We start from the raw sequence: 554896 nt of genomic DNA on the forward strand, positions 1-554896 counted from the left end.
AACCTCTGCCACTGTGTAGGGTGGGTGCCAGGGAGGGGGAAAGCCACAGGTGTCAAGAAGGTGGCTCTGGGCCATGGCACACCTTGCTGAGGGGTCATGTCAAGGTGGCAGCTCATCCACCAGGGTCCCTGGGAGCCACAGAACTCCTGTGGAGAGCAAGGATAGCTTGCTCAAGGCAGCAACAGAAAGAGGGGTGATGGCACCCAGCCACAGCAGCAGCAGCACTGTGGAAAGGAGACAAAGGGAAGTGCAGGGCCAAAGCCCAGCGCTGAGTCAGGCTGAGCAAGAGCTGCCTCCCTCCAGCCTCCCATTCCCACCGATTGTGAAATGGACACTGGGGCCTGGAGCTGGGCCTCCACCCCCATCCTTATCTTTGCTCTTCCTCCTCCAGGACTGTGCCCAGGACAGCAAGAATTTGTGCAAAACGAGGCTGAGAAGCTCTGGGGCTAATTAATTTGTAGCTGCTGGTAATGTTGAATGGGTCCCTGGGGAGTCCAAGGCTAAAGCAGAGGAGAAAGTGCAGAGAGATACTGGAAAATTACTGTTTAATTCTTCACCATTACATCTGAGTATATGGCATCTGGCAGACACAGGAAAGGGCAGATAATGACCCAGCCACTTCTGCAGCCCTTCCCCAGCAGCAGGGGCAGCCAGGCCCCTGGAGGGATGGCTCCAGCCCTGGGGGGGCTCAGTGCCTGGTGGGATGTGTGTCCTTGGGCTGGCAGTGCCCCTTCCTGGCCCTGCAGCCATCAGTACTCCTGCTGAGTGTCGCAGCCAAGGAACTCTACTCGCAGGGCAATGTGGTTGTGCCACAGGCGGGGGTGTATCCTCACATAGCGGGCAAAGAGAGGCGGCTCCAGGCTGTTCCTCACTGTGCTCTGGTGGTCTTGGTTTGCCTTGAAAATCTGGAGAGGAGAGAGAAACCAGGGATGCACTTGGCTGGCATAGTGAGGACAGGATCAAGCCAGACAAACATCCCTTGGCATGCTTTAAGGAAGGAAGAGGCACAGCCTGGCTCACTGCTCTTGGAGAAATCCTGTGAGCATGTTTGCTGCCAAGGGCTGTGCTTGCTGCCCTGGGGGTGGCCATGGGCTCGGGCCACAGAGCAGCCCTGCCTACCTTCTCCTTGCCATTTTGCAGGACTGGGCTCCAGTGCATGCCATCCTGGCTGATGGAGACAGCAAACTCCTTCACAAACATCTGGGTGAAGAGAGCTTTGGCACCTTGGGTTATGATTGCAGTCACCTTCTTGGTTACTTCAAAGTCCACCTGCAGCCACTCTCTGGGGCTGTTGCTCTGGGGAAGGACAGACTGCCATCAACCCTCCAGCAGCAATGAGGAAGACACACTCATTGCAGCTGAAGCCAGGCTGGCCCTGCCCTTCCCTCTGCTTCACTTGCCCTACCAGGCATCTGCTCGGAGCTGCTGGGTGCTAAATCAGTGTGGCAGTGAGTGTGCAGCTTGCATGGTGCATGTGGCTGCACACTCTTCCCACACTAGGGGAAGTGACCTGGGGACCCTGCTGGGCTCCCAGCTGCCTGCCATCTCCTCACACAGGCTACCTGTGGCCTCCAGGCGTTGGTCCTGCCCTGAAGGTTCAGGCGGGCCAGGGCTGGTGTCCATCTGGAGAAGATGTTGGCACTGTGGGAGGATGCAGTGATGTGCTCATCAGGGATCCCTCTGTTCTCCATTCCTAAGGGCATGGAGCAGCCTGGAAGAGAGAGGCAGTGCTTGTCAGGGGCTAGAACTGACCCACCATGGAGATGTCTTCTGCCTGCTCACTGCTCCAGCTGCCCTGCGTGCCTTTGCCCTGGTTATTAGTTCTGCATTGCCATGGTCCCTGCATTGCTTGGGGCCCCTGTGTGCAGCCTTGCTCTGACCTCACTACTCCCACCTTCTTTTCTCCCTGGAGATTTTATCTAAGAGAAATGTGAAGAATTTCTGGTGTAAGGAAACATAAGGAGAACCTGTCTCCAGGGGGAGGACAAGAATACCTGTCAGGGAGACACCCTGCATTTGTGTGATCAGGTGTGCTTGTGCACAGCTGCTCCAGAGCCAGCTGGCAAGTTTGGAGCATGGGCTGACAGCACAGCCACTGCTGCTTTGAGCTGCTGCAGAGCAGGTGTGCAAAGCCAAAGACACGATCCCAGGGCACCATTTCCCCAGGCTGCGCTGTTGATCAGAGCCATCTCACCTTCAACTGGCAAAACCAGACTAAAAGCCAACAGCATCTGTCTCTGCTTGCTTTCTGCCCCCACAGACTGAGGCAGCAGCTCCCCATCTATCAGCTTAGCTGCTGCTGGAAGTTTCCTTTGCTTCAGTAAAAAAGCTGGTGAGAGCTGGCTCTTCCTCTGGTATTTTTATCTCTAAGACCACAATGAGACTTTCCAGCTTTGTTCCCTCAACACCTCAGTGCCATCTCCAGCTCCCTCCTTCCTCCTCCATAATTGCCTGGGGGTCCTGGCACAGGTGGAGCTGGGGCTCAGCACCCCAGCAGGGCAGGGCAGGGCAGAGCAGAGCAGGGGGCAGCCCTGGTGGCTGGGATGTGAGGGGGACACGCACTGTTGAGGTCGCAGCCCAGGAGCTCCATGCGCAGCGTGGCCCGCAGGTTGTAGTGGGTGGGGTGGATGCGGATGTACCGAGCTACCACCGGGGGCTTGAAGCGGTTCTCTTTCACTCCACTGGCATCCACGTTGCCAAAGAACAGCTGCAGGGAAAGGGAGGAAAAGGATTGTTGCACCAGTGGAAAGAGAGATAGGCAGGACGAGGATTACTGGGGAGAAGAACGTTCATGTCTGGCACACAAAAATGACGACTCAGGGAAATGATCTTAAGTGAGCCTCAGGCTAAAGTGTGAGTGGGCCACTAAGAAAGAAAAGGAGAAGAAGAAACTTTGGATCTGTGCAAATTAACTCGGTTTTATATTTTTCGCCAAACAAAGGTGAGAAAAATAAGGAAAAAAGTCAGTCCTCAAATGTTTGAACCTGGGAAAAGTTGTAGCCACAGATGGTGCACACAATGGAGGCTTTTCTGGCTATTCCTCTCCCAGTGGATTGATCAGCTTTTACATATTTATGTTGTGGGTTTTTTCTAGTGACTGTAGATTCTCCAAATCATCTGTGCCTGCACAATATTTTTAGAAAGGCAAATTTGCCTTTGAGGTCAGAAAAGATACTCAGGTAGAATCTTTTGCCTAACTCTAAGTAAAACACAACATAACATTGAGAGGTGGATCTCACAGCCACCTGGGATGCTGGAAAGAGGTAGCTCAGATAGTTTAAAATCAGACAGATGGGACAGCAAGTCCCTTTCAGACCTGTGATTCAGCCACCTGGCACTGAATGGTCTCTGTTGCTGCCCTAATCTCAGGTGCTCAGGAGGTTTCTGCCTTGTGGACAGAGCTCCCCAGCCCTCCTCACCCCAGGACACCCCATTTGGGGACAGCACTCTGCTCAAGGCTCTTGACCTCACCATCTGTGTGCTTGTGGCATTCCCCTTGTAGGTCTTCCACCTTCGCCCATCGAGGCTGTAGAACACAACAAACTGGGAGATGTAGAAGCTGGAGAACTTTTGTCTGGCCCCTTGGGTTTTTATGCCGTGAATAATGGTGGGATGCAAAAGATCCACCTGAGAATGAAAGTCAGGGATTCACTTCTGATGGAAAACCCAAGCCAACTTCAGGCAATGCCCCAAAAACCCAAAAACTTGCTTCCTCCTGACATAATTGAGCACTGGTTATGAAAGTAATTAAACCAGTTGTTCATAAAGGTACAAGTCAGCCAACAGATGGGAGTGAGCAGGGGAGAGCTGCTTGGAGAGGTGAGCTGTTCTGCCTTGGGTTTGGGGAGATTTTTGCACAATCCAGTGCTGCAGCTGGACCATTTAGTGATTGCTCTGCTGCCCTGAGGATGGATATGGGGCTCAGGCCAGCAGCAGCCTGAGCAGAGCAGCTGCCATTAGGATCTTAGTGCTCCCCTCTCAGAGGGAAGAGGGAACAGCAGGAACAGCTGTTTATAGCTGGGGAGGCACTGCCCATCCATGAGCATGGCCTTGCAATGCCCCAGAGGTGCCTCAGACACGGGGCCCCTCTCACCTGGATCCAAGCATTGCTGCGGTCGGTGCTCCAGGCGTTGATGGAGCCGCTGTTGTGCAGCCTGGCCAGGTGAGGAGCCCACTGCCCTGCAAGGAGAGAGCACAGACACAAGGGTGCTGCTGGCCCCTGCTGCTGCCCCAGCTGGTGAGAGGTGCACCCACAGCACTGGGCCTGAGCATCACCCCGGGGTTTAGTAGCCACACACAGGGTGTGACCGTGTTCACAGGGGTCTGAGAGTGAGGGAAGAGACGAGGATCTGACTCCGTGTTTCAGAAGGCTGATTTATTATTTTATGATATATATTGTATTAAAACTATACTAAAAGACTAGAAGAAAGGATTTCATCAGAAGGCTGGCTAAGGATAGAAAAAGAAGGAATGATAACAAAGGTTTGTGGCTTGGACTCTGTCTGAACCAGCTGACTGTGATTGGCCATTAATTAGAAACAACCAACATGGGCCAATCACAGATGCACCTGTGGCAATCCACAGCAGCAGATGATCATTGTTTACATTTTGTTCCTGAGGCCCCTCAGCTTCTCAGGAGGCAAAATCCTAAGGAAAGGATTTTTCATGAAAGATGTCTGTGACACACAGTGTGGCACAGCACTGGCACCATGGGCCAGCTGTGTGCGGAGGCTCCAGGTCCTGACTGGGATGCTGGCACGGGCACGGATGGGGGAAGGACTGCACTACCAGGGACTCAGTGCAGCAGAACTCGGGCAGACAAACAAGTGAGTTCTGCTGGCTGCAGCTGCCCTGAGCCCCCCTGCCCTCCAGCTACTCACCATACTGCCCTGAAGCCGTGATCTGAGAGTCTGCAATGCCACCTGAGGCCATACCCAGGGCATTCTGGCAGTCTGCAGGGAACAGAAACCAGGCACAGTTGGTTAGACAGCAAAAGTCTGGGCTGGGTAGCAGCATTCAGGCTCAGGGAGGTTTGCAAGCCTCCAGGAGCTCCCAGGTCTATTTCTCTTACACCAGGGGATAGGTTTCAGAGGCTTCCACATCCATCCCTGGATTTTAGGATAGCTGGAAGTTCTTGCTCACACCCCCCATGTCAAGAGCAGAGAGTTTCCAGCATCAGACACAGCAGCCTTTTGCCAAACTCCTTTCCCTGAATCCATGACCTCTCATTCCCATGTCCTAATGTCCCAGCAGTGCTGACAAGTGTCTCTTCCTTATACCCACATCTTGCTCCTGGGCCTTTTTGTTGCTAGGCAGCATCTTTTGAAAACAAATATCACACTGCTAAAGGAAAGTCTACCTGACACCCCTGTCTCTCTCTGTGTCTCTTCTGGTCTCTGAGCACAGGGATGTTAGTCTCTTATAATAACCATTATTATTAGTGACTTGTCACACCTTGGCATCTCCACTGCATGTCAAATGCTCCTGGGGAAAATGCAAATTTGAAATCTTAAGCGGATTTTTAACTTATGGCAACATTTTCTGGCTGACATTTAATATTCTTTTCTAAACAGGAGAGAGACTGTCACAGTGTGATAAAATACTACTCTCCCACACCACTTCCCCAGTCCTTACTTGTGGTGAGTTAGAAACATGTTGTTCTGGGGTAGAATCAGAGGCCCTGTGGATTTTGCAGTTGCTCTTGGAGCTATTTCTATCAGATCAACGTGCAGTCAGGCAGCATCACTCACTGCCTCCTGTCATTGCTCTGTGCCTCAGTTTACCTCCTGATATATGGCTAGGCAGCTGGGCACTGTATCTTACTGACAGCACAGGCAGGGACCAGCCCGTGCATGCACTTCCTTGGTAAGTGCATTTTATGGAAGGTCCAGGGACTCTCAGATTTGGAGAATGAGAACTCTTGCAGTAAATATTTGCAGGCCAATGAAGCTGCCTCCCAGCCTTCACCCTCCCAGCTGTGTCCCTGACCCTGCTCTCTGCTGGGCTGTGCAGGCTGGCAAGGGCTGAAGTAGTGACTTTTCTTCAGAGTGAAAACACAGAAGGTCCCACCTGGGTAACCCCAAGAGAAATGCTGAGAGATGTGGGGGAGGAAGCTCAAATACACACTGGTTGTGGCTGTGTGTGTGCTCACAAGAAAATCACTCACTCAGGTCATACACGAGGAAGAGGGCACTCATTCCAGATTCTTGGTGCTCTCCCACTTTGCACTCCACCCTCCAGATGCCAGCACGTGAGGGCCACATCTCCACTGTCCCAAAGACACCTGGCCAGGAATGGAGAGCAGAGCAGAGCGGAGTTACTGCCTGTAATGGGACACACTGTGCCAAGTGCTGTGCAAGCACAGGGACAGAACAGTCCAGATCCACTCCCCATCTGTGGTATTCCCCCTCAGAAACTTCCTGAGGGCACAAGCCCTGGCAGAGGGGGTGCACGGCGCTGCCTCTCACCAGGATAAAGGTTGTAGACTCCCATGCGATACTCCTGGCCCGTCCTGACGTTGAAGAGCTGCCCGTGGAAGTGAACAGAGTGGATGTCCTCAGTGCTGCCCATGTTCAGGAGGTGCCATCGGACCCGTTGCTGCTGGGCCATCACCAGCCCAGGCAGGGTGTCACTCACATAGCCATTGATGGCTGGGAAAGGCAGCAGTCAGAGGGGCTCAAGGCTCTGGGGCATTCCCATCCTGGTACTGTGGGATGGAAAGGGCAGGGAGCCTCACCATGGAAGGAATGGTTTCTCCTGAAGTCAGGGCTGTCCTGCTGGAGCCGGCAGGGAGGGCGGCAGTTCCTGGCCACGTTCTCTGGGAAGTACCAGCTCTTGGTCTCGTCAAAGATGGTGAAGAGCAGGGAGAACTCCTGCACAGCCAGCTGCCTCCTGGAAACGTAGCTCAGCACCCCATGGTTGCAGATAATCAGCGGCCCGATGAGGCCTGAGTGCAGGTCCTTCTCCTGCCAGGGAGCCAGGGAATGAGGGGCTGCCTCTGAGCTGGGGGAGGCACTGACACCAGCAAGAGACAGCAGAGAGGAAAGCTCTGAACCCATCTGCATCCCTGGCCTGGCTCCCTCTCTGGAGGGATTCATTTGTTGGGTTCACCGAGCTAAGAAAGGCTGAGCAGCAAGTGTTTGCATGTGCTTTCAAGAGATCTGGTGTCTGTCTGTCCAACAGTCCCTACTGTGCTGGGTCCTGGGGCCAAATTCAGGAAGATTTGGCATGGGGGTAAGGAACTGCAGGAATGCTGGTTTCTTGTAAGTCACATAAGCTGGAATAATTGGATAAAGGGGTGAAAAACCCAATGAGAAGAGAAGAGAAGAGAAGAGAAGAGAAGAGAAGAGAAGAGAAGAGAAGAGAAGAGAAGAGAAGAGAAGAGAAGAGAAGAGAAGAGAAGAGAAGAGAAGAGGAAGAGGAGAGAAGAGCACCAGCATGTATTCATCATTGTATTAGACACCTGAGAATCTACACAGCCCCAAGCTGCTTCCAGCACAGCCCCATAGGAAATTCCTTGACCTCCCAGGAGGACCCAGGCGTGCTGCCCTCCTCCCCTTCCTGGGATGCCCCATGGAGACTCCCACCTACCAGGTCCACGTTGGAGAAGTAAGCCCAGGCCTTGCAGTCGAACTCCTGCGTGGTTGGTGCCATCTGGGGCAGCACTTTCCAGGTGTATTTCTGCTGGCCACCAGGCTGCACCACCTCACCCTGCTGTGCTGTGCCCTCATAGGCTGTCAGTGTGGAGTGGAAGGAGAAGGGCCGTGACGCCAGGTTCTTGAACGTCACCTGCACCAGAGGGAAGAGAGCAGCGCAATGTGTGAGGGAGCAATGCTGACAGTGCTCTGGGCCCTGGTGGTGGGTCCAGCCAGCTGGTGGGAAGGATGTCCCTGGTTGCCAGGCCTCCAGCTGGTCTCCATGCAGTGGCCAGCCCCTGCTGAAGCACAAGCTGTAGCTGTGCACTGCAGTCTCTGGTGGAAAGCACATCCTGTGTTCATGTCAGCAGGATGAGGCCCTTTGCGTGCTCAATGGAAGTAAGGTCAGCTACACTCCTGTCTCTGGAGCCCAAAGGTGCTGCATCTGTCCTGGTGAAGATTTCCATGAAAACTGGGCAACTTCTCCAGGGACACAAGTCCTGAGCCTTTCACTTTCTTCTTAGGTAGGTGTTGAAGGAGCTGTGGTAGTGTGGGAAACTCAAGCCTGCCCTCATACAGAGCACCTAAAAGAGCTGCACTGAGCCCTGCTTAGCTCACTACCCTTTTTGCATCCCTTCACCCAAAGGCTCCCCATGGAGCCCAGCAGCTGATCAGGCCATGCTGTTGCAGGGGTTGCGTCCATCTCAGCTCCAGGGATTTGCTTCTGTACACTCTGAAGTTCCTGCTGACCCACTCCTCCAGCCACTGAGGTCCCTCTGAGTCCCAGTCTGGTGCCATTCACGTGCCAGCAGGGCGGCTCCTGTCCCCAAGCCCTGAAGGTTAACCCATGGGCACTGCAGAGCAGCACTCCCTCTGGCTGAACTCCAACAACAACAACAGGGAGATTTATGGTTTTCTACTCACCATGATGACATCCTGAACTTCTGCCCTGATGTAGGGCCCGAGGATGCCCAGGTGCTCATCCAGCTCCCTGCGCTGCACCGGCTGCGTGAAGGACTCATCCAGGTACTCTCGGAAAACCACCTTGCGGTACTGCCAGGAGTGCTTCCCCCTGCTCCTCCGGGGGTCCCTGCAGGGTGACAGTCAGCTCAGTCGGGTGACACTGTCCCAGAGTGAGGACAGCCATGGCAGGGTTGTCACAGGCCAGGGGGATACAGAGCCAGAGCATCCCTGACCCTTCCTTGCAAGGAAGCTCAAAGTTTCTGGGGGTTTAAACGCCCCTGGGGAGAGGGGGGATGCTGGGAGCATCCTTCCCCTGGGCTGCTTGGCTGGGTTGTACTGGTACGGAACTGAGATCCTGCCTGCCAGGACATGCCATCTCATGCACCATTGTGACAGTGTTCACAGGGGTCTGAGGAAGAGGGAAGAGATGAGGATCTGACTCCGTGTTTCAGAAGGCTTGATTTATTATTTTATCATATATATTATATTAAAACTATACTAAAAGAATAGAAGAAAGGATTTCATCAGAAGGTTAGCTAAGAAGAGAAAAGAAGGGATGATAACAAAAGTTTTTGTCTCGGACAGAGTCCAAGCCAGCTGACAGTGATTGGCCATTAATTAGAAACAACTCTATGACATTAATCACAGATCTACTTGTTGCATTCCACAGCAGCAGATAATCATTGTTTACATTTTGTATTTGAGGCCTCTCAGCTTCTCAGGAGGAAAAAATCTTACGGAAAGGATTTTTCATAAAAGATGTCTGTGACACATCGTGCCATGCCATGCAGTGCAGGAGGAATGCCTGCAGGACAATCACACTTACCTTGCTTTTAGGAAGTGCTGGGGTCTCTGGTCCCCGTACTCCCACATCACCTCCACTGCTGCAATGAAGTACTGCCTCATCTCCCCCTGGAAGGAGCGTGGGTCATGCTCCACTTCCCCATACATGTCAAAGTCCTCCATGGTCTGCTCTGTGCTGTACTCATCATAGTCTGTCTTGGCAGTCTCTGAGGGGCTGGAATGTGTCCTTTTGTTCAGGGCCGGTTCCTCCCTGTGTCCTGGGATGTGGCTCCTCTCCCCAGCTGTGCTGTTGCTTTCCCCATCCTCCTTGGGCTCTCCTAGGCCCTGGCCCTCTCTGTTCCCTATTTCTCTGAGCACATCTTCCCTGCCGAGCACCTGACATCCATGAGGAGTGTCTTGCACATACTCTGCTGACTTTTTGGTGCTGTTGTTGAGAGGGCGACGACTTGGAGACAGTGAACAGTTCTGTCTGGTGGCTGATTTCAGAGATGTTCCTTCTGTGCTTTGCCCAGACATTCTCCCAGGCACATGGTCGTCTGTGGCATTGGCCTTGGGCTGCTGAGGCTCAGGACTGGACTGACCCAGCTGCTCCACAGAGTTTGTCTCCTCCTCCATGTGGCTTGTCCCCTGAGCTTGCTCTCTCCCAGGAGCCCCCCACGCTGCAGCTCTGCCTGGCTGCAGCTCTGCCACAGCTGGGCTGCGCAAGTCCCCCATGTTCACCACAGCCCCTGGGGAGCCTGGGTCCCAGTTTGAGGCCAGGTGTGCAGCCTCAGCAGTGCTCTGCCTTCCTGAGCTGCTCTCTGCCCCTGCAGGTCCTGTCCCCAGTGCTCCCCGTGAGGGCAGGGAGCGTCTGCTGCGCTGAGCCCCGTCCCTGCTGCTGGTGTTGGGAAGACCCAAACCTCTGCTCTCCAGTGACCTGCCTTGTTTAGGTCTCCAGTCAGGGCTTCTGGCTGCAACTCTGTGCCTCAGAAACTGCTCAGGGCTCTTTAAGAAGCCATTTGGGAATGGCTTGGTGTCATTGGTCACAATGTTAGATTCAGAAAGAGCAATACTGTCCAGCTCTGCTAATTCCTTAGCATCCTGAAACACTTCTTTCAAAACTACTTCATCCCTCTCTTCTGTCATTACATAGCTGGGTGGCTCAAGGTCATTGCTGTCTGCAAAGGTGGTGTCTGGAAGGCCTTGGGCAAGTCCACTGGCCTTTTCTGTGCCACTTTTCACAGGCAAGGGGTTGCTCTCATCTGTGAAGGTTTCTCCTGGTACAGGTTTGTCTGACAAAGAAACATTTTGCTCTTCAAAAGTTTCATAAAAGCCTTGTGAAACCACTTTGTGAGGGCTTTTTTCCAGCCTAGCATCTAGGTCATTTGATGAATAATTGCTTTCTATGGTGTGACTGTGAACCACAGCATGAGAAGTTCTATTATCTTCTGTCTCATCTGGAGGTGCAGAAGGATTGTTCAATGTGGAGGAAGAGTTGTGATCAATACTTAAAGACAGGCCTGTACTGATTGCCTCCCCTGAGTCATACAGGTTAAAGGACATTTTATCAGCCCTTTTTAGCAGCTTGTCCTCTTTTCCTGGTGAAGACACATCTTGAAGTGCCAGGTTGTGCTCCAGATCATTCTGGTGAATTGAGCTCCTGTTCTCCTGAAGAGGGGCTTTGCCAGCAGCATAAGCAAAGGAGTCCCACAAGCTTGTTGCATGAGTAGCTGTCTTTTGAGGCTCTGCTTCCAGGTTCTCTGTCCTACCACCAGACTGGACTGTCATTCCTTTTACTGGCTCCTGCAGCTCTGGAGCCTCTCCTGGAGCTGCTGTGACTTGGTGCAGCCATTGCTGATCTTCTTCTGAGCTCACAGTACCATGAACCCTTCCACTGACACTCGCCACGTGTTCTCCACGTGGGACTGCTCCAAACCCTTCATCCTGGCTGGTGATTTTTGACAATTCTTCATCTTCCAGGAAGGACTCATAGGACACTGGGTCATAGCTCGTGTCTGGCAGAGGAGACATGGAAATATCATTTGGATTTGGCAATGTTTCTAAAAATGTTGATATGCCATTGGAAGAGGGATCAGAAATCTTGCCATTGCTCTGGAGGGCCCCATGTTCTGTCAGGCACAATCTTGTCTTCTCTATCTCATTTCTGGAAGAGGTGATGTTGTTCAGTTGCTCATTCACACATGACTTCTTTCTTTTAGAGAAGCCCCTGGGCTGGAATTCAAAGGCCACCTCCTCCCCATCAGAATACACATAATCTTCCTCATCAGTGTACTGCTCATTCTGGCACTGCGAGACCGTGAACTTGGCATGCATCCCTCGGTCCCTGAAATCAGGATTTAGGCACCCCAGCGTCCACACACCTGTCTCAAGAGAGGCCAAGAGGACACCATCAACCCACTTCAGTGGGAAACTGGAAGAGATGCCGTGGGAAATTGGAAGAGATGCCATTCCCATGCTGCTCCCTTGCTAGTGCAATCTGTATTTTCAGGCAGCCTCTGGTAGTGATTCCATGCTCTCATAGTCCCTAGAGTGTCTTACAGCCAGACCCACGGTGTTCTGGCAACATGAGAGCCTTACAAGCACCATCAGCAGGGCTGGCAGAGCTTAGTGAGCTCCACACTGTGAGGGCCCAAGCACAGCTTGGTGAGAGCAGCTAATGCAGTGAGAACCCACGGAGCCCCCAGCAGCAGCAGCCACCATAACCCACCCCCAAAGACATCCTGGTGCTGTCAAACACCCCTCTCTCCCAAAGACAGTCAGCACAGCTCTCCCACTGAAGGAGAAGGAAATGGAAGGCTGCATCTCTCTCACATGCCCGGGCAGTGTGTTTGCTCCCAGCAGGGAGGGTGAGATGTGTGATTTCTGGGCTCTGCTGCTGGAGAGAGCTGCCACCTGCTGCCGGCTGAGCTGCTGCTCTGCTTCTGAGGAAGCCTAGGAATCCGAGCTCAAACGGATGTGAGGCTTGGCTGGGCTGTAGAAAGCTTCCTGGGGTGTCTGCAAACCCTGACAGCTTGGCTCGGGGTGCAGTGCTCGTGACCTTCATATCAGTGTTGCAACCACATGGTAAATCCTGTGTCTCCTCTGGGAGGAGGAAATGGTTTGACAGCTCTAAGAGAAAAGTGCTGAGTGGGAGGAAATGTATCTGAACTCTGAAGCAAATCTTTTCTCTGGCTTCTCTGTGGCTGTGGTTTCTGTCCTTGCAGAAGTGTGGAGATAAATGGCATGGCCAGCAGCTGCACCCACAGCAGGGACAGCACTGCCACTCCCCTTGACCTCCACGCTTGGAGCCAAGATTGCAAATGTCCACCAGGCTCATGTTACTGCAGCCAGCTACTGGTTTGGCAGCATGTGTGACCTTAACACACCCTACTAATTAAGTAAAATACCATAATTCAATTTCTTTGATTTAAGCTTTGAAAGGTTCAATCACTGCCTTTCACTTTGCTGTTCTAGCAGGCTGTGGATCCCTTTGCTCTCAGAGCTGTCAAAGGGAATTGGGCACCAATCAGAGAACTGGCTGGAAGTGCTCCCTGACCTCTGCTGGGATGCCAAGCCCATGGTTGGCAGAATAGCCCATGTCACTAACCTGGCTTTTCCAAGCTCATGATGACTGTTTCTCCAGAAAACGGGAAAAGAGTGAGCACGTCCTCAAAGACCATGTTGTGCTTGAAGGTGTTTCCAGAGAAGAAGATGGAGAGGAAATCTGTTTGGGCCCCAACACTCAGGACATACCAGTACACAACGTCGTTCAGGCAGAGTTTTGTTTGCAGGTTGTCAAATACAAAGCCATTAATAGCTGGAAGAGGGCAGGGGTGAAACATTTCAAGACCAAATTCCCTCCATGGCTGCTGAGCTGCTGTGCATCCCCTGCTCACTCCCTGGGGCAGGGATGAGCCTGTGTCTGTGGGGGCTTTGCAGGGCTGAGTACTCACTGTGCATCACATTGGAGGCATAAAACTGGGGGTCCCGGGTGTCCACATGGGCTGCATCAGAGCAAAACCTCTTGATGTTCTCCTCCAGGTACCAGCTGTGGTTCTCATCAAAGACTGAAAACAGCACCAACTTCATGTTGTCTGACATTATCTGGAAAAGAGAGGGAAGAAATTATTCCTGGTCTGATCAGAGCACCCCTGGTGCCCAGTGTAGCTGTCAGGTCTCAGATTGGGTGATGGAGAAGTTTACTGCTATTTCACAGGAGTTAGGGTGCAGATTTTGGGAAGAGACAGCAGGCAGAGGAATTAGGACTGCTGGTAGGACTGTCCTGGTTTCTTCAACAACTGACTGTTGAAGATAACAGAGCAGACAAATTTGGGTTTACTTAAATATTTCACCCACCACAGTTATTCCAGCCTTTCAGCCTAGAAGTTGAGGCAACAAAGGAAAGACCCACCTGATTCCCCCTCTGATCCATGGACTTCTTGGAGCAGATGAGGAGGGGCCCAATGAGGCCTGAGGCAGTGTCCCTGACGGGGTTGATGGAGCTGTAGTAGAAACGGGTGAGGCAGCGAGGATCTGCCTCCGTTGGGCCATCCTCAGTGGTGAGACTCCAGCTGTAGGTGAAGGACTTCCCAGGGGCAATGGCAATATCCTTCACATCCTTCTCTGGCAACACACAACCCAAGAGCAGACCAGTTATGTCTGGGCTGCTCCTGCAAGGGGTGATCCCACTTTGTAAAAGAGCTCAGAAAGGTTTCCTGACCACACGAGGTGCAGAGGGAACCACTCATACCCATCCCAGGACCCTGGTGGGATGTGGGATGGCCCTGCACAAGTCATGGTCCTGGGAGCTTGGTGGATAACCAATAACAAGGGGTGAAAGCAGTTCTGGGAATGAAACCTGGAGGGAAAAACAAGCCCAGAGCAAAAACCACAAAGCTGCAAGAGGGAGAATCTAAATCACAGTGAACACCCCACAAATGAAGGTCAGAGGGAGCCCAGGGAATAGGGGCTGTAAATAAACTGCAAACACAGGCAGGATCAGCAGGATGGTCCCTGCATTGTCAGAAAGTGGAGGCCTCCAGGATGGACCAATTAACGTGGTCCCAGCTCCCTGGTTGGAAATGCCCCTTCTCCCAGTCATCATTAAAGCCCTCCTTAAAGACACAGTTACACGGCACCAATGGGAACATGAACCCAGAATCACCATAACCCCTGGAATTGTAGAGCTCAGGTGCTTGAATGAATGGACAACCAGCTTCAGGAAACTCTCCTGGCCCAGAAAAATGGCAGTGGCCAGGTGATATCCCCAGTTCCATGGCCTGCCTTACCTGGTGAGCGTCTCATGGGATAGTAGGGCCTGACGCTGGTGAGGCCGTGAGGGTAGATGTTGTAGGGTCGGCTGGCTAGATTCCTGAACACGATCTGAAATGAGGACAGGCAGCAGGAATGGTTTTTGATCACTGTTTTCTGGTGTTTGGTGTTTTCTGATCACTGTAAGCCCTTGAAGCTGCTCTCAGTGTCCTTGCAGAGAGGGAGACACTGGACAGCACTGCCCAGGGGTGTGCTGCAATTAGCTGCAATTAGCAACCTGCCAGTGATCAACAGGAGGGACCCAGACATGTCTGAGATCACAAAGAATACAAGAAACCACAGTTTCTCTGTGATGAGCCTATACTGTCCATTGTTCTGGGAGGTGTCTGTTGTAAGGAGGGCATGAAAATATCAGATTTATTTAAGAGAAAGTTGCTGTCCTTAGTCTTACTTTAAATATGAGTCAGAAGAGGGCCATCAATCCAGGCCCCAGAGGACCAGGACATTAAGTATGCACAGCAATCAAGAGCTTTAGAGTGCTCCCCACTTCACTGCATGCAGCCCTTCCTTTATTTCTCTAAATAGCTCTGTCACATGCCCACAACTGCACAGGGAACCCCAGGGAGGGAGCAGAAATGTGAAGCTGCTGGAAACCATCCCATTCCTCCCAGCTGCAACAAGTCAAGTGGTCAGGAGAGGCACTTTGGGAGACAAAAGTGACAGTCCCCAGTGGCATGAGGTAACAGCAAACAGATGGAGAAGAGCAGAGGATAAGAGGACACTCCTGCCTCAGAGGAAGGTGCTGGATGTCATGGGTCGTGTATGAACTCACACAGTTCCTAAGACACCTGCAAAGAAGTCAAATCAGAGGGACTGGGCCATATCCTGTGCATCTTACTGACAGTATTTACCTTAAGCTGTCAGTACCACCTGCCTTTCCAGTGAACTTTGAGCATTGCCAAACAGGAATGCACCTGAATGACTAAAGTCAGTCCTCTGCCACAAGCAAAGAGCTATTAGTAGGAACAGCATCATCTGAAATTTCCCCTTACAGTGGTAAACTGTGTTTCTCTTACCTTAAGCTGATCTCCCACCTCCCCCTTGATGACAGGCCCCAGGATTCCCTTGTCCTGCTGGCTGGACACCTTGCGCTTCCTGAAGGTTGCATCCTCATACTCCACAAACACCACCTTCTTATACCTTGAGCCCACCCTCTGTGGGCCAGGCTCCAGGTACAGGCTTGCCATGTTGCTGCAGGCAAAGGCAGAGAGAGAGCAAATGGCCACATGTCAGAAACAGAGCAGGACCTTCCATCATCCAATGACCTGGCAGGTGGCTGAGAAGGTCACCAGGAGTTGTTGTCTGCTCAGAAGGGACTGATTCCAGAGGCCTTGGTGACAGAGAGACAAATGCCATGAAGAAATGTCTCTGCAGGGCATTTGGTAAAATGGAGCAAAGCCAGGTGCTGCCTTCCCATGGCCTCTCCAAAACCATTCTTGTCCTGCCAAACTGTTAGTGTCAATAAAGAACAAAACTGTCCAGGTTGGGCAGAATGAAAAACAATTTCTGGGGAAAAGGGGAAGACCTGGCAGAGCTGCCTTGAGGAGGAGCCTCGTGAGCACACATGCCCGCTCTCACCTGTCCAGAGATGCTGGCTTCACAGGGGCATAGTCCCAGTCCACCTCCTCAGCTGCAATGTAGTAAGGCCAGGTCATGGGCCTGTCCTTGGCAAAAGAGCGTACTTGGATCACGTGGTAAGTTTGCTCATCTTCCTCAGGATAATCCAGGTCCTCTGGCTCCTTTAACTGCTTCCCTGTCTTCAGCAGCCGCTCCTCAGGACACTCCTGCACCTTCACAAAGGCCTCCATGCCAACTGGGGTCAGACAGCCAGAAGAAAGGGTCACACTGCTGTGCCAATACAGGCAGGCACCCACCCAAGCCCTGCCTGGAAATTTCTCCACTATTTTTCCCATCAAATGGGCCAACCTGGATCCACCCTTGCCATCTGGTACGGCCAGGCTGCAGGTGGATGTAACACCAGGGAGCAGGAGGGGCCTGGAGCTGCAGCACTGCACAGAACCCTGAGCCCAGGCCATCCCCTGACCTGCTCTTCCCCCCAGCTCTTGGAAAATAAGGTTACCTTGCTGATGGGACAGTATCTGGCAGAACATCCGAAACCAGCCAGCTGTTCCTGGCGTGGTCTGGGCTGTGAGATAGGTGGCAGGGGAGATTTCCAGGCTGCTGAGGCGGTGGCTCCTCACCAGGAATGTGTGGCCTTCAAAGAAGATGGAGTGGACTTCTGGCCCAGAGCCCAGCCCGATCACATGCCAGTGGACCTGCTTCTTGAGGCACAGTGTGAGACCTGCCAGGGGACAAGGACAGCAGCCAGGAGTCACCACTGTGCCCACTGTGCCCAGCCCTTGTCCCCACTCTTGGTGTCATACACTCAGTGTCTGACATAGAGTAGAGTAGAGTAGAGTAGGGTAGAGTAGAGTAGAGTAGAGTAGAGTAGAGTAGAGTAGAATAGGGTAGAGTAGAGTAGAGTAGAGTAGAGTAGAGTAGAGTAGAGTAGAGTAGAGTAGAGTAGAGTAGAATAGGGTAGAGTAGAGTAGAATAGGGTAGAGTAGAGTAGAGTAGAGTCTGGTAGAGTCCCCTGCTCCCGTGCTGGCTTCAGGCTGGAGAAATCACCCATGAATGTGAACTGAGCAAAACAGAGGCACTTGTCACATCATCCCCCTGAGACAAGACTAGATTTAGGGTCTGGGGGACTTTGGGGGGTTGCTGGTAGGAGCTCACAGTGGGATGCAGTGGTAAAGAGAGAGATGTGCTCCTTGACTCTGTAAATAGGGAAATTGGGCACTGGACAGGAGAGTCATTTGTCTGATCACAGCACTGGCAAGCCTGATACTAAAACATTGCATTTGGAGCAGGGCTCCAGCACATCCTCAGCAGTAGCTGAAATACCACAAATGGCAGAGAGGAGTCACCAGGATTATTTGAGTGCTGGGGAAAATTCCTTCCTCAGAGCCACTCAAAGAGCTCAGTGTGCTTAGGAAATGGGAAAGAACTTGACTGCGTTGTAAAAATACTTTCCTGGGGAGAAACTGACGTGTGCTGAAGGGCTCTGTAATCTAGCAGGGAAGTGAATAACAAGTTCATGGACGCTCAAGCCAAACCAAGTCAAATACTCGCTTTTGGCAGAGTGCAGAGGTGACTGGAACAGATCCCAAGGGCCTGGAGGAAACTGGGTGGAGGTTCCATCCTGAGGCCCTCAGCTCTCCATTTCCAGCTCTCCATTTCCAGCTCTCCATCAGACACCTCTCAGGACAGGTCCTGCATCCAGGGAGGGGGATGCTGAGTGGAGGTGGATAACTTCTCCAGGGAAAACCCACTGTGCAGAGATGGTCTTTGACCATGAGGCTTCCTCAGCTCTTGACCTCTATGAACCCATCAGGACAGGGAATTTAGGGGACTTGTGCTTTTTTATTTTTTGCTGGAGAATGGCCAGGCCCCAGTGGGAGGTTTTAGGATGTGGTTCACCAAAGCTGCTGGTGATAATGACTCTCCTGATAGTGTTTCCCAGTTTGTCTTGGAGATTCCTCACTCTCAGGCAGCTCTGTATCTTTTCCCAGGAGAACACCAGAAAGCAGCAACTTTTGTGTCCACTGAGATCAAACCCAGCCTTTTCTTTTGCTCTTCTGAAGAAGAGAGTCTGAGAGAAGACCTTGTCACTTTAGCTGCACCAGGGAAGTTGATGTCAGACACTGGGAAAAATTTCTTCACTGAAATTTTTGGGTTGTCAAACACTGGAACAGGCTGCCCAGGACTTGTATATGGGACACTCAGTGACATGGTTCAGTGGTAGACTTGGCAGTGTTAAGTTCACTCTTGGACTTGATGATCTTAAGGGTCTTTTCCAACCTAAATTATTCCATGGCTCTATTCCCAAAATCCTATGAAGGTGATTTAATGACAGCTAAATGCTACCTCCAGCCTTGTCCACAGGGCTACAAAAGATAAAACTCTGCTTCCAGCATTATTCCTGGAGAGCTCCAAGGAAATCAGCTGCTCTTGGCAGCACAGACAGCAGCAAACAGCTCCTGCCCTGCTGTAATGGGAAAGGCAGATCAAGGAGTGAAAGATAAGACCCTCTCTGAGGTGGACACAGCCTAACAGATCCATCACCTGGAAACTGTTGATCTCTTTTCCTACATCCTTTCCCAAGCTACCTCAGGGTTACAGACCTGGCTCCAGCCGTGCTCCCAGCACCTCCCAAGCCCCCCAGCCCTGTCCCTGTCCCAGCAGGACTCACCAGGCAGTGAGCCATTGATGTAGCCATTGATGGTGTGCAGCTCTGTCCTGTTGTGAGCCTGGGGCTGAGCAGCTGCTGGGACAGAACCCTGCTCAGAGTACCAGCTTTTCCCTGTGGAGAGAGGAGGGTGCAGTCAGCTTTCACTTGGGAGCATTTCAAAGCAAAATAAACCATCTCAGGGAGCTCAGAGGTGTGGTGCCTGTGGGAATGCACAGCACACCTGGCCAAGGCTCTGCATGGGTGTGGGGATGTCACTACACGTGACAGGGAATGAATCCCCTCTTAACCTGTGTGGTGGGAGCAGGGCCAGGGCATGGCATGGCAGAGCTGGGGGGCTGCAAGCTCCCTAAACCTGGGGAGGAGAAGGAGGGGCAGTACTGCACCAGCAGCACACTGGCTGGGGGGACTGGACAGGCATAAACCCTTGAGAAGCTGTGCTCACATTAATTGAACACACATGGCAAAGCAGATGCCCCAGACCCTGCTGAATGCCTGACACCACTCAACCAGCACTTACCTTCATCAAACACTGCGAAAAGCAGCACAAACTCTTTCTGCAGGCTCTCATTCCCATCACTGGCCAGGGTCCCTGCAAGATGCAATGAGATGGATTTGTTTAAAGGTCAGCAAGCACCAGCCAGGGAATTCCCTCTGTGCTCTTCAAGAGCTGGTAAACCAAGGCCAGGCTGTGGTTTGCTTTTGTCATGTCTCAAATTGCAACAGCCCTGCTTCCAGTCTTGCAGTCCCCAAAAGTCCATGGTTGAGAGTCAGCTGCCCCCAGAAGGCATCAAGAGGTCAATTTGTGGTGCCTCCCCTTAGACCTTTGCTCAGTGGAGAAGCTGCTGCTGGTGAGTCACTGGAGCCTGCAGACAGTGCCCAGTCATTTCCAGGTCTGGACAACCACCTCCAGGATATGTCTCAGCCAGAGATGACAAATCTTACTCCAGTCACATCTTCTTGCACCTTGTGCTGTCAGGATTTCAATTCTGAACCCCAGCAGCACTTTCATTGAGCACAGCTCACTGACTCCACTGTCCTGCTCAGCCTCAGGAAGGCACCTGTGATTATTCTGCTTTTATTAAAGGCTGCATGTGGTCTGTCCCCACCTTGTGCTGTCCTTACCAGGTCGGCACACGAGCAGGGCTCCAATCAAGCCAGAGTTGATGTCCTTCACACTGTTGGTGTTGGAGGAGTAGGAGTGGGTCAGGCACGCGGAGTCGTCATCTGTAGGGCCCTGGTTCTCCTGGATTTCCCAGACATAGGTGTGTGTCTTCCCAGGATCCACCCTGTCCCCCTCCTTCTCTGGCTGGCTGGTCTCATCCTCATACCCTGCTCCTAAAATCAAAGAAATGGCCAGATGTCACTGAAGGTTCATCCCCAGCACACCTTCCTCCCACCAGAGCACAGCCCCTCTCCGTGCCAGGGCAGTGACAGGGCTCAGGGCTGTGACAGAGCTGTGCCAGACTCACATGTTGGGCTGTGCACCTGCCCTCAGCTGGACAGCACAGTCTGCCTTGCCCTAAGCATCCAGCCTTCAATTTAATCTGTGTATTGCCTCTATACCAGATCCAGGTTTGCTCTCACTGTTTGCTCAGCTCATTTCTGGGCTGGGCATGGTCACGTTGCTCCCCAAGCCAGGCCACCTTTGTGGCCATCTGTCCTTGCAGAGGGACATGAATGGCAGGCTGAGGGAGGGATGCACACCTGGCAGGAGGTGCCACACAAGGACTTGCAGCCCCTGGTGCTGCCAGCTCACCTTCTGATGCTTTCCAGTAGGACACCCCGACAGCATGGAGGCTGTAGGGGCGGGAGGCCAGGTTCTTAAAGGTGATGACCACTGTGTCATGGACTTCTGCTCGGATGGTGGGGCCCAGGAGGCCTGAAGGGACAAGACAATAAGGTCAGGCAGCTGGAATCAGGCAGCTCACACCCTGCCAGCAGCCCCAAAGGGTCCTGACTTTCCACAAGCCCAGTCAGTGTTTGTCCCTCGTGCAGCAGGGCAGCATCAGCTGCATCAGCTCCAGCAGGGCCCTGCACCCCCAGGAGCTCTGCCATACCCAGATGCACCCAGCAAGGCCCCTGCACCCCCAGGAGCTCTGCCATACCCAGATGCACCCAGCTGCTCTCCTGCTCCTGGCTGAAGAGCAGCCAGCACCCAGCCCAGGATGAGTTTGGTGGCTGTCAAGGACTGCTGGAGCTCCCCACCCTGCAGGTGCTTCTTACCCATCCAGGCTGGCTTCAGCTTGGGCTGTGTGAATGAGCCATCAGGGTACTCCACAAAAACAGCTTTCCTGTACTGGGGAGGGACACCAGCTGTGGGGGGACGTGGGCCTGCATGCCCCAAAATGCTGCAGGAGGAAGGAAGCCAAGGAAAGCTGATTGCACAGACCCATCCATGCATGGGCAACATCCAACATCCATCCCCTTCCTTCCCTTCCCACAGCTCGCTTGCAATCCCCAGGGATGGCTCACCCTGCTGTGTCCTCTGGGTTTCCTGACAGCTCCCAGGTATGATTTGGAATGTTTTGCTCAGCATACAGATGCCAGCAGGGCAGTGATTAGTGTTGTGGTGTTAGTCACGATGGAAGAAGACACAAGGCCAGAGCCAGATGCAGCTGGGGCAGGGCACAGCAGCAGGCATTGCTGCCCCTCTCCTGCCTCATGCCTTGTCCGGTTTCAGGGTTCCTTGGCAGCAGAGACAGAGCCCTGGCAGTGCCATGGCGACCTCTGCCCTGCAGCCACCCCAGCCCCAACCCCAGCACCTTCAGGTGTGGCAATCAGATCACATCAGTGTAACTCACATCCTCCCCAGCTCCCCCCAGGAAAGAGACTGGCTGCTGGCAGGTGGTGGCAGCTTGCTTTGTGTCTGAGCAATGTCCCCACATTTGTTTCTTTTCTGGACAAAATGGGATTTACACTTCAGAGCAGAAAGATAAAAGAGCCTTGAATGCATTTCACACCCCACTTATCTCTGCTGGCCACTTTCTATCTGTAAGAAGCTTAACAAATTCATTTTCCAGAAGGAATCCAGCCTGTTTATCAGGATAACAAAGGCATGAATTTCTTCAAGGATTTCAGAAGCTGGCTTATCAGCCTCAGGACTAAGACCGTTTCCAGTAACCAGACAGACCTTTCCAGCCTTGTTTTGTTTGGAGCTAAAGCCAGGTGGTGTTTTCTCCCCACTTAAGAAGCAGGGAAGTTTTGCTGTCCTGCTCTGACTAAGCCTTCATTCCAGCAGCGTTTCCCTTTGCAGCTCTTCCTCAAGCGGAAGAGGAAGGAGACAGAGTGACTCAAATTTAGGAAAGGCAGTGCACACTCACCCCCGCAGCACTGGCTGGAAGCCACCTGCAGCTGGAGGGTGCTGTGGAGAGAGCAGGGTCCCCTCTTCTCAGGGGCAGAGCAGGATGGGAGCCCACGAAAACCCCACAGGCATCCAGCCCTATAACCCCACAGACTCCTATAACCCCACAGGCACCCATATTCTATAACCCCAAAGGCTCCTGTAACCCCACAGGCACCCATATTCTATAACCCCAAAGGCTCCTGTAACCCCACAGGCACCCATATTCTATAACCCCAAAGGCTCCTGTAACCCCACAGGCAGCCACAGCTCCTGTAACTCCACAGGCACCCATATCCTATAACCCACAGGCACCCCACAAGCACCCAGCCCCTATAACCCCACAGGCACCCAGCTCCTGTAACCCCAAAGGCACCCAGCCTCTATAAGCCCACAGGCACCCCACAGGCTCTTATAACCCCACAGGCACCCAGCTTCTGTAACCCCACAGGCTCCTGTAACCCCACAGGGACCCACAGCTCCTATAACCCCACAAGCACCCATATCCTATAACTCACAGGCACCCCACAGGCTCCTGTAACCCCACAGGTACCCAGTCCCTGTAACCCCACAGGCACCCACAGGCTCCTGTAACCCCACAGGCACCCATATCTTATTCCTGGCTTGCTGGCAGTGGGGTCCTGCCCCAGCTTTGCTCCCCACTCTGTCCCCACACTGGGAGGTAGCTGAGCTCAGGGCTGCTGACACTCAGCTGTCCACTCTCAGGAAGCTGTGCCTTAATCTCTAGCTCCCAGAAAGCACAAATTTGAGAATGCAGCTCTGAGATATGATGGTCTGGTCCTGCTAATTCTGCAGAAAACAAGGCAGAAAGCCTCTGGAGCCAGGGGGATTCTGCTGGCATGCAGGGGCATGGCTGGGAGGGCTCTTAGTGACAGCAGGGCTCAGTGCTGGGTCCCAGTCCTGGCAGAGCAGAGCCCACAGGAGACAAGCAGGCGGGTTCAGCCCAGGGATGTCTGATCAGAGTTCTTCTGGCCAGTCCTCTGTGACTGGGGTCCCCGTGAACTTCCTTCCCCAGGGGCAGCTGGAGCTGAGGCAGGCCGATAAGTTTCTGGCACTTTGAATCAGCATTGTTAGCCACTCTATCTGTTCATCTCTTGGAGCTGGGAGACATCCTGCACTGCCAAAACACTCAGACATGAGCTGCTGCTACGTGTCCACCAGCCCTGTGTCTGAGCTGAGAGCCCTGGAGCCACTGCAGGATGTGCTGGTCCTGGTTCTGACCCTGTCGTGGGGTTGTGCTTGGGAGGAAGAGAAACTGAAATCATGGGGAAGGTGTGAGCAGCTCTGGCATGTTACAGCCCATTAATTTGACAGAGCTTTCTACAAACATGCTAGAGAAATCCCTGGATACATGCAGGGGGTTTGGGTGTTCTGGCTGGAGATGCCCCTTTGGAGCTGCCCTGAGATGCTGGCACACTGAGGTGTGGGCAGAAGGAAGCACTGACACAGCTCAGGGACAGCCCAGCTCCAGGGGCAGCTCTGCCTGCCGACTACACTTTCCTGGCTCCCTCCTGCACGCCCCTGACATCCAGCCTGGCTGTTTCCCTGTGCCCTCCTCTGTAGCAGGGCCAGGGAAAAGGCACCACCATGCAGCTGGGAACAGCCATGAGGAGCAAGCCCTGGCTCCCATCAGCTTCCCCAGAGCCGCACTGCCCAGGAGCTCTCTGCCTCTCCAGGCTGCAGCACACCAGCAAGTCCCTCTGAGACAGCAGCCAGTGCTATTTTCCCCCAATTTAGAGAAGGACAAGTGGCCTCACAGTGCCTGCCAATGTCACACCCATCCACAGGCAGGGTCAGGTCCCTGAGTCACTCCAGGGTCAGGAATAGTGCCTGAGTGCATCATAAAGCCAGTGCTGAAATGGAAAGCCACAGGGCTAAATTAAGTGTGAGGGAAGTCATCACCCCAAGCACAGCCTAATGGATCTGAGAGCAGCATCAGTGAAAGCAGGGCAGGGGGATCAGGAAAAGGGGGGTGCTGGATGCAATTTTCCTACTGAAGTAATCAAAAGGGGAAAAAACAACATAACTGGGATACAGTGAGTACAGCAGCTAGTCAGCCTGACCTGGGTCATCCCTAGAGCCTGGCTCTCAGTGCCTGACCACAGCTCCTCACTGGCTCTCAGTGCCTGACCACAGCTCCTCACTGCTCAGGCCACTGTGGGTCTGAGATGGGCTCATGGGCTGATCCTCCCTCAGCAGGGTCTGGGGAAGGGGATATGGAACCAGGGCAGAGGGACTGTGCACACCTTGACCCACAGGGGTGTAGCCATCCAGCTCCATCCTCCATGCCAACCTCAGAACATTCACAGCCGTGCATGTCCAAGCCAGCTGTTCCTTCAGACAGCACCATCCTGATGCCTGAGCAATGCAACTCCCATTTTTCCTTCCTACTTCAAAGTACACAGCAAAACCACCATGCCTTCCTCCTCCTTACCACTGTGCACGAATACCATGCTTTGCTCAAATGCTACAAATTACTTTCATTTCCTTGAGGAAAAATTTCAGCCCCAGCAAGGTAATGTACACAAAGATATGGATAACTAAAGCTGGGTTTTACCGGGGGCAGACACAGTGGAAAGCCTTTGCTGCTCAGAGTTATGTCAGGGGTCACAGCCAACCTTCCCCTGCAGTGCCCAGGAGTCACAGGTGCCCATCTCCCCTCACACTTCCCCAAAGTCCCCAGGATGCAGAGCAGGAAAGCAAGCACATGCTGGAGAATCAGCTCGTGGCCCTAGCACAGACTTTAAAGGCTCCTAGGCAAATGGCAATAAGATAAACCAGTGCAGAACAGTGATGCAGAGCAGGTTTGCATCTTTCTCTCTCCGTTCCACCTGTCCCTCATCGGGGGTTGCACTCAGTGACTCCCCATCACACCACCCCTTCCCAGCAGCTCCCTGCACCCACCCTGCCAGGTTACCCCCATGTCCCGCCTGCCTGGAGCCCAGCTCACAGTGCCACATGCCAGGGTGGGAGAGCACCCAGGGCAGGGCTCCAGGAGTGCAAAAGGAAGAGCTTTACCCTGCAGGCGCTTGCAGCACGGGCAGCAGGTCGCTGTGTGTGTAGTCCCAGCTGGTTTCCACTGCAGCTATGTAGTATCTTCTCACTTCGCTGGTGCCCTCCTCAACCAGGCACAGGAGCAGGAGGCTGCACAGGGCTCCCACCAGCACCATGCCTCCTGGCTGGGAACTGCTCTGACTTCAGGAGGAAAAGTGAAGAGGAAGGAATGAGAAAAAGAAGAGAAAAGCCTTTATCTGCTCATCCAGCTGTTGTAATCCACCGGAGATGATGATGAAAGGCAGCACCCACAGACTCACTCGGAGCACTGAAGTGTTTCTCAAAGATGTCAGGAGGGGAATGGCTTGAGCAGGTTTGTGCAAAGAGTGACCAGCGTGTGACTGGTGGACTCTCCTGCTCTTCCTCTGGCAGTGGCAGGAGGAGAGGAAAAAACAAAAGGAAAGGGAGGGCAAGCACAGCGGTGAGTTCCGCTGGCTCCGTGTCCTGGCTCCTGGCTGGAAGCAAGAGGAGGAAAGGGAGGGTTGCAGAGGCAGCAGAATTTAGGTGTGGTCTTTGCCTGGTCTCACCTTCTGTGTCACCTCTAGAGAAGGAGAGCAGGTTGCCAGGGATGCAGATGTACACACGTGACTTATCCCTGTCTCTGGGATGCCCAACAGTGATGATGTGGCCACACAGCCTTGCCTCAAGCCACATGGGGGGCAGTGGGTTGGGATGATCCCTGGAATTCCCTTCCCACCAGCTGCTCCTCTTCTCCCTGGGTTCTGCAGTAGAGCTCAGAGAAGATGCACTGAAATGTTTTGACAAATATATTTCATTTTACTCACAAACTTTCAATCTCTGTTTTTAACAGCCCATGAAATCCCCCTCCCCTCATCAGCGCACACACACACACACACGTGTGCTCAGGCACACACACACTGCCATGTGGTTGTCCCTTGGCTCAGGGAGCAGGAAGATGAGGAGGAACGCCCTGCATGGTCCCTGCATCCCCTGGATGAGTGAGGTGGGGAAATGTCCCATAAATCATGTCACAGGGCAGCAGGAGTGCAATGGGCCAGTGACCCCTTTGGTGACAGCCCCAGTGTGTGCAGAAGCATTCGTGTGACAGCTCTTGGTGACTGGGAAAGAGAGGGACACAGAGGGATGGGCTTTTGGGGGTCTCTGGCATGAATCCTCAGCACAGGGCAGAAACTGATTCCCCCACACCACCCACCTTGCTCCTGGCGAGGCAAAGAGTGAGTAAGAAACATTTTCTCCACCTTGTACACACACAGCTGGCTCCATGACTAACCTGGGGCTCCTTTTCTTTGTCAGCAACAACTCACCTCACTTTTTCCAGCTACTATTTTGGGGCAAAGCAACTGGTGTGTCACATTTGGGGATGCCCCAGGGTGCTCTGCATCCTGCCCTACTGCAGTGAAGCAGAGGAGTGATCTATACTGGAGGGAAGAGAGGAATGGGAGACCTGAGCTGTGCCTCAGGCACCAGCGTCCCCTGCTATGGATGTGACTTTATTTTAGTCATCCCATCTGGGAATCTCCTGTGAGACTCATCTGGAAAGGCTTCCAGGAACAAGCAGATGGGGAAAACATTGCCAGGCAGACAGCATGACCATAAGGAGGGCAGCTGAGGGGTGGCAGCATGGGATGGGCATGTGGGAGGGTTGGGACAGGCTGCCAGGAGCGGGGCTCCAACTCTGCAGAATTCTGCATGGGGCAACACAGAAACTTCTTGGCTCTAAGCCTGGCAGGGATGCTCTGGGCACTGTGGGATGACAACATCTAGAGGTGACAGAGGACAGTCAGGAGCAGCATCCCTGGGGGCTGCAGTGGCAGGAGCCTGGAAACAGTCAGAAATTAATTGTTGTGACACTGACAAATGGTGAATTAATAATTTTCAGCTACTGGGAGGCAGCTCCAGGTTCCTGGCCCAGGGAAATAAGAGTAAACTTGAGAGATGACATCTAATCCAAGAGGCCAGAAAGAAAATATTATCAAGATACTCAAGGCTATGGGAAAGGGAATCTGGGTGTGACAATTGGCAGTAACCTGGGGAGGGGGCCCAGATGCTGGCCTTAGCTGCACACAGCAGCTTTGTGCAGGCACACGAGAGCCAGTGTGGAGCAAATCAGGCCAAGGACAGCTGGACATGCAGAGGGAGCCCAGCATGCCAAGCTGGACCCCACATGCCCCAGCAAGACTGAGAATGGTCCCAGCCAGTGGGTGCCATTAACAGCTGTGCAGCTTCCGAGGGCTCTGTGGGACCCTCTGCAAGCTGCCAGCGTCACCCAGGGCTGGGCCAGGCAGCAGCTGTGCCTTTGAGAAAGCTGCAGAGATGAGTTGGCATTCCAGTCCTGCCTGGAGCCCATCTGCCCATACCCAGGGCACTGTCCTCCTGTGCAAAGGTGATGGAAAAGCCACAATTCCAGGTGATGGAATCTCCTGCCAGAACATATTTTGCCAGAGCCAAGGACCCACACGCACACAGAAAGGGCTGTTTATTTCCCTGAAATGTGAAGTTCTCAGAACAATAACATAAAAGTTCTCAGAACTGGAGCAGATAAAAATTAGTCAGAATCATTTGAACCATGTCTAATCTCTTCTGGAACTTTGTGTGTGTGTGTGTGTGAGAGAGAGAGAGAGAGAACAAGTGATTCGTGACAGCTTCTCAGGAACACTGAGCAGCTCAGAAGCAGCAGCCAGGCACAGGGCACTCACCCTTCCTGGCAGCAGGAAAATGGCTGTGCCACACGGCACAGATCTGCCTGGAGGACCAGGCAGGGCCCCTCATATCAGCACTTCCAAATTACTGCACCCAGCAGAGATGGAGCAAAGAGGGGCTGCAGCCCAGTGCAGTTCTTGATGGGGAAACTCACGGGCACAGGGGCACCCAGGGAACAGCAGTGCAGCAGGGCTGATGCCATCAGCACCCCTGAGTATCCAGAAAATCCATCCCTGATGGACCTACCCCAGCATCAGAGTGGAAATACTGCCATGGAGGAGGTGCCAAACTAAGCCTGCTTTCCTCGGCTGGGTTTCCCTGCAGTAAGTGGGTCAGTGGAGCATTTCTGCTTTCTCTCTTGCTCCTCACATCAGAGGTGTCTCTCAATGAGTCAGGCAGCAGAAACACTCTCTGGAAGCTCCCATGGGCTGGTGGGCTCAGCCTGGCCATGGAGGCTGGAGGGTTGTGGTGGTGCCAGGAGGGAGAGGAAGCCTTTGAGATGGGGAATGGTGTTTCATGCCTGTGCCTCCACAGCTGAACAGCAGGTAGGCACCTGGCAGGGAGCTGCAGTGTCTGTGGGCTGCTGAGGGGCTGGGTTCTGTCCTTTACCCACCCCACCAGGCTGTGTCTGACCCCAGCACACAGGAGCCCCCAGCCCTGAAGCACCTCCACCTTGGCATCCTGCTGGAGAGAGCTGAGCACCTGCACCAGATGAAGGTGCACATGTGCTAGGAAAGATGAGGCCATGCTGCAGGTGCCCAGGCCATCAGATGCTCCTGGGATCAGCTGCAGCAGAGCCAACAGCTGGAGGTACCAAAGGAGACCTGCCTGAGGGCATCCCTTTGCTCAGGGCAGGGGAGACAAAAGCAGGGACACGTGCTGGACAGGGATGGAAACCTGTCATGTACCAGACATGCAGGAGACCCCAGCACCACCTGACACTGCTGTTCAGGTTGGATTTCTAGAGGCCAACTTGCCTCCAGCCATCCCTTCCCCAGCCACATCTTTTCCTCCTGTTCCCAGGGAAGTGCTGTCGTGTCACTGGTCAGAATGCACACACTGCTCCAGCCAGTTCCCCCTCCTCAGGGCCGTGCAGGAAACACGTGGGACCTTCCTGGAAACACTGGGACCTTCCTGCAGTTCCCAAAAGCAGTTCCCAAATCCTCCGACCTACGTGCAAGTGGCAACGAGGTGCTGGGATTTTACTAGCAGGATGTCCTCAGCAGGGCACATGAGCACTGCTGTTAGTTCCTAGAAGTGTTTGGTTCCTAGAAGAGTGTTTGTTTGTTCCCCTACCCGTCCCACGCCGCCTGCGCTCCTGCTCCCACTCACACACTGCTTTCCATTAACCCCAAATGAGGGTCAAGTCTCCTCTGTCACAATCTCTCCATGATTTTTTTTTTTGCTTCTTGTGTCTTGGGATTTCCATCTTTGCTACACCCTGGGCAACTTCCCCAGCTGGGAATTAGGTGGCATTTGCTCTACAGGAGCTCAAGTGAGCTATGGCTCAGAAATCAGAGTTGTTATTATTTTAGGGGAAACACTAAGATGTGTTCCTGCCAGGCAGCATGTCCAAGCTGCCCAAATCAGCGCCGGGGCAGAGGCCCAGCAGCCCGGGGTGTGCTGGCTGACTGCGCTGCTCCAGCACCCCTGAGCTCGTGTGCCCGTGCGCAGTGCCCACCGTGCCGGGGGGCCTGGGGGCCCTCCAGCGGATGGCAAAACGCGCTGTGACACCCCCAGCCAAGCAAGAGCTCCCATCTCAGAGGGAGCAAACCACCGTGGGCTTTACGAACCCTTTGTCCCGCCCTGGCTCCGCTGGAGCAGCGCTGTTACCGCACAGCCGAGCCGCTCGGGCGGGAGCAGCAGCGACCCCGGGGACACCGGGGCCGAGGGGCCCGAGGAGCCGCTCCGGGACCGGGATGCTGCTGCAGCACCGGGCATCTTGCAGGGGGAGCACCGAGAGCACAGCTAGGGGCACGGCGGGGCACAGCCGTGGGCATAACTGAGAGCATCACCGGGACATAGCCCAGGAGGCGCTCCAGGGCGGTGATGCTGCTGCTGCAGCACCGGGCGCTTTGCAGAGGTGACCACCGAGGGCACAGCTGAGGGCACAACTGGGGCACAGCTGAGGACACAGCCGGGGCACAGCTGAGGACACAGCCGGCGGCATCCCTGGGACACAGCCGGGGCACGGCTGAGGGCACAACCGAGAGCACCATCGGAGCATCGCCGGGGCACAGCCGAGGAGCCGCTCCGGGGCCGCGATGCTGCTGCAGCACCGGGCACCTTGCAGGGAGGAGCACCGAGAGCATCACCGGGGCACCGCCGAGGGCACACCGGGGCATCACCGGGACACAGCCGGGGCACAGCCGAGGGCACCACCAGGGACACAGCCGAGGGCGCCGCCGGGGCATCACCGGTGCACAGCCGAGAGCACCGCCGGGGCACAGCCGAGGGCACGGGCACGGCCCCGCTGCTCCCATGCGCGCTCCCGTTCCTCCCCTTGCGCCCCTTTCCCCTCGGGCCCCTCTTTCTCCCTTCCCGCCCCTCTCTCCCGACCTGCCCGTCCCCGCCCCTGTCCCGTTCCCTCTCCCCCGGTTCCTCTCTCCCGTTCCCTCTCCCCCGTTCCCTCTCTCCCGTTCCCTCTCTCCCGTTCCCTCTCTCCCGTTCCCTCTCCCCCGGTTCCCCTCTCCCGTTCCCTCTCTCCCGCTCCCTCTCCCCCGGCCCCGCTGCCGCCCGCTCCCGGTGACGCACACCGTGCCCGCGCCTGCGCGGAGCGCAGCGGCGTCATGGCGGTGCCGGGCGGAGGTGGGCTGGGCTGGGCCGGGCCGGGCCGGGCCGGGCTGGCCGGGGATGGCTCGGGGCTCGGGGCGCGGGTCCCTCACCCCTCTCCCCCTGCAGCGGGTCCCGGCTCCCCCAGCTCGGCCTCCCCGCTGCAGGGCGCGGTGTCGCTCCCTTTGCCCCGCGCGGCTGCGGCGGCTGCCGGGGCCTGGCCCCGCTTGAGGGACCGAGGGGGCGGCTCCGGGCACGGGCCCCCAGCCCCGGCCGCTCTGCGAGGGGCGGCCCCGAGGGAGTGAGCGGTGCCGGGCGCGGGGTCCCGGAGGCCCTGGGAGGGGGCTGAGGGACGAGGGGGTTCCCGGGGGCCCGGGGAGTGCCATTCCCCTGAGCTGTGTCTGGGCAGGGCTGCCGTGCCCCTGGGCGCGCACCGGGCGGCGGCAGGGGGCTGTGGTGCCGCGGTCCCGGCACTGAGCCTCTGCAGGTGCCTGCAGGTGCCAAGGACGACACATTCAACGTGCTGGACCTGGCGGAGTACACCAAGAACCGGCCATGGTGGCGCAAGATGTTCGCCCCCAGCTCGGGGTCGAGCGCTGAGAAGTACAATGTGGCCACGCAGCTGGTGATCGGAGGGGTCACGGGATGGTAAGCGGGGCCGGGGCTGCCCTTGCTGCGCTGGCTGAGTCCCCGGTCACACTGACAGGGAGATCGAGTGGCAGGCATTCAGCAGGCGGGTGCTCAGCCTGCTGTCCCCTGGCATGGTCTGCTCAGCTCTGGGACGTCCTAAATGCTGTCTGTAACTTAAAGAACTGAGACTGGCTCGAAGGGAAGAAAATTGCACCAGTCTGGAATTATTTTTAACTTCTGGTAAAAAGTGGTGCTGTTGAATTAGAACAGGCAGATATGAACCCCTTGAAACAAGGATGCCTTCTTCACTGGAGGTGGATGTGCTTCAGGCATCTGCAATAAAAACCTCCTGGGCTCTCAGTTCCCAGGGTTTCCTGTCACTTGTAGCTGGGACTGAGCATGGCTCTGTTTGTAACTTCATTCCTACAGCATCGTTTGAGTTGAAAATTTTGTGTAACTGTGTAACTGCTTTGCCTCTTGCCATGACCCTCATGTTCATCTGGCAACGGGGTAATTATTTAACAGTGTGTGACAGAGCTTTGTCTTGTCACAGAGGTGTGGCCTGGCCACCCTTCTCTTGTATCTTCCCTGAGTGTCTCAGACATGGGTAAAGGCAGGCTGCTGTGTTGTTTGCAGTGCTCGTAAGGAAACCGTGTTCCAAGGGAAGTGTGGTTTGGGTGGCACAGCACACCAGCCTGTGGCTGCATGACTGAGCACTGGGGTGGTGCTGGCTGCAGGAATGTTTTTCATGCTGAAAGCAGGTACCCATTTTGGAGACCAGCCTTAGATCACTGCTGTGTGCTTGTTCCATCGTTTTTCTCTCCTGAGAAATGAAAATGTAAAGTAAGTAGTTGTTTGCTGCTTACTTTACAATTAGGTAAGAAAGAGGGTTGTGATTTGCTCCCCATGCTCTGTCATGGAGCAGCACATGTGCTCCCTAATTTCCTCTCAGAGATTATACCAGTTAAAAAAAAACAACAAAACATAAAATCACTTGTTGATTTTGGGGAAATCACAGGTTTCTGGTTACTCTTTTGGGAGAAGGATGAGGTTGAAGAGATAAGAACCAAACAGAAAAAGGCTGGAATGTGCCAGCACAGAGTGAAAAGCTATAAAGCATCAATTTTGTCTGGGTGCAAATCCTTCTCTCTGGTTGCACATGGGTTTCTTCTGCAGTTGGTCAGGCTGTCTCCAGTCCTGGGTAGCTGCTGCCAAAGGCAGCCTGGCCTGTGGGAAGCACAATGAGTAGTGTGTGTGAGGTGTTTCATTCTCCTGACCAAATGCTGCTTGATTTGTAGGTGTACTGGATTCCTCTTCCAGAAGGTTGGAAAGCTGGCAGCGACAGCAGTGGGAGGAGGCTTTTTCCTACTCCAGGTGTGTATGAACAGCAGCCCAGGCTTTCTGAGAGCTGTGTGCTGGGCACAAAGGTCTCTCTAGGAACCACTGCCTGTTGGGGCTTTGTTGGCTGTGAATGTCAGAGGTGTGTGTTCTCCAGGGCACATGGATGCAACAGCAAAGCAGGGTCAGTGTGCATACACCAGTGCAGGACTGCCAGGGCACATCCACTGGGGATCTGCTGCCAAAGGCCAGGCAAAGGCACAGGAGAGCCTGAGTGGAGCACGAGACAGCTTCAGCTGTCTGCCTGTGGACACAGTGTCCCTGGAGGAACAGCCCTGCATGTCAGGAAGGATTTACCCATATCTGTGCCATGCTTCCTGCCATCCTGGCTTCCCAAGGAGTCCGGCCAGCACAGATGGGGCTCGCTGTAAAGCACTGGGGAGGAGGAGAGAAAGGAGATCTCTCTCTGTCCTCTACCACTTCTGCTGGTTTCCCAGAGCCCTGGCACTGAGGGAAGCTGCTGGGATGTGTTCATGCACCTGGTGCATCCTGGAGCAGGTAGAGCAGCTCTGTTCAGATCTCACCTGTTTGCTCCTCAGGTCTTGTGTGTGACTCATTCTCCCTCACTCTCCTCGTTCTGCCTGTTCTGCTCAAAAGCTTGCTCTGGGCAGAGGGAGTTCCACAGCTGAATCACCCTGAGCAGATAAAACAGTTGGAGAGGAATGGGCTATTAATAGCTGTGTCCACCCACAGCAGCAGGAGAACTGCAGGGAGTCCCAGCAATATCCATGGCAGTTGTGAGGGGGAGGTGATACCAGCTTTACACTGAGGAACAGAGGCTGGGGCAGGCTGGGCTGCAGTGTGTGCCCAGCAGCTGGGGGTTACTGTGGGAGACAGATGCTGCAGAACACTTGGCACAGCTCCGGGGGTGGTGTCTGTCCAATGTTTAAGGCAGTGTGCCCCCCAGTGAGTGGGAGGTGGCTGTGGTCAGGGAAGGTGGCTGAGCAAGGGGTCTGTTTAGCCCTGGTCATGCAGGACTTCAGGAACTTTCTTCTAATCCCCAAAACTCTAGATTGCAAACCACACAGGATACATCAAGGTGGACTGGAACCTAATACAGCGGGACATGAACAAAGCCAAGCAGCAGCTGAAATTTCACACCAGTGGTGACAAAATGCCTGCAGAAGTGAAAAGCAGAGTGGATGAGGTGAGACAGCTCTCCCAGGCCATGTGCTGGAGGGACAGCAGAAAACAGGATTGCCTCTTGAACTGTTACAGATGTTCAGTTGTGCCAATACAAGGAGGGAATTCTTGCATGACAGCAAAATGGGAGAGATGGCAAAAGTTGTGGATGTTGCCTGCCTAGAGTTTAGGAAGACATCATTTCCCACAGCATTCTCCTGGAGGAGCTGGCTGCTCGTGGCTGGGCAGGGTGAAGATCTGGCTGTGTGCTGGTGCACTTAGGGAGGGGAGCTTATTAGGTAGGAAGTTTTCCCAAATCTGAGCAGTGGCATCTCTGTGAGCATCACTTGCCTCAAGAACAAACAGTCTGAGGGATTTCTTCTTGGCAGGAGGGTCAGTGAGTGGCCTGATGTTGTTGAACACTGTTGTCTCTTCTCACCCCTGCTTAGGTGGTCATATTTCTGAAGAAGAATGCTATCCTGACTGGAGGGTTTGCTGGAGGATTCTTGTTTGGAATGGCATCCTAGAAGCTGCACTCTCATGCCCAACTTCCCCTCCCCTCCTCTACTGCTGTTATCTCTCACTTAGAAGTCAAAGGATGTTGCCAACAGACTCAGTCCCATCTGCTCACAGGTTCCAGCCCTTATTTCTTATAATGCTGCTTCTGATTTCCACTTTTTTCTTCTATCCGGGCTGTTAGTGTGCTGGGCTTGGTCTGGAAGCTCACAACTCCCAGTGTATCATGATTTCCCACCAAATACACCCAGACTCAAATTTTTTAATGAGTTTCAACTTCATAAAAATGTAGTGGCAGAGAAACCTCTTAAATGTGCTTCTTGCAGGTGCTCAGGACTGTTATATGTACCTTTGTCTGCCAGTATATTGTGTCAGCTCTTCACTACAATTTAGCTTTCAGCATTCCTGCCCTGGTACCTGGAACACCTCTGCTTCCCTCTGCACAGAGGTGATCTGTGCAATCCAAAATGTGGTTGACAATCCTGGGGTGGATGCAGAAGTGTCAAAGCTGCCTGAGCTGTGTCCAGGACAGGGGAATATGGATTTTCCTGCCCTCCCCCTGCTGTTTCACTGCACATAGGTGGCCATTTGGCTTTGTCTCTGCTGGTGTCCTTCCCCATTCTGGAATTGCAGCACTGGCACTGCTGATGGAAACAGCACTGAGGCTGACTCTCCAAGCCCTTTTCTCATCATGTGTTCTGAAAGTCACCAAGTTCTGTTCTGCAGAACCACCTGACTGCTCAGCCCTTGAGGCTCTCTCCTGCTTCCAGCAGGCCCAGCCTGGCTGTGTCACATGGGGGCATTTCAGCTGTGCCACTTACTGCAAATCACTCTGGGCTCTGACTGGGCTTTCCATGTGTGCCACAGCCTTCTCTGGTCACTTTGGCATTGGTGATGCTCCTTGAGCTGTAATCATGTGGGACAGGATTGTAGACAGGAAATGCATCCAATGCATCCCTGCTCAGGGTACACTGTACTGGTCCAGGTCCCTGTTGCCAGCTGTACTGGAGAAAGGGGGATGATGTGAAATCTGGAGTGCAGTCCTTTACTTGCCTCTGAAGAGCACAAATTCCTTCTCCCTGGTCTCTGCAAGCAACTGAAATGATAAAACTTTAGTGAAAACCAGACCATGCTCTTGTGAGAGCAGTTCATTTCATATTTCTGCCTCAGTTATGTTCCTTCCTTCTTTGTGTTTGCCATTTCCACAAGAAAAGCTGTTTGCTTAATTCCATCAGCTGCAGCCCTTCTCATGCAGGAGATGAGGCTCCCCAGGTGCAGAGCTCAGTCTGACTCAGTGCATTGTGTGCAGTACAGCAAACATCCCCCAGGGCATTCTGCAAGCACAGAGACTTGTCTGACAACGTGGTGATGTCCTCCAGCAGGTATAGGTAGGAGTTCTTGCCCAGAATGTGGGATTTTATGTGAAAGTCAGCTCATCTTTCGTGGGAAACATGGTAGGGAGCAATGGCAATCATGGGTGGGTGGTTTGCAGCACCTGGCTCAGCAGCTGCACCCCATTTCCAGTGTGTGCAAAGGCTTTGTGATCTGCTGCTCTCAGTGTGGCTGGAAAGGGGATCCTGCCCTGAGAGCTGCTGGCAGAGCTGAAGTGCTGGGCTCTTCCACTAGAGGGGTTGGAATGAGCACTTGCAGTTGGTAATTTTGTTTCAGCTCTGCTGATTGAAGTGTTCATATAGCAACACATAGATTTAGCTGAGGTTTTCTTCACCTTCAGGATCTGAAAAGAGGCTGCAGATAATCAGGAGATAAAAGTTGCTGTCTTTGTCTTTGCTCCTGTCCTGCCACACATGGCCAAGGAGAATGAAGGAGTAGCTGGGCTCACATCCTTTAACAATGGCCTTCCTAAAGGCCATCCTGGACTGCAGGATGCATCAAATAGGTCTTCAATAAATTCCTGTTTAGCAGTGGGGTTACAGACAGTAGTGGGGCTTTTGGGATTTGGTTTGTTTTTCTGTAGGATCTGCAGATGTGAACATGCATGAATAGATACATTGGTCTTGCAAGGTATCTCTTGTTCCTGTAGGACAACAGCATTGCTGCTCTTTGGCTGAATGGGCTGCAGAACGCAATTTCTGAGATGCACTGATCTCCACAAAGCTGTCTCCAATGGCAAAGCTCAAAGCAAATCATTAACAGACCTTAGGGGTGTTTTTCTGGCTCAGTAAGTCACTGCTTCTGCTCAGCCCTAGGTGGGGTGAGTTCTGCTGAAGTCCCAGTTTGCTACAGGGAGAAATGACCCCGAGAGGGAGCTAAAATGCTGCTGAAAGGGGAAACAATCAACAGATTTATGCTGGGTTTGATGTGAATGTAGGCAGGGAATGGACAAGCACATCAGGATGTGGTAAATCTTTCAGGTGTGCTGGTGTTGGGCTCGTGGCTGGCACTGATGGATGCTGTGGGGCAACACTGGAAGCTTTGATGCTGGATCAGTCTCTGTGGGGATGCATTTTCATTGCTGCAGGTGCCAAGATGAGGTGTCCCTTCCCCTTCCCACTCCTGCTCCTTTTAGTGTTTCAACAACTTCTGACATCTGTTACACTCTGAGATTTCAAACACATCAGGCTTTTAAAGTGGTTTTATATATTATATGTATGTAAATGCTTGTTGAAGTGATATTTTATTAAACAGTTTTGCTCTAAATGCTTTTCTGTGTGAGGTCTGTTGGCTTCCTGGGAAGCAGCACATTCCTGTCTCACTGAGTGAGGGGAGCACCCACAGCAGCAGGAGTGTGGCGGGTAGCACCTGGGGACATGGCTTAGTGCTCCACTTGGCAGTGCTGGGGGAATGGTTGGACTCCATCTTGAAGGTCTTTTCCAACATAAATGAATTTATGGAGGTATCAGCCTCCCCTCATCCACGCAGGTAACCTGGGCTACCTTAATAAATCCCTCTCCATGATCATCCTGGCACCAGTCACACATATTCCCAAGAGTATGGGATGCTGCTAGGGCAGGAAGTGGCTCTGTATGAGTCTGTAGCCAGCCTGGGTTGCCTCTGCTGAGCAAATTTGTTCCACCCAACTTCAAATGGGCATGGAGACAAGGCTATTTCTTTTTCATAGGTGCAACAGAAGCCTATATATATATATATTTTATCTATTTATCTAGATTTTTCTTAATATATCTAAATATATATATTTATTTATCTGTTATTGACTTTCTTTCCACTGTTCTGCTCAGATAGGGCAAAAGAGAAAAATGAGCTACTTGTCAGTGTTTGAGGTGGTTCACAACATTGTCATCATTTTTCCCTACTTTTCAGGGACACTAAACCCTGTTTTGTCTTAAAGGCTTTTTCTTGGAGGGGACAGCAGTGGGAGGGGAAGACAAGCCCTAAATTATTCTGCTCTTCAGCCCCAGTTACAAAAATACCAAGCAGCTTCTATTGAAACATGATCTCACATGGCTCTGGGCTGTGAATGGCAGCCAAGCCGCCCAGCCTGCAGCTCAACAAACAAGCAGAGACCACAATTTGTTCCAGTCGTTTATTTTGTACCATGGTATTTCAGAGCAGTGAATACAGATGGTTTGCTCTTCTAGGCTTCAGTACACACAACTATTGTGCCTAGACCTCAGTGGTTTATAGAAGCTCTATTTCATAAGTAAGTTGTACTTGATCACAGCACAAAAGTCCTTTACGGCTAGATCTAATACAGAGTTAGGGCTAGTGGGTTGGGAGCCTGATATCTGGGTGCCTGGACTCCTGCTACAGGGGACAGCAGACAGGCAGCTCTGAAGGGTGGTGCAGGAACCTGTCTATGAGCTCTTCCTACAGGTCACAGGAAATTCTGCTGCATGGCTGAGAGCTTCTGGAAAGCCATCTCTCCTGGGGCCCAGACACAGCCGGCTTGGGAGTGAGTCTGGAATGTTGTGTGGAAAATAACTGCCTACAACTGCTTGTTCAGTAAGCAGCACCTAAGTCAGTTCTTGGATCTAGCCCAGGGCTCTGTGACAGGCCTTTGGGTATCAGCAGTTTTAACTAGACTTGGATTCAAAGCATATTGCTTAAAGGTGTTCAATTAGACATAAATTTATAAATTTTGTATCAACAGTCAAATCTTTCAAATGAATATTGCTTTTTTAAAAAAATATCCTATCCCTGTAGCAATCCCTGAAATTATATTCCCGTAACATCTTTATCTTTATCATGCAAATAGCAGCGTGTAGGCAATTCAAATATAAAATAAACAACTCTGTCCAGTGGAAAAGTGAGGCACTTAGGCAAAGTGACGTGCAGTCACTCATGATCTATACAAGACTTAGGAACAATCATCAGACCTGATGCCCATTCTTGAGCTTGAACCACTGGACAGGCAAATGTTGTCTGGAGCTACTGCACGGTGGCAGCACTACCTTTGTTGTATCAAGATGGGTTTGTTTCATGTTTAAACTCACTCTCCTGAGCTCATTTCCTGTACCTCTCGCTCCAGAAGCCAGAATAACTCTGTTCCAATTCTCCATTTTTAGAGCAAGGATGGATTAGAGTAAGGTAAGCATCCTAAAGACATCAAGTTGACATTTCACAGGTGTGATGCAGAGGCAACATAGATTATGTTTTCGTACAGAAAATAAAGTTTGTTAACCAGGCCATATGTTGGTACTGTGTAATGCTTTTTGGTGTGCTGAACGGTGTGTTCCAGGAGCAATCTGGCTTTTCTGAAAGTCTAAAGAAGGCTTGAAAAAACACACACGAGCTCTTCAAGTGAGTCCATGCTTTGTGTTACTGAGGTGGTGGGGAAATTCCTTTTGAAGTCAACTTAGCCTTTTCCCTCTCCATTTCTTCTCTCTCAAACCCTGAACAACAGACGGACCTGCCCTTGGTGAACCGAGCGCAGCATTTCCGCATCTCCTGGAGCGCAGCTTCACACTTGGACTCCACGTAGTTGTTTGCTGGAAAAGGAGGAGACACCAGGTCTGCAGAGAGGAACAGGCTTTGTTCCCTGAGGGAGCACACCCTGCCCAGCTCTGCAGCTGCTTACAAGCATTCCATCATTTTCTTGCTCACAGCTGTCTAAGGCTGTGGCTCTCTGTGACTCAGAGAAGAGTCCTGCAGGAAGAGACTCAGGCTGGTTTGAGTTAAGAACCCCCTGCCCAGAAACATGCACAGCCCCCTGCTCTGCCCTGGATGAGCTCTGCAAGCACTACACAGCTGCACTCTGACTTTTAAAAGATTAAAAGAAGTAACAGCTGCATAATGTGAGACACACAGCACCCGTGGAGAGCCCCGAAAGCAGCAGTGAACACCTTCTGGTTAATGAGCAAACCACACTGCTGTGATCACTGGGCTATGAATTCCCTGACTGGGTTGATGAGTGAGCTGTAATACAAACACAGAGATCGCCCCTGAGAAAAGGGTTGTGGTGATTTCTGCAAGCTGGCAGCCCAGGAGGCACAGCAGGCTCTTGGAGAGGAGAGCTGATCTCTCTCTGCCATAACCTGCAGTTGATGAGTGCTCCGAGGCTCTCCTAATTGTCCCTCTGCATTTGCAGCTTTGTTTCTCCTAACTGTCCCTCTGCCTTTGCAGCTTTGTTTCTAAAACTGTACCTATGTACAGGCACACCATCATCTGTCAAGGATGCATTGCTGAAAGTCACACACAGATAGAAAAACACAAAAGAGATTTACAGCAGGCATTCAGTCTCACAGAGGAGCAGCAAGATCTTTGGAACAATGACTTTTGAGAAGTCAGCATCTCCCAAAGGTGCAGCTCCCACCCTCCATCTCACACACTGGGTACAGTGACTGTGCATTCCTCAGTTAAGGCTCTGTACTTTAATTTTTACAGGGGAAAATTGCTTTGCTCTCTGTCAACAGCTGCTTCATCTGTGCCCATCAGACAGCTCCACAGCACAAAACATGAACAGCAGCAGTGACAGGGACTGGACATGCAGCAAAGAGCTTCTCTGCCAACACTTAACCATTCAGATCAACACTGTACACAAACCTACACAGACAAAACACTTGGAATAACTTCCACAAATGTTATAAAAAGAACATTGCCACAGATGGGACCAAAACAGGGTCAACCATCAGCTTTTAAGTGCAGTAATATAGGGAGAGAAGGCAGTTCTTTGTGGGAGAATGCTCCAAACCATCTCACACCTCAAGGACAGATCACCTAACCCGTTCCTGACAGAGCTCTTGAAACATCCCTGGAGCAGCTCTGCAGTCTTCTCATACCATCCACCTACTCCCTCACTAACCACACTGTAAGAGAGCTTATTATAAATGTCTAGCTCTCCCTGCCCACAGCTGAGTCCCAAAAATACACCTGGGATCTCACTGCCAGCATGGAGCACTCTACAAGCACATTACTGTTACTAATGATCTGCTTTATACTAATGAGGTCTCATTATTTACAATTAAGCACAAAGCAATTCTATTAAAGTCAGACATTATAATTTTGTTCATTTTGCAACCAGCTAATGTGATTTGTTCCTTCTCAAGGTGAAAGGACAAGGTTAATTTAAAAGAATTAAGTTCCACCAAAAATCAGGACACCAAAGACAAAATGACATTTGGTACCTTGCAAGCATTTCTGTATTTCACAGGCTTGTTTCTGGCAGGGATCCTTCCGGGACATGTTCAGGAACTAAAATGACAGAAAATGTTACTGTAGATCAGGGATCTCCTCAGGGAGTGGGGAAAGACAATGTCCTACAGCCACATCTTTCAGGAGCTCCCCATTTCCCCCACTGCCATCATTCAGAAAACATCTACAGCTGCTTCCAGGTGCCTGCCAACATACACAAGAACTCTGTCTGGCTAAAAGATGATGATGGGGACAATGAATAAAGGAAGTTTAATGCAACTAAGCCTTCTTCTTTTCTCTAGTTAAAATGTATCCTTTTCCACATGGATTTACAAAGATTCCAGAAAATATTCAAATTAACATGGCTGACTAAATTTTAAGAGTTTTCTATCTCTAGACCTTATACTGAGACATGTATTTATGTGAAATCCACCTCTGTGAGCTTTACACAACCAAAGACTTGGTGGCAAGTCATGGAACCACAGCTGGAGAAGGCATTTAAAAAAACAATCACCCAAACAACTCAGTTATGTATATGCCATAAAGCCAACAAGAAAGGCTCTTTTCATTTTGTTTCAGGAGGAAGTCTCTTGGAAATCCTCTCCCTCTGTCCAAAAAACCCCTCAACCAGATTGGAGGACAGCTCCATCTTGTTCAAACCCATTAGAGAAGGATTTCAGACACCTGAGTTGATTTTTCTGCAGCTGAGACACCTGTAACTGTGTCAGTGTAAGATCAAAAGCCAAGCAAAAGCTGGTGGTACCAGTAGTTGGATGGGAGACCTCTGAGGAAAGCACCAGTGTCACTGAAAGTGGTGGTGAGACTGAACCCTCTGAGGCTCTGCTCAGAGCTGGGAGCTGCTGCCTGTCCAGTTTCTGACAAGCCACAGCCCCCAGCAGTTTGCAGTGTCACCAGGGCATTGCTTGCAGCATCCTGGCCGAATTCCATCTGGGGCAATCACATTCTGCCTACCTAGAACTCCCCCTGATGCTTCACTAGGTCACAATACTCCTCTTCACTGCCTGTCCTAAACTCTGGTGTGATGCTGCTGTGTGTGGTTTAACTGCTTCCACCTCAAAGGTGGCTGCATTTCAGTGGAGAGAGAACCTTTTATTGTACAAAACAGACAATGGCATCTTCCTAGAGCCACTGCTCCTGCAAGACAAAAATTCATACTGAAGAAAGACTGGGGGTAAACAGTGCACAGTACAAAGCAGGGGTAATGTCGGCACATACCAGATTAATCCCCAGGCACGAGTTTAAGCAGCAGTTCTTCAACACCATCAAGCTGAAAGTGACAAGGAAAAGTTCAATACGTCTACAGTTACTGTGGTTGAGCTAATGGACTTCAACAAAGTAACAGTCCTTTGCCGTCCCTCAAGGATCTCAAATGACTTCACAAACAGGAATGACTATGTTCTATTGTCGCCACCATCCTTACCATGAGATGGTGCTCTATCTCCCAAACGCGAGAGTTACTATCCCTGTACTGCTCACCCTGGGACAGCTGCCACATGTGAGGCAGCCGGGATGGGGGGAGCTGGCTGGGTCGCAGCGCCTCACCCAGGGGAACCTGAACTCTTTGGATCCGAGCCCTCAGCATACCTTCCTCCTGGGGGAGAGTAACAAACAGAGCAGGCAGTTACTGGCAGAGGCACCTGAAACAGCAACGCTACAACCAGGGGGAAGCTCAAAGCGCACACTTGCCTCTTCCGCAGCCACGAGCCAGGTTTTGCGGTGCTCATCGCAGTAAACCCCCACGCGGCGCACCCAGAGGCGCACGGGAGGAGCGCGGGCCTCCCCTCCCTGTGCCATCCCTCGGGCGCTGCCGCAGCTCAGCCGGACGGCATCGGCCCGCGGGCTGCACTCGCGGCCTCCGGAGCTCCGAGCACATCCACGGGGAGAGCTCCCGCAGCCGGCAGCCAGGTGGTGTCTGACTCTCGGAGGAGATGCTACGTGCGGAAATGTCCCTAAAAGTCAGCTCGAGAGGCTGAGGTGGCGCCTAAGCCAGCGGAAACGTCAGGCCAAGTCGTACAGTGGGACACGCGGGCCGGGTGGCGTTGGTAAGGCATTCTGGGGCAAAAGGTGCTATTGGTACCGAGTTAAACCCTGGGAGTATTGGCTTTGCTCATTCCACTAACAGTCCTATTAACAGTCTTTGTGCAAAATGGGGGGAAAAAGAGGTGTCTAAATCCCAAAAGCAAAACTGGTGAGCAGCAGTGAGGTGAGCTCAGCAGGAACGGAGATCACTCCGGAGATAGAGCACAGGGCTCGGTGAGCAGGACTCTCATCTTTGGAGCTCGCTGAGCTGTCGGGGTGCAGGGTCCTTTGTCTCATCTCTCGGGGTGGCAGCACTGTCCATTCACACCCAAACTCCTCGGGAGCAGCGCTCAGGACTGTGTCACTCGGCTTTTGGCTGGTCACAGAGAGCCACCGACACGGGCAGAGGAGCTTGGGGCACTGAGTGCTGTGCTACTGTAACTTTTGTGTAACAGCACGTTTATCTGTGTGCCAGTTAGATCGAGCTGAGCCATGAGCAAATGGAGGTCAGGGGAAATGATTCTCTTTGAACCCTAGAAGAGGTAATCAAAATGGTACAGACAGTCTTCATCCTTTATCTAGGTGTAAAGTAGAACAAAGTTAAGCTGTAACACATACAACATCCTACTGCTATGAAGCAGATGCAATATTCTTTATCCCAGTGAAACACAGTGGTCTTCTGAAAACTTGTAAGGTTATAAGGCATATTTCAAACAGGAGCAAGAAAATCTGGGTACAAAATAAAGGAGGGAAGGTCAGGGAGAGAAAAAAAAAAAACTTGTTATACATTGGGCTGCATATATAACAGAAAATACTCTTCCATGATGCCTTCCATATCTTACATCAGTGTTTCTCTATCTTTTTGAGCCAGAGGAGCACTCAGCCTTTTTGAGAACAAAACACCAACCACGGGTCAGCCTGAACAGCACCATCACAAAGAAAACTTTGAGTGTTCTTTTATTACTTCTGTTTTTCACCCATTCTGTTTGTTGCCTTGCTTGATGTGTGGGGATGTGTATGTGCCCCACACAAAGCAGCACTGTTCTGGCTGCCATCCTGTGATGAGGGACAGGCATTCCAAGGAATGCCCCACCAGCTGGATCACTGGCATTTAGAGGAATGTGACTGCAGCCTGACAAGCCTCACAAGGCCTTCAGGGATTAGGGTTAAAAGGACATTTCTGTAACTCTTTTCCCTTCTGCTTTACCCTAAGCCACATTACAAATTTAAACCCCTGTGTGGAAATGCAGAAATTGCCACTGATCATTTTCAGTCAGCTGAACATAATCACCCCAGGAGGAATTCGGCCAGGATACTCTGCAGTAAACTGCAAAAAGTTCCATCATGATCAGAAATGCCCAAGAACTTGCTCTCATTCCATTCAAAGCTGGAATTTTTACAAGTCATCATCCCCAGAACCAGAAGGCTCAAGACTGGCTCCAGTAATAGAAAAATGAGTCTCAGTAAATGAACTGTGTTTCCTACAGCAGGTAAGCTCTCCTGGAAGGTCTCCTCTCCAAACACTGCCCTGGTTCAGGCTGGCTGAACCACAGGGAGCAGGACCAAAGCACAGCATGCACATTTGTGTCCATGGGCAGTGGAGATGGCAGCAGTGACAGAGCCAGGACAACAGAACAAGGTCTCATGCAGAGGACACTGTGCAGAATGGGCAGAGGTCTGTGTGTGCTGTCACCCTGTGCCCCAAGCTCCCCCAGAACTGCAAAGCTCAAAGGCCCAGTCTGGCCTGTGGAGGTGCCCAGGTGGTGCCACATGGAAAACCCTGAGGTCAGGCAAAACCATCAGCTGGGTCTGGGGTGGGACAGGAATGGGGATCAGGGTGGGACAGGAATGGGATTGGGGTGGGACAGGAATGGGGATCAGGGTGGGACAGGAATGGGGTTCAAGGTGGGACAGGAATGGGATTGGGGTGGGACAGGAATGGGGATCAGGGTGGGACAGGAATGGGATTGGGATGGGACAGGAATGGGACTGGGGTGGGACAGGAATGGGGTTCAAGGTGGGACAGGAATGGGTCTGGGGTGGGACAGGAATGGGACTGGGGTGGGACAGGAATGGGGTTCAAGGTGGGACAGGTGTCTGCAGCACCCAAACACACCAAAGGAACTGGAGATTCCACAAGCACACACCCAGACAGTGCACCTGAAAACACACACAGTGTCTCATTGCTGCAGGTTTGATTAGAAAGCAAAAACAAAGCCTGAAGGAAGACATGGGGGGAAGGAGAAGAGAGCTTACTTATATTTTAAACAAGTTTTAAACCCAAGTTCTTACTCTGCTTGCTTCATAACCTATCAAAAACCCCATCACAACCAAGAAAAACCCCAACAGCTTAAATGTGCAGGATTGCAGCATCATCCTTTGAGACTTTAACATTCCCATTAACACTGCTGTAGAAGGCTGAGCTGTTCAAAGTGCTGCTTTGGGGAGATTCCAACCCCAGTCCTCACAGACAGGAATAAGACTGGCAGATGTTCTGTCCATCTTAGCATCAACCTTAGAAGTTTAATGCTGTTCTGGGACCTGGATGGATTTCTGAGCCATAATATATGGATAAATGTCAAAATGGCCAGGAGGAGGAATGCAGCTTGTAGTGACGACAATTTATTTGGTTTTAAGTTGGGTACATTAAAATATTTTATGGAAACAGTGACAGAAATTGCTCCAGATGCTGCCTGGACCACCCCAGAGCTGGAGGTCAGTGTGCTGAATAAACTGCACCCTTTATCACCTTTTGATCTAAAAAGCAGCAGGGAGTTCAGCTGCCATTTAGGCAGCAAGGAGGAGCAGTGCCGAGGCTCAGCAGTGCTGTGCTGCCACAGTTACACCCCAAAGCACGGCTGGCCAGCCTGGCCTTCCCCTGGGGCTTCAGAGCTGCCTGCACGCCTCAGGGCTACGAGCGTGCTGAGCCTTCCTGACAAACCCAGCCCGGCTCTGGCAACAGCTCGGGGATCTGGTGACTTAAGGGCATGTGCAGACACTCTAAAGCTTCTTCTTGGGGGTTTGACTCTACTCTGCCTGGAGCAAGCCCCTCTGACTCCACGCTCCGCTCTGCCCGACCTACGGAGGGGTAGCAGATGCTCACCGACCAGCCGGGCTGTCCAGCAGCGTGGGGAGGGCAGGCCGAGCTTTGGTGGGATCTAAAAAAACAGGAAGACAAAGAGATGGATATAATGCGGAGGGAGCCACGCAGAGGGGCGAGGGAGGGGACGCAAGAGCCGGGCCGGGGAGCAGGAGCGGGGGCAGAGCGGCCAAGCCGGGCAGGGAGGGCCGGAGGGGAGGGGGTGTGGCGCAGGCGTGGGGCCGGAGCGGCCATGGCGGGGCGGCCGGGCGGGAGGAGGGCGCAGCACATCGCCACAGCCACCGCGTTCCCCCGGGCCGGGGCCGGGCGGGCGGGCGGCCCTGGCCGTGAGGCGGCGGCGGGCGGGGGCCGGGCCGGGCCCGCCATGACCTACCTGCACCCGCGCCGTGACCGCCGCGCCGCGTGCGCCGCGCTAAGCCGTCCCCCGCCCCCCGGACCCGCCGCCTCCCCGCGCCTGCCCGCAGGCCCCGGAGGCCGGGCCCGGGGCCGAGCCGAGTGGGGTTAAGCCGGATCGGGCCGGGCCGTCCCGTCCAGGCCCGGCCCTGCCATCCCCCGCCGCTCCGCCCCGGGCATCGGCCGCCGGGCGGAACCCGGGCGGAACCCCGGCGCTGCCGCTCCCGTGGGCGGCACGGCCCTTCCGCCGCGCCGCACCGCTCGCCTCGCGGGAGGCTGCGCCGATTGGCTGGGAGGGCCCGCGAGCACGGCTGCTATTGGTGGATCCGCCGAGGGGGCGGGGCGAGGGCAGGCGGGCCGGGGGAGGCAACATGGCGGTGCAGGCGGTGCACCTGGAGGCGGACGCGTTCCTGGTGTGCCTGAACCACGCGCTGAGCACCGAGAAGGAGGAGGTCATGGGGCTCTGCATCGGAGAGGTACCGCCCGCGGGGGGGCGGCCCTGGGAGGGGCGGCTGGCGGCGCTGCCTGTGCGGGTTGTGGCCTGCGCGGGGCCGTGAGACGCGGGGCGCGGGCTGTGAGGCCGGCATCGCGCACGGAGCCACCCCGGCACCCCGCTCGTCTGCGGCCCTGGCAGCCGCCAGCGCCTGGGTCAGCTCTGGGAGAGTCGAAGCTCAGGAAGGCTTCCCGTGCCCGTACCCCCGCGTTCTGCGGTTCCCGTGCCCGTACCCCGCGTTCTGCCGTGCGCACCCCGATGCTCAGAGCGGCCGTGCCCCGCGGGTTGCTGTTTCTGTGGCAGAGGAATCTCTGATTTCCCCTCCGTGTCCTTAGGTGGACACCAGCAGAATCGTCCACATCCACTCTGTGATCATCCTGCGGCGCTCTGACAAGAGGAAGGACCGTGTGGAGATCTCACCGGAGCAGCTCTCAGCTGCTTCCACTGAAGCAGAGATATCCTTCAGCACGGACAGCCGCAGGCTGGCCAGTGGAGTGCTTTACCTCCTGGGCTGTGTTTTAGGCCTGCAGAGGGTTTGAAGCTGTCAGCTGGGAGGGCTGTGCTGGCTGTTGCCTTGCCTTGGAGTCTTTGTTGGTTCCAGCACTTGCAGTGGAATTGTGTTATAAATCATTATCATTGTTTTGTATTTAGTCACAGATAAAACTGCAGTGTGTTTGTGGAGGGGGTGGCAGTTCAGCAGGGAGGCCGAGTGCAAGAGGAAAGGTCAGCAAAGCTCCAGGTGCTGCACTGGAGCCTCTTCTCTGCACACACTCAGGGTGCTGCTTTGCACAGCTGCTGAAATGTTGTTTGTTGCCACATGCAAACCAAATCCAGTTTGCTTCTGCAGCAGTGGCTGCTGATGGTGCTGGGGAAGAGGCTCCCATCAGCTCCCTGCACTGTTTCTTGTCACTCCTCCAGAGGGATCTGTGTGGTCTTCACAGGGGTCCCAGGATGAGGGAAGAGATGAGAAGCTTGACTCCATGTTTCAGGAGGCTGATTTATAATTTTATGATATATATTATATTAAAAGAAAATTATATACTAAAACTATATTAAAGAATAAAAGAAAGGATTTCATCAGAAAGAATAGAATAGAAGAGGAATGATAACAAAGGCTTGTGGCTGACTAAGACAGTCTGGATAGCTGGACTGTGGTTGGACATTATTAGAAACAACCCCATGAGACCAATCCCAGATGCACCTGTTGCATTCCACAGCAGCAGATAACCATTGTTTACATTTTGTTCCTGAGGCCTCTCAGCTTCTCAAGAGAAAAAGTCCTAGCAAAAGGATTTCTCATAAAATGTCTGTGACAGATCTGGAATTCTGTTGCCTTTAAAGCTCTGCTATTTCCCCTGTGCATGCAGCCCTTCCCTTTGTCTCTGGGTTCTGCTTGGCTCCTTGACCCCCACACAGGCTGGCAGAGATGACAGGACGGCCCATGAGGGTGGTGGGCTGGTACCACTCCCACCCCCACATCACCGTGTGGCCCTCACACGTGGGTAAGAGCAGCCCTGGCTCTGAAACATTCCCTGATTGTCTGGGGGGCTGCAGGCCCCCCCCAGTGTAGCCCCATTGCTGTGTGTGCTCTCCAAGGACTCAGAGGTGGCCCAGGAGTCACAGATCAGCTACTGCTGGTACTGCTGTTCTTGCAGATAGAAAAACCACACCTTGGGTGTGGGGAACAGCAAAAACAGCTGTGGGGATCCTGGGCCTGCTGTGATGAGTTCTGGTATCTGTGAGTGTTAATGCATAGCTAAAAACTCTTACAACAGAACTACCTGAGTACCTTATATGTGTTGGACTTCATGGTGACCTGTAGCAGCAGCTGGCTGTGAGATAATTTCTTGGTTTTGTGAGCTCATCTTCTATTTTTAAGATTTTCTATGTACATTTTAAATTGGATCAAGTTCTGTGTTTAAACTCAAGTCACCCAGAGTGAGGATGTAAACAGAGTTTGTGACATTTGTTACCAAATTCCAGTCACCCTTGAGAAGGTGGCAGATCATTTCCCAGTGCTGCAGGGGAGCAGGGCAGCTCTCACTCCCATTTCTGTCCTGCAGATGTCCGCACACAGGCCATGTATCAGATGATGGACCAAGGCTTTGTGGGGCTCATCTTTTCCTGCTTCATTGAGGACAAGAACACCAAGGTAGGCAACTTAAAAATGGCAACAAACCCTCCAGGGGCTCATGAGAAATATCAGGGCAGAGCTGAAGTCCTTGGCTGCAGCCTGCAAGAAGGGCAGAGCTGTGCTGGGAGCACATGGAAAGCACAGTGGGAGTGGTTTGGATTGTGATCCCAAGGACAGGAGGACAAGTGCTGATGGCCCTGAGCTGCCCAGGGGCTGCAGCAGCAGAATGTCCTCTGGAATGGGCCAGGGCTCTTCCCTCAGGTGTCCAGCCCAGCACACACAGCTCTGCCCCTGTTCCAGCCTCTCCAGGAGGTGTGGCTGTTGTGTGAGATGAGCTGACAGTCAGGTCTGGGCTGTCCAGGCAGCTGCTGATGAAGAGTTTTTTCATTTTTCATCATTTTCATCATATCAAGGTATGCCTTAAGCACCTCCAACAAGCAAATCACAGCAAAATCTCTGGAATTCTATTGAAAGCTTCCCAAAGGAATGTGTCTTTGCCTTTTAGATGGTTTTTTGCCTTTGGAATCTGACTTTATGCTGTCTTGCTCAGACAGGTAGAATTCTCTACACCTGTTTCCAGTCTGTTCAGGCCCAGAAGAGCTCAGAGTGAGTACAGAAGAGTATTAGATCTGATTGTATTTTGTCTTGTCTCTCCTTTCTCTGGCTTGTCTCTAATAAGTGGCTTCTCAGCCTGCTGTGAGGAGCAAATGCACAGAGATGCCTGCACAGGGCCTCTTGACTTCTGTTCCTGCTGGAAGAGAATCTAAAGATGAGCAGTGATTCTTTTAGCCTAGATAATTAATTCTGGTAAGATTTGAGGTCAGGGTGGGGATTTGTGCTGCAATTTGGTGTGTAGCAGCAGCACCACCTTTTTGCTTCCAGCTCTAGAGGTCAAGCCCTCAGGTTTGCACCTTTCAATTAAAATTCAAGACAAGTATGTGGATATAAAATGCTTCCCTTTGCCTGTCAGCTCAGACATGTGTTCCAAAAGTGGATGTGCAGCACTGCCAGCCTTGGACAGACTGTTGCAAGGTTGTAGAAGTCAGTTTTTTGTTTGCTGCTTTTAATTCTATCTCATACCCTTCTAGATATGACAGGATTGAAATTCCCATTCATGTTGTCCCCCATGAAACCATTGGGAAGGTGTGTCTGGAGTCAGCTGTGGAGCTGCCCAAGATCCTGTGCCAAGAAGAGCAGGATGCCTACAGGAGAATTCACAGGTAACAGCCCTGGGCTCTGCCCCTCTCCAAGGCTGCCTTTGCTGACATGTTCTACTGTTGCTGTAATAAAGTCTTAGCAAAGCCTTAGCAAAGCTGTAGAAATTAAGGATTAGCAGCTCCTGTGCCTCTGTAGAACTTACTGAAGTCTGCAGAACTGAGCCTGAGGTTAGCAGCAGAATTTTGGGGTTTTAATCCTTGTGAATGTGCAGGGCTTCAGCAGATGAAGAGGTTCAGGTGTGCCTGTGGGCAGCTGTTTTACAGCCTGTGTTTAATTCACAATTCCCTGCTGCCTTGTCTCTAACCTGCTTTCTTTTCCTTCCCTTAGCCTCACCCACCTTGACTCTGTAACCAAGATCCATAATGGCTCAGGTAAGGATTCCTTCCTTTCCTGCATGTGACAATCCAGGGTGCTGCTCCCAGAGGCAAAATGGTGGAATCTTGTTACACAAGAACAGAATTATAACTAGGAACTTAAAACTTCAGAGGCTCTAAAACACCCTAATCCTGGGTGAATCGTGAATGTTGTATCCTTCAGGCTTTGTAGAATTGGTTAGAATTAAGGAAGACTTTGGGATTGTTTGGGGTTTTGGGGCTTGGTTTGTTTATTTTTTCTGTTGGAACAGGAAAGGGGATTTGGGATTTGTTGAGTGTTAAAGTAGTGTCTGGCTGCCCTGTGGGTGTGACATCTTTCCTTTTGCCACTGTGATGGGGTCAATCCTAATCCCACTTCTGTTCCAAGTTTATCACCCCATTGTCCATTCTCACACATTTAGGAAATGTGATGTTCTGTGACGCTTCTAAATTTAGAAATTAATTAGCATCAGTGATTAGCTGTGTGCAGATTTTCATTGTCATCCCTGCCTGGGTCACACTGAAATGGTGTTTCCCTGTTAGAAGCTGCTGGCTCTGACCTTCCAGTGCAGATGTGTGGCTGCCATGGGCAGGGTGCTGGAGGCTTTCCTTGGCTGGCTGCTGCCTTTGGGGGTGTTGTAGCACACTGAGTCTTTTGTGTGCTGTCCTGGCATGATGTGTTGTTGCTCTTTGCAGTGTTCACAAAGAACCTCTGCAGCCAAATGTCTGCCATCAGCGGGCCCCTGCTGCAGTGGCTGGAGGACAGGCTGGAGCAGAACAAACAGCGCATGCAGGAGCTGCAGCAGGAGAAGGAGCAGCTGCTGGAGGAACTTGCTGCTTTGGAGTGAGGAGGAAATGCAGACCCTTCAGGAAAGTGATGTGAAAAAATCTTCAAGGAACTACTCCAGGCTGAAGGGTGGCCCTGGATTGCCTCAGTGGAGGTACTGGCTGTGCCTCTTCTCTTGCAGCAAAGAGCACAGCTCCAGGATCAGGACTTTACCTGCCCCAGCCTGGTGCAAAGCACTGCTGTGGCTGCAGTTGCTGCACTTCTGGCTCAGGGGTGGGGCTGGGCAGCACCTGAATGCTCCTGTTCTGGAGAGCACACACCTAGGGAACCTGTTGTTTCACCCTCTATGTTTTGACAGAAGTGCTATTGCTTTACATGTATTCCAGGAGCTTGTAACAGGAGGGTTAGAGGGGAAAAGTGTCTCTGCTGTCATATATGATGCTGCCTACTTCTGCCTTCCCTTAGTAGCTTCAGTTGACCATGATCTTATATCTAATAATGTTCTGGATCACTGGTCCTTCATCCAGGCAGGCAGGAGGTGGGAGGGAAGCTTGGGAACAGACCTGGAAGATCTTTGACATAGGATCTGTGTTGAGCATATGTCAAACCAAATAAACAATTCCAAAGCTAGAGCTGTTGGGAGTAGAAATGAAATTAATGCTATCCAGTGCCTGCATTTTTTGGTCAGTCTGTATTCTGTGTCTAATTCTGGTGTGTGCCCAGCACTGAGCTTCTCTAGAAAATGAAGTTTCTGCTGGCTCAGTGAGGGGACTGTGGTTCCTTCCCAGAGGGACGAAGGCTGAGGTGCTGGGCAGAGAACTCATGGATATACTAGTCTGACATTCTTCCATGCTGAACTTAACTGCAGAAATTTCCTAAGACTGGAATGAAATAGCTGTTGTTGAATTAATGCCTTTAACTGTTTTTGCTGTTGCATTTCACAGTGTCCCCCATCATGTACATCCTCATCTGTGTTCTGTTGTGTGGATCTGTCTCATGTGAGCAAAGGATGGGACAGTTACAGTGACAGAGCTGAGGCACTCCCTGCCATGACAGCCAGGATTGCTCAGCAGCTGTGAAGTGCTGTCAGGTGTGAAATCCCTTAACCCCATTGCTTGGTCAGACTTGACTTTTCAATCTTTCTACATTTCTACTGGCAAATCCCCTAAGAGTAGAACTTCCTTGAAGTGTATTGCTCACTACTGTTTTCTTTTTCCTTAGAAGTGCTGTGAATAGTAATTAATCAGCTTTGGAACAGTCAGTGGTTTTGTGCTGTTGCTTTTGCTGTTGGTTTCTAGTTCCAATGCTCCTTACCTTCATCATTGCAGGAGAAGGGAGGGTGATGCCTCAGTGGCCCCAGGCTTCATGAGGGCTCCTGGGAGATGAGCCAGCAGCTCTGGGCCTCCTGGAATGGGGATCCTTGGATTGTAATCCCAGTGACCAAAGGATGTTACTGACTGTGCTGATCCACAGCCAGGAGAGCTGGGCTGCTACCAGGGTTCTGTATTCCTACACAGCCACGATTAAACTGAAACAAAGTAGCCTGGTTTATTGCAAGAGTTTGTATTAAACTGGCATTTATTGATTATCAGAATTATTAAGCCCCTGAGCAATTTGCTTACAGAAGGGACAAACACTATAACACACATTGCTGCATTTCATATGAGACTTAAGCCACGACAAGACCTACTCATCCTTGGGGAAAGTTTGAATCTGCTTTCCCCAACCTGATCTTCTGCATCTATTTTAGTTCCTGTGAAATCTCAAGGATAGAGGTACACTACTTACTGAGAATTAAAGGGCTTTGGAGAAATTCACATATTCTGTTAATGGATTTAAGGCACCATCTACCTACCACTTAATTTTAACAAAAACAGCCAAGCATCTCTCAGGGAAGTCTACATGGGAGAATATCTGAACCATGTTGAAGCCCAACTCAGGTATGCCCCTTTTCCTGCCTTGGAGTCATTCAGAATCAGAGGACTTAGGCTGGTGGGCTTGGACTTTCTTGCCTCTGGCAATTGCAGCCAGATGCACAGGGAGCAGTTCTTCAGCACACACACAGAGTCTACAGCATATCAGCTGCCCACATTAAACAGTAAATCCCTTACTCACTGGAGTCACTGAAGACATGCTATGTGTAAGTGCTGCTCAGAAATTTCACTACTCTCTATACAAAATGTAAGTAGCACCAAGAAAGGAGGTATATTGAGATATCAGAAGGAATCTTCCAGCTTGGTTTTCACAGCAAAATCAGCACTGAGCTTCTTCATGACCTCTGCGTGACTCAGCCCATGCTGCTGTCTCTTAGCAAGGGCATAGTTTTCTTTGACATACTTGGCAAAGGGTGTGAGCTGTGTCCTGGCAGGGGTGCCTGCCCTGCCTGGGGGCTGCCTCAGGGCCAGCTGCCCCCCGCAGAAGGCGCAGACGAACCGCGCCGTGTCCAGGGACCGCGAGTGCCGCCCGATCCTGAAAGGCAACAACCAAACCTGCATTCCATGGGCTGTGGGAGAGGGCCCTTGCTCTGCTGCTCAGGCCTAAGGCAGCATTTTGGAACAGGGAACAATGCATTACACAGTGGTACAATCAAATCCGTGTTACACTTCTCTACCCTCGTATTTTTTCCACTGCTCTTTCAGCTTGGTTCCTTCCTGTATCTCTTCTCTCAGCCTACCAGTATGAAGTGCTACATTATTTCCAACTACCTCCACAACCCATGCATATATCAACTGCCTCTTGGAGTTTCTCCTCAAAGATGTCATTAAAAAAAATATTCTCAATGCTCTGTAGCATCTAAACAACCACTGCATTGCATAATCCTAATAAACACTTTGGGGTATGTGAGGTGTTTCCTCCCAGTACTTCTGGCAGTCACACATACAATCCTGAGGTAAAAAAAACCCCATAAATGGTGTCATTGCAGGTTGTGTCCCAGTGTCAATCCTTCCCATCATAGTGCTGCTCACATCTGTGAGGGTGCAGATATAATTTAAAGTCATCAAGACTTTAAGCTGGAAGCTTCCTCTGGTAGTTTTATCTAGTATCTAATCACTCAAATATTCTGTGCCCAGTTTTTATGGGGATTTGTTCCTTCAAAGCTTAGGTACATATCTCTTACTGCTTCCCAAAGACCTTCCCTCATCACCAGTGGTCCTCAGATGATGTTTCTGCCTGTCCTGACCTCTAAACTAGAACTGAAACTATCTGGAAACAAATGCGGAATCACATACTGAGGTTCTGTAGGCTCTGGAAAACACCAGAATATCCAAACTGCTTTACTATTTCAGAGAACCCTGATTTCTAGACACAGGAGAGTGCCAAGTTAGAAAGTTAATCCGCAGTCACATGCAAGATGAAAACATTACTCACGTAGCTTTGCAGCGACCACACTCGTAGGTGAATTTGTAATTGATCTCATAGCTGTGGCAGCGTGTCACCACTGGCAGCTCTGGGTGAATGACAGCTGCTTTGTTGGCATAGAACCTCCAGAAGCGCCCGTGCCCGTCCCGCACGCCGCTGATGAGCCAGGTGGCTGCGTGGCAAACCTCGTGGATCAGCGTGTCCCGCAGGCGATCTCGGGGAAAGCAAACAAAAACAAACATCAAAAACAAACAAACGTGTGGGGAAGAACAAACTCACCTGTGGTCACTGCTTCAGGCCTCTGACACTCACTCTGAATCAAGATGCAAGTATTATTTTGAAGGTTAAAATTACCGATGTCTTGATAAGCTAAAATGCTCCAAACCAAGGTTTTACTTTGTGCATTTCCAGTTTTTGATCAGCCCCAATTCTGCATCCTAGTTACTCCCCCACACACCTCATCTGTTTGGGGTTTTTTGTTTGGTTGGTAAAGCTGCACCACTCCTGCAAGTGTTTAAGGCTAGGTTGGGCAGGGCTTGAAGAAACCTAATTCTAGTGGAAGGTGTCCCTGCCCACAGCAGGGAATTAGTACAAGACAGTTTTTAAGATCCCTTTCAATCCAAACCATTTTATGATTCATTTTCCCATATTGGGAGGGGATGAGGGAGAAATAACAATCACAGCACCACATAACAGAACTTAATTTGGCACTGCCCTGTCTTTATTCCAGCTTTAAACACTACCAACAAGGTGTCTTGGTGTGATGGAAGAAGTCAGATTTTAGACTGCCATTATAACACAGAATTAGAGTCCAACACCTAACCTGTAGGTCTTCAAATCATTAAGAAATATAAACAACAGTGCAGTTACTGTGACTACATCTCTGTTCTCACATTTTGTGTATTTGCCCAGGCTCTCAGAAGGGCTATGAAATGTGGATAAATCCATACATGTATTTATTAATTTGTACAACATAATATAAAATTTTGAAGCAGGCTCCAGTACCAGATCTCTTAGTCAGATTTTTGTTTTTATCTCTAAAACTTGCTTCCTCAAAGAAGAATCAACAGACCCTTTCTTGACCTACCTGCAGAGTCACAGACCTTCTCAGAGAGTTCAATGCGAGCGTAACGCTTCCCTTCAGGGCCTCCCCTCTGCCCCGTTACACAGTACCCCGCTGTCTTCCTCATTTTCTTATTCCAGATTATTTCCATGTCCTCTGGTAACTGAAAAACAAAACAGTGCATGTAGACTGTCCTCTCCTCTTACCTTCTGGCCCTCAGGGTTCCCCTTGTATTTAGTGCAAAGCTATTCCAGGATGTCTCTGTTGGTGCCCTTAACACTCAAGATGCCAACTCCCCTCCATGGCCTCATTCCCACCATCAGTTTTTCTATAACCAACAATGGGGATTTCACAATGCAGGGTGAGACAGGAGTACTTAGTTCTTCTATTCTACTTCCAAGTACCTCCAGTTACAGGGCTGAAGCACTGGGCAGTAACATGTTCTGCTTCAGGAATAGTGAGTCTGTTCAGCTCAGTTTTATGTGAAACCATGACCTCTGCCTGTCAGCTCAACATTTTCTCATCTGCATAAAAACCACTTTCCTTGCTGGGGGAAATTCCATTGGAATTACTGAGGGCAATGCCCTTCTTTCAAGGATATTTCTCACCAGAGGAGGGTCCCCAATATCCCAGATGATGATCCCAGGTCAGGACAGTTCTCTGAAACTGAGCCTTAAATCTGAAACACAACTTGTAGCTTTATGCTCACCCTAAACTGTTATTTGAAATATCACCTTTTTAATCTGCTCCAGAAAGGCAGACATGAACATCCAATAGGAAGGAACACAGATTATGTGCAGCATTTCCATTACAGCTGGGAAAGCAAAGCCAAGCTGAAAACTGCTGCATCACAGTGGTGACAAACCCCTTCTGAAGAAATTGCCTGGACTAATTCAAACATAACCCACTGCCATAAAGCTTAACTTCTACAACATGAAGAGGATAAAGAGCAATCACATCAAAAAGTGAGGAGCACATAGTAACCAGCATTTTAGAATGGTAGTTCTTGTTTTGAAACCAACCTTCTGCTCAAAGATAGTACTATTAAACAGCCTGTAGAGCTTCTGGGCCAGCTCCTCTTTATTTTTCTTGAAATACTTCACATACTGGGAGGCTGGATTTGACAGATCTTGCAAAAAACAACCAGGCACTGAACATACCCTGGGCCTGCAAGAAAAGCCATTAAGCAGTTTGCTGAAGTACAGACATATGGAAAAACACAGGGAAAAATAATGGCTACTTGAAATCCAATTAAGATCTCAGGGATGCTTCAAGTGGCATCAACCTCTCCTGACTTTCCACCAGCTTGCCCTCATGAGGCCATGGCTGTCCTCTTACCCTCTAAAGGCATGAAGGGGCAGAGCTGTTGCAACAGTCCTGCAGTTACTTCATTAATTCACAAAAATTAGATTATGAAGACTCCTAAGTAGGAAAAGAGATTTTGTGACACAGCAAGCCACAACTATACCAAAATTTAATGAATATATTAACAGCTCTAACGTGATCATCACAACAAAGGTGTGTTTTCAGAAACACACAAAGATAGTCCAGGAATGCTCAGGAAGCATTTCAGAAGTAGATACTCCACCTGGATTACTAACTCCAATGCTGCAGCATTCTGACCTTTTAAAGTCTCACCTTTAAAGATATCATTTAAAGGTTTGGTATTGAACACACCACTATAAAATGATTCAAGGAAACAGCACATGGCCAGGAGGCATCATAAGGGCAGCTATTAGAAATGAAAAATGCATTCTTTTGAGAAGTCTAAGCTGTACGTACATATAGACAAAGAAACACAAGTTCTCCAAGTTATAAGGGTACAGATAAAAAAAAAAATCAATACACTCTTGTTTAAAAGGTATTAATTACTAATATAATGAGTTTTGGCATCTTTTCAGAGGTAAGCAGCTGGATATATACAATCTGTAGAGCCACCACATGCTGTACAAGACAAGGAATAGCAAGAGAGATAACATTTAAAAAGAAGATTTGTCATTTGTCAGATTTATTTGTCATCAATTCCCCTAGGCAGAGATCAGTTTATATTCTCCCTTTCACACTGGAGACTGAAAACTGTTTTCCAGCTATTCAACCATTAAAAACGCTGAATTAGTAGAAGTTTCTAGGTAGCAGAGGAATCACATCATCCCATGTAAAATGCTTAGCATCTCTTTGTCCATCTGTAATTGTCCTAGAACACAGGAACAATGGAGAAACACTCACCTTTTCTCTGTCTTTGCTGACTGTGAGCAACTGACTGATCCATTCCCAGGAATTCTTGCAGGAGTTGTTATCATGGAAGGTGTTCCTTGAAGTGAAATGGATTTTGGCTTTGGTGTCTTGACTCCCTCCCCTTTCACAGGCTGTGCATCTTTGCAGGGTGGCTTGATGTTTTCTAGTTCAACAGGAAGAGTCACAGGATTACACAGCATACATAAAAAAAAAATCAAAGAATCATTAGAAACCACCAAAAGGATCCACCAGCTTTGCTTTCAGAATAATTTGAAAAATGAATAGTGCCTACAATGATAAAAACAAGCAATAGTTTTACATCTTGATTTTACATTTTGATAGCACAAGATGACTTTTCTGAATACTCAGAGGAGTAATTTTTGATTGCACCAAAATCCTTTTCAAGGTGCTGGGCTGCACCTCAGAGGTTGATGCCCCACAAATGGAAAGAACCAGACAATTCCCACTGCAGTTAGCTCAGGACTGCTCACCTGTTGTGCTTGGCTGAAACACAGATTTACTTGTGCTCAGGACTGGTTTGCGGGGCAGACTTCGCTTCTTTATCCGTTCCATCAAAGATCCAAAACTCTCATCTGAGCTGTCTGAGTCCACCCCTGCACCACGTCCCAGGGCCACAGTTGGCAATTTATTTTCTGTATTTTCACAGCTTCTTTCTTTCCTTCTAACAAGCAAATCTGGACTGCCTTTGAAAAGTGACTGTTTCCGATTTTGTGGAGGTGAAAGGTTTTTGCACTTCTGACTCTCCCTCAAGTCTTTCACTCCCTCTTTTTGGTGGTTATGGCACGGGCTGTCTACAAAGACAGAATCTTCAGTGTCACTTGAAGTGTCTGGATACTGCAATTCTTGGCAGCAAGTGTTTCTCTTTCCAGGAGTCATCAGCTTTTTTGGGGTCTGACGATCTTTCCGTGCTGCAATTCAAAAGAAAGAGCTTGAAGTTCTGGGGACTGCATTTAGGAGATTTGCCTTTGTCTTAACACAGAATAAATCCCTTGAAAGATAGGAAAACACAACAGTAAAGCATCTTATAATTTTTTTTATTAGAGATGATTGCTTACCACTCTTGGTTGTACTCTTTTTCACCTTCAAGTCCAAGAAGAAATCATCCGAGTCATCAATGAAGTCTTTCAAACTGTAAAGAGAAAAAAAGGCAAATTGTGTGGAATAAAGGTAGGAGTAAGCAGAAAAATAGAGCAGTAAGTGTGCCTTACTAAAACAGCAATCCAAAAAAAGCCACCCAATATAACATTATCAGCTGCTCACAGCAAATGTCACCAACTGCATCCATGAACAGGAATGGGAAGAACATGTGAACCTCCAAATATCCCTTTTTACATTTGCCCTGAACATGACTGAAGATGTTAACAGGTCTGTCTGCACTCTTGCCTAGATCGGCCTATGAATCAATACAACTTTAAATTGTTTTCTTCTATTCTGATTAAATATGTAAAATGCAAATATTATACAGAACACTAAGATGTGAACACAGAAAATTCATTAATGACAGCACCCACCTTGTATCTGCCTTTTTGGGAACAGATTTGGGAGTTTTCAGTCTAGCTAGAACTGAAACAAAAGAAGATTATTTAAGAACAAGGTTTTGTGTCTCTTGTTATGCATTTTTAAGAGTTTGCAACCAGTAAAAATTCGGTCTAAAGTATTTTCAAAAACCAAACATAATTATGTTTACATATAATTCCAACCCTCAATTCCTTAAAGCTGACAGCAGCTTTCTAGTCTCTGGAGACTAAAAAGGAAGCAAGTGAGTGACAGGGAACAGACAAAACTGAGGCAGTAAGAAAAACATAATGCAAGGCAAAAAGAGTGAAACCTGAGGCAATTTAAGAACACTCCCTGTGGCACTGACACTAAGACTGCAATGCAAGGAGAGAATTACTGTGCAGCACAAGCAATGAAAAGAAAGTAACATGTAAAAATGCTACACTGTAATCACACAGAAACGCGTCCTTTTCATACTCCTTCGTATCACAAACCAAGGTGTCATTACTTACACATTTCAAATTCGTCATCGCTGCTGGAAGACAAGTACAGGGCACTGCTGCAAAAATGAAATGCAGAACTTTAGGTCACAGCAGGATCTGCATCTCCACTGGTGTGAAACACCCGTGAACACAGAACCAAATATACATTGGGAAAAACACTGAAAGTCCCAAATAGGCTGAATTACTTTAACTCTTTATAGAAAGCTCGTTTCTTGTCTTACACGTGGTCTATGAGCTGTCAGAGCACATGTTATAGTAAGCCTGAAACCCCAGCCCAGGCACTGATGAGTAAGAAGCTCCTTTTGCATAAAGTGCACTTTAATAGAGCTGCCATGAATATTTAGCAAAATGCAGCAGCTGTCATACTGATATTTCAAGAGGCAGAATGGAGGCATTACCACCTGGACTGCTATGGCCATGCAAATGTAGAGGCTGCCCACAACATCCTTACCAAGTCATTTATTTCATTTTAGGAGAACATGAACAACTTCAAAAATACGTGATGCAGCTGCTTAAAAAACCAGGGAGACACCTTTTTTAAGATGGACATTACTTAAATCTTAAAGATTGCAATTCTGAAACACACTAATATCTACCAATCATCATGAAACAAACGAGGGTGTAATCTAGAATTATAAATCTATCTATATATATAATACATACTACATGCAACGTAGTATGGTGTATTTATATATAAATGCATGCATAATATGTAAATATATATGCACCTACATATATGTATATATATGTGAAGCAGAGTAGAAATTTTCCAAAGTAGAAATCCATTTTGATTTAAGTGAAATGTACATCTTTAAGCTAAGTCTGTAGCTTGCTGTGTAGTCTGCCTGCCTGCCTATTCTCATGAAGGGCCTGTGCTTAGAAAAACTGCTTCAGCCAAAAGACAACAGATTAGAAAAGAGCTGACAGAGCACAGCAACCTGACCCAAGAGTTCTTTCTAAGAGAAACAAGAATTAGTAGCAAGTTATCACGCAAAATCAGTAGAATAAATATGTATAAACCTATTGTAAAATGGCGTGCCTATGTATTTAAGAAAGACATAAAAAAAGATCTGAAGTTCCCAGAAGTACACGTCATTTTAAAAGAACGATTGCCACATGCGTCCAGCGCTGTAATAAACATACCAACTTTACAACTTTCACAAAAGTTGTAGAGTTTTTGTTTGTTTCTGCAAATCATATGTACTTAGAGATGTATATATGTGTATGTATATGTATATAGTTTAAATAGCTATATACTTAAGAATTCTATGTTAATGATTTAATAAAAACACGTCAGGACACACGGGCTGAGGCGCTGTCTCCCCCGGTGGCCCTCACCTGCCGCTCCGCCAGCCCTGGCTGCCCGCGGCGCCTCTCTCGGGGCTCCTGCCGTCCGCGGCCGCTGCCCCGCTCGCTGCCCGCCGTGCCCCGGCCCCGCTGCCCGCACGGTCCCGCCATTCTCGGTGCCGGGGCCCCGGGGCCGGATCGGGCTCGGGCTCGGGCCCCGCCGCCGCTCCCGCCATGGCGCTCAAACGGCCCGGGCCCTTCCGGGGCACCGCGCATGCGCACACGGGCCGGCCCAGCGCCCCGCCCGCCCCGCGGCACCGGCAGCGCGGAAATTCCGCCTATTCCTACACAAAGCATCCACTGCTGCCCAAAACGGTACACAACGGAAGAGTAAAGGCCAGCAAGGTTTTTTCTCTGACAGCACCACAAAACGTGACACACCGGTCAAATCAAACTGGCAAACCAAAGCTTTATTTTTTTTTTTTTAAAGTCTTTGCTACAGTACCTAGGACTGCACCCCTATACATAATTAACAATCATTCCTGAAAGATCTGTATTTGGCACCAGTTTGTGTTCACCTCAAACACCTGTGGGAAGGATTAATTTCAAATCAAATTTGGTTTTTTAACAGAATAGGAGCTGCCATCATGAAGCCAATTAGCTGAATTATTGGAGAAGCTTAAAAAACAAAACAAAACAAAAAAAACAAAAGTCCTTATCTTAACCAACACATTACAGAGAGAGCTCCAAAACAGAGGTCAAACATTAAAAGGCTGATATAGGCTCAAGTGGTTTATAAAACCTATAAAAAAAGACTACACCAGCACATACGCCCTTTCAGTCCACGCAGTTTAGAAATTAACACAGGGAGAAACTCGCTAGCTGGAAATCTTGTCATGGGAGAACCACATATATACCAACAGGAGTACCCAAAATCAAATGTTAAAACGCTCCAATTCCCAATCCACGTAAAAGGAGAGAGGTTTGTAGGAAGATTAAATCAATCCATGATATCATCAACTGGTTGGGCAGTTCAAACTTCCCCCAGCAACCACTTTGTCACTCATACACACAGGCTCACATGTACACGGCTCAATCCCATTCAAATTCCTCATGGAATAAAAGGATCCCAGGCTCTATTGAGTCTTTCCCTATCATGCAAGAAATAAGTCTGGCTGTGCTTTAATCACCATCATGTATTACTTCAGCCACAGAGTACCAGGCAGATTAAGTAGAAATGCACAGTTTTTAGCTGATCATCTCTGCACAGGTGTTGGAGAGGCTCAGTTCCTGGAGGGTTTGGAGGGCAGGCCCAGTGTGTCTCTGTTCATGCAGACTCGCTGGCCTCCACGGCTTTGATCATGTGGTCGGGTTTGTTGCCCGCAGCGTAGTGATCCCACATCTGCAGGTAGAGCCGCTCCAGGTCCATCGTGTACTGCTTCGTGTTGAACAGAGGGCTGGATATCCTCTGCTTCCACACTTTGCCACGGATTTTTTTCAGGCTACAAAAGAGAGTTAAAGCAGTCATGAGATGTTCCAGACAATACATCATACTGTTTACCTCTGAAACCTGCTGTTTTCAGCTAACCCAGAACTGCCTGTACAACTGCTTCACAAACACCTGCTCCCCACCTCCACCAAATTCCTGTTCTATCTCCTCTCATTTCTGATACAGACCAGCACAATTACTTCAAATCAGAATAGCTGCAACATCAACTTGCTGCATTATCTGTAAGGCAGTAAACACTTTACAGCATGATTTTAATTTGAAGTGACAAACTGCTTAATCTTCTATTTAAAAAGAATAAAACTGTATTGCACTTTTGCATATAAGCAGTTTCTTCAGAACTGTTACTCAATTAGGAGTGCTGTTAAGTTACCATAAAAGCAGAAGCTGACTTGACTGCAACACAAGACACCTCTAGACAAGGACTGCCCAGCTATTTTACATATAAAATATCTGCAGGATTAAAACTACTGATGCCTCAGCACTGTGCCCAAATACTCTGCATTCTTGATGCTCCCACATTCCAGAGTCCAAGTTTGCTTACTATTCCAGGTCAGTTCCCAGTTTCACAGCAATATCCTCATACTCCTGTCTGTTTTTTGCAATGAGCTCAAGACAACCCAGGCAAGTGAGCTGTGAGGCAGCAACTCGTGAAGCCAGAGTCTCGCCTGAAGAAAAGAAAATAAAAGGCACATCAAAACCAACAAAAACAACCAGGAATGAGTCTATCAAGTAACTTATCACACAGGAGCTAGGAGCTATTGCCTACAAAAGGCCTTCTGCCTCTACAAAAGGCACAGTTTGATGTGTTTGCTGTTACTAAAAAATTACTAATATTCCAAGCCATGTATTCAATGTAGGTTCCCTGCTGCACTACCTGGCATAGTGACCATTGGAGTCCCAGCCCAGAGCACATCCATGCCAGTTGTGTGCCCATTGCAAAGGGGAGTGTCCAGACAAACATCAGCCAACTGCCCTCTCCTCACATGCTCTTCTTTGGGGGCAACAGGTGAAAAGATGATTCGGTTTTGGGCAAGGCCCAAGTTTTGTGCGTACTGCTGGATATTGGGCTCTCCTACAGCTGGGAAACGTAGCAGCCACAGCACACTGTTGGGAACTCTTTTAAGGATCTGTAACAAAAAAAAAGAAGAAAATACAAGAAGTTCAGAGAAGAATATTTACTTTTCTAAACAAGAAACTGCCACATACTAAAATGAAGTGGAAGGCGTCGTCATTCTTTAAGGTATAGAGCAGAAATTAAAGAGATCATCATTATGAATGAGATCACTGGGATTGCATTTCTGATCCCACTGAAAGAGACAGCAACTCTGAGCAACAGTGTACAGAGCAGTTCCTTAAGAGAGTAAGTACTGAAGTTTATGATCTCATTTATTTATAGGCCTGTACTATGGAATATAAAGAAAAATTACCCTCAATTAGCTCTCCGCAATACACTGTTGTCTGTAAATTGGGACCTGATAGAAATGTTCTCCACTCAGATTTATCAATGTACCAATTGCCAAGGCCAGTTATAACTCATTTGCAAAGACTAAGGAAATCCAAAATTATTTCACAATGGAGAACTAGCATACTTAAGCTATCCCAAACATAAATTTTCACTGGCTAGATACACAGATATAATTGGAAATACATCTAAAACCCTCTATATGCTACTAACACTAAGCCCTGCAACATGAACACTTCAAGTATTCAAATGGCTCAAGGTCAATGTTTTCCACAGAGAAGTTAACTTGCATGAAGTTTCTGCTAACCAACTTTGCCAGAAGTCTGACCTTAGATTTCCTGCTGGATACAGATACTCACATTAGCCCACATCTGCAAGGTGGAAGGATCAATCTTATAGAGCTGATTGAAGTTACAGTACACAACAGCATCCTCTGGTAGGCCGTACTGAGAACGGGTAGTGACAATTATAGTCCGTGGAACTTCTTCACCAGTTGCTGCTTTGTTGTTTATCTAAAATAAAATTAAAAAAAAAAAAAAGCTATTGAAACACTGAAACTGCAGGCAACAAGACTATGCCCTGTGGAATTGTCCTGAGACACATTTGTTAGCATAACAAATTACTGTAAGTACATCTTTGGTTTTATGATACAAAACAAAATTGTCTACTTACCCATAGCAAGAATTTAACTGGTATGTGTACACGTTTGTGGATGCCACAATGTTGCAACCACCAAGGCAAAAAACACTGGGCATTTTCATGCCCTTCCTATATCTCCCCGAAATTCCAAGTAACTGGAATAATTGGAAAGAAGAATCATATAAAGAGGCATTACACATGGAATCCTATCCTCCTTAAGGTCACGTAATTTCCTTGAGACCAAAAATGAAATTAAAACTGAAAGACAGAATAAAAAGGTATTTAGAAAGCAAAGCTGGGGTTTGGTTTGTTTGGATTTTTGTGGTTTATTTTTGGGTGTGTTTTTCTTTTTTAAGATAGAACACAGTAAGCACAGAACAGATAATCAATAGAGGCAGACTCGTATGTAACTGATAGGACTGTAAGGAACCAGTTGACAAAGAAAATAATGAAAAAGCTGAAAATAAGAAGAGTTAATGACAAACTTTTGAAAAGCCTTCAAAAAAATAGGAATATTCTAATAAAAAGGAGCAGAGGATGAAGTTGGAATAATCAAGTTACCATGCAAGAGTCTTGAGGATTAGTAAAATGGAAGCAGGATTTTTAATTAATGACAAGCTATGACGGGATCAAAATCAGATAAACAGAGAGGCCAACACAGCTACTTAGAGCCTTTTTCTATATATATGTGTATTTTTACCTACACAGGCATTAAAAATTTAGACAGTAGCATTGCAGCCAGCCACTGATGACACACTTGATGTGAATGACAATGACTCACTGTCACTGACTGTTAGTAGATGCACAACAGAAGTTGGTAAATATGCTACTAACAGGTCACTGAGACCTCAAAAACACAGTGATCAGTTCTTGCTGACCTATGCCCAAAAGTAGCTGATCTCAGCACAAAGAAGTGCTATATTAATGTCACTGAAAGACAGAAATCCTGTTTTAGAAGTGCACAGACAGAGGAGAGAGTCTTTCATCTCAGTGGTGGAGTGTTAAGACAAGAATTCTCTATGATTCTCAGATGACAACTTCAGAAAAATTGCTAACAGCCTTACTGACCAAGCTAAGAGAAACTATGACCAACTCAAAGAAAAGTCTCAGTTGTGAAGAAAAGAATTCAAAAATAAATCAAGCTATGAGGTTATGAACAGAGCAGTGGTAATAAAAGGTATCAAAATGATGTAAAAGAGGTTCCTGAGGAACTGTAAACTGAATAAAATTCACAAGGTACCGAGTGATGCTAATGTCAGAATATGGCATTTCTAAAAGGAAAAAACTGTTCTGCAGTGGAAAAGTTAAATACCAGTAACTGTCACTAAAATCCCATGAACTGTTAAGCACTGAGAGGTGCTAATATAGTGTAAAATTCTGAAAGATGTAAGGAGATGAATAAATGTTGTTGAAATACAGTGGAATAACTTTGCCTCTATCCTATTACTCAGCAATTTTTTTTCTAACAGAAAAACACAATTGACACTGAGTAACAGGTCACAAATCTTGGTAGGCTGCAGGCAATAGGGAAATCTTGCCTTCAAATTCAAAACAAGCAAATATCTTCTTTATGCAACAAGAAAGAATTTCTTTGGACTTTAGATACCTCTAGATACAATTCCTCTATCTTTGGGGGGGAAGATCATCTTCCAGTACATCTGTGGCTTATAATGAGCTTCCTTCAGTATGACAACTAAAGGAATCAACATGACAGAAAACACATTTGCTTGGAGGTTTTCTTCATTGTTATGTTAAAACACACATATATAACATAAATACCAGTGTCTTGAAGTGCCTCACCTGAGTAGTTGCTAATCCATTACTGATGTTGAAGCCATTGATAGTAATCTGAATTTGCCCACGGTTTATCATCTCAATCACAGCCTCTGCAATGGTGTTCATAGGGATCACTGGCATGCTGAGGGCGGCATTGCCATCGGCGTTGTCACAGCTGTCAGGACACTTCATCTGAGATAAATCACACAGGGATCAGAGGGAGTTCTACCTTCAGTCCCCAGGATTGTACACAAACAAGAGCAACTCTCACCTTAACGATCTTGACATCAGGAAGGCTGTCCAGGAATGCCTTCAAGTCAATGCCATTCAAAACAATCCTGTTATCATAAATATGGCCATTGGACTTGAAATCAATCACTGCTTTTTTCTGTCAAAAGAAAAGATTTCAAGAAGTTACAAGACCCCTTACCAGTACTATACCGAGTGCCATTTCATAGATACCTATGGAAAACACCTACTTTTCTTGCCCTATCTTCCAACATACCTTCAGATGGGGGAACATGTTGGCATGGTCTCCAATAAAGAAAGTGTTTGGCATGTAAGCTAATTTCTCTGAATACTGCTCAGCCACCTCAACTGGTGAAGTTTCTTTGTCTGTGATGATATAATCCATGAACAATGCCCCACTGGTTCCAGGATATCCTAGCCACATTGCCTAAAAAACAAGAAAGCAAAGCTTCAGTTCCATGTGCATTGCAAAAATAAAGGCAGTTAAAAATCAATTTTAACTTACATTTGCCGCATACAGGTTCAAGTTCCTTTTTCTGCTTTACCAACTGAAGATCAACCCCTAATTCTAAACTTTCCATACCAAGACAGTGAACAGCTCAAATATGCTCTAAAATTGATCTCTCAAGCAAATTTTCCCCACAATGTGCAGCTTGAAGCCAACCATCAGTGATTACAGCTTCTCTCACCTGAGACAACTCCTGTAGTCTAGAATGACTCTGATAAAGGTTCCTCTCATTCTCTTTCCATAGGCATTTTAGAAAATCCTTAGTCAAAAAATCCCTCCAAAAAACCTCTGACACTGATTCTGGCTTACTAAGAGCCCTGTAACTCAGTTACCTGAATAGGTGCTGGTCTCAGGGCAAACAATTCATTTCGGGCTCCTTTGGTGTAGCCATTCATGTTAATGAGAATGTGAATCCCGTCCTGATGGATGCGGTCTGCTGCTTTTCCATTACATGGTATCTAAGAATAAATAAATAAACACATAATTTTTAGTTTTCAGTCTCCCAGCAATAAATGTGGTTAGTCATCAGTGTAACAATGGATAGATGCCAACTGCATAATTTAATTTAAGTGAGACTTAGATCTTGTTAATTCTGGTTTTACAGAAGTGTAACTCCTCAATGCAGCAGTAGAGCTGAGTAGCAGTAAAACAAAAGCTAAAGGCCAGAAACTGAGGTTATAGAAACCAGAACACCTTCCCCCACACCCAGTCCTCTAAAGCTAATTAGTATTAAAGCTCACATAGGGCAAGTGGCATGTTCACAAACTAAGGTAGTACAGAAGATCAAAATGAAGATAAAGAATAAGATCAGTTAACTACACTACAGAGCTTTGCTTTGACTTCTGTGTATACTGAAATCCTGGTCAGTTTTCACACTGAACCTAAGACAAGCTTAAATCTATTTGCATTATGACATCTTGACTTCTCCATGACATTTAAATATGACTTATCTTGAGATTTTATGTGAGAGTTATTAAATATTGATGTTACTTTTTAATAATCAGAGGTCACAAGATAACCATCACATCTGAAGTAGGGCATAATGCCAATACAACTACAAATTTCAAATTCTCGAGACTAACATCAGCCTAATTCAAGAAATAATTGCAACTAAGAATCTCAAACCACAGATTCATCTCTTTCTTTATTTAGAAAAATTTAGGTTTGCTAGAAGGTCAATGCATAAAACAAGCTCACCTGAGATAAGTCAATGAAATGATTTGCTTCAGCCATCACTTTTACACGGAAGTTTGTCCCATCATCAGGACTCAGGGCATAACAGAATACCTAAAATAAGAGGCACCAAAAATGAGTATCTGTGACAACTTGTCCGTAAAATAACTGTGCTATATTGTGATTTTAAATTATGTCTAGTTTCACAGAAATCATAGTTTTTTACATGGCATTTACCAGTTGAGAATGAAGCCAAGAAAGAGGCATTGAGCCATTTTTTGACACATTTGAACAAGGCTTAGCTCTGTGCCAGAGAATGGCCCTGCATCCTGTACACGCATATATCCAATCTTCTCATCAGTGCAAGGCAAAGTAACCTTAACAGACAGATCTGCATAAGAATTAGATGTCTAAGATGTCTTCAAGTCGACTCTGACTTTGTAATTAGTGAGAATCATAACTATGAATCAGGTTGAATAGGCAAGCCAAGCCTCAGGGAAGCTTTTTAACAGTGACTGGTTCTCCCAAGTAGGAAACCACAAGTGTATCTGAAAACAGCACTTCATATTGGTAAAGGAGGATGATTTGGGCTGAAGAACTCATCAACCCATAAAAAAAAAACAACTCCAGAAGCAAAAATTTGCTCTTTCCTGATTTAATTGCTTGCACCAAGGGAAAAAAAAAGTGCCACTTATAGGCATATTTAGAGCTTTAAGCATGCCATTTTTATTTTTACCTCGAATTTGTCTGGGTTATGCATGCCTGGAATTGACTGCATTAGGTGTGAGGTTGGATGGTTTCCAAAATCAGAGCTCACGTAGCCAATACGAAGTCGACCTTCACTGGCCTTCAAATCCTTGGGATGCTCATATGGTGGCTTGTGAAGAACATTAATCTGCCAAGAAAACACACAAGTGTTTAAAAATCCAGGAATTAAAATCTAAACAAAGGGACAAAACCCCCCCTAGGAGTTTGCAGAATTAACCTTATCCCACATTCAAGCAGGCAGTCATGGACATCTGCTGTTCCAAACCTGTGCTCTATGTATTCCACTGGAGCCAAGTGCAGTGCCCACACACTGTGTCACAAGATGTGATGTCTCTGCTCTCACACAAATACAGACACCACTAGCACATTTCTGCTTTTCTAACAGTTTCAGTATTCCACCTCAATTATTAAATATCCTGATACCACACCATGATCCTCAGGAAGTTCTCAAACCACAAGTCACTGGTAACCAGAACAGCATTGCTGTAAGCCACCACAGTGTTTGTTCTGTTCTTTGCTTTCCATCTTGCCAAGGCATCAGCTTGCAACCACTATCTCTGACAGTATTATCAGGCTACTCAGACAAGTCACTGTGACAAAGTGTTACCTTCCATTAGTTAACTGGACCCTCCCACCAGCTGACAGCACATTTTTAATTATAAATGGCACCTGCACAAGTAGTCTGTCTCAAAACTCACAAGCACTAATAGCTATGAACATCACATCCCACCTCTTCACATGTCAGTGACTCAGAAAGCTTACAAAGGCTAATACTGACAAATCTGAGTATTCGATTTTGAGTAGGAACACACAAAGTCTCAAACAACAACTGGCCCGTACAGAACTTCCTACCTTGTCCAAACAGAGATTTCCATGTCTCTCAGCAATTGCCTTCCTAAAACTGTGAGATAGAGGATACAGCATGCTATGATGTGGGTGTACAGAAGGCAGTCTGTTTTTCTCCAGCTGATCAGCTACAATGCTAACCAGCTTCTTCATTCTTTCATCATAGTCTGTCCAGTCACAGACAATCTATAAAGAAGGAAAAACAAAGATTATGACAACAGCTTCCCCCAGCCTGTATCAGTTATTTCGGAGGTTGAGATTAACATTTCTTCCAAAAATGGAAGTGACAACTTCTGTAATTACTGTTAATGACTGTAAAATCTTATCTTCTGATTTAAAACTGAAGTCTTTCAAAGCCTCATCTTCCTCACCTGCAAACAGTGGGCCAAGTTGCAATAGGCATCTGGGAAATCAGGTTTCAGTTTCAGAGCAGTACGGTAAGAGGCAATGGCTTCTGGTATATTCCCTGAATCCTGTGAAGATACAGAAATGAGTCAGCAGGTAAAAATATCCTCAGGGTAACTACTCACAGTGCCCCACCACACTCTTCTAAGAGTGAATCATTCCCATGTGCTACCTTGTGAATCGAGGCCAGGTTGCTGTGGGCATCAGCAAAAGCTGGGTTTATCTGAATGGCACGGGTGTAGCACTGCAGAGCTCCCTGAACATCCTGCATCTCCTTCAAAGTGTTTCCCATATTAGAATAAGCATCTGCAAATGTGGGGCTGATTCTGAAAAATAAAGATTATATATCATGAACAAGAAAAGTTCCTCCTCTGATGAGAAAACATGTTCATATCCAGACTTTTCCATTTGAAGAGCAACTATGGAAATTACAACACATGACTAAATCATCTCCTGTACAAATCCAGGCACCTTCCCATAAGGAAAGGCCGGGACTCTTACAGTGAGTATCCATTTACCTAATAGCCTCTTTGTAATGCATCAGAGCTTCCTGTAACTTTCCCTGCTGTTGCAGAACGCTTGCTAAGTTCGAATGTGCTGCAGCAAACTCTGGAAACACCTGGAAGAAAAAGAAGTTGACTCTGTCTCAAACATCACAGCAAAAACAGTTATGCATTTATTATTGTATATTCTTACTTTTTTTTAGAGAAAGGGGAAGACAACCTCTGTCCTATTACACATTCCCATGCAGAACCACCCACCTCTCCCCCTCACACCCAAGTGTACCTCAAGAGCCTTCCGATAAAGACGCACAGCTTCCTCAATATTGCCCTGCTCCCGCTTGATGTTTGCCAGATTGTTGAGTGAGTCTGCATGAGTGGGACAAAGTCGAAGGGCTGTGTTGTAGCATTCTTCTGCTTCTACCACCTTCAAAAAAAGGGGCACTGTTAATATTTTATTGTTATTATTTATATTTATTTAATGTTAATTATTATTATTTATAACACTACATTTATTTTAAAAGCACTGTTTATGAAAAGTCATTATACAATCACTTTTAAAAGGTTCAAGATGGAGATTTCCTGAATTATTCTTCCTTTTAAGTGAGGTTAACATCCATCTTAACAACTTGCTCAACAACTTAACAAATTGGTGACAGCTGGTATCTATTAAAAAAGCATTCACTGTAATTTTAAGAGGAAAGAAGTGCTCCTTACACTGCCTTTCTCCTTCAAGGCATTGGCCAAGTTGCAGTAGGCATCAGGGAAGTGGGGCTGCAGCTCAATGGCCCTCCTGTAGGTGTCTATGGCCAGGTCTATCAGGCCCTGCTCATAGTACACACAGGCAAGGTTGCCGTGCACGACTGCGTGATTCGGGCTCAGACTCAAGGCTCGCAGGTAAGCTGCCACAGCTCTGGAACAAAATAAAAGAAAAAAGAGGTAAACAATCATCAAATAAAAAAGGTAAACAATCATCCAGAGAGCAGGAATTATTTACCTTGGTACAGTGTATACTGAACAACATTAGGTCTTCTGGAAAACAAGGAAAGCTTTCGGGTTTTTTTTTTAACATTTGTCATTACTAGGAAAAGCCCCTCTTTTTCCTTACCCCATTCTTTGCCAGTTTATTATTCAATTTTAACAAGATAAACAGTATCACATTACATCTTTATTCTCACCACTAACCATTAGTTAGACTTAAATCACTTTGTTCAAAAGTGAAATCTTTCATTATATGCTCCTATAGCACTATAAAAATGGCTGATGTATTTAAATCAAATTTCTAGGAAAACGATATATCTGTAAGTAAATCTTTAAAAGGTGATACAAAATCTGAAATTATAGAAAAACATGCCTCTGTTTGGTCCTCTAATTCATGATGCAATCTGACATCACTGAGTCATTTAGACTGTGTGCAATGCAGATAATTAACCTGTTCCCTGCAAGCTTTTATTAAATCTGGGGCCACAAACCACAGCTATCAGAAATTAAAACCCAATTAACAGATGCAATATGCTACACTGCATATAAACAACACAGCCTGGATCTTTTCCCAGAAACAGAAGACTCACGTATCAGATTAGAGGTCTCAGAACAGGTTAGTTCAACAACACAGCAACACTACTGCAACCCAAGGCAATAACACCAGGCAGACATGTCAGAAATACAGAATATTCAATCACATGTTTAGTTGAATTCCAGCATTCCAGTGTGTCTCACACAGAAGGGAAATTTTTGAAGAGACACACTTGCAAATTATGTTCTGAATCACTTAATAAAAACAGAGAAATCTAGCATTTAGGTCTTCCTTGTGCATCTTATTTTCACCCTCTGAGCCCTAATTTCAAATCTATTTTCATCACAAACTCTTGGTTTTGACAATGGATTAAGTACAAGAAAGCAACATGAATGAATACATATCACTGGAATTTTTTATTTTTATTTAAATAGACCAGTAGCCTGGTCTGTCTGCATTTCAAAGCCATTTGCTCGCTAAGCTTAGACTTGAAGTCTTTGCTACCCCTGCCCATAGACAATTTACAGAAAGAACACAATCTGTATCTTGATATATCTGACAAGCCACAGAGAGCAACAGTACTGATCTGCTTACCTGTCAAATATCCTTGCCTCCTTCAGAACATTTCCCAGATTGATATAAGCATCCAAAAAATTTGGGTCAAGTGTTACAGCCTGAAAATAGTTTTGAAGTAAAAGTTTTGAGCATCAAACACAAACGTATTTTCTATGAAACTGAGTTGTTTGCAGCTTTTTAAAAATTTGATAAATATAATCTGTAAGTTTTTAAGACTTTATCAATAATCCAGTAAGGAAGGAAAACAGAAACCATCCACAGAGCAAAGTTATTTATCTGTAGAAGTGACAGCATGTACTACCTTCAAATTTATTTGTTTGCTTACCTACTGAGTTGCAACTACTGGGGAATAAAATTTTAAGCATTTATTTCACATTAGGCTGATCATACTCAACAGTCCTGTCTACTGATGCTACGTTGTCTTTAGCTTGTTTTTAGAGAAGAAACCATAAAAAACCCTTATCTGTATCCTTTACCTACTGCAAAGTAAGACAGAATTTTAAAGCTTTACCAGTGCAGGAAAACAGGCTGTTCACAAGATCAAGGAAATAGCAAATACATAACATGTGCAGGGAAAATTGAGTAGCCATTTAACTAAAACATCTTTGCTCCCTTCAAAACTAATAAAATGCAAAAAAAATCACTTAAGACTGATGATGTTACAGAAGCTGCAGCATAAAGCTACATATGAGTATTTGACAAGCCCCACTCTTACAGTCTTATGGGAATTATTAATTCCATATTAAAATACTTCATCTATCATGGACTAGACACAGATTCAAAAAAAATCTTGAGCAGCTAGGCTTTTTTCTGTATATTTAAAGCCATGAGTTTCAGGAAGAAACTGTTGCCACATCTTAAATTCAGCTTTAGGGCACTCTAGAAACTTCAGAGATGAGGACAAAATTAATTATGATGCCAATTAGACACTAATTGGAGGGTCTCAGACAACTCTTAATGACACTAATCTAGGGAATTATGAACAGTGAAAAATAACCATGGAGAAGAGGAATTAATGTGTCACTTAAAACTGTTCTTCTCAATTACTCAAAGGACAGTAATACCTGAAACAAAAATCACAGTGCAAAATTATTTCAGCACCAAGTTGATTCTTTCTCTCACACACAACACATACAAAACATTATCACCAAATCAGGTTTTTAAAAAATTTAGTACAGGAAAGGGCTGAAGAAGAATTTAATTAATTTTCTCATATTTGACATGTGTGAAGTCCTAGGGGAGTTCTAAGTGTCTCTCTCTAGTACCATATAGGCAGTTTGAAACATCAGCAAGTTTAAAAAAACAATTAACAGGATCATATAAAGTTCTCCACGACCAAAATATTTATCACCTGCAAGCACACAACTGCATGTACATTTAAATCTAGCAGTGAAGCTGACTCCCTTAGGTAGTTACCTTTTCAAAGTGATGAATTGCAAGCCAAATTTCTCCTTGGGCATTGAAAACACAGCCAAGATTACTCCAAGCCACTGCAAAGTTTGGTTGAGTCTCAATTGCTTTTAAGTAACACGCCTTGGAATAGTTAAAGAAGAGAGATACAAGGGAAGGGGAATATTTGTAAAAAGAAAAAAATGAGAAAAAATAATTGTTAGTATGCCTTCTCTAACCAGCCAAAAGTGACCCTGCAGTATAGGCTAGCTTGCGCCAAAACTAATGCGCTGCAAACTGTTGTTGATCCTGCGCCAGCGCAAACCAAAACCCAGGTGCAAGCCCACCATTTTTCAGTTATGCTGGCAACAGATTAACATTCCTTCAGACACCAGATTGCCACAAAAATCATCTTAGAATTCAAGTAGTTCACCAGAACATCTGCCACCTTAAAGTGTGTAAAAATAAAAAAATTACCGTGTAAAACCAACTTTACTCTGGAACAAAACTTACAAATATTCTAAATCTGATAGAAATTAGTTTTAAAAAAATCATAAAAGCAAAAAAAAAAACTACTGAAAAAGATAAAAGTTTAAAGTGTGCTTGTCAAACACGATGACACACCCCATCCACATCTTGTTCCCCAGTTTCTTCAAATACAATTCAACCTCTCCTGCAGCTTCAAAACCTCAAATGACAGGATTGCATGAAGGTTTAGGTCCCTGTAATGCAAGCGCAAGAAATCGCTGCGCATCCTACCCAGCACGGCGCCACGCTATCGCTGCGAACTGCTTGGCTCTAGTGATTGCCCCAAGGTGCAGTGAACAGCCAACCAGAATCATTAATCTACCAGACAGGCCCACACAAAACTCGCATGTTAAATTTGATGTCTGGACTCTGGAAATGCGTTACAAGCCAATTTTGGTTCAAAAGGCTGCAGCCTGGAGCTCGGGCAGTCGCCCGATCAGAGATTAATCATCGAGTCAACCGTTCACGGGGGCTTGAATCGCACGCAATGCGCGTTACCGCTGCGCAGCCTTTGCGCTACTGCAGGATCACAGCGCATCATCAGAAGAGCAGAACGCTGCAATCCAAACAAAGAAGAAAAAAGGAAAAAAATGAACAACCGGAAGAGTTAGAAGCTTTTACTATTAACTATCTCCAATTATTTCTTTAAAAAATATTTTAATTTACTTTTACTTTATTTCTTTGAAAGAATTTGTGGCTAATAGTATAAAATATTCTTACATTACTTGCTTGTAATTAAATATTTTAAGCTGTTTCTGAAGCCACAAGACAGAAGATTCAGGCATGGAGGCAAATGGTTTTGCTGTGGCAGTTACAAACCCGTTACCATATTTCTCATCATGTGACTTTTCGGTGCGTTCCTTGCTGGAAGAGGAGGAGGAGGTGTGTGTCTGCCCTAGATCCAGGCCTCGAGCTCCCTTCAGCGAGGCACCTTACGCATGGAATAGGAGGTTTCACCCACCTGAAACCTTCTAAATACAATATCAGTGGTGAAAAACCAAAAACAAGAGAGAAAATAAAACAAGATCATTAGTAAGAGTTCAACAAAGCAATTGCATTTTTTTGGATATGTCTTAACACATGGGAATGAGGATAATCTGTCTGTAACAAGGGAGACATGCAGAAGGGAGAGGGTTAATCGGGCAATTGCATACAGCAGGGACTTTTTTTTTTTTGGAAGAAAGGCTCTGAAACATCTACAAAGAAATTAAATTTTAGTTCAAACTGTAAGGAATCTGCTGGCTTGATCTTTCAAATGGACTGATAACCAAAGAAACACATTGCAATTTACTCGAGATGTTTTTCCTCGTTTATTAAGTTCTCACAAAACGGAATAACACTTTCAAACTAGGTGTCTCCAGAGCTCTGAAACAAAGAAGTCAGCAACCTAAGGCAGGCGCAGTGTCTTGGCCTATACCAGTCACACTAAAGCTGCAGTGAAGTGCAATTCATGTTAGCTGTCCGCTTGGTGGGCTGAGAACCAAGTGTCTCAAAGACCATTCAATTCCGAATGCCGCTACACAATTGTTTTCAACCTGGATCCGACCAAATCAATCAGGCTGCTCTAGGGTGGTACACGCATCCAAGTTGTTCATGAGAAACAAAGCAATGTTGAATTTTGATCCTGCTGTCCCCGTTACCCCACAAAGATGCCCACCCTCCCCAGCTGGTGCTGCAGCCAAACAGACAGCTACGCTGTTCATACACTCCACTTTGAGCATGCGCGTGGGGCTTGGAGCGACAGCCGTGGAGCCCAGAGCGGCTCTGCTCTCTCCACACTCCTCACCCCGGCAGCGCGGACGCGTAAGGTGGCTTGTAACAAGACAATTTCTTTCTGCAATCCCAATTTTAACGTGCCAAGAATTTGAAACTCATCTTGGTGTTCGAATTGTCGGTTTAGGAAACGCACGACTGCTAGAAGCCACCTTTCCACTACAGCAAGTTTTCTTTTGATCAGTTCATTTACCAAACAAACCAGCTTTGTCCTTCTGATTTCTTTATTTTGGGGGAGGGGAGAGGGAAGACATGAAGAAAAGATATTGGGGATGGGGGTGGGAGGGTGGTGTGTGTCGCATACTGCAGCTATTATTTACTAGCCTTTCTTCCACTATCAAGGGAAGGGAAAAGTTAAAAGAATAAAAATCTTTAAAAGCCAATATTACAAGGTAACATTTGGAAAGTTTCTTCTCCACTTACAAGCCACAAAGGACTTTAGAAGAGCAGCCTTTTCAATAGCACCTGCATCGTACAGGGATCTCGAGCTAACCACAGGCTCTCTGCTTGGCAGCAGCAGGCAAGCCTCAGATCTGAAGGATTGTTACTTATTTCCAGATGAAAGCATGATGGAGCCCCTGCCCAATACTTCAGAATGGTATCAGATAGTCTAGTTCAGCAGCAAGGCTTGATAACTTTCCATTTCTTGACTTAAACCAACTTTTTAAACAGGGACATGCCATAGCTTGCCCTGCAACTACTCTGGGGTGTTTCAGTGCCTTCAGTTTTCAGAAGTTTCTCGGACTGTCTGTTGATCAACGCAGATTTGAAGACTTGGTGCAAAGTTCAAGTTTTCAAAACACTGATGTTTACATGTATTCTACCCAACACCTACCTTGGCTTCTTCCAAGCGACCCAGGGCTTTGAGCAGGTTCCCCAGGTCACTACGAACACAGTACAAGTCCTGAAAAATCAAAATCACACCATCAGCTTCAGGACTTCACACTCCCCACAGGTCTTCACAGAGAACTTGCAAGGAACAACCCAGTCCTCTAAAGCTTAATTTAGATTCTTAATAAATAAATCACAAATGGAAGTTGTTTTTGATGTAAGATTACAAACAATAAATAATCTGAGTAAATTTAGTACTGGAAAAGTACAACTGTAAAGAATTAACAAGAAGTAGTATTTAATACAATTCCTTTTATACAGAAATAAAAAACTGAAAATAAATGCCCTCCCCGGCACCTTAAGTCCTTTTGCCACATGTAAGCATTTCAAGACCTTTTTTTTTTTAAACCACAATGGCAAACCTGTACTCTTAAGATACACCATTGCCATTATGGCTTTTAAATAAGATATATAAAGTGATTTTGCTGCCTGTATTCCTAAAGAAGTTTTCTTCCCTGTTTTGCCCACTAATCCATCCCTTTCCAACAGCTTTACCCCATGTTCTTGTTGTTTCATTTGTCTGAAATGAAAGCACAATCTGCAACAGCATGATCCAGCAGTAAAGACCAGAGAGGATGTAGACATTTTGTCAACACTAATGAAAGGATTTACTAACCTAAACAAAATTCAACTCCTGCAAAAAAACCCACCATCTCACATTATTCTAACCAGCGCATCCACTAGTCACACCACCTGGCATATTAAGTTAGACAAGTTCACACTGGCTTAAGAACACAGAGAAATAAGGTTCAGTAAGTCTCTTGTTGAACTCTGTTTGCTTTTCCTACAGAAAAAGGATTTATGGCCATGGAACCAATGCTGCACTTTAAGTTCTTTTTATCAAAATGTTTGACCAAAGAGCAAGCAAATACCTTTATCACACTGAGCAATACTATATAAATTTAATGAACATGATGGAAAATAAACAGAGGACAGCAGTCTGCTTACTAAAAATGTCAATTTGAAACAGTTACAACCAAAAATCCATACACCAGATCAATCAATCTTATAGGAGTCACTCACAGACAGTCAGTTTCAGCCTATAAAACCTAAATGATGCTCCTGCAAACCAGCCCACAATGGAAATCTAACTTGGTATACAGCAGAAATTTACCAAGGCAACGCTCATCGCCATCAAATTTCTGACTTTGTGATAAAGTAACACCTGGTGATTTTCCAAGATCTCACATTCAAGTCTAAGCATCAATTCTCTCACTGTAGTACTACCTTAAAGCACATAAAGCTAAATATGGAGGCATTCACTGAAGCTTCTGCCTTCAGAAGAGAAAAACCAAACCTTGCTTACCTTTTATTTAAAAAGTTAAGTATGTTCCATTTGGAGAAAAGCAACCAACCAGCAGCCCTTACTGCAATACACAATTTATTGTGGCAAAAGCCTCTCAAAGATCCTTAAAAATAGTATTAACTGCTTAATTAAGTTTATGGTATACAAGTTGGAAGGGTTATCTATTTTTCATGCTTTGAATGCTGCTACCTTTGTGTCTTAAGGCAGTAATAAAGAATGGACTTTCATAAAATAAAGCATTACTTACAGGATTGTACTGAAGGGCAGACACATATGCCTGTACTGCTCCTTCCATATCACCTGCAGCTACGAGTGCAGCAGCCAAATTGATATATCCATCAATGAAATCAGGTTTGAGGCGCAGTGCATGTCTGTAATGCTCAATTGCTTCCTGCAGCTGTCCACGCTCCTTGTACACATTGCCTAGGTTTGAATAGGCTTCAGCCAACAGTGGGTTCTGTTTGATTGCCAAAGTGCTGAAGTGAGCAGACCTGGAGAAAGCAGACCAGTCAGCAAATAAAAAACCATGACCCAAAGACAAACCAAAACCACCCAAACAAACCCACCCTTGACATTCAGTGTTTGTCTGTTTATCTAGTCACTCTAGTGAACATTCATGCTTAGGTGAGCCAAACACACAGCCAGCAAATCTGGACTTACAGAGCTGTCCTGTATCTTTATCCACCCACTTTAAACTCTGATTGCCCTGGTTCCCATTTTAGGTTGTACTGAACAAAGACAGCTCTCATTTAGTCAGAAGGGTTCAAGTTGCCTCACCAAACCTGAGCTCAATACATGTGGAAAAAACACTACAGGAATCCCTCTTCCAACATCTGTATGCGTTAGGCAATGTTGATATTCTTTTCAAGCAGCAGGACATGACTAACATATAAAATTCTGCTGTATCCCCACTCACTCTATTTTCTCATATCTGAACTACTATGACTTCAATCAGAAGACTATATAAAACAAACTTAAGTCAAAAGTTCTTACTTGCTTCACCAACAAACATGAATTTACAGCTAGAACAAGTGAAATTCAAAATGCTAGAGGCACAGAGAGCAAGATCAGGAACAGGCAAGCAGAAAGAACAAAGAAACAACTTTCAGATCACAGAACTTCTTTAACTAAACATGTTGTTGTGCAGGAAAGTTTTACAATTCAAAGAAAAAACCCCAAACCCTTAGACTGTAGGTGGAATGAACATTAAAGAAGTAAATCCTGCCAGTACACACCAATGTGGCTGATGTTCCAATGTTAATTAACATGTTCAATATCAAAATAACACACCAATAATGGCAAGGCCTCCTGTCTGTTGTAAAGCTGATGAGTGCAAGCAGAACTCCAGAGGGAAGAAGCAGCCTACCTGTCCAGTCGGCGGCACTGGAAGTGAATGGATGACAGTAACAAAAGCACACCAGTGTTATCAGGCTCCTGCCTCCAGAGCTGCATGCAGTGCCTCTCTGCTGCTTCAAAGTCTCCTGCCTGATACTCACGATGAGCCAACTCCGCTAACCCTTGGAAGGAAAGCATACGTTTCGTTGGTTCTGGAGAATCACCAAAACATTTAAAGGGGGAAAACAAAAAGTTAGATGATGGGAACAAAACAAAAACAAAACAAAACAAAACAATGAGAAATAAAATGTACATAACTAATGGATAAAAATGTTTGAAATTATATGGAACACTACAGCAGGTGACAGTTGGGATTCTAAGATCTTATCTGTACCAGTCCATGACTCCATCAGCTAATAAAAATGCAGACTGTAACGACTGTGAATATTTGCAATTTAATAATTTCCATTATTCTGAAAGAGACTCCTGTCATGATATGATATTTTAGTTCCTAACAGTGGAAGTGCTGCTAACAGAACAATGACTCTCCTCACTCCTCCCCACGACTGAAAATCCTATGCTTTGCTAAGTAAAAAAAGTTCTAACAATTTAATAGGGAAATGAAGGACAGGAGACAAAGACTTTAATAAAGGACTTGAACAGAAGAAAATTTTGCTGTGCAAGTAGTGAAAACTCTTTTTAAAAAAGGCAAAAAAAGCACAATGGGTAACATTCATTGAATCCTGCATACTCCTATATTTCCTCTGAGGAGTCAAAATCCCTTCACAGAAAAAAAAATGGTCATGGAACAACAATATCTGATGAAAGACAAACACACACTTCAGTGATTATGCAACTGGCCTACAGGAGGAACCATTAAACAGACAGGGTACAGGAAAGGAGTTACAGCTCCTGGAGGCTTAGCTGAAACAGGAGTGACAAAACAGTTTTAGTATTTAATACCCAACTGTGGAGAATGAAATACTTAAATGAAACACCACCTGTTTTAGGCAAAACAACCAGAAGTGAGAGAAGTAAAATTTCTTACAAATAAGCAAGTGCAACTTGGAAAAACCCTCAACCATTCATCCTAGAAAAAAGTGCTGGCCTTCCAATTCTGCCTTTATACCAACAACTCTTACTATTACAATGTTTGATTACTGCAAGTATCTCTCATCTTTCCTCCTGTACTCTGCAGCTCCTTCATTCCATTAATTATACATTTCCCACCTCATCCTACAGCTTTAAAATTTGGAATCTAAGTGAAACAGTTAAACCTTTCCTAATACAAGAAAGCAGCTCAATAGCTGAGCCTACATTTTTGGAGTGAGGTAGTACAAAAGTTCATGCTTTTGTGAGAATTTTAAAGACAGCTGAAATAATCATAAAGAGATTAGGTGCAGATTTACTACCCAGTGTTTATTTTATGAAATTGGGATTGATGCAATTTATTTAAATTACTTTCAAATTTGGGGTTTTAGTACCAGTAGGTTTTAATACAAGACTGCAAGTCCTGTATAAGTACAGTAGTTTTTCCAGATACTGTACAATCTCTGTCAGTGCTATAAACTGTTTCACAGTAAATTGGAACTACCACTGCCACTCTCTTTTTCAGATAATTCACAAATTAGTAACCAAGCAGCCTTATCCAGATTAGATTCCTGGTTTTCCAACCTGACTAAGGGCAAAGTGGACTTCACGATCTGATTAAACCGACAGGCAAAGATAAAAAGGTACAACCTTTATTCAACATGAGAAAGTTGAACTGTGGTTGGAAACCACACCACTAATAAATGGTGCTGACAGCAATACTGGGCACCAGCAGACTGCTCCTCACCGGGCCCCTGTGCTGTTAACAGGTTCTGCCCTTCTGGCATTTCCAACTTCCGCTGATGGCACAGAGAAAGCAGAGAGAGGAAGAGCATGTCTCATGGACTCAATTTCCTCCGCGAGTACATTTCAATTGTTTCAGTAAATTTCAAAGAAAAAAAAAAAAAAAAAAAAAAAAAAAAAAAAAAAAAAAAAAAAACCAACACCCCAAAACATAACAACCCAGAAGTTTACACTTCAAGGCTTATGACGGCAGGCAAAGAGACTTTCAGTCACTATTTCAAGGCTACGTTTTGCCTACTTTGAGCAAGAAGTCAAACTGAAGTTGTAACTTCCAGGCCAAGAGAGCAGGCGGTGCAGATTTAATACCTGGGAATGGGAACTACTAACAAAAGCAACAAAAGAAGAAACACTGACACTTTCTTTCATTCATCAAGTGTCTCTGTTTACAAAACAAGCCACCCTTTGTCTCCAGAGAAAAGGCAAACAGTGTAAAATTGCCAGTCATTTACCTCCAAGCATTTACTTTACAAACGATTGTGCAGAAGTTCACTGAAATGCAGGAAGTGGACAGCCACATCAGGAAGCGCAGAATGAGTGAAACTTTTTAATACAAACTTGGCTGGAAGTTATGCAGTGCAAAATATCCGTAAGACAGCCCATGAATGGATGCTCACTGAATCAATTTGTAAAGAAAATAACTGCAGTGAGGAGTCACAGCCAGGAAAATCCCTTTTCGTGTCTTGCATAAATTAATTTCTCTACCTCGGCTAATTTGTGCTGCATGCTTCGACTATGACCTTGGAAAAGTCTAGTACAGCGCTGTGACAATGACCTTCCCCGAGGCTTCCAGACAATACGAGCGAAACAAAAAGCTGCACAGAACCATCAGAAAGGCGCCCAAGGCCATTTTCGCCCGACAAATGCCATCCTAAGCGCTTGCAATACACTCATGCTCAACCTGGCGCTCAGACACCACCTAGTTCCAGGCAGAAGCAGTGGTTACCTCCAGCTGGGAGGTGCTGGATAGCACAGGACTCCCTCCCAGCGTGCACGTGGCTCGTTTTACCCGCAGGGATCCAGGCTACAAGAGGATGCTGCAGCCTCGCTGGCCACACACACAGTTCTAGCTGAGAAAGTACCAAACACCGTGCTGCAGCTCATTTCTGTATCATTACCGATTCTCTTTAGATCCCTATCTCCGCACTCCTATCCCGTCTCTTTCTCTAAAAGTCCTCCTTTTCCTTCCGCTTTTCCCAAGCATCATTTCAGCTCTTCCTGCCCCTCTGGTTACAGAAATCTCCAAAATCTGGGGCATAAAGCTGTGCTGTCCTTTCATCCTTTCAGTAAGCACAAGACTTCTTTCTCTTGCTCTACAGAGAAAGTCAGATTTCTCCTCCATTCCTCAAGTTCCTGAATTTAGGGCAGGATCTTTCCTTGATACAACACGCTATCTTTCTGTTCAGAAAAGCGCTGTAGTGTCCAGCTATGCCACAGAATCACAGAACGGTTTGGGCTGGAACGGACCTTAAAGACAATCTCGTTCCAATTCCACTGCTATGGGCAGGGACACCTTCCATTCGACCAGGCTGCCGAAAAAAACTCCTGTCTAAGTGCAGCGAGCGATTCTGGGCAAACCAACACACATTTTGGGTCAGGCTTTTCGCCTACTTCGCCCTCTAACGCAGTCACCTGATAGTCTGATAAATATAGCAGCGAGCCCGCCGCACTCACACCTCCCCGGCAGCGGCCCGGGGCTGCCCACGGGCAGCGCCCACCGGAGCGCGCCCAGCACCGCGCTCGGGCCCGGGGCGCCCGGAGCCCCACAGAGGCGGCGGGGGCACCCCCGCCCTACCGCGTCTGGAAACTTCCGCCGGGCGCGGGCCCGGCCAGCAAGGAGCGGCCCCGGGGGCGAGGGCACGGCCCGGCCCCCGCTGTCCCCGGCCAGCCCGTCCCCGGGGGCGCCGCAGCGCACGGTACCTGTGCTGTCCGCCACGTTCCCCACGGAGGTCGCCATCGGGACGGGGGCCGGGGAGGCTGTGGCGGCGACGGCAGAAGGTGTGCTCGGGCCGGGCCGGGCCGAGCTGCCCGCGGTCGCGGCGCGCTGAGGCGGCGCTCCCGAAATGGCGGCGGCGGCGGTACCGAATGGCCGCGGCCGGAACTATCTCCGCGGAAAAGAGTCCGGGCGGCGCCGGGCGGCGCTGCCACACGGCGGGCGGAGGGACCTGCTGGAATCGGCGCGTTATCAGAACAAAGTTATCCTTCCGCGCGCAGCGCTGCGCCAAAGGCGGCGGGACTGCGCATGCGCCGCCACCTCCCGGTACCTCCGCACGTGGCTCCGCGGAACCGCCGCTCACCGGGACAGCGGAGCCCGAACAGCGGAGCCCAGATAGCGGGACTGAGGAGCTCAAATAGCGGGACTGAGGAGCTCAGATAGCGGGACTGAGGGGCTCGGACACCGGAGCTCAGATAGCGGGACAGAAGAGCTCAGTCACGGGCCAGCGGAGCTCAGTCACCGGGACAGCGGAGCTCGCTGGGACACCACAGCTCACCGAGACAGTGCAGCTCAGTCACAGGGACAGCAGAGCTCAGGCTCAGCGCGTACCCGCACAGAGGAACAGCAGCAAAGGCGGCTGTATTCCCATTCCTGCTTTATTTCCATGAGTGCTCTCAGCCAGGACTCCATACGGAACCCCGGGGTCTGCAGCAGCTTCCCCAGGGCACTGACAATTAGCAGTGTCCGCTGAACCCTGAACCTTCCTAAAGGCTCACATTACCAAAGTCTGGTTTCTGGAGGTAGTTGCAACTTACAGAAAAAGTTGGGCAGCTGTTTTTGAAGTATTGATAGTTGTTAGGCAATTCCCAGAACCACTCGGGTCAGACACTGTATTTGTGGTCCCAGAGAAAAAACTCCCCTTTATGAAATGAAAATTGCCTTACAGTTGTACATCAACAGCAAGTATTTCATTCTGAGCAAGATTTTTTTCCTGACAGACATGCATGTATCCAACAGGCCAGTATTTCTGAGAAATTACTTTACATCAATGAAGGCTGAAGAACAAACCATACAAACCTGTATCTGAATTCTGGAACCAGTACAGGCTACAACAAGCCAAGGCTTCAGCAGGACACGCTTGTCTAAAGCTTATTTTTCACCGTTTACTCATTCATATAACATGTTTTATAATCAATTAAAATATCTAAAAAAAAAAAAATCTTATCGACATAGCCCACACTACACTGAAATTGGGACAAGAGAAATTCAGGAGCCAAGAGTGGCTCAGAATGACCATCATCTCAGGGAAGGGACTTCATTCATCTGAGTCCAGGTCACTGTCTCCTGCAATGGAGTGAAAGTCCTCACTGTCCTCCTCATCCTCAGACAGATGGACCTGACTTAACACGCTTGGCCCCGAGCGCTGCTGCTCTTCCTCCTCCTCCTCTTCGGAGATCTCATAGCCTCCAATGCTGCTGAAACTCGTGTCTCTTGTGTTGGACTTTGGGTCTGGTTCCTCATAGCTGCCATAACTAGAAGAAAGAAGACAATAATTTCAAATGAGCTGCTGATACCAGCAATTCTGTATTTAACTGCTGTAAGAGTTGGCTTGAAGTCCTGTGAACACCAGGACTGTGTATTTCAATTCTGTCGCTGGCCAGCTTTTAAAAACAGAAACTAAAGAAAAAAACAGTTCTCCAGTGAAACAATTCCACTATCTTCACTCCACTCTGATACACTCCAGGCAGGAAAAACTGATTGCTCCAAGAGCTTCTGTCACCTTCAGTGCAGCCAGAAAGTGCAGGAGTGTTTTCAGTCCATTCTCATCCTCTCTAGAACTTCCTGATGACTCTTGTCAAGATCCTGGGCTGGAATGCCAGCCCAGCTACCTGTCAGCTCTGATGCCTGTGGCTTATGAGGCAATGTCAATATTTGCACCAAGAAACTGAATTCCACAAGTAGAAGAAGAACAGACAATCAAATACTTTTACTCTACAGAATGCCCAGAGAAGGGAGAATAGATTGCTGTTCTCTCAAATGCAAAAAAAAATAAAGCTGATATTGTTGTATTTGATTTTCTAATAATTGAACACCTACCAAAATACAGGATGTGCATATTCCTATACTTCTGGACTTCAACTGAGCAGTTGAATTTCAAGTGAGGACATGCTTGTTCTTAGAGGGGGGAAAAATGTTTATCCTGTAAATCACTTTTTAACTTCAAAGTCATCTTGTAGTTTGAGATAGCTTATAAAAAACTTTATTTGTCCTGCCATCGAAAACCACTACATATGTGCAAGAAATCATCTAACTTAAAATAAAAAAATGGGTGGGTTTTTCTTCTAATTTAACTCATATTTTTATTAGTGAAAATCTAACAGCAACCCCAAATTTCTGTCAGTAATAATAAATGGTATTATGGTTGCAACAATAAGAACAGTAACAAGATAACTTTACGAAAAATATGAGATATTCTTCAGGTTGTTATGATGAAAATTTCAAAAATCTTTAAGAGAAGGGATTTTACCAGCTGTAATTACCTGATATTGCTGTCCTCCATAACATGAGATGTCTCCCCACCATCTCCTTCATAGGACATCATGCTTTCTTCATTGTCCATGCCCATCCTTGTGTTCTCTTGAAGAACATGAGGCTGTTTGGGTCTCACTGCATTGGGCTCCACATCTGAGTCACTGCCACTCTCACTCAGCTGGATGGCTGTGTGATGAACCAAAGTTTGGTCAGGAACTGCCAGGTTTGTTCTGTCACTCACATACCCACTGTCTGTGGTTCAAGGCTGCAGTGCTGATTGTAAGGAATGTTTACAAAGCCCTGTCTCCACAACGCAGCAGAAAAGGTATCTGGGAGGTGACACCACCCACTGAGTGCCCAATTCTGATGTTATTCCAAAGCAATCTCACTACCACCATTACCCAAAAGGCCTTATGTCTTGTCTACTCTGGAAAATTCCCCCTTCTTCCCTCCTAATAATTTTCAGAAGTCACTGCTAGATACTACATGCTTTTCTGCATAAGTTTGTATTAAAACTTAGAAACAGTCTGAATAACCTCTGTACACCTCGTCCTGTTTGTGATAACATTGTTTTAACATTAACATTTTACATTTAACATTCATAACCCTGTTTCATATCAAATTAAATATCCATTTAACTACCCATTCGTTGCTCTGCATACCAAATCACACTTGCAGTGTTTTCAGAACCATTTGCAGTTTCACTTTATGAAATACAATCAACAAGAGCTTGTCTTAACTCTGCTTTCATGTGTGTCTATACTTACAGCATTCCCATTCCTATTTTGGTTTCAGTCCCATTTGTGTTCACCTAGTTGCCCCTTTGGTCTCTGCTCTCTACTGCATGTTTTTGTGATGGAAGCATGAGATCAGCTGGGTTCATCAACAATCAGAAAAGGACACTTACATGAGAACGGATTATCTCCCTCTTCATCACTCCCATCATCATCATCCTCTCCATCAGACATAAGCAAGTCTTCATAGAGGACACTGGCCTGGGGCTGCTGGGCTGATCCTTCTTCTTCATCAGCAAGGTCACCATCTGCATCTTCAACCTCCTGGGTCACACAAAGAGGGATGCTGAAGATCCAGCAGCATGCTGCCACTTCTATCAGACATTTCCCACTCTGTCCACTCTGAAGCATTCATTCCCTCATTTCCCAGTGCTAACTTTTCCAAACTGCATTTCAGAGCCTCTCTCAGGGCAGCAGGCACAACAGACAGCCCTGAAAGTCAGTACCTACACTGTGGCTGGGATTTCTGTAAATATACTCACTGGGGCTGGAGTCTTAGGCTTGCCATCATCATCCTCATCAAATCCTTCAATATCCACATCAGAGTCTTCCTCGCCCAGCCGACCTCGCCCCTGGCGCATCTGGATGGGAACAAAAGAGCAGTGACACTGAGGGTGGCACTGCTGGACATCACCCAGAGCAGCAGTGACACTGAGGGTGGCACTGCTGGACATCACCCAGAGCAGCAGTGACACTGAGGGGGGCACTGCTGGACATCAGTGACACTGAGGGTGGCACTGCTGGACATCACCCAGAGCAGCAGTGACACTGAGGGGGGCACTGCTGGACATCAGTGACACTGAGGGTGGCACTGCTGGACATCACCCAGAGCAGCAGTGACACTGAGGGGGGCACTGCTGGACATCACCTGGGGGTGTGAGGGACACCTGGGCCACAGAGGTGGGTGTGGAGGCACAGGAAGGGAAAGACAGAAAGGAAAACATTTGTGTATCACTCTCAGAACAAGGATCCTTCTTCTCTTTATTGCAAGATGAGAGAGCACAGTCTCCACACACTTCTACCTGGTGTGTTCATCCTTGAATCTCCAGCCTCACAGACCAGAGTTCCTTGTTCAACTAGTTATTTCTGGAAAATAGCACTAGGTTGTGAAAAAAATGCTTATTTTCATAATATATTTTAAAAGCATACAGCATTTCCCCCAAATCTTTTTCTGTCCCTCTCTTCCTGTTCTTTCCACAGTCCCCATGAGTCCAAGATAAAGAGGACATGCAGGATTCTGTCCCAAAGACTATAAATTACTACAGAAAGCTTGAAGACTTCCAAATCTAGAAGGCATTCACAAAGCTACAGATGGCCACAATACTAGACAGAACTATTCATAACCAATCTCTGTTTGCCTGCATTGTTCAGAATAGCTCTCACCAGTCTTTCTGGTACCACCTTCAGTCTTATGGCTCCCCTCACCTTCTTCATCCTCCTGGTAATTTATTTTCATGCTCCTATTACTGCACATCCTTCTGCTATTCCCTCTCCTTCAACATTTATTGTTTTGTTTAATACAGAATAAAGGCTAAGGAAAAATATTCTGTGGTTACTGTAACAAGTTCATTTCTAGTTATTTAATGCCTTTAACCTGTCTGCTTTTCCTTTTACAACTATAAGGTATCTACAGTGGCAACCAAATGTTCCAAGTTCCTAATTGTCACTGGATGCAACCATAATAATCTAATTATGATCTTGTGAATGTGTAGAATATCCTTCACCATTTCCTTCTTCAGAATTAACAAGGGATTGCATATTAACCCTCTGTAGCATGAGTCACCAGGTTTCTACTTCCAGAAGCAGTGAAGTAAACAAATACCTGGCCTTAGGCAGATTCTTTTGCAGCTTTTGATTCTCTATTCTTTGTTTTGCAGTGTCTCAATTCCCAGTGCTCTTTAATTTTTTTTTTTACTTTTGCCTCAGAGCAGTCAAAATTAAGAAAATATCATAACTTTTGGAAGAGATATCCTTCTCTGCTTGGAAAACTTGATCTTTGTTACCTGTTTCCTACAAAGTCATTGCCTCCTTTTGGTAATTTGCTCATACAAGACAACTCCCCAACCAGATGAGAAAATGGAGGATTCTGACCTGAGCTCCTCGCTTCCCTGAGGTAGTGATGGGAGTGTCCATAGCAGACAAATTGCTTTCATCTTGATAGAATGAAGCACCATGGGATACACTGAGGGAAGTGCTGGTATCATACAAATCTGGTGGCTAAAGTATAGGTGGAAACAGGAGACAGAACATTCTCAGGCACTGAACTAAGACTGGAACATTATCTTGAGAGGCAAGACTGGGATTTCAGGACTAAATGCATCTTTTTGGCATGGTGTTCATATGATTACACACTGTTTAGTCAAAATGAGCTAATTATTCTTAAAGAACAAATGGGGTAAATGCAATGGCTCAAAACCTCAGCTGTGAAGTTTGCCAAATAACAGATTTTAAAATAGAAGTCAGTACTTCTATACAGTGCTATTCTACAAAGGCCAAAATCACAAATGGGCTCCAAAAGGATTCAATAAATTTATAGAGAATTGACCTCTCTGCAGCTCATAAATACAATGGTCCAGGTCCAACACAAGTTCAAGGTGCCTGAACAACCAATTCCCAGCAGCAGAGAGGGTTTGCTGTAAAAATTATCACTGCATGTTTGCATCCACCTACTTCTGTTCCCTGCCACAGACAGGAGACTTGATTACATCAACCTTTGGTCTGACTCAGCATGGCCCTTTTCATTCACTTCCTTATAGTGGGAATGCTGTTGCAGCCCCAAATGTTCCAATCAGAACTGGGAAAAGTCTAGCACCTATGAAACAGCAAAGCTGCAGCTTCCAATCAATCCTATATAAATCTCAACTCCTAAAGGTGACACAGGCAAGAAAAAGGGGATTTGGATAAAATGTTCCAAAAGCCAATCTGCAGTTTGCATGGAGACTGACCTCTGAAGAGTTAATGAGGAACTACATATTAGGATTTTGATAAAGTTCCCTTACAATACACACTTCAGAGACAATACTGAAAGTCTTAAGAACAATAAAGATAATTCTTAAATTAGGGAAAACAGGCTTCCTAAGATTTAAAAACTGACATGTAGCACAGACAGCTCTCAACTGTATTTGCTTTTTATATCCTGGAGGCCAACCTCTGAAGACCCATATGGGGAGATAAATGTTGGCTGTCACAACTGCATTTAAAAAAGGGAACTAAAGCCAAGCAATTCCCCCAGACCTGCCATCTGTGGCAAGTTTGGGAGTGTGGGAAGTGGGATTTCTGCCCAGAAGCAGAGGGAAAGGGTGGCCTTCAGGTGACAAGTTCAAGGCAGAAGCTCAGAGAGCTCTTTCCCCTTAGCAAGGACAGTTCCCTGCCCAGGCCTCCTTTCCTCTCTTCTGATCACCAGCTTGGAATAAAACAGACCGAGTAACATTGCTCTTGGGAAGGAAATCATCGGGTGAGAAAATGGCATTTTTGTCCTTCACTCTCTGATGCATTGGGGTCACCACTGATGCCATTTAATTCTTGAAATATGTCAACAAATCATTTCAATATCTCATCTCCAAAGACTCTCCTGCAGCCCAACACTTCCTATTGTCAGGAAAGTCTTTTCCCATGACACTCAGTCTCAGCATTCCCAGCCAGCTGAATTTGATCATGATTTCTAGCAAATACTTTCTACCTTCCTAAAATGCTACATTTTGGGTATTTTTGTGGGGAGAGATGGACGGGAGGGTGTTAAATATTGCCCCAAACCCTCCTGTGTCCTGCTACCCTGGCTCAGCCATACAGTCTTTGTATACTTCTTGCCTAAACAATTTTTAAACTCATTTTTTAGCTTAAAAATAATCTTTATAAGATCTTAAATTGTTCCTGAACTTCAGGCTCTTCTTTTCTGCTCTGACTTTGCTAAAATTAAATGCAACTTTCCAGATGTAATTACATCAGACTTGCAAAGAACTGAGAAATTATTGGCCTACAACTGGGCTGAACAACTGCAAATAAAGTTTTGATTTGTCTTCCCATACCCCAACATTTGCATTTTATCATTCAATTATCAACACAGAGATCTTTCCCAAGGCCTATGAACTTTTTCAAATAAACAAAAGGCACATCTCAGACACCAGGATGACATCCCCTGCTTTCCTAGGCAAATTCCAAAGCTAATTTTAGTTTTTATGAATTAAGTTGTCATTCCTGGTGGAAGTTTTTAACTGATGTTTTTAAAAACATCAAACAACCCAAAATAAGAATTATTTTTTAAAAAGCTTAAGTAGCTTATAAATCTTTGCCAAACTATAAACACTGAAAAGAAACCCAGCATGAACTTGCTCTGTAACACATAGAAAATACCTGACACACACAATTGTCTTCCATAATATAATGATAAAGGTTAAAAAATGTTATTTTCCACTACAACTGGAACAAGAGATGCAGAGAATCCCAGCAATGAGGGTACAGTTGGAGTTTGCTGACCTCATTAGAGAGTTCCTTTACCCACAGCAATGAGCCTTTCCAACAATGCCACCACCAAACAGCTCCCTGGAATCCACTACATCCATCTTTTGTCCTCATGTTCTCCTTACGTGTCCACTGCTTGACTTCTGAGGGTTTCTAAATGTTACACTTGCACAGTCCTTGACCTTCCAACCCACACTCAGCTGTACCTGACTGTACACAGCTCACTGTACACCAGTTTTACAACTTGCCTGGGAAATGTCTCTCTTTGTCTTAGGTACCTCACTCTCTGCAGCATCAGAACTGCTTCTAATATTTATTCTTAAAAAGCAGTATGTGTTAGAACACCATGCAACAACATACTCTACTAAACAACAAACTGCAGACAGATGGAGAACATGAAACAAAGAGGAAAATTGGGATCAAACACCCAGGAGACTGAAACTAAAAGGAAGTGAAAGCCTTTCTTGGTCACTTGCCTGTGGAGTGTAGGGACCAGGGGTCATAGGATCAAGACTCTCCAGATCTGCCTCCTCCAGTGCTGCTTCCTTAGCAGTAGAGATGTCTCTCTCAAGTTGAGTCAGGTGCTCATCATACTAAGAACAAAAAAGCTTGCTAAGGTTGCAGAGCAGAAAATTCAAATTGTAAATATTCCATTAAAGTTGTCCACATACCTCAGCTAAAGTCTGGTAACAGATGTTTACAATCTCCTGGGCTGTTTTTGTGTACTGGCTGTCTGACCCTGTAGCAAGAAACAAATCTCTTTATACATTCTGAGGTTTTTTCAATTCCAGCTGCCGAGACAGCAAGACAGGTTTTGGTTACACAGACCCCTAAATCCTAACTTCTTCTGAGTAAGCAGAGCTCACATTCAGCTAAAATAGCACAACCAGTTTGTTCCAGCATTAAAAGTGTGATTTAGAGGATTTAGAGGTACAACAGGAAGGTTGTACCCTGTCTGTCTCAAGGAAATTCCCAGAAACAAATCAATGGATCAGAGACGTGCACTGAGCAAGCAGAACATCCTCCCCAATATAACTGCCCCATTCTGCACCAGATGTTAATAAACTCCATGTGACAGGAAAAACAGCACTGTTTAAGCATTTCTTTTCTCAAGAAAGGAAAACAATCATCAGGTTTATCAATCACAGCCTCAGGCTTCAAAACACTTTGGCAGTACAGGTGCCCAGATGAATTAATGTAAGTACAAAAGGCAGCTCATTTCCACCACCTACCATTGTACTTAATGCTGTTGGCAAGGATGAGGTTAACATCATCCAGGAAAGTCTCCCTGTTCTGGTATTTGTGTTTGGAGATATTCTGGAAGAGAATTGTCACCCAGTGAGTGATCAAGTCCAAACACCTCTCAAGAGACTGCTCAGCCCAAGCTGCTCACCTTGCGGATGGTCTCCAGATCCATCGGATTGGCAATCACCTTGTAGTAGTCAGGAACAAACTTCTTGTTAACTGGATGGTGGAATGGCCAAGACTGAAAAAAGAAAAAAAAAAAAAGAAAAAGAAAACAGACAGGTTTAGAAAGCTTCTGTGTAGAATTTTCTACACAGAAAATTGAGATACAAATGTCATAAAACAAGTCTGCAGAATTGATTAACACTCCAAATGTATTTAAGGTGTTTATAACAAGACCTCTTGAATTCAATCATTTAGGTTCAGGAGGGACACAGAGAAAAGATCTACCAGCTGGATTTTTAACTAGGCCTGCTGATATCTATTTGACAGTAGGAACATATAATACAAATTGATAATTTTACAGAAGACTGTTCTATTTAATAGCACTGTTTTCTCCACAACAAGATCAGCATGTTTTGCACATCACACACAGTCACTCAAGATACATACATCTGGAACTGCCATCATCTTTTGAGTCACAATGTTATCCAAAATGAAGGAAAAGGCCACTTGATCGTCATCATCCAGGAGAGGATTAATTGCTTTTTCTAATCGAGCCAGCTTATCTTCCTTCTGCAAAAGAAGTAGGGAAAATCAGTGGCTGACCCTAAACTAATAACTGAACTATCATGATACTCTGTCCCACAGAGACTCCCATGCACTTTTTTATGAAAACACTTGAAACTAACAGGGGGTAATAGTCAAGATATAATAGATAAGGTAACTAGAATAAGAAACAAGCATTTTTTCAGAAAGGCTCCCATGGGAACTGTTTAAAATGGTAAAAATTCAAATACCTTCTGGGGTAGGAGGAAGAACTCCCTTAATTTTCTACTACTCTCCCTAAACCCCTATGTTTTGTCTATGCACATCTATTCTCAAAGTCTTCAACCACCCCTGATCATCCCTCCCCCTCCATTCTGACCATAGCACATTGACAGAACTTGCCTCTTTTAGCTTTTCATCACACAGGTCGAGCATGGACTGGGATATCTGTGTCAGTGAGTGCTTTGGCCCTGCAAACACACACAGCAAGTGCAGCTTGATTAAAAAGGCCATGTCACAATATGATTAATCTTTACTCCTAAGGCATCACTGATAATATTTCTGGCACAGTTAGGAGAATATACTCAAGTATATTTTCAATACACACAGTTATTCAAGTTCAGCATGCATTTTATATGAGAAAATGTTATTAGTAGTAAATAACATTTCTGGCATACATTCTAGTAAAGTCTGGGAACCCTTTGGAAAGCAGCTGTGCCTGTGGCAGACTGGCTTCCAAGCCCTCCACCTCTGCCAAATATTTACAGTATAAATCATGAAATTTCTGTTTCCTTCCCTAAGTCCAGTCAGTGAAGCAGAACTGCTAAGGAAGGCAAGATGGACGTTTAAGGAATATTCAAAAACCCACAGCTTTAGATAATTTCAGGATTCTTCAGACATGGAAACAAGCAACAGAACTTTGAAAAAAATGGATCTTACTTATTAGGATAAATCAGGGACTTAACTGTCAAAATAATAAAGGAAGCAGCAAAGACACAAACTCAGTGCTGTCAGTGTCACCCTCAATGCTGCACAGCCTAGACAGACTCAGTGCAGCTGGGAGGTTTTTCTGTCAAATTAGTATATTTTGGACAAAGACATTTCTATCAGCAGTCAGAATAAAGCCAATGAATCAGCACTTTTCCCTAGCAGATACATGCTCTACCACAGAATATATGCTTTTATTTTAAACTAGCTTTCTTTCATTTTTTAAACTAGTTTCCTGACCTTCCCAAATAGGGAAAAAGTTTATTGCAACTGAGAATAAAATATATAAAATCATGACAGCAAACTCTACTCAAAGCTGCATGCTCCAAGGCACTGCCTTCAAAGGGTGTGAACTGTTCCTATTAGCATTGAAAGATTCATTCAATAAAGCATAATAATGTAATCTAACTCAAAGCTGCATGCTCCAAGGCACTGCCTTTAATGGGTGTGAACTATTCCTATTTGCATTGAAAGTTTCATTCAATAAAGAATAATAATGTAATCTACTGAAAACAATATTTTACTTCACTATGAAGGAGGTAGGCAGGACTTGAAACATGCAGAAGTCTTCAGTCATTGAGTCACTCCAAGACACAAACCCATAACTGAACTTCAATTACCACATCACAGTCAGCATTTAGTTGTTGCTACATGCTGGAATTCACTTCTTTCTTATTAATTAATTAGTTTACTAACATTAATATAATCTTTCAGGTATATCTGGAAAAATATACGTTCACTATTGCCATCTGGAAGAGAATTTGCTCTGCTTTTATGTTGCTTTTGTTGACTCTAAAAGTTCCACAGCTCATCCATGCACAGTGTATTAGCAGAAGCAGGATTTCCCTGTGTTTTTACCATTGTAAGTGGCACTGTTCTTCACAATGAGCTCCAGGTGCTCCCTGAACTCCTCCCGGGATGGGTACTGCCTCTTACGGACGTTTTCACGCAGGGTTTGTAAATCCATGGGCCGAGTAATGATCTTGTAATAATCTTTGACAACTTTTGGATTTACAGGAGTGTGGAAGGGGTATGTCTGAGGAGGAAAAGAAACAAATGGTTATTAGCACAGTTAATATCAGTTTAACCTCCACAGTTAAACAGGCACTAATGTATAAAACCTTTACACAAACCGTTTCCTGCACCAGGGAAAACACAATAAAAAACAGTGTTTGCCATCAACCCCATGATGGCAAACACTTTCTTACATGCAATATTTTCTAATATCACTATAAGAAGGAAAATCTCACTGAGAATTTGTGGTATTTTCAATTGCAGCACAGAAGTTGAGAAACCGAACTTTTAAATTCTCATTTCAACTCAAATATTCCATTTAATCTTTTTATTTTGCAAGTTTCTGGCAAAGTCTGGTCAGAAAAGAGTGAAGGACAGATCTTCTCCAGTACCACATATACAAAAGCATTACACACTGCTACATTTCATTCATCTTGTGCTGGTTTTGTTGAAAAAAAAAATTAAAAATATCACATATGAGCTTTTAACATGTACCTGTACAAAACCAGCCAAATTCTGGTGTCTACAACACATACCCTACTTCAACCATATTGCTTGAGATGCAGGATTTATGTGTCCTAGCTCAAACTTACATTGGGAAGATCCCTGATGTCATTGATGATGCCCTCCAAGATGGATGAGAGTGTCACCATGGGATCTGTTCTCCGCCGGTGGATGGATTTATGGGGACGCTGAAAAATCAGAGGCAGAAAAATGAAGGCAGTCCCAAGATGCAAAACACTTACTCACAGAAATCCTAGACAATTTAGCTTATTAATTTCCTGGGCAGGCACGAGGAGGTTGCACAGGAGCAGTTAGGGCCTGGCCAGCTGGTACAAACAGAAATGGAGGTGCTGCAATCAACTCAGCAACTCTTCACTCACGTTGAGATAATCACAGTGCACCGTTGTCCCTACGCGACGCTTCTTCTTCGGAGGAAGCTGCTGCTTGGGAAACTTCAGGACCAGGGATTTCCTGCGGACCTCATCAGCACTAGGCACAAACAAAAAAGCACAATACTTCCTCCAGCCCTCGTGTAAATCAAGATCATTTGTCCCCCATTATTGGTTTTGGTTCCATCACCCATAATAACTAATGCTTAATGGAAATTCTGTACTAACAGTTTATGTAAATCCCTGTCACTTTATGTGATTAATACACATATGAGTATTCTGCATTAAGCTCTACATTGTTTATTCTTATTATCCCCACCAGTATCTCTGCTTTTTCCCTTACCTCTCAATCAGTTGTTTTCCCAGGACAATTTTCGTTCCTTCAACTTTGATGAGTTCTTCATTGTCATTGTGAATGACTGTTTTTTCCAGCTCTTCCTCCTGCTCTTCTGTCATTGCAACAGGATTAGAAGGTGGGGCATTTGTTTGGTAGTAAAGAGGGCAGAACTTATTAGTCCTCATGTGCCCAATTGCACCACATGCTCCACATTTTAGCTGCAAAAATAGAAGGTGATGGATCAGAATTTACAAATGGGCTCCCAGTTTTGAGGCAAGGCATCATTAAAATCCCCCAGTGAGATCTTTAGTACATCACTAGAACAGAAAATTTCTCCAGTAGCCAGAACCTGTATGGAATGCTTACTTTCAAGTCTGGACGCTCTTTCATTTTCTTGGGCTTCTTTTCTGGAGGGCCTTTGAGTTTCTCCTTCTCTTGGTTCCGCTTTAGCCTCCGTAGCTGCTCCTGGATCCTGCGCCGCTCCTTCCGCATCTCCTCACGGTGCTGCTCATCAAACAGAGCAAACTTCCGTCTGGGTGGGGGGAAAAAACCACAGAAATTTTCCAGCCTAGTTCATGATTTGCCAGGTACTCTTCTGCCAGCTCAAAGTTTGTGACACTCTCCAAAGGGACAGCCATTAAATCTCTTTCTCTCCACAATTACTGCGCCGGGCTTCTACACTCAATTCTACATTTCTTCATGCTGTCAATGGAATAAAATAAGCCTGCAGGCAAAGTTAAGAGACAGGAGAAGGAGAGCAGGAAGGCCTTACATGAACTCCTCGTCCTTGGTGGTCCGTATGCGGCAGTAGGCGTCGATGACCGCGGGTTTCCGCACCGTCTCACACCGCACGTACTCCTTGCCGTCCTCGTCCCTGAACGTGCGGTAGATCTTCAGGCGCCGGCCCGTGGCAGAGGAATTCAGGCTGGTCACAGAGGCAGTGTCATCATCCTTATGAGAGTTTGCTGAGGCTGCTGAAGCTGTTGGCACAAGAAAATGCTTTATTTGCTTCTAATATTTTTCCACATTGTAGAAATACCATTGTTTAACTACAGCAGATAGTTTTGGCTTAAAAGCTTCCAAGACACCCACTCAGGAAAACCTAATAGCAGTCTTTCCTTGCTTGTTCATGTTCTCTTATGATGACATTAAATCCAGCTGAAACAAAGATACCTAATTATCCACATAGATTACAAAGCCAGAAAGAACAGCTACAGTCAACAAGGAGCCACAGGTACAACCTGCAATGCAATTGCATCTGGCCCTGCAGATGGATTAGTTACGGTGCTTTTCATCATAGGTATGGTTATCTGGCAGAAACTGAGGGTCAAGAATTATCCAGTTTTCCAAGGAGTGCTCCAACCAGTGTGTCAAGTAAGCACAGAATCTTTCCAGCACCATTCATAATTCAGGTTGAAAGGTTTTGTACAAAGTAACACTGGATATCTTTCATGAGGTAATAATCATCAAAAATCTTCCACATTTGCCTTATAAATTATTCCGGTAACTATTTATTAGTGATTTATTCCCAGTTTGAGAATAGGTGACAACAATAACATTGACTCAGATGCAGAGCTCAGCTTTGCTCACACACATTCTACAAGTTAACAGTGGTCATGGGCACCTTCATGAAGTTCATTCACAGGCCAAATGTTTTACCAGCCAGTCAGGGACATGTCAAGTTCTCTGTTGGAATGCACTGAAAACAAGCACATCTCCAGGAGATCCAAATCTGGCAGCTGCCCGATTTACCTCCAAACATGCTGCCACAGCACACAGTGTAACAGACACTGCTATCAGCCTGCAGACTGTGTCTGTTTCACACACAGAGCTGTGTGTACACAGAAGATCCAACTACACAACCATAAGATGGTTGCAGGAACTATGTGTGAAGACATCTTGAGAAAAATACTGAAAAAAACCAGCTCCCCACTCAAAATAAAAATAAAAAAAAGAAACTTCGGCAGGAAGCAGCAGTGACTATCTAAAGAAATACCAGAGTAAGTTTATAGTTCAAAATAAACAAAAGATATGAGGCAAAGAATACACTTCACATGCACTTTCAGCCACTAAGTGCTCAAGAGAAGGAAGAACCCCCAGAGAGGGAAAAGCCCCAGATAAGCATGTTTATACATTCTCCCTGTAAGGAATCCACACTCTTGAGTGGCCAGATCAGCACACTTTGCAGCCTGATATAAAGTCCTGCATCCCTTCCCAAGCACAATTCTGGTGGTTGCAGTTACTTACACAACCCCTTTTTGTCTCTCCTGTCCTTTTTGCCCCTGTCTTTGTCATTGTCTTCTCCCAGGAGCATCCTTTGCAATTCCTTCCGTTCCTGCTCTTCTCTCTCCCGAGAGAGCTGAGAACTAGTTTTCTTGTTCTGTAACATATTCTCAATATTCTTTCCCATCTCTTCAAAGTCACTGTCTTCAGCTGAACTGCTATCTGTGTCTGTTGACAGGATCTCAGTGGATTCCAGAACCCTGAAATAGGAAGCATCCTGAAAGTCAGTGAATGTGGCCCTCCCAAATTAAAAAAAAACCTCAGTCTGTTACTTTCCCAGAAATACAATAGTAAAAATGATGCAAAGATTTGAGAAATAATGATACAAATCACTACTACAACAGGCATATTTCCTTCTCAGTCCTCCTTTTAACCCCTGCTAAAAGAGCAACTGTTTCAAGACAATCTTTTCCAAATAGTTGATCTCTTCTTCATTAACAATACCTTATCCCCTCATCACTCAAGTCTCAGACCAGAACAAGGAGTAATCATGAATTTTGGCAGTTCTAAGAATAGGACATAGAATTGGTACCTGCTACCCAAGAGAGAGATGGCAAATTGTTCATAACAGAACAAAACAGGAAAGGAAAGAAGGTCATGAACTACTGATGTGTGGAAATGCAGAACACCTCATGTTGTGACTCTGCAACACATTCTACCTTTCCAAAAGGTCTGTGACAACAAGGGTTTCTATTATTCTGAGGGTTTCTATTAACAGCCAAAGGCCTCTTTCTTAGTGTTGTATTGCATGAGCCAAACAAGCTGAATGAACACCTACACCACCACATATCAGTGAGCCCCAGACATGCACAGAGCTGGACTTTTGAGGTGGGGACAGGGTGGGGTCCAAGGCTGTGAACATCAGATAAGAACGCACTTATTTTGTAAGTCGAAGATGCGCTGACACTCTTCTTTGTATCTCTCCTGATGCTCTGCCACAGAGAACCGAGAGCCACGGGCAAATTTGCTCATGGGGCCCTCCCCTGAGCGTGCCTGCTCTGTGGACATGGTACGGACCACGTCGATCACCTCCCACCGGGACAGCTTCTTTATCTGCAAACAGGAAGGCAAGGAGTGGTTCTAGAGACACACACAGCTGAGGCACCTGGCTGTGGATCTCAATCCTCTCCATGAGGTCAAAGTAGAAATTTATACATCCCTTCCACCATCAGCTGCTAAAGCCTTAGTGAAGCATGCAGCCTGCCTTGGGCTCACACTCACCTCCTCCTCAGGCACTCCAAATTTCCGCAGAAGCTGTTTGGCATTTTTGAGGGAAAGCCGGCGCAGATCCGCGTCTGTGCCAGTCACTGTCTTCTTCACTGGCTGAGGCTCTTTATCGTCCTGTTCAGAGGAAGATTCATTAATCTATTAACATCCATTAATGTTAAAGGAGACTTTCCTAGGCTCATCTGGTATTTTCTCTTCCTGATGTCCCTTATTTAGTTCACTTCTCCCACATGACTTCCCAGCTATTGCTCCTTGGGAACTATACCTTCTGCTGGGTTGGTTTGTTTGGAATCTTGACATAAGAAAATCCTTCCCCACAACCAGTGGGATCTGCAACACCAGTCACTTCTAGGAGGCACTTGCCCTTCATGGCAGCAATGAAGGCTCGTGTGGTGTTCCAGGGAGCTGTGCGCACCTGCCAGAGAGAAAATAAACAATCACAACCCTGTTACAGTCCAAGCTTTTATTTTGCAATTCTTCCAGTCATACTGAGAACTTTTCATCTGACACAATGAGGGTGAATTCCTCCTCTTGATCCTTCAGCTGCCCTGATAACACTTCAATGAATAATTGAAATGCTAAGGAACTCACAAAAAGGCATTTAAGGTAAAAAAAAGCCTAATCCTGGAAAGGACCTGCAAGAACAATCACCAAAGACAGGTATGAGCTGCCAGCAGAAGTTCCCAAAAAAGCTGTGTGAACATTGAAAACACTGAATCAGACTTTAAAGATGTTCTTTCAATACAAGGACCTCATTTTTCTCCTGCCATTCAAATTTATATACTGGTGTACACACTCATGCATCACTCTGATGATACCTCATCATCAATCTTCATTTGGAAATCCTCTTCATTCTCCTCTTCTGGAGCAAAGAAGGATTTCTCCCCATAACCTGCATCCTGCAGAGAAATGTTAGGGAAAAAATGAGAACCTGAAGTGTTAAAAAGGTTACTGCAGACAGATCTAGAAGTCATGAAGACTTGCCATGCTGAACAAACAAACTTACACAGATGGTTGCCTGCAAGATTTACAGTGACCAAGAGTAGCAGAGATGTCAAACTGCCCAGTATTTTGACAAACTCCATATATAACAGTGCATTCAAATTAAAAAAAAATATTCAGTGTCTCTTACAGCCACCTGCTGGTCACTTTCAGCTGTAGAGTGCCAGGTATAAACATAAGCCCTTTCCTGTACTTTCCCTTTGGTACTTTTGAGCTAATTCAATGTTGAGATAATAGGTGGTAAGAATACAATGTTTCTCTCTTTAAAACTTAATTCCCTTTAATGCAGCAGCAAACTTAGCAAGTGACACAACAGTCAGGGACCTACCTTGCCTACTTTATAGCAGAATTAGCTTCAGAGAGGAGGTGTTACCTAGGCTCACCCCTCCCAGGGTGCCAGGAATTTGCCTTGGATTTAGCAGGATTTACCTTGAGCCGCTGCTCGGCTGCAATCATGCTGTAATAGGCACAGCACTGCTCCGGGGACACCATGGCTCTGATCTCTTCCTCTGTTGGCAACCTGAAATCCGGCTTTAAAACCCACCAGTTTGAGTCCATTCCTGAAAAATGCACAGGTCAAACACTGAGTGGTTTCCCACGTGCTGGATGCCATCACAGTCCCAGATTGCATTTGCATGTATTTGCTTGCAAAACACAACACAACACAGCCCCACAGAGAGGGAATGTGTTTGTGTTGTGTCTTTAATGAGTAAAGGGTTATTAAAAATGCCCAAAGGGTTATTAAAAATGTCTAAACTTGTGACCAGTGTCTACTGTCACTATTCTAGTGGCTACTAAATGTAGTCACTTCTCACCATCAAGCACACTTGTGTCAAAAGAAAGCGCACATTCTTAAAAACTGGAACAAACAGCACCCCTGTCAGATTACAGTTCTACAAGCTTTCAAGAATGGTTTATCAGGAGATGTTCTCTCTTTGTGCTGTGTTGGGAGCTCCAGGAGCAGCACAGGATGGCTGCCCACCAAAGAAAACCCCTCAGTACCTGTGCGTTTGAAATCGGCGCAGAGCTTCAGGCGCTTGCGGATGCTGCTCTCGGAGTGCGAGGGAAAAGCCTTCTTGATGTCCTCCATGCGGATCCTCCGTGGACGGTCCCTGCTCTTCCAGAAGAGCCTGTAGATAAAAACCTGCAAAACAACACCCATTTGTCCAAAGAAACAATAAACCAGCTTGTACAGACAGTACACACGATGTTTCTGGTGTCTGCTCCAGATTTGCTACTTAAAAACCACTGTTTCTCATAAATTTACTCAGTGAAGTTTTCCAAGCTGCGTGTCTACTTGAGGTTCAGCTGGTTTTGAGAATGAGACGCGGAAAAAGTATATGTCTTGAAAATTCATTTTATCACATTAGAAACAGTCATGCTTTAGTACAGCATGAATAACCAAAGTGCTAAAGAACTCAAAAAAAAGGTATTTAAGGTAAAAAATGTCTAATCCTGGAAAGGACCTGCAAGAACAATCATCAAGAACAGGTATGAGCTGCTCTGCAAATACCTTGAGTTATAATTTTGAATTTAATTGACAGTAAATTACTAGAAATTTCTCCAAAATCTGAACTGGGGGATAATTATTGAGTGCTCATAGATCATCCTAAAGCTCAACCACAACAAGACCTATGAAGCAACTATTTCTGTGCTGTTTGATAGCACAGTGATAAGCTTCCTTAACTGATTCTTAGTAAAACCCATAAGTGACATTTTACACAGCACAACCACTTCAAAACCCAGTCTAATTTGTTCCATTTGTACACTTACATATAATTTTGTGACCTTTTATTCTGGTAATAAAAAGCCTTTATCATTTACTTATAAGACAGGATGCCATTAAAACAGAAGAGACAGGCTATAAATCTTTGGTTAAATTAAAACCAAAATGGCCTGTCTGGTTAAAATCCAATTCTTACAGTGCTATCATCTGACAAGAAAACAAACAAACGAAGAAAGAGAGTCACAGCAGGACAATGAGATCCTCAAATCAAGACTGTCCCAAGGTCCAAGCCTATGCCATTGGCTTGCCCCAAAGACCCCCCCATATCCCCAAATAATCTCCTATCACAAACCTGCAGGAAGTCTCTGATATGCGTGTTAGCTCGCTTAGAGTTGGGCCCAGGTACTTCATAGAGTGGGCACTCCTGCCCAACTACAAAAATATCCACCAGTTCTCGAATGTAGTAACCTTGGCGTGTCCTGATGATCAGGAAATCTGTTTCAGGCATCTTATGTAAATAGATGGGGGCCCTGAAAAGATTGTTTTCAAATGCCTGTTAAGAGAAACAAATCAAAGTTCAGAAGTTTTGATCAAATCTTCTGTGATTCAATCTACAAAAAAGATCTTAAAGACCAAAACAACACCCCAAGGTTCATTGCAATGGTATGCCATTATTTATATCACAGTATATGTAGATGTGCAGGGACTAGTCAAGGCTGAAGAACAAAAGCTTAAGAAACACTAGAACAAATGCAGAGATTGAAGGGCTCTTTGGACATTTGGAGGTACTTCAGGTCCTTTAAGGAGGCACTTTCAATAAAAGGCAGAAAGAACACATCTGCAAAAGGGTACAATAACCATAGAAACCAGCCAAACACACAATTAGCATTGTTAGTTCTTTGATAACTCTCTAATGTGAACCTTCACCTTACCTTTATCCTGTGGTACAGAATGGAAGAATTATTGCTGCAGCAAGAGCAGCTAGCATTAACTGAAATCCATTTATATTTACATTAATGGATTATTAGCCAGGTGGTCCTTGTAACATTCTTAATTCCTCTCCCCATCTCAAACGTATGTATTTTAACAGCAGAGAGAGGCTCATAAAAGCAGAAGTCTGGACACCTGACTAGTAAGTGGCATCCAAAAACTAGAAGTGTAATTCTCAGAAGGTACACATAAAATCCTGGACTGTGAGAAATCCATGTTTCTATCCCCTCCAACACCTATTTACTGAGCTTCTCAGCATTCAAGCAGCTTTGGTTTTCCCCTCAGTCCTCTCTAACACTATTTCTAATACCATTACTAAGCAAAACAGCAAAGATTCACTTCCTGCAATTCTTGTAACTCCTACAATAACTTTAAAAAGCATGCAACAGAGATTAAAAAAAAAAAAAAAAAAAAGAAAGCTAGGAATGGAATTACTAATAGTAATTACTATTACTAGTAAGCAAAGAGATATAAACTGGAATTCAAAAGGAAGTTGGTGGGTTTTTTGGAAGCTGAGCATTATTTGTGATTGAATAAATAGGACTTGTAAAAGTTACTCTGCCTATTATGCCATGTCCAACTTATCAGTCTTTTAAATGTAAAAACCTCATTTCTCACCTGCAGTAATTGGCCTGGATGCAGAGAACCCAGGAAGGGAGAAGTGTGACAATAAACAGTCTCTCCATATTTACAGTCTGGAGCTCCTGGATCTTTGCCAGGTTTCTGGAAGGTGCAATGGAAGTGCTGTTAGCTCTCAGTGAGAGGCAGAGGGAAATCACTGTCCAAGAGCAGAATCTGATACTCACCCTCTTGTAGTAATTTTTAATCTTTGTTGCCATGCCAACCTGCATCATCAGAGGGGCGTTCTCCTCACTGTACTCAGCCAGGATGAGATCTCCATCCTTGCCAGTGAGGTCCTGGGGTGTGCGCATGAAGAACATCTCCCCCCCGCCGGAGGCCTGGCGCTCCTGCTCCCGCATCTGCGCCGGGGACAGGGGACAGTGTCACCAGAACAGCTCACCCAGCTGCCTAGGAGCCACAGAGACAGGAACAACTGGACCTTGGCTTTCTTCTTGATGTGCTTCAGCAGAGGCTGCACAGCGTGGGGCCCGGGCTGGGACAAGGCACCAAAGGAGTATTTCTTCAGGGGAGGCCGATGGAACTGCCGCAGCTTCATGGGACCCATGTGGGTGGGGAAGAATGGCTGGCGCAGCTCCACTGCTGGGATGGAGTGCTGGTACAGAACAAAGCTGTGCTAAGAGACATGCACCACCTCAAAAGTAAAACTATCATCTTATCCTGTTAAACCTTAAATAAGAGAGCCCAGGGATATTTTTAGGTTTCCTAGCAGAAGTACAAGTGCATTGAAATTCACTTGTCATCATAAATGTTGACTTTTGACAGAAAAGTCCTTACTTCCATATAAAGATCTTTCCTTTGCATACAGGGATGACTTCAATTTTACCATTTCAAATGGTACCCAATGGTGGGATCTTTTTACTAATCAGGAATTACATGTATAACCATTATTTGGTGGGGAGAAATTCATTTGGAATAACATACAGTTTTCCCATTACAGAAGATGCTGGAGTTAGATGAGGTTTTACAAGTCACTGAATTCCACAAAGAAAGAAGAAAAAAACTATCATCTCCTCACCTAGGCCTAGTGAGCAGTAATTCATATTCACCAGTAACTAAATTAATTTTATAATATTCAGACTAAGACACACAGTAGCAGCAGAAGTACAAACTGCACCTCCTTCTCCCCTCCCACTATTGGTTTACAAAGAATACTACATAACAAGACATCAAACAAAAGCATGGTGAGTAGGACACAGGAAGATCAAGCAACTAAACCTCAGTTTGATAGGGCAATCAATAAAAATTAGTTCAAACTCCTAATTTTAATTGAGCATTAAAAATATCTTTCATGAACACTTAACTGACCTGTTGTAATCTAAATTCTGTTTTTCTAAAATCTTCAGTCCTACCCTCAGCTAGAAACCTCCTACCAAGGCACTCAAGCTCTCTCACTGACAGTGAAGACTATTGTGACTACCTGGATGATGTTTCCTCCAAAGGTTCCTCGAAGTCCCTGCTGTTTGGGGTAGTAAAACTCATCATTGGAGAGGTTCCAGGGATCCTTCACCTCTGGCTGAGACATGTTCTAATTCAATTTTAAACACAGAGAGAGAAAGATGTCAAAAAAACCAACAAATCTCACTCCGTCCTCATCATTCCTAACCCTGGAGATGATGCTAAAGCTTATGCTGACCTGCTGTGGTTCTTCCTTGATGACACCTGTTTTTCCCAACAGGATCCGACTCTTCTTTAGAGAAGATTCTTTCTTGTTCTCCTTGGATGGAGAGTTCAAAGTCATCTCTTCCTTTTCATCAGGAATTTCTAAAAGCACAAGTTTACATCCCTACCTTCCCTCTTCAAACCAACATGCATGCAAGTCAAATTAAGACAGTCACTCCTAAAACACATCAAGAGCCAGATTAATCACATTGAATTTAACTTTCAAGGCATTCATTTTTGCTTTCCTGTCAGTGTATTTAACTTGGAAGTTGAATGTGTACACCACACCAATAAAGGTTATTAGCATTGCCATGTTCTGCTTAGGCCTTTGACTTGCAAATTAACTTCAAAATCCAGAAAAAAGGAAGGCTGTAAGTATTGCCCCAGTCCATTTATTTCCACTACAGTGTGATTATAAACCCTTGCTTCCATTTCTTTGTCTTTTCCCACTCAAGTCAAATTTCTGGATGTCATAAACGTACCTAGAATTATGTTTTCATCATTTGGATCAAGTGTTAAGACAGGGGGATCCAAGTAGGTTTCCATTGCCTGATCATCCCAGATGATATTGTCTTCCCAACGGCCATACACCAACTCTTCATTGTCAATTGGGAAAATGGAGTACCAGGGCTTGTCTTCATCCAGGGAAACTGCAACAAGCATAAAGTAGAACCCTTGAGAATTTTATACACAGAAAACTGTTTCAGCCTTGGCAGAAAACTATTTCAGATCTCATTCCCACATCTTACTCCCTCTACCTTCCCCATCTTTCAGGCTTCCTGAGGGAAGACCTCTGAAAGGCAAAAGAAAACTGATCTTGAAAGCAAAGAGGAAGTAGAGCCCCAAGTTTGAGCTTTACCAACGTGGGGGAAATGGATTTGTAAGGCATTATTAAAACTTGATAGAAAGTTCACACAGACTTGCACATCTGATGGAACAGCATTGAGTTTTACATCTCTTGTGTCTCACTATTCATTGAGACTGATAATGGAATAAAATCTTTTAAAACATCTCTCAGTTACCCCATCTCTGTAAAAACTAAGAAAACCAACACCAATGCTCAGAGACATTGGTCTATTGAAACACAGCCTCCAAAAAGTTTTAGAGCAAACAAGTAGCCCTTCTGCCACAGAAATATGTGTCACATGTACCTATTCATGGGCCATTACCTTGCTGTTCAGGGGCCTTTTCCTTGCACTTTGCTATGCCCAGGACTCCTGCCACATTGGGTTTCTGTGCTAGAGGAATTGGTGAGTTGAGCAAAGAACCACTGCGGTTCAAACCTAGAGAAAAGGAGATGAAAAGCAAGGTCAGCTTGAGTGGGAGGGTCAGGGGCACTGCAGTGCCTCAAACCAGGACTGGGGGATTGCATGGAGAGTGACTCTCAGCCTGATGGACCTACTGCTCATATCCCATATGTGTAATTAGAACTGGGAAAACTTAAAAAAACACATTTCACACAGAGCTGACTGCTGGAATCTGTAGCCTCTTCAAAGAACCTCCAATTCACACACCCAACACCTCAGTGTCTTGTACTCACAGCTAAACACTAAAGAATTGACACTGGTACCCAATAAAGATCTGACATCCCCATTAGTCTTTCCTTGTAAAAGCAGGATAAGATATAACAAACATTCATTCTATGTGAATAATTTCAATTTAAAATGCATCCATGTCTAAAAGAAGTCTGAGGCTTGTAAGAATTGCTACTTCCTATCTAGAAAAAACTATACAATTTTTAGTTGAGGAGAAACTTCTGAAGACTTTTACATAATTCTTCCAATTAAAAACAAAAGTAAACAAAATTCCATTAGCCTATAGAAAGAGGAGATTCTAAGGACAGCTTTGCTTGATATTAATGTAGATGGATCCAGCATCTGGTATTCCACATGGGAAGAAGAACGACAGAGCTGGGATAGGGGTTTTTTTAACAGAAGTGACCTACTCTGGTTTTGGAAAGAAACCAAGTCTTAGAATTCTCAGGGGAGCTGTGATTTTTCCAAAAAGCACTCCCTCACAGGGGGAATTATGTTCTACATTTGAGACATGCAACTGTATATGTATAATTTTACTAAGTGCTGCAGTTGAGCATGTAAGGAGCCAGCTCACTACAGCAAGTAAAGCTGGTGTCAGAGCCCTGATCACCTTGCTGGGCATTGTAGGCAGTGGCATTTCTGGTCATGCTGGATGGCAGCCAGCCCGCCAAGCTCGCACGCTGCGTCTTAGTCCCTTTGTGCTTGACATCCTCCCCGTTCCAGATGACATCATCCTCCCACTGGAGCTGTGTCACCATGAGGAAGTGCTCATCAGCTAGCAGATCATCCTTCTCCTTCGACGATTCTGCATCCTGGAAGGCAGTAATAGGAACTTGGAAGACGTGGAAGTCACATTGGAAGATGTGACTTGAAAGATGTCATTGCAAACGAACAGAGGAAAATTCAACGTCTCATTCTGCACAGTGCACAACAATCCACCAGCCCATCACCGGATTCTCATTGTGCACCAATCCCCACATCCATCCCCACACTTTGCCCCACTCACTCCCTCCTCTGTGTGTCCTTTGGCCTCCTCCTCGTTCTTCTCCTTCAGCTTGAAGCCATAATCGAAGCCACTGCCATCTTCAGGGACGCCCAGCATGTCGTACCAGAGCTGGGCAGGGCCATAGCGCCACTCGGCCACCTTGGGCTTGGTGTCTGTCACCTTGTCTGTGTCACCAGTTGACTGGGAGAATTTTGACTCCACAGGTGCCATCATGGTAATCTGAAGCACAGCAAAGAGGGAATGGTTACACTGGTGGTTTATCTAAGTGTCAGTAAGAGTCTCTTCCTCCCAAGTTTCCCAGCTTACTCCCATAGAAGAAAAGCATTTCTAAGAAGTTCTTTTCTATACTTACTAGCTGCCTCAAGAATGTTCTGCAATTAGACTTCCAAGAACACAGAGATTTCTTCATTGATACAAAGAGGGTAAGCTCTCCTATTGATCCTGTACCACAGATGCAGCCTTCTCAGTAAGAGGTAATCACCTGAAGTCACTGACTAGTATTTGGAGAAGAGCTGTTGCCCAGCTGGAATACAAGCCAAGTCTGTTCTCCACTTTTCTTTTGAGGGAAAAGCTCCTTCCTCTAAAAGTCACTGTCCAATCTACTACTACCCCTAGCACTAGCTGGTGACCCTCTCTAAGTCTCAGATATCCCACCTCATCATCTGAAAGGCACTGCTCAGGAGGGGGAGGAGCAGCAAACTCATACTCCCAAGGAGATTTTCCTTCCACTCCACTCTCAACCACAACTTCACCCTCCTGTATCTGCACTTCCTGTGCCAGCTCCCGGTGCTTCTTCTTGCGCTTCCTCCGGGCGCTTCGCCAGACCGACGGCACGTTCTTCCCAGGGCCGAAGAGACGCAGGAAACGCAGCACCTGGAACGGGAGAAAACAGGAGAATCAGATTGAAACAGGCACTGTGGAATGCTTGCCCTCACCTGAAGAACACTAATGCAAGAGAGCACTCTGAAATTCAGAAGCTTGGCCTGTGGTACAACCCCAGCTCCCAATGCAATCAACAACCTCTTGGTTATACTCGAAAAAGAAGTTTCTGATCCTTCTGTTTGATGTATCCTTCCTTTTCAAAAGGATATATTCTTAATTTCAGACACAGAGAAAGTCAGAGGGAAGAAAGACTGCCTTTACATATTGGACATGTGGTTAGACACCACCTGGAAGCAATTGATTTTCATTCTGAACAAGCCACAATCTTCAGAAAGACAGATGGAGGTTGATGAAGAGTTGATAAAATTATCAGCAAAAGAGACAAGCTAAAAGAGAGTTATATAGAGATTTCTTAAGCAAACAGATAGATAATATGGCCCAGAAATAATACACTTATTTTTATTTCCATTATAATGTGGTTCCCCTACACTGCACACCTCCATAACCTGCACTCATGGTAATGATACATTTTCTCTCCTGTTCCTTCTATGGGTATGATTGTTGGTTTCTAAACACTTAAATTTATTATTTTCTTCTAAGAACTCTCTTAAAGAGGTAAAAAAAAAATTTCTAAATTAACTGACATATTTAGGAAGCAAGAATAGGAACCAAAGATTTGCAGATACACCCTATTAATGTACTCTGTTAATCTGTTACACTGATCCCCAAAGGAAATGTTTATATGACCACTCTGTCCACCTCTGCCTATCCATGTAAACCTTCTTTCCAAAACTCCCACAGATTATTTACAAACCCTTTATCCAGTTTCAATGACCTGCTATGAAGAGCAAAGGTCTCAGACATAGTTAAATTGCTAATAGATTAAATGGACACAAAAATCTGCTTCTGCACATGCTATTTTAGGAGGTTTCATCCAAAAATACAATGTTACATTAACATGCACAGCAACCCATCCTCACAGCAAAATCTACAGGGCTTCAGGCTTTGCCAGCTCTATTGCTCATTAATTAATCACGGCAAGTGCTCAGCATTAATTGCTTGCACTGATTTCTGCACCCACTGGGCACACCCAACACTGAGCCAGTTTCTGATATTACATGCTGAGCATCAAAGGAATGAACACACTGATACACAGGAAATACCAAGTTTGCAAAAGCCTAGAAAACACTGAGAAGGGAACCTTCTGTGCTAGAGCCTTACCTAGATTACCAATAGACACTGTTCAGCTAAATCATTAAAACATGACATAAATTATGCGAATTATTAATCTCCTTACACAAACTCTCTGAGGCACACATAAAACCAAGTTACCCTTATCCACAACTATCTGTTTGGCAACTCTAAGCCCATCTTCATTGTCCTTCTCCTCCTACCTTTTCCTCTCTTCTTGACAGCTCTAAAACTTCCAAAATAATTACTGAAATACATAAACTGCATTTTCTATTTGGGAGCATTTAGGAAAGAATTGTAATGAATTCCCTTTGTGCAAAACCCAACCATTCTTTGAACCAACTTGCTTTGATGTGATTTCTGATTTATGCTCAGAGCAATTTCAGGAGAGAATGAAGTAAAGATACAGATCACAAATTGTTACACAAAAAGCACACCAAGTTCAGGACAGCACAAAAGGAGGAGCAAGTATTTACCAGAAAAGCCAGGAAGCAGACAGATTAGCACTGATTTTTAATCATCTGGCAAAAGTATCAAATCAACACACCTTTGCTATGGTCAGCAAAACATTCACACCCTGATTTATAGGATGCTTTTTAAAAAATTCCTGCAAATGGCAGGAAAATTATTAGATAAAATCAATCTGGAAACAGCAGCACACAGAAGCTAAAGAAAGTATTGAGTGAGCAAGAATATCTATGTGATTACTGAGCAGATACCCCAGAACACTGTACAATGCATATTTAGAGGGCTTACATGACACACATCTCCTCCACGTAACTCTTACAATACCTTGCCTGGTCGAAATTCTGGGAACAGCTCTGTAACACTGGGCAACTGTTTGGAAGCATCTCGCTGCATGATTCCTGCAAGAGGAAGTGTGAGTTTGCCTTCCTTGGATTCTGCCTGCCTGGCTTCTTGAGGTCCCATCTCTGACTCAGAATCAGAGCTGCTGCTGAAATCCACCTTGTCGGAGGCAGCAGAGGAAGGAGCAATGATGGAGGGCAAAATGATACCGTCTCCATCTTCACATACTACAACAGAACAAGCACCTCATAAACAAACAGGTCCCCTCCCTCTCCCCTAGCATAACCCCATAGTGCCACATTTACTGTTTGTATGAAGTTATGCAAAAATTAAGCCTGTGCAGGCAGTTTAAGTACCATTCTGGTTTAACCTTTCATTTTATCCTAAGCGTTCCAGGTGAATTCCCCAGCCACAACTGAGAGGATGAGATAAAAAAAAACAGTTTCATTGTCAATACAGGTATTTTAACAGTCACTGGAAATAAAATACTTCCCCCTAGGCTTCAGGCAACCCTGCAACACCACAAATACTCACCTTCAGATGCAGCCTGCAGACCGAGTTTGGGTGACGCGTGGTGCCGCAGAACTGCTACACAGAAGCTCTCACTTTCGTCAGACACTCACATTGCCAGAGAGAAGAAGAAAGTCCTCACTCACCAGTGGCAGCTGCATCCTTTTCATCTTCTTTTTTTCCAGGTACTGGAGGGGGTGGTGGTGGCGGCATCAGCTTGGAATCAATGTCCTCACAGTCAGCATCATAATCATCCTCATCTTCATCTAACCATGCAGGAGACAAGACCAAGTGTTAAGCAGATAATAAAACAAAACCAGGCACCCTTTCCACTTATTCTGTCTCAAACCTGATGGCATAGACACCATTCTTATCTTGTAACTAGAAGAAAACTCTTACCAGTTCAGCTTCCTGCACAAACTCACTTGCAAGATGTAAATTTAAAAAATACCAGGAAGGAAGGACAAAGAGAAACTGACAGAAAGATGACTGAAGCACTCAAAATCTATGTGTGTTCATATATTCTGCTATCACATCCTTTCATTCACTCTTTGTAGAACAAATAAAGAAAATGTGGGTTAAAAAGTCCAAATCACCTTCATATCTCACCAACCACAGAAAGTCAGCAGAAAGGTTAAGTGTAAGACACCTTTAAAGAATATGCCAAGATGTAGCATTTATACCAGCAGCTACTGAAATGGCAAAGCTGCTTGGTTTTGAAAGCATATTCTAGGCCAGAATACAGACAGAGATACCTGGGACCAACAAAAGAACCAAGGTACCTTCTGCAGAGTCTTAAAAAAAAATCAAGAGTAAAACAGGAGATACTAAGATTGAAGTGACTCCAATAAGGAACTGATTCCTTAAAAGAGGAAGACAGCAAGCAATGGCTTCATCCAGTGAAAAGAGTTTCACAAAAGCAGTTACTGGGCTTGTGAAGCAAGGAGTGAGAAAGCACAATGCCCCAAAAGAGCTCTGGCAGGCAGAGCTGCAGTGCTGGGCCCCTTTACCTGGCCTTCGAGCTGGCTGCAGGCTGCCCATCGCCTGCTTGTACCGACGGCTCTCATCCTCTGCCACTTCAGTGATGTCTGAGTAATCAACAGCATCCTCTGTGCTCTTAACCCAGCCTAGGAGAAACACAAAACTTTACCCTAAGTTATATTAGTCACATCAGATTTCACTAGGTACTTATGAATCCTTTGCTATGCTTGCTTTATTTAAAAAAACAAAACTATCTGATTAGCATTACCCACCAGATTACTGTTCCCCTCATTTTAATCAAAAGCTCTCATGGCTCTGAATTTCCCCTAAAAGATTGGTAAGCAACCAGATTTAGCACAAGAAGCACTTAGAACTTACTCATGAAAACTGTTCAACAAGTTCAGAAAGAGATATTATACTGTGTGCTAAGTAGGCTTTGTTAATACAAACACAGACTAAACTCATTTATGAAGGGGGAAAGACGAGTAAAAGAAAAAGTACTTATAAAAAATTAAAGGGAAAAGGTGCAGAACTGATCAGGAGCTACCGTGGGATTCTGTTTGGCAAGGTGAAGGGAAAGCCTTTGACAGAGAGGCTCTGGCCAGAGACCACCACGATATTCCCTGCAGACCCGGGTGCATTTTGCTCTCTCCGGTAAGAGCTGTGACCTTGCAGCCCCTCCGCTCCCCAGGCGCAGCCCCCCAGCGCCAAACCTTCCTCGTCCAGGTGCGCTCCCTCGCTCTCGGCGCTCTCCTCCTCGCTGGCGGTGATCTCGGTGATGAGGTTGCCCAGCCCCAGCACGCCCAGCCCGGCCAGGTGCTTCTTGGATTCCTGGGGAGACCAGAGCTGGGAGGCTCCGAGCGCCGGGCCGGGCCGAGCCCCGCGGGAGCCTGCGGGGTCCTGCCCCAGAGCCCGCCCCGAGCATACCCCGGGACATCCCGGGTTATCCTGGGACACCCCGAGCACCTCCACACACCCCGGGTTATCCTGGGACACCCCGAGCACCTCCATACATCCCGGGTTATCCTGGGACACCCCGGCTGACCACAGGGCACCCCGTGCACCTCCACACATCCCGGGTTATGCTGGGACACCCCGAGCACCTCCATACATCCCGGGTTATGCTGGGACACCCCGAGCACCTCCATACATCCCGGGTTATCCTGGGACACCCCGAGCACCTCCACACAACCCGGGTTATGCTGGGACACCCCGAGCACCTCCATACACCCCGGGTTATCCTGGGACACCCGGCTGACCACAGGGCACCCCGTGCACCTCCACACATCCCGGGTTATGCTAGAACACCCCGAGCACCTCCATACATCCCGGGTTATGCTGGGACACCCCGAGCACCTCCATACATCCCGGTTCACCGCAGCAGAGCCCGGCATATCCCGGTATATCCCGGCACAAACCGGGTCACCCTGCCTTCACCCCGGGATAGCCCACAGGGCGCCCCAAGCACCCCGGCTCACCCATCCCTCCGCCCGCCGTGCCCTCCCGGAGCGACACGGCCCTACCTTGTCGAGGACGCTGTCCCCTTCCAGCTGCCCCGCCTCATTGATGTTGCCGAAGAGGAAGCCGGCAAGGGAGAAGGGCTCGGCGCGGCCGCCGTCCGCCTCCTCCTCGCTCTCCGAGTCCGACATCGCTGCCGCGCCACCGAGAGCGAGCGGAAGCGGCGGCGGGAGCGGCCCCGGGAGCGGCGCCCGCCCACAGCGCCCCCGCGCGGCCCCGCCCCGCGGCGCACAAGGAAGCGCAGACGCTCCGGCCTTGCCAAAAATTCCTTTTATTGCCTCAAAGAACCGGGCCTGGCTTTCCACAGGAAAGAGCTGCCTTCAGCACAGGGGCGGTACAAACAGCAGGGCGAGTTAATGCGACAGCCAGAGAGGTGAGGAAAGGTTTATTACAATGTCATTATGCATAATTTATAAAATAAAAAAGGAGGAAAAAAAAATCCTTTAAAACTGTTAGATGTAATACAAATTATTTTATAGCATAAAATCAAGTTGCCAGTGTATGTATCAGTACCACGCTTCAGAGTCTTGGGCTCCCATGCTGATGGGTGGTCCTTGCTGCCCACTCTGGGGTTGGGACCCCTCTGAGCTCCATCCACTTCTTGGGTCAGCCCAAGCAGCACCAAGGGTTCTACAGAGTGAGGTTTAGCACCCGGAGACAAAGCACAGGGAGGTTCTTCTGCTTTAAATTTCATAGAAATAGCTACAGCTGTAAACTGAAGAAAGCACTTCCAAATCTAAGCACAGCTCATGGATATCCTTTGGACACACAATTCCTGAACTGCTCAGCTTCAGCTGTATTTAAAAAAAAAAAACACCAAGTAGTTCAGAAATCATTTACAAAGCAAAGGTTAAAATCTGTGTCTTCACAGTGAGTGTCTTCTGTGAATTAAGACATACACATTGCATCTCTATTCAGAAACAAACCAAAGGACCTTGAACCAATCAGGAAACCAACACTGAGTTTTCTGACCTCCCAAAACAAGACAAAATCCAGCCATGGGATTATCTGAAGTCTGTATTTTTCAACTGCCCACAGAAGAAAAATAAAGCATGGAAGAAACAGAACTGATTGTAAACTGAAGCACTGGATTACTTACAAAAAAAGGACCAAGGATTCCAGGGGAGGAAAAAAAGGAAAAAGGATCAAGAAGGGAGAATGCCCACTGAAAGGAAAAGCTCTCTGGATTTGTCCTGAACCTCACCCTCATGGAAAGCAGAGGCTGGAGGAAACCAGCTGCTAGCCAGGACTTTTATTCCCATCAGAGGGTGACAGAAATACAAAGCATTTAAATAACCAGGTTCTCCAAAGTGAGTAAAAAGTCTTTGATGGTTCAAAGTTCCCTCTGCTCATTTTTATCACTATTATGTTATTCTCCTCAGCACTGTTGTGCAATCCATTTGCTAAGTAATCTAAGTGGGGATAAGGTGTTCTGGTATAATGTAATCAACAGTGTAACCAAATCAAATAAATTGATTAAGTAGTTGAATTTTATCTCGCTACACTCTCTTCCAGTTCACTCCAGGATGGCTGCTTGAGCCTACAGAAATGGAGGGGTTGTGCAATAATACTTGCTCACAAGATTTCATCTCCACAAAATGCATGTAATTCAGTTAGGAATAACCACAAAAAGGCACAGGATTAAAAGATTTCAGTATGTAAAAAAAGTAAAAAATTTTAAAAACAGTAGTAGCTTCAGTACAAAACTGCAAATACATGTAGCCAAAAAAAAAAAAAAAAAAAAAAAAAAGGTAGACTTTTAATTTCAGGCACCTCTTAAGACTAGTTCAAACGTATCACAGACTTTTAAAAGTACATTTCTGAATAAAGCAAAGGTTATGGGCTTGCACCAGGGTCACTAGACAGTTGATTTAGGTCTGACCAGCATTAAAACAAACCACGTGCACTGGCTTAAATAAATACATTTTAAACATGATAAAGTCTATTTACTCAGTTACTGAAATTTACCTACAGAAAATAATCTTGAATTACAAGGCACAGAGTTAATTGCTGCCTGCAAGCCCAGCCCACACTACAGGCCTACAGCTAAAGCAAAGGCAGAAGGTGGTGAGTAGAGGTTATCTCAGTGAATTCTCTACACCCTCACAGCCTTCAGGGCAGGAACCACATCTGGAACAGCACTTCCTCTGCAAGTGCAAGGGACACAAAGCACTCCAGGCAATGGCACTTGGTGAAGAAAAATGTGCAGAGTGTGTAGGCTTCTGCAAACATCCTGCAGAAAGGGTGTTTTGGTACTGCCTGTGCTCAGTTTGGAACTCTGTGCTGGTTCACTGACCACAGGCACCAGTATTTGGATTAACTGCAGTTTGTAATCTGTGGGTTGCAATTGGCTAAAGCAGCACCAAAATGAGCACGTGTCAGATTAAAAAAACTGCAGTTAGCATCAGCATCAGTTACACCAGCTGAAGAAAGGCACATCCTCTTCAAATAGTGGAATAGAGCACAAATACCAACATTTCTATCCAAACAGTGGAATTAGGGCACAAATACCATCATTTCTATCCAAATAGTGGAATTAAGGCACAAATACCAACATTTCCATCCACCTGGTATTTTTGCCAGCATCAGATAAAGCAAGGTCAAATTAACACAAGATCCCTAATACCCTTGTTGATGTATTTTCTGTTATCCTGCTAAAATGAGGCACTTTTTTTTTTTTTTCCTGACCAGGGTATACACCAGTGCAGTTTCGCATGTGTGGGAATCACAAGAAAAAAGCAAGTTCTGAATGACCAATTGAGGCTGCAGCCAGACAAAGACAGCACTGTCAACTTCAGACAACAAAGCCCAGTCCAGCACCAGTGGTTTCACACAAAGTATCTTTGAAGCATGCTGCTTTCATACCACGGAGCTGGAAGGTTGAGTCTAAGGAAGGGCTCTGCGCTCACTCCTCAGCTGGTCCCGGAACCACACATAAAGAACAGTGCACATCCTGAAAATAAAAGCCAGCTGCCACTTACTAGAGCTGCTAAAGAAGGTTAAAAAGTATGTAAATAGAAGTTCAGTTAAAAAGAGTTCATAAGAACTGAGCATCCAGGAGAGGAAAAAACCCACCCAGGTAATCCTATCCAGTGACTGGCTAACCATTACAGACTGAACTGAAAACAGGAAGAAGCAGGGGTTCCTGTAAACAGAACCTCTAAATTTTCTGTCAGCCTTCTCACAGAAAAACAACTAAGGAATTTGCCATAAAAATCTGAGATGGTGGCCCCGAGAATGTTAGGAATTGAAGCAATTCATTCCTCAAAAGCAAACAGGCTGCTGTCAAGTCTCTGGGATTCATCAAAGGGATTACACTGAAAATCTCATTTTGAGAAGTGTCATCCCAAATACCTCAGTCAGCCTGAGAAGGCAATTGTTAGAACTTTATTCTCAGGGTGCAAAGTCTCTTTGGACAGTGAAATAAAATCTCAGTTTAGAAGATTACGGAAGACTTGAATCTAAACTACTCTTCCACTTCGCCACCTCAAAACTATGAAAATCACTCATTTGAGTGAGTCATCATTATTCTAAGTTCCTTACATAAGGAGAAATCAGCTCCTGCTTCTATTAATAAATCATTGCAGGTATTCCCTTGGTCTTGCTCATTGTATTAACCATGCCTAATGCTAACTCTTCATACAATCAATCACAGTTCACTACAAGGTGAATCTCAGTTCAGGCATTTTTGCAAGTAAACAAATTGTTTTCAAGCTTTAAATTGACAAGACAACTGGACAGCCAAACTTCTGTTTGTATAACAAATTCAATCAGTGAATAAAGGATGGGAAAAGCAGCAGCTACACTTAAAGCAAAGTTATCAGGATTCGTGCTTTTCTGCAAATCTAGTAACTGATGGCTATCTAGTAAAGAAGTGGCTTCAAAGAGGTCTCCTCTTTTATTTTCCTCCACTAAAATAATCAAGTGATCCCTGGAGAAGCTGGAGCCTGGAACTTTAGAAATAGAGTAGGTATTTGACCTCTCAGTTGGAAAAAAAACCAATCTGTTCCGTTTCAGTTTCCCTGAAGCAGTAAGACTGCAAGAAGATTCATTGTATAAACCATTTCTGCTTAGAGCTGTTAGTGCAAGATGCAAATCTTCAATTTAACTCGTTAAAAAGCCCTCCAAGATTCTAGTCAACTCCCAACATCCATCACCCAAGGCAACTACAATAGGACACATTTCCTTGTGTTCTTCTTTGTCACAGGATACAGAACTGCACGGACAGCTTCAGCAAACACCTCCCGAACACCCTCCTGATTCAACGCCGAGCACTCCAAATATTTGACTGCTCCAATTTGTTTGGCCAGAGAAGTCCCCTGCTGTGGGGTGGTGGGAGCCAAGCTCTGCTCTTTCAACTTTTTAACCGTTTCCAGGTCACTCCTCAAGTCTCTCTTGGTGCCCACCAGGAGAATGGGGACGTTGGGGCAGTGGTGAGAAACCTCAGGGTGCCATTTGTGCCTGACGTTGGCGTAGGACGAGGGGCTGCCGATGGAGAAGCAGATGATGAAGACGTTGGTCTGGGGGTAGGAGAGCGTGCGCAGGCGGTCATACTCCTCCTGGCCCGCAGTGTCCCAGAGGTTCAGGCTGACTGTCCGGCCATCCACGGTCATCTGGGCACTGTAGTTGTCAAACACAGTGGGGATGTACTCCTCTGGGAAGGCGTTGGTGGTGTAGCTGATGAGCAGACAAGTTTTTCCCACCGCGCCATCTCCGACCACCACGCACTTTATAGTCTGCATCCTTCACCCAGAAACAGAGTCCTGCTCAAAGCAAGAAGAGGGGAGTTAGGCAAAGCACACTCAGTGGTGGGCACTGTAAAGATAAGCTTTAGCAAGTGTTTTTAATATAGCTGAGGATTTTCTTATCACATTCAGTGTCTCAAGCCACTCAGAAGAGCTCGGGGCTACAAAGACAATAGTGAAATGGAGATGCAATGAGTGGAGAGCTAAGTGACAACTGGCTGCATTCCAACCATGTAAGTACAAATTAGCCAAATTCCCACAGTCTTGCCTTACTGCCAGACTGTTTCCCACAGGCAAAAGGACAAGTCCTCAGAGGCACCTGCAAGTGGAAAGGGATTGTGACCCAGTAACAAGATACTCTGTCGTTTGTAGGTTCACACATCCACCTCTGTACAAACACACACACCAACAGTCACACTTGCCTACACAGGCTGCTATCTGAACAGTTTACCACAAAGAAAGGTCCAAAAGTTAGAAATAAAATCAAGATATTAATTTCTGGGCTGCACTGCTACTGTTTACAATAATAATTCACTACACTCAGATCAATCAGTCCTGAATAAACTACATTATTTACAGGACACCAGATAAAAGGTTCAGAAAGCAGCACACTCAAGAAAAGCTGTTCTTTGAAATCTAACTAGCCATAGTAACCCAGATTAGAATCCATAAAGAATTTTTCTAAAGAAGCCAAGAACAGATTACACTCACTAATCACTGACAGAACAAGCAGGATTTAATAGGCTTGAGTTATTTGGTGTCCTCTAAATAATGAGCATGAGAAAAATACATGTCCTAAAAGATCAGCAGTCAAACAGCTTTCCTGGGGAGTTGTTACTCAGGAGATATTTGACACTTTGAGGTTTTCCATATCCCTTTACTGATATGTGAAATGTAGGTTTGACAATCAAACTAATACAGTCTAAAACATAATTAATTTTAAACTTTCATCACATGAACAGCAAGAAGTTTGAAAATAGCAGGGAACTAACTACAAGCAGTCATTTGTTGTACATTTCTTGAGTGCTGGAGCTTCTACTGCTAGCCTGAACAAGAAGGAACTTGCATCTGCCTTCTCACCCAAATGCCTTTGAGGTACTATCAGTAATCCTCAGCTTACAAACAGCAGAAAATACCCTGCTTCAAACAGAAGAGAATAGTGGGAAGAACTTTTTAGCCGGGCCTGTTATGATAGAACATGGGGCAGTGGCTTTAAACTAGGAAAAGATTGATTTAGATTAGATATAAGGCAGAAGTTGTTTTCAGAGAGAGGGGTGAAACACTGGCACAGATTGCCCAGAGAAGCTGTGGCTGCCCCATCCCTGGAAAGGCCAGGCTGGATGGGGCCCTGGGCAAGCTGATCTCACTGAAGGTGTCCCTGCTCACTGCAGGGTGGTTGAACCAGATGACTTTCAAAGGTTCCTTCCCACCTAAACTATTTTGATTCCATATTCCAGAAAGTTCTCAGCTCCAACACCATCAGAGTAGCAAAGGCAATGCAGAACATAAGACCATCCAAACAAATCAACAATTCATTCCCATTTAAGCCTCAGCTTTGTCCTTTTAGACAAAACCTTTACCTGCATCCACATTCTCACTGGGAGCACACGATTCTTCTGAACTAAATGAAAATGGGCTACCTGCACAAAGCTGCAACTGGAGTGACACTGACTGTTCACTACAACACACAGTGCTGAGGAAGCATCAGTGTACCTGCACAGACACTGTGGAAACCACACATGGTGGGAGGGAACCTGCACCTTGTGCTGCTACTGCTGCACACAGGGCAGGCTTTAAAGCGTTCCTGCACTTGCATCAAACCCCTGAAGTACCAGAGCGTGCTGTGCCAGAAAGGAGTGCTGACCAACACCACTGCTTCCAGAGCAAAGGTTTTTCCCCAGATGAACTATCTGTGCAACAGACAATTCATTTTGACCAGTCACTAACAAGTGACATCACGGAGATGGCAGAGCTAAGCCAGCAACAAAAACCAGATGATGCACAAAGCCTTTTATATGCCCAACCCCTGGTTTCCCAAATAAACAAATTACAAATACTTGTAAACAGATCTCCCTTGAAAACCCAAACAGGGACTCACATCTCTTAAATCTCTGTGCACTGGTGTCCAGAGCTCTGCACAGGGTGACAGGGTATCCCCAAACTGCACCCCAAAGCCTGCCCATGGCTGGAGGGACATCACAGCAGCACCCTCAGACAGCACAGCTTCCCAAATGGAAAAACTCCAAAGCCACCAGCAGCAGCTAACACAATCTGATTCAAAATGTCTAATGAAACTGTGTTACTCAAAGATTACTTTGTTGGTGTTTTATTTAAGGCTATTACAGATTTCAACTTGGAAATCAGTAATAAAGTAACAAAAAAAAAAAAAAGCCTGAAACATGAATGCTCTTTTCAGGGCACTAATACCTTGAATTACCCCACTAAAACTCGGATTTTAGAAGAGCAGCATTTGCAAGGGGAAATAACTCCAGGCAAACCTGCCAAGGCATTGGGCAAAGCATTAACTACACAAACACAGCTAAAGAGCTTGTAGGCTTTTAAGTATGATTCTCTGAAGGGCCCCTTTAAAGGAGGTTGCCTGAGCTGAAAGGAATCGTGTGTGGCATTTGCAATACAGAAAAACAAACACACACCAGGATACGCATTCCTTGTATTGAAACACAAAATTTAGATTAATTAATCAAAAAGTAAAGAGTAGAATAAAGCTACTTGACTGTAGAAAATTATGTTGTGAGCAAGGGTAGTTTGGTTAAAGATTTATATATGGAAGACAAAGAGTTTTTTAATTTAAGTCACAACCAAGCAAACTAATATTCCCTCCATCAGGTCTTTTCTATTAAATCCATGTACTTAATAATGTACTTAATAACTCATAATGTATGAAATCTCTATTATTTTTTTAGTAAACAATTTGGCTACAATAAAACTCTCATAAGATAGTAAAAAAGCCTGGGTTCAAATTTGCATGGAAAATCCCTATTTCTTAAGCACCCTTGAAGCTGGCACTGCATGCTATCTAAATATAAATATACATTGAAAAAAAAAATCCCATACTCCAAAAACAAAATTACCAACAAAAATTACCAAGAGTAGGAAAATTGGTTTAGGGTTTGTTTGGGATTTTTTTGGTGACCTACTAAAGAATTTTTGGGGAAATTTTAGAGAGAAAAACTACACATATGACAAGTAACAAGAAAATGAAAGAAAAATACAGATTAACATGTCAATAGATAAAAAACCCCAATTTAGAAACAGAAAGCTGGTCACAAGCTTCAAAGCCAAGTTGAAAGGTTATGCAGCTAAAGAAACAAGTGAACAGAAAATCCAAAGTAGTGAGAGGTAATCTGGGTTCCTTAGTCCTTGCAGGGAAAGGACTTTTATTGCAGCTGAGGTTCTAGCAGTTACAGCAGAATAGGAATAATTTTCAAATTAAGTAATCATTTTTTTAAAAAGCAATCAGAAAAAAAAAAGAAAAAAAAAAGAAAAAAAAAACCACACCAAACCATCCCACTCAGAAGTGTTGTGCAAAAATACTTAGATAAGAGTTATTTCTATCTTGTCCATCAATGGCTTTGAATTTGAAAACTGGCATTCCCTGTTTGGGTTAGTTCCCTCCTCAGAAGATGCTGCAAAGTCTGACTTCACTGCCTGCACACCTGGCACTTCCTCTGGAATGTGCAAGATTTCAACATGTCAAGACATCACCTGAAGAGCTGCTCCTGTTCTGACCTAATTAAGCATTTTCTGGTATCATTAACATGGACAGTTTGCTCTCCAGATGAACATTTGCTGGGGAAATTCATTGCTCGGAACACAGACACACAATAACTCCACATTGCATCAGATTTTTTTTTTTGTGGTAGAGAAACAACTTCTAGATCTTCCCTCAACACTCCTGAGGGGAAGTTCCCATCTGCTGAGAGAATGGAGAATACAGTGACAGAAAACAGAGAGAAAACAGGAACCTGGATCCTTTTGTAGTTTTCTAGATTTATGTTTTTTATACTTCCTACACTTTTAAAACCCTTTTGCAGAACTTCTTAGCAGGACACGCCTCTGCCTCTGCTAACATCAGATGCTCTTTGTGAGGTGGATTTTAGCTCTGATATTGCTCTCTGATAAACTCACTCTCACTGAGTTTGTCTGCTCTTCCTTCCTTCTCATACCGTTTAGATAGGGCCCCATTTTGGCCAAATCTGAGCAGAAAACTCTCAAATTCAGCTGAAATCTGCTGTACTGAGCTGTGTCATTCTGCTCAGCCATCACTTTCATCAGGCCCTCGCTGTTTTGGAGAACCAGATCCTGCTTTACCAGGGGCAGGCAGAAATTAAGAAATTGAAACAACTTAATTGCTCATCTTTCAGTAACAAAAACTAGATCAGAGACAACTCACTCTGTCTGCCTGAAACATGAAGTCAGGCAGGAACTTTCAACAAAGAACTGGGTGGACAGGGCAGTTCTAAATATATCACGCCATGCAAAGGAGTTAATTCACATGTGCAGCTTACCCACCAGCCCCAGCAGGGAAGAGAAAGGGGCTCTCAGCAATTTAATCAAGACTCTGTTACTATCCCACAACAGCTCAGCTTACTTGCCATTGTTTTAGGCAAGTGCCAAAGGGGTGGAGAAGTGCCAGGCTTTCAGAATGTGCGCCAAGAAAGAGCAGAAAAAGTTAAATAGGAGACCTCATCCCTCATATCCTTCAGCAGTGAGTGACCTACTTGGACTTCTCAGTGCCTCTCAAAGTTTTCACACCACTTTCTGTCCTACCATTCACCTGCAAGAGAAATAAAACTGCAACAGTCTGGGTGGCTGTGAAAGGGGGAAAAACCCACAGGGGAAGGCAGATTTCAGCAGCACAGCAGGAACTGTGCATTTCAGCACCCAGGCTCCATGTGAACAACAGAACCGAGGGAGCTTGCTCTCTTCCAAGCTCTTTGCCTATAAATTCAGCTCCCAAGCACACAACAGGAGTGCAATTCTTGCTGGCTGCTCCTTCAGTGCCAATGCTAGAAAGCCCTTCATGCCTTTTGACACAAAAAGTTGTTTCTAGGAAATAAAAGAACCCCCTCAAAACATTTCAAATAATATAAAACCTCTACCTCTGTCAAACAAGGCTGAAATTGGTTTATTGATTAAAAGATTTTTTTTTTCAGGGATGAAACACACAAAAGCAATATTTCTTAGGAAATTACAGTGAAAATGAAGTCTTTCTGCATGAGGTATTTGGGCAACTCACCTACACAAGCATCCTACTACAGGCACTTATACCCCAAACTTTACAGCAGAGCAATGATATTAGTACCAAACATCAAACACGTTCAATTCCATGAATCCAAGATCCTGAATGGATCATTAATATTTCCAAAGGGCATTAGCTCAGGGAGGAGATGCACGGTCTGATGCAATAAGACCGTGACAAGGTGCAGCTGCACAGCCCACAGGAACTCAAAGCCAAGACTCCAGCAGATATCTGGATCCCCAGTGAATGAACGTGACTGCCATAATCAAAAGCTGCAGAGTATTAAACTTGGATTTCCCTCCTGCAAGCACGTGCAGAGTCATGGATTAATCAAGGCAGGGATCCTTCAGAGTTTATTTGAACACAAGTGTCCCTTTGATGGTGAGCAAAGGTGTAAGAACAGGAGCCAGGGCTGCAGGCTGCTGTGCCCACACTCACTAACTCACTCCTAGGTAATAATGCAAGCAACTTGGTCCTGGGGGTTCACAGTCAGCTCATGCAAAGTTAATAACCATGTCCTTCCCACCTTCCATAGATTCTGACAAGGTTTTAGTCACTACTGTTGGCTAAAAGAAACAAACAGTACCTCAGACATAAAGTTCTGTGGAGAGGCGTTTTAGGCTCGTTGCAGGATGAATGATAAATTCAGTTTAAGCATTCTGGATTCCTGTTTGAGGGGAAAAAGAAAAATAAAAAACTGTTAGTGTGTCTTCCTATCATCTTTTGTCACCTGGCATTTGCTGGCAGTCTCAGTTGTAACAAAGCCACTGTTGTGCATGAAGGGCAATGTTACACCAGGAAAATCTAAGCTGCTTTCTGTGAGAAAAACAGCCCCTCCACACATTCCATTGGACTGCACCTCTCTGAGTCCTCCTCTTCCACCCCCAAATTTCACTGGGGAGATGGGGAGAGCAAGGGAGGGAGATTTAATAACAAATAAAAACACAAACAAGAATAAACAAAGAATAAAACCAAACAAAACCCAACCAAAACCAAAACTGAAACAAAATCAAGCAAAAACAGAAAAACCCAAAACACAGAAACCAAAATAAACAAACAAACACAACCCCCCCAAAAAAAACAAACAAAAATGCACTTGCTCAATCAATACCAATTTTTTCAAAGAGTTTTGGTATGACTAAGACAGGAGTTAATGCATGCACTCATGTATTTTATCATGGCTTGTGCACTACAATACTGCAACCATTGCCAAGTCTCATTTGCATCAAGCATTGCAATTCGAAAATGTGAGCAAATGTTACCAGAGTCAAGGAGCCTCTCAGCAGTTCATCAGATTTACACAAACTGGCATGTAAAATAAAAAAAACATTCCCTGTAGAGGTACAAATCTTCACGTGGCACCAGATTGTGTGAAAATACTTTGGACCCCAGAAGAATCACAGCCTCATCACATAAACAAATCAAACCACACGTTCAGCTTCCTCCTACTAACTGCAAACCGCATATTTTGTTGTTTTTCCAGGGTCTCTGTAAAGTTCCTTCCATGAATAATATTTAAAAGTTTTTTTAGATGGAAATAATAATCTAAAATGTATCTCATGATCTTGAATTCCTTGTAGGAAAACCGCTGTGCTGGTGAACAGTGGCAAACTGGCTCCAAAGTATGCCTTCCAGTGATGTATTTTACATCTTACACGGAAGAGAACGTGAGCTTTTTAAAAATCAAAAAATGAGCTTGGGGCAAAGAGCAAACGATGCTGCCACAAGAAGCACTGCACCCCAGCCCAGAACACACATTGCAAGCATAAGGTACACATAAAAACTCTTAAATTAAAGCATTTAAAGCTTTTTTTATAACTCAGGGTAATTATGGTGGGAATTGCAAGCATCTATAAAGAATAAACAGATACTGATTACTCACTGCTTCTTGAAAAAAAAGAAAACAAAAAAAAAAAAAAGGCAAAAAAAAAAAAAGCAAAAAAAAAAAAAACCCAAAACCAAACAAAACCAGAAAACAACACAGGGGAAAAAAACAGAAAGAGAGAAGTTCAGAACAAATAAAAAGCAGCATTGCTTCTCGAGGTTTGAGGTTAAGCAGGAACTCAGCGCAGGTTGCTATAAAACTGAAAGTTCCCAGCGCGCAGAAGAGAACCACTGAGCGACGAAGGGCAGCTCCTGGCAGCTGCTAAATGAGACCATACCTGGCACCCCCTGAGTGTGTTAGGTCACCACCTTGCGCTGCTTTTCCTGAGACAGCGCTCTGCCAGCTGCTGGAGAACAAACCCAACCTTCCCATCCTTACCTATCCTCACACCCAGCAGCGAGGCAAGGCACCTTCCCAAAGGCTGCCTCATCTCGTGCCAACGTTTTATGACACTCGCTGGGAGCAGAGGTCGCCTTAAATTTGTCGCGGCGCTCCTGATCGGGATTAGCATCGCGCTGGCATCGAACAGCCCAGCCCAGCCCAGCCCAGCCCAGCCCGGGCACACCGCGGCACCGGGGCAAGCGCGACCTGCCCTGCCCTGCCCTGCCCTGCCCCGCACTCCCGGAGCAGATAAAGGCTCGCTCCAAGCCCTTCCCCAGCACCCCCGGGCCCCGGCCGCCACACGCAGCTCCGCCCGCACCGCCCAGCGCGAAGCCGGGCGCGCATCCCTTCCCGAAGCCCTGGGGGCACGCAGGAGCCGGCCCGCCACGCTGCTGCGGCGGAGCAGCCCCGGTACCGCCGGGCTACCTGCCCTGCCCTGCTCTGCCCCGGAGCCGGCCGCGTCCCGCCGGGACAGGTGCGCCCACAGCGTGCCCCGGTTCGGGAGCGGCGGGGCCGGCCGGGCGGAGGCCGCGGGCCGCGCCCCGCTGTCAGCGCGGCCGGGCACGGAGGATGTTCCGGCACGGCCGGGCGGGAACACACGCGGCCACGCGCGGGGCCCGCCGCTCCCCCGCCGGGCCCGCCGCTCCCCCGCCCTTCCCGCGGGCTCTCCGGGCCCCGCCGCTCCTCTCCGCCCGCCCCCGCGCCCCGGCGGTGCCGCCGCCGCCGCCCCGCGCTCACCTCCGGCGCGGCCCCGCGGCCCCGCTGCTCCCCGCGGACCCCGACCCGGCCGCGCCCCGCGCCCGCCGCCGAGCGCACGCGCCCTCCGCGCCGCCGCCGCCCCGGGAGCCGCCAGGGGGCGCGCGCGGCCGGGGCGGGCGGAGCGCGGGGAGCGGCGGCCCCGGAGAGCGGAACGGAGCCGAACGGAACGGAATGGAGCGGAACGGAACGGAATGGAATGGAGCATCCCCCCGGGCCCGGCCCGGGGCTACGGCCTCGCTGGCTGGAGTGCTCCGGTACAGCCCCGCCATCCGCCCCCCTGTGATCCTGCGGATGCTAAATTCGTTATTTTGTAATTATGCCTTGTCCGAATATATTATATTATATTATATTATATTATATTATATTATATTATATTATATTATATTATATTATATTATATTATATTATATTATATTATATTATATTATATTATATTATATTATATTACATATTTTCTCTGACTTTGGATGATTTCGCAGTAGATTCACTTCAAACCTCATACGCAGAAATACGCACAGCCACAAACACGTAACATGTATCCTTAATAAGGACAATATATCCTTAATAAAGATAATGCTAGCAAAAGGAAAGAATGGCAAAAGTGAGTGTTTGCTTTTGCTTTCTCTACACTGTGCAATTTAGTGGCGCCGTGGCAGAAGATTGCTGGGTTTTTCACAAGGGTGGATGCTCCGGTTCCCGGCGTGCGCCGCCCCCGTTCCCGTTCCCGTTACTGTGCCGCGTTACCCCGCGCAGCTCCCGCGGGCATCCCCCGCCTCCGCCCGGCCCGCGGCGCCTCCCGCATCCCGCCGCTGCCCCGGGCGGTCTCACGCCTCTCAGGGCTGGGCACGAACGCCACGGCTCCGCTCTGGCTGCCGGCGGCGGTGACACTCCCGTGCCCGCGGTCACCGTGTCCCGACCAAGCCGCGGGGCCCGGGCGGGGGACACGGCAAGAGCTCACACTCAGCTCAGCCCCAGGAGCCGCAGGGAAGGCTGTGTCCGTCCCAGAAACGCCAAGCTCAGGGAGGGTGCTGGGATCTGGACGCCCCCAGGGACACCGAAGGTGACTCCTCCTGTTGCCCTGCCCCAGGCGGGCACAGAAGAGGAAGTGACACAAGGCAGGGTTTGTCCCGCGGATGTTTCTTAAGCGCCCGTCACGGATTTCAGAGGACAACCTTTGCTCTGGGTGTTTATTAATTGTCCCCTCCGAGCCGGGGAGAGGCCACGCTGCACCTGCACACAGCTCTGGGCCAGGACTGCTCTGCTGGAGCTGGTGCCAAGGTGCCCAGCAGCTCAGGGGGCCCAGGAGAGCTGGACAGGGACTTGGGACAAGGGATGGAGGCACAGGACCCAGGGAATGGCTGAAGCACTCGACCATCAGTTACTCGGTGTTATCAGATCCGGTGTTCCCATCTCCAGCTCTTCTTCATCCTCCTCCTCGGACCAGCTCAAGCTGTCATCAGAGTCCTCATCGTGCACAGCCCCGGGCTCCTCTGTGCTTGCAGCTTCCTTCTCTGGCTCACCACAGGACTGCAGCTTGCTCTGGGGGAGCTCCAGCCTGGCCCAGGAGCCTGGGCTGGCTTTGCAGAGCGTGATCTCCACCTTGGCTGGGACCATGCTCACAAAGCTCCTCTCCACATCAATGGTCTAGGGAGGGGAAAAGGCACAGTGAGCCGGGCAGATAAATGGACTATGGTAAATTTCACCTATGATCCTGCTTCTAATGTGGCCACTGTTCACGTTATCCAACCCATCACTGCACTAAGATTAAATAATGAAAAAACAGTGCTCTACCCTTCAAAAGGGGTGTGGGCACGAAAGGTGAATGAAAGATGGCAAGCAGTAAACTTAGAATCCTGCATTACTAGAGAACAGCTGGGATTCATTTGTGAAAGCAATACTGCTAATGCCCAGTGTGTCTAGACACTGAACTTCAAAATTCATCCACATTTGCCACTTCGAAATTCATCCATTCACTGACCAGAAAACTGTGCTCCTATATACTGGAAAAGGTTGTGTGTGCCTGAGAACTGCTTGTGCTGCTGTAAAAATTGATTACAACGATGTTATTTTCTCTAGTAGAAACCGCTCTAATTTTTGTATTTGTAATTTTGTTAAGATTACCAGGTGTGATCTTTCGTACTCAGCCCCAGTGACATCCCACCAGTAGATTCAAACCAATTACACAGTAAGTCACAGACTATCACCTACTCGGCCCTGCCAGAGGAGAAATCTCCTCCTGTGCCAGGAGAAGCTGAGCTGCGCTGAGCTGAGCTGAGTTTCACATTGCAGGGTCTCAGCAGCACCACAGCGCCGGTTCAGAGCTCAGGAGAGCTCAGCTCGCCTCAGCTGCACTCGCAGCCTCTCCCCAGCAGGAGCTGTGCTGAGACACAGCCGTGCCCACACCTGCCAGCCCTCCGCCGCCTGCAGGCACAGCCAGCGCCAGAAATACCGACCAGAAACGCACATGCAAATTCCTGAGCTCGCTGCTGCTCGCCCCAGCCAGCCAGCAGCTGAAAAATCACTCTCATAGCTCAGACCTGCAACTCACAGCAGGATCAGGGACCTGCCGGGCCAAAGAGCATTTGGGGCAGCCTGGGAGCAAACCCAGAACACCTTTGGGGATGGTAGGGACCTCCAGCTCTGATCCTGGATAAATCAGTGCAGCCACCTCAGCCTCCTCACAGCCCCTAAGGCATTTCCCAGCAGAGGTGGCCATAAATGTCTGTATCTGGGCAACCCAGCCCGGGATGAAAAGCTCAGGCTGCCTCCCAGAGCTGCAGCCCAGCCTCATGCAGGCTGCTGGAACAGGGAAATCAAAGCAAACAGGATCTTACCCCCCAGAGCTCCAGTTCTGCCTGGAAAATCTTATTCCCTTCAAAGATGACATGAGCCTCGAGCTGAAAGATCAACAGAAAATTATCTGAGAGGGCAGCACAGCACTGCCAGAGCTCTTCCCCAGACAGTGCAGCTGCCTTTCAGCACCATAGTGCATCCACACCCTGGCTCCAGGAGGGTAATGGCCTGGTGATGCCCTCAGCACCTGGCAACATTCCACCCCTTTCAGAGCATGACAGGTTCACCTCTGCCACAGGTCAAGGCACCCAAAGCCAGCAAATCCAGCCCCTGAAGCTGAAAGCCAGAGCTGCTGGGCAGATGCAGCAGTGGGGCCGCCAGGCTCTCAGCTCAGGGATGGCGGGTTGGCAGTGCCAACGGGCCAAACAGGTGTCTGGCAGGACACCAAAGAGCACCAGGTGGCTCCTGCAAACGCAGGTGGGCGTGCAGAGCCCACCCCACTCACCACGGTGCGGTTCGCCTTGACGCTGCTGAGGGCGGGCAGGGGGTTCTTGGCGTACACTGTCACCACCACCTGGCTGCCGGTCTGGTGCCAGTCCTGCCGGCACAGCACCGCCTTCTTGTCCTGCCCAGGAGGAGAGCAGCCCGTCAGGGCAGGCACGGCTCAGGCACTGCCCCAGCAGAGGGCACGGCTGAGCCTCAGGATGCTCCCTGCACATCTTCGTGCTGGTAGCTCAGGAGAACAAACCCTGCCTCTTGTGCAGGTTTTTGAGGGGAGATGGTTTGTGCAAAGGTGGGCAGTCCCTGCCATGCTGTCCATCCCATGTAACATGGGACATCTGTGCTGTGCTCGGGGTTCCTTCAGGGCACTCTGAGATCAGAGACACCTCTCCTAGTTCCAGAGTCACTCTGCTGTGCCCAAGCCCCTAAGTGCTGTGCACAGCCAGGAATCTCAGCCTGGAGGGCAGTGCAGGGCTGTTATTGGGCATGGATCATGCACCATGCTGCATTGGGGAGTCAGGTGAGCCCCAGATGAAACCCCCACATTTCACCTTTGCCCACCTTGTCAGCACCATGGGCACTGACAGGCCTGTGTCCCCACCAGCTCATTTCTGAGCAGCACAAGGAGGCAGACCCCTGCAGCCCTCCACACTGCCAGCCACAGAAATGCTCCATGAGAGCCCTGGCCCCAGATCCTGGCCCTCAGGTGACAATTAGCACCAAACACCTGAATCACAGCATCACAGTTCCCTCTCTGCAGCCTCCTTTACATTCAGGGTATGTTTTCTGCTCCAGGACAAAGAGGAGATTGAGCTCAGAGAGGGTTGCTGGGAGCAGTGCGGACTCAGAGGAACACAGTGCACTTTCTGGGTTATCCTGGGCTGCTTTGGTAGAACTTTCCCAGCTCAAGCTTGTTTCCAGTCAAGAACTTTCCTGGGGAAACTTACAGACAGAGTATTGGGAATTGGGATCTGGTCCCCACTGCCTGCCACAACACCATGTTGGGGTGTGGATGAGATCCCTCCTGAGAGGCAGCTGCAGAGGGAAAGCTTCATTAAAGCCAAATGCAGTTACCTGCAATCATCTGCCAATGCCTTTGGGGGTTTTTTAGGACTTTTCCTGTGCTCAGCCACCTGTCTCAGTGTGGCAGCCTGCAATGCTGGCTATGCTGTGTCCAGGGCCAGGTCCTGCCTTGTTCAGATTTATACTGCACATCTGCCCATTGGGGGTGGGAGCTGACACATCTTGTGAAGGCAGAGCAGCACCTCAAAGGGCAGATGGGTGAAGATTGGCCACTCAAACCTGTGCACTCATCTGCCAGCAATTACAGATATTATGACAATAAAATGCAGAAACCTGTGTGAATACAGAGCATGGAAGGAGCACCCTCAAATGCCAATAATGCCAATGGCTCACACGAGTTGCCTGTGCTGAGAGCCCCTCACCTTCTTTTCTGTCCAGCAGTGACGCCCACGGCTGCAGCCTGGCTGCTCCATGAAGGCACTGAAATCTGTAGTTTTGATTCCACAGCAGCTCCAGTACTTCATCCTGAGGAGAGCAGGGTGGCCTGAGTGGGGTCAGGAGCAGCAGAGGGACCACAGCAGGGTGGGGAGGAGGCAGAGGGGCTCACAAGCAGGAGCTGCCCCTGTCCCCTTGCAGGGTGTCACCCACAGTGGCAGTGCCCGTGCTGCTGGGGCCACCTCCTTGCCATGGCAGGGTCAGTTTGCTCTGGGAAAAGGTTTCCTCTTACCCCTCATGGAAGACAGGAACGCCAGGATGAAACGTACAGACCTCTGTGTTACTCTCTGGGCCCTGGTAGATCTGTGGAGAAAGAAGCAGAGGAAAGTTCTGTCTGTGTCTCTGGCATAGGGTAATGGGGCACAGGTGTCCACTCATCAATGCCCAACATCACCCTTTTTCCAGGCCCAGCATCTGTGAGGATTCCCTCTGGGACCACGCCCAGCCAGCAGCCCAGCACCCATCGCTGCTCCCTGATGGCACAGGGCAGCCACCCTGACCTTGCCAGGGCCACAGTGTCACCCTGCCACCAGCCCTTCTGCACCCTTCTCCCACACACAGCCTGCTACCAGCCCAGGGCCTGGCAACACAAGCACAGTGGGCACATTTAGACACCACAGAAACTCACTCTGAGGCGCAGGGGGTGATTTGTCATTGCTGTCCTCTCCTCTCCTTTCCAGAGGCTATGCCAGCCTTATGGCCCCATCTGCCTCCTGCCTTTTGCTCCCCACTCCCTCACTGCAGCTTTCCAAGCATCCCATCCCTGCCACAGCTGCACCCTCCCACTCATCCTGAGGCAGGCAGTGCTCCACAAGGCAGCCTCGGGTGGGAGCGAAATTGGGCTGAGCTGCACCAGTTCAAGGCAGGTGGGAATTGCTCCATGTGCATTTTGCCTACGTGCCCAACCCTGAATATGTGCTGTATGTCACTGCAGCAGCACTGAAACACAAATGCACCACCAATGTGGAAGCCTCTTGCAGGAAAGTGGGTGGGAGGTGACAGAGGTGGCTGCTGCCAGGGTGGGATGAGAATATGGAGCAGGTGGGCACTGCCACCTTCCACCTGCCTGGCACCTGCCCTGAACCTGGGCCTGTGACGCTCCTGGAGCAAGGCATGGGAGGGTAAGGGCACAGGAGGGTGAAGGCACAGGAGGGTGAAGGCACAGGAGGGTAAAGGCACAGGAGGGTGAAGGCACAGAGGGGTGAAGGCACAGGAGGGTGAAGGCACAGGAGGGTGAAGGCACAGAGGGGGTAAAGGCACAGAGGGGATAAAGGCACAGGAGGGTGAAGGCACAGGAAGGTGAAGGCACAGAGGGGATAAAGGCACAGAGGGGATAAAGGCACAGGGGGGTGAAGCTGGGTCCCTGCAGGTACTCACTGCCTTGCAGGCTGCGTTCTTGCACGTGGTGCCAGCTCTCACCTGGGCAGCCTCCTCACCTGTGAGACCAACACAACCTCACCCAGGACACACACACTGCCCATGCCTGCCCCAAATCCTCACCCAACCCTCTGCCAGCTCCCCAGCTGAGCACAGACCATCCCAATGCGCCTCCAAGATGCACTTTTGTAGTTTTGCAGTTTTGCAGGTAGCTGAACATGCAGCACTCACTGACTGCCCCGAGCCTGCCATGCAAACCCCCTGCTGAATTTGCCATGTGCACCCCCAGTGCCATCCATCAGCTTGTCCTTACCTGTACGAGAGCTCTCGAGTGTCCTGTCCTCAGAGGACACGTTCAGTTTCTCCAGTGCCTGCTCCAGAGACCTGGATACTTTAATTGGCAGCAGTTGTCTTGGCTCATCAGAGCTGGGAAACAGCAGCAGCAAAGGCCAAGTGGGTTTTTCTGTGATTTAAGTGTCACTGCCTCTCCTGAGAGAGCAGCAGGGCAGGGCACACACAGAAGTGACACAGCAGGGCAGGACTTGGCTGAGCCTTTCTCACCTTGGTCTTTCCCGCAGCATCTTCTCAGCTGATTTTGGTCCTTGGACAATGATCTCCTTCACTGGCTTGGCCTTTGGTTCATCTGAGCTCTTCTCTTGGCTGGAGGGCTCAGGGGGCTTCTCCTTGCTGTGAAACCCCTTTGTGCATCCCTGAGCAGCAGAGACAAGCCCCGTGACTGCTTTGTCCTCCTCAGCCAGGTGGCTGTCCCCAAACCCGGTGAGTTTCTGTGATGATGTGACAGAGATGGGCTCTGACCTTGCTTGGAACGTCCTTGGAAGCAGATGCAAATCCCTGGCTGGCAGGGGACAAGGGACATCCCTGACACAGGACAGGGTGGGACAGCACTGGGCAGGGGCCAGAAGGAAAGGACGAATGATGGAGGAGCAGTGGGTGCATTTGGGCTGGCAGGTCACTCACCTTTATGGAGAGGAACTCAGAGAAGTCTGTTGTGCGTTTCTTGCAGCAAGACCAGCCCTAGACAGCAGGACACGACAGGCTGGTCAGCTGTGGGCAGTCCTGCTGGGGACAAGGGCACTCCCCACAGCTGCTGCCCCACTCACCTTCAGGGCATCGTGGAAAATGGGGACACCGGGGTGATACAGGCAGGAATCTGGAAAGGGAAAACAGGGCAGGAGCTTTCAGGAGCAGCAATCCTGCCCATGAGCCACCGGAGACAGCCAGCAGCTCCAGAGGCAGCTCCAGAGGCAGCTCCTGCCATTTGGGTGCCTGTGCTGGGCTGGGCACACCCCAGGAAAGCAGCACACAATAATTGCCATTATTCCCTCCGGTGGCAGGCACATGAATTCACTCACCCTCGGCGTTGTGCTCGGGGTCAAACCTCTGCCCGCAGCCCTTGTTGTAGCACAGCAGGGCCATGGCTCAGGCGGGTTGGCAGCGTCCTTCAGCCCTTCCTCAGAAATGCCATCGGCCCCAGCCCTGCCCGGGGGCCGGGCTGGCCGTGCCTGCCTTTGGAGGCGGCCGGTAACCCGAGACAGGGCTAAAGATGGACAGGGCAGCTGGGGGGGCCTCTGGTATCTGCACAGGCATTCCTGGGCTGGCCCTGAGCCCAGCACAGGGAATGGGCGCTGCAGGATGGCCCCAGGCCCGGGGTGTGCAGAGATCCTGTCCCAGTGCCTCCATCCTGCCCGGCACAGGTCCTGTCCCAGTGCCTCCATCCTGCCCTGCCACAGGTCCTGTCCCACTGCCTCCATCCTGCTGGGCACAGATCCTCTCCCAGTGCCTCCATCCTGCCCTGCACAGATCCTGTCCCCCCTCCATCCTGCCCTGCACAGGTCCTGTCTCAGTGCCTCCATCCTGCCCTGCACAGGTCCTGTCTCAGTGCCTCCATCCTGCTGGGCACAGATCCTGTCCCAGTGCCTCCATCCTGCTGGGCACAGATCCTGTCCCACTGCCTCCATCCTGCCCTGCACAGATCCTGTCCCAGTGCCTCCATCCTGCCCTGCACAGATCCTGTCCCCCCTCCATCCTGCCCTGCACAGATCCTCTCCCAGTGCCTCCATCCTGCTGGGCACAGATCCTGTCCCACTGCCTCCATCCTGCCCTGCACAGGTCCTGTCTCAGTGCCTCCATCCTGCCCTGCACAGGTCCTGTCCCAGTGCCTCCATCCTGCTGGGCACAGATCCTGTCCCACTGCCTCCATCCTGCCCTGCACAGCGTCCTCCATCCTGCCAGGCACAGATCCTGTCCCACTGCCTCCATCCTGCCCTGCACAGCGTCCTCCATCCTGCCCTGCACAGATCCTGTCCCAGTGCCTCCATCCTGCCCGGCACAGCATCCTCCATCCTGCCAGGCACAGATCCTGTCCACTGCCTCCATCCTGCCCAGCACAGGTCCTGTCTCAGTGCCTCCATCCTGCTGGGCACAGATCCTGTCCCACTGACTCCATCCTGCCCTGCACAGATCCTGTCCCAGTGCCTCCATCCTGCTGGGCACAGATCCTGTTCCAGTGCCTCCATCCTGCTGGGCACAGATCCTGTCCCACTGCCTCCATCCTGCCCTGCACAGATCCTGTCCCAGTGCCTCCATCCTGCCTGCCACAGATCCTGTCCCCCCTCCATCCTGCCCTGCACAGATCCCGTCCCACTGCCTCCATCCTGCTGGGCACAGGACCTGTCCCCCCTCCATCCTGCCCTGCACAGATCCTGTCCCCCCTCCATCCTGCTGGGCACAGATCCTGTCCCCCCTCCATCCTGCCAGGCACAGATCCTGTCCCAGTGCCTCCATCCTGCCCTGCACAGATCCTCTCCCACTGCCTCCATCCTGCTGGGCACAGATCCTGTCCCAGTGCCTCCATCCTGCCAGGCACAGGTCCTGTCCCACTGCCTCCATCCTGCTGGGCACAGATCCTGTCCCCCCTCCATCCTGCTGGGCACAGCATCGCCCCAGCGCTCAGCCCTGAGAGTGAAGGGAACACAATTCCCAGAGTCACAGGGGAAAACTGGCTGGTGCTGATCTCCCCCAGCCCCACAGGGCACAAGCACCTGCCAAACAGAGGCACCAGCAGACCAAGGCTGTGCATGTGGCCAAGACATCTCCTGATGCTGGTTTTGTGCAGCCCAGGAGCCACAGAGTGGTCAAGGGAAGGTTCTTGGCCAGTGAGAAGCAGGAGACAGTGATTACAGGGGTAATTATGATTTATGGCTTATACAGTTTTTAAATGCAGTATCTAAACAACAACTCTACCATCTATTACAAAATATGGTATATATAGGAATGATCCCTCTCACTGAGCCACAAGCTTCAGTGAAACTCACTCACTTTTTAAACTTCACAGAGAAATCTCACTGTGGCTCAGACCAAACCTCAGATTTGGTTACAGTATTTGTCTAAAGGATTATAATATTCAGGTTTGGCTAGAAATATGCAGATTTACAGTCTTTGACCTTGCAGAATTCACAATTACAAAGCTATAAGGCAACTTTGGGGCTGCTTTAGAATTTAATCTCTGTATTTGACCAGATCTTACAGTTTTTCACTACTCCTCCAAAAGTGAGTATTCTAGTATTCTGTGTGTTCCTTGCATTCTGCTGGGCATGCCCTGCAGGTGTCCCCAGGAGGGGCAGGGGTGACAAACACCACCCAGAAGCTGCCTGTGACCTTGGGAGAGCAGTTTGCATGGCTGGCCCAGACTCCAGCAGCATTTTATACCCTTTTGCAGGTCGATGTGCACCACAGTCAATCACAAACAGCTCAGCTCCCCCATCCCTGGAACACATTAATCATGCAAGCAGTCAGTGAGTTCCTCCTGCAAAACCTGCCTGCTGCTTTCATCTTATCTTAGGACAGCCCACATTGCCCAGCAGAGATTGTGCAAAGGGAGAAGGAAGGATGCACAGACAGACTCAGACCTGACTATCCTCCCTTGTCATCACATCAGGGATGAAAATTGCTCCCTGGAAGATCATTTTAGCCACAGAAGAACACAAAATGCTACTTGGGTCCCCTGTACACAGAAGGGGTTTGCTCAGACCTGAGCATTCCCCCTGCTCCCCTTCTGGGACCCGAGAGTTTTCCTCTACAAGCAGGAAACCCTCCTGAGATCAAAGGTTTTACTTAGTTCCTCTTAGTGTCTAAATCAAATATTTTCCTGTTTGCAGGGACAGCTGTTTCCTGGGTGCTGTCCTGACCTGCAGGAGCACACAGCACCTGGGCACCATTTCTGTTCAGAACTGGGGCTGATATAAATCCTTGGCACTTTGAGTACAAAGAACAAGTCCTGCAGGCAGAAGATGCCCAGGGAGTCTGCTCAGGAGCTGAGCCCACAGGGGCTGCCATGGCTGATGCAATTCTAACCCTGTCCTACAATGTTTGTTTAACCTACTTAATCCCTCTACAAAGCCTGAAGAATTTTCTGTCATTCCAAGGGTATCTCCAGAGTTCAGAGTTAGGGTGAACTGTTGCCAGGATTCTGGAGCTTATCAGGGAGAAGACTCCAGATTATTTCACACTGTCCTGCTGCTTTATCTGCAGCTCAGTTCTGCCACTCCCATGTCAGGGCCCAGGACATCCCTGTGGCTGTCCTGAGCAGCCAAGACCCCTGGCTCAGAGCCCAGAACACCTGTGGGTTTGATTATGACCCATGGAGCAAGTTACCAGCCTTATATGAAGATCAACAAGCCGTGATAAATTAAGTAGAATGATAGCGAATTTATCACAAGGTAAAAGAGTAGATTTGGGGGTTTTTAGAATGGGGATTCAGGGGGGCAAGATGGAGGGATCTGGGTGTGTCCAGCCTTTCTCCTTCTTCTTCTTCTTGGCCTCCATCTTCTGCTGTGATGTTGGCACTTTTGGATTGATTTAGAGTAGAAGCTCACTGTCTAACATAGGTGATAGGTGTTGGGGAGTTATTGTAAACATTATACAGGCTGTTTTTAGTATAAAGACATAACACTGCCCTGGGGGCAGGCAGAGTGCCTGGAACTGTCCTGCTGGATGGACCTCGGCAGGGCAGGAGAAGGAATTTTATAGACAAGATACAATAAACAACCTTGAGACCGAGAAATGAAGAGCCCTGACTCTTTCTTCAAGCTAGGAAAAGAGACTTTCCAACTTTTCTCGGGGTCACTCTGACCAGCCGAGACCCTGACACCCCCACCTTGAGGTGCCCCAGCCAGCAGCAACACCAGCACACAGCCAGCAGCTTCTCCTTGTGAGCTCCTGAGCAGGGGAGGACATGCATCACTGTCACACCTCTTTGTGCCTGTGTACAAACCTACACCCACCCAAAAGCTGGGAGGGGAACAGGAGAGCAGGGGGGAGCTTGTCACACCCACATGGTCCACATGGCTCCAAAGCACTGCCCCAGGTCACAGCTGACCCAACAGGCCCAAAGGTGGGCAAAAAAAAAAATCCTGCTGGCATCCAGAGCCTCTGCTGAGGTGAGAAAGATCACTGGGGACCCAGGGAATGGGCAGAGGCCTGTGATGGGGGGGTTTGCCATCCTGGGGGCTGAGCAGAGCTATAGAGTTTCAGATCTCCCTGTTCTTTCCACGAGCTGTCACCAGGGCTGCAGCTGTCACCAAGCCTGTGCCAGTGGGAATGTGGAGCTCAGGTTACCCTGCACACCTCAGAGGAAACACCAGCAGGCTGATGTGGCTGACACATCACAGAGATAAACAGCAGGTACCCCAGGGGCTGGGGAAACTCTGAACGCCTGAGGCAGGAATAGAGTCCCAATTAAAAATAGAGCCTGTTTGCTTTATGTACACTTAATTCCACGTACAACAGATCAAAAAAGGAAGTAGAAAAAACTGAATAAATTATTCTCAAACCCAGCTGAATGTGTTTGCCCTTGAACAATCAGGGTCAGTGTAAAACAGCCCTGCAAGGTCCTGGGGAGAACATGCTGGATACCTGCAGGGAAACCAACCCAGCTCACCCCTGACCCTTCAGTCGCTCAGGATGCCCTGTGGAACCAGGGGAGCAGCAAGACACTGCATTTCTAGAGCACAGAGTAATTCCTCCATACAAAAGGCTTGTTAGGTGAAGGGATATCCCTGAAAAACATGTTACTGTTATGTATGCAGCAGGCAGGATTAATGTTTTATTTATTTGGGCAATAAAATCTTTCTCAAAAGAACACATGTTGAGCAACTCTGCCTGGTCACTCTTCAGATAGTACTGCTAAGGGATTATGTACCACCTGTCCAAGGGGTCTGCACTGCTTGTACTCAACAGTTCAGAGAATAGGTTTGAAAAAAACCAGAAAACTACCAGAAATGGGGGTATGGGCAACCTCTCCATTCAAGACCACTGCTCTTCTGCAGCTTGGGTTATTACAGGACTAATGCTGCATCTCTTCAGTCTCATTGGAGAATTACAATCTCAGCCTGGAACCTGCTACCCATCTGATAAGGATTTTCTCCCTGTAGTTCAGCCAGTGTCGTGCTCCAGAGGTAATTCCTTGGAGCTGAGTTACTCCTTTAGGAGTTGGTTCACTGTAGTGCTCACTCTGAAGGCACATGCAATATTCCTCATCAAAAAGTGCTCTTTAGTCCTCAGGTGGAGCCAGAAGAGTTCAGTCTACTCCTAAGACTCAATTTTATATCATTATCTGGCATCCTGAATCAAAATCTGCTGGCTGAAATACCCTGAACTGGCACTGAGCGTGGAGTTTTAGCACTTCTCCTTTTGAGGGTCCTGTTGCCTTTACAGCAAGGTCCCCGTGAGCTTATTTAGAGCAGAGTAGCCAAACTGAAGTGAAGTGCCCCAAAACCATGCTGTGCCTGGCTGAGCTCCTTGCTTTCTCACTCTTTTTACTTACATCTGGCACTAGGTACCCAAATCACGACCAAGAGAAGAGGGAATGATGGCTCCTTTCAGCAAGGCCACAGAAAATCACATCTTCCTTCTTCCAGCCCCCAAAGGTAGCTCCCTGGAGAAGTAGTTCAGCACATGCCATCACTTGCAGCTTTCTGTGATAAATTAGAGGCACTAATTAGAGGCACTGTGCCAGGAAAAAAAAATGAAATGTTTGTCTATTGCTTTGGTATGACAGAATTATACCAGCTGGATTTTTCATTTATCTTTGATTCTTGCAAATGCACTCACTACTTAACTGCATAAAGCACAAGTTGTAACTTCTGAAGTCCACAAATGATGGGGGTTTAAAGTTAACAGCAAAGTGGTGAAACCAAATTGCTCATCAGTCCTTGGTGTGATACAAACTGATACTGGAGAACTGCATTTTAAACCAGCTGATCAAATATGAGAGCAAAAGGCACCAGTTTATCCTCAGAAGAGTAAAAATATTTCATCAGTGTGCAGTTAAATAATAGCCAGCACTCTGGAAAGGCATGCAGAGGGAAGCATTCCCTCTGCACTGGGCTGAGCCTCAGCACAGTAGGGCTGTGAACAGCCCAGCCTCAGGAGATGCACTCCTTGCCTGAAACAGGCAGTGCAAGCACCAACACCAAACCCAACGGGCTTCAGCAGGGCAAGGAACTGCTCTGGAGTGAGGCAGCCTTGCCTGCTCCTGTGCCCAGCTGTAAATGCCTCTGCACTGCAGCCAGCCTGTCCCTGACATGACTCCGAAAATCTTAGTGAAGGTTTGCTTTACCATTTCCTTACTCAGTTACAGGTTTTCAGTCTCCTCCTTTAAAGCAAATTAAGAACAGTTACCTATAGGATCCATACCAGAATTTAGTTTTCTTTCATTGCTGCCACTGGATCTTTAATTTAGATATTTTAAATCTTGTTAGATGGGCTTTGAGCAGTGCTAAATGATTTCACACACCCTTTTCTCCCAGGGAAAGGCAGTAACCAGACCCATCCTTACCTTACACTTGCTCAGGACTGTTCAGCAGCAGAGTGATGCTGAAAATGTGAGCTCTGCTGTTCCACTAGGACAGCAATTCCTCCTTGGGCTGCCCAGTAACACACAGCAACTGAGCAACTGGCAGGTGAAGGAGGTAATACAGATACCTGGATGCAACTTCATAGCTTCTTCTCCTCATATTTCACACTTCAGAATTAAACACTGCACTTACCCAACAGCCATGGCACTAGTGAATGTCTGCCAGCCTCTTTCCAGACAAGCTACAAGAACTGCTCCATCTTCCACACAGCAACAGAAAAGCTAATCAGCATTCTCACTTGAGATTTTGCAACAGTGAGCTGTTCTAGCAAATAAGGCAGATGAAAAACATCACCAAACTCTTCATGCTTCACAATCAAGCTGATAACCACCATTAGATACCATATCATCTCAGCAAACCAGCTGCTGATGCTTTCAAATGTGGAAAACAAATTAAGAAAAAGAAACAAAGAGCATTGGCTGCAGCTTCTCTTCCATACATCTTATCATCCCATTCCAGGTTAACTAAACCCCATTCAAAGTCAGGAGTAAACTAATTAAGGCCCCAGAGTGATTATTTCATCTTCCCCTGCATTTAAAGAGTACCTACAGGACCAAACTAAAGGTTCTTGCTGTGGCAAGATTAGCCATCTCAAAATGTTTTTATCTTCCCCATGATTTCACAATTTTTCAAGGCACTTTCTTATGCTTTCAGGCTGAAACACTTTCTCCCTCCTCCCTTTCCCACCTAAATTTATTTCTAAGCTTCTCCTTTGCAGTCTCAACTCTAGAGACCCAATGTGAGAGCATAAGCCACAGAAGGCTCCTGACCCTACAGATTCCCCCAGGTATTACCCCAGATAAAGCATTACCCTTGCCAACAGCGAGTCCTCTCCTTCCCACCCCAGCACAGGAGTTCTGGAAAGTCCCAGCCAGAGGCAACTGCAGCACAGAGCACACACAGACAACTCTGCACTCTGCACCTGAGAAAGGAATTGAGCTCCAGGACACACCGACAAGCCTTCAACCACAGCAGACACATCCCAGGTATGTCAGCAGTTCCCGTTCCGCATTCTGACCTGCTGAAGCTGAAGGTCACATTCCAACCCACAAATAAAACTCGTTCTGTGAGAAGGAAAACTGCTACAAAATCCTCAGGGGTTGAACACTCTCTTTTACAGGGATATGCAAGAACAACTTTCACACCATAATCTGAAGTTTCATTCAATTCAATTCACATGTAGACATTAGTACAAAAAAAAAAGAAGAAACAAGACACCAGATAAAAAAGGCTTAATCCACTTTAATAATGCATTCCTGTAACATTCCTCAGACAAACTTGAACTTTTTAGTGGGACAATTACAGTTTGTGTTCAAACAGTTTACACTAAATGAAAAATCTTGTAGTACTTCTACACAAAAGACAGGCAAGGTTAGGATTATACAAACATTTGTTTCAGTTAAATCTTCAGCATGAGATACAGTATCTTTATCCAATAGATTGTACTTTACTACCAGTAAAAATAAAGAGATACAACACGTTATCAAAAAAATCCATCCAAACAAGAACCTCCCAGCCCTTCAGGCTGCATGACTGTCAACTACTTCAACGAAACAAATGGTCCAGGTAAAAAGAGTAACTAACAAGTTAGGAGGGAAAAAAAAAGAAAAAGAAACAAATAAAACCTCCTCCAATTCACTACATGACGGATCATTTGGAGCTATATAAATTTACAAAATCATGGGAGCTGCAAAGTACCCAAATGCTGCCCTAGTTCTCCAGAGACCCCCCCCAGTGCTCTTAAGCAAGGTACACTACACTAAAAAAATGCCAAGACATACTGAAATTTTATCCAATTTAGCCTCATGATTTCAGCTGCATACAGGAAACCTGGAATGGTCAAGGCATTAGGGTCCTTGCAAGATTTTACTGTTACTGAACCAGGGCAGCCTCCCAGAATTCATTTTTCACTTTGAAATTAGGAATGCACCACATGAAATTTTCCAAAACCTTTACCAGTCAGACTGCACTCCCCTTGTCCTAGAGCGGCTTTACCAAAACAGGCCCTAATTAACTATCTTTAAAACGTCCCCCCTCCCCCCCAGGTTGAACCCTGTGTGTGGCCTGCCGAGATTTCCTCCTTTGGGGCGTGTCCAGGGGATGGCTCAACCCTGCTCAGTATCTGCGGCGCTTGTTGGGGCCGAAATCCCCGCCCGGGTTTCCGCGGTTGAAGGCGGGCGGGTTCCCTCCCATGGCCCCGAGGCCTTCCATGGCTCCACCCTGGCCAAAGCGGTCTGGAGGCGGTGGTGGGGTCTGGGAACGAGCACACGTGCAGAAGATGCAGGAAGAAAAACAAGGAAGAACAAAGGGCAGTTAAAAGCAGTTTGAGTTGATTGCAATTCTACCAATATTCCACAATTCCAGCTGACCTCACTGCAAGCATTCACCCCACCAAAAACATCCCCACATCCCAAACCTTTGTAGAACAAAGCTCCTTTCCCCACACAACCTGCAGTCAGGCATACTGGGACTGTGTGCAGCAGCTGAGCCATCTGAACTCATCTTCCCTTTCCACTCCTGGCTTCACCTTCCCCCTTAATTTCCCTGTGTAGTGCACATTCCCTTAACCTCAGCTGCTTTGCTGTCCCTACCACTTAGGTGGTTTTTAGACAAATAAAACTGTTTTTTATGGAAAAAAAAAAATCTGTATCACAGCAGTCACAACAGAGCAAGCAGTCTGAGTATAGGAATGTTTGCAGGAAAACTGTTCATTAGACCAGTTCATAGAAGCCACTGAAGGAAGATGAACTTTCAGGACAAACTTTACTATGACTGCTGCTGTTTCTGCTGGTGACTGAAGTCCTGACACTGTGGGAGGGCCAATCCTCTGTGTGACAGAGATGGATAACAAATGCCACAAAAGCCAGCATCTATTGCAAAACCCTGCAGTAAAGTTCAAAACTAAATCTAATACAAAAAAAAATTAAAAAGTCAAACAAATAAGCATGAACACCACTGATTCTTTGCTTTTGACCTCCTAAGCAAATTGGCTGAACTCATTCTGGCATATGAGAACAGGAGATAACCCTTTCCTGGTTATGGAACTGGTGATGAACAGAACACTCCTGAAAGCTTGGCTTTATGCCTACAAGAATCTACTCTCAAAAACCTCTCAATTTCACAGAGTGCTTCCCACTAGGTCATTTAAAAACAACTCCTAAGAGCTTTCTAACAAGCATTTTAGCACCAGCTCTCTTGGAAGTAAATGAAGCCATTATTACACTTGGCTCAATCTCCTGAAAATTATCAGCTAGTACCAAAGCAAGATTAACTTAGCAGGAGTGAAGCAACAGGTCTGAGTAGATAAATAAGCCTCAACTTCAGCAGCTAGTGCTTAATACTGGAAACAATACAATCTGCATTTTAGAGGTGTGCACAAAAAGCAGATGTAGATACACTACCATTCCCATGGCTCCATCAGGGATCATAGCTCCAGGACCAGCAGCAGGAGGTGCAGGAGCTGGGACATTGGTACCACCCATAGCTCCTCTATTGTTCATGCCAATGGTACCTGGAAAAGAAAACTGAGGAATAGTCCTGGCACACACACACACAGTGACCAGGGTCTGCTCATCATCCCAGAGCCACAAATCATTGCTCCATGCAGGGATAGAGTCCAGTCTATTAACCAGCTTTGCACTATCAGGTCACAATCAGTTGATCTTGCTTTACAGCATGTTGTGTTTCCTGTCACATGAATACTTCCTCTTACTAGCCTGGGAGATTACTTTGACTGAGTTTCTAAATAAGAAGCCAATAAAATGAGATCACTAAAAAAAGGGGGTAGATTTTGTAAGGAAATGAACATGCACAGGAACAAAGAAAACTCTTACCTCCCATACCCATCTGTCCCATTCGCATGTCTGGTGGCTCCCTCTGGAAAGACAGACACTCATCTCAACTGATAATCGGGCTTTTAAAAATGAAATTATACAAATTCAAAGAGTTCTGAGGATTTACTACTGAATAATGTATAGAAAAGTAATTCCCAGGGTAAATGTCAAAGAAAGGCAGGAGCAACCTTCACGTGACAATTGCTGAATGAATAGGTTTTATTTTAAATATCTCATTATAAAAGGTAGTTTTTCAAAATTATAATAAAACATCCAGCAGCAAAGCTGCACATGCAGACTTTAACAAACACATCTTGATGGAAAGATGTGCTGACCAGTAGTAACACATTAGACAGAATTACTTTTGCTACTCTCTCAGCACAGCTAAGAAGCTTTTCCTGTTGAAAGGAATGCAAGCTTACATAAAGACACAGTACTGGGTCACTTGCATTAAAATACCATTTAGTGAGCTCAATTTCTCTTTTATTAACCAAGCATCAGAAACACCTATCAAAGATTTTTCTCACTGCAAAATCAGGAGCACTTCAGTGAGAGCACTACTTTTTTAACAGTGGTAAGTGAAGACAACTTTCATTTCATCTGTAGTTTCAGTGCCATTATCCATCATACGAAGGCAATATTATTTGTAGGAATCAGGATATCTGCTGCACAAAGAAAATATTCCAGCTTTTGGCTCAGCCAAGCTCTTGGCCCTTTGGTTTGACACACATTTACCTATTTTGCCTAGGGGCCAAGTTCACTAGTAAGCATTGAACACTTACCCCCAGCTGCATCAAAGCCATTACACCATCTGAACAGCCCTACAGCTGCCTCCACAACAGAAACTGCCTGGGACTGGAAACAAATTGTAAGGCATTTCTCTATAGAACTAGAGATACTGTTATTAAAAGGCAGGTTACCACCACGTTACACTACAAAAAAATACTTGACCAACTGACTTTAAAGTACAAGCATATACCATGCCTGCAGCAGTGCCCTCAGTTGGGATCATTTTATTATGACTAAGAAAGACTGCAAGCTAGGGATATTGCCAGTCATATAATCATAACAGCCTTCTGCTGCAGTGCTTCAGGACAGTGTGTGTTGCTGTTAGAATAGAATTAGTCAGCACACATTTTTCTGAACAGTAAGACAGCTACAGAGGGCTCTATGTGAAGAGCAGTGCAACAGAACTGGGAGATTTACAGTTTCCAGGCTAAACTGTATTAAGATTGGAGGGAGTCAATAATTTAGGGTAGACTGCACTACTGATGTACAGTCCTCCAACCAAGCTGAAAATTCACAGAAAGCTGTGCTGTGGAAGGGAAAAATCTATAGTGAGTGTGGAGATGTAATGGAAATGTAGAGGCACTCGTACCGCATCAGCAAAATTCCCTTTGAAGCCTTCCTGCTGGCGTCTCATCATCTCCTCCTGCTGCCTTCTCATCTCCTCCTCACGGCGCCTGCGCTCCTCCTCTTGCCTGCAAACCAAGCCCAAGATGCTCAGCACAACAAACACCAACCACCTGCATCACTGGGCTGCAGTGCTGCCTCATGGATCTTCATTGGAAACTTCCCACTTCAAACTTTCGGTTTTGAGAGCTCATTTGAAAAAAAAACCACTTGTGTGTGTGTCATGAGGAGCAGCTGAAGGAGGCGGAGGGGCTCAGCCTGGAGAAAAGGAGGCTCAAGGGGGACACCACCACCCTCTACAACTGCCTGACAGGAGGGTGGAGCCAGGTGGGAGTCAGACTCTTCTCCCAGGTAACAAGTGACAGGACAAAAGGAAACTTCCTCAAGTCACACCAGGGAAAATTCAGATTTGTCATCAGGAAAATTTCTTCAAAACAGTTACAAAGCATTGGCACAGGCTGCCCAGAAAGTGGTGGAGTCACCATTCCTAAAAGGATTTAAAGGATGTGTAGATGTGGTGGGCTTGGCACTGATAGATTTACAGCTGAACTCATGATCTTAGAAGTGTTTTCCAACCCTATGTACACAGCAGCTCCCAAATGCATGCAGCCTACTTGCAATATCATGCATCAAGCCTGACAGCTCTCAAGCCCCTTCTATTACAAATAGTCTGGTAATCTTCCTGGAGCTTCTCAAAACAACCCCAAGACAAGGAAGCGCTACAATGGAGAGAGAAATCTCTGAGACCAAGTTATCCTCAAATGAAAACAGAGATGCTGGAATGGGATCTCCCAATCTGCAGCACTGAAGCCACTAAATCACAGCAGAGATTCTGATTTTTCTATCTGCCTCATTTAAAGGAGCTTAACTGAGACACAGAAATGTGAAGAAGCACATACTAATCAATGGAGGAAACTCCTAACTCTTCCATCTTAAACCAAATGTACACTCTTCCCTATGAACAAAAAAAGCCCAAAGTACAGGCACACTTGAGGTAGTAATTAAATTGTCACAATGAACAACTAGGCACAGTGAAGAGGTGTTTTATTCTGCTCTGGATTCACAGCATTTCACAACCTGCCCCCTTACCTGAGTTCCAACTGTTTACGTTTTTGTACTTCTTGGTTATGCAATTCCTCCATTCTCCTCAGCTCCTCCTGGCGCCTCATTAAATCTGTGTAAGACAACAGTAAAAAACACAATCAGACTCATCTCCCATGCCACCTCTCATGAATTCCTGAAGTAGAACTGTAACATAGAAGAGAAAAAGGTAACAGAGTCTTTACCAATACAGTAGCATCTCTCCATGTTAGGTCTAACAAGATTCAGTGCCAGGCCCTGTCCTGGGGCACACCAAGCCCTGCAGCTCCAGGCTGGGCAGAGGGGCTGGAAAGGGCCTGGTGGGAAAGGCCCTGGGGGTGCTGCTCACCAGCAGCTCAACAGGAGCCAGGTGTGCCCAGGTGGGCAAGAGGCCAAGGGCACCTGGCCTGTCCCAGCCATGGTGGGGCAGCAGGACCAGGACAGTGACTGTCCCCTGCCTGAGCACTGCTGAGGCCACTCCTCAAATCCTGTGTGCAGCTCTGGGCTCCTCACAACAAAACAGACACTGAGGGGCTGGAGCGTGTCCAGAGAAGGGAACAGAGCTGGGGAAGGGTTTGGAACACAATTCTGATGGGGAGCAGCTGAGAGAGCTGGGAAAGGGGCTCAGCCTGGAGAAAAGACTTGAGGAGACTTTATTGCTCTACAAGTACCTGAAAGGAGGTTAATGGTTGGGCTTGCTGATCTTTTCCACCTAAACAATGCTACGATTCCATTTATTTGCACCACAGCTCCCCTTGAGTGGTCTCTAGCCAGTCCATTGAGCCACCCACTCCAGGACAGCACAGGGCCCTGCTCCCACCCTGGATTTACCCATCTGGCTGGTACCTTGTCGCATGAGCATCACTTGGTGCTCGTGGCGAGCTGCTTCCATCTCCATCTCCAGCTTCTCTCGAGCTTCCTTGATGTTGCGATCTACTTGTTCCTGCTGCTGCTTCTCCATCTCTATCAAAGCCTTCCAACGCATGGCATATTCATACTCAAAGCTGCCAGGCTGTGCAAACCGAGGAGGCTGCTCACGCTCCCTGGCACACAATGAACAGCTAGTGAATGCTTCAGGAGAGCAAGGAGGAACCAAGCAAACTCCATTTGTATGTCAAATGCAATAGGAGGCCCCACTTAACTGTGCCTAAGACACCAGTTTGTTTGCTCCTCGGGCATCATCTTATTCCTGCATGGAAGCTGTCCTCCTCCATAACAAGAAATGACACTGCTTTCATAAGAGATTCTGGGTAAAGAGATTTAGAAATCCCCTTGAAAGCAACAGCCTTTGCTCCTGCTGCACATCTTATGGACAGATGCACTCCAGAAACAAACATTGCCCAAGTGTGTATGTTATTTTCACTCTGCACCTGTAGAACAGGACTATTCCTAATTCTACCTCCTGAAGCTCTCATCTTCCTTACTTGAAAAATTCATGAGCTCACATGGTTTGCCAATGACAACTGCTCAGATCACAAGATTCCTACTTATACTGGGAAGTCTTCTAAGACTCTGGTCTTATACCTGGATAGCTCTACAATCTCCTAATGCCACTCATATAATTCCCCAAATTTCTATTGTGGATTCAAGTGTTTCCTACAAAGGCTTTCTGTAATACTTCCCAGGGAATCTCATGCCATCTGTGTTGTATCAAATTGACCTAATTTTTTATTCCAACAACTGAAATGGACTTATAGAAAATATGTGAAGGCAGCCAGTCTTACTCAGTAGTGTGGATTCAAAATCACTGTTTTCTTTCAGCCAATCATGGCAAGAGAAGAGTGAATGCAATTCTCCTTCTAAAGTCAGGTCACATTTATGCAAAAAAAGGAGGACCTGATGAGCACTGGTGAGCCACCCCTCTAAGACAGACACTGGCCCACAGGCACTCTCCTCTCCTGCTGCATGCCAGGCACATACTTGTGATACTGCTGATTTTTGATGACTAGTTTCTCTGGTAGACCCTCCTCATCATCATACTGATCCATGGGCTCCACAGTGACAGGGCGAGGGAATCTGTAAAGATAAAATGAGGTGCTTTGACAAAAAATCAAGAACAAGCTTGCAGTTGTGGAAAGCACAACTTATACTGATTTTAGCACTGCTCAAAGAAACTCAGGGCAGCTGGGGATCTCAACCAAAGTGAAACCAGGAATCACTTTGAACTTCATTTTTCTAGAATAGAAGTACAACTGTAAATCAAAATCCTTGTTTAATCCAAACCAAAATTGTACTGGAAGAAGAATATTTGCAGTTACTTGTAAGTTACAGCTTAACTGGAATCCTGACACACTCCAGTAAGATCTACTCAGCATGAAGTCTTGTCTCTAGAGTGGCACAAGCCATCTGTGCCTTTTTATGGCTATCTAAAGCAAAGAGTCACCACACACTCCTCACTGGAGGCTGCAGGCTGTACCATCCAGTCATCCTGTGCTGGTGAGGCCACCATGTGCTACTGTTGCTTGGCAACATTGCTCTAGGAAAGCCCACTGGGCCCTTGTCTGAATTTCCACCCCCCAGGGAATCCAGTGGTGCACTTCAGAGCAGACACTGCAGATGTGTGCTCCTCTCTCCCTGGCTTCTGCATGCAGAACAAAGTATTGACCTGGTCCCTGAATCAGCTCTCCAGCACAGCACTGACACTGCTCATCCTCAGCACAAAGCAGCACCCCAGCTTCCCATGAGCTCTCAGTCCCCTGTGCCAGGGCTGGGGAAATGAAGACAGATGATCCTGTTGTGCCAAGTTGGCAATGGGTACCCAGGCTCCAGCAGGAAGGCAGGATATGGAGGGCTAAAATCCATTTCCTCAGCTCAAGATCCATAATACAGCTTTGCACTTTGATGTGACATATTCCATTATTAATAATCTTATTTTCTAATATGAACAGATTTCAAACAGTTTATCTAGATTTCCTGTCTTGAACTAGGACAAACCAGAACAAGTTTAATCAAAACCAAACCATAACTAGAAAAGAACAACAGACTTATTTGTAGTCTTAGATACCAAAACCCAATGTACTGATAGCTATAAAGAGACTGAATGTTAACCTTAGCTATGCATTGATAGTGATTAGTTTTAAAAATCACTTTTAAAAGTCTATTTTCATTGTTCTTTCAGGTATAGACTTCTGAACCAGCAAAAGCTCCCTAACAATAATCCTCCTGGTAGAGCACTACTCACTATGTTGGTTATCCTTAAGAAGCATCAGGGAGAAAAATAGGTATTAAAAAAGAAATAAACAAAACCTGCTTTTTGAAACTGAATGTGCTTGTGTATAGCTGTGCCACTGCAGAGCCACAGGAAGTGAGAAGCACAAAACTTTTAAAAATTGCTTCAAAAATGAGCAATATAGCTCAATTTCGGAAAGTGTTCTAGTCACAAATTCTAGGAGCATAATACAAGAGAGTAATTTTTTTCTAAGAGATAAGAAATGGCTCCCTCTTAACAGAGCAACAAGATGCTTTGTGGAATGCAACTGGAATTGGTCATTTGCTTGAGCTACTTCATATAATTATGAGAACATGATTTTCTCCCTTATTACATTCAAGTACAGGGAAAGCAGTTTATAATGGTGAAAACTCCACACAATGCAATCTATGTGAGCAGCCTCTCCAACAGATCCCATGCCCACAGTGGCATTCCACCCTGTGGAGAAGACTCTCCCCTTTAGTGACCCAAAGTATACAATTAAAACACTTGCACTTTGTTTCCAACAAGTTATATGGATGGTCTCTGAAACAGGCTCTGTTCTTAAAGGCTGCTTTAATTGCCCTAAGGCTGTTTTATAGAGAAAAAGTTTATTGGGAAGTTTTATGCCCTTACCCCACTAGCAGCTTCCCAGAAGAAAGCTTTCAGACCTGAGCTTCAGCACAGATTGTCTCTTGTTGGAACAAAGCTAAATAAAGTTCCCCCCAGGCCAATCCCCCACCACCTCATGCCCCACCTGTCCCACTGAGGTGTCAGAACCAGGGTGCACCAGCCATGCAGAGCACCCGTGCCAGGCACACTTACGTAGTCAGCAGGAAAGACCCATCACTACATCTATCCAGCGCCTTCCTAGCAGCAGGCTTCCCTGAGAACTCCACAATGCCTTTCCCAGAGGATCGTCCTCTGTCATCCACAATAACCACAGCCCTTTCCACCTGGCCAAACACTGAGAAGGCTTCCTCCAGGAGCTCGTTGGACACAAACTGAGGCAGGTTCCTGACCGTCAGCGAGGCGCTGTGGCAGGCAAAGCGCACGCGGAGCTGCTTCCCACGCAGAGGCATGTTGTCCAGCTCCACCTTGGCAATCTCTGCCAGGGTGCGAGTTTCCTGCAGATAAAACAGCCTGCATTAAAGCTCCCACAAAGGCATGGGACTAAACACAAACTTATTTCTCCATGGCAAGTACTTCTGAGAGAAATAAATGATTCTCGTGCCAAAAAGCACAGCTATTCCTTATCGTGAATGACTGAACAGCCAGGGTTTGGGGGTGGGGAGAGTGAGAAATATATAACAAATATCTAAGTTTAGTCCAACAGCTAGTATGAACTAAGCAAACAATGACATTCTCATTATGACACATAATTATATTAAGGCTACAAAGCACCTTAAAAAAAAAAACAACCAAATTTTAAAGAAACAACCAAGATTCATCTATGAACCAAGTCTGATACGGAAATGCTGACAGTATGACAATCTGTGAAAGACCTCCTATGCCACTTTCACACCTTTCCACTCACTTAAGTAACTACTAAGCCCCTGCACTACATAAAAGTGGCCCAGATATGGCTGTGGAAACCTCATCCACTCCCCTCAAGGCTTTCACAAAGGTGGTGCATGAGCCACAGAAATCTAAGAACCACTCTATGGTGGTAGCTACTTCCCTTTCAGACACACTTCAACGTGATCATCTAGAGATTCCCTAGCCCAAGAGCATTAATCATGCCAGAAATGCTGCATGACAAACTATGCCCATAGGAATTCCATATTCCAGAAATAGAAAAGTTCACTTTGTCTATAATAGCATCACATTCATGTGAGTTTTTTTTCTGCTTTCTACCAGCTGATTTCAGAATAAATTTATCAGATCTCTCAACTCCTGCCACAAGCTGCCTAAATTCACATCTCTCTTAAAAGCAAGCTCTAGACCAACCACTTGGAAACTAATCCCATATTCCAGGTTACTGAGATCACCAGCAGGTGTAATCAGCAAGACATCAGAACATCTACAGCTTTCAATTAGCAACAGTGCTCCATTGAGAGCCATCACCACAAAACTCCCCAAAGTGCCAAGTCACTCACCAGCCTGATAAAACCAAAGCCTTTGTCCTTGTGTATGAAGACTTCCCCTGCCTTGCCATACTTCTCAAACAACTTTCTCATCTCTTCCTCTGTAATATCAGGGGGCAGATTCCCCACAAAGAGGCGGCTCCTTTGGGTGAAGGTCTTTTCCCCGGGTTTCCGGAAATTCTTCAGGTCAATGGTCAGGCCTTCATCTGAGGGGAATAAGGTACACAGCTGCTCTACAGTTGGGGGGAAAATTTTATTAGGTTTCATCACAGTGACCACAGAGACACAGGATAATACAGGTAACACACTCATTCATTTTGGTCTTAAACCTCTCCAGCCATCTCTCCAGCAAAAAAGGGAGTTTGATGTTTTATTTCAGACTGGTCCCATAGCTTTTTTTAAAGAAAACTGAACCTCAGTGCTCATTAACACCAGTGAATTGGAGGAAACAAACACACTGTAGCTTGAAATAACATCAAATATTTCACTCCAACTTTGAGATCTGGTCAAGGTAACTGGCCCACAAAAAAAAAACAACTGCAGTCACAACACAGGATTTTGCTATTACAACACAAATAATTACAGAAAAGCCACAGTTTAGCCAGAAAACAGATTTTTACTCAAAAACACACAAAACCAACTCCAGATATCTAGAAAAATATGAAAATAAGAGGAAATTTTGTTCAGACAGTTAACATTTAAGATAGCTGTCATTCTGTGAGACGGGTTCCAGAGTATGGGTTTCCAAGCTGAAGAGAAGGCTGGAATAGTTAAAACAGTGGGGGAAAACACCAACCCAAAATTTAAAAAAAACCCTGCCATATAAATGAGCCCTCAGAAAAATTACAAGATTAATTACAAGAAAAAAATCCTTATTCAGTAAGTTCTGCTAGAAGGGATTTTTAAAGTTGGAAAAGACCTCTGAGATCAAGTCCAAGGTTAAAATATTTTCTGAGCTGTCCAACAGAAATAAACACAAACAGTAACATTCTCAAATCCCCACAGGCATATACAATCTTTAACCCTTAATTCAGCAAGAGTCCAGCATGAGCCTGAAAGCTCTGTCTGTGCCAGACACAGGGGTGGATTTAGCATCACTTTATCACCCTGTGCCCCATTTTCTTAAACACACATGGAACTTAACCACACAGGACTACAGGGCACAGAAAGCAACTCCTTTGCTTTGCAGAGGAGGACACAAGTCATGGTCACACATATGAAATAAACTGTGAACATCAATGGCTTGATTGCAGTTACAAAACAGGGCAATAAATGAGAAAGACTGTCCATGAAAAGACAATGCAAGGACAACTCCTTGATAGGAGTAAGCACACCTCCATGGCCAACACTAAATAACCAGACAGAGCGTGCCCAGAGAAGAGCAGTAGGAGTAAGTTATCTACTTCACACAGCAAAGGTGCAGGAGTGAAATGTTTTGCCTTGTTCACAGCATGAGTGTTTGGGGATGAATCTGAAGGGCTGTGGATACAACACGAGGTACTTGCAGAGAGTTACACTCAGGGGTACACAGAGTACCTCTGTTCTGCCTCAGGAGATCCACGCAAAGGAGTGAAACACACTCACTCACTCCAAGCTGATTCCCCAGGGAATTCCCCAGTACAGCTGCACTGTTACTGTTTTCAACCCGACTGGAACCGGCTGCTCTGCCACTCTGCTCTGTTATTGTCTGGGAACTGATAAAGAGCCTGTTCAACTCCGCCACTTAACAAAAACATGCCGGATTTTTACCAGCCCGGTATCCTTGACACAGAAAAACCCCACTATGAGGAATCACACAAAGCACACAGGTGACTTCTACACGTTTTTGTTTTGAACAGCCAAAGTGTCCAAACTTAAAAAAAAAAAAATCCACATCTAATAAAACCAAAGCACTCTTTCCCTCCCCAAAAATGCTAACGGAGATGTCTCGCTACTTCTAAACCATCAGGTTAGATGGGTTCAGGCCCCTGAAGCCATTAACGCGTTCTGTCCCCGCTCCGGAGCTCACTCCACACTGACCAGGAAAACCCGGACACCCGCTGGAGCAGAACGGCTTCGGCAATGTCCACTGGCATTAAATACTGAGTAAAGCTGGGCATCTCCCGGTTCCTCATTGTAAACAAAGAAAAATCAATCTGAAGAGGCGCCTGCAGATCGCTGCAACAACGTTCTCACTACAACATAATCTTCACCGATTCTTACTTCTGTATAATCTAGTAACTGCTCTAGCAATCAAGCTTCTTAACTTTCTAACTTCCTAAGAAAACCTGTATTGAGAAGCCATCTGTTATGCCCGGGGAAAAAACAGGAACCAGACAATGAAAGACAGAGCTCGTTATATTCGCGACGCTTACAGACACACTGTCAAGAACGCACTGACTTTCAAACTGTAAGCGATCTTTCCCTGGGATTTTCGGACAAAGACAGAACCTCTATATCGCTTTCCCTGGTTTTGGGAACGCAAGAAACTTACGAACACAAAACACTTCCGAACAAACGCCACAGGACTCCCGCGCACCCACGAGCGGACTTAAAAAAACCAAAAGAAAACGCACAAATACAGCCCAGGCGCAATTAAAACCGCAGCCTCCAACAACGGGAAAAAACTGATTTAGCAGGAGATGCTGCAGCCTGCTTGAGAACCTAAGGATTTATTGTTTAAACTTAGAAAACCGGGTTCCTTTTGTTCCTGCCGAGACCTGTTGCACGCCCGAGGGCCGCAGCTAACCCGAGGTTTCCCGCTGCACCGAAGCGGTCGCTCAGCGCCTACCCAGAGCGGGGCCGGGCGGGCCCCCGCGGCGGGCCCGGGACTCACTCTGGCTGTTGGCCTGCTGCCCGTTCGCGGGGATGGACGGCGGCGGGTGCTGCTGGTGCTGCTTGCGCGGAGCGTGGTTCTGCTTCTCCATGTTGAAGCCCTTGTTGCCCTGCATCTTCCCCACCTAAAAGCAACACGCGCACGGTCGGGAGGCGGCCCGGAGCTCGGTCCCGGCTGGCTCCCGCCGGCCCCGCGTGCAGGGGCGGGGCGGGCCGCGCAGGCCGCGCCGGGCCCCGGCGGCGACGGAGCGGGGCCGAGCCGCGACCCTACCGCCCCCGCGAGCTCACCTGGCGGCAACACCGGACAGGGACACGGACACCGGGACGGGCACCGGCCCCGGACACGGACACCGGGACGGACACGGGCACCGGGACCGCGGCGGCCCTGAGCGGAGAGCGCGCGGCCGGAACTCGCGCAGCCTAACACGGCGCCCCTCTCCCTGAGCTCCTATTGGCCACCTGGCGCCCGCCGCCGCGCCGCTAACTGGCCAAGCCCGCCGTCACTCACAGCGGCCGCCGTAGTGGGGCGGGACCAGCTGGCCGTGCGCGGACCCCATTGGTCAAGGGAGCGGCAGCGCGCGCTGCCAATCACGGCGGCGGGCATCAAGCTTGGGTGAGAGGCGAGCGGGGGACAAAGGGAGCGCCGCGAGCCGCCCCGCGCGCGGCGCGCAGGCGCGGTGCGGGCGCGCGGGGGCCGCGCGCTTTTAAAGGGCCAGCGGCGGCGCCGAGCGCGTGCCGCCCCGCCGCGCCCCCCGACGGCTCCGGGGCGGGTCCGGCCTTGGCTTCCCCACCCCGGCCAGTGCACCGGAGCCCGGCAGCGCCGGGGGGCCGGCCTGTGCCGATCCGGTCTCCTCTAGGTGTTCTCCATCCCCGTGCCCGCTCCTTGCCGCCTCCAGCCGCGGGCTCCCCCTCGTCGCCCGGAGCCCGTTCCCGTCGCTGTGCGGAGGAAGGCGGCTCCTGCCCCTGGGAGCGCACCGGGCGCTCTGGGAGCGCGGTCGTGTCGTGCCTCGGGCGGGTTTCACTTCACCGCCTTGCCCTAAACCCCGCCGCTCCCGCCGCCTCACCGGCGCAGGTGCCGCGCGCCCGCGGCCAGACCGCTCCCGGGCACGGGACCCCGGGCGGCTCACAGCCCTTGCGGAGCCCCCGCGGCTTTCCCGCAGCTCCGCCGCCCGCTCCCGGTGTGCCCCCGGCTCCCCCGTGTGCCCGCAGGCCGGGAAACCGCAGGCTCCCGGGGGCGGGAGCGATGGGAGAGCCCCCCGGTGGAGCGGGGCGGCCGAGAGCTGGATCCTGCCCCGCTGAGCCGGAGGGGGCTCCGGTCCCGCCGGCGGTGGACCCCGGGGGAGGGTGGGACAAGCCCGGTGGGGCGGAGCAGCGCGGGGGGCACGGATGGAGGCAGGCGGGAAGGGGGAGCCGCGGGCGGCGAGGCCAGGTGGGCGCTGTCATGGCTGGGGAAAGGCACGCCGGGCTCTGCGGGCGGTGCGGGAGCGCAGCACGGGCACGGGAGGGGGATGCCGGGGGAGGCGGTGCCGGGAATGGGGGCGCCGGCCCGGGCGGTCCCTCCCGGGGGCGGTGCCGCGTCCCGGGCCCCCGCGGAAGCCCCGCCCGGCCGCGCTGTCACTCACCGCCCCGGGGAGACGCTCCAGCTTCGGGGAGGCGGTGGCGGCGCCCGGGCTCGGCCGGGTGGGTCCCTCCGCGTGCAGGTAGAGGCCGTGGCGGTGCGGCCGGACCGGACCCCCCGGGACGACAGCGGGGCTGGGGCCGGGAGAGGCGGCAGCGAGAGGGTTAAGGGGGGGGCGGGGAGCGGGGTGGCGAGCCCATTCCGTGCGATCCGCTCCGCGCTTTGCGGGCGGCCGCGTGGGCACCGGCGGGAACCGGGGCGCCCCGTTCTGGCCCGCCCCTCCCATCGTGCTCCCCCCCCGCACCCCGCCGTGCCCCGCCAATCCGCGGCCGTCGCCCGCGCCCGGCTCCGTGCCGCCCGCCCGCCGGGACCCGCTCCGCCAGGTGGATCCGCCCCAGGTTTTCCAGCCGCCCGTGGCGATCCGGGCTGTCGAGCCGATCCCGAGCTCGGGGCTCCGCTCCGCGTTTCCGCGGCAGCCGCTCGTGAGCGAGTCTCGCGAGCCTAGGCCCCACCGCGGCCTATGAGAGCGCGTCCCTCGCTCCGCACAGCCAATAGGGCGCCGCCGCCGCCCCCCCGTCGGCTGGCAGCGCGTTGAGGGCTCCGAGCGGCGCCTCCATTTAAAGGGGCCGCGACCCGAATCCGGGTTCTGGGTAGAGCGGACGGCGCAGCACCGGGAGAGCCAGGTACGAGCGGTGGCGGCCGCGGGTGTGCCCCGGCGGTGTCCCGGGAGGTGCGGATGGGGCCACGGGCCGGTCTTGGGGCCCCGCGAAGAGGGGGCGGGGCGGGCGCGTGCGGCGCGGGTACCAGGGTGGGGGGGTGGGTGAGCCCCCCGGGGAGGGGGGGGGGGGTGCGCGCGCCTTGCGGGAGGGGGCGTGGCCGGTGCCCCTCGAGGGGGCGTGGCCGGTGCCGCTCGCCCCCTCCCCGGGGCGGCCGCTTGGGGGCGCCCTGCGGCGGGTCCCGGAGGGGGGGGCGCTGTGCGACCCTCGCCCCTTATGGGGGATCTGGGCTGTGGGCTCCCTCGGGATGGATGGGGAGCCCCAGCCTGACCCCCACCCATTGCAGCTCCAGTCCAATGCGAATTGCTCTGCAGTGCGGGGGAGGCGGTGGTCTCTGCACCCCTCCCGGTATTGCTGGGGAATGCACTTGCCTGGCCCCCATCCCCACCTCGGTTCCATGGAGACCCCCGTGGGCCCTCGCTCTGGAGAGGGGTGGTCTCTGGAGTCCCCCGGAATGGATGGGGAGCCCCCATGTGAGCCCCATCCCCGACCTGGTGCAGAGTTCACCCCGTGCCCCCTGCAGTGGGGGGGTCGTGCGACCCTTTTGCCTTTTGAGGAGGGGTCTGGGCCCTGGGTGCCCTCGCTGTGGCTGGGGAACCCCCCAGCCTGAGCCATCATTCCCAGCCCGCTTCCATGGAGACCCCAGCGAGATCCCTGCCCTGTTGTGGGAGGCGGTGTCTGGGTCCCCCTGCGGTGGATGGGGAGCCCCAGCCTGGCCCATCCCCGGTGTGGGCTGGCATGGGGAGGTGTGGGGGGCAGCTCTCATGGGGGACAGGGCTGGCTGTGCCCCCCAGCCTGGGCCCAGGGTTCATGGCTCCCGCAGGCCCTGAGCGCTCAGCCCAGCGGGGCCTGTCCTTGCTGAGGGGCTGTGCTGAGCAGGGACAGCAAACAGCCCTGGCAGCTCTGCCCCACAGCTCTGCCCTGGCGCTCGGCTCTCCCCGTGTCCCCAGGGGCTCTGCCTTTATGGTGCTGTCACCACACGCAGGAGCAAAGTCTGTGGGGTTCACAGCTGCTGCTCTGTGGACTGGATAACCTCTCTGACAGCCTTCCCTGTGTGTGGGGGAGTCTGCAGCCTCCTCAAGGCCTGGAGGGGCTGTGTGTCCCTGGGCACCCAGTGCTGCTCTCGAGGATCTGGCCCCAGGGGCTGGAGCTGCCCTGGGCTCTGCTGTAGCCTCCCCATGTAGGCAGCCAGGTGCCCTGGGGAGCATCAAGCACCTCCTGTGTGGTTGGCAGAGGTGGAGGCAGGCCTGGCAAGGCAGGGAGCTGGCTGTGCTGTGTGCCCAGCATGGGAAAAGGCCCTGGCATCAGAAACGCTGTGTGGGCAGAGGCAGTGCTGGACGTGTCAGGTGATGGTGGGGGGTAGGATTTTCAACTGAGTGCTGAGGGATGGTTCCTGGAGTCTCTTTTGATGAGCATGAGAGCTGCTTCATTTGTGCTCTCCTCTGCTCCTGCTGTGCTTCCAGGTATGGCTTTTGTTCTAGGCTGTAGCTTCTGTCCTTTTCATTGCAGCTGCAATCCCCAAGAAAACTTTTAATCTGCATTTTCTCACCTAACCCTGCCTAGCCTGGGATCAAAGCTGGTGATAAGAGCATAGCCCTGTTGTTATTGTGAGCTCAACCTTATGAAAGGAATATCCACAGCCTACAGAGCTGTAATGACTAACCTGAGCCTCACAGCTCCATAGTGCATATTTGCACAACCTCTTTTTCTCTCTGCACCTGCTCACATCCCTCTCCCTGTGAGTGCCCTTGCTTTGGAGGATGACAGTGAGTAACACCAGATTTTCCCACATCTCTGGCAGCCAGAGGAAGGGCCCAGGCTGAGCCCATGGCCTCACTTTGGGAGCAAAGCCCCTTGTATGGTATCTCTGTGGATGTCTGTGATCAGTGATGCTGGGAGGCACAACTGTGATGGACACAGATGTGCTGGCAGAAGCCTTGCTGCAGAAGGGTTGTGGTCAAAGCCATAGAATAGGCTACAGCTGTGACAATGCATTTGTTACTTTAGCAAAGGCAGTGCGAAGGGTTTGACTGAATTTTAGTCTCAGCAGTGTTTTATTAACTTCCCTCTCTGCTGATGGTACAGGTCAGGGAATGGCAGTGTCCGAGAGCATCCTCACCAGCCCTGCTGGCCATGGGCTCTGGTGCTGTCTCCTCTCCCCTTGCTGTGAGCCTGCTCTGCTGGCCCAGCCCTGGGCAGCCCAAGGGGTGAGTGTTGGTCTCTAGATGGGCTGAGATATTGCTCTGCTCAGCACAGCCTTACCAGGGCCACTCTGAAGAGCTGCGTGGGAGCTGAGGCCTCCCAGCACTGAGATCCCTTTCCAGCACCTTGCAGAGGGATCTGGGACTGTCAGTGAGGCAGAGGAGACAGCTCTCACTGTGTTTTGGCTATGCAGGGCTCTTAAGGAAAATTTCATGTTTTGCTTTCAAAGATACATCGTCTCAGAAACTCTGCCCTTTTGTTTTCTCTCTTTTCCCTGGGCAGTAAGGTTTTTTCAGAGCACTACAGACAGACTTGGGTTGTAAGGGATCTCTAGAAGTGTCTGGTCCTTCTGATCTGCTCAGAACAAAGCTGACTTGAGGCCTTGTTGTTCAGGGCTTTGTCCAGTTGTGTTTTGAGGGCCTCCAGGCAGTGTGTGGCCTGTCCCAGGCTGCAGCACTCCTCTGGAGAGTCACCTGCTGCCCCTGCAGCTGTCCTCTCCAGCTGCTTGTGGGATGTGCCAGAACACTTTGTCAGTTGCTCTGATGCCTTCCTGCAGCATTTGGGCAACAGGTACACAGACCTGATGACCATCTAGTTTTTACCATTTCCAGGTCTCCTATTTTTTTTTTTAATAATTGTCTTGATACCATTAAGGCATTTTGGACACACTGCTCAAGCATGCTGTACCTCCAAGCCTTTTTTATTGTGCTTCTGATAGTACTTCCAAAGCTTTTTTACCCACTCACCCCTTTCCCCTGCATTTAACACTATTTTGGCTGTACAAACACCAGGAGAATTTTCTCTTGGACTTGATGGCTGAGTGGAGTTGGTTCTTGAAGCTGAGTTGCTCTCCAGATAGCATTGCTGCTAAGAGTGTACTTGGACTTGTTACTCTTTTCTCTGTTGCAAAGCCTTGACACTCAGTGCTTTGGGAGATCCTGGTCTTAGGAGGTGTGAGGGGATCCAAGGCATTTCAAACTGCTGCCAGGATGGCATTCTGGATGGATGAGGATGCTCCTGTTGCCTGTCCTAGCATTTACTGCTATGGTTAGCATTAGATAATGCTGAGACTGAGGAATGTTGTCAGTTATATTTAAAATGTTGCAGGGAGTGTCCTGGTAAATCTAATTCCAGGCAATTCTGTGAGATTTCTGAAATTTGTCCTTCTTGCACTTTGTTGAAACTGAAGTGAAGTTTCTGGAATGCAAACTGAAAATCCAGTTTGGTCATTCCTGGCATTGAGGAATTTACAGGAGACTCATGGCTGTGTGTTGCAGCACCAGCTGCTCAGTGCTGGAGGATTTTCTGGGTCCAGGGTGGCTGTGATACTTCATTTGAGGCCTGCAGCCCTGAGCTGGGGCTCCTGCTGTAGGAAAATCTAGTGGTGATCTGCTTTCCTGACTTTGGGAGTATAAAAAAACAATTGCTGGAGTCTCAGTGCTGCTGGTGAAATTCTGGGAAGGCCCTTTTTCCCCTGTGTGCCAGTTACTGTTGTGTGGAGAGTCCCAGTCGCACTGGAGACTGGCCTGGAGGGGATGTGGTGAAAGCTGCTGCACTTTGCACTGGTTGGGAGCCAATCACACATTTGGAGGTGGGACAGTGTTTGCCAAACCCTGCCTGCAAAGCACAGGGACTTGACCAGTGGCATCTGCAGGAGCTGTGGCTGACTTGAAGTGAGTCACTGCATGTAAAACCTCCAAGTCCCAGAGGGTTTACAGATCCCATGGTCAGTTGTTTAATCATGTGTTTATGGGCTTTGATTTCCAGCGTTTTGCATCCTTGAGTGCATCTCTCTGTATCTCCAAGGAGTTGTCTGCTGTAGATCTTCTTACTTTGGGACTTGAGATGGATCACATCTCCCTGTTTCTTTTCAGGGAACAAAATAGGTTTAGCACTGAAGGGTGTTCTTTAAACCATGGCTGATTAATAAAGCAGTGGGATTCTTGTGTTACTGTGTCAGATTTTTTTTAAATTTGAAATATCTCAACTCTTCCAATGTCTATTAACAATTGTAAACAGTAGCCAAGAATGAGACAGTGATGGTCTAAGAGGGCACAGTGTGCAAGTAGCACTGTACTGAATGTCACCAAGGGGGCTTTGTGCATTTTAGTTTGCAGCTCAGAGAGCTGCCTCTCCACAAACACAAGTAAATAACCAAAAACTTTCTTCTCCTTTCTGGAGAATTTTGACTGGACTGGAACATGGTCCACAGTAGTGTGCTTAATTAACTGGTGATTCTTTCTAAATTCATTTGGGTTGAAGTGAGTTAGCCAATATGTAATAAAGGTTTGCAGTGCTTGAATTTAGAATGCTGTCAGCTGTCCAGATAAACTCAGATAAGTCACAGCAGTGAAGTTGGCTTCTGCTGTACTCACCACTCAAAGTATAATATTGTTGATGAAGATATGTTGACTAAAACCATGCTGGTAGGACATGATATTACTTTCTTAATGTTTTATTCATTGAACTGTGTATTGACACTATTTTTGTTGAGAAATACTAGGTGGAGTGTTACTGTTGGTTCAAAAATTTGGCACAAAAAAATAGAAGCTTCTTCCAGAGATCTGCTTAGGTCTTACAGACCTTGTAGATGGGAAGTGACTGAAATGTTCATTTAAGTGTCTTTTGTAGTTAGTAGTTAATTATTTTCATATTTCAAATTATCTCTAATAGTGAAAAAGATAATCCTTCAGCCTTCAAAAGTATTGAAAATCTGAATACACATCCATGAACAAAAGTCCAGGACAGATACCCAGGCAGCTCCTGTTCCTTTGCTAGAGGACAGCAGTAACTGTATGGCTATGGGATTTTTTGTGGGCTGTAAAGACTTCTGAGATGTTCTCTTCATCAGGAGGGAGTAACAACAGCATTTTTTTTTTTTGCTGTCTGTTTTTAATTAAATGTTTGATGGTAGATCCTCATTTCTGTAGGTAGGCCACATATTCCCTTGCTAATGGTTACCTGAATTATAGCACCACTGATATCTTTAATAAGCTGAATAAAGTCCCAGGTAGTCACTGGGATATACTTAAGTGCCCTGGCAGAGATGTTGCACTTTGAGCTTCCAGACCTGAGAGGAGATCCCAAGTGCCCCTCTTTGGCAGGTCTGGTGGTCACAGGTACTGGGTTTGGCCATCAGTGTCGTGTTCTGTGCCAGTCCTGCACTCCTGGGGAGGACCCCCAGCTGTCCCATCACTCCTTTGGAAATGCTCCTTGCTGCCTGAGAAGCATTCTGCTGCAGGCTGCTGTGCAGGGGACTTTGCTCCTTCAACTTCCCAAGAATATATCTCTTACTGAATACTCCAGGGAGTAATACTTACTCCTAGGTGAGGAGTTCCCAAATTGAGCAGTTCTATGTGCTGCTAGGTGCAGGATTTCAGCACACTGCCTCCTCTTGGTTTGTTGCACTGTACTCTCCTTGCTGCCCGTTATGTGGCTGGAAAAGAATAAGATTTTGAGCAAACCAGTGACCAAACCCCAGTGACTGAGCTGTGCATTAGCTGGTCCTGGAATAAGAGAGGTGATGACTTGTGGTGGATCATTTCAGCACCTGCCAGAAACAATAAGCTATTCTGTTTCTGTTGTGGAAAGTGAGAAAAGACTTTCCCAGAGATAAAGAGCACGCTCTGTTTGCAGCTTAACTCACTGTGAAGCTCAACAGAAGGCCCAGACAAATCTGTCTGCCTGGGGCAGGCAGAAGTAGAGCTTCTTACCTTGCTGCAGCAGAGCAGCTCTAATTTCTTCAGGTTGAGTTTGATTTCAGAGCAACCCACAGAACTGGAAAATACCATTCTTTCCTATTTTGAGAGCCTCCTTCCTCATTCTTATCAGCTGGTAGTTGAAAGCCACTATAAAGAATTCATTGTCAGGGACATTCTGTGCTTTCCCACTCACACTGTTTGTCAGCATCACCTTGGGTCCAGCCTCAACTCTTAACTCCATCAGCTTTTCCAGATTCTTTTAAATATATCAAGAGTTGGAATTCATCTGCCCTGTATCACCTCAGAGCTCTGCTGCACCAGGTTGAAAATAAACAAAAGGAAAATACTTCTAAGACCTGAATGTTAAACTGCAGTACTTAAAACCCACTGGAATTTTAGGAAGTCCAAAGTGTAAATTGGTTCAAAGGGGGATTAGGCAGATTCACAGAGGATTTGCCCAGTACAGACTCTTAACAGGGACATTGTCAGCGCAGCTCAAGCCAAGTGAGATTCTTCAGCAGCTGAGTCCTTGACTGGGGGATGTGCTGAAGAGGAACATCCTGTTAGTTGTGTTTCTTACACTCTCTCCCCAGGTATTCACATTCCTGGTGTGAATAGGAACAGGATATTCAAGCACATGGCCCTTTCATTGGCCTGACTGCAGCAGTCCTTAGCTTTGCACATCCTAAGAGATTTTGGTTCCCTCTCCAGAATGTGTGAGTTGTTCTGCTGGGAGGATTCAGACAGAGCTGATGAGAGGGGACAGGGCCTGGAGCACTGAGGGCTGTGCTTCCAAACAGAGCATGTGAGTGAGTCAGTGCTCTTACTGCAGCCTTGCCTCTGCAGAGAGGTCTGTTCCAGCCACATCCTGATACTTTGGAGTTGCCTTAATCTGCAGAATGCTTCTTCTCTTTCAGACTTTTCTGTTGGTCTAGCACGTTGCCATTAAGCAGAGTTTTGTCTTGCATTGTATCACCCAAAGTTTGAAAGCAGGGTTAAGGTGTACACTGTTAACCCAGATGCCTTTGGTCCACTTGTAACATGAGTTACAGGACAAGTTTGTAGATTGTTGCTTGCATTATGCTCTGGGAGGGAATGCCCAGATGGATTTCTTATGCTCCAAATGTTTCCAGGGTCTGTTTCTACCAAGCAAAGACTAGGCAGCTGAAAGTGGGAGTTACTTTAGGACCTTAGTGGTTCATTGCAAACTTGTGCAAAGTGGCTGAGGTCATTCTGAGGGGTATGTTAGCTCTGTTAAGTATACCTATAAATAAATTTACCTTCTTCATCAGGATGCCTTGAGGTTTTTTACTGATAACTGTTGGTTCTGCTGTCTGTCTGTGAAACTGGGTGGGGGATATCTTTGAGCAGGAGACATTGCTCATATTCTGAACAGCATCTTGTTTATCATCTTGGAAGGATTCTCATCTTCAAACCCTTAGGACCTTTCTTTCAGATATCTTTGTTTCTATTTCACTTTTTTCTTATTTCTGTCAGCCAACCTAAAACATGTATTAGATCCTGCATTGCTCTGGAATTGGCTTATTCTAAAAGTTCTGTCTCGTAACTAAAAGTGAACAGAAACACCAAAATCTTTGGGGGTGAAACTTGCTGTGCATTTCTAAAGATTACAGTTGCTTTAGTTTCTGATTGGAATTGTAGGAACAGTGCTTTATCTACCACCAGGAAACAGAAAGCATTACTGTGTATTTAGATAAAATAAAGAGGTGGTGGCTTTGAAATCCAGTTGTTTGGTATGATTTCCTTAAATTCCTGCTTGTCTAAGTTTCAGAAGCTGGATACCTTCTCTGTCCAAGTATGTTCTGTTTAATTCTGAGCAAACCATTTGTGAGTGAAATTTTGCTTGTCCATTCAGAGGGAAGGATATGAAAAAAGAGTTAAACAGCCATCATCAGTGAAATTAAATCAGGCTTCCTCCTTCATTGATAGAGATGCGTAAGCCCAAATAAACAAAAGTACTGTGTTTTTTCATTCAGGGCTTAAAACAGTGCTAAATTTAGAACTGGAATTACTCTGATAGGAAGGGCTAGGTTGTTGCCACGTCATTTGATTCTAGTGCCTTTTTTGTAGTGCCTACTGAGAGCCTGTTTGGGGACATGATGTTATTTCAAGTCTTGCACTGCCTTCCCACTTGCAGACTCCAGCTCTTTCTCTCTTTCCCTCTTCAGGTTTGTCAACCATTATCTCCTTGTGGGGGGTTAATTCAGTTTTAGACCATATTACTTGCCTCATCTCTAAGTCTTGACCCTTCTGTCTTATGATGATGTCAGCCATGAGGAGTTGGGCTGTAACTTGCCCTCTGAGGTTGGCAGTCTGCATCACACCTTCCTGTTCAAGTCACTGTTGGTGCCCTGCAAAGTCACACTGATCTTTTTTCCTAACTCTGCATTGCCTGCTTGTGTCTATCTTGCTACTTGTTCTTCTTATGACTGCTTTTAACATCAGAGCTTTACTACCTTTCTTCTTGTCACCCTCCAGAACTCCTCCTAGTTCTAACTTAAGCTTTTCCAGCTGTTCCATGTCTGAATATTAGCCTATGTAATTCTGGGGCTATGCAGCAGCTGTAGTTATAGTGTAATATTGTTCATATCTGTCCTCTGACAAGATTAATGTGTGTTGTCATCCTGTGTCTTGTTAAGACTCACACTTCAGGGCTTGAAAGGAGTTATTTCTACCTCTATGTTTAAGAGAAAAAAGGTATTTTAAAAATTAAAAATGTGTTAGCTCCATAAGAACAGATCAGGAGAGAGGACAGACCAGATTATTTGGATGGAGAAGAAGGCAGGGCTGGGGATATTACCACAGAACATTGGTGTGGAGCCTCCTGAATTGGTGCTCTGATACCCCAGTGTGTCATTTAGCATAAGCAAGTTTCTTTGCTGTGCTGTGGTGACATGTGTGAGAGCTGTAGAGTTCTCAAAGGTCTGTAATACCAAACTACTGCATCCTGCTGCTGACTTTTGTACCCTCACAAGCAGAGGTGATTCACCTGCTGGTGTCTGGTGTCCTGGTTATGGCCTGGCAGCATTCCTGGGCCTTGGTTTACTCCAGCAGTGTTCAGTAGAGTGCACAGTACATGTTCTGTGTTAGACTGCTTTTCATTAACTTGCAAGTCTCTCTCTCATTTCCAGTTGCCATCTTCTAAATGGATTCCAGTGAATTTTCAGGATCTCTGGACCCCCTGTCCCTGCCTGACAAACCCCTCATTGGTGATCTCCCTGCTGACATGGAGTTTGGTGAAGATCTCCTGGGCTCCCAGACAGCTTCTACCCAGGAAGTTTCAGTTCTTCAGCCCCCTGGCTGGGATCAATCCAAGCAGATGACTGCAGATGAGGACTTGGACCTTGTAGTGAAAGCAGACAACGTGCCTGAACTAAATAAATCAAATGACTGTGTTCTAGATAAACCTGGTGTCTTGGATGTGCTGGAGAAACCTGGTGTCAGGGATGATTTGGGTAAAACCTCTGACTTCGTGGATAAACCAGAGGGTCTGGATGGGCTGTGTAAGGAACAACCTTCCCAGGACGTGGAGGGTGGACCAGCAGAGTCCTCTGCCCTGTCTAGAGAAGCTGTTGGTCCAGAAACAGGGAAAGAAGGGGAGGATGCACCAAAAAATTGTTCTGGGGATGTAAAGGAAGATGGTGCTGCTGCTATTCCTGCACTGTCTGGTGACAATGCCCCTAAATCACCCCAACAACCTGTCCCTGACTCCAGGGACCTCAGCAGTGCCCCAGCCAAGGAAGAAACCACAGCACAGTCCTCAAGTCCCACAGTGCCCCCACCCCAAATCAGTCTGAAACAAACAAAGAAGATGAAGTTGAAGGCACCAAGGAAAAGCTCACCTTTGCAGAGGGAAGGGCTGGCAGGGGAAGCAGAGGTGCAGCTGAGCCCAGACAGCAGAACTGCAGCTTTGCCCCCTGAGCCTGTGGAGAAAAAGCGGGCAGAGGAAGGGGATGGTAATGGGAAGAACTCACTTAAAGGAAACAGTGCACTCAAAGCACAGGAAGCCTTACCACCAGCAGGTAAGTTGTTGGCTCAGCAGAACCTGGCTTCCTCTTGCTCAAGTCATCCAGCTAAACATTGCTGAGGCTGGAGTCTGCTCTGCACTCCAGCTCATCCCCTGCTATGGAAATAGCCAACCCTTCTGATGTCTAGATTTGGGCAAAGCCTCTTGTGTAAAGGGAATAATGTTCTGGTGTGCACAAGCTCCTGCTCTGGCTTTCATGGCTTTAATTGATTTTTGGTGCTTGTGGAAGCAAGGAGCTTCCCCAGTAAAGCTATGACTGCACATCAGCCACAGCTTTTTTTATTTGAAACATCTCAACTCTTCCAATAACTGTTAACAATTGTAGACAGTAGTCAAGAATGAGACAGTGATGGTCTAAGATGGCACAGTGTGCAAGTAGCACTGTACTGAATGTCACCAAGGGAGCTTTGTGCTCTTTGAGTTTGCAGCTCAGAGAGCTCACGCTCTCCATTGCTGGAGTCTTTGCTGGAACTTAGGGTCAGCACCCACTGTTTCCAATAGGCAAAGTTCCTCTGCCCAGGCTGGCCATCCCCAGGAGATGCTCAGTCTTGTCAGAAGCAGCCCACCCAGCCTGCCTCCCCCATGCAGGGAGGTCTCCCCCTTGCAGGGCTTCTCCCTGTCTGTGTTTGGATCTGCAACTACAGCTGGTGGGTTTAGGAACCTTCCACCACCAGAACTGTACTTGGTAGCCAGGACAGGCTGGGGCTTCATGTCCTGACTGACCCAAAGGGTGGCTGCATTTGGAGAACACCTGTGCTCTTCTGTTAGAATAAAGCAAGATGTTAGATGCAAGCTTGTTCTGTGCTTCTGTTCCAGGAGAAAGACTGTCTAGGAAGGGAAGCGAGCTGCCAGCTGAGAAGGTGAGGAGCATGCAGTCAAGTATGTATGGTGCAGGAGCACAGAGTGGGGCTGGCTGTTGTCAGAATGACTCTGTGAGGGACACTGGCTGTCTCATCAGCCCTCTGGAAAGGAGTTTGCATGACTCCTGTGACAGAACGATCCCTGTGCACTGCCACTATGCTGTAATGTGGCTTCAGTGTGTCCCTGCTGCCCTCAGCTGAAATGTCATTCTCATAAGCCTACTCCCCTCTCTCCTCTGTCTTGCCAGCTCTGATCAGGTATCCATGGAGTTTTATCCATTTTCAGCCTAGGTATTGGGCAACCAAATCCCAGAAGTTGGAACTTCACCATAATCTGGGATATTTATCCATGGTTGCCCTAGCTGCTAGTTAGCCTAACTACTTTCTGAATGTCTTCTAGGAGCAGAAAAGAAGTGAACGACCCAGAAGATCAGAAACTGTCAGGCCTGAGACTGTGAACTCCTCAGAGAGCAGTGAGTAACTGGGGTTGGTCAATCCCTGTTTCCAGCCAGAGAGGATGGTCCAGATCCATTGTGGGCAGGTAGTTCATGGTGTGAGTACAGTGGGAACTCTGGAACTTCCGTGCAGGCTTCCCTTCTACACAGGACAGGTCCACAAGTCTCCATCCTGGGGTACTTGCCTTGCTTTCTCAGGGCACTTAGGTCAAAACAGGGAGTGTTGTAGTATTTTTACAGTGGTGTGTGGGCACCAAGCACTAAGTTACAGGATGAGATTGGGGGGGTGTTCCCAGGAAATCCATTTTCCATCTCCTCACCCAGGAACTTTCTTCCATTCTCTCTATGAGAGCAGGCTGTCTGAAGAAAGGTTGTATTTTGGAGATTTTCCTGGAGTGAAGTGTCTGTTCTTTCAGATACTGAATGTCACCCTGCCATTCCCTAGTATTTGTGTGTTGCTCCTTTATTGCCTGCCTATGCTAGAATCTGGTGATTAACACATTCCCTTTCCAGTCTAACAGTTCTTACAGGGTAGATGTTCACACTTCAGGCTTCTGCTCAACCTTGGTGTATCATGACTTCCTAGACAGGAATTGTATTTAAGCCTGGTTTGTTTAAACACCTCTTGATTCATCTCCAGTTACAACAGAATTTCTTTTAAGGATCCCTTTATCATTCCACCCAGACAGGAACAAAGTACATAGAGGGACTCTAGAAAGGTGACTCAGAAAATCCCAGCATGTGTCTCACGGCTGAGTTTCTCACTTCCTAACGAGGGGTTTCTGATCTCCCTGTGCTGCTCTGCAGTTCCAGTGTCTGATGAGGACTCTGATGCGATGGTGGATGATCCCAACGATGAGGATTTTGTCCCGTTCCGGACGCGGCGCTCCACGCGGATGTCGCTGCGCGCTCAGATGGCGCAGCGCGCCGCCCGCTCCTCCTTCACCAAGATGACGTGTGCCAACTGCCGGACCCCGCTGCAGAAGGGCCAGACTGCCTACCAGAGAAAAGGCCTTCCTCAGCTCTTCTGCTCCAGCTCCTGTCTCACCACCTTCTCAAAAAAGCCGCCTGGCAAGAAGATATGCACCTTCTGCAAAAAGTGTGTGTTCGTTCCCCCATCCTCAGTGCTCCTGTGCTTGTGACCCCACTCAAATGCTCCACTGCTCTCCTGCCAGTCCCCTTCCTATGGCCCTCATTCAGCCACATCACTCCTGCCCACTGCCAGCTGCTGCCCTGTGTATTCTTTCACACGCTGCCTGTCCCATGCTCCCTACACCCCTTTCACATTCTTGCTTTCCCTGCCTGTCCCCAGACTTAGAGCCCCATATTCCAGTCTCCCCTCAAAACAACCTCCTGCATGCTCTGTCTTCAAACACCTCTTCCCTGGGCCAGGACAGAAGCTGCTGTGAGACAGTTCTTGCCAACTTTTTGGGACACCAGAAAGTCCTGTACATTGCAGTGAGCCATCCTATCCCTTTGTGGCAGGACACACATGTCCCTGCACTAACGCATCCCTCCTGATCCCCAGGGAGATCTGGAACACCAAGGACTCTGTGGTTGCCCAGATTGGTTCAGGTGGCTCTTTCCATGAGTTCTGCACCTCTGTCTGCCTTTCCCTCTACGAGGCCCAGCAGCACAGACCAGCACCTCAGTCTGCAGATGCCTCGGACACCGGCCGCTGCAGTGTTTGCCACAAACCTGGCGAGGTAAACAAATCCCTTGTCCTTCCCAAGTCCTGGAGAAAGTGCTTAGGACTCACAGCACTTAGTCTTCATCAAGACCAGGGCATTTGCCAGGTTTTCCTGTGGTGTGAGGCCTCAGCCACTGAGCTGGCTTAGGCTCACTCTCAAGCTTTTCCTTGCCTGAGGCTCACTGCTTCCTGCCACTCTGCTCTCCCTTTTCCTCTGACTTTTGGCAAGGGAGGCCACCCTGAGTCCACACCAGCTTCCAGTATGGCAATTCCCAGAGTTTTAGTGCCTGTTATCCCAAGGGCTGTGCTTGTAGTGGTACAGCTGCCCTGGAAGGAGGCCTGTGGTGGTTTGGGAGTGACAGCAGTGATGTCTCTGCAGATCCAGCACGAGGTCAGCAATGGGAACGTCGTTCACCGCATCTGCAGCGACGCCTGCTTCACCAAGTTCCGGGCCACCAAGGGGCTGAAAACGAACTGCTGTGACTACTGTGGACTTTATATCTACAACAAGGGCTTGCCCCTGGAGTACCTCTTCCATGAAGGCCAGCAAAAACGCTTTTGCAACTCTGCATGTCTCAACAGTTACAAGAAGGTGGGTGTGGGCAGCTGCCTGGGGTGGGAGGTTCTCTGTGGGCACACAGCAACTTTGCTTGGTGTGGCACGGGGCATTTTATTAAATTGCAGATGACTGGAATCCCCTTGGTCTTTGATTGCTGACAAAGCAGTTAAAAGATTGCTGTGGAGAAACTCTGAAGCAGGCAAACAGAATTTATTTTATCAGCATGGGGCCCACTATCGACCCAAACATGGGTCAGAAAGTCAGTGAACTGGTGGTAAAGTGACACTGGTATATGCAGTTAGCATGGACTGGCTTCTGGATGTCTCTCTAAAGCTGGGCTGGGTATGTTCCTCTGTCACCTGAGCAGTCTTCCCTTAACTGTCTTAGAAAGGATGGCCAAAATCTGTATTCCTGCCAGGTTGCCCTTGAAATGAGAAGTTGAAGTGCCAAAGGCAACTTTTTTTGCTACTGCCACTTGAATCTGTGGTCTGTAAGCCTCAGGTGGTCACTGCAGGAGAGCAGTTCTAGAGTGGATACAGCAGTGGGGTGGGATGTGGTAGCTGGACCTTGCCAGCTGTGATGGTCTCTTGGAAGCTCTGTTCTCTCTGTGTTTGCAGAAGAACACTCGGGTGTACCCCTGCATGTGGTGCAAGACGCTGTGCAAGAACTTTGACATGCTGCCCAACGTGGATCGCAGTGGCAAGATGGGCCTGTTCTGCTCCATTTGCTGCACTACCTCCCACAAAGTGAAGCAGTCAGGCTTAGTTGGTAAGAGCGCCTGTGTAGAGGGAATCATCACCTCTCCACTTAACTCCTTCCTTGGTATTGTTTGTTGTTTGTGGATGGGACTGAAAAGATGTAAGAGCCTGGGGGGAGAGTCCAGTGAAACAAGTGGAAGCGCAGAGGGAGCAACCTTGCAGCATGTAGACATCTTAATAGAGGGTAGTGTACATTGCTGTTCTTGAGAATGAATGCAGGGAGCAGGTGTAGTGCTGGATTGTGCTGGCATTGCCCTGCCCTTTACATGGTGTACTGGGGTGTTCAGGAGTAGGACAAGTGTTGCAGCCTGTTTCGTCCAAATTCCTACAGAGCCAGGGTCACTTCTGTGAACCACTCTGCTCTCCATCTGTTTAACATTCCTGTCCTAGCAGAATCTGATGCTCTTAGTTTCCTGCTGTTCTTGTCCCTTGCTTTTTGGTAATAGCTTGACAGACTGAGGATGAGTGAGTAGCTTGCATGCCCTCCTCAGAATCCAGTCCCACATCCTGTGCTGCTGCCCTCACCAATTCCTATCTGTTTCATCAGGTCCCCCTAGACCCTGCAGCTTCTGCAGAAAGAGTTTATCTGAACCCTGCTATTACAACAAGACAGACCGGGTTGTCTACCAGTTCTGCAGCCCCAGCTGCTGGACCAAATTCCAGGTACTGAAATATCCTTCATGCTGGGCTGGGCCATGGAGCTCATGCCTCCTTTCACACAAAGCAGAGGCTCCACCTTCCTTGAGCTCCTTAGGGGGGGGCTCCTAAGAAAGAAGAAAGTCTCTTCTGGTGCACAAATCCCAGTCTTGGCCCTATCTCCCCCACCCTCCACTGGGATAAAGTGGGCTGTAATTCACTCCTATTTATCAGGTTATGCCCAGCAGGAGGGCAGTGCAGAGCTGTGCTGTTTGAGATAGAGTGGCCTTATGAGAGCACAAGCAAGTGCACAAGTAAGCCAGCAAAGCACAAGTGCACACCTCATAGCTGGGTGGAAAGAGCAGAGCTGCCCTCTCAGCCAGGTGTCACTGAGAAACATAAGTCTTCAGGATGTACTATCTAAAAATTTACAAGTAGCAGGCCTGGATACCTCTTATTTAATAATCTTTAAAGGCTTGACTGGTGATTTTTAATCTTCTGATATTAAGTTTCAGCAAACGTGAGATGTCTGTGGTATTCATAGGCAATTTCAAGAATATTAGTTTTGCACAGTTGTCAAAGAAAAAAGTAACAGCCAGGACGACCTGAGAAACTCAGGCCAGGACATGTCTTGGGCAACTGAGAAAACATAGAAAATCTAGAGGTAAGAGTTAGCTATCAGCAGTTGCAGCATTTCATTTTCAGATTTGATTTGTTTGGGGCTTTTTTTTTTTTTTTTTTTTTGGTGGGAAGGGTAGAGACATTTGGTTGTTTGGAGTTTTTTGGTGCGTTTCTTTTTGTTTCTTTCTGTTTGTTTGTTTGGGTTTTTTTAATAAGTCCTTGATTGTAATCCTTCACTAAGGTCACAAACAGTGTGAGTAGTGTAGCTCTAGAGCTTTTAGTGTTGTAGACTTCATAAAACTAGAATCATAGAACAGTTTGGGTTGAAAGGGACCTTTAGATGTCATCTGGGCCAGCCTCCCCTGCAGCAAGCAGGGACATCTTCAATTAGATCAGGTTGCTCAGAGCTCTGTCCAATCTGATCTTGAATATTTCCAGGGTCAGGGCACCTACCTGTGCCAGTGTTTCACCACCCACATTGTAAAAAAAAAAATAAAAAAATAGATAATCTCAATATGCTCTTTTAGGTTAAAACTATTAGCCCTTGTCCTACTGCAGCAGGCCCTGCTAAATTGTGTATCCCCATCTTGCTTACAAGCCCCCTTTTAAGTATTCAAAGACCACAATAAGGTGTCCCCAGAGCCTTCTCCAAGCTGAATAATCCCAACTCTCAGTCTTTCTTGACAGGAGAACTCTTCCAAAGCTCTGGTCATTTTTATGGCCCTCCTCTGGACTTGCTCCAGCAGCTCCATGTCCTTCTTGTGCTGGGGAGCCCAGAGCTGGAGGCAGCACTGCAGGTGGGGTCTGACCAGAGTGGAGCAGAGGGACAGAATCCCCTCCCTCTATTGAGGAGACAACTAGGTTGGTCAGGCAGGAGTGCCCTTGGTGCCCTGTGCTGGCTTTGTTGGCACCTCATGTGCTCCATGTGCCTCAGCACAGCTTCTAGAAGGATCTGTTCCATGATCTTCACAGGCACTGCACAGTTCAGTTGTTTCCAGGGTCCTCCTTTCTACCCATTTTAGAAATGGTTGCAACTTTTCCCAACTGGGACTTCATTAATTCATCTAACTTGAATTATTTCCATATAAAATCAGCATTGTAAACATATGAGTAAACCCATGCATCACCTGGGTTAGGAACTGTTTTGCTGGCAGATCTCAGAACACACTTGTCAAAGAAAAAGCACTGAAGCGAGTGTTTCAAAATGGCTTCTTGGGGATCAGCGTTAAGTCCAAGGACTTCAACATTTTCTTGATCATTTGTCAGTAAAGTCAAAGTAAGCATAATGAAATTTAGCAGATGAAACAAAAACTAGTGAGGTGTTAGCCCATGTTGCATTCAGGGTAGTCATGGAAAGCAAAGCAATTGGATTGATTGACTGTTTCCTTCTAATGTTTGCTTAAATGCAGTTTCAGTACAAGATCCTCTGTCAGCTTTACTCAGATAGTGTGGAAATCCTTGAAAGTAAGGATTTTGAAAAGGCTGTGGAATTACAGCAGGTAAACTATTCAGTATGAGCATCTCAATTTACATCCACACAGGGAAGGATTAATTTATTGCAAGTACAAGCAGGCTAACACAGAGTTAATGTTTGAAGGCCAGGGAGCAAAAGAGCTGCCTAGAATGATGCACATATAGGAAGGATGTTCTCCACTGTCCATTTCAATGCTGAAGAGAAATTGAAAGTATTCTGAAAAAAAGCCCAAAAATTAAATTTGGGCTTGAAAAATGCTTGTACTGAGGCACTTGCAGAATGTCTTATCTGAGGTTATCAGAAAGAAAACCAGGAATTACTTTATTAATAAATATATCCTTGTGGATAAGACACCAAATACTAAATGCATTGTGGACAGGACACCAAATGCTGTTTAATCTAGCAGATTAGTCTAGCAGAAAATGGGATGAGAGGCTGCTTGAATTCTTAAGTTGCATTATCTTGAAAATAGAAATCAGGCACCTCTGCTTCAAGAACTTTTAGAGAAATCCTCAGAAGAGGTAGGAGAGCCCTCATCATTTAAGTTTTTAAATCCAGTGGTGTGGCAGCTTGCAAGCTTGCCTTCCTGAGAAGAGCTGGACCCAGCATAGTGGAAACAAAGTGAAATTGCTCTCAGGAATCATCTGTCCAGGAGCTTGGGACGTGATGAGATGGACTGAGCGAGTCCCCACAGTGGCAGCAGGTGCAAGGGGCCAGGCAGGCTGCAGGCCCTGGAGGAGGTGGCAGTGGTGGCAGTGTGAGCAGGTGCCTGCTGCCCTCCAGCTGCCCTCTCCCCATGAGCTGTCTCTGTCTCCTGCAGCGCACCAGCCCCGAAGGTGGGATCCACCTCAACTGCCATTACTGTCACAATCTGTTCAGCGGGAAGCCGGAGATCCTGGACTGGCAGGTGAGGATTTCACCTGCGGGGATGTTGAGGTGGAGGCCAACACTGCTGAGAACCTCTGGGGTACTTCCTCTCCCTACTGTAAGCAGAGCTCCTCCTCTGCCAGTCCTCTGAATGCTTAGCTGCAGAGATGTGCCTGGAGACCGAGTGCTGCACTCCTGATCAGCAGGATGTCAGAAGGGCAGCAGGAGACCACTCCTGCCAAATCCTGTGCCAGGAGAGCTGAGGACTTAACTCAGCCCTGTAGTCTTTCTCTTGCTTCCCTGAGAAGTGTGGGAACCTGCTGCCAGGCTGGCTGACCTGGCTGTGGTCTCTTGGCAGGACAAGGTGTATCAGTTCTGCTGCAAGGACTGCTGCGAGGACTTCAAGCGGCTGCGTGGGGTGGTGTCTCAGTGTGAGCACTGCAAGCAGGAGAAGCTGCTGCATGAGAAGATCCGTTTCTCTGGAGTGGAGAAGAACTTCTGCAGTGAAGGTACTTGGGGAAGGCATGGGAGAGGCAGAGCCCCCATGCCAGCCCATGCTGGGGGAGGAGAAGAGAGCATGGAGAGGAACAGAGGGGAGATTGTCTTAGCCAGGCCCTGGGGCAAGAGCCTTGCCATGAAGTGAAGGGAGGACTGTTGTGGGGATGGCTTGCTGTCCAGCCAGGCCCTAGGGCAAGATCTTTACCGTTCATTGTGTCCTTGGGGAGGGCCTTCTCACAGCTTTTCTCTCTCTGGGGGCTGGGGAGACAGCAGGTGGCAGCTCCGCTCCTCCTGTCATCATGCACTTCTACGCTCTTGCGTCTGGGCTGGCCTGACCTGGCCTTGCCCTGCCTGCTGGGTTCCTGCACACAGGAGGTTGGAGTCAGACTCTTCCTAGAAGCATGGAGGTGAGAGATGGCAAGTCCCCGTGAGGTCCCATCTTATCCCAGCCCTAGGGGCCAGTGCTGGATTGTTCCCTACAGTGTGTTGCGTGTGCTCTGTTGTCTCCGCAGACCTGGATTCTGGTCATGTTTGGGTCAGGGAGGCCCCCAGTTCATCCTGGGAAGGTTTCACTCCTATTGTTTCTCCGCAGGGTGTGTGCTTCTTTACAAACAGGATTTCACCAAGAACCTGGGCCTGTGCTGCATCACCTGCACCTACTGTTCTCAGACCTGCCAGCGGGCGGTCACCGAGCAGCTGGAGGGCAGCACCTGGGACTTCTGTAGTGAAGACTGCAAAAGCAAATACTTGCTCTGGTACTTCAAGGTCAGTATTGGCACTGGCAGCTTGTGCTAAGTGCTGTGGTGGGCACGGCACCCAGATAAGTGGGCATTGCACTGAGGAAGTTCACACTGCTGGAGTCTGGCTGGCACTGCTGCGGAGAACCTGGCACTGCTGGAGTCCTGCCTGGCAATGACGGGACACTGCTACGGGGAAGCTCACGTAGCTGGAGTCCCCAGCTGATCCTGCCAGACAGAGCACTGCCCTGAGGAAGCTCACAGTGCTGGATCCGTGGCCAGTGCTGCTGGGAGAAGTTCGCACCGCTGGAGTCCCCGGCTGGCACTGGCAGGGCACTGCTGTGGGGAAGCTCACTGCACCTTGCGATGTGCACCTTTCACTGGAGAGTTGTGTTGCACTCGGAGGGGGTGTGGTTAGTTACTCGTTGTTTCTCTCCTGCTGATGCGGGCTTTAGGCAGCTCGGTGCCATGCCTGCAAGCGTCAGGGGAAGCTGCTGGAAACCATCCACTGGCGGGGGCAAATCAAACACTTCTGCAACCAGCAGTGTCTGCTGCGATTTTACAATCAACAGAACCAGCCCAACCTGGACACGCAGAAGGGGCCCGAGAGCCTGCTGAACAGTGAGTAGGAGGGAGGGAGGGAACCTGCATAGCTCAGTCTGAGAGACACAGGGAAGACTCAACAGCAGGGGGTGGAAGCTGCCTGCCTGGGACTGGAGGAGACGCTAGGGAACAATCCTGCACTGGCCCCTGGGGGGGAAAGGACGGAGTGGGACCTAATGGGCTTCTCCATCTCTAACATCTATGGTTCTATGACACACAGGGCCCAGACGGGAGGAGCCGGTGCCAGCGTGCTGCCTGTAGCTCACACTCTTAGCGAGGATACTCAGGGATTTAACATCCTCAAGTTGCCAGCGGAGAGCTCGATTTACAGGGTTAGGGGACAGCGTGGTTTGGCATGACAATCCACCTGCAGCCTCACACCACCTCCGAGCTGTGACCTTCTCAGATCTCATAAACTAATCTGGATTGGGCCAGGTCAGTGCTTGGATGGGAAACATTCAAGGACAAAGAAGGGTGCTGCAGGAAGTGGTGCTGGTGATGCTGTAGGTGGGCTCTCCTTCAGCCAGAGCTGAACCTAGAACGGTCTTGAGGGAGCGCTGAGCTGCTGGAGGCACTGTGTCTTGCGATGTTAGGTTGGAGTCCTACCACTTACCCAAAGTTCACTGCAGCTTTGGGGAGTTGCCAACCCTGTGTCCCAGATAACCCCATTCTGCATCCATGGAGAACCAGCTGGAGAGGAGATTTTCACTGCCTTTTGCCCCATTTCCTATCATTAACTCAAGCCAGTTCCTTATGGAAGATTGCAAAGTGCTTTGGGATCCCTCAGGATGGAAGGTGCTCCTAGTGACAGTGACAAGACACCGCTTGGCCCTCGGACACCTGCAGTCTCATTCTGCTTGGTCTTTCTTAGGCCACGATCTCCTGGGTGACCTGGGGATATAGTTAAAGTGCTTGCAGCTTACAGTGGGACTTGCTGCAGTGCATCAAGCTTCAACACATACCTGCATCACAGGTTCAGGGCTTTGCTGGCCTCCCTGGGATTTCATGATGTGTAAAACCCTGGCTAGGGTGTGCCAAGGAGAGGAAACCAAGACAAGGAGCTTCTCATGAGAGACTCATCCTCCATCTCCTGACTCTTGAGGTTCCTCCCCTGACTGTAGAGCACTGATCACAGGACAGGGGAAGCTCTGGATGTCGTTGCTGCTTAGGCAGCAAAGCAGAGCTGCCCTGCCAGAAGCAGCACGTTCCCCCAGCTGGGGGAAGCCCAACCTGCCTTCCAAGAGCCACGCTCCATAACAGGCTGTGTGAGGTGACAGCTTAAGTGGCAGCACACTGGACTGACCTGGAGAAGGAACTGTTGGTCTCTGCTGGCACAGGGGTGCCCATGGGAATTCTGCTTGATTTACAGTGCTCTGCTCCCAAGGGAGGAAGACATGCTGGTTCCTGTAGCTCACCAAGTGATTGCACAGCCCTAGCCATGCTGTTCCATTTGTCCTCTACTGTCAAAGCATGTTGCTTTTGAGAGATCTGTAACATGGCTTTTGGACAGGCACAGTGGCAAGCTCTGCCTGCAGAGGGAAGATGTTTCACACTGTTCAGCCCTTGTCTCCTTGGAACCATGGACCACAAGACTGAGAAGTACCTTCACCACCAGCACCAACCACGAGAGTCTCAAGCCTCGTCCACCACATCTCTGGAGGCCCCCCAGAACTCTGCTGCTCAGTATGTGGGGCATCACTCTTCACTGTGCCACAGCTGCATCTCCATGCAACCTGTAAGGACTAAAGGGGGCCAAGGAAAAGCCTGTCATCAGTTGTGAGTGCTCAGCTGAGCACGAGTTCCAGGCTGCCCCAGCAGTTGCTGTGCTTAGTGGATGCTGCTGGTTGCACTGCACCCTCTGTATGCTCTGGCACACCAGCCCCCTGCCAGATGTGGGACAGCTGTGGACATCCTTGCCCCAGGACTGTGGGATACTGCTGAGTTTGCAAAGGAAAGATGCTGAAGCCAGGACCCACTTACACAAAGAGCTTTCCAGCTGTGCTGTGCTGTGCAGGGGATTTTAGGAGGACCAGCTTCTGCATGGTCTCCTGTGGACCTGACAGCTTTGTTCCCAGCTTGCAAGGGACTACCTGGATTTCAGGCTCATCTTGGACAGAGCTGCTTATTCTTGCTTACTCTCTTGCAGCCAGTGATTGCCTAAAACCATCAATTCCTGTGATCCAGTGGCTGCAACCAGTCTGGTGATCCTGACAGTTCTTGTAGCTGATCATACAAGCAGACATTGCCTTGCTGGGAACAGTTCATGTAGTGTGGAACTGAGGAATTTTGCTTCAAAACTGTGCCCAAAGGCTTCCAAAGGAGCTGGCTCTGCACTGGGCTGTCCAGCTGGAGAGGGTAGGAGTCACAGTTGTGGCAGGCAGTGCCTTGACAGCTCCTTGTTGGTGTTGGGATGAGAAAAAGAACAAGCTGCAACTTTCCTGGAAGCCTGGACACATAGCATATGACAGGAGAATCTTGTTTTCTTTAGTCCTAAATCATTGACCAGTGGGGCAATCGTGTTTGCTTTCGATTCTGCTGCAGCAGAAATTCTGCTCATAAGCCACAGTTTGTCTTTCCTCATTCAGGCCATTGGTGTTTCCTGCCTGAACCTGCTTCCCATCCACTTTGGGTTGTCAGGGTGAGTTCTTGGCCCCTGAGACTGCTGCAGATCCTGTGGCTGAATGCTCAGCTGCAGATTAGGGAGCTTCCTCCAGCTGGGGTTTATCTGTTGCCCCCTGTGGTGGTCAGCAGGTGGAGCCTGATGGGCCTCAAATTGTACAAGAATTATTCTTCATTTCCTCAGGTCAGAGGAAGTCTTCACAGTGTGAATGTCCCTGTGTTGCACCTTTAGGAATCTGGGTCTTTCCTGAAGGACCTGTCTGTGTACAGGAGCTGTGAATGGACCCGCCACTGCTTTTGGGTGCTGGGACCTGCTGCTGTCCTTGCAGGGTCTCCTTCATGCATGGCCCACCAGTGGAAGGCAATTCTTCCAATTCTTTCTGCCAGTCACGTGGGTAACCAGGGATCACTGACGACTGGGATGAAGGTGCTCTGGTAGCCCACCAGCCTTTGAGGTGGGTGCAGGTCTTCTGCAGAGCACATGAGCTGGATTCTCATGCAGGGCAGGGTGATGGTGTCAGAACCTGAGACCGGCATCTGCCACACGTGCCTCTCACCTGCAGGTGATCCTCTCTTTCCTTAGGGGAATGGACTGCATCCCTAGGGCTGGGCAAAGCTGTCTCTCTGCTTTCTGGGATTTCTCACAATGCTGCTGCTAGCTCTGTCACCTTCTTCCTCGGGATCTCGAAGCACTTTGCCAAGATATTTGCTGCAGGGATATGGAGGCACAGGGAGGGGCCATGGCTCGGTACAGCAAGCCAATAGGCAGAGCTGGGATTAGAGCCCTGGATTCCTCTCTCTACAAGGGGCTGGGATTTCTCCTGACCTGCTGTCATGGGGAAGGGGTGGACTCTAAGGGAACACAAAATCACATGGGAATAACTTGATTTTGGAGTTGTAGTGTCTTCTGAGGTGTTAGGGCTAGAGATTATGGAAACATTAACTGTTCCTGGAGTGGCCAGGGGCAGTTTCTGGAGAGCCTGTCCCTGCTCTCTGGCTGCTTGCACCTCCAGTCCCAGCAGTGGGACATGTTGGCCCAGGAGCTCTTGAACTTAAGAGTTGTTGCTTTCTCTTATAGGTCAGACTTCAGAGCCAAAACCAGCTGTCCCTTCCACACAGAAGGCAGAAACTAACATGGTAAGACCCATTGGTGGTAGGAGTTTGCAAAACAAAGGAGCTGTCCCCAAAGAGAAGACAGTTCTGCCATTGCTCAGGGAGATTTCATTCTTACAAAACAATGCATTTTGTGATGTCTGGGTAGTGGGAAATGAAAAGAACTCCTAGGAAGGCAGCATCAACATATCTCCTGCAAGGGGGAAGAATAACTGTTCCCCAGGAATCAATGATGAATATTCTGACACTGTTTCACTGGCTCCTCTTTGCCCAGTGCTTTCCTGTGCCTGGGTGTAGTTGCTGTCCCACTGTTCCCCTCTACCCTGTGGGACAGGAGCCACCACTGCTGGACTCCTGGCAGAGCAGAGGCAGCACACAGGCTTGCTGCCTGCCAGGAACAGCTTGGCTGTCCTTCATCAGAGCCTGACCATGGGAGAGTCCACGTGTTAGGGACTGCCAGGCTCCAGGAGGTGCTTTGGGAGTCATTCTATCTGCACCTGTAGTAGGGAAGAGATCGTGCTGCCTTAGGTGGACACCAACCTCCTCCTTTCTGCATTTCCCAGCTGTCAGCAAAGGCCTCCTCAGCCCAAACCTCTCCAGCTGTGCCGCCTCCTGCCCCACCTCTGGTTCCAGCCACCCCTCGGAAAAACAAAGCTGCCATGTGTAAACCCCTGATGCAGAACCGGGGTGTCTCCTGCAAGCTTGAAATGAAGTCCAAAGGATGTCAGACAGGTAGGAAAGCAAGACTTCACTGTAGGATTACAGGGGCATTGTGGAAATGCAAGTGGCATGTCCCTGCTCCACACTGTGAATCCAGCCTGAAATGCTGCACAGAGCAGGCTGGGTGTTTGGCACCGTGCTGAGAAGTCTCTGGGCACACATAGGTAGAGGGCACACATGGCAGGGCTGTTGATAGGGAGCCCATTTCCATCACAGCAAAAGGAGAGATGTAGAGAGCTCTGTAGTATGATCCTACCTCTTGTGGGGCAGCTCCTGTTCCTCTGGAGATCATTAGCTTGTCTGAGGACTGTCTGCTAAACCAGTTCCACTCTAGTTCCTGTTGTGTGGTCTGCAGCATATGCAAGGCAACTAGACCTCTTAGCAGGGCTATGTAAGAGCAGGATTTGTAGTTCTGGCTAAGGCAAGCCTCTCTTGTTGCTGACTTTGACCTGCTGCTATTGCAGCTCTGCCCCTGAGTCCAGGAGCTGGTGGCTGGAAGGGCCGTGGTGCTGGATGGCTGGGGGCATGGCAGCATGCAGCAGAGCTGGGTGGAGGGACTTCAGGGATTAATGTCACTGATGTATTTTTGCTCTTGTCAGAGGCTGACTGGAAGCCCCAGCTGGTTGTGTTGCCAATCCCCGTCCCGATCTTCGTGCCTGTGCCTATGCATATGTACTGCCAGATAGTACCTGTGCCTTTCTCCATGCCTGTCCCGGTAAGCACCACGCTTCACCTGCTTGTGTTCTCCTGCTCTTGTGATCCTGCCTTGCTCAAATCTCCCTGCTTCTCTGTTCATGCCCTTCTCCTTCCTCTGCTTTTGTGTCAGTCTACTGAGTGTCACTTTTCTGCCTGGTGTGCTGCTGCCCACAGGTGCCTGTGCCAATGTTCCTGCCCACCACGCTGGAGAGCACAGAGAAGATTGTGGAGACCATTGAGGAACTGAAGGTGAAGATCCCCTCCAATCCCCTAGAGGCTGACATCCTGGCCATGGCTGAGATGATTGCAGAGGCTGAGGAACTGGACAAAGCCTCCTCAGACCTGTGTGGTAGGTTCTGCCAGGGCTTGGTCTGGTCCAACAGCTGGGATCAAGGGCAATTTGCCAGCTCTTGGAGCTAAAGCACCTGCTGGGATTGTGGCTCTCCCAAAGCCTTTGGAGAGGAAGCAGGGAAGACCAAGTCCTTAACTTCTACTGAGGAGGTACCAGAAGGGAAGAGCTGCAGCAGGGATCAGTGTCTGCCACTGTCCCTTTTGGGGATGCCAGTCTCGTGGCACATGTGCAGCTCTCTCAGTTTATTCAGGTGGCTGTAGAGATTCTTCCCTAAAGCAGCTTCCATGCTACAAAAGGTAGCTGCATACAGCCCTGGTCTTGTAGGTTTTTTTACCTAGGGGCTGCATTCCTGTAAATGGCAGTGATAGGGATTGTGGCTGGGGTGACAACAACCTTCCAATGTTTTTCTGTCCAGGGAAAGCTGGACAGCTCAGGTGTCATGGGGCTGCTCTGATCACAGGGATCCTGACTTCGTTTTCCAGTTATCACAGGGAAAACAGACAAACGATTTTCAAGAAAGTTTCATTTCTGATGAACTTTTTTCTTTCAGACCTGGTGAGTAACCAGAGTGCAGAAGGTCTCCTGGAGGACTGTGATCTGTTTGGACCAGCCCGGGACGATGTGTTGGCCATGGCTGTCAAGATGGCAAATGTCCTCGATGAGCCGGGCCAGGACCTGGAGGCTGACTTCCCTAAGAGTAAGAGCTGGGTGACACAGGGCTACTGAGGGGGCTCCCACTGCCCTCAGCTGTGTGCTCTCCCCTCCCTGTGCCCTCTGACTGACGTGGTGTGAGAGCCCTGTGGTGACTGCAGCAGGGCTGGGGAGACCACCACTTCTGAAAGAGTGTTTGTTTGTCCAGACTAAACTTACCTGCTGTGAACTTAAGACCCAGAGAAGGGGGGGATGAGAAGCTGATTTGAACAGCACAAAGAGCAGGGCAGCAGCACTGGTGTGTTTATGAGTGATGATTCCAGAGGATCCAGCTAGATGAGAAACCTGGACAAGGCATGGCATCCTGAGAAATGGCAGAATTGCTGAGTGTCTGTTAACAGAAGGTGGAAGAAGAGGCAGGGACTTGCAGGAGCATAGCAATGCAGCAAACAACAGAATTGAGCTGCCTGTGCCAGGCTGTCCACAGTACTGGCCTGACAGCAGGGAACAAGGAATGTTCCTCAATTTTAAAAAATAAACAAAAAACTGTCTGAGATGAAAATGTGGGGTTCTGGTTATTCTCAGAAATTTTAGCATTCTCTGCCAGAGCCTTATTTCCTTTGTTGGGCTGTGGCTGAAAATTCATTCCAGGCAGTGGTAGAGGATGTGAAGTGTTCCCTCTTCATTTTGCTGTAAAAATCAGGCCAGCACAGAGGCCAGGATGAGAAGTCGCAGCTGAGCCCTTCTGCCCGTGTTTCCTTTCAGACCCTCTGGACATAAACCCCAGTGTGGATTTCCTCTTTGACTGTGGGCTGGTGGGACCAGATGAGGTGTCCACAGAGCAGGACCTGCCTCGAGCTGTGCGGAAGGTGAGGAGTTCTCTGTGGGTACTGCCTGCTTAAAGCCCTTTGGGTTTGGAGTGGGAGCTGCCACCTGGGCTGTAGGAGCTGAAGTGTACCAGAGTCTTTGGTGTGGTGGGGAGGTTGTGCCCTCTCCTTTCAGGGCATGGTTGGCCTGCAGGCCACTCCTTGAATGAAAATACTTGCTTGTCACTTTGGAGGAGCTTTGAATGCTACAAATCATGTGACAGCTAGCTGGTCTCTTTCTTGCCTGTGACCCTTGTAACTAATGAGCTTTGTTGGCTTGGCTGCCAGCAGAGTGGTGCCTGGTGCAATGGCACACTGTAGGGAGCTGGCAGTCAGCAGGTGTGAGGGTGGCCAGGAGTCCTGCACCTGTGCCAGGCGGGTGCCCAGTCTCACAAACACCTCTCTGCAGGGGCAGAAGCGCCTGGTGCTCTCTGAGAGCTGTTCCCGGGACTCGATGAGCAGCCAGCCCAGCTGTACAGTGCTCAACTACTCCTATGGTGTGAATGCCTGGAAATCCTGGGTACAAGCCAAGTACGCAGGGGGAGAAAGCAGCAAGGGAGAGGAGCTACGCTTCGGCCGTAAGTGCCCTGTCTGATGCAGTGCAGAGGCAGAAACCTCCCAGAAGCTGCACCTTGGGGTGCTGAGGTGTTCCTGACCTTGTAGGCTGTTGTCTGAGACTGCTGTGCTTGTCTCTGCAGCCAAGCCCATGAGGATCAAGGAAGACATCTTAGCCTGCTCAGCAGCTGAGCTCAACTACGGCCTGGCACAGTTTGTCAAGGAGATAACGCGGCCCAACGGGGAGCGCTATGAACCAGACAGCATCTATTACCTCTGCCTTGGCATCCAGCAGGTGAGGGGGGCCTGCTGCCCTCATCCTCTACAGCCAGACTGGGCTCAGATCTGGTGAGGGAAGCCTGTACCCTTCATTCTGCCTTCTGGGGACCCAGAGAGGCTGGCTGGATTCTCCTTTAGTGCCTCAGCCCAGGACAGCATCCCACCTGGTTTTGTCTTTGTTCCCAAGCTCAAGAGTAGGGTGGCATCTATTCCCCAGCCTGCACCCTTTTTGCACATCTCTGAGGAGGACTGGGGGATCTCCCCAAACTCAGGCCCTTCTTCAGCCCTAAGTCTGCTTTGTCATGCCCCAGGGTTTTCTTTGCAGCTCTCTGTGTCTGCCCAGCAGCTCTGGTGGTGCAGGGAGGGGTGCTCTGCATATGTGCCCTGTGCTCTCTGGGGAGGGTTTGCATTCCAGGTGCTGCTGTGTTTCTCTTGACTGTGTGTTCTGTCCTTTCTAGTACCTGCTCGAGAACAATCGTATGGTGAATATATTTACAGACCTTTACTACCTGACCTTCGTGCAGGAGCTGAACAAATCCCTGAGTGGCTGGCAACCCACAATCTTACCAAATAGTATGTGTCTTCAGAGTACCTTCAGTCCCCATAAATCCAGTTTGTGCTTGTAGCCTGATTGTGCTCCCCCAGCTTCAACCTTGGCATGGGCAGCACAGTTCTGCTGTGTGTTGAGGTCACACTGACCCAAACCAACTGCAGAGCCAGCATGGTTTGTGCTTCAGCTGCTTCTGTTGCCCACGGTCAGGGTAGCTGAGAGCAGAGCACCTGTACTTTGTATCTTGGGACAATTTGAATCTTTACAACACTTCACAGTGATGTCTCCACCCTTTGGCATGGAGGATGCCAAGCCAGGAGGCACACTGGTGCTTGTGCTTATGTTCTCAGCACATGGGTGAGCCCTGCACATGGTGCTAAGCCTTGGCCAAGGTTGCTGTGCTGCTGCCTTGTGAATGGGCTAACCTAGGGCTCTGCAGAGGCTTTTCTTGTTGCTGTGATCTGGGCTGCCTTCCCTGCTGTGTCTTGTCAGTAGTTATTTCACAGATCCAGCCTCATCTCTGCAGATTGGCTATCCCAGGCAGAGCCATTTGACTCCAGACCTGTGTATCTAGGCAGGAGCTGGCCAGATTTCTCCTGCCTGCTGCTTTTCCCTAATCTCTCACTGAGTGTGGTGAGCACCGACCTGGAGTTCACTTTTTGGCCATCTGTAGTGATGAGCAGTTAGGATTGATTTGGGTTCTCACCTGTGGTTTGGCTGTGATCTGGGGAGGCTTATGGCTGGGCAGAGCTCTAGCTGAGGAGAAAAACCTTGTGGAAAAAGAGATGCTGTGAAGCATCAGTCTTTTGCAGAGGCAGGGTGAAGGGATTGCCACAAAACCACTGCTGATGTGACCTTTTTCTCCCTCTGTGTGTTGCAGACACAGTTTTCTCCCGTGTCGAGGAGGAGCACCTCTGGGAGTGCAAACAGCTGGGTGTTTATTCACCCTTTGTGCTTCTCAACACCCTCATGTTCTTCAACACCAAGTTCTTTGGGCTGCAGACAGCAGAGGAGCACATGCAGCTCTCCTTCACCAACGTGGTGCGCCAGTCCCGCAAGTGCACCACAGCCCGTGGCATGACCAAGGTGGTGAGCATCCGCTACTACGCTCCTGCCAAGCAGAAGAAAAGCCGAGGTGGGTCTGGGGGAACATCTCTGTTCCTCCCCCTGCATCCCCCATCAGGACCCAGCCATGATCCAGCTCTCTCCCTCTCTGCAGATGGCGGCTCTGGAAAACGGAAGCGTGAGGAGGAGGTTCCGATGCTGGAGCAGCGGGAGAACAGGATGAATCCCCTCCGATGCCCAGTCAAGTTTTATGAGTTTTATCTCTCCAAATGGTGAGGCTTTCTCTGGAGAAGAGGCATGTGCCATTTTGGGGCCACTTCTTAGTTTTGATGGAACCTGGTGTGACTGCTGCTCTCCATACATTTGTACAGAGCATGCAGTCTTGCCCAGGCTCTGTGCTGCTTCACTAGCCCAAGTCTGAGGGAATGCTTCTCTCTGGCCTTTTGCACTTCCTGCCCTTCTCCAGACTGGCAGGAATGTGCAGTAAAGAGTCCAGTGCTTGGGTGGTTGGGGGTTTTGGCCTTGAACAAGGAGCTGTAGGCTGAGTTTGTGTCCTTATCCTACTGAATGATGAGAGGCTGTGATGAGCTGTGGACACCCCTTGCTAAACACAGGCCAGGCTGTCTGAGCCCCTGCAGGGAGCTGCAGCCCAGGTCTCACCCTGCTGTCTCTCCACAGTCCCGAGAGCCTGCGGAACCGCAGCGACGTGTTCTACCTGCAGCCCGAGCGCTCGTGCATCGCCGAGTCCCCGCTGTGGTACTCGGTGATCCCCATGGACCGCAGCATGCTGGAGAGCATGCTGAACCGCATCCTGGCCGTCAGGGAGATCTACGAGGAGCACAGCCGCCTCAGCAGCCTGGAGGACGACGTGGACTAAGGCAGAGGTGCTGCTGGACTGGCTGCACTCCAGCCCTGGACACCTCATCTTGCTGCTTCCCATTGCAGGGCAGGGGCCGTGCAGCATAGGAAGGGATGGTGCTGCAGCAGTGCTGTCCCTGCATCATTACCAGACTTGGACCTCCCATCCTGCTCGTTACAGGCATCCCCTACGTGCGTGGCCCCCACCCTCAGCTCTGTCTCCAGTTCTGGCTGCTGGGTGAGCCATCTTCCCCAGGGTCTGTTCCCATGGCACAGGAGTGGCAGAGTCCCTGGTGCAGCTCCTCTTGCCCAGCCCTGTCCCTCCCCTACCCCCAGCCCTGCCACTGCCCCTCTCTCCCTGTGCCCCAGGGCAGGAATTGCACAAAACACATTGCCCCGTTGGACCAGTGGCTCCCAAAGCTTTTACTTCCCACTTCTTTTAGCATTCCCTCACAAGGCTGGAGGCATCAAGGCAGGAACAGTAGCTCTGCTGCTGGGGCAGGATTGTCTTTTCAAGCCAGTGGGCATGGGCCCCAGGCAGCCTGAGAGCTGTTGGGTCAGGGGGAGAACTTTTGTCCCAGGGTGAGAGAGATTTGGGTTGGTTGCAGGGAGTGGATGGGGCTAACACTGGAATTTGTGGGCAGAGATCTGGCCTTGCCACAGGGATACCTCCCTTGTGTGCAACCAGAATGCCTCCCTCTCTTTGGTCAGTGTTTTCTGAGTCTGCTGAAAACTGATGGAGATGGGTCTGTACTAGTGCTGCCCCTCTCTCCCCAGTGTTCCCTGTCTTGGTGTAAGGACCCTCCCCTGTGCAAGGTGCCATCAGTGGAAACCTCTGCTCCAGCCAGGGGCCCAGGCATTTGCTTGCAGAAGCAGGGAGCCCTGCCTGGCCTCCCCCTCCCTCCCACAGCCACAGGCTGCCACCACCCTGCCCAGGGCAAGTCTGGCTCCAGCTGTGCCACTCCATGCTGCCTCCTGCCCCTTCTCGTGTTCTGGTCGGTTTTCTTGAGCTGTACATGGGTCTCCTGTTGAGCCTGTATATATTGTTCTGGGCCCTGGCCTGGGGCCATCTGTTCTCTGTGTCCATGTGGAGAGTGAGCTGCTCACCAGTCTTGTTGTAGTGATGCCAGGGCAGTAGGACTAACCCTGTGTCTCTGGAAACCATTCATTTCAAATAAAGATGTGGAAAACTTTGGCAGCCCCTGGTTTTTCCCCCTGGGCAGGGTGAGCATTGTGGAAGAACAGGGCTAGTGTCCCTGTGTTGCAGTGCACCTTGCTCCTGTCCATCCCAGCCTGAACTCCCTGCACTTCCTACCTTGCCTGGGCCCTGCTGTCCTGCCAGCTCTGCAATGTGATGATGGCCTCTGCCCCAGTGCCCACTGCTGCCAGCATGGCATGCCCTGCCTGTCCCTGCCCTGGGCCCATAGTGTGCAGCCCCACCCAAGCCAGCAGTGGCCCTGCCCTGGCCATGCAGTGTGACCGTAGATGGAGCAGCTGGAGAGCAATGCCACAGAGCCTGTGACCAGAGCAGGAGTCAACTGAGGTGCAGCAAGTGTTTATTTTCTCCCCCTTCCAAGCTCTACTCTCAGCCCTGCTGCTCCCAGGAGTGCCAGGAGCAGCTGAGCAGTGTCCCAGGGCTGTTCCCAGCTCTCCATGCTTGGGCCTGGCAGAGACTGGAGACACAATCACCACAGTGACCACCCACACATTGCCCATCCCTGACCATCCCAGCAGGCCACATTTACACTGCCAGGTCTGCCATTCTCACATCCCTGTGGGACCCACCAGCCACCCCTAACCATGCACCTGCCTTCTTCAGCGGTGCCAGGCCATGGCGGGGGCTGCCACCCCTGGGCAGAGTGACATAGGTGCTGCCAGGCCCTACAGGCCCGCCAGGAGCGGTCAGGATGCGGGACTTGGGGCCTGGCCCCCGACGGCACTTGGTGAGACCCAGGTGGTAGATCTCCACGAGGTTGAGCAGCAGGGACACGCAGGCCACCCCCAGCATGAAGAGGATGAAGATGGTCTTCTCAGTGGGCCGGGAGATGTAGCAGTTGACCGTGTTGGGGCAGGGCCAGCGGCTGCAGGTGTAGAGGGGCTTCAGCTGGAACCCATACAAGGCGTACTGGCCCACAATGAAGCCCACTTCCAGCAGAGCCTTGAAGACGATGTTGCAGATGTAGGTCCTCAGGATGGCCCCCCGCATGCACACCCGTGCCCTGGTGTTCCCTGCAGGGAGCTGGGGCTGCCTGGGGCGCTGCCGCCTGGCCCCGCTGCCGGCCCGCGCTGCCGCTTGCTGCTGTGCCTTCTCCTCCAGATGCACCAGGTGCAGGATGTGCCCCAGATACACAAGGCTGGGGGTGGAGACAAAGATGATCTGCAGGACCCAGAAGCGGAGGTGGGAGATGGGGAAGGTGCTGTCATAGCAGGCATTTTGGCAGCCAGGCTGCTGCGTGTCACAGGAGAAGCCAGACAGCTCATCACCCCAGACCCGCTCCGCGGCTGCCCCCAGCACCAGGATGCGGAAGACGAAGAGGACGGTGAGCCAGACCTTCCCCACCACCGTGGAGTGCTCCTGGGCATTCTCCAGCAGCCGGCCCAGCAGGCTCCAGTCCCCCATTGCGCGTGCTGTGGTGCCCTGCAAGACAGCCACCCTCCAGACACAGCCGCCCCACAGCCCGCCAAAACACCGCCCCACTCCCTGGCCAAGCAGGTGTGCACAGACCCAACCCAAGGCCGTCCCTGGAGTGTCCCCATCCTGCATCCCAGGGACCCCCTAACCTGTCACAAGGAGAGCAGGGGGAGCAAAGGCCTCCAGCAGAGAGCTGGGAACAGCCGCGGTGGCAGCATGGGGACCTCTCACCGTAGAGGGTGCGGGGGCAGAGCCCGGTGCTCCCGCGCTGTCCCCTCCTGTCACAGGGGTGTTGGGGGATGCTGTGAGGCCCCTTCCCAGCCGGTCCCCAGCTCCTCTGTGGGGTGCAGACCAGTCTGCCTGCTCCGTCTGTCCGCTCACCCAACAGCAGGCATGGGGTTATTGGGGCATGAGGCAGCTGCGTGCCCCATTGGCTTTCATTGTGACTGGCACATCAAACAGCCACTGGGGAAACTTTTTCCCTCTATTTTTGGTCTGGGCACTTTTCTAATTATATTCGGGGCTGCAGGGGCTGGTGCTGGGGGAGCGCAAGCCCTTGGACACTGATCAATGCCACCCAGGGGTCACTGGCCGCTGCCGGCTGCCAGGGCAACACAGCCACAGCCCCAGCTCAGCCCTGGCACTGCAGTCCCCACAGACCCTCGTGGCATCTACCAGGGCTTGGGTGCAGGGATGGACACCCCACACTGGCACCCCAGCTCCCAGCATATCACGGCCAGAGCAGAAAGGAGGGAGGCAGCACCTGAGAATGGAGATTTAATGGCCCAAGATGCCCTCCTGGCCATTGAGGAGAGCCAAACTCACGCCTGAGGGATGCTATCCGTGGGACAGGGACAGTAACAGGCCCATGGGGCGACTGTGGGGCCAGTGGCCCCTGCCCCTAGCAGGCAGAGCAGCGGTCACCCTTCTCCTGCAGCCCAGAGTTGCGGCGCAGCATGTCCTTGAGGGAACCGTCCTGCTCTGTCAGCAGCTGGTTGATCTCGTTCTGCTTGTACTCAGAGGAATGCTTGTGCCCATAGAAGGAGCCCTTCCCCGACGAGGGGTTGGAGTGGTGCTGACTTCGGCGGGCACAGGCCCGCACCACCAGGTAGACCAGCTCTGCCATGTTGAGGATGATGCAGACGCTGGAGGTGACCAGCATGAAGACAGTGAAGATGGTCTTCTCAGTGGGCCGGGAGATGAAGCAGTCGACAGTGTTGGGGCAGGGGTAAGCCTCGCACTTTACCAGCCGCATCATCTGGTAGCCGGGGTAGAGCATGTAGAAGATGTACATGAACACAGCCTCGAAGAGCAGCCTGAAGACCACGCTGCAGACATAGGTCCACCACAGCGATCCCGCTATGCGCATCTTGTGCTTCTTGACCTCTTCCATGTGCTTGGCATCCGCGTGCCCGGTCATCACCAGCAGCTTCTTCTCCTGGTGCTGCTGGTAGGCCACGTGCATGGCCACGAGAAGGGCTGGCGTGGTGACAAGGATGAGCTGCAGCGCCCACAGACGGATGTGGGAGATGGGGAAGAAGTGGTCATAGCAGACGCTGTTGCAGCCAGGCTGCTGGGTGTTGCAGGTGAAGGCGGATTTCTCATCCCCCCAGACGCTCTCGGCTGCCACCACTAACACCATTATCCGGAAGATGAAGATGACGGAGAGCCAGATGCGCCCGATGGCGGTGGAGTGGCGGTTCACCCCGCTCAGCACCGTGTACAGCCCAGCCCAATTCATGGTTTCTCACTCTGCAGGAGAGAGCGGTGAGGGATGGTGTTAGCAGCAGGAAGGACCCCTGGCTGAGAGCCAGCAGGGCCGGGCTCCGGTGGCAGCAGTCCCAGGAGGGACCTGGGAGCAACTGGGTGGCAGCCCTGGTGGGTGGAGAGTAGGATCGACAGACAGGAGGATGGCAGCATGGCTCCTGCTCCTGATACGGCTCCAGGCAGCATTTTGGCCAGAGCAGGCAGGAGACTGGCTGCCCCAGCAGTGCCAGATTCTCCAGTCCTGCCACCCCACGCTGGCACAGGGATCCTAACCCACAGCTGCCACAGAGAATGGGGATGAAGCTCCCACACCTTCTCTGGGACCCCCAGTACCCAGTGCTGAGCTCTTTGGCTAGGAACGGTCCCAAGGAGCTTCATGGGCTCCACTGCACCAGTGCCTCCCTTTGTCCTCCCATTATCTGCAGGAGCATGGCCACGGAGCCCCGAGCTGGGGGATCCCCCCGTGCAGCCCTGCACTGCCACCCCCCCAGGGCCATCCTTGTCCGGGGAACACAGGGCCACCCAGGCACGGACCCCTGCCCCACCAGAGCCACCCACGGGCACTGAGCACCCCGGGAGCTGCTTCCCACCCCTGCAGGAGTCTGGGCGGCCGGGACCAGCCACCCCCAGTGCACAGGATCCCGGCGACGCGTACCTGCCGGTGAGGAAGGGTCCTCGCAAGCTGCCCCCAGTGGCCCCTCTAAGGTCTCATGCCTCCCGCACGAGAGCTCTGCTCCGCCTGCCCTCGTCTCTCTCTGCCACTGCCCTGCACTGGAAGTCATATGCTGCTTTATAAACTATTTACATACAATGGGGCCTTTATTGGCCCATGAACAACACACTTTAGCATTCAGATCTAACGCCCTGACTTCCGCCCACCCTGGCCAAACAAAGTGCCTGTGTGCTGCATTCCCGCTGCTCGGCCCTGCACCCACTCCCACCTCCCCACCACGCCCCGCACCGACCCCGGACACGGCCCCGCCACCCGCGGGCCGCTCGTGGCTCTGCCCGGCGGGACCCATCCCGCAGACAGACATCGCCGTGCCGGACAGACATCGCCGTGCCGGACGGGCCACACAGCGTGTCCGGAGGTCCCTTCCCAGGAAGCATGGCCATCCCGCATGGACAGCACGGCGCGCTGGAGCAGGGGTCTGCACTGAGCTGCCGCGGGGCTGGGTGGCACTGGGTGTGAGCCCTGCCATCCCCTCAAGGCTCTGGTGCCAGCAGCAGTGTCTGTGAGGGCACCCGAGCTGCCCCGCGTGTGCCGTGGGAGAAAGGCGGCCGAGTGATGCTGCTGTGCTGGGGCTGCGCTCCTCCCCCGAGAGGGACTCACCGACGGTGTCCTACAGCTCGGACATGCGGCTGGGACAGCAATCCCTGTGCTCGCACAGCCCCCGTGCCCCCCAGGCTGGGGTCACAGCCACACCGCCACACTGTGCCCCATCCTTGCAGGGATGGCACCGTGTCCCTTGGGTTTTGTCCCCAGCCTCAGGTGGGGAGCAGCATACCCAGTAAACCCTCCCAGCTGGGTGCCTGCAGGCTGGCAGGGCAGTCAATGCCATCCCAAATGCCACCTCCTCCCCTTAGCCCAAGGTGCGAGCAGCCGGAGCTGTGCAAGCGGTGGCGGCCAAAGACCGTCCAGCAAAGCTGTGAGGATGCCGCTTGTGCCCTCAGTGCCCCTCTGCCCACTCCCGCCATGAGGGCCAGCGCCGCCGGCTCTTCCCTCCCCTCCCAGGGTCGAGCCCTGCCTGTGGCCCCCACTGTAGCCCCCTGGTGCTCCCCAGCTGGGGGACACGCGGCCACCCCCGGAGCGGTGCTGTGCCCGCCAGCTTCTCACCTCCACAGCAGGACAATCAATCAATGCTCGTCGGGATTGCAGCAATCACTCGGCACCGCACCACCCCCCTGGACTTTATACTGCCCTGCAGGCACGTCCCCCGCCCCCTCCCAAACAGCCTTGCTCCTTCCACCACTGCCAAGTAAACACCGCAGGTGTGTCCGGCCCTGCTCACACCCACCCGACCCACCAGGCGGCTGAGCATCCCCCGGGGCCAGCCCCCGGGCTACTGCAGCACCGGGGCAGGGCCAACCCCCAGGATGATCCCCGGGGACGTTTCTGGTCCCCGCGGCCCCACTCCCCTGCTGTGAGCATCCTCCCCGCTGCATTCCTTGCCAGCCAGGCACATACACCGTGGCGGAGCCCTGCTCTCCACCTGGGGGATGATTCTGAGCACCCCCAGCTCTCGGAGCACCTTGATCTGGTGCTTCAGGCTGCCGGCTGGCCCCTGGGGAGCCACCAATACCCCGATTTAATGTGTAAAAGTCCAGCTGGGAAAAGACAAACAGCCGGTCAACGATTAACTCGGCTGGCCCGCTTCAAGGTCCCGCCGCCCAGCACCCCGTGTGGGACACGGCGACCCTGCCGCTCGTCCTGGGCCCCTGACCGGGCTGCAGGAGCCCGCACACGCCGTCCCTTGCAGGAGGGTGACATTAGTGCCGGTGTCCCCGCATGGGGACGGCAGAGTGGCACTGTGCAGCGGCTGGGGCCGCTCGGGGTGCCCCTGCAGCTGGACGGGGATCGGTGGGCAGCGAGATACCGGCGGTGGCCGGCGGTGCAGGGCTGGCTGGGGCCATCGAGGCCACAACCTCGGTCTCCGATAATCCGCCACACCTGAGTCAGCAGCGCCGGCGAGGAGCGATAGCGCGGCGGCACCGCCCAGTCCCGCACCCTGGACGGGCTCCGGGGTTTAGCGGAGGGCAAAGTGGGGCAGCAAGGGGGTAATGGAGCCCGGCTGCAGAGATCGGGCTGGGGGGGCCACTGGGGGCCACCAAGAGGAGGGCAGACTGCTGAGAGCTGGGCTGGGCTGAGCTAAACGGGACTAAGCACAATGGGAGGCTGGCATGGGGAGAGGGGTCCCTGGGAGCCAGGGTAGGGGTGACTGAGGGGCACTGGGAGAGAGGATAGAGGTGGCTGGGGATTATTGGGAGCCAGGATAGGGGTGGCTGGGGGACACTGAGAGCCAGGCAAGGCGTGACTGGGGATTACTGGGAGCCGGTTGAGGAGTGGCTGGGTATTACTGGTAGCCAGTTGAGGGGTGAGTGGGGATTACTGGGAGCCGGTTGAGGGGTGACTGGGGATTACTGGGAGCCAGTTGAGGGGCGGCTGGGGATTACTGGGAGCCAGTTGAGGGGTGAATGGGGATTACTGGGAGCCGGTTGAGGGGTGGCTGGGGATTACTGGGAGCCGGTTGAGGGGTGACTGCGCCAGGCGAGGGGTGCCTGGGGATTACTGGGAGCCGGTTGAGGGGTGCCTGGGGATTACTGGGAGCCGGTTGAGGGGTGGCTGGGGATTACTGGGAGCCGGTTGAGGGGTCGCCGGGGGCTCGGGCCGTGCGGCGGGGGTGTCGCCAGGTGGCGCTGCGGGGCCGGGCCGGGGGCGGCGGGGCCGCACCTGCCCGCGGCAGCGCCGGCGGGGCTCAGCGTGGGAATCCCTCTGAAATGTAGTAAAAATGGAGAAAAAAACAACCGGAAAGAGGAGGAGGAACCCGGGGCGTTGCTGCTCAGCCCGGTGCCCGCCCGCTGTCCTTGCAGAGAGGTGGCTGGGAGGGGCAGAGGTCCCGGAGCGCGGGCAGCCCCCTCGCTGCTGGCCCCAGGCTGAAGTGCAGGAGCCATCGGTGAAGGACAGGCTGTGCTGAACAGCGGCCGGCGCTGCCTCCCGTACCCAGAAAAGTGCCCCACCCGCGGCCACGCTGCCAGAAATGCGCTCCTTGTTAATGACGCTAATTGTGGAGGTAATTGGTGTCTAAAGTTGCAGCGGAAGAGTTCAAAGACGTGGGCACGTCTAACGCAGATAAGCTGATGAGATGGGCAGGACTGAGTCAGCATGAGGATGGTGGGACTGGGGTGACGCAGCTGCTGGCATTCTCCTAGGGTCAGGGAACTTGCAGCCCAGCAGTCTGTATGGGTACGATGGACGAAATCAGGATTGAGCCATCACTGAAACATCTCCACTGCCGGGAGGACCGCAGAGGAGGCTTCCAGAGTCCCCTTTCCCCGGCCATTGTGCTCCAGGCGGGGCTGGCCCTGTGGAGGGCTCAGCCTCGTCACTGGATGGCCGCTGCAGTGCAGGGGCTGCTGGCTTCCAGGCCAGGACTGGCAGCAGGACAGGCATCCCTGGACCCAGGCTGCTGTTCTCAGAGACACAAAACCCTCTGCTCTGAGTCAACTGCCAGGAAGGTCACTGGCAGTGGGTGAGCACAGAAATCCTTTGTGCTGCTGCAGCACAGGGCAGAGGGGGTTGCCGCCTAAGACTCAACAGCTTGTTCTGCCTGCCTGTGAGTCTGCTCTCCTGTGTCCTGGGTGCATCAGAGATGTGGGGAACAGCACCAGGGCACTATCCCAGTGATGCTACTGTGAAGATGTCCTGGTTTAAGAAAAAATGAGTTTTTTTGGATGCTGTGGTCAACTGAGGTTTCAACTGTGTTTCCAGTGGAAAGCCTATGCTACAAGAGGGACTCCTCCCTCCTTGATGAACTGAGAATTGATTATCTAAAGGGTGGTGATGGACTGAGAGTTGGTGATCTGAGGGGTGGATGTATTGGAAATTTGGTGAGGGGGAGGAGGAATGTTTTTTGGGAAGGTTTTCATTCCGAGTTCTGTGTTTATATATAGTTGCAGGTTAATAAAGTTTTTTCTTCTTTATTCCCAAGTTGGAGCCTGCTTTGCTCTATTCCTGGTCACATCTCACAGCAGACACCAGAGAGCATATATTTTCATGGGGGCACTGGCATTGTGCCAGCGTCAGACCATGACAGAAGAGCAGCATCCCTGCCCTCCTGCTGGCTGTGGATCCTCAGGATCAGCCAGAGGGGCCAGCCACAGGTCACTCCCTCCCTCCCTCCCTCCCTCCCATGCCAGGGACACCTTTGCAATTGAGTTCCCTTATGGTTCTCCTTGCCAACAGCCCTAAACATGTCCCCTGAAGCAGAGGATGTGCCACAGTTGTCACGCAGATGTAAACTGTTCATACCCTCTGGGATACAGTGTCCCTTGAGCTTTGCCAGGTCTCCAAAGGAAAACTGTTGATGGTCAAGGACACTCTGGACAGATGGCAGCCTCAGGAGTTTGCAAAGGCAGTAGCACAACAGCACTGGCTTGTCTGTCACCAGCTTGCCTCGGGGTCCTAGCTTGAGTTGGCCTCGCTGGCACATGTGGCAGCACGCAGCTGGGGCTGTGCAAGGATGAGGAGAGGGGACAGAAGGGCAGGGCAATCCCCTAATCTGGGGCAGAAAGGCATCACCCCCTCGAGAGGGCACTGGGTACCCTGTGGGATGCCACAATGGGCAGCACCAGGGCTTTTAGGGGGGTCCAGCACAGGGTCTGGAGCGCTGTGCTGGACGGGCTGACATGTGCCCGTGGTCCTGGAGCTGCGAATGTCCCCCGGGGGGAGGAGGGCAGAGCCCCACACTCGGCTTCCTCACAGCCTGTGCCCCTGCCTGCCCCGGCTCCCCTGGCTCGGGGCCTCGGCCCTGGCTCCAGCGTCTGCGGCTGCCTGGAGGCAATTCAGCCCCCCCCTCCGCTCCTGGTATCCATGGCAACTCCAGCTGAAATTACATTAAAAAGAAATGAAACCAGCAGCTTTTCTCTTTGGCAAATAGGGGGAGGGGAGCTCAGCTGGGAAAGGCTGGGGAAGGGGTTTGAAGTTCGGAGGGAGGGGGCTGTGGGACAGATGCATTCCCACGTGGGGTCCCGGTGCTGGGGGCAGCAGGGCCGGGGGGATTTGGGGACATGGTGGCACACGGTGTTGGCAGTCCTGGATACTGTGGTGCCAGCGTGCATGTGGGGGTCCAGCACCCTGACATGGGGGGTGATCCCAGGGTCCTCCTGCTGCCTCTGTAGGGGGTACAGCAACATGAGGACCAGCACAGGGCACCCCACCCACCCAGCCCGGCAGTCCCTGCATGCTCCAAGAAGAGGCGAGACACACCGCTATTAAAAATATCACTTCTGTTTTATTTGGAATTTGTTACTCTGCGCGGGTGACAGGGTATAAATACATTCTCCAACGAGCATCCTCACCCTGAGCCCTGCGCGGGGCGGGGGCCGGGCGGGGTGCGGGGCCCTCGTTGTTGCAGGGCCAGCAGGGCCATCGATGCGCTGGCCCCGGGCAGCAGGGCCAGCCGGCACCGGAGCGTCACGGCCGCCAGCACGGGCAGCGTCTGCCAGCCGGACCGTCTTGCACAGGGACAAGATTGGTGTCCCCACAAGGACCTGTCCCTTTCTCCTGCCTCCCCAGGCCCCAGGTGCTAGTGCTCACCTCGGGGGGCTGAGACTGGGGTACCCCACGCGGGATCCCCTGCAGCTCCTTCTCCATGCCCGACCACACCAAAGCCACTTGCCTAGAGCCACGTGTGGCTCGGTGGCCACAGCAGATGCCCCAGCCCCAGCACAGGTTGGCTCCCAGACCCACACAGGCTGCATCACCCCCAGAGTCCCTACCCAGGCATCTGTTCCAGCTGCACATCCTGGATGCAGGAGCTGGGGTCACCCCACGATGGGGTAAAGGCCCCAGTGGAAGCAGCCTGGGAGGCAGAGTGGATGCTGGTGAGCAGCTCACCCCGCTCCTGCCGCAGGCTGCAAACCACCGGCTCTGCTTTCGGGCAACAAGCACGGGCAGGGAGGGCACAGCACAGCCCTGGGGCAGTGGTGAAGGGATGTGGGATGCTCCTGGGGGAGCAGGGCAGGGTGGGGAGCATGAGGGGCTGTCCTGGGTTCATGGGAGTGAACAGACAGTGCTCGGAGCAGGTGATGCCCACAGGGGCGGTGGGTGGCACTGGCCAGTGGTGGCGGTGAGGGACCGGGGCGGGGGTGCTCGCAGGCAGGCCGTTGGATAGGCTTTTTGGCTGAGATACGTGGGCACGGGTGACAGAGGAGGGAGAATATCAAAAAATACAAAAGAGCGCAGCCCCACAGTGCAGGAGGCACTGCCCTGCCTGGTGCCCACCCGCGGCAGGCGGGCGCCATGGGGGGCCGGCACCGTGCGCACACGCTGGCTTCTAACTGGCTTTTTATTTTATATCAAGAACACTTGGTTTTAAAATCTTTACAAAGGACAAAACGCGGCGACTCCGTTAGTGTGTAAAGAACTAAAGATCTGCTTAAAAAACGTCTCTGCAAAGAGAAATGACTGACACAAAAGAGATTCTCTGCAGCGCAAAGAGGGGCAGAGGTGCCAAGTCTCCAGCCCAGGGCCCCCTCCCAGGGTCCCTGAGCCCCGGCACCAGCCCCAGCGCCCGCATCCAGCACAAGGCCAGGTCCCTGGACTCTGCCCATTCCCTCTGCCTATAGCACCATGGCCTGGGGCCACTTCTCAGCACAGTGAAGGAGCCTTTTCCAGGGCTGCCAAGATGCCTGGGCACCGGCTGAGAGGGATGCCCAGTCCCGCTCCTCGTCAGTCCCAGGGTGCTCGGTGGGCTCAGCACTGGGGATGTGATCGCCCCACTGGGAGGCACAGCCACGGCACCGGGAACCCCGTGGCCACTGACAGCGGGGTACCCCTGCCCACCTGCACGGGTGGGTTGTGCAGGACTACACCGTGTCCCTCCTGCACCCCACTGGCGTCCCGGGGCAACCCACGGGGCCCTGAGGCCAGGAGAGTCAAAGCACTTCTCAAAAGTTAGATAGGAACAAAAGAAAGCGCCGGGGCCGCTCTGGGACCCCCACAGGTCTCTGGGCTGGGAGCTGCACCGTCCGTGGGCGCTGCCCCTCTGTCCGGGGGCTCCGTGGCCCCGCCGGTCCCTCTGCCAGTGTCTGCTGCGTGTGTGTGCGTGCGTGCATGCGTGTGCGCCGGCGGCGGGCAGCTATACCCTGGTGGTGGAGTGTGAGTGCGGAAGCCCCGTGCTGTTGAAGCCGGCGGTGAAGGTGTTGTACGGGTGCAGGGTCTGCAGCCCCACCAGCGAGTTGGGGATCATGGTGATGGTGTTGGGGGTCATAAGCGGGATGTCGTCCGGAGAGCGGCGCAAGGTGAGGGTGTAGTCGGGCAGAGCGGCCAGGCGCAGGGTGTCGTGGGATGGCACAGCTTCGCACTCGTGGTGCCCCTGGCTCACCTGCAAGGAGGGCATCTCCTCATCAGGCGCGTGGGCGATGTCGTTGGAGGCGCCGCGCTGCGGGCTGGGCTGCCGGTGCGTGTCCTGCCGGCGCTTGTCCTTGCGGTAGTAGAGGGCGGCGAAGGCCAGCACGTTGAGGAAGAGGAGGGAGGCGCCCACGGCGATGGTGACGCTCAGTTCGGTGGAGTAGTCACGGGGGCTCTCGAGCAGCGTGCCCGCCTCTTGCTCCGGGCTCCACTTCTCCTTCCCGTTCTCGCTGTTGTAGGCGGGCGAGATGGCGGGGCGCTTGGTGGTCCAGATCTTGCTGTTGGGCCGGCGGGTGATGTGGGAGTTCTGTGTGGTGTCAGGTGGTGGCACTTTGGTGGTGGTGGAGGTGTAGTGGAACATATCGTGCAGGTTGTACAGGTGGGGAACCAGGTGCTTCCAGAAAGCCACCTTGGTGGCCCGGTAGTGGTCGCGTACCCGCGGCTTCAGCCCAATGTGCAGGTACAGCTGGTCACGGGGGTTGTACTTGGACCAGGCCACCTCCTCAAACCGGTTGGCCTTGGTGTGGATGAACTTGGTGTCCTGGGGGACAGGCTTGTTGGGGTCCCTGTGAAACACAGGCAGAACAGAACTAGCAATGGGAAAAGCCAAAGAAACAAAGAGGGAGAGCTGCATGCAGAGACAGAAACTGAGGGGACCTTTGCCAGTGGTGGCACAGGGTGGGCTGGCAACAGGTCTTGAATGACTGGGCAGCACCCAAGTCTCACCCAAGATAACCAGGGGCAACAAGCCTCCCCACCCATGTGGCTTGGTCCCAGGGGCTGGTAATGATCTCAGCTTCTTGCTTTGTGGCTGGCCCCAGTGAAGGTGCAGCACACAGGAACCTCTGGGCACAGGGAGCTCAGTGTCCCACACTGGGCATGATTACCCCCCGCCCCCCAGCACAGCCCCAGGGAGTGCAGCTGCAGGGAGTGCAGACCCCCGCGGCGCGGCACCCATCCCCACTCACCCTGTCTTGGCAAAGTTGGTCCAGTAGGTCATGACCACGGCGCTGAGCATGACGTCGTTCTTGGAGAAGTTGCAGGGAAAGAGGTCTGTGGGGCCAATCATGGGGATCCCAAACACATAAGGCACCTCATCCCCGTGGGCTGCGTCGGACCATGCAGGCTTCATCAGGCTCTGGCAGTGGTGGTAGAAGGCGTAGAAGTAGGTGGGGGAGCCGTAGCGGGCGTGCAGGTCGGCTGTCACCACCGAGGGCTCTACCCACTGGTGGTCAGTGAAGAGGGCCACCAGAGTCTTGCGCCGCGTCTCGGGGTTGTCCCGGTCGGCCCAGTCCGTGTACATGAACTTGATGGTCTCCCTCAAGGTGTCCTTGCCCTCAGGGTAGCCGTACAGGTTGTCTACAAAGTTGGAGACTGAGTAGTCAAAGTCACTGCCTGAGACGCCGTCCTCGGGGTCCACCACACCCTCCACAAATTTCAGCCCTTCACCCTGGTTGACCCCCAGCATGATATCATAGTTGAGGAACTCGCCCTGCTCCATCAGGATCTCTGGATCATCCGGGATCACGTCCCCGTCAATGACTGGCCCGAAGGCCACGTGGTAGCGGGCTGGCTGGATGTCCTGCTCTACCAGCTCCTTGGCACTCTTCTGCCGCAGGCAGTCCACCATGTCCACGGTGTCCAGCACGTTGCAGCCCACCTTGTCAGCCAGCATGCTGGTGTACTTCACAGGCTGGTAATTCACTGCCCAGCTGGAGAGCGCGGAGCCGCTCTGAATGATGGCTCTCTGGAAGAGACCTGCAACACAGGCACGGAGTGGAGGAAGCTCTCAGCAGGGTTCCAACATGCAGGATGCAGCATGGAGAAGGCATTGATGCTCTTGTACCCCTGCAAGGAGCCAGCACGGCAGCCCACACCGTGTCCCTGAGCTGTGCAGCCTGCTGAGCTGGGCTCACACAGGGGGCTGAGCCGGGCTCACACAGGGGGCTGAGCTGGGCTCACACAGGGGGCTCAGCTCTGGGCTGCTGTGGGGATGGCAGGATGGCAGCTGGGAGTGCAGGTGGGTGCTCCTGGAAGCAACCAAGGGCTGCTGTGCTCCCTGAGGATCCCATTGCAGGGGTGACCCAGCATCCCTGTCCTGGTGTGGGGAGAAGAGGGGCCATGGTTGCATCACAGCCTGGCCTTGCCAAGCAGCCTGTGCCACCCCAGCCACCCCAAGGATGTCTTACCTGGGCTCAGCACCATCCTCCAGCCCAGGTTGGCACCTGCCTCGCTGAGGAGCCAGGCTGTGGGCTGGCAGCAGTGGGAGGGTTAATGCCTGCTTGGGGACACTTAACCCTGCCTGTCCCACCCCACGGCTTTGTCAGAGTCCCCCTCCGCCCCCTCCCTGCTGCTTCCTGCCCAGCTGGGGCTGCTCAGTGCCAATCCGGCCCTGCAGGAGCACGCTGCCAGATGCACAAAGAGGGCCTTTCTGCCACCAGGAACACAGAGGGAGTGGACTTTCGCCCTGGAAAACGAGGCCACAAAGGCCCTGGCCCAGGCAGAGAAATGCGTGGCTTCGCTCCAGTCCCATGTCAATGGTGCTTGTGCTCAGAATACAAAGGGTGGTGAGGAAGCAGAGCCTCTGGGCTGTGAAAGGCAGCCAGTCCGGGGTGCACCCAGGGGTCCCTGCTCTCTGACCAGCCCTCTTTGCATCCCAAGTGCTGCCTGCACCCCTGCCAGACCCCAGCACTTGCTTTCCATGAGGGGCTGTTCCAGGTGACCCCTGAACTGGCACAGCAGTGTGGTGCCCATGGGGCTGCCCCTGGCACCCTGAAATGCAGAGAACCCCTGGGCAACCAGGGCTGTGCCACTCTGCAGGGAAGCAGAGCAGCACCTTCCTGCAACAGAAGCGTTCAGAGGCTCCTGGCTCCCAGCCACCATGTCCATAGCTCTTGTCTGCACGCACAGTCCTTGCTCTGCCAAGTACCTGACGTACAGTCCCATGCACTGGGACAAAGAGAAGTCACAAGCTCTGTTTGTCACCTCCTGGTGCCCTAGAAAGCCATACCCAGCCTACAGGCTGGAGACTGGCCATGGCTTTGCTTGCTCTGCGCCACCATCCATGTGCCAAGGAGGCAGGATGGGGTTTCCTGGCTCCCTGGAGATGCTGTCCCAGCAGCAGCCATTGCACTCTGCCAGCAGCATCACTTCCCAGACAGACCCACCAGGCTGGGCTCTGGCCCTGCCCACCACTGCCAGGGCAGCTGATGTCACTGTCAGCTGGTCCTGTCCCTGCTGGAGCCCCTCTGCCCTGTCTCTGCATGGCCACAGCCTGACCCAGGGCTCTGTGAGAGCCTGGACCTGTCGTGTCCTCCTGCTCCGTGCCAGCTCCTGACTGAAGCCTGACCAGCACCCCAGGGAGGCAGCAGCACCCAGCACTCCACACTGCACCTCTGCAGCCTGCTGAGGCCAGACAGAAGGGGAAGTTCTGCCTTTCCTTCCTGCTCCCCTCCCTGGTGAGGGTCCCAACACACCCAGCCTCCTGCAGGACTGGCTGCCACAGCATGGTGGGGTCAATGGTGGGGCCAGGGCTCTGCCAGAGGGTGGCTGGAACTGCACACTGCCACCAGCTGCTGCCAGCTCCTCATTTCCTCTTTGCTTTGCCCAGTAGCTGAGACTGAAAACACTTCAGGGGGCGTCTGGGCCAAGCCCTGCTCAGAGCAGGGTGCTGGGTGCCTTGTCCAGCTGAGATCTGGAGGGATGGCAGCAAAGGGCAGAAGCCCCCATGGAGAAGGAGATGGGGCAAAGCTTAAAAGCTTGCCTGGCACAGACTGCTCCTGCCCTGGTATGGCTGGCTGGGGAGAAAAACAGCACTTTGGTCACTGATAGGAATCAGAGTGACCCTACAAGGCCTGAGGCTGGCAGGGAGCTGTGGATTTCCCCAGCAGCCAGACCCAACATGTGCTGTACCAAGCCTCCAGCGTCTGCCTCTTGCAGCACCTGGCAGAGCAGGCACAAATCAGCAGCTTCATTAATAGCTTGTGATCACTAGATGTTTTATTTTGATGCAGTAAAAACAAACCCACCTATTCTGCAGGCTGCAACTTAGCACTGCTCCCACGCCGTGCTCCAGAGCCAGCTACCCATCCCTGGGGATGTGGGTGCTCTGGCACAGGGAATTTTTGGAGGTTTTTGTATGGCTATTTGGCTTTATGGGACACTGGCTGCAGCACTGGGCACTCCCCTGCTGCCCCACAGAATTTACAGCCAGCAGCAGCTCCTCTGCCCCAGCAGTGAGTGCAGGGGGCACACCAGGGCCACTGGGGCTGCAAGGGGCAGCACAGACTGCAGCACATGCAGGGCTTAGTGGCATTAACTGCAGCATCACCTGAGAAGTGCACATACTGGCAGGACTATTTCTCATGGCTGGAAAGTCACAAGGAGGAGCAGCCCCTCCAATCCACCCTCAGCCTCTCTCCATGCTGCTCCAGCCTGGACCCCTGCAAGAGGCTGGGGCCGCCTGGGCAGCCAAGCACACACACTCCTGCACTCCTGTGATGGAAAGGAGTACCCTTAGAAGCATTGAGAATGCATCACACATAGTGTTCCCTCTGCAGCCTTTCACACTCAATATGGGCAGAGAAAACACTTTTTCTTTCTGCAGGAGCTTTCAGCCTGTAAAAGACTCCCCATCATCAGCCATCAGCCCTGCTGAGGTTCTGGAGGTCTCCATTGCTGGGTGATTCCCAGGCTGTTGAGCAGGGCAGCAGCTCTTCAGCTTCGAGTGCAATTTGCTGTGTGTCTCTGAAGGGCAGACTCACACCCGTGTCTGCTGCTCACACATGTCCTTTTCTCCTCAGCACCACACTGGGGACACAGCACTGCAAGATGGCTGCACCCTCATATAAAGCCCGTGAGCAGGTCCCTGGCAGGCTGCTCCCCTGTGAGCCATATCCAGTTCAGGCTTTGCTCCTAGAATTTCCTTTAGGAAATTCATCAAAAACACCTCCAGTCTCACAGTTAATTTTTCTCCCCCTCAGTGCTTGATGTAAATGTCTTTGCAGGTGGTTTACATGCATCTGCTCTTATTCCAGCACAGACTTTTAGCATAAATAATTCCCTTCTTTATTTAGAGTAAACACTCTGCTATATTTACAGATATTAATCATATTACTTCCACCTGTGTTTGGCTAGGTGCAGCACTTCCAGCTCTGCCAGTCTCCCAACACAGGGCTCTCCACCCCTCCCAGGCTCAGGAGGGATGTCTGGGGTGCTCTGTCTTTCCCTCTATTCCAGTATAAATACCTTTCCTTCCCCTCTATTCCAGTATAAATACCTTCCCTAGCACTGAGATCCCTGTTCCCAGTGCCCTCCATGATGCCCTGCACCCCCTCCACACCTGCACTAGGAACTCCTCAGCACCAGGGCAGGACCTCTCCTGCCCCTGGAAGCAACCAAGGGCTGCTGTGCTCTCTGAGGATCCCATTGCAGGGGATGGCCCAGCATCCGTGTCCTGGTGTGGGGTCCCCACCTCTCCCCATGCCAAGGATGCAGCCTTGTGCACAGGGAGCACCCACTCCATCCCTGTCTCCCCCATGCTCTGCCACTGGCCTCTTTGTGCCCTGGATGAGAAGGTTTTGCCTCCCAGTCGTGGTCCAGGCTCTCACCAGTGATCAGAAAGCAGCCCTGGCTTTGTTGGGCCGGGCAGCAGGACCTGGGTGGGCTCCCCTCCCTGGGTTAGCACCAGCAGGGCGAAGGCTGAGCAGAAGCTTAGGTGGAGGTAGGACATAAAGAAAGTTACAGGGTGGGAGCTGTAATTTGTTGAGCTGAAATCAACAGTCTTAGTTAGACTAACTTTTTGTTATTCTGCTCATTCTAATCTGCCTTGAATTCATTCGTACACCAGTCCTAAGGTAAGGAGGAGGGTAAGTGAGGAGGTTCAGGTTAGGGTGGTGGTAGGAGATGGTAGTTGGGTGGCTCATGGTAGCGGGAGGAGTAGGGCGATTTCTAAGTCGAGCAGGAGGAAGAGAATGGCTACTGGGAAGAAGCAGATTGAGCAGATCCCAGGGGGTCGAATCCGCATTCCTATGGGGACAGTTTTTCTGAGTCAGGTTTGATTTGGGCGAGTCAAAAGTTTAATGCAGTTAGGAGGATGCTTAGGGTCAGTGATAGGGCCAGTATGAATAGGATTATGTTTATTACTCTTTTCTGGGTTTAAACCAGAATCTGCAGCTGCAGCAACCTCAGGCAGGGCTGACACCTACCCTCCGAGTGGTGGGACAGGGTGAGCAGGGTGACAGGGTGAGCAGGCTGACAGGGTGACAGGGTGACACCTACCCTCCAAGTGGTGGGACAGGGTGAGCAGGGTGACACCTGCCTTGAGAGGTGGGACAGGGTGAGCAGGGTGACACCTACCCTCCGAGTGGTGGGACAGGGTGAGCAGGGTGACACCTACCTTTGGAGTGGTGGAACAGGGTGAGCAGGGTGACAGGGTGACACCTACCCTCCAAGTGGTGGGACAGGGTGAGCAGGGTGACACCTACCTTTGGAGTGGTGGAACAGGGTGAGCAGGTTGACAGGGTGACACCTACCCTCCAAGTGGTGGGACAGGGTGAGCAGGGTGACACCTGCCTTGAGAGGTGGGACAGGGTGAGCAGGGTGACACCTACCTTGCGAGTGGTGGGACAGGGTGAGCAGGGTGACACCTACCTTTGGAGTGGTGGAACAGGGTGAGCAGGTTGACAGGGTGACACCTACCCTCCGAGTGGTGGGACAGGGTCAGCAGGGTGACAGGGTGAGCAGGGTGGCACCTACCTTGAGTGGTGGGACAGGGTGACAGGGTGGCAGGGTGACACCTACCTTCCGAGTGGTGGGACAGGGTGAGCAGGCTGACAGGGTGACACCTACCTTCCGAGTGGTGGGACAGGGTGACAGGGTGACACCTACCTTCCGAGTGGTGGGACAGGGTGAGCAGGCTGACGCAGGAGGCGCCGATGCCCGAGCCGAACACGGTGATGCGCAGCGGGTCCCCCCCGAAGAAGGCGATGTTCTCGCTGACCCAGCGCAGCGCCTGGATCTGGTCCAGCAGCCCGTAATTGCCCTTGGCAGCCTGGTCCCCCGTGCTCAGGAACCCTGGGGGCCAAGGGGAGCCCGGTTAAGGATGAGGAAACTGGGAAAGTCCTGGTTTCCCACCCCCTTTCCCCAGCCCCAGGGCAGGGGACCCTGTGTTCTCTGGGACCCTATCCCACCATGAGAGTTTTGTGAGTTCTGAGCAGGAGCAGGGACACCACTGAGCTCCCCCCAGCCTCTGCAGAGCACAGAGAGGTGAAAGGCTGAGAGAGCAGCTGCAGACCTCGGGGAGCCTCTTTGGCCAACAACCAGCAGGGACAGGGTAAAGAGAACAAAGCTCTGTCCTACCCACACCACCACCTGAGCTAGAACACCTCCAGACATCTCACACCAGCCCCAAGGAAAGCTCAGAAAGCATCAGTGGCTGCAGGGAGGGCGAGTGTGAGCACAGCCAATGCTTCCCATGGGCCAGTGTGGTCTGGGGGAGGCTCTTTAAGTGTCAGGTGGGCTGGGCAGAGAGGAACCAACTTCAGCTTAAAACACAAAGGCTCTCAGTGGGGAAAAAGGCGAGAAATGCTTTCAATAGCACAGGAAACACCCAAGATAAGTTATCACTCTTTCGTTTGCTTTGACTTTAAGCAGGAAGCCAAAACCTGAGAGGCCCGAGGTAAAATCCAGGCAGGTAACCCCAGCACGCAGGGAGTGGCCCCAGGGGTGTGCTGGCACCTGGAGGGTGTCTGGCTGGGTGTGGTGCATCACCTCAATGGAAATGATGAAGGCACCACTTGAGTCTAATGTCATATTGTGACTCATGTGTCTTATCTTTGCACCTATCCATTTTAGGACTTTTAACATTAAAAGGTTTTGAATAGGTTAACTATCATCTTCCACATGAAACTGTGGGCTCTGGAGGCCATGAGAGGAATGTGCTGCCGCAGGTACCAGGCAGGAGCCCAAGGGAGAGCACCATGCTAGGCTGGATGGCCAGGAAGAGAGCCAGCAGCCTGGCTTGGAAAGGAGCTGTCCCCAAAGCTCTACACCCCTTGTTCTCACGCTGGCAAGGGAAGTGGCAGTGGTGTTCTACACAAACCTGCTGTGTCTCAGCCCCTGGGGGTTTCTGCTGCTTCAGCCAGGGGACTGCACTGCCTTTTGACCCTCTGTCCTCATTTTGCATCTCAAGTCACCAGTGCTTTTGGACACAGCACTGCCACCCTCCCCTGCATGGCACCTGGCACCTTCTGTGGTGCCCACTGCAGCCAGCCATGCCACCCCATGACGGGGTCCCAGCAGCACAAGCGGCTTGGAGGCTGCCTGTGCCCAGGGAGGGAGAGCTGCCAGGTCCCCGGGACAGCCCGGCAGCACCCGCTGGCACCTCACCCGTCTGAGCCCTCTCAGGAGGAGATGCTGGGTAAACACATTTATTATTCATTTAACCACAAACCAATATTTGCTTTCAGTTGCGCCAGTTTGTGTACATGAGCCGGGGGGCAGCCGGTGCCAGGGCGCGGGCTGGGCTGTGCCCGTGTGCTGGGGCTGTGCCCGTGTGCTGGGGGCTGTGCCACGTGGCACTGGGCACTGCCAGGGCAGGGCCAGGGGCAGTGCCCGCAGCGCATCCCCGCCGCCCCTCCGCCGCTGTCCGGGCAGGCACCGGGGCTGTCCCTCCGCCAGCTCGTACCGAGCACTCCGACGCGGTAGTTGAGGGTGATGACGATCACGTTGCCGTAGCTGGCCAGGATGCTGCCGTCTATCATGTTCCCCGTGCCCTCCATGTAGGAGCCCCCGTGGATGTAGACCATCACCGGCTTGGCGCCGCTGTCCCGGATGTCTGCAAGGAGAGCAGGTTACACACAGCCCGCAGCCACGGCCGCAGCACCCTGCCCGACAGGCAGACCAAGGACAAGGGCAATGCCAGCTGCCAGGACCACGGAGGGGGCTTGGGAGCCAAAGGCAGAGCTCTCCTGGGGGCCACAGCATGGAGCCCCAAAGGCAAACACCACTGAACCAACCCTGCCGGCCGCTGTTGCTGCTCTGTCCCCGCACCGCTGTCCCCTCAGGGGTCTGAGCAGGTGAGGGAGGGGTGCTGGCTGGACCCTGCTGCTCTTCCCTGGAGCTGGGCTGGGAGCCAGGTCAGCTCTGCTGTGGGTGGGAGCTGCAGAGTCCAGCCCCAGGATGCAGCCCCATGTCCTGTCTTTGGCTGGACCCGAGCACTCCGTGGCTCCTGGAAGCTGGCATTGCGGAGGGGGGCAGGGATGGGGGTGTGCAGGACCTAGAGGGGGGCCACTGATGTGTGCTCCAGTGTCTCACTCTCCCACTGCCCCTTCCCATTCCCCTGGGAAGGCAGGGACCTGTCTGGATGTAACCCCGGCACCCCAGTGCCCAGACACAGACATGGTGATGAGGCAGACAGTGGATGCACGTGTGTGTGTCAGGGAGGTGAGCACAGAGTCTGGACGAGGACAGGGCATGAGGCATGGAGTGAGGATGGGCAATGGGACCCCGAGGGCCGGGGAGGAAGGACAGTGGGAGCCTGGGGGACTGGGAGCAGCCACGCTCCCTCTCTTGACTTCTCCTGCCCAGGGGACATCCTGCCCCTCCTGCCCCACTGGCTGGTGATCCCTCAGGGAGCCATGGCCACCCACAGGGAATAACCTCCTGGAGCATGCTGCCCATGTCACACGGACAGGCAGTTGCACCTGCCCTGGAGACATGGCCAGGTCCCACATGCCTGCACTGCCCAGCCCTGTCCTGGGCTGGCCACCCAGACCCATGGACTTTGTCCTGCCTTGTGCTCACTCACACCCAGCACCTTGCCCAGGTGGGCTGGCAGTGCCTGCCTGGCCTCAGCTGCCCCAGGCAGCTGCTGCTCCCTGCCTGCCTCCCTGAGCGGTGCAGCACAGCCCTGTCCCACCAGGACTGGGACCCTTGGGGCACAGCCACACCAATGCCAGTGCCCACTGGGCTGTTTGTGCTCCCTCACACCCACTGAGCCCCCGCACATGTCCAATCCTCCCTAGCCCATTGCAGGGGGCTGCAGGCCAGGCTGACGGGTACCTGTGGCCCTTGTCACCTCCAGCCGTGGCCCACAGCATGGCTAAAGGTGGCCTTCCAGACAGAAAACCTCTTCCCTCCAGGAGAATGAGGCTATGCCAAACCTGAAACCTGTGCTGGCTCTTCTCCTAATGCCAGAATGTAGTCAGACAAATGCACGAACCAAGGGAGCAAAAAGTGCTTGCAGCTCCTCCAGGACAGACACTGCCTGTGTGGCACAGCTACACCAGGACAATTTTTCCCAGGACCACCTACTTGAAATGTGAGGGGCAGGAACATCAGTGCCCATGTCTTCTCTCCATCCTGCACCCACTCCCTGACATACAAAGGGCCCTCTTCACAGCAGAATGGCAGCAATGTGCAGAGATTACCAGGAAATAAACAGCTCTGAACCGCTGCAGCACATTTTGGTGTGTGTGGATTGAGCACAGTGGAGTCCCTTAGGCTGAACGCCAGTTTACGCCCCGGTACAAGAGATCATGGGGCACAGGTTAGCTGGAGTAAACAACAGGGGTTTAGTACTGCCAAGGAAAAAGTTTTTCATCTATTTCCCAGATCCTAAATGCCATCTGCCAGGTCTTGTTCGAGCTGCCCAGGGCCTTCTGCACACCATGAGGCTTTACTGTCCTCAGCACATGAGGGCTGTACCCTGGCCAACCCTTCCTCCTACCTCCTCATCACATCTCTGCAGCCAAACACGCTGACTCCATAACCTGCAGACAAACCACCCTGTTTTACTAAAAATAGCCTATTCTGCAGCTTGCTTAGTCCTGGCATATGTCTAGAATCACATCTGCTTGAAAGGCCACTTGCTCTGTCTTGGCTGGTGCTTGCAAGCAAGACCTCACTTTCACAGGGTGAGGAAGGAGAGAAGTTGACAGAAACCAAGTGGACCCTGGGTCTCCTGTGCATGGCCAGATGCCCTTTGGGTGCCAAGTGTTCAGGCTGTTGGCACAGCCACAGCAGGGCCAGGCAGGGGTGGATGGGGAGGCTGCTCAGATGCATGTCACTGACTCTGGAGGGATGAGGCTGGAGGTGGGATGTGACCTGTGGGCTCAGGGTGAAATGGGCCCAGGTGCCCGAGGGCTTCTCTCCTCCCAAGCTGCCATGCTTCCTCCCTGCCCTGGCTCCAACTGAGCAGGAGCAAACTCCTCCTAAAGCGGAAAAACCCCTTGAGCTTCCCCCCGTCAGGAGGAGGGGAAGGTGCTGGGTGCCCTGCACAGCCGGCCAGCCTGCCCCCCACCCCGCGCCGCTGCCTGGCACGGCAGACAGACACACACAGGGCTCCCTGGGGGTGGCAGCGGATGGCGGCACACGGAGCTGCTGTGCTTTGCTTTGCGTGTCATGCAGTGGCAGCCTCGAGCACAGAAATACCTTCGTCTTCATCACCGTCATTATCCGCTAAGTCCTCGCCCTGTTTCTTAGCGCTGGCTCCTAGGGACCAAACACGAGGAGACAGAACAAAAAGGAAAACGAAAAGGAAATAAAAACAAAACAACAAAAAAAAAAAAAAAAAGAAAGAAAGAAAGAAGAAAAGAACACAAAAAAAAAAAAAAAAAAGAGAATTCAAAAATAGCATGATAGCAGAGACAGTGAGGCCACGCCTGTGCCCCACAGCACTGCTGGCTACTCACACTGCACCTCTCCCAGAGCCAGGGCAGTGCTGGGCACGGGCAGCGCTGCCCCAGGAGTGTGCCAGGATGCTGCTTCACCCAGGCCCCTTCCCAGATCCTCCCTGGGGAGGGCTGGGGTGGAGGGAAGGCGCGAGTGGGGCTGTGACAGCATCAGCGCTGGTGGTGGATGAGTCTCTCAAAGCACTTGTTGGTCCTCCTGCATCCCAGCCTGGCCCCACCTGCTCATGCACCCTCAGCTCCAGCAAGGCTCCCTCTGCTAGCACCGAGCCCTGCTCCCAGCCCTGCTCCCAGCCCTGCTGCCCCTGGGGACAGCTGTCCTGTGCAGGGCTCACACCAAGGGTTGCCCTGCATGGCCACTGACCCCCAGGCAGGTCCCTGCCCATCACCCCCACACGTGTGTGGCTCCCTGTTGTGCCACAAACCACTGGCACCACTGCATGAGACCCCCACAGCACGCAGGGATCCCTCATGACAGCTGCTCCCCTGAGCTGCCTGGCTCCATCCTGCACCAACTCCCTCCTTACAAGACATGTTCCATGTTTCACTGAGGATTTCAAAGGCACCAGTCAGCTTGACCTGACCAAGGCAGAATGCTAAACATATGAGTTTCTGTAACATCCTGAATGCCTTACAGATGTTCTGTGTCCCTTCACCACCCTGCAGAGCTGGGGCATGGGCCAGCCCAGCAGCCCCATGTGGATTGCTGCTGTGGATCGCTTGCAGTGAGCCTGGCACTCCCCACACTGCAGAGAGGTGGCCTGTGGGCTGGCAGGGAGCAGGGGTGCTGAAAAACCTGTGCCAAAACCCCACTCCTGCAAAGGACTGCATGCCAGTGTAGACACAAAGGCAAGTGGTGCCACCCCTGTGCTCTGGAGCTCTGAATCTCAGTAACAGGCTGGGTGTTCTCATCCTCTTAGAACTGCAGATCAATACCTGCGAGTCCTCTGCTCCCTAATGCCTGCTACAAAAGGTTCCCCAGGTGATGGTGACCTCTGGGGACACAGCAGGGCTTCCCCCAGGCAGGACCCACCCACACAGAACCTGCACTGCCCAGGGACCTTCCCCTGAGACAAGGGGCTCTGACACCCTGCCAGGCACCCGGCTGACCCCAGGGTCCTGCTGCCACCACCAACAGCTCCCAGTGCCCCAGCAAGGGCTTTCACAGCCCCCAGCAAAGCTCCCACCTGCAAGGGGCAAGCCTGTGGCTGCAGGGAACTACAGGACTAAATGCACAAAACTGGTCAGAAAGACAAAAGTGGGGAGCCATGCTCACTGTCAGTCTGGGAGTGGCATTCTGCAGGTGACACGGGAGGTGGATAACAGAGGTAGCAGCATGGAGTGGGACAGGATTTGAATTTACAAGGTATCTGTGATGGGGGAAGAAGAGATCTGAAATGGCTGTGAGGCAGCTCCATCAGGGTGAGAGGCTTGTAGAATGCCTTTAGCAGCCATGACCTGCTGGAGAAAGCCTGGAGGAGCAGCAACCAGAAACCTCAAAAAACCCAGCAGGCATGAAAAGTTCACAGAAGGCTGGGTCACATGAATGCTGGGAGCAGAGGCACGATGGGAGCTGCAGCAGCATCCCAACACATGAAAGAACACTGTGAGGTGGAACAACAAGTCCCTCTCAGGGAGCCCTGGGGCTACAGGAGGCAGGATGAGAAGGAAACCTTTCTGGCAGAAAGGGCAGAGAAGCACTGGAAGAGGTGGCCTGGGGAGGTGTTTAAGACCAGGTGGAACACACTGCCAGAAAGAGGTGAGGGAGAGCTGCTCCTGCCAAGGGCAGGGATGGATCAGCTGTCTCATGTGCTGTTCTGATTTTCCCCACCATGCTCCAGTGTCACCCCTTCCCCTCCTGCTTCACCACCCAGCCATCCTCTGAGCATCTCACATCCTTCTCTTTCCACCATGCCTGTCATCTCCTGCCCCAGCACCTCAGCCCCAGCATCTCCCCCTTCCTGCTGCCTCCTCCCCACGCTGCCTGCCCAGCCCAGCCCAGCCCAGCCACACACTTGGCTGGGCATGTGCAGCCACTCAGGCTCTTTGCAGGAGCTGCAAGCTTGACCTGCTGTGTCTTCATTAGGAAGAGCTGCAAGCCAGAAAGCACTTAAATGACAAAGTGCTCATGCAGTATTTGGTAACCAGTGCTGCGCACCAACCTCTTGGTACTTCTAAGGGATGGGGATTTTTCTCTAATGAAGACAACAGCCAGTGATGTGATCCACACCATGCTTCAGAGTTGAGAAGCAGACCACAGGCAGCTGGAGATCATTTTCCACCCACTGCCAAAGGCCCTGGTGCTATTAAAGCCCTGGGACTGGCCAGGCTGCAGCCCTCCAGCCTGGTGTCCTTCAGGGACAGAAGTCTCTGTGCAGATGAGAATGGAGGAATCAGCTATGAGGACTGGTCAGGCTGTAAAAGAGGGCAGTGGACAACATCTCTGTGACCTGAGCAACTGTCCTAGCTGAGCAGGGAGGGATCCAGCTGGAGACTGCTGCTGCAGAGCTTTGGGATGGCTGGGACAAGCCTACAGCAACCTGAGCTTCAGGCACCTTGGAAGAGATGGCAGAAAGCAGCACTTGGAAGCTGAGCAAAGCAGGAGTGCAGTGATGCAGGCCAGGGAAGGGGAACAGCAGTGGCATGTGCGTGTGGCAGATGCAAAGCACAAGCCTCCCCCATCAGCAGGAAGGTGCCAGGGTGGTTATGGCCAACACCCACTGTTGTGACCAAGTGTGAGCAAGGGGCTTTTTGCCCCTTGCTGCAGTGCTCACCTCCAGCACCACCCACCAATGCCCCTCAGCTCGTGAGAGCAATCACAGCTTCACTTCCCCCACCCAGTAACACTCTCCACTGCTCCTGCCATGTTCAGGGACACCCAGCCCAGGAGATCTTCCTCTGCTCTAAGAAAAGCCACCACACAGAGCCCTGCAGCACCCACTCTCATGAGGATGGGTTTAAGGCTGTGGATTCACAGCTGGAAAGGGCTCATGGCTCTTCTTCTCCTTACCCATCAAAAACACCCTCCACTAACCCAGGAAGTGAATGTCTGCTGTCTGCCACTTCACTTTAAGCTGACTGCAAAGTGACATTTTCCAGGCCGATAGGAAGGATGCAGAGCTCTTATCTGAGCCACTAGGAAGATTTAAGTTCAACTTAAAAAAAAAAAAAATCACTTTGCCCGAAACAGGGGCATCCATGCTGGATTTATTCTATCTTAAGTAAACCGTACCAGCAGCACTGACACCAGTGCAAACAGAGATAAAGCAGGGTAAGGAGCCTCAGTTCTCAAAGCCCTCATTCTCAGCATGGTGTGGATAAGAGAAGAGCAGGAGCCTGAGATGACACCTTTGCAGTTCCAAATGTCTGTTCAGGGCACCCACAGACAGCTCCAGCACCCTCTCCTCAGTGGGATCTCCGTGGGGCACCCACTGCTGCAAAGCAGCCACGCTGCTGCAGGGAGCAGAGCCTCCGATGGCTGCAAGCACCCAAAGGGACACCTGCTGCCAGCCACAGCATCTCTGGGAGTGACAAGGGACAGGGCCAGGAACGGTGCAGCCCTTGAACCTGCTGCTGCACAACCCCACAGCTCAGCTGGGACCTGTGCCATCAGCCCTTGCTCCAGGACTGACTGCAGCACACCTCGGTGCTGCCCTGCCCCTCCCTGCCCTGAATGATGCAGAGGAGCTCTCTCCATCCCCGGGTGGGCTCAGTAAAAGCACTGCATCTCCTCACGCTCTGCTGCCCCCGCAGCACAAACACCGACCCTCACCTTGGCAAATCGCTCCTGCCGGGGTGGAACAGAGCCCCAGGGCCGTGGTCTGCCCACAGCCAGCCCTGCAGAGCAGCAGCTCCGAGGGGGCTGGGAAGAAGCTTCCAGCAAGGAAGCACTGCAGAATTCGTGCAGCTGGAGGGAAGCCTCAGCTGGTACTTAGACAAGTCAGCTTCTTGGAGAGCAGCAGAGAAGCTGCCAAAGAGCTTCCTGAGCCCAGGAGCTGCTGGGAGCTCCAGCCACCCTCACACAGCACAGGAAGAGGCTGGACCTGCACATTTGTCTCTGCAATGTCACAGACTCTCCGCATCCCAGCCAGAGAGATTTGGGCATTTGCTAATGAGAACCAGGAAGAGCTGCAAAGTGCAGGGCAACTACATTTTTCCCCTCCAAAAATGACATCCACCTCCTCATGCCCTGCAGCAAGGATTGCCCAGGCTGGTGAGGAAGGGAAGGAAAAATCATCTTGGCATCTTCCACAGCCAAAAAAAGGCTGGAAGTGTTGGCAGCACAAAGCATGGGGCAGAGCTGCATTTTGCACATAGGTACTGAGCTCCCAGGGTGTGTGTCTGTGTGTCTGTGTACATGGTCTTTGGGTGGGCAGCACTATTTTTGCAGCAAAATCTGAGCCTCAAATAAGCCTCAGTGCTGTCAGCTCCCCTGGCACCATGCATGGCTAGCTGCTCTCAGAGCACTGCTGCCCTGTACTGCTACCAGAGAAGGGACCAATGTGTATGGAGGAGACTGGCATTTAGAAAATTTCCATAGAGGAAATGACTGTGGACAACTGGGCAGGGAAACAGGGATGTTTTTCTGTCCCAGAGATAAACAAGCATGACTGATAAATTCTCAGTCCTTTGTCTGCTCTGAAATACACAGAGCTTAGGGGTGGCAGAAGTCATGAAAACTCCAGGAAGGTGGGAGCTGAGGCATTTTCAGCCACCAAAATACTGTTCTGTGACAGGAGAGCTTATCACTGCTCGTCTGTGGCCTTAGAAATAGTAATCATGATTATTCCAGAATGAGTCAACGTTCAAATGTTCAACCTGAGGAAATCAGCACTGCAGGTACATTACCCTCTCCCCAAGCATTACTAACCCAGGATACACAATGAGGAGTGTGGGAGCTTCTGTGTTTCATCACAAGTGACTCAATTAATTCAAGCCAACAGCTACCAGAGCCTGGCCAGAGCTGGAGGGATGTGCCGGTGTCTGGGCGCTTTAATTCTGGCACTGGGCATCTGCTGGCCCATGAGTCCACAGAGGCCAGTGGGGGCAAGGGGAATGTCCCCCACCAGCTCCCTGGGAGGTGACCAGAGGCAACAACCGCAGACGGGCTGCAGAGAAACCCTGCCGGTGAGCAGAGCCCGCGGGGAGGGAAACCCGGGAGAGGAGCACAGCCAAGGTGCTCTGCCGTGCCTTGTACCACCCCTTGCCTGGCAGTAACCTGGAGCCCGCTCCCCTGGTGCAGGGCTGGGGGCGGCGGGGGCTGGCAGCCGGTGGGAGGGCCGGGAGAGGAAGCGCTTTGAAGTGGCTGGTGATCACTGGCACAGCCGGCTCCGGAGGCAGCGTGCACAGACTCCCTAATGCGCCAGCCCTTTCAGGGGCAGCCTTGGCACTCAGAGAGATGCCGTGTGAATAGCCAGGACAGCAACAGGAAAAGCAAAGCAAAGAAACCAAACAACAGAACTGGGGGAAACGGCTGGAAGGAAAGCGCTCCCCAAACCTCCAAGCCCAGCTGCACTGGCCCCGCCAAACCCAGGGGTGCAGGGAGACAGAGGCTGGGATGTAGGGATGCTGCTGCTGCTGCTGCTGCAGGACACCCAGGACAGCAGCCTGTGCTGGGCAGGAGCCCTGTACTGAGCCTTTCAGAAGAGCTTGGCTGCCTGACTGTCCACACGTTCATCTTGGGATGCACAGAGCCCTCAGCTCTCCCTGCCTGCACGGGGCTGTGTGGAGGGGTGGGTGAGGCATTGTGTCTGACACGGGGCTGAGCCAGATACCATTTCTATGTCTCTACTTCCTAGCGCATGTCACTGGTTGGGAATACAGGATCATTTAGGGGCAATGGGGGAAGGTCAGTGGAGGCAAGGCAAAGCAGACATGTCTGAACTGGAGGTGCTTGGCTCCCCGTGGGGCAGCTAGGGCTGCTGTGGGCTCAGGGAGGCTGCTGTGCCATGGGCTGGAGACCAAATCCTCACTGGCAGGACTGGCACTGGCATGGGGATGTGAGCAGTGGGGAGCAGCCTTGGCAGGCACAAGGCTCAGGGCAGAATCTGCAGCATTTACACAGCCAGGACAGGCTTTATGCTTTTAACCAGGGAGCTCTGGATGCAAAATGATCAGGGATTCAATGGGGGAAAAGCTCAGCCCAGGATGGACTGCAGTGCCCCATCACACAGGTCCTTCCCTGAGCAGGTCCCTACACCCCCCAATGGGGTAACCCAACCTGAGGGATGTATTTCAGTGCTGCCTGCCATCAGAGGCTACCCCTCATGGCCAGGGACGGGGAGGCTGTCAGTGCCAGTGGGATGAAGGTGGCAGTGCAGGCTCAGCCCAGGAGAAGCTGTTCTGAAAGGCCTGGAGCACCATGAGCATCCTCATGACCTGACCCCAGCTGGCTGGAGCATCCATGGGGCTGTTCCCAGTGGGAAGCAGGGGGCGGCAGGGGGGCTGCTTGGAGGGTCCACAGTCCGGGTGGCAGCACAGAGAGGTGCTGGAGGAGTGCTGCAGGCCGGGGGCCAGCCAGGCACCCTCTCACTCTCTCACTCTCTCTCTCTTTCCTCTCTGTGCCTCTCTGCCGGTCGGCTTGCTACATACCTCCTTTCCTACATATTTTCTTGTTGGGCTTTCGGGTGCATTCCTTGGAAATCCGTTTTACTGTAAAATGAATAAAAGACTACAAAATAACAGGAGGCTCCACTGATGGGAGTGGGCATGCAATCACAACCACGCTGCCACCCTCCCACCGCCCCCGGGACCGCGGGAGGTGGGGAGGGAGCGTCGCCATGGGAGGAAAACTCTGGGCCAGCCGTGCTGGGCGAGAAGGAAGGCATGATGCATCCCGTGGGCCCCAGAGACAGAGGAGTGGAGCCAGGCAGCCTGGGAGAAGCCACCGACCCGCCAGGCTGCTCTGCTGTGTGCAGCAGACCCACTGTGGGTCCCTTCTGGCCCGCTGAAAATCCCCGGGGGCTCCTGTTGCGGTGAGGCTGGACGGGCGTGCGGGCAGGCGCTGCCTCCTCTGCCCTCTACTTACAGTTCAGCTGGGATCCCCTACAAAGGAAAAGGTTAGACGAGGAGGCACCCAGCGCCGCTCAGCCGCACCCCAACAGGAGCGTGCCCCGTGCGTCCCCAGCACGCCAGGCTCATCGCTCTGCCGCCGGCCCACCGCGCACGGAGGAGCAGCCAAGCGATGTGTCTGCCGGTGCACCCCGACCTCCCATCCGTACCAGGGCCCAGAAAAGGGCTCTGTGGCCCCTTTCTTGCCGGAGCATCTTCCCAGGGAGAGGCAGAGAGTGTTCCTCCCAGCCGCAGCCCACGCCCACAACTAGCGCATGGACCTGGGGAGGGTGGGAAGCAGGGAGGAAGGACGAACTCGAACCAACTCAAGACAGAACCTGGCACTCGGCGCCTGTGGGGAGCACAAATCAGCTTGTCACTCTGTGGATCTGCGGTCAGAGAGTCGGATTCAGATTTAGCAATACAAGAGAGGAGGAACCCGTGACGATGCCATGGAGGTGGAGGGGTGGGACTGGGAGGCGTGGAGGAGCAGGAGCACGCGACACAGAGATGGCAGCTGAGGGCAAGAGGGCAAGCTGCGTGGCCAGAGAAAGCTTTCCACAAACAGACAGCATGCTGCGGGGTCCACAACCACATGCTTCAAACACAACACCCAGGTGAGACCAACCACTGCTGGGGAGGGGTGGAGTGACCCCCCCCTCGCTCTCCTGCGGTCACCCCAGTGGGGACTCACCATCCTCCGTGGGGATGTAGATGTTGAGGTACAGACAGTCCTCGTTGGGGTCCTGGATGTACGTGGCCACGATATCCAAATTGGAGGTAAACCAGATGGGCAGCATGATCTCGGGAACGGCGTTGTGGATGTTCTGGGGGCAGACTGGTGAGAAGTGGGTAGCGTTCCTGATGCCCGACCAGGATGGTGGTGGCTCGGGGGGCATGAATCTCTTCTCCCCGACGGGGGGAGCGGCATAAGGAACCCCCAGGTACTGGTCCACGGGCCCCAGGATCTCGCTGGGCAGCGGCACGCGCACTCCTCGTAACTTCCCGTAGTGCGTGTTGACGGTGGGCGAGTAGACCTGGCCCTCCATCTGCACAACCATCGAGGCAAAGCTCAGCACCCAGAGGGTGAGACGCAGGTCCCAGCTGGCCACCAGCTCAGGCACTTGGAGAACAGGGGGGAAGAGAGGGCTTCTCCAGAGTATCAGCCACATTGTCCGGGAGAAACAGCACCAACATCCAGGCCTGAAGCTCCTGGGGCGAGGTCTCAGAGCAGCCCCATCACACCAAGGCTCTGATTTGCCCACCGGGAACGGACGGAGCAGATGAGACGGCAGTCAGGGGTGCCCAGCCACACCTTGTGCTGGGTGAGTCGGACGCAGGGAGAGGTGGCACCAGCTCCTCACAGCCTCCCAGCTGCCTGCTGCTGCCTGCCTGCCAGCGGCCCAGCCCGGAGGTGACTGCTGATACTGTGGAGAGATGGAGGGAATTAACAGCAGACTTGCTCTGGAAGAGTTGAAGCCGTGCAGTGCAGAAGGAGCCAGGATCTCTGGCTGAGCCTCCCACCCATGGGTGCTCATTGGCTCTGCCAGCAGCCAGGCAGGTGGCTCTGGGAGCAGGCAAAAGGGGGCAGAACAAGCAGAGCATGTGCAGGCACACACACACGGTCTGCCCATGCCTGCAGAGCCTGTCCCCAGTGCTCAGGGGCTGCCCAGAGTGTGGGTGCCAAGACAAGCAGACAGTGCTGTGTCCCTCCCCATAAGGAGCTCGTTGGACACCACTGGTGCCAAGCACAGCCCCTGCACAAGATTCCCCTGGCACCTCTCCTCCCCTGGCTGAGCTGGAGCTGCCTGTGCTCCGTGCTTGGCCTTCAGCACAGCACTGCTCCCCTGTTGGGGCAGCCTACACCGGCAAACCGCACCCACACGTCCTGGCCAGGCACTCATCTCACCCACCAGCACAGTCCCATCAGCTTCCCCCTCCACTGGGCAAAGCAGGGAGAGCCCAGGAGGACACGGGTGCTGGGCGGGCAGGAGGGGAACAGACAGAGCACTTGTGGGCATCATCTGCCTCCCTCCCAGCTGCTTGTGGGCATCTGCCCTCCCTCCTTCCCACCCACTTGTGGGCATCTGCCCTCCCTGCCACCTGTTTGTGGGCATCTGCCCTTCTTCCCATCCTCTTGTGGGCACTGCCCTCCCTACCACCCGCTTGTGGGCACTGCCCTCCCTCCTTCCCACCCGCCTGTGGGCACTGCCCTCAGTCCCAGCCGCTCCGTGCCCGGCAGGCCCGGAGTCAAAGCCGCGCTCCCGGTCCCGCCCGGGCTGGCAGCACCAGGAGGAGCAGCTGTGGCAGCCCCGGGGGAAGGGAGGGCACCGCAGATGGGGAGCCGCGGATGTGTCAGCGAGCAGAGCTCCTGTGCCAGGGAGCCCTCGCTGGAGGCTCTGTGGATCCTCAGCGCTCTGCCCTTCGCCTCCCAGCACCGCCTGGCGCATTTCGGGCTTATGTAAGCGCAGTGAGCGCCCCCCGCCCGGGCTGCCCCCGCCGCTCCCGGGGGAGCCGGGCACGGGGAGCCCGCACGGCGCTCCCAGCACCGCAGCACCAGCCCCGGCAGTGCCGCTCCCCGGCGGGCGGATCCGCGGCCGGGTCCCCGCGGGAAGGCGGCCGTGGCTCGGGGGATGCTCACCGCTCCCGTCTCAGCCACATGTGCTCACGCTGGGAGACGCGGCGGCGGCGGTGAGTGAGTGAGGCACCTCCGCTCTGCCCCAGGGCATCCTGACATGCCCACCCGGCAGAGCTCTCCCAGGCTCAGAGGGGAGCAGAGTTGCCTAGAAATTATTGGAGCACAAAATAAGGGCTGTATGCAGATGGGAGTTTGCAGCTCTGGTGGAGGTTCAGTTGGGCAGGGATTCCACAAATAGAGAACACCTCTTCCAATGAGGAAAATCCGCAGGAAAAAAACCCCATCACCACCCAAAAAAAGAAACCAACCAAACCCCCCCCCCCCCCCCCCAAATCTCCCAGACAGACAAACAGAAACCCACAAAAACCCCCATGCAAACAAAGCAAACAAAACACAACCAAAACCCCCCACAGAAGGTGTCTCAAATCTGTACTGCACATGTGCAGGCAACTCACTGCTGGTCATTAAGGGAAGGGGCCCATGCTGTGCCTGCCCTCCTGATACACCCAAATATCTTGGCAGCCTCAGAAATCAGGGTAACACAGTAAACAGAAACACTCATCTCAGGAAATCATATTAGTGCATTCAGCCCACCCAAGCAGCAAGGCCTGGCAGGGCTGGGCATGCAGGCACCTCTCCAGAGCCTGCCAAGGGAATGCAGGTGATGCCAGACAAGGAGGGCACTACAACTTTGCACATCACGCCCCTTCACCCCCTCCTGCCCCACCAGGCAGCGACAGAAACTCCCCAGCAGGGGCACGACACTGCTGCGTTATCCTCCAAACAGATGCCAAAGCCTGAGAAGTAAAAGCTGAGTCAAGGGGCAGAAAAACAGCTGAGGCACCCAGAGACCCCAGCTCAGCTCTGCCCACCCCTGCTGGAGCTGCCTCTGCAGCACAGCCTTGGCTGCCCTGCTCTGCCTGCAGCTCTGGAAGAAAACCATCATTCATCTCACATTCCCTGCTGCAATGCTCCTCCTTCAGCAGGGAGCTGACCTTGGCCTGGCAGCCCCATCCCAGGGGAGCAGGGCTGGCCTGGGACCCCCCCAGAGCTGTGCTCCCAAGCAGGATCTCAGAGGTGCCTCAGACCCATCACTGACATTGCTGGAAGGCAAACTGCCCAGGTTTAGGTTCTGCTTAGGTTCCTTCAGGTACCACAGGTTTGGATAGAGCTAATTATTAATGACTGTCATATCTAATTTGTATGACTGGAAGCTACAGGCAGCTTCCAGTCTTTATGATAGTGCATCCAGTGCTCCCTGCAGAGCCATTTCAACTGATCTGTCATCATTTTCTGTCTGCAGGAGCACCACAGCCCTGCCAGGGGTGGTTCACCAGCTGATTTCCCAGCTCCAGAGCTTCCTCATGGCTGCAGCCACATGCTGCCATGGGCACTGCTGCTGCACCAGCTCCTCCAGGAAAGCAATTTCATGGCACCAGGGAGTGCCACCACACAGCTGCCCAGCTGGGCTGTGCACACCAGGCACAGGGCTGAATTCACAGCCCACTTTGCATCCGTGGAGCTTCCGCACGCCCACTGTAACCATCCTGTCCTGACACAATGAGGAATCTCTCTTTGCAAAGCACAGCCAAAAAACTGCTTCTTGCTACAGCTCCTCAGAATTATGCTATGATGATATTCCTCTGGGTTTTTGTTTAATCCTCATCCAGATCTGAAAAAACAAGGAAATCTGAAGACAAAAAAAACCCTAAGCTAAGATAGAATTAAATACACATTCTTAACTTAAACAAAATGATGCTACAGGACTAAAAACTGTCTCCAATTATGAGCTTTACAAATATGAGGCACAGAGGTGAGTTGCAAAAGTGATAGCCAAATATGTCCAGATATGGAGATGCACAGTCAAGGCCCAGCAGCCCTAATGTTACTCTGGAGAGCCACAAAGCCTTAACACTCAAATACAGCTCATGGTGTTTTAACATTTGTAATTCCACATTTGGTTCCATCATTTTTAAAGACTCTTTGCCTCCATCTGCACATATCCCCACAGCACAGAATAAAGGCACCCAAACAATCTCAGTGACATGCTTCTAAGCCTTTCTATGTTAGTATTTTTTTCAATTACAAACCCAAAAGATGATGCAAACCCTATATCTGAAATTCCCTGGGTTTCAAATGCCTGATTTGGGATAATTACAATACCCCTGTAACACATCTGATACCCTCATATTGCTGTTCTGTGCTCTGTGCTTTCTGATGTAACTTCATGTTAACATAACATTTAGGATGGGAATTTACCCTTAATTTAATGCTGACAGACTGCCATAAAAGCCCAAGCTGAATCCCTTCCACTGTGGGCTGTTGCATGTGCCTTACATTGCTGCCTGCTGCCTCAACAGCTCTTCAGCTTCTTGCTCATCCAAAGCACGAGAAAGAACTGAGAGACCAGAGAAAGGACACTTGGTTCAGGGAAGCAATTCCCTTCACATCCCATGGGAGGTGGGAGCAAAACTTTCCCGGTTTTGCCGCCTCCAGCGCTGTCACTGCTGCCTCCAGCAGGGAAGCCAAACGTGTCCCCCGGCGAGGACGGGCTGCTGCCTGCCAGGAGCTGAGCCTGCCAACCAGAAATGAAACCAGAAATGAAACCAGGCTGGGCTGGGCGGGCTCAGCCAAACTGGGAATGCTCACACGGGCACTCAGTGAGAAACTGGGAGCACAAAGACCCGCAGGCATCCCAGGTCGCTGTGCCAGGCCGCGGGTGGGTGAGCAGAGGAAGTGAGGCTGCTAGCTCGTGGGGATGGTATTCATGTGCTCTGCAAAACAAATGCTCCATAGGTATTTCCACGGCCACACTGTCTGCCAGACGCTTCCTCCTCAACAAAGAGACGCTCTCCATGGAAACCTGGGCGGGTGGGATCCTCTGGAAGCCTCTCTGGCAGATGCATATTCAGGCATCTCACACCAGCCAGACAAGCCGGATCCACACCTCCCCTGGCAGGCGGCCGAGGAGCTGCCAGCAGCCAGCCTGCTCCGTGTTGGACCCTTCACGGGGCCCAGCCTCCTGCCCTGGGGCACCGAGCCCCAGCTCAGCACACTCATGCTGTGGCTCTGTGTCCCACGAGGTTCAGAGCCAGGACAGATGGAGACCTCAAAGCACCCAGCTGGCACGGATGGATGATTTCCTTCCAGCAGCCAGCAGACAGGATGTCCCATTGCACCCTCCAGCCTTGTGCAGCTCTGCTCACCATCTGACCCCGCTGTACTTTGCTGAGAGCCAGCCCATGCACCCCAGAACAAACATGTACCCAGCAAGCAGCATGAGAAACTTCTGCCTTCCCTTCTCCAGCTGAGCTCCAAACCTTTCCAGCAGCTCAGGCTGGTGCTCAGCTCTCAGGCAGCAGCACCTGCCAGACCCACCCCTCACCTGGCATCTTCTCAGCGGGGCAGTAACCCCAGCTCTCACCCAGCCCCATCCCACCACTGCAGAAAGCCACAGGAAACCCTGGGGAGCAGAGAAGCTGCAGCACAACTGGACTGATGTGCTTGTGCGGCCCCTCAAGAGCATCCCCAAGCCTGCAGGTCCCACCACAGGGTACCCTTGCAGGGCACAGGCAGAGGTTTCCAGGTCCCACAGCACTGTGGGGCATTTCCCAGGTCCATCACAGAGCTGGTGAACAGTGATAGATGGCTCTCAGTTACACTGAGATGGACATGTAGGGTTTCACAAAGGTCTGCCCTGCTGCTGCTGCTGCTCTGCTTTTCCATGAATGACCTAAATGACAGAGCAGAGTACGTTTCAAAATCTGCACGTGGCACCCCAGCACTTCAGAGGCCAGGATGGGAGCTTGACATGCTCCTGACAGACTGGGAAAAGGGCTGGGAGATGAGGGGCAGGACTGTAAGGCATTGGGAGGCAAAAAACTGCACAAAGAGGCCACAGAAGAAGAGACAGCAGCAGTTCTGCCACAAGGGTCACGAGGGCTACAGGTGAGTACAAACTGAACGTGAGCCAGCATATCATTGCCACAAAAAAAGGCAACTACAGCAGGATGTGTGAAAGGCCAGCTTACACACGAAGTAATTACTCCCCTTTCAGCTCATAAAGACACACCAAGTAATTTTACTGTTGTCCAGAGAACCAGTTCATTCCCCAAAAGGTTTGGGCCAACTGAGAGAGGCCATGGGAGATCAGCAAGATCATCAAAAAGCTTTGGAGAAACGTCTGGAAGATTGGGATTAGTCTAGACAAGAAAAGTCACAGGGCACAGTTTTATAACATGCAAAGGCCACTGCAAAAAAGTTCAGAACACTCTGCCCTTTTGTGCTAGGTAGGAGACACATCCATATTGAGAAAGAAAAGTTAAGGGTACACCAGCAAAAATTAAAGCACGCCATGGCTATCTGCAAAGGGCAGATGGATGAGCCAAGTGATTCCCAGCAGCTCCCCCAGCCCAGTCTCCCACATTTCTCATTGCCCTGCTGGCAGCCCTGCCCCTGCCCTCATTCATTCAGCGTTTGTCACCAGCTGGGCACACACAGCCACCCTGGCCACGAACCCTTCAGCATTCAGGCTGCAGAGCAGGGCACTCAGGAGCACCATGGAGCCCAGAGCATCCATTCTCCACTCTGCAGGGGCCTCTCTCCCAGAGTCCAGGGCTGCCCAGCTCACTCTCCTCCTCAGGCACATCTGCAGCCCCCATATGGAGACACCAGAGTCACCCCAACGGGACAGGAGGAAAAGTTACAGACCTCACCCTCATCTGCACCAAGATCTGTCCCTATGCCTGTCCCAGCTCCTACCCACAGCAGCACCAATATTTTAAGCTGAGCATCAGCAGCCTGGGAGACACTCCAGTGCACATCCTTTGCCCTGGGGAGAGGATGAGGCACCACGTGAGAAGTGTCAGCTCAGTTCCCCAACGCTGCGAGAACATATGTGGGACAGAAGCTCTTTGACAACTCCCAGACACATGCCAAGATCCTCGAGAGCTTCCATTCATAACAGAAGAATGTTACTCCAAATCCCTAGAAACAGACAATTTCAAGAGCCACTTCTGCCGTGGTGCCAAAGGCCTCCTGCTGCAGTATGGCTGTCACCATTGGCTCCAGAGCCTTTGGGAAGGACACCAGGGGCAAAGCAGAGCTTTCCCTTGCCCACATCTCAGCCTTTCCAGACACTCCTGGTGTTGAATGTCAGCACACTGCTCCATGCCTGGCTCCAGCAGGTGAGACAACCTGGATCACTTCCAACTCTTGTTTAGCATCAAGAGCTCCAAAAATGCAGGAGGTTTCTCGGTGTCACTGAGCTGTGACTGCTGGTGCTGCTGAAGGACAGCCTGTGAGCACTGCAGCAGGGACAGTGTTGGGGTCAGCACCCAATACTGCTGATGCAAGAAGAAGGTGACCACTGTAGAGAGCCCAAGGACAACTGTGCTGGGAAGCCTGGAGTTTTTTGGAGTGGGCTACACGCTCACTTTGAGTTAGCACAGATTTTGAATGACCTTCCCACCCACTGCTTCCCGGGAGCCTGGTGGAAAGCTGAGCAGCCAGGGCCACATGGCACAGCCCACAGCTGCTGTGTGAGCAGCAGGCTCTGCCAGGACAGGGACAGGGCAGTGGCAGCAGCCTCTCGCTGCACTGGCGGGTTCCCACACGGCTCAGGGATAGCTGCTGGCAGCAGGCTCTTTATTGCCACGTTCTGCATAGAAATAATCTGGATTAGCTCACATTATGGCTTTCCTGAACCCAGCATGAAGGCACAGTGGCAGTTTTTCTCTCCCTTACCTTGCTGTTCGCAGTTTCAATGTACAAACACTCACTCACCTGCAGGGGCAGAGCTTGGGGAGAAGCACGGGTGAAGCCCGGATGGTGAGGGCAGCGCCTGGTCAGCCCGGAGGAGCCCCAGGACCGGCAGCCCCGGGATGTGGCACCGCTCCGTGCCGGTGAGCGGGGCCGGGCGGCGGCACCGGGGCCGTTCCCGGAGCCCCGAGCGCGGCCGGAGCCGCCCGCAGCCCCGGGAGCTGTCCCGTCAGCACCGCCCGGGCCCGGCACCGCGGAGGGGACACTCGAGGCTCCCGAGAGCTGCCCGGGGTGCGGAGGGAGTGCTGAGCTCTCCTCCCGGTGCCCAGCGACAGCACACGAGGGATGGACTCAAAGCCGTGCCGGGGAAGGCTTGCACTGGGCCTCAGGAAGCATTTGTTCAGCCAGAGGGTGGTCAAACACGGGAACAGCCCACCTAGAGAGGCGCTCGGTGCCTCAAGCATGTCGGTGTTTAAGAGGCATTTGGACAACGCCCATAACCTCATGCCTTAATTTTGGGTCAGCCCTGAGTGGGCCAGGCAGTTGGCTGGATGATCATTGTAGGAGGTCCTTTCCAACTGATTCTATTCTATTCTATTCTATTCTATTCTATTCTATTCTATTCTATTCTATTCTATTCTATTCTATTCCATTCCATCCCATCCCATCCCATCCCATCCCATCCCATCCCATTCCATTCCAAGCAGTGCTTCACAAATAAATATTAGGATTGCTGCACCTCTGGCTTTGTGCAGGCAGGTGGCTGACAATGCAAAAGTGCATCCACAGAGCCCTGGAATTTCCAGACGAGTACTCAGGAGTGAGCTGACAGACAATCTGCTTTCAGCAAGCCCTTGGCACCAGAACAGAGTTCATGCCAAGACAACTTGCTCACTCTCCCACACATCACAAACAAGCATCAGGCACCTACTCCAAGGCAATATAATCTCCCTCAAATCTGTGATCAACACTCCACAGCTAACAGCCCAAGTGCAAATCTCACCCAGCGAAGAGAGAGCTGACTCCAGCAGCAGCATTCCCCTCACTTCCTTCTCCAGCTTCAGGAAGCCACACACTGACATTATCCCACCTGCTCAGCACCATCCCCCTCACATCTGCCAGAGTGATGCTTCCTCTCCTAAATAATTGCCCTGGAAACTACCATGGCTAACAGGGGCCATTTTTAAAGTTAACAGGGGTCATCATGACTGAACTGTGTTGGGGAACAATTACATAAGCCCAAGGCTCTTTATCAATAAGCTTCTGAAAGTCCAAGTCCAAACACATTCATATTTCTTAGGTTAGCAAAAGCAGGTTTGAAGTCTAATAAAGAAAGGAGACTTTGGTGACCCAAAGAGACTGGCTCAGTGACACCCCCATTTCTGAAATGCCTGAAACTGAGGCAAGTATGAAACCAAGCTGCTGAGGCCATGTCCTTGCCCAAAACTCTCTCATACCCACCTCTCGGGCTCCTTCTGGGCACCCAGCCACACAAAGGACAGGCAGGAATGGGCCATGGGCAACGTGCACCAAGCTCTGTCCTACCCATAGCTGGGCTAGAACAGCTCCAGACACCTCAGACCAGCCCCAAGGAAGGCTCAGGAAGCATCAGTGGCTGCAGGCAGGGCGAGTGTGAGCACAGCCAATGCTTTCCATGGACTAGTGTGGGCTGGGGGAGGCTCTATAAATGTAAGGAGGTGGGCTGGGCAGAGAGGAACCGACTGCAGCTTAAAATACATGGACTTCCTGCAAATGTGATTAGGGAGGGTGGGCAACAAGATCCAAGAGTGTTCTGAATGGGAACAGCTTCATCCAAAATAAGTTGTCAATGTTTCATTTCTACTGACTGAAAGCAGGAAGCCAAATGCATTAATCAAGGGCTGAAATCCACACAGTGGCTTTGGAGCCTCTGGTTTCAGCAGCAGAGCCAGTAAAGGACTGTTTCTTTTACCAACATCTGCCCCAGCCAACCATTTCTGCCGAACATCACTTTTTATCAGCTCAGAAAGGTTTTGCAGGACAGAATTGTGAAACAGGTCATGGAAGCAATCTGGAATAAAGGTAATAAAACTCAGGACAAAGAACAAAGATGAAGGAAATAGCTGGAGACAAGCAGGAACTAACTTTTGCACAGAAGCTGAAACATGACATAGTAAGTTTTCTAGGGAAGAGATAAGGTTACAAGTTATCTGGCAGTGTACATCTTTGTGCATGATGTGTCAGCACCACCTTGTCCTGTATCATGAAACACCAAGCCTGTGGAGCAGGATGAGTCAGTGGGGAGGGCCTGTCCCTGTGCCAGGGGTGGTGTGGGCCATCCCAACAGAGTCACCCACGAGGTCACAGTGCAGGCAGCAGAGCCTCGTGTGCCCCCTCAGGGTGCAGGAAAGGTCAGGCATTGCAGCCCAGCACCAAATTGTTTCCTCGCTGCAGGCCCTTTGCCCAGGAAAGCCATCCCAGATGTCTGAGCTCATTGTCCACACCACCTCCACCTTGTTACAACAGTCCCACTGCCAGGTGGACACCAGAGAGGCTCAGCACAGACACGGGAGCCCAGAGGCTGGGATGCAGGGCTGTGCCACCCCCGAGATTCCCACAGCTGGGAGAGCTGCAGGCCCTGTCCTGTGCCAGAGGCGCCCCAGCTGAACTCCAACCCATCACCTGCTGTGTGCCCCAGCACATCCCACTGGACTCTACAGATGCTGAGTTTTGTGATAGTGTGAGTGGCCCTGACAAAGGCCAAAGGTGATTTTCTGGCCATATTGCAAACATCCCTTTGAGCCTACTGGCACCAGCAGTGACCCAGAGCTCCATGACACTGCAGCTTGCCCGGGGGCACAGTTAGTCCCAGCTCTCTGTGGCTGGCCTGGGAGACCAGGATGATCCCCTCCTCACAGGACTGGACTCTTATCTACAACAGAGGGCTGCTCTGTGGGAGGCAGGGAGGGGGATACCCAGCCCTGGGACAGGAGATGGGGAGCAGTGACCACTGGTCCCAAAGCACAGGCAGGACAGAGCACGGGTCAGTGCAAGCTGCATCTGCCAGTGCTGCAATGCACGTTCCCTCTGCTCCCACCAGCGAGCAGCTTTCACTGGAAACATCAGAAAGATCCAGATGTGGGGGCGGGAAAACGCCATTGCTGCTGGAAGCACCATGGACTCCTCCATCCTCAGCATCACCCTGCAAACTGGCCCTGGCAGGGGCCACCAGGTCCTTTTCCCTCCCAACGTGCCCCCACAGGGCAGGGGACACCATCCAGGGTAGATGACACCATGCCGGGGCAGGGGACACCATGGCAGCACAGGGGACAGCATCCTGGGACAGGGGACACAATCACAGGGGAGGGGACAGCATCCCAGTGCAGGGGACACCATTCTGGGGCAGGGGACACCATCCTGGCACAGGGCACAGCATCCTGGCACAGGGGACACAATCGCAGGGCAGGGGACATTATCCCAAGGCAGGGGACACCATCCCAGCACAGGGGACACCATTACAGGGCAGGGGACAGCATCCTGGGACAGGGGACACCATCCTGGGACAGGGGACACCATCGCAGCACAGGGGACGCAATCCCGGGGCAGGGGACATCATCCCGGGGCAGGGGACACCGTTCCGGGGCAGCAGCTGCTGGCAGCGCTCCTGCGGAGCCGGGGCCGCACGCCCCGAGCCAGGATGACACAGCTGAGGGCGGCACATCCTGCAGCAGCCACCGCTGCTCCGGGCTGACGTCAGCCTCCGCAAGAGCCGGCAGGCAGGACACGCCGAGCATGCGGGCCCGACACCGCCCGGCTCCGGCACACGCCGGGCCCTGCGCTCCCACCGGCCACCATTCACCGACACATTGAATTTCACGCTCCAGAGGAAGGCACGGGTGCTGGAGGAGCCCCCTCCCCTCTGCACACCTGCCCTGCCGCCCGCCCCACCCCGGGGCTGGGCACGGCCGGGGCTCCGGAGCGGCTCCTGGGCACGGCACCCGCGGCAGCATCGGCTCAGCAGGGCAGCCCCGGCACAAGGGACAGCCCCGTGTGCTGCTGGCACACACGGCGTCCAAACCCGCCCATCTGCAGCTGAACCAGAGAAAAGCCCATCCCGGAGTTATTGGTTTCCCCAGAAACCCTCCAGGCTTTCCCAGGAATTCTGGAAATGCACAGATTTGGTATGGGCTCCAGCGAGCACCTAAGGAGTTTATACAGCTGTCACAGCCAGGGACCACCACCAGCAAGGGCTGTGGGCACAGCTGGCAGCACGGACAGATGTGGTGTCTGTCACCCCGGAGGGCCCTCAGAGAGCCCGGGGGTAGGTGCAGCCCTTGGTGCAGCCCAGGCCCACGAGAGCCTCTACCCTCCTGAAGCAGCGGAGCCTGCTCTCAACAAGGCCCTCAGCTGCTCATGTTCCCAAACCAAACCCAAAGCTGCCGTGACTAAGCAGAAGACCATGGAAGCACCCTGGACTGGAGCCTGCAGCTCCACAAAGTCCTGCTCATGCAGCCAGGGCTCACTAGAGACTGACTGTAGGTCAGGCAAGCCAGCAGCTAGAAAGGAAACCCATTCAAATTTAATCCAAAATGTATTTTCTATTTTCCCTTGTAAATTTATCCTCCCATATTTTCTATCTTCGAGCACAAAAAAGCAGAAAGCCTAAAACCTCTGGCAAAAATCCTTTAATGTGTTTTACTGCAAATACCACCTCGTGTTAAGGAATAAGCTGGACCGGAGCAAATCAGGCAGCCTGGGGACGCCCTGTCTCTCCAGAGGGAGCAGACCAGAGTGAAGCAGGACAGACAGGCGTGCTGCAAGCACCAACAATGCCAAGGAAAGTCAAGTCCAAGTGCCAAGAGAGCTCTCGTGCTCCCTGCTGCTCCTCAGAGTCCCTGAGCAAGGCTCTGCCCAGCAGATGCCCACTTGGAAGCATCACTCCCGGCGGTATTGAGTTTTTGGTTACAAAGAGTAGGAAACCAATTGGCTTCTCTTACAGCAGCTCCCTGCCCAAATCTGCAACCTCAGATTCTCATCCAGAGACCCCAATGGCAACAGAGACCAAAAAGACAGGATAGGAACAGAGATTGTTTCTTTCTTGAGGCACAGGACAGCTGCTATCCAAGAGAAATTTTGGTTTGTGGTTGCAAGGACACCTTTGTGCTGCTGGCTGGACGCTTCCCTCAGTGCTCCTGGAATTAATAAGGATGAGAAACAGTATCCTCTTGATAAGCAACACCCTCACTTGACCTCATACTGCTGCCTGCCAGCCAAACCCCACAGGGGACTGCTGGACCCCCTGCACCCTCCTCTCCGAGCCCACTTCTCCCACAAGAAGACAACTGCTCCCAAGCCAAGGCTCCATCTCCCCGTTGTCCTTGCATGCCTCTGGACTGCTCAGGAGCTGGGGAGCAGCCCTCTGACATCCCAGACTCCCCAGGGTAAGGCTGAACTGGACCCTCATGCATAGCAGGACACGAGTCTTTTCTCATCGGAGGATAAAACCAGGAACAAAACTGACACTGATGTGTATGAGAACAGGCACAGGCAGGGGATTGGAGGAGGGGGAGATGAAGATCAGATCCCTGGTGATCCCACAGTGCCTATCATGTGCAGCAAGTACCAGGGAACTGGGACAGCTCTGAGACTCCAGCCCTGCTGCCAGCGTGTCCCTGTGCCCAGGGAACCAAAGGAAGCAGAGCTGTCAGGGAACAGGCAGGAAGGGATATTGCCATTCATTTCCAAACCAGCTGAATTAGCACCTATCAGTGGACAAAAGCCTGTTGGAGGTCTCCAGCAAAGGGCCCTGTGAAGCCAAGGCTGGGTGCTTAGCACAGGTCCTGTATCCCCCAGCAAGTGCACCTCCACCACGTGGGGAAAGCATCCCATGCTCCCAGTGAGGAAGCAGGACTGAGCATCCATCACCCTGTGCCAACAGAACTGGGTGGGGATAATCCCATCCTTCTTCACAAAGCCCAGGGCTCCCTCCTGGCTCCACACTCTCTGGGGGACAGAATGTTATGAAAATAACCAGAGCAGACCAAAAGCCCACCTTGCTCTGTGCACTTGCAAGCAGTCAGAAGCACAAGCAGTTCACAGCTCAGCAGCTGCCCAAGCCATAGGTGGATCTCAGTATATTTATTAGTTCTGAGGGAACCTCTTGTCCTTCTTGATATCATCCCATTTCTCCTGAAACTAATGCAAGCTTTTGCTCTTCATGACACCTTCTCCTGAGGACTTTTGTGATTTGATAACACATCTGCAAGAGGCAATGCCTCTCCTCCTGTTTGGCACCTCCTGAGAGCTTAATTTGATGTGACCTTGTACTTGTATGAAAATAAACAATGCACAGTTAACCTCTATCGCTTCTCTCCTGGCCTGCTGTAGACACATCTTATCCATCTTCTGTTGTTTCCTTTCCAGCCTGAAGAACCCTGCCTTATTTAGCCATTTTTTTTTGCACGGAGGCCACCAGACCTCTGACCAGCTCTGCTGCAACTTCCAGGCATTTGACTCCACAATGATCTCAACACCCACACATCTCTCCTGAGCTCCCCGTGGGCAGCTCTAGAGACAGAGACACAGAGCAACCCCTGTCCCCTTCCCCTCCATCACTGTCCCACGAGTCCTCAGGTTGCTCAGTGGTGCCTGGAGTTGTGTGAGGGCAGAAAAAAGACACAAAGGCAGCTGGGCTCACACATTCACCTTCACAGCTCCTGTAGCACTGGAGGCCAGCACTGGACATGGACAGGAACACCTCCCCAGGGACTGCCACACAGACATTTTGGCCACGTTACAGACTTGGGAGTCTTCTCCCACTCCTTCAGAGCAGCACCAATGCTGAATGAAGGCCAAGTCCCTGCAGCCCCTGATCATCAAAAGGGCATTCTCAGCAGTCCCCTCCCCAAGCCCGCCTCAGAAGCCTCCTCACCAAGCTTTTCCCAGCCATCCTTGCCCGAGCAGCCCAGGCCCAGACCCAAACAAGGCTCATGCACTGTACAAGCCCTGTAACATGCTCTCTCTGCAACCTTTCCCAAACTTTGCCACCTGTTCTGCTGGCAAGGCCAGAGCATCTGGCCACCAGGCAAAGTTTCAACTCTGCTTGCCAGGCACCTTACAGGATATGCTTGCACTGAGGTGCAGCTTGAAAATAACAGATGTTACTCCTCTCTTCTGCGTTTTGCAGTGTCAGGAACCAGGCTTCTGTACCAACAACCCTCTGAGCTCCTTGCCAAGGTGGTCTCACCCCAAACAGCACTCCCAGCACAAAATCCTGCCCACAGACAGCCCCTGCCACGTGCTGTCCCTGCTGCCAGGCAGACAGCACGGCAAAGGGAATGCACTGCAGGAGCAGAGCTTCCACACACAACTTCAACACTTAGCAGGAGCACAGGTTTCACCATGGACTGCAATGCCACATGACTACTGAGCCCAGACAAGCCTCCAAACTGCACATCACCTCCCAGCCAGGGAAAACTTCCAGGAGCTACACAAACCAGACAGGACCCGGCAGCTGCAGCCAGAAGCACCCATGTCTGTGCACTGCTCCCTCTTCATCCTCATTTCCTCTCAGTCAGACTCGCTCCAGGGTCTGAATGATGTGGGTTCAAACTGGCAGCTCTGGCAATTGCAGGACCATTTATTCATTCCCCTCACACCCACAGCAGAATCCTGCTGAGGCCAGCAGCACACAGTGCTGGTCACAGCCTGCTCCCTGCCCCCAGCTCTGGGGAGTACCACGCTAGGAGACCACCAGAGCACTCAGCCCCCCATCCAGCAGCACCCAGCTCAGAGCCAGCTCTCCCTGAGGGCCGTGGTACCAGGATCCAGCCTGAATCCAACCTGCCTCCTGCTGCTGAGGTGCCCTGTGCTGCCTGTGACCACCTCCCCTCCTCAACGCCCTTGGCTGCCTTTCAAAGCACTGTCAGTGGCAGCCAATAACCACAGACCACCAGCAGAGCAATCCTGTCTGGGATCCACAGGGAGCCGGCAGCTCCAAGGACAGAGCCAAGGAGCCTGCCCCATCCCTCTGCACTCGGTGCACAGCCCCAGGCTGGCAGACACACAGCCCCTCTGTGCTCCGAGATCCCACTGGCTCCTCTGCAGCTCCACAACTTGTTGCACAGACACACGCTCTGTGTCCCCATCCCTGCCACTGCCCACCATCCTTCCACCCTGCTACTGTTACTGGATCCCTCCAGCTGCCCCCAGTGCAGCAGGGACACCTCCACACTGCCCTGGCTGAGGCCACAGTAGCTCCTGGACAGCCAAGAGAGCTTCCTTCTCCCCTGCCTGCTGCAAAGAAATAGCTTCTAGAAGGAAGGATGCAGGAAGATGGCAGCAAATTGCCTGGGAGGCAGCAGGCTCGCTGTGGCTGGGGGGTTTAGGAGCTGGCTGAGCTGATGCTGTTTGGGAATTGCTTCGGTGGAGCTTACAGACTTGGTGACCTCAAGGTCCCTTTCTTATCAGCTGTCCTAAAATACCTCCTCCCTTGACACAAAGGCCAACGTGGACCTGCCAGAGGATTTTGGCAGTCACCATCTCCTTGCTTTTGCACGCGGACGTGATCCTGATCAAAAGACACCTGGAACAAATCCCCGTCTGTGCTGGATGTGAGCACCCAGAGCAGCCCCCACAGAGCGCCAGGACAGACACAGCCACCACATCTGGAGCCTCAGCACAGTGCCCTGCCAATTCTCACGCTGCCTCCTGAGGCTTTGGCAGGGCCCTGTCCCCGGGCAGCTGCTCAGGAGCTCCACTCATGGCTCCCTGGTTCTGGCTGCCCTCACCACCCTGCTCTCGAGCACCTTCCCTCCAGCCCTTTGGGACAAAAGCCTCTACACGGGCTCTGGGAAAGAAACAGCCCCAGATGAAAAGGGCAGGGCAACCCCTTTGGCACGGGCTCAATCCTCCTCTCTGACAAGGCTGCCCTAGATGCTCGCTGCTGTTGAGTGTGGGCACTTGGAGGCTGTGCAAGGCAGCACCAAGCAGACCCTGCCAAGACGGGCTCTGCAGCTCCCATTCCCTCAGCACAGAGCTGTGCAGGCCCTCACACCCCTGTCCAAGGGCTGCCCTGCACCTTGGCAGCTTCTGCTGGTGCTCGGGAGGTTGGGAGCTGCGTGTTTGCAGGTGTCCAACCAAACTCCACATCCCGACTGCACACGTAACCATGGCAACTGCACATGCGAGTGGCAAAGCCTCGAGCCCGGCTAACTGCAAATGCAAATGAAGCAAACACATGCACAGTGCTAAAAGTGTGACCTCTAAATGTCAGCCTTTAACCATTTTGCAGACACCAGCTCTGGTGGCAGCCACCTGCAGCCTGCAGAGCAGGCAGGGCTCCGGTTCCAGCAGGGAGCTCTGGGTGCCCAGCCCTGCAGCAGGTGCTGCCATGGGTGCTGGGGTGCACGCCTGGCACGGGCATTTCCCAGAGCTGAGAGTGACTCCTGCCTCGTCAAGCAGCAGCTCCCTCTCTGAGGACACGTCCATCCTTGCCCAGCTAGCAGATGCTCCCAGTTCCACAGAGCAGCCTGGTTTGCTGAGGAAGGAGGGTCCCAGCAGGCTGACACAAAGCGTGGCCAGCACAGGGGCTTGTGGGGAGCTGGCTCTGCTATCACCTGGGGCTGAGCCAGCAGCAGCATCAGATGAGGCACTCTCAAAGGATGGAAGGAAAATCCCAGCCTTTCAGGGATGTCATGTCAGAGCCACCTCCCTAAGGGAGGTCTGTGGCCTTGGGAAAGGCTGCTGGCAGAGGCATAAGGAGGTGTCACCATTTGGGAGAGTGTGGTCCACAAACTGACTGGCTGGACGAAGGTCTCAGGTCCCTCACCATTTCTCTCCCTTGCTGCTGACAGCACCGGATGCACACAGACCCCAGAAGTGACCAGCACCCACCACCCTGTCCTGCTGCATGGCTTTGAGCACGAGGGAGTCAAGCTCAGGTGAGCGGTGCCAACTCCAGCCACAGCCCCTGCACCCAGCACCCCGCTCAGGGACGGGTGGGTGGATGGATGGACGGACATCTGGCCTGCTGCCCCGCTCGGGGATGAGTATGGCCAGCTGTTTGACAGCAAGCCTGCCTCCAGTGAGGTCCCTGGCCCAAGAGGGAAACAGGGAATGTCCTTTCACTCCAGGAGCCCAATGGCTAATGTCATTCCTAATGCTATGCCAAATAAACTGAGCCAAGGGGATCTCCTGCCTGCCCTTGACCCAGGGATGCTCGCACCAGCAGCCTCACGCCTGTCAGCACCAGGAGCATCCTTGCACCCCAAATAACCCATCCCCAGTACCCACAGCGCACCACGGACACCCCAGATCCCCGGGGAGGATCCCAATTCCCTGGAGCGAGGCGCTCCAGCCCGGCGAGCCGCGCTGCCCGCTCGGTGCCGGGAGTGCCGGGCCGGGCCGAGCGGTGCCCGGCGGATGCGGGGCGGGGGCCGGGATGCGGGCCGCGCAGCTGAGGCGGGCGCACAATCCCCCTTTCAGCACGTCGCCATGGCAACCCGCCGGCTCGCCGCGGCCGCTCATCCGGCCCCGTTAACCCTCGCCGTTACCGCCGCCGCCGCGCTCGGCCCCACCCGTTAACCCCTGCCCCGCCGCGCCCCGCTCCGACGCCCGGCTCCGGGGCCGCGACCCGAATCGGGACCACCCCGCGCCCCGAGAGCCCCGCGGCCGGAGCGGCGGCCGCCCCCAGCCCCGCGCCTCGGGGCCGGTCCGGTCCCGTCCGGCCGCCCTCCCCGTCGCGAGCGGCCGCGGGCCGTGCCGTGCCCGTCCGTGCGGGGCGGGGCGGGGCGGGCGCACTCACCGTCGGGGGCGGCGGCGCGGCTGGGCCATGCCGGTGGCGGCGGCGGCTGCCCCGCGCTCCGCTCAGTCCGGCCCGACCCCGCACCGGGAGCGCGCGGCGCGTGCACGGCGGAGGCGGGCTGGGGAGGGGCCGCTCCGCTGCACCCCTTCATTGCCGCCGCGCTGCCCGGCACCGCCGCCCGAAACCGGCACCGGCACCGCGACCGCCCCGATCGGACATTCCGCGGCCCCGCCGGCCGGGCCCGGTACCGCACGGCCCGGCACCCGCACCGCCCGGTCCCCGCGCCGAGGGGATGCCGCGCCCGCCGAGCGCCGCGCAGTCCGGTACCGCGCCCTCCGGGTACCGGCAGCGGCCGCACCTGCACCCCGGTGTCCCCCAGGCCCCCCAGACCTGCCCTGCTCACGGCACCGGCACCGCCCTGCCATCGGCCCTGGGCGGAGGGGGTGACCCCCACATTCCCGACCGGGACACCCGCACAGCCCGGGGCACCCCGCACCGCCCCACTGAACGACCCTGTCTGTGGGGGCATCCCGGCACGGCCCCGGGCATCCTGCACTGTCCTGTGCACACAGAACCCTGCCCCACTGCAGCCCGTGCGTGCCCCAGCCACGCTGCCAGGGTCCCTCTGCACCCCGGCCGTGCTGCCCCGGCACTCCCCAGGCAGCCGGAGCGCCCTCCAGCCCCGGCACATTCCCCACAGCCGGGGGAGCGGTCCCCGCCTCCGGTACTGCCCCGCAGTGCCCAGCGGGTCTGGCGAGCACTCAGCAGGTGCTCGGTGTGGGGTGCCCCATCCCAGCCTCAGCCTTGGGCCCGGCCCAGCCCTGCCACGCACCGGGCTCCAGTCTCAGCAGCCACGCAAAGGCTCCCAGCAGCACCGCGCAGCGAGACCCAGCACCTCTGTCATTGCCCTCCCTGCATGGGGGTATTTTCTCCTCCCACTCATGGCCTCCTGGCAGGAGCCGCCTCTCCTACAGCCCGCCGCTGCCCATAGCAATGTTTCAGTCTTGCCTGATGGGATTACAGAAATCATTTGAAGCAGGGCATGGATTTGGGTCTTGATGGATGTATCTGATTGCTGCCTCCCTCTGCCATTGCCAAGGTAGCATCAGCTGCGATGCCTCCACAGAGCAGGCACCGTTTCCTGTTTAAGATGTTTGCATGGCAGAATCTGAAGGGCAGCAATTAATTTCAACTCTCCCACACACCTCTGCCACCTGCACTGAATCTGTGAACGTGCAGTGGCAGAGAGATTCCTGCACCCCAGTGCAGGCTGGGCTTCACCTGCCCCAGCTGCTGCTGCAGAGCAGGGCAGAGCTTTCCTGCTTCTCCTGCCCTGCTACCTCTCCCAGGGACTGCTTATGGGTGGTCAGGAGCTTGACTGATTTTATTGCTGGCCTGTTACACACAGGATGTATATAGGGCATACCAATATAGCTCACCCTATTTTATATATATATATATATATATATATAATGCATAGAGGGTGAGCTGCAAGCTGCCACCCACTATGCCGTTGAACAGGCAACACTGCCTGGGATGGCTGCACAACCCTGCCCTGTGATTACCAGGGGCTCATTGGCTCTGAGCAGCATCTTGAAGGGGGCCCTGGACCGATGCTGAGCTGCCCTGCAGCAGGCAGGGTATCAGGCATAGCTCACTGTGTCCTGCTCCCCAACAAAACCAGTCCAGGATGGGGTGATGGAGCACGGCTGCAGTGGTGCCTGCAGGAGTGCTGGGTACTCGCACAGCTGCTCCACGCCCAGCTTCAGTTGCTTGACTGAGCAGTGATCGATTTTCTTGCACAACACCAGTTCTGACAGTGCCTGACAAGCCACCTTTGCCCAGGCTATGGTCCGTGGGGACCCTCCATGCCAGGCTGCTGGGTGGGTGTGCAGGGCAGAGCCTCTTCAGCCCATCCATCCCCCACAATGCATCAAGATTTGTTTCAGTCTCGGGTTTCTCCTCAGCTGCGGGGCACAGCCCGTGTGGATCGCCCTGAGGGAGCGCAGCATCAAGCAGGCACACTCCGCACCGCGCCCTCCCTGCTCTGGTGGCCGCAGCAGGGCAGCTGTGTGCGCTGCTCAATGGGCAGCGTGTATGAAAATGCCCCCGGTTGCCTCTGGCTCTGTCACAAGCAGCGTTTAGCCACGACTCGGAGAAGGAGCAGAAGGGCTGGAAGCTGTCAGCCCTGCTTAAAACGGCCGCGGCTCAGTGCTAATGTGCAGCGCAGCAGCTGCGAGGCACGCAGCCAGGCCGGGCACAGCTCAGCTCCCCACACAGCCCTGCGTGCTGTGACCAGCTCCTGCACCGGCCCCCACGTCCCCCAGGAACCTCCTGCACCCACTGGGAACCTCTGGGCAGCCACCGAGGGTTGTGTGGGGTCTTGGACACTGTGTCAGCCCAGCGTCTGTCACCACAGCAGAGCTCTGGAGCGCTGCTCATCCCACTCAGGCCGGGCCTGCCAAGCAGCTGGCACAGCTGGCGAAGCCTTTTGCCAGCAGAACAGCAGGGCCAGCCCTGGTGCTGGGCCGTGCAATAAAGGGTCCCGTGGCAGCAGGCGCTTGGCCACAGGAAGGGACAAGTCATCCCCTCTCTCCCCGGTGGCTCCTGGGGTGCTTTGCCCAGATCCCCCCATCAGAGCTCACAGCAGGTCAGCACCGGACTCGGTGTTCTGGCACCGCAGCACTGCCGTGTCACCGCAGGTGCCGTGCAGGGCCGCCCAGGCCCCGCACCCCTGTGCGGCCCCCAGGCCGTGCTGCTCCCGGCCCGCTCCGGCTGCTGCAGAGCCGCCCCCTCCCACCTCCGGCGCGGCAGCGATGCAGAAGGAGCATCCAAGATGCCGCTTGGCGCAGGCTCAGCTGCCGCCCAGGGCCGGCAGAGGAGGGGGCTGTCGGCCATGACCGTGCACACCAGGAATTGGGGCACGATGTGGGCAGGGACAGTGCCCCGTGTCCCCGGGCAGCGGCCCCTCCGTGTCCCGGCAGCGTGAGGGGAACAGAGCGCTCCTGCCGCAGCCACGGCTCCCTCCGAGCAGGGGCGACCTGACACAGCCGCCAGCCCGGGGGCACCCAGCACGGGCTGCCGGCAAGCAGAACCCCTGGCCAGGGTAGCCTGGGGGCAGGGGGAATGCAACAGCCGGCTCAGGCTGATGGCACGGAAGGGGACAAGCAGGGATGCACAGAGGCAGCAAGCCCCCATCCTCACGAACAACAGTTCCCTCCATCAGGCCTGGCCAGCAACACCTTCCAATGGTCCTGCAGCCACACGGCAAGAACCTGGCATAGGTGCAGGTGTTTGGGGACAAGCAGGGCAGAGAGGGTGTAGGGACAAGCAAGCCCCAGACAGCAGAGAGCAGCTTCACCTGTGCTCCCACTGAGGATAGGGAAAGTTCTTGGGACAGCAGACACCAGCCCATCAACAAGGACAAGGGGCACTGCCAGCCCTCATAGTTCCCTGAGCTGGCCTTCATGCAGTGGCCCATCCTCCAGAACTATTTGCCCTCAGATGAAGATCAGGTGCAGCTCCTTGTTGAGTCCTTGTGGCCTCATCCTATCCCACACAGAGGGGACAGAAGGATGAGGCTGGTCAAGCAAAGCTACCGCAGAACCACAGGTCCAGCTGCCGAGGAAGAATCTAGAGAGAAGAGAGGTGCTGGTGGCTTCCGGCTAAAACAGACAGCAGGAGTAGCAAGCACCAAGATCAGAGCTCATGCCAGCAGGCTGCACTAAGCAGGGCACAAGTTCAGAATGCACATTTCCCATGTAGAGAAAGCACCCTGGCTGTGAGGAAGGAGCTAACAAAGGAGCCTTGGTGCTTATCAGCCAAACCTTGCTGTGGTGAGAAGCGCGAAGCAGCACTGTGAGTGCACTCAGTCTGCAGCTCCTCCTAGACTGCAGAGGTAAGGAGCTTGAGCATCTCTGTAAGTGCTGTGGTGAGGGAACTGGGCTGGTTAGAGCTCAGAATTACCCTGCAACAGAAGTCCCTCTTTGCTTTATACCAGAGTCCTGGTGGAACATGCAACAGGACTACCAGCAAAGCCCTTAATCAACATAAAAATCCTACAAAGCTTGCACAAACCTTTGCAAGTGTGTGAACACCAGCTTATGAAATAAACAGGGAAGAGCTTTCCTTCCCAAACAAAATTGTTTAGCCTTCACAAAAGCTAAAAATGCAGACATTAGATCTATTGAGGAAGAGATGAAGCCCATGTGTGGAGGGTGCTGCTGGGCTGTACTGGGAGGAGTGCTGAGGAGGAAAGGCAGGCTCTGAATACACACTCAGTTTGCAAAGTAAGCTCTCTGTATTCATCCGAGAATGTCTGCAGTATGGAGTTCATCTGGTATAAATAAAGTACAAAATTTTACAATGTCTTAATCATTATTTTAACAAAAATACTAAAAACTGAGTAAAAACTGAAACCAAAGTGGGAAGGGAGACTATCAGCCACAAGGGATCTCCATAAACATTTGTAGAAATTGGATAGTAAAAACACTTTCTCTGTACAATAAAATGTTCCTCCTGGCATCTCCCTGTGGGACAGACAGCAGCAGCACTGGGGGACACAAGGACACAGGGTGGGGGCTGCCCCAGGGAGTGGGCCAGGCTGAAGAGGCTGTATCCATCCACAGTGATGTCTCCCTCCTGCATCAGGCTCAAGTGCCACAGGTCAGTAGCGTCCAAATGGGTTGTTGTTCTGCTGTGTCTGTGTATCTGTTGAGGCCAAGACAGAGTTAAAACAGTCACAAGGTCTAGTTCAGAAAAGAGATTCCCCTCCCCACATCACCAGGGTAGTATGAGGAGTGTCACAGGCCATGAGAAGGAAAATATAACCAGTATAAAATCTAACCAGTGTGGTACTCCCTGTGCTGCAGATCTGCCTGAGCCTTTGAGCAGCAGCACAGCCAGGATCCCACATTCTTTCAGGAAGAGAGAGATATATTCTAGTCCTGATCCTGAAGTTTCCAGGGAAAAATCTCTCCATCCCTCATGGAAGACCATAACAAAGCCCTGAAAGGTGGCAAGCAGCTGGGAAGATGAGTATATGGATTCATTATTTCTGATTTTGAAAGAAAGTCAGCTCTATAAAATTAGACAATTTCTGCTGCTGAGCTAGCTAGTGTCACTCATCCTAAAGCACTTCCAGAAACCAAAGGTTTCAGAGAAAATATCCCTGGCTTCCTATCAGTATCTCCATGCAGGCCCAAAGGATTTCCAGATGGCACAAAGGCAGAAAACATGGTAAAGATACATGGTAAAGAACTTCCAAACTGCTGGGACTGCTGTTCTGTGATTTAAAGTGCTCACAGTATTGAGTATTGTCTGATACATAAAATTATGTTGTTCTTTCTCCTGAACATAAACATCAGCATGTGTGGCCCTAAGCCACTGAAGTAAAAGGAGCTGAGTGTAACCTGGTTGGCCTGCTGCCTTCTCAACTCTTCTGGACATTCAGGGATACCCTGGAGCCTCCTAAGGCATATCCTGGGTCCAGAACACCCTTGTCCCCTTCCTGTGCAGGCTGGTCTTGGTTTACCCTCCTGCTTTCCACTCCATCTCTGACACTACAGATGAGAACTCCAGAGGCTTCCAGGGGGAGGTGATGCAAAGCCAAGGAGGCAGCATGGAAGCTGAATGCTGACACAAGGCTGCATGGGACCCACACGTCTAGTGCAGATACAACAGCTCCATTTGCTGTACAGAAAGGCTACAAAAATATGGCTCTTTTGCTGTATTCAGATTCTTATACAAGGTCTTCCTATATTTGAATGTCCCAGCTGAGATCCTTTGGCACAGACTTATCATTTGTGAATCAGGCTAGTGGGAAGCTCAGCACATTAAAACCTGGTTTGGGGAGGTTTTTGGCCACAAGGACTAAGAATTTTCCATCAGGGAACAAGTATAAGCACAGTTTCCAAGTCCCCCACTCCACACATTACCAGATCTGGCACAGTCTCACTCTCAGTGCAAAATAAAACAAAAAAACTATCAACTGTGCTGTCCATTTCTGAGCATTTTCATAGCATTTCTGCCATTTTTACAGCAGAAAAGCCAGTAAGGTGACAGAAGATAATGACAGAAGGCAATTCAGAAGGGAACAGCATAGAACCTGAATTCTGTATTGTGATCCTCCAGCCAGTAATTCAATACAGATTATAGGAATACAGTGCCAGACTGAAAAACATCTATGCCATTACCCTGCTGTGACCACCACAAACACAGCAAGTGTGAAGCTACACTTTCTAGAGCACTCCTCCTGCCTCCAAGAAGTCTTGTCTGGCTCACAACACGACCACAGTGTCTCTGGGTCATCCACCAAGTGACTGCTCCAGGATTACAGCCTCCCTATGCCCCTCAGAGGTCACCTGCAGCAGAGAAAATGCCCTCAGATGATTTTGAAGCTGCACACTGGATCCCTTCAGGAAAGCTGTGTGGCAATCCCTACAAAGGCTCAGCTCCCTTGTCCCTCTGCAGGCAGCAGGAGGAAGGTCTGGAAGGTTGTTCACAACCTGGCAAGCACTGCCCTCCCTGCTGCTGTGCCCCCTTGGGCTGGTAGCTCTAAGTCCTGATGCCACTTCCCTGCCAGCACAATTTATGTCCTCAGACAGACAGTCTGGCTCAGCCTCGCTTCTCTACACTTGAGTACCTGCAATAGAAAACAGCAGGGAGGAGACTAGCAACAGGATCAAGAACACTCAGGCTTACTGGAAAGCTGCTGCTGAAGCTGTCGAACCAGAGCAGCTGTTTGCTGCTGCTGCTGTGTCTGCTGAAGGCCCTGGCGCTGGAACTGCAAAGAGAGAAACACAGTTATAGGCACAGCCCCTGGCTGGCAGGCTCAGCACTCACACAGGCCCTGGCAAGCTCAGGGAGGGAGAAGGGGGGGTGCAGGTGGAGCAGTGCTGGATGTGTGTGGACTGTCCCGTCCCTGTGCCTCAGGGAACACTCACAATGGGCTGCTGGGGGGGCAGAGCCTGCATCCCCAGCCCCGGGGGCTGGCCCTGCGCCTGGGGCTGAGGCACTGTGGACACCTGGGGCTGCTGCTGGGGCTGGGGCTGCGCTGCCTGGGGCTGCTGCTGCTGCTGCTGCTGCTGCTGTTGTTGTTGCTGCTGCTGTTGTTGCTGCTGCTGTGAAGACAAAAGAGAAGGGACTGTCAGGGCAACACACACGGCACCGGGGCACAGCGAGGGCTTAAGGAGGAAATGCTCCATGTGTTCCATGGAGTGAAACACCTCCATGGAGTGAAACACCATTTTCCTTACAGGTACCTAAATTACTCGAATTTCACCAGGACTCCACCCCAGCCTGAGAAATGGCAAGAAATAAAGGGACAAAGTTTCACATTACAATAGATTACAATATTGACAGATGACCGGAAGAGAACTCCAAGTCCACTGGTCATTACTAGGAGCAAACCAGGTGCAAAAATAGAAAACTAAGGACTCAAAAAGCTGGCTGCTTCATCTTTTGCCTCCTGGTTAAGATCAGCCATAATGAATAATGAGTATTTGCCTGACTCATTCTCAGATTCTCTTCAGAGGTAGCAACAGAGCTCCTATAATCTCCTTACACAATCCACTCCAGGTCAGCTCCTACTACTGGAGTTTTCCCTAATCTCTACCCTGAATTTCACATGTTGTGTTTTAAGGCCATTTCTGGTCCCACAGGCTAGAGATAAAAAGAGATAAGTTTTTTTTTCTTTATTTTTAAGATAAAAAATATGGAGACGAATCTCTCCGGTCGTCTTTGTCTCTCCAATGCACCACATCCAGCTATTTCAGATTTTCCTTCTCAGTCATGTCCCCCAACTCTTCAATCTATCTTGCTGTCCTTCCCTGCCACTCATGACAGCTGGTGTTACACTTCAATAAAAGGATGTGGATAAAACTGGATTCAGTGCTCAAAACCAAATGTTTACAGAATTAGTTATGCTGAGAAGAATATTCAGTGTGTTGGAGTCAGAACATACCCAGAAATCTCAAGGTTTTTCATTTCTCCTAATTTCCAGACAATTCTCCCATCTGTCAAAGCAGTTTTTAACTCTCTAGATAAAAAAAAAATATTCCTAGCAGAAATAAAAAAATATTAATGTTATCATAAGAAACCCAACGTGGTGATGGTAGGTACAGCTCCAGTCACTGGCTCAAAAGGACAAGGTTCAAACCTTGAGCAGATTCAGAGAACAAACAAAAACACAATCAGGAGAAGGAACAGTGTCTTATGAAAGAAGGTTAGAAAACCCTGACCTTTGGAAGCTGCAAGTGCTCCCTAGGAATGTACATTGGGCAAATAACAGTGAGAAAGAACAGCCAGTAAACAGGACACAGTGGACAATAATAATTCATACAAGAACCAGTCACAAACACATTGGATCAAGAATTCAATGGATCAAGGATTCAAATTCAAAGGGAGTGAGTCTCTAGAACAGCCTTCCAACTTATATCAGTTTGGTCACAGGTTCCTGACATGGATGCTGCAACCTGGATACACAAGAAAGCAGATGACTGACTAAATTGGCCAGGACACCAATTTCATGTCCTACCTTCATGCAGCAGCTGTCTACCAACCTACATAAGACAAATCAAAAGGCCACCCATCCTTTCCACAGGCCACTGCATGATGGAAGTCAGCTCCAGCACCAGGCACACCTCAGGTAACAAAGCAGGAGTCCCAGTCATGGGATAGCTTGGGCACTCCACCTTTGTGGGTTTTTTAAGCAACCAAGCAAAGTCAGCTAAAAGCTGAAGGTATACATGAAGTTACTGAGCTAGGAGAAGTGTTAGCAATTTGTCTGAGGCATGTTCTTCTAAATATGAGTGACGGAGAATGCTAAAAGAAACTCAAAGTGAATAGTCAGGGGGTGCTACTTATCAAAAGGACTAAAAGCTGCTGACCATGCCAGAGGCAGTTCTCTTGTCCAGTGCAAGGCAGCAATTCCCAGATACTGCTGACTGCAGCTCTCTGCAGGAACCACTGTCTCACTCAGGCCACTCTCTGAACAAAAAGACTCAGCACTCTGTGCCATGTAAAGTCTCCCCATATTCCACAGGTTTGCTAGGCCTTGTCATAAGGCATTGGATTCACCAATTAAACTATCTGTGTTTCTCTGACTATAATTTCTATAATTCTATCATTTCTAGAAATGTATCTTTATTTCATGTAAGAATTTAATGTTCCTAAGATCATAATGCAAATCCATGGAATACTCATGTCTGTTGACTCATGCTTTGTGATCTTCTTTGAACCTAGAGAGCTGGGTCTAACAGTTGGCTTTGGATCAGTTTTTCACCATCTGCTGTAAAAAATGGAGTACATGAACTGATTCATGCCAGATTTTTTGCCAATGGAAACTAACCAATGCTTATTTTGATCTTGAGAAATGCAGACATGCCCCTAAAGATGATCTTGAACAACTTTCCTGCTCTTTCATGGACAGGGGGCTTTTCACTTTGTTTCCAGCTCTTGCCACACTTGTACAACAGCTAACTTTCTGCATAATCTACTGGCTCAGCTGGAGCAGGAAGAGGTGGGACACAGGCCAGAGGACTGAACAGACTTTTAGCTCATGCTGGGTGGCTGGCACAAGGCAGTGCAGCAGGAATCCCCATCAGGAGTGGCCAGCTCTAAGGAAGGGAGAACTGCCTAGCAAATTACCACAGACAGCCTCCAACAGAGTGACATCCTTCCTGACACAGAAGGGCAGAGGTAAGCAGCACTGAGCAAGCCTCCTCCAGCTCCAGCAGCCTTCCTCCTGTCAGCAACCACTCACCCTCAGCATCTGTTGTTGCTGCTGCTGCCTCAGGTACTGCTGCTGCTGTTGGTCAGGAAGGATCTGGCTGGGTCGAATTCCTGAGGGGACTCCCTGGGGACCCAAATGGTTCATCCCACTCATCATGGGGGTCTGCTGTATTGACTGATGAGGAAACCTGCAGGAGGAAAGGACAAGCTCATGGAGTAAAGGATTCACAGGCAGCCAGCTTTCTTTAATCCAAACACAACTTCTGACATCAACAGACAGCCCAAAGAGCCCCCTGCAATCCATGCTGTCTCTGCAGAAAGGTGAGGGACACAAGGGCCTCTCAAGGGTTTAATACAACCTGTTTTTCTAGAAGCCCTAAGTAACATCATCCCACTGTTCTGCATGGCTTTCCTGCTGCATTTATGTCACTCAGGAACAATGAAAATCTCAGATTTAGCCCTTTGGTGATATGCTGGTTAGATTTAAAACCAAAATGATGACTTCCCAGGTAACTTTTCCTCATATTTTTCTATGCCATCTTTCTCTGGCTAGTAACACAGTCTCCTGTCTACAACCAGCATTTCCAAATTTCATCCCATCTCTCTGTTTCTTCCCTGGACAGAAAGCTAGATAAAGATGTTTCTCTGAGGAAGCAAAGTACAGCATGGAGAACAGGGTTTTCACAGTTTGTTGTTAGAGTTGTGCAAGCAGAGCAGGGAAACATTTAACAAAACACAGATAATTAACATCCCATAGGGCAGGAGGTACCTCTGTGTGTTGCCCAAGGTGTGTCCATAGCCAGGGGCCTGCTGGTGCACGTAGCCACTTGGTCTCTGCTGCATCTGTCTAACAGGATCCACTAGAGCAGGATTAGAGCTGGGGTGGGAATTCTGATAGGGCTGACCAGAATAGGTAGGAGGTACCATTGTGCCTGACTGGGAGGGGTGCTGCTGAAGGCCTATGTGGGAGACATAAGGAGTGTAACCCTGGAATGAAACAAAAAGGCCTTTTTTAGTCACGGGGTGAAAAGGAATACAGAACACAGGAGAACAGCCTCCTGTAAATACTGTCATAGGGAAACTCATTAGGAAGAAGAGCCAAGAGCTTTCAGGCCTGAGCAGCAAGAACAAAGCTGCTGCCCTGTGCTGGAGCCAGACTCCAGCCCTACCTGCAGTCACTGCCACTTACCTGGGAGGGCTGCAGTGCTCCATAAGACGGGGTTGGAGCCATTTGGCGCACGGGCTGCTGGCCCATAATGCCCTGGCCCTGCTGGAAGGCAAGAGAAAAGTGCTTTTTCCAACATCTGCAAAGGGCAGGAACACTGCTGCTCTCTTCTCAGCAGCTCCCACTAAACCAGACAAAAGGTTTCACTGCTTAACCTATGAGATTGCTGCACAGCAGGCACATGCTCATGACTTCTGTCACTAAAAAACCTGCCACCCCCAGGCAGAACATGCCCCTCTCATTCCCCAGAGGCCACTCTATGACAACCTCTTTCAACTGTTAGTGAAACAGGCCCACAAAGCAGGCACAAGAAACAACATATTTCTAGAGCAGACACAGAGTTGGGCAGTTCTGGCTAAAAGGGACAGCACCAAACAGCTTGGCCATGCTGTACTGTGGAGTCAGCAACAGCAAGAGCACAGCTCTGACTTACCAACTTTGCTTGCAGCTGCTGCCTCAGGATCTGTCCTTGGGACACTGGAGGCTGCTGCCTGTACACTGCTGGCTTGTAGGAGGGGTCAATGCCCATCATGCTGCCCATCCCTGGAGGCAGCACACCACTGTAGGGAGGGCGACTCTGAACCAGTTTTCCCAGTGGCATGCGTACTGGTCTGTAGGATGTGTCCAGGCGAGGGCCACCTGCACGAGGAAGAGAAACAGGCAGAGCAGTCACAGCTACTGCTGCACCTCACAGCTCCAGAATGACTGCTCATCACTGTACCTACACATGCCAGGCAAAAGGAGAAAGTGCAGGGACCTGCATAGGACCATCTTACAAAAAAAGGTTCCCAAAGGGGTGAAATATTTTTGGCTCTCTGGTGCACCTACCTGCTGGAAGAGGCTGATTCTGGGCATAGAGACCCACTGGAGATTGCCCATATGCCAGCCTTGACATGGTGCTTCCTGACTGGTGATGCAAGAGATCAGTAGGCATGCCAACTCCATATGAAACCCCTCGGCTAGGGCCCAACACAAAGTCCTGCAAAGACAAAGCAGTAAGAAAGATCAATGTGCACTGGGAATTCATGCATGGAGGAAGACTATTAAAAGGTTAAAAAGTCCACAGGAGGAAGCCAAGGATGTTATCTGAGCTGGGCAGACTCCTTTCCTCCCATCAGGGATTAAGAAAGTATTTGCCTTGCCCCAAGCTACAGAGAGCAGGATAAAGCTCCAGTACTCCCAGCTGAGAGGAAACACATCACATCTTCACCATAACACCACGCTCAGGTTCCTCAGGAAGCCTCTAGGGAGTGTTCTGTGACTAGGAGTGGTGGACATAGGACATCCAGAGCTGCTGGACACTCCATTACCTCAGTTTTGCTGGCAGATTGGTTGCGTTTCTTGGTTTTGCTCTGTTTTTTCTTGCGTTCCTCAGTGGAGGCAGCAGGATTGGAGCTTGTTTTATCAGCCTTGGCTGGTTCTGCACTTTTCTTCTCTGGCTCTAAAGCCACAGGTGTAGGAGGCTCTTCCTCTTCGGGGGGCAGTGGCAAAGGCTCCAGGTAGTAACTGCGGGGTTTGGGTTTCAGGTGTGTGTGATACAGGAGGAGCCTCTGCTGCTCCTCAAACCTGGACACCTTGCGATCCACCCGCACTGTCCCAAACCATCCCCAGGAGAGAGGGGCCGAGTGCTTCAAACCCTCAAAAAGATCCCAAGGAGAAATCTTCTGCTTTGTAGAGACTTGCAAACCCTTTAAAGCAAAAGAGATAAGAACCTTCAAGTCCCTGTTGTTGCTCCTATGAGGGTATGAGTAACTGTATCCTTTCTTCAGGCTGTAATCCAGATCTCTCAGTAAACAGTCTGAGCCCTTGCTAATGGTCCCTGCTCCTCCAGGTGGCAAAGCAGTCATTTCTAAAAGCCTTCATCAACAACTGTCTAGTCTCCTTCATTCCATCTCTGCCAGACTCCTGCACACTGGCTCTGCCATTAACTTATGTGACAGGGATTATGTGTTTCTCTTTACACTTCATATAACCATAAATACAAACCCCAAATTTAGTTAACATCTCAGGTCACAGCAGCACGCTATCACCAAGCATTAACACCCCAGCTTTGCCCTTTTTGGACATGGTTATGTGCCAGCTTGTCTGCGTGCAGCCAGCCACTTCAGGCTCGTCAGGGAATGAGGCACTGCATACAGATGCCTCCCAAGCTGTGCAGACTCAAGGCATCAGAGGACAAGGTGACACCTGCACTCAGGAGCTGTGATACAGACAAAAATGCTTCACTTACCTCCTTCTTGAAGATGGAATCAAAGCCAGCTATTTTATTGCCCTTAGTGTCAATGAGGGATCCCTGAGGTTCACAGGTGATGACATCTCGGGTCTGCTTGGGAAGTGGCAGTAGCTGTCTCACCTTCTCCAGGCTGTCAGACTGACGGTCCCCCAGCTCCTTCTGCACAAGTGGAACAAAGAGGACTTGAAGAATTTTTCAGGAAAAACCATCCAAAGCCCACCTATGCCTCTTCTGGTTTTGGTCTCCATCCCTGCATTATTTCTCACCATTGCACCCTGCAGGCCCACAGAGTCACAGGAGTCACCCTCACTACTTCATCTAAACAGCAGAAACAAGACAGGCACTGTCCATGAGACACAGGTAAATCTGCATAGCTGAACAACCACAACACAGCACACTCTGGTCCCCATACAGGGCCTGGTGTCCCTCACCCTGAGTTTCTTGACCAGATTCATGTATGCCCGCTTGTTCTCCTCCATGCTGCCCTGAGAGATGCTGGACATATCAGCAGCCAGGGTGCCATTGATGAGAACACTCAGCATGTCCAGCACGGTGGTGAAGAGCTCACTGTAGGGCAGAGCAGAAAGGTCAGTCGCCTGAAAAACTGATAAACAGCTTCTGCCATCATTGCAACACCAAACACTATTAAATTGTCAAGACTTCCCCCACATTCTGAAGTGTCAGTCTTCAGAATAACCTCCCACACTAATCTTCCTTTTCCTTATACACCACACTTGAGTTTTACTCCCACTTGAATTAGGTGCAGTACACAGATTAAGACTGGACTCCTCTGTATCCATTCAGCACCTCTAAAAAGCAGACTCAGCTATCCCCTGTGCATCTCTCTGCATCTGGAAAGCCAAGTTTGTTCTGAATATGGCAGAGTGCACTCAGCTATCAGGACCTAAGTTGTAGCCTGCTATTACTCCAAAGTCTCTTTCAGCTGTCACTTCTGACAGATCATCTTGAGAAACAGCCAGCTCACATGAGAAACAGGGCCATGCTAACTGCCTTCCCTGGGAAGTGTATAGACCAGAAGTCAGACTGTGAGTTACTTGTTTGACTGCATGTCCACAGTGCCACTGCTGATGATGTCCAGGAGAAGCACGGCCCATTCAGTTGTCTGCTGTGTGCTGCGTTGGACTGTGTCAAACATTCCTCCCACCTGGCAGAGAAAGGGTAAGTTTAGTCACAAGGACACCAAGAAACACTGAGATTTTGAAGTGAGAAAGGAGCTTAAACCAGGGTTTAAAGGAGCTTAATTCCTACTGAGAGCTGAGGGAGACTGCTGTCAGCAGCCAAACCTCAGATGCAAGTAGCAGTTCTGTGGGCTGCAAAGGCATTCAAAGGGAAAGGCACATCTACAAAAGAGACCAAGTCTCTGGATTTCATCCTGATGAAACAGAGCAAGGCAGTTTATTCATGCACCCTGTCCTACTCAGGGCCCAAGACCTAGAAGCAGCACAAGTGTCTCTCCTACTTCCTTGCCTCAGGACATATATAGACCCTCCAGTGTGTGCTTGTTCCAAAGGAAAAGGCAGACAACTCTTCACCCCAGATGGTTAAGCTCTTTTTCTGCAACTGCTCACCAAATTCAGCCGCAGTTTCAAGGCCTCATGCATCAGCTGCTTGGCTTTGCAGTCATCTTGGTACTGATCTTCTCGCCAATTTGTAACAATCTAAGAAATACAGAAGAGAGGACAGACCTCACCAGCTGTATGCTGAAGCTTAGAGAGAGCAGCTTGTACCATTCACTGTCTGGTGACTCAGAAATGGTCAGCTCAAGCTCCCTATATCAAACAGGGTAAGACAAGCAGCATCCTGAGGCCATGCTCCAGAGCCTGTCTGCTGGAGGGGCAAGCTCCTGAGGAAAGTGAGGGGAGAAACAAGACCCCTACCTGCTGGACCTGGCTGTACAGAGAGGTGAGGAGGCCTTCCCGCTGCTCATCCTGACCCTTCAAGCATGTCAGCACCAGTGACAGAAATGGCTGCTGGCTCAGGAGGGACATACTGTGAGAGAACAGAGAAGGAGCTATACTGCCAGGCTGGGACCAGCACAGCAAACACTGCCTGCCTTTCCCCTGGATTCACCTCTTCTGCTTCTGGCGGTCCCGCTCTTTGCGGGATGATGACCCTAAATGTTGTCCTTTCTCCAGCTCTTCTCCAGCAGCTTTCAGCACGTGGCCCTGCACTGATGTTGGAAGCTTGGCAATCAGAGGGGCCACCAGCCACACTCCTGATCTCTCCAGAGAGCTGTGACAACACAGGAAATGAAAGCTGTTTGCAATGCAACTTAAGATTCAGACTTGTCTACAAGAGAGCTGCATGCTGGCTCTACACCTACCTGAGGATGGGTTTGGATTTGTTGCTGGCAGGTGTAGCACTTGTTGAGCTACTGATATTGTTGACTCCATTACCAGTACAGCTAGCAGAGCTGGTCTCTGCTGACTGCTGGAATACCTCAATGGTGGCCTTGGCTATGTTTTCTAACAAGGAGTTCATCTCCTGGAGGTAGGGAAGAAAAAGATAGGCAAGTCCTTCTCTGAGAGCACCTATGGCTTCTACATTTCAACTCAGTACAAACTCAGTTTGCCAACTTCCCCATGGCTGCTGCTCCTGGGGTCTTAGACTCATTGCTTCCTTCTCATGCTTGGCTTTCACAGCCTGACTCCCTCACTGTTTACTTTCTCCCTATCCCCACTTCTGCCAGGCCAGCTCCCCACCAACTCACAAGCAGCCACTTCATCCTCCCCTGTATGATCCCCTCTGAGCAGAAACTCACATTGCTTGCTGTCTGTTTAATCATGAGCTGCAGCTCCAGCGAGGATTGCCTCATGGTCCACTGGTCCAAATTCTGTAACACACACACACATACACACACACACTTCACTTAATGCTTTATCTCAGTTCAGACTATACCAACCCACACCCTCAAGGTGCCACCATAATGAGTGTCAGACCCCTCAGAGGGCTGCAATTACATGAGGCAATTAGTAGGACACAGATTGAGCCAGCAGCTGCACCTGTAAGATGCGTTTAATCCTCTGCCGCTGAGGATTTTCTCCCTCCTCATTGTCCAGGAGCCGGTGTGGGTAACAAATCAGCTGCATCAGCCTCTGGGCCTGGGTGCTGCTCAGGACAGGATCCTGCAAGTCATTGCTGTCTTCACAGAGGGACTTCAGACATCGCTCTCCTACCCACTCCTGCAAGACGAAGGCAGAGTCAGCACAGTCAAACTGATGTCTGATTCCAAACCAACGCCCCTGCTTTCAGTCTCAGAGAGATGCATGGAACACATCAAAATCATAAAAGCCTTATTACTATGCAGTTATGCCTGATAATCATTTCTCTTCATGAACTGTACTATCCTGATTCAGCAGGCGTCAGGCACAGCACAGTAATCAGAACAGAGGAAACAAACTTTGACAAGTCAGCAGTAATGAAATACAGTAGTTGCTCTTTCTTTTGAGAAAATATTGGTGTGATTTAACAGTATACAGTCACTACCATGTCCTGGCTCCCTTAACACTGCCACTTGGGTTCAGAAGATCAGAAGGGATCACTTAAAATTGTTTGGTCTATTTCCAGCACAACAAAGCTCTGGAGCTGTCCTAAGTTAGGTTAGTCAGGGTTGCAGCTAGCACTAAACCAGAACATGTCTTGGGGAAAAGCACACACCTTAATTCTCAAATAGTAATAGAAAACACACTGCCAAACTTAGTAAAAACCAATTACTTTACTTCTCAGACTCTGCAAAGGAAAATGACTGACTGGGTGCAAGCTCCTTATAAAGTCACATATTATGAGAAGGTAGACAGAAAACTATTACAGTCAGCCTCTTGATTTCAGTTGATGCTCCCTAAATGTATAGTAATAATAAGGGCAGCAGTTTCCAAACATGAGGTAGGTACTTCACTCAATTTACAGTTAACCTGCAGCATTTGTTAGTGCAGAAATTTTTCATACTTAAAATTAGGCACATTCATTGAATAAAATCAACAGAGGACTGCTATATAAGCACTTCTGCATCTGCAGAGGAAGCCTGATCAGAGCATTGTTCCACTGAGAAGTGACAACAAAAGAAAAGATGAGGATCCAGTTCATTATGCACAGGTGCTGATGCTATGCCTAGAAAGCTGGAAAGACCCTTCAGCAGTGGGTATCAAACTAGGCACTGGAGTACAAAGACTGAAAAGGTCAAAACTCTGGTTTGAAATCCTTGTGAAACCACAGCCTAGATCATTATCTTCATTCCAGATGAAGTTTGCACATGAGATGTGGTGACCTCTCCACTGCCTATTACATTTCCCCCTTCAGTGTTGCTACATCACAATGTCTTAATAATAATCTTCTCTTTCTTGCCTAGGTAATACACATTTCCTTAGGAAGACTCTTTTTATCATTTGCTCAGCTTCTTACAAGAACTCTGACTTCATTTCCAATCCAATTTATTGGTATAAAGATGAACGAAAGACATTGTGAAGGGAAGGGAGACATCCAGAGGGACTTGGACAGGTTTGAGAGGTGGGCACTGAACAGGTTGCCCAGAGAACCTGTGGATGCCCCATCCTTGGGAGTGTTTAGGATAAGCTGCATAGGGCCTTGAGCAACTTGGAATAGTGAAGGTGGCCCTGCTCATGATCTTTAAGGTCCATTCCAACCCAAACAGTTCTAGGAGTCTATGAAAAAACCTTTAAATTAATTATAATCTGCTCCTTTTCCTAATCCTCTCACAATGAAGTCTATTATAAAATGTACACCTGAACCTGAGACAGAGAAATCACAACCTACAATTTAAGGCATTGATAGTGCAAGTTCACTGCTCACAGACGAGGTGCTAATATTAAACACAGCATTTTACCAGCCCTTTACAGCTGCAGGAAGCCTGCAGAAGCTCTGGGCACCAATTGGTGGTAACTCATGGGTGTCTGCTGGAATGTTCACTTCCACATAACCAGTGCTGCCAACAACTGGTATGAGCAGTGATACCTGACACTGCTACTCCCTGCTGTGCACAAACACCTCTACTTGCTTTGAGTCCTTCCTATATAGACTTTGATCAGCAAGGGAATATCTGCTTCTGGAAATGCTACAGTCAGGTTTCAATGACATCAAGAAGGTTGAATTTATATTTAAAAATAGGTGGTTCCAATTCCTTTCTGGTAAGATGGTAAAATTGCTATGCAGTCAGCCAATTAATAAACAATGGCTTGAGGACAACACACAGCACTAATGGTGGGTGTACACATTAGTAATATAAAATACAGGTTTCAGATTGTAACACCACATCTTCCCTGCTGAGAGAATAAACTTATAACTGAGGCTAAGGATACCTTTCAACATCCATTTTCATACAGCATGGCCACTCTACTCTGCAACATTATTAGCCAGGTTTCAGCTCCTCAAGTGTCAATTTTTCACAAAGGAATAGAAATACTGGTGCTGTCATATTAGGCTAAGCAAAAGGCTTTTGTTGTCGTTGTTTTAATTAACTAAACAGGGCAATGCAAAGCCCAGGGATCCATTAACAGCCTAGCTGCAAACAACACTCAGGTTGCATCCTGAAAGACACCATTTATCATTTTAATAAACCATCTGTCTGTCTTTCTCGTGGTGATCTTCTTTGCCTTCAGCACACATCTCAGCTTACCACTCCAGCACTCCCCTCCTTGGACAGGAGCCCTGTGCTGTTGCCAAAGCAAAGGGGATGCAGTCCCTGCACACTGCAACACCTAATTCCTGAGCACTGCTTGTCTCTGTGCTTTGCTAACAGTGAGCAATCCTCAGTACTGTCACATGACAGAAACACTGCAGGTTCTAGAAATACGTGCCAAACCCAACCTGAAGAAAGGCATGTGAGATATATCTGTATGCAGAAGGGATAAGGACACACCTAGAGATAGGACAGACTCACCTGTTGACATATACTCCTCAGTACATACTTGGCATAAATATCCAAGCTGGCTGTTTCTACAGTGACTACCCGACCACCAGCCTTCCTGGTGCCCAGCTCATCATCCATGAGATCATCAACCCCTCCCGGGTGGGAAAAGCCAGAGCCTTTCAGTTCTGCATCTCCTAAAAGGAAAGCACAAGTGTTACACAACAACTCTAACCACAAAGCCTAACTGAAAAAAACATCCTGAGATTCTGTAAACTCTCCCTGTGATCAGTGACCTCTGTGCAGCCAACAGACTCAAAGCATGTTTACAGCTACAGACATGTCACATTCACCAGAACAGATCTCCTCTGGCCTTCTGCACAGCCAACATGAACAGTGCCTTTCCCCCACTCCCCTGAAAAACATGGTTATAGGTTCAGGCTCACACAGGTACACACCCAGAACAAAGACAGCCTTCAGCACTGCAAAGACTGCTCCATCCACAATACGATTCTGGGAAGCTGCCAGCAAGTGACGGTCACAGGAAGAGCGGATTCCCACAGTGGGTTTGTCTGCAAAGAGGACAAAGGGGAAAGGCAATACTCAGCACAGAGAAAGGCACGGGCTCAGAGCTGCCTGAATTATGTGCCAGCAAGTACCATAAAATCCAGCTCAGAGAATCCTGAGGCCAGTTCCTTTCCTAACTGCAACATGGGGCCCATTTAATTAAGTTTCAAGAAGCATAGTGCCAATCACATTGTGACAACTGAACCATGAAATCCAAATGGGGTGCAGAGCCTGTGTCATGAACTCCAAGCTCCAACAGTACCCTAGACCTAAAATACAAGCTGGATTTAGAAATCTGAGCTATCAGGATACTGGTGAGAAGCCAAGAACAGAGCTTCCTGGAATGTTTCCATCATCACACAAAAAAGAAGTGCTGTAAAACAGCAGCTTCTGGCACCAAGTTAAGAGGCTATACAAAGCTCAAGACACAAAAGAAGAAGTGATCATTACTCTAATGGCTTAGTGACAGCAAGGCCACCTCTACTGGCTGGTTTCCTGCCTCCAAGAACCTTCTCCCCAATGCCTGGCTACCAGGGAGTGAAATAAATGGAAGGACACTGTTCTTTTTCCTATGAAGAAAGTGCATCAGGCTTTGCCTGCTTTATTCAAAGCAAGCAGGTTATGATCTCTAACCATAAGGTCTCATATCTCTCTTCTTGGAGTGCAAGAGCCTTAGTACTTCCACAATAAAGAAAGGCTTTAAGTTCATTCACTTACTGCCATCTTGCTGGCATGGGTTCAGCTGTGGAGTCTTAAACAGATGGAGTAAAATCCGGCAGGTCAGACGTGCTCCTGGTTCTGAGTCCTGTTCACTGCAGGCTATGTAAAGAAAAGAGACAACTGAGATTTCTTAAGCACCAGGACAGCTGACTCTCAATCCAAAAGCTATTCACAGTGCACTGCCCTGGAGCAGACAGCTGAGAAGCTGCAGCAGCCTTATTGTATTTACAAATATGGAGCATGTGCAGCAATTAACATGCAAGCAAGCAAATCCTTCAGTATTATCCCCAGTGACATGCACTGCTTTCTGCTTGCTCCATTCTTCCAACTTCACCCTGTCAGGAGTCTGGATGCTGCAATCCCCAGAGCAGAGATAGGAAGGCTGGTGGCAGAATAAGGCAGTGGCACAGGTGCTGTAAGCTGGCTGCTCTAGCCAAAATGCTAAGCAAAACATTATTATCAGGGGGAGGCATACTGCTGGAGTTCAGAGCTGAGTACAATGGTCACACAGTGAGGCTGATAACAGCTCCCCATGTTTACTTCAGCTCGCACACGAACTCAAGAGAGCGGGGCAGTGAAAAATCTTACAAAACAAAAAGAACCAGTTTTTGATAGAAATCAAAAGCCCCAAATTTCTCTAAAGCACCACATTCAGTTATTAAGTATAGAAGAAGTATTAGAGGCATGTTTCACAACTACAGAGTTCACCAAGTATGCATTAATTATGCCTTTGGGCCAGGATTGAGAGTCAGACAGTTTGTGCAGGGATGCACTTACCAGCATTGAGGAGGGAAGGGATAGCAGCACAGCGAATCAGGTCCTCCAGCAGCAGGCACTGCCGGGCAATGAGAATGGCAACAAAGGTGGCCAAGGAATCATGGAAAGATAAGTCACTGACCTGAAAGAGAGGAGATCAGCCAGTGATCCTAACAGCCTCTACCTCATTCCCTCTGTCAGCAATTCCTAGGAGCTGGGTGGCAGAAGGGCCCATAACCCCTGGTCAATGTCCATGGTCTGCCCAGGCTGCAACAAACACCAACAGCAGCCCCTGGTATTCAAAGCCTTTTCCCTGCCCTCAGAAGACAAAGCCTCCATCCCTTGTTCACTTTTGCCTTCTCCCAAGGGATCCCTCCACTCCTGCTTCAATTCCTTTTCCCCTTTTGAATGTTTGCACTTGCATCAACATTGCAGAGGAGATCATTGAAGCCACAGGTCCCATTATTGGAGGAACAGCACAAAGCTTTGAGCACACCCAGCCACTCGGCACTTAGAGACTTGCAGTAGCCAGTTAGCTCAGCACACAGGATAGCAATGTCGTTCACCCTGTTAAATAAATAATGAAAAAAGCAGAGGGTCAGCTTTGCTACTCATGCATGCCATCAGGTCAGTGATTTTCTAAGGGACCCCAGCCTTGGCTCCTCCGTCTTCACCCCAAGACAGCCAAGATATGGCCACTGGTTTCCTTATCCCCACCTAAAGAATTTATTTTCTCAGTAGAACCATGAAAGCTCTGCCTCTCACCTGTCAGGATCGTGGTGTCCCACACACACGTGCATCAGTGCATTACAGACAAAGCTGTAGCGATTGGCTGGGTTCTCATTGAGGCTCTTGCCCAGGTTAGTGTATGTAAAGTTATGTGCAGATGGATTTTCAATAGTGTCAATCATGAACTCTGGTTCCCACAGCATGTTGGAGTCAGATGGCTCAACATTGCAATAGATTGTGTTCTTCACCTTGGAGCAGAAGTCACTGAAAAGGAAAGAAAAGCAATTAGGAACACAAAAAGCTATGTGGCCACTGAATTCTGGTGAGCAAAGGCAAACCCTCTCTGGGAAAGAACATGTTGAAACTCAAGATCACTGTGTACCAATAAAGATCAATAAGTTTGTTATTTTCTATTCATTCCATGCTTACATTCTAAGACATGTTGAACATTCAGTTTATTTTCCACATCAACCAGAACTTTACAAAATTTCTATCAGTACTCCACCTCTGTATGGAGGAGACTCAGTTTCTCATAAATCATTTGAAACCTCTGGTGAATTTATCCACTCACCCTCCTTTGGGTCTAAATCCACTACACACTTTTTAGGGTTTGCTGCTCCAAACCACAGGGGACAGTTGTCCCATGACATAGACAGGGACCTAATGACGCTCTTTACTCTGTTCTCCATTCCTTTCCAAACAAGGAATTTCTCAGGAGCAATACCATCAAACAAGATCAAAAGCAAAGTTTAAGTCAAGGTGCTATAGTGGGAAGTACCCACTGCACCTCAGCTGCATCAGACTCACCTAAAGAGCTCCCCAAATTTACTTTTGAGGTGACTGCAGGAGGTATAGAGGTCGTAGAGATAGGCCAGGATACAGCGCTCTGCTGAGGAGCCATCCGAGCGGTTCATGCCATGTTTCACCACCCCACACAGACTGCAGAGAGACAAAACACAGTGAGCTGAACCCTCAGGCACCAAATAGCTGCCTTGTAGGAATGTCCAGGCCCTTATGAACCCCCAGCACATGTACTTTCTTACACAGAGAGGGGAGAGGCCCTTACCCTTCGAAGACCTGAGCCATCTGGTCCTGGTTCAGGATAAGGCAGGAGTGGTAGTGCCGCAGCACAGCCACGATGCACAGGCACAAGCTGGTGGTATAGCTGCCAACAAGGTCGGAGGATTTCAACAGCAGTTCTGCCTCCACCACGCTCAGTTCATTCAGCAACTGCACCCAATGACAGAAAAACCCTTCAACAGCCACAGGGGTAAGGGATGGTCAGAAAGGGAGGAGGCACACCAAACCCACAGCCTATAGGATCTGCCAGGAAAGGCACTGCCAGGCACAATCTGCTTAGGGATGCGCCCCAGAACAGCTGGCAAAATGTCTCAGGCAGTACAAGGGGCTGTCAGGGCTTGGGTATCAGAGGGTAATTGTGATATGGCCACAGGCAGTTTTAAGCAGCTTGTTTGGTAGTTCTATTCTGCATTAAGTTTCACTCTGATCTTTTCCAGGCTAACAGCCACAATTCCATCAGCTAGGCTTCAAGAGACACCTGGTACAGGCTGCAGAAACAGCAACAGGATTTTAGCAGGATCCAGAAGGCAGCTTGAGCTGCCATGTGCCAAGGATCTTTCCAGGGGAGCAAGGCAGGCAAGGTGCCAGGGACTGACAATCCCCTTCTCACTCAGAACAAGGCCCTGCTGCAACCAGGGACAGAGATGCAAGTCCTTTGGAAACAAGCCTAAAGCCTTTGGAAGAATTATCCTCAGAATAGAACATGCAAGACTATCTGCCACAGACAACCTTTTCCTGACAGCTGCAGCCCAGAAGCATCACAATGGCCATATAATCTGACCACCTCCATGACACAGGTCAGAGGGTCCTCAGGGATGACCAGAGCAGGCCAACTATCAGAGCACAGATCTGCTGCCTCTCAGGTGGACAAACCCCTCCCCAGGGAGCACCTGAGCACTCTGCCCTTACCTGGATGGCAAAGTCGATCAGACCACTGATATTGAGTGAATACTCCATCAAGTCAAATATGAACTGCACATGCTGCACCAGAGGCAGGTGGTAGGACATTCCCAAAGCAAAGCTGGTGATCTGTTCCAAGACATTACGAGATACCTACAAACACAAGACAACACTGAGTCCCTCAGCAGGCTCATCTCCTTCCAGGAAGCTGCTCTCAGTAATAGAAAGAGATTCAGTCAGGGCCCAAGAAGGACAGCAGTATTCAAATTTTCATACCTGAGATGTGACTTGGTGCTGATCAAAGTGAGAAAGGTGCTGGAACTTTGCAAAGATATCTTCAGCTGTTGGGAATGCTTCTGGCTTGCTCTTTTTCCTCTTCTGGCCTTCCTCTCCACCTACCAAAGTTGAAAACATCAAAAACATTCCTCTGCTTTCCTCACCAGAGGAATAAACATCAGTCAACAGCTTCTGACAGTTCCCCAGCAAGATCAGCCCCTGCCATGAAGCATAGGCAAAAGGCCTGAGTCCTTGACCTTAGGCTGATTAAGGACTATCTTTAATTAAAAGAAAAAAAAAAGAAGTTAAGGAATCCCTAACCTAAGAATGGCAGTAGGGCAAACACCAAGTTTACCCCAAATGGAAGCACTCCTTGGAGTATCCTTCTGCCTTTATTTGGAAATACACCCATTCTCTGATGAGAACAGGCATTCTGGACTGGAGATGCTCAGCCACAAAAGTTTCTTTGTCAGAGTACTCCACATTTTAAAGCATCATCTTTTCACCACATTTTAAGTTGCCTTTAAGGCATCAGACTAAGAAAGAAAAACTGTAGCCAGTTTCTCAGCTGCTGAACATCAGACATTTTCTGTTGATTTTGACCCAGCTATCCAAATTTCCTATCCTACACGTTTAGCACATGCCTGAAGTGTTAACAGAATGATATATTTAGTGAAGTCTTTGCCAAATATGCATTGGCAAAGTATTTTCTGCTTCTTGTACAAGGATCCAAATGCAAGAATAAATAAAATAGAATATGGAAAGCCAAAGTTTTGGCCAGGGTCTCACTCTGAACATTGTATGACTCAATTCTCTTCTGAAGACAAGTTAATTAAACATATTACCAGCAGGAAACCAATTGTCTTACTTGCTGGTTAGCATATTTGAAAACAGAGCACCATTCCAGACTCATTCACTAGTACCTCTTACCAGACACTATAGATTGAGTAAAATCCTTTCACTGTGAGACTCCAGACAAGGGAATCAGCCAACTGGAAAGATGCTCTTACTTCAAAATGGAGTGTCTCAAGCTCTACTAACCTGTCTCTGCAGTGCTCTTTCTGTTTAAGACTTTTAGAATGTCTTTGGTTATTTTCTTGATGGTATGCCGAGCGTCGTCCCGTTGTTTTCCAACCCCAAAAAGAACCACCAGCCTTTGGTTACACTCATGACTGCATGACTCCTCCTGGGGACCCAAAAGAGACAACTGCATTAGCAACTACAAGGCTGAATGCTTTAATCTTGTTTCACATCTGCATCTCTGAAAGAAAAAGAAAACCTTCATCTCAGAAGCTTCTCTGGAGTAAACAAGGAGGCATCCAGAAAAGTAGAACTGCTCCTTAGCCAGGCACAGCAGGGAGAGACAGCAGCCTCATGACAAGGACAACAGCAGGGCAGCAGTTGGGAGCAGGTCCTGTACCTGAGGAATAGGGAAGTGTGTTGCATACTGGATGTGCCGAGGCTGGTCATACAGGGATGCTAGCATTCCTTCCACAGACTTATCCTTCAGCAGAGTCTTTCCTTCCTTTTCAGGATCTAGCTTTTCAGGGGAAGGGCTGGCTTTAGATTCACAATGCATTGGTGGAGAAAACATCTGGGGAGACATAGGAGCAAGAACATGTAGTTAGGAAACATGGTCATGCAACAGTAAAGATTGCTGAAGGAATGTACTTCTGCTCTGGCCTAAAAAGGAGTAGGAAAAGGAAGGGCTGGAAAACCAGCCAGTTCTTAAAGCAAAAACCAAGGTAATGTGCCAAGAGACTATTCCTATTTTTGCTTCTGATCCATGTTGTATATTAGGTTAAACACAACAGGAAATAATACAATAGGAGTAATAAATTCGTAGCTTAGAGTTTTGGAACAGCCCCTTCCACAGAAGTGAGATCTTGGGAAAGCATGTAACTTTACATCACACCTGGCTGACATGTACCTTGAAAGGTCAGAGATGGCTGGATAGATGTAGGTACTCAGGAATTTTTCAAGCACCATGAGTTAATTTTACTGCTAAGTGCTTCAAAGTGTTCTACTACCATGAACCATACCCACAGATATGAAGAACTGTAACCCTGAAGTAGTAATGAAGGTCACAGAGTAGGATGAAAGCAGAGTAGTGTCTTCTTCCAGGATCAAGAAAACCTCTGCAACTAGTCACACTCCTGATCTGATGCCATCATGGCCATTCATTTCCCATCCACTTTGAAGCAGCCCACTTCCTACCCTGCCCAAACACTGGGCTGGCAGTAGCCAGAGCATAAGAGGCTCCAGGAACAACTGGGACTCACTCTGCCCTGAGGAACACCAACCTACATAAATAGGTGATATGGGCCTTTTGCAATGTGAACTGCCTTACAACTCACCACTTCCAGCAGACACACAAAGCAAGGCAGATGCTGCTCCTGGGCTCACTACAACATGCTGACTTTACTTACTGAGTAACAGGAAATGCTGAACGTACCGAAAAGTCTGTCTTTTCCATGTCATCAAAGAGCATGCTGGGGTTGTGGTCAATGTCCATGGGTTCTGAAAGACCTGTGTCCTGGGAACAGACAGAGCAGCTTTACATCTCAGTGATGCATCAGGGAACAAGAGAATATTTGTTAACTACATTGATGTCCATGTTGGACAGTAACAGCAGTATGCCACCACACCCATGGCGCCTGGCAAGCTGGAGCCTGATACACCTCATAATATGCTGCTCTGTATCAAGCCATGAAAGATTCTCTCATCTACCCTTCTACAATCTGCAGGTCCTTTCCAGGCAATTAGAACATAATTTTTAATTGAAATGCTAAGGAAATAAGTTGAGGGAAGGAAGAGCAGGAGTCAGTGGTACACTCTCCAGCAGGCAACAGCAAGGAGGCTGCAAAGCTGGTAAAAACAGGCAAGCACAACACAGATGTACAGAAGGGCCATGGTGCTCATGCTCTCACCTCCAGCTTGATGCCACTGCTCCCCTCTGTCTCTTTCCTGTCATGTTCCTCAGCAGGGTCATCAAAGGGTGAGGGAGGGCGAGGCCCATGAGAGTCCATGGCGAGATCACCCCGGGAGATGAGCGTGCACATGTAGATGTTGTGGGAGAAGACATCATGTCGGATCAGCTCACAGAACAGCAGCACCAGATTAAAGAACTCCACCTTCTCGTTTTCCTTCCCAGGATCAGCTGAAAGGACAACACAGACAGTCAGGGCTATCAGAGTAATTCTGCACCACCATAAGCAACATCAGCCACCTAACCGAGGGCAAGGGAAAGCATTTCCTGAGATGTCAACACAGTGACTGATACACAGTTCTGAGATTACAGCAGGGACTAAAAGCAGAAAGTCCAGTTTCAAAAATTAGCAATTAAGTAAGCCAAAAGCTCTCCAATGTCATAGCCCAGAGCCACTGGACTTAAGTACTATTCCTGGGTGTACCAACAGTTGCCTTCATCATTCAGACCTGTTATCCTATCCCACTTAACCTGTTTGCAGCACTTCCCATCAGAGCCAGAGCTTTGTCACCCGTTCAAAACCTCCCTTTAGTTCTCAGCCTGAAGTAATTCCTGATTAAACTCGTTTATCCTTGGCCAATGCTCTGTTAACAGAAATGCCTCTGTACCATCTTTTTGTCATCTGGCCCTGCAAGTTGCTTTTCCTCCCTCACCAAGATAAGCTCTGAATTGCAAGGAAGCCAGACAGAGAATTTAGATACACCCTATACCTACACACAAGAGAATTTCACACAAATTCAAAGTTTTTAAGAGAGGGAAAGCTATAAACTGGGAGACCACAATTTCTTATTACATACTTAGCATAGGAGCTTGAGTGTCAAGGAACTGCATAAGGACATCCTGAAAGACAGGAGCACTGGCTGCTGACAGAGAGCCTGAGGAGATGGAGCCCTTCTCATCCACGACTTCAGAGTCCCCACATCTCTGTAGAAACAGAAAAAAGTACCAACTGCTGACACAGAGGAGAAACTTCCTATCCACATATCTCAAAGAAGAAGCCTTGAAGAGAATTTTTCTATCTTGCTCTTATAAGCAAGCCACCACACAGGTTTCTGTAAGCTACTGCACAGTCTCCAAGTATGACAGTGCTTTTGCACTGCAATCAGCTGTCCTCAAATCTATCCCAGAAATGGGATATGCACCATCCCACAGGCTCATTTATGACCTACATTGGTCAGATGGAGCAAATGCCATAATTAGCAGCACCAGTGACAAGAGGCACTGTGCAGATCAGCCTTTGCCTGTCAGTGGAACAGGAGTTAGGTAATTTCAGCTCTCCTTTACTGCTCCCAGCCTTCCAGGAATAAGGACCTACCTCAGCCTCGATCTCTGCTTGACGCTTCTCCAGGAGTTTGGCCACAACCATGGCCCTGTGGCGCCCCGAGCGTTTGTAGCTGACAGCCCACTCACACAGCAAGGCCACCACTGCATCATCATCTGGGGAGATCTGGGGGGACAGAAGCACTGCAGTGAGAACCTGAGCCAAGCAGAAGAGGGGAGCAGATGTAACAGTGGGTCTGCTCTCCACACAACAGGGACTGAACACTGCTACATTCCCCTCCTCCTAACAGGAAGGACACATGTCAAGCTAGAGCCCTCCTGTTTTGACTGCATTCTGCAATGTGAAGTCCACAGCCCCTGAAAAATCTCCAGACTGATTCTGCTTCAGAAAATCATCTCTCTAATCACAGCACTGAGTAAAACACAACTTCTCAACACCCTCATACAAAGTATATGAACAGCCAGCCCTGCCCTCTTGAGGAACTACTGCAGTAGTGGATGCACCATGGTCCTACACATCATAAATACATCAGCTCCCAGGCTAAGAGGAACCTGAACTGGGAGCTCCCAGGAATCAGCAGCCAGCCCAAAATGTGACCAGGCTAGTACTGACATAACAAGCCCTTAGCACCAATCTGGTATGCAGACTGACCTCCTTCATCAATTCTCTCAAGCTTACATCTATTTGTTGGACTTTCTAGAGCACAGACCCCACCTTCTCATTTTAGTACCTCCCTAACAGAGCTGCACGCAATTCTTTTCAATGGAGATCATGTTTCTTGGCCAAAGGCCACTACCTAGTCAGCTCTCTGCAGACACAGGACAATAACAGTGTGGTTATAAACAAGAACACAGCCACATCCAAGACCAGGGCCCAGCAGCCAAGTCCCAGAGCACCTCATGACTGTCTTTGGTTGGACCCAGCCCAAATATCCTGTTATACAAGGAATCCAAAGAGTTGCTGAAGTCAGATCTTTCAAAGCTGTGACTGTCCAGAACTTCTAAGGTATGCAAGACACGGCCAATTGTGAAACCTAGAAGAGAACAGAAAAGAAAAATGTGTATTTAGCACCTGGTACAACAGACTAGAGCAACAGCAGATGTGTTGCCAAGGTCAGCTAAGGTCAGAAACGCCTACACCTCATATCAAGACCAGCTCCACAAGGAAGATGGGTTGTAGTTGTAGGTGATTCTCTTTTAAGTGGAAGAGAGGATTTGGACCCTTTATCCAAATGCCAGATGGACCCTTCTCTAAGGGAAGCCTGATGCATTCCTGGTGCCCAGGTTAAGGACATGAAATCATGAAATTTCCTAGCCTGGTCCAGCCCTCAGACCTTACTGGTCTCCCCCACAGAAGGAGATGAAATCTCAAGTGTAGTCCAAAAACAATCAAAAGGGACTTCAGGACCTCGGGACCAACCATTAGAAAGGGATTCTGGAGCAGAGATTATTTTCTCTTCTATCCTTCCACTCACAGGCAATGACATTGGAAGAAACAGATGGGTCCAGTCTATTAATACATGGCTCCATGGCTGGTGCTGCCACCAAAATTCTGTTTCATTCTGACAATGGGAGGGCCTACACAGCAGCAGCATGCTGGACTGTTCAGTGTATGAGAAACTGGTTGGACAGTCACAGATGGTAGTGACCAAAGGCTCAGAGTCCCAATGGACATCAGTGATGAGTGGCGACACAGACACAGATCAAGTGCACCCACAGCAGGTCTGTAGATGACACAAGCTGAGTGGTTTGGTTGACAGTCCTGAAGAATGGATGACATCCACAGGGACCTGGAGAAGCTCCAGCAGTGGCCCATGGGAATCTCATGGGGTTCAACAAGGCCAAGTACAAAGGCTGTACCTGGGGCAGGGCAACCCCAGTACTGATCCAGGATGGGGGATGGACAGATGGAAAGCAGCCCTGCAGAGGAGGACTCAGGGATGCTGGGGGATGAGAGGCTGGACAGGACCCAGCCATGTGCACTCTCAGCCCAGAAAGCCAAGAGTGTCCTGGGCTGCCCAAAAAGCAGCAGGACCAGCAGGTCAAGGGAGGGGATTCTGCCCCTCTGCTCCACTCTGGTCAGACCCCACCTGCAGTGCTGCCTCCAGCTCTGGGCTCCCCAGCACAGCAAGGACATGGAGCTGGAGGAGCGAGTCCAGAGGAGGCCACCAAGTTGATTAGAGGGATGGAACACCTCTCCCAGGAGGAAAGGCTGAGAGAACTGGGATTGTTCAGCCTGAAGAAAAGGCTCTAGGGTGACCTGTCACCTATCACACTAAGATGGACTTACAAGAAATCCTGAGAGAAACTTTTTACAAGAGCAGGACAAAGGAGAATGGTTTTACATTGAAAGAGGATAGACTCAGACTAGATGTTAAGAAGAAATTCTTCCCTGTGAGGGTGTGGCACAGGTTGCCCAGAGAGGTTGTGGATGCTCCATTCCTGGAAGTGTTCAAGGCCAGGCTGGATTGGTCCCGAGCAACCAGATCTAGGGGAAGGCTTGCCCACCCGTGGCAGGAGAATTGAGACCATTTGATTTTTAAGGTCCCTTCTAACCCAGACCATTCTATGATTCTATAAGAAGTTTCTGTGAGCTCATTGCTTGGGCTCACTACCCAAGGAAAGCTATATCAGTCAGGCAGGGGTCCATCCAGCTTAACACCCTGACTCTCACTGTGGCCAACAGCAGATTTTAGGGAGAAGCATCAGAGCACGGCACACTGACAAGAGTACAGTTCCCTGGTAAATATTTCCAGCTCCTAGTAACAGAAACTGCCCCTATACCTGGAGAAATGGACCCTTATAAGATTTTGCTCTAGAAAGAAAAAGAGCCATGTCTTACTGTTGACAGTAAATAAAAACAATAGTAAATAGGAAAAAAGTCAAGAAGAATAGCCAGACAGGAGTTTTGTCAGAATAGCACATGGATCAGGGGGAAACAAACTTTAACCTACAGCAAGTTACCTGCTGTGGTCTCTTGGCACTTGTCAAATGACCAGCGAACCTCCACAGCCTGGCCACGCTCCTTTATCTGCTGCTCAATCTCGCGCAGCTTTGCCCGAACCTAGAAACAATGGACTTGGGTAAACACACAAAAGATGCCTTCAAAGTCCTGGGAACAAAATTATTAGAAAACAAAGAGACTGACAGCAATTCTACTTAAGGTCAGATTCTGCCCATCTTCCAAGGACATTACTAGCTGGCTTACAGCAGAATGAGAGCACTTAATTTCTAGGGATTGACACAGCACCTCCAGATCTGCTTATCACGCAACATGAAAAGAAAATTCTGAAAGAGCTAAGATGCAGCTGTTATCCCAAACCACAAGAGCTCCCTTTTCTGAAGCTCACCTGCTGTGTGAAGGCTGAATTCCCCCCTGGCATGGGCAAATTGGATGGGGCTATAGGCAGGTGGTCCAATGGAGAGCCAGTCTTTATCCTGCTATCAGTCAAGGAATAATGCCACACAAGAGCACTCGGGCAACACAGAATTATACTCTGCAACAGACAGAAAAGTCAGTATCACTGAGCAAATTAAGGTCAAAACAATTAAGTTACATTTAATTGTTTTACAATTACATGTACATCTACAGAACTAACCACTACTTAATCCTATTACCAAGGCACTTATTATCCTCTACACAGCATATTTACTATCTGGGTGGATTGGTTTTGTTTGGTTTAATTTTTTTTTAAGCTCTGAAAAACCCTTTGGATCCTACAAACTCACAGCCCCAATGCACAATCCAAGCCTCATGGTCCAGAAGGGGCATTTACATTGGCGACTTACAACTGTCATCAAGTGTAAAGTCTGAGAAGAAACATCAGGTAACAGACCTAAATTAATGAAACCATTTTGTTTGATAATCACAAGTCTGATTATTATTGCATATACCATGGTATTATTGCTTTCTCATTCTTTTATGAGCTTGTACATTCAAATAAACACAGACAAAACTTCACTAAACAACTCCTATGATATTCCCCTACATTTTCTGGCTCACAAAGCTGTTTTAGACTCTCAAACCAAAGAATCTGCTTATCTTGAGAACATCAGCAAAGGTTTATTATGCACATTCTTAGAATTATGGAAATCCTTAGAAATGCACCTGTTTCCACTGAGACATACTAAAGATCAGAATATTATTTACCAACGTCAACTTTTTAAGCAGGTTGTGCCTGAACTCCAAATCAGACAAACCTTTGAGGTGCATATGCTCATCTATTTTCCCTAAAGCAACTCTCCAAATACAGGATTTTTATATTAGAGACATGTTTTATCACATAGAAAATAGGAAAAAAAAAAACCAACAAACCCTCTAAACATCTTGACCAGAAAGCAAACAAGACTTAATGCAAAATGTTTATTTATAACCCTGCATTGCTCTCTAGCCCTTGCTTGTAGAAAGGTCCTTACTTCTAGCCAACTGTACTACAGAACTTTTCTTTTCCTCTTTTTCTCTGAGAGCTGGCTGGCTGCTTCTTGATCCTGCCAGGGCTCCTTCCTCTCAAGTTCCTCTCTTGAGCAGCAGATTCCCAAGCTTTGTGCTCTCTTCCTCTTCAACTCCTGCTCCATTCTGCACTCTCTGGAACCTTCTCTGCTTTAACAAGTCTTTTCTCCCCTGGAAGAAACAATCTCCACTCCTGCATGGACCCACCTCACCTAGTCACTCTCCTCTTGAAGGAGAAAAACACAATCATGAATGAATGCACACACTGAACAGAAATTGCCTCTTTCTGACACAAGGACATTGAGAACTGAATCCCACAGTGTCACAACAGCACCAGTTCTTTGAACATCTATCAGTACGGCTTTGGCAACTTTGCCCTTTTATTGCAATGTAACATTTAATCAATCCCACCTACAAAGATTATGAGTTTAGAGTAGTTCCTTTTCACAGCCTGCTACCACTCCTAAATCACCACATTCTTCCATAAAGTAGGAGGGGCTGTTTCTTGTGTGTGCTGTTTGGTTGTGGGTTGTTTTTTTTTGTTTTTTTGTTCTGTGGGAACTTTTTTCTGATGAGGGGGATGTTTGTTTTGAAGAGTTGACAAAATTACAAAGCACTTTCATTTCTGGCATAATTTCCTCTCCTGGATGAAAACCTGTTATTGATATACACATGGGAAATAACCCTTTCTTTCTTCCTCATCCCTTCTTTTGTAAAGCTTTCCCAGCCATGTGGGGCACCTGTGAGTAGAGCAAAAGGCTCTATTCCAAATCATTTTTCTTACGCAAGTCAGTCAAGGGCACTGCTACAGCACTGTCTGACAAAAGCTCAGTAACACATCAGCAGAGATAATCATGGTTTGATATTTCTGTACTCACAAAGCTGCTGACTCAGACTGTAAGGATTTTTCTGTGATGGCACACAAACTGTCCCTGCTGACCCCAGGATCACCACCACTGAAACGTACCTGCAGGATGCAGCTGAGCCCATACACCACCGGCCGGTGCTGGGGGCACAGCAGTAAGTCGCTGAAAGGGCTGGGAGGAGGATTCCCTGCAGCTGGCTGAGGGGTGGGAGTTGAGGGAAGAGCATTCCCTGTCTGGGCAGACAGGATGTGTGGTGGGTGCCCACCAGCACCATCCAGCTGCATGGCAAGCCTGCGGGTGCAGAAGTAGGCCAGACGTCTGGACAGGTACGCAGACTGCACAAACTCTCCAGAGTACTGCAGGGAACATGGAAGGAGGGGCAAACATCCTTGTCACAAGGAACACAACAAAAAACCCTGACCTTCCCAATGTACTACACTGTGTGACACTGCCTTCAAGAGGCAGTTCCTTTTTGCAGAGAGCTCCTTAGCATCATGGATCACCCACTGGCTACTAAGCATCAGAAAAAGCCTTGAAATGTTCTCTGGCAATGACTTAATGTGTAAAAATGTACCCACGCCCAGCCTTCCCAGAGCTTCAAACATTTGCCCAGAATCTGTTACAAGAGAAAGAAAGAAAAAAGCAGTTTCCATGTACTGGTACACTGCCAGTGGAACTATCACAGCTGTGGCATGGGCAAGGATTACCAAGTCCAGTGCAGGGAAAAAGGATAAAGGAGAATAAAAACTGGAAAAGAGCAGCACCATCCTTGCATGAGTTAAGAAGGATGCTCACAGGGACACTCCCTGGTGTTCTTGGTGCAAAACAGCTCATTCTCCCCTTATCCAACAGGAAGGGAATGGCCAAAGCAGAAGTGAGCACTCTCCTAAAGCAAGCTGAGAGTGCATTTCTCACCCGCAGCAGCAAAGGAAGGAGCATTTTCAGAAATTCATCCTCTCCTGACCGTATCTTCTCAAAGCACTCCAGGACCCACGTGAGGAACTCGTGCCGGTCCAACATGCCATCCTGCACACAGATAAAAGTAGAGCAAATGGGTGAAAGCTGAAGTAACCTCCACTAAGGCAAGGCTGAGCAGCACCGCCTTGCACTGCAACAGTGGAAATTAGTCTGGAAGTTTTCACAGTTCTGTGCTACCCCTGTCCTATTACTGAGCTCAAAACTGCATCTGGTCTATTCACTAGGAAAGAGAGCATCTTGCAGAAATAAATCATGTGGCATCCACTCCCCCTTCCCTCCTCTGCTCACATCAACCCAGCAGTTCCCACCAGTCCCTCACCTGGAACATGAACATAGCCAGTTTCTCATTGTAGTCCCACTGCTTCAAAGCCTGTTCCACCTCTTGGGGCATTGGTCCTGATGGTGAACCACAGCCTTGCCCTGGGAGCTGTCTGTAGAACTCTGCAATTTTCTGCAGCTGCTCTGACAGGTACTTGGTGATGATCTGTGTCCATTCTGGAGAAAAGAGGTTAGCAGTGAGCACTGTGGCAAAGAGGAACAGGAAAGAATCAGGATGGTGCATAGGTGGAAAGCCAAAAAAACCAGAACACAGTCAGGGGAACTCTTCCAGACCACAGCAATCTGGAGCAGGCCAGGATGCAAAGATGTTGGATCCAGTAATGTTTAATCAAACTGGGAACACAAACAGGGAGTAACATACCAAAATTCTCTGGGAAATGTACATACTCACTTGGGAAGTAGCTAATCAGTCATTACTAAATTACAACTTTACAATCATTGTATGGAAGAAAAAAAATGGTAAGGCAGCAAAGGAGCTCAGTAGAACTTAACAAGGAGAAAGAAAAGTAAGGCATCCATGGCTGCTAAGACTTTATTTTTCAGTGTACTTTCATAGGTGGCCCAGTTACTCAGTTACTCACATCAGAACCCAAGGACTTATCAGCAGGAAACAAGTTCATTTGGATTTCCAGACTACCTCTTACTAAGCAAGAGCAGGCTTAGAAGGAAACAGCTGTGCTGGCCAAAGGCAGTGCTGCCCACAGAGTGCTTACCAATGAAGGGATCAATGACATGACGCTTTTTCACCTTCGTTTCCGTGATGGCAGCGTAATAGGCACAGGTCATCTTGATGAGCCACGCTGCTCTCATTACTGGAACAGTGTATTTGGCCAAATAACCAAAAACCTCTTCCTTCTTGCTGAAGATGGGCACCTGTGATGAAATGGAGAAGGAAAACTGAACCAAGCACTTGGAATAAATAAAGCAGCTAAAGCAGCTATACCTGCTGCAAGTATGAAAAAGGTAAAAAGGCAACAGAGCAACACAGTACCTCTACCTCAAAAAAACCTGCTGCCAAAATTCACTTGTGGTCAGAAAGCAACAGTACCAGAGCTGCATTTCAGTACCAACAGAAACAAAACAAATTGAAAGAAGACAGAACATATAATTACACCACTGTAAATCCATGCCCTGAATCCTGCAAACATCTTGGAAGTTATCCTCCAGAGAGCACATCAAGAGCTATGAAAGATACAGACTGAGTCAGTAACAGAGTATCTGCCATGCAGAGTGAAGGAAGGACTCTTCACTTTGTATACAAAACCAAGTAGTTACAGAAATCTCACAATATCATGAGTACTCTACAGAAGACTGGGAGAAACAGGGAGCTGAGCACATAGCAGGAAGGAATTCATTAATCCAAGATTCAAAATTCAATATACAATACAGGAGGATACCAGTAAAATCATCAGGCTGCAGGACTATAAACCAGGAGACAGTAACACATCACAGGGAAAAGTACAGCTGTGGGGCTCATTTCCACACAATACTCTGGAGAGTGAAAGTATGTGTGTTTTCACAGAGGAATGAAAAAAATTCACAAAAACCAGGTCCATTTGGCAGGTATCTTCAAGTCCCCAAATTACTGATGGTCATTTATGCTACGTTTCCTACATCCTTCCCAATTACTCTCTGATGCCTCAAAGTCAGACTACCTGGCTACTCACAGTCACTCTTTCACATCCAAGTTCACAAAAATGGATGGAGCTCATAGCAGGAAAACAGGGGAAAACCTTGAAAGGTTCAAGCTTTTACCATGACCTCAGGAAACTGACGGTCAGAACACAAAGAAGGACTAAGTTTATAAAGAGTCAGATACTGGGAAAATCTGATTACTTTATTTTCCCCCCAGGAATGACTCAGATCATTTTGCAACTGGGAGTTATGATTTTTCCACAGTGCATACCACACTCACAAGCATTTTTTGTATGCCACCCCTGAGAGAGAGCTATCTCCCTTGCTATCAGGCCTGATAAAATGCCAGAGTAAGACCCTTTTTCATACTCTACAGAATTCACAGCTCTAAGGGGAATATCTACCCCTAAACTCCAGGGCATAGAAATACTGTAGCCTGGCCAAGACCAAGTGATAGCACAGGTACTCCACTCTGCTGAAAAGCACAAACACCTCACTGCGGCAGAAGTCTGGGAAGTCATTTAGGTGGTTATTTTCAGTAATCCTCACTAAGACTTTTGAGAACTTGAGAAACCCTCCACAACAGAAATGTCCTAATCTAAACAACAGACCAAAGGCAACAGTGGCAGCTCTTTGGAAAAACAACGGAACCTGAAAATAAATCAGTCGTGTCCTACAAACCAAAAGGCAAAGCTGCACACACCTCAAAATAACAGCCTAGAGACCAGATCTCAAAGTGTGGATGACTACAGTCAGGGCACTACAAATCCCACATCCACTCTGCAAGCTGAAAGCTTCACAAGATGTACAGACAAGGAACTTCTGCAAACAGTAAAAGCCTTCAGAAAACCTTGAGAAACAAGCACAGATTAAACTCTCTGCCCTGCCAGGCTGCCTCTCCTGTAACATACCTTCTTAGCAAGATGAGTGAGGGGCTTAGTTCCAGCCAGATCTGTGAACCAGTTGTTTATGGCACTCTGGGAACGTGCTGTCACCAGCCAAAAGTTATCCTTCTGATTGACCTGGGGTTTCCGTCTGCCCGTGTCAGGCAGGGTGTTGCACCGTAGCTTTTCTGCAATAATACTGCTAAAATTGGAGCTGATCTGGAGGAGAAGGAAAAAAAAAAAAAAGGATTCATTACATTTCAGAGGTCAAAGACCTGATCAGTGTGCTTAAAATTTGTCACTCATCACTACTACCAGAAGTCTCACCAGTATCAACTTTTGAAACACAAAGTAACTGCCAATAACTCCTCTGTTATACTTGCAGAGATTAATGTGTCTAGACAACTCATACAATAATCAAGCAGGGACTCAAGTTGAGATGGACACAACCCTTTAAAAAAATACCTGTCAAACCAGACAGAAGGCTCCTCAGACAGAAATCAGCCAAGGAAAACAAATATCCTGTGCTTATTGATTGCCTTCCAACCCAGGTCATTACTAGTTGTTTTGCCAGGAAGTCAACATCTTGACTTCAGAGACTGGAAAATGGAGTTGAAGCCTATTATATAACTCCCATTTTAAACTTCCAGATGTTTCACGAAGTCGTACTTTCCTTTTACTACAGCTATCATGTAGCCAGGCCAATAAGGAGTTTCTCTCTCCTACTATCACAGCCTTGTGCTTTAACAGCAGAATTTAAGGAGTCCTAGATGCTGGCTTAACCAATACTGCAGACACAGACTTGCCCCTAAGATGCACTGAACTAGACAAGAACCTGCTCTCTCAGAGGTGGGACACACTTCTAAACGAATGCAGAATTTGGATTCTACACAAACGTAGGGTCAAGTCTTAAAAAATACCCACACAAAAGGAGAAGATCTCCTAGTTCTCGACACACGGAAGGAACGAGACCCAAGACTGTGCAGGATCCAGCCGCCTGCCCTGCCAAACCCGCCCTCGACCGTCGGGACGTCTCTCACCTTCGCCGGATTGAAATTGACATTTTTGGCACTGCCGTGCTCGTCCCCAGAGACCGCCGGTTGGTTATTGAAGCCTTGCTTGACATTCAGCGCAGTCAGCTCATCCTGCGGGGAAGGACGGTCAGCAGGGCCCGGCCCGGCCCGGCCCCTCCGCGCCCACCGCCGCCGCCTCCGTCCCCACGGCGGGGGCTGAATCAGGCGAGGCCCGGCTGCTCCCCCGACCTCCGCCAGCCCTCGCTACCAGGCACCGCCCTGGGCAGTGCCGGGACACGGCACCGGGGCTCCTCCGGCCCGGCCGGCGCCCCCCACCCCGGGGTCCCGGTGGGACGGCGCCCCCTCGCCCAGCTCCCGGCCCCGCGCCGCTAACCCGGCGCTCCCTCAGGTCAGGCCCCGGCACAGCGGTCCTGCACCCCGGGTCCCCCCAGCACGTTCGCCCGGCCCCCGCACCTCCTTCTGCTTAGGGTCCTGCGGGTACACGTCAGGCGGGCCGAGGCGCGGGCGCTTGAGCGGGCGGTGCTCGTAGCTGAGGACGCCGAAGGCCGCCATGGCGGGCCGGCCGGGCGGGGGCGGCCGGGCCACAACAAGGGCCGCCGGGGCCGCCCGCGCCTGCGCGCTGCGCGCTGCGCCGGGGCAGGTGGGCGCCGCCGAAGCCGGGCCGAAGGAGCACGGAGAGTCACGAGCGTCGCCGAAGAGGCCCGAATATTGCCGAAGAGTGCCGAAAATTGACGGAGAGACCCGAGGACTGCTGTGACTGGACGAGGACAGACGAAGAGTACCGAGTTCAGCCGGAGAGATCCGAGAGTCAACGGAGAGAACCGAGCGTCCCCGAAGCGGGGACGAGCGAGGACAAAAAGCGCTGAGCGCCGCAGGAGAGTCCCGAGCAGTGCCAGGATGGCCCGAACCCCTTCCGAGCGAAGACGGAAAGTGTCGAAGAGGGACGGGGCAGCCCGAGCGGCGCGCGCGCTCCCCCCGGCGGAGGCGCCGCGCCCGTGCCTTGCCCGGAGAGGATCACGTGACACCACCCCCTGCCCCCGTACCGGGGCACCCCCAGACCCCGGCCACCAACACCCCCGGTGCGCCCATCACCGCACCGGCAGCAGCCCCCGCGGACACCGGCCGCACTGTCACACGCACCGAGCCCCGCTGTGACTCTCCTGCAGCCGCCCCCTCCCACTGCCTCGGTGCCTCTCCGTGATGCTGCCAGGGATCCGGGCGGGCTGGGCGCTGGGCTCCCCATCCCAGCCATGCTCCTGGGGCAGCCCACGGGCGATGAGCCCTACAGCGTAAGCCACGGGAACACGGCAGGATGAAATGGGGGTCCAGGAGGTGTGACGCGTGGGAACTGAGCAGGGAGGGTGACACTGTCCCGGTGGGATGAGCCAATGGAATGCGCTGTGGAGTCCCAGTGCGATTGTTAAAAACGAGAGCAGGCTCCCGGGGCTAAAGTGATTTCAGCATTTATTATAATAAAAGAAAGGCCCAAAGCAAGGGGGCCGCGGGCCGAGCAGGAGCGTTCCCGCCGAGGATGCTGCAGCGCCGGCGCTGGGGCTGCTCAGCAGCGATGTAGCGATGTACCAGGTGGAACGGCACATACTCAGTGGGTCAGAAGCCCCTTTTTATCCTGTTTTTTGTCCCTTTGGATTGGTTTCTTTTTGGATCCTTCATTTGCACGAAGGTTTAAGGCACTCGATTGGCCATTACAGCTCTGTCCAGGCTGGTTCATTTCACTTGGGGATGGTGCACTTTCCTAAGGTGTATTATGGTACACCTTATAACTCCCCTTTTAACCCCTTTTACAATGTAATAACCAAACTAACAGTACATGCTTAACAATCTATCAACTATTTTACAACAGTTTCTAACGTATTTTTAACAGGATGAGCCATGGAGTTGCACTGGGATGAGCCATGGGGTCCTACTGGGATGTGCTACGGGGTTGCAGTGGGTTGAGCTGTGGGATTCCACCAGGATGAGCTGTGGGATCCCACTGGGATGAGCCGTGGGGCCCCTCTGGAGTGAGCAGTGCCCCACAGGCAGCCCAGGGGCAGGCAGGGTGCCGGGTGCAGGCGGTGCCGTGGGCAGGAAGCAGAGTGCTGCGGAAGCCGGCAGCCCTGGCCGAGGCTGCTCGCACGCGTCCCCGCTCAGCAGCCCCCATGGCGGCTCCTGGCGCCTTCCTCGTGCCTGTCCTCCTCCTCCTCCTCTGTGGGCTGGGTCCCTACGCTGCTGCTGCCGACAGCCAGCCAGGTAAAGGGGCACAAGGGAAGGCCACGGGCCCCTTTTGTGGTTGGGGCTGGGGACTGGAGCTCCCAGTGATGGCGGGTGAGGACAGGATGTGGGGCTGTGTGGGCTGGCACGCTGTTGTGGCACACACCGAGGACCCTGCGACCCCTGATGTGTCCCAGGACCTGCAGCACCTGTATGGCCCCTTGCAGTGGGGCTGCCAGGAGGGTCAGGCTGTACCAGGGAGCCCTGTTGGGGTGTCCTTGTGCCCACTGCAGTGCTGGAGCATTTCTGACCCCACCAGCCCCCTGGGAGTGCTCCTGCCCCATCACTCTACTGGCAGATCCTATTGGTCTGTGCCATGTGAGGGTGTTGGACAGGATGGTCAGTGGATCTGCACCAGCTGCCCTTTCCTTCCTGGTCCGTCAGTAGTGCTGTGCACAGGAAGGGGACAGGACACAGAGGCGTTTCTTTCCACCTGGCACTCTCATCCCAGCCACTGTTTTCAGAGAAAAAATGCACTCCTTGCCTGGCTGTCAGTAAAACAACAGCTTTCTGTGGAAAAAGCCCCTCTGTATCCCTGGACCTCCTGGGCTGGTGGGAAGGTGCCCTCCATCTCCAGGTGTAGAAGCAGCCTGTTTGCTCCATTGTGTTATATTAGAACCCAGGAAAGCTCGATCCTGGCTTTCTCCTGCCCCTGCAGTGCTGGCTGATGAGCTTGTTTGGTTCACACAGAGGGACATTCATAGGGATCCGTGGGGATCTGGCATGTGCCATGTCTCTCTGCTGCACCCCTGGGCCCTGGCACAGCCACCCACCACTGCCATGCCCAGCAGTGTCTGTTGCTTGCAGGAGTGGAGTGTGTCCTCTTCAATGAGGAGTACATGAACTGCACGTGGGGGAACAAAGAGATGCCCACAGTCAACTACTCCCTCTTCTACTGGTAGGTGCCCCTGCCCCATGGCCAGTCCTACAGCAGAGTGTCCAGCACTGGGTCCCTGTGCAGGGAGGCTGCTGCCAGCATTGCTGGTCCATCAGGCCTCTCCTGCTCCCCAAGCCCAGGGTGGGGCAGGCTCTGTCTCCAGAGCAAGCAGGGTGGGATGTGCTGGGGAGGGGGTCCTGGTGAGGGCTGGGGCATGTGAGGCCTTGGGGAGTCCTGGTAACCCAGTGTGGCACAGGTACAAGAACTCGTCTGACAAGGCAGTGGAGTGCAAGCAGTACCTGCAGCACCAGGGTGTCAGGGTCGGCTGCTACTTCAAGAAGAACGAGCTCATCCAGTTCCAGCTTTTCCATGTTCTCATCAATGCCAGCGTTGGAGGCAAGACCCTGGAGATCTCCAGAAAGCACATGCAGCTGCAGGACCTGGGTACAGAGTGGTGGGGGGACCCCCCCTGTGGGTTCTCAGAGCTCCCCTGGGGGCTCCCAGCTGGCAGCAGGGCCCTGGCCATGGGGCCAGCCCTCACTAGGCATCACTTGTCCCTCGCAGTGAAACCAGAGGCGCCTGTCAACCTGACCCTCCACAACATGAGCAACAACCAGCTGCAGCTCACCTGGGCCTCCCCCTACCCCAGGAATGGGTGCCTGAAGCACGCTGTCAAGTACAAGAGCAACAAGGACACCAGCTGGACGGTGAGAGCCCTGGGCATGGCACCCTTGTGGCTGTGCCTGGGCTGAGCTGAGCACCAGCCTCCAAGGTGGTCCCAGCCAGCAGCTCAGGGCTCGTGTCTCTGCAGGAGCTCTTGGTGAATGGAGGTGTCTTCTCCTTACCCAGCGTGGACTATGAGAAGTCCTACACCTTCTATGTGCGCAGCAAGATCAACAGTTTCTGCGGCACAACCCAGCTCTGGAGCGAGTGGAGCGTTCCTGTCATCTGGGGCAGCAACTCCACCAGCAAGGGTAAGTTCTGAGGGCTGCAGTGGGATAGGATGGACTGGAGCATGGCAGGGCTCAGCAGGTGAGAGATGGCCAAGCAAGTAGAGAATGGCCTGAGGCAGCAGCTCTAGGGACAAGACCCATCTGGGCATGTGGGGTGCTGGCAGCAGCATCCTTTGTACTTCTGGAAGCAAAACATACCCCACCAGTGGGACCTGCTGAATTTTGCCAGAGGATTCTTAGCACTGGAGGGAATGGCTGGGCCAGGACAGGGTCACCAGCTAGTTATGGTGACAGGATGGCAGTGCTTGGGGACAGGCCCCTTCTCCATGCTCTGTTCCCAGCTGAGCCCTGCCATGAGCAATGCCACGGCCACCCACGCAGGGCCACCTGCAGTCCCACCGGGCTGCCATGGCGGTGTGCTTGCTGTCTGGGGATCAGTGTCACCCCTCTCCTTCCAGGCACGGTGGAGGATCTGTACTGGTTTGGGATCCGCACGGTCCTGGTCCCCATTGCCTCCTGCCTGCTGCTGCTGGTGCTTGTCATCCTGCTGGTGCGCATGGAGAGGTGAGCGTGGGGAGCTGCCTGGGCAGCAGCACTGGGGCTCCTCCCTCTAACACACCTCTCCTGCGCAGGGTCTGGGTCATCCTGATGCCCCGAATTCCCAACCCCAGCAAGAATTTTGATGAGCTGTTCATCACCCACAAGGGCAATTTCCAGGTAAGGTGGCACAGGCAGCCCTGCCCTGGGCTCACCCTGGCTGTGTGGGGTTGGGGCTGGGCTGGGGGGCAGCTCTCTCACCCTGCTCTGCTCCCTGGAGGAATGGACTGGAGTCCCCAAAGATGTTGTGGAGAGCTTCAAGCCCAACTACAGCGAGAACATCTGCTATGTGACTGAGCTGCCACCCAAGGACAGCCACGAGCCCCTCTGGGACAGCAGCAACCATGCACCACCTCCAATGCCTGGGCCCCCAGCCGCCCCCAGTGAGCACAGCCCCTACCAGAACAGCTATGGGAGGCTGTGACACACTCCTGCACCCCTGCATGCCCCATTCTCCACAGCTTTGCTGCCAAACCTTACTGCTCCTCAGGCCCTGCTCCCTGCTCCTGCCATTTCTCTGCCGAATACCCTGGACCCCTGGTCTTGCTTCCTGCCAAGTGCTCTCCCTGCTCCCGGGTGCCCACAAGCACACCCAGGGATGTGTCCTGGTGAGGGCAGCTGCAGCTAAGCAGGCAGGGGCCACTAGCCAAGTGATGGGGACACAGAGGATGAGGAGTCCCAGGGGGCTAAGTGTGGAAAAATAAGGAAAGATAAACAAGAAAGATTGTAAACATGCTCAAGTGCCTTGCAGCTGATGTAGGGAAAACACATATACCATACTCATGTTGTTTAGCTTTGTGTATTCAATAAGTAGAACTTGTGTTTAGATAACACAGGCCTGTGATAGACTTAGTGGCACCTTATTTAACATGCTTGAGATTCCTGGCCTGCTGTGGGAAAGATCAGATCACAGTGGTAAACCACAACTGCACAAATCCTTGATAAACAGTCAAAAACAGCAGGTTCAGTGATCCTCTAGGGTGGCCCAAGATCCACAGTGCCTGCATCCCTGCTTATGTGCCTGGGTGCTGCCTGGGGGGGGCCTGCAGTTGGTGAGGTTATGAAAATAAAATTCCTCTTTGCCTTTCATCCGTGGTTTTGTGGTTGTTCCTGTGTCCTGCCTGTGCTGGCTCAGCCATCCAGCCCCTGTGTCATCCTGGCAGTTCCCCAGGCCTCGCTGCTCCTTCCCCTGTGTCCCCAGTTCTGGTGACACTAAAGCTCTGCCCACCAGAGGATTGCCCAGGCTCGTCCTGCAGGGTCTGGGGAAAGCACCACTGGAGCCCCAGCTCTGAGCACCTCTGACCTCTCACACACAGTGAGGCAGGGGCCAGTGCTGCTGTCCCACAGTGGCAGCATGTTCATCAGCCAACATCGAGCACATGGATGGGTCCCCTCCTGGCTGCCTCACAGGGCTCCCTGCACACTCAGGGATGTGCTGTGACCTCACTGGGCAATGGGCTCTGCTCTGGGCTCTCCAACCACTTCTGCGGCCACCTGCAGCCCTCAGCCACTGCTGCTGTCCCTGCAGATGAGCAGACCTTTCTGGCCAACACTGACTGCAGTCCCCTGCAGCTGCTCTTACAGAATCCCAGAATCAATTATGTTGGAGAAGACATTGGAGATCATTGAGTCCAACCTCTGTCCAAACTCCACCATGTCAACCAGACCACGGCCCTGAGTGCCACCTCCAGTCTTTCCTTAAACACCTCCAGAGACAGAGACTCCCCCACCTACCTGAGCAGTCTAATCCAATGTCTGATCAACCTTTCTGGGAAGAAATTCCTCCTGATATCCAACCTCAGCCTTCCCTGGCAGAGGCACGTAAGAGCACACCCTCCCATCCTATCACTGCTTGCTTGAGAGAAGAGTGGGACCCTCAGCTGGGCCCTTGGACAGCCAGGCCCTGGCACAGCCAGACCATGGCACAGCCGGGCCCTGGCACAGCCAGGCCCTCAGACAGCCGGACCTTCAGACAGCTGGATCCTGGCACAGCTGGACCCTCCGACAGCTGGGCCCTGGCACAGCCGGACCCTCGGACAGCCAGACCTTAGCACAGCTGGACCATGGCACAGCCGGGCCCTGACACACCTGGGCCCCCAGACAGCCGGGCCCTGACACACCTGGGCCCCCAGACAGCCGGTCCCTGGCACAGCTAGACCCTCGGACAGCCGGGCCCTGGCACAGCCGGGCTCTGTCACGGCCGGGCCCGGGATGGGGTCCCGGCCTGGTTCCCCGCCCGTCCCGCGGTGCCCCGGCGAGGCGGCAGCGCCCCCCAGCGGCGGGGGCACCCCGAGCCCCGCCCACCCCGCTGTGGGCGGGGCCTGCGCCCGGCCCCGGTAACTTTCCAGCCCTGCCCACGTGGTGCGGCGGCGGCCGCCCCCTGGCGGCGGCGATTGGCGCAGGCGGGCCCGCCCCCCTGCCTGCCGCGGTGCCGGCTCTGCGCTGCCGGCGGCCGCACCGGGCGGGGGCACCGGCACCGGCACCGGGCAGCGGGCAGCGGGCACTGGGAGGCACCGGGCAGCGGGCAGCGGGCACTGGGACTGCGCTCGGCACGGCACGGGCTCACCATGATCGTGTGTCCCCAGAGCGTGGAGCACCCCCGAGGAAGCCGATGCCAGCGGCTGCCGGGGCAGGTAGGACCCGCCCCGCCGCCACCACCGGAGCCCGTGCAGAAGCACCGGGCTCAGCCCTGCTCGCCGCCACCGGGCCGGCACGGCTAGGGCACCAGCAGGCCGGGCATGCCCGCTGGCCGTGCGCGGGACCGGCGGGGCTGTGCTCTCCGGATGCCGCGACCGGCGGCTCGGTCTTGGTCCTGGTCCTACTCCCGGTGCCGGTGCTGGTGCTGGTGCCGGTCCCGGTGCGGCGGTGGCGTCCCCGTCCCCTTTGTGCGGGATGCGGGAGGCGCCGTGGCTCCATCACTGCCAATCAAACTTGTTTTTCTCTCTCCGCCTGCACTGCCCGCGCCGCTCACCGGGGGCGCTGCCGCCGCCGCCGCCCGCACAATGGGGCCCCGGGTACCGGCCCCGGGTACCGGCCGCCGGCACCGCCGGAGGGGTCCCTGCCGCAGGCACTCGGACTTCCCCTGTCCTCTCGAATACCCAGGCACAAGGGCCGGGCCAGAGGTGCTGCCGCGGCACCGTATCCAGAGAACGTTACCGGAGGAGCCACCGGTACCGGCGGAGCCGCGGTCTCACCGGGCGAAAGGATGAGCCCCGGCCGGGCGGGGAGCACGGCGGGGTCCGCCGGCCCCTCTCCCGCACATCCCGGCGCTGTCCGGGCTCCTCAACCTCCTGCCTGCTTTATGTGCTCACGGCTGGGAGCCTCGGGCACCGTTCCCCCGGGGTCCGCCGGGCCGGGAGGGGACGAGGTCGGTGGTGGGTACGGTGGGTACGCATCTGAGGTGCCTGTCAAGAGTTCGGGGGGCCCGGACAAACAAAGGTTCCCCTGGGAGGGAGGCGATGCTCCCACAGCCCGGGAGTGCGAGTGGATGCACTCCGGGAGGAGGAGGAGGAGGAGGGCTGTGGCCGAGGAGGATGAGGAAGGTGCCACTAGGGCCAAGCGAGAGGCTGGGGAGGCAGAACTGAGGGCATGCGGCAGGCGGTGCCGGTAGGAGACACCCTGGGCTGAGCTGGTGCCTTTGGTAGTGTGCAGTTCAGCCTGGCCAGGGGCTGAGAGCCGAGGAGCTGGCTGTTCTGCGCCTCCATTCCCCCCTTCCTTCATCATCTCCTTCTAAGACACATCTGCCTGGTTGCTTGCTCCATCATCACCTGGACAAACGGAGTGAGGAGAGCTGGCAGCACCAAAGGCTGAGCCATGGTTGCACAGCTCCTTCCTGGGACCACCTTTCCCAATAAGTGGAAGGGCCCTTGGCTCCTCCACCTCAGCCCTCCAGGACAATACCAGGGCTGTAGCCCCTTGGGTGTCCTCACAACATCTCATTTCCCCAGGCAGAGGGACTTGGTAGGAGGCTTCTGCAGGTCACTTCTGGCTTTCATCTTCTCCTGTCAATCAGAGAAGCTGGTGCTTTTCATCTTTCCATTTTAATAGGAGTTTTGGGGTTTTGTGGACCCCTTTTACCAGAGGAAGTGAAGAGGACACTCTAAATGTCAAGTAAACCTTTTGTTACTTGAGTGATGGTGTTTTCACCAGAAGTGCAGGATGGTGGAAAATAGCCCGAGCTGCTTCCTGCACTGCCTGTGTGGGTGCAACTGCTCTGTGCTGCCACACAGCTCACCCCTGCTGTCTGCCCCTCACCCCTGGCTGCTCTGCCAGGCACCCTGGAGCTTTGGTGGTTTGCAGAAGTGCTCCTGGTTTTCTCCATTGTTCCCATGCTCCAGTCACCAGCCAGCCTTTGGGTGACTGCACTGGAGAGACAGGTGGAAGGAACAAGACAGGGCCAGAATTTCCCAGGAGAGATTTCAGTTCAAGCCTGGGAGCCGAGATGCATCCTTTATATCCAGGGGTGCTGCTGGGCTCCCACATGTGAGCAGGAGCTGTGGCTTCCTGTGTGACACGGGTAGCACCTGCTGTACCCGTGCTCTGGGGTGGGCAGGGTGCAGGTGCTGTCAGGTGGGAATTGTGGCAACACGGTCCTTGGAGCGTGGCAGCTGCCTGGGCATCTTTCCAGCATCCCTGCCCTCTGTTCCCACCACCCTCTCAGGAGGGGCTGGAGCTGTGCTGGACCCTGGTGCCAGGCTGGTGCGGGCATTGCTGGGGGTGTCTGTGTCTTGCCAAGCTGCCCATCTGTGTTTTCTCTGGTGGGCACAGAGCTGTGCTCTGTGCTGCAGGATGCCCTCCCATGCTGTCTGCTTGGGCAACATGTGGGGAGCTCTTCTGTGTGCTCCTGATCACATGGAAGGTACCAGGCCATGGTTTGCCTCTTGGCTTGCCAGGGCAGGAGGCTGGGAGCCCCTCTGGTGTTTCTACAGCTCTCTCACATCTTGGTACTGGGCAGGAGGGCTCCATGCTGGCAGATGGGCTGCCCATTCTGGAATGTATTTTGTGTTGTGTTTCTCCTGATCTGGCCTTGCACCACTATAAGGAACATTATTCCTGGTTTGCCCTTTGGTTCTGCTCACCACGCAGAGCCTTCTCCCAGACACAGACCAAGCTGTGTGTCTTGCTCCCTGTCCTCCTGCTACCTGTGTCACTGAGCAGTGCTCTGTGTGAGGGCTGTGAGTGTCCCTCTGGCAGCACCTAGCTGGGAGAGGGATCTCTGCCTCTTGCAGAGCCTGGCCTTAGCTGGGGTGTGCTGCTGCAGCAGGGGCTGCTCTGGGAAGAGCTAAGCAGAGCGTGTTTCCTACAGGTAGTGAAGATGTCCAGCAGCGACCCTGAGTGCCCCCAGTTCCTCTTTGTGAAGGTGCTGGCAAGCCGAGGGCGGCTGGAGGCGGTGACCCAGCAGATGGGATACCACCCCCAGTACCTGGACAGCTTCCTCAAGACACAGCACTACCTGATGCACATGGATGGCCCCCTGCCCTTCGACTGCCGGCACTACATCGCCATCATGGTGAGCCCTGCTGACACCTGCCAGAGGGGATGGGGGCTCTGCTCAGCCCTGTGGGGCTCTCCTTAACCTCCAGCAGACACAGCCTGTGCCGTGGGCTTCTCATCAGGGGCCAAAATCACAATGTCCTGGAGGCTGAGTGAGAGGTGGGTGTGGGGGCCTGTCCTGCGGGGGCAGTGATGCTGACGTGCTGCTCTTGCAGGCAGCAGCCCGGCACCAGTGCCGGTACCTGGTGAACCTGCACGTGCTGCAGTTCCTGCGGGCAGGGGGGGACCCCCAGTGGCTGCGCGGCCTCGAATTCATCCCCCCCAAACTCCGCAACCTCAACGAGATCAACAAGATCCTGGCACACCGGCCGTGGCTCATCACCAAGGAGCACATTGAGGTACTGGGAAGGGCTCTCAGCCAGGGACCAGGATGGCAGTGGGGACAGCAGCCTCCCCAGGGGCTGCCAGCACCTTGCCCACGTGTCACATTGCTGGTGTGTCTGTGTTCTGCAGAAGCTGCTGAAGATCAGTGAGTGGAGCTGGTCACTGGCAGAGCTGGTGCACGCCGTCGTCCTCCTGGCACACTGCCACGCGCTTGCCAGCTTTGTCTTTGGCTGTGGCTGCGAGCAGGACGAGGGGCTGGGGGGCCGGGGCGTGCTGAAGCCACTGTCACTCGGGAACCAGTGCTTCTGTGAGGCCACTGCCAGCAACAGCTACGGCCAGGAGCTGCTGCGCATCAACCGCAAGCGGGTGAGCCCCAGGGTGGGTGGGCAGGGGATGGGGGGACAGGGTGGCTGTGCAGGTGTGGGGGGATGCCCTTGGGAGTGCTGCCCTCACCCCCAGGCCTGTGTCTGTGCAGTCCCTGGACTCCTGCATGGAGCTGGATTCCCTCCGGGAACGCATGCAGCGGATCCATGTGGAGACTGAGGGCAGGGACGAGATGAGGCTGCTGCAGCAGGACCGAGAGGAAGGTGAGGGGCAGGGAGCAGGGTGGGAGTTCATGTGGCATCCCTGTGTGTTTGTTGCTCCTCTATGCCTTACATTTTCCATGATATGTGGTTCAGAGGGGCAGAGCAAGGGCTGGTTGATGTGGCTGGGAGCAGGGCAGCTGAGCTCTGCTCTGACCCAGCTGCAGGGCTCTCCCCTCTTGCAGACACTGATGGGGAAGTCACCGGTGCCACCAACCTTGCGTGCTACATGCAGGACCCTGACTTTGGATACCAAGACTTTGCCCGGCGTGATGAGGATCAGACGCAGGTATTCAGAGTCCAGGTAAGACTCCTGCTCTCTGGGTGGGCAGCAGCTTGGGCTCCCCTCCCCTCCCATAAATACTGGCAGAGTTGCCCATGCAGACTGGCCCTGCCCCACTAGGGTTGGGAAGAGGGAGGTGACTTCTGTCCCCAAGAGTTGATGATTTTTTTCACATGGCCCTCCTGGAGGCAAAGGTGAAAATCATTCAAAAGCTGCTTGATAAGGGATGTGGTTTGGGCAGAGCTACCTCCAGAGCATATTCAGTGAATTCTTCTGCTTCCCAAGGTCTCCAGGCCTTCTTCCTGGGAACATGCTCCAAGCTCCTTTTTGAAATTGCAAAAATCCTCTTTCTGTGCTCAACAGGATTACTCCTGGGAAGACCATGGCTTCTCACTGGTCAACCGGCTGTACTCTGACATTGGGCATCTCCTGGATGAGAAGTTTCGGATGGTGGATGGTCTGCAGAGCAGTGCCATGGCCAAGCGGCAGGGCTGTGAACCCTCTGTTTTCAAGCGGGGCATCTGGAACTACATCCACTGCATGTTTGGCATTAGGTAGGGAAACCAACCTCATGGTCCAGGGGAGAAAACTGAGCTGACTCAGGCGGGAGGGGAGGGCACTCAGTCTGTCATCCACATGAGCATGGAGAAGGGACAGAGGTGAATCCCCTGCCTGCATGTTGAGACAGGCAGGGAACAGATACTGAACTGCTCTGGCCAGGGCTTTGGGGCAGGGTTTTGGTGCCTGGTGGATGTTGCCATGTGCCCCCCTGCTCTGTGGATGTGCCATGCCCCAGGCAGGCCACAGGCAAGGTGCTGGCTGTGACTCCCCCCTGTGTTCCCCACAGGTACGATGATTATGACTATGCAGAAGTGAATCAGCTCCTGGAGCGAATGCTCAAAGTTTACATTAAAACTGTAACCTGCTACCCAGAGAAGACAAACTCGGAGATGTTTGACAGGTTCTGGAAGCAGTTCAAGCACAGTGAAAAGGTGGGATAGCTAGCCCCTGGCTCTGACTGCCTGGGGTGGAGAGTGGGCAGGGGCTGCAAGCTGGGGTGCTTTGTGAGGTATATGGGAGGTTTTTGAGCCACCAAACCAGTCTGAGGCGGGGGGGATGATGGAAACTGGCTGTTTGTAAGGAGTTGGGCTTAGTGTGGCATGGGGCTGCCCACTGTGATGAGGCCAGGGGCACCAGCAGCCCAGGCATCTCCAAGGTCATTACCCCAGTGCTGAGTGCTTCCTGGCGAGCCCTCTTTCAAGCTGTAACTCACAGGAGCAGCTGCTGTGGGTGTCGGGGACTGTGCTGCTGCCAGCCTGGAATGCTGGTGCCAAGTATGCAGGGGACTCCCTGGCACACAGCTCTGGGAAGCAGGGAGGGGAAAGGGGGAGCTGCCTGAGCTGGAAAAATTGGTGGCATTTTGATGACAAGACTCATTGCCCAGGTGGGCAGCTGCTTGCACTGCTGAGCACAGCACACTTCAGCTGCCTGAGCCTCTCTGTGTTGCTGCAGGTCCACGTGAACCTGCTGATCCTGGAAGCCCGGATGCAGGCAGAGCTGCTGTACGCCTTGCAGGCCATCACCCAGTACATGATCTCCTAAATGCTGGAGCTGCTGCAGGGCCCGGCAGCCTCCTCTGTCCCTGGACTCGTGTGGGACCCTCACGCTGGGACCGACGGCGAGGGATTCCTCGATTTAGTTCACTTGACTCTGTTGTTCCTTTTTGTTGGTTCCCCCCCGCCTTGTGGGGGTCACTGAGTGGCCCTGTTACGTGCAATTACCAAACTGTGAGGCAAGTCCATGCTGCTGAGATGCTGGAGACTTGAACATGTCCAAGGAGGACTGCCAAAAACATGGGGGAGAGGGAAGTGGGGAGGGGACTGGGGCCAGATTAGAGGGATGCTCCTTGCCTGGGTGCTGTGGGAGCCTCGGTGGCACAAGGAGGGCAGAGGGGACCACTGGCTTCCTTCCCTGTGCTGCAGTGGCTGCTCTGCTTGCAAAGCCACACTTGGGCACCTGTCCTCAGTGGGGTGGTGTCTCTCACTTGGGAATAGTGGGGGCAGCATGTGGGTGTGTTGCAATGTTCTGAGTTGCAGGGTTAGGCAGCAAGAGTGCTGGCTCCTAGCAAGGGCCCTTCCCCAGCTCAGCAAGGGGATGCACTTGCTGCCTGCGTGTTATGTCCTTTAGGTTTATGTGCCAAACCCTTCTGGGATGGACAAGAGATGACCCAGCAAACTCCAAACTGTGAAGCTCTTGCTGGCAGAGCATCCTCATGCTTTGCCTTCTCTGACAGCGGGATGAGAAGGTTCTTTGACAGTGTTCAGGCACTGGAGATTTCTGCTGGGGCCTTTGGCAGTCCTAAGCCCCTCCTCTGCTTCCCATCAGCAGAGAGGCAGGAAAACAAGGGAGGCTTGTTAATTTGTTTGAGTTAATGTGTTTTGTATCTTCTTACCACCATGAGAGGGCTGAGGCCCTGTGCCCAGTCACTTGCTTAACAGCATGGTGGAGGAGCCTGTGGTCAGCACAGGTAAGCTACAGGAAGCTTCTCCTTGAATGTGGGGTGGGGGCACTCCTGGGACTGCCCCATTTGAACAGAGGCAGCCTGTCCACCAGCCTTGCCCTCTGCCTGGGGGGCTACACGACCATTCCTCCCATCTCCCTGGGCTGCTCCCTGCCTGTGCCACAACCCCTGGCTGGAGAGGTACAAGGGCACCAGTGCAGGCTCCAGAGAGCAGCCACCAAGGGGAATGAAGCCACCTGTTGTAAGTGGGAGCCTGAAGCAAGGGCAGCTGTCGAGTCAGCCAGTGCACGCTGCTTCAGTCGACCTGTTTACTGCGTAAATATACGGGGAGAAAACCTTGTGTATGGAAGCTACAGAAAAAGCCTATTTTTGCTATAAATATATTATGTTTGACATGGATGTGTGCTTTATTTCTGCTAGATTTTGTGAAGGGGATCCAGACTTGCATGGTTGCTGTGAAGGCAGGACAGCAATGTCTGGCTGAGCACAGCACTGAGATGGCCCAAGTGTCAGGAAACCCAACGTTCTCAGCTAGGCTGGGGTCATGCACTGACAGCTCTGGTCCATGGCCAGCAGCTGGTCACTGAGGCTACACCTATCCTGTTCAGCTCAGCTCTGTCCTCTTGCCATGCTCAGATAAGCAACTGCTGCAGCATTGTGTGTTTGAGAGGAAAAGAGGGAAGTTTTTCAAGGGGCTGTGGCACTCCAGCAAGGAGGAATGGAGTGTGCCAAAGGAAGGAGCTGGCTGGTACCTGGTCACACATGGCCAAGGTGGGGGTGCTGCTTCTGCAGCTGAAGAAGAAGCATTTTGCTCACACTCCCAAGCAGACACTCAGTGAGCAAGGCCAGGAACCAGGATCAGCTTTTTCCTGATCCATGCTGCTGATGCTTTCCCTCCACTGGGGCCAGGCCAGCTTGTACTGGGCCAAGCTGGTGCTTGGGCAGTAAAAGGCCAGGACAACTGGTGCTGGGTAGTACCAGCTGAGTCAGTACTGGTGCTGGAACAGTGACACCAGTGCAAGCATGACTGGTGCTGGGACAGCTGCCACCAGGCTTGGCTAGACAGTGCTGGGCCTGCCTGCTATGCTATCACTCAGCCCCAGGGAGGGCTGGGCAGGGAACAGGCAGCTGGGTGTGCTGCTGGCTGCCAGGGGTAGCACTGGTTAACCACAGTGCCAGCCAGCTTGCCAGACTCCCTGCTGTCCCTGCAACAGCAGCTCCATCCCCTGCAGGGCTGGGATGAGCCACAGCAGCCAGGTCCCCACAGGGCTCACTGCTGGTGAAGCTGGCAGAGCACCTGCAGTGCTGGGCAGCCTGGGCTGGCTCCCAGCCTGCTCCCACCACCACCCCGTGCTGGCCAGGAAAGGGACAAGGCAGAGACAGCGTGGCTGTGGCTGGGGTGAGGGGCTGCCTACCCCAGGTGATGTGATGCTGGCTCCTTTTACCTCATCTCTACACCTGCACTAAGGGCTGGCCTTGAGCTGCCACACACTCCAGCTTACACACAAAATACCAGCTACACCAGTAAGATGAAAGGCTCCATGCTTTCTCAAGCCTGACCAGAAACAAGCAGAGCTGCTGGCAAGGCCAGGAGAGGCTGCAGGCAGTCACACACAGCATGCCACAAGTCTGGCAATTTCAGTGCTTGGGTCCCTGTCCTGGTGGGCCCTGCATCCTTCATGTGCTTGGGCCAGGATTTTCCTCCCTATTGCTCTGTGGCTGGAAGAACTGCCAGAGTACAGACTGCAGGCTCCAGAGAGCAGCCACAAAAGGGGAATGAAGCCACCTGTTGTAAGTGGGAGCCTGAAGCAAGGGCAGCTGTCAAGTCAGCCGGTTGCTCTGCAGGAACATTCCAGGAGATGCTGCACATGGGAGCTGGGACACTGACTGTACTGGGGATTACCCAGGGGAGGATGCAGGCACATGCCCAAAGCAGTAACTGAGTTTCTTACAAAGCCTGTAGCAGAATGAAGGCTGGCAGGTGCAGCCAGGACTGCTTTTGTAACAGCTGAGCCATACCCAAGCTGCATGGTGGGAGAAATGGTGTCCTAGCCCATGGACAACACCAAGTGCCACTGCAGCAATGGCACTGCCACAGCTCCTACAACCCACCCAGTCAGAGTCAGGGCTCTGGCTGCTGCTCTTACACAGCTCTGAAGGGGAAATAACAGCTCAGGAGAAGGCAGTGGGCACCCACCATCTCCCTGTGCCCCAGCCCTCCTTGCTCACACACCACCACAAAGGAGACATGCAGAGGGCAGAGCCTTTCCCACTGATGGGCCTCCACACGTGGGCCCATCCCTGGTGGCACACAGGTATTCATCAACCAGCAGGGGCTGGAGGCAAAGCAGGACTGTGGCCAGAAACCCAGCTGAGCAGAAAAGCTGTTTTTGCCCTGGCTTCACTGTACTGCTGTTCTGCAGACAACTACCCACAGGCCAAAACACTTATGGGGACAAGCTGGGAGAGCTACGAGGTGTCCAAGACTGCAAAAAAGGTGCAAACACAATGCACTGAAACCACAGAACACAGCAGGACTCTTGGTGGCTACTAAAGACAGTGTCACACTCATCAAAAGCAACCCTGAGACAAGGCATTCAGGTCCCATTTTATTCTCCTTGGCAATGCTTATATGGCACAGGCCAATGCTCAAAGAGGTAAACTTGCCTCACTGTTATGAGGCAAGTTTTGAACACATTCACTTTGATCCAAACTGCAAAATCTTGGGAATTTTGTGTCTCCAAGAGCACCCATCATAATGTGCCTGCAAGAAGCCCTAAGTACCCAATGAACAGATGAGGGGCTGAGAGTTCCCCTAAGGATCTCCTCCTAAATCCCCATTTTTGTAAAGTGGGTTAAATCTTGAAGCAGGACCCTTAACAGCTCCTTAGAGTTATTTAGTTATTTGCATTAACTGTAGAGAGGAATAAGATTCAAAAATAATATACTGGGTATCCAAGGCTTTGAATTAAAGTTTTCTCACTGTACACATATTGTGCAATTTCACAAATGAGTCTTTACCCTCAGCAGCGTTAGAACATCCCCAACTTTCCCTCTGTGTGTCTAACCTGGCCAGTGGAATCCTTAGTCTACACTCCTTCCCTTGTTTCTCCCTCATCCCCTTACCTGCCACCACCGCTGCTGACACACAAAGATATCTGAATGCAGTTATACAAAACAGAGTCACCTTTAGCACTGAGGTCTAGAAAGGCAAGAAATGAAGGGACTGAAACAACTCTAGACTAGTCCTGCAGGATTTACAACTCCTCAGGGTCGGTTTTAGGGCTTGGCACCCCACGGATCCCCATGCACTGCCAGCAAGTTGTAACAAGGGGCTCCACACACTGCAGGGCACAGCAGAGACTCTGTGGGTGTCACACTGCAACCCTTCTGCCTCTGGCCAGCTAAGGGGCATTCCACTGAGGGGGACCCCAGCAGGTGAGGATGGCAGGGGAAAGAAGACAAGGGCAAGGAGAAATAGCTGGCCCTTGCCATGAGAACAGAACAAACTGGATGAGACACAGAGCAGAGGATTACAGGTTTTTATTTTTCAAACATTCCCCCCTAGTCTAGCACATTCTACAGTCTTGCTAGCACAGATGGTAACAAAGCCTGTAATGGTTCAGAAGTTACACTGCTACAGAGAGCAAACAAAAGCAGAGGTTTATTTAAAAAAAAAATTATTGTGAGAAATGGGTGGAAGAGTGCACAGGGGATGTGGTGGAAAGCGTGTCAGGTAGTGGTGCCCTGTGTGCAGCAGACATCTGTGCTAGCAATGCAGAAACCTTTCCTGGGATTGCACCAGGTGAAGACTCCACTGTGCTGGAAGCACCATTTCACAGAACCACCCCAGTGCTGTATAAGGTGGCTGCTTTCAGGACAAGTAACTTATCTTCCACCGAGCCAAACCTCTCAGGACACCCTGGGGAACCCCACACCACCAGTGCCCTTCTGAAAAGCAACCAGGGCTCTGGTTCTGTGTCCCAGAACATCCCCTTCTACCACACACCATAACAATGCCTCAGCCAAAGAACCATAAATGCAACACTGTCAGCTCTTACACCTTCAGCCTCTGCTGCCTCTTCTCCCTGCTGTACACCACAGCATCAGGAGTGATTTTGGTTCCATCAGATACTGCTCTCCATCAGCTACAGACACATCAGGTGCAGGCAAAGACACACAGGCTAGTGAAGAGAGGGGATCCCTTTCCTGAAGGTCAGGTGAGTGTGGTGATGGGTTAGCTCATGCTCCAAGCCTTCACACAGACACATCTTTCAGGCTTCAGAAGTCACCTCTTGCTTTTCCCCACATTAATTAGAACATGTTTTTCATTACACATGCAACTGAGGCAAGCCCTAAGCTATTCCCTGTTCATGCTCATGTCCCAAAGTTGATTGATTTGCTTTGGGTTTGTTTTTTGATTTTTTAATAATGGATCCAAACTTTCACATTTTGGTGACAGTCCAGGACACCACTCCCAAGGCACTCCTACCCATGGCACCAGACACAGGTTACTCAATCCTGGAGCAAGGCTAGCCCTGAAGCATTTGAATGTGGCTATAAATAAGCAGCTAAGTAAGAAAATTAACAAATTCTTATCTACATAAAAGCTTTCTAGGCATTTCTTTTGGAAAAGCTGATTAGTGCTACTTGCTTCTATTATGACTCTTGTTTATGAATACACCCAGGCTCTGGAATGCTTCATTCCTCTCATCAGGATGATCTGACTGCTGTTTTTAAAGCAGCACAGGATGGGGATGACATGATTTTAGACACACCAGCAAGGAAAATTAAGGGCTCCCAGAAGCTTCCAATTTTCCAAGCCCTCACATGAAGCTGGAAGTACATGCTTGGAAGTAAAATATGCTTAAATTATAAAGAAAGTTCAAGCAATCTGCTAAACCCAAGTGTAAATAAAAGCAACAAGTCTGCCTCCTACTAAGCTCTATGGGTTTGGTTACCTGAATCTGTAGTGGCCCTGAGCTGCACGGCGGCTTCAATGCTGTGTAAGATGGCATTTGATCCTCAGAAGATGGAGAAATTTGTTGCCTGAGCTCAGGGAGGACAAGGAACACAGCATAAAGGAATGCTTTGTGCCACGAGTCCCCTGCCCACCCCCCTCAGGCACTTACCCAGGAGCACCAGTCCCCATGTCACTGGCCCCTTCCCTTCTCACCCCACTCACAGCTGCTCTCAAAATCCCCAATCCTTCATTAGAGCAAAAACTAACCCAAAGTATGGGGCCTGTGGTGCTAATGCAGCGTGAAGAGCCACCAAGACATGACCTGGGCTCCAGCAGCAGCAAGTAGCAAATGCTTTGGGCAAGAATACAAAAAACTGGCCAAGTATTGAGCAACCCCCTGCCAGGTACAGCCTGTCTGCAAGCAGCAGTTTAGGAACTTCAGTCTCCTGTGTCCTATGAGGAAGCATCTCAGGCTAAAACAGCTCAAGCTCCATGAAAATGAAGTGTCTGTAGAACTCCCAAATTCTCTTCATCCCTGCCCTCTGTGCCCACAATACAAGCTATCCTGCTAAACATACAAAAAAGAAGTTAAATTGCTTGCTTGAGCCTGCAGCATTACATTCATGGTTTATTGAGCACTCCACAAGTCTTCTGAACACCATTCTCAGCACTGGGGCACTCTCAAGCTTCTTCAACCACTGACAGCTCCTGCTGTGTTGAGGACACACAAATCACCTGTACAGACTGCTGCAAGGCAGAAATGTCACTGCCAGGACCCTGGTACAGCAGGACTCCAGCCACAGGTGCCCCTATCTCCAGTGTTATCTCCACCAGTTTGGCCAGGGGAATATGGGAGAAAAATAGGTATGTGCTGTATTCCTTACTCAAAGGGTCTTGTCTGAACTCACACCAGAGCAGTAACCATGATGAATCCTGGGGTTACACCTCCTGCAGCAGGATCAGCTCAAGGACATGAACCAGCTGAGGTTATGCCACAATCTCCCTGGGGTGGTACCTGGGAGCTCAGGGCCAGGCTCTCTGCAGACAGGGATCAGGCCAGCTCCCAGGGCTGTCACAGTTAAGGGACACTCTGTAACAGCCTGAAGACAGCACCTCTTTCCCACAGACCAACCCAGCCTGAAACAGCCCACAGGTGGTCTGAAGCACTGGTTATTAATACTGCCTTTTCTATTGCTTTGGGTTCCATTTTCATGGAAAATGAGCCAAGAGACTCACATTTAACACGACCACACTTACTGGTGTCTTGTCCTTTGATACATGGCTGTGAATCCTGGGCAGCCATTCAACCTGCTCTGTACATCATGGATCAAGTTTCCTTCAGGACCCAAGCTAACAAGGCAGCATATTCTGTGCCAAACAACATAAATCTCTCCAGTCTGCTCACTGAGCTCAGAGTGGCTGATTCTCACATGTGGCACGTGCCATCAAGTGTTGTGAAAGGGCATCTATCCACTTGTGTAATGAGCTAACTCCAGTGAGAATGTTCATCCATGCCTCAAGTGTACAAATTCTGGGATCCCAGCTTAGGAACTGCCTTTTTGTTTATTTGTTACAATGAAGTGTGGCCAGACATGTAGATTGTGGGCAAATCTGAAACATTGGGAGGTCTGCCATGAAGGCAGCCTTCAAAACAAAGGTTATCAAACTATTCAAGGCTTTGATGGCATAGCATGCTGTAGATAAGACTTTTGAAGACTCCCTGTTGGAGGTAACCAGGCAATCACTCCATCTCCAATCTCCACTCAGATTAAAATGAAAACAGAGCAGACAAGCTGGTGAAACCTTGTGGCTCATTGCACTGCATAATACAAACTTTCTGAACTGAAGCCACCTTCAAAAAGGACTGGAGAATCTTTCTGCCAGATCAAGTCCACTAGAACACCATGAAAGCATCATGTCTCCCACAGATCCTGTCACTGCAAACACCAAAACAGTGATAGGAACATGCCATTAATGCTCTGAATTTATCTTTTGACCCCTAATTTCTGTTCTGCAAAAATATGGAAACAGAGCAGGATCCCAGGTGGACCCCTGAGGGTGAGCCTACAGGCTTCAAGTTCCCCAGCAGTAGCAGAAGCTTCAGCAAGAAAACAAAACCCCTCAGAAAGCAAAGTGAGCTACCAAACCCAACTGACCATGCCCTCGGTAAGGGCCATGCAGAGTGTCAGCAGATCTGGCACAATCCAGTCCACACCATCTCCTCAGCAGACCAGGGAATGTGTCCTGTGGATCAGCTGCAGGCAGCTACTCAGGGATTAGCTGAGAACAGCACTGTTAATGATTAGCATTCCCTCCATTGTGCCTTTGGCTCGGCACGAATGCCCAGCCTGAGCAGCTGTGGCTGAAAGCCCTGCCAGGCACCTTCCCTCTGCCTCTTCTGGGGAGAGCAGCCATTCTCCAGTCACACTGCTGTGTCCTTCCCACTTTTCCAACATCATTTTCAGCTTCTTGGCCCAAAATGCCTCAGGCTGCCCCCTCCCATACTGTAGTGTTATCAGGTATGAAGGGGACAGATGCAGCAAATTTGTTTTGTTTCTTTTTTATCCAATAATCTCGTTTTTCAATTAAAATATATAATATATATTTAAAAAGGTTTAGAAAAGCTTCTATGTAATTTGCACCTACTTTTACATATAGATTACAATAATGTACAACTCTTCCCCACAGTGGTTTGAAACCACAGGGACCTGCCAATTTCTTCCCCTCAATCATATACATCATCAAACATCAGATGTGTTTGCTCCTAATACAGCTCTGAAAAAGAGTCTGTAACTGTTGCCTTCTCAGACAGAGAGATGCATAATAGGGACACACATTACATTGGCTTCATGTTCACTGTAGAAAGTTCCCAGATTAGTAAAAAAATATTTCATCTATAGAAAATGCCCTTCTGAAAAGCAACCAGGGCTCTGTTAAGGCCACACCCAGGCTTTCCATTTTGCTGCTGTAGCAAGACAGATCAAAAACAAACCCAAAACAATGTTTTTTATGTCCCAGAAAGCAGCTACTAGCACCTGTGCTTATTTTACAGCAGCCTGGTGTATCAGGAAAGTGCTGAGAACAGCATAGGGACTTCTCAAAACATGCTTCTGATTCAATGGGGCTCAGTTGGCACAGTGAAAAACTCAGTGTCCTCCTGTTCCACCCAGGGGGACAGCTGGAAGCCTTCTACACCACGAGAACCACCCTTCCCTGCAGAACAATGATGGATGCTCCAGTGATGGGCACACTGGAAGCACCCCCTGAAACAGCACACCCTTCTCCCACAGGCCTTCTACCAACAAGCTCCCACCAATTCCTCTGTGGGATACCAAGTGCACATCTGGTGGCTTAATCACAAAGTCCAACTACTTTGCCCCATGAGGCAAGCCAAGCGAGAGCAGAGCCAGCCCTCCACCAGTCCGAGGCACTGGGAGACTTTCTGCTGGAGCAGAGAGAGGAACAGCCAGTGAGAGATTCCTCCAGCAAACCCAACTCATCACACAGGAAAACACTATTGCCTGGCACAGAGGCTTCTGGCCCTGGTTTTTACCAGGGCTCCTCTTTGGACATGGGTTTCTCCAGGTGGTCCAAGGCAGGGTCAGGTTTGTAGGAAGAGCCATGGCACATAACAGGATTATTATTTTTAAACTCTTCCTGTTGCAGCCAGATGCAGGTTGCCCCTTCTTCCCAGATGGGCAGCCCTTTCTGCCCAAGGCATGGTGTGCAGGGAAACTGAATCCAACATGCTCCATTCTCTTCTCTGCTGGGGTGGGAAGTGAAGTCAGAACCCAATGTTCAAAACCTGAAGGACACTAGGAAGAAGAAAAATAAGAGTGACTGGTTAGAGCTCCTCTTCAGTGGGAATCCTGGATGCACAGATAAGGAGTTAATTACTACCAATCTGCCTCTACAGAACAAACAGACCACAAGAAACAGAGATCAACAGAGAGTCAAGTGGAGGATGCAATTGCTCAGCTCCAAGCTTCAGAGTATGACTGAGACAGAAAGGTCAGCAGTAAGTATTCCTCCTGTAAGCTGACAGCATCAACAAGGCTCTGCAAGATAAGGAAGTTTAAAGAAGGACTTGGCTAACACTAGAGGCATTGCAGGAAAGTGGAAAATTACTCTTCACCTTAAACAACCACAAATATCAATTGGTAGGGAAAAGACTGTAAAAGAGACTTTTAAAGATCACACACAAACTGTTTATGGTCACCCATTTAGAGAAATCCTGTCTCTACTTCCAAATAATTAAACATTTTCAGATATCTCAGTCCCCCAAAAGTCTGAAGATGTCTTCTCAGGTCTTCTGCCTCACCTCAATAAAGCTGTCACAACTCATTGAAACAAGCCTTGGAATAAGTCTAAGCTGACTTAGGACACTGACATAAAACCACTACTGTAGGTATATGATCCACTTTGAAAGGCAAAACAGCAAGATAAATGTAGGGCATCCCAGCAGCTGCATTCAGTAACAGGGTGCATGAAATAAACCTGTGAAAAGGAAAAAAAACCCCAAAAACTACAAAAGGGAATCAGCCCTGAACAAGAAAAGACAGTAAGTTAAAACAGAAGCCAGAGCAATGGGCTGCTTTGGGAAATTGAAAGTTTATGAGGGTTTTATTTATTTATGTTCTGTCAGACAAAAATCCAAAGTTTGGAGCAAAGGGAATTCGACAGAGCACGAAAAGCATGAATCCAGACCAAACTGGGCAAGGGATAAGAAAGAGTTCTCCAGACTCTGAAGCCACAGGGAGTCTAAATGAATAAGTAAAAATAATTAACTAATATCCACCACAAGACTAAATGGATTCTACACTCACCAATGAGACAAAAGCTATAGCACTTCACAAAAAAGGCAGTTCTATTTCTATGCTGACTGTCTTCCTCTGTGGCTAATAGCTCAGTTTGTGGGTGCTGCATCAGGGCTGGGTAGAGACCAAGTTTCAATGTTTGATCTCTAATGTCCATGCAAAGAAACACAGGCAGGGTTCAAACAGACTCCTGGTGAAGCTGTGGACAAGCTCTTTGGCATTTAATGTGCAAGAAGAGGATAAAATCATGGGAGCTTTGAGCACCAAGGGTAACACCAACTAGCTCCTATCTTCCTAAGTGCTGCAGATAAGACTAAGTACTCTTTCCTAAAGATATCCTCTTGTCTACAAAGAGAAATATTTCCCCAGTTCCCTTTCATTCTGGCTGCTCAAATCAGAATGTGATCACTGTGATTAACTGATAAACAGGTTTTGCTCAGCATTATACCCATAACTGACCCAGAAGGCCACGAGTTAGGCCCACAGGAACTACCCAGACCAGCTTTATGTTAGTGATCACTTAAGACTAGCTTTTGCCAATGTGAATTAAACACTGAGAAAAGCGCCATAATAGAAAGGATATGAAAGGAAAAATGCCTGCCACACCAGAGCAATACATAGCTTTCCCTGAACAGTGATTTCCAAACAGGGTTCCTAGGAACTCACTGCAGTAAGGGACAACTGACAGTCTTGGCCTCCTCACAGACACTGATGTCTGCAGCTCACTTGGTTTTGTAACTCGTTGAGAAAACATTCTGCCTTTTTTCCCAGGAACATTCCTATTTCTCTCCACACGTGCCCTGCTCTCCCTTTGCTAGAAACCTGATTCACCTCTCTGTCTGGGCAGCCTTTTGCACAATACTTGCTCTCCTTTGGGGAAAAAGCTCCCCCTCATCCCACTCCATGGACTCCAGGATACAGGCAAAACAGAAAAGCTTTGCAAAAGGCAAACAAAATCCAAGGACAGAATAAAAGGCTCGAAGCAAAGCACACTGGCAGGGTGTGGCCTCTCCTCCTGGGGCAGCAGGGCTGTGACCAGAGCACGTGGGAGCTACGCTTTCTGCCCAAACACAATGGGGGCTCAGAACTTGCTCCAGATCTCACTCCTTCATGCCCACAACATTTCCCAGAAAGTATCATGTGTGGAACAAAGAAAATCCAAGGGTTTTAACATCACTAGCTCCTCTGTTTTGATTAAGCAATTCACATAGAATATAAAATGGAGCAAGAACATAATCATGCTTTAAGAGCTCCTGTTCTCCCTCTTAAGCACTTCATTATATCCACATTTTCAAAAGTACTAGACCCTACCCTTGGATAAATAATTCCTCAGCTTCTCTGCTTTACACTCTTAAAAAAAATCTATACCTGGTATGCTTTAAAGAGAGGCCTTGTCTACCTGACCCAGGAGTGCAGGACAGCCTGCACATGTTTTGAAAACACTTCTGTGAAAAATATTTCATCCCTGAAAAGTCCACAAATATAATGGCCTGTGCTAGCATGGCATAAAAACAAAAAAGCAAACCTTAGCAAACAAACAAAACCAACACAAAAGCTCAGAACAATATCCAATGGAAACACTGCTCAAAAAGCCACAGCCTCTGCCACTAACTTGCAAACTGTCCTAACACAGAAGGATACCCACAGTTTGTCAACCCAATTTCAAAACCAAAATTTGAAATTGAAACTGAGTTTCTGTATTTCACCTGAAGATAAGATCTTTAAATTAAGACACTCAGTAATTCAGCACAGTTAACACACATCACTATAAAAAGTCCCATAAGAATACAGAAAAGCTTGACTGATCCTCCTCTCCCTACAATAAAGAGATCGGTTAGGTACAAACAGAAGAACACTACCAAGAAATGACATCCTAAGCAGTGGGATGTGACTTGGAATAAGGGGGAGTTAAATTGTGTTTAAAATCTCAATATATAGTCATGCATCAATTTCTTCAAACAGTTTAAGTAACACCAGCTCAAAGGACAGCATTTTACTCTGTCTGGACCCAAGACACTTGTAGAGAATGGCTGCACTGACAGAGGTCACCTGGTCCAAACCACCTCCAAGTGACTCAGGTGCCTAGGAAAGAGTATTAAGGTCAAGAAGATGATAATTTCTGTTCTCATGATTTTGAAGCTCAAGGGCTTCCCAGAATGACACAGTATCTGCAGTTTGCCCTCACTTCTGTCTGCTCAGCTGGACAGTATTAGCAGCTGAATTTGCAAGACTAACAAATACCACATCTGCCTCCTAAAAAGGAAATATTCTTGGCAAGGCTTCCACTTTCCAACCAATATCCAGCCTATGCTCCATATCCAGCCTGATGCTTTCCATCAGCTAAGCTCCCAGTGTGAAGCAGGCCTTCAGCTCCAGTTCCCTAATTCTTCCACTGCCTCTGCTTTAAGTGTTTCAAGTCAGGGTGTCACTGCCTCAAAAAAGAAGATATTTCAAAGTCTTGCTGTCATAGACACTATTTGCAAAACTGACACAATTTGTGCAAACATGACAAATTGCTGAAGAGGCAGCTTTGCAGTACATGGGACAGCACTAACACATCCTTCTTCCTTCCACCTCCATGCACACTGCAGACTCCTGTTTCCTATTCTAATAATGGGAAGCAATTGAGTAGTTAATGCTGGTGAGCCAACTTACCTGACTTTCCAGACACTACCCCAGGTAAGGGCAGGGCAGGAGGTGTGATAAGGGTGACTGTGAACTGCTACACACAGACCAAAGCAGACAGCCATGACATGGACATGCTTTGTACTACACATCCTAGAGAATTCTGCAGGGATAATAATAACCTGGGTAGAAACACAGTCTGTGCTTGGCTCAGTTCAACCATTCTGTATGTACTGGTGGATGTCTTTATTTATGGAATCAGCACATGCTCTCATGTCAACTGTCGAGCTGTAGGCACTGCCTGATGTCCTGTGATGGAGTCATCTTGGGTGACAGGAGACAACAGGAGTTTCATTCAGATTATTCAATTTCATAAAGGAGCTGACTACCTGGTAAGTAAGCTAAATCCACCTACCTTTAAACAGCTTTTTCTTCTCCTAAAAGGGAACATGAGCCTTCCAAAAGCTTTTTACTATGCTTTCAAAGAGGTTCCTTTAACTGCTGCAGAGCTGGGCAAAGGAACCATCCTAGACAGGGTTGTTGGTAGCATTTTACATAACTACACCTACCTTTTTGTGCTCCTGAAGTTAACTTGGTACCCAGGTATGGTTGGAGGCCTGTGAGGTGCTGGGATAGCTGGGAGTAGGCAGAATAGGTTCAAAATTAAAGTCCAGTCCTCCATCCATGAGTTCACTGTTGATTATGTAATCCATATCACATTCAAGGTTCTCCATGTACATGTCAATGTCCAGGTCAGTGGGGAGCCTGTCCTGGTTCAATCCCAAGGGTGCAGGGCTGGCAGATGAAAGGAGCACTGGACTGCCCAGCTGGACTGACTGGGCAGCTGTTGCAGAAACTGGAGCCTTCAAATTGGTGATGCTGGCAGTGTTTTGAGGAGATGTCACTATGGGAAGCGTTGATGGCAAAACACTGGCACCGACTGGTTCTGCCTGCTGCTCTGCAGGCTTTCCTCGTGGATTGCCTGAGCTCATCTTACTCTGGGCAGCTTGTCCACCCAGAAGCAGAAGAGTTCGGCTGCTCATCCTGTTACCAGTCTGTGGGAGAACTGGATCCACCTGAGTCATCATAACATCCCTTGGAGGAGGAGAGCTGGGTGTCAGAAGAGCTTCCAAGGTCTGAGGGGCAGAGAAATGGCTGACAGAACTTGGCAGTGAAATATCAACAGGGTTAAACAGGGAGTTGCCAAAAGTCTGACCAGCTGCATTTGGGCTCTGCAAGGAAAAGCTGGAATCTCTCTGGATCTGACCAGTGGAGGCAGATTGCTGGGTGGACAGCACAGATGAGCTGGGAGACATCAAATTTAAGCCATCGATGAGCTCGAGCTCCTCGGTCACAGTTGGTGGAACATTGCTGGATGCACTGGAGTACACGAGAGAAGGAAGCAGCTCTTCATCGTGGAGGTCATCCTGCTCTGTCAGGATAGGAGAAAGCCTGGCACTGATGGTGCTTGCATTGGAACTGGTTCGAGGCCGGAAGGTGTTCCACACATCAGAGTCCTCGGTGCTTCTCGAGGACGGGCTCCCAGGCCACTTAGGAAACTGGGAGCCAGGACTGTCAGCAGAGGATTCTGGAGCAGACTGGAGAGGAGGCTTCTTCCTGGATGCTTTACCTCTGACTTTTGCAAGTTTGCTGCTGTTGTCCATGGAGGCAGCTCTTCTCCTTGGTGCTTTTCCACTTTTGCCACCCTCAGGATTGAGCATCCACCAAGAGCTCTTCCCTGTGGCTTCATTATGGACTTTAATAAACTTGCTGTGCAGGGACAGGTTATGTCGAATGGAGTTCTGAAAAAAAAAAAGAAATAAAACCCACAAAATGTGAGGACCTGACAACTGACACACCTCCCACCTAGAAACTTCACAAGCTTAAACACATTCAGACAGTATGCAGAGAAGAAAGTTATAACAAAAAGCTATCCATAAAAACCTGCTATTTCTGTCTGAACATGCTTTGCAGCAATAGCAAGCAGTGCCATGTTTCACTGCAATATCAAGGGTGAAGCTACCATGACAACTAGCAGCTTTCAGCTAGCAAAATACTAACACAAAGGAACTTTTAAGACCATACAGAATCTGCAAAAAATTAGGCATGTCACAGAGCAAGAAAACAAGTTCTAAAATACAACCTGCAATTTCAACATGAGCCTACCTGAATATGAGCTATTGCTGTTCCCACCCTTTTGTCAACCCCTTTACCCAGCATAAACCTGGCTAATTTTTTTAACGTTTATATGGCCAGTTTTCAGTCAGAGTCAAGCAGAGCATAACAGTAAATAAAACAGACTGGGTGAAGAGAAATGGCAAAACACTTCTATTCAGTGCATCCATTAACATCACCCCAAAACTGGAGAAATGGGAGAGAAACTTCAAGAAGAGTCCTAGAATCCTGGAGACTGGCAGGCTCCCTCTGCAAGGAGGCTGTGTGCTTTCCTTGGTGCATGTTCCTGACAGGGTAAGATGTTCAGTGGATACTGCACTCCCACACAGTACATGCCAGTTTTAGCCTCTCCCATCTTTCTGCTGGGTAAGACACACATTCCCTGCCTCTCCCAGCTCCCTCCTTTTGCTTTAGCTTTGCTGAAAACTGCAAGCTAACATGTCTGCACACCATCGTCAAACTCAATTTTCATCCTGCAGCTGATAAACTCCCCAGAATTTTAGAATCAGGAAGCAACATCTCATTGTTTGAACAGATCTTCCATAAACTTCCCTTGAGGCCTAGGAATTTATTTGATATCTGCACTTAATTTCTTCAGATGGCCAAATTACAAATGATTAAAAGGTGCAGCATTGGAAACACAACAGGGGTCCAAGCACATCTTTTTCATATTAACTAAGTTATATAACAACCTTCAGTTTTCATGCATGCTCTCTTTAATTCTGAACAAATTAACTGTGCTTTTATCATCTTTTTCCACCAACTCTCAACACAGTTCTTTCCTGTCTGCTGCTTTCCCTCTCCCCACCCTTTTCCTCTCGGAAAAGTCCTTCCCATGCTAATTTTGGCCACCTCACCAAAAGTACTGTCCTAGAAAAAAGGAGACGCAGATATATTAACAATACAGGCAAAGTGGAAAGATTTTATGGAGATTGAAGGAGATCTGAGAATCACCCTGGCTTAGCTTTCATTTTAACCTTTGGCTGTTGAGGATTTGGAGAAGACTGGCTGCTTGCTGCAACTGGTATCAAAGAATACACATGTTCTTAATTGGAGAGTGACTGCAGAGCCAGAGCCTGATGGAACATGTGTCAGTCAATGCCCTCACACAGTTTTATTACTCGAGCTGTTCACAGTAATAGCTGTACAACAGTCCTGCCTGGATCTTCTCTAAACAAAGCTTTCCTTTCCTTCAAGTGTTGAAACAAGCAATTCAGACTGTGCACTGTTTCCTGCAAGGCTGCTGCTTTCATTTCCAAAGAATCCCATCCCTTTTCCCAGGTAAATGTGCAAAACTGTGAATGCACACTGCTGCAGCAATAAGAACCACTAAGTTGTCACTAATTCTTCATTTATTCTCCTGAAAGTAGCCTGGGAACTCATGATGGCATCTTGAGTATCATAAGAGACAATTTATGTAGCTAATTTTTGGCTGAAAAGCAGCTTGAAAAGAGACATCTTGGAACAAGAATAGAATTCACATGAGCACAATGAAGCCTGGTACCTTTTGTAAAACAGTCCCAAAGTGATTTTACATGTTACTGCTGAACTGACATAATGGCAAAGCTGTAGAAACAGGTAATTGCTGTACCACTCCTTCCTTCCTCATCTTCAAGCTCTCATCCTTCCGTAACACAAGCATCTGTGACGCTATAAGCAGTTCAGAGAGCAAACCAAACTGAAAAGCGGCCTTATCCTTCCTTGGAAACCACTTTTCCTGCCCCTTTTATCTCTGTTCTTTGAACTACCTCACCGTGGGGGTCAAGCACCGAAAACTGAAGAGAACAGAACGTGTAGTTGGAGGCAGAGGAAAAAAACCAGAACATTCCTTTCAACAGGGTTAGCTGTTATCTAAAGTGCAGTGCCTAAGTTATCACTTGGCAGCTCTCCTGCACACTGTGGGAGGCAGCTCAGCACTGCAGCACAGAGCCCTGAGCCCTAACTCACCTGCAGGACCCAGCTTGGCTGCAAGGCTGCTGGCTGGAGCCCAGAGTGTCCCAAACTCCACTGAACCCACACACCCAGCAGCCTGAATGCACCTGCTGGTGATTCAATACACCCAACACATGGAGGGCACCCTCCAATCTCACTGAGAGAGCCAGGGACAGATCAATGATGGTAAAATAATCACAGACCTGCAAGTCAGACCTGACAGAAGAGGAAATGACAGAGTTCAGTCACCCGGGCAACCCTGACATATTTCCTTTCTCGATGTTAAGCAACCCACACCAGGAACACACAGATGACATTAACTTTTTAGATGCTCAATTTCAGCAGCGTGGGAGGCTCCCAGTTGGTTTAAGCATCTGCAAAACACACCAGGTCTTGACTCTGCAACTCTTTGATCATAGAGAAGCGTGACCTGAAGGAAGAGGTGCAGGCAGGAATCCTTCAAATCCTTAGGAACATCTTCAGCCCCTACTCAGGGAAGGATATTGTTATTTATTTAGGTATCTTACAGTGGTACTTATGACTGCACAATAAGCATTGCCATTAAAAAAATGCCAGCCTGTGTCTCTAAATCCATCATAGATCAAAGATGATTCCTGCAAACCACATTCAGACAAAACCAGTCTGAAATCAAGGACAGATAGTATGCAAAAAAATCAAGTTTGGCTAGAGACAAACTTGTACACTGAAGGGTGTACACAGGTGGGTCATAAACACTGTGTCTTCAAACTAGGATATATGGACTAGCCACAGAAGTGTGGCTAGGAGCTTATGCAAACTATTCCCTAAATCTTAGTTACCAGAACATTAAGCCTTCTTCTTTGATAAAATCTCCTGGCCACAGTTAAAGGACAGCAACACTTGTCACCATCAAAACAGGCCTGCCCCCGCAGCAACATCAGTGCTGCTGCGGATCCTGCCCAGCACCAAACACTGCTTTGGTCTCACATCAGGGAATTACCACAGGAGCTGGTAGCACAACCAAGCCACTGCCCTGCCCAGTCAGCCTCATGGGCAACTGCCACAGATACCATGGAAAATGCTCAGCTGAAATGAATACAGACTAAAGGCCACTGACAACCTTTCCAGGGGACTGTACAGCTTTGTAGGTACAGCTGAGGTTCCCTACCATAAAACTGAAGTTTACAGGAGCAGAAGAAGGCTCTTGTGCCCTGCCCAGCAGAGCTGATCCCTGCAGCAGTGGTGCACAGCCTGGGCTAGCAGAGCACTCAGAGCCAAGCACAAGCTAAGCTCAGAAAGACAAGACAGAGCAGCTACCCTTCCAGGAGACACAGTGGTTTCCTTCCTTTCCTGGCCATTCTCCCAGGAAACATCATGTAGTTTAAACTACAAACCACAGAGGATCAGATTTCTTAACAAAAAGTCTCTCTAAAGGATGAGTGACAGAAGGAGAAAAAAAAAAAAGAAAGAAAATACATGCAATCACTGCAGCTGCCTGTAATACACTCTCCCTGCCTTGGAGGCATACAAAGAACTTGGTCTCATCCCAGTGCAGGGCCATGTTCCAGTGCCAGGCCTATAATTGTGCTGAATTATCATTTGCCATGGCATTCTTGGGAGGCTGCAAGGGGAGAACACTCTGCCTGCTGTATTTGCCAGTGCCTGTCTCAGCCACTTGGCTCCAAAGGCTTCAGGAAAAAGTTCCTTGTAGAGATTTGCACCAGCGAGTAAACAAGTGCTCCAGAGCCAGGGAGCTGAAACACTTCCCCAGCAATCCCCTTCCAGAAGGCACACATGAGCACAGACGTCAAGCTCAGCAGACAGGGATCTCTATCTTAGGAAGAACATTTTCCTTTCTGTAATCTTTCAGTGGGAGGCCAGAAGAAGATGATCACAGCTCTCTAAAAAGCAAAGATTGGGGCGATTTACAAGACAGGCAGGCATACACAACAGAAGCTGTTTAGGATTAGATAGAGCAGAAGAAACTTGTTGGAACAAGTAATACCAGCAGCCCAGGAACAGCCTCCTCTGAGAACTGCCTGGAAAACTGAGCTGTGCTGCAAGGAATAATCATTCAGCACAGCAGCTTTCCAGAAAAAACTGGCAAGGAGCAGGGAAGAGTAGCAGCAAAATCTTCAAGTAATTTAACTGGCATTGCATGAAGTAGATGAATTTTCACCAAAAAATGAGCTTTTCCCAACTTTTGAGGGGAACAACCACGCTCAACAAGGCTTCAAATTAGAAATAAATTTCTCATATTTCGTGCTGTTTCAGTGCATTACAACAAGAAGGGCCTGTTAGTGTCACTTTAAGCAGGGTTAAGTGTATGTTGCTACACTGATGGTTGGCCCTCTTCACAGCTGAGTACTCATCAGTTTTCTTCCACCTGGAATACAGGACACCTGGTGACCCCACATGTGCCCTACTGTCCTACTTCTGTGCACTGCCACCAGCCTCATTTTCCACACCCAGCACTCAGCCATTCTCTCACCCACAACACCTTGCCATGCCCAGCTGCCTTCCTCCCACCTCACCCACACAGACCATTTAAGGACTACTGGGATTAAAAGGTAAAATACCCTGTTAAGAGATAGATAATGGACAACATCCACTTGTATTCACTAGGCTTCCATCATGGACTCCTCAGTATGGCATCTGAACAAGCCTCATTTAGGTTGTTTTTCATTTTCCCCCTGCTTTAAGAAAAGCCAGTTGGGCTGCCAGCAGCTGGGACAGGGAACATCGCCCTGCAGCCAGCACTAAGCACAGCACTAACAGACCATGAGGTAATGGCAAAAGTCCAGCAGCTTCCACCCACCCTGAGCTACACAGGATTCAAACAGCCAGACCCTCCCTCCCCTTTGCAAGCAGCAACTTCTAAGAAACCAAAATAAACCAAAACTAATAGAGAGCAGCACCTACAAAACCATACAAGAGCAGGTGGACTTAAATGATGTATGTGACTACAGCAATGACGTCAATATTCCAATTCAGTTTAGAATATTTCCTCATTTTTAGTGTCAGAAGATTTAATGGGAATTGTGTCCTTTCGGGCATTTAGGAATAAACACTACAGGCTTTCTCAGCACAGTCACAGAAAGCAGCCTTTCTTCACAGACTGAGGTCAGTGGCTCTGGGCAGCACAGACACCCCCAGACTCCACCCTGTGCCTCACCTATGCACAAACCTGCACCAGGCTGAAGGTTGGGCAGAATTACACTTTGCTCAGAGCCAAGATGCTGAGCTGAAGTTTTATGTATCCTTTTGGTTTATGGCATCCATTCAGTTTTGGCTCAGTGAGGAAACACAGGGAAATATTCCGAATGTCTTCTGAAACCACTGCAGCCTTTCAGTAAATAAAGGGAAGCTACAAGGAATCAGGAGAGGAATTGTTTACAAGGAGTGATAGGACAAGGGTGAATGGCTTCAAACTTGAGAGCAGGTTTAGACTGGATATTAAGCAATTCTTCCCAGTGAGGGTGGTGAGGCCCTGGCACAGGCTGCCCCATCCCTGAAGTGTCCAGGGCCAGGCTGGATGTGGCTTGAAGCAAACCTGGTCTGTTAGAAGGCATCCCATAGAATGAGATGATCTTCAAGGTCTCCTCCAACCCAACCCATTCTGTAATCCTATTATCGTGCAATTACCATTACCAAAAGTCAAAGTAAGCCCAGCACTGCCACCAGATGTTCCTGTTCAGGTAAAGGGTTTCTTAGTGAAATTAAAGCAGATTCTCCTGATAATGATTTGGCCCCTTAGTAGTTCAAGTTAAGAACCTAAGGTTTTGACAAATTTGAGCAAAAATAAATAATCCTAAAGGATACAGGGACATACCAGCAGCTATGAAGAAACAGCAAATGTGCCTATTTTAGGAACTTATCATTGCTTATTTGCAGATCTGACTTCAGAAAAAACCAAAAAAGTTGTCTGACTGATAGTCAGCACACCAACAATAAACTTTTCGACTTTGCCAAAACTAGTGTTCACATGATTTTGTATCTACTGAACTGGAATTTATTTGCAAGGCATAAAGACAGCCTGGCAGAATCTACCAGCTGCAGCACAGCAGAAATAGTCCAGAAATAGTCCAGAAGATGGACAGGGTTCCTTTTGTCTGCTGGCCTATTCTCTTTCATGGAGGAGCTTCAGAGGGCCACAGGATGAGCAGCTGCTCCAACCTGAGGGGGCTCTGCACATGCTCTGCCAGGAGATCAGACAGCCACAGCTCTGGGAGAGCCTGGGCACTGTCAGGGCCAGCACTGAAAGCCAGTGAAGTGACTGACTGTGACTGAGCCCTCAGCCAGGTCTCCTGATCCAGCTGGTCAACATTTAATATCAACTACGAGGCTGGAATGGAAGGCTTTTCAGGAAATGCTGCCCACTTTAACAAAGATTAAGAGATCTGTTTTAGACAAACAGAACACTTGGTAATTTTTAATTCGTAATACAGCTCCTTGAGCTGTTGCATATACACACACACACACATACTATACATATATATGTGTATGAGGGTACATATGTTGTGAATATCCATGCACACATTTGAAATAAATAGGGAGCACCAGGATGCAGAGGTGTGACATCAGCTGCCCATAATTAGTGTAATAGTGCAGAATAATTTGTTCTTTGTGTTGCATACATAGATACATAGGTGACATCTGATTTTTGTTTCAGTGACATACTTTTGGAGGGTGAAGAGGATGGCTTTAAAGTTTATTCTGTTCCTACAAAGCAAAAGACAAGAGCCTGGGGAGAATACACAATTTGTTTCACTAAGAAAGATGAGTCCTTCTTGTTCCTCACTGTGCCAAATTTGCTTGTACACATGGATGTACCAACCAGTGCAAACTGCTTCTCTGCAGGGTTTTTGCACTTTACCCCAAACCCTCAACACCTTCCCCTTGCAAGTAATCTCAAAACCAAAAGGAATGACCCTCTTACCCATGGATACCCAGAGTACCCTGCAGAGCACCCAGGGAAGGATTATGAAGAATCCCCGAACACCCCCTACAAGGACACTTGTGCCTTGCAGGCTGGTTAATTCTTAACTTCAGCTGAACTCCTGCAGGGAAAGGACAGGCTGCACACACTGCAAATGTGTCCTTTACAAGGTGCTTGAAGCACTTCAGGAACAGCCAACCCCATCTTCCTCGAAAACACAGATCCTTCCGGAATTCATGGAGGTCACACCCTGGCAGCTGCAACAGCTGCACTTCCCCCAATTGTGTAGTGGAGCAGGACAGCCTAAATTAATTATGAAACAACAACGAGTTTATGGAGTTTATATTAACTAAAGTAGATTAAGAGTTTTTAAAGACATATTGTTTTTAATTACTTAATCTAAATTCTCTGTTAAACTGCACTATATAAAAATAAAGTGTATTATCGGTTTGGCTCTGTCCAAATGAGACAGAAATGCCAGAGCTTCAGAGCTGTACCACCATCTTAACAGGCATCAAAATGCTACAGCTACCTTTAACAGCAGCTTCACATTTATTTCCTTCATGTAAAATCATTCACCTCAAAACTGAGAAATCACTAAGATAACTCAAGAAGTTTTTCCTTTACTTTACAGATTAAAAACCCCCAAAACATGCAAACAGAGCTTCACAGCTCTAAAAATAACAAGAATTAAACAACAACAACAAAAAACCAGACAGGTCCATTCCTCAAGTGAAGATACATCTTTTGTTTATCCAGTTTGTCTTAAATATGCACAAATTAATTTTGCTCCAAGTCCACTAAAGTCAAATTGAACTGACTTGACTCAGTCCCCGTCTGTAACACTGTAAATGTCTGACCTCCCTTCACTTAAGGGATCTGAATGCAAACAGACTAAGGTCAGTAAAACAAACAAACTTCTTGCAAACCCACGTAACTGTGAGTTAACAGAAAGAAATACTAAAAGTAAGTTCCATGGTCACACATCCTGCCAAGCTCTGCCAACAGGATTTTGTGAGTGAGCAGGAAAGAAAATGTATTGTATTTCTATCATGATTTTCTGTTTGCTGGTTAAATCAAGAGCTTTAAACTGCCCTAATCATAAGACAGGCTGATTCCCACCACAGTTGTTGTTGTTCTGCCTGCCCTCATCCTTCTTGGCAAAAAGTTTCTTTTTCTACTCCTTCTAAAGCCAGAATTATCCTGTTCCCAGGCTGAAAAACCACACTAAAAAGTCAATTACAGGAAAGCTACAACAGCATCTGAACATGAATCTCACTCTTGTGTATGCATAAATTCTCAAAGTGAAATTCTGGAATTTAAATCTACTGCTACACGTCACAAAAGTGACACATTATTAAAACACAGAGTAACACCAATGGCTGATGGTCCCATTATACGTGAATGGATATAACAAAAGAACAGCCAGAGTGGATTAAGCCAGAAGTGTACTTATTCCAGCATCCAGTGCAGCAGGACATCCCACTGTATTCTACCTTCACCACAGTACCTGGGAGCATTTGAGAAAGCACAATGAGCTTTAATCTCAGGCACTACTGCCCAACAGATACTCAGACATATTCCTGACAAGAAAATGCACCAGTTCTGTTAAATTAGCATGACTGCATGTAGAGCAGCAGGACCAGGAGAGCAGCCCTAGCCTGAGGAAACAAGAACTATCTTCCACTAAAAACACCAAAACCCAAGCACTGTCCCAAATCAGAATGTAGTATACAGAATCCAACCTACACATACAAGTAACAGCGAACAATCCATATTAGTTAAACCAGATGCACTCTCTAGGAACTGTCAATGAGTGATAAATGGAAAGGTGAAGAGTTTTGTATCGACGCGTGCCGGCCCAAGCTGTGACAGCTGCATCCCTCTCACCGTGTTTCTACCCTCTGGAGCAAATGTTTGCACTCACACCACCACGTGGTGTGCCACTTCAGAGAGCTGAGCCAGCTGAAAGCCAACCTACCAGAAACTGACGTTTATTTATTTATTTGCTGTCTGAAATTAACTCTCTGTCCTCACCTACTGCTCAGTCAGACAACTGGAACACGTGGCTGGAGTCACGGAAGCCCAAAGCCCCAAACCGTGCTGGCTGAACCTCCTGCAGAACTGCAGCATGGATGAACTGCTAATAAATACTGCAAACAAGAGTGTAATTCCAGTCTGTGGTGAGAGAGCAACAGATCACACTCTTCAGAGTCCAGTCTCCATGGCATCCGCTCTGATACATCAGGACAGGCTGAGGGGCTATTTTGCAAGCCAGCTCTCACATTTCCCTTTCTCTTTGCTGAAACTCTTTAGACTAAAGATAAGGGAGCACAAGGTCGCCACAGGCAGAACTGAAACAGTCTGGAGCTCTTTTAACAGAGCCCTGCACACACCTATTTCCAGAATGAGACAAGACACTGCTGAGCCTTTAGAGCAAATTATTGCTTTCCCTTTTCCAAACTCCAGCAGAGGCCCCCATCACGTTCCTGGAAACAGGACGCTTTTTCAAGAGCCCTCCTTGAAAGCCAAGCACGCTTGCTATGACACAGTTATTTATACTGAGCTTTAACAACCACGTGACAGAGAACTGCGGCCTTGAGATTAAAAAGCCTCCAGGCGAGGCTTTACCCTGCACAGAAACTCGGACACAGCCTGTTAAATGTGTCCTTTCTCTGCTGGAAAAGTTTCTAAACGCAAAGAGGAGCCTGGTAGGGTCATGCCACAACCAGCCCCAGCAGCTGCTCCCGGTGCACAGCCGATGCTTGGGCTGGGTCTGAGACCCCGGAGCTTTCAGCGGAGCTTTCAGCCCAGGTGCCGCAGTGCCCCGAGTGCAGCCCAGCAGCAGCAACAGGTGATCACGGAGCGGGCGGCGGGGCGGGCCGGGGCACCGGGGAGGCGCCTCCGCAGCCGCTCCTCGCCCGGCCCGGCCCCGGCCCACGAGGCCGGTCCCCCCGTTACGCACCTTCCAGCCGGCGGAGCTGTTGCTGTCACCCTTGTCCTTGAAGTAGGGGACGGAGCGCACCATCCACTCGTAGATCTGCGCCAGCGTGAGCCGCTTCTCGGGGGCGCTCTCGATAGCCTGGCTGATGAGCTCGGCGTAGGACTGGCTGCCCCAGGCATTGCGCCGGGAGCCGCCCTTCCGCGCCGCCGCGCCGCCCGCCCGCGCCCCCTCGGCCCGGCCGGGCCCCGCCGCCGCGCCGCCCGCGCCCTCCTCCGCCGCGCCGCCCGCGCCGCCCGTCTCCGCCTCGGGCCGCGGCAACGGCCAGGTGCAGGAGCGCGGGCGGCTCTGCGGCTCAAAGTCAGGGTCGATGTCCGGCGACGCCGCGGCCCCAGCCGGCTCCGCCATGGGCGCCGCCTCAGCCCCGCCGGGAGTGCCGGGCCCGCCACCCCTTTGTGCGCCCCGGGCCCGCTGCCGCCGCCGCGCCGCTCTGTTTACCAGGGAGCAGCGCTGCTCCCCGCGCCTGCGCGCGCGGGGCACGCCGGGAGCGGTAGTCCCGCCAGGGCGTTAACAGGCAGCCATGCACGGACGGTGGACTACAGTACCCAGCGCCCCCTGCGGCGGAGGGCGGGGCGTGTCCCGCTACGGGTGAGCGTGGCAGGCGGTGCGTTGATGTGACTACAGCTCCCAGCGGGCATCGCGGCGGGCTACGCTTACATAACCTGCCAGGCCCAGTGCGGGCCTAGTCCCCCCACGATGGCAGAGAGCTGACAGTGGCGTGATGGCAGCAGCTCCGAGGCGGCCGTAGCTCCTCCGCCCGCCTCAGACTGTGCCGCGGCACTCCGCGTTGGCCTGAGAGTGCTGCTGCCTCCGCCATCCCGTCACGGATGGGAGCCTATTTCCGGGACACTCCCTGGCGTAAGGCGTTATGGGTCTGCGTCCCGATCTGCCCGTCAGAATCGCGGCAACCATGTTCCAGGGCCTCGCGTTCCCTACGCTGAACAGCGTCCGGGGCTGGCAACACTCCAGACGCTGTATGGCGCAGTCCCTCTGCACGTGTTTTAGCCCCGCGCTCCGGTTTCCAGCCGGGCGCTCAGCGCGGCCGCCTCAGCTTCGGGCTCTGCCCTGTCCCGCGGGGGCCTGGCCGGAACAGCTCAGGGGACGCGGAGCAACGCCGGGAGCAAGCCTGCCATGCAGGTTCCAGGGCCGGCCTAGCCAGCCCCGCGGGCTGAATACCCGCTGCGTTTATGCAGGGGGCGGCCGCACGGCGGCGCTATCACGGCCGTGGCTAAGCGGCCCCGAACCCTGGATAACTACCGCGTTATGCAGGCGCTGTGCGGGCGCCGTGCTGCGATGTGCGGATGGGGTGGCGGCTGAGGGGCCCCGAACCCTGGATAGCTGCGGGTTTATGTAGGCGGCGGGCGGGCTCCGTGCAGCTATGCGCGGGCGGGGCGGGCTGCGGTAGCGGGCGGGGCGGACCGGGCGGGGCGGCGGCACCACCACCATGTCGGAGGCGGCGGTGGCGGACACCCGGCGCCTGAACGCGAAGCCGCAGGACCTCACGGACGCGTACGGGCCGCCCAGCAACTTCCTCGAGATCGACATCTTCAACCCGCAGACCGTGGGCATGGGCCGCGCCAGATACACCAGCTACGAGCTCCGCATGCGGGTGCGGCCCCGGTCGGGCCTGCGGGGCTGGGCTGCCCGGTGCGCGGGTGTGCGGCCCGGGGAGGGGCGGCAGCGCTCGGGACGCGGCAGCGCTCGGGACGGCGGCCGGGCAGGGCCGGAGCAGTGCCGCTGTGGAGCAGCGCGGGGCGGAGGAGGCGAAGCCCCGGGCTGGGGCGAGCCTGCGGGGCTCAAGGTCAGAGCTGATGGGCTCGCCCGGCATCCAGCGGGGGCTGCTGCGCGCACGGACAGCGAGCTGCTGCCTCAGCAGCTCCGGAGCCCCGCTGCGTGGCTGCTGAGCAGGGCACGGCTGCACGGAGCTGCTTATCTCAGGCAGGGGAGGAGAGCTGGGTGGCAGTAACGTGGGGCTGCTCTACCGAGAGCCCGTGGCCTAGGAGTGTGCATAGCAGGGTTCTCTTCATTGCGCCTTAAACGAGCTGAACTGGGGACCCCTTCACAGCTCTGCGGCTGATAGATGGGCAGAGTAAAACTGAGCGTCCCCTAATACAAAGTCCCTTTAGCATGTGTTGTGGTTCTGGTTTAACTTTTGCTTATAGCATGGTTTAACTGCTCAGTCTCCTCTGCGTTTCAGAAGAATTGGTGTTTGCTTTTTCCTGCTCTGGTGCTTGGCTCCCGTCAGCCTGCAGGTGGCAATGGGAACCTCTTAATCCCACTGAAACAACCAGAGATGCTCTGAAAACAGCTGGGTTTATTTCATAGACTCATAAGAACACAGTTAATTGTCTTGCAGTAATATCTAAGTGCTGTTCATATGAAGGTTTTGTTACCTCAGTTCCTGGAATGATTCAGACAGTGTTGATGGGGTAAAGGTAATGCAGGTGTCATTTGTTGGACTCCAGTGGCAGGGGAGAAAGGTGAGGAATTGCTGCACCGTTCTCCAGTGACAAGATGGGCATGAAAAGCCTGTTAGGGTGGGTGCTCTGTTTTAGGAGAAGACTGTAGATAAGGTCTAGCCTTGAACAGTTGCTGGGGCAAGATTTCCTCAGTTAGTTCTTCCATGGAGATGCCACTGTCAGGCCAGATGTTCTTTTGCTCTGCAGGCTGCTGCAAAACTCTCTTGTAGATTACTTCAAAATGGAGTAAACTTGGGTGAAAAAAATATTATTCTCCTGACAGTCATATTGTCAGCACTGGTCCCAGTGTGTGCCCCTGGGAAGGAGGCATGTTCCAGAAATAGTCACTCAAGGGAGAGGGAATGGCTGGCACTAAATAGACTGGCTTGCTTGAATCTGAAGGATTTTGGTGTTTGTGCTGTCCTGAATAAGGAAGTTGAGTGTTCCCATCATGCATCCTCAGGAGGTTTGATTTTCTCATTGCGTCTTTAGGTTTCAGTTGCTTATGTGGCTTCCAGAGCAACTTGCAAATAAACTGCTTTGCTTCATTACAGACAAACCTCCCCATCTTCAAATTGAAGGAGTCGTGTGTGAGGAGACGATACAGCGACTTTGAGTGGCTGAAGAATGAGCTGGAACGAGACAGTAAGGTGAGGCCTGGCTCAGTCCTCCCTATTCCTTAAGCCAGGATGTGGGAACAGTTGCAGCAATAATCTTGAGATTCCCAGAAGCGGGGCTGTGGTGGTGGATGTTGCACCCCAGATATTTAAATCTAGGGGTTAAACTGAGATTCCTTTTCTCTAGTTTGGTACAAGGAGAAATGCCAACCAGATATTCTCAAGAGGTCACAAATGCACAAAAGTTTACTGGCAAAAATAAGGAATTTTGGCAAAGGAGTAAATACACTTATAAAACACTTATTATAACATTACTTAGCATTAAATTACTATTAACTTAGCATAATGTTATCCTGCTTAACTTAGAAACCTTTAAAACCTTAAGTTGTTGTGTTACCCAGAAAACTTCAGTGAAAAGATGATTAGAAGGAAAAGAGAGAGAAAGACAGAAAAGGTACAGAAATATACACATAGCTACCAACTTCTAGGGTTCCAGCATGGGTGAGATGGAAACTCCAGGAGAATGCAGGGGCCAGACAAGTCCCTCGTGGGAGCTTTTATGCCCCAGGGCTTTCGTGGCCGCCTCCCAAGGTGGAGCTTCTGGCCACTCAGGGGCTGGGTTAGCACCACCCTCAGTGTGTGATTGATGAACAGCTCTGCCCGGCCTGGGATGTTAGCTCTGGGCTGAGGGGTGGAGCCCTTCACAAGCCCTGATCTGCCCCTCCCACCAAACATGCACACAGGCGTTTGCCAAGCATCCCAAAATGTTTTGAGACATGAAACTTAGCCAGTCTCTGACAGTGGGCACCTTCTGCTCTGTCCATGTGATGGCACTGGAGATGAGCATCAAAGAGCAAAGGATGTCTGGTGGCTGCTGTGCTCATGGGGTGATGCTGTGCTTTCAGATTGTAGTGCCACCGCTGCCTGGAAAAGCTTTGAAACGACAGCTTCCCTTCCGAGGAGATGAAGGCATCTTTGAGGAGTCCTTCATCGAGGAGCGGAGACAGGGCCTAGAACAGTTTATTAACAAGTAAGTTTCATGTCCTGGCTTTGCTGTGTGCTGCCTTTTTAGCTCTTGCTGGCCGTGGGCTGACTGAGAGAGAGTCTTGAGTCTTGACCTGCTTCTGGCAGGTGCCAGTGCTGGAGGGTGGCACCTGCAGCCACGGAATGAAACTGGAACTGGAGCAAGTCCTGCCCTGAGTGGGGGCTGTGCTTTGTGCTCTCTCCTGAGAGCATAGTGAGTATTAGCAGAACAGCTGTGCTGCAGGGACCCACCAGCATGGTACTGTTGGTTCAGGGCACGGCCTGGAAGGAACAGCCTGTGCTCAAGCACCTCTTACAGGTCCTGTTGCAGAGCCGTGCGTGACCTTGGGCTGAGCGCGGTGCAGGTGTGCTGAGCTGGCTGCCTGACTCCCTCCTGACACGTCAGAGTTGTGGGGGTCTTGGAGGCAGCTGTGCTAACCTCCACATCTGATTTTCTTCCAGAATTGCTGGACACCCACTGGCACAGAACGAGCGCTGCTTACATATGTTCCTGCAAGAGGAGACTATTGATAGGAATTACGTCCCAGGGAAAGTGCGCCAGTAGGAGCACCTGGCACTGTCTTCCTCCATTCCACCCTCCCTCCTGCAAAAATGACATTTATTTTTACACTAAATCTGTCTTCTCTGAACCAGCTTTTCCTCTCTTGAACCTCCCAGTTTGTTCAGTATTTTCCTCTTTTGTAACTGGCAGCAGTTTGTTCTACTGGGCTGTGGTCGTGGCCTAAAGATGTGAAGATTTATGCAAGTGAGTGTGTTGTCCCACGTCTAGGGGCAGATGTGGATAGGTGTGGAGCAGGAACTTGCTAATGGCGTTCTGGTGTAGGAGCTGCCTCTCTCCCTGTACAGGAAGATAAGAGATGACCTTCACTCCCTTGTCTGTGCAGCCCCAAGCATCTCTGCAGGAGACTTTGAAGAATAGCAGTTGTCATGTTGGTCAGTGATTATATCAGGTATTAGAGTTTTAGTAAGGTTTATCCAAACCAGTGAGTAGGTGCCTGGGTGTGTCAGTCTGTCATCCACCCCATTCACCCTGCATGAAACCCCCATTCTTCACTGTCTGGAAGTGCTGAGACCCAACACCTACTCAAACCCTGCTATCAGCCTCCTGAATTACAGACCTATTTGGTGTATTTGTGTCCCCTCCTTTCTAAGGTGCTGCTGGCAGCTCGAGGGGTTTCCATCCCATGTGCTCTCATGATGCTCTTTGTGGGCCATTTGGCATGTGGAAGATGGGATAGTCTGGGCTGTAGCCACGTGTGCTGTGATGCATTGGCCCAGAGTTTAAGAAACACCACAGCCTGCTGTAGCATGGGCTGCTGGGCTGGTGTTGCCTCAGCACCCTGCTCGGCTGAGCCTAGTGACCTTATCCTGGGCCCCAGCTGCTGGGAGGAGCAGACTGGCTGGCTGAGGAGGAGCAAGAGAAGGCTGGTGGGAGCAGTTGTAGGGTGCAGCTGTGATGGCTGCCGCTGGAGGAGCCCAGCAGTGGGGCCTGGAGTGAGGCCACCTCTCCAGAAAAGGACAGCAGAAAATGGGAGTCAGTCCTAGGTTAGACATTGCTTACAAAGCAGGAGAAGTAGCAGTGGCTCTTTGTGTGTTCTCCCCTGTTGTGCAGTGAGCTAGGCAGTCACTTGTGTGGAAGTGAGAACATTTGACTGGTCAGGGAAGTGTTCAGAGCTTGAGGGGACAATGAGGCTGTGACTTGCTGCAGCACAAGTGTCCTTTGGAGGCTTCCCCAGCTGCCACAGCTGTGATGAGTGAGGTTGGGCCTCAGCTAGGGGGCTCCTCAGGTCAAGGCTGGCTGGTTTAAAAGTGCTTGGTAACTTTGTTGTGGCACAGTTGAGCCTTTCTTGGAGCACAGGCCCAGAGTGGATGCCCTCCTGTTCCTGCCAGGCACGTTCCCTGAGGCCTTCCCAACGTCCCCTCTGTTTTCTGGTGAGGAACTGGTACTGCTGGGCGAGAGGTGGCTCTTTGGGAGAAGTCGCTGAAAGCGCGGGGGAGCTGCTCCGGGGGCTGGCTCGGTCCGGAAAGGGCCGTGGGGCAGCGCGGAGCCCGGTGCCGGTGGAGGCGGCCGTGGCCTCGGAGAGGCTCGGTCCCCGCCTCCTGGTGCCGCCAGTCGCGCTCGGGGCGGCTCCTTCCCCTGCCCTGCGCGGGGCTGCCATCCATCCAGCTGTCTGCACCCTGTCCAGTGTAACGTCCCGGTGCCGTTCGCATTAAACCACTGTGAAGCCAATTGTCTGCCTGGTCCTGGGGGCTACCGGGACGGGGGAACCGCCGGGACAGAGCGGGCTCCGGCGAGGGGGCGGGAGAGCTGCCGGGACAGAGCGGGCTCCGGCGGGGCGGGGGAACGGCCGGGGGAAGATGGACATGGCTGGGGCGGGAGAACGGCCGGAACAGAGCGGGCGGGGCCGGCACAGGGCGGAGGCGGGCGGCGCTCTCCCGTTCTCTCCGGCGGTTCCGAGGTGCGATGTGGCGACCGGAGTCGCAGCCCGGCCCCGGCTCGCCGGACTGCCCTGACCTGCTGCAGCACGTCCCGGCGCTGCGCTCGCCGGTCACCCCGCTGTACCTCAGCTTCTTCGAGGAGGAGTGTCGCGCCATCGTCACCCAGCTGCGCCGCGGGGCGGCCGCGGAGCCCTCCCCGGGCCCGGGGGAGCTCAGCGGGCTGCAGCCCAAGCCCCCCGGGCCCGCCACCTCCACGCCGCTGCCCTTACCGAGCCACGGGCGGCTCCCCGACTCGAGCGCGGGCGATTGCAAGGCCGCTGCTGCCCCTGGCCCGGCCCCGGCCCCGGGGGAGCCCGGGTCCCTCCCGCAGCCCGCGGCCGGCGGTAGCCCCGGCGCCCGCCCCGCTCGCAAGCCCGCTGTGTCCCGGCGGGCGCGGCGCGGCCCCGAGCTGCCCTCCGGCGGCGGCCCCGGCACTCCTGCCCGCTCCCCGGCGCCCGCCCCGCTCGCACGCTCCGCGGCCCCGAGCTGCAGGCTCGCTCTGCCCCGCGCACGGGCCTCGCTGGGGCTGCAGCTCCCCGCGGCCGGCACGGGGCGCGGCGCCTGGGAAACGCGGCTCCTGCGGCCCCCAGGTAAGCGGGGGCACGGCGGGGAGCCCCGGCTCGGCACCGCCAGCCCGGCCCTGCAAAACCCCCTCTCTCCCCCAGGGACCAGGCTGAAGCTCACCTCGCCTGCCAGGTCCAGGCTTCCACGTGCCAGCGGGGCTTCGCAGCAGGCACAGCCTTCCAGCCTTCCCAGACTCGCCCCCCGGGCCAGAGCGGTGAAAAGTAATTCTGCACCTGCCAGATGCCTCGCGCGAAGCAGGGAAGCACGTAGGTTACGGTGCTGCACCGAGAAGGGGAAGGGCTTGGGCTGCAGCCCAAGAGGGGGACAGGGCATGGGGAGTCCATGGGAGCGGCACAGGTAGGAGTCTAGGAAATAGTCTCGTACCCCGAGGGGTGTGTTAGCACTGCCTGGCCTCCTGCCAGTGTGGGCTGGCAGCCTGTTGAGTTTGAAGCCTTCACCCCGTGGTGTTGTGGGGTCACAGGTGCCTGTGCTCCTAGGGCAGGCAGCCTGGCTGACTGAGCCCCGGCCTGCCTGAAGAAGGTGCAATGGAGCTGCTTGGGAATAGCGGCCTCTGTGTTTACTGTTCGCTACAGCTGCTGCCAAGGTTGGGAGTTGTAAACAGCCCTCTTCAAAGCTTTCTACAGGAATTCCTACTGTGGCTTCCTGCTCCTCACTGCGGCCTCCGGAAAAAGTGATTTCGTTCAAGCGTTTTGGCCTCAATAGAGGTGAGTCTTGGCAGAAGCCTCAGAGGCTGCAGAGTCGTGGGAGAGGGGCACTGCTGCCGTGGGAAGAACGTCCAGGTCCTCGCTGCAGGGTCAAAGCTCATCCTGGGGAATGGACTGGGGGGGTACTGCATGTGCTTGGACTCACAGGAGGGGAGGTAAAGTGCTGAGCAAGCAAGACTGGGTGAAGTCCTTTCCCTCTTTTGCTGGAGAGGCATCCAGCAAAGAATCTGAACAAATCTGGTGCTTGAGGCTCGTTCATAGGAGAGGGAGTGGCCGTAGTCAGTCTCTTAGCAGGGGTTGATGCTCTTTCTTTTCCATCCCTGGGTCTCGCTTCAGAATCAACTACAGAAGAGCTGGTGTGCAATAGGACCCGAGAGCTGAAGGAAAATGATGAGAGCAAAGAAAGGCTGGTTGCAGCAAGCATTGACTTGGGAGCAAGTGAGCAGTTTGGAGGTGTAGATTCTGGCCTCGTGTTGGGGGGGAGTGTGGAGAAACATGGGCAGCTGCTTGTTGGGCAGTGCTGCTCCCCAGCTGGGCCCTGTCTGACCAGGTGAGGCCCTGGCTGAGGGTGCTCCAGCCTGTGCTGCAGGCAGGGGGTGCTGCCTGCCCAGGAACTGCAGCCGGGCAGCCCGCAGTGCTGAGCCCTGCCGAGGGAAGGGAGGCCAGGAGGCTCTCCCCGCTCTCTGCAACAGCCCTGTCCCACCCTGCCCGGGCAGCTGCTGCCCTCTCTGTGAGAGCAGACTCCCAGCAGCAGCCCAGAGCCTCTGGGAGCCAGGACATACAGGAGCACTTTGTCCCAGCAGCGCCCATACAGGCCAAGCCAGCAGCAGCTGTTGGGCTGGGAGACTTCTGGCTCTCTTGGACAGGTTCTGTCTTTCCCTGATCTGGAGCAGCTCTGTGGCCAGGTTGAGGAGGGGCTGAGGATGGCAGGTTTCTAATGCTGACACCTCTCTTGACAGGTAGAAATGACCAGACATGGGAGTATGAGAAGTCCTCTTTGTCCAGTGAGCTGGCCCCTGGCCTGACTTCAGGGGGTGAAGATGCATTTCCTGCTGAGCAGGTGAGAGCCAGCTGTGTCCTGTCATGGAGCACTGTTCAGTCTCTGGCTTGGGCCAGCTATGCCAGAGGTAGGAGATGATGAGACCTGGACCTGCCAATTTCTGGCTGGTACTTGAGCTGTTTCAGCCATTCTCTGGGGTTTACACAAGCACATGGGCATTTTTTGCCTGGCTTTACCAGCTCTCTCTGCTCAGGGGACTGCAGCCTTCTGTCCAGCTAGATTTTCTAAGGGCCCTTTGAAACATGCAAACTTCATGTGGCTTGTGTTGTCACTTTTATATGTCCTGACATGTAGGACATGGCCCCAGGATGGGGTGTGCAGAGCCTGCAAGATGAATCTCCAAGTTAAGAAATTTTCTACCTGCAAAATAAGTTTGTGCATTTCCAGCAGTTTTAGGGCTCTTCACTCTGTGGCTGCAGCCAGCCAAAGGCATTCTTGTTTCCCCTGGCTGTTGGCAGATGCTCCCTACAGCAGCTCCTTTGCCAGACACTGCTCCTGTGATGGATGTGCCCTGGCAGTGGTCCCCAGGGGGCTTGGATGGGCTGCAGTGCTCCTCCAAAAGATGGGCTGTGCTGTGGCTGTGTTTTGGGGGGGTCCAACTCCCTGCATCACACTTACACCCTGCTCTTGCCAGTCTGCAGGTGATCAGCTGTCCCAGGAACTGGAGCGTGTGAAGAAAGAGCTGGAGCGTGTGAAGAAAGTGCTGGAACGAGTGAAGGGCGAGCTTGGTATGTGGAGCTGGCTGTTCTGAGGGCTGCAGGACACCTGTAGTCCAGGTGACATCCCCTGTGCCTGTACCTGGAGCTCAGGGCATGCAGCTCTGTGGGAGTGGGGCTGGATTCATGTTTAGGGGGTAGAGCAGGATCTCAGGGCTGCCCTAGAGAGTCTGGGAGTGAGGTATTTAGGATGGGCTGAGCACACACCTTCTCGCCTCCTGTCTGCAGCTGACAAGACTGCTCAGTGTGAAGCCTATGAGCAGACAATCAGAGCAGCAGGTATGTTCCCTCACTGTGGTGAGCCCTCACTTCTGGGCAGGCTGCAGGGATGCTCCAGTGGTCCCTTGAGGGCTGTGAGGTGGGAGGGATACAGCTCATGGCCTCTCCCAGGGGTCAGGGGCTGAGTGCCAGGAGCATTACTGCTTTGATGTTGCTTCCCAGGAATCTGTCTGAAAGATGCAGCAGTGTTGGACAGTGGTGACCTGGGGAGAGATTGACAGCTGGGACACGGGGACAGACAACAGTGTCCAGCTGTGTGAGCCCCTGGGCCAGTGATATATGTAGAGCTCTTAATTAATTTTTTAACTCCTTGTATGTAAAATAAAGGTGTCTTTTGCAGTGGTGCTTGTTGTCTGCTTGGGTCGAGGCAGTGCCCTGGGTGAACAGGACAGGTCTGTGCTTGGCTATGGCTGGTTTTGCTCAGCCAGAGATTTGAGGCCTGTTACAAGGAGGAGCTGGGGGCTGGTGGATGGAGGTACAGTGTGGCTCTGGGGAAGCATTCTGGACATAACTGATGCTTCCAGGTGGGATGCTTGGATGTGTGGTGGTGGTAGGCAGCTGTATGGGCAGGTTTCTTCCTTAGGCCACCTTCACATTGGATGTGGGAAAAGCCAATGCTGGCTGATGGCACATGAGACTCTGCAGGCTTTGGCTATTTATTACTGCTTTATTATCAGTGACTAGGGGCACGTGGTGGGAAGCAGCACTTGGGACTCAGTCCAGTCCCTCACTGTTCCTGCATGCTGGCCCTGGTCTGCTGCCTTCTCTCTGTGCTGGGTTGATGCAGGCTCCTTCTTGCACTGCCTGGTGTCTGGGTGAGGCACTGGAGACTCTGGTGCTGGCAGTGCCCTAAGGTTGGGCTGGGAAGGCTGGCCTGTTCCTGCTCCTGTTATTTCTGGCTGGTGTTCCTGGCTGCCCTGGAATGCACATTTACACATAGCCCACACCCCTCCCAGGGCACTGCCCTGGGCTGTGTGCAGGGGTCGCTACACAGGAAAGCTGTGCTGGCTGTCTCCCACCCCTGCTTGGCACTTGGTTGCTGGGGCAGCTCCAGTGCTGGCACAATCTGCAGCAGAGAGCCCTAACAAGCTGTGTGTTCCATCTATATGCATGGTGAAGATAGTACCTGCACCAAGAAGTTAAGGGAGTTGACTCAAAAAAGTGCCCTGCTATTTGTAAACAGAGAGGAACTCGTGGGTGAAGCTGGACTCAATGGTCCTTATGGGTCCCTTCCAATCTAAAATACTCTAATGTTTCATTTGTGGAAAGTGATGGGGGCATCCAAGGACTGATGTGGATCTGTTTCTGCAGGGCTTCTGGCTCCCTTTATGGGCTGGAGCCATCTCCTACCCTCCTTTGATGCTGGCTATGTGTGCTTTGCCACTGTTTGCCTTCCTGCTGCTCCTGTTGAGACATGCACTTGGCTTGTTCCGTGCCTCTGCCTGCTCCCAGCCCTTGGCCTGTGCTGCTGGATCAGGGCCCTGGATGATGGGAATGGGGAGCAGTAAGACTGGGAGGTGAGGATGGGACACTGGGAAGACATATGTGGAGCTGCACGTGAGGTTTGGGAACTGGAGACATGTTCTGATGTCCTGATGATGCTCCTTCCTGGAAAGTGCCTCCCACTGCTTGATGTTGCAAGAAGGTTTCTGGAAATAGGGAAATGTAATCTGCCCCCTTGCTACTCTGGGTACTTAGTGCCTGCTTGTCTGAGACAGGGTGACGCTGCTTGGAGTCCTGCTGCGCCCGTGGTGCTGCCTATCCTGTCTGAGACCATTCTCGGCGATGGTGCTGCCCAGGTGGGTCCTTGCCTACAGCTGTCAGTCCTGGAATGAGTGGGAAGTGTCTTGAGCACCTCTGACCCCTATTTACTTCGTCATGGGGTCAGAGGTGCTGAACTGCACGTTCTCGATTCTGCGAAGCGGGGGCAGAGCACAATGCGTCACTTCCAGTCAGAAGCACGATGTTTCCATCACCGCATACTCAGCCGTTTGCCCCCGCGGAGGATGCGGGGGAGGCACCGCCTGGCGCTCCCGCCTGCCCTGCCCTGTTCCCTTCCGCTCTGCAAGAGACTGACAAGTCTTTTGCCTCGCTAGCGGCAATACCGGAGCAGGGCATTGCCGATGATGCCGGCGAGGGGCTGGCTTACCTCCCTGAGCTGCCGCTCTGAACGGGCGCTCACGGCACGACAGCCCTGGATCGCATCAGGCGCGGCCCGGTGACGGGCGGCTCCCAGCCTGAGTGCGGGACAGCATGCCTCGCTCCTGGCTGCCCAACAGTGCTCCCAGGACTGGCGTTTCCCATCCCTTAGTGCCTGTTGCTCCCAGAACTGAGGGGCTGTAGCGGAGCAGCCGGAGGTCGGGGAGAGGCCCCGCACAAGGCGCGGGCGGAGCTCCGCTCGCAGCCCCCGCAGCGGGCTGGCCTCGCCGCCTCGCCTCGCTCCGCTCTGGCCGGGCCAGGCTCCGTTGTCATGGCACAGCTGGGCTCGGGGCACCCTCAGCAGCTCCCTCCGTGGCATTTCCCCAGGGAGCAAGGTGCCTTGCCCGGCTCTCTTGCCCGCAGCAGCCGCATTCCCGCCAGTCGAGCCGTGCCTTGGTCGTCCCCCTTCGGAAAAGAGCGCGGGGGCGGATGGGGCTGCCCTGCGTCCCGCCCTCCCTTTCGTACCACTACCAGGGCGGAACTCATCCCCCTCTCCTCTTTCGGCGCGAAACGGAACTGAGTTCTCCTAAAGGGGATCCACGGATCGGGCCGAGCCGAGCCGCAGGTAAGTGTGGCTCCGCAGGTGAGCGTGGCGGTACAGGCTTGGCGCAACCGGTGCCGTTCTTGCATCATCTTCCCAGCGCACACGCGGCCGGCTCCTTCCGCTCCTGCCGCGCTCCAACTCTGCCCTACGCGGGTTCCGCGGCAGCGCAGAGCCGGACTGGCATTTCTGGGGACGCAGATGCCCCGCGGGGGCTGAGGCGGTGGTCCCGAGCTAACAGCTCCCCATACCTTCGCCAAGTCAGGCGGGATGCGATAGTCGGTGCCGGGCTACGGTAGGCGCCGGGATGCAGCGGGAGGCTCCTGCTGCCGCCTCACCCATGCGGATCTCGAGTCCGGCTGCTGGAGATACTTGGAACAATTAAGCAGCTAGAGTTGCCCAGGTAGTGTTTGAGGAGGGTGCTGGTGCTGGGGGACTTGTTGCACTTGGGGTAAAGGCTGAATGTGACGCGTGCCAGCTCGGGAGGAGGTTTACCAAGAAGCAGGATTATTTGCTGGTTATAGGGGAACAGCCCCGAGTTGATGGCTGCCGTTGTGATCCTGATAATCCTCTATGGAAACGGTCACAAAGTTATCCTTGTGTGCTTAGGCTGATACAGTAGTGTGGCATGCGGTGCTGGGCACGTGGATGGAGTGTGCTCACTTTGCCGATGCAGGGAGAATGCACTGGTGGCTGGGTGGTTCGGTGTGGGCAGAGGTGCCAACTGTGGCCGTGGGCATTGGGAACCGCTTTCCTTGCAGCTCCTCTGTGCTGGATGCCTGCTTCACGGTTTGCTCATCTTCTGAGATTTTTGGGAATAGGTGGCTGCTGTGAGCAGGAGGAGCGGGGATGTCACACATTCTGGGTGATTACAGCCTGTAGAGCTTGCAGACTACTTAGCAGGCACTGTTAGCAGGCAAGGGGCTTGCACCAGGAACCCATACTGTGTGTCTGTCTGCTTATGCATCCCTGAAGAGAATATGTTGCAGATGCCAAAAGCAACAAAGGAATGGCTCCATCCCAGCCTGCTAAACCCTGTGCTGGAGGAATTGTCTCCACATCATTGCTGCCCACCTTTCAGACTGGAGAAATGTACCAGCAGAAAAGTTTGGTCTGAAGGATCTTCAGACTGCCAAGCCCAGGCTTTGGGACATGCCTATGAGCTCTATGGTTGAGACCATGCAGGTCTTGAGCAATGAGCGTTTTCCAGCATGGACTGACTGGGTTCATCCCTGAGGCAAGGGCTGTGCAGGCAGGATGTGTGCAGCCCCAAATGCCTTGGAGGGTGCCCCACCACAATCTCTGGCCAACCAGTGTGGCAGGGGTGTGGTGCCAATGAGTGAGCTGGGAGGAGGGTAGGCAAGGCTCCTGTGGGCATCATTGCCTACCCTGCCCCTTGCAGTGCCAGTCCTGCTGCCTGAAGGACACTGAGCTTCACATTTCCCTTTTCTTGCAGGGCTTTTCACCAGCTGAGCTTCACTGAGGAGAAGACAAGATGTTGAGGGAAAAAATGACCGTTTTTGGCAAGAAGCTGATCCGCCGGCGCATGGTGGACCTGAGCTCCGATGACACCCATTTTGCTCGCTGCCTCTCCACGCTGGACCTCGTATCCCTGGGGGTGGGCAGCACACTAGGGGCTGGTGTGTATGTGCTGGCCGGCGAGGTGGCCAAGGAGATGGCTGGTCCCTCCATTGTCCTCTCCTTCCTGGTGGCTGCTCTCTCATCGGTACTGGCTGGACTCTGCTATGCAGAGTTTGGGGCCCGTGTCCCCAAGGCCGGCTCTGCATACCTCTACAGCTACGTTACTGTTGGCGAGATCTGGGCTTTTATAGCCGGGTGGAACCTCATTCTCTCCTATGTGATAGGTACGAGGCCAGGCAGCCTGTGTGGGGCTCCTTCCAGCACTCTGCTGGTACCATGGGGGGCTTCTGGGGGCAGGGTGTGGGGTGGGATCAGCAGGGAGCTGGGTGCTCAGGTGTGGTGGCTGGTGCCAGTCTGCCCTGGGCTCAGACTAATGCACAGATTTGCCATCAACCAGGTACGGCCAGTGTGGCTCGAGCCTGGAGTGCAACATTTGACAACATCATCGGCAACCACATCTCCACCTTCTTTGTCACCAACATCCCAATGCATGTGCCAGGAGTGCTGGCTGAGCATCCAGACTTCTTTGCTTTGATCCTGATTTTGCTGCTTACTGGTGGGTGTGCAGGAGAGTGGCTCCATGGTACCTTGGGTGATGGCACCAGGAGCCTGATGGGTCCTCACTCACCTCTTCTGTCCCACAGTACTGCTGTCTTTTGGTGTCAGCGAATCTGCCCTCGTGAACAAAATCTTCACAGCAGTGAACCTGTTGGTGCTGGGCTTTGTTGTCATTGCTGGCTTCATCAAGGGAGACATCAAGAACTGGCAGCTTTCAGAGGAGAGCCATGGCAATTTGTCACTGCCAGACACACCGGATGACGAGTAAGTAGGGCAACTGGGATCTGGCATAGTGCAGGCACAGGCCCTGCTGTCCTTGCACCTCACAGCAGCTGCTCTCCTGCATTTCTTCCAGGAAAAAAGCTTTTGGCTCTGGTGGGTTTTTCCCCTTTGGACTGGAAGGGATGCTGACCGGCGCTGCCACCTGTTTCTATGCCTTCGTGGGCTTTGACTGCATTGCCACCACAGGTACTGCCTTGGGTGAGGGTGGTGTGGGCATTTCCCCTGCACAGCCTGCAGCTGGTTGGGAGCTGATGGGGAGGATGCTCTCACATGGTGTGGGAAAACAGCTGGTCTCACTGCTCCTGGGAGGTTTCGCTGTGGAGTGTGTGTTTTCAGCTGGGCCAGACAAAAGAGCCTGTCCTGCCCCAGGAAAAGTGGCTCATTACACCACATGGTTGGGAGCAGGGCTGCACCCTGCCTGCACAGCCAGCTCCCAGAGCAGCAGGGAGCCTTTTGACTGCTGAGCCGAGCAGTGCTGGGAATTGCTGGTGTCTCCTAGTTATTTCCCAGCCTCAGGCAGCCTTTTTTCAAATGACTGGGTTCATGCAAAACTGCTGCTTCTTGGAGCACAGGCAGCTCTCTAATTTCCTCTTATTACCCCAGAAATCTACTTAGTGGGTGGCTGGTACAGGCTGTTCTGCCTGACCTTGCCTGTGCCACCCTGCCTCCAGGGGCTGCCCAGCAGTCTCCTCCTTTCCTGCTGCTGAGCCCCTTGCTGGGAGCCTGGTGCAGCACACCTTTGCAAAGCCGAGCACGCATTCAAGGGGGATGGATCTCTGTTCAACAGGCTCTGTAGGGAGAGGGAGCTGATGGAGGGGAGGAAGGACTGGCATGGCCAAGGGCTGGCTGCAAGCCCAGGCTGCCAGGCTGCTCCTTTCCTTCTGCCAGTGCAGCAGCAGAATGGCCAGGGACCCCTCCTCTCTGACAGCCCCTGCTTGCTGCTCCCCAGTCCTGTGCTGCCATGGAAAGTCCCTGCTGGCTGATCCCCTGGGGGTGCTTGTCCCATGCTGTGCAGTGGAGTGGGGCACATGTGGCCTCTTGTGTCTGGACAGGGGAGGAAGCCAGGAACCCGCAGCGCTCGATTCCCATTGGCATCATTGTGTCCCTCCTCATCTGCTTTGTGGCTTATTTCGGGGTCTCTGCGTCCCTGACCCTCATGGTGCCCTACTTCCTCCTGAACAAGAGCAGCCCTCTGCCTGAGGCTTTCAAGGCGGTGGGTTGGGAGCCCGCCCGCTACGCCGTTGCCGTTGGCTCGCTCTGTGCCCTCTCCACCAGGTAGGACTGGCTCTGTTCCTGGCACTGCTTGGGGCACAGCGCAGGGACCGACAGCATTCACCTGGCTGGGCTGGGGATTTGCTCTTTCCAGTTGCTGTCCTGCTCCTGGCACAGAGCTGGTCCCTTCCCCTTCTGGGTGGTAGATGTGGGCAGCTCGCCTAATCTCTCTCCACGACAGCTTGCTGGGCTCCATGTTTCCCATGCCCCGAGTGATCCATGCCATGGCAGAGGATGGGCTGCTCTTCAAGTTCCTCTCCCGGATCCACAGTGGCAGAAAGACCCCTCTGATCGCCACCTTTGTCTCGGGGTTCTTTGCAGGTAAGGCTCCTGGCCACCTCCTCAAACCCAGCCCTGCCATGGTCTGTGGGAGTGTTTGTGGGTCCCCAGGATGAGGGAAGAGATGAGAATCTTGACTCCATGTTTCCGAAGGCTGATTTATTATTTTATGATATATATTATATTAAAAGAAAATTATATACTAAAACTATACTAAAAGAATAGAGAGAAAAGAGACATCAGAAGGCTGGCAAGGAAAGGAATGAATAATAAAATTGTGTGACTGCTCACAGCCTTGACACAGCTGGCTGTCATTGGTCATCAAGTAAAAACAATTCACATGAGATCAATCAAAGATGCCCTGTTGGTAAACCACCTCCAGACCACATTCCACAGCCATCAGATAGTTATTGCTTAGATTTTGTTTCTGAGGCCTCTCAGCTTCTCAGGAGCAAAATCCTAGCAAAAGGATTTTTCAGGAAATATGTCTGTGACAGTGGTCTGGAGCTGTGCTGATGCTGCCTGTCCTCATTGCAGCGGTGTTTGCCCTCTTTCTGGACCTGAAGGACCTGGTGGACCTCATGTCGATCGGCACGCTGCTGGCCTACTCCCTGGTGGCGGTGTGCGTGCTCATCCTCCGGTGCGTGACTCCTCTGTGTGGCGGTGCCCAGGGTGGATGTTCCTCACATCGTCCTGGGGGCTCGTAGTCACAGCTGTTTTCCAGGGGCATGATGCATCCTGGGGAAGCGTCAAGCCCCCAAGATGGAGGCTGCTGACCAGAGCCTGTGTGTGACTCTGGGCATATCCTTGAAGTGGCTGTCGCGGGGCCACTGCTGGAGCAGCAGGGATGTGAAGGTGCTGCCCACTGTTCCCTTGGGCTAGGAAGTTGCTTGGGCTCTGCTGCAAGCTTGTCTTACCTGCTCAGGTACCAGCCCAGACAGCCGAACTCCCCGAAGGCCGTGGAAATGCTGGAGCTGAATGGGAATGAGGAGGAGAGAGTGATCATGAACCCAGCCATCACTGCTGCCAGTGCCCAGCACAAAGAGACCGTGTCCCTGGCGACACTCTTCAACCCTCCTGGGGACACCCCCACTGTGCTCTCGGGGCGCATTGTCTATGTCTGTGTCGCGGTCATCGGTGAGTTAGTGGGAACTGGCAGCTGGTGTCCCCTCCTGCCAGGGGCTGGAGTGTTTTGGCCTGTCTCTGTAGAGCTGGGAAGGGATGGAGAGCATGACAGGCAGAGGAGAGGGGCTGGGTTGCCAGTCGCTGTTGGCAGTGCCAGCAGGTGCTGAGCCCTAAGCAGGGGCCAAGTGCCCTAAGCAGGGTCCCAAATGCAGGGTACACCTGTGGTTTGGGGTGCACAGGCGTTGTTGGAGGACATGGGTGCTAAGCCAGGGATGTGCAGGTGGTCATGTGAGATCCTTGTGATGAGCCTGACCCATGCTGGCCACCAGCAAGGGCAGGTCCCAGCCCCTTGAGAGTGCTTGGGCTCAGCCAGCGGGGTTTGGTCCGTCTGTCAATAGCTCCATTGTACAGCCCGAGAGGGGTGGCTCAGCCACAAGCCCAGCCAAGCACAGGCTCCCTGCAGCTTGCTGGTCTGGGAAGTGCCTCCAGCAAAGCACTTTCCTAAGGCTTTGGGGTGGGTGTTAGAGGCAGTGAGTGCTGGACCTGACCAAGAGGAGTGGGTGCCTCAGCAGAGCTGTGGGTGAGGCTCAGGGCCCCAGGGAGGCCATGTGCCACACAGTCCCCTGACAACCCCCTCTCTTGCAGCTGCACTGATCACAGTCATCTGCGTGGTCCTGACCCTCAATATGGATGCGCTGAAGGATGCCAGTGTGGGCTCTGTTGTGCTTCTGGTGCTGCTCCTCGTGGCTCTGCTCATTTTCACCATCATCATTTGGAGGCAGCCGCAGAGCAATGCGCGATTAAACTTCAAAGTGAGTGCAGCCCCCTGCATCTTGGTGTCTGCACCCCCTGGACTCCATCAGGATCTGGGCATTGCAGGTTCTGCCAGGGCTTGCTGCCGGGCAGTCACCAGGAAAGCCCTGAAACGTGTCTCTTTGAGGTGTAATCCTCAGTGTGGAAGTGCCTGGGTGCTGTGGGCTGTGGCGGGGAGGGGGTCCTTCCACTGGCCAGTAGCATCCTCCAGCCCAGTCTGGTCCCTCAAGGCACAGCTGACACAGCACTTCTTGTCCCTTGCAGGTACCTTTCCTGCCACTGGTGCCAATCCTCAGCACCTTCATTAACATCCTGCTGATGGTCCAGCTGGATAAGGGCACCTGGGCGCGGTTTGCCGTCTGCATGGTCGTGGGTAGGTGTCCTGTGCTGGGCAGTGCAGTGCCCAAGGTCTGTCCTGGGGGTCTGTTAGTGCTGCCAAGCCACCATTGCACATTTCATTATGCAAACTGTCCTGCAGGTTTCGTTATTTACTTCGCCTATGGGATTTGGAACAGCGTGGAAGGGAAAAATGCGGAAACAGCCCGTGCCACAGCAGAAAAACCTCTGCACCATCCTGGACAGGACCTCAGCCCTGGGGCTGCTGCGGTCTGAGGGCCTGGAGACCAGTGCTTCATGGACCTCTTTGCCACTTTGGGACAAGATCATGATCCAGACAGTACATCCATCCCCTCTCCTGCAGAGACTGAGTCCCAGAGTGAAGTACTAAGGTCTGAACGAAAGGTCCTGAGTCAAAGCTGACCTAGGATGAATGTCCCAACTGAATGTTTGATGTTTCCACTCATTAACAAAGTATCATTATATGTACTTACTTATTAGCAAAACATGTTCACCTTTCTGTATCTAGAAACAGCATAAGGCTACATCTGGCCTAATTAGGGGGTACAGAATCAGAGATCCTCCCCTAGATCCTCCTTGAGCCGTGACCAGGCTTGGGGAGAAAGCTGACAGGAAAATGAAATTAGAAATGAGGCCAGCTGGTTTGTTTGGCAGTGTAAAACCCGGGCCAGTGTCACAGCAAAGCGGGGGAGCCCCGTGGCCCCAGAGGAGGAGGCCCTGCAGGAGCTCCCAGCTCCTGGCGTGGCTCTCCAGCCCTTGGCTGTGACAGCTGCCCCCAGAGCTGGTGGCTCTTGGGCCTGGGTGATGTGTGAGGGATCTTCCATAATCACTGTAGGCATTCTTTCCTAGCAATGATTAGCATTGCTCAGCTTGTCCCCTTGCAACTCTTTGCTCATGGTTAGGTGCCTTGATTAGCTTCTCCTTTTGTGATTCTTTGCAGTTTTCCATCATAGTAAATGCCACTGTTCCTTAAGTTGGTGTCTGTGTCTCTGACCCTACTCACCAGCTAAACAAAATCAGTGTAGTCAGCAGGGTCAGAACAAAGTGTTGCTTTTAAAATCTAAATTAAAGTAACCAGTCCTGTATGAAATTCCCAGATGGGAAGAACTTCCATATAGTTCACTAATCCTCAGGTGGGCTAAGGTTGGAGGACCATGTGAGCAATGGAGAAGTCAGTTAAAAGAAGCTGAACTGATGGATGTATTGAAATGCATCCAAAAATCACATACTGAAAAAAGAAAAGAACTTGTGGATTTGGAAAGGCAAGGATGGATTTTGTTAACAGCATATCAAACAAACAAAACACCAAACAAAAGGAACAGTTGTTGAAATGCTCTAACATGAACCAACAGATGTGAGTTGCAGAATCAAATTGTAATGCTAAAATGCCAAATTAAGCTGCTTGCTGATAAGATGGATTTACCAGACTTGCTGAGAAGGCTGCAGTTAGAGTAGCTCAGTATAAGGCAAGGAGGGAGCAAGTGAAGCACAAGAAAACGCATGCAGTGATTGCAGAGGCAGGTGTGCAGTGGGATCCTGATGAATGGAATGGAGATATTTGGGCTGCTGTGGATTCTGATGAGGTTGGTTCCCGAGATGAATTTGTAGATGTGAGACCAGCATGGAGACAAATGGTAGAATTAGATGCTAATGATCAGGAGGGATACTCATAGAGGATTATACTCAGCAGGAAGTAAATTAAATGTTTGAGCAGTTTAGTAAAAAAAAAGGGAACCTCTTTTCTCTTGGATGGTGTGCTTGCATGACCAGGGAGCATCAGGGATAACCCTAGACTCAGAACACTCTAAGAACTTTTTAGATTGAGTTTGGATTTTTTGTGCAGGATGCATTTTGGAATAACGTTCACAATACTAATTTGTTAGCTTTGGCTGCTTTGGATGGAATACTAAATACCCTACAGCAAATTATTGGCCAGGATGTGAAAAAGTCAGTGGTAGACTTTGTGAGATTGTGTACAATGAGATGCAAGAGAACCTCTTGTGATTTTGTATTTGTAGATAATGTTACTGACTGAAGATACAAGTAGTCACTCCAGTATTTGTACCTGTAACTTTATTGCAATGATAGGCTTTTAGTTATTTATTTTTTTATATTTTTTAAATGAAAATATTTAGTTTTTTACTTCCTGTTATATCCTGTCAATTTTTTGGAACCTAACTACAGTCTGATTCAAGACTTGCAGCCTACTCCCATTGGTATGAAGTGGTAAAGGTTCTGTTCCAACACACAGACCTGAGGCTTGCTGAAATAAACCCAGGACAATGGATAAAAGGCTTTGATGGCTGTCCATCATGGTATGGCAGAAATCCATCATGTGATGGAGACATGGATAGTGGGACGTTATTTTCAGATGGATGCCTACAGCTACCTGAATTTTCAACTGAGTGCTTCACCCTGGTGTTGTTTTATTGATGCTAATCCCTTTGCTTTTTGTTGTGATAATTGCATTGCATGTTAAGGTTTGGATGATCATGAAACAATTATCTTACCAACTACCTCCACTGATACTAGACAATCCATGTGGTACCAAAGCATGAAATGCTCTCGAGCTCTATTTGGATATTGTGAAGCTTGAGTGATTATAGTCACAGGGTGTGTTGTGTAGGACAATGACTGGGAACTCTGTGGACAGGTAACTGGGGGTACAATTAAAGGAAACTGAGGACTTAGAACAGTTTGGAAATTATGGGGTATATATATTCCTTAATTTGGTGTCTGTGTCTCTGACCCTACCTACTGGCAAAACAGAGTCAGGACTGCAGAGCTTGGTCATGAGCTGCCTCTTCCCTCGCAGGGAAGTCACCTGGCTGGGTGGGAGTTCTGGTGGCCCAGGGCTGGTCTCTGCCCTCCTCCAGTCCCACAGAGGGGCAGTGGCACCAGCACAGCCCCCTGGCCATGAAAATTGCTTTCTCTGTGCACAGGAGGCCCCACATGATGCAGCTGTACTCATTCTGTGTGCCACGTGCCTGTGTCACCAGCTCCTCCCTGCCTTCCAGGTGCCAGACCTGTACCTGGCAACCCTGGCTGGAGCTCTGCAGGAAAGCTTACTGCAACTTGTTCTGGTACTCACAGTACTCTGGTACTCACTGCTAGCAAACTGCCCTCACCATGCTGTTTGATGTCAATATCTTGCTCAAGTGTCAGTGAGATGTCCTCAGTGTAGTTGTTCTTGTGTCCAACCTCATCTGCCTTTTAGAATTTTAGGGTGAATTTTTAAATCTATTAAATTAAATGTTTGTAAGTGCTTTTTCCTGTTAGTCTTGCTGTTAATGGCCTGGGGTCATGGGCCTCTTGGCAGGACCCTTCTTGCCACTGGGCTGGGTGCCAGGCTGGTGCCAGTGCAGAGCAGTGCTGGGTGCCATCCCTGCCCAAACCCTGCCAGCTGGAACCGCCAGTGCCCACTGTGAGCCAGGAGCTGTGAAGCAGTGCTTCAAACCAGCTCCAGACACTGCTGCTGGTACCTGCTTTCATGCCCTCTGCAGGGAGGGATTGTGCCACCAAGTTTCAGAGCAGTGGATACAGTAAAGGCCTTGGAAGTAATACCTCCTGGAGGTGCCAGCAAGGGCCTGCAGACAAAGCCTGACCAGAAACTGGGCTGCATCCATGAGAGAAGATGATTTTCCAGATTTTGTTCTGGTCTAAATCAGATCTGACATAAGTATCCAAAACAAACCTAATTTAAGGCAGATGGATTGTGCTTGGTTTTGGCATCTCTCGCTGTTCATTGGCAGTGGTGCAGGGTCACTGCACGGTCAGTGGTGAGGGACCTGCACCATCAGCTCTGCTTGGCCCCTGTGCTGGAGCTGGGAGCCCTCCCCCAGGGCTGTCCCTGCAGTAAAAGTGGCTGTGGCTCCTGCTCTGGCCCCAGCACAGACACTCACTGCCCCAGAGTCCCAGGCTGCTGTCCCTGCCACAGCCTCAGGCACAGGTGACTCTGTGGGTGCTGCCAGCCCTCCTAGCCAGGCTGGTGCCTCACTGTGCCATGCTGGCTTCAGCACTCCACCTCGTGGGTATCCCTGATGAGCCCTGAGCCTGCCCTGTGCTCATGCACCCAGTTTTGGGTGCTGTTACCCAAGGCTGGAGGGCAATGGGCCTGTGATACAGCTGCAGCTGTCACCCCCTGTGCCTTTGTTTGTGTCTGTGTCCCCCCGACACAGACACATCCATGCCCATGTCCATTTGTGGGTCTGTTTGTGCCCATGGGCACATCCCTGCCTTACGGGCCATCCCAGCCCAGGCATCCACTGGGACTGGCAGAGTTCAGGGCATGGAGCAGGATTCTGGAAGCTCTGGACAGCTCCCACCATGGCAGCCCAGCAGGGCAAGCAGCTGCCTGGCTACAGCCATGTACAGCAGCCCTGTTCCCCCCCAGGCTCTGGGCCAGGCATCCTGTCCTTGGCCACCAGCCTGTGGGGGCTGTCCCCAGGTCTGCACCCGCTCTGGGGGTCCCTGCCTCCCTCTCTGTGCAGGCTAGCAGGGCTGCCAGGGATGGCCCCACATCCTCTGCTGGGCAGCACCTCTGCCTTTCCCGGGCCGTGCTGGGGTTACTGCACATCTCAGCACAGCAGCTGGTGAACAACAAGAGCCAGAACAACACTCAGAGCCTCAGTGTATCTGCACAAACCATCTGTGTCACTGCTGTACCCACTGCCCCAGCAGCCTGCTCAGATAGCAGCCCAGCTCCATCCCAGAGCCTGGGAGGAAAGCATGTTCCTGGGGAAGCCTGTCAGGGGCTGGAGGGTGGCTTTCCCCTCCTGTACCAGTCTGGGACGGGCCCTTTTGTGTTTTGAGAGAATCAGTAAAAAACAGAGCCTGGCTTTGCTGTTGGGAGGCCTGTGATGAGCTGCCCTTATGGGGAAGGAAGGAGGAACCAGCCCCAGCACAGCTGCGTGTGGTTTGCCCTGGCAGTTGGGTCATTTCCTCCCCAGGCTTGATATGTCATCTCCTCATTGCCATTCCCCCCTGGGATGAAAAGGGAGCAGGGTGGCTGTTGAGTCAGTCCCACTGTGTCTGGCCCAAGCCATGCTGAGCAGGCAGGTGGCTGGGGAGGCCCCTGTGGCCACTGGCTGGTGACAATGTGCTCTGGGGTCCTGCCAGGGATGCAGTGCTGCTGGCTTGGGCTGTTGGGGGTGCAGAGGGTGGGTACTGCCAGCCTCCCTCCCCATGTGGCTCCACCACACCCCATGCCAATCATAACTTCATATCTTACCTGGATAACTTCATATCCAGCTGGTTTTGGGGGACATGGGGCTTTCCTGGTGGACCCCTCAGAGCAGCTCTCTGGACACCAGATGCTGCCACCTCCAGGGGGGTACCAAGAGGCCATGAGTGTGGCCATGCAGGCTGGGGGCAGGATGGAGATGGGGGCTGTGCTGCTGAGCCTCTGGAGGCAGAGCTGCAGCTGCAGAGCCTGTCCCTGCACTGCTCCCTGGCCAGAACAGGCCCTGGCAGGCAGAGATGTAGCAGCAGATTAAATTTTGATCCACTTGGGAATTAAAATAGGCTGGCAACTCTGCTCTGCTCTGTGACACCAAATGCTTCAATGTGAGGAGTTAATGTGCCACCTTCTTCCCTGTACATCTGAGCGCTGTCAGATCCCCTTTTCTGCTGGTGGGGCAGAGCTGCAGTGGCTGCTGAGTGGGATGAATCCAGCAGCAGGGCCTGAGTCCTGGAATCTGGGAATTGACCCCAGGCAGATGGGGTCACTGGTGTAAGAGAAAACTGGTGTCAGCTCCTGACAGTTCTTGCAGCAGCATTGGGTTGTGCTCCCTCACAGTCCAGAAGGGCTCCAGGAAATCAAAGCAGGTGATGGGGGAGATGTTATCACTCCTTTCTCACCTGGCTCCAGGCAGAGCCCAACCCTTCTGTTCCCTGTGGTGAGCTTAAGCACACATGACCCAGTAGCTGTGAGGAGCCTGTGTGCATCCAATAATCCTCTTGCCCTGAGCTGTGCCAGGTGGCAGCTCCCTATAAACACACGGGCTTAGTGCTCGCCTCTCTGCCTTTGCAGGCCTGCCATGATGGCTGCTGTCACATGGCTTCTCTTCCCTTATTCTCCTTTATTCCCAGTGCTGCAGCTGCTGCCCTGGTTCCTGCTCTTGTCCCCCAGTCCTCACTGCAATTAGGCAAAGGGTGACTCCTCTCACAGCCTGTCCTGGAGCTGCCAGCATGCTGTGATGGCACCTGCACCCTGCAGGATGTCACCCTGCAGCTTCAGAGGAGCCCCTCTCATGAGACAGCTGTACCTCCATGGCATCCACACCTCACTGAGGGGGAAGTGAGCCTGAGTGAGTGAGTGGTGCAGGGAGGAGATGGCAGAGGCAGCATGGGCAGTGCAAGTGGCACATTTATGGTGCAGATGGGTAATTTTCCATCAGTGTGGCCCCTTCCTGATGAACTACCCCTTCTGTGCCACCATCAGGATCACCAAAGGCTGCACAGGTGTGCTGGTTTCCCAACCTCATACACAAAAGATTTCTTGCTAATCATAGAGTTTTAAGGCTGTTACATCCTCTTGTCCTTCTTAAGCTTTCCCATTTTCCTGCTGTGTTCACCCAAGCACTTGTTCCATCTCTAATTTATATTCTCCACACAGGACCTCACACTGATGATGGTGCTTTGCAAGACTGGACAGATGACTGCTCTTATTTTTCCATTTTTATGCCAATGTGTCCTGTTCCATTTCACTGCATCTCAGGGCAGCCTGTACCATGGCCTGGTCAATGCTGACATTTTTAAAACCTGCTGAAGAATAAACATGCAGTTCCTTCAAGACCTGTGGCAGCTGTACAGGCACAGTAACCTGACTTGCAAAACAAACAGGTAGGAGACATTTTGACAAACTAAATGTAACACCCCTCCCAGCTCAGTTACCAAGACTTTGGGGTAATGTGAGTGTTAAAATTAATTTAACTGCCTGGTCTGCACATAGGTGTGCAACAATTTCTATCATCCTGGACAAGATAATGCATGAAAAATCATGACACATTACTGGGCAGGGAGCAGCTGCTATTGTTTACATAATACAAACCAAATTTACAGACAGAATTTAACTTGTTCAATGGAATTACCTGCCCTGCCTGAGAGGTTCTTAGGGACAGATCAAAAAGGGTTTAGATCTCATCTTGTTTGGACATAAGAACAGGCTAGAGATTGCTGGCCATACTCATCTTAAAATGGGAAGAAATGCAGGGGAGTTCTTGGTTCCCTCCTCTCTGTAGTGATCACTGAGCATTTGTTATGTTTTACAGGCTACTCCAATTGTGGGACAGGTGACAGGACAGGGAAAACTCTCCTGAATTTTCTCAAGCTGCTGATATGAAACATAAGGACTGGTCTGATTGAGAGCAGAAGCAACTTGGTTTTGACATTAGCCCTGAGCCACTGCACAGCAGGAGAGGAAAAGCCAGCAAGACAGAAGTGCAGAGAACCATGGTGAGACTCGTGCACACTCCTAGTGTCCATGTCTGTGTTTGCAAGGGACAGCAGCTTTACAACACCAACAGATGTGTCCCCCACCAGTTTGTGTCATAAAGTGGCTCTGACACACAAACTGCAACTGCTGCAGGATTCAGTCTTGGAGTGGCTGGACACCAGGTGCCCACCAAGCCACTTGTGTCACTTTCCCCCTTGGGGTGTCCCTGTCCTTGGCAAGGTGTTGGAACTAGCTGGTCTTTAAGGTCCCTTCCAACCCAACCCCCTCTGTGACTCTGTGATTTGTCCAGGTTACTCCATGGAGAGGGCTCACAAGCTAACATTAACCTGGAACGTGCATTTCCCCAAAGCCTGGTGTCTCCTCCCTGCTAGCTGGTGGAGACATAGCTGATATCTTGATTACAATCATAGGCACGTGGTGACATCCCTGATTTTGTTCCCAAGAACTGAGCAGCTGTTGGGCTTTCCTACCTTCCTGCTGACTTTGGGCCCTGTAATGCCAGCATCAGAGCAGCCAGTAAGGACTCCACCTGGCTGTGATCTTTCCACATGTCTCAAAGTTCTGATGAGGGCAGACTGGGTTTCTGCTTCTTGTCTGAATTCCCTCACTCCTTCCTGCATTTTCTTTTGTCAAAAACCAGCTTCTTGATGGAACCCTTCTTCTCCCTCCTCCCCTAATAATTGGTGATACAGACCCATTGACTTCCATGTACACTGGGTTTTTCCCACAACTGGGGCAACTGCAGTTCTTGTTTGAGCCCCTATCTCTACTCTCACCTCAGATGGAGCTTGTCCCCAGTCTCAATCAGGTTACTCTCAGAGGTGGCTGGGCTCCCTGAGTTAACCACAGCCCTCTGACAGCCCTGAACTGGGCTTTGCAGGCACATGCCAAGCCCCAGCACAGTGCCAGAAGCTGCTGGTTTTCACTGGGCTGGGCACCTTCTGGCAGTTGGCACATCAGTTTGCCAGGGGTACTTGCCTGTTCAGGTGTAGTCCCAGGCTATGGGAGGTGATAACTAGCCCAGGCATTTGCCCAAATCCTTCCACACACTCTGCCACCCACGGACCAGCTGCCTCAGGGCACATTTCAGTATTGATTCACCCAAAAATTGTCTTCTCTTACACCAGGATGACACCAGATTACACAGACCCCATGACATGCCAACCATGTTAATTAGTAGCATTAAATATTTCACATAAGGCTGAGCAGGAACAATAAAGCCACCCACACCAGGTGGGAGTGGGAAATGGATCCTCTCCACAAGGCAGCTCCTCCAGCAGAGCAAGGCCATCAGTGCCAGGGGAAAGCACAGAGCCATGGTTTGTACTAACATGTTCCCAAAGAGATAAGAAGTGCAGCCAACAAACTCTGTGGCCCAACAGGAGCTGCCTACTTAGTAACTACTATGGCTAAAGCACACTTAGCACAGAATAGCCATTGCCTCAGGCCCCACCCTGGGCACCAAACTGTGGAGGGCTGACCCTGCCTGGACACCAGGTACCCACCAAGCTGCTCTCTCACTCCCCTCCTCAGTGGGAGGAAGGCAGGGAGAAAGGAAGATGGGAATGGAATTTGTGCGCCAAGATAAAGGCAGTTTAATAAAGCAAAAGCAAGGCTGCATGTGGGAACAAAGGAAAACTAAATATTTATTGTCTACTTTTGACCAGCAGGAGATGTCCGGCCACTTCCTGGGAAGCACAGCTTCAGTGCACGGAGCAGCTGCTGCAGAAGACAGATGTTTTAATAAAGAATGCCCCCCATGTCCCTTCTCTTAGCTATTGCTGCTGAGCAGATGCCATAGGGTCTGGAATATCCCAAGATCTTGCTCCCAAGAGCCTGCTGGTGAGGTGGGAATGTTAGAGACAGCCTTGATGCTGTGGGAACATTGTTCAAGAATAGCCAAAACATTGGTGTTTTATCAACAGCTTCCTAGCTACCAACATAAAACACAGCTCCACAAGGGCTGCTAGGGGTGAAATTACCTTCTTCTCAGTCAGACCAAATACAACTGTTTATTTAAAAAAAAATTAACAGAAACTTTTAACAAAATCACACCGAACAGTGAGGACCTGAAAAGCCAGGCAGCACTGGGGGCATCACAAAGAGAAATGCTCTGCAGGCCCTGACCAACCCAAGGGCTAGATGTGCAGACAGGCACCTCCAAGTGGATGGTAAGACCTTGTCCACTTCTCTCATTCAGTGATACTGTTTATTGAGCAGGTGAGGTTGTAGATTAGAAACCTGAATCTCTTGTGCATCCTCACTAGGTGCCCAGGCACCTGGAGGGCTCCAATGGTGATAAGCTTTTAAAAAAAGTTCAATTCGAAAGCAACCACAGCTGCAGTTGCAGCTTGGAGGAAGCCACCTGCTTAAGTGCATCATGAAGAGTATGTCATAGCATAAGGTGTGTGTGACATGCTGCATTTCTTCTTGCCCAAAATCCTACAGAGCTGTCCATTTTTTCCCCTTGTTGCCCTGCACCAGCACAGAACATCCTCTCTAGCTCAGGAAGAAGGGAGAATGAACACATGTATATCCACAGTCTAAGGAGAGTCACCTTTTGCTGGAACTTGGATCTCACTCCATACCCCAATCCCAAATGTGAGAACAGGGCTAGCTCTGGAAGGATGAGCTAGGAGCCACGAGGCAATTAATAGATTGCAGGCTGGTGATTTGCCTTCTGCATCTGGATGATCTTGCCAAAGCCACCTCTTCCCACATCGTAGTCTGTCCGGTATTCATCTCGCACCTGGGGCACAGCAACAACACACACATCAACAGCCAGCACTGCCAGCCCCCTGCCAGCCCCCAGAATCATCACCCCTCCTTGTTCAGCTGGTGGGGAACTGAAATTCACATTAGAAGCACTTCAACTTGTCTGAGATCTCTTCAACTAATCCACCAAAAAGGTGGTAATGGTGGTGAAAATGACCAAAAGGGATATATTTGATTGTGGAGATTTTTTTCAGGTAAGAAGCAAAGACTCCAAAATATTTTTTTGTTCAGCTTTTCAGTATGCCCTTCTGAACTGCCAGGCTTGGCCTTCAGAACACTATCTCATCTAAACCTCATCTTTGCCCTTGGGGAAACTGCTGTGTTATGAGACTGGCCTGGCAGCCACACTGCTTCCCTCTACTCAAATTCTGGATCATTTCAAGGGTATTACCTTGGATTAGGGAACATTCTGCTTACATTGCAGGAAGTTTGGAGTCCTAAACAAAAGTGGCCTTAAGTTCTATTTCCAGCCTTTATCACCAGGTGTCAATTACCAAAACAACCTGGGAGTGAGTAGCCTTTGTTATCGGGTCTTTACAGTCTGCACATCGCTCTCCCTGAGACAAAACCAGCAAGGAAGTACACAGAGTCTTACAGGATCAAATTCAGGGATGAACTGGCATTGCCTTTACCTGTCCTCCAGTCTTTCCTCTCCCATACTGCCTCCCCTCCTTGAAGCCTGCGTCCCAGTCCGTGCGGATGATGCGGTCGTCCAGCCGCGTGCCGTTGATAAACCTCATGGCATGCTCAGCGTCTGCTCTCGTGTAGTACCTGAGGCACTCTGTAAGGACAACTCAGGGTGCTTTTTGTTGGGCCCAGGGAAAAAAATGAGGGAAGTATTGTATTTGAGAAGCTGAACTCTCCCCACTGCCTTCCAGCCTTTTCTGCTCTTCTCTACGGGATCAAAAACTGCACTCACGAAAATCCAAGCTAAGACCAGCTCAGCAAGGATTCTGTACTTTAATGTGAGTACCTGCACAGACAAGACAATGGAACAAAGACATTAAAGCCTTGCTAAGGGCAAGAAATCAGCCTTTTTGTACTATGTAAAACCTGACTGAAATAGAACAAAAGGAGAGCTTTGCACAGACAGCTCCTGGCACAACCTGTATAAGCGTGTACCCTCTGCTTGAAAATGCCCCCACAGCTTATCCTGCTACTTCCTTCAGGTGTGCAATTGAGATGAGAAAGCAAACACGTGCTCTGGACATGGAAGATGTCAGGCTGATGACTAACAGTTCTCATTTTGGCCCTAAAAGCATTACAGAAATTAATGAATTAAAGGGGCTCTTTTCCACCTCCAGAAACTACAGCTCTGGTGGCACTTGTCACATATGGCACCACTCAGACTCGGGGTTGCAGAGAGGAAGGTGCAAGGATGGACGGGATGTGCCTGGTAGGAAGCACCTGGCTATCACCTTTGCAGCAGCAGCACAGATACACTTGCTGTGCAGAGGAACTACAGGTGCCAACCACACCCGTGCTGACAGGAGGAACCAGAAAGGATACTCTACAAAGCAGAAGCCACAGGGGGTTTTCTTGATCTTGTCCAGCCCCATGACAATCCTCTTGACATCCCCGCACTTGGAGAAGAGCTCCTGGATCTGCTCCTCGGTGGTGTAGAAGGACAGATTGCCGACATACAGCGTGGAGGAAATCTTCAGCGATTTCTCCTGCAGCTGCCTGCTACCCTGCGGGCACAGAGGGCACACGGCGGGCTCAGCGCGCTCGCCGTGCCGCTCCCGCCGCTCCGTGCCCTCCCGCTGCCCGGTTCCTCGCACGGCCTTGTCCCGGCCTCAGCCCTCCCCGCCCCGGCCGGGCCCCGCCACCCGCCGCGCCGGGCGCACCCGGAAGTGCTGGTCGCGGTACTGGCTGATCTCGCAGTACGAGTCGCTGTTGAGCCCGCTGAGCGTGGTGTGCAGCAGCCCCGACATCGCGCCCGCCCGGGCCCCGCCGCCGCCGCCGGGATCCTTCCACAACCGCCACGCACCGGACGCGGCGAGCGGCGCGCGACGGACGCCGCTCCGCCGCTCTGCGTGATTGGTCACACCGGCTGTCACTCAGGGCGGAGGGCGGGGCGAATCAGCCAGACGGGCAGTCGGCGGCGCGGGGGCTCGCCGGCTGCGCTGGGTCGGGGCGCGCAGGCGCAGTGCGGGGCTGCTGCTCCCGTGGCTCGGCGCCCCTGGCGGAGCTCCCTGAGGGGTCATGGCGGGGCCGCGGGTGGCGGCCGCGGAAGGTGCCGCGGGCTCTCCCTTCCCGATAAGTGCCGTCACTGGCGGCTGATGTTGGGCTGAGTGTCACGCCCCGGTGTCCTCCTGTCTTTCAGCGCTGGTGCGGGAGCTGCTGAAGGAAGAGGCGCCGTCCCGCATCGCCGCCCTCACGGAGGAGCTGTTCCGGGCGGCGGAGAGCATCTCTGAAGAGGACGGGAAGGTGGCGGAGGGAGAGCCCCCCGCTCCCAACCCGTCTGACGAAACGGGGGCTGCATGTGCTTCACACCCCACAGCCCTGGCCCAGGTTGGTGCTGCAGCTCCGTAAACACCAGCTGCTGCTGCTTCCCCCCTTTGGCGAGGAAGCTTAAAGTGTAGCACTACTCAGATGTAAAGAAAACAATTCACTTCTTCATCGTTTGCCCCAATAGCGTAAAAGTGTGTGTGTTCTCTTTGAAAAAGGACTTTTAAAGTAAATGCTTACTTCTTGCTAAGTACTCCTCTAGGAGAAATAAACCGAACATTATAAACAACCACCTGATAAACTTTTACAATGACTGAAAATTAGTACCTCCAATATAATTTTGTGTACTGGGATATTGTTTACCAGGCAGCTAAAATGACATGCTTGCTTGTTTTCTTCTTCCTTGGGTTATCTGCTGTCACTATGGGAATCCACAGACAGGGGGAGAAGGATCTCTCCTCTGATCCAGTACCAAACCCTTAATGCATCAGTGCCTCTGCATTGACCAAGCTGAATCAGTATGTGTTCTCAGTGTGTTCTCCATGAGACCCACCTGGATTCTCTGTCCAGGTCTGGGGCTACCAGCTTCAGAAGGATGTGGATCTGCTGGAGGGAGCCGTGAAGGTGATTGAAGGGCTGGAGAACATCCAGATGGGAAAGACAGACGGAGTTCAGAAGAGAAGGCTCTGGGGAGACCTTACAGCACCTTCAGTGCCTAAAAGGGTTTCAAGAGAGCTGGAGAAGGACTTTGGGCAAGGGCTTGAAGTGACAAGAAGAGGGAAATGACTTTATGTTGAAAGAAGGTTGACTTAGATTAGATATTAGTAAGATACTGAGAGGGTGGTGAGGCCCTTCCACAGGTTATGCAGAGAAGCTGTGACTGCTCCATCCCTGGAAGTGTCCAAGGCCAGGTTGGACCGGGCTTGGAGCAACCTGGTCTGGTGAAAAGTGTCCCTGCCCATGGCAGGGGGCTGGAACTGGGTGATATTTAAGGTCACTTCCAACACAAACCATTCTATGATAATTATGGGAAAATTACTGGTTACTGATGATGTTAAGGTATTTATTATTTCAAACCACTAGTAGTATCTAGTTGTAATTTTAAGTAAAAATGCAAGCACAGAGGACTGATGCATTAAGAGTTTGGTACTGGATCAGAGGAGAGGTCCTTCTCACCCTGTCTGTGGATTCCCATAGTGACAGCAGATAACCCAAGGAAGAAGAAAACAAGCAAGCATGTCATTTTAGCTGCCTGGTGAACAATATCCCAGTACACAAAATTATATTGGAGGTACTTATTTCCAGTCATTGTAAAAGTTTATCAGGTGGTTGTTTATAATGTTTGGTTTATTTCTCCTAGAGGAATACTTAGCAAGAAGTAAACATTTACTTTAAATGCCCTTTTTCAAAGAGAAATCTGGTAATACATCAATCTGAAATAAGGAAAAAGACCAGCTGAGATATTGTCCAACTTCTTCCTCTAAAATTATATTTTCAAGAGACATTTAAGAAGTAGCAATTATTAGCTAAGGAACACTGACTTTGGAAGTCCTAAATTTGCAACAAGGAGCGAGATAAGTTAGCAAGTGTTGTAACAAAGTGTCAATAGTACAGTGTGTAAAAAAAATACAAGAGCATAAAAATGGTACCCTTCAGTTCTTCCTGAATCAGTTGGGCTAAATTATTTTTGAAGAAAGGAGAAATCATAAATTTGTAATCTGACCACTTCAATAAGAGGGGCTATGAACTCTCTCCTAGACAGGCAAATATGTATTCATAGGCAAGATCTGTCATGAAAAGTAGAATAAAGTGATGGAAAATCAGCCCCTCAGGGTGGGTTGCTAAAGCAGTTTATTGCCTTTATGTAGTTCTGTGTCTTTTTAACAAGAGTATATAGTCAGTAACCTTTGTTCTTTGTTTGCTAATATCTGAAGTTTCCCAGTGTAGGTATTTAAAGCAATTAAGCTACTTAGTGTTCTTTTGGATGTGCAAAAGTGGTGAAGCCTTACTACAGATAGTTCTCAAATGTGATAAGATTCTTAGAGTTCTTTTCCAGCCCCTTCAGATTTTAGGTGAAGAAATGCTCCATCCATTCAGCATGCCTGTTTTCAGGTCACTGTCCAACAGGTCCCTGTGGGATCCTGTGACAGTTTTATAGAAAACTCACACCTTTGGTGTGAAAGGGAGCTGGGTAAACATGTGGAGAAACCATTCCTGTGAAACACATGAAAGATGCTTCTTTTTCCAGTAGTAAATTTCAATGGGATCCACATCCAGGACACAATTAAACTGAGTGGAATTCTCCTCTCCAGGTTGAAGAGAGTGCAGTCAGCTTGTGGAACTGGACAGTGACCAAACACACGGATGCTGTTATCAGTGATGAGCAAAGAGCCAAATGTACGTATGTTCTGTGCCTCCCTGAGAGTGTTCTGTGTGCTGCAGCATGGAGACCAAGCTCTCCCTGCTGGCAGGCACATAAACAGTGCTGGAGATTTGTTTGAGTCTTTGCACACACGGGCTAGAAAGAGAAGAGTGTACTGGTGGGCTTGTATAAACAGTTCAGGAAAAAGCATCCTGATGCAGTAGTTATCTTGTGACAGAGAATCGGTGCAGGCATTCTTATCACTCCCCTTTCCATGCCAGAGCACCAGCAAAGAGGTGATGTGACCAAAGGAAGCTGTAATTTGCATTTCTGATATTGTGGTTCAAATATTAAAATGTATGGAAATAATATAGATGTGAATCTTAGACTGTTGGTCACTTAATTTATATCAAGCAAGGTTGTTTTTTTCATGTAGCTATCTCATCCATGTTTACATACAGAAACATTCTAAATCCTCTTTTCACTGACCTGCTTTAGCCAGGTGCACAGCTCCTGGGTTCTCTTGGGCCAGGAGCAGGGCTGGGGGAAAGTAGAAATGAGCTTTTGGTGTTTTCCCTCAGCATGTTCTTTCTGTGGTTCTGTGGGATTGCAGAGTCAGGCCTACATTCTTGTCTTGAGGGATTATAGTCAAAATGATGTATAATCTGCATCATATAAATTACAGCTAAGGGGAAAAGGGTAAGTTGACACAAAGTAGAACATGATGTTCTCAGATCACAGCTGAAGGGCCGGGGAGAGGCTGTTTTAAATACATTAAGTAGTGTCTTTTCCATCCTTGATGTTTAAGGAAGGTCTGAAATTTTTGCTTTTTTCTTTGAAACTGTAAAGATTATTAAACTTCATTTCCTTATTTTGCTGAAGGCTATTTTGAGGGCTTTCAAGAAATGTTACTGTAAGCACCTGCAATGTAATTAAATCTTTGAATACCATGTATTTAACTTAAACTCTCTCTAAATTGTTTAATAGGTATTTTAATGAGAATATATATTTTTTTTCTTACTGTCTGAAAAGCAATTTTAAACATCTTGGCTAAAATTCAGATTTCTTTGACTCCTGACACTTTCACATTTTTCTGTCTTGTGATTTAAAATGCCAGATAGTCTTTCAGATATGGCAGGGCTTGACTTTCTGTTAAAAAAATTAAGAAGTAGCGAGAAGGGAACTTTTGAATGCCTGCTCTGTTTTCTTGCAGTGCGGTTTGTTGCCTGCAGACTGATTTGCCTTTGTGAGGGCAGCGATCCTCCGGAGGGAACTATTAGAAGACAGATTTTGGTAAGGCTCATTGTGGGTGTGTAATGAAATACAGTTGATCCCCCAGGGAAGTCTTCAAATCTTATTACATTTGCTTTGGAAAGGGAGTGAGGTATACGTCTGGTTCTGGAAGGGTAGCTGGTGCTTTGGCAGGAACATTGCTGACTCTCTCTTCTCATCACTTAAAGATAAGACTGATGATCCCATTTTTTCCCTTTTAAGAGCACAAAGTACATGCTGAAGTGGGACCTGTATCTTACAGGGATACCCTGCTGAGCCATTGGAGCTAGGAGTGTCTGGGCAGTGTGGTTATCACATCTTCTCATAGGGTAAAATATGAGCAGGACGTGCATTTATTTCAGTGTAGTGAGAGTCCTATGTATTGGATAAGTGGGTCCCAGCTATTCTAAATGAGCCACAGCTGCCAAGTCCTGAGTTGGGCAGCAGCTGTGGCTTGTAAAGATAACTGGGATAAAAGGGGTGGGCTGAGAGCCCTGGGGGAGCCCCTGTGAAATCATGAGGAACTGTGCTACAGAGAAGAGCTACATGGTAGAAAACCAGCTAGAAGGTATGGACTTTAACAATATAATAACAACAGTATGGAACTCTAGAAATATGATAATAGCAATAAGATAACAACAATTTTTCAGTATCTCATAATATTGTCTAGTAGGCCACCATCAGTCTTATGCTGTATCTGAGTGTTCATTCAGAAGTGAGAGTTGCTGGTCAGAAATTACAGAGCTGAAATACCCTTGTCCTGTGTTAGGTCTGTGCTACAACAAGATGAGCTCTTACATTGCCTTTCTTGAAAGTGACTGCATTTTCACAAAAAACTTACTACCTCCTTCAGATGTCTATGAAAACTGGGAAAGGATGGATAGATATTGGAAAAGCTGCTCTTGCAGATGGATTTTTAGAGAATGCCATGAATGTAAGTTCTTTGCCACTTTTGATTTCTTACATACACCTCTGTTTGTAAGTTCCACGGGTGATGCCTGCGCTTTGTTTTGCAGAGTATAGAGAAGCTGTATGCCAAGTTACGGAAGGGGAGCGAGGGTGAAGCAGATATTCAAGTGCACAGAGCTGATGTGGAGAGGAGCCTTTTCAAAGTACTCTCTTACCAAGCTGAATCAGTATGTGTTCTCAGTTTCCCTTATAAGTCACTCCATACCTTGTAGAGATATAGAGGGAAACTCTGACCCAGTTATTAGATACCTGAGTGCTTGGCATTGAGGACTTGCTGAGGGATAGATTTCCTTCACTTAGATAGAAGATAGCAGATCTCATGTTTGCATTCAGTGTTGCAATCATTTAATGATTTTTAATTTCCCTCATTTATCACAGTCATTCTTGCAGTGGTGTTTATCTCTTCTAGTTCAGATTTGTTGCTTTATAATTTGGCTATCATGGCTGTTTATAAAATAAACAGCTGCCTCTGAATTATACATGGGTCAGTTCCAACAGTGTCCTGTGCTTGACTGGAGAACAAGGCAAGTAACTGTAATTTAAAAGATGCAATTTAGAAATTCTAAGTTTTGAGAGGAATTGTTTTTCCTTCTGAAGTGCCTGAGAACTCTACCAATCCTACAGAGCATTACAGACACAGGAGTGCAAATACAAAGTATGTATGTATTTGCAAACATACAAACTGCATTTGTTGGTCGCACCACTGACCTGAGTATCTAGAATGGAAGTGCTGAAAATTCTCAGGAGCTACCCTAAACAGGACAAAGCAATGGCCCATATTTTTAATTTGATCATGGAGACAAAAGGAGAGGTGATATAAATTTTGCTGAGCTCTTGTATCATCTTAACGTGTGAATGATCTTGTCCCATGTCTCTGGCCTTTGCACACTACCTAAGCACTGCAGTGATTTTCTTGATCATCTGGCAATATGGAAAAATAGAATTGTTAGAGCACTGTAAGGACAGATAGCTAATCCCAAACCTAGCTTTACAGCATGTGAAAAGCCCAAGTCCTATTTTAAAGAATGAGGTTTTTAGTGAATTTTAAAGAGCAGTTGCACACTAACAGTTTGTTGGCATGCTCTGCTGCTTTCTCAGGCTGTTGCTCAAGGGGATTTTCAGAAAGCGGTGATGTGCGTGCAGCGCTGCAAAGATATGCTGATGAAATTGCCAAAAGAAGTAAGTGAAATCTTCTCTTCTTTATCATTCCAAACTTTGAGAACCTACTTTCCTCTCTCTATGTTAAAGCATGACATATGCCACAGAAAATTTTGAAAAGTACTCTGAACCAAAGATCTCTTCTGCGATTGGTTGCCTCTTTCAGATTTTGTTGCTAAAAATTTTGTGTGGAAACAGCAGAGTTTTTTCAGAGTGCATTTTTTTTATTGCTTCTCTTAGATTAGAATTTGAAATAGAATAATAAACTCTTTTCCTAAACAATGAGAAGACAAATCAGCAAGCGAGGCAAAAAGATTTCTAAATTGAATATACCACCTACTCTCTACAGAACCAGCTGCATTTTACATCTTGGTCTTGTATATTGCATCTTGTACCCATGTGAACATTTGTCTGGGGACAGATGGGACAAGAGAAGAGCTGAGTTACAAAGTTATTGATATGCAAGTCTATCACTACTAATCTTCATCTTCATGAAACTGTAGAGCTATGAATGGTTTTTGTAGTGGTTTTTGTAGCTCTTGTCTCACAGAGAAAACAAACTATCCTGTGCAGATTAGTTTTTTGTTTGCAAAGATAAAAGTCTATTATTGTTATATGAGAATAAACTTCCTGACATTTATTTTCATTTGTTTACATGTTTTCCAATATTTAAAAAACATTTTCTTCCTGTCTCTCTGGTATAGATAATAAAATTTAAAGGGGCAGATGCAAATTTTTGAAGAAAAATATGGGAATTATTGTTGGAGCTTTTTTTAACCAGTTAAACTCCAACTGATTTTACATTGCTTTGTGTCATCTTCAGGCCATGTTCAAGTGCATCTGAGTACTAAGTTGCAGGGATCTAGCTTTGATTTGAATTATAAGAGCAGAACTTCTTACTGTTGAAAATGTTCACTGGGATTTTGCCCTCCTGTTTCTCATTTAATTCTAAATTCATTTCATTCTTTCTGCTTGAACTCCTTCATTAAATAATGTTAAACTTCTTGTGATGAAAGCTCTTCACAAAGCAGGAGCACTGATGCAGACAAGGTAAAGGTTTCTGATCATGGGAGAGTGATACAACTTACTTCTGATTTAAAAAGTGGTATTTAAAAAATGAGGCAAATGGAAAGAGCTAGTGATTGCTGAGTGAATCCAAATCTTTTAGACTGCTGGGTAGCTCTCAATCCTAAACTCTTGCAGGCTTCCATTGCACCAGAGAGTCCCTGGAGAGTAACACAGGGAGATTATTGTGTTGTGTGGTACCAGAGATGCGCTGGAGAGGATTGTGATCCTTGATAGTCTATGAACCAATGCTCAGAACAGGAAACTTTCTCTCCTGGAAAGAAAACATTCACAAATGAACCTGTGAAAAATAAGGTTTCACATCTGAGAGTGAGCTCTTTTGTCTTTACGCATATACCTACTCTGTGCTTTTGCCTCTGGATTGCAAAAAAAATTGAAGCAAGATGTTGTCCTACCCTTCTCATTTTTGTCTGAGAATTTGAAATCTGCAGTCCCTTGCAAAAAGCATCATTTATATTTGGGAAAAAAGATACTGCAGAGGCAAAATGGATGTAAATATTGGCAGCCTGCTGGCATATAAAATGACTTTTTGTCTCTTCTTTGGATGACATATGACAGCTGCAAATAATTTCAAAGAAATGACAAGTTGTTATGAACAGATGTTGTCAGGGCTGACTGATAAAGCTCTGAATAACCAAGCATTCAAAAGCAGTTTTCTTTTAAATCTTGTAATCCTTTTTTAACCCCAAAGAGAAATGCTGGGAAGAAGCCTACCATAAAACAGGTAGAGTCCTCTTCACTTAATTATGTGAAACTTTTTTGTTATTAAAAAAAAAGGGATTATGGTATTACAGTTTTTCTTCTCAAATTTAAATTTTTATTGTTTAATTTACACAGTTCCAGTGCTTTCAATATGATTTATTGAGGAACTCTGTGTTCCTCATGTGTTTCAAAAATCCTGCTGTTTTTTGTGTCCTGGTCTGGTTAATGATACTTCACTTTCCCATCCAATTAATGATTCCATTTAGTCATCATCAGCATCCTCTTGCAAAAGGCCAGAAGTGATAGCAGTGGAAATATCTGGAAAGTAAAATGCATTTTAAGGAACCTGAGACTGGAGTGCTATAGATGTAATGATGTTTGACAAGAACATTCTAGAAGCAGGAGTCTTTTATTCCAGACCTGTTACCTGTCAATCCTCTGTTACAATTTTGGAGTGGAAACCTATGAACGGAAGAGGTATGAACAGAGCTCCTTCTGGCTCAGGTAATGTGCAAAAATCAAATAAACAAACCCCAAACCCTTTCTTCTGAGATGTAAAAACCTGTGTGAAGGAGAGGGGGAAGCAAGGGAAAGTAGAGGACCATTAAAAATGTGAGAATACAAGATTTTAGCTGAACCAAATGATCTGAGCAGATATTTTGTAATGGTTGTATATTATTGCCTAAAATCTATGTCTGTTTTCCCACATGGATTTTCCTGCCATTAGAATGAAAGTCATCTTCCAGTGGTTCTTTCCAATCCTCTCCCTAGCCCTTCCTCCAAAGGGATTAGTTTTCTGAAGAGTCCTTGACTGATGAAAGGCACAAACATCAAGGTGAAAAAGGAATGGGTTGAGATGGTTTGGGTAGGATCCAAATAACTATTGTAGGATCCAAATAACTATTGTAGGATCCAAATAACTGCTGTGGTATTACTAAGGGTGAGGAAATGTAGGCTGTGAGGAAGAGCATCCTCATGCCATGGTAACAGCCTCACTGCAGAAAATTTGTTAATGTCTTCTTGTTCTTTTAAATAGAAGAAAGTGGAGGGCAACAGGCCAAATTCCAAATCATTATGGTTGTATCTGTTGTCAAAGAGGATTTGTAAAAATGCTCAGAATTAGTTACATCTGGTGCTTTGGAGAATATTTTATATTTTATTCCTGTGGAAAATTAAATGCCGAGTCCTGATGACAAAATTTGAGGAGGAAATAAAGCTTTGCACAGTGCAAATAATAATCTGTAGAAAGAGTATGGCTCCATCTAGTGGGATAAGATTTCCCTGGTCTGAGAATATATTAGATTAGAAAACAAGAGCCCAGTTACTATTTTTCTTTCTAACAGCTCTTTATTCACAGCATTTGTAATCAAATCTGGTTTTGTAGCATTATCACTTTTTTTTCTCCTGGGTGGTTCTTTGTTATTTAGAAGAATAATGGGGATCACGAGTTACAGGTTCTGTCTTTGCTGTTGGTGTGCTGAGGTCTGGAGACCAGTCATGAATAGATTTTGTGTATTGCCATATTGTGTTCCAGGTGAGAATGGAAACACTTGCTTCTTCAAAATCTCTGAGGTTAAAATTGATAAAACCTACCAAAATGTTTGAATATAGAAGATGTTACAGAATGTGCTGCAACAAGTTGAAGAAAGTGATTGAGTACAATTTTTAATGTGAGGGTAGAAGAAACCCAGAATTTTCTATTCTCTGGTAAAAGTGTCTATTGAGATTAGTTTGTGTGATTTATGTGATTTTTAACTGCTTAGGAAGTGGGAAAGGGTAGGAATTTTGAACATATCAGAAGACTGACTGAATTTATCTCTGTCATCCTGTTTAATTCTAACTTCCATTTATCATTGATAGCCAGAGTTATGACATTGGGAAGATGGACATGAAATATTCTGTTGGCAAAGAAATGCAGGTAAGAAATGGAGAAATTTCTATTTACAAATAGGAGCAATTTGTTAAACTGACTCCAGTGTGTTATCTGCCTTTTCTGAGCAAACCTGCCCAGTGATGTCTTGGTCTCCTTTTTAGTAGTCTGCTGTGAAGTTTGGCAGAGTTTAAAGTTCAGTTGTTACAAGCATCAGTCACTGATGAGCACCCTTAAATCACATTTGATTCTGCTATTTCACAGAAATCAAAGTGTAGAAAGAGGCTGAAGTAGATCCTGAAAGGGCATCTCTTCTTCTATGCCTCATCTCTTTCAATACACCATCAGTTGAGCTGTGTCATTTGTGATAGATGTTTCTCTGTCTCATTCAAAGTCAGTTTATTCTTTTACTTCTAACTGCAGATATGAAGATTTTAATTTCTTCCTCTTTATGTAAATAGTTTATGTATTTGAAGTCCATCATCATGTAGGTCTTTGTCCTGGTTTTTTATTTGTTTTGTTTTCCACTGTGGAGCGTGTGCCTCCTGTTATTTCAATTTCTTCTTTCATTCTTTTTTCCCAGTTATCTGATTTTCCTTGCAGCCCTTTGGTTTTTCTCTGAATTCTAGTTGATTCATGTCCTTTGTGTACTGCATTTCTTCAAGACTGGATATATTTCAGATGTGAGAAATCACCTTATGTCTGATACCAGGCAGGGTTTTTTTGTCTCAAAGAGCTTTTATTTTTCATGGCCTTAGGATTTAAGTGATTTGTGTTCATATGTATGTTTGTATGTGGCTATCTTTTGTTCCCAGGCTAAAGTGCTGAGGCTGTTAGCCACAACCTATTTTGAGTGGGATTGCAGCCTGTACCTGGACAAGGCATTGAAAGCCATAAGCTTGGCAAATCAGGTACTAATTTTTGCTGTATTTAAAGATTGCAATACATGAAATTCAAGCATTCTTGACATGATAATATAGACCACATTAATCCCTGGTGTGTTATCCTTGACAACAGATTGAGGTGTTGATGCTTTATGTTTCCATGCTCTTATGGATATTTTGGTGTTCCCAGCTTTTTTTTTTTTTTTTTTTTTTTTTGAGAAATACTTTTTTGCATGTAGAAGTAGAGCTGTCCTCCTGCCTCCTGTGTGTTAGTAGCAATGTTCTTTGATGATGGTGTGACTAAAATTTCTCAGATGTGTGAGTTGATACAGGCAGGCAGCTGGGACAACCACAAACCCACAGCTAAAGCACAGAGAGTAAAATGATTTCCGCTACCTCATTGTCTGGGGGATCCCCAGAGCAACACCCAGGCAGAGGCATGCAAGCAGATCTGAAAAATGAGGTGTATAAACATCAGCTACCCTGAAGGAAATTCATACATCTCTAAGCAGCCATTACAGTGAGGTCTCTTGATCCTTTACAAATTCTGTTTCCCATAGAGACTTGAATTAATTTTGTGCTTCTATCTATTCAGGTTAGTGAGGAGTAAATGAAATCTGAAAAATTCCTATTTGTCTTTCATCGATCATTTAAAAAATGCCATCTTCTGTTTTGTACAACACAAGTTTTAAGTATGAAATTTTGCTTTAAATGGAAGCTTCAATTTCTGCATGCTGCCTGAATTTACAGGCAGATCATAGTGCATATGCTCATGAGATCAGGATAAAAGGCAGTGTATTTTAGTTATGCAAATAATATGCTACTACAGTATCTAAGCCTTTTGTCCTATTCTATTGTTTACTTTTGCAAAGCTTTTTGAGGCAGAAAGTGTTTTTATCCTAAGTTTTGATAATGTACATTTGATATTGTGTGAGGGTATGGAAAACCAGAAGAAAATGTTTATTTTAGAACCTGAAAAATGCACTGTTTTAGTGAGGACTTTAGTATACAGTCTTCATTATTTCCAATTGCTCCCACTGTTGTTGACTCCTGAATTTCTTCTTTTTATAAACTACTTTGAATCTACTCATATTAATTCTAGATTAATCCAGCCAATTCACACATAGAAAAGCTGGAAATTTTTCTGTCATTCAGTAATGTTCAGCTTCTATTTAAAAATATGAAAAATGGGCCACAGCAAACTGAGAATTTTACATCTTTTGCTTTCATAATCCTTGTGGTCTTTTGGTGATGTAAGAATAAATAGTAAAGATGCACATTGCATTTAGAAGAAATTATGGCATAAGTTGCTTACCACTTGCTTCAGTCATTAAAATGGAAGTGAAGATTTCAGTGGGGAGTGTGTGGTTCCTTAATATTTGTTTGTATTATGAATGTGCTGTACTCTCACAGGATCTGTTGTCTACAAAGAGCTGTCCAAGTAATGTATTGTTTTTCATTGTGCAGGAGAATTTGCACCCAGCAGGGTTTTTTTTGAAAGTTAAAATTCTTCTTAAAAGTGGAGCATCAGATGAAGATATTAACTCAGGTATCACAGCTTTCCCTAGGTTTTGTATTACTCCATATCCAAGGAGACTGCATGTGTCATACACAGAAAAACAATTTTATGGTTTTGGCAGAATCTTTATTAGCTAAATGTCCTTTTGGTTTTGAAGTATGAGACATAGTACTCAGTGTTCACAGAGGAGGTATCCAGATGCTAATTTAAATAGCCTTGCTGCAAATAGAGGAGGGAGAACACTTTGAAGGCTGTTAGAAGGAAGAGAGTGAAAGTGTAGCAGTGTAAAGTTACAGTTTATTTAGACATATGCATAAGATTGTGCCGAAGGGTGAAGGTGCATTGACTTACACAGTCAACACAGAAGAAAGGCTGGTGAAGCATTGCTGTTCTCTGGGTGGGATTTTGCAGATTTTAATCAAGAGATATCATGTGCTCATCAGTGTGTTGTTATAAACCTGTATTACAAGAGTTAATTTAAGTAAAATAAACTCTTTTCTCCTTATTCCTCGCATTTGTCACTTGAGCAGAATTTATTCTGCTATGGAATGAGAGAGGATAAGAAAGTTTTTGGGGAGACTTTAATATAGAAAGGATAATTAATGTGTCAGAGAAATTTATTTTCATAAATAATGAAATCTTAAGGAAGAGAGTAGGGTTGGAAAGCATCAGATGTGTAATGGATAATGTGAGAAATGTAGGATGTGATTAGGAATTTCTTGCAGAGAGCAGGGGTTTGGATGCTGTCAGACTAGCAGAAATGGTAACTCCACATTCCTCCTTGGGGCTTTCAGCCAGATTTCAAGTAGCCAGTCATTTAAACCTTACAATTTCAAATAGACAGGAGCTGACTTGGGTTCTTCAGTTTGAATTGTGAAACCATAGAGTTGAATTGTGAAACCATATCAAAACACACTTGGCTAATGTTTAGTAACACTAAACCTCCAGTAAGTTTTTCAAGCACATTTATTAATGAGTGGGTGTCTTTTTTCTTGTATGGCTGGCAGAAAAGTGTGTGCTCTCTGTCTTTTGAGTGAGGATTCCTGCTAAATTTTAGGCATTTCACTAAAATCTTCTGTTGCACACTTGCATCAGCCACCTTCAAATGCTTCTTTTAACAACTCTTCCAGCCATGTCCTTGTGTATTCCTTCTCTGATCCCATCCAAGCTACAAATGTATCTGTTTTGTTCTTAACCATTCAGCACAGAGTAACAGTTTTAAAACTTTATCTGAGTGGTGTGAAACTGATACCTGCTTATCAGCAGCACTCAGTCCAACAGCTGATGCTCAGGGCATTATGCTGAAGTAGTTCCCAGTGCCATATGATACCACACCCAGCCTGAGCACTAACCTCAGTGTTAGGTTGTTCCTGCTGGATAAGGATGAGACATTTTGATAAAAGGCAACTTGAGGCAAAAAAAAATATATTCTACTAAAGTTTATGCTGTTTAGAGAGACAGAGGGCTGGAATTCCAGGGCTATCAGCCTGTCACCTTTCTGTAGTACTGCATTAACTGTACAGTGAAAGGAAAGTCAAAACACAGTAGCTATTATTCTTCCATTTGTGGTACATCTGTTTTAGGGTTGCTGGATTTTTTTTTTTCTGTCTTTCAAAGAAGGTGGAAGAGATAAGTGGTAAATTGAGCAATTAAGTGTCTAAGTTGATTACATAATCTCAAGTGCTTTGTGTTCTGTCTAGCTCTTGCAGAATTCACACACTTTGAGATGTCCTTAGACTTCTGTTTGAATACTGCCAAACTGCTGCTGGAGCATGGAAGGTATGAAGGCATCTCTAAGTGGGGTAAACACAATGTTTGGAGGTTTTGGGTCTTTTTTTATAAGCAAAGAACATCTATTGTACAATGATGCTTTATTTCAAATAAAAGTTCATGTGGATAAGGTGAAAGGTTTTGAGAGGGAGCCTGTCTTCTATAGCAAGGAGATAGTGATTATGGTAGCAACAGAACACAGTGTGAAATAAGTGTAGGGGCAATTTGCAGTGCTGTAGACTTACTTTGGAATGATTAAGATTCATTATGTAGTTTTATTATATGTCTGGAATCATCAGACTGGCTTTTTTTATAAGCAACCATCAGAATGATTTTGGAGCCCTAGAACCATTCTTAAGAAAAACAGTAGAAGGATAACAAGTTACTGCAAAATAAACTGAGGCACGAATTTTTACCCTGTTAAGTGCTCCATCATGATTATGTATGTATATGCTTGTATCTTAATGCAAATGTGAAGAATAAACTCTTGTGAATACAGTGGAAGAAGCCTGTGGTAAGAGGAAGCTGCCACTGAATAGATGAACTGTAACAAATTCATACCTTGATTCATTCTGTCGGTGTGATTGAATGACAAACATGCTGGATGGTGTGAATATGTTAATCTCCAGAATGGAAAATTAACAGCTCTTCTGGTGCAGCCTCTTAAAAATGCATCTCTGTGAATAGGGAATCAGTTGGTTTTGATTTTCTGAAATCTGTTCCTGAACGATTTGAATCTTCACCTGACCTTGGAAAAATTACCCTGCTCCACATCGAGTTCCTGCTGCAGAATAAGAGGGAGCTGCTCGCTAAGCAAAAGATTGAAGAAGTTATTATAGGTCTGTATCCATCTTTTACTGCTGTTTACTGAAAGCTGGATGTAGTTGGCTAAAGTCTTGCATTCTAATTTTCACTTTTTTTGCTTATTCTTGTTTTTCTTTCTCTGTATCTGTTTTCCATTATGTTTCTTTTACTTGGCAGCTCTCAACTTCCATATTGAACAACAGTCACGATCAAGTTTGGGGTTAAATTCATTTACTGGAGCAATTCCTTCTTTTGAGTGTAGACTGTGTGTGACTGATTCATGTGGGATTAGAAACATTAACCAGGAGTTCTGTGTAATGTTAATGCTTTGTCCATCCAGCCAAATTTATTTTTGTTTGTCAATCTAAACCAGGTTGCATATCCTTGTTAGAGCAGCTGCATAACAGTTTATTTTTCAGGTCTGTTGCACCTATAGCATTGTAGTACTTTTTTACTTCAGAGCTGCTGTAAAACAAATCCTATTTCATGTTGCATCTAGCTAGGACCAAGAGCTACATTTACATTGTTCAAGCATGAAAATATTTTTCTCTTAGTCACTGGGTATTTTGGGTTTTGCTTGGTTGATTCATTGGTTTGTTTTTTTTTTTAATAAACAGAATATGAAACACTGGCTCCTAGCTGAAACTATTGCTGTGTCCCTGTTTTTTGTTGCAGGCTGTAGAATAATTCTTAGATGCCTCTCAGTGTGCTTGTTCTTGTAAAGTTCTTGTAAAGTGATGATTTGCAGTATCTTTTCAGGTCATTATACTGGCAAACAGCTGTTGCCTGAAGCCTTGAATCAGCTGCACATCATCTTGTGGGACAGAGCTGCCAAACATTATGAGGTTTGGGACCAAATAGTAGTGTTCTTATTTATATCAGTGAAAATGAAATTCTTTTTCTGACCTCTTTGATATGTCTATTTTTGGTTAGAGTGCAAACTGTTACTAAGAGCCTTGTTCCAGCTGGCACTAGTTTTATTTTCATCCATCTGGGTGCTGTTTTCAATTGCAAAATCCAGTTTCAGGTAGCCTCATCTTAAGGTTTGTGCATGGGAACAGTTAATGCAAGAATTCCTGCTCCAGCTGGCTCCTATATGGCTCTGGGGCCTGAAGGGATTTGTTCAAGGGTAGTCAAAGAACTGGCTGGTGTTATTGTGAGGCTTCTCAATGATTTTTGAATGGTCTTGGGAATCTGGAGAGGTCCCAGTTGGCTGCAGGCTGGCAAAAGTTATCCCAATTTTCAAGAAGGGCAAGAAGGACAACCCTGGAAAGTACAGGCCTGTCAGTCTCACTTCAGTGCCTGGTAAAATTATGGAGATTATTCTGGGAGTTATTGAAAAACACCTGAAGGACAATGCAGTCATTGGTCACAGCCAGCACTAGTCCATGAGGGGGAAGTCCTGCTTGTCAAACTTGATTTCCTTTTAGGACAAGGTCACCCACCTTGTTATCAGCTGAAGCCAGTTGATGTCATCTCTTTGGATTTCAGTAAAGCTTTGCATTCTGTCTCTCACAGTGTCTAGACAAATTAGAGGGCTGGGCACTCACCAACTGTATGAAATCTAACAAAGGAAAGTGCTGGATTCTGCACCTGGAACAACCTGGAGGTTGCACTAGAATATACTTGACTAAATCTTTCATTGCTGTGACCTTTTTATAAAAAATTTGGAAGACATATGCAGTTTAATCACCCAAATATGTTTGTTTGGGTTTTATTTTATTTTTATATTTTCTAGGAGAAAAGCTATTCTGAAGCCCTTCACTGGTACAATTATTCTGTTAGCTTCTATACACCTGGGCAGATAGACCAGAACTTGGCTAAGCTGCAGAGGAACATGGCTTCTTGCTATCTTCACCTGAAACAAGTTGACAAGGTATATTTAATACATATGTTGACATACTTATGTCTTTATTTGCATTGCTCTTATTTTTGAGGAATTGGCTGTTTCATTTCTGCTCAGCCTTTGGTGCTGTCTTCTGGCCTCATCACTTTTGTTTCAAGGGCAGATCTGGCCCTATCAAACATCTTGAGTTATTCTCTAGATATCAGCAATGTAACCAGTAATGTTTTGTGTATCTTTTTATTTCTTTTCTATTGCAAATTATATACTAATTTCAAGGTGATGTTGTACTGATTTCCTTTAATCTCTTCTGTGAATAGGCTAAAGAGGCAGTTAAACAAGCAGAAAGGTGTGATCCAAACAGCATCTTTACTAAATTCAGTGTCTATAAGATTGCAGTGTTGGAGAACGATACTGACAAAGGTACAATCTGAAAGTTAAAGGACCCACTACAAGGAGAAATGCCAAATATATTAAAAAATATATAAAGGAGAAATGCCAAATATATTAAAAAATATATGAATAGCTTTGGACTGTTCATCTTGAGAAAGACACCACAGAGGGTAGCTAGAAGAAGGGTCCCTAAAATCATTGAAAATGTCAGGCTGTAGATTTAAGCTGTAAAAGTGGGATTTAGTTGGGTTTTTTTTTTAGCACACAGTATGTAAGAGGCAGAGCCCTTTGATATATTTGATTTTGTTTGGATGGAGCCTCTGTCTAGGGAAGAGAATCCTCCCATGGGCAGAAGCTCTAGTAGCATCCCAGGGTGAGAATCATTCTATACTTCTTAGTATGCATATACAATATGGAGCTTAAGGGAACAATTTTTGCTGCTCTTAACTTCTCTGGACAGATGGAGCCTGAAGTTACCAAGAAATACATGAATTATTGAGATTACTTACAGAATGTTGTATCTCTGTAGCCTCTTTCTCCTTTATAATGAGTTCTGCTGTTTCATATTTTAATGAGGATCTTAGCTCAAGTAATGAAAATGGAGAAATAGTCTATAGTTACTTAGAATACAGAGTAATGTGCAGAGGTTATTTTCCAATGAGTTCTCTGCCATTTAATTATTCTCTATACAAATTTTATTGACAGCATAATTTGCTCACATAATATAGAGTGGGAAACACAGCACAGTGTGAACATAAAAGCAGTGGCACCCTTAGCACAAGCCAAGATGTGGGAGCTTGGAATGATGCCCAGACAATGTATTAGAGAAAGTCTTCTTGTCTTTGGTAACAAACAGTTACTTAGCAGAACAAAATTAAGATGTGAGATGAGTAGCATTTGTATGGCATCTTTGTTTCCTTAGATTAGTAACTTGAAAGATTTTTGGCACCTCCCTAGGAGGAAATGTGTATTTGAGGAGAAGTGTTGGTATGCTCAGGTTTTCTTGTCTTGGCTTTTCATTAAAAAAATAAAAATTATAGCCTTTCATAAATCATTAAAACAGAACTTTGCACCTTCCAATAGCTTCTATAAAAATGTTGGTTTTTCTCTCTGTCTCTTTCAGCTATGGAAGCAGTTCTTGAAATGGGGAAACTAGCAGAAAAGCCATCAGAACATGAAGACAACCTGAGAGTGGATAAAAATACAGGCAGCAACCTCTTGAGTTTAGCTGCCCAAATTGCTTTAGAGGTAGAGATAATGTTGTCTTTGCTTTATTGATATAAGTAGGACAGCCTAACCTCTTTAACCTGGCCTGGATTTAATATTTCTCTGTATTTCATGGATTTCTTAGTTCTTCATGCTTCCACAACAAAGGTCTCACTCAAATGTGTTGTGTAATGCAAAGTAGAAATTATTTTCATGTAGAAGGAAGTGGTATCTTTTAAAATTTTGACAGAAGAATAAAGAATTCTGAGTTACAAATGTTAGCATCTGGATATGACATTGTGTATTTCTGTAAAATTCTCCTTAGCAAAGTGTTTCATCTTCTTCTGCCTCTGGGATTTGATCTTTGATGTGAGAGAGGGAAGCTGTGTAAAAATACACAAAAATCCATGATGAAAGTCCTTTGTCCCGACTGTTTGCCTCTTGGTTGGTGGCCTGAGCACTGACTGAACTGGCTGATTGCATTCCAGGCTAGCAGGGCTTTGTTCCCAGCCCTGTGAGGCATGAAAGCCTCAGCAACCTGTGCTAGTCGTGCTCTTGCCACAGGCTCTTTGTGCAGGGAATCATATGATCTCTCCTTAGAGCTTTCTCTGCACTCTCAGGCAATTCTGTGCACAGTCCTTTGTTCGTTTTCCTGCTGCTGGGCTACACAGACTTGGAAAATGTGGTTGCTTTGGGGTTTGTTTTTGTTTGGGTTTTTGTTGCTGTTTTGGTTAGGGTATCTTTTGTGGTAACTGAGGTAGTGCAGTATATACAAAACATGTTTTAATTCTTTTCAGAATGACCAACAAATTGTGGCTATCAAAGCTTTGGAGTATTTGTCTGAACATTTACAAGACTGCCGACAATTATTTACATCCTTAAAGTAAGAATTCAATATACATACAAGGAGAAGCATAAGGAAGAAAAGGGGATCCTTTCAGGAAAATTAGGGCAAAGTACACCATTGAAAAAAAATCTTGTTTCTCCATTTCTTGTTTTTCTCATCTTTAGATGTTTGGTCCGTCTGATGTTATCAAAAATCATGGCAGAAAATGCAGAGAAAAGGTGGGTCTCCTTGAAAAACCATTTTATTATGGTGGACATGTTGTTCAAATTGTGAAATTTTTTTTCTGGGCATTTTTTTCTTGCAGAGTAATCAAGAGATCATTTTTTATGCTAGTAAAACTCCACCCACATGACTTTCTAGCTTGACCTAATGGCATCACATAGGAACATGTTTTCAACTTGTCTAAACTTTTCTGTAAATATTTGCTCTTTGCCTTCTTCTTTTATTAATTCATATGCCTGTCAGGCATTTTTAATGGAGGTTGTGAGCTAAGCAATCTCTTTGACACTAGTGGGATATCTTTCCAAAATTTGGAGTGAGAAGAGTAGATCTATCTATAACTTGGAAAATATATTCCAACATAAATAATGTGTTCTGTTTTTTTTTTTTTTTTCTGTTGAAAAACATTAATCAATTTTCTGAAACTGAATTTCTTCTCCTTTCTAGAGATGAAGATATCAACTCCATACTGACTTACTTGAACTTGGGTATGTTTTTCTTTTATTTGAATTTTCTGGAGTTCTTCCACATGTAAACATTTTCTGATATGATTAGATCCATTCCAATGAAATATTTCGACTCCTTATTTCAGTCCAGGCTCTGAACTTCACAGTGAAATCAATGAAAACTAGAGCTGGATATTCAATAGTATTGTGAAGTTGGATCTCAGTGCCACAGGTTTTGCTATCAAAATCTTGCAGTACTGCTGCAAGTAGAAGACATTTCAGAGCAGAATTAAATCAATAAAATGTTCCTAGAAGAAAGGCCTCAAAGTTGTAATTAAGTTTGTGAAATTAAGTAAAACTCCTCTGCATTAGACTTCAGTGTCAGTGAACTTAGAAGAGCAGTTCTTGTTGGCATCTTCTCTAAAGTGCTGTTTGAGGCACCTTCTGTTGTTTTTAATAGGGCTTTCTGAAGAATATTAGATTTAAGTTGTGAGAATAAATCTTCATCAGGAATTGCACAGGTGTTTTGGAAACCTCTGTTTTGTAGTGCGAGGATGAGACTTGGAAATGTTTTTATTCTGCTCCAAAAGTGGTACTTTTGTATTGAATTATGTTTTCTGCAGCTCACAAGAAACTTGCTGAGTCTTTCACAGAAGAGAAATTCACAGGGGATATGAGGATCCTTGAAGCTCACTGGTTTAGAAAAGTTGGTAGGTTGCTCTCTCAGAATCTAAACTGAATCTCCTCTCTTTACTGGTCCTTTAAATTTGCAGCCCTGGAGTTTGCCTTGAACTACAGACTGTGAAATCCAAACAGCAAATATTATCACAGATAAAGTGGTTTCTAGTGAGAAATGCAGCTCCCAGGGGCTGCCCTAAGCTTTATGCATAGAGCTGTCTCTGGATCCTCATTTGTAGTCTTTGTTACACTGTTTTGGTAAAGGATTAGTGCATTTGCTGTCTATAAATAAAAATGTAAGCATAGGCTAACAAGCTGGGCCAATTTTTCAGCTTCTTGCTTCTGTCAGAGCATACAGGAGAGCACAGAGTTGCAATGAGTGTCAGAAGACAGCTGCTCTTGCAAACATGCTCACAGTGTGAGTGTGCTCCAGTAAAGAGCAGCAAGGGAGGGGGAGAAGCAGCAGAGGTCAGATACAGTGACATGAGCATGAATGGAATCAGGACCTGTCAAAGGCAGCATTCTCACTCACAGGATAAACAATTCAGAGACTACAAAAACATGTCCTATTGAATAAATTAATGTGAAAGTTGCTGGAGAATCTAAACATTTAATTGGGTCAAGCTCTCATACATGAATAATTTGATTGCCTTTAGATTCTCATCCATTTATTACTCAGAATTGTGTGATTAATTGCCATGTACTTGACCTTGCTGGGGTAAAATGAGGAATTGTGGGTTTTTCTCCTTTTGCTTTATTTGTCTTGGGAATACTGTACAACACTTCCCCTCATATGATGGCTTTGTTAACTAATATAAGAAAATGCTTTTCCCAGTTCATGTTTTTGTTGGCAGGGTGTGTGCTAGAATGGGTTCTTGGTTGTGGTGAAGTTATCAAGGCAAAATGTGAAAGCTTGAATTAGCTATTTTAACAAATCACTAGTAACAGTGTTTCTTGCTGTTGTTAAATAAGCTGTTGATGACATATTGGTTCAGAAATAGAATTGTAGAACCTGAACTGCTTTTTGCTAGAGATTAGATGGGCACACATGTAGCAATGCAGATTCTTATTCCAGTCTCCATTTTTATGTCTTTGTTAGCTTGGAACTTAGCTGTACAGTTCAAGGACAGCCCTGAAAAGATGAGGGATTTTTTTGTACTGTCTTACAAGGTATTTACTTTTGCTAATAGTGTTTCTAATTGAGGAATATATTCATCTGTCTAGTTCTTCTAGAAGTCACATCCATGGTTTGGGTGTCTCCATGGAGACATGCTTGTATGCTCTAAAGATGGAGCATTTTTGTCACAAGGAGATTGACTTGTAATAGAGAATGTGTGCATTGTTGTCATACTTACATTCTGTTTCTTAAGAATGTAATCAGATTTCAGTGAGAAGTTTCTAAAATAAATGGATGCTGATGTTTGTAAACTGTATAATTAATACAAACATGTGAAGTACTTAGGTCCTAATCTTTATGCAGGACTTCTGCCAACACTGTCAGTTTCATATGTGCTTGTAGAGGGGGGACTCCAACTCTGCTTTACACTTTAAATAGTCCTTTTTTATAGTTATACCAGTAAAATTACAATATTAATATATACTACTCATGACTGATTCCTGCAAGTGTCATAGAGGAGGGTCAGCAATCCTCTGTTCACAAGCAAATTGCTTTATGTGGGTAAAATTCTCATTACCTTTTCCTATTTTTGGTGTCAGTTGTCCCAGTTTTGTCCCTCTGACAAAGCTGTTCTGATTGCTCAGAAGACATGCCTGCTAATGGCAGCTGCAGTTGATCTGGAGATGGGGAGACAACAAGTAACACCTTCAGAACAGGTAGGGCAAAGCCTCTTAACTATTTCTGAGTGCACCAGTTTAGCATTTTCTCCTTCTGATTTTGAAGTCCTAGTTTTTTCACTCAAAACAGGATATTGAGAATGTAAGCAAGGGAATATTTAATAGTCAGAATTGATGCACCTTTCCAGACAACTCTACGTGTTGAATTTCTGTGAATTAGTTCAGTGTCTTTGAATGGGTTTGTATCAATAAAGGGTCATGGCAGTAACTTCTGAGAGGAATTTCAATCTACAACATATATCTTGTAAGGAGTCTGCTGCTAACTTTGGGTTAGTCAGAAAGACAATTACTGCTGTTGCTAAAAGTAGTTACCACTGTGGTTGTGATAAAATTCTTTTCTTTTATGTGTACATCTTTTTGTGGGTGGGAGGAAGAGGGCATTGTACTTACTGTGATAAGAAGATTAAGGAAAACACAGAGGTTGTGAAGGAAGTACAGAAGTCTGGTATAGAATGATTGTAGAAATTCTGTGGAGGGCAATTGTTTTGTGGCATTTAGTGGTTTGTCAGTCTCAGTAGCACTATTTTATTCTTGGGAGATAAAACAGTCATGTCCCACAGGAGTATAGATGGTTCTTTCTGGGCCAATGTGAAGTGGCTTTATCAGAGACGTGGAGGTCTTTGAAAAAGACAAAAAACCCCAAAAGCCCAGTAACTGGTATAGATGATTTACTAACTAGGCTAATTCTTAATTTATTTTATAGCTGGTTCTGACATAATTATTCCTTTTGCTTTTAAAACCATGACAAAAATAACTTATTTGATTTTGTAAAATAGACAGAGCTTTTTAGTCAGGCCCTTCAACATCTTCAGACATGCAAGGAGGTATGGAAGGTGCTGAAATTAACAGGTAAGCCACAAAGTGTGTGTTCAGCACATGTAACTCTTAGTCACAATGTTAATGGAAAATACAGGGCATGTGGAGTTGCTGTCTCAGATGGAGGTTATTGGAGTAGATAGATAACAGTATGATAACAGCTGAGGTGTTAAGTGACTGTTACCCTAGCATGGTTCCCTTTTTCTGGTCGGATATTGGTAGAAAAACTCCATCAGATATTCTTTGAATGGCAAATTCCACTCAAATTTGCTCTTCTGTTAAGTCTGAGTGCCTTGATGGTTTTCCTGCCTGTTGGAAGCAAAAATTACCTTATAGCAAAAATTACCCTGTGGCCTAGAGAAAATTCATCATTACATACAGGCAGTCCTGTCTCTCTTGTAGGAGATTTTGCTAAAGACCCAACAGACACGTTGTTGCTGCTTTATGAATTTGAAGCAAGATCCAAACTGAATGATCCAACACTTCACAATCTTATGGAGTCAGTTTGGGAGCAACCCCAAATAGAGATCAAGACACTTGAAATCATTGCATGTAAGGACAAAGAAGCTTTCATTTCTCTTTCCTGTTCTTTTGAGGTGACCAGGATTATCATGTGTTGTACAATATACAGAAAATGGGTCTGACCATATATCTGAAGCAAAGATGCTTAGGATCTCAGCAAGGTTAGGAGAGCTGTGGTTTGAAATTGCAGATGACATGGAGGATGAACCAGAAAGTTGTGATATCTTTCCATTTCTAGACCCCGAGACACTCATATAGTGTGTGAGCCTGGAAAGGGTTTTTCAGATAAACTTTTACATGCTCCAAACTGGCAAAGGCCAGAGAATGACCCTCACTGATTCATGCCCCAGTGCAGAAGTTTTGGGCTGTGGACTTTGGATAGATACTTTAAGATATACTTTAGTATATTTGAGCCACTAAGATAATGTTGAGTTTCAACTCTCAAGTTTTTATAGTCGGTTTGTAAATAGCACTTCTCTACACTGTGCCATATTTTCATCTCAAAGTCCTAGTAACAAAAATGTGCTTGAGAATCTGGAGCAGGATCCAAGAAAGATGAGGAGCATTTAGAGCTACCATGGCAAGTCTTTGGAGGTGTCCTGTAGGATTGCATAAACACCTTCTGTTCTCCTTGCCCTGAGGGAGAACACTCCAGTGCCTGGAGACACCATTCTCAAATCCTGCTCCTGCATAAGGTTTCCATCTGGATTTTTGTTTTCAAGGAGACAAACAAAACTCTTTAGACAGTGCCCCTCACCAGAATTTTTTTTGTATTACTGCATTGGAGGTAAACAGCAGAGAATTATAAAGCTTTCTGTGCTTCTGCCTTGTTCTCATTGATGATGTGCTGAGTAAGAAAGAGGGAGAGAAGCACCAGCTGGTGACCTGCCCATTAAGCAGATATCTCTTTTCAGTTGTTTTTCACAAGGGATCTGGCAACATGCTGCAGTTTATTTTAGTGACCTAAGAGATTGAAGTTGACTTCAGTAATTTATCTTTTATTCTTCTCTATTTTCTTTTACTTTGAAGCATTAGCAATGGAACCTCCAGCTCGGTATCCTGTACTGTGTAAGAAAGCTCTCAAGAGTGCACTAAACCTTCACAGAAAGCAGGCTGTCATTGATGCTGTGCAATTTAGGTTAGTGTTATCACATAGCTTTGCCATGAGCCTGTGACTGGAAATGCTGACTGGGAATAAAGCCTGCAATTTGAAAAGAAGTGGATTTTACTTTATATGCAAGGTTCCACTTCTTGCTGGCCAACCCATGTAACTCTGAAGGATGACTGCCTAACAGATGTTTTACCTGCAGTTTGTTCACTTGGCATGTTTTCTGGCACAGTCCTGTTTCCAATAAATTCATCTATTGAGGAAGTAAAATAAAAATTGGATCCAGAAGAGGTCTCTGGTTGTTTCTTGTGAGGAAGGTGTTCATTTCAAAGTTACTCTGCTGGGTATTTCAAAGACAAAGAAGAGAAATTAAGGGTTGAGAAGACAGCTATGAGTGGTAAGGTAGTGATGCCACATAGTACATATGTGATTTATTTAGCATATTTGTGTTACTTATCCTTTCCAAGTTCCTTGAAGTGAGCACTTGGCAAAGGCAACTGTTGATATTGTCTTTCTCACTTCACACTGAGAAAGGCAGAGCTGTTTTCAGCATTTGTTACTGACTTTCTGAGGATGCTGCCTACATAGCTCTTGTTGGGGGAGTTAGAAAAGGTACTTTGTTCTTGCTGTCATGTGTAGCACCCTAGGTAATACTGTGATTTTCCTTCTGTGTTACTGTAGAGACCAGCAATGAAATAATTAAGTACCAATTGCTCTTGACTCTATTTTTCATAGTTTGTATGAATAAGATCTGATAGTACAAAAATGCATATTCTGCTACAAGAATGAGTGTGTTGTGCACTGAGGTAAACATGTCTGACAATCATAGAGACATAACTCTGTGTGCTACTCATATTTAAAACTGTTTGTGCACATGGTATTTAATATTTCCTCTTTTGCTCTCTTTCAATCCTCAGCAAATGCTTACACAGTTTGATTAACATCTCTTTGCCAACTGGACTGACAGACTTGGAGACCTGTGTGCTGCAGGAGGTGTGGGACTACTTTGAAGATGCTCTGAGTGTAGTCAGCAGCACGGTAAGTTGAACAGGAAACCAAGAGACTGGGACATGATCCTGAGCATGTTTGGAAAAAATTCTCATTAGACTGAGAATAATTAACAAAATGAACATTACGCAATGTTACATGTGGAGCTGCTAAAGCTTCTTCAGTAAAAGATACACTGAAGGTGTAGAAAAGTCTCTTGGATATTTAGGACTGCATTACAAATTTCCTTGGATTTTGTAAGAGCTTTTTCTCTCTTTGCTTAAGATGAAAGAATCCAACTGTTTTCTTACTCTAAAATTAAACTCTAACACACTCTTGACTTGTCAGTTTTGAAGTGAAGATTCTATTTTCTGGTGAGGTGCTGCTGCTTGTTTGCTACCTCAGGATGCTTACCCAGAGATGGAGATCCTTTGGTTGATGACAAGAGCCTGGAACACAGGAATATTTCAGTACACTGTTGGTAAATACAAGGAAGCTGAGCAGTGGTGTGGATTGGGAATGAGGTTCCTCAATCACTTGGGCTCTCTGAAGAAGACCTATGAAGGCCATGTGAGTGTGCACAGGGGGATTTGAGGATATGGGATTGGCTGGCTGGCCTGAATTTAAGATGTGGATCTGGGTGAAGAAACCACTGCTGATGATCTTTAGAGTTTCAGGAAAATTGTGGTATCTAAATATTCTGGGGGAGCTGGTGCTAAAAGATTTTTTCAAAGTGAGGCCAGAAAAGTTTTGCTAGACAATAGAGAGAATAATGTAGCATTCTTTTGCTGGAAGGATGATGGAAATGGGTGACTGGAAATAAATTCAGGCTGTTTGTGGCCATGGGAGAACCTTGTACCTTTGCCTGCTTTAACTAAAGCCAAGGTGCTGTACCAGTTTAGTTAAATCAGCTGTTCCATACTTTCAGGTTTGGCTTCTAGTGTAATCTCATGTTTTGCAAATAGGCTTTAAGATGGTGTGAAGAGAATCACTAAAGCTCATCTCAGGTGCAGCTTAGCCACTTCCTATGAGGGAGAAATTTCCAGCCTAGCACCTACAAAGTGTAGGTGACACTTTGCAATGACACTTTTCTTACTCTGTCACAAATAAGCTTCTTCCTACAGCTTTTGGCTGCTGCTCCTGTCTAGATTGCAGCCCTGTGCAGCCTGGCTGGTGTCACCATTCATTCTCTTGTGTACAAGCTGAGCAATCAAGGGCTTGGCTGTAACTTACACCATTTTAAATGCATCAGTTAAAGCAATGAGAGCTGACAATAAGAATCTTCCCCATCCTCAACATCAGCTCCCAACATCTGTGATTTGGTGAATAGGTTTATGTGCTGGTGTAAGACTCACATATAAACTATGCTTTATGACTGTAAATAAAAGCACTTTTGTTAGGACCATTGTATTTAAACCTATGCCAAAAATCTTTACATGAATTTGAAATTCTAGGTTTAGAAACTGGTGGTAGCCTCCCACCTATTCCCTTAGTTCTGTTCTGTGTTAAATGATACATTTAGTTAAATTATACACTTAGTTAAATGATACATTTTTATCCATCCTTGTTGACAACTGTGGTGCTCATATTCTCCAGATGGTTGGCCTTTATAGTGAGGTTCTGGACAAGCTGGACAGAGCAAAAGGATTTATTCCAAATGAAGAATAATGACAGCCACAAGTACAAAAAAAGGAAAGCAGTCTGTCTTGGAGGTGGTGTGCTGAATGAGAGGCTGTTAGCTCTGTGAAGGCACAGGGCCATGGGAGCAGTGGGAATGAAACCAGCATCTCCTTCTTGTTGGCAGAGAAGTTATGTACTTTTTAGGAAGTGTTTATTCAATAAATGTAATTGTTTTCCTCTAGGGAATAATTTTCATTCTCTGGAGCTATTTAACAGTTAGAAATAAATATTTAAGTTTTACATGAGATGCCTCTGCTGTTGTGTAACAGGTTGGTTTAAATATCTGGTTTTAGTAGCAAATGGCAATGAGCACAATGAAAGTCTTTAAAAAGTATTCCATCTCCTCTGGTTGTCATAGCTGCCTTGCTGCATAAATATTTATCAGATTGTTTAGTTTCCAGTCCATTTCAGTGGGGACAAGAATCCAGAGCTGTTTGCTGGTTTCACAGTCCCTTGGAATAGAAGAAGCAGCAGTGCTGAGCTCAGGGAGAAGCTGCAGCTGTCCCTGGCAGGGCTGGGAGGGCTCCTGAGCCCTGGGCCAGGCAGGTGCTCAGCAAGTCTGAGCACATCTGGGACGTGGCTGTGGAAAGCTGGGGCTGAGCCAGTGGGGAATCCTCTGTGTGTGAGTGTGGGGTGTGCAGGGAGCCCAACAAGGGCCCACTGGGTCACTGGAGCTGCCACTGCAAAGGGCCTCTGGTCCCAGTCTGGGGTGGTGGCACTGGGACACCAGGAGGGCACCTGAAGGGTCACACAGGGGAGCTCCTTTACAGGAGCATGGATCTGCTTAGTGTCAATTCTCCATTTCATGGTGAGCTTAAATCAGTTCACCAGGCCTAGTTTGGGTCTCTGAGACACTGCTTTCAGATCTGTAATGCACAGTGTGCTGCCTGTGTAACCAAGAAATACCTTTAAATCTGTAAAAAATCCGGGTCTCAGATGAAACAGAAAATTATTCTGGAGTCCCAGGTTTGGAGATCCATGCTGCATCACAGCACTGGGGGACTCTAAATGATGCCACAAACTCAAAGGTTTCCATCCTGCCTGCAGAATCTCCTTGGAGCCTGCTGGGCTGGCTGTAATTGCTGCTCAGTTCTGACTTGCACACACATAGACAGGTAAAGGTGTCACACTGTACCTGCTCAGAAAGGTCATGCTTGCCCAGCAAGTGCAAGGAGGTAATTATATACAGCCATAGAAGGCAGCAAACACTAAATGTGGGTTTGCCTACAGCCAGAATGGTTTGAATTTTTTCCTTGCAGATGCTCTGATTTCTTTTATGCTACACACAGCCCTGAAGAGCCCGGATCAGATAAGTTTCAGACTCTGCTGATAGCACTCATCTCTTCCTGCATGTTTTTACACAGTACATTTTATTCCAGGCTTAGTATTTACCAAAGGGTTTAAGTAGGGCAAGAATTCCTCTCCTAGTTGAATCAGACTGTAATTAGCCATTTCCAGTGGCTGTTGTCTGTGTGCAATCACACCTTTGCAGGTGTTTTCTGGTCCAGATGCAGGCTGGTCCAGGCTAAATGTGCTTTACAGTTCAGCACTCCATTGAGGGTGACTGTGGTTTATAAATGTTTTCTAAACCAGCAACAGCTGACCTGTAAAAAAATAACAGAGCTGTTCATTCCTCCCCCATTCTTACCTTTCCATTGATCCCTGTTCTCTTTCAGCTCAGAGCTGTGTGCTCATCCCTGGATGTGCACAGAGGGCTCCAGAGGGTGGCATTGCAGCTGTACTTTGCTATTTACACATCACTGTGGGAGCTCCAGGGTGTGCTGGACACTGGTTCTGTGCTGCAGAGCCCTCCCTGCTCCTGAGAGCACAGATGGATCCTCCAGGGCAGGGCATCACAAACTTCCCTCCCTTTTCCCTAGCCAGTATTTTCTGCCCTTTTTTGCCCCTAATTTGGCTTTTTAACCATTTGTGGAGGAGCAGCAGTGCACAGGCACGAGGGAATTGCAGTGTGAATTGGCTGAGTCCAAACCAACACCTGGGATTGATGGGGCAGGCAGCCTGCCCTGGGAAAAACGTCCTTGCTGAGAAGATTTGGGAATGGACAGGGCAGAGAGGATCCCAGCCCAGCTGCTGAGCCCTGGAGCCCCTTGTACCACCTGTCACCCAGAGCAGCAGGAGCAGGGCTTCTCCACAGCCCTGCACTGGGGAAAGAGCTCTGCTCCCACTGCTGGGGCTGCACTGAGCACCTGGGAGAGGCAGGACAGGAAGGGGAGCTGCCCTGGCCACTCACACTTAGAAGTGGTCACAGTAATCAGAAATGAAGGTAATTGGAAGAGGGCTGAAGCTCATTAGAGGATTGGGCAGGAGCTTTTGTCAAGCAGTGCACTGTAACCAGGGGAGGAAATTCCAGAGTCCCCCTGTGCTGAGTCAGGTGTGGTCCCAAGCAGGTCCTGCAGGTCCCAGAGGTGCTCACACGTGCTGGTACCATTCAGACATGCTGCACTGATTGACTCTAACTATGTGTAATGTTTTCCCTTAGGGTTAAAAACCCTAAGGGTAAACAAATGACCCTCATTGGGAGGCAAGGGCTATAAATAAACACTGAAGGTCAAGGTACCCAAGGATTCTTGAAAGAAAGAGACACCTTTGACAAGATGATAACTTTACCTGCTTCACAGCAGATGCTTCAGTGCCATGAATCCTGCTGTGACAGCCTGAGGAAAGCAGAGAACAGCAGTTCTTGAAGATTGTGCTGCCAAGCATCATTAGCAACAACAGGCGTATCTAAGACAGCTCCATCAATGGGGAAAATAATTTGGAGAAAATTCTAATTACATTCCTTTAAAGCCCCTCTTCCAGTAGCCTCACAGCACAACCTGTGCTCTCTTGCTTAGCTAACACAGCTAATTACCCAGAGCTGCAGACAGAAGCACAGACATGTTTCTCTAGAGCACAAGCAGCTTACAGTCTAATTTTCTAGAAGTGTCTTAGGGCAGATTAGTTTCATGCCTGTTGCAGGCAGCTTTAGCAGGACATCTTAGGAGAGAAAAGAACCAGCTCCTACATTTCACAACTGCACAGGAGCATTTTCAGGACAATGCTCTGCTATTTTCTGGGCCAGGACTTTGCAACTTATCCTTAGCCAGGAAAATGGGTGGTTACAGCTTTAACAGAGCCAGTTCCTTCTCCAAGCCACCTCTTTCTCTTCACATGGTGTTTCTCTTCCAGAGGTTGTTCTGCCTCACAGCAGTGCCAAGGTTAATTTGAGAAGATAACCCTGTGTTCCTCTCCCCCTGGAGCCTGGATGTTTTGCTGTCACAGCAGATGAGGTGACACAGGAGCTCAGGACAGGCCATGGGAGGGGTGTCTGCAGCCCCATATGGGCTGGGCAGAGCAGCAACAGACAATATTTCTGTGCTGCTTCATCCCTGGCTCCACATCTGTCAGCATGCAAGCAAAGTTTGATTTTTGACAGTGGTAATTCTAGCATCAGGTCTGCTTAGCAACTGCTGAATCTTCTGGTGTTTTGTGGACAACCACCACCACCAGGCTGCTGATCTGATCAGTTAAAGGAGTTTCTAAATGGTTTTGAATTTGTCCAGTGAGCTTCACAAACTCAACAGTCAGCAAACTGTATGCCCATGCTCAGTGGGTACAATATCCTTGTTCTCCTGAAATCATAATTTGCTTCTCTTCTGTGCAGTTTGAAATTAAAAAAGAAATTGAGTATTTAAAAACCAAACCCCTTCAGCTCAGCTAAATGGCAAAGCAGATTCAGGCACAAGAGTACTGTGACACTCCTCTAACCACATTTGTCTCTCAGTGAACACTCCTTTTCTTTGCATTTGAAGGTACTAAAAATTATACCAGTTGTCCTTACAACTTCTGATATTTAAACAGCATGTTAAAGCTGTAAAAAGAAGCTCTATATTAGCTGGACTATGTATGTGCTTTGTTGTTGTTCTATCCAATACAAGAACAATTATATAGCAGCCCACGGACCCTATTATTTGTAAAGCAACCTCCCCAGAATTCAAGCCATGATCCAGAATACATTATGGTGTTGTGTCATCAGGCCAGACTTAACCTGGCTTAAAACAACCCAACCAAAAGCACTTTTCGGTGGCTGAGTTGCAGCTCTAAATAAGCCCACTTCCTTTCTTTTATTTTCTATTTTCTTTTTTTTTTTTTTTTAGGTTTCCTTTTTCCACTAGGCAAGTTCTCAGGTATCACCTTTTATACTAAAAAAGGCTATTTTTTCCCCCTAAACAAGTGTCAACACTCCAGTTTGCCATAAAGAGACCATATGAAGAATTGCTAACACCAGCACCAAAAACCCCAGATCTGGTACACAATGAAGGACTCTACAAGAAGGTCTCAAAGACAAGAGTTCTTTGCAACTCTCTGTTTATTAAAAATATATGTCTCCTTGGAAGAAACACTGTTAACCAACTACTGTTGTCATGATTGATTCAGTACTGTCAGCTATGCCATGGAGTACATCATCTTTTCTCCACGTGACTCGAGAGAGGGAGACAGGCTATTAGGAAAAACCAGAAAAAAGAAAAGAAAAAAAAAAGACAAAAGATAGGAATGTGTGACTAGCACCTTAAGGACTTCTGTTTCACTTACTCCACTTCTTCAGGGACCGACGTTTATAGCAGCTGGAGCAGGACCAGCGGGGCAGGGGCTGCATGCCCGGCAGGAACCCATTGCCAGAGTTCTGTGTGCTCCTTTAGGGTCGGTCCCAGCGACAGCAGAATCCTCCTGCCCTCCACTGTGCTCACAGCTGGGGCTGCTGCAGAGCCCTCCTGGCCCCAGAAGCTGCTCAGTCCCTGCAGGGCTCCTCCCCAGGCAGCACAGGGACAGTGTCACTGACTGACACACAGAGCCATCACCTCGGGGACAGGGACCACAGGAGGAGACTTACCTGGGCGTGCTTGGACAGCGACCTCCTGTGCTGTGGGTGGCTCTGTGTGAGGAACAGCATCCACAGCTCTGGGTAAGGTGGGAGCACTGGGACCTGGACTCTGAGAACCCAGCACACGCTGCTCAAAGGCCACGAGAGTGTCCCCAGCTCCACACAAGGGCCTGGAGCCCCACTCAAGCACAAAGTGTCCTCAAAGACAGACATGTCTCAGCTTAGGGCCAAGTGTCTCTGTGCCTCTCCTGAAAAATGCCAGTGCCCAGGGCATGGGGCAGCTCTGCACCCTGTGCCCCTCAGCTGGGGCACCACTCCAGGGCTCTGGGGTGGCTGGGGGAGGCAGCAGAACCCAGCTCCAGCCACAGATTCACACAGAATGTCAGAGCCAGGCACGGTGGCCATGCTGTCACCTCTGCTGCAGGGAGGGCCCCTCCCGGGACAGCCAGCCCTGGCACGGGCACACAGCAGGGCAGGGGACAGAGAAGGGTTTAATCTGTCACTGATCTGCAAAATGGGAGTGTCCATCCAAGGCACAGCTGGGGGCTTTTCCTGCCAGTGGCTAATGCAGAAGGGAATGCCAGTGTGCTGCCACAGCCAGAATGGGTCATTCCACCTGCACCCACAGGTACAGGGCCAGTCCAACATCCCAGGTTTTTCACAGCAACACAGGACAGTGAGTACATTTGTTCCATGTGGCCAGTAAAGTATTTCTTAACTAAACACCACAGATCTAGATTCTATTTACAATAGAGCCAGCTTAAAAAATAAGTTAAAAAACTGGATTTTATACCCATTCAGTTCATCATTGACAAGAGAAAAATGGAATAATAATAATAATTATAATAATAATAATTAAAAAAGCCAACACAACAACACAATATGGTTTTGGTTTAAAATCAGCTTAAAAAAATAGAACCAAAAGGAAACCTCTCATGCAAACACATAAGGTGATGTGTAAAACAATGTGCAATTTAATATGTAGCATCATCCATTCTCTTGCTCCGCAGCCTCCTGCTCAGTCTCTGTCTCCCAGCCTCTCGCAGGCCAGCTGCTGCTCCTTGCTCTGCTCCCTCCTGCACAGGCTGTGCCAGTCTCTGGCCTGTCTCAGACCCAGGGGGGCTGCAGGGAACTGGCCTGCATGGGAGAAGTTTCCAAAGCACCTGGTACCGTTTGAGCTCTTCCTGCCCAAGTGGACTCCCTGCGCCGAGTGCTCGGGACAGAGGAACTGAGAGAACCTTGCAATAATACAACACCTTTCCAGAGAGGTCCCTCAGATTTCCTAGTCCACATACATATATATATATATAATATATATATAATATCTCTCCTCTATATTATATATAAATTACATATACAGATAAATAAAATGCTTTCTGCTGCCCCATCTGTCGCACTGTTCAGAGCTGCTAGACGGTCACACTTGGAAAAATGCCCCTGGAGCTCTGACACCAGCTCATGTGTTCAGAGTCCATTGTTTCACTTGTCTTCTTACATTAGTCCTTAGCTGCCTCCTCCCATCTTGATTCTTCGTTTAGTTAATAATAATAATAATATAATAATAATAATAATAATATAATAATAATAAAAAAACAACCTTGAATGGGTTTTCGTCTGTCTCTACTGGAGCAGAGGGAAGGTCCATGCAGGAATGGTGGGAACAGTCACGTGATGAATGATATGAGTTCATCCCAACAAAAGAAACAGGACTAGAAAACTCAATTTTGCGACGATCTAAAAAAGGGAGCAGGAATAGTTTTCATATCCCTCCCCCTCGGGGCAGAGGGCTCGGATGGGTGGGACTTCAGAGATCTTCTGCTCACAGGGAAGCAGGAGGGAGACATCTTCAGAGTTTCTCTGGGGACGGGACCCAGATGTAGTGCCCGGACTGGTCCTCAATGATCTGTTTGATTTTGCTGTAAATTTCTTCAAGAGAGTCTCCTTGTACGATGGCTGGAAGAGAACAAGCAAGACCTTGAGCCCCAGGCAGCACTGCCCTGAGTCAGGGAGAGCCCTCCTGGAGCCCCAGAGGGCACAGCCTGCAGGGACTGAGCCAGGCGGTGTCAGGGGAGCTGCCCTGGGCCCTGTGACACAAAGGGTTAAAGCAGCACCTCGGTGGGGATTAGCCAGTGCTGATCCCTCTGGCAGAGCTCCTGGCTGTGTGCAGGGCCCTCCACACCAGGCTGCTAATCAGCTTTGCACGCTGTGTCAGGCACGGGGCTGCGCTCACCACAGCGGGGAAGGCAGGGCTGGGGCAGCTCGTGGGGTGCACCAAGCACTCCACCCGAGGTGCCAGCTTTGTCCCTTCCCTCTGGTTTTCCCTCTGGCTGGCTGCTGAGGGCTCCTCCTGTTTGCCTCCTGTGCTGCAGGGTGGGAACACAGAGCTCTCAGGCTGGGAAAGGCTCCCAGCAGCAGCCCCTGCCCCATCCTGCTACATCACAGCAAGATGCTCAAGAAGGGCCAAAGCTTTCCTGCCTCTGTAACCCAGCCAGGACCATCCTCCAGCATCTCTGCTCCCTCCTTCTAAGTTACTGGCACAGAACCTGTGGCAGTGACCATCTCTCTGCCCATTACCCAGTTCTTTCAACACATTTCAGCCAACAGCATTCCTTTTTCAGGTCAACATCAAACTCGCCCTCCAAGTGCACAGTGGCATGTTGAGGGCCTGCTTTCCTGGAAAAACAGCCAGCAGCTCTGGAGCCCAGGACAGGAGGTCTGGGGAAAGCTCACCGTGTTTGTACCCCATTATTTGCCCAGCTGAAATCAATTTTTGGAAAACATCCTGCTTGGGGTTTTTCCCAGTAGCTGTTAGGCAGGTAATGCACAGTTTGGCAACATTTTCATTCCTCAACTTCAGAAGAAACAGCTATTGCACTGGAAAAAGGATGGAAGACCAGTTCCTCTGCCTCTTCACCTGCCTGTGGTTTTCCAGAATTAATCATGTTACAAACATTAGTTCCCTAATGCACAAGGATGCCTGTGTCATGAGCAGTTCATCTCAGCAGGCACAAAGTGTCAGCAACCCCTGACTGGCTCTTGAGCAAAGACTACTTAGGAAGCAAGCCAAACTTCCAGTCTTTTTTAGTAGATGTTTTGTAATAACTCAGGACTGTCTCCACCATTTAGGTCACTAATTTTTAATCTTTCCCCTTTAGAAACTTCTCTTTTCTCTTTTTGAAAATGCTCCCCTTTTCTCCCATGCAGGGAGTTTACTTCCTGTAAACTTGTAGCACTCTGAAACCCTGTGCTTCCCCTGCTCGGGGATTTTTGGATTTTTATTATTGTTGAAGTTGGTGATTAGCTTTCACAAACTCAGAAAATCCTGCCTGACAACTTGTCTCCTCCTCTCTGACTGGTTTACTTCTATCCACTGATCTTGGAGCAGTCCCCTTGCAGAGCCCTCCTGGCAAAGTGCCATTTCTGTCTTGCTTTGATGAAGCTGGATGTTTTCCCATGACCCTGCAGTAGGACAGTGCTGGTAGAGAGGTCACAGCTGCTGGATGGAAAAATGAAGTAAATCAGATACAAGCCTGCTCAGGACACTCACCTGTAAAATATTCTCCAAACTCTTGCTCAAGTTTCATGGCTTTGTCAAAGACCTTGTTGGCCTGTTCATACGTCTGTCTCCGGTTCATCTCCCTGCCACACACAAAAAATAAGAAAATTTTCAGCTCTTTTTCTCAGCAATGAACAGAAGCAAAAATAGCCCACAGAGCCAGGGTGCCTGGGAATCCTCTGCTCAGAGGAATGGAAGCTGGACCAGGACCCAGCAGGACCCAGCTCCCAAAGGCAGCTCCCTTCCCCACAGACCCCAGGCTGCCTTGGCCCTTCATCTCAACCTCCACAGTTCCTCCCACTGCCACCTACCCCAGCCCCTGAACCACAGCACGGAAGGGAATTCAAACCCACACAATCCCTTAAACTTGTGAGACTGCTGCTGCCTGCCTAGGGTTTCTCATCCCCATAAAACACAGAAATAAGCAATTTGACCCCCCTTCTGACTTGAGAAGGGCTTTTCCCAGGCCCCTTGGTGCCAGCAGAATTCCTTCTGATCTCAGGGTCACTCTCAAGCTGTTGACTCTCCCCACAGATAATACTCTATGCTGCTGCTGCTGCTCAGAAGAGTTGCAAGCTCAGGTCTCCCATTCTTTCCAGCCTGCTCTACCCAGGGCCAGGAGCAGCAGGACAGGCAGCTGGAGAGGCACAGAACACGGTGCTGCACTTACATGAGGGCTTCAATGGATTTAGGTTTGATGAAAATGGCAATGGGATAAAGTTGTGCTTGTCGCAACCTCTTGATGGCATTGCCAGACACATCCAGGATGCAGTGCTTCCCCTGGAAAGGAGACAGGCAGGATCAGACCTACCCACACACTCTGCTCTGTGTGGGAAACAGCTTGCTCATACAGATGTGCTTGGAAAGGGAGGAGCCACAGAAATGAACCCCACTCCTGAGGCACAAGCCAGCTCCCAATGGCCTCACACTCCTGCTTGCTCAGGGCAGGACAGCAACAATGCAAAGGGACTGAGCCTTTGTCTGGACTTGTGAAACTATTTACAAGCCCTGGGTAGCTCCAGGACTCCTCCAGAGGAACGCTGCTGCTTTGAGGGCACCCAGGTATCTCCATTCTGTGAGTCCTGAGCACAAGGCTGGGCCAGCAGTGCCAGGCTTTTGGGTGGAGTTTGGATGACAGAGGTACCACGCTGAGGCAGAGTAACACAGCTGAGAAAAGCAGCCACATGGCTTGGCAGGACTCTGGAGGGAGGAGAGGATCGTGCTGTGCTTGCTTAATGTGGTTACAGCCCTTGATTAACACCAGGGGGGAAGGAGGGGAGCTGCTGGATGCATCCCAGTGCCAGGAATGGCACCTGGCACTCACCCGCTCCGCCACCGCCCGCACGGACTGGATGCTGGTGCCATAGAGATTGTCATTGAACTGCCCAGCCTCTATGAACTTGTTGTCCTGGATGTCTTTCTCCATCTGCTCCCTGGACACCACAAAGTGATAATCCTGGCCGTCCACCTCGTTGTCACGCCGAGGCCTGGTGGTGTCTGCAGAGAGCGGGAACCAAGAGTGAGCCCAGAGTGACCCCAGAAGGGACAAACCCACCCTGTGCTCCTGCCCCCTCCCCGCGCCTCAGGCAGGACCCTGCAAGGAGCAGAGCCAGCCCTGTGCCCTCCCTCCACCTGTGGCCCCGAGCTGGGACTTACGGGGCACGCAGGAACCAAACTTGTGAGGGAATTCCGAGATGAGGTCGTCGTTGATTCTGTCCTTGGTCGGGCCCAGGATGATCACTGGCCTGGCATAGTGAACTGCAAATGAGAGCCACACCTGAGCCCCCCTGCGCTGCAGAGCTGACCCCAGTGCCACTTTTGGCAGGGACCTGCCCTCTCCCTGCTGGCAGTGGGTGCTCCTGCTCACATGGGCACCCAAAGGTGCCTCCTCTGTGAGAGTTTATCTCCTCCTGGTCACGGTCAACATGTCCTTCCCATCTGACCCAAACCATCTGCATGGCCCCAGGGAAGGTTCTGCAGGTCTCCAGGGTCGTGGATCAGCAAAGCTGCTCCCTTGCTTGGGCAGGAGCCAGAACCAGGACAGCTGGGCAAGGATGCACAGAGCTGGGGGAGTGATGGGAGCCTAAGGGTCAGATCCAGCTCCTGGCAAAGACAGACCACCGAGGCTGGGACTATTCAGCCTGCAAAAGGGTCTGCAGGGTTTGGGCATCAAGCAGGGTTAAAGGCTGCAGGCTGTGGCTGGGGAGGGGATGCTCTGCTCTGCAGCAGGGACTGGGGCTGAGGCAGGAAGGGATAATCTTGCCCTCAGCTGAGGACTAAAGCCCAGCTCAGTTTTAGCTCAGGATCTCTCCCTTGGTCTTGCAGACCACACACAAATCTTTTCTGATTAAAACTGGGCAGTGAGGCCAGGAAAGCCGTGCACACCTGGCTCCCCTGCTGCATGCACCACACAGGACTCCCCTTGCACCCACCCAGTGCCCCGCTGCTGTGGCAGGAGGGGAGGGCCCACAGGACCCCCTGGCTGTGCTGGGCACACAGGTGGCCCCACTGCAGCGGGCACAGGGCAGCTCAGCTCAGGACTTACTTTCTTGCCGCGTCACTGGCTCGTACGACAGGATGGTGTCCTCTTGTCCTTCTGCAACAGAGCCAGGGGGACAGAGGTGAGCACTTGCAGCAGCTCTCCAGCCCCTCTGCAGCTGTGAGGAGCTGGCCCCTGCCCCTCCAGCCTCCTCCAGCTCTGGGGACACTCCAGGCTGTCCCCTTCACTCCACCCACGGATGTGAAGCACGACGGGCATGCAGCTATGTGCCCTTGAGCCACTTCAATTATTCATGTCCCAGCTCTGGGTCAAGCCTCCTCCTTCCCTCCCCCACTGCTGCAGGCTCCAGCCCATTGGGATGTTGTGTCCTCCCTGCAGGTATTTAGAGGACTTTCTGGGGACAGAGGGAACATCTGTTGCAGCTGGATCCCATACTCTTGTACAGGCTTGGGCTCCAGGAGCCATCTATGCTCCAGGCCTGGCCTCTGGCCATTGAGGATGGGGCATCACCACGGACTGGGAGCCACCACCCCGCCCTGGAGCAGCCAGGAGAGAGCAGAGAGGCAGGCAGGCTCACTGCTACTGCCAGCCCCTGCTGTCCCTGCCCCGAGGAGGGAGCTGGCCGCAGCATCTCAGTGTCACCAGCAGGAAGGAGCAGCCTCCAGACAGACAGGATGGACGTGCCCAGACGTGCACACTGACACACGGACACACAGACAGGGGCGGGAGAGCAGGTGCACACACACTTACTGGAACTGCTCTCGCTGTCACTGGTGTTTGATGTCACGCCCTCTGCAAAGCAACCAGAGAGATCCCTTCAGAAGGAGCCTGGGCAGGAGGCACGGGGGCAGCCAGCTGTCACCCAGCACTGGTGACCAAGGGCAGGACAGCAGTGGCTCCCCAAAACCTGCAGCCCAGCACCCAGTGGGACGAGTCTGTGCCTCGTGGGCAAGGGCGGCATCGTTCACCCTGGGCTGGGAGCCCGGGGACATGCAGGGGATGCTCCAGGAGGGGACAGAGAGGCCAGGAGGGCCTGCCTGGCACATGTGAGGGCATCCCAGGCCGAGGGAAGGGGGAGTGCACAGGGGGTGCTGGCAGGGGAGCAGTGCAGCATGCACACAGCGGGCAGGGAGGGCACGGCTGTGCTGGCACAGGGATGGGGACAGGGGATCCACTGCCTCTGGGGACGGGGCTGGGACACACAGAGACAAGACAGTGACAGAATGGGACAGAGTTTGGGGCTTTGCTTGCTCAGGCTGATCCTAGTGCTGCGACCACCCCACAGAGCCTTGCTGGCCGCTGCCTGCCCCAGTCAGGCTCTGCACTGCCTGGGGTGTGGGGCTTGGCAGGGAACTCACACCCCATGGGGCTCCTCTCCCTATTCTGCAGTTCTGCACATGTGGTAACCCAGAGAAAGATGGGAACACCTCAAAATGTTGTCACCCTCCCCGTTCAGAGCAGGCCCACCATGGCCACGTCCCACCCACACTGGAAGTGGCTCCGAGTGCTGAAGCACCAACCAACCCAGACAGGAGCAGGAGGAAGAGGATGAGGAGGTGCAGCAGGCACTCAGGGCATGGCCACCACCCCCACACAAGCTCCCCACCCCGTCCCACGTGCAGCAGAGGCACCTCAAGCCCCGCAGCCCCCGGGCTCCTCCTGCCCTGCAGCCAGGGAAGCACAGCTGCCCCAGGCACGCCCCAGGACCGCCAGCCACACACAGGGAACAATGTGCATCGGAATTCAACTTACTCAGGTTCTTTGCTCCATAATAATCGTCACTTAACCCAGGGAAGTCCTGATTTCACAGACAGCAAGAGGGGGGAGAGGGGGAGAGAAGACAGCGCAGGAAAGGGGAGTCAGAGGGACGGGGGAGACAGAGCCAGACCAGCATTAGTGACAGGAGTGCAGAACGGCCCAGAGCTGCAACTGCAAGTGAGGTTAAATATCTTCAGAGCTGACACCATCAGCCCGCTGCCAACACCCTGCCCTGTCTGGCTGGACCCCCTCCGCCCCCCAAGCTCACCCTCTCTGCCACAGAGCCCCCAGGAGCCACCCTGGGCCTGGGGAGGGCAGGGCAGCCACAGCAGCATCGCTGGCAGCAAGCAGTTGCAGCCCTGAGCTGCTGGCACAGGGGCTGAAGTGCTTCTCCTCATGGGGTGCCCTGGCAGGGCACAGTGGCTCTGTGCCTCCCCAGCACAGCACACACTCCTGCAATACGTGGCACTTGTCCCCAGCTGTGTGTGTCAGCTGCCCCACACCACAATGCTTGCACAGGCTGTGGAAATGTGAGGCAGGGACCCCTCAGTGCCAGCTGGGATGGACAGGGCAGAGCACAGGGAGGGAGCTGGCTGTGTGCCTGTGACACAGGCAGGGAGAGAGGGGCCTGCCCCATCCCCGTGCTGTGTCACCTCACTGCGGGGCAGCCAAAGCCAGCCTCAGGTTCAGCACGGATCTCACTGGAGCCCAGCCATGTGCAGGCACTGCCAGAGACAGGCAGACACACAGACAACCTCAGCACAGCCAGAGGCTTGGGCTGTCTGCTAAAATCTGCTGGCACCAGCCTGGCATGGGCAGCACAGGGATACAGGGAGCCCTTGGAGCAGCCCAGCAGCAGCTCCTGCTCTGTGTGACACCAGGACAGCCCCAGAGGGGAGGGGACGCGCTTGCTGTGCTGGCACTGGGGCACAGACACAGCTCTGCCTTGCCCACTGCCCCTTCCCAGAGGCGTGGGCACTGCCAGCTGGGTGCCTGCCCGAGGAGTGGATGCAGCCCAGCACTCAGAGGAGGGGCTGGGTTTGGGGAGCAGCTCCAGTGCTGCCCACAGCAGCGTTTGGGACAGCAAGATAAACACCCTGCCTTTACTGGGAGCCCCAGGGTGGTGAGAGCTGTGGAGCCCCAACATCTGCAGCCAACTACCAGAGATGTTCCTCAGTCATGGGTGGGCAGCAGGGTCATGGCTTCCCTGTGTCCACACTGGAAGGGCTCTCCAGTGGGAATGTGAAGCTGTAAGTCACTTCTAGGGAAGATGGGGCTGGGATTTCCCCAGGCCTGAGCCCTGGCAGGGACAGGAGAAGCTCTGCAGGAGGCAGCCAGCCCCTCACTGGGAGGGAAGCAGGCAGAGGGAGGGAGCAGAGCCTGCAGCAAAGGGGGGAGAGCAGGGGGAGGCAGAGCAGGGAGCTGGGTGGGTGTAAAGTTGGATGAAAAGATGAAGACATTGAACATGAGAGAAAGGAAGAGAGTGCCAGACTGCAGCTGTTGCTTTCATTTGCAGCTCCAGTTTCTCCCTAGCTGCTGGCACAACTGTGGAGCACAGACCTGAGTACAGGCAGGTGCCAGGACCCCTGGCTAGGGAAAGGTGCTGAATCTCTTCCCTCAGGGCAGGGAAGCTCAGGGGTGCAGGCTTTCCCTCTCTGGCCAGCTGCTACTTACGTTCCTGTCCGCTGCTCTCCTGGGCCAGGTTCTCTTTGCTCTTGTAAAATGGGAACTTTCGAGAGAGGCGGAAACTCTTTTTACGTTTCGTTTTGATCGACTGAAGAACAGGAGATGGGAGGAGGACAGAAAAAACAATGGTGTTTAACACACGTGGGGAAAATTAAAATGGAGACACAATGAGGAGCTGTGGCAGGGCAGTCACCCTCAAATGAAATCATGGAGATTACGTGAGAACTGTAATGCAGGAAAAAAATTAAGCATGGAGAAAAACATGTGGTAGGGATGCTGGGAAGCTGACGGGGCAGTCAGTAGCTCTGCAGGGGTAGCCAGGCTGCTCTTCCTCTCTTGTTGGCCTGTTAGGCACTGCTCCTGAGGTGTGAGGGCAGCTACCTTCATCAGCTACCTTCAGGCAGCTCCAAGCCATGAGCTCTGCCACCCCATCACTCCAATCATGGCTCCTTCCCAGTGCTTTCACACCATCCTGGGCTCCTCTGCTCAATCACTGCATATTCACTGAGGGTTTGTGCCAAGCAGATGTGGGCCTGGGGCAGGTCCAGTCACACAGCTCTTTGCCTTGGGATTGTTTGAGCTGCCCCATGAGGAGCTTTTGCTGCTGGGACTCATCCTGCCCTCACTAGGTACCAGTTCCAGGTGCCTCACTGAGCCCCAGATCAGCACTTACCCTGTTGGACTCAATCATGCCAGTCCTGGCGTGGAACTTCACTGTTTTCAACCGTGCTCTCTCCTTCTTCTCCACCCTGATCAGGAGAGAAAGAGCTGCTAGTCCCAGCCACGTGCCCCCCACGTGGCTCCTCAGGCAGCCAAAGGCACCCTTGGGTGGTGGCCCCGTTGGCAAATGGAAGCTCCTTCCAAGGAAGGGACAGATGTGGAGCTGCCTGTCCCGGGCCTGGCCCAGGCCATGTCTGCAGCAGCAGGAGAGGAGCCAAGCCAGCCTTCCCAACAGGGATAGGGACAGACTCAAGGCTGGCTATGCAGACCTAAAGGCAGCAGCAGCCAGCTCCTCTGCTCTCTGTGTCTCCCCACCTCACAGTGGGATCTGGCTACAGAGCTGGGCACACTGACAGAGGACACAAGGAGCAGCCCTTGCTCTCACACAGAGACCCAGACTGGCTAACACCAAATCCCCATCCCCACAGGAGTGGGGGGACCACTCCCCTCCTCACCTGGAGTCTCCCCCAGCTTTGGAGAACCTGCCTAGGGAGACCTGCACACAGCCCCAGCCTGCAACCCAACCCAGCTGCCCTGCAGGCTGCACAGGGCAGGTGCACTGGGACCACAGGGAGATCCCTCCTGAGCAGGGCCCTGGGGCTGCAGAGCTCAGGGAAATCCCGGTGTCACTAGGTGTGACAGCTCCACTGAGGGACACTCACCTCTTCTTGCTGGGGATGACCCCGATCTGCTCGCTCTCGCCGTGGGCTGTCACCAGCCTGGCCTGCCACCACTCGTCATCCGAGGCGTTGATGACGTGCAGGATGTCCCCGTAGGAGAAGCTGAGCCCCTGGCTGGGCAAGCAGCTGTCCCTGGTCCGGTCATAGTCAAACAGGGCTCTGGGAGGGGCAGAGAGCAGCAAGGCCTTCTCTGAGCACGGCCAGGCAGTGAGGGCAGCAGCAGTGCCACCCTCCTGGGGCACTGCCACCATCACACCTGATAAAGTTTAACCCGAGCCCTGCCAAGGTGAGCAGTGCTGGCAGCCACCTGCACACCCCTGGGCTGGCAGGCTCAGCACAAGCCCTGAGCAGTGCAAGGCAGGAACAAGAGTGACTGAGAGAGAGACTGGACTGAGAGAACTCCCCGCTGACCTCGGCTGCAGGTGCACATGAGCCACACTGAAAGGGCCTGTGGTTGGTGAGCAGGCCAGGCCCACAGCAGCAGCCCGAGGAAAGGCTGCTCCCCACCATCCCTCCATGGCTGTGGGGCCAGGGAATGGGATAGGGAACATCAGACCCCACTGCTGGTGGGTGGTTGCACTGGCAGAGACCACCAGGCCACCACAGCTTTGAGCGCAGCCTTTATTTATGTACAGAGCCTGTGAGTGAGGAATGCATCTCAGAGTATATATATCTACTTCCACAACTGATCCTTTTCATAGCCCTAAACACCTCCCCTGAGAACAGTTTATTGAGTTTAAAATTATCTTCAAAATTAAACTAACCAGCTATAAAAAAGACTGGTTTTCTACTAGAGGAGCACAAATGCTTTTCCTGCACGCCAACATCACACACAGCACTGCACCCTGTACCCATAAGCTGCTCTCAGAGGCTTCACCTGCAACTTGTTCTACTAATGTCAGATCACACAAACTGTGTCTGCTTTGATGCATTAACTTGCAAAAAGACAAAGAAAGGAACAAGTCACTAAAAGTACTGGCAGCAAAACCTCTTGTATTTGCTCCTGGGACACTGGTGCCACTGGCCCCCAGCCCAGCATGAGCCCAGCACTGCAAACACTGGGTTGCTGCTGGTTTAATCCTGGCCCTAATAAACCTTCTGCAAGCAGGAGAGACGTCCTCTGTTCTGCTCATTACCCCCTTCCACTGTGGGGACCCCAAAGGGGGTCTAAAAGCACACTGTAAGGGGAAGGGCTGTGGGATCATGTGGCACGTCCCTGGGGAGCTGCAGAGCTTGGAGGGCATTTCTGCCAGGTGAGTCCTGGGCTATGAAACCTTCCAGGGCACTTGGGGTTGGGTCTTGAACGGGAAGAAAGGCTGTCCCATGGGGAGGGACAAGACCCAATGTGCCCTGTGCATCCAGATACATTCAGCCACCAGATCTGCTCTCCTTGCCCAGCCTGCTCGGGGCTGGGACAGCTCCTGTGCCTGTTCCCTCTGCAGGGCAGCCTGGCTGGAGCTGGCAGCAGAGCCCCAAAGGGTGCTTTGGCTGGAGGTAATCGAGCCTTGCAGGCAGCTCCAGGCCAGAAGATAAGGCTGCATGTGGCTGGCAGGCCAATGTGAGGTCAGTGCCGCTGGCCAAGGCCTGGGGGAACTGGTCAGGCCGGTTTCAAAGGCAGGCAGGCTGTGAGGAGCCCTGCCCACTCTGCGCAGCCTGCCCCGAACAGGGCCCATGCTCTCCTCCCTCCCCACTCTGCGCAGCCTGCCCCGAACAGGGCCCATGCTCTCCTCCCTCCCCACTCCCTGCAGCCTGCCCTGAACAGGGCCCATGCTCCTCTCTACCCACACCATGCAGCCTGCCCTGCAGAGTGCACAGGGCTCCCTCTCCTCCCTGCCCACTCTGTGCAGCCTGCCCTGAACAGGGCCTGTGCTCCTCCTGCCCACTGCGTGCAGCCTGCCCTGAACAGGGCCCGTGCTCCTCCTGCCCTCTCTGTGCACCCTGCCCTGAACAGGGCCTGTGCCCTCCCTGCCCACTGCGTACAGCCTGCCCTGAACAGGGTCCGTGCTCCTCCTGCCCACTGCGTGCAGCCTGCCCTGAACAGGGCCTGTGCTCCTCCTGCCCTCTCTGTGCACCCTGCCCTGAACAGGGCCTGTGCTCCTCCTGCCCACTCCATACAGCCTGCCCTGCAGAGTGCACAGGGCCCGTGCTCCTCCAGCAGCAGCCACCAGCACCGCAGGACAGGCACAGCAAGGTCTGTGCAGGGTCAGGACACCACAGAGCCAGCACAGGAGGCCCTGGCACCTCAGGGCACGGTGCTCCATGAGAGCAGCCCCTGGCTGTGCTGGCATGCAGCACCCCCGTGGCTCGGTGCCCCTCGGGGCGCAGGGGCAGACGGCAGCTCCGCTCTGTCCCAGGCCAGCTCTCACAGCCAGGAGAGCAGATGGCTTGGCTGGAGGGCAGGGGAGCAGTGCCAAGGACTCCCATGGCTTCCTCCTGGTGCCCAGGCACAAAGCCTGCCTGACCTCCATCCCCACCCAGCATGGCCCCAGCGCTGCAGACTTTGCCCTCAGCAGTGCAGGGAGGTGACAGGCAGCATGTGAACCTGCCTTGCCCCTGCCTGCACTGCACCCCAGCACCCCCAAATCAGCTCCAGCAGGCACTGGGGTGCCCAGCTCCTGCCCTCCCACAGCACACAGGCTGCAATGCAGCCACACAGGGCTGACTCAAGCAGCTGGGTAGCAAGTCCTGTAATTGATGTCCTGTCCACAGCACAGCAGCTCAGCTGGTTTCGGGTGAACTGTGCTTGAAACTACCCCGCCCAGAAGGGCTGGGGCAGCCTGGGCACCCGGCAGCTCTTCCCAGCACGTCTGCAGGGTGTGTGTCAAGCAGAGTGCAGTGATGGGCCACACTGGGGAAAAGCTCTCCCCTGGGATCACCCTCTCAGCAAGTCACAGCCCAGCTCCTGCTGGGTATGTGTGAGGGGCACAGTGCTGTGGAGGCCTCCAAAGCCCCATGGGGGGATGCACCAAGAATTAAGAAATGCTAGGAGTATCATGGAGGCAACAGGGAGCTGCTCTGTTTCATAGGAATACTTTGATCCATGAGCACCTTTCCAGGCAGAGAACAGGCTCAACTCAAGCTGGACCCAGCCTAAAGCCTCCTCCACACATGAGGGTGCCCACAGGACAGCAGGGGAGTGAGGGCAGGCCTAACAAGATGATGTTTATTCAACACTGCACCCAGCTCGTCGCACACCCCCAGGAAGCCCTGGGATGCTAAATCAAGCAAGATGCCTACAGAGACTTGTGGGAAGGTGTGAACTGCAGGAACCCAGAGCTGCAGCTCTCCCCTCCTGCCATGCCAGGCTTGCAACATCTCCACCCTGCCTGAGGTCCCTCTGCACGGAGCAGCCATGCAGTGCGAGATGCAGCTGAGGCTCATGCAGCCTTGGCCCTTGCCATCCTTCTCACAGGGAAGGAGAAGCAGCATCCCTTGCTCCTGCCAGCCTCACCTGCAACAGGCTGCGCAGGGTTAGGATTTACAGGATTATTTTAATTACCAAGTTAAAATTACTCATTAGTGCTCATCCCACTGGCGCTGTGGCAGGCAGGAGGTGGCAGGAGGCAGGCAGGGATTGTCCTGTCCACACAGGACTTGCAGCAGTTTGAGCTGCATGGCTGTTTAACCCCTGCCTGTCTGTCCTGCAGCTGGCTCCAGACCAAAAGTGCTCTGAGGGCTCAGGGCAATAATCCTCCTAAGAGCTCATCTCCCATCCAGCCAGATCCTGCCACAGCAATGGCAGGACGAGACAAGGAGAAGCCTGTTAGCTGCTTCAGAGACAGTGTCCTGAAAGCTGCCACGAGCTGCCTGGGGCACAAGCAGGGCTGGATGCCCACCATTTCCCTGTTCTCCTCAGTGTGTTGGGCTGGCCAGCAGCCACCCAGGCTCTGCAGAGACCACTGCTTTCCAAGCTGGAGCAGACCTTGGGAGAGGCATGCGAGCACACAGCCTTGACAAGCCAGTGCACAAGTCTGGTGCTCCCTCCAGGCTTTGTGATGCATCCAGGGCACTCCACTCCCCTGGCCCCCGATACACCAACCTCCTCTGAGGCTCTGCAGAGCCCAGGCTGAACTGTGATCCCCCCTGCAGCCATGGGGATGTGTCCATGGCACTGTACAGCCCAGGTTGAGCTGTGACAACCCACACAGCCCACGCTAGGGGATGTGCCCGTGGCTCTGCATAGCCCAGGCTGAGCTGTGACACCCCAAGCAGCAGCCATGCTGGAGGCTCTGCACAGCCCAGGCTGAGCTGGGACCAGCCCTGCAGCCCATGCCACCTGCAGGGATGTGCCCGTGGCTCAGCACAGCCCAGGCTGAGCTGGGACCAGCTCCTGCAGATGTGCCCATCCCTGCTGGAGGCTCTGCATAGCCCAGGCTGAGCTGTGTGCCTCCTGCAGCCCTCCCCACCCCCGGGGCCGTGCCGGTCCCTGCCAGGGGCATGATCTGTGACCCCCCCCTGCAGCCAAGGGGATGTGCCCGTGGCTCTGCAGAGCCCAGGCCGAGCTGTGCCCCCCCTGCAGCCCTCCCCACCCCCGGGGCCGTGCCGGTCGCTGCCGGAGCGGGCGGGGCCTTACCGGACGTAGAGCGATCTCTTCTCGCTGGTGCGGAGCGAGCCCGAGCCCGAGCTCATGCTGCTGTTCATCATCTGCTCCCGCAGGTCGTGGATCTTGGACTCGAAGCGGCTGTACTCTGCGGGGACAGGGCTGCTCAGGGCCGGCACGGCTGGCCCCGGCCTCATCCCCACGGGGCATTGTGCCCACCGGCCTGCCTGGCACTGCACATAGGGCTGGAGAGGTTACAGAGCCGTGCAGGGGTCCGGGCAGGGCATCTGGAGCTCCACCACAGCTTCCCACACAGCAGCTCAGGCAGTGCTGCTGTGACCTCCACTGCTCCTTGAGGGAATGGCTGGGCAGGACTTGGCAAGCTGCTGACCTACAGAACAGCTCAAAACATGGAGAGAGAGCAAGAGCCCCTCCAGGAGACCACTGCCCACCAGCTGGAGCAGGGAGACACAACCACAGCCACTGGGGGAGCCCCCAGTTACCGCTGTGCTGGCAGCAAACACCTTCTCCTCAGCAGGAATGGGGAGGAGGAGGAAAAACACTAAGTACCTGCCCTTGGAAGAGGAGCAGGGAGGAGGAATTCACCTTTTGCTTCTACATCCCAGCAGCAGAGACGTGCAGGAAGAGCTGGGGAAGCCTCCAGAAGACAGCAGCCCCTTCCTGCCAGGCGGCTGGGCAGGAGCAGCCGCCAGCCCGGCACCCAGCGCTGCACAGCCCGACCTTCAGCCTCCAGCTGGGTGTAAAGGTCGGGCTGACACGCAGGGGTGGAGGCTCCAGGCCTCCCTACCCAGGGCTGAATGAGGAAACTGCAGTTGCGGCTCCAGGAAAGCTGCAGGCACTGCCACAGCTCACACTGCCAGACCTTGCCTCACATCCGTCATTTTGTCCCTTGGGCAGGTACAGGTGAGAGAGGACCAGGCTCATCTGTGCTCTAAGACCTGCCTAGAAAGTCTTGTCCCCAACCCAGTGGTTTAGATGTGGCTTGGGATTTAATTCTGGGGAGGGCAGCATGGCAGCTGTTGAGGAGCAGAGCCACAGCTGTGCTGGGCTTGTGGAGCCACCTCACATGGGGGGAGCAGCAGCACTGCTCAAAATGCTCTGTGGGCTTTGTTTGGGAGCCAGCCCCTCTCCCATGGACTGTCAGTGCAGACAAAAGCAGGGCTGGGGTTGTGGGATGGTGCAGCTGCAGCTCGGCAGTTCCTGACTCTACAGCCTGGGGATCCCCCTGCTACACCCACTTACCAAAGATACATTTTTACTTAAGGATTGGGAAAAAAAAAAAAAAGAAAAAGGGCAATACACACAAAAACTGCCAAGTGGCACACAGAAGCTCCATGCAAAGCCCCTTTTCCTGCCATGTAAAACCCAGAGCTGCTGCAACACCAGGCAGGGTCAGTTAATGTGGGGACCATGAGAGCCCCTGGCTGCCCCACACCAAGGGGCACCCACTGCCCCACCTGCCTTCCCGCTGGCAGAGGGAAACACAGACCCAGCAAGGCATGGACAATGCTTATTCCACAAGAAAACTGAATTCTGCCACCCCAGCAGCACCAGGGTTTTACTGTGCTCTCAGCAGAGGGAAGGGAGCTCCATCCCACTCCACATCTCTGGACCCACACAGCTCATTGTGCCCTGCAATACCCATAAGCTCTTGAATCCCAGAGGAGCATCTGTCAGAAGTGGGTACAGCTGCTTTTTAAGCCCTCTTCGATACAGAAGGGCTGTTTTCCCCTCAGAAAGCACCACTACAGCCCTTGTCCCCAGCCAGGTCATGGCAAAGTCTGCTGGGGCAGAGATTCCCTGCACACCCAGCACTGAGGGGAACGCTGCTCCTGCTGCACAGACTGACTCCTCCTGCAACAGTTCTCCACAAGAACTGTGGAGGATGCACTGCCTGGGACTGGGCAGGGAACACAGGCCAAAAGGAGATTTCTCCACCCAGCATCAGGGTGGGGGTGTTGGAAGGGCAACCTGTGGGCGCCACTGCCCTGCCAGAAATGGCATGTGCATCCCCCTGAAAGCAGCCCAAAGCTCTCAAATGTCCCCATTTCAGCTGGGGCACTCCATGGAAAGGGCCTTTCCTAGTTTTGTTAGAGTGGCCACACTGTTGGGAGGGAGTCACTAACATGACAAGAAGCACCAGGCTGGCTGCAGCAAACTGAAGGACACAGGGGCTGCTCTGGCTTCAACCCCAGAGAGCAAACACAGTCCTGCCCTAGGAAGGGTCTGCAAGGAGCCACCAAACCAGATCTGCCCCAGCTGAGGAGGGCAGAGAGTGGAGGAGCAGCCAGCCCCAAAACAAACCCACTGCCTCCCTCCCAGAGCAGGGGAGACAAGGCTACCCCAGGATTGAGCACAGGGCACTGCCAGGTGCCATGGGCACCCTTTAAGTGCACATTAGAGCAGCCTGAGACAATTACCAGCAGATCACCCCCAGCAAGGAGTGCCCCTGCCTTTGCTCCCCAACTTAGGGCCAGCTTGGCTCTGGAGCACCTCCTGTGCAGCTGAAACCCTCGCAGGAAGCTTGCCCAGGGTGCAGCAGGGAGGTGAGCCAGGGCTGATCCCCACAGTGCTCAACACGTTCAGGACATGCTTATCAACACTGCAAGGTATGTAACAGGTGAGCTGGCACCTCCTGCCCTGAGTGCCAGGGCACTGTGTGCCAGGATGTTTGCTCTTCTCACTCAGCAGCTCGATAAAAACACCCCTGCACCCTCCCACTGCCTTTCCCTTTCCAGGGTGTGGGTGTTCCTAGAGCTGGGCCTGATTCTGTCCATCCTCAGTGGAATCCCTGAGTGTGCACATGAGTGTGCACATGCTACAGACCACCACCAACAGGCAGGGATCACCTGCCTGCCCCAGGATCCCAGCAGCAGCACACGTGTGTGACACACCTGCAAACACACCCAGTAGAGCCAACAAAGCTCTGGCTCTGCAGCTGAGCACCAGGAGACAGCACAAAGGAAACACACTGCCAGACAGGGGAAAGCCACTCCTGAGTACACATAAAGCCCTGGATCCAAACACTTCTGCCAGGCCAGGCCATCAGCAGAGCCCAGAAATGCTCAGTCACAGATTTCAGCCCAGCCACTTGCAGAAACTACTGACAGCTTCAGCCCAGCATTTTAGCACCCTGACCCCAGACACCTTCCCTCTGCACAGGCCTAGGAAAGCAGAAGGAAGCACAGCCACAGGGAAAGCTCAGAAGCTTTTACAACTCATTGCACAGCCTTGGAACTCCCCTTTGAACAGACTGACTCAGAGGAGGGCCATAATGTGACTTTTTATACTTTTAGGTGAGGAATTCAAAGCTTTCTTGCATGGGGTGTGAGGAGGGGGAATTGCTAAATCCAAGTGCTGGTGATAGCAGCAGGCAAAGGTCAGGGGGAGCAGTGCTCAGAGGGAACAGACCTCACAAAACCTCTGAGGAACCATCACTCCCCCTCCTCAACAGCAGGCAGCAGTGGTCAAAGGTGCTGTGCTCAGAAGAAGGGTTAGAAAGAGGAGCTGCTGTCCTGCCTTTCTTGGTTTGGTCTTTGATTCTTTTCCCTCCTAGTGTTTGGAAGGACAAAACAGGGAGGGCCCCTCATCCCCTGAGACTGCACAAGCAGCCTCTCTGCCCCTGGAGCCCCAGCGAGGTCAGGCACAGAGCACACTGTGCTCACCCAGCACCCAAGGCAAACTCTGTCCACGCTCAGGTACAGAGACAGGTGCCATCCTCCACCTCTGCTAGCGGGGAAGAACTTCTCAAATCCCCTTTCCACCAGCATCTTCTCCTCTGGCATCCCACAACCCAGCTCTCCTGGTCTTTCCACATGACAAACAGAGAAAAGGCAAACATTTGAGAATGCACAGCCCATTGAGTGGGTCTAGCCTCACCCACACTGGGGGCTCACACCCACCAGGGAGATGTTTCTCCATGTTTCTTTCAGCCCTTCAAGCCTCTGGAGCACTGAGGGTAACCTCCAAGTCACAATAGCCTGTACTTTACAGCCACAACGCTGCCTCCTGGGATGGCTGCAGCCCCTGTGCCGGGTGTTGCTGCCCCAGGAACCATCATGGACGTGGAAAGTTACCAGCTACAACACACTGACATTTCCGCCTGGGTCTAAGGGGGTTTCAAAACATTTTGTCCAGTTTGACATTTAAGAATCCCTCTCGGTTGGTGTCTTTGCCAAATCTCAAGTGGCAAAGGGAGCCAGAAATACGAGAACATTAAGCTCTTCCTGGAAAGAAAGAAATAAAGAAAGAAAAAAAAAAGCCAAAACAAACAAACCCCACACCCACAGCAGAGCCTGAGCAGCACCAATGACTCCGCACCCCAATGGCCTCTGCCACGGGATGGAGGAACAGCGGACACCGGGACAGCGGGACCTCGCCCAGCGATGCCACAGGAGGCACGGGATGAAGGGCATGGTCCGGGGGCCATCGGCCTCCTTGGAGGGGACAGAGCATCTGGTGGGGAGAGCCGGTGGGGCCCAGGGGAGAGGCGTTTTCCAGCGGACGGGAACGGCGGCATCCCGGCACGTGCACGGGGCGGCCCCGGGATCAGCCCCGGCCCCGCTCCCTCCCAGCGCTCGCCCTCGCAGCCCCCGGGCCACGCTCCAGCCGCCCAGCGGAGCCCCGTGCGGGCACTGCCTTCCCGCTGCCCCCGGCGGCACCGCCCGCCCCGGCCGCCGCCGGGGAACCCGAACCCAGCGATAAGGAAGGGCTGGGGCGGCGCCGCAGGTGGGATGCTCGCAGGGGGGACGAGCCCCAGCTCAGCAGCGACGCCCCGGCTCCAGCCCCGCCCGCACCGTGATCGCCCTGCGGGACCCCTGAGCTCTCCCGACCACGGGGTCCCTCCCGCAAGGCCCGTGGGACCCCATGGAGCCGGGCCTCGCGGCGACGCCCTCCGGCAAGCGGAGCTCTTCCCCCTCCCCCGAAGGCGACCCCGGCCCGTGCAGACCCCGCGGCCCCGCTGCCGGTGAGTCCCGGCGGGGCTGCCAGCGCTCACCTGAGGCGGGGCGGCCGCGGCCCCGCACCCCCGGCCCGCACACAAAGCCGCGCAGGCACGGCCGGCGGGACGGCGCGGCCCCGCCCCCCTCCGCGCCCGCCAATCGGAGCCCGCCCCGCCCCCGGGCCACGCCCCCGGCGGAGCCTCGCCCCCAGCCCCCCGCCCCGGCCTCCCGACGGCGCGCCAGCCGTGCCCCGCCCCCCTCATCTGCATAACACAACTGCCTCATCTGCATGGCCACACCCCTCATTTGCATGTCCCGGTGCCGGTGCCGGGGCCGAGCGCGGTGTCCCGTGGCGGTACGGTACCTTCGGGCCGGTACTGCGCGATGATGGTCACCGTCTGCCCCGCCCGCTTCAGCGCCGCCGCCGCCTGCTCGTGGGTGGCGTTGCGAAGGTTCACGCCGTTCACCTGCCGGGACAGGGACAGAGCGGCTCCGCTGAGCCAGACCCACGGGGCACGAACCACTGGGTCTACCCTGCCCCTCGGCCCCGCTGCCCCGCCCTGTACCGGTACCCACGGTACCCTCAGAGCCGCATCTCTCTGCCTCCGCACCCTCAGCACCACGCCCGGTACTGGCACCCTGCTACCCCGCCCGGTACCAACGGTACCCTCAGAGCCGCATCTCTCTGCCACCGCACCTCCCGCACCACGCCCGGTACCGGCACTTCCAGCACCGGCATCCCCGGCACCTGCCCCCGGCCAGCCCCCCACTGCAGGCAGCCCGGGGCCGTCCCAGGCACCAGCACCCGGGATGAATTCCCCAGAACCGTGCCCAGCCGGGGCTGCGGGAGCATGGAGGGGCAGAGGGTGCCCCACCGACTCACCGAAAGGATCCGGTCTCCCCTTCGCAGCTCCCCGCTGAGGTCAGCCGGGCCTCCAGCCAGGATGAAGGACACAAAGATCCCCTCACCATCTTCCCCCCCAACGATGTTGAAGCCCAGGCCGGTGGAGCCTTTGTGCAGGATGATTTTCCGGGGCTCCCTGGAAGGACACACAAGGGACAGAGAGATTGGGGTGAGGAGCAGCAGAGCTGGTGACAGGCTCTTCTGTGCCCAGGGCTCGTGGCACATTGGTGGGGCTGGAGTCACCGAGTGCAGCCTGGTGTGACTCAGCCCTCAGCACTGTGGAGACTGGTAAACCAGAAGAGGTGGCAGGTGGAGTGACATGAGACACAGCATGGACAGAGACAGAGCATTCACCGTGAAATGACACACAGAAACACTGAACTGCATGGTGGCATCAGATGCCATGAGCCAGGAGGGTGGGATCAAGCCCCTCCACAGCCCCATGCACCCCTCCAGTGCCACAGACCCTGCACAACTCAACAGAAGTCCTTCATTTTTTGATGACTTAATTCTGTCACAGCTCAAACAATAGGGAGGCAAAAGCAGAAAGACAGCCTGGCATCACAAAACTCCTGTGTCAGTTTTTGTCTGGGAGAAAAATCCAATGTGATGGGAACAATGGCAGCTCCCAGCTCAAGCTCTGGACTGAAATAAGGAATAAATGATGCCAGACAATTAGCACAGGCTGGTGGTGATTGTCAGCCAAGATGATACTGGAGACCATCAGTGCATCCACTGTGGCTGGATCCTGGGCACTTCCTTGGGTACCACAAGGACAAAGGACCATGGAGCTCAGCAGCCTCATCAATCATCACCTGCCAGCTATCAGAGGGAAATCTCTGGGCTGTGTTAGGAGGGATGCTGGAGCCCAGGCATGGCACTGAGTGAGGCACCCTAAAATGCTGGCAGACTTGTGCTGAGAGAACCAACCCCGGGGCACTGGGGTGGGGGGCTGGAACACACCAGAACCAGCAGGTCAGGAAAACCATGGAGATGCTCAGTCAAAAGATGCTCAACACCAAGTCCTCAAGATGTTACCAGCACCTGGCTTAGGGGCAGTGGTGAGGGGGCAGGGAGGGCTGCAGCCATCAGTCCCTCTGCAGCAAAGCTGTGCCCAGGGCTAGAGTTCTCTCAGGGGAAGAAATAGGTCAGGTTTCTGGGTCTGCAAACCCTGCCTCCAACCAGGAGATGAACTTGCTCTGCCCTTTGGGTTTTGCTGCTGCCCAAGCAACATGCAGGAAGCACAACCTCAACTCAGCATCCCCAGCACCCGTGAGGACCAGACAGTTTGGTGGAAGGCAAAGAGACCCTACAGGAATGAGGGGAGGAAATGAAGCCCCAGACAGGTACAGATCTCAGTCCTGATGTGCACTCTTGGCTTCCATCCCCCTCACAGGAGGGATGGTACAGATCCTGCAGGCAGATCCCATGCTGAATGTCAGTGTTAACACTGGGACCTCAGCACAGAGCAGCTGAGGGGATCCTGTGGGGCTCTACTGGGTCTGGGTTGCTGTGGTGGAAAACAGTTGGTTTTCCACCTTTGGTTCCCAGCCCTAGGTGCTGCAGGACGTGAGGGTCACTGGAGCCACATCCACATCTAAGCAGCACCTGTGCCATGGGAGGGGGAGAGGCTGGAAACTGCACTCTGCTATTCCTGAAAAATGGCTGGCAGAAGCCTCATGGGACACAGCTTCTTTTCCAGGGCAGCTGCTGCCTTTCCCCACACCAGTGAGTGCATTTGGACCACACTGGTGCCAGTGCACAACCTTGGTGCCAGCAGACCCGCAGCCATGGAGCTGCCCTGGGGGCTCAGCAATGCACAGGAGGCTTTCAGCACTGCCCTGGGGGGCTCAGCAATGCACAGAGGCTTTCAGCACTGCCATGGGAAGCACGAGCCAAGTGCTGAGCCCACTGCAGGCTGTGGATCTGCTGGGTGGCAGGGGGCTGTGTCTGGGCACACACGGGCCCAGTGGTGCCAGCCTGCCTGCAGTGGGGCCTTCCACAAGGCAGCACCATCCTCTAGTGGCCACCAGCACGTGCTGCATCAGGGCCACTGCTGAGCCATCACTGTCACTGCCAAGCCTCTACTGGGCCACTGCTGAGCCATTGCTGCGCCCCTGTCACTGCCAAGCCACCACTGAACCACTGCTGAGCCATTGCTGTGCCATGGCCACTGCCAAGCCACCACTGAACCATTGGTGAGCCATTGCTGTGCCATGGCCACTGCCAAGCCACCACTGAACCATTGGTGAGCCATTGCTGTGCCATGGCCACTGTCAAGCCATCACTGAACCACTGCTGAGCCATTGCTGTGTAACTTTCACTGCCAAGCCACTGCTGAGCCATCACTGCACCATGGCCATTGTCAAGCCACCACTGAACCACTGCTGAGCCATTGCTGCGCCCCTGTCACTGCCAAGCCACCACTGAACCACTGCTGAGCCATTGCTGTGCCATGGCCACTGTCAAGCCACTACTGGGCCACTGCCAAGCCATAACTGTGCCACTGTCACTGGAAAGCCACTGTTCAGCCACTGGAAAGCCCTGGTCATACCACTGCCACTGCCAAGCCACTGTGAGCCACTGCTGGGCCATTGTTGTGCCACTGTCACTGCCAAGCCACTGCTGAGCCCTCACTGTGCCACTGCCACTGGCTAAGCCTAAGCTGGGCTGCTCTTTCTGCTCTCTAACCCACAAATGGGAATGCTGGCAGGTGCAAGAAGGACACCCTGCTGGGACCAGGGTCTCTGGTGTGTTTTCCAAATATTGTGACTCAGCCCCTTCTGTGGTGCACTGTAATGGCAGACAGCACTGCTCCTGCCTGTGGCATCATCCCCCTGTGCCCTGACAGCACAGAAGCTGCTACACCTGCTGAGGATGCAGTGCCAGAACTGCTCCAGAACTGGCACTGATGGTGCCAAGCCCAGTGGGAGAGGTGGGTGAGGGTGGGGGACAGTGCTGCACAGGTCATGGTGTGCAGGGACACCCAGCTGTGGCTGAGCACTAGGAGGTGAGAAAGCCCCATGACAAAGATGAGTGCAGACACTCTCCAGGAAGATGGCAGACCTACAGCAGATCAGTCAGGGTCTCCCATTCCAGCATCCAGCACTCAGCTGCAGAGTGGGAGAATCCTGGACAAAGCCACTGCATCCTCCACTGTAGGCACACTCCCAAAACCAGCTGCAACCTTGCTCCAAACAGCAGGGCCAGCCCTAAGCCTATGTCAAATGTTGGTTCTTATTAATCAGCCTAAGCCCTACAGTCCTGGCCCTGGGGACAGCACATTCAGAGCACTGGCCCCAAGGCTGTGAAGAGAAGAGGGGAAGCTGTAACAATCACCTGTAGAGCAGGACTTTCCAGGTCTCTCTCTCCCAGCCCCAGCTCGAGGCTTTGCAGAAGTTTTATACTGCATTTAGGCTTAGAGCAATGTTTCTTTATTTCCTGGCTTCAGGAAACAAACCTGTTCATGCAGCTCAAAGGATTCTACTGGGCCCCACTTGTTTGCAAGGCTGTGCTCCCCCTGGCCCTCCATCCCTGTCCCAGCTCCACCTGGGGACATCCTGGCAGCCTGTGGCACTGCTGGATGGCACCATCAGGGCAGGGAACACCTTGTACTGCAGCCATTGTGAAATAAGCAAGAGAATGAAACTGAAATGCAGTTGTGTGAGGCTTATGAAAGAGTAGGAGAGGGAATGGAGAGGGAGTGAATGCAGCAAGGCAGAGATTGACACAGCAGGGCTGGTCTCAGGGGGTGAGCGCAGAACTCATTATGGGGACCTCAGGCATTGCACTAAATGGCCTTTTGAGACTCTGCACTGGCAGTGGGGATGACATCAAGCCACCACAGAGGGAAAGTGATGGACTGAGAAGGAGCATGATGGGGATGCTGCTGCCTGGTGCTCACCTGGTGAAGTCATCATCTCCAATCATGTGCCGAGGGATGGGCGAGTACCGGGACGGAGTCACCTGGGCAGGGAGGGGATAGGCAGGCTTGCTCTCAACGCTGCCCAGGTAGCCCAGACTGGAGTTATGGCTTATGTGGTTGTCAGCCAAGCCTGAGAAGGCTGCAGGGGAGGAGAAGGCCATCAGGAGCAGAAATGCATAGACAGTGAGGACACGAAACCAGCCCAGCCCTGCTCCCCAGCCCAGCCCTGCTCCCCAGCCCAGCAGGCTGAGGTGCCCCAGCCCCATGTGCCCCCAGCCCCATGTGCCCCCAGCCCAGCAGGCTGAGCTGCCCCAGCCCCATGTGCCCCCAGCCCCATGTGCCCCCAGCCCAGCAGGCTGAGGTGCCCCAGCCCCATGTGCCCCCAGCCCCATGTGCCCCCAGCCCAGCAGGCTGAGGTGCCCCCAGCCCCATGTGCCCCCAGCCCCATGTGCCCCCAGCCCAGCAGGCTGAGCTGCCCCAGCCCCATGTGCCCCCAGCCCCATGTGCCCCCAGCCCAGCAGGCTGAGGTGCCCCAGCCCCCGTGCCCAGCCAGGCGTACGTACTGCTGGCGTAGTCGGGGGGCGCGTACATGTCGTTGAGGTGGATGTTGCCAGGCTTGGCCACTTTCAGGTACACCATGTCAGAGGTGTTCTTCAGGGCGGCCACGGCCTCCTCGTGCCGCACGTCCTGCAGGTTGGTGTTGTTCACCTGCCACGGGAAAGGTGGCACGGCTGAGCAGGAGGGCAGGGAGCAGGGCAGGGGAGGTGCAACAGCAGCCCCGGAGGCATTGTCCCATCACCTTGGGTTTGGCTCCCCTGCCTGCAGACATTACTGAGCCTGCCCTGCCACAGCAACATGCCAGCAGGAGCCCCAGGGAAGAGGGGTGAAGCTGCTGACAGGAAGGGTGCTGGGGTTCAGGATCAGCACTGCATGGCAGTGGCAGCTGTTCAGCCTCTCCTCACAGCTGGCTGTGGGCACGGGGCTTACCGCAAGCAGCCGGTCCCCGATCTGCAGGCGCCCGTCCTTCTGGGCAGCGCCTCCCTCGATGATCTTGGTGATGTAGATGCTGTTGTCCCCAGGGATGTGCTGGTTCCCAATGCCCCCTGCAATGCTGAACCCCAGGCCTGAGGGAGAGTGAGAATGCAGGTGAGGGGCAGGCAGATAGACAGACAGATAGACAGAGACCACAGCCACTGTGCCTCACAGGCATTCACACCCTGCCCAAACCCAGCAGGCAATGGGTCACCCCAGCCTGGCCACCATGGGTCTGTCCCATACCCCGTGTCCCACAGCACTGGGGGTCTGTCCCATACCCCGTGTCCCATAGCCCGTGTCCCACAGCACTGTGGGTCTGTCTGTCCATATCCCCTGTCCCACAGCACTGTGGGTCTGTCTGTCCCACACCCCCTGTCCCACAGCACTGTGGGTCTGTCAGTCCCATAGCCCGTGTCCCACAGCACTGTGGGTCTGTCCCATAGCCCCTGTCCCATAACCTCTGTCCCACAGCACTGTGGGTCTGTCTCATACTCCCTGTCCCATAGCACTGTGGGTCTGTCCCATAGCCCATGTCCCACAGCACTGTGGGTCTGTCTCATACTCCATGTCCCACAGCACTGTGGGTCTGTCCCATAGCCCCTGTCCCCCAGCATTCCACGCTGCTCAGCCACCCCTCAGCACTCAGCACTGCAGCAGTGCCACCCTGCATACCACACCCCCCTGAGGCTGCACCTCACAACATCTCACACCAAGGGTCACCCCACGCTGTCCTGTGGGGCAGGGGGGCACCCTGGCCAGGCGAGCAGAGCTCAGGGCTCACCTTTGGGGCCCTTCATGAGGTTGACCTCCATGATGGTCTCCGGCGGGGGCTGCCGGCGGCGCACCACGAGCCGCACCACGGGGCCGGCCTCCTTCAGGGCCTCCACTGCTTTGCTGTGCACCACCTCAGACACGTCCACGTCGTTCACCCGCAGCACGCAGTCGTTCACCCTGTGGGCACAGCGTGGCCCTGAGCATCCCTGGGGAACCACCAGCATGTGCCACCCTCCTCTGGTCACCCTGTGCCACCCTCCTCCAGCCACCAAATGAGAGCTGCTCCAGCTGGCAGATCACGCCCTGCTGGGGTGAGAAAGGGATCCCTCCCAAAGCAGGGCCTGGTCCCTATAGTGCACCCCTGATGGAGATGGGAGATGACAAGGAAGGCTGGGTCCCTGCCCTGGGCTGTAATGGGATGGGTGGGACCACGAGCCTGATACAGGGAGGGGAGGATGGGCGGCTACAGATAGGAGGCTGGTGGCCAGCGATGGTGGACAACCCTGTCCAGAGGGGATCTGGCTGTGGGAAAGAGACATATGGAGGCCAAAGACCATATTGGGAAAAGGGGTTAGGCCCAGAGGGTCCATGCAGAGATCCTGGGTGACCCCCTGGCTGCTCCCCCAGCCCTGTACTCACCCTAGACGGCCATCCATGGCTGCTGCTCCCCCGGGGATGATCTTGGTGATGAAGATGCCCGGGTCATCTGGAACGTGGGGGTTGTCGATGCCTCCCGCTATGCTGAAGCCGAGGCCGGAGTTCCCCTGCGGGAAATCAAACGCTGTGTCCTGCCCCCATGGGCACCTGCGTGCTGCCAGCCCTCCTGAAGCGGTTCCCCCCAGCTTTGGGACTGCCTGGGGCGCAGGAGGAGCCCTGACAGCAGCTCTCCCACCCCGGCGTGCCCGGCCCAGGGGGCTCAGGGATGCTGCTGGAGGAGAGGCTGGCGTTCCTCAGTGCAGCAGCGTGGAGCACTGAACAGATGGAGGCAGAGTGGGAACCTCCCTCAGCACCGCGTCTCCACGGAGAGCGCGAGGCAGGCGGGGAGCTGGGGGAAGAGGAGGTGGTCCTTGGCGGAGAAAACCTCCCCTTGCTGGCTGCTCCCCAGGAGGAGACACCGATGCTGCAGCCTGCACGGAGCAGCAGGGATTGTGCCAGTCACCAGCATCCCACTCCTGCCCCTCTGCACCCTGGGATGTAGCCCTGGCACAAAGCCCAGCTGGGGACCAGCAACGCTGATGACAAAATCTACAGCTTTGCGTGGAGGTGGCGATCAGGATGGAGTGGGCTCTCCAGTTCTGTCTCCTTTTCCTCACAGACATGCTTGTCCTGCCCAATTCTGCCTGGGGGGATGCAGGGACCACAGCTCATCTCCAGGCCATCCCCCCAGCATCTCAGGATTGAGTGGCTGTGGCCCTGTGCCGCCTCTCCCACTTGCAGGATCCTCATTAGTGACACACTCACAGGCGCTGCTTCCAGATCCATGCCTGATGCAAGTGGACAATTCCTGCCTTTTTTGCTCTGCCTTGAAAATCAGATGGCTCCTTGCCTTGTTTCCTCATGTGGAAGAGCTGACACTTAGTCACAGACAGTTGTGCCTGCCTCTCTCGTACACGAGTGGGCTCAGGCCAAGCTCTCCTGGCTGCCCATGGCCCCGGTGCTCAGTGGTGGATGAGGGGATGCTCTGCTCTTCCAGGGTCCCTGTGGACTCCATCTCCCCAGGATAATTTAGCACCAACAGCCAGATGGGGCTTGCCCTTCTCCCCAGCAATCTTGCTCCAGCATCAGTGATGCAGAGCTGGCTTTGTGACACTCGTGTCACAGCACCAGGAGCCACCAATGCCTGTCACTGTGCAGTGCTCCCGGATGCTCCCTGGCCAGCTGGGATTTGGCTGGCATGTGACACACAGGCATTCAACAGTAAAGGGTCTGGGCTGCTCTCTTTCCTCTGTGCTGGGTTCTGATTACCCTGAGCCTAGCTCAAAAAAGCTCTTTACTGTCACAGAGACCAGGCCTGGCTGCAGCAAGGGAGGTGAGATTGCAAAATGATCTCCAGCCATTAGTTGTGCCTGTCTGTGGAAGGTCCTTGGTTAGCTACAAAACCTGGAAATTATCTGGGAGGTGTTAATTTTTATTCTGATAAACCTCAAAAAGGAGTTCAAGGGATTTCTTAGCTGACATCAGGGTTGATGCCCTGATGCCAGGGCAGTTCCTGCTGTGGACATGTGTGGTGGGTAAACACAAAGCCATGTCCCTCTGCAGATTGTGTTTCTGCTATTATTGCCCCTAAAATGCTGCTGCATTTACGTTTGTCCTTACAACAAAGGCAAGGATTAATAACAGTGACTGACCACGATTTTGGGGTGCACTGAGGTCAATTCTGGAAGCCAAACCCCCCAGCAAGGGGACAGCCTCACCCACAGGCACCAGGGTGCTTCTCCTGCATTAAGACAGGATTGTTGGATCCCACCAGGGACCAGGGGAAGGACCTGGGTATGGTCCATGCTGGCCCAGGCTGCTAAGCAGTGAGATTCCCTCATGATTCCTTGCTGTCGGAGAATGAATTGCTGCTCGGGGCTTTGAAATGAGGGCATCAATGAGTGCTGCCTCTCTGTGTGGTCCCGCCAGCTCTTTCCCTGTTCCCACCATGTGCTGAGGACAGAGGATGCTCTGAATCCCTGAGACAAGGCTTCTGCCCGTGACTGGGGCCCGGAGCAAGAAGCACTGAGCCCAAAAAGGAAGGAAGGAACCTCTGGGCTGGTTTTGTCAGGCACGCCGGGGAAGCGGTGGGTGAGGCGGCAGCCCCAGATAACCTTCCGTCCACCCACCTCCGTGATGCAGAGCCAGGGGAAGGAGGGAGATGACTAAAGGCACAGAGGAACAGAATAATGAGCGCTGCCTCTTCCCCTGCAATGCCAGCCACGCGGCGAGGCTGAGCCGCTGGCACGGCACCAGGGGGAGGCAGGGGCTGAGGGGAGGCCAGGGGTGATGTGGGGAGGGATGGGGGCTGAGGGGAGGCCAGGGCTGATGTGGGGAGGGATGGGGGCTGAGGGGAGGCCAGGGGTGATGTGGGGAGCAAGGTGTGCTGTGGGGAGGGAAGATGGGCTGTGGAGAGGCCAGGTGTGCTGTGGGGAGGCAAGGGGGATGTGGGGAGAGAAGGGGGCTGTGGAGAAGCAAGGTGGGCTGTGGAGAGACAAGGGGTGCTGTGGGGAGGGAAGGGGAGCTGTGGGGAGGCCAGGTGAGCTCATGTGGAGCTGTGGGGAGGCAAGGTGTGCTGTGGAGAGGCAAGGGGAGCTGTGAGGAGGCAAAGGGAGCTGTGGGAAGGGAAGGTGTCCTGTGGGGAGAGCGGGCAGCCTCCCACCACAGCCACTCCCAGCCACCAGGGCTGTGCCTGTCTCTCAGAGTAAACCCTGGGTCAGCTTTTCCCACTCCATTACTCCATCTCCATCCCTCCTCCCCGGCTGCTTCCTGGGCAACAGAAAGCCCTTGGTGCCCTGTGTGGTGCTGGCTTGCCCCTGGATAAACCTCACACATGGGGGGAGCTGATTCTAGCCACGGCTGGCGCTGCACATGCCATCACCTCTGTGCTGCCAACAAAGAAAAGCCTTGAGCAGGAGCTTCCTCCATTGTGGCTTGTTTCACTAAACAACCTGTTCTTGAGCACAGCATCCCAAGGCTGTGTGCCCTAGAGTGACAGGGAGCCTGGTGGCAGGGTGGCTTTGGTCCCTGTGCCCAGTTGTGGGGTGCACCCAAGCAGAGCTCCCCACACCTCTGTTTTCTGACAAAGGCGATGACAAAGAGCCCCCCCATGCTCTGCACTGATCAATTTGTGGGGGCGAGGGTGTGAAAGGGGGAGAAACCCTCCTCCCTCCCTTCTGTGTGCAGGAGGAGAGGGGAGCAGCAAGCCCACCCTGGTGGGAGCCAGGCTGGCACAGCAGGTGTAGCACCCCTGAAAGAGAGGGGGAGCAGAGACAGGCTCTCCCCATGGGCTGTGCAGGGACGTGTGGGGGGCAGCAGGGCCGGGGGTGGGCGAGGGGGAGGAGGCTGCTGGTGGGTGGGTGAGCAGTACTTACCCTTTCCAAGACAATCTCTTCATACTTGAACATCCCATCACTGCCATTCATCTGGAGAGAGGGAGACAGCGTGTTACGACTCTCTGCTGCTCCTGGGGGAATTTGTTTTTCCTCTCTGGTAGCTGAACATGAAGAATCCAACCTAAAAGCTGCACCATCACTGCTGAAAAAGCCTTAAATGCAACTGCCTGAGCCTGCCCTGGAATTAAACCATGTGCTGCTTTTCTCTCTGGGCATGAGCCAAAGCCCACTGACTTTAATGCACTTCTGTGCAAAGCCTTTATTCTCCCAGCTCATTTCTCCAGCCATGAAAAGGAACACAACCGAAGGCACAAAAAGAAATAACACCTTTGTTACGCAGCATATAATTAACCTCAGGAATTCACTGCTTGAGGAAGGCAAGAGAGGGGGTCGGTCCATTTAAAGGGAAAAAAATGTCTGTACATAATAACATAATAAACACCTTTAGCAGCTTATATTTTTTAAATCTTTTCGTAGCATGACTGTATTAACAGGAAATTCAGGATAATTTATTCTACGAAATTAGCTGGGTGCAAAGGAAACAAGGTGTGAGAGAGTGGGGCACAGTAAGAGGTGCAAACATTGTGATGCCCTTCTGTACAAAAATGGTGTAGCCTGTCTCAGTGCTGTACACCACACTGATCCCCACGCTCAAAAATCTCCCATACCCCAAGCATCAAAGCAGAGCTCTTGAAAGCATAATGAATAGAAACAAAAAGGGATGCAATTGTAGGCTGTAAAATGGTAAATGTAGACTCAAAAAAAAATCCATTCTCCACATAATCAACAGTGCACGGGAAAAATGTAATGGTTTCACTCCATATCATCAGGCCAGAAAGAGCTGCCAAGGTCTAAAATTTAGCAAGATTTGCAATGCAATTGGCTACTGAAACATCCAACACTTAAAAGCAACAGTTTCAAGGAAAACTGAGTTGGAAGGGAACTCAGAGGGCCATGGAATCCAACTGCTGGCTCTGCACAGATCCCCAAACAATCCCACCATGTGCCTGAGTGTCCAAATGCTCCTGGAGCCCTGGCAGCCTTGGGGCTGTCACAGATCCCTGGGGAGCCTGTCCAGCATCCCACCACCCTCTGTGTGAAAAACTTTGTCTAATGTCCAAGCTAAACCTGTCCTGACACAGCTGCATGCCCTTCCCTCAGGTTCTGTCCCTGAGCACCTGAGAGAGGAGATCAGTGTCTGCTCCTGATTCCCCTCTTGGGGAGGCTGCAGACTGGGGAGCTCTGTCCTGTCTCCTCCAGGCTGAATGAGCAGAGTCACCTCACCCTTTCCTCATCTGGTCTTCTCTAGATCCATCTCTGCCTTTGCAGCCTCCTTTGGATGCTCTCTAACAGCTGTAACTCCTTTTATTGTGGCCCCAGGGCTCGAGGTGAGGCTGCCCCAGTGGGAGCAGAGCCTGACAGTCCTCCCTTGCCCATCAGGTGATGCTGTCCTTGCTGCATCCCAGGCCCAGGTTGGCCTTTTTGGCTACCAGGGCACACTGTTGACTCACATTTATTTTGGAGGGGACTGAACTCAACCTCATAATTTGAGTCATTCTGGAAAAGAAGGGATGGGACATGGGTAGTTCTGTATGGCAAGGCAGAGGCAGTGGTACCTGCACTCAGCAGGCAAACAAACCCCTCTCTCACTGTGCAGTCCTGCCTCTGCCTGTGGCCTCTGGACACCATGCAGGGCTCCTCATGTGGGTTTTACATCCACCATTAACTGATGGCTCACAGATAATATGGAGCCACTTTCTGCATATGCTCTGTACCCCAAACTGGAGCTGACATGCCTTTGTTTGGACACAGTTCCCCTCATGAGGCACCAGCATGCTGGCTGTGTCCTGCTTTCCCAGCTCCTTGCAATCTGCACAGCCCTGCCATGCTCCACACCCCCAGAGTGCTGGGGCATTCCATGGAGGGGACAGCAGCCATCCTTTATGCTAAAGCCATCATCTGACACCACAGAAGAAAACCCAGCCAGGCTGGCTGAGGCCCTATTGATGGGTGTCAAGAGGAAACAGGAGTTTTTCTGGGTGGCAACAATCAGGGGCCCAGGCAGAGGAGCAGTGCTGCAGGACAGGCTCTGGGGTAGGGCTGTGCCCCCTGTGACACACACACCCTCATTCCCTGCCCTGGGATGCCAAAGCAATCCCACACCCTGTCCTGCACCTCAAGGATGAGGCTGGGCAAAGAGATGGGAATGAGGGTCCAGGGAACACAGGCTGGCTGTGTTGTCCCTCCTTGGATGTGCCCTGTGCCTGGTGCCTCTCAGCCATGGGAAGATTTCAGGGGACAGTTCAGGGTTGGGACATCAGATACTCCAACAGTAGGATACTCAGATCCTCCCAGCACATTGGGAAGGGCTTTGGCCAAATCTTACAGGAGGATGCTGCAGCAGAAAAGCACCAGAAGTGGTGAGGTTTGTTGCTCTGATTTTTTAAGATTTTCTAAGCCTTCTGATGTTGACATTCTTGTAGCAAACTTTCTCACACACTTTCTGTAAATAACTTAAATAACTCTTTGTTTTGCATTTTTTTATGGAGGAAGAGAAAGTTGATAAACTGTTGGTTTGTCCAGTGTCATTGGAGAGGTGGCACTGTCACCCTCCAATCCACTGTCACTTTTGGAAAACTATAAATGTTGAAGTCAGAAAATAAACTTCCCTTTTTTCACCTTGAGAGCAGCTGTGTGTGTGCTTGTGTTCTTTCGTGCTCTATAGTGACAGGGGTTAACCCACAGCAGGATCCCAGCCAGCCTCAGAGGGTCAGGCACACATGGTCAGTGCCACCTTGTGCTGTGCTCCTGTGGGCAGAGGGGCATTGCTTCCCTTGCCACAGGTTCCCTCTTGGGCATGGGCTGCTTTTCCTCCTCTCGTCTTCCCATATTGACTAACCCTAAGTGCAGCCAGCTCGCTGGCCCCTGCCACCCTCAGGGCCTCCCTCAGCACAGCCCCCATCCCATCCCATCCCATCCCATCCCATCCCATCCCATCCCATCCCATCCCATCCCATCCCATCCCATCCCATCCCATCCCATCCCATCCCATCCCATCCCATCCCATCCCATCCCATCCCATCCCATCCCATCCCATCCCATCCCTCTCTGCAGTTGCTATCCCGGTGCGTGGGGTGCCTCTCCCTGGTTTTCCAGCAGCTCGGATTGCTGGCACCCTTTGCTACTACACACATTGTCCTCTGTGCTTTGGCACTCGGCACAGTTGCCACACAGGCAGCCATATGCACACCCACGGGCGCAGGGAACAGCGTACACATCCCTGCAGGATGGGATCTGCAGAGAGCTCTGACAATCTGTGAGCCACGAGCAGAGCCAGCGCGGGGCGGGACTGCCAGCGGCACCGGGGCTGCACCGAGAGCCCAACACAGAGCCCAACACAGAGCCTGTCACACACCGGGGCTGCACTGAGAGCCCTAAACAGACACCAAGAGTCCAGCACAGACCCCGGGCTGCACCGAGAGCCCAGCACAGACCTCGGTGTCACACACCTGGGCTGCACCGAGAGCCCCACAAAGAGCCCTGCACAGATCCTGCAACACACCCGGGGCTGCGCTGACAGCCCTGCACAGTCCCTGTCACACACCCAGGCTGCACCGAGAGCCTGGCACAGAACCCGGTGTCACACATTTGGGCTGCCCCGAGAGCCCAGCACAGACCCTGTCAGACACTGGGGCTGCACCAAGAGCCCTGCACAAACCCTGGGCTGCACCGAGAGCCCTGCACAAACTCTGTCACACACCCCGGTGCTGCCAGGCAGCTGAGCTGGGACAGCCCCACTCCCCAAATCCCCGAGCTGCCAATGCTGAGCACTGTTCTGCACAGCTCCCACAGAACCAGTGGCGTAGGTGCTTGCTTGGTGCGGTGTCTGCTGGGGTCAGCCAGGCCTGAGGGGTGAAGTTTTGGCACTGGTTGTGTTTTCAAAATTCACGCAATTGGAATGCCAGTTAATTGTATAAGGAAGGCAAATGAAGAACTTAATATATACAACGTAACCAAGGGAACAAGCCAACAAAGCGAACGTTCCAGCGTCGAAAAATCAAATACCAGTCACTCACTGACGGCAAAAACCTCCCCATGATACCCACCAGAGCTGCCAGGACCTGGCTCTGCCACAGACTGATCCCCCTGTCCTTTGCCAGTGCCCTGTGCTGCTCCCCAGATCCTGTTTGGGGCCATCTCCAGAGGGAAGAGGCCTGGCTGGGAAGATGCACCACACCCTGCTCTCCTCGGGTAACACCTGCCAAGCTCACAGCACTGTCAGGGGCCAATTAGCTGTTCCCAGCATATCCTGATCCTAAGCATCACCTGATGGAAAAGAGTATGGGTATTTTTTCCAGGCCCTTCCTGTGCAACAAGCCCACCTGATGGCTCGGGAAGAGGCGCCTTTGCTGGCCCTCCTCTGAGCATGAGGGGAATGGTTACCGATGATGGCATTTAGCTCATCAACAGAAGGCTGCAGAGCGAACACTCATCTGATAAACAGAGGAGCACACACCTTCCAGAGCTACTGCAAGCTGTCTGCAGGCTCTGCCGGCCAACACCGCCACAGCCCACGTGGAACACCCCTTGAAATTTGCTGCAGAGTAAGGATTTGAGGTGGGTTTTTGGGTTGGGGGGTGGTTGGCTGGTTTTTGTGGTTTTGCTTGTTGGTTCGTTTTTTAAATAAAAAAAGAAGGCCAGATTCATAAGGCAAAGATCAGGTTCCTCAAATGCAACCCAGATAGGCAACCAGGCTGCAAGAGTAAATCCCCTGCAGGAAGGATAACAGAGCTCACAGTCCCTTTTGGAGCAAGGTCCTGCCCGTATCCTGTGCTTGGGATGTGAGCACTGGGACCTGCTGGTGGAGCAGCCCTTTATTGAGATAATGGAGAGGGTCTGAAGACTGCAGAGCCAGCCCCTGGTTGTGCCAGCCAGCCCTGGGTGTGGAGGGCACCTGGCAATGCCCCACAGCTGCCCCAGCACGGGGAGAGGGGAGCAGACCCGTGCCAGGGCAGCGGGTGCAATGGGCACCTCCCTGCTGGCACTGGCACCACCAGCGCTGGCACAGGAGAGCTCTGCCTGCCTGCACATGGCAGGGGGCCCAGGGAAAATAGGTCAAGAGCTGCCTCCCTTCACCTGCCCGTGTCCATGAGTCCTCTTGCAGCACTAAGACCTCCTGACTGCCCTCCAGCCACCCCCTGGCCTCAGCCCCTCGTGTGCAGTGCCCACGGGGCTGGCCTTGTGCACAGAGGGGATAAATGCCCTGTTTGGGGTCAGCCTTTGCCAGAGGACCAACCTGCTGAGCTGGGCAGAGTGAAGGTTTGCAGCCCTACAACAGCTGTGAGGACAGCACAGCCACACTGCCTGGGAACTGGCACTGGGATGGGCCCAGCCAGCACCTGCACCAAGGTGTGAGGGACCCACTGACTGAAATCAGGCCTGGAAAGCACCTGCCATCCTCACACCTGGCTTTTAGGCAGCTGAAGGTGATTGCACCTCACTGCTGGGCAATGAGGCACCAAATCAAGCTCCAAGGAAGCCTGAAAACCTTCAACTGAAAACCTCACTCTGAAGCTTTCAACTCCTCAAGGGCTTTGGAGTGACTTTCCTTGTTCATTTTGGAACTGCCTGGCAGCAAGAAGTTGTTTTAGCTTTAGAGAGGCAGCTCTGAAATGCAGAGATCTCATCTGCCACGGAAACTCTGTTTCCAATTCTCCATCTCCACATTATGGACATGCTGGGCAAAATCCACCAAGATGTGAAACTGTGAGCATGGATGATGCCCTCCAGCACTCTCCTTAAAATCATCAAGGGATGATTTTAACACTGCAGGCATTTTATAATGGATTATTTGGGTTTTTACACCCTGGGGATGCTGGGCTCTGCTCAAGCCACAGACTGAGCCCCAGCCATCCCAGTGCTGCAGCCCGCACCTCAGAGCGCTCCTGGGGATGGGAGTGGGTGGATGGGGACATTGAAATGCAGAACAGACTTCTTGATAAACAGGCAGGGCCAAATCAAGCCCAACAGCCAGTCCAATGCAATCAATGGAACTAGAACAGGAAGGAACTAGACTACTTCCATCTGTTTATCATTACGGAAAGCAATGAATAGTTAAGTAATTAAAGACTGGAAGATGTGAATTTAACCCTTCCAAATACATGCTGTACCAACGGGCTTCAGATTTTGGGTTTGTAAAAAAACCCTCATGTTTCCAGATTGGGCATTTTGGTGTTTGCAGCAAGGTCCTGGTGTGGCTCCTTTGCTGAGCTGGGAAACTGCTGAGTTGTTTTCTCTGAAGCCTGAGGAATCCAGCACCCCAGAGAAGGAAAAGATGGAGCAAGGCCTGTTTCCTGGTATAACATGGAGTAGAAGGCAAGAGTTTCCAGGCTGGATGCTGACAGGAATCAAACTGAGCTGTCTCCCCTGCTCTGGGCAGCCAGAGGTGACACACACCAGATCACAGCCAGCAGAGCACAGCTAATCTGGTGGCCCTTTGGACCCCTGCAGGACAGGTGCTCCCAGCATGTTCTGCTGAGTTTGGATGGATGGGAGCAGTGACTGTCACCCCCAGCATGATGCTGGCACCTGTCTGGGGTGCAGAGCACCCCCTGAAACCCAGCCAAAGTGCAGGGAGAAGGGGTGGACACGGATGTGGAGGTGGAGGGAGAGGGAGGGATGTGAGGTTGATGAGCTGGAGCACAGGGAAGCAGCCAGGAGGGCAGGAATGTGGAGTGCCCTGCAGTGGAAGGAGTGGCTGCTGCCCCACATGAGGGCTCCCAGAGCTTCCTGGGCTCTGCAGGGCTCAGGAACCTGCCTGGGGTGACAGAGCCTGTCCTTGGCCCCTGGGCTCTCCTCTCCTTGCCCTTGGGCTCACAGGGGCAGGGAGGAGGGATGGGCATGGATGGAGGGTGGCAAAGGATGCAGTGCTGGTGCCTGCAGTGATGAGTGGGCAATGTTCCTCCAGAGGTGTGACATTTGGTACCCAGGGAGGGTACAAAATGGATGTGAAAGCAGCCTTTCCACCCAGGAATTCCTCTCTGCCCTACCATGTGTTTGGGGAAAGTAACCTTTGGGGACAGCTGCTCCCCTCTGCCACATTGATACAAGGCTGCTGGACCCAGGGCCAGCACACTGAGAGATGCACCACTGCCTTCCTCCCCAGTCAGGTGGCTTTAATTCAGGCTTAATTAAACCACACAGCCAGGGCTGGAAAGGTCTCAGCCAAGCTCTCCTTCTTTTCTGTGGCTCTTCTCAACAGCCCAGTGCAGCTCTGATGGGCACTGACCCCACCACAGGCTGTGGAATGACATCTGCAGATTTCTACAGGGCAAATTCAACCCCCAGAAGTCACCTGCAGCAAATTCACCTGTGGCCACCACTCCAGAGATGGACCCACCCCAGCGCTGAGTCCTGGTGCTGCTCCACTGCTGTGGAATGCAGCTGCAGTTTGATGCATCAGAAGCAAACCCGAGGCAAAGCACCCAGCCCTGGCAAAGCTGTAAGCTGGGCTCCTTTGGGCAAAGAAGGGAAACACCCCACAAGCACAGAGCCAGTGCTGCTGGCCAGACACCCATGCTGGCCACCCTGCTCCCTTCATCTGCCCCGCAGGAATGAGTTACAAATGTTCTGGGGACGGATGGAGCAGGAGGCAAACCCTGTCTGCCACAAACTGAGGAGGATTATCTTATACTACAACACTGCTACAGGGTGCCAAATGCTGCAAACACACTCACCAAGCACTGCTCAGCTGCTGGCAGCCTTCAGTGGCAGAGGAGCAGCACCTGGTGGGCCCTGCTGCCCTGAGGACCGGTGAGGGAGATGCCAGCAAGCACCCAGAGAGCTCTGCACTCCTCCTGAGGTTGCCCAAGGAGGCTGAGGCAGTGCAGGAAGAGCCCCTCAACCCCCTGTATGAGAGGCAGAGGAAATGGCTGTATGATTAACCCTGAGCACAACTATCTGGGATCCCCAGCTCTTCTGCTGAGGCCTTTTGCCTTGTGCCTCCCTGTGTGCTGGAGCCCCAGCATCACCTGCTGCTGGCCTTGGCTCTGTGCTGTGTCACCCAGCCCCAAGGTTTGGGGTGGGATGAGCTATGGGGGACATGGCGTGGGTATCAGGATCTTCTGCTGCCTTACCAGGGCCTCCTTGAGCTGGGAAAGTCTTTCCTGCATTGCTGAGCAGGGAAAATGCAGCACTTGATCAAAGGAAGCAAAAGGAAACCGGGAGACTTACAGAGAGCCCTTGTTCCAGCGAGTCAGTGTTCACCATAATGGGAGCGGGGTTGGCCTGTGAGGAGACAAAAGGGGGATGTCACCAAGCTGAGCCACGGACCCAGCCCTGGTGGTGCACTGCCTCTCCCCTGGCCACGCCAGCACGGACCCTCCAGGCCAGGCAGCGCTGGGAGGTTCGGGAAGGGCTCTGTTTGTCCAACAGCCCTGGGACAGGAGCAGGGCCACAGCACAGCTCTGGGCATCAGGCTGTCCTCAGAGCTGGTGTGTCCCAAACACCCCATGGCCTTGGCTGCTGGGACGGACATAGGGAACACTGGAAATTCTCTCAGGCCTGTGTCAGACTCCCAAAATTTATGAGAATTTCACACTAGCGAGAGGTTAGGAGATATGAGGAGTAGGGAAAGAAGCCTTTCCGGGGGAGGAATTTACTGCTAGCACACCAAACACCTTCCAACAGCTGCTGTTCCTCCTAAGCACAGGGCCACCATGCCCTGAGAGGGGTGACAGCATTTGGTCCCTTATCCTCATGACTGCTGTGCTGGGCAGCCTCGGCCCATCCTGACAGCAGCACAGGCATCCTCCTGTCCTGGAGGGCTCCCTGTGACCCGCTCCGGGTCCCTCCTCCTGGGCTGCCTCGGCCTCGGCTCGCTGCACATGGCGGGGCAGGCACGGAGGGAGGGAGGGCCGAGAAAGGGATGGGAGAAGGTGCAGCGGCGTAGGCCGGGGGCAGGGGAGGGACGGGACGGGACCGGACGGCTGGGGATTAGGGACGGCCGAAGGAGGGACAGGACGGGACGGCCAAAACCATGGGGAGGCCGGAGGAGAGAGGGACGGGACTGGGAGGGATGAGACGGGGAAAGACGGGACGGGGAGGGACGGGACAGTCGGAGGAACCGGGGTGGGACGGGACGGGGAGGGACGAGACGGGATGGGACGGGGAGGGACGGGACGGGGAGGGACGGGACGGTCGGAAGAACCGGGATGAGACGGGAAGGGACGGGGAAGGACGGGGAAGGACGGGACGGTCGGAGGAACCGGGATGAGACGGGAAGGGACGGGGAAGGACGGGACGGGGCGGTCGGAGGAACCGGGGTGGGACGGGACGGGGAGGGACGAGACGGGATGGGACGGGGAGGGACGGGACGGGGCGAGACGGGACGGTCGGAAGAACCGGTTTGAGACGGGAAGGGACGGGGAGGGACGGGACGGGGAGGGACGGGACGGTCGGAAGAACCGGGATGAGACGGGAAGGGACGGGGAAGGACGGGGAAGGACGGGACGGTCGGAGGAACCGGGGTGGGACGGGACGGGACGGTCGGAGGAACCTGGGTTCCTCCGGAGTGGGACGGCAGGCGATCTGGGACGAGGATGGCCGGCCGGAGGCCCGGGACGGGGCCCGGAGGTGGAGGAGCAGGAGCAGGCCGGGCCGCTGAGGGTCCCGCCCCGGAGCTGTCCAGCGCCGCCGCTGCTGAAGGCGGGGGCTGCCGGAGCCTCCGGGGCGCTGGGAATGAGGGCGGAGCGGCCAAAGCCAGAGGCAGATCCAGGGCCGGCATTCCCCGCCGCACACAGCGGAGCAGGGCGAGCCTGGAAGGGCAGCGGGGGCTGGAACTCGCTTCATCATCCTCGGGCTCGTGAGGAGAAGAGCAGCGGAGTGAGACAGGAACCACCGGGGAGGGGGAGTGAGCCTGCCTGGGCACCACCAACAGCAGCCAGGCAAGGTGGACTACTGAAACAACCACCAGCACCACTGCCTGCCCATCAACGGGGTGTTTGACCACACGGCCCCACAGCCTCTGATCTGTGATGTTTCCACAGGAACCAGCTGCCTCCTCATCGCTCCTGTCTGGGTTTGCCCGTCCCTGACTGAGAGCAGCCCATGAATGTCACACCAGCCTCCCCCATACCCCAGCACTGCAGTGCCCACTGTGCCCTGCTTTAGCTGACCCTATGTCTGACTATTCACTCTCCTCAATTAGTGGAGGAGAGAGTTAAGGACCAACCAGCCTGTGGTTTAAATCCTGCCCTGGAAGGTTCTGCTCTCATATGGATGGAGCGGGAGGTAGTTAATTTGATTTATTCAGATGCTTTCTGATCTTTCCTGCAGCTGTAACTATTGGTTACAAAACCATAGTTTTTATGGCAATTAATTCTCTAACTCAGGCAAATATGACCACTTCCAAGCACTCCTGCCAAACCCCTCCTCCTCACAAAGGAGAATCACAATTTTCAGGTCCAGTGTCTTGGGATCTCCAAGTCCCAGAAGCAATGTTAAACTGGGAATATCCCCTCTCTGGCAGTACACAGTCCTTGTATTTAATCCAGATAATTTGAGAGATAGAATATATTAAACCTGGCAGTGGCTTTTATTAGTCCCCAGTGCAATTCTAGGAAGGGATTCCACATTTCAAGGCAGAAAAGAAGCACTTCTACTGCCAGCAATTAACAACCGGTAACACATCAAGGTTTGAACACCCAGATGCCAGCTCTTATTAGATGAGTTTCCAGGAAGGATGCAGAAGAGGCAGCCTAAGTGAATGTAGCCCATCATGTGCCCCATGATTTATAAAAAGAATTCACATCCACAAATGATGCTTTGGATCCCTCCCAGGGAGAAGTGCTCTATATAATAATGTTATAGAGGCTTTTGCAGGTCCAGCCTGAGTCTTCCACTGAGCCCCACTGCACTCTTTGTTGAATTAATAATAGCCCAAAAATCACACATCACATTGCCTCTCTCACACACTGGTGAGCCCTGAGGACATATTTTGTTCAGCCTGCTCCCCGTGCACCGAGCATCCTTTGCAGCCATTCCACACTAGTGATTTTTTACATCTCAGAATACTGCTAGGAGCACAATTTCCCACTCAGGCTCCAGATGGGACCCAGGAGATACCCAGTGTGAGTGGCTGCTCTAAAACAAAGTCACACATGGTCAGGAGGAACTCAGACCAGGAAATCCCCACTTGCTTCCTGCAGCCAGCTATTCCAGCTACTACAGCAAAGGTGTTTGGGCATTAATTCTGACTCCCACTTGCAAATATTTCAATATTTGCACTTTGCCTGTCCTACTGAAGAGACAGATAAGACCTAAGACTCAGAAATAAGCAGAGCACCTGAAAATAAAAGATTTTGCCTCTCTCCACCAGTCAGGCAGAGGTACTGAGCAGCTCTGCTAGCCAGGGGAGGACAGAGACAGCCATAATTTTTTGCTGGGCAGCAGGAACGTGCTGGTGAATTAACCATGCCTTCAATTCCATAGGGAAGGGTAAGTAATTTATGCCCTAAGGAGCAGGGGCTTGCAATACAGGGAGGAGAGGGAACAGGGCTGTGCATTCAGACCACATTCAATGGGGGCTGTCAGATCTCTTCCATCTAAACCCCTTCATCACAATATTTTTTACCAAGCCCTGTTTGCGCTTGGGGGGGTTTAGAATAGAATATATATATATATAAATAAATATAAATATATAAAGAAATAGAAATAGAAATAGAAATAGAAATAGAAATAGAAATAGAAATAGAAATAGAAATAGAAATAGAAATAGAAATAGAAATAGAAATAGAAATAGAAATAGAAATGGAAATAGAAATAGTCCAAGTGCTACAGTTCTCATTCCATGGCAGCAGAGCTGGAGGTGCCCTGAACTCTTTCCATCAGGCCCTTGGTGTCAGGGGATGGAGGCTGCAGGGACTCAAGGAGGACCTTGGGCAGTGAGGAGGGCACTGCACAGCTGCAGAGAGATTGATCTGGGCACAAAGCCAGCGAGGCAGAGGACAGCTGTTGAGAAAATCTGGGCAGCAACAGGAGTCAAAGGAAACTGTGGTGAAGGGGGATGAAGTTTGAAGGTCAGGATTGAAGAGCTCTCTGGTCTCCCAGGGCTGAGCGAAGCAGAGCCTTGCATTCACTGAGCTCAGCACAGCAGTCCTGGTGGCAGCCACAGCCCAGGAGCTGATGGAGGAGCAGCAATCTGCCCCAGGCAGCCTCAGAGAGGGACTGGCTCCCTGTGCAGACCTTGGTGCCTGTTTGGGGCAGCTGCCTCTGTGGTTGAAGCCAGGAGGGGCTGTGGGGCTGTGTGCAGGGCAGGAGGGATGTCTCCTCCTCCACAGGCTCAGCAACGCCACTGCAGCACGGGCAGGGAACAGCCAGGCAGGCAGCAGTGCTGGAAAAAATCTCAGGTACAGGATGTAGCCCTTCAGAAGCACCCTTAGATATCCCCTCTGGGTAGTGATCTGTGAGGGACTGCTGCTATTTGGGCTCCACTTGGGCCCAAAGTGGCAGCCCAGTGACACTAACACTGTCACCTGGGAGCACCAAAGCCCCAAACATCTACAGGTATCACCCCTCACCTCAGTTCTACTGCTGTCATCTGCTGGCACAAAGGTAGGAACTGCAAAACATGATTTCCCAAAACTTCCAAGCAAAAGAAAAGCTGCAATTACATGCAAATGGAGGTTCACTAGCCTGCTGCTGAGGGTTGGGTCCTGCCCTGTGGCATTTCCCCAGGACTGCTCTCAGGGCTGGCACACAGGAGCTGGGCAGGGAGACTCTGAACTGAAAGTTCAAGATGATGTCTCCAGAACTGAGATTCCCAAAGCTTTTCCAGCTTCACATCCTCCACAGAACCAGCATGGGGCCAGCCCACAGAGGTCAGGAGATGTGTACCTGCTGGAGGCAAAATACACGTGCTACAGGTGTCCCAGGACAAGGCAACTGGATTGTGATCACAGATAAACACATTTCCATCTTAACCAGCAACAGGAACAATAGCAGCCTCCAGGGCAGGCCAAACACACAGAGCTGCTGTCTGCAGGAGAGTGGGGTGTCCCATGTGTGGTGCAAGGAGGAATGTGCAGGACACAGTGGCTGCTTGAGACACTGGGCTGATGCATGAGAAGAAAAGCACTAATTTAACTCCTTTGTTTCCCCAGACTAGATCAGAGTGAAAATTCAATCTGTCTTTTAATATCCTTTGTTTCATATAATCTGAGGTATAATAGCAGTGCTCAGAAGGAAATGGCTCTGAAGATAAGTGAAATTCCATCTTTACATCCCTTTAAAAGCTCTCAGGAGCAGAGGTCACAAGTGGGGAAATGCCCAACAGAATTATCTAATCAGGGCTGACACTGAGCTGCTTGTAGTCCAGCTCCATCTGCTTTGATTTTTTTTTTAAAGGGTGTTAAAGCATGGAGAAAGCTGTGCATTTCCAGCTCTGGAAGCAGCTGCTCTGTGGCAGGACCCAGCCCTGTTGAATTCTGGCTGTGAACAAGCAGGTACAGGCTCGGGGATGCCGAGGGTGCTGCAGGCAGTGGGGTCAGCTGCAGGATGCCCAGACACAAGAGGATCCTGTGGGGAGTGGGTTTGCACCAAGCTGCTGAATCAATGTCATAGGAATGAGCTCAGGTCCTGCCTGCAGCACGCACAGAGCCCCTGCTCAGCTCTCACCCTGATGAGCCCTGACACTCTCATCTGCTTTGTGCCAGCCTGGCTGCCCACATGTGCCCAGATGCTGCTTTTACCAATGCTGGGCTCCTTCCTGCCCCAAGCCAGGGCCCAACACGTGGCTCCCACTGCACCTGAGAGGACACAGCTCCTCCCCAGCAACCTGAACTTGTGGTCAAGGCCACACAGAAACCCACTCTTGAGGCTCCCTGAGGAAAGGAGGGGATGAGTCTGGCTCTGCCATTTCTGAACAGCAGGTGTGTAGAGCAGAGAGGTGCTGGCATCTTCCCTCCAGGTTGCCCCTGACCCCCCAGAGAACCCCCTGGTTTTCCCCTGGCTGTGCCCAGAGAAGCCACCTCCCAGTCCTCCTGTAGGAAACAAAGCATGGCACATCCCTCCCCAGACTGAGGCCTGCTCCCAGCTGCCCCATGAGATGCAGGGCTTTTCTGACATCTCAAGACCCAAATCCATGCTTTGACCTAACTCTTCCATTCTCAAGGGGAGAGGTGCTGGTCCCAGGGCTGGTCCCATCCTCACAGATGTCTGTGCTCATCTCTCTTTTCTTTCCTGGGCTTTACATGTGGCCAGAGCTGAGGTTGCTTGGAAGCATCAACAGAACTCTGAGGGAGAGTTGATCCTGCAGAGTGCCCACAGGATGGGACAGGGAAAGGCAGCAAAAAAAAACCTGAAAACTTTTGGAGGCTGAGGAAGTTCTTGGCCAGAGATGAATAACCCTTCCTTTTAACTGGGCTGGATAAAGGAATTCTCTCTGCATTTTTCCTCATCTCCTGCAAGAGCAACCTGTTGGCTGACGTGGTTCGGGCAGGGGGAGGACACGACCCAACAAGCGTGCCTGCATGAAGGGCAGTGACAGGCTGAGCCTGGCCCCTGCCCTCCTGCACAGCTCAAAACATGGCACCAGCGATGTAGGGAAGGATGCTGGGCTGACTCTGGAGCTTGCAGGTGCCCACACCCTGTGCCAGTCCCATCCAGCCAGGTGCCAGCTGCTGCCACCCTCCCCATGCTCGGCTCCCAGCCAGCCTGGTGGCCTGCGAGCAAGAGCAGCCCTTCTCTCCAGGCTGAGCTGGGCTGTTCAGGTGGCAGGAGCAGGCTCTGGGGCAGCACAGCCCCGGCCCCACGGCTGCCCCTCGGCACCGGCTCAAAGCGCCAGCCGGAAACAAACACGGAACACGGGACTTGAAAGGTCCCTGCTCACAAGGAGCTTTGGCAAAGCCACTGAAGTGCCCCAAGTGTAATGTGAACACAAGCAGCTACTGAAGGTTTAATCTTTGTTTTGGTGCCTTTTGTTTTTTTTTTTTTTTTGTTAAAGAGTAGCTTAAATAGGGACTGGAAAAAGCCTTTACTCGGTAGCAGCACAGGAAGAAAGCTTCCCAAAGAGAAGCTCTGTCGAATATAAGTTTCCATTTAGAAACCATTAAGGCCAGGGTGTTCAAACTTGAAAGTTAGACATCCTGTTCCAGGCTCAGCCCACTAAAATAAGTGACCCAATTTGCAGAGCTTCTGGACTTCAGTAGCTTCTCTTTGACCTGGCGGTACCAAATAAAATTTACTTGATTCCTTTTTGCACAGGAAGAGTTATTATCTGAAAGAGTCACATGCTTTTATCTTCCTCTCAGACAAATACATATGTATAGGGGGAAAAGAGAGAATAAGGAACAGTGTTAAAATAAAGATTTCTTTGGTTCCTGGGACTCAAATATCGTAATTTCTTCTTTTCAGTAAGTTCCAGTGCACACCCAGTTAACAAGTGTTAAGAAACCTGTTTCTGTGGGAAAAAAAGCAAACCAAAACCGATCAACAGAGATTCAAGAAAAATTCTAGTTAATACAAAGGTGACAAGAAGGTATCTAGGGCCTGGTCTGGGGTGCTCTGAAGCACTGCATGTTCCCAAAAATAATTACACCCTTGGAACAGCCCTTCCGCAAGCCCTATCGAGCAAGCTCTGCAAGTTAAACTGCAGAGTTCATTCCAAATTCAGGTATTCTGCACTTGTTAAACACTGTATTAAAAGTTTTCATCTCTAAGTCCCTGATACATGCTCACAGCATATTGCTGGATTTGCAACGAGGGCCCTTGAGGACTCCCTACATCATCCCATCTTTGCATGTGTTAAAACCAGCTGTGAGCATTAGCACAGCCCACTGCACCCACAGTGCTGGCACAACCTCACAGCAGGGCTTACACCCATCCCTGCATCACAGCTGCCAGGCTGAGCCCCAGGCTCTCTGTCCCTCCTGCCTGCACGCAGGATTTGGGGTGGCAGAGCCCCCCAATCCCCACATGAGCAGGGCAGGACCTCCCTCCCCTGGCACCCAGAGCCCAGGTCCCCTTGCAGAGCATCCCGCACCGGGCTGTGCACAGCGGGGCCCGGCACATCAGCACGGCCCTGATTACTCCTGATTAGTCTTAATGACTTCCCCTCTCTAAATGAGCATTCACAGCTCGGGAAGGAACGGAAGCTTCTCTCCTCCCATAATAGCACAGGACGTGCCGAGGGGCTTACCCGAGCAAGGCAGCTCTCCAGGAACAGTGACAGTGACAGCTCCTGCTGCCTCCTCCCACCTCCCCTGCACCAGGGTACCAGGCTGGGCCTCTGGTACAGCTGTCCCTGGGTCTCCCTCTCATCCAACCCCCGTGGGACCCACACCTGAGGATGGCCAGCAGATTCCTGGCACTGGTCAGGACTGGGCTCAGGCAGGTGCAGTGGTGGTGAAGAGCCGGCGGAAAGCACAGCCATGGGGGCATGGACATCCGTCCTACAGGAGTGACAGCAGTGCTGTCACAGTGGAGGCTGATGGGCTTCCTGCTGCCCCCAGGTTCCTCTCCAGGAGCAACTTCCTCCACACTGCACACACCCCTGCTGAAACATGCCTGTGCTTGGCCCTGCATGCCTCACCAAGCATCTCCTCCTCCTCCTCCTCCTCCAGCAGGGTGGCAGGGCCACATCCTCCCATTTCTGGCAGGTACTTTGCTCTTCTTCCACAGCTTGCATTGATGGGGTCTCTCCCACCTCTGTGGCTTCAGACCCTGCCTCTAGAGCAGCAGCTGCATCTCTGGCACAGCCAGCTCAGACACAGCTCCAGCCCCTCTCCCTGCGCTGCCCCAGGACCCCAAAGCCAGCAGCCAGGCACAGCTCTGGGGCTGCAGCCTGCACATCTGGGCTGGCTGGCAGGCAGCACTCGGTAACCCAGCTGGAGAGGAGCTAAGCTCAGTCCTTCAACTCACTTCTCTAATTCCAGCATTATCCCTTACTGTATTAAAGGGATGAGTCAGAAAAGCCAACGAGCACAAGGGTGCAGCCCCTGTCCAAGGGACTCACGTGCCCAAAGAAAGGGGGAAAGCCTTACAGGTGAATCAATAAGCTAAGGAGAAAAATGCCCTCAGCTGTTAACTCCTAAATGAATTCAACAGTGAAGGAGCACTGAGAACATCTGATTCTCCTCACTCCAGGGGATGGGTGACAGCAAGACACGGGATGCTCCGGGGCGGGTGAGGAGAACCAGCTCACTCAGCATCTGTGTGCCAAGGTTTTCCCAGGAGAGGCACAGGAAAGGGGTATGACTGTGAAAAAATAACATTATATAGGCCTTGATTTCATCTGAGGGGCAGGAAAGGAACATCAAAAGCATGGGGAAAATCAGCTTCTTGCCAGGGGGCAAGGGGCGAGGGTGGGTGCGAGGCTGGGTGTGAGGCTGGGCTGGGGGGAAGCAGAGCAGCTCAGCACCTGCTCATAGCAACTCAGCTGGGTGATGACGGCAGGAGCACCAGATGGAGATGCCCAAGAAGCAAGCTGAGAGGTGAGATCAGATGGAGGGGGATATATTAGGAACAGACACGCAGATTTACACATCGTGAGTGAGGAGGTGACAAACAGGTCTGTGGAAGGGGAACCAAACTCTCACGAGGGAGTGGAGTGTGATGGGGAGTGAGGGACAGGGAAGACTCTCTGGGACTCCGGCTGGCAGGGGGGCATGCTGGAAGAGATGCTGGAGGTGGAGGGAGGACAGGGGCACCACCAGTGGCCAGAGAGCAGGGGCTGAGCAGGTGGATGGGGCCAGGAGCAGATAAGCTCTATGTTCAGCCATGGAGCCAGACGCAAAGGACAAGTTTCACTACAGTTGCATCTACATTTAGGTTGCCAAAAATACCTTTCACAGATTGGCTGTCTTTAATTAAAAGGATGTCTCCTGTGCTCCTGGCACGGTACAGAACTCATCCTGCCACGTGGGGCTCTGTGTGGAAGCTCTGCAGGGGGGACTTTCCCATGGGACAGCTCCTCTTTGCCTGCATCCTTCCCATCCTGCCGGTGCTGGGCAGCTCAGGCAGTGGTGCTCCCCTGAAATGCCCCTCCACAGTGCAGGCACAGAGAAAAGAAGGAAAACTTCACCCCCTTCCTGTTTTGGCTTCTCTCCTTCCCTCCAAACACGGAGAACGCCTTCCTCCTCTCTCCTCCTCCACGTTTCAGTGCAAAGATTTAGCTAATTTCTTCTATGAATAGCACGGGAGTAGCCATAGCAACATCACCCTGCCAACCTCACCACCTCCACTGCCTCCATGTCCCCGGCACCCTGTTCCTCTCACCCTCCCTCGCACCTCCCCAGGGAACATCTGGGGCTTCAGCCATTTCCCACAAACCAACCTGCATTCCCACAAACCAACCAACCTGCATTTGGCTCCCTGCCTGCCCCCCTGGCGCTCTCCCTCCCTCCTTCCTTCCAGCCATACCTGCTCATCGCTCAGGATCCTGGTCTGAACCCCCACGGTTTCTCCACAGCTCTTTCCTCCCCCTGCCCCAAGAGACAGGAGCCCCAGGCCCAGCATCATCTGAAGGCTCAGCAAAGGCCAAGATGTGCTGTCCTGTGCTCACCTACTGCAGTGACTGCCCAGGGCATGGGAGGAACTCAACAAGCAACGTTTGTGCATTGAAAACCCTCCTGGAAATCAGTGAAATGCTCACTGCTGAGGGTGGGCAGGGAAGAGCTGTCCCACTCCTCCACCTGCCTGCCCATGAACACTTCTGCCAGGGGTGGAGGCCACACAAGCCTGGCATGCTCTGGGCATCTGCAGGTGGTCAAGGTCTCATTGCAATGACCACCCCAAGAGGAGAAAGGGACCACAGAAAGGGGGGCAGCAGGACCTTGCATTCCTGGCCAAGCAGGGCCAGCAGATCTGGGGCAGCCCTGGGGACAGAGGGACCTTCCTCACCACATGCCAGGGAGCTGCACTGCCCCGGGCCCTGCCCCAGCCACCCAAAATGCACATGAAAATGCTGGTGACACCCTTGGGACCCTCATGGGGCTCTGGTCACTGTGCCTGGCACCACAATCTTTAGAGTGAGCTGAGACTCAGGGCTGGACATTCCCTGTGGGAGGCAAAGGTGCTGCTTCTGGACCCTCAGCCCTTGGAGCAGGGCTGGGGAAGGGGCTTGGGCATGGGCAGGCAGCTGAGCACCCTCTCCTGAGAGGCTGTGGGGTCACTGTGCAGGGCAGAGGAGGGTTTGAGCAGTGCTGCACATCAGGGATGCTCCCCTGGAACACACTGCTGTTCCTCCCCCAAAGCCAGGAGTCCTCCTGTCACCCCAGCCTGGCAGGGAGGAACTGAGCTCCCCACCAGCCAGCAAAGGGGGACAAGGAGGGCACAGGGCCAGTGGGAGGGACAGCGATGGGAACAATGGAGGACAGCAATGACATCAAGCGCAGGGATTGGGAACTAACGAGCAGGGAACAGGGATAGATAAGGGAAAAGAAATGGGAGACATCTCAGCGAGGAGAAGAAAAGCAAAGCAAAAACGATGTGAGATACCTAGACCTCTGAGATTTCCTCCCTCCCTGTGGTGAGGATCAGGGATTCTCAGTTACTGGCATTGCCTGAGCAAGCTAAAATGTGTCCTAGAGAAGGGGAGAGGCAGGAGGAGAGAACAGACGGGGGCTGGACGTGGGAGGAGGTGCAGGTTGACGCTGGGACCGTGCTGTGTGTTGGGCAGCACGTGTGGGCACGTCTCACATGCCGTGGAGCTGCTCTGGCTGTGTGAGTGTGCCATGATGTCAGAGAACATACAGCACCATAGGCAACTGGGAGCACGTTTCTGATGTCAGAGCACTAGCACACGCTTCTCTGCCTGCACGAAGAAGCATGGGGAGGAAAAACGCTTAAATGAGAGCTGGTGAAGCTCCCCAGGAGGGTAACAGATCCCTGCTCACCCGGGAAAGCCTCCTGGCCTGTGCACCCCTTCCCACCTCAGCTGCTGGAAGTGCTTTCAGGGACAGTGAGCTCATTTAAAGGGGCAGCCCTGAAAAATGGCAGCCCTGCCTCCAGCCAAGGCTCTCCTGGAAACGGAGGCAGCCCGTGAAGGAGATTGCTTTGCATCTGCAGCCTCCAGCCAAATCCACCCAGAGCCCAACACCTCCCGGCCTCCCAGAGCCAGCTGGACCTGCCTGCCCGGGCACAAGCCATGCCTACATGTTTCCATGTCACCACCTTTTGTCCCTCTGCCCACCCCTGGGCTGGGAGGAACATGGATTCCTGGGGCTCAGGCGCCTTGGCTGAGGAGGATGAGGAGGAGAGCGTTGCTGAGGCGTTTGCTGCAGGCTTTACTCACAGCATACATTTGCTCCACACCGGGGAGCGGCTGCCTGCTCTGATACAGGCGCTGCACACACCACACACGTCATATTCTACATGCAGACCCTGCTATGCTCACACAGCCTCAAACACTGGCATCCTCTGTTGCTGGCAATGCCGTGAGGAGCTTTTGATTTTCCCTTTTTTTGTTTTGTTTTTTAAACATGATCAGAAAGGCAAAGGCAGAGCAGAGATTCCCAACGCGGACTTTCCGAGCAGCCCAAGCTCCATGGCAGCACCACAAAGAGACAATGATTTCTCTTCCACCATTGCAAAAACATGAAAGGCTCCCCTGCCCAGGCTGCCACGGCAGCAATGCAGCTGGCATCACTTCCTTCTCACGCTGCTTGTAATCGTCTTACCAGGAATACTGGGCCGGACCTTTCATGCAAGCAGGAGCAGAAAGGAGGGAGCAAACATGCTTCGATTTTCTGCTCCCCCAGCTTGCTGCTTTGGATGGAGGGAAGGAAAAAGATAGTGGAGGAAAGATGGAAGAATGCTTGCCAGGAATCAGCAGGCGAGAGAGAACTGAGGCTGATTTTGATACAAAGAGAGAGAAAGCAGGACCAGGCTCATAGGAAGGTGGCTGGAGTTTTTGGTGCCTTCTGTAAATATAATCTGAGCTATCAGCTATGAATCTAATTATTTCAACCAGAGCTACAGACAGACAGTAATGAAGAAAAAACAGAGGAAGGGAAGAAGAGGGTTGTGTTTGCCGAGAGCAGAGGAGGAGAGAATTCCCATTGATTCCCGTGTGTCTGCCTGCTACAGCATCTTGAAATAATAATTAGAAGGATCAATAAGAAATCATGTGAGGTTTGAAGATAATGAATGAAAGAAGCAGAAGAAGCAAAGTGAAATGCCTTTCTCTCAAGCAGGGTAAATTGTTTTTCAGGCAGGGTCTAGCCTCCATTTTAATGCTTTGCAAAAAGATCCAACCATTTTCTAAGCTGGCTTGTGGGTTCAAAACAAGACTGGTCTCTCTATTTAGGGGAGAGAGACACAGCCCGAGAATGGGTCCTGGAGAACACTAATAAAATGAATGTGTGGGAAGAAATGGAGGCAGTGAAATGGGGCAGAATGCACACAGCACGCCAGCGACCAGAGCAGGGTTACGTAATAATCTCGGGGAGCAGGGACGTAGCAGCAGAGCGAGGAAACCACAACTCAATGGAGAGTGGGTGACACTTTGGGAGCGCTGGCAAGCAACACCGCGAACCCACGAGGCTGCCCAGCGGGCAGCACGCACCATGCCTGCCAAACACAGCCCGACGGGATGCCCTTGGCGCTGCCAGGGCTTCAGGCACCGCGAGCGGCGAGCACCTCAGCCGGGGCGTCCAAAATACATCAACGCCCGACGACCACCTGGCGCCAAGCAAGATCCGTTCGGCCCCGTTCGGCCCCGGGAATGCTGCTCCAGTGCCGGGCTCCCACGCCGGGCAGGACCGCAGCATCCAGCCCGAACCACGGCAACGCCAACCCGACCCGAGCCACGCCGCCGGTACCCATCCCCGGCATCCCCGGCATCCCCGGCGGCTGCTCACGCCCCCGGGGTGATGCTGCAGGAGCCGGGAGCCGCCGGGAACCCCGCGTCACCCCGAGCGCCGCCCGCCCCGCCGCGTCCCGCACCGGGGAGCCGCGTCCCGGGGCTGGCCCGTACCTGCTCGTACCAGTCGCGGCCCGAACACGTGCACTCGGGCCACCAGCCCGGGCCGCTCCCGTTCACCTTGGCCGCGCTCTTGCCCGGCGCCGGCGGCGGCGGCTTCAGCGCGGCGGGGTCGCGGGCGGGGGGCCCCAGCTTGGCCTTGCCGCGGGCGGCGGGCGCGGTCCCCCCGGGCGCGGGCAGGGTCTGCGAGCCGTAGCCGCCGTAGCCGTACTGCTCGTGCTGCCACTCGCCGTACGAGGGGGGGTCCATGCGCCGCAGGGCCGCCATCCGCGTTACCTCGTAGCACTCGGGGCACTTGCAGCAGTGGTGGTGCTTGTGCATCGCTGCCCTCACACCATAGAGCCGGCAGGGAGGGAGGGAGGGAGGCGGCGCGGAGGGGCGGAGGGAGGCAGGGAGGAGGGAGGGATGCTCAGGGGGCGGCAGCGGCCCCCGCCCCGCGCAAGGCGCGCCTGCCGCCTCTTCGCCCGCTCGGCGCCCCCGGCCCCGTGGGAGGAGGAGGAGGAGGAAGAGGAAGGGAAGGGGGTGGTGTTACAGCGCGGTGATCTCCGCGGGGGCGCGCCGCGGCATCGTCCGCAACGCCACTCAGTGCCGGGGCCGCTCCCGGCGCGGGGCGCGGGGCAGCAGCTCCGAGGCGCTCCGCTGCACGGGCCGGCTCAGCCCAGCCCGGCTCGGCTCGGCTCGGCTCGGTGCGGGACCGCGGCACCTGCGGCGGCGCGGAGCATCCCTCGCCCTCCCTCCCCCGCAGCGGCCAATCCGCGCCGGCGGAACCTCCGCGCTCCGCCCCGGCGGCGGGGGCGCCGCTCAGCCCCAGCCCCACGCTCAGCCCCGCGCTCAGCCCCATCCCCGCGTCCATCCTCGCTCCCATCCCTGCTCCCATCCCCGCGTCCATCCCCGCGCTCAGCCCTATCCCCACGCTCATCCCCGCGTCCATCCTCGCTCCCATCCCTGCTCCCATCCCCGCGTCCATCCCCGCGCTCAGCCCCAGCCCCACGCTCAGCCCTATCCCCACGCTCATCCCCGCGCCCATCCCTGCTCCCATCCCCGCGTCCATCCCCACGCTCAGCCCTATCCCCACGCTCATCCCCGCGCCCATCCTCGCTCCCATCCCCGCTCCCATCCCTACGCTCATCCCCGGCTCAGCCCCGCTCCCATCCCCGCTCCCGGTGCCCGGGCAGCCCCGGCCGCGCCGCCCCCGCGCAGGCGGCACGGGAAGGGGCAGGATGGCAGGATGCTGCGCTCCTCACGCATCACCTTGCGGCTGCCCCCAGCCGTCTCCCGGCGCACCGGGCAGCCCCTGGGCAGCGCTGGGTTCCTCCCGCCCCGCGCGGCTGTGGCAGCCCTGCCAGCTTTGTGATGGACGCCAAAAGGGGCTCACTTTGCTCCAGCTGCCGGCTGCACTGGAATAGGAAATAATTTTTCCAGATCTGAGCTGGTCACTAGGCTGGTAGCAGCACCTCTGCATCAGTTGTCACCTTGCTTTTTTGGAAATGTTACCACATGCGCTGCATCCAGAACAGCACCCTGGGGACGCTGCCACTGCCCCGTGAGCCACAGGTGCACTGAGGGTATACAAACCCCTTATAGAAGGCCTTTGCTGGGCCTTCCACCTACTGCCATCAGCGGATGGCAAAAGCAGAGCAGAAATGCCTGCTGGGGCAGCAGGGCAGGGGTGCTGCTCCCAGTGCAGCTCTATTACTATTACACCAGTCCTTCACCACTTGCAAAGAAGTGCAGGACTGGAAGAAGTTCAGAAGAGCCATCCAGATAAATTGATGGGGAGAGAGATAAAAACCATTACAAACCCTCACATCTGACCATTTAGAACCTGAACCACGCCTCTTAATGCTCAAAGGTTGTAAAAAACACTAGGGTGGGTGAAAAACTATTTTAAAGAAATGGTACATAAATATGTAGAAGGATACATAAATATGTAGAAGAGCAATGAACTGTGCACTGTGTACACAAGCAGGAGGGGGCCACAAGATGAGCCACAAGATGTGGTGGTGCAACACCTCAGTTCAGGTTCCAAGGTCGGTAACATGGCCCTGGGCAGGAGCAGGGCTGTGAGAGGAGGAAGTGCATGATGGCTGGTCAGATAAATGCCCCTGCCCACTCCCTGTTCCTTCAGCTCTTTAAACTGCAGTACAAAATTACTTCTGCACTTCACCTCTGCACACAGAGGTGCTCCTGCAGGGCTTGCTCCCAAGCAGCCAAGTGAAATGGTTGCTTCTGGGTGAAGGGGAGGGGGCAGAAGACACCCCATAATCAGGATTGGTGCCCCCAAGTGCCATGCTCCCCACTGCGCAGTGCAGCACCTGTGCTCTCCAGCACTGCCTGTCACTGTCTCTAGGCCGCTCACATCACCTCAATCACAGGGTGGCTTAACGCCACAGGGTGCTGGAGTGGCTCAGACACTGAGATATCCCTGCTGCAGGCTCAGGACAGTCATAATGTCCCTGGAAAAGCAAGTTTAGAGCACCTGTGCTCCCCAAGCACAGCTCAGCAGTGCTGCTGGGCCCTCAGGAACAGCTCCACAGGTGGGGCTCACCCTGCTGCTGGCTCACCCCGCCGCTCCCCTGGGCTCTCTCTGGACACTGACCAGCCCCAGGGGCACTGTGGCACTGACCAAAGACGTGCACCAAGATGAAGCCAATGGCTGCACACCAGACAGTGTTTCCACTGCAGAGCTCAGTGCCACAGGACACTGCAGAGCCCAGGAGCTCACCAGGGCAGGGCAGGGCAGTGTGGGATGCCTGCATGCAAAGCAAGCTTGTTCTGAACTAATCAATGAAAAACTGTGTTTGAGTGCACGGCAGAAAGGTGTGCAGTGCTGGCTTTAAGAGAGAACTTTACACTTCAGGTTTTAAGAAATTAGGATTATCTCCACATCTTCCACCTAATTCTCACACCATAGAGCCAGCAGGGAGGGAGGGACTGGGGCCATCCTTGTGCCATCAGATGGGAATGGCAGGAGGGACTGGGGCCAGACTGAAGCTGAGATAGAGGGTTGCTGCACCAAAGTAGAGCAAAAGGCCTTGTAAAAAAGGCCAGGTGGCCATTGTCTCCCCCATGGGAACAAAAGGACACGAATGCCTTGTTGGCTCTCCACTCATTGGCACCTCTGAGATAACTTCATCAGTGAGATGTGCTCAGTACCTGGGCATGGCTAATTACTGCTCCACCCCACTGCAAACCTCCTTCCCATTGTGGCTCCCGCACGGCACAGCATGGTCAGGTTCCAGGGACCCTGCAGCGGCCACCAGTGAGGCATCTCCACTGCCATGGCCTTCCCTGAGCCGTCTTTGGGCCAAGCTCAGGCAGGAACCCCAGTCTGCAAGAGGCTGATGGGTGTGAGGAGAGCACCAGGGAACTGCACAAGCAGAATCTGTCACCCCAGCTGCTCACAGCTGCCCTGCCCCAGACACATCCCCTGTCACTGTCCTGGGATGGGGCAGGCAAGGACACAGGTATTCACTCAGGTGGGAAGTGCAGAAGCAAAGGACAAGAGCTGTTAGAGAAATATGCTTTAATAAGGAGCTGGGTGAACAATAAAGAGAAGCATTTGATTTGATTTTTTTTCCCTCCCATTTTTTTTCCTTTTTTTTTTTTTTTGGTGCATCCTCCACAAGGAAGGTGTCAGGTCCTCCCTAAGCTCTGCAGCCTTCACAGCCATCCGTGCCCACAGGGGAAGCACCCTCAGTGCCAGCCCTGGAGGGCCAGAATTACAGCCTCCACCCCACACCACTTCCCCCACTTCTCTTATCTCTTAGTGCCTCATTGCCAGTTGCAAACAGAGGGGTTTTGTGCCTCAGCTGCCACAGCTCTTTAGAGTCCTTCCTGACCTTCTTGCATCTCCCCATCCCAAACCCCACATTTCCCATTTTAGCTGCCAGGAGAGTTGTTTCATTCCTGTGCATTTGTAATGAACTGCATGTGCCACCTGCTAACCTCAATTAAAAGGGAAAAAAGCAATCCATGGTTGCTGCTGCCTGTTTGCAACGTTCCCTGATGCTGCACAGGATCTGGGATACCTGATCAAGCTCAAGAGGAGGCCAGGGCTGGTTGGCCAGGGGCATCCACACTCTGTATTTCTCCAGCCTCTTTTAGTGAGTGGTGGCATTTTGGGAACTGGAGGTGGCTCTGCTGGGAGAACAAGTGAAGTGGGCACCTGCACTGGGGGCCAGGCCTGTGGCTGGCAGGGCAGGCACAGTGCCCAGCCCTTGAGGCAGCTGTGGGCATCTTGCTGCAGTAATGTGAGCTTTGAGCAGGCCTAGAGGAGATGGGAGCTGATTTCCAGGCAGGTGCCTGCATGGAGGGAAGTATTCAAGAGCTCTCTCATTCTCTACCCTCTTCCTCCCGGTATTCTCCGTCTTGTTTAAATTCTGCTTTGGCAGCTGCTCTTTTTTCAGGTGCTAATTTCAGCAAAGTGTCAAGAAATCCCCGGAGATGATGCTATTTACAAGGCACAGAGATGGCACAGAGATGGCACAGAGATGGCACAGAGATGGCACAGAGATAACACAGAGCTAGGTTTGGTCTGGTGTCACCTCATTTCAGCCCCTGCTGCCGCTGCCTTCCTCTCGCATCAAGTCCTGCGGGAAGAGGAAGGCAAGTGTGAGGGTTTGCTGTACCTACAGCCCCACCTGGATGGGGGATGTTGGCTGTACCTACAGCCCTGCCAGGAGCAGGGGGATGTTGGCTGTACCTACAGCCCTGCCTGGATGGGGGATGTTGGCTGTACCTACAGCCCTGCCAGGAGCAGGGGGATGTTGGCTGTACCTACACCCTGCCAGAATGGGGGATGTTGGCTGTACCTACAGCCCTGCCAGGATGGGGGATGTTGGCTGTACCTACACCCTGCCAGGAGCAGGGGATGTTGGCTGTACCTACACCCTGCCAGGAGCAGGGGGATGTTGGCTGTACCTACAGCCCTGCCAGAATGGGGGATGTTGGCTGTACCTACACCCTGCCAGGATCAGGGGGTGGGAGGATGGAGAGGCTGAAGGCAGCCAGTTCCTTGCAGAAACAGCAGCCACGTGAGGGCTTGACTGTCACCCAACAGGAGCTGGGTCCTGCCAGGGGAACAAAAGCCTCAGGTTTGCTCTGAGCCTGGCTGCAGACAGGGAGGCTTTGGGGATGCTCAGGAACAAGGGGAGGACAGTTTTGCATGGGGGAGGTGCCTTTCTCCATCACAATCACCTGCAAAAAGACACCCAACACATGCAGCCCAGGGAAATGTGTCTGTGTGGGCAGGCTAGGAGGAGATGAGCAGCAAAGAGAGGGACCAGCTGAACTTGGCTCAGTCTGACAGTCAGTTCCTCAGCACTAACACAGACCCCAGCCAGCAGGAATTTGCCATTTGCTGGACCTGGGGCTTCTCAATTGGAACTTGAAGAGGTGATCTGCAGGGCTGGGTGCACCACAGCTGCTGTGGGCAAACAGGGCTGCAGGCTCCTGTGAGCACTGGAGGGTTTGTGCACTCACAGCTGGGTGCGAAGGGGCAGCATAAGAAACATCTCACTCCATGGCTGCTCCTTCCTGCCACCAGCAGCAATTCCCACTGGAAAGGTGCAGCTGGGATAATAATCACCAGCCATGCCAAGGGACCAAGAGCTCTCAGCACTCTCAGGGCAGATGCCCAACAAATTATTCTCCTCCAGGGCAAAACCATTTTAATTCTATTAATGATCCCTGATACGTTGCCCAGTTGCTGCACCCTTGCTTGTGGCAGCAATGGCACAGGAGTCTTTAATAGGCACCATTGGCTGGTTTCTGCAAACTCACATCATGGACAACTAAACATCTTCCATGGTGTTCTGGGGAGGGGAGAGGAGTGATGGAGACCTGAGCAGGTCCTTCCAGCAGGGCTCAGGCTCCCTGCCTGTAAAGGAGAGCCTGGAGGCGTTATTTAATAACATCCAAATGCATCAGGCTGTATGGGATTCCTGACAGCCCCACAATGCTGCTCTCCCCATCCCTGGCAGGGATGCTGCTGCCCTGGGCTGGGGCACTGGAGGCACGGGCTGGCTGTGGCTGCCTAGATGCATTTTCCTCCGCAGCAGCGGGAGCCTTGCTGCCGCAGGGCTCGGCATTTACAGCGCTGGGTCAATTACCCACAGCCCGTGGTGCCCACTCCTGTGCGTGCCTCATTTCCTCCAGAAATGACAGAGCAGAGGGAAGGTTGGACACTGTGACCAGGGCACCACTTCACCACTCCACACCAGGGTCACAGCAACGTGTTTTGAAGTCTCACTGTCTTTTAGAGAATTGGTTGCTATTTTTTGGGTACTGTACCACATAGGCTTGTGCCTAGTGTGACATCACCAGAAATCCTGTTTCCCTGCATCCTTCACCAGTCCCAAGCTGTCTCTGGGTCTGGTCACATACATCAGCCTTAGCGGGAGCCAAACACACCCTGCCCGGGCTGTACAGATCTCCTGGCTGCCTCTGCCTGAGCTGAAATGACCTTGGGGCCACAGAGCCCCACGGGCTGACTCTCAGGGCTCCTCACCAGCCCATCCCTGCAGGAACAGGCTCTCTCCTGGAGTGGGTCAACACTGGGCTCGGACAGGGAGGAAAGGGCTCAGCAGATCCGCCCAGACCAGGCATCACAAACCTGCCCAGAGGGACCTTTCCCATCCAGGACTCAGCGATGTCCCTTCCTCGATTATTCCCACCCTGCCTGTGGAACAATTAGGGGAACTAGGTGGGGAACACGCATTCCCCCTTTCCCCATGCCAGCCCTGCTCCAATCTGCCCCTTCCAGATGGAGCAAAGCCCATTCCGCACCTCCCACCGCCCACGGCCAGTGACTCACAGGGATGCTGCTGCCTCATGCGGGCAGTGCTGCCCCAGAACACACTTCCCGCCGGGGAAACCTGCCCAGCCGCGGGTGACAAACCGGTGCCGGCGTCCCCTGGAGCCACGGGTGCCCGCGGTGCACGGGAGGAGCGCGCCTGGCCGGCCCGGCGTTGCCCCTTTAAGGGAGGAGGAGCCGCTGGCAAATTTGTGAATGGCTGTCCCCGCCCCCAACGCGCGCGCCGCCCGCCCGGCCAATCAGCGCGCGTGCCGCAGGCTCGCGGCCCGCGCACGGGGCCCTCTTAAAGGCGCAGCGCCGCCACCCGCCCGTCCCCACACGGCCGCTTCGGGAGCCCCGAGGTGACCTTCAGAGCGGGATGAGGAGCCGCTGCTGAGGAGCCGCTGCTGAGGGCAGGCACAGCCCTGCCTTCCTCACGAGCGACACGCCAGCAACACAAGCCCTGGAGGGTGGCGGTGCTGAGGGTGATGTGCCAGCTCCCCTCAGCCCGAGTGCAGGGCTTAGGCAGGGACGGTCAGGCCGCAGGGCCTGGACACCCACAGTGCCAGAGCACACGGCGGGGCTGAGCTCCCCCCAGGGCCATGGTGTGAGGGAGAGCAGGCGGCTGGGAGAGTGTTTCAGCACCCCACTCCTGTTCTAGGCCAGATCAGGAAGGCAGGAGCGCTCCCACAGCAGCACAGCACTAAAGCTTACGAAATCTTCCTGCAGAAACACCCCACGAGACTCAGCTGTGCAAAACCTACCCCTGCACAGAGGAGAAACAGCTGTGCAGCCTGTACCGAGGGGAGGGAATGAACAGCGGGATTGCAATAAACCCAGCTCCAGGTCTCCCCCTCCTTGCTCTCCACTGCTCCTCCCTCAGTCTGCTCTAGGCCAGGCTGTGAAATGATCTGGTCTAAAAATACCCCTTCAAGGGGGGCCAGCCTGGCAGGACACTGCCGTGTTTCCTGCACACGTGCAGGTGGGGAGCTGGTGGTGAGGCTGGGCAAGCAGTGCTGGCCAGGCAGGATGGTGTCCATGCCAGCGCTCTGGGCACAGACTGGTGTACCTGAGCAGTGCCAGCCCCTACAGCTATCCAGGCCACAGGCTGCAGGAGGCTTTGCCTCAGCCTCAATATTTGGAATAATTTTTAGGTGCAATGGCAGCGAGACTCCTACAAGGTGCTTTGTGCCTGCAGGGCTTGCGCAGGTGCTGCCCTGGGGTGAATCTTTGCTTCCTGCAACAGGGCAGGGACTGGTTTGAAATGCAGCCACTGCTGCAGCCACGCACGATTTAACCCTCCCTGAGCAAGGCAAGAGGAGGCAGCACACAGCACAGAGCACCTTTCCAAGGGCTCACGCTTGGATTCACAAGAGGGATGATTTCCAAACCCACGCTCATTTACTGTCCTCCCCCTGCACTTCCCCCAGCTCCTACCAGTGCTGAGGATAATACATCTCTCAGCGTAGCTTGATACTGATCCTCCCAATCCTAAAGACCATAAACCTTCATGAGCAGTTATCGTGGCTGCTTTATTTATAACAGTGCCAGCACTGCCTCTGCCACCAGAATCCTGATCTCTGTCCAGCCTGATGCCATTAAGATTCAGTGACGTTCCCCCAGCTCCAGCACTCCAGATAGAAAGCAGCTGGCCTGCCAGGCTCTGCCTTCAAGCTTGGTTTGTTTCTATGAAAATGGCGAGGAGAGCTCGTTTGTTTCACAGAAAGGCACCTGGGGGATCTGTCCTCACCCTCCTGAGGTGCTGGGGTGGAGGAGAGGGTGGCACATCCCAAGCTCTGGCTCCACGTTCCCTGAGCCCTGGTGGGTCTGTGCTGCAGGAGACAGGCTCCAGCTCTTTGCTTTGCTTGCAGCAGGAACGTGGCCAATCAATCACCTGACGAGGCAGAGCAGGGAAGGAGGAACCTGGTGCTGCTGTGTGGACCCTGCATCAGCACATTTGGGAAACTTGATGAGCAGAGACCCAGCAGAGGCAGTGCAGGAGCTCACAGCTCCTGGCCAAGACACCGATGGGGCTGGCCCCTGATCAGTCCCCATGCTGCTGGAGATGCCTGTGAATGGTCTTGGTTCTTGATTTCAGAGCTGCACATGGAACTCCTGAGTGTGGATCTCATCAGTGTGCAGGTTCTCCAGCAGCTGTGCTCCCCTGGGGACAGACAGACACAGACACTACATGGAGGCAAAGCTGAAGCTCTGATCTGGAGGCAGGATGGATGGACGGACTCCAAGCCTGTGTGGTTGGCTCTGGAGCATGGCTCTCTGTGGGACACTCCCCAGAGCCTCCCCTTCACTGCTCCCTTTCTGCCACTGCATGGGGAGAGCTGCATGCACTCACGCCATCCAAATACCTTCAAAACAGTGACAATGACTTGGGCGAATGGAGACACCACATCCAGCAAGATTTTCCTACGCTGCACAGCCAGAAACACCTTGTGTCTGCACGGATCTTCCTTTTGCTGCTGGTTTTAGACAAGAAGTCTCCAAGTAGAGTAGGAATAGGTGACCATGCATGAGATTTCGGTTTGACAGCCTGGTGGCTCTACTGACTTCTTCATCCTTTGCTGAAGATGGATGTTGAGCTGGGAGAACTGAAGTCAAAGGATGTCCATCTCTCCAGCAGGAATAGCAAGAGCCTCTAGTAAAGCTGAGGCCATTCAACCCCAAAATGTCCACTGAAGTGACAGCTCCTACTGACACAACCCTTGCTGACCCCCTCTTTGAGCAGCAGCCTCCCTGGGACACAGCTGCCCAGCTGGGTGTCCTGCTGTTCAGTGTGTGTGTGTTACTACAGACACACACCCTCTGCAGTTCAGCACTTTGCCTTCTGAGCCTGCAGCTGCAGTGTCAAAACACAAAATCGCCGGAGAGCATCTGAATGCCCTGAAGCAACCTCTGGGCACAAAGTGGCTCAAGTGACACTGGGCAGCAGCCTCTGGGCTGGGGGTTGCTGCTTTTCTTCTCTGCTTCTCCTAAAATGAACACGCTCTCCCTTTTGCATGGCGATGCAATGGGGAGGGGAGAGTTCCTCCAGGAGCTGGTTGTTTCTGTGGTCCCATTGCTCGAGCATTGGCCATTTCCTGGGATTTTGGGGTTGCAGAGCTGATGCTGATGGGCTCAGGTCGAGATAAAGCAGAGGCCTGGTGAAGTCTGACCTGCAGCAATGGCCTCAGCTGCCTGCCCAGTCAGCCCACAGGGAGGACATGGGCTGGTGGGGACAGCAGGGCACATGCAACCGAGCAGCCTGACAGGGGCTTCTTGCTGGGGCTGCATTCACTGTCAGACGTTCGCCCACACCAGAGATCTGCTTCATTTCCCTGACGCTCCTCGCAACAGCAAACAGCTCCGTGGTGCTTCCCCTCTCCTGCATCTCACACAGAAAATGGAGAGCGGTGAGAATGCAGCCAAGGCAGGGAGCGGGGAGCTCACAGCCGGCACCTCCAGCGTCTGCCACACGCCCATCCCATCGTGACCCTGCGCTCCCGCCCGGCAAAGGTGCAGGCACGGGAACGCCCTTTCGGCCCGGCCAAAGGCACACTGGGAAAGAGGAAAAAACACTTGAGAAAAGGACGGAGAGGCAGGCAGCCAGTCGCCACGCCGGCGGCACAGTTCGCCTTTCTCTGCCAAATGCCCCAGGGAGCTCCATGGATCTGTGTGGCACTCGAGCCGTGGGTTAGGGACACACGGATGCATCTTGTGCAGCAGAGAGGGCTCACATCCTGACAGGGCGTTCCTGCCGGAGCCGTGCCCTCCCTGGGACACAGGGACGGGACCGGGGTATCTCTGGCCTCAGCCCCGCCGGGCTGGAGCGCAGACCGGCCCTGTCAGGCTCAGAGGCACCGCACACCCCGCACACAGCCGGGGCAGCAGTGACCCCTGCTCTGCTCACCGGGGATTGCGGGGCACGCAGGGGATGCCTGTCCTCTGAGGCAGCTCCTCGCACTCTCCATCATATCAGGACCTGCTGTTGCTCCGTGTCAGCTGTCAGCCGAGGCAGGGCAGAGCTGTGAGCTGAGGAACGCCTCGGCGGGCGGGAGGGATGCTCGGAGGCGGGAGGGATGCTCGGGGTAGGGAGGGATGCTCGGGGCCGGGAGGGATGCTCGGAGGCGGGAGGGATGCTCGAGCGGGCGGGAGGGATGCTCGAGCGGGCGGGAGGGATGCTCGGAGGCGGGAGGGATGCTCGGAGGCGGGAGGGATGCTCGGAGGCGGGAGGGATGCTCGGCCGGGCGGGAGGGATGCTCGGGGGAGGGAGGGATGCTCGGGCAGGCGGGAGGGATGCTCGGGCAGGCGGGAGGGATGCTCGGGGTAGGGAGGGATGCTCGGGCGGGCGGGAGGGATGCTCGGGCGGGCGGGAGGGATGCTCGGGGGCGGGAGGGATGCTCAGGGCCGGGAGGGATGCTCGGAGGCGGGAGGGATGCTCGGCCGGGCGGGAGGGATGCTCGGGGGAGGGAGGGATGCTCGGGGCCGGGAGGGATGCTCGGGGTAGGGAGGGATGCTCGGGCAGGCGGGAGGGATGCTCAGGGCCGGGAGGGATGCTCGGGGGAGGGAGGGATGCTCGGGGGAGGGAGGGCTGCTCGGAGGCGGGAGGGATGCTCAGGGGAGGGAGGGATGCTCAGGGGAGGGAGGGATGCTCGGGGGCGGGAGGGATGCTCGGGGGAGGGAGGGATGCTCGGGGGCGGGAGGGATGCTCAGGGGAGGGAGGGATGCTCGGAGGCGGGAGGGATGCTCGGGGTAGGGAGGGATGCTCGGGCGGGCGGGAGGGATGCTCAGGGGAGGGAGGGATGCTCGGGGGCGGGAGGGATGCTCGGGGGAGGGAGGGATGCTCGGAGGCGGGAGGGATGCTCGGAGGCGGAGGGGCGGCCCCGCACTGGCGGTGACAGGGATGGAGTCACAGCGGCTGCGGAGCCGCGCTGGGGAGCAGGAGAGGGTGGCAGGGGAAGAGCGGCGCTTCCTCGCAGGCGCAAAGCTCTGCTCATCAGCGGCATTGTTCCTCTTTCCTTTATCTTTACAGCTGGCAGCTCACTGCACGGAGGATGAGAGCGGCGTTTGCGGAGGGCAGCAGCCTCGTCGGCAGCCTGGGAGCGCAGGCGAGTGACACCGGCACAGGAGCGTCCTCCTGAGTCTTCCCGCAGCACATGAGCCCTGAGCAGCCCTGCTGAGGCAACCACAGGGCTCGGGAAAAGGCTGAAGTGAAGGGTTCAGCAAATAAAACCCGCCACGAGCCCCAGAACTCAGGAAAGGTTTTGCCTCTATGAGCCCCAACAGGGCTTTTTATCTGGCAAAGTCCCTTTGCTCTTGCCCCGTTGAGAGCTGAACATCCACTTTGCCACGGAGAGATGGTTTCAGCCCACCAAGCCTCAACAGGAAGCACATGTTGCTGCTGTATTTACCGGCACCTCTTCCTTTGTAGCAGCCATTTGCACGCTGCAAGGCTCTTCAGAGCACACCCATATCCTTGCCAGCAGGCAGAAATTTCCTGTTCCTGGAAGCATTTGTGTGGAGAGGCAATCTATTTGTCATGCATCTTCCTGGCTGAAGCAGGTCATGGTAGCCTTTGCTCTGTTAACATTGCTGTGGAGAGCTGTGGGCAGGGGAGAGGACAAAGCCAGGGCCACGGAAAACTTATTTACATTGCTGGATGCAGGAAGGGAACTGCACTCAGTTCAGGTAGGAAAAGCCACTTCATTGTGTTGCCTTTCATCAGTGGCAGGGTGTCCACTGGAGCTCTCATTCCTGGGCTGATGGCACCAGGGTGGCAGCAGGTGCTCCCCTCTGCCCTGGCATTAACTATCATCAACTTATAAAAGCTTCCCTGGTTCTTCCAAATGCACTTGGCCAGCTCAGGTATTTTTGTGAAACCTGCTTTGGAAATGCCTGTGGCATACAAAGCACACACTGAAGGCTGGAAAGCAGCAAGTCCCCGTGGAGCAGGGCAGGAGCTGGGTGTGCAGGTGTTGTGCAGCCCTGGTGCTGTCCTGCACGCTGTTGCTGTTGAGAACTGACACGGGATGTGATGCTGGCAGGAGCTGAGGTGTCCTCAGTGCCTTCATGCAGGAGTGAAGGAGGAGAAACGGGGCCTGTGCTGTGGTCCAGCAGCACAGCCTGCCCCAGTCTCCTGGGGAACTGCTGGAAATGCTTCCCTCTGTCAGGGCCAGGCCTGTATTCAGCAGTGAAGGTGACATCCTGGAAAGGCTCACCACTGTGATGAAGAACTCTGCATCCCAGCACAGGGGCTGCTGCAGAGGAGCTGCAGCTCTCCAGCACTGCTTGGCTCCAGTTTGCAGGAAAGCTGCTGGGTTTCTGCAGAAAGCCAAGTCTCAGGCAGGACTACAGGCATGGCAATACCTGGCACTGAACACTACCATCCTCACAGCTTTTCACCTCCAGCTCCCTGCTCTGCCTGCAGCCATGCTGTGAAATGACCATCCTCTGGGATGGAGGAGGTTGCAGATGAGAGCTCTGCCAGAGCACAGAGCTCCCAGAGTCCCAGTCTGCCCACCCATGTTCCTCCATTTCAGGGCAGTGACCCCCTGCTCAGGGCTGGCAGCTGCAGCCCCTGCAAAGGGGTGACCCCTAAAGCTCCAGCACCTGGCACCAAGGACTGGCCCCATGCTGCCATGGGCTAGGAAAGAAGGAGGCTGGAAAGAATGACAGGAATTATTTCAGGTCTGGAACAACCTGCTTCAACAGCGAGCGAGTGAAGAAGCCAATCTGTTTAGTTTATCTAAGGGAAAGTTAAGAGGGAACTTAGATGCATCTATAAATACCTACATGTTGGGAACATTCTGATTGCCAAGGTCCTTCATCCTAGCAAACAAAGGCAGCAAAATTTCCTTGCTGCTGGGAGCTAAACCAAGAGAAACACAGGCTAACAGTAAAATACAGATTTTTAATGTGAAGGATAAATAATCATCAGGCCAGCCAGGCCAGGGACAGAGCAGATTCCCCATTGTATGAAGCCTTACAATCAAAACTAGGTGTCTGCTGCTAAAGGAGACATTGCAACCCAGCCAGACATTTGGGGCTGGATGCAAGAGCTGCTGTACTTCATGGCCTAGGACAGTTAGGAAAATCCCTTAAAATCACAACAGAATCTGTTCCCAATTGCTCAGGCTCTCACCCCCTCATGGGTTTTGCCCTGTGATTCCCCTGTGGTGGTGTTTCCCACCCACTGGCAAATGGAAATCAGCAGCCAAGCTCATCTTCTTGTCATATCCAGAAAACCACTGTCTCACCCTCCAAAAACTGCAAAAGATATGGTGAATGATTGAAAATGCAGAGAGAAAAAAGAGAAAAGGAGAAATTAAACAGTAAGAGAAAAAAATGGGGTGTTACCCATTTTATTGCAGTCCAGAAAAAGAAGGGAAACATTTAAAAAAGGACAGAAGAGAGGCAGTGCAATTTTTGTATTTAAAATACTTTGGAAGAATACTTAGACTTAGCAAACAAGCATTATTTCAAACTTTGCCAAGAAAAACAACATTTTCATATAATTTTAAATCTGTGGTGAGCTCCATTCTTCCTGGCCACTTCATCCTTCCCAAAAGTGCATTTTGCCCTTAACTCATCCCTAAAACTCCCCTCAAATGCGTAGCCCAAAGGATTTTCTTGCACCAGGTGGAGGCTGAGCTTTACGATGCACATCCAAATAAATGGTGTTTCCAAGTAAATAAGACAGCAGAGAAAAGCTCCCGGGAAGCTGAGGAACGGACCTGCCATTTAAGAGCTCGGAGAAAAAAATATGGAAATCTGCAACATGGGAGCGTGCCAGCGCCGGGGGCGAGAGGGACGGGCCTGGGAGGATTTCCAGCTCCAGCAGCCTCGTTATTCCTGCGCCACATCCACCTGCCCTCCCAGCCCTCAGGGCTCACACCACTGCTGAGACAAGGGGATGATTTCAGCGCTGTCCAGCCCCTGGCACAAGTGACAGCTCCATTTTCTGGTGAGAGCATCGGCAGGACAGCCAGGAGGACGCCCTGCCAGCCCCAGGGGAGGGACCGAGAGCGCGCGGCTCCGCGCCGGGCCCTCAGTGCCAGGCAGGGCGGGAGGCGGCGTGGGGCGCACGGAGGCTCACCTGGGGCAGGGTGCTGTGAGAGCTGAGCACCAGGCTGCACACACTGGCTGGAGCCTCTGTCCGCCGTGCTGTCACCCTGACCAGCCGTGGCGCCGTCCCCTCAGCGCTGTCCCCCGCGGCGAGCCTCTGCTCACGGTCCCAGGAGCAGCCCTGAAACGAGACAAAGCGGGGGCACACGTGGGTAGGGCAGGGCAGCTGCCTCCAGGCTCTGCTCTGCTGCTGGAAGGGCCAAAAGGAGCTTTTCCCCATGGTGCCTTTGATGGGCATCCCCCATCTCATGTCAGCCTGCCTGGCACTGGCCCCAGGGCCAGCAGGGTCACTGCAAGCAACGAATTGCTGGCCCCAGACTCTGGGACTGTGCCATTGCTGGGTTGCATTTCATGTTTCAGCCACACAGGACATATCAAACACATTTTTTTAGAGAAAGAAGGAGGGATTGGATGGTGTCAGTGCCAGGAAGCCCAGCGACTGGATGCTTTTTTCATTCCCCTCACAGACAGGGCACAGTGGAAGGAGCAGGGCACTGCTCACACCAGCTGTGCAAGGCCCACAGTTGCTTCCCTGCTTGTTTCCACATTGATTTTTCAATGCCCTTGTTCAATCTTGGGAATTCATAAACTGGCCTGGCCACAGAGACTGGTGGCTATTGCCAGCAGAGTTCACTGTTGGGTGGATCAAGGCTGTAGGACACCCAAAATAACCAAAGCAGGATCCCACTGCTTATGGCATAACAGCACTAAAAATTAGTCCTTAAACACATCCTAGAGTTGCAGGTTTCACTTTAACTAGAGGGACTGGCAATGTGAAGGGGGTCAAGAAATAATGGGACTAAAGTGGCTCCTGAGTCAGAGGAACTCAAATATCTCCTGCAGTGATTGTGGGCTGTTTTGTCCTCCTTGTTCTTGATGCCCAAACTCCTTTAAAGTGTTCTTCCTTAGATGATATCATTCAGCTCCATCTTCCCTGTGTGACACTTAAATTTGGAGTACCCCAGGTATATGATGGGAAGCCAGTTCAATCTCTGAGGCAGAAAATGGTGTTTATCTGATAAGGTTATTTCACTGAAAGGAGGAATCCCTGAATTTTGGCATTTCTGCACAAATGTTTCCCTAGATTAGGGAGATCAGTGAGTGGGGGATGGAGGCAGTAAGTGAGGGATGGAAAGAAGGCTGCAAAGACATGAGGCAATTTTATTTACCTTGGTGCCTTTGAGATAACTGAGACCCTACTGCCCAATTCCTGCCTCTCCACCTGGTGCTGTATCTTTTAGAAAGCTGTTGAAAATTGAGGAGAATGCAAATAAGAGAGACACAGGTTACCTGAGAGCTGGGAAAAAATCCTGAAAAGGGAAACTTGAAAGACTCAACCTACTTCACTTATCAAAAGTGGCTGGATCAGAGAGCTGAAATGCCTCCATGGGAGACAGTGTCAGACAGGAGCAAATAATCCAGCTGCAACTGCAGAGCAGGAGCCAGAGCTGGAGCTGTTCACATTATGAGTAATTCAATTAACACTTGTGAACCAGAGAGGTTGCCTCATTAATGAGACAAGCTATCACAGAGAATGTGGGAACAGCCTGGATGTGAGCTGGGAAGGGGGTGGTGGCCAGCAGCCCCTGTGCCCCTTGAGTCCCTCTCAGCACAGGAGTGTGCAGGGTCTGGCCCTGCAGCACCTCGAGGGTGGCTCTTACCTCAGGCAGGGTTTGGGGCTCTCTGGGTGTGACTGTGGAGCTGGGCTCGCTGTCCCCAAGCTGTCCCCTGGCTGTGCCATAACGCGAATCCAGGCTCGGAGACTGCTCGGGTGCAGAGCGCAGCGTGAAATCGTAGAATTCATGGATATCTGCAAAACAGCAGGAGGAACAGCCTCAGGACCAGGGCCAGCCTGATGCCTCACAGCAGCCTCTGTGGGGCGCAGCACCTGTGACCTCCACTCTGCCCCCAGGCTCTGAGCCCTCTGGGAGAGGCTGGCACCCTGGGAGAGGGCTCTGCTGGCCCCCTGTGCTTGCTGTGCTGCCCACTCACCACTCCCCCTGTGCAAGGCAGGAGGTGTAGTGGGGTGCCTGGCTCACTGTGCAGTGCCCATGGCTCTGGAAGGCATGGGAATGTCCATGGAGCAGTCCACAGGGACTAAGAGCAAACCCTGCTCAGCAGCATCAATCCAACACCCAGCCCATCCTGCTCTCCTCCAGGCTGTGCCAGCCCCAGGCATGGTCGCTGTCCCTGCTGCTCTGACAAGCCTCCTGCACCAGGCAGTCCCTGCCTGCCCTGACACTGATGGGCTATTCCCTCCCCATCACAGTCCCCCACCACCTTGTGGAGGGGCTCCCTTCCCAGAGGACAGGCAGAGAAGCCACAGGGCACTCAGTGTACAAGCCCTAAAGCCGATGAGTTAACCCCTCTGTTAACCCCAGCTCCCTCCCTGATATCTCCCCTCTTCCCCCTGCACACTGCCACAACAGGTATGGCACCCTCATTCTGGGCTCCAAGGACCTGAGGCTGCTGTTGTAAACCACAGTGGCTCTAGAGAGAGGCAGGAAAATGGGGTAAGCCAGCCCTCACTGCTCCAGAGATACTTACGGGGTGAGATTGGGACCTGAGAGCAGGTAAAGCTCCAGAGGTGGGAGCCCAGCCCCTCTCCTAGCCCAGCCAGGATGATTTCACCCTCTCCAGGTCACACACAGAGGATTCCAGGGAGCAGAAGGGCTGCAGTGGGCTCTGCTCCTCCCTAGGGAAGCTCCCACTGCTGCACACTCAGGCACTGCTGGCCCCTGGCAGCCCCCAGTTATCCCCAGAGCCAGCACCTCCACAGTGGTCAACATATCCACTGCAGAAGTGTTTAATTTCAAAAAGGAAACTACATCAAAAGTGAGAACCTGTTTTTATGAAGAAACTGAAAGGGGTAACAAAAACTTGTGGAAGGTTCTGAGCCTATTTAGAGAGACCCACTGGGACACCAGAACAGACGTGGAGTGTCTGGCTGGAGGATACTATAAAGGCAAAAGGGAGGAAAGCAAGGCTTGACTGCAGAAGACAAGAGGCTATTGAAAATGAGAAGACATTCATCTAAACTGCTGAAGCTGCATCTAAATGAGAAAACCAGAATGGATGGTAAATGCTGTCAGGTTAAAGGTAAAGCTCCAAGAGGTCAGCCAAAAGAGTTTGGTAAACGCCTTCCAAAAGCCATAAAAAAAGTCATAAATCCCTTCAAGCACCTGGGAAACAGGAAGCCTGGCAGAGCCTGCAGGGCCAAAAAGTCAAGGCAGCATAAATGAGCACTTGAAGCAGGAAAAGACACAGCAGGAACCTGAGATTATTTTCTGTACCTGCATCTGCTGTGGAGGAAGCTGGAGAGCCTCACTTCTGTGAGTGACTCCAGGGGCAAGCTGTGGCTCTGAGCTTGAGGGGGATGTGGCCATGGCACATCCCTGGGATGGCATGGCACTGCCATGGCACTCCCTGGGAGCTCAGGAATGAAGCACCTGCACTTGCCCTCCAGCCTGTGATTTCTCACCTGAAACTTTGCCACAGCCTGGCACCACGAGGTATTAAACACCCACATCACATTGATTTCAACAGGAAATCTGGTGAGCACTGGCAGTGCAAGCAGGGACATGCTGGCCACTGCCTGAGGCTGGTCCCTGGCTGCAGCAGGATGCTCTCCCTAAGCAGGGACACCTAATGTATTTATATTTATGCAGCTGCAAATTTGTCTCACAGGTTCATCAGTGAAGGCCTGAGAGAGGAGGGTCTGCTGAGCAGGGATAAGATCAAGTGAGGAGGGTCTGCTGTTCTCAGTGCTGAAAAATACAGCTTGACCAAACTCTAAGACCCAACCATGAGGACAGGCAAGACATGGAGCTGGGAGCAGCCAGAATGTGCACTCTGATATGGAAGTGAGAGTCAGGAGTGGTGAGAAGAAGAAATGAAAGAGCTGCTCGCACCTTTTTCAGCACAAAGCATACTTTGCTGACTAATAATCTAAAAAATGCACATGACTGACAGTCAATCACTTTATGCTATAAAAGGCCAGTCACACTTTTGCACAGTGAGAGCTTCCATCATGCCTCCCTGAGGTGTGTGAAGATCCTTCCCTTGGGTGGGGACACCCCTCAAGGTCACTCCTCGAGGCTGAGTCAGAGATTTGCCCTTGGTCATTGGTGTGGGTGAGTGACATCAATCTCTACTTAGTAGTTGTTTAGCTTGCTTAAATAGAATTGCTTTAATATTGCTTCAAAACAGTGCACTACAGTACTAGTTATAGCTATTCATATTGTTTAGTAAATAATTCTGATTAAGTTCTTTTTTTTCTCTAATCTTTATCATTATAGTAATAAATTTAAACAAATAATTTGATATATTTATTTAAATACATTAGGATTATCATCCTTAATCCTGTGGGACAAAGTTGGATAAAGGTTCAATTACACCTGTATAATCCTTTAGACATACATCATTGACAAAGTCTGGGGCTAAATTGGATCCAGCTGCACCCAGGCTCCTCTCTGAGGATGAGTTTAGAAAGGAAGGGTGTCCTTTCTTCACCTCATGACTCAACAGGAGGGCTTTATAACAAACTTTGTCTGGAGCTCCCACTCTGAAGAGCAGAGCAGGGCTGCACGCGCAGGCACAACTCCCCATCCTCTCTCCCAGTGTTTAACCATGTGCCCAAGCACTGCAGCAGCACATCCCTGATGCAGATGGGACAAGAGCAGCTTCAACCCCATCTTGCAGCTCCCAGGGGCTGCCTGTTCTGTGAGCTCCCAGCTGTAGAGGCAAAGCTGATATAAATCTCAGCTGCAGGCAGAGCAGCTGGGTGCCCAAGGGCAGCCCAGCCAGGCTCTGTGGCTGCCCTAGTGCAGGGAGCACTGTGCCACTGCCTGGCATCAGTGCCACTGCCTGGCATCAGTGCCACTTTTGGAGCTGCTGTTTTGTGCTGCCAGGCTCTGTCCTGTGCCCTGGGAGACAGCTGGCAACGATGGGAGGAGTGGGAGTCCCCAGATATACCCACCACACCTGGGGCACCCCTTCTACAGCCCCAGGCTGCCCCTGAAACCCTCCCAAACCAGACACGAGGTCACAGCAGCCCTCACTTCACAGCCAGAGACACTGGACTTTGTTTTCGTGCTAAAACATCTCTCCCTCCAGTTATAAAAATAATAATTGCGTAACAGGATAGCAGCAGCTTCTGGCTGCACGGATTACACTGGGAACACACAAAACTTTGCAAGAATGAAAACAGGATTTGAACAGCCCCATTGTGGGGGTGTGCTGCTGCTGGCACCCCTGTTTGTCACCCATCTGCTGCAGGAACACAGCCTGGGGCAGCCCAGCTGGCAAGGAGCCTGAAGGGCAGGAAACTTGTCCCCTGAAGCAGCCACTCTCCACCTCCACAACCCTCAGCCCAGTTTAGGTGCTTGCCAGAAGAGAGAATTGTTGTTGGCACCAGGGATTAGAGGAGTTTCAGGATTGGTGGACAGGGTTCAGGCAGCAAAGGACAAAAGTACATTTTAGGACACATGGATGTGGCATTAAGATAATATAAATATATGCTGGTTTCTCTCAATTCTCATGGGCATCACAAATTGCACACAAGTCTGCCTCACCTGTGCACTTTAAGAGCAGCACTACCTGAAAAGCCTCCATAAGAGGACACTGTGGTAGCAAAAGATGAAGCTGCATGTTCTGTCTCACAGCCCACTTTCTGTCTGATGACATGTAAATCCATTCTGGATCTAATAAGGAAATGTAACTCAAGATTTACAGAGTTTATAATTTTTGGAACAAATTTTTCCTGGGGTTAACACATCAAATAAATGTCATTAAATATTTCTATAGCACCAGCATTTATGCACTAAAGCCTTGCCCTTGTGCCAGCCAGCACATGCACTTCCAGATTAATGCCATTTCTTCCCCAATGTGTGCCCTGTCACCAGCTGCAGCACCACAGATGAGCCCAAGCAGAAAGCCCAGCCTTGCAGCAGACCCACTGCCATTCACACCCATGGCTGCCACAGCAGATCTTTTCCAAGCCAGCTGCAAGTTTCCATCCTTGCTATGGGCCAATCTGCAAGAGGAGGAGTCCTCAGGGTTGGGCAGCCTCCAGATTCCTCCAGTTTTCCACGCTGGCTCCTGCAGCCACCTGGTGAAGCCATTACACCATCCCCAGCTGCGCTATTGGCAGGCAGGTCTTGCTGGGGTTTTGCACCCAGGCAAGCACTGCCTGCCCCTCCTGCCTTTATCACATCAGGATGCTCACGAGGAAACTTTTGCGGGGTAAAAGGGGCTGCAGGGGAGGACTGGGAGCCCAAGGAGCTGACAGGACCTACAGAGGTCTGCACTGGCCAGTGGTCAGGCACAGGAGAGAAGCTGAGTGCCAGAGGATTTTTGGGAGGAGCTGCTGGCAGCTGGGACAGCTGGACACACACAAACCCTGCCTGTCCAGCTTCTCCCACTGCACAGGGCACAACAGCCCCTTTCAGGCTCTGGGAAGGAAAGGTCAGGGAGCTGCTTTTGTGTGCAAGCCCCATCCTCCCCACCACACAAGAGACCAAGCACCTCCCTGAGGGGCTCCACAGAGCAGAGGGAAAGCGGGGTCACCATCACCCCAGCCCAAGCTCCTGCAGCACCCCTGTGCTGGGCTGTTTCCTTGCAAGTCACGCACTTGGCTCCACAGCCTGAGACTCGGAGAGAGGGGCCAGCAGAAGGGAGGCAGCACAGCCTGTTTTCCCTCTGCACAGCCAAGGAATTTCTTTTGTGCTGAGCAGGGTTTGGCACATTCCAGCAGAGCAGCTCCCGCAGCGCAGGCCGTGCCGAGCCAGCCGTGGCACCGCTGGGACAGGAGCTGTCCTGGCACGGGCAGTGTGCCCCCGGCACAGGCAGAGCCAGGACAGGGAGGTGGCCACAGGGATTTAGAGGGCTGGGCCGTGCCAGAGGAGTCTGGCAGAACGTGGTGCATGTGCAGAGCAGCTCTGGGTATGATCGCAGTGACTGACCCATCCAGCACAGCACTGATGCATCCAGGACACAACAGAGGCTGGGGCTTCTGGAGACCCCAAACCAGCTTATTCTTAAAAAAAAAAAAAACATACAGAAAGTCATATCCCTGGCATTTTTCACGTGGAGTAACTTGGCAAACTCCATGATGTTTAGCACTGCTGGGAGCTCTACTATGGCCTGATGCATGTTGATGTTCTAACTCCAATCAGCCAGTGTGTGCTCCAGGAGAGCATTACCTGCAGGACAGGGATGGACCATGCTCACACATTCACCTTCCCCAGGGGCTGAAAACAGCAGGGCTGTGCTGCCAAAAGGCTGCAAGGGGAGGGAGCTCTGCAGCTGAAGCCTCTCCAGAGCCAGAAGCTTCTGGCATGGCATGGGGCAGTGAGATGGGAGCTCTGCACTGAGCAGTGTCTGTCTCTCCTGAAAATCCTCCTCCCACACCAAGCCAGCCCTGTGACTCGGAGCAGACTTCAGACAGAGACACAGTGGCCCACAGGGAAAAGGAGGGGTGAAAATAAAAATGAAAATAGAAATGTTCCATCATCCTTGCAGTGCTGTTACTGTGCTCCAGTGGGTTCAAACCATGGACACAAGGCAACCCAGTGTGAGCCAGCTGTGAGAGGCCACAGCAAGCACACAGCCAGACACAATGTCCACGCTGGGACAGAGACATTCTCAAACCCACACTCCAAGGGGAAGCAGGGGGAGGGAGCCGAGGAGGGGGGGGCGGAAGTAATTAATGCAAATTCCTAGTTTAGGTAAACACATCTAGAGAAAGGCTCGCTCTGGCACGGGGAATTAATATCCTGTTAAACCAGTTGAAAAGGTCACCAGTAAACAAGAGACACTCCCAGCACTCCCTCGTGCCAGGGCTGATAGGACACCAAGACAAACAGCTGAGAGCAGGGACGCTGCAGCATCCACCTGCCAGCCTGCAGCTGCAGCCAGCTCGTGTTCTATGCAGCCACTCTGTCTCCACAGCACTCCTGCACTAACAGCAGCGCCCTGGGCCTTGGGAAAGCTGCTTTGCTGCCTTCACACAGCCCCAGGGAGGACTGGCCAGCACACAGAAGCAGCCAGGGGTGTTGGGCTAATGTCAGGTTGGTCAAGGTCACAGCCCTGCTGGGGATCCCTGCCTCCAGGCTGGGGATCATTTAGAGAGCAGGTTGTGTGAATTAAGAGATAAGAAAGGAGATGTACACTGGGTCCATCAGTATGGGGCCCACCTGTCCTGGGGAGTGCACCCTTGGCACATTCCTGTGCTGCTGCTGGCACAGACATTCCAGCACAAGGCCATGCTGGGACTGACTGGAAGTCTCCAGGTGATGCTCCAACAGCAATTGAGAAAAAAGGATAGAATAAAATTACTCAGGACACAGCATTCAACTTCATTTTCAATGGAAAACCTGAAGCACAGAGGAGCTGCTGGCAACTCATCTCTGCAGGCACAGAAGTGGAACTCAGACTGCAGAGGTGTGAAGAAAAGGTGAGAGCTGCCAAGAGAACAGCGAGGAGGAGCACCAGGGCTGAGACAGCCTTGGGTCAAAATGCACTGAGAGTGAGCCACAGAGCACATGGGGCCTGGGCCGCCTTCTAAGAGTGCTGAGCCTCTGGGGTGCTTTCCTTCCACCCCACCAGGGAAACTCAGCTTCTTTCCCAGGAGATCCAGGAACAGAAACCACCAGGGCTGCATGCATTTCCCAAGGCCCACAAGGCTATTCTATTGAGGAGAATAGCAAGATAGCTGTATTGCACAGAGAAGCTGCTTAGTCCAGAAAGACTTCAGCTGCATTTGTCTCAATCCACATGGAGGACTTTATACAGTGCTCAAAATGCCATTTTCCGGTGTCCAGCCCCAAGATAAGCCTGGCTGTTAAGTCGTGTGTGAAATGGAACTGCTGGAACAGTGTGTTTCTCACAAGTGCTGGTGGGTCTAAGCACAAGAAAGGACAGAATGCCCCAATGGAGCTTGGGTACATGCGGGTTCTCTCTTAAAGACAGAAAAATCCAGTTTTCCTTCCTGGACACACCTGGGCCGCACTGCACAGAGAGCGCTTACAGCAGGCAGGATCCCTTAGCAGGTGCTGGGTAGAACAGGCATGGCCTGATTGAGAAGGTGTTACCCCTTGTCCTCAATAGACTGAGGAATGCTGTTCTCTACAAACACCCAGTGATTGCAGCCCTGCTATCTCCTGCCTAAGCCCTGGAGGGGAAAGACAGCCCAGCTCCCTGGCACTGCATGCCACGTGTTTCCACAGAATGCACTGGCATGGGATCAGGCTCCCAGGAAACCCCACTAAACACAAGGACTGCAAGGGACTGCAAGGCAGGGGCTTACCCAGCAGAGCCTGGAAGAGTTCACTTTGGAAGATGTGCGAAACTTTTCCAATGGAAGCTTTTAACTCCTGCTCCTCCGGGGACCGCAGGGTGCTTTGGTATCTGGTCAGAATTTCCACTGCCCGTTCAGTGTCTGCGGAGATGACACAGGAGTAACAAGGCATTAACATTTTGGGATGCTATAGGAAGGCTCGAGTGCAGCCTGGGATAATGCCTCAAGCTGCCTTCCAGTCTGGATTTTAAAAAGTCAGACAGCCACAAAAGCAGCCTTCCTTACACACACCTGGGAAAGCTAACTCTGCTGAGAGCCACTGAGGGCCCACAGCAGAGACCTGGGCAGGAGGAGAGGCAGTTCTGCCACCAACCCTGAAAATCAGGGGCTAAAATCAGATTAACTCTGAACCCTGTGGCACTGGGCAGGCTGAACACCTCTGCCACCTCCCAGGCACAGAAGCTGTTGAGGAGCTGGACACATTCTGGTTGCACAGGGCTATGAATACTACTGCAGGAGCTGCAGCCTCCCACATAGGGCCAGATGGCTGCAGCAAAGCTGAGCGTAGGCCCATTCACGTAGTGCAAACAGCTCAGCTACAGGAGTGGCAAAACTTGGGTTGCTACAGGGTGAAGCACAAGAAGCAGCAAGCAGCCGTGGGGCAGCAGGAGACAAGTGGGACAGGAACACGATGCCTTGGGGTCAGAGGAGGTGCTGGTGAGGAAGGGAGCTGGAGCTAGAGGCTGCCATGAAGCAACATTTTGGTTAATGACTGGGCTAGACAAAGCTATGAGAAAACCCTGGACCTAAAATAGTGGAGCTGTGATCTCCCTGCCTGGACACCTCCACACTTCTCTGGGCAGACAGCCAGAGCTGCCAGTGCAGCCTCGACCTCAGATGTGACCCATGCCTCAGGCAGGTGGTGAGCTCCTGCAGACCTTCAGACCATCCCTGCCCCATCAGTGGATGTTTCCCTTTGACACCCAGGCAGACTGCAGACAAAGAGTGTCTGTGTGGGAAGGCAGGGAAGCTGTCCCGCCACTGCTGGAGACTCATCTTTTAAACCAGGAACTCATGCAGAAAGGATGACCCTGCTCATCACAGGGCTCTCGAGAATTCAGGTCATCAGACAAGGGGGCCTGTGTCTGCTCGGGTACGTGCCACCTGGTGTCCCAGCTCATCCAGCCTTCCAGCTTCTCCCTGGCTGAAAGGGAAAGGGGGTCCTCCTGCCTGTGCCACCAGCCCACACTGACTCATCGTGGGAGCAGAACAGGGAAAGGAGTCTGGGGAAGCGTGAACAGCTTTGACTTGGAGCTGGGCTCCAGAATTGCTCCAGGAAAAGTAGGGACTCCACTGAGCTTTATGGCAATCCTAACCCCGTGCTATTACTTAGAGCTTCCTTTTCTGCAAGATTAAACAGTGGCTTCAGACACTGCCCAGCACACCATGAGCAAGGCTGAGATGTCACTGCCTGGTCATTCCTGACCTTATCAGCAGAACTAAAGAAGCTCATGGAGAGCTGGGGCCACCACACCAGGATACAAAGATTGTGAACCTGGTGTAAACTTCCCACCACAGCCCAGGCTGTGCAGCAGGAGTGGCAGGCACCGCGCTGACCCCTGTGCTGCTGGCCACCCGTGCAGGGTGACAGCTGTAGCAGGACACTGCTGGCCACCCGTACCTGGTGACAGCTGTAGCAGGACACTGCTGGCCACCCATAGCGGGTGACAGTCAGCTGCGGCAGGGCATTGCTGCCTCCCGATCTGGGCAAGTGCTGTGCACCCAGCGTGACAGGGACCACAGGACCCCTCCTACAGCTCCCATTTCTTGGTGACCAGGGCCCATCTCCACGTGCCTCAAGGCGCATGCAATCCCACGCACAGGAAGCCCCTTCGGGCAGAGCCCAAACCCCCATGGCCGCTCTCCTTCCTCCCCGCAGCACGCAAGGGATCTGCAAGCAGAGCATCCCACGGCCACCCACTCTGAGCCACGGCAGCACAACGTGTCCACAGCCCGGGCAGGGCGTGGAGCGAGAGCGCCCAGTCCTGGGGTGTTAACCCCAGGCTCGCACGGCCGCCCGTGGAGGGGAGCGAGGGCGGGAGGTGCCCGGCAGGACGCGGAGCACCGGGCGCGGTCCCAGCGCGGGTCCCGGCGGGGCAGACACTTGTTGAGCGCGGAGCCGCGGTGCCCGGCGCGGCGGGCAGGGCCGGTCAGGGCACTCCTTACCTTCCCGGCGGATCATCGCTCCGCCGTGGCCGACGGCCGCTCCGCTCCACGCCAGCCCGCGAGCGGCCGAGCCGCCGCCCGCCCCGCCCTGCCCCGCCCCGCCCGGGCCGGCCGGAGCCGCCCCCCGGCCGCGGGCACCGCCTCCGGGAGCGCCCCGAGCCCCGGGCACCGCCTCCGGGAGCGCCCCGCCACCGGCGCTCCGAGCCCCGGGCACCGCCTCCGGGAGCGCCCCGCCACCGGCGCTCCGAGCCCCGGGCACCGCCTCCGGGAGCGCCCCGCCACCGGCGCTCCGAGCCCCGGGCACCGCCTCCGGGAGCGCCCCGCTATCGGCGCTCCGAGCCCCGGGCACCGCCTCCGGGAGCGCCCCGCCACCGGCGCTCCGAGCCAGCCGGGCCAGGCTCGGCCTGCGCCCCGGGAGCCGCGCCCCGCCCGGCCTCCCCTCGCTGCCCGCTGCCGAGGGCCCGGCCGGTTCCCCGCGCCGGCGGTGCGTGGCACGGAGCGCCGCGGAGCGAGCCCTCCCCGGGCCGGTACCGTCCGGGCTGCGCCGGCTCCTTCTCCGGGCCGGCAGCGCCGCCGGCCGGGGAAGGCGCGGAAGGGAGGACGCAGGCGTGCCCGCCGCACCCCTTCGGGCTCTGTCTGCCGCTCCTCTGCTTTATTGACATAAATAGACAGCAACAAGTCAAACTGACACGGTACCCTCTCCCTGTTCGAGGCCCTGCTGCAACGGGACCGATGCCGAGTCCCAGCGCTCCCTCTGCTGCCCTGGAGCAGCAGCAGGAGAGCGAGCGCGGTCCTGCCAGCCCCTGACACCCAGCACCCCCAGCCCTGCTCCTTCTCTTCCCCGAGCACCAGGCACGAACTGCTGCACGGAGTGCCAGAACCCTGTCCCGTGAAGATGAAGCCAGCAGCAGTAGGGACGGGATTTGTGTCCAGGAAGGGAGGGTGAAGAGCTTGGCTTTCCCTTTGTCTTTTGAAAAGCCACTCCACATTCTCCTTCCTGAAATTCCTCAAGCCATGGGACAGGGCAGCCCCCAGGGGAACAGCCCTTAAACCAGGTGTCCCATCCCTGGCTGCAGAGGTGCTGACAACAGGCAGAGACAGCCCTTCCCCTGCACCAAACAGCCACCCAAATCCCCGCTCCTGTCCAAACCCCAAGGGAGAGGTCTCAGCTCCAGCACTGCTGGATAAATATTCTGCCCTTAGGCCACCCCTGCAAAGCTTTAGTTCCTCGCTGCCAGTGGGCAATGAGAACTCAGTTCCAAGTCTTTTCAGCTGAGGGCAGCTGTGCACCATGAAAGGAGCCAGGAAGGCCACGGTGGAAGGGAGGCTCGGAGGAAAGGAGCCTCGAAGCTGGCCTGCGGAGCGCTCCCCGCCTGAGCCGCGCAGGGCTCTGGCTGCCCTTCCCCACAGCTGACACAGGCGTCACTCTTGCATCAGGCTGTTGATCTTTGTGAGCAGCACATCCGTCTCAGACGCTGAGGAAACAGAGAAAAAGCATTTATTGTGGGCAGCCACCATCCCGCAGCGACAGGCGGAGCAGCCTGAAAAGCAGGTTTGAGGATATTCGGGAAATGCGGGATTCCCTAGTGCTGTCCCACAGGGCTGCTTGTTGAGGGCAGGACAGGAGGAACTCCCTGGGCCGGGATTCCCTTCCCTCCCCCAGCCGTCCCAAACCACTCCGTCACGTTTGGCTGGGGAAAGCTGCCTGCCTGTCAGGGAGAGTCCCAGAGGCAGAGCCCGGCTCCAGGGGAGGGAAGCTCCCGTTCCGTGTGCACTCACCCGCTGGCCGTCTCCTGCGGGAACATTTCCTAGGAGATGGAACAGGATCCATGTTAGCATGCAAGTCTGGTCCCACCGCGCCCTCCCCTGAGCTGCCAGCTGGAGGCCCCGCAGTCCCCGAGGGAGCTGCTCTCAGTGCCTGCAGCGCTGGGGAAAAGGACAGGAGCAGGAGCCCCAGCCTCAGCCCACCGAGCCCTGGGGTGCACAGTGGGTTAACAAGTGTGAACTAAAACATCCAGCAGCTTGAGGCAGGGCCAGAGCAGATTTCTAGCTGCAGCTGGGAGGTGAAAGTTGCCCCCACACACTTCTGTCTTACTTAGCCAGACATAAGAGCACCCGCCAGGATCTGAGCCCAGAGAGGAGTGGCAGCAGGTTTGGGTCAGCACCAGCCACCCAGGGCACACTACAGCCTCCCCCAACAGAGCAGCCTCGGGAGAGGGAAAGGGATCAAACCTACTTCATCAGGACGAAGGCCCAGATGATGATAAGTAAGGAAACACAGTCCACAACGATCCAGATCATGAAGTATGTGCTGCTGGGCTGCAAGGCAACGAGACAAGCCATTGAACACCATCTAGGGGTGGTGTGCCATGGCACAGCCCTGTGTGCCTGCTGTGCTACCAGTCCATTCTACAGGGTGGCATGCTCCCATGCCAGTACAGCAGTGAGTAAAAGTCACCCTCCAGGCAACTGCACAGGACCCACAAGTGCCTGGGACACAGGGCTGTGGGGCAGGGTGAAGGATTCAGGGGTCCCTTACCAGCAGCCAGATCGGGTGTTCCATCTCCTTCAGCACCTGGCAGGCGTTGGTGGTGACAGAGCTCACCCCTGAGCACCACAGCACGGAGAAGAGCCAGGGCTGGTTCACCACGTACAGGTTGACAGAGATGTTGTCCTGGCGGTACTGCCTGTGTGGGGACAGCCGTGGTCAGAGCAGCAGGCAGCAGGGTGCCACCACACTCTGCACAGCCAGAGGGGGCTGTACATTTGGGATATGATCCAGCACTTGCAGCCACATGGAGCAACTGTGTGGAGATCCAGATTTGCTGGCAGGACAGAGCACTGCAGCCAGCTCCATCCTCTGCACCAGCCCTGCCTGAGAGGGACACTTGTTCACAAGGCACACTCCCAGCTCTTCCCAGAAGCACACCAGTACTCAGCACCCTCACCTCTGCTGGCCCCTGGGACAGTCCCCAGACCCCCACAGCTCCCAGGTACTTGAACAAAGCGTTCTCACCTGATCTCCTCAGAGCTCATGTCCTGGTAGGGCAGATTGACGTGCAGCACTGGCTCCTTCTCATTCTCGACTCTCTTCCGGCCATAGACGTGCTGGACACCTGGGGCCTGCTGTTTGACATCTTCCCTGAAGCCATCTGGAAGCCAGAGGACCTAGGAAACAGCCAGAGAGCACGTGCAGAGGAGAGGTGCTCCAGAGAGTTTGTTCTCTTATAATATTCCCTCACAGGTCCAGGCTCACATGGCCTGCTTAGACAGCTGCTTCCTGCCCCATCTCCACACTCAGCCCTGCCATGAGGATCTCAGCCAGGACAGTCTCCTAAGAGCTTGCCCCAGCCAAGAAACAAGCACAGGTCCCACTGAAGGGAGAAAGCAGTTCCAGCCAAGGAAACCTGCAACAGTTAAGTCCTTTCTGGGTCTTTGAATGGCTCAAGAAGTGAATCCATTTATCCCCAGCTCGGCAGCAAGAATGCACCTTGGATCACCACTATAGTACAAGTCTTTTCTCTGTCCCCTCCTGATCTGCATTCCCAAAAGGCCAAGCAACGTGATTTGAGTGCTGATTTGTCCCCAGAGGGCAGCACATATCCTGTGCTGCAAGGGTTGGAGGAAGCATAAAGGGAGCACAGGAGGGTGCAGCAGGAGTCCCAGAGCTGCAGGGAGAGGTGTGGTGGAGCGTGGGGAGGTGAAAGCCTAGCATTGTACTCCTGTTCGTGCTGGCAGTGTTGGTCTCCTCCCTGGCCTGAGTCACTGTTTACACACCAGGGTGGCCAGTGCTGGGAAACCAAAGTACTTGGAGGGGTCTGAAGCTGTAGGCATTAAACTCTAATTATTGGTAACTTCTCCCACACGTGGGCAGGGCTGGCCAGCAGGGATCACATATGGGGTGTATGGGGTGTCAGGGAGGGTCAGTGTGGCTGGCAGAGCACCTCCCACCACGGCAGGGGTGTGACAGCAGGGCCTGGCAGGGGTGGGTGGTGACCAGCTCACCTGCTGCAGAGGGATGCCTGACTGTAAAATCACTCCCAGGGTGACATTGACAAAGTTCTGGTAGTCACTGTGGTTCTCAGGCCGAAGGTCAAACATGATGGAGAGGTTGCTGTGCTTGGCTGCCTCTAGAGCCTGTTCCAGGGACGGGATCCTCTGTTCAGCTGCCTCCTGGCGATCACCAGGAGAAAGATTCTGCACAGTGGGGAATGGCCTCCGCTGCAAGGGTGAGAGAGGGCAGTCACCACAGGCAGACCACCTGCCAGCTTCCACATCCCAAACTGGTGCCTGGGGGACTCTGTTTCCTACACTGGCCTCTCCATGTGCTCTCCAGTGCAGACAGGCACAGGGAACCTCCCTATCCATGGGCACCTGTACCCTTCTCCCCACTAACAATAGAATTCAAGCAGCCCCAGCACCTGTGGGCATTCAAAGCTGCTCAGCAGTAGTTAGTCACCTTTTGGGAAGAGCCTGGCCACAGCTGCCTTCAAGCCCAGGCAGGCTGTGCAGCTCAGAGCAAATATGAGACATCCCCTCTGAAAGCAGCCTCCTCCATGACTCAGCTGAGGAGTCAGAACAAACCTCAGCTTGGGGCATAACTGCACCCAAGGGATTTGTGCATGCTTCTGCACCCTGTCCAGGTGTCTGCTAGGACCAGGAAAGGTTCTGGAGCCCCAGGGCAGGGCTAATGCTTCACCCAAGAATGCACCCATTCCTCACCAGCCACCCTAAGGACATTCCTGACCTCCAGAAACCAGCTGCCAGCATCCAGCTGCTGCAGGTCTGTCCAGTTGAAGGCAGTGCTGTTCAGGGCAGCCCTCTCAGGGAACACAGCCTGCACGTTGGTGGTCCTGGTGAGCTCCTCATCGTGCATGAGGAATGGGACCCCGTCAGCACTGGCAAAGAGCACAGAGGAAAGCCATGTGTTGTAAGCTGTTTGTCTCCTATCCCTGCCCTGGCATTTCTACCCCCTCCCAGCCACCTGCCAGAGTAATGCCCACCCTTATTCTACTTGTGGCCCTTTACACAAAAATGTGCACCTAGAGACCAAGCCACCAACCCAGTAGTTCCTTGCTCTTTGAAACAGCTGTCCCAATTACAGGATTGCATGAGATGAACTGGAGCCAGGGTCTGTTTTCCAAGCAGTACCCCTCCCCCGATGGAGCCTCCCTCCCCAGAAGGCAATCTGCATGGGGAGGACAGAAACCCAGTACCTCTCCCAGATCATTGGGACACCAAGCTGGAGCCTGTCCCATACTGGGAAGGTGGGAGTGGCAGAGCCCTTTGAACAGGGCTGCCTGCAAATGCAGGCTGTAGCAGTCCTCCAGGTGTCTTCCAGAATGCCCCCTGTGGGAGGTGACATCCCAGGATACACAGCCCCTTCCTCCCCCTGAGCCCCTTTACCTCACCATGACGTCTGTCTCAAAGACTTGCACATCACAGTCCACTGCCTTGCGCAGTGACATGAGGGTGTTCTCAGGGGCCAGCTGGAAAAGGGAACGGTGTTAGTGCGGGGAGCATGGGCAGGATGGGGCAGGGACAGGCACTCATCCTGCCTGGATGCACCCAGCAGCTTGGCTGGGCTCTAGGGCAGCCACAATGAGCCTGGGGTGACCTGGGTGTGATGGGGGGTGGAAAAGGACTGGGGGTAGACAGGCAGAGCCTGCCTCATCCCTGCTCCCCAGCCCACACTACACAGCCAGGCTTTCTGCTGGGACTTGCATGCTCCTGGTCCAGCAGGGCTCAGGGAGCAGCTCTGTCCTGCAGCTGATGCATCCCCTCCTCACCCTGTGTTCATCCAAACTCCAAGTCTGGCTGCTGGGGGGATACCACTGTTCTAGGCTGGCCAGAGCTTGTCCAGGCTGTGGCCACCAGGATCTGTGCCTCACAGCCAGGCACAGCCTGGCTTTTCCTAGTGGAGCAGCCTGCCCATCCACCCTGAGCACTGCCAGGGTGCTGGTCACTCACCATGGGTGCTCCTCGATGGCCAACTAGGGCTGGCTTGGGGGGCAGCTGGTTCTCCTCCATGATGCAAGGGGAGGTGATTCCCAGGGGAGCCAGGTAGAGTGCAATCATTGCTGCACAGTACACAAGCAGCACAAACACCCTGAGACCTGCAGGCACAGACAGAAGTTTTGAGGTACAGAGGAAGTATTTTGCAGGTCACTAGGAATAAGCCAAGGCTGCTTCACCTGGCATTAACCTGTCATTGCCTTAGGTCAAACACTGCACCCTCATCCTCAGGAACACTGTGGATTTATCCCTGGCCCTTGCCCAACTCAGCACTTCTGCAGTACTCTGCCACCTGCAGCCCTCCTTCAGCTGCAAAGCAGGGAGGGCTGAAGCTGCAACAAGGGCTGCTCTTGAGAAACCACCAAGAGCAGGCATTACTGCCACACTGGAGACCTGTTCCCACTACTGCACTGCTCCCTGAGCACCACTCTGCCACCAGTGCTGCCCAGCTGGGTGGCAGGACCCAGGGCACAGCCAAGGGGACAATTGAGAGCTCAGAGGGGTTACCTGTGCTGCGGGTGCGGTAGATGAAGCTGGCCAGGGGCCAGGCAAGGAGCGTCATTCCCCCCACAGCTCCGATGTGCAGGAAGGGACCTGTGGCCTGGAGAGGCAAAAAACACAGGGTGTCAGCCAGCACCAGTGCCTGTCCCCAAAATACACATGTCCCAATGCCAGGGGTCTGCCCCTGCACCCAGTACTGGTGGAAGACCCACAGTGCTGGGAGGGAGGGACAGGCTTCTGGAGGACAGAACACACTCCCTGCTCTGGTCTAGCCACCATTCATCAGTCTGGTGGCAGCTGCTCCAGGCAGGACTGCAGGGGCAGAAAGAGCACCTTGCCTGGCCAGGCAGCAGAAGTCAAGGGCAGGGAATTCACCCCCAGTGCACCCCAGCCATGCTGGGGACTTCAGTCAGCACCTTTGAGCTCAAGGCCACAGGTCAGGCTCTGGGTACAGCACTGGAGTCCCTGCTATGGAGGTGACTCACCTGCAGGGAGATCCATGCACTTTTCCACTCCTCTGCCCACTTTATTCCCAGCCCTGTGAAGGCTGCAGCCACCACCAGGGCAGTCAGGATCAGCAGTACCTGTGGGGCACACACAGGGCAGTTAGGGGAGCACACAGCATCTTGCAGGCCAGGTAGAATCCTCCTCATCCCTTCCTTATGAACCCCTCCCAGCCCTGATACCCATTTCCCCATCTGGGTTTGCAGCTGAGCTCTGTGCTCCATGCTCTGAGCACTGGGAATATTCCCATCCCAGAGACATGTGGCTGAGGAACTGGCAGCTGCAGCCCTGTCAGCAGGGACACACAGCCAATGCATGGGGTCACAGCAGCCATGCACAGCCCCAGCAGGCTGGTCCAGCTTCTGACGGTGCAAGGGCAGCCAGGGCAGGCACCATCTCCCTGCACCTCCAGTGTCTCACCTTGTGCACCCAGTGTAGCTTCAAGGGCTGGCCACAGAGCTGCAAGCACAGAGCGAGGACCTGCAAGGGCAAGGAGCTGTCAGACTGGGCTGTGCCCCACACCTCAGCCCTCACAGGGCACTGGACTCAGCCACAAGAGCTCGGGCGCCCTGCACAGGCAGGGGCTCTGCCCGTGCTCAGGCTGAGCCGGCCCCAGACGCTGCAGCTCCTCCCAGCTCAGGGCTGTACTCAGCACAGCCCCATTCCCACAGATCAGCACAGCCCCATTCCCCCAGCTCAGCACAGCCTGTGCCCAGCACAGCCCCATTCCCCCAGCTCAGGGCAGCCCCATTCCCCCAGCTCAGCACAGCCCCATTCCCCCAGCTCAGGGCAGCCTGTGCCCAGCACAGCCCCATTCCCCCAGCTCAGTGCAGCCTGTGCCCAGCACAGCCCCATTCCCCCAGCCCAGCAGGGTCAGGAGGGCTCACCAGCAGCACAGATGAGTAGCTGATCAGCACAGCTGTAGCTATGAGCAGCACCAGGGACCAGTCTAGCCACAGCTTCTTCTGCCTGAAGATGAATCTGCCAGCAAAGGGGAAGGTCAGAGGGGCAGGGGTGACGTGGGGAACAAGGCTCTGTGTAGATCCTACTCACTCGTTGAAGTTGTGGAAATCATTGAGGATGATGATAGCGAAGTAGAGCCACACCAGGGTGAAGAGGAAGACGCAGAAGAGGAAAAGGAACCAGCTGCAGTCATACTGAAAGTAGAGATGAGAGTTATACACGTACCCTCAGGGCTCCTAGCCCCCAGGCAGTGCTGGGACCCCTGGTATCACCCAGCCAGCAGTAGGGAGCACAGGGGGTCCCAGCAGGAATGGCCAGGGGTCAGGCACTGAGCTGCCATGGAGAGAGACCAGAGCTACCCTGGCTGCCTCTTTTGGCTGGACCCACACTACAGAAAGATGGATCAGCATGTCCTACAACAAACAAAATCTGCCTTGGCCAGGGTGGGGACGATGGCCCCTGTGACAAGACTGCCTCCTTTCCCATGCAGCACTCCATGGGAACAGGCTGGGACTTTGGACACAAGAAGGGGAGGGGAGCCAGGTCCCATTCCCTTCTAGCTGCACGACCTGTGAGCTGGGCAGAGAGCAGGGCAGGGCCTCAGAACCGCCCTTGTAGTGGCGAGTCTGCAGGCTGGGTCCAGCTGCACTGCCCACAGCCACGGGTGCCACGCGTGTGCGGGAGGTGAGGGGTGCCACAGGTGCCAGAGGGACACCCAGCAACCGGGACTTATTTGTACATCGCAGGCAAGACAGGACAAGCCGCAGCAGAGCCACACCCATGGGAGTCGGAGACCTCAGAGGATCCCAGGGCCTGGCCACTCCCAGGTTACAAATTGCTGGGGACACCCTCCCGCTGGGGCCACACCCAGCCCAGGAACTGTGTCTCCCACGTGCCTGGCCAGGTGCCCGGGACCTGCCTGCCAGCCCAGCCCCGGGGCTCTGCTCTGCCCCAGGCACGTGCAAGCCCCACTGCCAATGCTGCTCTACCCCTCTTGTCACCCAGCAGGAGCACAGCCCACCCTCCCTGCTCCAGGCCAGGGCAGTTCCTGGACAGTGAGGGTGCCAGGTAGCACTCTGGCTTTCCTGGGGCTGGGCCCTGGGAAGCAGGAGCAGCAGCAAGAGGTCAGCAGCTCAGTGTTTGGGGCTGAGCATCCCAGCCAGAGCCCTTCCCCACCCCTGCCAGCACTCTTAGACTCCCACAAAGGGGCTGGCAAGCCCCAGCTCAGCATCACTCAGGTATCACCTTGGTGGTTCTCAGGCCCTTCCTCTTCTCCTTCTTGGCAGTGATCCACTGGCAGCTGTAGGGGCAGAGCAGGCAGGTGGCACAGGTGGAGCAGCAGCCAGGGGGGTCTGCCATAGCAGCAGACTGTGCCAGAGCCAAGGTCAGGTGTCCTGTGGGGGATACACAGCGTGTTGGCACAGAGCTCCCAGCACACTGCCCCTACCCCGTGGGGATGCAGCACTGAGGCATTTTGTGTCCAGGTACCCTGGCAGGTGGCCCAGAGTGCTGGGACACAGTGGGGCTGCTGGTTGTGTCCCCAGACAAGGCATGGTGCCAGGGGAAGCAGCTCAGGGTGCAGCCCAACCTGTTCAGCAGGCTGTGCTGGGACCCTTCACTCAACAAGCTGGAACAAGCCTGGAGCTGGCAGGGAGCAGGGCCTGGGCTCAGCCCAGGGCTCAGCACTGCCTGGGAGCCAGGACCACTGTGCAGGCTCCAGGGGCAAGCAGCCTAGCCAGCCAGCGTGACAGCACCACTGCACCCAGGCTTCCCCACCTGCAAGGACTGTCCAGTGCCACGCCATGGCCTGGGAAGTTCCTGTTCTGATCCCTAAGTGCAGGTCCTTGCTGCTGCAGCACCATCCTGGCAGCCCCTGAGCTCAACCTGCACACCAAGGAATCCCCAGTGTGGCTGGAGGAGCTGCAGCTGAGCAGGCACTGGATGGCCTCGGTCCAAGTGCTTGTGGAGAACCCATTTCTACAGTCACAGAGATCCAGGCTGAGGGCAGGGCCACCACTGAGTTCCCAAGGCTGGCAAGGGAACAGAGCCAGGATGCTTTGCTGTGATCCCCAGATTTCTTGGCTAGAGGAAGCAGGGAACCCAAAACAAGATCTTCCTCAATCCATCCAGAGAAATCCCATCTTTACTATTGCTTGTGCTGCTGTGGAGCTGCTCCTCCTCACCCCAACCTCCCCACCAGGCCACGCTCACTGTGCAACACTATCACCCTGCAGATTAAGCCCGGCTCTCATTTCACTGTGACCACTGAGCCAGGCATGAGAGCCAGCTGACCACATCCTCCCAGCCACATCCTCTCCAGCGCTGGAGTGCCTCTCAGAGCTGTGTCCCGTTCCAGGCTGGGCTGTGGAGAGAGGGAGCAGAGCTAGCCCAGCTCCCCCCTGGGCCAGCCAGCCAGACCAGAGCTCTGCCATGCCCAGCCTGGTCTGCCCCTGGAACAGGGCAGCACCCCAGCGCATCACCTTGCTCCTAAATACCACCCCATGGGGGGCTCCAGGGTGCAGAGCCTGCCCCAGCACCCACACAGAGCACAGGGTCATACACAGGCAGGCAGCATCCCGAGAGCAGGACTCCATCCCTGGCCAGGCAGCTTCTGCAGGCTGGGGCATGTCTGGGGGCTGCCATCAGCAGGTCCAGCCAGCCAAGGCACAGAGGATGATAAGCAGCAAAACTGAGCCCCACATCTGCTGCCTCCTCCAACTTCCAGGCACCAGACCAGCAGCTGTGACCTGCTCAGTGATGGCACTGAGGGAGTCAGCCTTAACACAAGGGATGCCATGGGTCACACCTCTGCTGTCACCAGAAGCAGAGTCACCACTTCCACCAGTGGGCTCAGCCAGCCTTCCCTTGGAGTCACCCTGTCTCCTGTCACTGCTCACATGGGCAGGGCACTGGTGTCAGCAGCTGCTGGCAGGCTCCCACGCAGGGTACATAGTACAGGAGGAGTGGCTGTGGGCACCAGCTGCAGCTCAGCTGTTCCAAGGGACTGCTGCTGCCAAGATTGGAGCTTGGCAGAGAGTGGCACAGGACTGGTCACAAATCTGCCCCAGTGGTGATGTTGGGAGGGTTTGGAGGGGAAATGCCACCCTGTTCTCCAGCTCAGAGTGCAACTGCAGCAGCAGCAGCATCAGTGGTTATGGCAGGGCACACATCCCAGACAGAGCAGGGATAGGCACACAACAGACCCTGCTCAGCTTCTGCTCTGGCTCCAGTGGGAGAGCAGCAGTGGGAGCTGGGGCTCCATCATGGCTGGAAGCACCCTCCTTCAGCTCGCACCAAACAAACCCCACTGCACACTCAGCCCTTGTGTGCGAGGCACAGGGAATCTGAAGGGCTGACAAACCCATTGCCACAGCCACCGACATGGCACCGTGTGCTGGTAGCCTCACAAGCACCTCCGTGCTGGCACAGGACAACCTGGTGGCGATACGCAGATCAATATCCCCTTGTCCTGGAGGAGCGAGCTGAGCCAGCCCAGGCTGTGTGCCATCGGGCAGGGCAGCAGAAGCTGGTGCCTAACCCTGGGCTCCTTTTCCTGGTAGGACTGAGGACAGAACACGGGCTCAGCATAGGGCACAGGGTGACCCCAAAACAGCAATAGCAGCACAGCCTGGCCCAGATCCCCCACTCTCAGTCTCATACCCGGGCAGCCATTCCAGTGTGCTCCCCATTCCTGCTCTCCAGAGCGTGGGAACGGCACGGGCACCCCTCTTCCTTCCCCCTCACCTTCCCAGGACCATCACCCCGTCCCCGTGCCGCCTGCCAGCCCAGGGCAGCATGCCCAGGGCCGGGGCAGCCCCAAGTACCTGCTCCCCGCGGATGTCGCGCTGCCGCAGCCGGGCCAGGTGAGCGCGGGGCTGGGCTCTGCCGGGCCCATGCGTGCCAGCACTCGGCTCCGCTGCTGCGCTCACACCCTGCAGGGTGTGCCCGGCCCGGCAGGTCCGCACAGGCCGGCAGAGGCGGGCAGACTGCGAGCGGAGCCGTGAGGAGCGGGGGGCCGGGCTGGGGTCAGGGCGGGCCCCGAGCAGAGGGGGAAGGGGCCCCGGGGCCGTCACGCGTCGCGGCGCGGAGGAGTTGGCAGGCAGGCCACGTCCAGGCAGAGCCGGGCTCCGGGGAGAGCTCCCGGGAGATGGAGGCAGAGCTTCGTGCATCGCCGCGCCTTTGAGACAGGGGCTGCGGGAGCCCCTCGGACAAAAGGGGACTTTTCTCTTCCCGGCAGAGGAAGCCTGAACAGACACAGCCCAGGTCACCGCGGCTGGCCCGCCGGACACACCGGGGCATGCTTTGAAGGCAGAAGCACAGAAGTAAAAGTGCTTTTCTTGCCTTGAGCCGAGAGAAATGCTTCCGAATGAGTGCATCTGAACTTTGCTAAAGCAGCAGATGAAAAGAGGCTCCAGACAGGCCTGATGCCAGCTGAAGATGGATGGGCTGATGCCTTCCATCTTCCCCCTCCCTCCCTGTGGCACAGCATAGCTGCGTCCCCATCCTCTGCTCCAGGTCTCTGCTCCAAGTGAGCCAGGATGCACGATGGGCACTCAGACTTTTCTGCGTCACTGAATTGATCCGTCATTGCCTGAGATCTCAGGGGACCCCTCTGATCTTCTGCCACTCGCAGACGACCTGAGAAAGCTGATTTACAGGGAGGTGATGGCATTCAGCAGTGACATAGCAACAGCCAATTTAGGCAGAAGCCTCAGTGCTCAGCCCTCAGCTGATCCTGTTCCACACTACTGTTAACAGCTCCGGCACAACTCCTTGGGCAGCTCCATGGAATGTGCTGATTAAGGCCTTATCAGTGGAGGGTCTGGGGCACCGCAGGAGGGCTTGCACAGGAACACCCATTGCTCGGCACCCAAAGGAGTAAGCTGAAAGCATTGCAGTGGCCAGGAATATCCCCCAGACAAGCCAGCAGCCCTGCACACACAGATTTTGTCAGTTAGCAGCTTGGCAGTGAGGTTCACCTCTTGCATCCATGTGTTCTGCTGACTCTGACACAGATCAGCCGCATGGCTACACGAAGAGCAAAGCTGTGGGCACGAGCTGTCCCAGCAGACCTGCGCCCCAGGAAAGTCCCTGGGATGCAGACAGCCCATTTTATGGGGGAGAAGGTTGGCTGTCAGGGATTGGATTGCAGGTTTTGAGGATAGGAATTAGTGAGCAATGAAGTGAGGTCAAGGATCACTCAAGCCAAGAAACACCTTAGGCAGCACGTAGGGGAAAACCGAGAGTGAATAAAGAGACCAAGGAAGTACTGGAGGAGGGGAGGTTGATGCAGAGCTCCAGGAGATCAAAAAGTTGTGGATTTTTGTGGAGTGAGGCAAAGTTTATGGAAGAGGCACCACGGGCAGACAGAACAGCGGGACAGGCGGGGGCGTCCGTCTGACCGTGCCGGGCTGGAGCGCGTTTCTCGGGGGAGCCGAGCCGCTCCCACCCGATGCTGCCGAGGGAGCCCCGGCCCCGGGCACCGCCGGGCGCGCCTGCAGCGCCACCTTTGCCCACACGAGGGCGGCAGCGCGGCCCCTCCCGCCCGGCACGGGGCTGAGGGGACGGGAGCGGCGCCGGGGCCGAGCGGAACCGTGTCCTGATCCCCCACGGGACGCAGCCCTGCTGGGCCCGGGCAGCCGCCTCGCAGCGCTGCCTGTAAGGGCAGGAGCCACGCTGGCTGCTGACACAGCCGCGCGGGCACTGCCGCTGCCTGGCCGCCAGACGGCGACCTCGGCCCGCGCTGCTGCTGCGGGAGTGCCTGAGGATCGGCCTGTGCAAAAGGGCAGAGCCGAACCGGGGCTGTGACCCAAAGGACAGGGCTGAGCCCGGTGCCGTGACACAAAGGGCAGTGCTGTGCCCAGGGCTGTGACCCAAAGGACAGGGCTGAGCCCAGAGGTGTGTCCCAAAGGACAGGGCTGAGCCTGGGGCAGTGACCCAAAGGACAGGGCTGTGACCCCAAGGACCAGGCTGATCCCAGGGATACCATGCAAAGGACAGGGCTGAACCTGGGGTGCAATCCTATGGATAGAACTGAGTTTATGGGTGTGACCCAAAGGACAGGGCTGAGCCAGGTGTGTCCCAAAGGACAGGGCTGAGCCTGAGGGTGTGACTCAAAGGACAGGGCTGTGACCCAAAGGGCAGAGCCCGGTGTGTGATCCAAAGGACAGGGCTGTGCCCACGGCTGTGACCCAAAGGACAGGGCTGATCCCAGGGATACCACCCGAAGGACAGGGCTGAACCGGGGGTGTGATCCTATGGATAGAACTGAGTTTATGGGTGTGACCCAAAGGACAGGGCTGAGCCCACAGATGTATCCCAAAGGACAGGCTGAGCCTGGGGATACCACCTGAAGGACAAGGCTGAGCCCAGGAGTGTGACGGGCGTGACCCAAAGGACAAGGCCAAGCTTATGGCTGTGACCCAGAGGACAAGGCTGAGCCCAGGGACGCCACCCAAAGGACAGGGCTGAACTGGGGGTGTGATCCTATGGACAGAACTGAGTTTATGGGTGTGACGCAAAGGATAGGGCTGAGCCCAGGGATGCCACCCAAAGCACAGAGCCAAGCTCAGATTTGATACCCAGAGGACAGAGCTCAGCTCGGGGCCATGACACCAAACCCAGCAGACTGACAGAAACACAGGCATCATCGACATCCCTGCCAGCTAAGACTGATCTCCAGGAGCCAAGTCACAGATGAACAGTTAAAGCTAACAACCAGAGTGTATAATCAAGCTGGTTTAGCTCTACCTGGCTCACTACAAAGTCAGAGGCATCAGAATTAGTTGGGAAAAAGACAGAAAATTATGTTCCTGTCAACACAGTTGGATGAGCTCAGGTACAACATCAAGTGTTGCACTGATGTAAATAGAGTTTGTGTCCTGCCTTCATTTGAGAAAGTTCATCTGTGAGTGTTCTTTTAGATTATGGCAAACTGATAAAAGCACAGAGAGGAATGGTCTAAATAAGCAGAGAAAGTTATGTTGGTGTACTACAGTGCAGATGAAGTTATCTCCCCAGACTCTAAACTTGGTGGGTAGAACAGGTTATTTTCAGCACATGTGAGTGACTTAACAGCTTCCTGTTTGTCCACTGAACTGGTCACAAACTAGTTATTTCAGGAAAAAAAGGCAAGCGATTATTTCAGTTACTTCTGTTTTTTGCTATACTGCACACAGTCTATAATAAATATTCCTTTTAAAGATGAACTGTTTTAGGGAATGTTTTCCTTTCACATAATCTCCTATAGGACTCAGGACCAGGAATAAAAGGAGAAGGCAATACAGGTTTGTGTAACATTATTTCACACTCTTTCACCTTGTACTTGTAAGAGACAACAGAACCTCAGTTTCACCATTTCTCTGCTTTTAACACTTAAAAAGCCAGCGACACAGACTGTGCTTCCACCTCAGCCAGTAGCAGACCTACATAAACTGATAGACCAAAGCAATGATCTCCATCATTAACCTAAAGTCAATCTGCAGTAATATAGATTTTGCTACATATTAAAGCTGTCCTGCATAGGCACATTTAGAAATTAAGTTGTTTGAAAGAACTAATCACACAATGAACTGCCTGCTTAAGGGGAGGGTGTATGATCATGCCAGTAGTGTCAATTTTTTTCCTAAAGGCCAGAAGCTTCCAAAGAATTAAAGCCTGTGGTGAGCAAGCTTTGAATCAGATTTTTTTTCCCTCCAGAAGTGGGCTTAGTTAAGGAGCTCAGGAATGCAGATTGTGAGAGTATTATTCATCTTGAGGAAAAAACCTCTGTGGATGACTGTACTTATTTCAGCTCTTATCACAGAGTTTGTATGATACACGGCAGATCACTTGACCCAAACTTTTCATGGGTGGTCCTTAAAGGTTTAATTTCCTGTGTACTTGAAAACAGCATGGAGCAGATTTTCAGGAGTGCTAATCACTAACTGTTGTAATTGAGATGAGCGATAGGAGCCCTGAGGATCAAATGCTAAGGAGTGTTAAGAGTTCAAGCCACAGGGTGACAGCAGATCTCAGCTTGGGCACTGCACCAGTGCTGTGTTTAGCCCCACTGTTTTGGTAGGAATCCAACACCTCTCGAGGGTTTATGGAGATTTAGTAAGGTAAACACAAGACCACAGCAGATCATAGAATGGCCTGAGTTGGAAGTGACCTTAAAGACCATCCAGTCCCAACCCTCCTGCCAGGGGCAGGGACACCTTCCACCAGAGCAGGTTGCTCAGAGCCCTACCTAACCTGACAAGTTCTTCCAGGGATGGGGCAGCCACAGCTTCTCTGGGCAACCTGCCAGTGTCTCACCGCCCTCACAGTGGAGAAATTCTTCCTGACATCTAATCTAAACCTGCTGTCTTCAGTCTGAAGCCATTCACCCTGGTCCAGGCACTCCAGGATCTTGTGAAAAGCCCCTCTCCATGTTTCTTGTGGGCTCCCTTCAGGTACTGGAAAGCCACAAAAAAGTCACCAGATGGCTTCTTTTCTCTAGGCTGAACACTCCCAGTTCTCTCAGCCTCTCCTCCTGGGAGAGGTGTTCCATCCCTCTAATCAACTTGGTGGCCTCCTCCAGCAGCTCCATGTCCTTGCTGTGCTGGGGAGCCCAGAGCTGGAGGCAGCACTGCAGGTGGGCTCTGACCAGAGTGGAGCAGAGGGGCAGAATCCCCTCCCTTGACCTGCTGGTCCTGCTGCTTTTTGGGCAGCCCAGGACACTCTTGGCTTTCTGGGCTGAGAGTGCACATGGCTGGGTCCTGTCCAGCCTCTCAACCCCCAGTCCTTCTTGTCAGGATAAGCAACAGTTAAAACGTTCAGTAAATTTTATACTACAAAATATAGTTCAGAAATAATTTTTAGGCAGTGCCACATTACATCTAAAGAGAAAAAATAATTCAAACAGGTAACTCCTGCTTTCATTAAAAGAAAAAAACCAGTTATCAGATTCTGATAGTTAGATCTTGTAACACATGCCATGCGTCATTCATGATTTCAAGGACCAAAATATTTGGTTTGGTTCACATGCAGCTCTTTTTTTTTGGAACTTGAAACTAGTTTAGAATTTGAAGATGTTTGTCAACTATCATTTCCTAATTGCCTTATTGCATACTTAACTGAAGTCACAGAATAACAAACTTGGCAAATCTTAAGTATTAAATTTAGGATGCAGCAGAAGGTATGCTCATAGGCTATACTCACATGCAATTTTGCATCTTAACTGCATAACTGTGTTTTGTGTAATCTATACAAAGGAAGTGAACTAATTTAATTATAGCACAAGTGTTTTTTCTAGTAAGTCCATTTCCTTTATATGGATAATTAACTTTACTGGAAGTTAAATTGTAGGCATAAATTATTGAATGTGGCAACACTGATATTCTGTAGATCTGGTTTCACCTGCTCTGCATGGAAAAGCACTTGACTAGTGGTCTATGTTATTTTCTGATCAATATTTGTGGGTTTTTTTCCAGGAAAAAATATAATATTTACTCTGTCAATAAAACCGTTTATGTGCCACATAATGCCATTGCTCTACTACAAAAACATTTTTAGTTAGGGTTTTTAGTGCTTGCTTACTTACTTTTAAGACATACCATTGTTTTTGCTCTGGGATAAGCCTTTACTGTGGAGTGTTTGCTCCTGCCACACATCTAATTTCTGCTCAGAGTTATAGTTACTGTAGAACAGCATTTTCCCCCCTTTCAGCATGTAAAAGCAGCTGCAAGATCACTGCGTCAGGTCATGCTGTGGAACACAAAATTGATTTGTTGCTTGAGCTGCCTTTCTCTCCTTATGGTTTCAGAAGCCTCCCATGAAGTCATTACCAGTCCCTGATGTTACTGTGAAGCCACAAACTTTGTTACAGCATTCGAGGGGTCCCAGCAGCTGTCTGACAGAATAAAACCCTGCAGCAGCATTTGTGTCAAAAATGAGCTGAAATCCTCGACAAAGAGCTCCGCTCTCAAGCTATAAGGAGGACGTGTCAGGATACAGCCCAAGCTGCAGAATACCTTAGTTATTTACTTTGCACTAAAGTATTGCACAGACCCTGGCTGAGGTCAGTCCTTGCCCAAGGAGTGTCCCTTCAGATCCCCTGTGAGCCTTGCCACTCATGGGAGTCCATCCTCTCTGCAAATCCAGGCAGAGAGAACAAAGCCCTCTTGCACACTTATTTTACCACTGCTTGTTCTCAGCAAGCTCATTTGAGGGTGAGCAGCAGTTCTGTGAGTCACAACGTGCTGCAGTCATTAATACTCCCACTGTACTTGCAGTGCTACTGTGCTTTTCCTCTTAATACCCATAAGCTGTTGCTATTAGACAGCTTTGCAGAGCTATTAGAGCCTGTCCTGCAGCCTTTAGAGAAACAATTAATTATATTAGATGCTTCCATAAAAGCCAGTTCCTCACACATGTAGCTACCTTCGGTGCTTTATAGTAACTACAAAAACAACTGAAAAAAAAAAACTCCAAAAACAAGCACAAAAAGAAGCCCTCTGATAAAGAAAAGGCCCAAAGCAGTCCCACTTACCAGGCAGAAGCAACTCCGTGTTTCACACTCTGTGCAGTATGGAAGCAGCAGCTGTTTGCCATTGCCAAATTTATAGGAGCAGCCTCCCGAAGTGTGCTAAGGGTGGGTTTATATAAGGGCCCTGGCTAGGGAGTGGCCAGCAATGTGGTGGAGTTGTGGGGTTTGTGTGTCCTTAGGTGGCTGGTGGTGTAGCTGTGTCATAGTGATGTTAATGTGTGCTGTTGCTTAAAGAGAGGTAGCTTTTCTTTATAAAGCTAGTATTTGAGGTCTAGAATACTTAGTTAAATGTTATTTGTCTACTTTAAGTATAATTTCCTTGCTGGTTTTGTTTATGATTTATTGTCTTGTACCTCTTTAAGGTTGTTTCTAGCTGTAAGTACCTTTAGGTACAAGCTCTTCTGATTTATTTAATATTGGTAAAATATTACAGTTCTTAAAGAAGAAAGGCTTTAGTACTGTCTAGCATGCATCTTCCCACTTAACAGTTACAGATACCTACTATGAGTTTTTGTAATTGCTCTCTTTTAGTTACTACCCTGTGAATTTTCTTCTGACCCTTTAACTAGTCTAAAGGGTTTATGTGGGGGATTTCTAGCTAGTGGTCTGCGTTTGTATTATTTTTCTTTATATTTTCTCAGAGTTACTGTGTAATCAGTATCTCTGGGGCTTAGCTTTTGGCTGCCTGTGGTTTCCAATATGCAGTATTTATAGTCAAAATACTTATTTTGAGGGGCAAAGGTGTCTGCTGAAGGGGCTTGTGCAGTTTTGAGGATAGCAGTTTTCAAGTTTAACCTGTAATGGTTTGTATACTCTGAAAACTGCACTGCAAGAGATCCTTGCTGCTTTTTCAGGTGTAAAGGTTGACAGCATGGAGAGGCTTGGCATTGTGTCTGAGCTGTTCTGATGAGGAGTTACCACCAGAAAATACAGAAGAAAGCTGTTTTTTTTTTTAGTAGTTGGTTTGCTAGAATCCCACCAGCTTGTTCCTATAAAGTTTTAATTAATGATTTGAAATAATGGTATAATAATAATAATATCATGCTTACAGATAGTTTTGCTTTTGAGTCAGTAAAAAAAAAACATCTGCCTATTCAGATGTTATTAAGACCAGTTAAATAGTAACTTTGGAGGTAGTGTACTTAAAACAGCATGGCTCTTTAGTCCTTTTTTCCCCCCAGCTTCATTATAATTCAAATTCATGCAGTTACAGCTTGTGCACTTAAAAAATGTGCCAACTGCTTTCCCTCACAATGTAGCTTATGACAAAATACCCTTTTATACTTTTTTTTCCAAGTTGTTTTTGGGTTTTGCTCCAAAACCCAAGGAAGTTTTTGATCCTGTGTCCAGAACAGAATGTATTTTGCATTGGGAAATAAAACCAGACTTGTAGTTCTTGTCTCCTGTGTTGCAGCACACATGCATTAATACTCCCTGAGCACCTGTAGGCATCCCTGTGTAGTGTTTTCTGGGATAGATACTTAGACAGAGATCTAAGGGCTGTTTCTGGAGCTTACCTTATCTGAAGAAGGTGCTTGAGTGCCCAGAATTTCTGTTCCTTTTCAGCTGAACTGGGCTGGTCCGTGCCTTGCAAAGGTGTGATGGGTTTGGAATTGGTGAAGCTGATGCAGAGGGTGATCTCCCTTCTTGATCCCTGCAGGGTGATGCTGAAATGGGAGGGTTTGTTGCCTGAAATCCTGAACTCCAGCACTGTGAGCAGAAGCAGCACACCTGGGAAAGAAAGTGCTACACAGCAAGCCCTGAGAGGACCTTCAATGGCTGAAATGGTTGTTGAGATGAAAAATGCCCCTCATAAACTTGCAGCTGTCACTGAAGGTACCCCCACAGCTTGTACCTCATTGCATTGGAGCTGTAGGAAATGTGCAGCTAAGGGAGGAGGGTGATTGCTGCCTCAGGTACTTGCACTTGCTTGCCTTGTCAGGTGCCCTCACTGACAGATGGCTGTGAGGAGCTGAGAATATGCCTGGCTCAGCGTGGAGGGCTTGTCTTGGCACTTGGGCTGTTTTGTCACTGTCAGGCTTTGTTTGTGGCTTCTGCAGGGTTATACAGAAGTAGAGCAAGAACTTGAGACAGCCCTTGCATGTGAAGTCTGGCATGGAAGGAAGCAACATGCTGGTTGGCAAAACAAATTAAAAAATGGTAGGGAGAACATAGGGAATGCATTCAGGATGAATCTGAAATGAGCAGACCCCAACAGGGATGCAGCAGTGACTGAAGGTTTGCTGGGAGGTTTAATGGTGATAAGATATCAGGAATAAAACTGCAAAGCTTAGATGGATGTTGTTGGGGACTTGTGACCACATGGAGTTGTGTGGCACTGGAGTGTTGGGGGTGTTTGCCAAGGATGTTTTAACTTCTCAGATCCAGGCTCTTGGCTAATGAACATATAGTCAGCAGTTTAGAAGGATTTACTTAAGTAATAATGCATGTTTCACTACTTTGTGTGCATGATGTAGGTGTTTTATATTATGTTAAATTCTGAATGAGCCTCCCTGGGTGTTAGTCACTTGGTTAACAGAGCTTGGTTATGTGACCATTAACATTTCTGTGAATATTCTAATTACTTTTCTCTGAAGGTTTTTTCTGTTGTGTGAAGCCTAGATAAGTGTTGTGTTTTCTGTTTCTGTAAAACACATATAAACACATGACAAAACAAACACCCCCACCAAATGCCTAAACACAAACACAGAAACCCCAAACTTACTCTAAACCTGTTGTGACTTAAGCAGAGGTGGCAGGTAACAGCCTGACTGCAAATACTGAATTAGGTGATTTTTGTCACTTCAGGAATGTGGCTGTATTCACGGTGAAGCATTTGGAGTAGCTCCCTAAATGGCAGGGGACTGGTAACCCAGATGGTTCTTCCTGGCTCTTTAATTTCCTGTCCCAATGTTCATGGAGTTCCAGGGCTGTCCTTTCCTGTTCCCTTTAGATAAGTGTCTGTTTATCCCTTTTACAGATCATGGGGAATCCTTGAGCAGTGCACTTGGGGTTGTTGAGAACAAAGGTGGATTTTTTTTGGTATAAGAGCACAGGCCATTCCTCTTTTTGGCAATCTGTGCTGGCACTGAATGCAGTAAACTTCCCTTGCTGCCTCTTGAAGTGTGTGGTGTGCATCCATCCCTTGTGCAGCAGGCACCTCACATCTGTCAGGTAGTTGGTTTTGACTTTTGTGAATGAAGCTCTGTGTGTGCTTGAAAACCAGGGCCCTAAAAATCCCTGACATCTGCCTCCTAAATTGTATTCTGAGTGTATAGGAAGAAACTCATCTGAGATTAAATGGAATGTGAAATGATGTTTAGCTGGGAAGAATATGGATTTACTGCTGATGATCAGAACAGTTTCTGATAATAAATATAAAGCACTGTGTTGAGGAAACTTAAACAGATACTTAATGGTGTTTCTATAATCAATGTGAAACATGCAAATGAGGTTGCCAGATGGCACAAGAGATACTCTCATAGATTCTAGCAAAATAAATAACACTTCTTGCAGTGAAAGTCAACAATGAACAGAAATAATGCATTCTCTTACAGTAATAGGATATTCATGAACAAATTGTAGATTCCAGCCTAATCTGTCACGACCAGAGGGATGGACCAACATCTCAAGTATTGACAAAACTTTTTTTCTTGGGTTATTTAATTTTTCAATTCATCATTAAGCAATACAATCAATGACTCAAGCCTCTGTTTGAAGGGAGATGTAACCTGAGACCACTCTACTTGAACAGAAGCGCTCAAAACAAGCCTGAGTACAAAATTTCAGACATATGTAACTAGAAAGAAGTATAAGTAATCTTGGAAAGCTGCCAGGGTCTTAAAAACCAGACTGAGATACTTATTCTGCATCAAAAGGCAGATCAGAGTGATGGCTTTGAGAAAGCATGTGCTCTTAAGGATGAAATGAAGTTTTTCTTATCCAGAGCTCCTATACTTCAAGGAGCAGAATGCATTATTGCTTGTATTGTTACTTGATTGCACTTGCCTGGAAATTACCAGGATAAAACCATTTAAATTCCTACACACTAAGCAGTATATTTGCTCATCTCAGTTTTTAATCTGTTAAAGAAATGCAGTATTTAAAATTAAAACCAATCCTATATATAGGTAATTTTTTTTCCTCCGTACAATCTGTGATAGGCTGGTGTAGCTTTTTTTGAAAGAACTATGTCTGAGTAATTGCAAAGGTATTTGGTAGTAATTGCAGAGGTATTTGGTAGTTTTCTCACACAAGTTTAAAAGTGTTCCTTTACCTTCCTGTGCCATCCCTGTGTGTGGATGTGTTGTGCCACTGGAGCAGCGGGCTGGGCCTGGGGGGAGGCACTGCTGATCTCTGATATCTCTGTCCCAGCTGATGCTGCTGGAGAAACAAAAGGCTGAAACTGTTCTCCAGAATGCTGGAGTGGCCTTCATGCAGGAAAGAGAAGGCTCCTGGGGAAAAGGGTAAGAATGAGATGGGCTGGGGAGGTAGAGAAGGAGCTCTGAGCCAAACTCAGAGCCCAGGACAGCGCTGGCTGCAGGCTCAGATGGATTCTTGTGCAGTCCAACTCCAGCTAATTGTGTGCTGCTGGGTGCTCTGAGCATTTGTTAGCAACTTTGAGAGAGGCAATATCTTTTGATTCATGGAGCATCATCACACTGGGGATCTAACTCTCATAATTCTTGAAAATAATCACAGTGCCTTAAGACTGAAGAGTTTCAATGAAAGGATCTCTGAACTGGAAATAGGTTTTGTGGTAGGGAGATATTGTGTTGAAGACCTGGCAATTTTTGCCTGAAGATCAGGCAATTTTTCTGTTCTGGAGTCTGGTGTCTTAAAGCCAATTCAGTGTGTGGTTCTTCCTGAGAGCTGGAGCAAGATGATCTTTAAGGTCTCCTATAACCCAGACCATTCTATGATAAAGAATTCAGGTGAGCTAAGCCTCAGCAACCTGTAATTAAACAAGAGTGCAGGCAGTTTCTGGGGGCTACAGGGACCTGCCTGGGAGCACAAGCTACTGCTGGTGGCGTGTCCATGTGGAGCTGCAGTGCCAGGGGGTGGCTTTTTGGGAAGAATGATAGTGCCAGGTGCAGCCAAGGGCCTGCTGCAGTGGGCAGATGGTCGTGATTCACTTCAGCACTTGAAGTAACTGTTCAGGATGCAGGCATTATCTGGATTTATGTGCCAGTAAATGACCAAGCATCTGATCTTTGAATCTGCTTAAACACCTAAAGATCAGAAAATGCACTTAAGAACAGTGTGAATTGCTTAGTCACTGAAAGCAATGAGATCAGCACCTTTTGGTATCTTAGTCTGATCACTGGGCTCTGCTTCTCACACAGTACTGTGTTCCTTCCCCATGGTCACTCTTCTATCATGGCTCTTCTTGATTCTGTTCTCCTTGTCAGGTGATGTCATTATTTTTTCCTCTCACAGCACTGATGTGAGCATGAGGATCCAGATGAGCCAGAACCAGGTGTCAGGTGAATGTTGCAGAGCGCCAGTGTAGCTGAGCACTGCAGCATTCTGCACGTGCTGAGCCCTGGGCAGCCTGCAGCCTCCTCTTCTGCATGTGCTGGGACAGGCACCTGTGCTGCTGGTGGGCACTCAGACGCAGCAGGGGCTGCTGCTTCAGCAGGAGGAGCCCAGATCACCCAAAAACTGTGAGAGTATGAAAGCCAAGGGATTCCTCTGCCCAGGCTTCCTCCCTGGGAGCCACCAGGATTTGTGTTGCTGTGCCATGAGCCAGTGGGGAATCCTGTGTGAGTGTGGGGTGTGCAGGGACCCCACTGGGTCACTGGAGCTGCCACTGCCAAGGGGCTTCAGTGCCAGCAGGGACAGTCTGGGGTGGTGACGCTGGGACCCCAGGAGGGGCACCTGAAGGGTCACACAGGAAAATTTCCCTAAAATCTGGGAAATGTGAGGACACAGGGCCAGGAATGGAAGCTGGCAGGTGTGCTGTCTTGAGGGTGGCTGAATGTTCCTGTTTTGCTCCATTTCTCTCCTTAGCTGTCTCTTCCCTTTCCTGGTTCCTGTAGGCAGCACATCCCCAGGGACAGGGCTTTGTACCTGGGCTGTAGGTGAGCAGAGGTCCTTAAGATAATTTCTTGTTCCCTAAAGTGCAGATAACTGCCAGCACTGCTTTCATACTGAAAATACATCTGTTATGCAACAAGTATCATTGTTTTCTGTATAAATATGAGTGTTGAGGTTGAGAATACCTCTCATGTCCCTAAGTTCCCAGTATATTCCTTGAGCCTACAAAGTAGGCAAACCACCCATGTATGAGTTTTCCTGCAATGAGCCCCATTCCTGAAGCATGTGCTCTACCTGCTGCTCACAGAAGGATGTATGTGAATTATTAATGATATAAATTACTTTGCAACTAGCTGAGCTGAGCCATGAACCCAGGGCATCGGGGTGAAATCCACTGTGTGTTAATGTGGTGATAGTGTAAAGATAAAAAGCACCTGCAATATCCTGGAGTTCATAAAGAGGCAGCAGCAGAAATGTAATAAAAAGTAAAAGGAGCAGGCCCTGCTTGTTTCTCTCCTTGGATTTGCTGTCAGGTTTGTGATGAAGCACCAGGGCTGGAACTGTTTTGTCAGAGATATCAGGCCTGTCTGAGATCCCCACTGTTTTATTTTGCTTTTTTTTTTGGTCTTTTACTTGATTTGCCTCTTAACCTTGCACATTACACCTGCCATTATGCACAGTTGCTAAACTGCTGTTCAGTTTACCCCAAGTGTGAGATGCTTTATGTTGAAATTGTTCAGCTCAACTCCTGTGTTGTTTCTTAGCTTTCATCAGGGCAAGTTGCTCTCTGGCTTGCAGTGGGGAGCCAGATTCAGAGCAGTATTGATGTGTTTTTCCCTGTTTGCAAGGCAGGGGAGACACAGCCAGGCATTTTAACCTCTCTTCTGCGAAGATATTGTAAAATATAAATAGACAATCTTCAAACACCACTGGTGAGCATATCTCGGGAATTTCTGAGTGTATTATTCTTTCAGGAGTCTCTTGAGTAAATCGCTGAATAAATTGCATTCTTACACTGTGGTATTGGACTGTTGAATAAAACAACATAACTATGTGCTGCTTTGATATTTTTATTAGTATTAGCAGGAGATTTGGGAGCTTTTACTTATTTGTACTTTATTGTATGTTTGTGCTGCACCATGCTGTGCTAATTCAAAGATCCCAAAGTGAGTAAAAACATAATGTATTACTTTTTGCTAGAAGTGTCATTGCATTAGGCACTGGACTAATCCCACCTGAGATGCTGAGTGGCTCTGAGTCATGAAATTAAAATGGAAATTTCATGAAAGGTGCTGAATTTACAGAACTCGTTACAGTGTTTGCAGCCCATCATTTATAACCCAGCCTTTTTTTTTTTTCCTCTTGAAACATTTGGATGACAAATGGAGAGGTTTTTTTCAGCTCTTCCAACAACCAGTGATTAAATTTACAGAACTCCTTTTACATTTCTCAGCTCTAGCTGATATAATAAAGCATTTTATCATTGGCTGGGTGGTCCCCATGGTACTGAGCTGTATGACAGTTTTCAGCATCAGTCCAGCTGTTGTTTTTATTTCAGACTAAATCTTCCAAAGATGAATAGCATGTAAAATTAACAGTTTCTTGCCAGGGAAGTTTGGAAAGTTGTGCAGGTTTTTGGTTTAGTCCTAGAGCAAATCTATAACTTGGAGTAGCTAGCCTGAGAACACAATGATGGATTATAATTTTTGATCTTAGCTCTGCACTGAGAAGCCTGAAATGGTAGGACATGTGCCTTCCCTGAAAGAGATGCTGCACTGGATGAGGAGGGACTTCAAGTGTGCATTTTATTTGTATTTGCAATGTTGCTCTTCAGAGTTTGTTGTTACTGGGAAGCATCTTCTGGCAGTTCAAGATACTTCTCAGGATAAACAAATTCTGTCCTATTAATTTTTTTTTCCCTCTAAATAAATTCTTGCTAATGAAAACCTTCCCCACCTCACTGTCACATGCAAGGATGGAGTTTTTGCAGTGAGTGTCTGAGGCTGGGAACAGAGGAGTGTGGCATGCCTGGCGTGCAGCATGATGTGTTCTCATGCCACAAACCCAGAGATCCTTCAGGGAAGGGCTGAGTCAGGAGCTGCTCACACGACACAGCAGGGAAATGGCACTTCCTGGGCCGTGCAGGGGAGGCAGACGTTCTTACCCTTGTTTATCCTGGTCTTTCCACTTGTGTAAATTCTACTTAATGAAAAACTGGAGTGCAGAGTGGCTGGATGAGGAGGTCAGGGCAGGGGCAGCTGTGGCCTGTGCAGCATCTTCTGTGCTCTGCTGATCCAAGTGCTGGGCTCCAGTGGGTGAGCAGTCAGGTTCTGACCCTCGGGGCACCTGGGATCCACTGTGCCATGCCATGCTGGGCAGTCACACTGGGGGACAGCCGTGCTGGAGGCCAGAGCTGCTCCTTCTGAAAGCCTTGCAGGCACTAGTGAACGAGCTCTGCTTCTCACAAGGTTTGATACCAACAATTGGCTATTAAGCAATTCTCTGCCTCGGGCTTAGAGCTCCATCTGGATGTGAACTTGGCAGGAACTTTGTCTTGGAGGATCTGGTCTCATGAAAAGTAGCAGTTCTTTGCTGTGTCTGCTTCTTTCCCTGCCTAGGGAAGCTGAGAAGGACAAGATTTGTGACTCTTTATTCAAGCACAGAGCTGGTGTCAATTTTAATTTTTAACTGCTCAGTTCTTAAGTCAATAGCAGCAACCATGAGACCTTCACAGTCAGACCCTCTTCTTATTGAAACCCGTTGTAAAATCTGAGACATGGATTATTCCTCAAATCAAAGAGTTCTTCAAATTGAGCCTGTTGTTTGAGCTGGCCATGTGCATAACTCCATTTCTATTTAGCATGATATGTGCCTGAGGGAAACATTTCAAAAGCTGAGAGCACAGGATGCTCCTTCCACCTATGGAAATTCCCTGAGTGGAGTCCTGAACAGGAGAGTGAGGTCTGGGTGCATGTATCAATAACAAAGTTAGTTTCTTTATTTAATGTGAAGTGGCTGCAGCTGCAGTCCTTCAAGTGAGGTATTTCCTCTACACTGTACACAAGGGTAATGAACTCTTAATTTTAGCAGGTATAGAAAAAGATGACCAAAGAAATGAATTGCCTGTTTCATGAGTAGTATTTCATCACTGGAAAAGCCTGGCCTGTAAGACTTACCAAAAAAGGTGAGGAGTATAGTTGCTTTCTTTGGTACAGCAACAAGTTAAGTACCAGAGAGAAAGGAAAAAGTCACATTGGAAGACAGCATTTCCACAAGTACAGGTGGGTACAAATAAATCAGGCATAGTTAAATCAGTTAAAAACCAGCCTAAAAATAGATTGCCCCAAGGAGGCACAAGTGTTAACTGCCTCTGAGATGGTGTTTGGACAATTCATGAACAGGAGGGTATGATTTGGTGCCTGCAGTGGTGGGGGCTCATTCTCAAGGGCTGGGAAATTCTGCAGCTCTTTATTGTGACAGCCAGTATCTGGTGGAGATATTTAAGCTGAAATGTTCTCTCTTGGTCTTTGAATCGGAACTGAATTAAACTCTTCAGTGGAGGCTGGGAGAAAAATGTGAAATAATATAAGTGCCTTGCAAATGCTTCAGTTACTATTAAAACAGGCAGCAAAAGATTGTCAGCCACATCTGGCAACAACAACTGTGGGGGATGCTAATATCTGTCCCATTGCCAGTAATTTTTTTTTAAATACCAACACAGAATAACACTACTCAATAAAACAGCATAATTCCTTTCCCTTTAAGCAGAGCTGAAACCAACTGAAGAGTTGCTTTGGGGACAGTAAGTCTTGCTGTGTGATGTTTTCCAAAGTCTTGGCGTGAGACACACAGATCCTGGGATGCTCCCCAGGCTCACACCAGCTCCATGGGGGCTGTGAAGGAAGGGGATTGCAGTGACCTGGCCAGGTGTGTTTATTGCAGCCTGGGCACCACTGTGCTGCCTTTGATTGATTGCTTGTGGGATCTGATACTGATACTAAAGAGATGAAATGTTGGAAATTTTAGCTTGCATCAGCCAGGATGAGGAAACTGCACTTCCTTAAGAGAGTTTTTTGGGTGCTCCCTACCCACCCATCTGTGTGGGACATTTAGACAAATAAGCTCTTCCAGGGGACATCCTTCATTAGGAATTTCCAGGTTGTTTCTACAGGAGTCACCTTTTAGCCATATTTGTTGCTGTCTAACTTGTTCTTTGGAAGACAAAGGCTCTCAGTCCTAGCCCAGATCTCTGAATTTCCTTATACAACAAAAATCAAGCAGGGACAGAAGTGCTTGAAGATGTCAAGTGGGAAGTAATTCAAAAGTGAAAGGGAAGCATTACTCTACGAGCTAGCAAACCTTATAAAGGATTCTACTTGCTGATGACAAGAATCATTTGGCCTGATCCCATGGTCTCAAGTGGAGAAGCAGCTTCATCCTGAAGTGACTTGCTGTGCTTAGGTTCAGTTTAGTCTGTAGCTGTGCTGGCAGGAGTGCAGGAGCACTGGGAGATGGCTGTGGGATGCAGCACAGCACCTCAATTACCCAGCAGAAGTTGGCTGGGACATGGTGCTCAAGGTGGCTGCTGGTTACTCTGTGATAAAAATACAGCTACAAAACCTTGGCTGGCTAAGGTTCCTAATTAAAAAGTGAGGGTTTTGCAGTGGGAAGAAATATAATCAATGTAAAAAGTTAAAAAGCATTCCTCTGGTCCAAGCAGTGACTTCTGCAGAGTGTGGACACCAGGAATGTGCCTACACAGAATGTGCTGCAAGGTCTTAGAGCAGAACATTTTTCATCTCCTGGTCTTGCTGATTTTGGGAGATGGGTTATTTATTTTTTAATGAAAGATTTAGTCATGTTTTAAATCTACTTATGGATGTATTTTTGATTCAACGACTTTATTCTATAAAACTAGCAATCAAGGGCATGTGTGTAAGGACTGTTCTGGGTTTTATAGCTCAAGTACATCTCAGCCATTAGTTGCTTTTAAAACAGCAGGTCCTACTCTATTAATGAAATGGTTTTGATCTGCAAACATGCAGGTTCTCTGATTACAGTGTTATCTTCAAGATTGCTATAAAAAATTAAATATATTCATGCACCTTATCCATTTCACAGTCAAAGCACCATCATGAAGCCTGTTTAAACAAACACAGACTGAATAGGGCTAATGTCTTGATAAATAAAATTTTGCTACCAGAGAAGAGTGGAAAGACCCCTGTATAAATATCACTTTAGAACAGGCACACAGACTGTGGGAGTCTAATGTTGTAACTCTCCAGATGTTGTACAAATATCTGTTAGAAAAAAAAAAATTGTGAAATAACAAGGAACAAAAATGATGCACCGCATTTGCAGGATTTATGAACAGAACTGTAGGTAGAAAAGGATGGATTCTTTTGGATTGTTGCCACCGATGTAAATGAAAATCTGAAAAACCTGTTAATGAAAGATGTGTGTTTTTTGGCCTGAAAGCTGTGACAGACTAAGGTAATAGCTTAAATGTGAGTGAAAAGAATATTTTCATGGGGTTAGTGTGAGACTGGGTATTTTAGAAGCTTTAAGCTGCAGAACAAAGGGCTGGATTCATTTGGTTAAATAGATCCTGAAGCTTTGGGCTGCCAGGTGTGAGCTGTGGAAGGCCCTGCTGTTCCATGGTGCTCTGTCATAGCTCCCAGGAATGATTCACCCCATGGGCAGTGGATGGGGCTTTTTCCAACTGTTATTGGATATCTTCTGATTTAATAAAGCAGCTTCAGTAGCAGCATAATGTGGTGGTTTTTGATTAGTGCACTGGAGGGTTTTTATTGCTTAAACAGATTAAGATACTGTACTACAGGGCTGCTAAAAGCAGCAGTTCTGCCTTGACTCTAAGCTTGCATAAATTGCAGATCTCTGGTCCTCTGTCTTTGTGGGAGCACTATTTCAACATAGCTGGTGGTGGTTAAAATCATTGCTTGTGTCAAAGGAAATGGGATCAACAAATGAAGTGAAAAAGATGTCTTTCCTTCTAGCTCATTTGGATTGTGCCATGTGGGACCATATGTCACTTGACCTTTATGTCCTTCGGCTAAATAGGATCAGTACTAATGAAAACAAGTTCAGAAAATAGATCAGATTGCAACACAGCTTTGGTTAAAAAAAAAAAATCAACAAGTTTCTTGTTTCGTCTCTGAAGCATTTCTGTAATAGCATCTGTGCATTTTGGAGTACCTTCTTTTATATGGCTACATTTTTCTGCTTCATATACATGGAAATTTGGGGTTATAGGTGCATAAAGAAATATTCTGTTAAGTAACTTGAATTTTATGTGGGCAAAGGGGTTGAGCAGCACCCTGTGTTTAAAATCCATATTTTAGGTTATCCAAGATATTTCTATTATGGGATTCTGTAGTGCAGACATAAGTTCTAGAGCTTCCAACAGTTCCATAATTGATTATACAAGCTGCTGACTGCCCAAAGCCACAAGTGTGAAATGTGATGGAGCAATGGCTTATCTCCTGAACTGTAAGAATAGTAGAAAAATAGGCAGACTTTCCTGGGTTTAGAAGTTGCATGTTTTTTTGAAACTAAAATGCTTCTTTTCTGTCTGTTTTTAGCCTACTTCATTCCATTTTTTTTCTATCAAAGTGATCCTTGTCATAAAAGAAAACTCCAAACCCTGATGCTGATTAATGATTTAAGACTCCAAAAGAGATTGCTTAGCTCTGAACTCCTAAATAGCTGGGTAAGTTCTGCCAATCAGTTTTACTTAGTAGGAAAAAGTCTTTTTCTGAAGAGAAATCTCATGGTTTTCAGCTAGGGGAAATAGTGTATAAGACAAAATGGTGTAATCCCACAGACACATCTGCAGAGGCTGCATTGCCTCTGGATGTGCTCTTTCCTGTCCATAAAAAGCTGCTGTGGAAATTTTCACCTGTTCTTTGGAGTGCTGTTGAGTCCAGAACAATCATACTGTTTTTGGGGGGCAGAGCCCATCTTTGAATGCTGTGTATGAGTGTCATTATCTGTCTTTAATATCCCACTGAACTGCTGTGTTGTAGCTAATTATGTTCATGGGGTGGAAACTGTCACCACTCATAAATACCTGCTGTGTTGGTGAAATAGATAATGCAAGTTTTTATGCAAAACAAAGATCTTAGAGATGTGTGTGATGCTTATGGGTTGCTTCTAAAATGGTGGGAAGCAGTGGAAATGTCAACTGTAATTAATGGCATTGCCTTGACTCACCACTTGTCAGGTTAGAGTACAAAAAGGTGAAACTCACTTGTCATCTGCCTTGCTGAAGCTGTGCTGCCTTTCAAAAGGCAAAATGATTCACAGCAGAGTCTGATCTGGTCTGGGAGAGTGGTGATGCACAGCAGGAAGTGCAGCTGGAGGCCAGTGACTCGTGGTGCCCCCAGGGTCAGTGATGGGGCCGGGAGTGCTCTTCATTCCTCACCTGGATAACATCACAGTGACCCCTGGGCAGGTTTGCAAAGGATGCAAAGCTGAGAGGAGTGACTGGAGCACCAGGTGCTTTCACTGCCATTCAGAGGAACTGGGCCAGACTGAGAAATGGACTGACAGGAATCTCATGAAATTCAACAAGGGAAAATGCACAAATCCTGCACCTGGGCAGGAGTAACCCTGTGTACTAGCACCAGCTGGAGAGCAGCTTTGCAGATAAAAGCAGCATCCCGGTGGATGCCAAGCTGACTGTTGTAGGGGGATGGAATATAGGTAGATGAAGGTGGTGTGGAAAGTAATCTTACCCCCTAAAGAGTTGCAGCTGGGTTAATTATTAAAGATTAGGAGCAGGCCTGATGTTAACAGGCCACAGCTGTAGCCAATAAGAAGAGTGTTATAAAAGAGTGGATTGGTTGGTTGGGGAGAACTGGAGTCAGTTGGCTGCTGTGAGGACAAGGAAGAGTCAGTGCTAGAGGAGCTGCCTACAAGAAACATCAAGGAGGTACAAAACTCTGGCAATATGGAACCCTTGCAATGTAATGACAACAGAAATATAATGACAACAGACTGTGAGCAAGCAGTTGTGGGAAAGAAGGGCAGCAGCCTCCTGGGCTGCTCTGGGAAGGGCATTGAGAGCACAGCAAGGCAGGTGACCCTTCCTGTCTGCCCAGCCCTGGTGAGTTTGCATCTGGAGCACTGTGCCCAGGGCTGGGCTCCCCAGTACAAGGGACACACGCTGGTGTGAGGGCAGTGCAGAGCCAGGGAGGGGAAGGGCTTGAAGCATCTTACACACTGGGAAAGCTGGGACTATTCAGCCTGCAAAAGAGGGGGCTTGGGGCTTACTCATGTACATAATGAATGCCTGGTGGTGGGAGAAGTAAAGATGATGGAGGCAGACGCTTCTCATTGGCATTCAGTGAGGCAATAAACACAAGGCAATAAGCAATGAAACAAGAAGCAGTAAACACAAATTGAAATATAGGATATTAAGCATAAGATTTTTTTTCCTCTGAGGGTGATTGAACACTTGAGGTGGTGACTCAAAGAGGCTGTTGGATGACCATTCTTGGAGCTATTCAAAATTCACCTGAACAAAGTGATTCATCCACTCTGCCTGCCACTGCTCTGTGCAGAGGATCCAGAGGTACCTCAGCCATTCTGTGAGTCTGCCTGGATGCAGCCGTGTGCCTAAACCCTCCTGTGAAAGGTAGCAATTGAGTAGGTGCACTAACAGCCTGAATAATCCTCTGTTACTGTGAGTAATCATCTCTGCTTGGATTTATAAACAGCCCTTTATGTTCCTGAGTGACATTAGTCTATTATCCTATTGCTAATCACTCCATTTGTTAGGAAGAGACAAAACTTGAGATAAAACTTACTTCATTGGTTACCAGTTAATGAGCATTGCAATTGGAATCCTTCTAGCAGAAGGGAACGTAGCTTTGTTGCACACAATTGCAGCGACCATGTGAAATAAGAATTTCATGAATTGAGCATGACATGGAGGGAACTGTGCCTGAAACCTGACCCCTTTGAGTTAGTGTGTGAATGACTGCTGGAATTGCATTTATTCTCTGTGATCTGCAGTGTTTGCCCCTTGGTGCCTGCAGCCTGTTAAAGAGCCTGAAGAGGAGCAAGCACTCGTGCACTAACAGGCTATTCCTTATTAAATTAAGCTCAAGTGTTGCAGGAGCACTAGACTAGACGAGATCCCTTGGATTACTGAGTTTTAGACCTTCTGCAGTGGTTCACAACTGTTCTGCAAAACTGCTTGGTAGAAGGTGTGTGTTGATGTGGTGGAGTCCTTTGGCACTGCCCCCTCACCTGTCTGGGGAGCTCTGCCACTGTTAAATCTGGTTAGTTTGTATTCATACAGTTGTCTCCTGTGCTGTACATGATCAGAACACTTAACCACTACAATTCCTTTCCTTGTGCTTGTTCCCTAATAAATTTAGAGGGGGAGGTATATTGGATTTACATGGCAAGATTTGCTAAAATGAACAGTTTAATGTTGGCAGTTCCGGGAAAGCTCTTGTGGGAGAGCTGTACAAAGGTCGCCTTCAATCCCTGTTTCATGGTCTTAATATCTTCTGAATTTCAGTATTTTGCTGTGGCTGGACAGGTGCCCCTGTCATTTCTCTGTCAGATTAAGGCCAGGTTGGGTGGGTCTAGTGGAAGGTGTCCTATCCGAGGCAGGGGAGGTGGAACTGGATGATTTTTCAGGTGCCTTCCAACCCAGGCCTTTCTATGATTCTGTGATTTACTCAGCAGAGTGAAGTAAATTAAAATCCAGGTCTCACTATTCATTTGTTGACTTCTGATCTTTATTTTAAATGAGTCAAGAGCACAAACCCCAAAAATCTTCTTGGTCTTAAATGTCAGGTTTGAATACAGTAATTCAGAGTTAGTATTTAAATGTGTTAGAGGCTTAGTTATTTGTTCTCTGCATTATGTAGGAGAGACATGGAAGTAAAACATCTGACACTCTATTCACTGCTCAGGCATTCATAGTCATCTGTGAGTTATTAATTTCATCTAGAAATTGCCTTCTCAATAGAACTTTTTAAAATAATGCTAATGAGATTGGTTTTACTGTGTGCTAAATATCATTACAGATTTGAAAGTTGGGCCTGAACTTTCTTTTTATTTTGCCCCCTTTAAAAAGGACCCTTCCATTTCTTTCAAGTGAGGTGCATTGCCACCATCTGAATTACACTGGCTTTTAATAATTATTTTTTAATATAATGGCTAGATTAAAAGAGTCTTCTAGTGCAAAAAATAAATAGGAAATGGGTCCGATGTAAATTTTTAATGTGCTCTGAAGTTTTTAGAGAGTATGTAAGGTTACCTAGTTTGTATATTGTAAACAAATACATATAGTCACCTTCTTGTGGTAAAATAGATTTTAACTGAACTTAGCAAAGAAAAGGCTCAAATAACTAAAAACTCAGTGAACTATAGTAGTTTTCCACTTAGCTGAGTTGTTCTGGGAGCTGAGTCTCTCCCTGTGTATTTTTACAGCTGGGTGGCAGCATTTCTGCAGCAATTCATTTGTATCTAAATGAGCTGCTCAAAGATTTTTATTTGGCTGGATCAGATGTTACGTGCTTTGTTCCTCTCAGCTGTGATTATTCTTTTTACAGCAATGTAAAACTCACCAAATATTAGTTACTTGTCTGTAATAGTGAGTCCTAATGATGCTGCTCTGGATATGAGTAGGTGCAGGATTTTACAAAATGAGAGGAATTTATAAAGCAGCAGGGCAGGGACTCATCTACTGACCATTCTGTCTCCTGCTGCTTGGGGTACTCCCCTACATTCACAGTCCGTGTTCAGGATTCCAGCTCAAACAACAGTTTGCTTCATTTATTCACACCTCTAAAGATCAATGCAAACAGACTGCCCCAATGATCTGAACTGATATAATTTCCTCAAATCATTTTCCATTTATGTATGCCGCTGCTCACCTACATTGGTAAATTACATCTTATTGGTCATGCTGAATTTTACAAGTTTAAATTTTAAGCCATTGGATTTTATTATTATTTGCATCAGAAGGAAAAATTTCCCACCATCATATTTGCTCTATTGTGAAATTGTCATAGGGCAATCACATATCTTTTTTATATGCCTTAAGCTTTTATGCCCCTCATTGTAAAGTTGGCTTTTCCAGGTTATTCTTATATCTGTTCTTTGAATTCATTCCTGTGTTGTTCTGCCCTCTGTGAAACTCATTTTCTGAAAGGATGTGGTTTTCCAGCAACGTTTTACTAGGGTTATACATATAATTACTGCCATTACCCAGATTTTAACAGTTATTCTGCATTTTATGAAGGGTGCTCCAGACATGCCCTGAGGTCAGTCTGAGCAAGTTACTGTGTCTGTCTGCTGTAATCCTGCCACCACTACCTGTAGCTTGGCTGTGTTAAAGCAGATTTAGATGGATTCTGACTAGTCTGTTGGCAATTCACGTGGTCTCGTATCTTTTATTACCTGTCCTCATTTTTACAGTATTGAACTTTGTGTTAGCTGCCAACTTTATCAGCAAAGATTTTATATTGCTCATAAAAATATTCAGCAGCACTTGGTCAAGCCTGTTCCAGTGCCCACCCATCCTCTGGGTGAGGAAGAAGCTGAAGCCCTGGGTCTGGCACCTGTCCTGCGACCATTTTTTGACTTGGCAGATTGGACTGCCCTTTCAAACCCCTTCCCTTTGACTGGGAGGAGTGATGAAAAGGTCACCTGCACTCCAGAGTCATCTACTGCTGCTCCCAGAGCTCTGTAATCCTTCTTGATACCTCTCAGACTGTGTCTGGTGCCAACATTATATGGATTAAATCTAACAGTTTGAAAAAATTCAAGTGTATGTCGAGATAGCTTGATCTAGCAGATGAGTGATCTTGTCAGCTTTACAGGTTTGTTTGAGAAGATTTAGAAAGGCGTGGAAAGATTATGAAACCATGTTGACTGTCATTAATTACATTTTAGCTTCTAATTCTTTTTTGTTATGCAATTCACAGTTACTGTTCTGTAGCCTAATATGTTATACAGACTGTAACTCCATGGGTGTCCTTGCCAGTTTCACATCTTAAAACTACCCAGGGAGTCCTTCAAGCCTTGTGAAATTCAATGGTTTATTGGATTTATTAAACACTGGAATTTCACAGAATATGCTGGGTTGGAAGGGACTCACAAAGACCATCGAGGCCAGCTCCGGCCCTGCCCAGGACACCCCACAGTCCCAGCCCGTGCCCCAGAGCACTGCCCAAAGGCTCCGTGAGCTCTGTCAGAGCTGCTGTGAGCGCTGCCCTGGGAGCTGTTCCAGTGCCCAGCACCCTCTGGGGGAAGAACCTGTCCCTAATACACAGCTACACCTTCCCTGACACAACTTCAGCCATTCCCTCGGACCTGTGATGGGTCAGCACAGAGGGGGATCAGGGTCTGCCCCTCCTCATCAGCAAGATGTAACTTCAGTGAGTCTGTGCTCAATCTCCTCCAGCTGAACAAACCAGATGACCTCAGCTGCTTCCCTTCCCCATCCTTGTGGCCTCCTTTGGATGCTCTCTGATGGCTTAATGTCTTTTTTGTATTGTGGCACCCCAAACTGCCCCAGCACTTGAGGTGAGGCCACCCTGGTGAGAGCAGAGCAATCCCCCTTGGCTGTGTCTGGTGCCCCCCAGGACAGGGATGTCCCTCCTGGCTGCCAGGGCACTGCTGACTCGTATTCCATTTAGAAGCCTTCTCTGTTTATCTGAGTGGTGCTTTGCAGATTCATGGATGCAAATCTTTTGGATGTGCCAGTTGGAAAATGCAGAGTCTAAATGGGTTCCTCCTTCTGTCACAGACAGTAATCTCTGTATTGTGTGTGACAGGCAGGACACACATGTCTGCTTTAAAAAAAAAAGAGTCCACAACTATCTACTGTACTTTCCTTAGTCTGCATCCTTGTTTAGGATTTTATCAACTGCATTTATTTATTTGACAATAATCTCTCTTACTTTAATTTTGTTCTCGCTATATTTTAAAATGCTTCATTTCCCTTAAATGCACCAGTTTTATTTTCTCTAACCATATTGGCTATTGATATCTTATTGGTTTGCTTTTATTTCCTTCCTTTTAAATCCTTCTATTGATCACACATCTTTGAACTCTTAATTCTTGTTTGGCACTGCTAGTTTTCCTGTTCCATTATACTTAATGGGTTTTATGTTTGCTTTGCCATTTTAACATCCTCTGGCAGAAAGATTGAGTTGCCAGTTTCTCTCTTTACATTATTGTGTTCATGGCTTTCTAACCCATTTGCTATTTTTGTTATGTCTTTTTATGGTAAATAAATGACTATTAATGCACTGCAGAAAAATACTGAATATCCACAACAAAACCACTCAGCTGTCCTCAAAAAATTTCTCTTGCACACAGACATATGATTTATTTTTTCTTTTACTAATCCAGCAGGCTAGGGTTGTGCTTTCAATTAAAATGGCTTAGCTGAAGTAATTAGGATTTGTTGCTGTCAGCATGGATAAACTTGATAAAGAAAGAGACTAAATTATCTCATAGGGTTTTGTCTTGACTGTTTTTGTTAGCAAGTCTAGATAAATAGCTTGGAGCCATTATTGCTGAAAAGCCAGTTAGTAGCTTCAAGTTACAGCTGAATGCTGGCACCATTTGTACAACATTTGATATGCTACAAAACACTCTCTTCTCTGTGATACAGTGGTCATCCCATGGCCTGTGGCTCAAGGCAGGATACTTTGAGTAATTGCAGACTTAAATGTCTTGTAGTGAACCTTTTGCTCTGTTCCTACACTGTGGATATGATTCTTTCTGCCTTGACAAGCTGAAATTTCTGTTGCCTTTTCTTCTGCCAGGCTGGCTGCTCAGGGGTGCCCTCTGCTCCAGCTGCTTGCCAGTCACTCCACTGCAGAGCAGCTTTTCCCTTGGAAATGGGTCACTCCTTTGACTCTCCTGACTGCAGCAAGGTCCCGGCTGGGCAGTCCCGCCTGCAGGGCTTGCTGTGTCCACAAATGCACCTGGGAGCGTGCTGGGACCCCACACCAGGGCACTGTGGGCTTCCCTGGGTGGGCTGTGCGTGGTGTCACGGATCACGGGTAAATTCATGGCATGGCAGCAGGGAGATGCCTGGCACAGACTTGGAAAGGTGATGGAAGCCCCTGTGGACTCGTGAGTGGCAGCCAGTGGGTGTGGAATGGGCAGGAGGGTCCCGTGGGAGCACTGGACATCGTGGCCAGACTCTGTTTGCAGAACAGAGTGTGTGGAATGACAGCTGCTCAGGGCTTGATGCCCATGCTATGTGCATTTTGATGCCCATGCTATGTGCATTTCAGATTGTGTGGGGTTTTTTGGTTGCATTTTTTTTTTAACTTCTGATTAGCTCCAGCCTGGGTTTGTGATGCAGCTGGAGGGAATTTCTAGGCCATGTGCAGCTGGAACAGATTCAGTTCCCATGCTCTGAGATGCTACAGTGCGCATCAGAGCACTCTGGAGAGGGGTGCTGGTGAGGTTCAGTGCAGAAGTGCACTCCTGTGTCCAATGAAGTGCAAAGGTGTTCCCAGTAAAGTTCCTTGGCGCTGCTGCAGTGTGCATGATTACCAGGAGTAATTTCTCAGGCTACAGTAGATATCTCTGGTGCCTCTGTATGGCAATTACTGTGAAGTACTGAGACTACTCTGAAGCTTTTTCTGTCAGGTCCTAGTTAAATTGGAGTTTGCATTTATTTTTTGTATTTTTATTGTTATTTGAGTTCATGAAGCCAAATTGCAGGAACATAACATATCTAGTTATTGGATGAAAGTTCCCCCAGTTTGTAGTCTAAACTCACAGTAATTAATCTGCTTAAAACCATATATGCTTCATAAATATCTTGTATATATGTTATCCTCAGGCCTACTCCTATGCAGCAGCACATCCACCATTCTTTTATAATACACCTTAGCTCCCAGCCTTAGCACCAAGGAATGCATTTTTCACAGGCAGAATAATTGTATGAGTATGTAACGGAGGATTCAATGGATCCTTTACACAAATGTTATTTCTTATTTCCTTTTCAGTAGCAAATGAGTTCTTGCCTTCAGAAATATGTGAGAACTGCAAGAGGCAGGCAGTGGTAATAGTGCAATAAATTGGCTTTAGAATTCTCATTCCAGGATTGGGTCATACTTATAGTTCACCATCAGAGCTGCCATCCTGCTGTAATTGTGAGCTCTGGGCATGTGCTGGATCAGCTTTAACTGATCTGCCAGACACTCCCAGCCCCTTTCTCCCCCACTGTTGAAAGCGAAGGGAGACGACCCATCTTGTTGTTGATCAGCATCGACTCCGATTTATTGATTAAATCAGCCACTTTATATAACAGTGTTAATTAACTTCATGCATATTGCGAAATTCGAGCTCACGACAGGTTACAGAGAAAACTCCAACCACTCCTTTTGTTTACAATACCCGTGGTTGTTTGTTGAAACCAAAATTAGTGTTCTCACTGTGATATGAAAAGTTCTCAAAACCTTCGTATCTGTTCCCAGAGAGCCCAAGGACAGAATGTTATGCCTGTTATGGGAAGACTGTCTGAAAATCTTATTGTTTATAAAGTGGTGCTTGAGAGCCTAATTATTTACAAAATCAAGCCTGGAAACTGCTGCTTTACAGCTACCTTTTACTTTCCTATCAGCTGTATACCTTCATGGCCTCTTTCTTTAAACCATACTTGAACCAGGCTCTCCACACCCCACCCTCCTCAACAGGGCAGGGGGGGAAAGAGGATGGAGCAGCTCATGGGTCAGGCTAAAGACTGGGAGATCACTCACCAGTTACTGTAGTACCAATTGTTATTTTTACTTCTTCACTGAGAGAAGTGGTGGGATAGATACACAATTTTTTACTGAAGAATTGTAGGCTGAAACTATCAATATTCTCAGCGTTTTGCAAATGTTTTAAATTGACTACATCACATAATCCTAACCCAAATATGAAAAATCCAAAATCCTTTATTGAAGAGAAAACTTCTTATCCATAAATTAAAGGGCTTGAATGAAGTCCAAAGAAGAACTGTTCATCCATAAATAACAGAGCACATGACTGGTGCTTCCTGCACCCTTGATGCAAAGGAGAATCTTCTGAGGACAGGGCTCTGAATCAGTGATGCTCTTTTGCCTTTCAGACTTGTTCAGTAATGGACTTCTGAAAAGATTTTACTGATAAATATTTTTCTTGTTTAAACTTTTTGTCCTGTTTTTGATGGTACAGCTGTCACAGGCTCTTTATGCTGACTTCTATTATGAGATATCTCTCAGTGAAGGCTTGGAGATCCCTCTGGGCAATCCCAGTTCTCAAACTGAGCACTTCAGTTTAGTGGGACATGCACTTTATCTCTTCAACTTTCCACACTTGTCTCAAGTTTCAGCCTGCTACAGGATGTCCTTGCCTCTCTATATCAGTAATTTCAAAGAAGTAAAAAGTAAGTAGGAGGTCCTCTTGCCGACAATTTAAAAACCAGGGCGGTAAGTTTTATTTTAGTGAAGTGGTTACAAAAGTAGAATAAATATACAGGGGAAAAAAAGCATCAAACAAAAGCAGCTGTTCTGCAGAGAATATGCCTGTCATTAGGCTGTTACCTCACATTGTGTTTCTCTGCAGTGCCTTCTGGCAGCATCTCAGTGCTCTGCTTTTGGGGCTCTTTAAAATGTATTCTGCTCTGGTACCCCTCTCTAATTGCACTTGAACGTTATCAGGATGCTGGTGAGCACTAATGAGTCTTCAAAGAAGTATGTAGGGACTTTCACTTCCCTTTTGTTCATGCTAATTAAGTTAGGGAAATTTTATATTGTGCCTTGATTAATTCTGGGAATTTGTGAGAATGCAAATGAACATTGTTTATCTGGGGCTGAGTTATCTTTTGATATGCAAACACACTTTGATATGCTGATTTTCATTAACACTATTACCTTCCTCTTTGGGAAGGACTTTGAATTACAATTACAATTCCATCCAGCTCCTCTCTGCACAGAAGCTGTGACTTCTGCTACTCATGTCTTATAATTGGATACAAATTCCATAGTGTAGAAATTATCTGAACAAATTTCTTGTTAGTCTAGCAATATCAGGGATTTTATCTTGTTTTCTCTAAGTCAGACTGTGTCTATACTAGTTAAACAGGTGACCAGTGTGGTTCTGGGTTCTTCCACAGCATTCATAGTCCCAGAGTATACAGAGATGACCTGCATTCTGCAGGCCGTGATTGTGGCTGATTTTACTCTATTATGCTTAAATCTAAACCTTTTATTAGGGAAATCCTTGAGTAAAATAGTCTAGATACCAATATAAGTGAATAAACAGATTTATAAGTGCTATATTTAGCATAGATTTATTTTTTCCATGAACTCTTGGGAGCTCCTAAGGGATCTGTTAACTGTTTTTTTCTGAACAGATAGGACAGAATTTATATATGAAAAATATGCAGTCAGTTTCTTTGTAGCTTCTTTGCATTTTCCTGGTGCTTCTCACTGAAAACACATATGGAGGGCTGTTCATGATGCTATTTTTATTCTTGGTTTGTCTCTTCGTATATGCTGAGTGTTCTATTATAGAGCACAGAGCTAGAGAATGTGTTCAAGTGTTGTGGATATAATAAAGAAGGATCCCCTAAAGCTTTTGCTTTCTAATTATATTCTGGTTTAGCCCACAATGTGTCCAGACATCTCTTCCTTACTCTGAAAGACACCCTAAACATTAGAAAGTGCCAAGCAAATTAAAGCACCCCATCGAAGTAAACAACCACATGGCAGAGTCCATATGTTCTAAAATTAAGCATATCTATGTTTAAAACAATGTATTAATTCTGCTGCTAGAAAGGGAAATCAAACCTATTCCCCTGTGTGGAAAGAATCATGTTGCATTTTGAATGACTATTAGCATAATAACCACTTCTTGAGATATTTTTCAATTTAGTCTTTTCGAAGCAAACCCTGGAAGAGTATTTGCTCTAAAATAATTGTATCACACACTTTAAATGCAAGCTGCTTTTAGTGATGCTGATGTACCTTTTAAGCTGCCTCAAGTTAATGCTCTGCCCCCAGATGAACTCTGCATTTTGCATGAGAAGGTGAAATCCAAGCATTGTGTGCTTTGGAGGTGACCTGGTGCAGATTATGCTCGACACAATGTGCGATTCCCCAGACATCCATCCCTCTCTGCTGCCTTCAGTCCGGCTGCTCTGTGCCTTTGCTGGCCCCAGGCAGGGCTTCCTGCGTTTATCGGGAGCAAAACTGCTGAGCCAGGGCCCAAGGCAGAGGCTGGGTCTCCTTGTGCCTCTGGGAATTTGTGACAAGGCTCACAAAGTGATGTCACTGTGTGCTCCAAGGAAGGTGCTGCAGGTCTTTTGAGAACTAAGGCTTAGTTACATCTGAGATGTGGAGGTTTCCCAGAGGAACCTCAATGGTTGTAACTCAAGGCAGTGAGAGTTACAAATCTGCATAATTATTTTGGCCATTTTGGGGGTTAGAAGGATGTTACATTTTGGTTTAGTTTATTCTCTTTCTTTAGGAAAGCAATTCTCTGGCTGCAGGACAGATGAATCCACTGAAGAGCAAGGCAAGTTTGGTCAGAACAGCTGATGCCAGTGAACAAGATGTGTGTTTTATGTTTAGTAAAAACCTGCCCAATACTCTTAAAAGATCTAAGCATGTACCTGCCTGCAAGCCTTAGCAAAATGTATGGAGAAATATTTAGAGAAGCTTTTTTTTTGACAAGTTCTATTGCTGTGACTTCAATGAACACCTTTCACAAGCAGGTGTTTCAGTGCCCTGCTGCCCCTTGTCCTGCCTTGTGTTAATATTCAACTTTTAGGTAGAAAAAGTCTTGAAAGGCTTCAGTTTTTCAAAACACATGAAAGTAAAATATCGTATGTATCTACTTGGCTGACTCAGTGCAAAGTGTTCTCATCCTGAGCTGACCCTCTCTTGTCCCAGTGCTGGCCAGGGTCAGGCAGCAGTGACTGTGGGGCCAAGGTCTCTCCTCTGCTCCCTTTTAGCTGCAGCAGGAAATCTGACATTCTGAGCAGAACCAGCTGCTGGGCAGAAACCTGAGCAGCAGAGCAGCGGTTTGTGCTGGGATAGTGGGATTCAGAGAAGTGGTTAACTAAAATCTCATGGAAATGGGGAAATAATGGTGTTGTGGTTTGTCCTCTGATGGAAATTGCCAGCCCAGACTGAGAGCTCTGCTCCTTGTCCTCAGCTGCTGATATATTTGTATTGTGTTTGTGTGGCCAGGGTTTTGGTAGCGGGGGGGTTACAGGGTGGCTCCTGTGAGAAGCTGCTGGCAGTTTCCCATGTCCCATTCTCCCATTTTTCTGTATTCTGCTCTGTGTATTAATTCAGGGCAAGTGAGGAATACCCCACTGGTGGGTTACTGACTTACTTTTGTGAGTAACTCCTGCCTTGCCAAGGCTTTGGAAAGGAGTTGAAGGTTCTGTGCTTGGCAGGGGGCAAACAGGAAAACATCTACTCTACTCTTTCAAATAGATGACGCTGTCATGAAAAATGCCATTACAGAAATGTTGGTCACACTCTGACACATCTCCCTTCAGAACTGTCTAAGTTTCTGAGATAATGGCTCACAAAGAGTGCTACATGGCTACGTGTTTGTAATTTGAGTATACCTTCTAAAAGGAGATTGTTTCTGCAAACAAAGTCCTTCTTAAAGTGTTAAAGCATCATCTGTAAATTGACAGATTCACTGAGCTGGCAGAGCACTCCCAGAGAGCAGCACAGAGGCACCCCAGTGTTCATCTTGCACCCAGGCCCTTCAATCATGCTGGTGTAAACCACAAGAATTGCTTGAAATAATGTGAAGCTGTTATTCAAAAAGCAATTCATGCAACAACCAAATACCTCTCAAAATATTCTTTTGCAAAGCAATAGCATAAGATGAAATAAGGAATACTCATTGGAAAGCAATGAACTTTTGATGTCAGTTTATTTTGAGCAAGCATTTCAACTTCTGCTTAAGTATGTATAAAATGACAGATTGTTTACTTCTGTTTGACGTACTGTATTTTTCATTTTAAGTTTGCTTTGTAGCACAATGTTGTAAATGCAATGAATGACTCAGTCAACCTATACTTCCTGAAAGCTTTTTAGCATATTTAATCATTGTCTGTTTGGAGGTAGCACAATTTATTGCTAAAATGCTTGTGTTGTGATATAAATTATGCTAAGAGGAAAAGTACAGTGGTTGGAGCAATCAGAGTAAAAGTTGATCTGTGTAGTGAGTGCTCTGCAGAAAGTAAAAACCATTTGTTTGTTGAATATTTATGTGATCATATCAAAATGATCCCTTCCCCTCTTGCTGACAGCAGCCAGCAGTGCACTTGATTCATTGCTCACAAGGTGATTTTCCAAGTTCCCAGCAGAGATATCAACACTGAAGTCCAGCTCTGTTTCCAGCACCTCTTTCTTCCTGTGTATTTTGTTTCTTGATTAAAAGGAAGGCACATTCAATGCTAGTGGGAAGAGTTGGGATTAACACTTAAAACCAGGCAGGCAGAGCTGAGTTTGAGCCAGAGTTTGAGCTTGAGCAGGAGGTGAGTGAAGGATGCAGAGCTGCTCCTGGCTCTGCCTCTGCTCTGCTGAAAGGGAGACTCTGGCCACTCTTTCTCTTCCCCATGCTTTAAGCTGCTGCAGCAAAGTGAGCACACAGTTACTGTGTGAGTAAAAGCCTCTGAGGACTGGGTTCTTGTGCCTTGTGTTCCTGTTATCTCCTATAAAATGTGCCAGGAATCGGAATTCAATCTAAGATATCTCTTGTGTCTTCATCTATTTATTCCTTAATTGGTCTAGCCTGCCAACTGGATGCTCAGCCATACTGGCAACTTTTTTGATAAGCATGATTATCCACCCAGGACTAGACAGCAAAGGCCAAATAATTTAATAAAATTTGCTGATTAGCCACCTGCTTATCGTGGCTTTTCTCACAATTGAAATTACTGTGGTGCTGGTGGTAATATACAAACTTCTGTGGAATAGTGAAGATTACTGCTAGAACTGCTTAGATTTGATGTGCTGTGCTGTAGACAAAAGCACTAAACTAAAAAATATTTGCTTAATGAATAGCAAATATATGGTATTTTGCCACATAATGTTTACTACTTGTTTATCTTCAGCTGAATTCTGTCAGTGAAATTTGAAGTGAAGAGAAAGAAATATTTGAATTCAGCCCCAATTCTAAAACCAGTGTAGGTGCTTCTGAGTTTGAATGAGTAATCCCTCTTGGTGGTCAGGAATTTATGTAGCTGAGGAGGAAAAGACCTGTGTGGTCAAACACAGAGTTATAGTAAGCAGCACTCCAGCCTCACTTTCTTCTAGTTTATCCCAAAACAATCCTTAAGCATAATGATCCAAAAGTGTTTGTACACTTGTAAAAGTGTTTTGTATACTCTGCAGTGAGTAAAGAAACAGATTTTATTTTCTATTATGTGCAAGAAAGTTAAGTATTTAAGGAAACACTTGCTTATGATAGTGAGTCTACCTAATGGAGTTATTTAAAAATGTTGTGATGATTGAGAAGCAGATAAGTGATACCACTTACACTTTTACATCAGAGAATTCAGGTGAGATGAAGATTTGCTACAAGTGGCAGGCTGTAATGGGTGCAAAGAAAATCACATTTGCCCACATTTATTGGGCAAAGTGCAGGAGAGAAGTGTTTGTTCATTCCTTCTCTGATGGGGCTGAGGGGGTGCACTGATGTTTGGCTGGTTTGGGTTGGTTTTTTTTGTTCACTTCTGAAACTCTTTTCTGTAGGTTTGTCAGAGCAGTCAATGGCTTTAAAAGTCTGTGTGGTGTCTCCCTGTGCCTTAGGGAGCCAAAGTGAGTTTTTTTGTTGTTAATACCTCCTGTCTGCATTCAGGAACCGATGCTGTTATCTCCAAAATCAAAGCAAGAGATTGCATTTGCTTTCAAGGAAGCAGAATATAGTTCTGCTTTGTTTGGTTTTTAGTAATACACAATGTCTGAAGCTAAATGCATGTGAAGCATCTTCACATAGGCAAATGAGATTCAAATACAGATTGCACTGCAAACTGGCCAGCTTTGATTAGGAGATGAAATACAGGTAAATCTCTTTTGGCTTCCCTGAAAACTGGAATTACTGTTCCCTACTTAAAAGGCATCAGCTGAAGAGCAAGTTGAACAAAAGAATTGTTATTCCTGTCTAAAATAGAGAATTATTGTCAGGCTTTCCTTATCATCATGAGAATCTGTTTTACAGAACAGTACAGCTGCCTAGATGATACATTTTGATCTCCTGCTGAGTTTTTTTAATGGAAAGAATTACTTCCTTTTTTCATTATCAACTTTTTCTTTTTTACAGACAATATTTATTTTGTTTTTGCTTTTTGTCTGTCTTGCAGATGTTAATAATTTAATGCTGACCTCACTTAATCCATTTTTACACAATATTGAATAGATTTGGTCTCAGTTTATTTTACAGCTGAGATAAAAACTCATTGTTTCTCTGGGTAAGAATGAGCGTGTTGGGATCTGTGATAAAACCTATTGAAAAATCTGAAAGCTGAACCAGCCATTAAAGCAGCTGTAAAATTCATTCACCCTAATCTGGGAGAAGACCTGTCAGAGACTTCAGTTGTCACTGAACTGGTTTGAATCACATCAGAGTCAGAAGCCTTTCTGAGTGCTGTGACTGACTGTGAGACAGATCTGCTGCTGCTGAACCTGGTTCTGCAACTTGGAAACAAAGCAGAAACAGAACCAGACCACAACTGCGCTTTGTTTACTGAGCAAAACTTATTTTTGGTATTTTAAGTGAACATCATGTTGCTGGGTTTTGGCTTAACTTAGTGAGTTGTAATTGGGCTCCTCAGAGAAATTGATGTTCTACACATTGAGTGATAAAAATGTTTTCAGAGAGCTTTTATGCCAGCACAGAAACTTTAATAGTTTATTCAGTCCTGGAAACAGGAGGGAACCACTGGCACATGCAGTCATGTTCTCTGGAGCAATATTTCACAGGAAAGCAAGGACTTCCACTGACTTTTATATGTGAAGTAGCTTAAATGTTGAAGAACTACAACGGTATCTGCAAAACCTGCTTTTAACTTGATCCAGTTTCACAACAGGGAGCACTGCCAACTGTCCCCACTGAGTGAAGTTTGGTTGAAAAGAAAATATTCTGTTAGTTTCCATAAGAGCACAAAACAGTTTCTGAAAGCCTGCCTGTGTTCCCTGTTCAGAGAGAGGATTCCTTGCTATTGACTCTGCTCCTGATGGGGCTAAAAATCAGTTCTCAAAGCCTCTGTGAGTTGCCTTCAGACTCTGGAACTGCTGCTTGAGGCCCAGTGTTGCAGACAAAATTACATTTTCCTCTAATTTTTCCTCTGTCTCAGTGTTTGGTCCCTGGGTTTAGTTCTTGTGCCTTTTTCCCTACAGATAGAATTTAGAAATTGGCATTAATGTGAGCCAAGGACATTGATAGCCCATGTTATAGCTTAGCCAAATCTTGCCTCCTCTGCTTATAAATTTTGAAAAGATTTTGATCAGTAGAGAATATCTGATCCTTTCAAAAGCCATAAATGCAAGATATTGTGGATTTTTCATTACCTTTTAAGAATTATGAGCAACATGTGATGATTTTGTTTCTGAAACCTTGCCTGATGATCCCTTGCAAACTGAGGTTCTTAGATGCTCACACTGCAATTCTGTGCCAGTTTCATCTTTTCTCACACTACTGCCAAATTTTTCTTGATCATAAAAAGTCCCTTAAAATCTGGCAACAGATCTTCCTTGTTCCTGTTTCTGAGTTTAAATCAAACTCAGAAAGGTTTTTTTTTTTTAATTATGATCCTGGCATTAGTCTTTAAAAATTAATTGTTAAGGACTGGTTTAACTTGAACCTGATTTTTTCCTCCTTGCTTCTTCACATGAAGCTCTGCTAAGGCAAACTCTTATTGTAAAAAATATCCCATGGTGGAGGATAAGAGAGCATGTACAGGAATCATTACAGAATATACCCAAACCTGTCAGCTATCTTAGTCATGCTGCAGTGCAATTTTTTTTGAAGAAAAAAACCCCGAATGACTTAAAATGAATGACTTGTGATTTTTTTCCCTTAAGTGCATCTGAGTTTGAGTGTTTCTGTGGTGTAACTTCAGGTCAGGTGTCAGCATAACACCATGAAATCTCCACAATGCAATCTGAGTTAAAATGATGTCTGGATCAGACCTGGAGGTCTCTGCATTGGCAGATGAGCAGGTACAGAGAAATCTGAATATCTGGGAAGGTTTCTGTGAATATCTTAGTGTAATCATTCTGGTTTTGGTTCTGAGGTGGTAAGTTCAAGTTTTTTTAAATCAGTTCTGGAAAATTCAAGGATGGAAAATATATTTTCCCGAGGAACTTCATGAGAGTTAATGAATCATGCTATAAAAACAAGGTTGGAGTTCAAATCATAGGTTAAAGCAACATAATAAGGGGAATTTTGTTATAACTGTAAATTCTTGGTTGGTGGTTTTACCTTAGGGCAGAAAGTCAAAACTGAACTGAGATTACTGATCTTGTTTGCTACAAAGTGACTTCAACAAAAATGCCCCAAACCAAAGGACAGTAAAGTAATTTTGTGGAATGAATGGTTTCATCCACTTACTCTAAAGCCTGTTTTAGGCCACTCTTGTGTGTTTTATTTCTTTATGCCATCTGAAATTTTAGAGACACATTTTTCCCCAGTCACCAGCTTTACCCCATCCTTTGGACCTGCTGTGGGCCATTGAGAGCAGAGCAGTGGCACCATGGGCAGCCCCTGTGCCTAAGGCTCCTGCAGAAATTCAGAATTTTCTCTCTGCTTCACTTTCCAGTGGATTTACACATTTTTCTCAGTTGTGAATTGAATTTCCTCCCCACCATCATAACTTGCCTGTAGAGGATGACAATGTTCAAGTGGACTTGAAAAGCAGAAGGAAACACCTCCTTTTACTGCCTTACAGGCTCAAATTACCCCATTGTCACTTGAAGTGTTCACACCTCTGAATAAAATTTTGATGGATATCTTTGTATCACCAACTTAACCACTTCATATTAGGTCATTAGTCTTCAGGTTTTGACAGGACTGTGAATATATTTTACAGTTCTCATTTGTGCTGTGGTCTCAGGGGTCCCAGGTAATGTCCACAGAAATCCATAAAAAAGACTTCTGTTAATTCTGCCTGCTGCATTTGGATTCCTACACTTGAGGATACAAAGATTTTATAGGCCTCAGGATTTCCTATTTTTTGGATTTTTTGATATAGGAGTTGCCGCATGAGATAAAAGCAAGGTTCCCCTGTCTCTGCACTCTGTCTCTGGTAACAGTCAGGACCAGTTTTTGAAGAAAGGACATGAGAAGCATTGCTGGAGCAATAAAGGAAGAGCTTCCCCCAGATGATTTGGCTTCCTCCTTCCGTCTGTGAGAAGCTGAATAAAGACTTGAAGCAGGAGAATTTACACTCTTCAAAGTTTTAAATCCTTTGACTAAAAATATTTTTTTCTTGTTGAACTGGTGATAATTTGCCCTCCACTTCCCCTGCTGTTAATTAAATCCTCTTCATCTGTCAACAATAGAATGTAAGGTTTTTCTTAGTATCCCATATAAATGGTTAAATCTATTTATTATATATAATGTCCTAAATTCTGCAGCATCATTTGCATTTATATCTCAGTTGTTTTGTTTATGTATACTTTTCTTCCTCTTTTTTTTGGCTATGTATTTTTCATAAGCACATTTTTTATACCTTTTTAGTTTATATTTACAGAGCATAGCAAATCACAACATGTTTCATGCAATCTGTCTCTGCTTCTGCTGAAGAACAGCTACTGATTTGATGAGAAGTCAGCACTTTTAAGGTGGGTGATAAAGCTGGGCTCTTAAATCTATATATAAGTGGGGTTTATATATACTTTTTATAGGTTGTCTGGTTTCTAAGATACTTGCACTATTCTGTTGGTTTGGTGATAGCTCTTGATATATGGAAGTTGAAGTTCCTCCTTTATCTTTTGGGGCTCAATCTAGAACATCAGAACAAAAACTCCTGCCCTTGTTTTCCACGTGGCTCTGCTTGAGAACACCACATGGGGCATTCTCACAAGCAAGGGACAGCTTGCAGCTCAGTCTGTGTGCAGTGCAATAGCTCTTCTTCTTGGGGATAACTGGTGATTAGTGTCTGCAAGGAAAATATAATTGTGTGCTGCTTTGTATTCCCAGGGTAAACTGAATCCCCTGTGGGTGTAAAGGCCCAGGTTCACTGATAAATCCAGTGAAAGCTGACCAAGGCATGATTCAGACTTGTTTTTGGTGGTTTTTGTGCCTTAGAGGATGCTGGTAGGAACCCAGTGGTGGAAGTGAGAAGAAGTAAACAGTGCATCACTCAGTGTCCTGCCCACTGTGGTGTTCAACAGGAGTTCCAGGATGCTGCTCCTCTTTGCACAGTTCATCTCCTGGGAGATGCTCGAGCCATGGGAACGTGCTGATCATCTCTGTTCCCCTCCCTGCTGTCTGCAGACCCCTCGTGTGTGCCTGTGCTCCCAGCTGCCTGGGGATGGGCCAGTTTGCACATTACTGCAGCCTGTTCTATATTCTGTGTGGGTTCCCCTCTGCACCTGCAGTGTCACAGAGTCATGGAATAGTTTGTGTTGGAAGGGATCTTCAAACGTCTCTAATGCACATCAAAGAGGAGGCTTTTTGGTTTCATGTAGATTAAATAGTGTATGGATTAGGAGTTAAAAAATAGGTTTTATTTAATCATATAAGAATTGACACAATTTTGAGGTGAACATTGGTCTAGCCCAATATCCCATGTTTGTTTGGTGGCAGACAAAAGAGGATGCTCGGGAAGGAGTCTATAAATGGAGCAATGGTGTAGTGGGACATCCTCAAAGATGTCTTCCCTCTCCCTAGAGATTTGTGGCACCTTAATGGATAGACTATTTCTATTTAATTGGTGGAGAATTTGGTGAGGTGCCACCCACAGAAGTTCAAGGATTGTGCTTAACAGGGAACCTCATAATTGAGACTGTGGGCATATTGAAATTCTGGCTCTGCTGTTTCCTACCATCAAAGGAAGACCCTGTCTGATCAAACCAGGTGTGATGGCCTGGCTTACACAAAATTGATTTCTGTCTCAGAGAAACCTTGACTCGTGGTTTTCAGCTGGTTCAGAACACATACATCGTTACTTTCTTTTATCTTACATGCCATGCAATTAAAAAAGCATGGACTTTTCTAAAGGAGAAAAAGTTGATCAGAAAAGCCTGTTGTACAGAGAGTGCTGTTACAGGACACAAAACGATGCTTTGATCATGTTTTGACTTTTTTTTCACATTTGGACACAGAATTTAACAACCTCTTGACTTTTTCTTAATCAGGAACACTTTATTTTTTGTTCAATTAAAGGAGTGTCTTGGAGCTACATGGCTTCAGAAAGGTCATGTTGTAGACCCTTATGCAGAACAATTGTCAGTTGATTCTCCATTCATTAACTCTGCAGACGGAGGTTTTTCTTTGAAGATGAGAAAGAAATCAGTGGCACAGTTGTTTCTCTTGTCTTCTGATTCCACTTTTTTTTGCCCATGGTATGCAGCTTGTAGTATTTTCTACATCTCTGTGACATGCTTTATCTTTTTCCTTTTTTCTCTTTTTTTTCTTTTTTTTTTCTTTTTTCGTTTTTTTCTTTTTTCTTTTTTTTTCCTTTTTTTCCTTTTTTCATTTTTTTTCCTTTTTTTTCCTTTTTCTTTTTTTTTCCTTTTTTTCCTTTTTTCATTTTTTTTCCTTTTTTTTTCCTTTCCCCCCCCCTTTTTTCCCCCTTTTTTCCCTTTTTCCCCCTTTTTTCCCTTTTTTTTCCTTTTTTTCTTTCATTCCTTTTTTCCTATATTTTCCTTTTTTCCATTTTTTTCCCTTTTTTTCACTTTTTTCTTTTTTTTTTTCCTTTTTGCCTTTTTTGCCTTTTTTCCTTTTTCTCCCTTTTTTTCCTCTTTTTCCTGTTTTTTTCCTGTTTTTTTTCCTGTTTTTTTTTCCTGTTTTTTTTCCTGTTTTTTTTCCTGTTTTTTTTCCCGTTTTTTTCCCGTTGTTTTTCCCGTTGTTTTTCCCATTGTTTTTCCCATTGTTTTTCCCGTTTTTTTTCCCGTTTTTTTTTCCCGTTTTTTTTCCCGTTTTTTTTTTCCTGTTTTTTCCCTGTTTTTTTTCCTGTTTTTTTTCCTGTTTTTTTCCCTTTTTTTTCCTTTTTTTCTTTCATTCCTCTTTTTCCTTTATTTTCATTTTTTTCCTTTTTTTCTTTTTTTTCCTTTTTTTCTTTTTTTTCCTTTTTTTCCTTTTTTTTTCCTTTTTTCCTTTTTTTCCCTTTTTTCCTTTTTCTCCCTTTTTTTTTATTTTTTTGTCTTTTTTTCCTCTTTTTTCCTCTTTTTCCTGTTTTTTTTCCTGGTTTTTTTTCCGGTTTTTTTCCCTGTTTTTTTTCCTGGTTTTTTCCTGTTTTTTTCCTGTTTTTTTCCTGTTTTTTTCCTGTTTTTTTCCTGTTTTTTTCCTGTTTTTTTCCTGTTTTTTTCCTGTTTTTTTCCTGTTTTTTTCCCTTTTTTTCCCTTTTTTCCTTTTTTTCCCTTTTTTTTCCGTTTTTTGTTCCTTTTTTTCCTTTTTTTTCCTTTTTTCCTTTTTTTTCCTTTTTTCTTTTTTTCCTTTTTTTTCCTTTTTTTTCTTTTGTTTTTCCTTTTTTTTCTTTTTTTCCTGTTTTTTTCTGTTTTTTCTGTTTTTTTCTGTTTTTTCCTGTTTTTTCGTGTTTTTTTCTGTTTTTTTCCTGTTTTTTCCTGTTTTTTTCCTGTTTTTTCCTTTGTTTTTTCCTTTGTTTTTTCCTTTGTTTTTTCCTTTGTTTTTTCCTTTGTTTTTCCTTTGTTTTTCCTTTGTTTTTCCTTTGTTTTTCCTTTGTTTTTCCTTTGTTTTTCCTTTGTTTTTCCTTTGTTTTTCCTTTGTTTTTCCTTTGTTTTTCCTTTGTTTTTCCTTTGTTTTTCCTTTGTTTTTCCTTTGTTTTTCCTTCATTTTTCCTTTGTTTTCCTTTGTTTTCCTTTTTTTTCCTTTTTTCCCCTTTTTTCCTTTTTTTTCCTTTCCTTTTTGATTCTTTTTTTTTCCTTTTTTTTCCTTTTATTTTCCTGTTTTTTTCCTGTTTTTTTCCTGTTTTTTTCCTGTTTTTTTTCCTGTTTTTTTTTTCCTGGTTTTTTTTCCTGTTTTTTTTTCCTGTTTTTTTTTTCCTGTTTTTTTTTCTGTTTTTTTTTTCCTGTTTTTTCCTGTTTTTTTTCCTGTTTTTTTCCTGTTTTTTCGCTTTTTTCCGGTTTTTTTCCATTTTTTTCCGTTTTTTCCCCTTTTTTTCCTTTTTTTTCCTTTTTTCCTTTTTTTTTCCTTTTTCCCTTTTTTTCCTTTTCCTTTTTTCCCTTTTTTTCCCATTTTTTCCCTTTTTTTCCCTTTTTTCCTTTTTTTCCTTTTTTTCTTTTTTCCTTTTTTTTCCCTTTTTTTTCTTTTTTTTCCTTTTTTTCCTTTTTTTTCTTTTGTTTTTCCTTTTTTTCCTCTTTTTTTCCTGTTTTTTTTTTCCTGTTTTTTCCTGTTTTTTTCTGTTTTTTTCCTGTTTTTTCCTTTGTTTTTCCTTTGTTTTTCCTTTGTTTTTCCTTTGTTTTTCCTTTGTTTTTCCTTTGTTTTTCCTTTGTTTTCCTTTTTTTTCCTTTTTTCCCCTTTTTTTCCTTTTTTTCCTTTTTTTTCCTTTTTGTTTCTTTATTTTCCTTTGTTTTCCTTTTTTTCCCCTTTTTTCCTTTTTTTCCCTTTTTCCTTTTTTTTCTTTTTTTTCCTTTTTTTTTCCTTTTTTTTCCCTTTTTTTTCCTTTTTTTTCCTTTTTTCCTTTTTTTTTCTTTTTTTCCCTTTTTCCCTTTTTTCCTTTTTGCTTTTTATTCCCTTTTTTTTTCTTTTTTCCCTTTTTTTCCTTTTTTTCCTTTTTTTTCTTTTGTTTTTCCTTTTTTTTTCTTTTGTTTTTCCTTTTTTTTTCTTTTGTTTTTCCTTTTTTTTCCCTTTTTTTCCTTTTTTTCTTGGTTTTTTTTCCTGTTTTTTTCCCTTTTTCCCTTTTTTTTCCATTTTTCCATTTTTTCCTTTTTTTTCGTTTTTTTTCCTTTTTTTCCTGTTTTTTTCCATTTTTTTCCCTTTTTTTCCCTTTTTTCCCTTTTTCCTTTTTTTTCCTTTTTTTCCTTTTTTTTCCTTTTTTTTCTTTTATTTTTCCCTTTTTTCCTGTTTTTTTTCCTGTTTTTTTTCCTGTTTTTTCCTGTTTTTTCCTGTTTTTTTCCTGTTTTTTTTCCTGTTTTTTTCCTGTTTTTTTCCTGTTTTTCCTGCTTTTTTCCTTTGTTTTTCCTTTGTTTTTCCTTTGTTTTTCCTTTGTTTTTCCTGTTTTTTCCTGTTTTTTTCCTTTGTTTTTCCTTTGTTTTTCCTTTGTTTTTCCTTTGTTTTTCCTTTGTTTTTCCTTTGTTTTTCCTTTGTTTTTCCTTTGTTTTTCCTTTGTTTTTCCTTTGTTTTCCTTTGTTTTCCTTTGTTTTCCTTTTTTTTCCTTTTTTTGCTTTTTTTTCCTTTTTTTTCCTTTTTTTTCCTTTTTGTTTCTTTATTTTCCTTTATTTTCCTTTTTTCTTTTTTTTTCCTTTTTTCCTTTTTTTTCCTTTTTTTCCTTTTTTCCTTTTTTTTTCTTTTTTCCCTTTTTCCCTTTTTTTCCTTTTTTCTTTTTTTTCCTTTTTTTCCTTTTTTTCCTTTTTTCCCCTTTTTTCCTTTTTTTCCTTTTTTTTCTTTTGTTTTTCCTTTTTTTCCCTTTTTTTCCTTGTTTTTCCTGTTTTTTTCCCTTTTTTCCTTTTTTTCCATTTTGCCATTTTTTCCATTTTTTCCTTTTTTTCGTTTTTTTTTCCTTTTTTTCCTGTTTTTTTCTTTTTTTTCCCTTTTTTTCCTTTTTTTTCCTTTTTTTTTTCCTTTTTTTTCCTTTTTTTTCCTTTTTTTTCGTTTTTTTTCCTTTTTTTTTTCCTTTTTTTTCCTTTTTTTTCCTTTTTTTTTCCTTTTTTTTCCTTTTTTTTCCTTTTTTTTCCTTTTTTTTCCTTTTTTTTCCTTTTTGTCCTTTTTTTTCCTTTTTTTCCTTCTTTTTCCTTCTTTTTCCTTCTTTTTTCCTTCTTTTTTCCTTTTTTTTTTTTTTTCCTTTTTTTCCTTTTTTTCTTTTTTTTCCTTTTTTTTTCCTTTTTTTTCTTTTGTTTTTCTTTTTTTTTTCCTGTTTTTTTTCTGTTTTTTTTCCGTTTTTTTTCTGTTTTTTTCTAGTTTTTTTCCTGTGTTTTTCCTTTGTTTTCCTTTTTTCCTTTTTTTCCTTTTTCCCTTTTTTCCCTTTTTTTTTTCCTTTTTTTCCCTGTTTTTCCCGTTGTTTTTCCCGTTGTTTTTCCCGTTGTTTTTCCTGTTTTCTTCCTGTTTTTTCTTCCTGTTTTTTCTTCCTGTTTTTTTTTCCTTTTTTTTTCCTTTTTTTTTTTTCCTTTTTTTTTCCTTTTTTTTTTCCTTTTTTTTTCCTTTTTTTTCCTTTTTTTTTCCTTTTTTTTTCCTTTTTTTCCCCTTTTTTTCCTGTTTTTTTCCTGTTTTTTTCCCTTTTTTTTCTTTTTTCCCCTTTTTTTCCTGTTTTTTTTCTTTTTCCCTTTTTTTCCCTTTTTTCCCTTTTTTTCCCTTTTTTTCCCTTTTTTTCCCTTTTTTTCCCTTTTTTCCCCTTTTTTTCCCCTTTTTTCCCCTTTTTTCCCCTTTTTTCCCCTTTTTTTCCCCTTTTTTTCCCTTTTTTTTTCCTTTTTTTTTTCCTTTTTTTTCCCCTTTTTTTTCTTTTTTTCTTTTTTTTTTTTTCCCTCCCTTTTTTCCTCCTTCCTTTTTTCTTTTCCTTCCAGAATAAGTTTTTCAGTTTCTCCTTTAGTCCAAGCTCCTTCAGGAGTTCTTGTGCACTTTCGGGTCAGCCCTAGACAATGCATTTGTGGTTTCAGCAGCAGCAGTCCCACCCCACTTCCCCTGCCAGTTCCAGATGTGCTGGAGATTTTGGGTGATGCTGGGTACTTTGAGCTCCTGCCTGAGATAGAATCCTGGTGATGCAAGGGAGACTCAGGAATTTGTGGCCTCAGAGTTTCAGGAGCTGTTCTTTAACCAGCTCTCTGTGGTATTTTAATTTAGGGCTCAGCCCTATTCACTCCCAGATGTGAGATCTTTAGAGGAAATACTTATCCTTCATTTTCTTTGAGTATGTCTTTGGATATGCTTTGAAAATTAGGATCTCTAATGTAAATACATCAGAGCTTTTAGATTTGGGAGGGTGAACAAGGAACAAATATTTAGCTTACAACCTTTTCACAAGCAGACTTAAAAAAAAATATTTACTAGGTTTTCTACAGGATTGTGAAACATGGCTTTTCCTTTCAACCTCTATTGGTCAGGATTTTTTCATTATTAGATTAATTCACTTGAGAATTTTATAACATGGCAAAATAATGTATGACTAGAACATTCAGTTATCAAATTTAACTCTCACAGGGAATTAATGAGCAAAGGTCTCAGCAGAGCTACAAATCTGTTTATTTTTGCAAGGTAATAGGAAGAACAGTCAATATTTTTGCTGTGCTTGTGCAATTTTGATTAGCAGCTCTCAGATGTGGATTACCTGGACTTGACAATAATAGTTTCTACCTTTTGCCAAGTTTTTGCCCAGGTTAATTTGGCTCTACTTCTGTTATCCAAACAAAAATGGAAATTTTCAAATACAAAACATGTCAGAGATCAAATCACTGGGAAATGTGTGATTTTTACATGAAGGAAAACCTGTTGTGACAAAAATCATCAGTAAAATGCTATAATATGGGTAAAATGGTGCCAATATGTAAAATAACAGTATTTATTAAAATGTAATGGGTTGATATCCTTGGCTTGATTTCAAACATTTTTCATAATATTTCCCTTGATTCATTGCAATGAGGCTACATTTGACTGGGCTGTACATATATTTTATCACATTTATTTACCACTTCTGGCAGCCAAAGATATCAGTGACATTTAACTAACATGGGTAAATCAAGGAGAAATATCCCCTCCCAAGCAAATGTACAGTGTATTTAGCAGAGATAAAACCCTCTGAAGTGTGAGTTCTCCATCCACTGAGTTTGCCCCAGAGCTTTGATGCAGCTCCTGGTAAACTCACAGGTATGGCATGATGGACTCTGTAGAACAGCAGGTTTGATTTTCTGATTTGTTTTCTCGCTTTTCTCATTCTCTGGTGCGGGGCTCTTGAGCAAGTGGCAGTGTGGGGCTGAGTTTCAGGATGGGGTTAAACCAGGACAGCAGTGCCCAGAGATCCAGGAATTCTTGTTCCTCCCGTGCAGGGAGCGCCTGGAGCCAGAGGAGCACCTGCACTGCCTCCTTTGGCCTGAAACACCGTGGGGAGAGGGCCATGACCCCAAATTTGGGGAGGGTTTCTCACCCCCTTTTATAGCCGTGGCCCATAATGCTGCAGAACAAATGGCCCTTTTTAAACATCCATTTCACTGGATTCACATTTTCTTCCAAAACCCAGAACGTTTCTGACTCACTGTAGTCCCTACTACAAGCTCAGTTTGCTAACTTTGTGCAAAAAAAAAGTAGGAAACTTGGTGTCTACTGCAAATTACTTACCCTGGAATGTCATACACTGTGTAGTGAAATGAATTAATCTCTTAATATGCTCTGCAGTGCTGAAAAATGCTTCAGATGCCTGAATATAGCATTGCAGCAAGTTCTGATGACAGAAACATATTGCTCTTCTCATTTTTAATCTATTACTTGCTCTGTGACAGAAGGTTGCTTTTTCAAGCTGTGAATCTTCCTGGTCTGGAAGATACAAAAATAATACATTTACTGGTCTCCAGGACCTGCCAATAAATCAATAATAACTGGATTTTTGTTCCCGATACATTTGATCAATGAAGTGAAAAAATTCACAAAGTTCCTGTTTAGAATAAATCATCTTCTCAAAAGCCTGATAATTCACTAAGTTTCTGTTAAGAATAAACCATCTTTCCAAAAGCCTGTTCTTTCTGATGAGAAGATATTTTATCCTATGAGATTTTTTCTGTGTAAGTGAAGTCCAAGTGTTCTCAATCAATTGCAGTATTTTTCTAATTTAATAGATGATTGCTGGGTCAATGTCACATTTGTAACCATTGCCTGAAGATGTTTTTTCCTCTTGTCATCAGAGGAAGACATTAACTTCATAATATTTACATGGTTTAATATTTTAATTTTTGTTGTAGTGACGCCGGACAAAAAAAAAAACGGGAATGTTATTTTCACTCCTGAGTGTGGAGGTCAGGACTAGAATTGATCAAGTGTTTGAAACTTCTGTGCCAATTGCTACAATATGCCTCAGGGTTTTTTTGTATGTTCCAGCACTCTTAGTTTTAACAAATTGGATAAGATCTCCCTGTGATGCAGCACTGCCAGCTGCTCTGGTTCTGCTCTCCTCATTATGGCTTTGTTACACCCCAGGCACTCAGGGATGCTCCAGGGCTTTGGGCAGCAGTGGAAATGTCGAGCACTGCCTGGTGCACATCACTCGTGCCTTGCTGGCACCAATGGATTTGTCCTTGGAAACAGAAACTTAATGTCTGTCTTTAATGCATGCTTGCGTTGTTCTTCCAAATCTTGTTTTTTCCCATTTATTTATTATCTTTATTTAAAAACATCCAATCCCAGCGGGTGTTTAACAGTCCTTCTTAATGTTTTGTGCTGTTAATTATTGGAAAGGCAATGGTTTTTCACAAGTCTCTGGAATGTTTGCTTGTGTTCTGTGGTTTTGCTGAGAATGGTCCAACAAAGCATGGCCCCAGATCCCCACATGGAATTCCTTGTGCCACAAAACTGAGTGAACGTGGTGTTCTGCCACAGGAAATACTGCTTATTTTTTAATTTTAATTTTATTTTTATTTTTATATTTTTTTATTTTTACTTTTTTTATTTTTACTTTTTTTTATTTTTACTTTTTTTTATTTTTACTTTTTTTTTTATTTTTACTTTTTTTATTTTTACTTTTTTTTATTTTTACTTTTTTATTTTTACTTTTTTTTATTTTTACTTTTTTTATTTTTACTTTTTTTTTATTTTTACTTTTTTTATTTTTACTTTTTTTTATTTTTACTTTTTTTTTATTTTTACTTTTTTTTTATTTTTTAAATTTAATTTTATTTTAATTTTTTTAACTGGGTGTCCCCAGGCAGATGAGCTTGGGTTACAGGGACAAAACATCTTCTAGCTTGGGGCAGGTTCTTGTCCTGCTGGCTCCGAGGATGGATGTGCCCTCAAATAACTTCAGTTTCCGTTTGCTATCAAGAAATCTGATTGCAGATTTGTTGTGGTCAGGAGAGAAGAGTGAACTTAAAAGCAGGTGAAGATCTGAAGCATGTCAGCAGATGTATGAACTATTAGTACCCCAAGCAGGGCAAAGCCATATTTTGGAGCATTTTGGGGTGCAGAAGAAAATCATGGCTATTCATTTCTACAAAAGCAGACTCTATTTGGAATTTAAACCATTTCTTCCTTTCTATTCACCAGTCATGCAAATGCCTTTGCCAGACAGAGACGCCTCAGGGATGAAGATGGACCAAATAAAACCAAATGAAGAGGAACCAATATTCATGTAGCTGGACATTTTGGGAGGTCCTGACGTGTTGGAGGGAGGAGGTAGAGGTGAGATAAAGTGGGGTTTCATCAGTTCTTGCAGACAGAATCTGTTTAAGGCAGAGGAATCATCTGCAGCAATCTGCCACCCCAGTAATTGGGTTCCTGAAAGTCTTCCAGTTAATACAAGGTGCCAGAGTGCTTCAAACTTTGGGAATTGAGAGTCCTGTTTAATTTATATTTTGTTTCTGAGTGCTGTGGGGTCAAAGTACATTATTTTCACAGAAGGAGAAACGAAAAAGTAGTAAAATTAATATTCACCATACATATTCCCAGTATGTGAGAGGAGATGATAGATGCTATGCACATGTGTGAGAGCTGGTGTTGAGAACTCGTGAATTTAAACTTGAGAAGGACAGGGCTTCATTCCAGCACATGAGTTTGTTCAGCTTTTCCCTCTTACTGAAGCAGTTGGGAGCAGACAACAATTAAGATTAGTAAATCTCTCCTCTTTCAAATTAACAAAAAGGGATGAGAGCAGCTTCCAGTGCCCACCTCTCAAGTTTGCACAGAAAATTTAAATAGTCTTGAAGCATTGTTGAGAAAGCACATAAAGAAAAAATACTTTTTCTCATTGTTTTGCTATTTGGCTTTAAAACAGAGAGTGTTTGGTTCTGTTGGTAGCATGGATGAATTAGCTATCAATGATAAAGTTTGATATTATTTATGATTGATTTATAATGAATAGAAATATGAAAGTGTCAGCAGCTCTCAAAAAGAAGCAAAAGGAATTCTAGGATTTATAAGGAGAGGGAAAATAAAAGCCCTGTGGTCTTGGTGTACCTGCATCCTGAATACTGTGCCTTGTACTGATCCCATCTCTGTAAAAAGGATATCAAAAAGAATCTGTCAACACAACTTTTTCCTAAAGTAGAAACTAGATAATGCATGTCAGGAATGTTATAGGCTTGGGAAATTACAAGGGAAGAGAGATCATATTTAATTTTCCCAAGGGTTTCTCTTCTACATGGATCCATAATTTATATTCCCATTGCAGGGACTTCTCTTAGTCCCCTTAGTAACTGTGGGTTTGTTTACCAATTACAGAATGCAAGGATGAACCAGTCTGATCACATTTTAAGTCTTCCAGGATGTCTTCCCAAAGCATTTTGCTCTGCTTCTCTTGTCCAGCCTCAGGATTCCCCTTAAAAATCTATTTCCTCTTTAGAATTTGTAATCCAATAATTCAATTCTCCTCTGCTGTATGAGCAAATCTCACCCAGGACCTTGCCTAGAAAGAGCTGAAAGGAAAATATACAGTGTTAAATTCAATATCTCATGACTAGCTAATTAAGACTTTTGAATTTGTTGTATTACTTTTATGAAATGTTAAACTCTGAAACAAGTGCTTCCATGGAAAAAACATTACTTTTCAGACACAGCATTTGTTACTTTACATTAAATTTTGAATTTAATGTGATATGGGATTAATGTTTAGAAAATTGCTTTTATTTTATGGATTCCTTTCTTTAGATTGCTGTCCTGCATGTGAAAATGATCTCTGTATTTTTACTACAAAACACATACTAGGAGCTTTATTGCCTGTTTTATTGTTAGATCAATATAACCTCAAATATTGGTTTAAAGGCTTTTCCTACTATAAAAAAGGGAAATAAGGATATGGAAATATATGCAAGATATGCAAATACAGAGGAAGTGAAGAGTGTTGGAGAGCTGTGATAGCTCTGTGGTAGGCTATAGAATCTTGTGGAGTTGTCACTGCCAGGAGCCCATCCTTATTCCTGAGGTCATGTTGGCACCTTGCAATAACTTGAGCCTATTTGAAAGAGTTCTGTCTGTAAGAGCTCTGAGAAAAACCTGGGAACTGTTTTGGGGAGCTGAGAAAAATCTGGGAACTGTTTTGGGGAGCTGATTTCTGAGCTGCAGACTGGGCTTCAGAGAACTGGCCAGCACAACAAAGCCAGTGGGAGAGTTGTAGAGCCTAAAATCTCCCAGCCTGGAGGATGCAGAAGGATGACAAGCCATGTTCTGTTCTGTGTACACTGCAGTGAGGAACTGAGTGCTGCCCCTTCCGTGAAATCTGTGATGGGAAGCTTGTCCCCAGCCCCTGCAGGTGCAGCCTCTCACCTGTGCCAGCTGTGCAGAGCTCTCTGCTGCTTGCAGGGATGCTCTCATCCCTTCTCTAGGGGCTGCTTTTGTGCCTGCCCCTGATGCAGGGAATTATGTGTTCCGACTCCATGATTCAGAAGGCTGAACAATTGCTTTATTAAGCTGTTCTATATTACACTAATACTATACTAAGGAATACTAAAGAATGCTAAACAAAAACCCATGACTGACTGAGACAGCCAGGACACAGCTTTGACCCAACTGGCCAAGGAAACAAAACAACCTTCACTGGTGTCCAATAACTAAATCACTTTGAGTGAACAATCTCCATAGCACATTGCACATGTGCAAAGCAAGAGGAGCAGTGAATAGAGATAAGAATTGTTTTCTTCTCTGAGCCTCTCACTGCCTTCCCCAGGAAAAATGCTGGGAGAGAAAATTGTCTCTCTCTGTTCAGAGAATGTGAATACCACTCCTGCCCCCCTATTCCTGCCTTTGATGAAGTGCTTTGAGTCCCATGTTGTGTCACATTTGAGAGCAGATCCAGCCACAAATCCTTCCTAGTAACCTGGAGTTGAGGACAGTCCATTTTCAAAGTTGTAGATATAAGAATATAGAGTCATTTATGAGGAAAAAACCTCCCAGCTCATCAAGTCCAACCATTAACCTGGAGGGGCCAAGCCCACCAGTAAACCATGAGCCTGAGGGCCACATCTACATCTCTTTTAAAGCCCTCCAGGAATGGTGACTCAACCAGTTCTCTGGGCGGCCCGTGCCAGTGTTTGACAACTCTTCTGCTGAATATGTGTCTTAGAGCAAACAAACTGCAATTTGTGATTCATTGGCAGCAGTGATAAGAAAGGAAGAAGCAGTAATAAATTGATAAAGCAATAATAATCCTGGCTACCTCCAAAATAAGGAAAAGAAAAATGGTATTTTTTTTCCTGTTGTTTTATTTTGTTTCATTCTTGATGCTTTTGTGTCTGGCAGTAAATTGTCACTGCAGATCACACCTCTGACTGTATTTCAGTTGTAAGAAACCTGGACCTGAAAGAAGTGTGATTATCTGGAGTAGTGGAGTGACCTGACTGCAGAATGTGCTAGCACTCTTTGTTCTCACTTCTGCAGTCACACTTACGAGATTTGTGTGATGCCTTCAGCTATTACATGAACATTAAAGCCTTTTCCCACCATTTGATAACTTTCCTGATGGGCAACACGAAGGACAAGCAGAACTAGTTTTGCCCCCAGGACTGCTATAAAATTTTTGGAACTTTGCTGTACTTCTACTCTCTGTGCTTGAAAAATCTTGTTTGGAGACCCCTTTTCAAAATAAAGTTGCAGATTGGGCTCTGAACGATGAATTACTTGTGCAGTATCCCTGCATTCACTTTCTCCTGTTAGAGGTACATGATTCCTCTGTGTGGAAAAGATTTTAGCCAAAATGATTTTGTTGACTTCATCACGCTACTCCTTTTAATTTTTTCCAATCTGGAAAGAGCAGTTACTGTTTTGGTGGAAGGAATCTAGAGCTGAATCTTGGATTGAATCAGAAAGGAAGAGAAGGAAGGACTTGAAATGAGCTACAGCAAAAGACAAAAATCCATACAAAATGTTTGTACTGAGGGTAGCAGTGTCCTATGCAGATATTTATATCTTCATAAATCCAAACAAGTGTCTCTTACCTGAGAAAGATTATCTATTAGTTTCTTCAGTTAACAGTGAGGGAAAGCTGAGATGTGAGAAAAGAGCTTTTAAATACAAGGTAGTTGAGCCCTGAGAACACCTCAGCTCAGGGACAAATGAGGAATATTTTCTGCTGTTCATAGGGGTCTGTCCTGGTAATGTGCCAGGGCTGCAAAAGGAACAACCTTATTGATTAAAGTGCAGTTTTGTTGTGGTGAGTGCAAGCAAGAAGTGTCACTCTTGCAATAACAAGGTAAAGGACACAACCACAGCCCTGCTGAGGAGCACTGTGCACACACAGGGTAAATAGAGAGGGATTCAAGCTTTGAAACAAAGTGGAAAGGGAATGAGGAAAAGAAACCCACAGGGATGAAGAAATGGGCTTAGTAACAGTAAAAAGAAATATCTGGCTGTGCTTCTTTTTCTGGGCAAGAAGGGGAAGAAAGCGAGGGGAGAAACCCATTAAAATTAAGAAGCATTTAATGTTAGATTCTGTTATAGAAGGGATTGATTGACTAATCTTCCTAAACGGACACTGATAGATGAAAGTGTCTCTGGACAAACCTTAGAGGTTTTTGTGCAAAAAGGCTCTGACATTCCTTGTCAGGACTGTAGCAAACGGATTTCAGTGGTTTGTATTTGAAAAAATTGGGATATATGCTTGATTGCTGGCTTCCTTTAGAACAGTTTTGGTTCTGCAGTATTTCAGAAGATCCAAGAACTTTAGATTTCTCAAGAAAATGCTTTAAAGCTTTTTTTTTTTTCCAAATTATTATTTTTATTTAAGGTTTTTTCATCTCTAAAGGTCTTCAGCAGAAAAAAAATCTTTTGCTTATACAAGCTTCCCATGGAACCCTGGCAGAATTACTTCAGATTTCCTGCTGGGGCTGTGAAGCACTGTTGACACCACTGTGGTCAAGGTGCAGATCCTGGTGCAGTGAAATGCAGTCAGAGCTCTGGATGTACAACACAGCAGAACTGGGAGATGAAGGACGTCCCTGTTCCTGGGAGAGCAAAGTGCTTTATTTATTTAAAAAAGCACCTACAGTTTCCAGAAGATTATTACTCACTATTTTGCTCTTTCAGGAAATAAGGCATCCTTAAGTCTTTATTCTGATTCTGAAATATTTTCAAATATCAGAATTGCTCTCAGAAAAAAGTTACCAGCTTTGTCTGGAAGCCAGTGATATTTGTCTGTATGCTTTATCTCTCTGCATTTGGCACAGCTTTGAGCTGGATATATGACTTGATTTTTAATCTTACTATTATATAAAATATTGCCTTTTAAATGGATAACTTTGCAGTAGTTCTTTCCAATCAGCACTTTGCTGGCTTTGTGCTTGTCACGGGATAACAGCTTTGTGCAAACTTATGTTGCCATAAAAAGCACCTTCCCACCGTTTTGGCCTTGCAGAGGTGGGCTGGTTAGGGTATGGTTTGTGGGAGAATCAGTGCAATAAAGGAATGGCTCAATCTGATGTAAAATCCTTGAGAAAGGTTATAAGGGGTGATGGAAGCACAAGAGGGGCTCTGTCCTGAAAATTTTCTCTGATTTGCTTTTTAAAAGGAAAAACCCTAAATGCAAAAAATGCAGTTCCTTGTTCTCACAAGCATTTCCTTCCTTGGTAACTGTTTCCAAGCTGAATTGTTGACAAAAACCAAATCAAAACTCACTCTAGTCTTTGAAATCACTTGACAGTTTTCCCTCTCCTGTTTTAAAGTCTGTATGGGTGGATTGATTGGTCTGGTTAATGCTTTTTTTCTGTAGTGCCTCCAGTGGCAAGAGGTCTCATGCTGGGGTCAGTGGCCTGAGCACGCAGGGGTGAAGCTGTGTCAGAGACCAGGAAAAGCAGCCTGTGCTCGTTAATTCAGAGTTTGCCTCCCTCTGCTCCCCGGTGCCAGTGTACAGCAGCACCACAGGAGGTGTTGCACAAATTCCCCAGCACTGAGTGCAGGGAGATTTGTAGGGGGTTTATTTCTGCCTTGCCTGCTCCAGCTCCATCTGTGTTTCCCATTGGAGAGCTGCAGCTGTATGGATGTTTGCAGAGAATTCCTTGGCAGTCAAACACCAGGCAGGGGAACACACTTGGGATGCAGGAATCATCCCATCCTTCTGAAATTACTTGTTTTCTTCATCTCATGCTACTGAGTCCAGAAGGACACTCAGAAGGAGAAAATTGTTTCTGTTTAAGTGAAGAGGTTGCTAAAAATAATTTTTGTTTGGTTCTGGTGGGTTTTTTTTGCATTAAAGTATTTTAGTACATTTTTATTTTTCCTATTTCCCAAGTGCATGGAAATCATTTTAAATTTAGTACAAAGGTGTGTCTTTTTTGGCAAACATGCAGACATGCACCTGAAAGTGAGGTTTTTGATATTGTGGAGGGTAAGGTGAGAGCACGTTAAACAAAGAGAAATTGTATTTGACTGTGGATGAGTGAATTTGTCTCAAAGTTATTGTGTTGTTTTTAAAACAAATTTCCCTTTTCTTAAAGCTGTCAAGATTTTAAAAGGAGCCTTTACCATCTTCTTAGTGTTGTGATCCACATTTGCAGTCAACTCAAATTATTATTCCCAAAATAGGGACTGATAAAACAGTCCTTTGCAAAAGGGTGTCGATAACATATTTCTGTCCAGTTCAGGGAATTCTTGAATTTACTGTTATTGATGGCACAGGTACTAAGAGTCATTTTGGAGCAGATATCTCTGCCATGGCACAGCAGAAGTCATGAGCACTGCTTCAAAGGTGACTGCACTTTTAACTTCTGACCAAGGATTTCTGATGGAGAGGGTTGACCCTAAGTCTTGCATCTTGGGAAGTTTCCCATACAAAATATATATATATATTGAGAAATTAAGTTTACAATGATGGAAATATAGTAGCAGTGATAGTAGTAGTAGTAATAATAATAATAATAATAATAACAATAATAATAATAATGGGGAATTTGATTAAAAGTGAATGAGGCAAACAATTCTCAGTCTCTGTGTGCCCAGGGTCTCCTGGGAGCCAGGTTATGTGAATTTTACTGCACACAAAGGGGAAACTGCTGGTGTTTGAGTTGTGCCATGGTCTCAGCTTTCAAGGAATGTGGGAGCAGGACTGAGACAAAGCAGTGCCTGAGGCATGGAAGTCTGACTCTGCTCCACAAAAATTCCTTGTTGCTGCTCCTGACTGCAGGCTCCTGGCAGTGACAATTCAAAATGCACATACAGCCCTGCAGCATGGCTGGTACCCACCCTGCAGCCCAAACGTGTTAGACTCACTGGGAAGTGAGCTGTCTGATGGTGTTCTACCATCTCTGATAAAATCAAACATGTGGAGTTCTGTATTTATTGCCTGCCCACCTTCCCTGAGCTTAAACACTCAGCAGAGAAATCAGGCTGAATTATTTGTCTCTAATTGTGTTTGCCTGCTGTATAACTGTGGTGATTAAATGAGTCTTCTGTCCCCCTGGGGACCCTTCATCTGCTGTCTCAGGGCAGCAGGGATGGCTGATGGGTCCCCCACAATTGTTTCCTATGGTAATGTAATGTCTGTTTTCCACCTGTGATAATCCACAAGTCTTTGAGCTTGTAGAGAACAAAGTATCCTGGGATGTCAGCAGTGAATTCAGGACACCAGGGACACGGGGGAAATCTCTAACCAGACTGGAGTTTTGCTGAAAACTCCCCAGTGCTCCAAACTTAAACCGACACCAACATTTTATTGTGGTTCCTTGGTTTGGAAAATACATAAAACTGAGGAGGCAAAGCATGGAGAAGCAAGTATGATACTAAATATATTAATACTTACTATAGAAGCAGCTTTCCTTCCTCAGGATTAATTTTGCTGAGAAATGAATGTGAAACATTTGCGAAATGAGTCATTCAATTTGTCAGTCCTAAATTGGTTGGCTTAACTTAGGAAAGTACATTTTATGTTTACTAATGTAACCACAGCTATGAGGAAGGTGGCTAAAGAAGACTCTGTGATGTTATTGGTGGCTAATTTGGAAAACATTTCTACATGTGACTCTGCTGGGAGGGGACATGAATGCCTGATTGTGCAAGCCCTGCATTGTTTTGGGACACTTTTGAATGGACTGAGGGATATACTCAACTTTGAGAGGAAAAATTTCCCAGCTGTGCTGAGTAACTCTAATATGCTTTCAGTAGCCTTCCAAAGTGTTATTCATGGGGATTATTTAGAGGTACATCACTCATTCTTGCTTCCCAGGCAAAAGAAGAGTGCACAGAAGACAAACATAATTGTTTTTATGTAGTTTTATCTCTTCTGAGGTAATCATCAGTGTTGAAGAGGCCCTGGAAATAAATGCTGACCATTGCTGCAAGGGCCAAGGTCTTCTTGCTCTTTGCATTATGGAACTGGAGAACTTGATAAAGAGGAAAGGGTGAAAGAGGGCAATAATGCTGCTGTAGTTCTCTTTTTCTGCTCTGGAAGAAAGGGCATCCAAGGTGCTTCCCTTATGGCTTTGAAGTCACAGAAGAAAGGCAGTTTGAACTGATAATTGATTTTTCTAGAGAACAGAAGGCCAAATAGTGACTCATGGGCTAAATCCTGTTTGCAAAGCACTCTTCTGACCTGAGAAAATGACAAATGGCTGGTGGCTGTGTGGCTTATAAGCTCCTCAGCATAAAGAAGTAGCATTGCTGCCAGTCCACAGTAGTTCACAGTGCTTCTACTCCTGAAATAAGAAAGGCCCAGCCTTGGTTAACAACCAATCCCATTTTCTGGGATGATTGACAGCTACCATGGCATGGAAATAAGCTGCCCTGACATCACTTCAGGTTTTAATGCTGGTCACAGGTCCTCTAAGGACCTTGGCAGTCATTGCACTCAATTGTGCAGTAAGGAACACAATCAAACAAACAAATCTATCAAAGTATTAGTATTTAAAATGGTTGCTCATAAAAATCACTTAAGCATAGAAACAGAAGCAACAAAGCTGCTTTGTTGTGGTTGAAATAACTCCCAAATAACTCCCAAGGTGCTGGCTGCTGCAGTGATGGGCAGGGCAGGAAGATGGGGACTGAAAGAGGCTGCAGGCACTGCAGGTACACCCAGAGCCAAGGAGCTGAGGGGAGGGGATGTGCAGGGGATGTGGTCTCTTCCAGGAGTGTAACATGTCCAGTTTCCATGTATGGTTACTATGGTTAACTAACAATGATGAATTCTTTTAAAGTCATATCTGGTTGAATTACAAAATGTCTCACCCAGCATCCAAAGCTGCTTCAAGTGAGTTGCCTGCATGTGCCTGATTTTACAAGCTCAAGCTGTAAGTAACAAAAACCAAAATAAGCTCTCATTGTTATGAATCATTATTGACTAAATGATTTATGGTGTAAGTAGCTTGTGCAAGGCACTGCAGATGCAGGTGGGTTTTATATTGCCTTTCTCACTGATTGGAATAAGGTCACTTTGTCTCCATGTGACATTGGTTTGGATTAATTACAAATTTTCCATACAGTCCTCCATCCTTGAGATGCAGCGTGGTGAGACTTTTGGAGGTGGGATGATTGACACCAAAGAGTAGCAAAGTTAAAGGCAGCTTGCTCATTTCCATCAGCAAAATCACACCCTCCCTTGTTCCTCTGCTTGGCTAGTGCATGTGGGTGGCCCAGAGTTGGAGAAAACAGTTTTAAAATTGAAAAACATCTCAAATATTGACTCTAAACCTGGGTTTGCTGCTGTTGGGCAGGTGACAGTGGCATTGCAGAATGTAACAGGGGATGGGGGCCAGGGCACTGGAGCACCAGGGTGTCCATCCTGCATCCCTCTGAGCAGCTCCACTTTTCTTCAGGCCATCTCACCTCCCTACACAGCAGTATTTCAAGGGTAGTGAAACTTGTTTCCTTTTAATTTTTTTCTTTCTAACAGGGAAAAAATAACAGGTTCTAATTTTTGTTCCTGACAACAATAAAAAAATTGGAAGTTTTGAGATGACTGGAAAAATAAAACAATGTGCTATCATAAAGCACTTCTTCTGTCAAATATTGTGGAATCACAATATTTCATGATGCCATTTCCAAAATAAAATTGTTACTTTTTCAGATTGGGTTCTCTGTTTGTTATATGAAAAATTGTTTTGCATCAATGCACCAAAAAATCCATGTAAGCCATTCAAGGTATCAGAACTTCTAGAAAGGAAAGCTATTACTAATTGTGGACTTCTCCCAGCCTACATAAATTCTATTTTTGAATATATTCAACATAATTGCTCATTATGTAAGTATGTTAAAATGTACAACACCCTTACCATGTCTTCCTTCATTGAATGTCATGCTGTGAATTACAAATCTGGTAATGTAGAAGTGTAACTTGCACATTCCAAATGCAAAGATCTATTTTCTGTTCCAAGTCTGTTATGAGACCATCTGTGATTGCCAGTTTGTAAGAAGTGGATAGGAGCAATAGGAGTTTGCATGCAGGTTGTACATAAACTCTGGTCTCTCCCTAACTACTGTAGCGTGCAGTTTGTCAGCTCTAGAGAACATCGACCAACTTTTTGTCTTAAGTTATGAAAATTTATGCAGTATTTATGTTCCAAAGCTTTTTCATAACTGCTTTCTGACTAAGAAACCATTAAGAGCCCAAATTATAAAAATCATAATTAACTGGGTATGTGGTATTGCTGTCTGGCAGTGATCTCTTTATGGAAGAGATGTGGTCTGCCTTACAAATGAGGATTTAGTCATCATCTCTGCTGGGTTGGTGCAGGGGAGAGGCTCTGTCCCTGCAGGTTGATCAGGTGTGAGGGGTTTGGGCACTGGAGCAGTCTCAGCAGGCAGAGCAGGGCTGTGCACGGCACAAACCCAGCTGGAGGAGCCCTGGGCTGATGGACTCGGTGTTCAGCCCTTCTCTGGCTGTGCCGGGGTTTTTTGGCTGTACTGGCACTGCTGCTGTGTGTAACCTGCTTGTGCTGAGAGTGCGGCCAGCCAGGCACTGACACCAAACTGCTGAGCCCCCAGAACTCGCAGAGAAACTCTGGCATTGCTCCTCCTGTGCAGGACAGAACTGATTCTTTCAGAGTGGCAACTGTGCAGTGGTTCTCTGAGGTGATCTGTGGGTACAAATGCCTCTTTCCCCTGCTATTTGTTTTATCTTTTTTCCCCTTTCACCACATGACAAAGCTGCAATGATCCTATAGATTGGCTTGGATTTATGAAAGTGTGCAGTGGTTCTCTGAGGTGATCAGTGGGTACAAATGTGTTGCTTCTTTCCCCTGTTGTTTTATTTTTTTTTCCCTTTCAACAAATGACAAAGCTGCAACGATCCTATAGATTGGAATGGCTTGGATTTATGAAAATCAAAACACATGGCATATTTTAAAGCAAAGGGTGGTGCAGGCTGGGTCACTGCTGTGTCCCACAGCCCATGTGTGTGTTTCTCGGGTTTGACCAATGAGTTAAAATCTCCAGTGCAGCTGCATGGAAATATTTGAGTACATTTTTGCAGAAAGATAAAGTCAGGTGATCACAGAACACTTGCCTGACCTGCCAGCTGGTACAAGCACTGTGTTTCTCTCCAGCATCTCCATTCAGCTGCAAGAGGTCTCTTGTTGCCTATCAGAATTCTAATTTTGCTGGGAAAAAAAATGAAAAATGTGCGTCAATGGTGCCATAGTCTAAACTATTATGAACTGCAGGGTTTTTTTAGCGTTTCTTAGTGTGGGTTACCACAGATAATAATAGTATCCTCTGCACTGTGCAAGATTGCTCTCAAATTTTAATGGCTGTTTTGAGCTTACTGGGGGTTAGCAAAGAATCTCAGTGTGGGCTAAGTGAAGTAGAGATGAGTTTAGGATGTATTTTATTTGAACATTTCATCAAACTTCTGCTGAACATTTTTAAGGACTAAAAAATCTGACCTACCACCGCCTAACTCATCTGTCCATCCAGCAGTAGCCCTTCTCATCTGTGGGAGCAGTATTTGCTCTGCTTGCCCCTCAAAAATCCACAAATGTTGGAAGCATTGATACATTTCTGCTGATGTATTTATGTATTTTGTAAATAATCAATTAATTTATGAGCTCTTCATTATAGCTTGACAGTGGCCCCATCTTCAGAGGCAACTATAAATTATGCATCTATTTTAGCCTTGTTTCCTGAGGCAATTCAATTTTTTTTGGAGACATTGTCAGTCTGTCCCTCTGTGTTCACCCAGTAACTTTTTAACCTGTTGTCAGATTACTGTAAAACCTGACAGAGAGATGGATATTCAGCTTACAATATCTGGAGGGATTCCATGGCAGCAGATGGCTAATTAAAAGAAAGCAACCCAGTTAGCGTCCGTGAGGGAAATGTTTCATCATGTGCTTAGCACTTGAGTTCTTCATGGAATTTATACGAAATATCCCAAATCTAACAAAGCTTTCATTAGTGCCAGCAATGTGTTGTTACACATTATGGAGCCACAAACCTACCGGTACTGTTAGTTCTGCAACTCACATTTTCTTGTTGCCATTAACTATTTGAAGGAAAACAAACAAAACTAGTTTGGAAGCTAAGATTTGTATTTCTAGACCAACTACTTGTTTTACACCATTATTTTTGAATTATTATAGTAAAATATGAGGATCAGTGTGCCCTGCCAGCCAGAAGGGCCAAATGTGTCCAAGCCTATTTGTGATATGGATTATAGCTTAATTATTTGAATAAACCCCTCAAAATTTAAATTAGTCCTTATAATTCCTCCCCTTTTGTTATATCTCATTCTTTTTCTTTTTTTCCCTCTCTCCTAACGAAATAAATCAGCTTGTTTTCATTCCACACAGCCCCAAACCAGCATCCTCCAGCACCTGAGCTTTTCCAGAGCACTTCAGTGAAACTTGGGCAGCGAGGCCGCTGCATTTTAAAGGTCTTTGGAGTGTCTGTAAAATTACATTTCTGACAGAGCAGCAAAGATCCACTTTATCTGGCAAACACTGGGTAGCAGGGAGGAGGAGCACCTGTACCTGCAGTGTGTGGTTTCAGTGCTGCTGTTTGAAGTGAGTCTCGTTATATTTCTGTGCTGCTCCCAACCCCATCGAGCTCCTTCTGCTGGGTCCCAGCAAGGAGATGTCAAAAATAAATTGGTTCCTAAATAAATTAGGATGCTCAACCTCACGGGTGGAACAGCAGCTAATGCCTGAGGATTGTAATAGTGTGTACCAGTCCTAGAAATGAGTTTCTTGATAATAAACTGCAAATTGTTCGTGTGGAGGGAGTGGAGCAGAGCCCAGGGAGGTGCCAGGCTGCATTTCTGGGCACAGCTTACTGCTGGGCTACTTTGGCAAACTCAGAAAAGGGAGAGCTTTGAAGATGCTCTGTGGAGCTGGGATTGCAGCTTTGCTGATCTGATTCGTGTTTCCTTGACCACAGGTATAATATTTTATCAGAAGCCAAAGTTTTCTTCAGTTGTGGAGTATATAATGGTGTAGGATCAACATGATGCTCTTTACTGGCACAGAAAAAAAATGAAGCCTTTTGCAGAATTATGTTTAGTGATTAATCCTCTCCAAAGAGGTTCCAGAAATGTTCACATGCATGCCTTTATTTTATTGGTGTGGTTCTTGTTGGTAAAGCCAGTCTTTGCTGTGCTGCAGAGAGCTACATCTGAATATTGCCTTTTCTTTTGAGAAGGCAGAGTCCCAAAGGTAAATTTTAGCCAGTATCAGACCATATCTCCTGGAATCCACCTGGTCTGAGTGTCTCTTTCTAGAACAACTGTAGACAAAGAGGGCTTGGAGCCTGGGAGATGATATTTTCCCAAACTGATCAACATTCACTGTTTTAAATCTTGCTGTTCTGGTGATCCTTGCAGTGCCCTGTTTCTCTATTTATTTTTAAGCTTCTCATCTAAGTGCTACCTTGTGATAATGAGTTTCACAATTTAATTGCACTGTGTAAAGCCAGATTTTTGTTTATCAAGTTAATAATTCACTTTGAGTGAATGTCACATTTTTCTTGAGCTCTGGGGCCTGAGGAACAGAAGATAGGAGCCCAAAAATATTTTAAATTTGCTAAGATCATCTAGAAGTCAGTAGGGCAAATCTCCACAGGTGCAGGAATTAGTCACCTTCTGAAGTGCTATCTAGGAAAATTTACTTTATTTGAAATTAAGCAGATAATGCTTTAGCCAGCATCAGAATTCTTCTAATTATTTGGAGTGGTGATAAAACAGTGGTGCCTCTGGGACAGAATGTGAAAGCATTTTCCAGCCTGCAGTACCTGTCCCCTGCTTCAATGGCATCAATTGATCTTGCCTCCTCTGGCATCAGTGGAATTGCAGCTCCTGTGGAAAATCAGAGAGTGGGAAGTTGAAACACTCTGCTTCTGCTTTGTTTTTTTTTTTTTTTTTTTTTTTTAAATTTTCTTTTACCAGCCTGATTACTGAATGAAGCAGGGCCAGTTTTCTGCTGTTTTCATGTCCCTGTGCCAAAGGCAAAAAAAAAAAAAAGTATAAAAGTGGAAGCAGTTCTTTTTTAATTTATAATCCCTTAATTTGCGCTCTTTGCACAGTTTTGAAGACAAAAAGCTTTAGTGTACGAAAGTATCTCAAACCCTAACCAAAAACTCTCTTTTTTGGGGGTTTTATTAAGTTAATCATAGGTCTCCTGACCTCTGGTTCTAGTTCTTTCTCTTTTACATCTAGATAACAATTGTGAAGGAAAAAAAAAAAAAGCATAGATACAAATGTCTTAGTCTCTTGATCTTTGTTTAGCATGCCATAAACAGGGGGAGATTAGTTTTAGATTTTTTTTGTTTGGTGCCATTTTTTTTTTTAATGTCAAATAGCTATTAGCACCTTTGAGTTTGATGCTTTTCTAGATTTTACACTGCCTGTGAGGAGTTGTCATTCCCTTCTCTTCTGAAGCATGGTAGCATAGAAGAATGGATTAAACTTAACCCAAGTTATTTTTGTAGTTTGAAGTGAACACAGTCTCATGGAGAAATAGCAAACTGTTATGATGCTGAGATTTCTTCTCTCAGGGTGATTATTTTAACACAAGCCATGGTGGCAACATGGGTACCAAGCAGGTGGGGAAAGGGAATTTCGCATGAAGAGGAAGAATTTTCCATTGTTGTGTATTTTGCTCCTAACCTGCCTGCATAAAGTGCTTACTTTAAAAAAAAAATTAATTTTTTTTTTGATATCTGCAACATGAGCCTCGCCAACTCTGAAACTTCCTTCAGAAAGCTTGACAGGCCATTTCTTCCCACCTAATTAACAATTCTGTTACCTCAATCTATGCATTTTGTTTCTGAAATTTATGTAATTCGAGAGCACACCTATCCAGGAACCAGTTTATTGTGACTGCTGTGCTGTGTGGCTGCTTGAGGGCACAGAGAGCTGACACCTGCCCGGGCACAGGAGTTCACACAATTTAGAAACACAGTTCTGAGCTGTCACAGTCTGCAGTCATTGAGGGCACCCTAAAAGCAGCTTTACTGCAATCCCCCAAAACTCTAATGTGGTTAGGAGCAGTACAGAATAGAAGAGAAATAGCAGTACAGAATAGGAAAAAATGAATTTTTGTTATGGGGGTCTATGATGGATTCTCTTGTATGCATGTTTAGAAGTACTTTTCTGAAACAAAGTCTGGTTCTGGAGGGACTTTGGTTCTTTCTGAGACAGTCTGGTTCTGGAGGGACTTTGTTCAGGAGAGCTTGTGTGTTCAGAACCTGCTGGAGGTTTCTGCTGGGTGTGTGCCAGCCCTCAGTTCAGTGCCACAGCAATGCTGCCATGCCAGCCCCCCTGGCTGGGCTGAGCACCAGGGCTGTGGGCTCAGGCCTGCGGGTGATTTCACAGCTCCTGAGCCTGTGAAACCCCGATGTGCTGCCCCCAAGGCTCGGTGGTGAAGGATGAGCCTCAGGGTTCCTAATTGCAGCACATAAATCTGGTCAATGCCTCCCCCTTGTGCATGTGCACTGGGATACAGCTCTGGCAGGGTCTCCCTCCCTGCTCAGCAATGAGGGATTTCATCCGGGGCTGAGCTGGGGTTTGCTGCTGATCCTGGCTCTGTTGTTGAAGGCATCAGTGACTGTGGAATTACAGAGGAAAAGGGAGGATCTTGAATGCCTTTAATCTGAGCTGCAGTTCCACCCAATACCCCATGCTTGTGCCGTTTAACTGCGCCTTTTCAGTGTTCATGCACATGTGCCATAATGCTGGGAAATGTCCTAAATAAGCCAGAAAAGTATTTAATGGTATTTCTTCCCCAGTCCTCATAAGAGCTCATGGTCTGATCAGGTCTGTGCACAGATTTTTGCTCCTTTCTCTTGCTTATCCTGCCACCATCATTGATTGCTGATGACCAGTGATTCAATGAAGGGCTGAGTCTCTATAGCAATTAAAAAATCTCATTGTCAATAATAACTGGCTGCATTCATGTCCAGAAGTCATGTGGCCGTGTAGAAATGTGCATTGTCATTCTGACTAGCATAAAATAAGCTTATGAAACTTTAATGCAGACCTATTGCTCAGAGGAAAATCCCCCTACTTGCAGCAGGATGCTGAGATGACACAGCTGTTGGTTTGTATAGTCACCTGCTCTCTCCTTTGCCTGATGGAATTGTGGAAATCATGGCTCTGCTCTTTATTATCTATTTCTGCTTGTAAATCTTCTATGACAAGAGAAAACCTAAATGTATTGTGTTGGTGTAGGGAATTAGAATATTATTTTCTTTTTGTTATTGTCTAGCTAGAGAAATGTCTTTCCTGTCACAGCTGTTTCCAGGGAAAAACACATTTACATTATTTGGTTATAATTTCTAGTACTATGATGTGAACTGTTTGTACTTCTAAATGCTTAAAGGACAATTGGAGATATTTGGTTCTCAGGGGTGAAATTTCTACATACCTTTTGCACAAAATTTGAATCTCAGACCTGTTAATAAAAAAATATATTCTAAAATATAGATGTACACTTCACAGCAAGGCTTTAATTTAGACAATATGCATCCAAGTGTTAAAGATATTTCATTTTAAAAACATATTTCATGTACTTCTGAAACACTTTTCTTTTATCTGAAACTGTCACCACATTGAAAATGAATACAATTTCAACTCTAGAGTACTTAATCTCATTACATAAGTAGAAAGTTCCAAACATGATTGTGTTTGTATTGATTTTGTTTTTCTGAGGATTGGATTCACTGCATTAAAACTTTACAGAATAAATCAATTCTTTTTTCGTTTCCACTTACAGAGTCGTTTCTAATGACTTTGTTTGCAGTGTGACGTTAAGAAAAGATGTACTTAGCTGCTTTGTAAAAGCTGCTTTGTTTTCTCACTCTGATCTTTCCACAAAGATCACTTGGGAAGGGCAAGAGTTAAGCTGAAATACTGGATTTTCAAAAATAGAGGACAAACTGAAATACATCCCTTTGAGCTGCCCCTATCCCCTGTGTGTACCAAACCCCTCATTTCGTGGAGTGCATAAATCCAGAAAAACACATTACTGATCCCATTCCAGAACACATGTGGGCTCTGCTGTCATTTCTAGTGATGTATCTCATAACTTAAACATGAATTTTAGCTTTATATCTAGCCCATTAAGGGGAAAAGTAGAATTTCATGTAGCTTCTCTAATGCGTGGTGGCACTGTGGAATTTGCATAGCAAGATGATCTGGGGTATTTTGCAATGGATTTATCTATTCCTATCCCCTCCACTGAACTTTTTTTCTTTTTTATTTTTAATTGTTCTGTGGGGTATTGAGTCTGTTCAGAGCTAAAGAATTGCATAATTTAGGAAAAAGGAGCCTTGATGGAAGCTACATTTCTGATATTTCTGAGGCAAATATCAGACAAGATGTTGCTGTCAGATCTTGTAATTAGATAGGAGGAACTTCAGCACAAAAATAAGTCTTTGTACCCCTAGACATCTATGTTAAGAAGTATTTATGAAAGAATTAAGTTTCTGCTGCAGTGAATGGAGCTGGTGTTTGTGTTTCCATTTATTCAAAAGTGGATTTCTGGTGATGCTCACATCCTTGAGCAGGGCAGGTGAGACTCACCAGCAGCTATTCTGTCTTCAGCACTGGATTATTGATATCCTGGGGAAGAAATGTAAATGTTATGTAAATTATTCCCGATGGAGTTCAGTCCAGTGGCAATAAGAAACCTGATTACTTTGTTCTGACCTTTGGTAGTCTCAAATGTGTACATATTTCCAGTAAAATAAATGGATGCCCATGCAGGCTTTGGGCTGCTTAACATGTATTTCCTACTTCAACAAAACTGAAACATTACAAGGACTCTACCCTATTTTTCAAATAAATAGAATTTTCCTTTTTTTTTTTTTTTTTGTCCTCTAAGCTGAAAACTCATCAATAATAACCATCAGCACTAAGATTTCATAATTCACCTTGACTGAGAACAAGAGACTCCACAGTTTTTGAAGGTCTGTAGAAATGATGCAAATTTACCAGAAAATTCTTTTCCTAAGTATTACAAAATTAGATTCCCGTTCTCTTTGAATGAAATCTTTCAATATATAAAATAATATTTCAACGGTTCATGATGTAATTTGGTATGAAAACAGCAGAAATGAGTGAATGTCACTTTGCCTGGGAATTACTCTTCTAGAACTCAGTAACTCACAGCTAGAAATACAGACTTTACAGTTTCTTTTTAATCATGGTCTGCTGGCACCTTTAGCTTAGTTGCTGAAAATAAATCTTTCTGCAACTACTTCAATGAATTTCTTAAACTGTTATCCTAAATTTTAGATGTTGTCTCTCTCTTATTTTATTCTCATGTCTATAGCTCTATTTAGAATCACATTGTTTTCTGTGATTTTTAATGTGTTGTGTCTTCTGTCACTCATTTTGTCACTTCCAGTATTCTGGTTCCAGTATATGTGGTTTCCAATGCTAAAATTATAAGTCTTCAGTTGATTTGCATTCAACACTTGCCCACTTCTTAACTTTAATAATATCCCTGCCAGTGTTAGGTTTGCAGTTGGACTCAGTGGCCTTAAGGTTTTTCCCAACCTAAATGATTCTAAGATTAATTCTTCATTGTGAGTAAAAGCTTGTTGCTACTATAGAAAAATGTATTCTACAGAGTTGAAATAATTTAATTGCAGGCGAATTCTCTGATTGTTTGACCTTTTGAGTTTGCAGATACTGTGCTTATTTAATGTTCACTGTGTAGTTCAGGGCTATAAATTATCACATTTTCTTCCCTGGTAGAGATCTGTTATTTTCCAAAGTCTACTGAAATTTGTGAGACTGAAATCACATAAGGAATTCAGTAGCTTCATTTCCAGCTTTTAAAAGTGAATTTTCATAGTTAAAAAACTATGAAAACTATAAAAACTTCTCACCACATCCTTGAAGGACAGGAATGAAGTAATCTTGTCGTAACTGCTAGCACGTGCATTTTACAAACCTTTCTGCCTTTCTGTGGGCACTCTTTGGAATAGATTCTCACTTTGGTTGTTCTGGCAGCTCCCAATGCTGCAGTCATGGCAGTGGCATCAGGAGTTCTCAGTGGTGTCTGTACCACAGCTGGGCTCTGATAGCCAGCTCCTATGAGCCCGCCTGCGCGAGGCACCAAAATCCTCAGGTGGGACCTGTGGAAATCAGTGGATGTTTCAGGTGAGCACCAGCTTGTCCTTGTGGAAACCAGCTGGTGTGGAGACCAGAAGCAGCTTGTCTGATTTCTTGTGTTTAGCCCTGGTGATTAATGGAGAAACCATTTCTAAGCCCTGAGGCACCAGAACTTTCTCCTGTGCTTTAGCAGAATGTCCAACCTGGCATTGCTGGCAGCAGGGACAGTCTGCTTTTCATTCACTGGGTGGGTGCTAGCAGAGATTCACTCTTCCAGACATAACATATGTTTTGGGGGATTCAGAGGCAGCCACCTGCATTCTCAGCATTGAAATGTGAGTAATACTGTGGTGATACCTGCTTGCTGCCTGGCTGTTATTAATATTTAGCTTCCTTTTGTGTGGAGATTTCATCTCCTGAGAAATATCCTAGCAGGGAGTGATAAAATGGGTGTGGCTGCAGGAGGATGTTGCCACAGCTCTCCCCAAAGCCTGACCCTTGGCAAAACCCCTTTACTGGCACAGTCCAGTGTCTCACTGAATGAGTTGGTAGATGCAAGGGATGTTTCAACCAAGGGCACTTGATGGGACTTTTCTCTTTCCTGGTCTGTTTTCACTGGCACACAGTACAGCTCCTGCACTCCCTGCAGGACTGTCTGTCTGTCCCTGTCTGTCACAGGGCATGCTGAGGTGGCTCTCTGACTGCTGACTTCCACAAGTGTGGGAGCATCCAACCTCCAGCCCCCTGTCAGTTGAGGCTCTGCCCCTGCTCCAGATTCCTGATAATCAGTGATAATCAGCCCATGCTGTTGAGCTTGGCTTTGCTACTCCAGTACCTTCAGCAGCTGAGGAGAACAGGTTATCAGTGACCATTAATGATGCTATTAGCCCAGGCAAGTCTGGCCATTAAACAGCTCTGATGTTTTCTAGGGGCTGTGAGAATTTCTCCCTCATTAATAGTGAAGTTGGAACTTAAGGGGGCTCCCCTAGGGAGCAGAGTTTCTTTTCTTGGAGTACATGAAGGTCATTTGGTTCCTGAGGTCTGACCCAGATTTTCACAGAATGGTAGGCTTGCAAATCTTGCAGTGTTTAAGGACAGACAGAGTGTTTTTCATCAGAACAGTACATCCGCTTTTAATGAAATTACTTTCATTTATGTGTGTGCATAAGTGTCTGCAAGAAGTGAAGGTCTTGGAGACTGCATGTACTGCAGAATGCTTGCATCAGCATCTAGCATGTAGTCTCCATATAAAACTTGTGCTATAAAAACTGCCAAAAAAGATCTATAGTGTTTGCTTTGGGTGGGTTCCAGTTTCTGCTCAGTCAGAGAACAAGACTGCAAGAGAGGGAGGGGATTGCATAGCAAATTAGTCCTTGAAATGCAGTGACTTGTAGGTCACTTTAGCACCGGGCCATTGTAATAAAAAACTTAGTCCTTTTAAACTATTTGTAGCAGGGGATCCAGGCTGTGATCTGCAGTACATCTAATAAAACTGTGTTCAGTGTACTTGGCCTTTTCCATTAAAGAGTTCTCCACAGAGCATTTTGTTTTAATAACCATCCAAATCATGATAATAAGTAAGTAAACTTCATCTGCTTCTCTGACATTTCATTGTGACACAAAATAAGTGTTCAATGATAATTTATTTCTGGCTATGGAACGGCAGAGATATTTAATTTTTAATAACTGGAGAAGTTTTAAAAAAATCAGCGTAGACGGAAATTACAAATGTGTTGAGACTCTTTTGGGTTTTAGATACATACCTACTGGGTATGATATTTTATTTAACTTATAAACCAGAGTAAATATTACAACTGGCTAATATTCTTACACTTCTGTTGAAACCAGCAGACTGACTACCAGTTGGGCTTGGGGACAGCAGTGAAAATCATTTTGAGCAGCACAGAAATGTTTTGTTCCATTGCAAATAACCCTGCACTACTTTTTGAAAAGTTTGTAGGCAGCAAAGGCCCACATCCAGGAAAACCAGGGGCAGAAACTGTCTGAGGGGACCTGGCAGTGCTCAGAGTTATACCACTGCATGGGAATCCAGCCTTTAATTTTTCTGCTCACTGCTGTGCTGCCTTGCTTTTATAATGTACCATCAAAAGCTCTTGGCATGGTGACTGCTCTCTTTGGTGCCTGTGACCTCTGAGTCTCAGTTTTGTCTTTTCTGAGACCTCCACATGTTGGATTTTGGGTGTATGGGGCTCTAAGTCATCTATGACTCTGAGATGCTCAGAATTCTGACTGGCCACAGCCCACAAATATGCTCAGACATCTTATGCCTGTGCTTAAAGTAAATCCATGGCTCTTTGCTTGCACCAGAAAGACAAACACAGAATTTGGGAGTGCTGCAGCACAGACAGAACTTCCCTGCCTGTGTCAGAAGTGAAAGGATGTGATTTCACCACTTGCTGGTCTCAAAGGGAGGTGCATCCTAGTTTTCCTTCAGATAGGAGTTTTCAAACTTGTCAGGAGCTGTAGGTTATTTGAAAATCTACATGAATATCCCAGAAAGTTGCAGTATTTTGCTAGCACATGAAACTTCATAGAGCCAGGGTGGCTGCAGCTGCCAGTGCTTTTTATGTCAGCAAGGGCACCCAAGGAAGCTGAATTTGGGAATTAGCTCTGCAGACACGTCTCCTCTGGTCCATGCCATAGCTTGCTATGTCTTTGACATTGTCTTTTGACAATGGAAGTAAATTCTGACCTTATCTGTAAGGATTGCTCCTGCTGAGTGATGGAGATTGATCATAAGAGCCTGACATTTTTTCACGGTTAATTAGTTTAAAATGAGAACAGCTCTTGTATTCACTGCTGACTATCAGAGGCAATAATTACAAGAGTATTTTGTATGAACAATCCATATCCTGTTACCTTGGGCTGCTGCTGCTACCCAGCTAAATGTTTCAGGAAAGATGATTTGCTTTTGATGATGGTCAGTAAAAATAGATTAATGGGAGAGTTCTTTTCAAAGGGTAAAAGGAGGGCAGGCTCCTCCATGCAGCATGGAAGTGCACGTGCTGAGGGGAGGATGGTGCACACAGACTGGGGCTTGCTGCCTTTTTGGCTTTCTGATAGAAAGGCTGCTTTTCCAGGAGTGTCTCAGCATTTCTAGGTGAATCCCATGTCTGTGTCTGATTTAAGCCTTTTTGCTCTTAATAAGGTGAATGTTAGACTGAGGGCTGCCAAATTTCAGAGTGGAAACAAACTGTATTAACTGGGCAAAATAACAGTATCAGACCCTTTACCTGAAAGGGAAAAGGAAATATACCACAAAATGAAACAGAAGGATGCAACTTTCTGTCTGGTCATGTGTGCTGCTATTACCTAATTACTGAGATATTAAGGCATGCAAATTAAGTGCTCTTCATTATGTACGATGATCTACTTGTGAAGGAATGCATGCCTTGGGAAGTTGCAAGTAGGATCTTTACAGCAGTTGCTAATAAGTGTCCCGGTATTGGGATGAAATTAATGTAGATTAGCTAATAATAATAATAATATATTTTCCATTCCCTGAAGTGCTTCTCAATTGGTTGCTGTGAGTGGTGGGTTTATATATGATGCTGTTAAAGGGCACTCTAAAATGAGGTGTTCTAGAATTGCAGTTTTGGTGCCAAGAGTTCCTGGTCCTGGAAGTAACTTTTGATAGAAATGCCATTTTACACTGAAATATATCTCTTATGTAAACAACACCAGAGAGGGTCAAAAGCTTTAGTTGTCTATTTACTGAAACAAAACTGTTAGTTGTTTTTTATAATAGTTTTTTTCCTCTTAAATATGGTCAAAAGGCAAAAGAAATGGATGAGGTGTTTTTATTGTTGAGCTGGTTTCATACCTCTTCTGGAATTTATGGAAGAAATGTTCCTTAAACTGCACTGTATCCTTAAAATCCCCTGACTTTTTTATTTAATCTAGCTTTGGGGAGTCTCTGAATTAAAATAAAATAAAATGAGGATCTTTAATATATTATGAAATAAAGTGAGTTAGCTTGGAACCATTGACCTTTGAGAAAGGAAGAAAAGGAAATATTTGCTTGTGGTTGTCTTCCAAATAATGAGAGATCTGGGAAAGAGTGAATTGTAGGCATCACAGGTGTTTTTCTCAGCACTTGTTGCCCCTCTGAAAAAGGTGTCAATTTAATTAGAATAACTTTGAAAGGAGTCCAGGAGACATGAAATTATTTTGCTCCAGTTGTGAATTACATCCATTGTTTTCTCACTTCCCAGCTGCAGACCAAGTCTGATGTAGTTCTGTTCACAGTGATCCCATGGTTGAATTTGGCCCATGTGTTAGTTAGAAAAACATTAATAATTTTTTTGAGTCCATCACTGTCAACTGGTAAAGGATGAATGAGCCTTTCAAATGTTAATAACCTAATAAATGAATATAGGAAAAAATCAAGTTTTTGGTTTTGTTTGTGTGGGGTTTTTTTTCTTAATCTTAAGACAGTTTTCAACTTATTAATATCCAGGCAGAAAATTTGTCAGAGGCATTTTTAAAGAAGAGATCTAAGAACACTTAAATTAGTTCAAGGTATGTTAAAATATTCCTATTCACAGCAGAGTATCATTGAGAATGAAGGTTTGTTGTGCTCTTCATTTTCCAGAATTATATGTGCATTTTATGAAAAAAAAAAAAAATGATTCAATATGATGTACCTGCTTTGTGAGGTAGGAATGGCTTAGAATTTGAACAGAACCTTGAAAAATGTGTTCTTAAAACCTGTCCTCTGGTGCCCTTCCCACCTGCCAATCTTAGCTGTAGAGAGAAGAGAATCCTTTAAAAATATTTTATTTCTCAGATTGTGAAGCATCCTGTGTATATAATAAAAAAATTCCTTAAGGGCTGAACTGCACTTCCAGATTGTGTCTCTGCTGATGAAGCTGGGATGTTTTTTTAAGCATGACAGCAGTTCACTGCCTAAAGTAGCAATTTCTCCTTGTAGCCTTTTCATTGAGGTGTTTGATATCACTCCTGAAAGCCAGAATTAAAGAACACTGACTGGTGGAGATAGGCAGTGCTTTTTCTGCACCTTGAGTTCCTTTCACTCTGGGAACAGCCCAACAATTCCTCTAGACTTTCAGGCTTGGTCATTTGTATTTAGGTGTACACTACTAGAGCTAGAGAAATTCTGATTTTGTGTATCTTAGGTAGTGCTGTATTCACACAGCAAATGCATTCAGCTGGATGTGACACCACTGCTGATCCTGGAGAGGAGCCTCAGGGTGCCTAACCTGAACTGGAGTAAAAGGTTCACATAAATTGCTCTTCTCCTTATTGAATCCAGAATAATCACATGGCAAATCCTCTGGCCAGCGACACATCCTTTAAAGGCAGCTGGATGTTTGTCTTGAACACCACTCTGCTTTCCTGGGACCTGGCTAGATTCTGAAAATGAGATCCTCCAGAATTTCTTACTCCCTTTCATCGTGAAAACCAGAGATGACTACAGGGAATGGGGTTTTAAAAAGCTCTTACAGTATCATCTACAGCTGTATCAACAAAAACTCACAATGTAGAAATCACATGAGCTGCAGTGGAATCTATTTATCACTCTTGGCTGTTCTGCTTCCCCTCAGCTAGCACCCTTCATAATGAGCTGCTGAGATTTCCATGGTGATTTGCATCCTGTCTATAAGCAGTGAGGTCACATCTTTCTCTTAGCTTTATCTTTTAGCTGGATAGATTATTGTTTCCTGTAAATGCAAAACCACACAGGTGTGTGTCTGGAGGGCCAGTTCAGAACTGAAGGAGAGATGTAGGGCAGTGCTTGGCTTTTGTCATCACTACTGGACATGGAAGGTTTTCAAAGGTGTTCTTTTTAAGGCAGTTTAGAAATCAATAGGATGGAAAAGCTCATTTCCTAGCTGGTGTCTGAAGAGGTAAGAATTTGTGGACCACCTGACATAAGGCACTGAGAGGCAGAGATGGAAAGTTTTTCTGCAGCTGCCTGAGAGTTCATTTTCAGGCATGGACACACAACTCACTGTGTGTCCACTTTGAACAGTGCATGGGAACCCACTTGGTGTGGAACTGCTCTCTGAGCACCCCCTTGGTGACACAGAGGGAGCACAGAACACCTTGAGCATTCATTAGAGATTAGGGCTAAGACCAGCCCTTTATATTTTTTTTTTTTTTTTTGCAAGCCTGTTGTTGGAAATTCTCAAGAAGCATCACTATGTTTAGATTGGCAAATTCATCTTCTGGCTTTCCTTCATGCTGGCCTGCTGAGTAGATGTTCCTGACAGGAGCAGGGTGAGTGCCTTTAGTGCAGACAAACATGGGGTGACATCCCACAGCAGCTCCTTGGCTCTTGGTCTGCCCCAGAGACAGCAAGTGGGTCTGACACCAGCTGAGCTCATGCTTGGCAAGTGGCTCCACACCTAAACGGGGGGATATTTACTTTTGTGGAGTTAAAACTTCCAAAATCAGAGCTGCAGAGGGTTTGCCCACAGTTATTTTCAAGCTGATGCTTGCAGGGAGGGTTGAAAATGTGGTGTGACTTACTGTGCATGACAAACAGCATTGCTTTATAGCCACAATGAGCTTTGTGGGAATCCAAGCAACCTGGGGGTCCTTGGGAGATGAGATTTGGAATGGCTTTGGTGCAAAATTATTCTGATTGCTTAGTGTTTCTGAAACAAACTAATTATTAATCACTAGCAAGCAGTGTTTTCACCTGCTCAGAAAGACCATTGGCTTACAGAAAGACTGAAAGCACTTTTTCCATTTCTTGCATGCCTCTGGGTGTGGGAGGTTTGGTGGTTCTGTGTTTTGGTGGTTCTGTGTTTCTGGCTGAGGATGCTGCGGTTCCCTGGTTCTCTGCAGTTCCCTGGTTCTCTGGTGCTTTGACCTTCTCTCAGCCCCTCCCTGAGCACAGCTCTCAGATCTCCCAGTGCCATTTCTCCTTGGTGGGCTCTTCAGCAGCACTTTCCACCCTGTGCCCTCAGCTGGAGGCTCGTGGTGTTCATTGCAGCCCTTTTGGGAGGGTGGCTGTGCTGCTCCTGGAGAGGCAGGGATGCAGTGAGGTGGGGAAAAACCTGTCAGGGAAAGCACTTCTCTTCATTTCAGACTCACCTGTTTAAGAGGAGAGGATCTCAGAACCAATAAGCAGTGCACAGTTTAGGTGCCCAGGCTGCCATTCTTACCATCACTGAGAATGGACAAATTTAATGTTTTTGCTCTAGGTCTGCTTTGGAACTTGGTTTTTCATTTCTCAGCTCAGACACCTTCCCAAGGGAGAATCACCTTCCCAAGTCCTGTTATTATCTCAGCCCCTTGAATCAAGTCAGACTCCAAGCTGTCCCCCTTGAAGCAGAGAAGGGTACAAATGCCAGTCTTGCTCCTTTGCTTTCTGTCAGTGTATGGGATTGATGTCACTTCTCAGTGGCATTAATTACCAGAGAGTAAGGAACACAGGCAGCTGTGCTCCAGCCCTGATAGACAAGACCTTTCAAAAGTGAATTCAGCAACTCTTGATTCTTTCATACCTAAGAAGAGATTTGCCCTGCTGGAAGCCCCTTGGCATTTTTAGCCAGCAGGTATATTAATGAATGACAGGAATAAATATACTTACTGGAATTCTTCTGTGGTTTTTAAAATGAATTTTTCAAAGTTCAACCACCACTGCATCATGAATAGGATTGTGCTGGAGCCCAGTTTTGTACAGATTTGTAGTTTCCAGGTTGCTGTGTCCTAAAGTTGTAAGGAGTGCTCTATATAGCCCTCCCTGCAGCACTCATGTAAGACTTATGCCTGGATCTCCTGCCAATAAAAGCACCTCAGCAAGCTCTCTTGGCAGCTGCAGGGCTGTCCTTCCTGCATCACTCCTCACAAAGGCAAAGGCAGTACTTATCCCCTTGGCAGTAAGGGGAATTAAGTAATGAGGTGATAAAAGTGTGGCAGGGACCTGACTCCAGAGGCACGGCCGGGCCAGGAGGGTTAATTGTGGTCACCAATGCTTCAAGACAGGACTGCACATAACACCTGCTAAGCAGTTTTTAAAATATGTACAGAAAGTTCTGTTGGCAAAATACTTTTCTGAAAGTTGTGGTAGCTCTGGAGGAAGATGATACAGATGTGCAGCTCGGGACTCCTGTGGCTTTCATTCCTGGCACATGTCCTGCTTCCAGCTGCTGCTTGGGCTGGCTGCAGGTCTTTGGGAGGTCTTGTTTCCTGCAAGCCCTCTGCAGAGATCTTGGATACTGTAGGAAGTGTTCTGCAGTGCTGGACAAGAGCTGATGTTTGTGTTTTGCCCACAGTTTGACCCAAGCACGTGGATCATGTTGCTGGGGCTGCTGGGCTCTCTGCCTTCCCTTTGGAAGCTGTGAGTGGCACAGCTTAGCTGGTATCAGCACTGTCACCTGCTGAAAGGGCCTGGATTCAGATTGGTACTAATACACTTGGGTTCAATCCTGTGTCTAGATGATACAGCCAGGGTCTGAAATCTGCTCCCAAGCTGCACACATTCTGCCTCTGTCGCAACAAATCCCCCTTCTGCTCATCTCCAGTTCTTCTTTCACTGCACTGTGGCTCTTAAGATTTATCTGTGCTGCCTTTTTTGTTCTAAGTGTGGGTATTTTAGAACAGAATAAGTAGTCATTAAGTAGAAATATCTTTTTCATATTAGCTAGGGCAGGACTAGCACTTTCCTGTCCAGAATCTTGCAGAGCACCTGGCTGCAAGGGGAGCAGGGTCAGGGGGTTTCAGTGCCACCTGCCCAGCTGCAAATGGACAACCTTGACTGTCTCCTCCATTACCCCAAACTAGTTCACTGTTCACAGCATTCCTAACATCACCTCAGGAGGAATGTAGGATTGAAAATTTGGGCAGAGCAGTGTTGAAGATAATACACATTCCTCTGCAAAGGCAAAAATTAATGTGAAACACAATTATGAAATAATCTGAACATCAATTACTACAGAGATAACTGAAAGGAAAATAGCAAGTTGGTTCATTTGCTCATTAGGCTTTGTCAGATCATTTTCAGTAAGAAAGTTGAGGAAGATCTCCAAGAAGCTTTAGGAAGATGATTTCAAATTTTAGCAACTTTCTAGAAAGTTAGAAGATCAGGGCTGTTATTTGAACTGCATTTACAGTGACTATATTTGTGATATGGAAAATCTTTCAGTCTTATACATGTGTCTGGAATCCCACTATCAACGTTCAAGATGAAAAATCTCTGAAATTCATATGTGTCAGAAAGATTAGATTTTTAGTTCTGACTGCTTCCTCACATCATTCTTTCTGTCAATATTTGTCTCTACATTAGGTGCTGTAGCTCCTGTTGCCTTCAAATGTGAAGGATTATCAGATTGGATGTCCAGTGATTCTGTGCTGCACTACAAAAGTTCGTGTACAAAATCTTAACACACCATAATTCTGATTAGGAAAGTTACATATCCTTGTTATCTAATCCTTCAAACGAAATAGCTTCAGCTAAAACCTCTTCTTTCATACCAGGCAACAGGATGGTCTGAGCATAAATGAAATTAGAAAGTCGCCTACTGCACCAGTGTAAATTTGCCTACTATTCATCATGGATCAAGTGCTCAGAAATATCATCCCTGAGAATGAATGAGCTGAAGTCACTGAGCCAAATTCATTCTGGGTACAGTGGCACATTAGGCTCTTCTCATTCCTAATGTAGCTGTGAATTTGGCCCAAACCAAAATCCCCATAAATCAGGAGGAACAGAAAAGACAGATGCTGTATCCTGAGAGATGCACTCCTCTGGAAACTGTAGCTCCCTCTCTTGCCTTTTCATCCCAAGGAAGCAGATGGTTCCTCACTCACCCAGCTCTGATGAAAGCACAACGGGTAAAAATAAAAGCAGAGGGCTGGATTCCTTCCTTGGCTGAGCTGAGTGTGGTGCCACGAACCCTGCTGGGAAGGCAGAAAATGGAAATGAGAGTGAAGCACAACCCAGAGATCTACAGGAGAATTTGTGTAACTCTTACTGCTGGAAGAGTGAGGGAATGTGCGTGTGCCCAAAAGAGAGACGAATGCACCCCACTCTCACATCTGCTGGCCCTGGGAGATTGCTGGCCACGATGAACAATCCTCAGGAAGCTGTGATGCTCCAAGTGCTGTTCTTACTCCTCCTCATGAGTAAGCAGGAAGCTCACTAGCTCAGATTTTAATTAATGTTGGATTTAATTACCTTTTTTGGCTCTTTGATTTAAAAATATTCTGGTATCTGTGTACATCCAGTTTGTAGAACAATAGGGGGGGAAAGTCTGCTTAGTCAAAAACCAAGCAGCAAAGAAGATCTTCCTCATGTCCTTAATTTCTGAAAAGAAATATGAAAACTATGTGGTAACTGATAGTTCAATGCCAACCCATGCTGAATTGACCCATTTAAGTTTTGTAGAATTTGGAAATAAAGACCTATGGAAGCTTTCCCAAATGCTTTTTGTGAGGAAATAATTTTCTTTTTAACTTGGGCTTTTTTTGCTACACTTCAGTGAGAGGGGAAGTAAACATAAACATCATCATAATAGTAGTAACAGTAATAATAATAATAATAATGCTGCTACAATGATTCAAGTAAACTTCTTCTCAGTACATTTGTGTTTTCCTGTTCTTCTCCAAAGCCAAACTAATGGATTTGTTCAGATAAAAGGGGGGGGGCACATTGTTCATGTCCTCCTATGTCACATCCTGTGTGTAATCAGCTGTGACAACTCAAGGTAAGGCATCCATTAGGACAAGGCAGGAGCAGGGATGTGTTGATGGAAAAGGGAACATACATCCAGCTCTGGGCATGGCTGTTTGGTATCTGGGGATGACAGGAAGGTTATTTTGAAACTTCAGAGCTGCATTTGGAGATCATGTGCTGTAATTTAGATTGTCTCTCAAAACCTTCTGTTTGTAAGTATGCTAATTGCCACAGCCTAGCACTCAGACACTCATGGATGTGTGACTCAAAGCCTTTTAATTATGCCAGCTGCCATTAGTCCTGCTCTGAGTGCTCTTGGTCACATGCAGCTGATGGGCAGTGGGATGGGGCTCAGAGCTGATGAGGAGATGTGATTTGAGCCTGTGCTTCATGCTTCTGTTGATCCAAAAAGGACCCAATTTGTTCTGAGCTGCTGCTGACAATGCGTGATATAGTGCCTTGCTTTCATCCTGTTATTAGTTGGTAGCAGTGAGCAAAATGTTAAATCAATAGGCTTATTGCTTCCAGCAGGATAAAGGTTTTTGTATGGCTTTTGTAAGTTGTTAATATATGGAGCCTTTGTTTGGAAGATTAGGGATCAAGACAAAACCCATCAATCTGTAGGAATGAGGGGTTTCTAGGAAGAGAAGCTAAATTCTGGCTGAGACCTGGAGGAACAAGAGCAGGGTAAGGAGTGGGGAGCAAGTCCTCAAATGATGTGGAAGCACAAGGGCTCTGCATCTGCAGAGATGGCTCAGTGCTCCCTGGGAACAGCACCCAGATCCTCACTCCTCACTGTCCACCCTCTTGGGAACTGATTCCCCTTTTAGAGGCAGCTGGGGGTGCTTTAGACCATGAAAGCCAGGACTCCTGCTCCTCCCCGAGCTCCCTGAAGCTCTGTTGGTGCTTGTGGCGTTTGCTGTCACAGCTGGGTACAGCACCCTGATACCAGCAGGTGGGAGAGGAATGTGAGATTGGAGAAATACTCCTGGTTTTCACACCCCCCCAGGTAAGTCCAAAAGGCTCTCAGCAGGTCAGCACCTGAGCAGGGTCACCTGTAATTATGTTCTTTCAAGCAGAAGTTTTACTAGCCTAAGAACCTCCAGAGGGAGTTTCCAGGGGTGCCTGATAGTACTTAAATATTCCTTGTGACAAGGAAGACAGAGTTTAGATGCTGGGTGAAGCTAAGGAAAAGTAGTAAAGCATCAGAATTTACTGCCCAGGGAAATTTAGAGCCTTCACTGGTGAAGGTCAAGTTAAACACCTCTGGAAAAGCAAAGGATCACAGGGGAAGGGAGCAGCCCTTGACCCTCTGAGCTGTGCCTTCCAGCCAGAATATTTTGTGCTCTCTGCATCAGGCAAGGCCATTTTAGCACCTCCTCTTCCCAGTTGTCTTCTCTCCCACTGCAGCAGCTCACTGTTTTCATTCTTCCTAGTCAGGTAAATATTTTATGCTTCTGGCTGTTTCCTCTGAATTATTTTCTTGGTTCTGGTTCTTTCCTGAGCAGAGCAGAATGAAAGGATTTCTCTACACACCTGGTTTCTCTGTACACCTTGAAAAGCTTGTTTGGGTTTTTTAAAGCAGTATTGTAACACCACTTTGTGATGATCTTGTACATGGTGATCTTGTGGTCTACACATGCACAGTATAAAATACAAATTGCAGAAATAGTAAGCTGTGTACAAAAAGAATCTGATTCAGCTTTTGTGTTTGTGGGGCTTTTTCCTTTTTTTTTTTTTTTTTTTTTTTTTTAATGCACCAGATGGTTTCTATGCAGGATTAAGTCTAGATAGCAAAGCAATTATACTGTATATGTCAAATTTCCTCCTGGGTGTATTTATAGAGGTATTTCTGAAGCAGAATGTCTCCAGTCAGATTATTTAAAACAAACGAAACATCTTCGTTGAGAACTAGCAGTTAGGATTTGTGGACTCATGTGTGCAAGAAAATACACACAGGGTGTTCTGAGAATGGTTCATGTCTCATTTGGCTGTATTAGCTTTGATGGAATATCCTCTAGTTTGGCAGTAGTCAGATGAGCAAGAAATTAAATAAAACTGCACTATATGAAATATTCCAGTACTGATATTGAGGTTTTTATTAGATTCATAGTGAATTTAAAGATCAGTAGAAAACCTCAGGTACTTGCCAATCAAATGAACTTGTGAGAGTGCCACTGCTCTGCTTTTCTCCTTGGAAAATGATGGGGACAAGCAGAGGCAGGTGAGACCTAAATTCATATTGCAATTCAGAGAAGGTATAAAATTGCTTTCTTCAGCTGTTGGCTGGAGGAAGACAGATACAGAAGAGCAGTGAAAGATGTGCTCCCAGACTTTCAGGAGACCTGGTATTTGAGAGTACTGTGAATACATTGATTGGTAGACTTTAATACCAGATTCAGTAATTTTTACTATATGGTGCTGGGGTTTTTTTTCTCCTTTTCTTTCTCTACTGAGTTCCAGAAGCTGTCTGTGTCACTAGTTAGGTACATGCATATTTTCCAAGACATTTTTTTACATGTCACTGCTTGGTATTCATTTTTCTGTAAGTATTTCTTTGGGTGTCTTGCTGTGCAGCACAGTGTCTACCTCCCAAATGCTTTTTTGGCTGCTTCCATGTTGCCTTTTTTTTTTTTTTTTTTCCTGTTCCATCTTTCTTTTAGAATTGTGAACTTCTGATACGTGCTCAGCATTCCAAAAGAAGCTCCACTAGCGTGATGTAGGAGCTGAATGTGCTCACGGGCTTCCTTTGGAAGTTGTCTTTTTTCCTTGAGGGAGGAACTGGAGGCAGCCCATGAGTTGGGAGCTGTGAGGGCTCTGCCAGGCTCCTGCCTGGTGTCCAACCCAGCCTGCAGCTGTCTGTCTTGGAGAGAGGCAATGTGCAGTGACAGCAGATCTGCCTGGTGGGCGGTGCTAATGATTTCAGTGCAGTCTCAGGTTTGCTCATGATTTGGAAAGAAAGTAAGATGGCAAAGAGAAAACTTCCAGCATTGGTGATGGAAGTTATTGCTGGAAATTGTCTGGTAGTGGAGGTGCCCTCAAGATTCTGCTATGGCTTTAGCAAAGGTTTGTGCCCCTTTCAAATATTCAAAAGGAAAATAATAGTTTCAGAATACTACAAGCTGCTTGGTTGTTATTGCAAAAGAAAAGCACATTTCCCCCAAAAGCCATTGTAATTTTCAATTAATTGCATGTGGTACTGTCTGAGTAATAAAGTTATTAAATATTGACTGATTCCCCACTCTCCCACTGCTCTCAGTATATCTATGAAGGGTTTCCCAGAGGAGCTTTTGACAGGCTTTAAACAATCAACCATGACAGCGTGGAGGAAAAAGTATTGTTTAGCTTGCTAATCTCCTAGCTCTTGTGTTTTCAAGGCGATTTTAGTGCTTTTATCAGTGTGTCCTAGTTCCTGTTTCGCTTTTATGATCATTGTGCTAGCTTTGGATGTTGACAGGCTGTGGTACCTCAAGGCTGGATGGTTTGACTTAAAAGCCCTGAGACATCTTGTTCCCCAGACACAACTCCTGCAGAGAGGTCCCTGCCAGTTTCCCAGGGCCATCCATATGTATGTATGTTTTTGGTTTTTTCCATTACTTTGGTTGGCTGATATTTTTCATGTTCTCATTCTCCTCCTACCAAGAAGAATCTGCCCACATTTCCTTGGAGGTTTGTCTGCCTTCTGTGGGAGGATTTGAATATTAGCTCTTCATCTTTTCTGTGTCCCTCTATTTTTGTTGCTCTCTCCTTTTGCTGATTTATGGCATATATGGAAGCCAAGATGCAGTAAAGGACATAAGTCATATAAAAAGAATGCACAAAGTTAATCAAGTTATTTTTACCTGTCCCTTAATATCTTGATATAAATGCAGATATTGTATTGGGTGATTGAAAGTGGAAGTATCTGTCTCATCTTTGCAAAAGGTTGCCACATCTTAGTGGAAATAATTATCTTCTGCACAGCTGGGGTGATAATTATGGTGTTACAATGAGTGCAGTTTTCTTGAAGTTATTGTGCTTAGCAACAGACCTGTTTTCTCTGTTTTCCTAGATTCAGCTGATTCACATTGATCTATTTTTGGCACAGGGATTAACTTTGGGTGGGGGAAAAAAATCCAGCTTGAGATGTTCTACAAATCATGCAGTCAAACTTCCGTGTGTGTGGGAAAGCTGCAAGGTCAGAACAGCTAGAGTGTAAGGGTTTGTTCTCACCCTGGGAAAAACAACTTTCTGGGCATGATGTCTGCCCTGCCAGACTGCTGCTTGAGTCAAAAAAGCAGCCATGAAAAGATGTAATTCCAGCACTGCTTGTATGCAGGATGAATGCTTTATTTTCAGTGCCTTCAATTCTTTCTGTCTGGCTTTAACAGATAAAAGCCAAAGACAAACAAATGGCACTTTTCTGTTCTTTGTTAGTTATGGCAAAATACAAGAACTTTTTCTGTAGTAAACTTTTGAAGTAGAATGTATTTCACAGTTATTTGCTAGCAAAATGTGCTGTCATCTTTACAATAGCAAGCCTTAGAAGAAGGAGCAAGCCTAGGGAAAAAAGAACTTCTGAAATATGAACTCTGAGGGTATTAAATAAATCACTGTATGAATGACTGAACAGTCATGTGCTGTTCATGGTCAGCTGATGTCTGTTCCATCCATGCTTTTATGAAATGCCTTTTACTTTCTGCTTCATTTGACAGTAGATGTCTGTAGATAGATTTAGGTAATTGACTGGATGCT

The 554896-nt window shown here is 49.7% G+C and overlaps 27 protein-coding genes across 74 annotated transcripts; 9 read left to right on the forward strand and 18 right to left on the reverse strand.

Annotated features, from left to right (window-relative positions):
- Nucleotides 1-528: 528 nt before the first annotated feature.
- F8 (coagulation factor VIII) lies at nt 529-26008 on the reverse strand. 3 transcript variants are annotated; one of them, XM_063170390.1, is made up of 27 exons: nt 25906-26008; nt 25343-25519; nt 21187-21311; nt 20720-20842; nt 20086-20298; nt 19481-19552; nt 18964-19074; nt 16792-17013; nt 16290-16524; nt 15728-15902; nt 14669-14762; nt 13792-14003; nt 13334-13484; nt 12988-13197; nt 9424-11761; nt 8559-8724; nt 7591-7788; nt 6737-6965; nt 6468-6650; nt 6167-6283; nt 4881-4952; nt 4094-4179; nt 3472-3627; nt 2563-2707; nt 1563-1711; nt 1120-1296; nt 529-905 (listed from the first exon to the last, which is right to left on the reverse strand). In XM_063170390.1, the coding sequence occupies exons 2-27, from the start codon at nt 25492-25494 to the stop codon at nt 750-752; spliced, it is 6267 nt and encodes a 2088-aa protein (XP_063026460.1). In that variant the 5' UTR covers nt 25495-25519; nt 25906-26008; the 3' UTR covers nt 529-749. The 3 variants fall into 3 exon arrangements, with proteins under 3 accessions (XP_063026460.1, XP_063026459.1, XP_063026458.1); XM_063170389.1 differs by lacking the exon at nt 25906-26008 and adding an exon at nt 25639-25889; XM_063170388.1 differs by lacking the exon at nt 25906-26008 and having other exon boundaries at nt 25343-25889.
- A 4787-nt stretch (nt 26009-30795) lies between these two features.
- On the forward strand, nt 30796-37156 carry FUNDC2 (FUN14 domain containing 2). The gene is made up of 5 exons (XM_063170393.1): nt 30796-30868; nt 31330-31480; nt 32761-32836; nt 33873-34007; nt 34432-37156. Exons 1-5 carry the CDS (start codon nt 30850-30852, stop codon nt 34507-34509), a joined length of 459 nt encoding a protein of 152 aa, XP_063026463.1. The 5' UTR covers nt 30796-30849; the 3' UTR covers nt 34510-37156.
- Nucleotides 37157-37986: 830 nt separating this feature from the next.
- CMC4 (C-X9-C motif containing 4) lies at nt 37987-46617 on the reverse strand. 3 transcript variants are annotated; one of them, XM_063170395.1, is made up of 4 exons: nt 46561-46617; nt 46191-46245; nt 41041-41107; nt 37987-39405 (listed from the first exon to the last, which is right to left on the reverse strand). In XM_063170395.1, exons 3-4 carry the CDS (start codon nt 41096-41098, stop codon nt 39236-39238), a joined length of 228 nt encoding a protein of 75 aa, XP_063026465.1. In that variant the 5' UTR covers nt 41099-41107; nt 46191-46245; nt 46561-46617; the 3' UTR covers nt 37987-39235. The 3 variants fall into 3 exon arrangements, with proteins under 3 accessions (XP_063026465.1, XP_063026467.1, XP_063026466.1); XM_063170397.1 differs by lacking the exon at nt 46191-46245 and having other exon boundaries at nt 46561-46583; XM_063170396.1 differs by lacking the exons at nt 46191-46245; nt 46561-46617 and adding an exon at nt 42020-42160.
- MTCP1 (mature T cell proliferation 1) lies at nt 39292-46624 on the reverse strand. Of its 2 annotated transcripts, XR_010029733.1 has the most exons (7): nt 46561-46624; nt 46191-46245; nt 42755-43665; nt 42489-42659; nt 42284-42335; nt 41041-41107; nt 39292-39405 (listed from the first exon to the last, which is right to left on the reverse strand). XR_010029733.1 is itself a non-coding variant. In XM_063170394.1 (6 exons), the coding sequence occupies exons 3-5, from the start codon at nt 42860-42862 to the stop codon at nt 42288-42290; spliced, it is 327 nt and encodes a 108-aa protein (XP_063026464.1). In that variant the 5' UTR covers nt 42863-43665; nt 46191-46245; nt 46561-46624; the 3' UTR covers nt 42062-42202; nt 42284-42287. The 2 variants fall into 2 exon arrangements, 1 of the variants encoding a protein (XP_063026464.1); XM_063170394.1 differs by lacking the exons at nt 39292-39405; nt 41041-41107 and adding an exon at nt 42062-42202.
- Nucleotides 46625-46932: 308 nt separating this feature from the next.
- BRCC3 (BRCA1/BRCA2-containing complex subunit 3) lies at nt 46933-52219 on the forward strand. Its single transcript, XM_063170401.1, has 8 exons — nt 46933-47056; nt 47409-47528; nt 48488-48575; nt 49137-49225; nt 49758-49813; nt 50296-50427; nt 50753-50796; nt 51475-52219. The coding sequence occupies exons 1-8, from the start codon at nt 46952-46954 to the stop codon at nt 51624-51626; spliced, it is 786 nt and encodes a 261-aa protein (XP_063026471.1). The 5' UTR covers nt 46933-46951; the 3' UTR covers nt 51627-52219.
- Nucleotides 52220-53112: 893 nt separating this feature from the next.
- On the reverse strand, nt 53113-61639 carry GCNA (germ cell nuclear acidic peptidase). 2 transcript variants are annotated; one of them, XM_063170398.1, is made up of 10 exons: nt 61583-61639; nt 60254-60300; nt 59756-59807; nt 59300-59373; nt 58715-59152; nt 58215-58386; nt 57011-57155; nt 56013-56151; nt 54935-55139; nt 53113-54034 (listed from the first exon to the last, which is right to left on the reverse strand). In XM_063170398.1, the coding sequence occupies exons 2-10, from the start codon at nt 60255-60257 to the stop codon at nt 53782-53784; spliced, it is 1482 nt and encodes a 493-aa protein (XP_063026468.1). In that variant the 5' UTR covers nt 60258-60300; nt 61583-61639; the 3' UTR covers nt 53113-53781. The 2 variants fall into 2 exon arrangements, with proteins under 2 accessions (XP_063026468.1, XP_063026469.1); XM_063170399.1 differs by having other exon boundaries at nt 60254-60297; nt 61583-61629.
- A 336-nt stretch (nt 61640-61975) lies between these two features.
- OGT (O-linked N-acetylglucosamine (GlcNAc) transferase) lies at nt 61976-84644 on the reverse strand. 3 transcript variants are annotated; one of them, XM_063170403.1, is made up of 22 exons: nt 84492-84644; nt 80713-80863; nt 79594-79837; nt 77985-78053; nt 74876-74992; nt 73478-73557; nt 72085-72280; nt 71654-71794; nt 71386-71486; nt 71040-71193; nt 70834-70935; nt 70469-70648; nt 69585-69743; nt 68873-68962; nt 68008-68133; nt 67424-67594; nt 67190-67306; nt 66943-67110; nt 64863-65015; nt 63916-64168; nt 63583-63706; nt 61976-63033 (listed from the first exon to the last, which is right to left on the reverse strand). In XM_063170403.1, exons 1-22 carry the CDS (start codon nt 84526-84528, stop codon nt 62859-62861), a joined length of 3108 nt encoding a protein of 1035 aa, XP_063026473.1. In that variant the 5' UTR covers nt 84529-84644; the 3' UTR covers nt 61976-62858. The 3 variants fall into 3 exon arrangements, with proteins under 3 accessions (XP_063026473.1, XP_063026472.1, XP_063026474.1); XM_063170402.1 differs by having other exon boundaries at nt 80713-80893; nt 84492-84614; XM_063170404.1 differs by lacking the exons at nt 61976-63033; nt 63583-63706; nt 63916-64168 and adding an exon at nt 65176-65297 and having other exon boundaries at nt 64877-65015; nt 80713-80893; nt 84492-84617.
- A 741-nt stretch (nt 84645-85385) lies between these two features.
- On the reverse strand, nt 85386-115581 carry TAF1 (TATA-box binding protein associated factor 1). 2 transcript variants are annotated; one of them, XM_063170405.1, is made up of 40 exons: nt 115440-115581; nt 114630-114747; nt 113946-114062; nt 113082-113201; nt 112411-112484; nt 110200-110418; nt 109546-109764; nt 109150-109351; nt 108174-108287; nt 107487-107654; nt 106979-107106; nt 106763-106870; nt 105764-105937; nt 105510-105683; nt 105322-105426; nt 104066-104266; nt 102990-103131; nt 102417-102547; nt 101804-101884; nt 101251-101400; nt 100980-101099; nt 100636-100811; nt 99723-99958; nt 98248-98455; nt 97842-98007; nt 97482-97693; nt 97130-97238; nt 96839-96937; nt 96090-96267; nt 94647-94714; nt 94149-94271; nt 93685-93777; nt 93524-93608; nt 92963-93030; nt 92768-92884; nt 89925-90050; nt 88316-88414; nt 87947-88097; nt 87048-87225; nt 85386-86039 (listed from the first exon to the last, which is right to left on the reverse strand). In XM_063170405.1, the coding sequence occupies exons 1-40, from the start codon at nt 115563-115565 to the stop codon at nt 85823-85825; spliced, it is 5700 nt and encodes a 1899-aa protein (XP_063026475.1). In that variant the 5' UTR covers nt 115566-115581; the 3' UTR covers nt 85386-85822. The 2 variants fall into 2 exon arrangements, with proteins under 2 accessions (XP_063026475.1, XP_063026476.1); XM_063170406.1 differs by lacking the exon at nt 89925-90050.
- A 108-nt stretch (nt 115582-115689) lies between these two features.
- On the reverse strand, nt 115690-128476 carry LOC134425643 (rho-related GTP-binding protein RhoG-like). 4 transcript variants are annotated; one of them, XM_063170410.1, is made up of 3 exons: nt 128447-128476; nt 126029-126109; nt 115690-120197 (listed from the first exon to the last, which is right to left on the reverse strand). In XM_063170410.1, exon 3 carries the CDS (start codon nt 120174-120176, stop codon nt 119601-119603), a length of 576 nt encoding a protein of 191 aa, XP_063026480.1. In that variant the 5' UTR covers nt 120177-120197; nt 126029-126109; nt 128447-128476; the 3' UTR covers nt 115690-119600. The 4 variants fall into 4 exon arrangements, with proteins under 4 accessions (XP_063026480.1, XP_063026479.1, XP_063026478.1 ...); XM_063170409.1 differs by lacking the exon at nt 128447-128476 and adding an exon at nt 127706-127884; XM_063170408.1 differs by lacking the exon at nt 128447-128476 and having other exon boundaries at nt 126029-127344.
- Nucleotides 128477-129640: 1164 nt separating this feature from the next.
- Nucleotides 129641-136181, reverse strand: ITGB1BP2 (integrin subunit beta 1 binding protein 2). The gene is made up of 11 exons (XM_063170407.1): nt 136030-136181; nt 135778-135827; nt 135635-135691; nt 135218-135366; nt 134970-135082; nt 134657-134715; nt 133512-133582; nt 133207-133309; nt 131766-131885; nt 131302-131364; nt 129641-130111 (listed from the first exon to the last, which is right to left on the reverse strand). Exons 1-11 carry the CDS (start codon nt 136091-136093, stop codon nt 129842-129844), a joined length of 1119 nt encoding a protein of 372 aa, XP_063026477.1. The 5' UTR covers nt 136094-136181; the 3' UTR covers nt 129641-129841.
- A 7634-nt stretch (nt 136182-143815) lies between these two features.
- NONO (non-POU domain containing octamer binding) lies at nt 143816-157424 on the reverse strand. Of its 4 annotated transcripts, none has more exons than XM_063170432.1 (11): nt 157296-157424; nt 157009-157132; nt 154206-154399; nt 152932-153233; nt 150840-150935; nt 149766-149962; nt 148929-149013; nt 147805-147907; nt 146427-146469; nt 145995-146104; nt 143816-144846 (listed from the first exon to the last, which is right to left on the reverse strand). In XM_063170432.1, exons 2-11 carry the CDS (start codon nt 157121-157123, stop codon nt 144709-144711), a joined length of 1383 nt encoding a protein of 460 aa, XP_063026502.1. In that variant the 5' UTR covers nt 157124-157132; nt 157296-157424; the 3' UTR covers nt 143816-144708. The 4 variants fall into 4 exon arrangements, with proteins under 4 accessions (XP_063026502.1, XP_063026501.1, XP_063026500.1 ...); XM_063170431.1 differs by having other exon boundaries at nt 154206-154426; XM_063170430.1 differs by having other exon boundaries at nt 156964-157132.
- A 287-nt stretch (nt 157425-157711) lies between these two features.
- On the reverse strand, nt 157712-159874 carry LOC134425887 (collagen alpha-1(III) chain-like). The gene is made up of 4 exons (XM_063170905.1): nt 159773-159874; nt 159313-159597; nt 158467-159271; nt 157712-158232 (listed from the first exon to the last, which is right to left on the reverse strand). Exons 1-4 carry the CDS (start codon nt 159872-159874, stop codon nt 157712-157714), a joined length of 1713 nt encoding a protein of 570 aa, XP_063026975.1.
- Nucleotides 158625-190627, forward strand: ZMYM3 (zinc finger MYM-type containing 3). 6 transcript variants are annotated; one of them, XM_063170419.1, is made up of 26 exons: nt 159100-159308; nt 167396-167493; nt 168457-169347; nt 170169-170212; nt 170613-170685; nt 171475-171766; nt 172196-172373; nt 172737-172949; nt 173534-173684; nt 174222-174337; nt 177226-177312; nt 177631-177781; nt 178363-178535; nt 178963-179128; nt 182808-182866; nt 183406-183574; nt 184162-184277; nt 184433-184607; nt 185161-185307; nt 186027-186130; nt 186537-186705; nt 186826-186977; nt 187420-187534; nt 188392-188646; nt 188731-188848; nt 189255-190627. In XM_063170419.1, exons 3-26 carry the CDS (start codon nt 168471-168473, stop codon nt 189451-189453), a joined length of 4299 nt encoding a protein of 1432 aa, XP_063026489.1. In that variant the 5' UTR covers nt 159100-159308; nt 167396-167493; nt 168457-168470; the 3' UTR covers nt 189454-190627. The 6 variants fall into 6 exon arrangements, 5 of the variants coding, with proteins under 5 accessions (XP_063026491.1, XP_063026490.1, XP_063026489.1 ...); XM_063170421.1 differs by lacking the exons at nt 159100-159308; nt 167396-167493 and adding an exon at nt 158625-158687; XM_063170420.1 differs by lacking the exons at nt 159100-159308; nt 167396-167493 and adding an exon at nt 158635-158707.
- A 346-nt stretch (nt 190628-190973) lies between these two features.
- On the reverse strand, nt 190974-192685 carry LOC134425649 (gap junction alpha-3 protein-like). The gene is given in 2 exon segments (XM_063170433.1): nt 190974-192137; nt 192140-192685. Coding segments are annotated over 2 exon segments (1014 nt in total). The 5' UTR covers nt 192192-192685; the 3' UTR covers nt 190974-191175.
- Nucleotides 192686-192830: 145 nt separating this feature from the next.
- On the reverse strand, nt 192831-196041 carry GJB1 (gap junction protein beta 1). Of its 3 annotated transcripts, none has more exons than XM_063170435.1 (3): nt 196022-196041; nt 194489-194604; nt 192831-193818 (listed from the first exon to the last, which is right to left on the reverse strand). In XM_063170435.1, exon 3 carries the CDS (start codon nt 193805-193807, stop codon nt 192968-192970), a length of 840 nt encoding a protein of 279 aa, XP_063026505.1. In that variant the 5' UTR covers nt 193808-193818; nt 194489-194604; nt 196022-196041; the 3' UTR covers nt 192831-192967. The 3 variants fall into 3 exon arrangements, with proteins under 3 accessions (XP_063026505.1, XP_063026504.1, XP_063026506.1); XM_063170434.1 differs by lacking the exon at nt 196022-196041 and adding an exon at nt 195671-195732; XM_063170436.1 differs by lacking the exons at nt 194489-194604; nt 196022-196041 and adding an exon at nt 195671-195771.
- A 3783-nt stretch (nt 196042-199824) lies between these two features.
- NLGN3 (neuroligin 3) lies at nt 199825-240733 on the reverse strand. Of its 5 annotated transcripts, none has more exons than XM_063170424.1 (8): nt 240718-240733; nt 221399-222131; nt 220246-220305; nt 213398-213457; nt 210651-210800; nt 208853-209038; nt 202933-203722; nt 199825-202530 (listed from the first exon to the last, which is right to left on the reverse strand). In XM_063170424.1, the coding sequence occupies exons 2-8, from the start codon at nt 221874-221876 to the stop codon at nt 201693-201695; spliced, it is 2562 nt and encodes an 853-aa protein (XP_063026494.1). In that variant the 5' UTR covers nt 221877-222131; nt 240718-240733; the 3' UTR covers nt 199825-201692. The 5 variants fall into 5 exon arrangements, with proteins under 5 accessions (XP_063026494.1, XP_063026495.1, XP_063026496.1 ...); XM_063170425.1 differs by lacking the exon at nt 240718-240733 and adding an exon at nt 239886-239969; XM_063170426.1 differs by lacking the exon at nt 220246-220305.
- Nucleotides 240734-244166: 3433 nt separating this feature from the next.
- MED12 (mediator complex subunit 12) lies at nt 244167-279015 on the reverse strand. 5 transcript variants are annotated; one of them, XM_063170413.1, is made up of 44 exons: nt 278894-279015; nt 278447-278551; nt 277434-277625; nt 275601-275760; nt 274868-275043; nt 274486-274596; nt 273672-273926; nt 271605-271751; nt 271219-271318; nt 269152-269288; nt 268289-268420; nt 267771-267897; nt 266915-267144; nt 266440-266520; nt 265405-265578; nt 265026-265170; nt 263985-264103; nt 263718-263861; nt 262795-262958; nt 262536-262667; nt 261765-261992; nt 261422-261566; nt 261021-261141; nt 260241-260342; nt 259415-259528; nt 258990-259153; nt 256099-256278; nt 255858-255929; nt 255420-255580; nt 255167-255328; nt 254974-255085; nt 254665-254754; nt 254131-254240; nt 253507-253642; nt 253073-253234; nt 252153-252530; nt 251671-251821; nt 251276-251481; nt 250807-250884; nt 250387-250604; nt 249649-249805; nt 246830-247006; nt 246588-246669; nt 244167-244595 (listed from the first exon to the last, which is right to left on the reverse strand). In XM_063170413.1, exons 1-44 carry the CDS (start codon nt 278990-278992, stop codon nt 244552-244554), a joined length of 6480 nt encoding a protein of 2159 aa, XP_063026483.1. In that variant the 5' UTR covers nt 278993-279015; the 3' UTR covers nt 244167-244551. The 5 variants fall into 5 exon arrangements, with proteins under 5 accessions (XP_063026483.1, XP_063026485.1, XP_063026482.1 ...); XM_063170415.1 differs by having other exon boundaries at nt 246830-247003; nt 250807-250887; XM_063170412.1 differs by having other exon boundaries at nt 250807-250887.
- A 1517-nt stretch (nt 279016-280532) lies between these two features.
- IL2RG (interleukin 2 receptor subunit gamma) lies at nt 280533-284227 on the forward strand. The gene is made up of 8 exons (XM_063170440.1): nt 280533-280690; nt 281519-281609; nt 281845-282032; nt 282153-282295; nt 282400-282562; nt 283000-283105; nt 283174-283258; nt 283359-284227. Exons 1-8 carry the CDS (start codon nt 280600-280602, stop codon nt 283560-283562), a joined length of 1071 nt encoding a protein of 356 aa, XP_063026510.1. The 5' UTR covers nt 280533-280599; the 3' UTR covers nt 283563-284227.
- A 1426-nt stretch (nt 284228-285653) lies between these two features.
- LOC134425652 (sestrin-3-like) lies at nt 285654-292796 on the forward strand. Of its 2 annotated transcripts, none has more exons than XM_063170438.1 (9): nt 285654-285771; nt 288444-288647; nt 288847-289029; nt 289145-289381; nt 289491-289602; nt 289767-289903; nt 290246-290436; nt 290730-290874; nt 291395-292796. In XM_063170438.1, exons 1-9 carry the CDS (start codon nt 285706-285708, stop codon nt 291482-291484), a joined length of 1365 nt encoding a protein of 454 aa, XP_063026508.1. In that variant the 5' UTR covers nt 285654-285705; the 3' UTR covers nt 291485-292796. The 2 variants fall into 2 exon arrangements, with proteins under 2 accessions (XP_063026508.1, XP_063026509.1); XM_063170439.1 differs by having other exon boundaries at nt 289785-289903.
- A 3135-nt stretch (nt 292797-295931) lies between these two features.
- FOXO4 (forkhead box O4) lies at nt 295932-317182 on the reverse strand. Its single transcript, XM_063170441.1, has 3 exons — nt 316799-317182; nt 305378-306610; nt 295932-301181 (listed from the first exon to the last, which is right to left on the reverse strand). The coding sequence occupies exons 1-2, from the start codon at nt 317180-317182 to the stop codon at nt 305396-305398; spliced, it is 1599 nt and encodes a 532-aa protein (XP_063026511.1). The 3' UTR covers nt 295932-301181; nt 305378-305395.
- Nucleotides 316473-323184, forward strand: SNX12 (sorting nexin 12). Of its 2 annotated transcripts, none has more exons than XM_063170442.1 (4): nt 316473-316687; nt 319848-319943; nt 320816-320940; nt 321396-323184. In XM_063170442.1, the coding sequence occupies exons 1-4, from the start codon at nt 316496-316498 to the stop codon at nt 321496-321498; spliced, it is 516 nt and encodes a 171-aa protein (XP_063026512.1). In that variant the 5' UTR covers nt 316473-316495; the 3' UTR covers nt 321499-323184. The 2 variants fall into 2 exon arrangements, with proteins under 2 accessions (XP_063026512.1, XP_063026513.1); XM_063170443.1 differs by lacking the exon at nt 316473-316687 and adding an exon at nt 318246-318443.
- A 234-nt stretch (nt 323185-323418) lies between these two features.
- On the forward strand, nt 323419-327115 carry LOC134425888 (nascent polypeptide-associated complex subunit alpha, muscle-specific form-like). Its single transcript, XM_063170906.1, has 7 exons — nt 323419-324022; nt 324098-324262; nt 324590-324721; nt 325058-325159; nt 325681-325781; nt 326416-326509; nt 326726-327115. The coding sequence occupies exons 1-7, from the start codon at nt 323419-323421 to the stop codon at nt 326899-326901; spliced, it is 1374 nt and encodes a 457-aa protein (XP_063026976.1). The 3' UTR covers nt 326902-327115.
- Nucleotides 327116-327262: 147 nt separating this feature from the next.
- On the forward strand, nt 327263-339105 carry SLC7A3 (solute carrier family 7 member 3). Of its 2 annotated transcripts, XM_063170444.1 has the most exons (13): nt 327263-328293; nt 328495-328575; nt 330973-331381; nt 331555-331713; nt 331802-331979; nt 332071-332183; nt 333050-333272; nt 333451-333590; nt 334086-334188; nt 334474-334685; nt 335319-335485; nt 335751-335859; nt 335965-339105. In XM_063170444.1, exons 3-13 carry the CDS (start codon nt 331012-331014, stop codon nt 336096-336098), a joined length of 1908 nt encoding a protein of 635 aa, XP_063026514.1. In that variant the 5' UTR covers nt 327263-328293; nt 328495-328575; nt 330973-331011; the 3' UTR covers nt 336099-339105. The 2 variants fall into 2 exon arrangements, with proteins under 2 accessions (XP_063026514.1, XP_063026515.1); XM_063170445.1 differs by lacking the exons at nt 327263-328293; nt 328495-328575 and adding an exon at nt 329555-329919.
- A 6187-nt stretch (nt 339106-345292) lies between these two features.
- On the reverse strand, nt 345293-348053 carry LOC134425658 (nuclear cap-binding protein subunit 2). Its single transcript, XM_063170446.1, has 4 exons — nt 347922-348053; nt 347584-347765; nt 346707-346845; nt 345293-346048 (listed from the first exon to the last, which is right to left on the reverse strand). The coding sequence occupies exons 1-4, from the start codon at nt 348006-348008 to the stop codon at nt 345950-345952; spliced, it is 507 nt and encodes a 168-aa protein (XP_063026516.1). The 5' UTR covers nt 348009-348053; the 3' UTR covers nt 345293-345949.
- Nucleotides 348054-348279: 226 nt separating this feature from the next.
- TEX11 (testis expressed 11) lies at nt 348280-375762 on the forward strand. Its single transcript, XM_063170447.1, is given in 28 exon segments — nt 348280-348588; nt 350838-350922; nt 352101-352180; nt 353013-353093; nt 353176-353295; nt 354227-354307; nt 356493-356578; nt 357935-357992; nt 358760-358855; nt 360296-360377; nt 362048-362126; nt 362805-362956; nt 363681-363766; nt 364660-364797; nt 365085-365187; nt 366281-366405; nt 367161-367246; nt 367375-367428; nt 367877-367917; nt 368499-368585; nt 369653-369723; nt 370270-370386; nt 371184-371256; nt 371626-371775; nt 372775-372883; nt 373771-373891; nt 374246-374410; nt 375437-375762. Coding segments are annotated over 28 exon segments (2907 nt in total). The 3' UTR covers nt 375509-375762.
- A 4096-nt stretch (nt 375763-379858) lies between these two features.
- Nucleotides 379859-460024, reverse strand: DLG3 (discs large MAGUK scaffold protein 3). 13 transcript variants are annotated; one of them, XM_063170451.1, is made up of 24 exons: nt 459950-460024; nt 457733-457864; nt 450087-450235; nt 448397-448546; nt 419765-419818; nt 411512-411562; nt 408081-408205; nt 407449-407618; nt 406620-406756; nt 406196-406340; nt 405612-405771; nt 401687-401843; nt 401168-401270; nt 395876-395990; nt 391285-391461; nt 390576-390651; nt 388211-388256; nt 387209-387250; nt 386504-386554; nt 385615-385716; nt 385283-385455; nt 384629-384738; nt 383950-384041; nt 379859-382355 (listed from the first exon to the last, which is right to left on the reverse strand). In XM_063170451.1, exons 1-24 carry the CDS (start codon nt 459963-459965, stop codon nt 382249-382251), a joined length of 2640 nt encoding a protein of 879 aa, XP_063026521.1. In that variant the 5' UTR covers nt 459966-460024; the 3' UTR covers nt 379859-382248. The 13 variants fall into 13 exon arrangements, with proteins under 13 accessions (XP_063026521.1, XP_063026518.1, XP_063026522.1 ...); XM_063170448.1 differs by lacking the exon at nt 388211-388256 and adding an exon at nt 389891-389990; XM_063170452.1 differs by lacking the exons at nt 388211-388256; nt 419765-419818 and adding an exon at nt 389891-389990.
- Nucleotides 460025-460573: 549 nt separating this feature from the next.
- On the reverse strand, nt 460574-478517 carry GDPD2 (glycerophosphodiester phosphodiesterase domain containing 2). 3 transcript variants are annotated; one of them, XM_063170465.1, is made up of 16 exons: nt 471757-471908; nt 469178-469326; nt 468023-468126; nt 467857-467950; nt 467390-467449; nt 466951-467049; nt 466472-466565; nt 465920-466065; nt 465356-465438; nt 464697-464847; nt 463955-464170; nt 462966-463117; nt 462489-462636; nt 462186-462268; nt 461729-461757; nt 460574-461424 (listed from the first exon to the last, which is right to left on the reverse strand). In XM_063170465.1, exons 2-16 carry the CDS (start codon nt 469289-469291, stop codon nt 461372-461374), a joined length of 1626 nt encoding a protein of 541 aa, XP_063026535.1. In that variant the 5' UTR covers nt 469292-469326; nt 471757-471908; the 3' UTR covers nt 460574-461371. The 3 variants fall into 3 exon arrangements, with proteins under 3 accessions (XP_063026535.1, XP_063026534.1, XP_063026533.1); XM_063170464.1 differs by lacking the exons at nt 460574-461424; nt 471757-471908 and adding an exon at nt 478446-478517 and having other exon boundaries at nt 461430-461757; XM_063170463.1 differs by lacking the exon at nt 460574-461424 and having other exon boundaries at nt 461430-461757.
- Nucleotides 478518-554896: the final 76379 nt, after the last annotated feature.

The sequence above is a fragment of the Melospiza melodia genome, chromosome 16, assembly GCF_035770615.1.
Source record: "Melospiza melodia melodia isolate bMelMel2 chromosome 16, bMelMel2.pri, whole genome shotgun sequence".
Lineage (NCBI taxonomy): Eukaryota > Metazoa > Chordata > Aves > Passeriformes > Passerellidae > Melospiza > Melospiza melodia.

Excerpts from the sequence above, each read along its gene's own strand:
- F8 (XM_063170390.1), bottom strand. The coding sequence starts at position 25,494 with ATGGTGCTGGTGGGAGCCCTGTGCAGCCTCCTGCTCCTGTGCCTGGTT. Across the intron at positions 6,651-6,736 it reads GAGAAACCATTCCTTCCATG|CCATCAATGGCTATGTGAGT; the intron begins GTGAGGCTCCCT and ends TGCCTTTCCCAG. Across the intron at positions 1,297-1,562 it reads CCAACGCCTGGAGGCCACAG|AGCAACAGCCCCAGAGAGTG; the intron begins GTAGCCTGTGTG and ends GTCCTTCCCCAG.
- FUNDC2 (XM_063170393.1), top strand. Across the intron at positions 31,481-32,760 it reads ATCGGAGGGGTCACGGGATG|GTGTACTGGATTCCTCTTCC; the intron begins GTAAGCGGGGCC and ends CTTGATTTGTAG. Across the intron at positions 32,837-33,872 it reads GAGGCTTTTTCCTACTCCAG|ATTGCAAACCACACAGGATA; the intron begins GTGTGTATGAAC and ends CCAAAACTCTAG.
- CMC4 (XM_063170395.1), bottom strand. The coding sequence starts at position 41,098 with ATGTCCCGGAAGGATCCCTGCCAGAAACAAGCCTGTGAAATACAGAAA. Across the intron at positions 39,406-41,040 it reads AATACAGAAATGCTTGCAAG|CAAACAACTACGTGGAGTCC; the intron begins GTACCAAATGTC and ends CTCCTTTTCCAG.
- MTCP1 (XM_063170394.1), bottom strand. The coding sequence starts at position 42,862 with ATGGCACAGGGAGGGGAGGCCCGCGCTCCTCCCGTGCGCCTCTGGGTG. Across the intron at positions 42,660-42,754 it reads GGCTCGTGGCTGCGGAAGAG|GAGGAAGGTATGCTGAGGGC; the intron begins GCAAGTGTGCGC and ends ACTCTCCCCCAG. Across the intron at positions 42,336-42,488 it reads AGATAGAGCACCATCTCATG|CTTGATGGTGTTGAAGAACT; the intron begins GTAAGGATGGTG and ends TGTCACTTTCAG.
- BRCC3 (XM_063170401.1), top strand. The coding sequence starts at position 46,952 with ATGGCGGTGCAGGCGGTGCACCTGGAGGCGGACGCGTTCCTGGTGTGC. Across the intron at positions 48,576-49,136 it reads CGTGTGGCCCTCACACGTGG|ATGTCCGCACACAGGCCATG; the intron begins GTAAGAGCAGCC and ends TCTGTCCTGCAG. Across the intron at positions 50,428-50,752 it reads GCCTACAGGAGAATTCACAG|CCTCACCCACCTTGACTCTG; the intron begins GTAACAGCCCTG and ends TCCTTCCCTTAG.
- GCNA (XM_063170398.1), bottom strand. Across the intron at positions 58,387-58,714 it reads GTTTCAGCCAAGCACAACAG|AAAACATCAAGCCACCCTGC; the intron begins GTGAGCAGTCCT and ends CTGTTGAACTAG. Across the intron at positions 55,140-56,012 it reads GAAGGTCTGTGACTCTGCAG|ATCGCCTGCGGGACACGCTG; the intron begins GTAGGTCAAGAA and ends GCTTTCCCCGAG.
- OGT (XM_063170402.1), bottom strand. The coding sequence starts at position 84,528 with ATGGCGACCTCCGTGGGGAACGTGGCGGACAGCACAG. Across the intron at positions 73,558-74,875 it reads CAATTCATCACTTTGAAAAG|GCTGTAACACTTGACCCAAA; the intron begins GTAACTACCTAA and ends AACTATTTTCAG. Across the intron at positions 72,281-73,477 it reads GAGGCAAGGATATTTGACAG|AGCTGTGGCAGCTTACCTGC; the intron begins GTAAGCAGATCA and ends ATTTTGTTCCAG.
- TAF1 (XM_063170405.1), bottom strand. The coding sequence starts at position 115,565 with ATGTCGGACTCGGAGAGCGAGGAGGAGGCGGACGGCGGCCGCGCCGAG. Across the intron at positions 94,715-96,089 it reads GAACAGTGCCACTTACAATG|GGCCAAAGCACTCACTGACA; the intron begins GTAAAAACACAG and ends GTGTGTTTGCAG. Across the intron at positions 94,272-94,646 it reads GTGATGAAAAGCTAAAAGAG|AAGGAAGATAAGCTGGCTCG; the intron begins GCAAGTTCTGTC and ends CTTCTTTTGCAG.
- LOC134425643 (XM_063170410.1), bottom strand. The coding sequence starts at position 120,176 with ATGCAGACTATAAAGTGCGTGGTGGTCGGAGATGGCGCGGTGGGAAAA.
- ITGB1BP2 (XM_063170407.1), bottom strand. The coding sequence starts at position 136,093 with ATGGCCCTGCTGTGCTACAACAAGGGCTGCGGGCAGAGGTTTGACCCC. Across the intron at positions 133,583-134,656 it reads AGAACGCAGCCTGCAAGGCA|ATCTACCAGGGCCCAGAGAG; the intron begins GTGAGTACCTGC and ends CTTTCTCCACAG. Across the intron at positions 133,310-133,511 it reads GTTCCTGTCTTCCATGAGGG|GATGAAGTACTGGAGCTGCT; the intron begins GTAAGAGGAAAC and ends TGCTCTCCTCAG.
- NONO (XM_063170429.1), bottom strand. The coding sequence starts at position 157,123 with ATGCAGGGCAACAAGGGCTTCAACATGGAGAAGCAGAACCACGCTCCG. Across the intron at positions 150,936-152,931 it reads GGGTCTTTCCTGCTGACTAC|ATTCCCTCGCCCTGTCACTG; the intron begins GTAAGTGTGCCT and ends TTATCTTTACAG. Across the intron at positions 149,963-150,839 it reads AAAAATCAGCAGTATCACAA|GGAGCGTGAGCAGCCTCCTC; the intron begins GTATGTGCCTGG and ends ATTGTGTGCCAG.
- LOC134425887 (XM_063170905.1), bottom strand. The coding sequence starts at position 159,874 with ATGGGGGCTCCCCATCCATTCCGGGGGACTCCAGAGACCACCCCTCTC. Across the intron at positions 159,598-159,772 it reads GAGGTGGGGATGGGGGCCAG|CGCCCCCCCCTCCGGGACCC; the intron begins GCAAGTGCATTC and ends AGGGTCGCACAG. Across the intron at positions 159,272-159,312 it reads ACCCGCGGCCGCCACCGCTC|AACCCGGATTCGGGTCGCGG; the intron begins GTACCTGGCTCT and ends CGCTCTACCCAG.
- ZMYM3 (XM_063170421.1), top strand. The coding sequence starts at position 168,471 with ATGGATTCCAGTGAATTTTCAGGATCTCTGGACCCCCTGTCCCTGCCT. Across the intron at positions 174,338-177,225 it reads GCTGCTGGACCAAATTCCAG|CGCACCAGCCCCGAAGGTGG; the intron begins GTACTGAAATAT and ends TGTCTCCTGCAG. Across the intron at positions 185,308-186,026 it reads GGAGGCTGACTTCCCTAAGA|ACCCTCTGGACATAAACCCC; the intron begins GTAAGAGCTGGG and ends GTTTCCTTTCAG.
- GJB1 (XM_063170435.1), bottom strand. The coding sequence starts at position 193,807 with ATGAATTGGGCTGGGCTGTACACGGTGCTGAGCGGGGTGAACCGCCAC.
- NLGN3 (XM_063170424.1), bottom strand. The coding sequence starts at position 221,876 with ATGTGGCTGATACTCTGGAGAAGCCCTCTCTTCCCCCCTGTTCTCCAA. Across the intron at positions 209,039-210,650 it reads CTACCGCGTCGGAGTGCTCG|GGTTCCTGAGCACGGGGGAC; the intron begins GTACGAGCTGGC and ends CTTGGCCCCCAG. Across the intron at positions 203,723-208,852 it reads CCTGTCCCACCACTCGGAAG|GTCTCTTCCAGAGAGCCATC; the intron begins GTAGGTGTCACC and ends CCTGTGTTGCAG.
- MED12 (XM_063170412.1), bottom strand. The coding sequence starts at position 278,992 with ATGGCGGCCTTCGGCGTCCTCAGCTACGAGCACCGCCCGCTCAAGCGC. Across the intron at positions 275,044-275,600 it reads TGTCATTGATCCCTTCATTG|AATGGACACAGATCATCACC; the intron begins GTAAGCACTCTG and ends TCTTTTCTCCAG. Across the intron at positions 269,289-271,218 it reads GTGCCAAGAGACCACAGCAG|GTTTCACAATTGGCCGTGTC; the intron begins GTAACTTGCTGT and ends GTTCTCTTCTAG.
- IL2RG (XM_063170440.1), top strand. The coding sequence starts at position 280,600 with ATGGCGGCTCCTGGCGCCTTCCTCGTGCCTGTCCTCCTCCTCCTCCTC. Across the intron at positions 282,033-282,152 it reads CATGCAGCTGCAGGACCTGG|TGAAACCAGAGGCGCCTGTC; the intron begins GTACAGAGTGGT and ends TGTCCCTCGCAG. Across the intron at positions 282,563-282,999 it reads CAGCAACTCCACCAGCAAGG|GCACGGTGGAGGATCTGTAC; the intron begins GTAAGTTCTGAG and ends CTCTCCTTCCAG.
- LOC134425652 (XM_063170438.1), top strand. The coding sequence starts at position 285,706 with ATGATCGTGTGTCCCCAGAGCGTGGAGCACCCCCGAGGAAGCCGATGC. Across the intron at positions 288,648-288,846 it reads GGCACTACATCGCCATCATG|GCAGCAGCCCGGCACCAGTG; the intron begins GTGAGCCCTGCT and ends CTGCTCTTGCAG. Across the intron at positions 289,030-289,144 it reads TCACCAAGGAGCACATTGAG|AAGCTGCTGAAGATCAGTGA; the intron begins GTACTGGGAAGG and ends TGTGTTCTGCAG.
- SNX12 (XM_063170442.1), top strand. The coding sequence starts at position 316,496 with ATGTGTCCTTTCTCTGCTGGAAAAGTTTCTAAACGCAAAGAGGAGCCT. Across the intron at positions 316,688-319,847 it reads CAGCCCAGCAGCAGCAACAG|ACAAACCTCCCCATCTTCAA; the intron begins GTGATCACGGAG and ends GCTTCATTACAG. Across the intron at positions 319,944-320,815 it reads AGCTGGAACGAGACAGTAAG|ATTGTAGTGCCACCGCTGCC; the intron begins GTGAGGCCTGGC and ends CTGTGCTTTCAG.
- FOXO4 (XM_063170441.1), bottom strand. The coding sequence starts at position 317,182 with ATGGCGGAGCCGGCTGGGGCCGCGGCGTCGCCGGACATCGACCCTGAC. Across the intron at positions 306,611-316,798 it reads ACAGCTCCGCCGGCTGGAAG|AACTCCATTCGACATAACCT; the intron begins GTGCGTAACGGG and ends TTTTTTTTTCAG.
- LOC134425888 (XM_063170906.1), top strand. The coding sequence starts at position 323,419 with ATGTGGCGACCGGAGTCGCAGCCCGGCCCCGGCTCGCCGGACTGCCCT. Across the intron at positions 325,782-326,415 it reads ATGCATTTCCTGCTGAGCAG|TCTGCAGGTGATCAGCTGTC; the intron begins GTGAGAGCCAGC and ends TGCTCTTGCCAG. Across the intron at positions 326,510-326,725 it reads ACGAGTGAAGGGCGAGCTTG|CTGACAAGACTGCTCAGTGT; the intron begins GTATGTGGAGCT and ends TCCTGTCTGCAG.
- SLC7A3 (XM_063170444.1), top strand. The coding sequence starts at position 331,012 with ATGTTGAGGGAAAAAATGACCGTTTTTGGCAAGAAGCTGATCCGCCGG. Across the intron at positions 331,382-331,554 it reads CATTCTCTCCTATGTGATAG|GTACGGCCAGTGTGGCTCGA; the intron begins GTACGAGGCCAG and ends GCCATCAACCAG. Across the intron at positions 331,714-331,801 it reads CCTGATTTTGCTGCTTACTG|TACTGCTGTCTTTTGGTGTC; the intron begins GTGGGTGTGCAG and ends TCTGTCCCACAG.
- LOC134425658 (XM_063170446.1), bottom strand. The coding sequence starts at position 348,008 with ATGTCGGGGCTGCTGCACACCACGCTCAGCGGGCTCAACAGCGACTCG. Across the intron at positions 347,766-347,921 it reads ACCGCGACCAGCACTTCCGG|GGTAGCAGGCAGCTGCAGGA; the intron begins GTGCGCCCGGCG and ends CTGTGCCCGCAG. Across the intron at positions 346,846-347,583 it reads TGTGGCTTCTGCTTTGTAGA|GTACTACACGAGAGCAGACG; the intron begins GTATCCTTTCTG and ends AGAGTGCCTCAG.
- DLG3 (XM_063170448.1), bottom strand. Across the intron at positions 405,772-406,195 it reads GCCCCCCGACTACGCCAGCA|CCTTCTCAGGCTTGGCTGAC; the intron begins GTACGTACGCCT and ends CCTCCCCTGCAG. Across the intron at positions 389,991-390,575 it reads GCATGATTGAGTCCAACAGG|TCGATCAAAACGAAACGTAA; the intron begins GTAAGTGCTGAT and ends CCTGTTCTTCAG.
- GDPD2 (XM_063170464.1), bottom strand. The coding sequence starts at position 469,291 with ATGGCAGACCCCCCTGGCTGCTGCTCCACCTGTGCCACCTGCCTGCTC. Across the intron at positions 467,050-467,389 it reads AGCTACACTGGGTGCACAAG|GTACTGCTGATCCTGACTGC; the intron begins GTGAGACACTGG and ends TGTGCCCCACAG. Across the intron at positions 462,269-462,488 it reads AACACCCGATCTGGCTGCTG|CCCAGCAGCACATACTTCAT; the intron begins GTAAGGGACCCC and ends GTTGCCTTGCAG.